Source organism: Columba livia, chromosome 2 (assembly GCF_036013475.1).
Source record: "Columba livia isolate bColLiv1 breed racing homer chromosome 2, bColLiv1.pat.W.v2, whole genome shotgun sequence".
Classification (NCBI taxonomy): domain Eukaryota; kingdom Metazoa; phylum Chordata; class Aves; order Columbiformes; family Columbidae; genus Columba; species Columba livia.
This window is the reverse complement of record NC_088603.1, coordinates 54,578,910-55,048,774: the sequence shown is the minus strand read 5'-3', so window position 1 is coordinate 55,048,774 and position 469,865 is coordinate 54,578,910. Positions and strand designations below refer to the sequence as shown.

The 469,865-nt window shown below is 39.3% G+C and overlaps 4 protein-coding genes across 13 annotated transcripts; 3 read left to right on the top strand and 1 right to left on the bottom strand.

Moving 5' to 3' along the window:
• Positions 1 to 39,231: 39,231 nt before the first annotated feature.
• POU6F2 (POU class 6 homeobox 2) lies at positions 39,232 to 345,157 on the top strand. 3 transcript variants are annotated; one of them, XM_021291174.2, is made up of 10 exons: positions 39,232 to 39,422; positions 95,464 to 95,635; positions 167,702 to 167,793; positions 168,722 to 168,950; positions 246,839 to 247,158; positions 287,477 to 287,623; positions 318,628 to 318,834; positions 331,600 to 331,768; positions 340,801 to 340,969; positions 344,270 to 345,157. In XM_021291174.2, the coding sequence occupies exons 1-10, from the start codon at positions 39,318 to 39,320 to the stop codon at positions 344,772 to 344,774; spliced, it is 2,115 nt and encodes a 704-aa protein (XP_021146849.2). In that variant the 5' UTR covers positions 39,232 to 39,317; the 3' UTR covers positions 344,775 to 345,157. The 3 variants fall into 3 exon arrangements, with proteins under 3 accessions (XP_021146849.2, XP_064908082.1, XP_064908083.1); XM_065052010.1 differs by lacking the exon at positions 39,232 to 39,422 and adding an exon at positions 39,954 to 40,171 and having other exon boundaries at positions 344,270 to 345,146; XM_065052011.1 differs by lacking the exon at positions 39,232 to 39,422 and adding an exon at positions 40,033 to 40,171 and having other exon boundaries at positions 344,378 to 345,014.
• A 58,248-nt stretch (positions 345,158 to 403,405) lies between these two features.
• On the top strand, positions 403,406 to 408,541 carry YAE1 (YAE1 maturation factor of ABCE1). 4 transcript variants are annotated; one of them, XM_065052004.1, is made up of 4 exons: positions 403,406 to 403,614; positions 404,704 to 405,018; positions 406,639 to 406,760; positions 407,166 to 408,541. In XM_065052004.1, exons 2-4 carry the CDS (start codon positions 404,902 to 404,904, stop codon positions 407,593 to 407,595), a joined length of 669 nt encoding a protein of 222 aa, XP_064908076.1. In that variant the 5' UTR covers positions 403,406 to 403,614; positions 404,704 to 404,901; the 3' UTR covers positions 407,596 to 408,541. The 4 variants fall into 4 exon arrangements, with proteins under 4 accessions (XP_064908076.1, XP_064908074.1, XP_005505138.1 ...); XM_065052002.1 differs by having other exon boundaries at positions 403,410 to 403,656; XM_005505081.3 differs by lacking the exon at positions 403,406 to 403,614 and adding an exon at positions 403,672 to 404,258.
• Positions 408,542 to 409,221: 680 nt separating this feature from the next.
• Positions 409,222 to 435,352, bottom strand: LOC110360609 (mediator of RNA polymerase II transcription subunit 1). 3 transcript variants are annotated; one of them, XM_021291168.2, is made up of 17 exons: positions 434,996 to 435,352; positions 423,470 to 423,573; positions 422,289 to 422,388; positions 421,889 to 421,943; positions 421,315 to 421,447; positions 420,234 to 420,262; positions 417,891 to 417,962; positions 417,699 to 417,773; positions 416,448 to 416,518; positions 415,589 to 415,654; positions 414,995 to 415,103; positions 414,148 to 414,272; positions 413,680 to 413,792; positions 411,732 to 411,927; positions 411,300 to 411,395; positions 410,749 to 410,857; positions 409,222 to 409,636 (listed from the first exon to the last, which is right to left on the bottom strand). In XM_021291168.2, exons 1-17 carry the CDS (start codon positions 435,006 to 435,008, stop codon positions 409,276 to 409,278), a joined length of 1,827 nt encoding a protein of 608 aa, XP_021146843.2. In that variant the 5' UTR covers positions 435,009 to 435,352; the 3' UTR covers positions 409,222 to 409,275. The 3 variants fall into 3 exon arrangements, with proteins under 3 accessions (XP_021146843.2, XP_021146839.2, XP_021146842.2); XM_021291164.2 differs by lacking the exon at positions 434,996 to 435,352 and adding an exon at positions 424,782 to 425,024; XM_021291167.2 differs by lacking the exon at positions 434,996 to 435,352 and adding an exon at positions 424,782 to 425,023 and having other exon boundaries at positions 422,304 to 422,388.
• A 270-nt stretch (positions 435,353 to 435,622) lies between these two features.
• Positions 435,623 to 465,486, top strand: RALA (RAS like proto-oncogene A). 3 transcript variants are annotated; one of them, XM_065052005.1, is made up of 5 exons: positions 435,623 to 435,777; positions 455,926 to 456,080; positions 456,903 to 457,111; positions 460,763 to 460,937; positions 463,591 to 465,486. In XM_065052005.1, exons 2-5 carry the CDS (start codon positions 455,967 to 455,969, stop codon positions 463,711 to 463,713), a joined length of 621 nt encoding a protein of 206 aa, XP_064908077.1. In that variant the 5' UTR covers positions 435,623 to 435,777; positions 455,926 to 455,966; the 3' UTR covers positions 463,714 to 465,486. The 3 variants fall into 3 exon arrangements, with proteins under 3 accessions (XP_064908077.1, XP_064908078.1, XP_064908079.1); XM_065052006.1 differs by lacking the exon at positions 435,623 to 435,777 and adding an exon at positions 445,378 to 445,458; XM_065052007.1 differs by lacking the exon at positions 435,623 to 435,777 and adding an exon at positions 452,950 to 453,036.
• The last annotated feature ends 4,379 nt before the right edge of the window (positions 465,487 to 469,865 follow it).

Below are 469,865 nucleotides of genomic sequence, written 5' to 3'. Positions count from 1 at the left end.
TTGCTTGAATCCAAGTTACTTTCTTTATACATTAAAAAACATAACCAAAGCTAAAAAGCAACAGGCAGTACTTTTTATCACTCAAGTTTTGCCAGTGGGCCTATTCCAAATCTAAGGTGGAGCTACAGTGTTAATTTACCCAGTCCCTACCCTTGGCATCAAAGCCAAAAGTTTAAAAATGTACAGGTTTGTTTTGGCAATAAAAGAGAAGTCTTAGAACACTATACTGGAGCCAGGTGACCATAAGGCCGTACAATGAAAGTTAATTGCAAGGAGTATTAGCTTGAATATGAAAATCATGTCTATTATTGCTGTACCTTTAGAAACTAATAACCAGTATTTCAATTGAGAGGAGATAGAACTGTCCTTTAAAATCACACTAAGTGGTTGACACTGAGATGAGAGGGCTATCAAAGTTAACAGCGTTATTACAAAAACATTAATATAACTATCATGAATACATTTCATTTGCAAATGACATAATATAAGAAAATCTTCTTTTTTGGTCTTTTACCACAGGTCTGTTGAATATCAGGATATGATGGCGGGGTGTGTAAATGTCACCCTGACCATATAAGCCAAGGGCTATCTACAGAGAAAGAGATCTTTGGTTGCCATTTTACAAAATGTTGTTGAGACCTCACCTGGAAATAACAGTACATGTCAAAGTCACCTTTGTTGTAAAAATTATGAATTCAAACTGGAAAGGAGCAAAGGACTACTAAAAGGAACATAGAAATGTAAGGTCTATTCTAATGGAGAAGGCTGGAAAGACCCTTCTTCAGTCTAGAAATAAAAAAGAGCTTAAGAGGAAGAACAGATATTAAAGTAATAGGTATGAGATAAAATAGGTATCAGCTATTTTCAGTCCATTTAGGCTGGAAATGAGTAGATTCCCATGTGTCAGACAAGTGTGCTCCTTAGAAGAACCTTGCTGGCAAGAAATTCAACTGATTTCAAGACTAGACTTAATAAACTTGTATAAGAGACAGTAAGAGATATTTGCTGACAGATGTTTCTTACCCAGAGAACTCATTCCAGTCCGATTCTGACCTTCTTGAATCTTAGTCCTGTTCAAATCAATGAAAAAAAAAATGTTTCTGTCAATGGAGCCAGGATTTGTCCTGTAATATGTAATGCATAGCTACCTTATCTGGTACTTGAAGACTCTGTATATCTAGTGAAAGGAAACTGCCTGATATGGGCTTTTTTGCCCCTCTTTCAGGGGAAAAAGAACGGCACAGGAATTTTGCGTTTTGAGGTTTGTTTTCTTTTTTATTTCTTTTTTATTTATTTTTATTTTCTTTCCTTTTTTTTTTTTTTTTTAAATTCTTTAATTCCTCAACAAAGACATTTTGTGGCACTTTTTAAACTGGAGTGAACATTAATAACTGACTGTGTAAATGCCAAGGAAAACAGAGTGTAAGGGAAAGGATGGCAGATCTTGTAAACTTTGCTATTATGACAGCTAACAGGGCACATTTGTTACAAAGAGAGCAGTCAAGGAACAGCTGTTCTTGTTTTCATTGCACATAGAATAAGTGGTATAAACAATGTGATTTACTTACAGTGTGCTACTTATTTCTGGCAGAAACGCACAAAACTGTTTTTTTTCTTGTTTAGGCATAAGGTATTAATTTGATCTGCCATGATTATAGCTTTTTATTGTGTCAGGAAAATTTAATATTTTGGCATCTGATTCTGCCACCCTTCTCACACTCACCCTCCAAAAGTGCTGAAAGCCATCTAGAAGCAATGACGTCAATGGGTTTTAAAATCTTTCAGCATCTCCTGCAAAGCACTCATCATCCTACAGACTCAGACCTGAGAACATCCCAGCCAAGCTTTGGAGATAAAAAGCTTACACATAGTTCAGCATAAGTGGAAAATAGAGCACCGCCTAAGGGAAGTAAATGCTCTGCTCTAACCTTAAATACTACTCTCTTCCACTGTCTGCCAGCACATAGATCTGGAGTTTGGGTTAATTCATTTGTACAAGAGGGAGAGGTTTGGGATCCCTGGTGAGATTATAAATGCTTTGACTTTTAGGTAGAGTGTTTTGGCTCAGATCCATCTCAAGTGATAGGCTGGCTCTACCTTACCATTTAGTTGTAACTTGGTTCATAAAAAATAACACTTTTCATAAGTCTTTTTAAAAATATATTTTAGCCATACCACGATGCTTTTAATGTTCATAGTGCCTACTTTAATGCAAACCTTCCAGTTGACAGGAATTCTGCAGGACATTTCTAACAGAATGCTGACACATCCATCCAGCTTTCTAGAATTCAAGTCTATCAGGAGTTTCTGATTTATTCTTTGCCACAGAAATCAGAATTATCATTGAAACTTGGCACTGGCAAACATTCAGATTCCAAATACTGGTATAATTTTTAGCTCTTCCTTTAAAACACTTTCTCCCTGACTACTGTGAAACATGACAAGTAGCAGGTATCCAAGCCATTTGGTAGAGGTTATTGTATTTATTTCAGTCTCCAAGAGCTCTCCGTTACTTTCAAGTAGGACTGATTCATCCAACAAAATATTCAGCTGGCTTATCTCCCGCCACTCTCAACACCACTTATTCAGTTAAAAAAAAAAAACAAAACAAAAACCAACAGTTTTGTCTGTAAGTTAATAACATTTTAAAACATTATACTGGATAAAACATAGCTAATATTGTTGTCAGAACAATAGAAGTTCAAAGGCTTTCCTCTTTCTGTCTGTTTGTTTGTAGAAAGAAACTTGCAAAGGCTTTTTTTTTTCTTTTATTTTTTTCCCCTTTTCCCTTGCTATCAAAGAATGATTTCTGTGAAGTCACTTTTAATTTGTACCATAGCTTCCATAAAGGTAGTCTTGAATATGTTCAGGAACTTCATAATTTAAAAAAGATCCTATTTCAACTGCTAGCATTATTTTGTTTTGCAGTTGTTTACTTTTTTCTTCTCAATCCACCTCTAGAATTCATTTATCTCATTTCTTCTTGAAATAAGTATGAGAAGAATTTCTATAAAACCACTTCAATTATAAATTTTAAAAAACCACCAAAAACAAATAAACATACTTTAGTGACTTGAAATTAGATAAATCACGCTCATAAAGCTAAGATCTTACGTAAATTTTCATAGAATAATCATGCACAAGGATAAATAAATATATTCTTGTTAAATATATTAGTATCGTATGAGCACCATAGTACCTGCCTTTTTTAACTGAAGCTAAAGATTACCCCTGTGTAATTTGCCATACGACCAAAAAGGGAAGGTAAGGAATGGAAGTATACATTATCATTATGTCCCACCATTGCAGCATATTTAAATTGAATTTAAATGATCACCTATTTTTATAGAAATGAGAGTGGTAGTAATATCAGAAAGGTTATTACAAATTATTTAAAATAGTTGATCTGTGTTCCCTGACATTTAAAGACTTTTCCAAATTACAGTGAATTATTTTCAAATCCTTCAGGCATAACATTGCCCTTAGTCTTTTCCTTCCTCCTCTGACCCTCGCTCCCTGTTTCTTCTGCTCCCTTTCTTCATCTGCACTCTCAGGCAGTCTTTATTGAAAGATACCTTCTTGTGCTAGGTAGAGCACACAGAGAAGATGAAAACATGTGAAGAACAGTAAACGACATAAAGCCAGTACAATTATCCATTTATTAAAGATAAACAAGGGCTATATATAAAGAAAAAGGTAGTAAGGAACCCTTTCAAAAACCTTATAGTTAAAAATATTAAGGTCCTGGTAAAGAAGGAGCAAGTCTGAAATTGAAAAATTATTATACTATGAGAAAATTTCATAGATCTATAGATTACAAAGCCAGACGGGAATAGCACTGTGATTTAATCTCAGCTCCTCCTTAACATGGGCCATGAGATTTACCTGAATTAATTCCTCTTTATACCATCTTTTTAAAAGAAAACATACCTGATATAACATTTCCAATTACATGGAACTCCCTGTGCTTCTGATAAGTCATTTCAAGGGCAGATATGCTCACTGCTAGAAAAATAAAGCAAAAGAAATGTCTTAATAGATCAGAGCAGTGTTTCTTCCAGCCCAGTGCTTGGTCCCCAGCAGTGGTGGTAAGAGATGGTACTTGGGGAGAGCACGTACCTCTGAGCTCCACTCCCCTTGTTTTACCCCAGCATCTGCTGGCATGGAATTAAGGATGTTAGAAGGCACATCCCTGACTGCTCCTTCTAGTATCTGTTAAGGAATGTGTAGTTGATGAACTTGTCGCTTTTGGACCTGCTGGGTACTACTTGCCTCCACAAACTCCTAAGGCAACGAAGACCAGAAGTTCTCTGCCTGCCACTTAAAGAAGTTATTTATTTTTTCCCTGTTTTAAACTGCTCTGCCACGGGCCTGCTACCAGTTTTGATAAGCACCCTTTAGTTCTAATATTGCAGGACTTTCTACGTAATGGGTTTTCCTTATCCCTATGGCAGATTTAAATTTGTCTTACTTCAGCTTTGAGCCACTCCTTTATGTCCACTGTGGCATTGTCTGTTAGCAACTTTTGAAAGTTCTGTAGTAAAAGATATCTGTTCTCCATGTGATTACTTGTAACCTAACATGAAATCACTTCTTAGTTATTTGTTAGGCTAAATAAAAAGATGCCACCAATTATTTCGTGAAAGGTGTTTTACATCCTATGAATAGTTTTTGTCACTGTTGTCTGCTATAACTCCAATCTGTTATCACGTTTCTTAATTTGTGCCTAGTGGGACAGGACTCTATGTTAAACTAATGCAAGATACTCACCTCTTTTACATTTATTTTATTATTGTGAGTAACTCTACCAAATTCAGCTGTCATTCCATTTTTATGATGGCTTCTCCTTCCTAACAGAATCAAAACCCTGTTTAATTCTTCTAACATTGACTTCTTTTATTCCTATTTCCTATAATATGTATTTTTATGATTCCTACATTTTAATTTACAGTTACCGCCACTGATTTTTTTCTCTTTGAAACAAAATGCAAAAATGGAAACCTATAGACATAAACCTTTAATGGATGCTTTCATGTCTTCCTCAAGGATATTTTCTGTTTTGTGGTCTTGTTGTAGAGTCCTCAGTATTCTTTTAAGAGTTCCCTCTTCCCATTTATATGTTCCTCCTAGCTGGTTATTCATTAGTTTCATCTTTTTAAAGCAGTATTAAGTGTTTGTTTCTAGTAAGAGCCATACTCCTTTGTCAAACATAAATGGAATTTGAGTAACAAGCATTTTTGTCCAAAAAAGCACTGAGATGTGATCTAATTGAAAATTAACATATAATGGTTACAGCAGTCTTAACATACCGTTTGGTTCATGAATCTCAAGAACAGGCTTAAATTTAATACCCATGTTCATATGTAGGTTCTGTTAGTTTCTAGCAATTAGACTTCCTTCTTCTGTATCAAGAACTGCTGTCTGTCTCCTTAAGTGAGACCAATTCTTAAAAGAAAATTCATATTTAAGTAGGACCCCAAATCTTGAATCTAGGATTTTATAGTTTTTGAAATATTTCTACAATTTGAAATTTAAAATCCAGAATCCCAATTTCTAAAACTTCAGTCAAAGTTAGGATGATTTTTACAAATTGTCCATCTTACACTGTGACTTTAACAGAACTGTTTATCATGTTCATTATGATCATCCGTTTATCATGTATATTGCTGGCATAATGAAGTCCTTGTCATTACTGAATTATTGAGACACTTCTGTCTATATTCTTGTTATAGGTTGTACCAGCAAGAGAATCCTGGTTCCCAAAGTGATTGGTGCAGACTGTCTTAAGGCTTTGTTTTCTTGTGAGCTTCCAATTCGAAGTACCTGAAATGATGCGAAGGTAGCTCTTTCTGTTGGTCAGGTGGGTGTCTTGCATTATGCTGAGATTTTTCATGGCCAGGAAGGAGACACAAAGGAACATGCAAAGGCACAAAGCCTCTGGGGTAGTGCTGGAGGACTGTCTCAAGAGGAAGGAGCCACACTTAATGGGATCTGCCGTGGTCTTATCAGTCTATAGCAGACCCTGGAGCAAACTGTCACAGAGGGCACTAGTGTCCTCACTACAGAGGGGAGCTTGGATGTGAACAGCCACAAGGGCAGTTTTGGTGATCAGGGCAACTGAGCACTGGAGATAAAGAGTGAGCCAAGCTGGCAGTATTGAACTATACACAGAAAAATTTTGTGCTCTCATGGTCTTTCTACATACAGGTGACGTTGCCTGGATATTTTGCTATTATTTTTCTTAGGCTGTTAGAAATTTGCGTGAATCTCAGTAATATACTGCTGCTTTCACTCACACCCACCACAGCTGCTACCAGATATTGATCACAGGTAACCAGAAGAAGATGTAGTAGTAAGCTTCCCAACAGCTCTGTGTAGTGTGTGTTTCCCTTTAAAGAAGACCTTGTTTAAAAAGCATCTTTCCAAGTGGCTTACCTAAACTGACACATCACAAAAATCTCTCTTTTCCAAATCTTAGTGATATTCTTCTATATAAACTGTGTTACGGTGATACACAGACATACCTTGGATATGATTGGCCTGCTTGATTTTAATCTAAAAAAAAAAGAAGTTTCAGGATAGAACAAAATAAATAGAATCTAAAGCGTTCTTCTTTTAATCTTGAATTTCACACCTGATGAAGGTTTTTCGACTTTTAGCTAAGAGGCTTTCATTAGAAGGCGTTCATTAGAAGGGTCAGTGGTAGCAACATTTGTTCCAAGTACCTTAGAGGAGAATTTTGCAAAAACAGTAAAGGAAGAGATTAGTACCTAAACAGTGACATTTTCATCAGATACAATCCTGAAGAAAATGTAATATGGTATATTTATATACATGGTGGATAGATGAGTTTTCACTGGAATATGAAGCTTCTCTAAATTTGGCTTGGCCTGCCTCACTGGCTGGATTGTGAAGACACAGTAAATCAGTTTGTTTGTGTCACATCTTCTCACTGTTAAAGATTTTGAGTTCTTTTGGAAGTCTTTTCCACCTGAAACAAAAGTGGTATTCTTTTTGAATTTGACGTATTTTGTATAAATACAAGGTGATAAAACTATAGATTACATGTATTTTCAAAATAACCCTCTTCCTCCACACACCAAACAAAAGCACCTATAAAGTAACATTTTCAGAAGCAGCTGCTTATTTCAGAAGCAGCAGCTACCTTCTGGTAGGAGTTCTGTTATTGTTTTCAGCAGGAAAATATCTAGAACAACATTTTATGCCTTTGAAAATTATTTTTCGAACAGGTAATATATAAGAAATAAATATTTTAAATATTGTCATATAGATATGGAAAATTCCATTTTCTTTACAGCTGTGTTGTGTCTTGCCTTTGAGTCTCAGAAGTCAAACCACCAAAGCCTAGTAAAGCTCTCTCCTAGTCCTTTTCTTCACAAGTGTTATTTCTGATAATTATTTTCCCTCACTTCTTCTGATCTCGTCTGTTACTGAAGGTTTTTAATGGTGTCGATGTTAAATAGATCATTGGAAAATCTATTTTGTATTTATGGCGAAAAACACTTTTCTTCTTCTTCTTGACATACACTTAACCTCAAGGAAAAATACTTAGCTTTCCACTTCCTTAAATAGTGTACATAACATAAAGGAAATGATTGATGAGGTTATCAGAGTTCCTGCCTCAGGAATACTGTATGATTTCCATGCATAATGTTCTGGTCATAACCACAGAGCATATTACACTAACATTCTGAAGTGAATTTTCAACTTTACCATCTTTGTATAGGTATTTTGTAATACTGCTTAACTGAGATCTGGAGAGTGGAAGTAAGGAAAGAACTAAAAAGGTGAAAAGGGAGGAGAAGCAGCAAAATAAATTAAGCCACGATTAGACAGAGCAGATAGCTACTGGTACTGCCATTTGACAGATGTGACATAAAATTTCGGTTCCACTAAAATGAATAAGGGTTTAGATTTCACCCAAATATTATATATTCCATGTTAAACTGATGACTGGAACATAAATAGGAGTGAACACATGGACCTAGAGGCATAAAACTGGTTACAACAGAACAAAAAAAACCTCCGTGTATATTCTAATGTTTAAGGCTGATTTTATTCCAAGTTAATACAGCATAACTGAAAAAATCTTAATTTATATACAGATTGTGCAATTCCATTAAATGGAGAAGTCCTGTTAACTTTCCTACAGCCCCAAACATTAAATGAAATGTGTCACAAACCTGTACAGCACCTCTAATTGTTGCTACCACTGAACAAGGTGCTACACTGTTTGAACAGGGGTGGAGAAAGGATCCTGGCCAGCAGAATAAACGCTCAATTTTCTCAATGAACTCTCCTTTCTTTCCAGTTCTGTGTGACATTGACACAAATAATAATTTACACTTCAAATCCTTTTTACACTCATAATAAACTTAAAATTTAAAAAAGGCCTCAGTGTAACTGAGGATCTGACCATCAGTTTATTACTGTTGGGCCTTTTAATCACAAATTCCTGTACCTATGAGACAAATTCTCCTTTTACTGAAAGCACAGTCCTCACTGTGTGTTCTGTTTGCTGATGCTCTAATCACAACCTAGCTTAGAAAAAAACTCTTAAAACCAGTTCTTTCTTTCCTTACATCTTTAGCTGTGTATATCAACCCACTTCTTTGCACAGCTGTATTTTCCTTGCCATGTCTCCCCATCCTCTTACATCCCCTCAGGATTTGACCCTAGACCACATAGCTGAAGTCTGACAGTTCACCCTGGGACAACCCTTGATTATGAAGCAATGTCAGAGTCAAAACCCAGGTCCCTGGGGTGCAAAGTAGTGCCTTTAAGTGGTGCCTGAGGTAATATACAGACTATTTAAGTATATCCTCTTACCTCCCTCCACCTTGGAGTGGAATAGCTTTTTAGTCAAATACATTCTCAGTGAGTTTTATTTTGATGTGGAAAAAATACCTAGCTCTGGTAAAGTACCAGCAGATTTCAACAAATTCAGATGTAATGCTTGAGGTTGTATTATCCACAGGTTGCGGATTTTAAAAATGCTGTACAATTCACCATCTTCTGACATGGAAACAAAACTAACGGAATGTTAACAGTCCTACTGAAGTCAATGGTCCCTACTAGGGAAGGGATTCACCTCCAAAGGTTTTAAAAGATATGAGTTTCTCTTAGAAAATTAGGCCACACAGGTTTTATACATAGCATTCCTACACATCATTCCTAAAACATGTGGTTATAGTATAAAAATGTTAATGAGATGATCGTTCTTGACAATGAATGTGGATAAATACAGCTGCCACATGACCATAATAGGATGATATCCTCCCAAGGATAAGCCATTTTTTAAAAAATAAATTCTTTCAATTCTTCTCATTCTTTAGCTCCAAAGAAGGTATTTTGTGGATAATAACAGTTTTATGAGCTGTTGGGTCAGATACTGAAGGGCTCTGCCCACTGCATGCTAAGTGTGCATAGCTGTAGCAGAATGCCAGTCTTCACCTTCCCACTTCGTTTAAGTAGATTTTTTAGTACAGTGCTAAGAAGCAGCCTCAGTTTTATCTGTGCCTGGATTGCTGTCGGCAGTGAAAGTGACAGGTCACCAGCAACACTTCTCCACAGTGTTCACTGCCAGGCCAGAAAGTACCCATATTACTTGAAAACTGTTATCATCTGTTTGCTTCATGCAGCATCCACAAGGAGCAACTTCCCATTTTTCAAGTGGGGAAAGTGAGGCAAAGAGCAATAGTAACTCATTTTAAGCAATTCAAAAGGCATATCTCTGTCTCCTGCTTCTCAGCCTTGTGCTTTGGCTACAGGACAGCCCTTCTGCCCTTGATGGCCTGCCTCAAGTATTGACTTTTTCCATTAAGCAAATATTGATTTTGTTCTCCTGCTTGAAAACAGAATAGAAATTAACACGGCTCTTTTTGGTTACTTCATTGTTTGTGAACCACTTGGGAATAGTATTTATTAGTTAACTGCTGTTGCTCATCCAATGGGCACTCACAACCTTTTTTTTTCCCCATGGTAGGTATTAAACAGCAGCTATTAAGAATGTTTCTCTGTGACAAAGTGCCAGGCTTTCCCTTTAACATCGTGCAGACAGTCCAGCCCCCAACATATGCAACAGATTATATAATTTATAAGAAACAGGACAGGGGCATTCAAAGATCTTGTTATTTATTTTATGAGCATCCAGCTCCTTATTATAATTAGCCATTTATATTGTGGTGGTGATGATAGCATGCTATTTATTTTTGAACACAGATGAGAGGATACAATTTCTGTCTGAAAGAACAGACTTCTAAATCAACACAGGATCTCATTTGAATTCCATCTAATCCCTTGAAGTAACAGGGATTAGTAAGAGATGGGGAGGATCAAAGAGTGATAGGGAAAGATGCAAGTGAACTGCCATGATGAGAGCTGGTGGTGGCAGGCACAGCACACTGGGATTTTGGAGGTTTACTAATACGTCTAGCACTAGTCCTGAGGGATCAGTATACAGATCTCCCCTGTCAAGTCATACATAACACGTTACTTCAGAGTTTAGTCAGAAGGGGGGCAAAATTACTGGAGTAACAAGTCTGTTATTTCCTTAGGCAATCCTTGTGAGAAAACTTGATTGAGATAGCAGAAAGGGAAAGTCATGGGAGCTGACTGCCATCCTCTGATGTGCCACACGCTCACTCAATGATAAGGGGAGAGTTGTTTCACTCTTCTATACCTCAGTTTCCCCATCAATGAAATAGAAGTAATGAAGTGTACTGATTGTTGTGAAGTATTTTGATATCTAGAGATGAAAAGTCCTAAGAACTTGAGTCTCAATCCAAAGCCCTTTGAAGTCCTCAGAAGGCCCTTGATTCAGCTTTCTTAATTTGCATTTGCCTTAGTCTGCAAGTCACCCACCAGTCTCCTGAAATTTGGAGATGTACCACCCAACATATTTCTCGAAGATGGAAAAATATATTCTCAAATAATCATAATCATTATCTTCAACTATTTTACTATTCAGTTTGAATTTACAAAACAGCAGAGCAATATATGCATTTGGATTATTTGTAATATTTTACAAGATCAAGGTGAAAACTTGGAAGATGGAGAAGGAAAAAACCCAGCATGTTTCCCTGACACCAAAGAACAAACTCTGACAGAAACAAGCTTTTTTTTTTATCTTTCTTCTCTGAAGATAGATGAAAAAGATCAGGAGAAACTATGTCTCATTAGAAGTAAATGCAGTCTGTGGCAATCCATACTAAATTTATCAGGTCGTATCTTCTGAGAAGATATTACGCACCAAAGGGCAGGTATTTAGATTGAAAAAATAAAAAAACCCACTAACAGTATTTAAAAGTTGGTGTTTAATTTTTGTTCAATATAATAAATGAAGTGGCACAGACTTTCCAGAAGAATTTTAAGTCTTTCAGTGTGATAGGTAAGGTGAGAGAAGGTTGTAAGACGAATGACAGTTTTGCTCATTATTCAACAAAGCTCACAACAAATGAAATGGGTGCCTTCAGAACATACTTTGTTTTCTTTTTTCTTGAGACTAAGCAGCTTCTTTTTGCTAAAAGAGAAATATTATCTTTATGAAGAAAATATTTTTCCTAATCAATATTTTGTAACCCCTGGGTTATTACTTCCTCAAGTCTCTTTTTAATTTTTTTCCTCAAGATTGGTCTATGTACTTTAATGAAAAATCTGCAGAACAGACACATGCTATTGTTCACATTAAAGCTTTCAAAGGTTATTAACTGTGATGGGGCATTACTTGTCTTCAGCACATTTTTCTGTAATGTATCATGTTCTTGGGATGCGTGTGTGTATATATATAATTGGGAGCGGAAAAAATTAGCTGTTGGCAAAGCAGAAATGTCCACATGCTGGTTAAAGTCAAAGATCCAGGAAATACACATTCTGTTCTTGCTATGCCACGTATTTCCTGCATCTTGTGTATGTCACTTAGCTTCTTTCTGCTTCAGCTCAGGTTCTGTTAAATGGGATTAATATCATGGGGACATTTATCTATCTTTCTTGACCACTTTAGAAGCCTGGTGATTAATGGAAACTTTTACATTTATTTCTTTTAAACTTCCTGTGATGAAAAATAATTTAACTCTTCAATTTTCTTATTTTTCTTCACTTTTAGAATAGAAAATATGCAAAGAGTATAGGAAATTATTTACATCCAAAAACCATTATGCCAGCTTGTAATTCTCCAAAAGCTTTTTCCTCTTTTCGCGCCAGGTCATTATTTTTCATCGCAAAGCAGCTTAAATTCTTAGGAGTACAAAACTCCCGTTTACTTCCATCAAGACTTCAACTGGTCAAGAACTGTTGGAATTAGTCCTTCTTCCAGATCTAATACTGGTCAAAGGGTTTGAATGTATACACTTTAACCAGATGTAGACTGTACATCAAAATAGAGCCTTAGATGTTTTATTTCTTTGAGCTCTGGCCAGAACAGTATGATGAACACTGTGTTTGAAACTGCTGATTCTATTGAAAAACCCCACAATAAAATATCTCGTGCTATCTTTTTCACTTGATTGCCAAGCTGAAAGCAAGATTTTATAATAAATGGCAAATCATGATCACTTTCTTTTCTATGCCTGTCACCTATCTTATTTGGAGAACTTAGACAACTATTGCTGGATTATTGGGCTCAATTCCAGTATGCTTGTAGAATTTCACTGTTCTCTCAAATCCCACCCCTACGTCATCAAAGTTCTTGGTGAACTCTTCTCCCACCTCTCAATCCTCTTACAAGCTACACTCTCTATCTCACATGAGTTTGGGTGCACAATTTTAATTGAGCCTATACTACGAACTTGATCACTCATATAAAAGTAGATAGAAGTCCAGTTCTCACCTCACTCAAAAACACTTTTAAATTAGAGTCATGTCCTTAACTGCACTGGACCCACTTTTACTTACTAATCAAGCTAAGTCTGGAAAACTGGTTGCAGTAGAATAAAGATAAGTATACAAGTAGGAATACATGATATAGTAATATGTGATATCATGAGACTGGACTTGATCCTAGATGTTCTTTCCTAGAGTATCCACTGTGTAAACATGAGGGTTTTTTCTTTTTTTCCTGTTTAATTTGTTTTTATTTTATGAGTTTGGGGACTTTTCCAAAGTGAACAATCTTGTGTTAAAATATACACATAAATTATATAATGGTGCATTTCTTCTTGTGAGCTGACAGAAGTACAGGGGGAAGTCAGTGGCACTGAACGGAGACTGTAACAATTCAACTTTATATCCAAACTCTGCTACAGGCTGGGACTGTTCAGATGAGGGGCCAACCTTCTCTACTTCAAATTCTTGTTTCAGAATTGTTTGTATGTGAGTTTTTGGCAGTTTTTCTTATGTTTAAGAACATGATCCAATGCTATTAAAAGTACTAGAAACATTCCCATCAATTTCAACTGATGTTGTATGAGAACAAAAGATAATAAAATACTCAATGGATTCATTTTTTGCTCTATAGGTTCTTAATGCTACTTAATTTTTTAGAGCTTTAATAAATCATCAGGGAGGAAGAAAGTATCTCTAATTTTAATGTCAGGGGCAGAATAGCTTTGTTAGCAAAATGTACAGTATCACTCTTGTTCATGGTGTGTTGAACACATCATTGGATTGAGCAAAGGAAAATTGGTGATGACAGATCTTGTTTTCTAAAGATATAGTTAAATATGTAGTGGAATAGGTTCTCCCACCTGAGTAAATGGATGAGAAATCATTTCACATAGATATCAACAGATATCCTAGTGAACCTCATGCTCCTAAAATTTACAAAACAAAAGATAATTCCAGAATCCTTACCATGCTTTCTGTGTCACATGTCAGATTCACTCCTCTGCAGTACTTAAAAAAAAACCCAAATTGTATTTCATGGTTAATGGCTCAAAAATTAGGTCTCTGATCTTGTAATAAACATGGCTTAGGAAATGCAAGGCCTTTAGCATTATGAAGGTCAAGGCACCCAGGACACTGTGCAGCACTGCCCCAGAATGTCCTGTTGGTTTTTTCCATATGCTACTTATCCTTCCATTTGTACTGCATCTGCTGCAAACACATGGTTATGTTAGCCAGGTGGGCACAGGTTCCATTATAGCCGTAGTTATAATGATTAACAGATAACCTCATGATTTTTTTTTTTCCCTGTTTTTCTGCTGCATCCTGCTTGCTTCGTTTCTGCTCATACAAAGAGTACTACTCCTACTATCAAACTGATCACAGCAATGCGCAATATACACCACTATTATCCTTTGGAAGTTTTATTCTAAAGCACAAAATCATGCTTGCTGGTGAATGAATACCTAAGATACAAGCTTGCTGAGATTAGCATCTATGTTTTCTTCCAAGCAAAACAATGTACAAAGTAGCTTCCAAGGTCAAGTTCAATAGCAGGGAATCTCCAGCTGACAGAGGTATACAGGATAACTGATACAGGCACATGCTGGAGAATGAGAATCTGCAATGAATGAACATCCACCTGCAGCTTTTCCCTCTGAAGCATTAATACAGGACCACAGGAAGCTTCTGTTGTTTCAGCTCCTCAGGAATTATAGGCTGTTTCTGTGTCTTGGTGGTACATTAAACAGAGACTGTGCAATGCAGATGCATAAAAAGAGCCTCCTTTTGGTGTGCTGAGCAACTAAGGGACATTGGCACCTCACAGAGTTGGGCCTCAAAGGAAGACCTCTCTATGGCTTTTCTAAACTTAGATGTTTTCTGAAATAGATGTTATGGAATAGCTATTCTAAAATGCTCTATATCAATATATTTTTTTTTCCCAGAAGAAAATTGTGCATGCATAGGAGGTTAAGGAGAGGGGGTGGAGGAGCTCACTAGCCCAAGAAAAACTTGGCTATAGCCAAACTGTGCTATAGCCAAATGTCTTTAAGTATTTATGTTCTAGTTTAACATACACAAAAAATACAGACAGATCCACAGGTTAGTAGAGCTTCTTGCTCAGGTCTGAAGGCAGAAAACTCCCTAACCTCCTGGTTTTCTGAAGCATTCATCTGCCTCCTTCCCACCTGAGCGCTGAGCTGCTTCTGACACTGTGGACCCCATCCCTTCACCGGCTTCCAACCAAGGTCTGATAAATGCAGGGAGGGCTGTGTTCCACTGTAACATAATCCAGATATGTATGTTTCAGCATGGAGAAAGTCAGATGTGAAAAGTCCAGGAAGGTGTCTGCTTTTGCTGGTCAAGGACCAGAATCTCTGCCCTACTTCTACATCATGCTGTAGTCAAGTACGACTAGAAAGATAGGTCTTTTCTTTGGGTCTGATCTAAAGTCCATGAAAGTCAATAAAAATAACTCCTAACTAGTTCCACTCTGATTAATGTTTTAACTCATTAGGTTTTTAACCTAAGTAAACAAACCCTGAAAACAAATTATGCATTAAATGTATACCTTTGTATGACTCCCTTCTGGTCTTCTCCCTCTCAGAATTTCCGAATGCAAAGCTTTCATGCATAGACATGCTGCAGTTACAGAAAAACACTTTAAAAATGTATGTCTCATTTGTTAATTTATGTTAAATACCATTTCTGGTTCTGCATGACTTTGGCCCTTAGACTGAAGAGAAAGAACAGCTCTGCAGCAATACTGAATAGCAGAGAATCTCATTAGAGTAACATTGCAGTGCAGAAGAATTATGAAAACAGATGGCAGCTAATGGCAGCTGAATTAAAAATAACACCATTATTAATCTAGAGGCATTTCTACAGAATTCTACCCATAGATCTCAGCAACTTATATATAGATTTTTAAACTGAAAACTCTATTTTGCCTTTCAGTTGCAACGAAACAAGAGCACGTTGCTGGCAACTGTAGGCAGCAGCCTGTGCCCCATCTGTTGTGCTCTACATCAAGCCAGCTCTGCTGGCTTTCATCAGCAGGTGAGCCAGCGCTATCATATGTTGAATAAAGTATGCTTTGCAGGAGCATACGGCCTTACCACACGGCTCAAGGAGTAGAAGGACTTTGTGGAAAGTATTGTTTCCATAAGCCATAAAAATGCTTTCTGTCCTTTTCAGAAGAGCAGGACACCCATATTCTTTCCCTGATTATTCATGAGCAAGCTTCATGAAACACAGGAGTGAGGAGACCACATCTGAGTGAAACAATTACACTGGTGGCTTGGGTGGCTAACTGAGCACATTGACCTGAACTACCAGCTTTAGACTGTATCTGCCTAGATGCTTACATGGTGATACACTCAAAATCTGTGTAAATGCTGAATATTAGCTGTAGTAGCCTGGTGCCACATACAAGATCTCTGGACTTGCACTACTATGAGAATTAAAGCCCACATTTGAAACAAGGGAAGATCTTACACCTCTACATCTGTAAACCCAGCTTTATTGCAGGATGTCACTGATGACACTGGAGTTTGTATGTGTTCAACAAACACAGGAGCAGGCAAGTGAAAATTCTGATTCTGAAAATGAGAAGTGACAAAATGAAATTCACTATTATGTTATGGAAGCAGCCTCTGTAGTCCTTAAAACTAAGACTCTTTTAGAGCTAAAAAATTGGTATTGTCTGTAGGACAGAAAAGATCATGATTCTTTTTCTGAAGTGGCAATAGAAACTTCCTAACCATTTACAATTTGACTTCAGACACCCATTTTATAATCCTCTTTTCCCTTGATATACTCTGTACTAAAGGCAGAACTGGTGCAGTTCCGATAATGGTGTTTTCTGCAACTTCTAAACAAATTCTAGAATGCGAAAAAAAGTAAAATAATTCCGAATCTTGCTGTTAAACCGATACAGAGATAAGAAGCAATTATATGAAATAGTTGTTCTGTCTTTAGAAAGAGAGTATTTAATTTTTTCCTCTGCCATTTACCTCTTTATGTGATAATTACTTTATCTTGCAAGCATAGAAACTTGTTCACTTAAAGATCATGAAAAAAATCACTGAAAAGTAAAATAAGATGTACAAACACATGAACAAATTAAAATAGATTTTACACTCAGTAAAGTTAAAATCCTGCAATTGAAAATGAATATATTTCACTAATGCTGGTAGGAATTAGAAAACAAAAGTCCTGATGTTTTCACTCTAAGACTTTTGCAATTTTAATTTCAGTAATGCTTTTGGCTTTTGAATTGTTACTTTTGCCGACTTTCTGCTAATACTTGAATACTGCAGTCAAGGCAGCAGTATGAAGTCAAGAGATATGTTATTTTACTGTCTTTCTTCTGTTGTGCTTTTGTATTAGTGAAACCTTTCCCAAGCAACTGGCGTGATTATATTCAAAGCTTTTAACTGGTTCAACACTGGCTGTGATCACAAAAACCACCTTTCAGTTCAGGTGTCTTGGACAGTAACTAGACTGCACAGCTGCAGTGTCTTTTAACCCTTCACTGAGGACAGTGCTGGAACAGAAATTTTAGAAAATATCATCTGTGCAGTCTCCTTTATTTACTACAATATGAAATCTTGAGATATTTTTTAAAATCACCTGTAAAATAGTGAGAAGGTTGGCTACAGCTTGTTGCTTAAGTGATGCCGAGGCTGTCTTCGTCTTCCAAAGCATTAAATTACACAAACAAAAAAAGCTGCAGCTTACCCCCTTCAGCATTTTTTCTGAACCTGAGCAGAGTTCGTTTCTACTCCAGGAGACTTACACAGCTGCAGTGTTTGAAAATCAGTCATTAGCAGCCCATCTTTCAGACGACTAATATTAGCAGCGCTGTCAACACAGGTTACAGATGCTGTTAAGGAAACAAGGGCTGAGTTCCTCTCCCTGCCCCTCAGCCTGCCTGTGAATCCACCAGACCATTACAAGTTCTAAATGAACAGTTCTGTGCTTCTGCTCAAACCCTGAATATCTATGTGTTTCTTGGCCTGTTATAAGATTGTTGGTATTCAAGATAGACAGTTAAACTGAGGATGGTTTTACACAAAGCTCTTCAATGAAGGGATCCTAGATCAGACTTTCAGAGAAGCTGTGAGCGCTCAGTGAATTTGACAGCACTTACTTGAAGTTCTGAAAGAAAACCACAATATTTTATATAACCAGTTGTTGGAAATATGTTTTGGGGTTTTGTTTTTTGTTTTTGTGGTTGCTCTTGTTTGTTTGTTTGTTTGTTTGTTTCTGATAATATTGTGCCTCATGTATTTACTGTACTGATAAGTCTGAAGCATGAACAAAGCTGCAAGTCCCCATAGTGTTCCAAAATGAGCTAGGACTATAAGACTGGCTTATTTTACAGACATGAAATGTGCATTACATGATTGTCGCATTTTTTCAGGCCATATAGCACAGTGATGTCATATTTTCAAGCTTCCTGTACACATACCAGAATTAGAAGTTAAAGTTTATACATGAAATCTGAGATTCCCATGCCATAATGACTCCTGGAACTGGAATTTTAGGGAAAATCAATGACTGCAAGACTTAGCAAGTCCATTTGTCTATGGGCCATTTTGCCTTCCTGAAGAACATAATAAGTGCCAAATTAGTTCACACCACAGGTGTTTTCAACAGTGGCTACTCCTAGGTGTTTAGAAAGAGAGTATAAAAATAAGGCAGATATAAAGTAAACCTCCTGACTTCTTACAATGAAGAACTTGGTTAGGATTTGCAACCAGACCACTGTGTTCTGAACCCATTATCTTGTACCTTTGCCTTTCATAAAATCCTGTGGTTGTGAGTTCCATAATTTAACTACGTGCTCTTTTTTAAAGTGGCACTTGTGTGTTTGAACTATGTCATTTTATCATGCCATTGGCTTTTCTTGAGGTCATGTCTTGTAAGCAACAGTGGCCAACCACTCTGTGTTCATGTTGTCCCCATTGTGCATGGTTTTGATGTTCCCTTCTCCTATTCTATCTCTTCATAGCCTTCACTGGCCTACCTCCTGCTTTGAGTCTTACCCCTGAAGTCTGGTCCTTAAGAGACCTTACTCCATGAAAAAATTAATGTTTATTGGTACTCAGTTGTACCCACCATAATTCTGTAAATATCAACCATCCCAAAGGCACAGACATTGCAACTTCAACCTCTTTTAAAGAATATGATGAGTTGTGAAGGTATGATAGCCAGGAAACCACATTTGTGCACCACAGTAATTTTTGCGGACTGGAAAGCGGCTGCAATTGACAGCAGATAGATTCTGAAGTGACCCAATTCTGTTATTTTTATGCTCCCTCTTTTCTTCCTCCTCCAAAAATAGTTGGGAATAGTGTCAGCTACCAAGGCAGTAGAAAATATCAATAACTACTTTACCTATCTTGTTGTTTCAGTGACTTGTGACAGAGGACTTGAGAGCGACTTAGTCAATACCCTAATGGAGATGCCTGTTAAAAATACACTGTTATCTGGTTGGTAGATAAAGAAGATAAAAGAGGAATGTTACAATGGAAAATGTTACAAGAAATCAAAATGGTGGCATTCTACAATGCCTCAGAATACATGAATACACATGAACTGAGGCATGAACAGGGAGTGAAACACAAAATTTTCACCAAGCCCTGAGCAGCTAGAGACTTGAACATTTGGTCGCAGTGCTACTGCCTCAGCTCTTGCATTTTTTTTCTGTTTTCATTCAGTGTGGTGTTCTTCCCCTCATTCACCTCCTTTGTTAGACTGGGAAAATCATATTAAAATAGAGGAAAGAATAAGTTAATTCTGCTAGTTTTTGGCATGACAGTTTCATGGAGATCTACATTATGAAGGCAGGGATAGCAGGGAGGTGATGTTTCTGTTGTACTTGTCAAGGGCAGCAGAGTGTAAACAACCCTGTTTTCTCCAAATCAGTCCCCAAAAGCTTGGAGTATTATTTGGAAGAACAAACGTAAGGGAAGTTAGCTCCATTCCTGTCCTAAATGTCTATCTTCAGTTTTCAAGAGTCAGGCTTTTTAGTTCATTTCTGTCTTGTCCAAGCTGGATCTGCACAGGTATACACGCAGCAGACCCATTACCCTCTCTGCAGAAGCATTGGAAGAAACGCAGGAAACTTCTTCAGATTATCATTATAATCTTAGCTCTGAAACTTGGATGTTCTCATCCTCCAGTCTTTTACTTTCTGTTGCAAATGGCTGCTGTTGCCCCTTTGTTTACTGTCCAGCTCCCACTCCCTTAATTGCTCAGTTGTCCCCATCCTATTTCTTTGCCTTCTTGCTTCTTACCCTCCATTCTGCCAAAATTTCAATTTCATTTTTTCTTCTCCCTCCTCTCAATTTCCTATTCCCCTCTCAATTTCCTATTCCCCACTTGCCTTTCTTCCCAAACTCCTTCATTTAAAGACCCTTTAAACAAAGTTTAAATGAGATATGATACAAATTAAATAAAATTTCTGAAGCTAGATCCAACTAATGCGATTCTCTCAAAGCTGCCTCAGTCATTTTCATTTGGGTGACTGTCCTTCTTTTTTTCCACCATTTCTTTAAATAGTAATTTGGATCAGGAGTTGTGTCTCAAAAGTTGTGTCTCATGATGAAGTGAGTGATATAATGAGGCCAAAGTTAAAATGGTGTCCAGTCCTGATATAAATGACCATAAAATTGGGGGTTCTTGTTTTGAATGGGTGACAGCAGATGTAGATCCTGTATGGTTTCATTGTGCCAAACAAAATATGCTTTTGCAGTTCTGCATGGGGCTTCCAGCACAACTAGGGGTTTGGCTGGACCTAGTGTCATGTCAGCGATGTAGCAATGCAGTTACACATCTGTAACTGCTGCCTTTACACTTGGGTACCTTGTTTTTATTAGATGTGGTTGAAAAATTGAACCTTTTTTCTTATGGGACTTATTTTAATTTTTTATTATTTATTTTTTAGATGTTAAATTTCTAGAAGTAAGACATTAAAAGAAAATAAGAGAAAGTTGAGCAGTTGATTGATAATTTGAGTGAAAGATTAATGGTACAGTTTTTCAGAACTTGCCCCATGAGAAAGGATCAAGGTCTTGCCTATTTTTAGAGTAACTGCAATAGTGGCCAGCAACAAGTGCACAAGAAATTAAGGAACTGACCTAAGCTTGGTAGGAAAAATCCATTCAAGTGCATTACACTATAACACTACAACTTAGTTCAGACATGGTGCAATAATATTAGCATAACGTTTAAAATTCATTTGTATTTTGCTTTTTTTCTAATATGCGTATTCTTTTAGTTGATGAACAAATGAAGCCGCATAGTGATCATTTAAAAAAATCTCCTTGTTCTAATTTTATTGTTGTTACACACTTTTTACAGCTATATTTCTTGACTACAGCAGAACTGATAAATCTGTTGTAGTAGTCTCTATTTGATTACCAAATCCCAGTCAGGCAGAGTCAGGTCGCAAACCTCGAATAAACAGATATGTGTGAGTTTTTCAATCAAATCTGACAGAAATTAATTTGAGGCTAACATTTCCCTTTGAGATATCTTCTGTGTGTGGTTGTGCACACAAGACAAGCTTTTTCTGCTGGAAGCTCTTAAAGAGGACCTTGATTTTAAGGGAATAGCTTTTCCCTTGCTGAATAGTAATAGGATTTGATATTATATAGGACAAGATCTTTGAAACTTTGATTATCCCACCAGAGAAAATACTTTCATGTAAACAGGTTATAGCCATGACATTCTTTTTTTCTGACTCTGAAGACATTTATCTTGTGGATTTATTCTGCTTCAGATATTTTATTTTATTTCTATAACATCAAATGCTAACATTATTCGGTTGCTATTGTTTTCTTTAATGTCTTGATAGCAGGTTCTTATTGAACTGGGGCAAAACAGAAATAAAAGCGCATGCAGGTGGATGGGTGAGGCTTTGTGAATAGACAGAAGATTAAACGAGAGTGATATTCCAATACCAGGGAAGTATTTACATTCAAAATGTATGTTAGATCAAACAGACATGCTCTACACTTACTTCAGCATCCATGCCACTTTCTGTGCTGCCCATCAGAGTTGTGGCCTTTGCCTTGGCCTAGGATACATTCTCCCCCGTCTCCAGAGCAGGGATGATGCTAACGGAAATCATTTTCTGTTTTAGCAAGAGGAAAGGAGAGGAGCTAGAGGCAGATCATGATCCTCTTCTTCTTCCTAAAACCAGCATCTTTTCCACTGAGAGCAGAGCACTTCATCCTGTCAACGGAGATTCCTGGAGGCTGGAGATTGCAGCCTCTCTTTCTAGCTCTCCACAGAGTCTTCCAGCAGAAACTAGGGAAGTTAAGATGCTATGCTAGATATTTGTCATGTGAGGAAGGGAGGGGAATGGGCAAAACACATTCAAGAAACAATCTGCAAAGAATTTCAGTAAATCAGTTTGTATAATTTTAACTGTGAGGGTGTAAAATCTGGTCTTAGACACAAGTTGTTGCATATGCAATATATATTAGCTTAATATGTACTTGGTCAGTGTCTGCAACTGTCCTAAATAGACTTCCCTCTGAAGGCTTATAATGTTTTTACCATGGCCCAGAGAAGCATCTCTAACAATAAGGAAGGTCTTTCTGAAATTACCACAAAGGGAATTACTATGCTCTTAAGCTGATCTGCTGCCCTTGATCTGCAGAGGAACTTGTACTGATATTATGGGCCATTAGGAAAATTGCAATTCTTAAAAGGACTGCTGAGAGGTAGTTTAGGTCCTAAACTTTGAGAGAGGGAATGAATGCATTTTTTACAGTGATTATAAAACCTAATGATTTTATGTAATGGTAATTCCATGGTGTGAATTCTTATCATTCTCCTTTCAGTGTTCTCAGTCCAAGCACCAAAGCATTGTGCATTAAAATTGGCATAAGAAACTGATTGAAAATAAAAGATAGTACTGTATTTTTTGTCCAGTCTGAAAAATCATAGTCCATAAAGTGAAAGCAAAAAAGCAGGACAATTACTCTGAGTTTTAGGATTTTCTCTGTTTTACTGTTGATGTGGCTAGCAGCACCAACTGCTTATAATTTTTTGTCTCCACCCAAATATATCCATTGAGATCTTAGAACTCCATTTCTCAGAAATAGTTCTATTTTGTGTATAAAACTGCTTGAGGGAATAAGTTTATAGAGCAAGGTCATAAAGGTCTTCCAGGAGTAAGGACATGCAAAGATAGAACTCATTAAAATCACAGCATGATATGACTTCTACAAGTCACACAAAAAATAATCTAGAAGTATATGGACTTTGTACATGTTTTACTTTATCTTGAAAACCAATGTAGTTTAAACACCCAAGAACACCAGAAGCATTTACTCCACTAAAGATGGTGAAAGCACTAAGCAAGGACTGGCCTGCACAGAATCATGGACATTTGATACAAGTTTATATAGCCTGTGGCTTACAATATTAATAATAGTTCTCATTTTTACACTCTGTCCAACTTAATCCAGATCATTTGAAACAAAAAAGTTGATCTAAAATGCTTTGCACATGAACATGTGACTTAGTCTGGTTCTCTCTGTTCTCAAGAGATGTAAGTCAACATAGCTTCGTCTATTTTAAGAATGCCTCTCTGATTTACTCTAGTTCAAGATTCAGTTGGAAATTACTTCTGTTTACTCAATACTCAGTTTTAAATTATTTCTGTAGTTGCATAGGGAATATGTTGATATAATACACTTTTGTCCTGGTCCATTTTCTTCAGATGTGGCTAATTTTGTCATCAGTCTCCTCCTCTTAAATGCTTTTATCCATTCACTGGCTACATCCATTCATCCTTGAAAAATAACGGAGTGTTCTGTCCTAGCCAGGAGCCTACAGTCTCCACATTTTCCCTACTGGACTACATTGACCCATTATCTCAGCTTGTTCTCTTCATGGCTGCTGGCACCTATTTATTTGATGCAGCAGATCTCTCATTGCAGGCTTATTAGCATCCATGTCAAGATCCTCCTCTTTCAAGACTGATGAACGCAAACAAGTAGAGAACAGAACCCATGAGCAATCTGTATCATTTCACTGCCACATTAATACCTCTAATTCTAATTGACAGGGTAATTAAAACCCAAAGCTATCCCAAGAAAGCAGCCTGGGTAGCTGTGATCATGCCATGTAAGTGACACAGAACACATTCTGTGAAACAGGATCAAAATGGTTTCTCTGCATTTTGTGTCAACAAAGCAGCTGTCCTGATTATTCACATCCTATTAAGTGTGCTTTGAGCATGTCATAATCAATTACAAATAGTTGTCATTTCAGATAACAGTTTTGAAATTTTGAAACTCGTAATAGCTTCCTTGGGTCAAAGACTCCCAAGGTCTCTCCTCCATAGGAAGCCTATCATTCACCTGTCTCTCACTCCTCAGGTTCCTGACAGTTCAGGGTCAGTCTTCCATGGGAGATCTCTACCACAGAGGCATCGCTCTATGTGAGCTGCGCGCTCGCTCAAAGAGGACAACCTTCCCCAGTAGAGGTGTATCATCTATCAGCTGAGGAAGCACAGTTGCTGCACTCCCCTGCTAGAACCCCCAAAGAAGCTCAAGGTCCCTTTTTAGGAGAAGTTAGGGTAATGAAGCTTCCAAAACTGCAGACACATCCAAGTGAGGCAGTGCATGGGGTAGGGTGTGTATTGGTTCGTTTAGCTTGTTTGGGTTTTGGTTGTGTAGGTTTTTTAGAGCGTTCTACCTTGGTTGTTGAAGTTTGGTTGGTTTGGATTGGTTTTTGGCTTGGTCATTTTAGGCTGGTTTAGGTTGGTTTTATGTTGGTTTGTGTCATTTGATGTAGGCTGTTTCTTTAAGGTTTAGGTAATTCACTTTGGGTCATCTTGTTTAGGTTGTTTAGCTTTTTTTTTTTTATTATTTTTTAGGTGGTTAGTTTAGGTAGTTGGTGTAGATTAGTTGTTTTAGGTGAGTTTATATTTTGTTTGGCTGTTTGTGAGTTGTTTCAGGTTGAGTAACAGTTGTTTTAAGTTGGTTTATGTTGGTTGGTTTGGGTTGCATAGGTCCTTTGGGTTAGAGTATTTAATAGCAGTATTTTTTAGGATGTTTTTGGTTTTGTTTGCTTGATTCTTTAATGTGTTTGGCCAGCTTTAGGTTGTGTTTTGTTTGGTATAGGTTTTATTTTCCTGATTTGGATGTGAGGGCAATTTGGCTGCAACCTCGGTCACCCCATTGATCGCCAGGGTTGACTGGGCTGATACGGCTGGCTGGGCGGGTGTCCCCTTCCTCCCTCCCCATTCCACGTGTGTCCCTCCTGAAGCTGCATGCTGCTCAAAGAGGACAAACCTTCCCTGACAGAGCTGTACCAGCCATGGGTCAAAGGGTATACGGTAGCTGCGCTTGCCCACTAGAACCTGCAAACAGTCTCAAGGTCCATTTGTAGGAGAAGGTAGGGTAGTGAAGCTTCCAAGACTGCAGACACATCCAACTGAGGCAGTGCATGGGGTAGGATGTTTGCTGGTTGGTTTAGCTTGTTCGGGTTTTGGTTGTTTAGGAATTTTAGGGTATTTTAGATTGATTGTTGAAGTTTACTTGATTTAGATTGGTTAGTTTAAGCCATTTGTTTTAGGTAGATTGGTTTATGTAGGTGGTTTTAGGTGGGTTTTTGTAGGTGATTTTGCTTTGTGGGATTTTTGGTGTTTGGTTGGTATACATAGTTTTAGGTTGGTTTAGGTAGGTTTTTTGGGTGTTTTTTTAGGTAATTTTCTTTTGCAGTGTATAGGATGTTTCTCTTCAGGTTGGTTTAGTTTTTTAAAACTTTTTTTATTTTACTTAGTTTAGGTAGGTTTGTTTAGGTAGGTTGGCTTAGGTTTGTTTTTACTTGTTTGGTATAGGTAGGTGGTTTGAGGTTGTTTAGTTTTGTTTATGGTGTCTTTTTTAGACTAGTTTAGGTTAGGGGTTTTTTAGGATGGGTTAGGTTATTTGTTTTAGGTAGATTGGTTTAGGTTGGCTTTTTAGGTTCTTTAGGTAGGTTGCTTTAGTTTTTTTTATTTGGGTCCGTTGGTTTAGGTTGTTTAGGTCTTTTCCAGTGGCTTAGGTTGGTTTAGATTATTTTAGTTTGGGTTTGGTAGGTTTGGTAATGATTGCTTTCATGGGTTGGTTAAGGTTTTTTTAGGTCATTTGGTTTAGATTGGTTTACGTTGTTTATGTTGTTTTAAGTTGGTTGTTTTCAGTTGTTTTATGCAGTATTAGTTTGCGTGTTTGTAGATTTTCTGCTTCTTGGATGTTTGAAGTTGTTCAAGCTTGGTTCTTTTAGGTAGTTTAAGGTTGGTTATGGGGGTTTTTTTGTTTGTTTACATTGGTTGGTTTAGGCTGATTAAAGTAGTTTATTGTAATTGTTTAAGGTACTCTTTAGGTTCAAAAGTGGTTAAGTTTTGCAAGGTAGATTTGTTTAGGTTCCGTAGGGCTAGTTGTTTTCAGCTGCAACCCCTTGCAGCCCCTCTTCTCTTTCTCTTCTCTTTTCTCTCTCTTCCCTCACAGTGAGTCAAATAACAAAGAGACTGTTTGCCTGAAAGGACAGGGGGTTTTCAGCTCCAAAACCATTTTCAAGGACACATAACACATATTTTATTTTATTTTATTTTATTTTATTTTATTTTATTTTATTTTATTTTATTTTATTTTATTTTATTTTATTTTATTTTATTTATTAATTTACTTTATGTTGTTTCATGTTATGTTATTTCATATAATTTTTTTCTGTTTCTGATTCTGTTTCAGAGCCAATGCTCACAATCATTAACACAAGCCCATGTGTAGCTGGGAGCAGGCTGATGCATTCTTCAGTTTAGCTTGAAAAACCACCCTTGCAGGCTGGCAAAGGCAAGTCCCAGAGCTGCTGTGCTTCTTGGGCAGGGATGCACGAGAAGCACTCTGGTCCCTGCCAGGGGCTTGTGTTGCCCGCAGGGAGAGGTGCCGAGTGGCAGCTGTGGAAGGTGCAGCCAGGCTGGAGCCCTTCCAAGCAGGGGCTGTTTTGATATAGGTATGTGATGGGGAGTAGGTATTAGTGCAATATTTTTCAGGTATGGAGCCCTCAGGGCCCTGTCAGGGATTATCATGCAGAACTCCAGGCATAACAAAGCTGAATCTTCTCCTTCTCTTCTCTCTCTCTCTTCTCTCTCTCTTCTCTTCTCTTCTCTTCTCTTCTCTTCTCTTCTCTTCTCTTCTCTTCTCTTCTCTTCTCTTCTCTTCTCTTCTCTTCTCTTCTCTTCTCTTCTCTTCTCTTCTCTTCTCTTCTCTTCTCTTCTCTTCTCTTCTCTTCTCTTCTCTTCTCTTCTCTTCTCTTCTCTTCTCTTCTCTTCTCTTCTCTTCTCTTCTCTTCTCTTCTCTTCTCTTCTCTTCTCTTCTCTTCTCTTCTCTTCTCTTCTCTTCTCTTTTTCTCTTCCCTTCCCTTCCCTTCTCTTCTTCCCTTCCCTTCCCTTCCCTTCCCTTCCCTTCCCTTCCCTTCCCTTCCCTTCCCTTCCCTTCCCTTCCCTTCCCTTCCCTTCCCTTCCCTTCCCTTCCCTTCCCTTCCCTTCCCTTCCCTTCCCTTCCCTTCCCTTCCCTTCCCTTCCCTTCCCTTCCCTTCCCTTCCCTTCCCTTCCCTTCCCTTCCCTTCCCTTCCCTTCCCTTCCCTTCCCTTCCCTTCCCTTCCCTTCCCTTCCCTTCCCTTCCCTTCCCTTCCCTTCCCCTTTTTTCCCTCAGAACCACTGTCATGGACACATAACACGATGCATACAACTGGTTCTAGTTTATTTTATTTTATTTTATTTTATTTTATTTTATTTTATTTTATTTTATTTTGTTTTATTTTATTATTCTATTCTATTCTATTCTATTCTATTCTATTCTATTCTATTCTATTCTATTCTATTCTATTCTATTCTATTCTATTTTTTATATTTTTATTTTTGTTTTAATTATATTTTTTGATATGTTATTTTATTTCATTTTATTTTATATTTTTAATTTACTTCATTTTATGTTATTTCATGTTCTGTTATTTCATGTCATTTCTGTTTCTCACTCTGTTTCAGAGCCAATGCTCACAGTCCTTAACACAAGCCCACGTGTAGCCCGGAGCAGGCTGATGTGTTCTTCAGGTTAGCTTGAAAAAACAGCCCTTGCGGGCTGGCAAAGGCAAGTCCCAGAGCTGCAGAGAGCAGCAGCAGGAATAGAGGCCAAGCTTTCCCTGGTTCCTCAGAGGGAGAACCTTGAGAATGAGGCGCGGGACTGACCATGCACAAAAGAAGAAGAAGAAGAAGAAGAAGAAAGAGAAGTTGATGACGGGTCTGGTACAGTGGGTTGTTTTCCAGAGCTCCGTAGCGATGACGAGCAGACTTTTTGCCTTCAACACTTTGATTTGCTGCTGTGCTTTTTGGGCAGGGATGCACGAGAAGCGCTGTGGTCCCTGCCAGGGGCTTGTGTTGCCCGCAGGGAGAGGTGCCGAGTGGCAGCTGTGGATGGTGCAGCCAGGCTGGAGCCCTTCCAAGCAGGGGCTGTTTTGGTGGAGGGAGGTTTTTGGTTTTGGTAGCTTGGTTGAGGTTGTTGAGGTGGTTTGTTTGAGGCAGGTTCTTCTTTGAGGGTGGTTGTGAGAGGCTGGTTGTTGAAGGCTGGTGGGTTTAGGTGGCTTGATGTAGATGATTTTTGGTTGAAGTTGTCTTCCGTTGTTTGTTTTAGGTGGGGTATGTGAAGATGTTTTTGTTGAGGTTGTTTTCAGTAGTTGGCTGGAGGTTGGTGTAGGTGGTTTGGTTGAGGTTGTTTAGATGATTTGAGGTTGGGTGGTTTAGGTGGATTATTTGAGGTTGGTTTGATTTGTTTCTGTTTGTTTTGGGTAGGCAGTTTAGGTAGGTTGGTGGATGTCTGTGTTTTTAGGTAGGTTGGTCTAGGGAGGTTTGGTTTCCACCGTTGAGGTGGCTTGAAGGGTTTGTGTTGAGGTTGGTTCGGGTTGTTTGGTTGAGGTTGGTTTAGTTGTTTTTAGGTAGGTTGGGTTAGGTGATTGGATGAGGGTAGGCTGTTTGAGGTTGTTGAGGTGTTTTCTGGTGGTTTAGGTTGAATAGGTGGTTTAGTTTGGCTTTCTTGGTAGGTTTGGTTATAGTCGTTTGGTGGTGGAGGTTCTTTTGGTCATTTGGCTTAGCTTGGTTGAGGTTGTTTGGGTTGTTTGGGGTTTGTTGTTTTCAGTTGTTTTGTGCTGTCTGAGGCTGGTTGTGTGTTTGTAGGTTGTCTGTTTCTCAGAGGCTTCATGTTGGTGAAGCTGGGTTCTCGGAGGTCATTGAAGGTTGTTTGTTTGTTTTTTGGTTTTGGTTGGTTGCTTGAGGTTGATTTAGGTTGCTTCAGGTAGTATGTTGTAGATCGTTGAAGGTTCTTTTTAGGTTGTTGATGGCTGGTTGTGTGAAGATTTTGAAGCTAGATTGGTTTAGGTTCTTGAAGGTTGGTTGTTTGCAGTTGTTTAAGGTTGGTTTAGGTGAGTTGTTCTATGCTGGTTTAGGTAGGCTGTTCTAGCTAAGTTTAGGGCCAACTCGTGGAGCAGCAGGCACCTAGCCCAAATGGCCCAAAGAAGCCGTGGCAAGGGGCCGTGCTCAACGCTGCAGAGGAAGGCAAAAAACCCCCGGAGACGCTTGCTGTCCCACCTGGGGGAAAAAAAAGCCTTCCTCCCCCCAGCTGCAGGGCACGAGAGGCCATGTTCCTGGTGCTTGAGCAGCAGGCGGGAACCGAGCCAAAAGGGCCCAGAGGAGCTCTGCAAAGTGGTCATGCTCAATGCTGCAGAGGAAGGCAAAAAACCCCCGGGGACCAGGGCCAATCTGCCCCGGGGGAAAAAATTCCTTCCTGACCCCAGTGCTGGCGATCGGCTGTTCCCTGAGCATGTGAGCCAGACCTGGCTCCTTTTCCCACAGGCTGCTCACGCCTCCCAGGACCTGCCCAAGCCCTATCCTATCCTATCCTATCCTATCCTATCCTATCCTATCCTATCCTATCCTATCCTATCCTATCCTATCCTATCCTATCCTATCCTGTCCTCCCTTGAGCTGGAGCCATCTCCCGGACTTCCGAGAGTGCCCAAATTCCTCTGAGCTGATGGACCTTGGGGGCAAGAATCCTTCCTGTGCCTGGTGGGACACCAGTGGGTGTTCCAAAGCACTGCAACCCCTTGCAACCCCTCTATATCCTATTTCTTACGGCTCCTGAGCCTGACTCTGCAGGGGATGAGGATGGTGAGCTCTGCAGTGCTCCTCCAGCAGGAATTTCCTTCGTCTTGCCCATACTCCTCAGCTGAAATGGATTTCCATGCATCAGACGAATTTGGAAGGTGGCCCTGGCAGCAGATTGTCTTGCAGTGAGGAACCTCCAGCAGCCTCATGCAAGGTCTTCCTCCCTCAACCCCTGCCCTGCAATTCCACCAGCTCCTCAAGTGCTTCCTGTGGGATGTGTTGGGGCTGCCCCCGGGCCGGCTCTGGCAGTGGACACGAGACCCGGCTGCTCCTTTTGATCCTGCCTGGGGCATTGTGAGTGCGGCGTTGCCTGGTGCTGGCATTGTGACGCGGGCGTGACAGAGCCACACATGTGTAGCCCTGCCCATAGCAACCCCGCCCACCCCCCTTCTTCCCAGTGCCCTTGGGAGGAAGCCTTTGGGGTGCTGGCCCCGAATCAGTCCCTGGGCTCAGGAGGCCCAGGGTGCTGTCCCTGCCATTTGGTGTCCATGCACTGGGGACAGCTGCTGGGTGGCCCTGATGACTCCTCTGCCACTGGGCTCCCAGGACAAACGTCCTGCTGTTCCTCTTCTCTCAGGCTGTGGCAGAAACACGTCTTGCAGCCGTGAGGCCACCCCATTAGCCATCCCCTCTCTGCCCTGCAGCTATTGCCCATAGCAAGGAAGATCAGGTACTTGATCTGGCTCAACACAAACCCTTTTTTGGGGGCCTATGGGGAGGTGTTTTGGCAACCTGAACCTCAAGGAAAGCGGAAGTGTAAACAGAGCCATAGGCTGGGATAGATGGTGCCAACAGACTGCCATGGAAATAAAAGAGGCCTTGAAAAACAAGTGAGCAGATGTTATACTGGTGTGGTGGAAAAGTTGGTCATTTTCAGACCTAGAACATTTGGATCTTTACACAAAGCACAGCCAGCTAAATTACAACCCTTTCAAACTGTAAAAAACAGCCCATTGCTGCTGTCGCTGCCATGTCCCCTTGTCCCACTGAAACCAAGCTGTACAGCTCCTCTGTTAAATGCACCTTTTGCCTGTGTTTATACGAGATATAAAATTTGCTTCAGTCCTGAGGTTAAACTTTCAGAGCTCATTTGCGACTTTAACCTGAGAGGTATTTGTCTATCTCAGTTCGTAAGAAGACATTCTGATCTTATCTAAAACGCTGCTAAGTCTAATTTTCCTTTACGATTTAGTATTTGGAGTACTGAAAGAGTGAGGGAATTACTATTCTTGTCATTTTGTACATTGGTGCCAAGATTGCTCCATACCTTCAGACTATGTAAATCAGGGCATTTATACCCTAGACATCTTGTTGTCTGTGGTGATGTCCAAGGTGAAAGAAAGGGGTTTGCTTCCCTCTGTGTGAGCTTTGCAGAGATGTAGAGAGCACGCATGATTTCCCCACCGTTCCTTACCAGTGCAACCAGGGACATTTGCTACTATAGTGTCTATGGTAAGGTCATCTTCTTGGAAAGAAGTTGGGGTGGTTTGACTGAAAATGAGTTAATGCAGTTAGAAACCTTTCTTTTTTCCTAGCTAGCATGAGAATTGGGGGCTTCCTGTTTTGTTTTGTTTTCTCTCGAGCATTTCTCATTCTTGCTTTTTTCTTTGTTGGAGTTTGGATGGAGGAGTTTGGATCAGGATGCTTACTTCGGCTTTTTGCCATTTTGCAGAGGCCTCTGAGCCTTTCTGCCTTTTTCCTCTCTTTTCTCTCTCTGGGATCGACTTTGGGATCAGGTGCTGCTTTCTTGAGACTGGCTGCTCATTTGTGGACAGTTTGTGAGGAATTGCCTTGAGTATCTTTTATTTCTATTTTATATATATATTTACTAGTAGTGTATTAGTATTTTGTTATTTTATTAAACTATGTTTATCTCAATCCAAGTTTCTCCCTTCCCTTTTGATTCTCTCCCCTATTGGGGGGTGGGGGAGGGGGTGAATGAGTGGATATCGTGGTTGTATTGCTCGCTGGGGTTAAACCATGACATGAAATTACTGATGATGTTATTCAGATACAAAGGAACTTTTTTTTTTTAATCAATGAAAGAAACTATGAAAAGCAATCTTCTAGCACATACGTGGCATTTGCTTTCCAAAGCTGGTGCAATGAGTGCAGAAAGCTGCCAGACTATCTCTGTTTCTTTAAATAATCTCAAAATCTTGATAGGTAGCTGTAGATAAATCCTCTCCTGTATGGTCCCCTCAGATGTAGGTCATAGCTTGTCTCCAGCCCTGCCTCCTGGATGGACCTGGGACCCATGATGCAGCCGTGTCTCCAGGTGTGTTTCCAGCTTCATATCTTGATATAGCCAGCCCCCTGGCTGGACCCTGGGCCTGGCTCATCCCCTCGCTGTGTCAGGGACTGTTGATGGGGCAGGTTACCAGCTGCTGGCTCTGCATATCTGGGCCAGAGCCTGTGGTATGGGGCTCTGTCAGTGAGGGCATGACTTGTTCCCAGATTCACCAGCAGCTCCTGGCACACTTGCCTTCAGTGAGCAGCTGGCCCTTGCTGTCCCCTGACAACCCTCTTGCATAGCCTTATTCTCCAACATTTTGCAGCTGTGGCACTTCCTAAGCCAGAGGATGTCAAAGTATTCAGTGACCCATCAGTGGATTGCCTTCCTATCACCTTGTGTCATGGTTGAACCCCAGCTGGCAGCTAAGTACCACACAGACACTTGCTCATTCCTTTTCTGATGGGATGGGGGAGATAATTGGAAGAATAAAAATCAGAAAACTCGTGGGTTGAGGTAAAGACAGTTAATAGGTACAGCAAAAGCCACACACACAAGCAAGGCAAAACAAGGGACTCATTCACTCCTTCCCTTGGGCAGGCAGGTGTTCAGCCATCTCCAGGAATGCCGGGCTCCATCACGCCTAACAGTTACTTGGGAAGACAAACACCATCACACTGAATGTCCTCCTCTTCCTTCTTCCCCCGCTTTTTACTGCTGAGCATGATGACATATAGTATGGAATATCCCTTTGGTGAGTTGGGTTCAGCTGTCCCAGCTCTGTCCCCTCCCAGATTCTTGTGCACCCCCATCCTACTTACTGGTGTGGTGAGAGCAAAAAAGGCCTTGACACTGTGTCAGCACTGCTCAGCAATAAATAAAACATCCGTGTATTATTAATCAACACTGTTCTCAGTACAAATCCAAAACACAGCCGCAAACAAAGTACTATAAAGAAAATTGACTCTATCCCAGCCAAAACTAGCACACCTTGCAAGCTTCTGGTCCATAAACATCCTAAAGCACAAAAATATTAGACAAATTTAAATATAGGTATTGCTATTAACCACATTTATCATAATTGTCATCACTAAATTACTTTCCCATATGCATAAGCCATTAATACAGTCTACTGATAGGTGAAACTAACCTAGGAACAATTAGTGTATGGCAGCTCTTTCAGTAGCTGAAACTTATCACGTTTTCACTCCTGATCCTGTGCAATACACAGCAGGATATAAAGTGTGTAACCAAACGACGTGAACTGACTATCAGAAGATCAAACATTTCTCACTGCAAGATGTCCTAATGTAATGCCAGGAAGTACCTGTCTGTATATAGCATACCTTTGTTTGACACATGAAATATTCAAACATCATCTAAAATGCTTGGAGCAAGAGAAGCACAGGTAGATGGGTACATCACTTTACTTGGGTTCTGTTTTGTTTTTTCTTCACAGGAGAGGCATCTACTTAGGAGCTGGGGATCTGAGGGATATTGTAGTGTGTAGGAAATGTGTACTTTCACTGGCATTACCTACCCCTCCTGCCATATCACATCCACTAATTTTTTTGTCTGATGATGCTGTCACTCCATTGTGTTTTGTTGAAGTGGGAGCAGCAGCTATGTCAGATGAGTTATTTACAGCTCAAATAAATGAAAGCAAATATATCAGTGAATAAGCAGTTCATAATAATCATACACACTGTGAAACTACCTGCTTTTCTCTCTAGTTGTGGTAAAGAGCATTACTGCTCAGAAGAGTTATATGGCTAATACCGCAACTCATTAATAAATTCCTTCTAATCAATGAACATAAAAATATGCCTTATTTTCTGATGTTTCTGCTGTCCTTGTCAATGCTGTGTTCTAAATCCTACCAAAGATTTTGCAAAAATTTTAGAAAAAGACAATTTCCTTCACTGTAAGAATCATCTTTTTGCTTATTCATATTTCTTGGATGTCTTGCTTGAATGATGTTAGTTCACCCAAATAAGTCTGTTCTTCACATGATGTACATCTCCATTATTGTCCATGCTATACCCAATAAAGAGATGGCTTAAAAACCACATTGTATGAGATACTGCAGAAAAAAAACATGAGATGTGAAGAATGTGGTTTTATTAGACTGCTGTAGCACATTGGGGAAGTGTATTCTTAAACCTTACCCAGTCAGTATCACCCTTTCTTGCTAATCCATTGTGCCTCTTGGCATTTTTTCCTCCGCAATTCCATTTCACCTGGGAGAGGTGTGACATTAGCTTGGCATCTGACCAACTAGGTTCCAGCATCACTGTAATAACCTCTCATCACTTTATCTAAGAGTAGAGGAGGAATGTGATGTCTCTTCACTATGTAGGTAGGAGGAACCACAGTCCCATTTCCTAGATTTTTTTTTTAGGGGGTTCCCTGCATTTTATATAAATTATAATTTAATCAGGAAGTTGGAAGACTTACTGAACAATTGTCCAGCCAGAGAACAAAATAAGTTTTCAACCAAACCAGCTTGTTAGATCTAGCAGGAAAAGGGGACAATTTATTCCCACCTTCCGAAAGATACAGTGCATGGCAGCAAGCCTCTCTTTTCTAAAATAACAAGAAAAAGAAAATTCTTCTGCAGAAATTTTCTTTAGATGGTGCGGGGTAGTGCTGTGGGAAAGTGAGACATTCCACTGGCTGCACAGGAATGGGTAAAATGCAGGTTGTGCTTAGGCGTTGTTCTACCAATTTAGGCAGAGAATTATCTTCTTTTCCCAAATTTCCTTTCCATGATACTGTCAAGCCATTATGAAAGGAAGCAAGTGCGGTCCTTGAAGTGAGTAAGTATGTCCTAGTAGTTCAGTTTTCGAAAAGTGGAGTTCTGGGGGAGCAAAAGTGACCCAGAAATTATGCATCAATAAAATGTGGAGGAGCAGAAATTAGAAGCAGCAGTGTTGTGGTTGGTTTTGGTTTTTATTTTTTGCTTGTTTGGTTAGTAATTTTTTGTTTGGGTTTTTGTGTGTGTGTGTTCATTCGTTTGTTTTGTGTGTGCGGTTTTTTGCTTGTTTTGGGGATTTTTTTACAAGTGAAATTCCTTTCAAAAAGCAAAAATAATTTACCAGAATATACTTGAACAGAGAGAGACTGTAATTCATTAGTGCCTCTTAATATAAAACAATTCTTTTGGAATTAGCATAAATGAGAGCAGAACTTTGTTCTTACGGAAAACCCGCTCACATATCCATGAAAATCAAGATGCAAAATGTGATACAGTATCTGGTTGGCACAGATGGACAGAGAGAGGGAGAAAGGGAGGAAAAGCCATTGACAGCTTAGAATTAGGCTTGTTTATCTTCAAAGAGTGCAAGACTGAGCCTTGCATGTTTAACTTGTTCAGCACTGGTGAGTAAAGGGCCTGTAGTACCAGGTACAACAGCTTGTTTGGACAGTGTTGTGCATCCGTCACTCCAGAAAAGAGGAAGAATAGTCCCCCTAGTGTAGCAATGCTGTAAGAAGCAAGAGAAATCTCTCGCTTGAGTCACTGAATCTGCTGCAAGTTCTGCTATGGCACGGGAGCAACTGCATAAAGCTATTGCAGTAAAACCCCGAGCTCTGTTGATCACAAGGCTTGCAATTTTTGCAGCAAGGAATACTTGTAAATAATGAGCATTTAAAAAAAAAAAAAAAAAAGTGTGTTTTGACACATTGTAACTATGAAGTAATTGGGGTTTGCATTGCTATTTAATTATTTATTTTCTCACTCAGGCAATGTACGTTCTCCTGAAAGAAATAAGAGAAAGTACTATATGCAGTAATACTACCTTCACAATTTCTTAGCTTTGTAGCTGAGAGGTAAATTCAAGCACATTATTCTATTCAAAAGTACCGCTTTCATTTTTTATTGTTACAATTAAACAGGGGAGGTATACTGTAGAGAACTGGTCAGAGAAAAAAGTAAAGTCTGAGAGGGATACAGCACAGCTGGCCGGGAAGCAACATTTGTCATTCCGTCCTTCAACAATTTTCCTGAAGTTGGCAGTGTTAGAGTGAACCTGGCCTGCTGTGCTCCCCTTTGCACCCTGCTCTCCACCCCACTGTGCCCTCTGGCAGATTAGGAGCTACCTGGCTCCCTCACCTTTCTGCCTGCTGATGGGGGAGCTAAATCACCTTTCAAGCAGCAAAGTAAGGAGGTGTTGTGGGGGAGGAAGGGAGGGAAGAAAATTCCTCACTATGAGTAAAAAGAAATATTGGACTGACACCTCTTGGGGGATGGCTGGTGGAAGACCCGAAGGATGAGCAGTGAAGCTGGGATGGTGCCCAGGGACCAGCTGTGAAGCCCCTACAGGACCAAGTGGATTTGGCTGAGGGAAAAGCTCTCCAGCTCCACAGACACAAGGGCGGCTTCGGGGGCAGCAGGGGAGGCTGTTACAGCTGTTCAGGTTAACAGTGACACCGTGAGTTATGCAGAAGCATTAGCTACAGGGACATTGTTTTACATTTTACAGGGTAGATTGGTAATTCCTGGAAGAGTAGGTTAATCGTGGTAAAAAGAGTGGCAGCATATCTCTCATTTTGGGAGGAAGGAGCTCTTGCAGCTCTGCCTGAGTGTGTGCAAGAGTCTGGTTGGTTTGCTGGTGTGTAACAGTGCAGCAGATTTGTGTGCATATAGTGCTGTGCTTATTTATGTGCTGCAACATATGTCTAGGTCAGTGTCTTTGCTAATAAAAACCCCACAGTAGTAATTGTCAGGTTTAGTTGCTTGGATAAGTTAATGGAATTTGAAAGGTGTTTGTACATATCCACTGCAAAAAAAGGCTCCTCCTGAAGAAAAACCATAAAATAAACGTCCTTAACTTTCCTTTCAGTTTCAAATACAGTATTTGCCTTCAGCGTGTCTGCTTTCCTGGAGGCAGCCGAGGCAATCTCCACTACTCACTCCCCCATTTACCAGTTGTATTTTGGATTGCTTGTGATGATATGGATGTTGATTATGGCCTTCACAACACTGCTTGGTTTTTCCATGGAATCGTCCTGAGGGATGAGACCGCAGCAAATTCTCAGCTGACCAAAAGGCAGCCCAGTGTATTAGTTCAGTGTATTTTCTTTCATGAGTAAGAAGCAGATAAGATTTCAGCAGAAATGGTGCATTTTAATTATGTTTATAAGTGAAATGCAGAGCAGATGTTGGAAGTACCATTTCAAGAACTCCTTCCTCAACCCAGAGGCAGAGTTTCAGTGCCAATATTGTAGATCTCTCTAAAAAATGCTTTATTTGAAAAACTTCTAAAGCTAAAATATCATGTTAGCCTAGGTGTACTTCTGAGTCCTCTTGCATCTCCTTGTGGATTTTTTTTCTTGTTTCCGATTTTTGAAATACATACCAAACTTCCTTTCTTAACTTTTTCCCTAGTGAGTAAAAAAATTTATTATAAAAACTCAAAGAATGCAAAGTAAGCTTGATATTCCCTGCCCATCTCATTCCCCTCGACACAAATTCTCTCCTGTACATGCATGCATATGCACATACATATACACATACACATACACATATACATATACCTACACTTGTACATGCACTCCACATTCCAAACAGTCCTGGATGTTTGATCTTAAAATTGTACTGTAGGAAACATTAGATTGGCAAATGCTGTGCATACAATTGGAATATTGTTGATATTCTCATTTCTTTGGCTATCACATGCTAAGATCAATATTGTCAATACTTTTAAAAGTGAGATAACAAATTCAAAATATTGCCAGAACTTACTTAAAATGGAAAGGGTGCATTATATTAAGCTTAGAGACTAGACTGCTTTTTTTCTGCATTTTTGCCTCTGATAGTCTTTCAAAAGCAGGTTGTTTGCACTAATAACAGAAATGCAATGTTAAGAGGGCAGAAAGATGCACTAATATTTATATGAAGCTGTAATAGAGGAAAAATTATATGGGCTGTTATGCTACTATATTGCCAGAGGACTGTATTGATCTTCGAAGGGTTAAAGTGCTACCGGGTTACATTAATGTCACCCTTCAGCAATCACTGGCCAATAACAGAACAGCAATCAATGCTGCAGCGTGTTGTTCACGACACTCAGTTTTTGGAGACAAGTGGCTGATATATTTTGACAAGAAGAAAAAATAGTCTTGGAAATTCTTGCAAATCTTAACTCAGAGGGGAAGATATATGAAACAAACTGCTTCCATTAGAAAAAATGGTAATGTTTGCCTTCATAAGTAACAACATTTTATGTCAGTTCAGTGGAGCAGTGAATGAACCAAAACTCTGCTAACCTTCAAAATGGAAAGGATTCTGTAAGTAGGATTTACATAGTCTGAATATTTTATATTTTGAGTGCTCATCACAGCTCACATAAACTAATACTTAAAAATACATTTCCAATAAAGAAAACATTTGGCTTCTGGTGGAGGAAAGCAGTGAGGCACGTTTTGGCTTGTGAGTACAGACACAGGTTTCTCAGCCCCTGCTCCTTTTTTTCCTGCTAGCAATTTTCTTCTATCAAGTTCTCATAATTTGTGCACATCCAAAGAAGGCAACGCAAGCCTTCACTTTGACACAAAAGAAACTTAAAGAAAAAAAAAATAATGAGGAACTCAAACAGCCATGAAATAGAAGTACAAAGGGGAGAATAAAAAATAGAGGCTGCGAGAGGACACGAGGGGTTAAAGTTCTGACCACTGTCTGCATATATAAAATTATATCACCTTATCTGAAAAGTTTAGACTCAAAAGAAAAGCCTCCGTTTAAAACACCTTTTAGGTTTATTAAATCTTTAGGCTGAAGATTACAGCAAGTGTTTTGTCTTTGGTGAGTAGCTGTTTGTCTCACTTTATTTACTTGGTATTGGGTATTTGTCAATGTCATTTCATATCTGCAGAAAATTCATACGTTCTATGGAAGTATGTATGTGTGTGAGTGTGCTGAAGGTCACATGACTGTTTCATCCTATTTGGTGGAGCAGCTTGACTTTTTTTCCCTTGCTTTTGGTGATGGTTGTGAGTGCAGAAGTTGATTGACAGATGCATGCCAGAAACCCCCATTCTCCTTTTCAAAGACTACATATGATGGATTGCGATCTTTCAGCTCAGCAGGACACAGGGACCATGCAAGCTGTAATTGGTCAGGTATGGAGTCAGCCATTTCTCAACTCCCCTTTTATTTTTTTTTTTTCCACAAGGGTCTAACCATATGATTCACATAATTCATATTTACAGTACCATCTTTCTATCTGTATCTTCAGCTACCAGTGAGTGTAGTACTGAAAGTGAGAAAGGCAAAAGAACCACAGTAATCTGGCCAGGGAATCACTAGTTAAACCTAAAATGCCGTGCTTTTCTTCTGATAAACCCAGTTTATAATTTAGTCTGAGCTTTGCCAAATTAATCTATTTATTAATTTGTGGCTATATTTTGTTTAAATGTGCTGAAGTAGAAGAACTGAGGAGTGATAGTGTTATGTTTGCTGGGGACTTGCTTTCTATTTCTAATGCTGTTCATTATTTCTATATTGACTGTATTCCTGTACCACAAGCTGTGGATTTTTTATTTTTTTTTTCTTTTTTCTTCTTTTACTCCTAACCCAGATAATGTGTGATTGAGCTTGGTAAATGTAGTAGTCTTTGCTGCTGCAGAGGGGCAGCCTGCAAATTAAACACTGCCACAATCTGAAAGGTCCAGGTGGTCTGCTCGTGCTTCCTAATGCAATCCAGCACAACAGCTTTAATAAACAGCTCTATTTAGTTCTCCCTCCCTGTATCCAGGGAAGTGAACTGGTCTGGGGCTGCTGTGATGAAATGCCAGAAGAATATCTCTCAAAGGCCTCACAAGCTGATTTTTAGAGCTTTTCCGTTTTGTCGTCTTTGTCTTCCAAATGGGTCAGTGAGTCCTTCTCTTTCTGTTTTGTGATTTCTGATAAGTCTGTAGTTTTTATGTGTGTGCTTTAACCGTGCTGTTTTGAGCTTTAGCCAGAAGAGAGGAGAATCATTGTCTTTTCATTTGCTTCAAATAATAACCTGAAGTGGGGAAAGAAATTAAATTATTTTGTCCTGATGTACAGGGAGGGCTGTTTTCCTATGAATGCAGTCAGAGTCAGATGAGGGTTGCTGTTTTTCTTTTTCTAACAAAATTTTAAGTGCTCAACACTTTCTCATTAACCACTGACTTGTAAATCAGTCCCTGGCAAAGGCTATTTTTTGAACTCTCAAAAGTTTTGTGTTTTTTTGCATATGTTTCCAGTGTAGTGAACGCATGCTGCTGAGGTGATGACATAGTATTTGTGTTTCCTATATGTTGATACAATGGTGGAAAAATACGCATCCTACACACTGTTTTCAACTAAATTATGGCAAAGCACAGAAGTCCCTCAAAGCACATGGTTTATTAATACCATCGTACACAGTAATGCATTTCTGGGCGGAAAATGTCAAATATGTAATACCATGTTTACCACAGACTTTTATTGCTCTAAATATTTTAAAAATAGAAGATACATTTTTTATTAAAAATCCCCCAAACATTAACAGCTTTCTATTAGGCTGGCTTATAACTAAAAAGTGGGGCATGTTTGCCAGTATTACATCGTGTTAAAATTTGTATTTCTAGAATGGATTAATTACCTTTTTGTGTAAACTTGTTTAGTCTTAAATATATTTAATGATTCTAAAGCAGGTACAATGGCAAGGCTTCGAGCAAGTACACTTGACAGAAAATGAAGCCTGAAACCTTCATAAATCTCAAAGCTTGTAATATCTCTTTAATGTAACTTTTGCTTTGGCATGTAAGAAAGTGTAAGTTAGCTATTTTATGTTTAAAAATTCTTAGCTCTCGGAAAGTGATTTTTTGAGGCTGGAAAGGATAGGAGCATGTTTTTTTTTCCTGTGTGTAACATTCTATTTCATAAATTTAAAAGAAGTTCAGTGAATGCCTGGAAAAATGTTTATACTGTGTGTTAGTGTATTTCATTTCCTAAAAATCAATAGCAAGGGCATGGACTTCAAAGAAAAATATGTGTAGCTGTTTTAAGTGACTAACTTATTTGGGTTTCTTATGTCAGAATTTATGGCTATTGTTATTGTGCAACTTAATGTGTTAGATGCTGCAAACTTTTCTTTTTATGTCTGTATGTGTGCATATTTACATAGCATATGTGTAAGTGTGCACATCCAAATATCTTCATAAATCCACAAAATTCCCAGGTATGTTTGTGTTTTGATTAATTTTCCAGTGTGTGGTGGTGATTAGCTACATATGAAGATAGAACAAAAAGTTTTTAATTTTTTTTTTCTTATAAAAATGGCGTATTTTCTAGTTTTATAATAAAATAATTAGAACTTGTGAAGCACAATGAAATCAGTATAATTACCATGCATTGCTGAAAACAGAAATACACTTTGTCTATGAACTCTAATACTTAGCTGACAAGAGAAAATAACTATCAAAAGGCAAACCTTATGCCATAAGGTCTTTCCACAGTTTGTCTTTAGTACTGATAAATAATAAAGATATGCATATTTGGAATATGTATATTTTTAGAAGATACATTAATTTCCTGACACTATTGTTTTAGAAAAAGTTCTTAAGAGTCTTTGTTAACTTTCAAACCTCCAAAAGCAAAAACTTAAATAACTGTTTATCATTTGGCCTTTTTATTTCCGAATTGTATCTTTCTCCAACTGTGAGACCCAAATATTGTTTTGAGTAATCCTGCAGATGTAGCTTTAAATTCAGTGTTGTTTGCTGTTAATGGAGTGTGAACTTGCCTAATTAAAAATCCAAACTATACATGTATATCTCTGCTCCAATGGAGATCAGAAACACTGGCCGTTATTTGTAGTTCAAACACTAGTCTGTGTCTGACACAAAAGTAATAGCAGCAGCATGCTGATTTAAAGGCATTTTCAACACCAAGTACTTGTTCATAATTAAATGCATTTTCCACTTTTTTTTTTTTTAATATTCTTGATTTCATTGGTCTCCAAGCACCAGTGTCCGCTTTGTCTCCCAGTGGCGCTGGCAATGGTGGGCAGGCAGAGTGCTACAATCTTGACCATTACCTGGCACCTGGGTGTACTGGCTCCAAGGTGCAGAATTGCTTGTATACCTTCCCTCTGGATTTTTCCTCCCCCAAGCAAGCAATTAAACAGCCAAGTACTCTGAAGAACAATCTCCTTGCCTAGCGTGTCAAGCTCTAGAAACTCATTGCTCATTGTGATTTTGATTCATAACTGGAGTGTTTGGAATGAAACCCCGATCCCTGTCAGCACTAGTCTGTAGCATCCTTCCTTGCACGCTGAACCACAATACCCATTATTTCTTCAAATGTATTTTGCTCTTATAGGAACTATTAGCTGGATTTTTATGCCTTATCCCTTATATACCCTGAGCCCATCTAAATGAATAGGGAGTTAAATGTGTCATCTAATTATTCGAATTATGCTGTATATTCTAGTCCTTGTACGCTTTCTAAAATCTGTACTGTACCTTTCTCTTTTTTTAAATTTTATTTATCTCCCCCCCCCTTCCTTTCCTTTTTCTTTCCTTTTTTTTTCAGACCTGAGCTTGTGAGTGACAGGTTAGTTCATCAGCATTACAGCCCTCCTGTTTTTGTCTCATCTCATGCAGACAGGTCACTGTGTCCAATCACCCTTCTGGCTCTGCGATCCCCGGGGGAGCCCGGGCCAGCCTGCCATCTTGATCCACCGGCCTGAGGGCCCGGGCTGGCTGCACATTTCTGTGTTCACTGGTTCTTGCAAATATAGTAAAGCGGGAAGTGTGCGTGTGGTGGGGGGTGGGGGGGGCATATTAAATGAGATCTCTGTAAACTGAGAGGGAGTAAATTAGGTAACATTCTTCTTCAAATAAGCAGGCTTTTGTGGTTATTATTGCTGTGTTTGAGTTTTCTACATGTTAACTGTGTTTGTTTTCTATATTTCAATGGTATTCTCCATGCGATCTCATCATCTAGTAAAAGCTATTTATGCAAGGGTAAACATATGCTCTTTTCCCATAGAGAGTTCTGCTCTGAAACTAAATTTATGGGACTGATACATTGCTGTAGCCAAGGTAGGTCTTCCTGCTCTGTGTTTTAGTTAGTTGCTTTTTTAAATTTTGTTCTGTTTTACCCCTCGATTAACAACAATAGGACAGGGGGATAAACATTTCAGGGAAGCCTTTCATTTCCATAAGTTTTCAGAAGTTTCATCTGTTGTCAGTGTTATTTTGTAATGCAGATCAATACATATCCAGGAGTTTAATTTTTACAAAATGAAGATCAGATCTATAATGTTAGTTTGTCTGGAGCAATCTTTGAGTGATTCTTCTTATAGTAGTAAGGGAGGTCTTTTTCTCTTCAAATACCCGTTTCCATCCCTAATCTAATATACAGAAGTGCCTCTAACATATACAAACAGAAAAAAAAAAGTCTTACACATAAATTGGAGACTCACTTTTACAATGCAGCAAGGAATTGTGCCCTTTTGTCTACAGTTTGGGACAAATCCTGTTCTCTCTAGCAAGAATAAGACCCATCACTGTAAGCATGACTACTTGCATAAGTGAGGTCAGGCTACTTATCCCCTTGTCTGCTTAGTGTATGTCCAGCACAGACGTTGTTGTCCTTTACAGTCACCAGCAGTTGTTTTCTGTGGTTCAAGACTGTGAGGGAGAGACTTATGGACAGGTACACACTGACTGTTGTTTCCAGTAGTAGAGAGACAATGTAAACGATAAGAATAATGTTTGAAAAACTTCAAAAACATATTTTTTAATATTTATGAACAGGCTGGTACTCTGATAATGAAGTATTCCATCTCTGCAGAAACTCACCATTTTATACAGTCTCTAGTATACTGTGTCCTTAAGAATTATTATTGTAAGATGATGCAGGAATGTGGCTGTAATATTTTACAGTATAAATATTTGTTGTAGAGGAGTTTGGGTCCCGTTAATTTAATATATGTAAATTCTTTGGTCCTAGGCCTGGATTCCAGCAAAAGAATGCATTTCTCTGTTGGCTTTTGTTTTTACAGCAGAAAAGAGGGATTTTTATCATTTTCATTCATGCTTAAAAAGATTTTTCTTGTTTTCACACCACAATCAGGTTTTAATTAAAATCAGCCCTCTAAAAACATCTTTAGTCATTTTTTCTTATTGAATTTATTTATTCTTTTCCATTCTGTGCCACTCTACTGTTTCATGTGTTAGTTTGTGAGTCAGACCTATTAAGAGGTCAAATCTTGAAAAAGCTGTGAATCACACTCTCTGTATATTCACTATTATTCTAATTGTAAGAGAAAAATAAAGTATGTCAGATGACCTTTAAATTGCTGGGCAAGTGACACTCATCCACCGATGTAGATTTTTATCTTTTGGCAATGCTTTTACATTCAAGTACCTCTGCTGTGTTTCCTAGATTCCAGACTGATAAGCTAAATACCAATCTGGGCCACTTTTGTATGTACGGTACATAGAAGTGACTGTGCTGCGCCTCTTATCTTCCACTGACCTGTAGCTGTAACAAGACCTGGATTTTTCTCCTCTGATCTGAACTGCAACTCAAATGGAAGAAAATAAAAGGACAATCAAGTACAAATTGCATATAGCATTTTCAACATTAAATGAGGATGTGGCAAAATATTAATTTTTCCTGTGATTTACATCTCTCAGTGGCATTAGGGTTGTAATGCAGCTTCTTACTCTGAAATTGTAAAAATGGCAGGAAGAACCTCAGATCAGTCAGTTCTGAACATATGCATGTGTATCTCTTCTTAAAGGTAACAGGACTTAAACGTTTACTTAAAAGTTGGTCACCAAACCACTTACGCCCATGTAAGAAGCCTGCAGCTGCTAAATCTTCAGGTGCCCAGTACGATACTGAACTCAACGGGACTCCTCACGTAAACAGCACTTTGCAGGATCTGGTCCAACTTGTCTATTGAGTAACTGTCATTGCTAATTAATATAACAAAGTCTGGTTTAAACGCTAGCTAAATAATTGCTATGCAAACTCTTTTATAATTAGAACTGACTATTGGGATTAAATATAGTAACTCAAGGCTCTTGAACACTTATTTTTTGAGGGTGTCAGTGCTACAGGTAAATGGACTATAGCTTCAGGGTTTTTGTTTTATCATTGGCTTTGAAACCTCTGTGATATGTAGGACTCTTTCTTCAAAAGAGAAAGATTAGTTGTTGATATTTGCTGCTGATACTCTGACTAGTAGTGCTGTTCCATTGGAGCACTTTATCTAACTGTTAGATCAAAAGAAAATGTTGAAGTTCAGGAGACTGTTCTAAATTTCTAGCCATTTTAAAAAGTGGTAGTGGGGAGCAAGTTAAAAAAAAAATAAGAAGGTGGGGGAGATGAAGGACCCAAAAATCTTTATTCCAAGCCATCCTTTTATGTTGAATGATATAAATTAATTTTTCTTAAGCTATTTTGAATAGATTTTATAGTTACTAATAAGCCTATTTTTTTCTAGCAAAGAATGGTACCATTTGCACATGCCATACCATATTATAGCAAAACTAGGTCCATCAAACTTTTATTTGCAGTCTTCTTTTTATTCACATGAGTAATAGTAATTGATGTCATTAACACTGGTGCATATACTTGCAGAAGCATGTTTCAGAGATAAGAGCCTCGGAAACAAAACTTGGTCTCTGGTTTAGTTGCACAGCTGTCCTTTGCTCATGGGAATTAGGATTTACAGAGTAAGACACTGATAGCTGTCCTTGTCAAAACAGAAGGGTCTTGATGGGCTTTCCTGTATCACCTTATTGTAAAAAAAGAAAAAAAAATCCAATAATTTGATAAGCAGTGCTGTGAAATCTTACTTGTGAGAGTACTTTTTGATCTCGTGATATTTCCAGTGAGTGTTACTGAAACTAGTCACTAAATATTATCTATTCCCATGGGTAACTCTCTCCAGGATGAGGCTTTGAACCCACGGATGGGGACGGGCATTGTAAAGAGAAACAGGTCCTTAGGCCAAAAAAAGAAAAAAAAAGTTAGAATGGGACTTCATGCTGAAGTCACTGATTTCATCAAGTAATTTTTATTTTACAAGTTTATAGCATTTTCAAGGATCTCAGACTTGCGTGTGTTTAGAAGACATGATCCAGCTGTGTAATGGCACTTCCAAAAAAGAAATATTATAAGGGCAACAGTAAAAGACAAAAGTGGTCTTTTAGTCACCCCCTGCTATGGAAACAAGAGTTTTAAGCAATAGAAAATAACAGAGCATGAGGAATTTACAAGCAGATTAGTGAAAGTCATGTTAATAGTATTACACAACAGCTGCTGTTAGACGTATTAGAAGAGAGAATTCTGTATCAGAATGTTGTCCTTTTCACTAAACTGTTTACATCTCTGACTGCTTTTCCACTTACTGAGCCAACTTGGGAAGCTTTTACTTGAGCTTTACTCTCATGTTTCATGGGCAATGAAGTATGGAGGAGTTTTACTGGAATAAAAAGTCTGGGCTTTTTTGAGCTAGAGGCTTTAGCCCATGCCTGGTATTTATCTTTTGGGGGAAAAATATGTATATATAAACTTGCAGCATGGACTAAGACTGAAGCAGCATTATTAATGATTGAAACATTTTATATCCTTATTTCAAGCTTATGACTTAAAATCACATTGTCTCCCATCAACGGCAAACTAGCATTGGCTTGCATCTATTCATAGAATAGCAGACTAAAGGCTGTGATTTATTTTTTACATTTATAACTATGGAGAACTGTACCTGGTTGATGCCGATTCCAGCTTTAAAAATAAAAAGAGGGCTAAAGATGCAAATAACTCTGATAATGTTTAAGTCTGGCAGTTCTGAGATATTGTCATGATGGCTAAAGCTGTTGGTACTGGCACCAGAAGCTGCCAAGTGCTGAATGTTTCCGGAGTCCTGGACTTCCCACTGGCTTTGTTAGGCAAGGCCTGAATGTTTTTAGTCTTCTTTGAAGGCAGGTTTAGGCCCTGAAGCACATGAGGGCAAATTTTTTATTTGATATCTTTTTTTTTCTGCTCAGACGTTGTTAATGAAGGAAAAATTGAAAGTTTTCCTGTGAAATTTTTTTTGTGCAAAGTGAAATAAAATAATTGGGAATAAATGAGAATGATGCTGCTCTAGGAAACAAATAGCTATTGCAGGATTCCTGGTTGTTAAGTCTTCCCTTCCATTCACTATGCCCATCCCTTTCTGTGTACAAAACGTGCTTCACATCCTTCAAATGGATTATACAAAGCAGAAATAATATCTGCAAACAAGAAGCTCCCAGTCTTTTGGAGGAAAGGTTGAAAGTTGTGGCAAATGTAAAAGTGGCTTGTAATGTGGATGAATAAAGCAGAGAACATCAAACTCATTTCACTTAGTGTCATTCATGATGATTTATCATCGTAGTCAGGGCAAACCGTGATCTTAGAGCTGAAACAATTTTGTCCATTAAGAGGAAAAAAAACAACTCCAAAAAACAGAATGTTCCAGCTTGGTTCTTATATCCTTAGGGTTGCAATATTGAATTCAGAATTGGGGAAGCTTAATCTTGCAGCCAGATTTGACAAGATGCTGGTTGAACAGTAGGCAGAGTGATGGTTTGTGCCTTGTAATGTCCATAGTGGGAAACAAAGAAAGTTACGAAGATTTTTCCAGAAGTCTGGATGCAGTATTCACCACTTGCTCCAGTTTCTCACCAAAGTAGGCAAGAAAACCTGTGTGTGCAAGTTAATAAGCAAAGTTCACATGTTCAGAGCCTGAGAGAAGACAAACTGGAGTGCTCTGAAACAGTATGTGAGGGTTTGCAATGACTCTGAACAGTTACCTTTTTGTTTGGTTGGTTTAGCACTGTTTATTTGAAGAGTGATCGTGAAACCCTTTAAGCACACCCACGAGTATCCCCACAGTCTTATGAGGAAAGCTCACACAAACACCGTATTGTGCATTAGACTATGTGATCCTAAGGGCTTGGATCTCACCTGGCCTCAAGGGGATACAAACATGTACAGCTGAAAAAAATCCCAAAAAAAGCAACAAACAAAAAGCCAGTTCTTCAGCTTCACTCAGTTAATCCTGGAGAGTAGGAGTCTGGTGACGAGGGGAAGTAAGAGGTGTAGGCAAAAATCTGGAGGCTGCATCTGCAATCTTGGAGGGATGACCAATGGACTCATTGGCAGGTGTTCAGAAAATAAGACCTGGATTTTGAATTGTCAAGCAACCACAAAAAAGGGCTGAACGCTGGACCTTCCTCCCCCGAATGTATTGGTTTCTGGTTATTTTTTAAGTTCATGCAGGATTCTTAGCAAGAGGAGAAATTGAGGGTTGCCCCCTAACTAGGGATTTAGACTGATTCTATAATGAATTTTAACCCAAGAGGCACTGTGGATATTCAGCAAACCTTTGTTCTATTCTGCTCATGTCCTTATGCTAGACCCATCACCGTAGTTATTAGATCTCAAAGATTACATTCTTTGATCTAGTGCTTTCTAAATCCTTAAACCACAGTTTATTTATTTAAAAGGTTATATCCAGCATTGGATTGGATTGTAAAGTACCCTTTGACTCTTTCATGAAGGACACAGTAGAAGCACCTGCTGCCGAAGGAGTATTTCCTTCTGACCATGAAGCATCACAGCATTTTATTGAATTAAGAACTGCACAAGGCTCTGTGCTTTTAATCTAGCCAGTGTGTTGTGGGTTTTGTTTTTCTTTTTCCTCATTGGTATCATGCTGTCATTCATTTCTGATACAACAGACATTTGTTAGGGTATGTATGTGAATTTCAGTTACTCTCTAAATTAAAAAAAAAACCTGCAAAGTAGCCTCATATTTCCCTAAGAAAATAAAAGCACAATAAATGTCAAACAGATGTTAAAAATTAGTATGTTCAGGATGTGTTCTTGTGGTCTCTTTTTGATCTGATGTCTACCAGGGTTCATCACAAGTAACTGTGGAGCTAAAGAGAGTTCCATGTGGGTAAACATGATCACCACAAGCTTTTAATCTTGTTCCATCAGATTCAGAAGCCCTTACATGAGCAAATTTACCAGTTTAGTCTACAATACTTGAGTAATTAGGAACTGTATGATGAGACTCACCACCTAACCAGCAAGAAGGCACAGAAAGCAACAGAGAAGGACACTAAAATTGAGCGCAGTGTGCTCAGTTCTGACAGATATTAATTAAACTGTATCCAAACTGGTCTCCTTTTTTTCCCCGTAGTCAAGTGCATTATAAAATGAGACAAAAGGCCTACGTTTTTGTTTGCTTGTTTTGTTTTCCTCATGGGCTGCAGTGTTGCTAACTGCAACATTTGACAAAGATCTGTGTTTCCAGAGCATTATTCAGTTAGTACACCTGAATTAGTGAAAAGGAAAACAAATGAAATGCATATGAATTAATGTCAGTTAAATTCCCTTCTTCTGTACTTTATATTGTCAAATGAATTCTTCAACTCCAAGTCAAAGGGTGAATAAAACCAGCAAAGACAGAAGAAGGAAAATGAAGAGTGACAGTTATGCTAATGGAAACATCTTAAAATTTAGTCAGACATGGGAAAAAAATACTAAAATAGCAATTTTAGGGTTGATCCAAGAGTTTTCTTTGAAATTTTGAGAAGCTTCCTACTCAATTTTATATCATAATCCCTCTTAAACAGGCACATAGGAGGCTTAAGGGATTCTGTGAAGGTTGTGAGATATTTCTCTCTTTGCTTCCCCATTTTGTGAAAGCCCAAGGGAAAAATATTGGCAGGGCTTGTAGAACCTTCTATAATTAAAGTAGCCCAGTATTTCCTATCTTAAGACCTTTACTGCTGCTGTTAGCATTTCCACCTGGTTGGCTACCTCTTTCTGAATATTTTTGAAGACAATTTCAGCTAAAATACTTCAGCAGCTCCTGAGGAGGATAGGGAAAAAATGGGATAGTTTTGCCCATTTTAAAGACACTCTATATTTAAGTGCAAACCTCTGAATTTGGTGAGGAGCAGGAGCATTGTGTCTGAGATGTTTCTTCTGGTATCCCCTGACAATCCATGCATGTTTGATTATGTTCCAAGCCTTTGAGAAATGTTGTTGGCACACGTTTACTTGGCAGCGCTAAACAGCTACATCCCCTAAAGATTCACAGAAAATAAAGGTGTGAAAGGAACCTCATAAAGTCATCTGCACATAGACAGGATCAGCTTATCTGAGTCCCATCTGATGAGTATTTGTCTAAGTGTTTTCTGAAAAACTCCAGCAGCACCAGTTCCACGGTATCCTTGTGATACTGGTTGAGTTTAACTATCCCTGCCTTAGTGTGCACTGTTAGAAAGTTTTCCTTGCAGCAAAAAGAAACTTTCTTGCCCCAAGGTAAGACCATATCTTCTTCTGTTTAGGGATATCTGATTATTTCTGTCCCCACCTTGAAAGCCTAAATTCTAATTGGCCCATCTCAGAAAATGGCAGAGGTGCAACCTTCACTCTTCTATGTACTCAGTGACCACCATCTGGGTAGATGGAGGAGGAAAAGGCACAATTCAAAGGAAGACAGGACAAGAGCCAGGAAGATTTAGGTACAGACTGAACCAACGAGAGCACAAGTAGTGAACCAGGTCTAGAGAGTGGTGAGGGATGGAGAGGAAAAATAGGAGCTTGAGGGAAGAGTGGGCCCAAGAGAGGCTGGGAACTGTGAGGGCCAGTAGGGAAGAGGACTTGCCCCATGTGTGGGCAAGCTGAGAGGAGAGGAGCAATGGAGAAGGGGCTGGACCTGGCTAGGGATAAAGACAGAAATAGAACAGCTGTGGGGCAGGTTCCCTCGCTGCTCGGAAGTTGCTGCTGGCAAATCCCACTGGCAAAGTATTTCAGTTTTCCTTTAAAAAATATGAAGCTACATATGCCAAATGTGTAAAACATTATTTGTATTCTTAAGCCACGTAATTCAAATGAAGTATTGGTACAGTCAGAATTTGTTTTCTTTGTAAATATTTATAATAAAAGACCATTTAATTATGTAAACAACTACACGTGCCACACAAATTAGGTTTCTTAAATGTGATCTCTATACTTCCACACTTCCACTTATGTTTCCATAATAGTATTTGACAATAAAGATAATATTTTATTATACTTCTTTCTGAATATTATATTTGATATATAATGGTTTTTGGCTTCCTAAAAATTGCAGAAACTTTATGTACATGCACATATTTACACACATACACGTATATGCATTCTGGGCCAAATTCCAGAAGAGCCTTGTTTGATTTTAAATGGGGGGGGGGGATTGAATTAGCATAAATTTTAGAGATGAAAAAAGAAAATTTTTAAAGAAGAAGTGATTTGAATTAAGCACTCAAACTCTCCTGCTCACAAAATGACAAACTGAAACATATGGACTTCTTAAATCTCTTTTTCATATGAACGGTAGGATTAAGGGTTCTAACATAGCGGAATTTTCATTTCGAATGAAATATTTCCCAGAGATCTTGCCATTACTATTTCTAACTGACAAAACCTATCAACTTATCCAGTAGTTTTGCTAGAACAGTGAGTGACTTCTAGATTTCTGTATATAGAAGCTGGTCTTTGTACCAAGTAGACACATGAAATCCCTATAGTAGGTGATATCTGGCTCTTAATTCTCCACAGCTTCAGGTTACTACAGAGAAACAACATCGGATTATAATCTGAACAGATATAATTGTTACTTTCGGCAGTTTGAAGTCACTAATTCCTAAACAATGCCGTTTTTTTCTCTGATGGGAGGGGATAAATTTCTAAAATTTATTTAGCTTTCTTCCTGCATTATTTACTGTTATGACTATTATCTAATGTATGATTTAGTAAGAGCATGCCATCACATTGAAGGAGAACTGGGAATAGGCAGCTGGTGCAAACGACTTATGGGGGGCAGAGCGACATGCAAGGGAAAAGAGTAATTGCCAATGTGAGGGTGTGAAAAAAGGCAGGATTAGGAGAAGAAGGGGAAGATGCAGGCTAGAAGGAGGGCATGGCAGCTAGAGAAAAAGGTGTTTTGGTAAGGCTGAAAATTTCAGAGCTATTTTTTAATAGGTTTGTTACAGTTTTATATATTGAACTAGCAGTAATAAGGACTCACGAAGGTTGAAAGATTAGGACTAGTGGCCAGGATTAGGCTGTTGCAGGGAGCTCTGTGAAACAGTTGTGTACAGTAAGACTGAGGATAATAAAACTACATCCATGTTATAGCCTTTCTCTTCACCTTTATCCATGCAGCATCTGCTCAGATGCAAGTTTAGGGACTGATCTTACCATGCGTCAGCAAAGCACGGCTGTGGTAGGTGGGCAGCAACAACTGAGAGAAGTGTAAAACCAGGGCTCGAGCCCATCACCTTCCTGTTCTTTAGCAACACTTTGTAAAACTTTTAGCTGTTACCACCATTAATGTTAATCTCTTAAATTCTATTTTTATGCCTTAACAGAAGGTAGATTGGCCTGGTGGCAAATTGGGGCCTACAGTGTTTCAGATCCAGCTTACAAAACTGAGGACAAGTCTATGAATCTGTCCTTAAAAGTGACTTAGAACCAGAGCTATTCTGTTAGCAGAGGCATTGCTGACTATGGTACTAATCATTCCCCTCAATGTGATGTAATGATTCTTTTGAAATGTTGTTTGTTTTTTTTTCTAAAACACACTTTGTTTTTTGGTCAGTATCCTTCTGCTTTGGATCGGCTTCTGCTTGATAAATGACACTCACTGCATCAGCAGCTGTCTTGAGCATGAGTAAAGCTAGAAGGATAAAGTATGTATTTTTAGCCCCTCTTTCATGCTTTCTTCTGGTAAATGTCTCCCTGTCAGGCTAGAGAAATAGAAGAACTATTATTTGATTAAATTTTACTAAAACAGTAATAATAGTAATAATAGTAACAACAACAACAACTATTATTATTATTATTACTGCTCTTCACAAATGATCTGATAACAATGGGTTCCATATGGGAGCTCACATTGGTATCTGGGGTGTATATTTGTATCAGTGAATCACTTTATGCTGTGGTCCCACATTAAGGCCCCTGGGTTCAATGCTCCTGGCATTGGAGGCAGCAAATGCCAAGGTAGAGACATTCAAAATTTGGCTCTTTAGATCAAGGGTGGCATACATAAGAAATGTAGTTGCGATAGTATCATGCAATACAGTGGGGAATGAGCAATTAAATAAACAGTACATTTTTTAGTGAAAGTTATTTTTTCCATAAGATTTGCCAGACCGTGAAGTGACATCAGCTTCTTTAATTCTTATGCTGTAAAATTTTAGGCCCAGAGTTTTAACTGCAGCCCTTCACCTGCAGCTTCTTGGTAATGAGTAAGTTTAGTCACATGTGTAATCCTTTTACATGTAAATAGAAGACAGAAAAGGCATAGAGGACACCAGCTGGATCTTAATTACACATGGACATTTATTTCCATCGGCTGCAGTGGAAATCAAGCAGCACATTTACACAGGGAGGTGTGAGGGAGCTGCTGCTCTGAGATTTGGGGTGCAGTGCTGGGCCTCCCCAGCCAGGGGCCTGTCCCCACAGCTCCTGAGTGGGGCAGGCCCAGGATGGCAGCCGGCGGTGGCTGAGTCCGAGCCACCGTGCCAGGCAGTGGTCAGGTAGGAGACCATGCCAGGACAGGGGGGGCTGTGGGGAGCTGGAGGTAAGCACAGCTGTGGTATTGCAGAGCTACATGGGGGAGGCCCCACGTGTGGCTGCTTAGGGCTGTTAAGGCCTGGAGAAGATGTGTAAATGTCCTCTGTGTGCAAGTGCTCTTGGGAGGTGTAGAGTGTGGTTTCTGTCCTTCTGGTATTAGACTGGTGAGGTTGTGCTGGGTCCAGCTGAGAGGGCACTGAGTCTGCTGGCTATGCAGCTGGTGGGATCTACAGACACACAAACACAAGCTCAGTTTTAATGCCATGTCTTGCTGGTGGTTTAGGCTCCTGCTGCTCCTGGTACTTCCCAGTTTATGTAAGTATCTTTGTAGTTGTGGTAACAGGTGCTATTTTTGTATCTCTGGATTAACACTAATAGTGTTGGATTGTGGGGTGACTCCTAGTGTGCATTAAATAACCAGCAAAGATCTTGTTGATTGTAATAGGGTCAGATTTGCTTTATATGTTCTTCTGAAGTGTTGTGTTGGGATCATTTTGGAACTGTGTAAGTGCAACAGAAAGGGTGCTGCTGAGTTTCAGCTGAGAGCTTCCAGCTTGTTGTAACTGACCATGTGCTGAGGCCCAGATCTTATAATGGTGCAGGAATAGACTCGGGTAATTGCAGGGATCCACTTACCTAGAGAACGTCCCAGGAAGGTACAAATAACAACAAAAAATTAAGGAGCAAGCTTATTTAACCGATATTTACAAAACTTCATTGTCGCTTTTTGATGTGCTTTACTCAGTTTGGTGTGTATGTTTCCTAGCTGCAAGGAGTGGTCAATGAACCCTTTAATTGGCCTTAAATGTAAGGTAAAATGATTGGCATTCTTTGGAATTTTCTGCAAAGATGAAAGGAAATAAAAGCGGATTAAGCATGATCGTTGTGTTGCTGAGTTTTAATTCCCAAGTGAGATTTTCTGTACCAGACACATAGGGAATTCCAGACAAAAATGTAGTAGTTGAATTTATCTGTGTTACATCAGGGGAAGCTGATTCCATGGGAAGTGTAGGCAATCTGTGAGCAGCTGCAGGCTGTTGCAAAAAGTTGTTGGTCAGGACTGGGTAATCAGTGTTAAAAGGTTATAATTTCTTTCTAAGTTGCTTCCTAAATTAGAGTTACGAAATACAGATCAGAGATCTGTGATAAAGATGTAGCCTATTCTACAGTATGTAGTTTAAGTTTGGAAAAAGTGTTTAGCTTATTTATTTTGGTAGTGTCTGACTTTCCCATGGATTATTGTTTGAAGGCTTGTGGGTGGAGGAGGGGGAACCAAAAAAGCTAAACCCCACCAAACAAACAAAAAACCAGTTTCAGGATGGATTTTTCAACAGCTGGAAGCATTTTTTTAAGGAGGAAAATCTAGCACAGATTAAAAAGTAGAACATTAATAGAGAGCTTTGAAAGCTATTTTTAAAAGGAGGGACAAAAAACAGTCAGCGAGTGCATACAAGGGGGGGTGTGTGTGTTTGTTTGTTTTTTATATTGGGTTCTTTTTTCCAACAGCCTAGTAAAGGTGTTTGACATTGAAGCAACAAAGACAAGAATGGCCAGGCTTACAGATGCATTCTCGTACTACTACTTGCAAAATTCCTGTTAGGCTAAACAAAATCACAGTCAGGTTAAAACTGAATTATTTTGAATATCTGTCCTTCGCTGCACTGCATTAAGCATTGCATTACAGTATTGCTATCAAGCCGCCTTCTCAACAGAAAGTATGTTTGGCTTACTACAATTAAAGTTGGCTATGACTGCTTTTTGCTCTCTACTTGTAGAGATCTTCTACATCAAAGGGTTTTATTCTTGGATAATGTCATGTAAGTGCATCTGCATATTTCTTAAAGAATCTTTCTTTAGTGTACTTCTGTATTCTGAAGTGTTTTACAAATGTAACGTTCTCCAGCTTCTGAGCCCTTCAGCTACCTGTAAGATGAAATAGAGAAAAATGTAGTGGAGCCTAGTGATTCTATGTGGCAGTGTGTATATGGAAGTCAAGAATGTGTTACCAGTGGAGTTGAAAGGAGTGTGACAATTCCAGTATGGAGCTTGGGCAGGGTATCAGCACTGCTCTGTGGGAGATGTCCATTGCCCTCTGATAGGCCAAAAAGGGGCAGTATAAAAAATTGCTCTGCAGCTGCCCTTGTGCAGGCTGCTTTTTCACTGTGTTTCTCATTTAGGGAACAGATCACAGATGCTTCTAAGCTCATGTTAACATGGGGTAGTGTGGCTTCTGACACGCCTATCTTCTGTGTTTCTATCAGGTGTTTTTTCTGGTCTAGGAGATAGTCCTCCCTCAGGTGCTTTCTCAATATTGCAGCTCCACTTTGGGTGGATAACAACATAAGTAGATGGAGCTCAGGTGTACTGGGCTCACTTCATATCCCTTCTTTCTATAGTTCACAATAGGCATTCATTCATTTTGTATTAGCTGGTTCCTACCAAAACCTGATAAAATAGCCCACTCCATTCCTGTACCAAAGGAGACAGAGCTAGAATCTGGACTGGTGTGCAAGTTACTCCCATTGACCCTAATACAGAACCTTGTTCAAAACATAGGCTGTACACATGGACGTGGTTCTGGCACTGTTGCTAAGCATGCTGTTATCAATATTGCTAAACAGACCTTTATCATGAGCACAATCAGACCAAGTGTAAATACTAATTAGGGTCTAATCCAAAAATCTATCGAAGTTTGTGGCAAGGTTCAGTGTGCTTTGGATGTGTCCCAAGGTAAAGAATGAATCTCTTTTTTAGCAGGGTTCTGCCTCTGCAGTTGAGAAAATTACCTTGCTAATTAGGGGCTATTTAGTTTACTTGAGTCTTCCCATGTTACAAAACTCTCTTTTTATCTCAGTAAAAATAATGTGTAAGCTCTTAACAGGTGTGAATAGACTGTGGAGAAGCAGCAGCAGCAAACACTACCTTGCTGCATGGAGGATGCCGTAATAGAAACTTACCTGTATAAGTAAAATATTGGGAATTTACACAACTTTATTGTCAGGCTACAAACTCTAGTAAGCTTGTTTACAAAAGTCTGTGGAAAAAGGGTGAAAATGCTGGCTTTATTGAAGTTAACATGGATTTATTCATGAACTGATATCACCTGGACAATTTGTGGTAGTTCAGGGTATGGAAAGCCTGTGCCGCGGACAGAACAATCCCAAATCTGCTCTGAAGGATCTTGATGAACTCAAATTATGAAGAAATTTCTTAAGAAGCTACATATTGACTAATACCCAATGTATTGACTAGTTCCCATTAATGTACTAGTCAATTTCTTAACTTATCCCATTAAGAAAGTTCAAAAATAACTGTTCTAAATCCTGAAGGTATGTTCATTCTCAGTAGCCTAAAGAACCAAATCTGCCAAGGATTAATCTTTTATTATCCTGCTCCCTGTTGATCTGTGACAGTATCCAAGTTTTGCTGTAATTATTCACTGCTTCAGGAGCAACAAGAACATTCATCATAAGACCCCTGTTAATTAAATATCCCATTTATGGCAATATTCAATACAGTGTTAAATGTTTTATGTAACATTTTAGTATTATAATACATGCATTTTCTTGGAATGTCAACATTAGGACACCGTGATACTCAAAAGTTACTATGTCAGCAAACTTCAAATGGATCTGCTTCAATAATGTTCTTATCACAATATTTTGGAGCCCTGCTTGTGTGGGAGAAGCTGTGCTGAAGTCAGTGATGCTCCTCATGCCTCCTGTGCTGCAGTCCTTTGCTGGAGTACAGCCTAACATCTGAATGGGCAAATGAGGCCAGTATGGGAATCTCCACAGTATGCTTTATGCAGTAGTCTTCTCTTACTGCTCCCTGGGCTATAGGAATGTAATTGCCCTTATGAACTTGGAATCACTGTTGAGTTGTCCGAATGTCATCTGATTAGCTTAAATAGATACCATATAGGAATATGCACAAGTGATACATTCACTTCTACAGACCGTCTGAGAGATTGTGGTGATTTAACCCCAGTTAGCAATATAACCACAATAGCTGCTTGCTTGTTCCCTCTTGCCCCCCTAGTAGGGGAGAGAATCGAATGGGAAGGGAGAAACTTGGATTGAGATAAACAGAGTTTAATAAAATAACAAAATACTAATGCACTATTAGTGAATATATATATATGTAATAGAAATAGAATATAAAATAAAAGATACTCAATGCAATTCCTTGTGAACTCTGTCGACACCAAGCAGTCAGTCTTAGGAAACAGCACCTGGTCCCAAACCTGATCCCGGAGAGAGAAAAGAGGAAAACAGCAGGAAGGCCCAGAGGCCTCTGCAAAATGGCAGGATGACAAAGGCCGATCTAAAGAAAGTCCCAAGCAGAACTGCACTGAACAGGTCTCTGAGAGTGAAGAACCAGAGAGAGTGCAAGAGACTTGAAGATCCTGAATCTCCTTAAATAATTACCATTATGCTAATGGGAAGGAATACTCTTATTGATCAGTCTGGATGTCAGTCAAGCTCTGCCCCATCCATGCCTCCCTTTCTCTGCCTCACACCTGTGGGCAGAGCAGTCAGAATGTCCTTGGCTCTCAGACCAGAGCAATGAAAAACATTAACTCTGTGCTGGGGTGTTATCTTCTTATTCTCAAACCAAGTCCAAATAATGACCGTGGTAGCTATGAAAAATCAAGGTTTCTCACTGCATGAAGAAAATTAACTCATTTTCAGTCAAACCAGCACAGAGATTTACTTCTATTTATCTGTTTCTGTTATACAACCTATGCAAACTAAAATATGTATTCATTTAAGATGCTGGCTGTATATAAGCCTCCAGACAGACATGCGGACTTTGCGTTGTTTACAGTCCTTCCTTAAGTAAAACATAATTGGACCTTAATATGTTGATTCAGTTCCTCTGAAGGGAAAAGCACTTCTTTTCAAGATCAGATTTAACACGTTTTGGTATTTTTTTCTTTCCCTTCAGAAGTTTGTCATTTTCATCTGATAAAAAGATTGCTGCTGCACAAATGGGAATTAGCACTTATCCCAGTTTTTAGGAATTAGTGTAGAGTTAATGTTATCATAAAGGATTTAAAATTGTTAAAAGTATTTCCTAAATTTAAATCATTACAAGTGTTCTCATACATGAGAGACTGAATTAATTTCTAAATTATTAGATTTAGAGACCAATATAAAACTGCCGTGTTTTTCTGGTAGCTGAAAGGATGTTGCACTTTGTACAATTATATATTTCAATGGAAGAATTGCCTGGCACATCTCCATCTACATAATTTAGGGGAACTTTTAAAGAGTTTTCAGTTTTCCAGATGTACTTGTGTGTTTTATGAATCTTGTAATTGTCAGTCAGTAAGTTTCCTCCTTCAACCTATAATTATGGTTAGACTTATTAAATGAGTGTCTGTACATCTTCTGATGTTTAATTTCTCATAGGGCATTCATCTGCTCTGACTTAGGTATCTTAAAAAATTATGTGCTGGAGTCTGAGCCAGTCACTCTAAAGCCTGTTTTCTCTCTAAGTACTATAAAGGAGAGCAAAGACTGAGAGGTATGCTGGAAAGTCTTATTGACCTCTTGTAAGTAACTCTTCAGTTAGGAGATATGGACCGTACCTTTCATTACATAGCAGTTATAAACAAATACTTGTTTTAAAAGCTATTTTGGAAATTCTAGCTGACAGGTTAATTCTTGCAAATGAATTTCCAAAGCCTGCGATTTTGGCTTGATAAAAAGGCAGTCCTAAGCAATGCATGGAAATTGAGGGTTGGAAATGCTCTGTCTTTCCATAGGATGAGAATATGTGTTTCATAGTGCAGTTCACTTAAATAGTTGAAAGGGATCTTTTTCTCATATGAATTATAATATTGATTTTTTTTTCTGAATCATCTGGTATGTGAGGATATGTTTCCCTGCAAAAATTTTTTTAAAAATACCATGAAATTAGAATTTTTCACAGAGCAAGTATTCAGTGTAATATAATTATGTGAGTTGAGCAGTAGTTGGGAAAGGGAAAAACGTCTTGCAAAAAAGTTTGACTTCAATAAAGAGCTTTTTCCCTCCAATTATTACATCATAATAATATATAATCACCTCCTAGTGATTGGTGCTGGATACTGAAAAGAAATTATTAGTGAATAGAGGCCTCTGGTTTGACCATGTCATCTGAGCCTCCTTTTGACTGTTATTTTCAGAACTTGCCAAGTGTCCAAAAATCCTGTCCCTTTGTAGGGCCGTGAACTGGCCTCTCATGAGTTGATAATAACTGAACTGTCTTAAGATCTGGTTACATAATTCTTCACAGCAGGAAGTTCTTCAGTTCCTACACTTGCACTGGTGCTGCTTTTTTGGTGTAGGTCTCTGCTGTCTCTCTCCTCAGGATGCAATGAGAGTTTTCAACAAACAGTGTGGTTGTCACAGGCCTGTTGTTTTGCCATGTTGTTTCTGATTGCGTGGGTGCAAGCACAAGTTAGGGTCCAGCTTGCATTTGATAGGAAGCAGCTGAATTGTAATGGAAAATTGGTGGGTTTAGTTTTTGAGGTTGGAATTAATTTTGGTGCAGAAGAGCCTTCTCATTAATTAACTACTGGTGTGTGTCACTTTGAGGAGGTAAGTGGGAGACCCCAGTCCATGTAGACTTTGTGGTTATTCTTCACATGAGACTGAGCTAAATTACGTGCCTTTTAGTGGGTCTGGTACTTAGTAGGATAAAGTTGAAGGAAATGCATTGTTTAATTGTGACATGATAGTGATTACAAGCTCTCAGTGACTTTTACAGTATTCACCCTGTATAATGGTTCCCAAAGATCTTCAAACCGTAGCAAAAATCCATCCAGCCAAGAGGTTCAGTTTAAGTCTATCACCTACATAATACATTATAGGATTAAAAGATGGTTGCTGTAAAGATGAACACAAAAATGAAGAGCAGTACCCTCTGCCCCAAGCAACTCGGTGCAATGTAAGACAGGAAATGCTCTGACGTGTAAAACTTCTCTCTTACTCTGAGGTGGGATTAATTGAAACCTCAGATGTCAGTATGACACAATCTCAAAACACATTCCCTGATCATAAATTATACTGTCAATTGACAGACTTATCTGCGGGGAACTCCTTTCCCCAAAAGAAAAGCCCTCAGCTTCATGGGACTGAATAAATAAATTTCTTTGTCTCTTGTCTCGTGTCAGGAACATCTTGAAGTGTGGATGGCAGCTTGACAATGGGCCTCTTGCAGCCAGATAATGCTTTTTGTCTCATATTTAGAAAAAAACCCAGAACAACCATTAGGTGTGTTTTTTTTTCTCCCCCTAACTAATTTTCTGAAATGGCAACCTGCATAGCACCATGTAGTGAGGCTCTGGGGTGATGCCCTGAGCCACCCCATGGGTTGGGGCAACAGAGTGTGGGAGCAGATATAGGGATGGTGGTCAGGTGTGGGAAAAGTGGCATTTGGGTGCATTTTGCTATGCAAAGCTATTGGAAAGTGGATCTAAGAGACACTGTTGGGAAGTGATGATGTTTGCTAGGTTATGGTGGAAGAACAGGAGGGGTTGGAGTGAGTGCTGTGAGATGGGGAGGTCCACCAGCCCTTGCTGTAGCTGTGTGGCTGCTGCAGGACACCATGTGTTTGTGTGCGTAGTGCCAGGCTGGCATGTGTGCACCCACAGTTGCTGGCCCAGCCAGTTCTGGTGCTGGCAGGGTACTTGCTGTGCCTCCCCATGCTGGTGGGTTCCTCACTGCAGCCCATTCATGCTCCACCTGTCCTCTCTCCTACTGTCATTTTATTAAAAGGTTTTAAACAAAATCAAAAGCCCTCCTCAACCTATTCTACTGTATGCTTCCACTATGCTGCTCTCTAGGAGGGCAAAGTACTTGACTTCTGTACCTCCTGTAAATATCATGTTCAAGAGGGTGGAGCCAGACTGAAACATGATGCATATCGAAGTGCTCATCTTTTGACTCCTAGTTTGGGTTTTCCTCTGGATCTGAACTGGGAGAGTTTTCTGTCTGGTCAGGAAGAGTTACACTAAGTCGTACTTGTAGGCACAGCACAAATAGTGCTGCAGTAATCACTTAGAAACAAAAATTCTGCATGAGGGTTAATTCCATTATTGCTGTGGAGTGCTGCATACACAAACCCATGCCATGAGCGTAGGGAGCCCTATCCTGGTTGCAGTGGTGTACTGAACTTCTGTGTAACCTACAGTAAATAGTGTGCTTGTGCTGTAGAGCACTTAAATAACTATATAGAATTCATGTCACTAAAGGGGGGCTGGGGGAATCTAGATTTTTCTCTTCTCTGTTCCATTTCCTGTCTTTTATCATATTAAAATATAAATGTGGATTGACTGATTTCCAAAAATGTTCTAGTTGCTGCATGCTATTAATGTACAAATATGCTTTTCTTTTGGCAGTCTTCTATGTTTAACTGAAAAAAATCCAGTAACATAGACTGGACCTTCTCTCTTTATTCTCCCTTGACTGTTTCTTTCCATCTCTTCCCTTCCCACACTACAGCAAGTTCAAGCTAAGTCACCTATGCCCATAAACTGGTGGTGGGACAAAGCAGCAGAAGAGCATGGTATCTCTAGTAAGGGGCTTAAAATCACATTTTTCCATAATGAAGATTCTAACAAAACCTGCACTGTATTGAAATTGTTAGTGTTACCTTAAAACAAAATCTTTACTGTTGTAGTTGGAACAATGGAAAGCCGTTTAGATCTTCATAACATGGCAGCAAGTGTCCTGTGCAGTGGCATGTTCAGCAGGACTGGCAACTGACACGCTGTCCCATTATGCACCAGTGCCAAGGGAGGGGGGTTGTTCGAAAGGCAGTGGTCCCTATCGGGTAGGCTGGAGCAGGGATGCCTACAGATAGCACAGGCTGGGTCTAGGTGAAATGATTAAAGGAGAATGCTTGAGTTTTATTTCACTGTGAACTTTTTCTCGCTATGCATGCTAATTATAGTGATTAATGAGATAAGCTTTCCTTAGTAATATCTCCATCCCTCCCTGACAAAGAAGAAGACATCTGCTGGCAGGATATTCTTTCTTGTGTCTGCTGAGCAGAATGTTCCTAAGTGCACCAAGTGCTGTCTGTGCTCATGCCATGCTGTTTCCCCATCATCTCTGCCCTCTTCCAGAGAAAGAATTGGGATGGTTCTCCATCTTTGTTTGCAGCAGAAAAGACTCAAGGTGAGAGAGAGAGAACAAATCCTGTAAGGCAATTCTGTCACTCACCTCATCTTCATAATCTTTCCTTAGCTTCCTCTGCCTTCTAACCCTGGTATTGATCGTGTCATAGGCTACAGTAGACCAAGGCAGGGGGCTGAAAACCTTTCCAAACAGCAGTTGCCAGTCTGCCTGTTGCAGCTTGAAGAAGAAAAGCATGCTGTGAAAACAATCAGTGCATTTGCTTTAGATCTAAGTGATTCCAACTAGGTCGATGCTTCATGCTGATGTGTTGAAAACATTTAAAAAATTTCTCAGAGTTTGATTTCAACTGAAACATTTCAGCATGTGTCTGACTCTCTGAAGTTGTTATTTCTCACTAATGTAGCAGACAACTGTTTTTTTCCACCCTAGCACAAAGCAGTAGGGAAACTGGGCCTCTTGTCTAGATAGGTTTGTTCAGAATGTTTTTATGGGAGAGGGAGTTGGTGTTTTGTTTTGTTTTTTAATAAGCTGAGGCTCTTGCAAATTGACTTTAGACAAGTAGTAGTTTATTTCATGAAGGGAAAAAGAGGTAATCACAGTTCTACAGGATGTGAATGAAGAGTATAGCTTTACTTAAACTGCTTTTGTTCCCTATATTTGAATTTTCATTCTACGGCAGACTAGATCATTCATAAATACATGAAGAACATTTCATTTTCTTTAAAGCACATGATGATTCTTTATAATGTGTTTGTACTCAATATAATTGGCCTGATTCTCTCTCAGCTTGGGATCACTGAACAAATGGAGCATTGCAAAAGAAAGCTATCCTCATCCAAAGCAGCGTTCATTGAGGTTCCAGGAGTGGCAGAAACCCAGGACAACATTTTTCTACAGCAGGTGGTGGCACAATTGGTTTCCAAACTGTTTGGAAAGAACCACAGAGAAATTTGCTATAGTTTCTCTTACTGTTTTTTTTGCTCATGCTCTGCAACCATTAGAGTTTATAGGAAACCAAACCAGGCAAAAACCACAGGGCTGCTGTCCTAGTTTGGAGCGGGCTGTTCAGTGGTCTCCATGGGAGCCGACCTCTAGGACCTCACCTCTGATTCTGCTCTACTGCAGTTTGGTGCATAATCCTTTCCTCCTTTTGTTTCAGTAGCAAGTGCTTATCAGTGCGTGATGTTCTCTTTGAGATACCTTTTTAATTACATGGCATATAAATATATATTAAATATATGCTGGAATTTGTCTTCCCCCAAGGAAGTGAAGTCACCCATGTGTTGTTGCCATCTTTGCTGCTTGCTTCAAATAACACAAAGAACATTCTTGCCCTGTTCCAACAGGAAATAGCAAACGAATACTTGCCTTGAGGTATTTCATTCAGTTTCAGGATACCAGCAGATAGAGATGTTCCAAAAACAGATATTTTGTTGAGAGAAGATAATAATAATAAAAATAAAAACTTTAAAAGCTGTATTTATCTGTGGAGAGGAATTTCCCTCCCCTCTGAACTAAGCCTATACAAATGCCCTTTATGGTATACGTGGCACTAATGGATTTCATACTTCAGCATGTATTTCACCCAATATCATGCAGTGAACAACAGTTGTCATTTAAGCAGCTGTAGTTTGCAACTGTGTAAGTCCCAGACATTAAAACTAGATAAGCCAGTCTAGGGGTGTGTGAGAGAAATTCTTCAGTTTTAGTAGCATTATTTCATTCATATTTAAAATGAACTCCATGGGGACACTGCAAAAGCACAAGTTATAATTTAAATGTCTTATTAGGAGTCCTGTTTATAAAGAATATATGTACTTTAGTCATATACTCAAACCGATGGTTTACGTAGGTACTGGATTCTTTTATTTTACCCCAGAGCAGTGGGTAGAGTCTAGAGAAGGAGAAACTTCAACATTGTTTAAGAAGCTTATGCCAGCCAGGAGTTTAGCTGGATCAAACACTTCTGCCATGATCTGGTATGGCTGTAGAACAGTGATGAAAATGTTCTTTCTAAAAACAGGCTTGCCTCATGGGAGTTGTCCTGTTGGATTCAGCAGACCTATATATGTGAAATCAGGGAAGGGAGGAGTGTTGTTTTAGTAACGAGTCCTCAGGGGTCTAAATGAGTTACCTTCTACTTGTGTGCATTTATATTTTGAAGTTGCAGTGGTTCACATAGCACTGGAACCGGTTGGGAATTTGTAAGAGTGTCTGCAAATATAAGGCCCTTTCAAGCAGAGGCCATTGATGCTGAAGTGCTCAGTTCCTCCATTGAATTCGGAGAGGTGAATTAGCAAGTCCTTGTGTTGGTCTTTCTGGCACATTACTGAGGAAGTAGTTAAGAGTGACTTTATGTTCTGTGCGTATCATTAGAATGATTTTATATTTTCTGCTGTGCCTTTGCCTCTTACAAATACCACTTCAAACTGCTTCCAGTGTAACCTTTCTACCTTCTATGAATTGTAAACAAAAGCAAATTTGAGAATTACCAAATTCAAACCAAAATCATGGAGCTTCTTATGCACGTACTGACCTTCGTCCTACTTTTCTTGATGTAGTTTTTTTAAGCCTAGGGTTTACACAGCATTAGCCATAATTGGAATCGACACTGGAAAACCACAGAAGGCAATTCCTTTAATCTGCATTTGTTGTTAAATTGAAAACAGAGCTCTGCCTGAATTCTCTGTAGGTTTCCTGGCAGGAAGCATCTTGGCACTTTCAGGTGAAACTTGTTCAGGAGGACCTTAAAGAAAGAGTCTTGCTTTGATCCATCTCTTACCAAAGTCAATAGAAAAGACTCCATTGATTAGAATTATAATAACACTAGGAAGCTTCCCCATTCAGAGCTACATGTAATTTCCACTTCTGGACAATTGCTTTTCCTCAATAGCAATCCAAGGAGAGACTGATGTAACTGTATGGGGAAGAAAGACAGCGGTGAGTAAGGAGTTCATCCCAAAGAGCAGCTGAACAAGGAGGAGCAGAACATGACAACTGCTAAGCATTGTTACTGCTCATGTGCTGAAATGATGGGTGCAAATCAGTCAGCTGTATACTGAGTTAGAAGGAGGACATAAAGGAAGAACAGACATGTTAGATACAGTTGGCTGTAGGGCTCATCATTCTGATATATTTTTAACTCTGTCTTCAAATGCTGTTTGTTCTTGGATACTTTTACTACTGTAAATAAAGTATATCAATATATCCAAGGGAAGAGAAAAAGCTGGCATAACACTGCCCAACTACTACCTGTACCTCTACCCTATTGCTTTCTTTGAATTGTCTCCTTTGCATGATAGTAGTAAAGTTTAAATTGCTCAAATGTTTTATGTACCAAGGTCAGACTACTAATGCCATGTATCCTGTACAACTTGCATGACTTCTCTAGGCTTGTCAAGCTAAACTGTCAGCTAGGCCATATAACTGTGTCAGTTTCTCTGCTACAGAAATCCCACAGTGCAGCCCTGAGTGATAATTGAACCAGATGGATATTAAGTACGGCAATGAGTATGGGATCTAATATTATGAGAGGGATTTGGCTCTACTGTCTTTCAGATTAACTGGGGTGCTTGCAGCTATCACAAGGCCTAGTACCCCAGAGCCGACGACACTCTACCCAAAATGTTGTCACCAAGCCAATAAAAACCTAGACTAACAAGTGCGTGTGGCTTCTGTGGTTTTGGTGTTTTGGTTTTTTTCCTTCTTTTTAAGTGTGTGGGGGGAGGCATTAGCAGAGTTGTCTTATGTTTACCCCCATTGTAAACACCATTTGATAAAGCTCTGACTTGGGCATCTGACAGCAAAATGCTCTCTTTGGCACAAATCTAGTCTTCCCATGGACTTAAGATATATACCAAGACCTTTAACTCTAGTTATTCCAGGCTAGTACACGGTCAAAAAGTTTGCATGCCCCAATACACTAAAGTCAATGGAAAACTCCCTTAGCAGGATTAGCAGCTACACTCTACTTCCTGCTTCCCCCAAACTTGTCTCTGCTTTGCTTTTTTCACCTAGCCTGCCAAGCTCAAGGTTTCTTTTTCAGAAACGTATATTTCTTCTCTGGAAAAAGTTGATATAACGGGGGAAAATAATTTTCTTTATCCTTTAATCCTTTATTCTCTTTGCCTTTAGAAGTTTATTTACTTCCCACAGTTGGCCATCGTGAGCTTCTGCTTCTCTGCTGTGTCAAGACTTGCTTAAGCTTGAAGGTTTTTTAGGCTTGACCAAGCATTGACAGCACTATCACAGGAGCTAATGCTAGAGTCTGCCAGTTTGATGGATTAAGTAAACTTATTGAAATCTTTTTTATTTAATATGAAAAGATGCCAAGGGCTGTTTTCTATTCTTGTGCTTTGTGTGAAACACCCACTGACATTAATGGGAGTCCCATGTGTGGAATTAGAGTAGAACATGGCCCTTAATATTTAAAAGACTTGTCAACCTTGTGTATGAAGTAATCTGGAGGTGTGTTTTGATGCTGATTTGCTCTGCAGAGGCTGTTCTCCTTATACTTCTCCTGCCTTTTAAAGACACTTCTTGCATGAACTGCATGGCTGATAGCAACAGCATTACTGAAGTTTTTCCCCTTCTAGAAGTATTTGAAAAAATACCGTTCCCTTTTTGTGCCATCTACCTGCTTTGCTTGGTCAATAAAATACACTTGAACTGTTTCAGTCTAGTCTTATTTTCTGATTTGTTCATGCTGCTACTCTGTGGAGGAAGAGGAGAGAGAAAGCTTAACAGAGAAATTATTTCCAATGGCCTTTACATTCTTTTTAGTGTTTGAACAAAATGCCTAATCTTTCATGTTCTACCTGCTTTGATTCTCTGCTCAAGTTGTACCTCTTCTCAAGTTGTACCTTGCTCTAATGCCCTGGTGGTATGCTAGGTAGCTAAGAAAAGTTAAATAATTTGTTACCAAAAACCCCATAGTTCACCACCAGTCCCATTCCTATTTCAAATGCACACCCTGCTTATTTTGTTAGAACTAAGCCTGCATCGCCTTAGTTGGGCAGAACTTTCTGCTTAGAGAGCCAGCTGTAAACTCATTTCTTTCTCTTCCCAGAAAGACTTTCTCTGCTGAACCTCCTGCTCTTCCTTGGTTGTGGCTCCTGAAATTCTTCATCTTTACCTGGGAACAACTGCTTATGCCCACAAAGGAGGTCTTGGGTAGCTTTTCAGCAGGCAGGGTAGGAAATTATTCTTGAAGATTTTGGTTATAATGCTAGAAGGTTATGGAAGAGATGAATGGAAGTGGGGAAAGAAGAGCCTAGGTAACTGTGTTTTGAAGATAATTTTGACAACCAACGGAACAAGACAAAGGTGGTTACTTCCAGTCTCAAATGCTTCTGCATATGGCATTCATTTACCACCATCTAAGCCTTTTGCAAATGTGGCTAATGAGTTTGCTAATAATGAAGCATAAAGGAAGTTCTGACTATTTTTATTAGAATGAGGATGCTACTTTTTGTGAATATCCCAGGAATGCTGCCCAAATCTGTATAGAGGGTACATTAAACCCAATACTACTGATGTCAGTGACCTGCATCAGGTCCTAGATGTTCACCTGTATTAATCAGTCTTCAACAGATCTAAGCATGTTAATGTGGAAGTCTACTGTAGTTAATATGCCTAGCATATATGCTTTACAGTGCTGTGGTATGCTCTGCAAAAATGCTCTGCAAACTGTAGTTCCCAGGAATTTTTTAAGGCACCTTTCCAGAGGACCTGCCTGCTATGCCATTTCTTAATTTTTTAAATTTCTGGTACTTCTAATCCAGATCACCTGTGTAAGCAACTGAGAGATGGGTCAAGTGCATCCTCTTAAATATAGTTCTGAAAACACATATGGGCTTCAGTAATTAGTACGTTTTCCTGGTACGTTTACTGGGTTGGCATGTTAATGATTAGTTAGCCAAACCTGAGGGTGACTCCAGAAGGTGGATGATACAAGCAAGTGATAGTAGCGGTTAACAGCACAGAATTGCCAGAAACTGGTGGAAGCCCTTAAGTCTCCTTTCCAGACTCTTTACATTAAAGTTATTCTCTAAATAGTTACAGAAATTACTGTAGTGTTTCAGGATGGCGGTAGCAGGGAACTGAAAAGATGTCTGAACCCAACCCATATGGTAATTTGATTTTTTTTTTTTCTTTATTATGAATGAAAGTAGAAAGCTTATCACACCAAAGCAGACTTTGTCCTGCAGAATCCAAGGTGTCCAATTGCAAAATATGTAATGAAAGAACATTGAAATGACATTCCTCTATTCCTTACTCTGTTGTGCTCATAGCTGAAATTAGTTCACTTCAAAGCATGATGCCATTCCAGGTCCTCTGTTTTCCTTTACTGTTTCTCCTGTGCCCTCCCAAACTCAGCCTGCCTCTGTGGGACTTACTTTCCCCATCCATCTCCGTTTTTGGCTCTCCATTAAGCATTTCTAGTTCCCTCTTCTGTTAGATAAGACAGAGGAGAACCTGAAGCCCAACAAAACAAGGTTAATATTTTTAATTGGTCTTTTAATTAAAGTGATTCTTTCTACTGTTCTTTCCTTCCTTTGGTTCTGTCCAGTGGGGAAGGAAAAGTGTGAAAAAGTCACAGAATCAGAGTGGTTGAGGTTGAAAGGGACTTCTGGAGATCATCTAGTCAGTACCTCCTGCTCAAGCAGGGCCACCTAGAGCTGGTTGCTTAGGGCTGTGTCCAGGTGGCTTTTGATTATCTCCAAGGATGGGGACTCCACAACCTCTTTGTGCAACCTGTGCCAGTGCTTGGTCATGCTCACAGTGAAAAAGCGTTTCCTGACGTTCAAAGAGAACCTCCTGTGTTTCAGTGTGTGCCCCTTGCCCTGTCACTGGGCACCACTGAAAAGGGTCTGGCTCCATCCTCTTTGCACCCTCCCTTCAGGTGTTTATATACAATGGTGAGGTTCCCCTGAACCTTCTCCAGGCTGCACAGTACCAGCTCTATCAACTCTTGTTCATACGTGAGGTTTTCCAGTCACTTATGCATCTTAGTGATTCTTTATTGGACCATTTCCATTATGCCCATCTCTCTCTCTTGTACTGGGGAGCCCAGAACTGGATACAGTACTCCAGGTGTGGTGTCACCGGTGTTCAGTAGAGAAAGATTGCCTCCCTCCACCTGCTGGCAATACTTTGTTTTATGCAGCCCAGGATACCCTTCACCTTCTTTGCTGCAAGGGCACATTGCTCACTCGTGTTCAGCTTGGAGACCACCAGAACCTCAGGTCCTTTTCTGCCAAGCTACTTTCCAGCTGGTTGGCCACCAGTATGTGCTTGTAGTTGTTACTCCCTAGGTGCAGGACTTCTCACTTCTTCTTGTTGAACTTTGTGAAGTCCCTGTCAGCTCTTTTCTCCAGCCTGTGGAGGTCCCTCTGGATAACTGTTCTTCTACAGGGCAGATAAAACACGTTAGAATAGGTTCATTTTCAATACCCCAAAGCTCCTTTTTATTACGCTTTTTAAACTTCTCAGAAGAAGATTTACTTTGTGATGATCTACAGCATACAACTTTTTAAGTTGGGCTTCTTTGAGAAATCAAGTGAAATTTTATGGCATTAAGAGGGGAAATAAGCTTCAGCCATTACTACAGGGTTCTTCCATAATTGAATTTGAAAATTCACGTTGTCTAGTTGTATTAATATGAGTGTAATATGCCTTTGAATACAAATGAAATTTTTAGTTCATGATATAGAAAGCTTAAGAAAGGAGCTCTTCTAGGAGTTTATTATAGCATTATATTCTGGGTTTTTTTGCAGACATGTATATGTGCTATCTGATATAACATTCACATAAGGGTTCAGAGAATATAATTCAGTTAGCGAATCTCCTTCACATAATTTGTTTGGGGCAATGAGTCAAAATAATTGCTTTAAAATGTAGTTGGAAGAAACTTTTTATTTTGGAAAACACATCTCAAGATGCCTTATTTAAGGTTAATTTTGTTGTGGGTGTTTGATGACATAAAAAGAGCCTGCCCATCCAATGTACTGTTTCCATGAGCCTCCCCTTGATTTCCTGGATGATATCTCCCCTCTTGAAAGCAATGGGCATTTTGTATTTTGATGGGTGCAGGATTTGGTCCTTTGTCCAAGTTACAAACATTGGTCTTTTAAGGTGTATGTGTGCTTTGGTGTTCAGGCATTTTAGCTGGTATCTTTAAACAGAGATCCATACTATTTAGTATCTGATTTTCTTAGTCTAGATGAGGAGTAGATAAGTAGCCTCAAAGGGCTGAGTATAGACAACCATGATTTGTCTTGGCTGTAATCACACAAACTCTTCCCGTTGGGCAGTATCCTACAACTGAGATTGGCTTCCACTGCATATTATTCCAGGATTCTGAGTGCATTTCTGTTGTATGGTTTGTGAAAGGGCACAGTATCAAAAGCAAAAAAGGGGTAAATGAAGTTGTGTTAAGAAAAAACAGGCAAAACAAACAAAAAACCCCCACCAAAACAACATCACAACAACAAAAAATCCCAAACCAAACAACAACAAATAATTTAAAAATTGTTTGTTCTTTTTCTAACCCAAATAGCTCTTGTCCAGTAGCAACAGGCCCGTTTTGAGTAGGCAGACGTGAAGTTCTAAGACTTGGTTTTCTGTGTTTGTTCCAAAACCTACTTGCAGGAGAGAGCCTGATCTCCAGACTGTAGATTTCTCTGGGTAGCAGAGGCTACCCCCTCTGCTCTCTTCTTTCTCAGCATTAGGGAGAGGGACAAAGCTCTTTTTTCCTTGCCACAGCATGCATCCCCTCAAAGATTGCCACCCAGAACACTTCTGTGCCGGGAGCACCAGGAATAGAAATGCAACCCAGCATGCTAAGTTCCATACTGGCACTGGCATTTAGAATTGGAATGGATGTTTAAGTGCCCACACTGTGCATATTACCACCGCTGCAGAAACAACACTACAGACGTTTCTGGCAGGATCCTCTTTACTCTCTGCAGCAGGAGAGATTGTGTAAAAAGGACAAATGAATTCCTCTGCTTGCGTGCGTAGCCCACTTCTGACTTGGCAATACCTTTGGACTGCTGGCTGTAGGCTGTATTATCTTGCTGTCTTCAGGCAAGTGCTGCTTTTACTTGTATGTAAAAATCATATGTTAAAGTACAATGTGGCTATCTGATTTGAAAGCGTAAAAGCCAGATGGTGTGTGCTCAGTAACTGGCTGAACACCTTTCGGGTCTGTGAAGCACCTAGCAGAAGTTACAGTTGCTATATATGTTATAATTAACTCTCAGTGCCTGAAAATGTAGCTATATATGTGCACATACAAAAAAACCCAGTGCAAATACACAAAGTGTAGTAAATATTCGTGTGTGTATATAGAGAGAGTACAGAATATTTGTGTAGGTACAGAGTGATATAGTAACAAACATATATGTGTGCATGGGTGTAATGACATTTCCTCCTATCACATCTATCAGGTTACAAGCAGCTAATAATTTTCTTTTTCTACTCACAGCCAAGCATTATAATGGCATATACTCATAAATCAACATCAACATGGAACATTGCTTAGCAAATATAAATGTATGTGCATTGCAGAATGATCTGAGATTACAAAAATATATCAGAAGTCAAAAGTAGCTGGTGGAGAAATGCTATGTCTTTAGTTTATTGAGATTGTTTGGAGGATCCTAATGTACTGTCACTGAAAGAATAATTTTTCCTTTACAATCTACTTAGCAAAGATTTATCGATCCTTTTCCCCTTCATAGAGAATTACTGATCCATTTTAGAAAATCAGATTTTCACACCTTTCATGAGAATGTGCACAGCGCAGTTCCCTAGGGATTGCCAAGGAAGTTGACTTTGACACGAAATCCCTAGGTACCGGTGCACAACAGCCTATAGTCTCATCACTGATTTGTTGCACGGGGTGGTAAAATACTTTTATACATTTATAGAGAAATGATTGCACTGCAAGGACTTATTTTTCCATGCTAGTGGATGTATTCAGGGTCCTGTTATTTGTGTAAACAGCATTTTTCAGGGGGGCTTTTTCTTCTCAGCTGTGATGTTATGAACAGTAAGGTAAGATAAAAGTTGTTGAAATTCATGTTGCAAAGCAGTAGGGTACTGTAGAATTTTTCAGTGTGTGTAAATAACTTTCTTCCAGATGTGTCTACTCTCTGTCCTCATTATTGTAGTATCCTAGGTAGCTAAGCATTAGGCATGTTATATTGAAGTATGCATCATAATGAAGGTGATTTATTATAATTAAAACGGCATGGAGAGCAGCTTTTATTAGACATATTGTTTCACAGGAGAGCTTAATAAAGAGCATTATTATTAGTTATAGATCTGCGTGAAGGATGTTGTTTACTGAGAGTTATGTGAGTATTAGTCAAAGTCTGAAGTTGCTCATTTGAGCTGTCCACTGTAGGGGGAAAAAAAAGCATTCGGCACAGCAAAGAGAAGAATTTTAAGATTGGAGGGGAGAGAGAGAGAGACAGAGAAAAGGAAATGCCGAGTGCATGAAGTGTTCTCTGCAGGAGCAGTTCTAGAATACTTTATTACATATCTACGGAGACAATGGCATGGACTGTAAGTAGCTCCTGTCTCTCAATATAATAATGCACATAAAGTCGGGGTCAGATTGGGTTCGCTCTGGGCTTTGATGCTGCAGAAGGTCACCAGGGGAATCGATGGACAAAAATGAGACCTGAGTTTCATGCAATCAATGAGATTTTTCTATTTAAAGTGGACACTGCTGGGTGCGAGTCTGGGAGCTTCAAATGTGGTTTTGCTCAGCTTTAGCAGATTGAGAGAAAGACGCGCTGTAAATGTATTGTTTGTTTTAATAACTCTACTGGCACAAGGTGTGTATATCTAAACAGGTTAGTCTGGCAAACTCTGTTAGGAAGTTGCATGAGCTGCAAATAAATGGACAAATTAGCAGCTACTTTGAATGTTAATTACACTGAGTTTTTATTCTTTTTCTGTAGAAGTTTAATTGCCTGGCATTTAGATAACCCTTAAAGTATGGTTAGAGAATTACTGAATCATTTGTTTAAAAATCACATGGAATTTAGCTGTTCTATAAAACATACTTTCTACTATTAATTTCTTAGTCCTCTATAATCATTACAGTAATTTCTTTAAAAATTATTTACATTTCCAAGCATTAAAAAAATTCTTACATGCCTTTGGTTATGAAGCTTCATTCTTTTGGGTAGCAAGTGGATACTTGGGACAGAATTGCTTTGATAATTTTCTCGTTAAAGTTTTCAGGCAGCTGAAAGATAGTCTGTTGTTTTGCCTTTATTGTGTACAGTTATCTCTCTAGGATGAGGGAAGCAATCAGGGAGAATGTGATCAGTGAGTCTGACATAGCTGTAACACTGGCAACAGCAAATAATTGACTGATATGGAGGAGATTTATCTCTGCTGTGAAATGGTTAAGAAATTAAAGCATGTAACAGGCCAATTCCTAATCACTGATATATATGATTTTAACTGCTTCACAGTCAATGGAGTTGTTCCAAATTTACACTGCCCTAACAGACATAAGTCCTGACACTGTTTTCAATTTCAAAGCAAGTCAGCTACTGGACTGTAGTTTGTGAATGAGAAAGCCACTTAAATATGGGATTTAAATGATCGGATTGGTTGTCTTTATAACATAAAAAGAAAATAGCTAATCCCCCCCCCCCCAACAATCCTCTTTCAGTAGGTTGCATTCTGCATTTTCTGAGCTTCCATTTTACAAATTTAAATATTCAGTCTGAAGAACTGTTTATCCTACATCGCTGCATAAGTAAATGTCCACCAGAGGCTATGAGGGAGGAAAGGGGAAAGCAGCAAACCCAGCCCCCTATCTTTTCCAGTGTATTATTAAAAATGACCTTTTTGATGACAGTAAATAAAATCAAATTATTCCCATAATGTGGGTACAAAACAATCCCAAAACAAACAAACAAAACAAAAACAAGAAAAGGCCTTGATGGTCTTTCTTATTTAAACATAGTAAAAATAGACTAATTGAAGATTTGTGAGAAGACCATTAGAAATCATAGATTTTCTACAGCTCAAGTCTAAATTTGTTTGCCAGAGTCTGAAAATGCCCCAAAGAAGAGTAAGTGCACAGAAGAGAACTTAAGCTTCTGCCTCAATCTAATTTCTGTTAGCAGGGTCATTTACAATTCAAGCAGAATTTATGCTCACCTGAAATGATTTATTTGTGTGTTCATATATGCCCTGAGTAAGAACACTTCAGTTTATATTATTCTCATTAGAAAGAAAAAACAAACAAACCACAAAAAAAAAAAAAAACAAACAAAACAAAACCAAAAACAAACAAACAACAACAACAAAAAAAAACATGCTCCACCTCAACGTCCTCTTTTAATGGTCCTTAGTGTTGCATTCTTAGGATATGTTAAACATTTTCCAGCTAAGTCTTTTTGAGAAAGCATAGAAGGAAATGTATTAGTTGAATTTTGTATATGAAGATATTGTCAATAAGATCCCCTTGCAGCAACCACATTCCGTTGTAATACAGGTCTCCAGCAGATAATGGAAAGAGTAAGTGATTGCAGGTAGGTTATATAAAACTCAAACAATAGCACAACGAGCCACCAGATTCTTTGTGTAACCTAAAATAAATCAGAAGGTATTACAGAAAAGAGGGGGAAAGAAAATACAGCAACATCTGTAACACTTTTCTCTGGACACGCTTTAGTTATCAGGATTTCTTTCTTGTCTTTGACTGCTAACATAGGAAGGTGGTACACCACGGCACTTACAAATTCAGTTGTTGTCATTTGTAGCACAACTTACTTTTTTTTTTTTTTAAGCCAATATTGAGGTGTGTGTCTTTTGGGGACAGCAGGCCTGGCATCATTCTCCCTCAAGAGTCACTGAGAGTTAAATTATGTATTTTCCAGTAGACACAATGACTGCTGCCCTTTAAGGTATTTTCTTTGAGTTAAGCATATGCAGCCTCTTTTGGGCTTCCCTAGAGAGATCTTCTGGTACAACCAACCCCAACAGGCTCAAGTTCCCAAGTCTCCACTGATGAAAAAGTTTTTTTGATATTTATAGTGAAATATCTACTCGGAGAAAGCAGAGGCAACTGGTTTTCTTTGCAAGGATTGCTGCAGAATTACTTGCTGAATTAGTGCACGCTGAGAAGACCTCACATATGAGGCTAATAGAATGGTGGGGTTTTGATTCTCTGGTTTAAAGGTACTGTATATTTAATTGTACTTTATCTTCCTAAGTGTTTTAGGAGAGGGTGGAAGATGAACTGCGTATACAACAGCAGGAGCGTGTGGGCCACAGGGAAAAGTACAAATGATCCAAAACTGAGGAAATGGATGAGTTCAAATGAAAATTTTCGCACACTGGGAAAATGTTGAATGTAATTTATAAGGACTTCACCTTAATATTCACACTTAGTATACTTTCCATTTTATACTAATTAGTGAACTCTTTCATCACCTACACATTTTAAAATACTGGGACACAGACATGTAAATTAAAGCTTCCCATGGACATTTTTAACTTCTGCAACCAGCTCTTATTCAACATATCATCCTAGGTCTCGCTGATCTTAGCAGCATTACAAGGATCATATTTTCACACAGATGAACCATTCATGGCAATTTCTCCAATAGATTTGACACAAACATTCTTTTCTTTGATATCAGAGATATAAGCTTTCTATTTTTGACCTATTTTTTCCCCCGACCGACATATTTATTGAGGCTATTGCAAGGAAAATCCCACTTTCCATTAATATTTGACTTCTCTGTTTCTTTCTCTTGCAGAATTTCAGGCTGATAGAGCAGTAAGAGGGTCTTGGTTAATGTCAGCTTATGTGTGTACATGGGTTAATGAAAACAAATCTCTGAAGTGTATTTAGAATTAATATTTAAATAAACACACGCATGCAATAGTTGATAGGTATATATGCATCATTTTGAGTAGACACCTTCATGATTCTACTGTTGTAGATCAACAAGTGGCATTTATTGATCTGTTATAACAGCAGTTCCAGTTCCAGAGAAGATTTTGATTGATTGTCCTCATCCAGAGTGAGTTCTTTCTCCATCTCTCCAGAGTCTTCAGTGGCATTGGCTGCGGATAGCATGGAGACAAAAGATTTCTTTCTGAGGAAAGGATGTAATCGTATATAAGTATAATCACATTTGGATTCCAAGTAATTATTTCAATGCCCTGTGCTATCTTTATCCAAGCAATCTGATGCACCTCTTATACTAAGAGTCTATAAACTATCAGTACTAGTATATATATCTTATGTTAAGTCACCGTTCTACAGAATAAAAGGATTACAACTTAATGCACCGCGTATATTTTGTGTCTTGTCGTGTTTGTTTCATCAGACAAATGTTCTTCCCCTTTTACCTTTTGAATTAAACCTAAAATCAGTGTTTCAGTTTAAAGAATTCCAAGCATGCAAAATTCTGTTTTAAGAAAGTAGGAAAATACTTAAATAACTTTGCAATTTTTGTTCTTTAATATTAAACTTTACCTTCTGGCATATTTCAACACTAGATGTTTATTGCAATGACAGTTTATTCTCCGTGTAGGTCAAGAGGTAAGAATGCACTTGTGTTCATTTAGACAAATAAGCTACTCAGCCACCCCTCGCTTATTCATGCCAGGTGCAACCAAAAATGTATTTTATAGGTCAGGTTTTGGTTCACAGTCGCCAACTGATAAGCAGCTCACTTTGCTTATCTTGCCTTTATTCCTACATCTCCCTATGGTCTAAATCAGAGGTGTCAAACTCATTTTCACTGGGGCCACATCAGCCTCACTGTTGCCTTCAAAGAGATGAATGTAATTTTAGGACTGGATAAATATAGGAGTAGTTACAGGCTAATGTGGCCTCTGGTGGAAGTGAGTTTGACACCCCTGGTCTAAATGATCTCTTACGTTTTTATTCCTTCTACTTTTGAATGAATTAAAAAGAAAGGGAGTCTATCCTCCACCTTTTGCATTCCCTTTATAAACTGAAATTGTCACCACAGAAGCCTGGAAAGGAAATGTATGAATGCCAATACTACTTCCTAGGGGGTTCTCTGTCATCCAGATCTCTTGGTTAGACTCATGTCTCTTCAGGCTATTCTCCAAAAATAAATCTTGCACTGTTCTGAACACTTTTATAACCCCCACCCTATTCTCATGCTGTTGCTTGTGGATTTTTTGGCGTTTGTGGTTTTTTTGGTTTGTGTTTGTTTGTTTTTTTTTTTTTTCAGACCAACCATACTTTGTGCATACATGTAACTGTCCTGAAAAATGAGGCTGCTAGTATGGAGTTAATCACCTCTTCTGACAAGCTGAACTAGAAAAAGCTGTTTGGAGGCTATTCTGCAAGAGATCTGTGCTTGGCAATGGTGTGAACGGTAGATAAACCTCATCCCCTTGCAGAACTAAACTGCCCCATTGGTTGTGTGGCTCCCTGAATACTGTAGTCTGTGGTGTGGACTGAAGGGGAGATCTTTGCTACGTGCCAATTCAAGAAGACTTTACTTACTCTTGAGCTGCAGCCTACCTCTGGATGGCAGTACGGTCACTGTGAACAGGTCAGAGCTCCATCTTAGGAAGTACCTGTCTGCTGAATTTGTCTAGTCTTCACTCACACCCCGGGTATGTTTTGCCGTACCCTTGAGCTTTCAAAATTTGACACAAGAAGTGACGCCTCGAGGCTGGAGTCTCCATGCACAGATCAAGACCTACAGAAAACTTTGTTTTCAGCTGCATTGTTTTCAAGTTTTTCTGTCCCTTCCTTCAACTGACTCATCGTTTATGTCTGTTCAGCATTTTGAAGGGCTTTGCTTTTTTTTTTATTTTCACTTGGGTGTTATTACAGTATCTGAATGTTCTCCAAAAGTTGTTGAGAAAGTAGGAACTTTTCTCACACAGGCTAACTATATTCAGTTTTAATGAGAGTTACTCACAATTTATTCCTTTCAGTAGACTTAAGTTCTAGTATCTTAAATATTTTTATATTATATAAAGATATTCAGGGTTGGTAATAAGTTTTCTTGAGCTACAAGGAAACCAGAGGCACATTAGTCATAAGTCAAAAATTTCTGAGTCTGTACTTCCCCCCCTCTGCCCCTGTGAGCTGCAAGCAGGAATTGTCTGACAAATTTTCCCCAACTACAGGGTAAGTTTTTATCTTTGGTCTTTGGAATGTATGTGGTATTTTTTTTTTCCTTACAAATAAATGTTTGCAAGCCAAAGCACGGGAATTTGAAGCAGGACAGGGAGCCAAAAATAACACTTTGTAAAATTATGTAATTGTCATCCTCACAGTTAAAATGAGATTGTTTTCTAAATAATAACTATACGCATTATAGTTCTTAGAAGTGTCACATCAGTGTAAACATGTATGTGGAGCAGGCATGCTAAGCAAAGTCAGATTTTACTGCTGTTGTATCTGTGACACCGACTGAGAGACTGAAGAGGACTCTGCTGTTCATTGTCATCTGCAATGTTATAAACCGTGCTCCACTTTCTAGACTTCCTTTGCAATCTCATTGCCTTAAATGAAGTGCTAAATTACACTTACAGAACCCTAGTGAAGGCAATAGGATTAGAATAGATGTTACCAAGGTCATAACTTATTAATGATGCTGCTACAGTATACAACACAGGAGGAAACCCACTTTCATAGTGAGATCCTAGGCTGAGTCTGTAGAGACAGCATTTAGAGGGAAACCCAGCAAACGTGGGAAAGACTTTTGGAGAGAAAATAAACAAAAAATGACATGTACTTTTGCTTTTACTTTCATTGTCAGTACAGCGTTCCAAAATTTTTCACTGGATAATAAGTAGTGCAAAAAGTATTTCTTTGACTCGTAGCAAGTTTGAGGTGAAAGACCTTTGGTGATACTATCAGAGAAGTCACCATAACTGTGCATGATTGTGCACTGCTGTGTTGTGTATTTCTCTGTCCAGCAAAACTTCAAATTTCACAAATAGAAGAGCTTTTTCTACTTGCCTTTCTAGGAGAAGGTTGCAGTCTAAGCACTTTTCTGGTTGTTTTTCCTCTACTCATAATGCCCATTATATGCGCTTTGATGTAATTTTCATCCTTTTCCTTCTGCTTAGCTCTGTGGTTACCTTTGAGCGATTTGCCCCCACTGCTGCACTCCAGCCTCAAAAACTCTGATCATATAAGTGGTCCCATTGATTCCAATATGTATACTTAGTGCAGGGTTAAATGCTTAAAGGACCAGTTTATACCCTTCAGGTATAGATAAATGACTGTCATACCTTAAATCCATAATTTAACCACAGCATAAATATGGCTTTGTTTTCATCACAGCAGTTGAGTTCTTCTGTCACAATAAATTTAATGTATCTGGTTGGGCTTCTTGTAGTGCTTTTAAGTTTGTTGTCATCTTTTTGCTGAGGACCCTTAAAGATAGATACAGGCACTAGGTCATCTAGGAGAAAGAAATCCTATAGATGGAGTGACTGCACAGTGGGGTAACATGATAAGACCCCTTAAAACTGGAGTTTGAAGCCCATCAGAAGTGCTTATTTGTGTTGTCAATTCTCTGTGTCATGTATCATCTTTGTGGTCTTCCAGATCAGTTTGATAGCATAGAAACTGTGTTGAGATACTTTTGAAAGCATTACCTTACCTGTGTTAGTTGTTGTGAGGCAAAGACGTGGAAATTAAAGAATTTTCATTTAACAATTTCTCATCATAAGTGAGCATTCATTCTCTCTTTCTTCTTCCCTGATGTCTGCAAAAAAACCCAATAAAAATAGTGGAAGTCTGCAGCTCAAAGTCTTCAGAAGAAAAGCCCAGTAACTTGATTGACTGTTTGTACTGTTAGATCGTCTGTCCTTCTTCTCATTACTCCTTATTCCCAATTGCTGTGCTGGAATCAGGTTGGGGAGTGATATAGAGCTGGGAACAGTTCTCTGAGTAAAGGATTTTGTGTGGGCCATGTGATATTTCGAAGATCATAAAGACTTCAAACTACTAGCCAAGGCAGATTTTGATGTGGTAAAGTCCAGGAACTAGCTTCTTAAGCATACAATTCATGTTAATGCACCCAAATCTCTCGTGAGTTTCCGATTAATCTTAAGTGGGTTCTAGTGTAGCCCCTCAGTGGCTTTTCTTTAACTGATACATGGAACAGGATTCATTTAATATTATATTTAATATATGATCCTAGAAAACTGAAAAGCAGTCCAGCTTTTTTATCCTTGGGGATTTAGGTATTCTCCTTATTTTATTAACTTCTGTTCCATACAACACTTGGCCTAATGAAAGTCATATTCTGTGCTTAATCCTTATAGTCCTCTAAAACTGGCATTACCCTTTTTATTTTTATATACTTTTAAAAATCTTGGCGTGTATTTTCTCCAGACTTCAAGGCTTGTGAGTTTCTAGGCTTCTCACATGAAGACGTAGTTTTCAGTCCAACAGAAATTTGGTTGTGTGTGTTAGGATTTGAAGCTGAAAGGTGAGCAGAAGAAGGAAGTTTGGGAACCGCTAGTAGAACTGTACAAGTAGTATTACTCACAGAGAGGTTACAGTTTCTCTTTGCCACTAGAGTTTTGTATACTTCATAGGGGATATCTGTGTGCATATTCTAGTGCAACACAGCTGATCCCATGTGCTAGCTCAATATCTAGTCTGAGAATATTTAATGCTTTTTCTATTTTGACTGAACAGTTTGTGCAAGTGATTTGATTCTGTGTAGGTGGTTTTGGTCATCTTTTACTAATAATTCTCTATATAGAATGTATTACTTTATCCTCTCTTCAAAACAAGCTACTACTTTGTGATAGTCACTTAAGTGATGTTATTGTGTTCCCTAAGAATATGCCCTACTTGTGAGCACAAAAATGGTAACACATTCTCATGGAAAAAGAGCTTTTTTTTCCAAAACCATTGTGGCTGCTATTGCAGTAATGGGTTATCAAACAGGCAAAATTGTATGTGTTGTCAATGGCTACAATATAATTTCATTGACTTACGATGTTTAAAGTGAAGGCATGATGGTAAGCTTATATAAGGTGTCACATTGAAGTAATTGCCCACCAACTTGGTTTTATGGCCAAAGAGAACATTTTAACATCCAGACAAATTTTGAGGACACTCTGGCCTGTGTGGAAACACAGAGATCAAATTATGTGATTAAGAATTCAGATAGTATAGGGCTGTGTACTTAACCCAAGAAATAAATGGATGAAGTAAATGTGGGCATAAGTAAATGAGAAAGTTGATTTAAATCTACGAATAAGAATTTGGTCTAAAATCCAAGCAAGCACAAAAGTGGGTGGTCACTGGTTTTACTCAATCCAAATGCAGGCAGCTTTACTTATTCGATGTTTGCCGAAGTCTCTCTGTTTATGATTTCATTACACCAAGACTTGTGTTGGGCGCTCTCCCAGCTGGCGTGTTGGGTTTGGAGTCAGGTGACAGGCAGGAGCCCGTGTTTGGGCCCAGGGGAAGCACAGGAGCTGGGGCTGCCAGGCCTGCCAGCTGAGCCGAGCTGGGCTGAGCTGAGCTGCCCAGCTGCATGAAAAGGGAGCTCAGGGAATGTCAGATGTGTGGGTGCTCCACCCGTTTTCCTAATTGCAGATCTGAATTGTTGTATGGGGCTGGCTGCCTGGAGGTAACTTGTTTCACACCAGACCGCATGGTGGTGCGGTTTGGCCTTGTGACTAAAACCATGCTGATAACACGAGTGTTATGGCTGTTGCAGAGCAGTGGTTACAATGTCTGTACTAGAGGTGGCGAGAATTTGGGAGAGGACACATCTGGGGCAGGTGACCCCAAATGACCAAAGGGATATTCCATACTGTGTGATGTAGTGTTCAGCATTAGAATCTGGGGGTAACAGGACGTTTGTGATTACAGTGTTTGTCTTACAGTGTAGCTCTTGTGCATACGGAGGCCCTGCTGGCCTGGAATTAGCTGCACATCTGCCTGCCAAGGGGAAGTAGTGGAAAAATTTCCTTATTTAGTTTTGCTTACACATGCATCTTATACCTCCCCTATCAAACTGTATTTATATTGATCCACAAGCTTTCTCTCCTTCCTTCTGTTTCTTCCCCATCGCATAGGAGAGGGAAGTGAGCAAGCAGCTGTGTGGGTGCTTGGCTGCTGGCTGGGGTCAGCTCGCCACAAGAGCGCAAATCTACAGCAACTGTGGTAACCACTTAAACCAGAAATAAATGTGCTGGAAGAAAATCTCAGTAGGTTAAGGACTAAGACCCATCTACCTGAATTATAAGTAGAGTTGTTTAGAATGTCAACATTAATAACTGCTTGGAAAATGAATATTACTGAGGAAACAGCAGTGCTAGCCCCAGCTATGGAAGAAAAGGAAAAGGAACAAGGATAGGCCCTGATAGCAGTAAAGGTGAGCTCTGCTCCACTCCTGTTTTACAGGGCTTTACTTTCCTGTTTTCCTTCTGTGTAATGAAGATCTGCTTTCCTAAATTTTCCTTGAGCTCTTCAGGCTGGGAGGATGGAAGGCACACATTGTACCAGTGAGTAGCAAGAGAGTGATGAAAAACCATCTTTTACTCCTTGAGGACCCTTTGAAGTTGCCCCAGTGTTGGGTTTCCCAGGCACATCCAATACCTGCAGCAGGTCTGTGAAATGAATCAGAAGTGCCACCAAGTTGAGAAATGGGAGAGACAGATTTTTGTTGATGCAAGGATTAAATTGGTTAAGTATGCATAGCTTGGTTATTTGCTCAACACATGAGAAAATGGATATCAGAAGCAGGTAAATTGTCAAAGGAGTAGGTTAATAAAAGGAATAAATGGAAGTAATGGGATTAAATTAAGAATGGGCCACTTAAATACGGTGGAAAGTGTCCTAACAGTGAATATCATTAAAATTTGATACCTATTGTTTGAGGAAAGCGGGTATTCATAGAACTTTGAGTTAGATGTTTTTAAGCCCTAGAAAAGCATAGATTGAGAGAGACTTCAGTAGAGGCTCTGTGAGGATAGGGTAGATTACTTTGCGCAATTTCACAGGAATGCTTAAAACACAAAACAGACACCTTTGCCCCGCTCTCCCTTTTGCAAATCTGTTAAACAGACGATAGAGATTAAGTAAATTGGCCAGCAATGCGTAGAGGTTCAGCGGCAAAACTAAACCTCCAAGGAAGGTGCCAGCCCTCCTATTCTAACCACCTGGTGGCAAACTTCCTCTCCCACAAAGAAAAGGCTATTTTTCATTAAGAGGACTACTGGAGAGGGCAAGGGGTGGCTTGAAAACATGTTCTCTCCCAGCTGTACCTGGAGCTTGCTGCAGGAAACCCAAGTGACTCTTCGTATTTGCATACACAAACTGTAAATTCATGTAGCCTATAGGTTCAGAAAACTAATGATAAATATGGACATAGGAATTAGCTTTTCCTTACAAGTAAAAAGCAAAGATGATTTTTTTCCCCAAATACTTAAACTGCATGAAAATAATTTAAAATTAACAAGTAATGTGAGATTGGGATCAAAACTCTTGTTCTACGTTTCAGTGCATTCTTTTTGTTAACTTCAAAATGATTTTTAAAAATTATTATGGGATATTTTTATATTCATTTTTGGTTTGCTAACAGATTTTGTAATGGCATGTGTATTTGTGCATGAGTTGTGCATATGCTTTGTAATCCTACAGATTGAAAAGAAAAATATCTGCAAATTATGCCATGTCTCTAAATAATAATCATTTGAAAATTATCTATTATGTTCAAACCCCATATATATATATATATTTTTTTTTTTTTAAATAACAAAGTTCGTAGCAGGTTGAAAATTAATTTGAGACTAATAATATTATGAGACTGTTTATGCTGACCTATGCTTTTTTGAAACAACTAAACTACATTTAGGATTACCTGTTGGAGTTTTGTTATCGATTTCAGTGACAAGAAGATCAGGGCCCTTGCATAGATTTCAGTGATTTTTTTTGTTCATGGCAAGATGGGTTTATTCCTGTTGAAGCAGATGGCAGCAATCCAAAAAGCCTCATTGGGAAGAGAATTGGGACTGCTGAATAATTTTTATATATGTAGTATATGCACATGTATATACACACATTATATAGGTATGTGATAAACAGCAGCAGGTTCTTTGGAAAGAGTTTTCTGCTGTTGAAGCAGAAGGGAATCAGCAGCATTTGTGACTGTGCCCTCCAAGCCGAGCAGCGATGATTACACTCTAAGGGTGGAGCTGAGCAGCCCAGTGGTGTTGGCCGGTTTGCAAATAACAAGCACAAGCAACGAAGTGTTGATGTAGTTGCATGTTTTGTTTTACTCTCTGATTCGGTTTTCTGCCTTAAGATATAATTTGTTTAGAAGGATTTTCCTTAAGAAACAATAGGGAGCCAATGGCAAATCATTGTGTGGCAACTTTTTTAAAAATAAAAGCAACAACAAAACCAAACCAAACCAAAACCAAGCAAACAAACACACCAAACCCAAGCCAAAACGCAAACACAAACCAAACAGTATCTAATAAATAATAGAATTGTTCCTGTAGGAAAGTGCTAGCAGATCTGGAAAATGCTTCATTCATTGTATATTGATAATCCAGTTACTGTAATTGCTCCTAAAATGATCAGTAAGTGTTACACTGTTTTCCTATTGTAAGGCTGTAAACAGAAAAGCTGCTGTTGCACTGCTCTGAATTGAAGTGATCCTCCTATACGTCCAACACATACTGTTACTGTGTGTGGTGTGTGACATATCCTACCCCAGCATAATGAACAAAACATCGGGAGTTTGTACATATACCTGCAACTTCCAGCGGATTAAGGCCATTGACAAAAAGGTGAAGCACCCTTTGGGCTTCAAGTTCTTAGAGAAAACCAAGTATATATGCAAATTGCATTAGAAAGAATTATGAAGCTGTGTGATAAAGGCATGTTGAATTTGGAATACATTTAATTAGAAATTAATATGTTGTGATCTCCAATGTGAAAAGAAAGCCGTGGTACCCAGGTGCTGATGAAGACCTGGTATGAAGAAAAGTAACTCTGAAGATCCTCTGTAATGATTAAAAAAAAAATTGCACTCATTTATCAATGGGAAAGGCTTGGAAAATATAAAAAGCATAACATTATTGATCTGCAGTATTTGTGGCATTATTAAGTATGTTTACCAGTTATAACAGCAGGTTTTGCTATCCAATGAGCTCAACATAGGAGAACCATAGGAAAACTGTTTGGGTTTCTTACTCTTAACCTGGGAGCTGCCCATTTTATGGCAGTGCATCTTCTAGTATCTGGACAAAGAAAAGAATGTCTTAGCCTGTGAGGCTCAGTTCAAGTAAAGCTTTCAGAAAAACAAACAAACAAACAAACAAAAACACGAGAAAAGGTTGCTTTATTTCACTAAAACTAATATGTCCCCGTTTCAACAAATTTTCTTTTGAAGGTGTTACTTCGTCTTTGGAATTTCTGGTAAGAGCCAGGGAAAGGCTCATCCTGAAACAGAAAGTGATTCTGCTGATATGGCCAAGTCCGTGGCTGGCTACAGAAGCATCTTGATTAGGGTTTTCCTAGATCAAATGCAAGTAATTGAATTAGGTGCTGAGCTAGGTTACTGTTTAACCCATGCTTTGATTTTTAAAAATTCAAGTTAATGGTTTTTGGTTTACAACTTGCAAATCCTGACATGTTACGTAAAATCAAGTTTTTGATTAACTAAGAGGAAAGTCTCTTTCATTTGCTGTGACTCCCTTCTCTGCTGCCTAGCCAAGTTTCTCTCTCATACTTGATCAGTGTTCAAAAGTGATTGTAAATTTGTCTTTGGTGTGGTTCTGGATGTGCTGATTTGTAAAAGAGAGCAATTTGAGCTGAATTCTGGCTTTCATATTTCTTTCCTCAAAGTTGTTTCTGGTACGTGCATGGTAGACAAAGCCTGAAAAAATGAAAATATATAGAAACCATATGTAGTAACATTTAAATTCTGATTAGGCCAAACTAGTATTGTTTGAATGCTTTGTGGTGGCAATCCTGCTAAGTAGTTTTTTGCCTAGGAAAGACTAACTGCATTTCTTAGTTCCAAAGAGGCCATTTGTGGCTTGTTCTTTCCCATGGAGAGCAGAAAGATTATGTTGATAAGGGGATGCTTTAGGTTCCAGAAGGATCTTTTAACATATGTAGCGTGATCGTCTGGAAAGAGAAGCCTTGTGTTTAAGGCCACTTCAAAACAGAAATAGAGCAAATATTGAAAAAAAAAAAAATATATATATATATATATATAAAAGTTTTGGAACTGGCAGGCTTGTGAAAGAGCTCTCGTGAAGATAGTGAAATGATTTGGTAAACAGGATCATGTTTCCTTTAGGTGGTCAGTGTGGAGACTAGAACAACCCAATGTGAAGTCATTTTCAGGGTGAATGAGAAGGTTTTGTTTTGATAGCAAATTTCCTTTGGACAGCTACAATATGTGTTTATTACATGAGCACAGAATGGTATTTTTTGCCTTAAGAGGTGGGGTGTGAGGGTTGTTTGTTTTTGTTTTGTTTTGGTGGTTTTTTAATGGAAGACAATGTCTTCCTCTTCATAATGGAATTTTTTTCAAGTCCTCTGTTAAGTTGGCCCCACAGTATACAAGTTTTAGAAAATCCCAGCTATTCTTACAAGCTTATAATTTTCTGCATGGTTTCTTATGTTTGATGTGGCTCCCTGCAGAATAAAACCGACAGAACAGTGGGAATCATCCACTGCTCCTATGAAGAAAATGTGTCAAAGTTTTACTCTCCTGATAGGAACCATCTTCTAATATCAGATTTAGTTGCACTGCATCTCCTTCTTTTGGGAGACCAGATGGCAGAAGAGAAGGAAATATCTTGATTCAGTGATCTTAAAAGGTCATTTTCAGCCTAAATGATTCTATGAAATGAGTGGGAAAGTCTCTTTAAGGCTTATTCCACCATGTTGGCCCTAGTCAAAAATGGTCCTGCCTGTTCAGCCTTTGTCCTGTCATGATCTGCTGGGCCTGATCTTCTGGCTTCTTAAGAATCGGGTCAGCTTTTGTGTGTCTGCAAGAATCTTTAACTAGAAGAAGACTGCTTTCCCTCACCACTCCCAAGACTTGTTATTTCCCCTGATGGCTGTGCGCTATTATCTGTCATGTGTTTTGAGGATCATGACAGCTTCCCAGAATAGTAGCTTTTCTAGCTAGTGACCTCTGTATGCATACAAACTTCTGCTATATGTCCATGTATTAACAATCTCCTTTTCAGTAAGCAAGAATGTAATTTAAATGGAGGAATCATTATTAGAACTCTTATTGTCCTAACAGAGGAAAGTTTTATATAGCTTCACCATGTACATGGTAGAAAACTGTAAAGATGAAATGGTTTGCAACAAGAGCAGAATGATTTGTAATTCAGGTTAATAATTGGATCAGAAGCATTAAGGTCAACTCAAGAGTTGAAAGCAATGTTTACAGTAAAGCTTCTGTGCTGCGTGTACTCTGGCATTAGTGATTCTGAAGTTTCACATGGATCAGGAAAAACACAAAGTCTGGATTCATACATACGAGAGTCTTTCTTTCTCAGCCAGTTCCAGAAATGGCTTTTCTGGACCAGAGGTGCAGCAATCTCCTACAGTGGTATAGTCGTTCCTCACTCTTTCTGTGGTGAAAGCAACATCCTTTGCCTTTCTTTCCTGTTTGAAGCATGTACATTTAGAGCAATAAACCCAAGTTGATTATAAAATGAATTGTAAATGAATTGATTATTGTATATGAATTGATTATGAAATGAATAGCCATTTACTGCCGTGCAGCTGCTGTGTGCATATTCCCATCCAGCAGCCTATAGGCAGCAAGTTGCAGAGCAACCCGACCAGCAAATGACTAGGACTTCTCTCATGGACCTTTCAGCTTGCTCTCCATAGGTCTAAGAAATGTCTAAAACATTTTCAATAGGAAATACCATTTGATGCAGTGAGGATCAGGGATATTGTTTAATGAGGGTTTTTTTATATATTATTTGAAAACCATGTTGCAGTACCTCAATCTCAAGATACAGTAATTCAAGGGATATTGCCATATAACACCTTAAGGAAAAAAAAAAATAGAATATATATATATATATACACATATAAAATTCAACTTTAGGAGTCTTAAAACTACAATTAAAACCTCTAAAACCCCCCTTTTATTTTTTTTTCTTTCAGAAGCTATGTTATACTAACTAGCGCTAATCATTTCATTTTCCAGAGGACTTAATTTTCAGTAAATAAATGGAGACCATCCTAGCATTACTGCCTAACCTGAGAAGAATATTTAAATGAAAGCAAGCACCATGGGCAGTGATAGTCTCTCTAACTTTCTAAACTAAACTGTTAATTGAAGTTCAGTACTATAAATAACCTGATTATAATTAGGCACGGGTTAATTAGTTAGCTGCGTTATTTTTAACTAGAAAATGCTCCTTTTTAACTGCAGCCTGGACACTAGATGTGAAGATGAGTATCACCAGAAAAATACCATGTCCAAAGTCACACAAGTCTGGAGAAAAGGGAGAAGAAAAGAACTGTGGTGTTTGCTACAGATATTTTGATGAGAATAAAAACCATACTAGCTGAAGAGAAGTGGAGACATTTTGAGGTGATAATATTCATATTGAGTGAGAAGAGCCGGGAATATATTTGCTTTGTACTGTAAGAGGAAGAAGAGGTAATACTGAAGATTATAGTAAATTAAATATGAGTAATATAGGTAATGTAAGTAAATACGTACTGAAGTAAATACAAGATCAAAGTAGTGAAGAGAGATCAATGATCATGTATCAGCAGACTTGTTTGTTTTGCTTATGGAAACATCCATCCCATCTAAAGGTGGTGGTACAGGTGGCTATGAAGAAAACGAGGAGATTTTTCTCTGTAACTTTTTCTGGGGAAGTGACAGCCAGGAGGTAGCAATGGTGAGAGGCCAGCAGGGGACGGAGTGCTGATTATAAGTACTTTGCGTAAACTAGACTACAGGTAGATGGGGATGGAGGAAATACCAGCATATGAGTGACAGCAGATTAAAAAAATGTTTAAAGAAAAAAAGAATCAAAGAAGGTTGTCCATGAAAATTGTTTTTTATAGAAAAAATTGAATATTTCTGGAAGCAATAAGATGAAGAAAGAAGGACTAGTTCCTAAGAGGAATGTAATCCTGAATGTCACTGGTACTGGACACAAACTAAATCCAATCCTTTCCTCTCAGTAAAGTCTTTCTAATGTATTCCCCATTCAAAACCTATAAGCTAAGTCTTAGAACAGCTTTATCCAAAGTTATGAAGGTACTCTGTCTTGACTAAAAAAAAAATTAAAAGCTGCAGTTTTTGGTGTAGTCATTAGAACAGCGTAAATTTTATGTTTATTGGTAGTATAATTTGAGTGTTTGCTCAAACGTATGCAATGTGTTATGTCCCAAATACAAGTCTGTGAAAGATCAGAATCTTAGAGGGGGGATAGGATTTATTTAATGTTTGGGGAAAACAAACAAACAAAAACCCAAACCCCAAACAAACAAACAAACTCAAACAACAACAACAAAACCAACAACAAGCCAGAAAATTAAATTCAAGTACTTCTAAGCCAGAGAAATATAAGGGCAAAATAAAAAGCAAAACAAAGGATCTTACTTTTTCTCCTAATTAAAGTAATTAAGTTCAGACCAACAATGTTTATGGTGCAGTAAGTACAAAATTTAGACCAGTGGCTAAACCAGTGCATTAAGATTTTATAAAGCCCTATCATTATCCAAATCCTACATTAAGGATAAAAGTAGTTTGTTCTCCCATTTTTAGACTCCTGCCTAGGGCATGTTTCTTACAAAAAAATACAGTTTCCTTTAAAAGCTGTCTTTGATTACTAAATAGTTTTTGCTTAGAAACTGCACCTTTACCCTTAAAGTGCAGAGGCAAAGCTTTTAACACAGTGATAAGCGTTCTCCTGTACTTCATACAGTGCTGCAGATAAGAAGGTAAAGGTTTTGTTTTTTAAAAGAGGTAACCAGAACTGTAATTTGCATTTGCAAATCCACAGAGTTTTTACTGTTAAATGAAGCCCAACAGCTTAAGTCATCAGGGAGTGAGTGAGTTACAGGAGGTATGAGCCACCCTTAAAGGAGACACACAGCGGGGAGGACCACTTGCTGTACAAAAATGTCAGTGAGATCTCATAGAAAACAGGCAAGTATGGAAATACTGGTGCTAGTTGGACAAGAAATAGATGACAAGTTATTTGAGTATCTGCGAGAGATGGTGTGTAAAATTTGTCACTACTTGTGTGGTATATACCGGTATGTTTTGAATAAGGGGATTGTAATTTCTTAGTTCTCATGTAACTAGAACTTTGCTCTTGTGGTTATAAAGCAGTCTGACATTGTGAAGCATTATATCCCTTTTATGTACCCTTGTCTCTTACTAAAGCATATCAACCCTTTTCACAAAGTTCATTTTGCTGGTTTTTATGCATTCTTAGACTTTTTAATTTTGGATTTGAAAAGCTAAAAGTTTTTTGTGGTGGCTGTTGGTCAAGTCAATGGAAGATTCTGTGTTATGCTGTAAAGTGTAACCTGACCTTTAACACCTTCCAAACGAAACCAAGCAACCAAACAAAAAAACCCCACAAACAAACAAACCAACAACAAAACCTGAGCATCAAGCCCACACACATCCAGGGCAGCAAGGAGAAGAAATCCTAACGGGACTACCCACTAGTTACTAGCCACTTGCTATGCACTGGAATTAGAATTTATTGCACTTTTTGTAAAAATAAGAGTTTTTACTCGCACATAATCCACTGCAGAAGTGACACGTTCTTAAGTATGGAAAGCAATTGAAGGCCTGGAGACAACCTGAAGTTAAAAAATGTCAATTTAAAAAAAATGTTTTTGAAGGAAACAAACCTCCTCTCAACCCATCATTTTGGTGATTTATTTAGTCCTCATGTAGACTAGAATTTTAGACAGAATCTAATCCATCTGCTTCTAGAGAAAGTTGTCATTCGTTTACCACCTGACAGAGAGAGCTACCCTAGGGGTTAACTACAGGTTCTGGTACTGTCTGAGGGAAGGGGCAGCAGTTTATATTATTTCAGTTTTTATAGTCCTCAGCTCTGTGTTTGCAAAGCTGTTTTAAATTCACTGCTAAGAGTCTGCCCAGCCACACAAGCAACTCTGTTGATGCTTACTGCAGTGCAGGTCTCAGTGATACCTTGCAGCAATGAGTTCCACAGGTTTTCACTGCTTACTCTTTGGAAAAGTATATTTTATTATTACTACATGTACAACTTTGCCATTTCAGTGGAGGCCCCTTTTCTCCTCGGGTGAGGTGGGGTGAATAGTTCCTGCTCTACGTTTTCTCAATGCCATTTATTATTTTGTATACTTTGGTCATGCACATTCTTATTCGTGTTTTTCTGTAAACCTTCCCAGTCCTTTCGATCTCTTTATCATTCTTACCGCACATCTCCTTCTGATGTATCTTTCTTAGATGGGCTGACCAGAAATGAACAAAGTACTCCAGGTGAAGCCGAATTATTGATGTACATAACAGGTAAAATCCTGGCCCAAATGAAGTTGCTGGGAAATCACTGACATCTGAGGGCTGAGGTTTCTCCCAGGGCTGTCACACTTCCTACATTATTCTTCCTCCCATTTTTCATATATTCAACTTCAAAATTTGGCAGCTGAGACTTTAATGCAGAATCCTACTGATTCAGCATCCTCCGTTAAATTGCTGTTAGTCCTCAGATTAGCAGGGTAGCTCTGCGGACGGGATTAGTTCTGCTCCCCCAAATACTTTGATGTGAAGGGTCAAATTTTGTCCCGATTCACACTTGTTACGAACAACTCTTGATGTTAGTTTTGAACATCTGAAATTCAAGGGCAGCAGCCCAGACTTTGAAACAATGCTCTTTGTGTTCACAGTGACCTTTAGCTGCAAAGTCTGCTAAAATAAATTATTTAGTGTATGAAAGCAAACAAACAAAATTTTTGCCTCGATAAATGACTGTCCATAACGCAATATGAATATGAGGCCAAACAAGTCAGAGGGTTTTTTTTTATAGCATCTGCAAGAGAAATCTGTTAACTTCTGTTTCCTCCCCAGAAACATCTAAGAAATGTTCAGATTGTTGCTGGCTAATAAATACAGTAAATGAAATGTTAATAAATCACCAGCAATTTAGCCTGACGATAACATGGATTGACCACATTGATTAAATTGATTATGTTTCACATATTTACAATATGTAGACACAAGCCTAATTTATTTTCTGAGGAGTTCAAGGTAGGTATCAATGGTTTAAAAAAAATGCAAACCAAAACAATGGAGTAATGTTTGTGGTTGCTATCTGCAATAATCTAATGCTGACAGAGAGCAGTATTTTATTTAGTAATTAACAGTGTAAAGGGGAGAGAAGCTGTCATGTTGGTTCTTAAGCTGGGGAATGTGATGAAAGATGATATCTGCGATCTCATCCTTTCCACTTGTTTAGGATTGTCAGGATGAGAAATGTCAGCATTATGAAAGCTCAGCTCTGCTCTTGATATGATAAAACCCTTCAAAAGCCAGTCTTTCTCTCCCTCTCCCCCCTCCTTTCTCCCTCTCCCTCTCGCACTTGCTTTTTTTATTTATCCTGTTTTGTTAGATGGCAGAAATATAATTCTTTTCTTTCTTCCTATTATAAGCCACCATTTTTGTTTTATTATATGTTTCACAACCCCTAATGCCCCACTGAAAATTACCTTGTTAAATGACAGTGTTTCAAAGCCATGAATCCTTTCCACCATTCCCTCAGAGGTTTGAAACAGTCAACAGACTGTAAAGAATAAATAATAAAAAAGTATTGATTATTTTGATGACTGTGAGATTCAATTAAGTATTAATTTTGCCCTCCAGTGGACCTATCAAGGTATTCAAAAGGGAGGATTCGGCTCAGCTAAATGCGTGCTGAGTGCTTCAGCCTTAAATAGGGAGAAAATGTGTTTACCTACAGTATTTGAAGAGGAGTGCATTGATGCACAGAGTCCAATATTTAAGTGCTGTGCAAATTAAGCCCTGGTGACAGTGACATTGTTTTCAGCGATATGAGTATTGACTAAAGAAGTGCATTTGATGACAGCTTAAACTATTTGTATTGATTAACATTTTCATAGATTATCATGTGTCATATCAAATTCACTTTTCAGACACGAATACATTAAAAAACCCATAGGCAAACATCGACCAATGTGAGGACGGGGCAGAGGGAACATGCTAACCAACCTACTTGCTCGCTGGTCACCTGTTCTCTGCATAGGAACCATTTAGGCATGAACTTTGCAATAAATAGCTGCCAGAGAGCGCAACAAGGTCACTTGCTCCTTTCCTTTTTTTAAAACAAAAAGTTATTTTCTTTTTTCTTTTTTTTTTTTTTTACTCTTTTTACTCTGGTTTCTGTGCTGTCATGATATTATGCCTGTTAGTTTGCAAATGGAATATTAGGGCATGCTTGGAAATAATGCTTGACCCCCAAATGTCCTCAATGAGCAGAAGATAAAACAGATCCAAATCATCAAGAAAAAAAATAGATATAAGTGTAGTGTTTTACGGGGGATATAATGTCACAAACACAAGAATAATTGCAAACTGTTTGTGTAAGTATCTTCCCTAATTTTCTTTTAAAAAATTGTTTCTGTGGGGAGTTTTAAATTTTATTTTCTAAAGAAAAAATGTGTGTTTGTGTGCGTTTTTATGGACTTTTGGAGCATAGTATCCCAAAGACAGGGTTAGAAGAAATCTGTATCTCTGAGCGTATGTAATGAAATGGCTATTTGCTGATGTGTATTTCTTTTCATAGAAATGCTGGAATGCTATAAACCGTGTATTTGATGTTGTTAATGTTGTACAGCTGAGGATGCCTCTTTAAATCACTACGGAGCACTTGCAGGGCGCTCCTCTTCCGTGGCGTTGGAGCATACAGGAATTTCTTTTCTTAGTACGTTAAGGACAGGGTGAGGTGTAAAAACATACACACACACACACACACACAGACACACACACACCAGGAAAAAAAAAAAAAGAGCACATCCCACAATTAAAGCTGTGCTGGTTATGTTGCTTTCATAGAAGTTTTTCTCCAAAGCATCCTGAATGTCTCACATGCTAGTTGAGCTTTAATAGGGTGGGGAGTAATGGAAAACTCATTGGATCTGTAATAGCTCTTCACTTGACTGCAGCCAGCAATAACAGCAGGAGCAGCCAGAGATAAGAGAGAGAGAGAGAGAGAGAGTGTGTGTATGTGTGTGTGAGAGAGAGAGGGAGTGGAAGAGAGACTATACGCACACCAAAGCTGCCACTTTTTTTTTTTTTCCCCTCACTCCTTTTTTCCCCCCCCATCCTAGGATCCAATGATAGCTGGACAAGTCAGTAAGCCCTTGCTGTCACTGCGGAGTGAAATGAATGCAGAGTTGAGAGGTGAGGACAAGGCAGCTACTTCAGACAACGAGCTGAATGAGCCCTTGCTTGCGCCTGTGGAATCAAATGACAGCGAGGACACTCCCAGCAAGCTCTTCGGTAAGTCTGTCTAGGTATTTCATTTCACTGCTACCATGTTGTCCGGAAGAGCAATCTCCCCCCCCTGTTCTTTTTTCTCTCTTTTTTTTTTGTTCGCTCAATTTTCTTGTAAGTACGAAGGAGTAGCTTGGAGTGTGCGTACAGCCCTCTGCTCCCACTGCAACTGGTTACCTGAACGACAGTGTCAGTCCTCAAAACTTTTGTCAACAATGAAGTTATTTTATGCAAGTTGCAGATGTTTTATGTTTTCTTTTGATTCGTGGTCTCTAATGTAAGAAAATAGAGGGCATTGTTTTCTCAGAGTAGTTCATTAATGTTTATTGTGTCAGAGGTTGATGTGTCTCATGCTACCAGTTTTTTCTAAGGTAGGATTAAACTGAAAAGTTATCATTTCATATGGTAAAGCTGGCTGAAGAGAGGTGAAACATTCCCATAGAAAACATTCTGTACTGAATAAACAAAGGCTACCAAGGGTACTGCACATGGAGCTAGTGATTTTGGAATTTAAATTAGAAATGAAATAGTCCTTTTAAAGCCTGTGCAAAGAGAAATAATATTTTGAATTTTTATTTATTTGTAAATAGTCTAAGTTGTGGCAGATAAGTGTAACTTTTCGCAATCAAAACAAAAGCAGCAAGAGTGACACTCCAACACAGACATCTGTCATTCAAACGGATGACACCCTGTAAACCAACTCAAGCAACTCTGATCTCTAATCAGAAAAGGGAGCAGAGTTGTTGAGGCGCGCGCTTGAGTGATAGATGTTGATAGATGTTTGAGCTGGAGCAGCGCTATATGGTACATAGTGATATTTTGGGTTTAGAGGGATTGCTTTCCTGAAGGAGTTCCTTTTAATTATCTCCATTTGTGACTTGAGACAAACCGTGATAGAAACGGAGCATTTCCTTATTTTACATGATTGCAAAGGTGGAAGTTGAGGGGAAAAAGATCTTGTTTAAAGGGAATGAACCTCTAAGGGAGAGAAGGTGAGAGCCCATTTTCTAAGATTCAAGTTTTGATTTCGTAATCTGCAAGGAAATCTGTAGTAGTGTTCAGATTTCAGTATTGTAGCTACAGTAAGGGCTGCAAGCTTTTTTTTTTAAACAAAAGAATACATGCAATTTTATTTAAAAATATTCTTTACTCCTGACTAGAAGATACAGCACAAAATGTTTTACTAAACAATTTCACTACAGATATGGGAAAATAATAACAATTTAAAAATCCTAAAATTTAATTTCTGGATTGCAGTAATGACCATTACTGAATATCACATCCTTTAGTGATCTTTGTTTCCATGGAAAGCATAATTTCCATTAGCAGTTTGAATGTTCAAAAAGCATATAATAATTGTTTTAGCCTGTTTCATCCAGAAAATAATTATTGTAATGCCTATAATTCAGAGGGCTATTAGTTGTCTAGAGTAGTATAAATATCTTCAGCTCTGTTTATATATTTTATTTGCTCAAATGTTTAGGATGTATCTATTAAATATAGCAAGGCATGTACAAAACAAACCCCTAGACTTTTAATTTGTGGGTACTGAAATGTCTGGTTTTAGATCATAAAGGCAATAAAAGGCAGGATATTTTTTGAGCCATTGTCATTTGGATGCTCTGTAGTGATAGTGAAATATTCACAGACACTTTCATTAGAGTTGCCGTATGGGATATCAAAATGATGTGCAACAATACTGTGTCTCCTTCTGAACTGCAAATATAATTTATGGCCCTAAAAGCACTAATGAAAAAGCTACAAATTAATATATTGTGCTGTTTCTATTGGGGAGTGAAGGTGTTTGCCAGCCTGATCCTCATACTGGTAAAAAGATGTTCCCAAGTAAACGAAAGTAGGTGAAATAGTTCAGCTGCCTCCGTATGAACTTACGTACCGTTTTTTGAGGTTCTGTTACAATCGTGACAGACGCCGAGGATCTTTTAGCAGCTGCCCTTTTCAGTTAATTTTAGTAACTTTGAGAACATAAGAGAAAAGACAATTTCAGTACATTTCAGGATCAAACTAAGAAAAAATATTTAAAATAAAGATGATTAGCCTTTACGTCATGGATGCATCCCTTAAGATAGATTTGCAGTGAACATAAGTGTAGTTTTGTTTAAAGCCTTGATGCATAAACATGGAGCGTTATTCTATAGCTGTTTCTCTTTGTTTGATGTTATGAATAGCGTGTTAGGAATGCATACTTTGGGCCTTTATTTGCAGTCTCTGAAATTACATTATTTGTGAACTTTTTTTGACATGAGATGGTATAGAGATTGTCAGTTTTCTCCTCCAATTTTCTTTCATGTGATCAGAGAGAACTTTCTTTTTACAATATAACATTTAATACATGCTGTGTGAAAATTTGCCCAGAATCTGTTAAGCAGGAGAGGGAGGAGCATTTTAGAAAGTCAAGGGGAGGAGACAGGTCCATAGAGAACAAAGTTTTTCTACACTGCTGCTTTCCCATTTTTTTTTGAAAAATTTGTGAAGATCGTGTACTGATTTAGTTGGAATGAATGACCAGCATTTGAGTGTTTTGTTGATGTTAGCAATATTTCACAAGACTTATTTTCATATAGATGAACAGAGTTGAATGATTAGATGTGAAAAGCTTTCTTCTTTCTTGCCGGACACGTTCTGCTTAGCTTCTTTTGATGGACAGGTTTATTTCTGCAAGGACTTGTATTGCTTACCTGTACATTTTCCTAAAAATCCTTCTCCTTTTCCTCAGACTTCCTTGTTGTGGTATTTCACTGAATACTTTAGAAACACTGGGTATTTATTTTTTGTTTTGGTATCAACACAATTAATCATAAAAATGGCAACTCTTAAACAACAGTCCCTGCTGCACGTGAGGAAAGGGCAGGAGTACCATTAATTATACTTATTTTGGAGTTAGGAAGATATGCAGTAAACTTTTGTTTCTCTTATGGGTGCTTTGCTATCAGTGACAGAGCAGGTGAATGCTGCAGCAGCTTGGGTCTCAGAAATAGCAGCATGAGCTGGACTAAGTTTCTGATGATCTGAAATAGCTGCCACCTGAAACTGGCGTGCAGGTGATGCGCTTTGTCACTGCGGTGCAGTTGGTACCTGTGAGTGATAACGGGAGCAGCTCTGATTTAGAGGGGTTGTGTCTGCTTGTTTGTGTGCTTGATTTCTCGTGGTGCTGGTGGTTGGTTTTTTTTGTGTGATTTTTGTTTAGTTTTTGTGAAGAAAAGGCTGTCCTGTAGTCTGAGGGTTTGCATCTGTAATCCTCCACTTGTGTATTTATACTAGTGGACTTTTTGGAAACTGCATACCTGCGTGCAAAAGACTTGGTACTGAAACCATGTGCAACAAGAAGGGAGTTGAAAACATGGTGAAAAACACTTTCTGAAGTGCAAAATGTTGTTAAAGAGACTCTATTCTGAAACACGTTAGCTCAGCAGTACAGTTTTGAAGTGTGGAGTTAGCACAGCTACTGTGTTTCAGTTACAGAAATCCCAGTTTTGCTGAGCAGTATGAGGTGAAGTTGCTTTGTGAGACATCTTGTAGCATTTGTTTACTCTTTAAAATATCTGTGAAGAAGTATCTCCTATTTTAATCATACAATGTGATTGAGAAACTGAGTCTGGCCGCTGACATTCGTGGCGGTGTCATTTTGAGATCAACTTGCCTTGCTCTGCAGTGTGCTTCAAAACAGTAACCCAGGCCAAATGCCCTGGCTCTTCCTAGGGAAAGTTTTGTTAATGCTAAGTAGTAGCTTCACTTGAATAGATGCATTGGGATTTGATCCTTAGTTAATTAATGCTAGCTTCCATTTTATACAGTGTCTTTAAACAAGTTTGGAATAAGTTATGGAGTATTGGCCTGAAAAAATCTTAGCTAAACATGAGAGGTTTTTTTTTCTTACTATGTAATACTATAGCTGCTGAGATTCAAAAGTTGGTATAGATAGCAGGGATGTGTATTGTGCGTAAAATTATCTGTACAGTAAAAAACCCAGGAAAGAAGTGGCTAGCCTGAGCACTAGAAGATGATGTGGACTGAGGCTTGCTTTCCTGGGGTTAGATCCAGTCCTTAATTTGTTCTTAATTGAAGGTAATTTGTGACATAATTAGATGATCGTAAAAAGAAAGCCAGGTGTGCACTTGCATATTAAGGTAATGTTATTGTGTTATAAAAAGTTGCTCTTTAAGATGGAGCCTGTAGTTCTACACATCAAACTTATAGAAATAAAGCTGTACCTATATAGTGAGTGCAAGACCAAGCCTATAATTGTGGAGCACAAGTGTTTCCTATTTAATAATTGCAGGACAGCAAAAAAGAGACTGCATTTATTTTTTTTTTGTCCGTTCACAGGTTCTGCTTCAGTAAAATGAAATCTTAAGTTTCCTGTTCTGAATCTGAAGACTGTGGTTTCATTTGGTTCACTACCATTCTTTTGCCTTTTTTTTGTAATGTTATGTATGCTTGAAATACAGATTGGGGGTATGTGAGATAAATGAATCTGCACACATTTCTATAAACAAGGGTTTACTTTCAAACCGCTGCATTGGCTTTGGTGTTTTGTTTTCCTTTCCCATATTGTTACCCAAGTTTCAGCACTGCATGCATCTTTCTCTATAAGCGTACATGTAGATGCTGTAGCTGAACAGGGATGTTGTGTCGCTGCTTGTGTTTTGCTAGTAGATGCCTTGTATTGCTCTTTAAGAAAACATTTGTTATCCTTTTTTTTTTTAGAAAAAAAAAATGGAGTTGCCTTGATTAGAATTTATGGCACTGAAGTAATTTCAGTTACAAAGGATAAAGGACTAAATTGTCTTTTACCTCTTGAGACAGTGGTCTCCGCAGGTCAGTGCAGAGGTCATTGCCAGGTTGCTGTGAGGAAGCTCACGTTATTGTCATTAACAGCATATATAGCCTGTGGGGGACAAAAAAGGCATTCAGTCTAAGAGCTTTCCTTTTATTGGTGTATTTGAGGAAGATTCTCAGTGTTTTGGTTCTTTAGGAACACTTTGATAAGGTTTGGTAATTTTAGTGAAAGGTAGCAATGTGTGTTGTTTGCTCTTGCTGCATTTTTAGAGATATAGTGAATGTTTCTGTTGTGGTGGGGAAGTTCAAGGCCCAAATCATCTCAATATTAAAATCAGAGACTTCTTTTAGATACAGCAAACACTTAAACCTTTATATATTCCTATCTCCTCACCTAATTGTATTCAGTAATATCCACATTGTGGGTGCTTTGTTTTGAGACACTATCGGTATCCTTGCCATCCATAAGGGCCATAGGACCGGTCCTGGTAGTACTTGAATGTGTGGTACCTTTATTAAAGCAAGTAATCTGTGGTTTATAGTCATTACAAAGACTCTGTCAATGAGGAATAGATGGCATGTTTACAGAACCAGGTCGTTATATAGGCTTGTAAATATATTTTCTAAAATGTAGTGGTTTCTTTCTCAATTAACGAATAAGTTTTCAAAGAGTCTGAAAATATGGCTGTGTTTTTGAAGGTTATTTTTGAAGGATGTATTTGACATCAGCATTTTAAAATAGGTGTTTGCAAACAGTTAAGCATTACTCTGAATAATGTTGTCTGATCACTTGCAGTTGTGACTGAAGTCAGAGAGGGATGCACTTTTGAATGGAGAGTGAATACCCATTAAAGCCTAGAAGATGTTATGAGCGTTTAAACAGAAAGGATTATGCAATGGTAAGAGAAAAAAAGATCCATCCTTAGCTCAGTGTTCCTGCTGTGCCTCGGTATTGCAGGGAGCTCAGGCAGTGGTGGTTCTGATGCTGGCAGGTATATTCTAACTCTGAAGAGACTGGAGTCTTAACTCCTTCAGCCTTCACTGAAAGCACTGTTGGGCTGATGAAGGGCATATATTGCAGCCCCGCTTAAATTCCCTTGCTTGTATGGAAATAAATCTCTTACTGATGTGCCTGAATTGTGACAAAGACAGCCTATTTCAAAAAAGCAAACAAACAACAAAAGCTGTTTTGGGTACAGAGAAAGTTAATTGTGTGTTGTTTTTCTTTTTGAGACAATTCTGTTTGTTGTCAAATTACTACTTTGCTAATTTTTTCTTGAGCTAAGTGTTCGTTATGTTTCTTAAATGAGGCTTGAAGCCTGATTTTTCTGTATTTATATACAGACTAACTAACATTAGAGAGGGAAGAGAAGAAGAGTAAAATCCTAGTAGGTAATTGGTATTGACTGAATGACAAATAGTTTGTTTTTAATTAGTTAATCTTTCTTCTCTCTGTTTTTGAAGTTATAAAAATAACAACAAACTTAAGAGCAACGTAAGTGGCTGGCTGTTTCAAAGGGGACTTGCCAGCTACTAGACAGTAAACAGGTAATTTGTGAAAGAACTGTTACTTTCTTTGATTGAGATCCTTGCCGGTTTGTGTTTTGAGATTAATAATAGATCAGACACTTGCACATTAAAAAGGAAGCAAACACAGAAAAGAGAAGGAAGGAGGATTGGATGTTTCTGTTGGACTTCACATGATTAGGCAAGTTCTCTGTGGAAATGTGCAGGTGAGGCAGATGGACGCGAAGCTGGATTTGCCCAAGTGTGCACATGGCACCACTTAACACCTCTCTTGATTTCCTTATGCTAAACAAAGAGACAGCGAGTGCTTATACCAAGCTGGCACCCTGTCAGGGGGCAATCTGTATAAAGTTTCCTGCTGTCAGGTTAATAAATTTTTTAAAAATATCCAAAGGCAGAGGTAGCTGTAGGAAGCTCATAGTAACAGTTGCCATTCTCCTGTGGATCATTTTTCTCTTTAATATCCTCTGTAGTGCTTGGTTTTACTTGTTGTGTTGTCTTCCTAGGTTTTGTTCTTTCTGACATTTGTGAGTTTTTTGTTTTAATTCTTTTTCCTAACGTGTTTCTTCTGTTGTGTCCATCATCTGTGGTCCCTTTTTTGGGGGAGAGACGGTCAGAGGATGGGAATATTAGCTTTATGGCTTTTTATACTTTGGTTTAATTGTGTAGTCAGTATATTAATGTTTCTTCCGTTAGCGGTTCATTTTCCGACTACTTATGATTACTGCTAGTACTACCATTAGTACTACCAAAATAACATTATTTTGCTAGATATAAAATAATTTATGATGAGCTCAGTGGTAGAAGTTACATTAAAAAGACAACTAAATTAGAAAATTAATGCTGAACAGGGGCAAAAGTAGAGTAAAATGAAATGTGTCATAATTTGTGTGTTTCAACAGGAATATTATTTTGTCATGGAAAGGGTTTGATATTTGTTAGCGTAAAGTCTCATTTTTCTCTTTTTTCCAATGTATCAAAATCAAAATCAATATCAGTATGAAACAAAGGAAGATTTGTATTGTGACATGTCCTCCTTTATATTGTGATACTGCTTTGATGCTCTTGGAAGCAGGACTAAGCCCTTTTACTTTGAAAGCAGAGGTCATCTAGAGAAGAATAGTATCTCATCCTGGCTGGCTAAATAAAACCTGCTGTTTTCAGAGAGACTGAAATTGCGTTCATTCTCTAGATATTCCAGGGACATCTACATCTGCCGAATCGATGCACAATGCATACCCCTGCCACTCTAGAATGTGTTTGTTTAACACTAAACTACTGCTTTTCTATTCCTAAAAGTAGTTTGGATTTCTGTTATTTTAGAATATGCAAAAAGTGTCATTGGGAGGATGGGAGGGTTTTTTTGTTTTGGTGGTGGTGGTGTTTTGTTTTGTTTTGTTTTGGGGGGTGTGGGGTGTCTTTTTTCTGTGTGTGTTTTCTTGTTTGGTTGTTTGGTTTGGGTTTTTTTGGTCTTATCAGATGTCCTTTCTTTTCAGAAAGGTAAACCATCATTTTAATTCCTTAACAGCTTGAAGTTTTCTTAAGAAGAATGTTACGTTTTAGAAAACAAAGCAATCATGCTACTTGAATGCGATTGCATAAGTTAAATACATATATATTTATGTATATATAAATTATCAGCCAGTGTGACAGGAATATAATGTAAATTATTTTAACGCAATAAAACTAAGAGTCCTAAAACAGTTCCTTGTTACGATGAAGATTTGAATGTTGCACAAATGAGAAATAAAGATTTTCCTATATTAAGAACAGTATTCGCTACAGCAATCTATCATTAGATTACTTCTTTGCAAACTAGCGTGGAGTTTACAGAAGTGCATTAATACTGGCTTTTAAAAACATCTTTGTGCTTTTCAGTTCAGATGGAAATGGTATGGTTTGATGACCATTAGAGACTCTATTAAGCCATTTTCATTTTCTAGCTCAGTTTCCCATCTGACATAGTCCTGCTTTTAAAAATCTTGGGTTTAAGTTGTTGAATAAAGAAGAACAGGCAGTCAGTTGCCTTCCAGCAGAAGATAAAGCGAGTCCTCTCCCAGCCCACACTGGACACACAGCCTGGCCTGGCATTTTCACTGCAAACACCGGGGCGTGTGAAGGGGAAGGTCAGTAAAAACAAAAGTGCCACCTTTCCCTTCTGCCTGTCTCCTTCCTTACAGCCAGGTTTGGAGCTGCTTCCCTCCCTCGCGCTCCTTGGTGCAATTGCACAGCTGGAAGAATATACAGCTGTGCACAGGCAGATGTTGCTCAGGTCTGCTCGAGTGTGTTTTGCCTCTGTGCTGTAGAGGTCTGCTTTAGGTTTCCATGCGTTGTTTGAAGCTCAGCATTTGGAGGGGTTTGCCCTTTGAAGAGGATGATCTAAAACCTGTGTTTAATCAAGAAGGCAGAATTACTTTTCAGTAAATATACCTTAAGGCATACTTTAATATATTGTACCATTAAGTATGTGTAATTATTTCTTGAGACAGCACAGTATTAACCGGAGAGGAAGAAAGATCATTTGAATTCAGTCTAATCTCTTGAGCAAATACAATATGGGGTGGTTTTGTATTTTCTTTTGCATACAATTAGGATTTATTCACATGGTTTAGACATGTCATGTTTGCTCAGCGATTTGAATAAACATGAGGCCAGATTCTGACAGGTCACAGGTGACCGTCCATCACATATGCAGGAAGACCAAATATTTCAAGGGGGGGTATTTGACCTACCCATAGTTGCGTGCCAGTCCGTGGCCTCCATCTCTGTAACGTGGTCATGTTTTGGAGCTAAGATCAGCTATGCAAATGTGCTGACAGGACAGAGCAACCACTCCATAATTATGCTGCCTTCATGTTTAACAGAAGATGGATTGTTGAGCCAGTCCCAGGTTACTGTTACGCCGTGCAGGTGTATGTATGTATTACAAAGGCTCCGTGACTCCTGTGCTGTTTTGCCATGGGGACACAGGCAGAAGCTGTGGCAGAATCAGCATCGGACCTACTGCGGCCAGAGGTGATGTGTTTGTGTCGGAAGCTACATAGAGCTTCCATAAAGGTGGAGAAGTTTTTAGAGGCGTGCATATGGGACAGGTAGAGCAGATTAGCAAAATTAGTCATTCAAAAGTATATAAGGACCTTAAATAGTAGTTATTACTGAAACAAATACTGAAACATGACTAGTGATTAGGATGGAGGAAGGAAATTAGACAGATATATGAGCTCAAAGGTGATTGTAAATGTACAGGCTTGATATTTCTCCTCCTTTCTTATGCTTCTTTGCCTGAAATCGTAAATACTTGGGATTGCAAGTCACAAATCTCTCCAAAGGAAAAATGAAATTTACAACCAGAAGAAAGCAGAAAATGACAATATTTTAATTTTTTTTTCCTACTAATTGAATATACTTTAATCTTGTAAGCACAATAGTTGTAATGATAATACCTAGCAAGAAAAGCATCTGCATAAGTCATTTAAGTTGTGATTTATTTTTTTTTTTCCCCTGGTATGAAGAGTGTGATGGAAACTCTTGTGTGGCTCTGTTGCTGGGATTTGATGCATTGCTTTCAGAGTCTCCTTATTTTAACTATGTGGATACAGCACAGTGAACCTTCTCATAACAGCTGCTGATAAAAAAGAAAAAAATAATCTTTCAATCATCTGGCCCTGCTCACTCTCCCCCAGCCCCCACACCTCTCTCTGCTTTTATGAGGCAATGAATAAAAGAGGGACCAGATGATGCAAAGGTTTACTCAGATGAGATGTCCCAGTCAATGAGCAACTTTGGATTTGCAGGACTCCAGCTTGTGACCCTGAACCTCAAAGGGATTGAGTTTGGGGGCTGAGCCTTTCTCACAGTGCCGTTATCTCATTTGTGTGAAATGATGGCTGGCGTGTTTTGAATAGCACTTCCCATATTTCAAGCTTGCGTGCGGCGGCAGACCCCTGTCTGGTGTAAAGACTGGTGCGCTTTTGGCGTGTTACAACACCGTGCATCCTCCTGGAGCAGCAGTAGGGGTCTCGGGGCTGGGAGTGGAAGGGAGATGGAGGGAGGGTGGGTGTTTTTATATCTGTCGGAAAACTCAGGAACAAAACATTCATACTTACCTGAAGGAGCAGAATCAGTCCCTTGAAATGATTAAAAAAAAAAAATAAATCAACCTCTAGGCTCTGGTAAGGTTTTTGGTTATTTATTTTTAATAACTCATTTTTCTGGTTTTGTATTCTCTTTTCTGTGGGTTCGTATAACTGGTGTATTTCAAACCAGGTGAAAACAGTCTAAAAAAAAAAATGAGGTTCCCTAAAAGACAGCTTACTGCTGACTTTTATTTTGTTTATATCTGATATTTCTTATGGTATTCAGATGGTTGTAATAGACTAGCACAAGAGCTGCATGTCTTGTCATCTGTACTGTATCAATACGTTTTTATAATGATACAATAACCTGAACCCTGTAACAGTTTATGATCCATTTGAGAATTCTTATGGATTCTCAGAGTGACGGAGACCTGAAAAAATAACTTGACTGCTTTCGCAAAACTGGTGCTGTGACAGGAAAAACTAGTGCGCCTGTGATTTAGTTGCTAAGGAATCATATTGATCTGATTTGTCATTAAACTTTTAAGTTTGAAGAAAAAAAAAGTCGAGCTGGTTGAAGGTGGAAAAAACAGTGATGTGATTGTGAGGGTCTGCAATACAGGTAGACTGTGGCATACCACTACTGCTATTGATTTGTTATGATTAATAAATATGATTTTATGCATTACCCATGCACTGTATCTATAATAGTGCTTTTTTTAGAGCAGAAGAAAATTGCTTCTTGCTCTTTATTTTTCATTGACTATTTTTAGTCAATGATAAAGAAAGAACTTTAACAGCAGTCTGAATGCAGGAAAGACAGGACTTTAAAACAGAAATGTAGAGGTAATGAATAACCACACAGTGAACTACACACACGCAGCCATCTTAACATTTGTAATGGTGCTAATTTCCTACTGCTTTTTAAAATATGCTTCCACATGAGCTCTCAAGAACCATAAAAGCTTGGCATGTAAAGTAAATTGTTTGTCACTTGCTGACGACCTGCCATATTTATTGTCAGGAGAAATGGACATTAGTTGGAAAAGCAGTTGTTAAAGGCCAAACAATTTTTAAAGATGGCAAAGATGTGCAAGGGCTTTCCTTTTTCTAACAATGAGCCACCCCTTCAGACATCAAAAGACAAGATAATAAGACACTTCAAGCACAATTCAAGATTATATTCAACATCTAAAGGCTCATCTCTTGTCAGTTTGCATTTACTCTCCCAGGGATGTGATGCTTCTATCATCATTCTGTCAAGAGGAGTCTGGCAGAAGCGATGAGGGCCCCTCATTTCACACACTTAGTGTTTTTTATCAAATAGCCCACACTCATTCTGATTCAGCCAAAATGGAGGGATAATTTGAAGAAGGTCATGCACAAGTACAAAAATCTTGTGCTGATTTGTGTGATTAGAAGGCATTAAAATTGCACATTTATGTTAGTTCTGAGATGTTTTGTCAGTTTATTTAGTAATACACTGTTGGAGCATTAAAAACATTTTTTAAAGAAAAAAGGAGTTTGCTTAAAAAACACACACACTCTGTTGTTTTTCAAATATTTCGAACAGTGAGCTATTCTAAAAGGCATTGTTTTAATATAAGCTTAAAATGCATTCACCTCCCCTTTTGCCTTTGAGAGTGGGAATGTCAAGAGCTCCAGAGGTAAAATCTTGGCCCACTCGGGCTCGTTAGGGTTTCACTCACTGGTGATTTCATCCTCAGAAGTTTTGTTTAGGTAAGGACTTAAGAGGCTGAATTCAGCATAATATTGCTATAAAGGGAATACTTTCAACAGCTTATGTAGGCATACCTAAGGACAGACTAAAATACTACCACTCCAATAGGGTTACCTAGAGATGATACTTAAATTATGTCACACAAGATCTTTGATTTGACACATGGGTTGTTTTCACCCTGTTTGTATCTCAATCAGTTTTATATGGGAAGCTGTTGTGGAGCATGTTCTTCTGCAAACCAGAGTTGTGATAATGTGTGCTGTCTGAGGACATAGTTCCAGTCTCTCCCCTCCACTTTTCATTCTGCAAATTTGTAATAGGGCATTATATGTGCTATTCATAACTTTTTCAGTGAATTGAGGGGCAATTGTTCTGTGTTTTGGAGATTCATAAGGAAGGGGATGTGTCCACGCAAGCAGTTCTTTTCATATGGCTTAGGTTAATGATGAAAGGACTAATTACTAGAGATAGCATTTGAAAAGCAATTTTATTAATCCTAGTAAGATAACGTGGTGTTGAGAATGTTCTCAAGTAAACCATAACACCACTTGTAGAGCAGTGGTCACCAGACTTTTCTGATTGTGAACCCATTCGGCTTTTGAGCATCCACCCCAAATATATGTATATTTGTATATATTCCATATACGTACTACTGTAGTAATATGTACATCATAAAGTGCACACAAAAAATAGATACTAAAAAAGGATGAGATAAAGATGAAATAAACACAATTTTTAAAATACCTTTACATTTAATTGGAATATAAAATAAAACTCTTCCTGCACCCCAGTGGATTGTCTTGCATACCCCATGCTGGAGAACAGTGCTGTAGAGGACCAAGAACTGAAAGTAAGCAAACCACTTGCCTGTGTAGGCATTCTGTGCTCAAAATCCTCACTGAAATGGGTAGGACAAAAGCTGTATTTGTTTTCATATCTGCTGTCTTACCGGGGTCCCACAAAGATGAGTGAGGGCAGGATTTAGCTCTTTGTGATTTGAACTGCCTAAGTAAAATTGAGTCTTGATGTTGCATCTATTTAAAATGTGAAATCACTTTGCTTGTACAGGGTTCTAGCTTTTTGGGAAAGAAAATAAGACTGGTGCTTCAGCAAGCTTTTTTTGGCATTTCTGTTGGATGTTACGAATTAAACTTCTCTAGGGATGTTTTCTGTGGTACATATTATTTTCATGTCATCTGGATCTTGCCACCTCTTGTCTTGGCAATACACAGCTCTTTTTGCTAACAAGGGATATGAGGAGCTATGGGGAGAGGCACAGAAAGGTGATATGAGGTAAAACTGTTTTCCTCACTTCTGACATCTTTGATTTAAGCAACAACAACAACAAAAAAAAGACTGGATTGTGCTATCAGTGTATTTTGTGCCTGAAACAAGCTCCAGTATGCCAACCATACATGAAACATGTAATATGAGGCGGGCCAGGTGTCTTCATCTCCCATTGAAAGCAATGGGGTGCGAGGCTGTTTAACCCCTCTTTAAACAGAGCCACTGTTGAGGGACCTGGCTGCAGCTGCTCTGAATTTTGAATCAGGAATTTATCAGCTCTGATAGGAAGGGACTGTGAAGGAATGTGTATTTGGTCTTGTGGAAAAAAAAACCCAAACCACTGTGCTCTGTGTCTTGCCTTTGCACAACACTGAAGAAAATTTAACCTGCAGTCATGGTGCGTTCCAAGGATTTTCACCAGACAAGAAACCGCAAGGGAATTGGGAAGCTGTGAACAAATTGTCAAAAAGACAGATGGAATCACTGACTGACCTACTGGTAAGATACGCTAACAACTTCCACCTCAGTGGTACGGTATTTATGCTGCAGTGCAGAGTGACTTCTCAAAGGAATTTGCTCTTCTACACATGTAAATGCCTTTGTGTATATAATATATCAAAGTAGCGTGCAGTATTTCTAGGCAACTTACAAGGAGAAGTGAGTGTGCATTTAAACAGCTGGAGATGTTTAAACTGCCAGACTGTTATGTCCAGAATAAACAGGGTTTTTTTCTCAGTGGAAAGACTTTTCTACTTTATTCATAAGGCCTATCTATATTCAGAAATTTGGCTCCTTTCTGCTGAATTATTCTGGCAGATAACTTACGGCTGTTTCCACATCAGTGTGACTCTCTGTGCACCCACTTCTGCTCTTCAGACTGTCCACTGGAAAACCAGTATCCTCTGAGACTGAGTAGGGAGACAGGGAAATGCTTCCTTTGCAGGATGCTCATTGTCAAAACATTAAGCAGAGGCAAAGGCTGAGGGGAAATATGACCAAAAGGCAGCATGAATACAGTTGTACAAGACCCATAGTACCACTGGAGAGTGCAAGTGGTCTCTCTACAAAGCTTGTATTCTGAACAGAATTTGGTTTCTAATAGGACAGGATTTACTTGCTGAGTTTTTACCAGGTCTGTGGGCCAGCTCAGGCCTATTGTGTTATCATCTCTTTCAGTAGAGGCGCATAGGCTCATATCAACTCTGGTTGCTGTGTGTGTATCACTGTCTTGGTGAAGTTGCTCCCCAGCATTTATATTAATTAAACATCACGTCCTGAAATAGTGCAGTGCATGGGGAGTGGAGAGAAGAGTGACTGCGAAGTTACAGGGCCCTCACTATAAATGTAGCTATGCTTACATCTGTCCTAACTTGTGTATCTTCCTTACTCTGTCCCTCCCTTGGTGCTCTAGGAGGCTTTTTCCCCTGTGTCTGGGGATGATGTCCCTTTTCTCAGGCATGAATGTGCAGAAAACAAGCACCAGTAACAAGTACTGATAAAGGTCTGTAAATTGTTCTCTATCTGCTTTCACACCTTAAACTCTGCAACTTGTAGGGATATATGCAGGGAAGCTGATGCAGATGCTCGGTGCCAAAGAACAGACCAAACATCCCACATTGGGCAACAATTTTCTGTTTAAAAAGTATTTAAACTGTAGCTATCATGCAGTCAATTGGAAGCATTCACAGTAGGATCCAGGAAATGAAAATGAATTTTCGTAAATGAAGATAGAGGAACTGCTGTGTTTAAGGCATTATGGATGTGTTCTATCTTTTTGCCTGTCCTTCTACAAGGACAGGTAGCAGCTTTTGCTAAAGTAATTGTTGATTTGCTCTGTGCTGCACACCCAGTTGCTTTTGGAACCACTCTCTAAGCTGTTCTGGCAAGAATTACGTGGTGCTTTAGAGTGAGCACCATGTGATAGACAGAAAGTTCACATGTTAGGTTGTGAGAAGGACTGCAGTTGGTGTGCAGGAGTAGAGAGTTTCTAAAGCATAAATATTTCAAACTGCTGTTTTGTTAATTTCAAAATCAAACTGAAAAAGCTGGAGTAGCAGATTTGACACTAGTTGTGCATTTTCAATGTATGTGAAGGCACCTCTCCCCTAAAGCCTGCACTAATATACAAAGGGGCTGGGAGGAGCATGCACTTACATAAAATACCGACTTAAGCTCTTGCACAATGACACTTTGAGTAATTCTGTATGCTTCTGGGTTGGTGTTTACATGAGTTAACTGTGCATTGTTTTCATGGATAAGTGCAAGTGAATAAGCATGCATAAATGTGCTTCTGAAGATACAATTCAACCTTTCTGTGTTACCATTCAACTGTTTTTCAACTGTGTCTCTGACTGTGGCATCTCCTGTTAGAAAATTCCTGCCTAACAAAGAGCTCATTAAATCATTGATAAGATTCTGCTAAACAAACACTGGATAACACAAGGTAACCGTCCCTGACAAGCACATGCACAAAAAGTTGCACTTCTCCAGTTTTACGAATGCTTTTGTGGGGTTTCTTTTGAAGTGAAACTGTTGCTCAGGCCTAGTAGAATTGTTGAAATTACTGAACCTAGTTTTAAATAAATAATGAAACCTGTAGCAATGCAATAAAGTCTTTGCATTTTAAAAATCATTACCATCTTTCTTAAGTATATCTCACTCTCCCCTACAAAGATTTTCACCATCTCTTCTCTCAGAGGCAGGAAGGACACACAGTAGCAAACAGTAAAAAAGCGACAGTGTAAATCCCTGTCATTGCATCCTTTGGTCCCTAAAAGACTCTCACACCATAATTTAAGTCATACATCCCAGGAAAACACAGGTACAGAACTGTTTGGTTTCGCTGAGGAAGCTTAACAGCTCTGAATGTAGGAAAAACCATGTGCTGATATTAATCCGATACAGTAGCAGACGTTGAAGGTTGTTCTCTCGCTTGTACTTTGCAAATTGTGAATTATTTCAGTGAATGCTGGAATTAAATATTACATCTCTACTTTTTTGTGTGTGAAAAAAAGATATATCACAATTTCTCAAGATGTTTTTTTTTTGGAGGTGGTCAGCCGATGTTAAATGTGTTTTGATGTGATAGTCTACAGGTTTCAAGTATGTAATGCAAGCCAGAAGTGACTTCAGAAAGCACCCTCTCCCCCTAAATGATTCAGAATATGTTACAGTAAAGCCAGTTAAAATTCAGTAAAGACAAGTGACACTGTGTACAGCTGTAAAAAGTCCATCTATAGGAAGTAAAGGCTTAAGAAATAGCATCTAGAATTGGTCAGAAAAGAAAGCAAACCTCCTTAATACAGTTACAACTATTTCTTTGATTTTATTTTTTGTTTATTGGTTTGTTTGTTTGTTTGTTTGTTTGTTTAAGCAGAAGGTCTTTTTGGTTCCAATATGAATTAGAGGGAGACAGGTGAATGCCTGGCTGTCTCTCACCTGCAGTGAAGCCAAGGCGCTGTTATAAAATAATGGGATAATGGAATTTGTGGCATTTTGAATGTCGGTATTTCTCAGGTCAGCTGTAGGGATAAGGGGTTTTCAGTAGCGTTCTGTTTATTCCTTTAATTGCAAAGGACTGTGAATAGAGGCAGAAGAGCAAAGACTGGCTTATTTGTCAGTCTTCCAGAAAGACAATTTGATTTAACTACTTAGCATGCTGTAAAATACATAGAATATATAGGGAGATTTGTTGCAACACCAGAAACATGCTTAGTGGCCTTTCTTATTCACGTGCTGTTATACCAGTTCTGAAATAACTCTCCAATCTTTCTAGTCCACCCTGCCTTTTCTGAGGGAGAATTGTCATGCAAGTGCAGATAAGAGCCAAATCTGCTTGTTTAATGAGAGGTGACAAATGACAGTGAATTCAGATAGAATGTATATAAATGTGTCTTCCTGCTGGAAAATACAACTTAAAAATGTAACAATCAATAGTCATTTAGGAATGATTTTTTGCTGGTCATTTTGCTGGACTGCAACTTTCCAGAGAGGAGACTTCTGTGATGTGCATTAGCTGCTGACAGTGTTGCGTATTTTAGCTGCAAGAAGCACAGTGGCTTATGTGCACTGTCCTTGTTTGCTATGCTTTATTTTCCTATAATGTCATTTTAGTTGAAATCATACTCATGCATTTTAGACAAAACAAAGACCAAAACCACCATCAATATATCTCAACTTCATTGTCACAGCAATACCATGCTGCGTTGCTTAAAATTTTAAAATAAGATCTTAAGCAATAAAATCAAACCCAGTAACATGAATTGATAAAACTTGCCTCTGTTTGCTTACTCGCAGTTCATGGAAACTCCTACTACAGGCTGTGTGATGGGGACATGTGACCTCCAAGTTGATGGAGAGGAGTTTTGCTATATGGATATCATGAACTGTCATAGGAAATTAGAGTCTTGCCTAGGATGGCGACAATAAGTAATAACTCTAGGAGAAGCTTTGCGATCATGGTACCATGCCCTGATCTGATGCTGGGATGAGAGAGCAAGAGGTGCAAGGTAGCTGAACGGAACCCACACAAGGATTTGGCGTATCTGGAGACTGTGTCCAGTAAAGCACAACAGTTGTATGAAGAAGTATTTACATCCTTTAAAGCCATGCTGTTATTTAGGATGTGATTCTTCTCTCCTTGGGGAGGACTGGAACTGGGGAGGACTCCAATGAAAACCTGTGGGGGAATACTCCTCTCTCCTGTTCACTCATCTACCCAGATTAGGGTAGAATTAGCTCCTGTTGCTAGAAGGCATATTTATTTATATTAATGATTATGTGTGTCTGCCCTGTGTTCTTACGACACAAGAGCTAATTTCTACTTAACCTCATTAAGGTCGTTTATACTTAAACTCAGTGTGTGTAAAATGCTATCTTGGCAGGGCGGGAATGTGTTACGCCTACTTAACACAGATCTACCCATGGTGCAATGCAGGAAAGACTCTTCTACTTTGGGATTATGTTTTTATCTCAAATGCAGCACAGCAATATAAAACCCATAAACCCATTTATTTTTTATAATCATGTATTGCTGTATGTCACAGTTTTAGCTGACATTCCCTACTCTTTATTGACCTGTTTTGTGAGATTTTGTAAACTAGCTAATAAACCTTTGCTCTTGCTACTGTTAAGTTTAATACAGTACATTACATTCACAGCTGAAATAAAAACTAAGGTTTAGATAATTAAAAATTGTTCGAAATGTCTTAACAGTAGACACTTTGATATTTGTTCACAAATGGACTTTTATGTTGCATCCTGCTCAACACAGGACATTTTATTTCCTCATTCGTCTTCAATTTCCCCTTTCAAAGCACATATTTCTGAGTTTGGATTTAACTTGTATGCCTCAGGCAGTGCAAATTGCACTTTCCCATAACTAAGGGGTAAAAACCCCATATGTTGCAACAGTAGCTTGGTCGTTAGGAGCTGCGTTGGAGTCTAGGATGGTGGAGGCTGCTTGGGGAAGTACTGAGTGCAGTAGATGTAGTTTTCTTACTTGTTATCTTTGGAGAATAAGACAGCAATTTAGACCCTCAGTGTTGGATTTTGTGGGTAATACGAGTCCTTTTGTTAGCCCAGACAATGGTGTGACTCTGCTGGTGATGGTCTGTCCAGTGCAGATCTTGATGAGAAGTTCTTTCCAACTTGTGGGGTGTTTGTTGGATGAGAAGAGCCTCTACTGTGGATGAATGGTCTCTTTCTTGGAACCACATGGATGAAGGGAGGCGTTTGTAAAGGAGTAATGGCATGGGATGGCTATGATGTTGGGAAGGTGGGTTGGAGCACAACAGTAGGGTACAACTATTAATACAGTATTGAGATGAGTTTTAGGCTTCCTGCTGGAGTCTTTTGCTGCAGACAGGGAAGTAAGAATGATTTGGGAGGACCAGAGGCCTTTCTCAGGACTGTCCTCAGTGTATGTCATCCTGTCAGGAAGCCCGAAAGCTGGCTGTTCCCTAGCAGAAAGTGGAGGGTGACCCCTGCTGATGTGGGTGTTAAATCAGGTCCAAGGCCTACCCAGAGAGCTCAAATAGGAACAAATGGAAATGGGGCCAAAGACAGGACTAAAGACAAGCTAGGCCATATGTAACAAGAGTTTGGCGCAGGAGACAAGGTGCCTACAGTGTAGATTCAGGGATTATCCAGGAGACAAGGCCGGAGATGGGACTGGACACAGGTACAACTAAAATGCAATTTAAGCAAGGGTTAAATGCTCTGGAGTCCCTGACCCACATGTAGGGCGTGTAAGAGGAAGCCCCCACTCATCAGATTGGGGACATTAAGGCCTGTTGGTGCACTCATGGCTCTGACACCACTGTTTTCTCACTGGCATCCAGAACTGAATTTTGAAGTGTCTTTGTAACTCTGCAATACACAACAGGAGCCCTATAACAAAGTGTATCCAGGTCAGGCAGGTAAGACACTGGTGGGGCAGGACTTGTTGCTCTATTCAGACCAGTGATCCTCAGCAGTAGTGTATGTGAAGGTTATTCTAACCAGCGGACGATGCTATTTTCATGCGTCGCCCAGACTTAAGGGGAGATGCTCTGTGAACTTCTCCATACTGATTGATTCTATGAAGTTTGATGTATGGAAGGGGTTTTTTCCCCCCACAACCTCAAGCAGTGAGGAAAGCTGCCTTCTCAGACCCTCCTTCCTCAGCCTTATGAGTCTGTGAACGCTGATTGCACTGTCTGTATTAAGACCTTTTGTAACAAATAGGTCTTACAGGTATAATTGAAGACTTCTTTGGTTCTATAATTAACAGGTTTTTACCCTGGAAAACTTTCTAATGCTTATTTTCAAATAAAATAAGAATGAACTGCAAATAGAAAAACCACTTTCACTCCCAAAATTTAATGATCATCTTCATATTCTTTGAGTCCTCCTAGTCTTTGGAGTTTTTGTGGAAGGCCCTTCAAGCTTATCTTGGAAGAAAGTTTTTAATATACAGCTTTCAAATGCAAGACCAACTCTCCAAGGATTTTTGCTTGTGGTGGCTGTGGAACACCACGCTGCTACTTCTGATTATTTCTCCTGTGAATTAAACCCAGGTCATCTTTTATTGGCTATTGTCCTTTTAACTAAAGTAGTTAGGAAAACATGTTCCATTTGTAGCACGTGCGGGTTGATACTACTCTGGTGATAACTGGCTGTGGTGAGTTAGTGGTGACTGTCAAAGGAATGAATTTTATGCCTGAGGAATATTAATATGAGGTGCTCATGCATAAAGAAAGAGTTAGTTGGAATTTACATAACACTTCCTGCACCTGCTGGAATGAGCTGTTAGATTATTGTACTGGGTTGCCTCTGTTCAAATGCTTCAGCTTCTGCCATTCTCAATGGATTAGTAGAAATAATTGTGTGGTTTGACAGAGGAATTTATATTGTGTTTGAGAGTCTCTGAGCAAACACTAGAGAGTAAAAAATACATTATAGACATGGTGAGCCGTACTGTGGGAAATGTAGACTAAAGCAGTGATGTATCTTTAGGAGCTGTTTCCCTTTTACTACTTTTGAAACACCTCCCATTTTAATCAATTGTGAATAAATAAGATCTGTGGTATAAACTATAAACTGATAAGGGAAATTTATTAAACTGTAACTCTCATGAAATGTTTACAGAAGAATAAGGGAAATCATTATATTTTCCTGGCGTGAAGTTAAATTTGTTCTCATAGGACATGCCCAAAAGTCAGCTTTACACTCAAATGTTTATGTTTTAAGGAAGAGCATACTATTTTTCCTTGTGCATGTGTTTACATGGCTCCTCAGACTTTGTGATGAGAGAAAAAAGTTGCCTTTATTTACTAAGATGGAGACAGTTGTCTTCTAATCTCCTTAGCTAGTTACCTCCTTTGGCTTGTTCCTCCTGATTAAGAATGCAGTAGTTATTGATATCGTGAATGTTGACTGTTAGATTCCCACAGCTGCACTAACCGTAATAGGAGTGGAAACAGAGTTATTATAACCTGTACACCCAAGGGTTATATGGAAGAGAGAACAAAATGAGATGGTAAGGGTAAAGCACTTAGTGTGCTCCGGGTTTATGATGTTAAAAAACCAAACCAAAACAAAAAACACAACAAAAAACAAAAGGTGTGTTACACAGCTTGGAGGCCAAATCCAGGTACTCAGAAGATGATAACAAGGAAAACAGACTTGTGCTTGAAAGTGCAGCCATAAACTTACTAGCTGAGGTTATGCTATGAAATACCAATGTTTACAATTTTAAAACAATTTATTCTTCTTGACTTGTTTGGGGTTTGTTTGTTTGTTTGTTTGTTTTTGCATTTATTTGGTACTATCCTTATTACAAGTCACTCTGGACTTACACTAGTATTTTAGATTTTAATAATGTGATCCTTTTCCCATTTAGAGCACATTCAATTTCTAAATTTTGGAGATTGCTTAAAAAAATAAAGCTTCAGAACATCATTCAGTATAATTTTATTTTATATAGTTAGACACATAGGCCTTAAAGACCAAGAATATAGGAAAAAGTTTTCACCTGTTGCTTGTGCATGTTAAATTAACATCGGATTTAATTACTCTTATTATTTCTATCATACTTTACAAACAATTCCCCTAGTATTACATGACAGCTCTGTAATTAAACAAGTTTAAACCACTTTGCGTGACTCTGGGAGATATCACAAGCATCCCAGAGAGCGGGCAGGACTTGAGAGGTGGTGTGTCTGGGAGTTGGCTGCTCTGACTCAGTAGATTGCAATCACTGATTTCCTTACGCTGTGTACGAACTTAGTGCTTTGGGGATATGTTCTAGGAGCAGTCATGAGTTTATCAAACAGCCATGGATTTCATTCTGGTTCTAGCACTTAACGACCACATGCGCCCATCCTTTAAAGGCAATTCTCGGTCGTTAATGGTGTTGATAGTTTTTTGTGTACTACAGTAGAAACATGATTTGGTCTATATTTCTAATAAGGTGTCAACTTGTAAGGTTTAAGTACTGTAGTTGTATGGTTTAAATCTGTCTCAAAACTTTAAAAAAACACCCAAATAAACCAAGACCAAACAAAATAAGAAAAAAAAAACCTCCATCCTCAAAATCAAAACCAGCATTGTGTTCAGGTTTTTCAGTGTGTAAGATACCTCACTAGGCCAGTGTGATCAATGGCATCAGGACAGCCTGTTGAAGCATTGGTAACAGGAGTTAGGAATTTGGTGGTGTTAACCTCCAGAAGCCACTTAGTATTCAACGCAGCAAGATGGGGGAGCGTTGTATGAATAGTGCACTCCACAGTACCAGTCCTGCCGAAATGACAGACTTGGACCAGCTTCAGGACTGAGAGTAGGTTTTATTTAGATGTGCTTTTTGTGGGATACTTCTCGCATGCCTGAGGAAGATCCTTTGTGTCTAGTGGTGTTGTTGGTCCAGGAAGCACCTGCAGTTCTCACCCTGGAAGGCTGAATGCAGTAATGGGCCAAACCAGCACAATGCGTGTGCTGTAACACACAGACTTGGTAAAAATCCATCAAGAAGTTCAGCACTATTCAGAGCTGCTTACAAGGCAATGGCAGTGGTGAGGAGTGGATGAGTTTCTTTATATCTTTATTTCCACAGAGTAGGGAAGACCTTGCTGATACCTGTGTTTCTTGGTTCCAGCCATATTCAAGGGCAGCATCTGGTCTCTGTCTAGACATCAGGTGGTAGAGGAAACCAGAGGTTAACAGTTTTTCCCAAGATCTTGTGACTCTGAGAGCTGGTAGCTTTTGGCCCTCAGCTCCCCACTCAGTATGAAAGCAGTAGAACTGGACTCTGTGGTTCTCTCTTCTGGTGGGTTCTGTACTTTATAAACTGATGGCACCTATGGCAAAGTTACAATGTGCTAAGGATTCTCTGAGCTCCTTCAGGTTCACATGAAACTCCCAGTGTTTTGAGGACTCTCAGTTTATAGAGTTTAAGTCCCTGGGCTGCATCCTGAGACCAAAATTCCCACCGGTCTTCCGTGATACCTACAGGTGTTCAGCTGCGTGCTGCTGGGGCCAAGCCCTGACACCATATGCTACAGAACAGTTGTCAGTGGCTCAGCTTAAGAACTCACTGTGTTTAGCCTTCAGTGGGTCTTCAAAAAGCCTCATGCTGCAAAGCATGCATGGTTACCATTTTAATAAATTCTTTTCTGATTTAAGATTAAAGGTTTGGCAGTTTGTAAATTAATTATTAGCTTATGTTGCTTTATAAAACAACAGATGGTTTAATAAAAGTCTACTCTCTTGCTGCCTTCACAACATCTGAAATTCACCTCCTCGTGAGAGCAGTGTTATAAATACATACGGAGAGTGAGATGCTATAGCAGTTTTATGGCTGTGTAAACAAAACTCCTTTGTCAGAATTCAGTCATCTTTAACAGCTGGGAGGTGATGCTTCTAGTGATGGTGATCACCTTCCAGATGATAGTACCTACTTATCCATCTCATGGTAATTTAAAGAGGAGCCACAGCTCATCCATCTTTTTCAAAGGGTTACAGTGAATATTTGACTGTAAGAATTTAGCATTTACCCTTCATGGGTCAGTGGATGGGTTAGTTTTAAAGCATCTTTAGGGGGAGATTATTCAAATAAAGCCTCTTTGCACACAACATACTGTACTAGTATTTTATGTTTCTCTTTAAAAAAAAGAAACTGAGTTGCAGGGCTACATGTCCTAACAAGCTGTGTTTCAGACATAACATCCCCACAAGCTGGGGATGATGTGGACTTTTGTAGAGAGTGGATTAATGGAAATATTTAAACCCTTTTTGGGGAAGGAGGTATCCGTAACAGGCTAGCAGGAAGGCACTTTGATTATTGTTTTGAACCAGTGTTCTAGAAGCATTCATCTTAGAGGCAACCATATTCCTTTTGTTGTTGCTTACTCATTTAATGCCAATTTTTGTTCATTTGTGATTTGTGTACAGAATGGTTTACCTTGAAATTTGCAAGCCATGCAAGCACAAAGTGAGGTCTTAATTTAACATTTCTTAGGAAAATGTATCAGTCATATTTTACAGACATTGAATTTTTTTACAGCAAAGTACAATTGTTATGAATTTTCACATAGGCTGCACTCTTGTCTTGCCTGGTTTGCGTCCACAACACTTGCTATGCTCAGTAGCTTACAATTTTAGAAAGTAGTTCAGGACAGGGAGTGAAAACATCATATTTGGGTAAAAGTGGAAGGGCATTTTGTCTGATAGTGTGAACAGCGGGGAGACCTTTGCTTATCACATTTCCTAACTTTGTAGTTAGAGAGAACAGTATCTTTTCTTCCCTATGTTAAGAATCTAATGGAAATGGTACACAGTAAAAATCTGTGCCTTTACATTTGAAAATACTGTGATAAACACTGAGGAAGAGCTTCGGGGTTTTTGTTGCCTGTTAACACTTACTATCAGAATTGCCCCTTCTTTAGGAGGATTTGGCCTCCCGTTAGTGTTTTTCTCATCATGAATACCACTTCTGACATTCTATAATATACTAAAAAGTGAAAATCTTAAGCTCTCCTACCCATGAAGCAAACTCTACTCTGCACAGAATGTAAGTGATGCACTGACATCTACCTGAGGTCTGTGAATCTGCTTAGCCTCACCTCAGGATTGTGGAATTTGCTCACTTTGAGATGAATCTTTGAATCTTTATGATGATACTGGGAATAACTTTTCTTTTTCTTTTGCTATTACCAACCATTTCAACAGAAGCGCAAGTGTGGTGTGTTTGGTGGTGAGGTTTTTGTTTGTGTCTTTTTTATTTAGTTGTTGTTGGGGTTTTTGGTTTTCTGTCACACTCTGAAGGCACCTTCTTGCTCACTGAATGTGCTCCCGTTGTTCTGTGTCCTGTACTTACAACCTCAGCCTTGCTGTCTATACCTGTGGCACTGATCCGTGTTAGGGGGAAAAAAAATAATTTGTAGTATGCTGCTAAAAAATTTAGAGGAAAAGTAAAATTAGATGAATGAGAAGAAAAAAAAAAAAATTATTTATGTTCGACTTTTATTCAGCTGTTTTTAAAACTGAATTGAACCAAAGATTTCTGGCACTCCCTTGGGAGTACAGCAGAGTTCAGACTCCTGATACAGAGCTTGGACCAGGCAGGCTCAGCCAGGAAGGAAGCTGGGTTATCCAAGGTAAAACTGGAAGCTCTTTATATATAGGGAATATATAAGCTAATAATTAGTATGCATCCTCTAATTTTCAATGTGTAAAAGTGCATTTTTTTCACTTGATCTCAAAGTAAAGTTTTGGAGACAGTCAGTAGCAGTAGGCTATCCAGAAATTAGTATAAAGAGGGTTTTGGCAGAGGAATGCATGAGTTCCCAGATTTGCAAAGTTTTTTCAGTGAACAGAATTAATTTATGAAGTAAACAGTGAGAAAAGATGGTGGCTCAAAGAAGAATTCAAGAATTGAGGGTTCAAGTTGCAGCTTCTTCATGCTTTTTACAACACCAGTGGACACAGCCCAAACTTTACAGATGTTGAAACACTGCCCTTGTAGGCATGGCAAGATCTCAGCTATTTGGGGGGGGGTGACTTAAGTACAGATTATTTGAGCATTAGAGCTAGGTATTTAAACACCTTTAAAAATCTGGTCCATAAGATTTTAAGAGGTTAACTTCCATTGACTTTCACTGAGTTTTAGGCACTGTGGTAGTCACTTTTGAAAATGGTTATGGCCTGGAGAACCTCAAAATTGTTAAGGAGGATTAAATAAAAGAAGGAAGTGGAGAGACAGAAACTAAGGCAGTTTCATATGTGTATATGGACTTTCTCCAAAGAGTTTCCAAGCCCTTTAGCTTAGTGCTAGAGTCTAAGCACTTAAAAAACTTGCCTTCTCCTTGCTTTACCTAGCTTGCCTATGTATAAAGCAGGGATAATAGCTTGTCCCTGTCTCACAGCGATAAAAACATTAGAAGATTGTGAGATTTTTCTCCAGGGCTACGCTAATGGGGGCTATATAAACACCTTAGATATGGAAAGGTAAGTTGAACTGGTGAAGCAGAGGTCATGAGCAACTAGAGATGATAGGTAGGAAGGGCAAAGTTGTGCAAGTCCTGTAAGGCCTAGTAATAACTTTATATACTATATTATGTCTAGGAAGGAGAATTTCAGCTTTCAGTGACCTTTATTTTGAGTTTTTTTCTTCTCCGTTTTATTTACAGTTACACGTACTGACATTTGTACAGTTTCACGTTTGTCAAAGACAGAAATCTGGCAATTTTCTCTTTCAGATTTTGTTTTAAATTGTGTGTTTGTGAATGTGTGAGATTAGCCTTCTGTTAACTACTATGACATGCAATTAGAATTTGCAGCAAGGATACAAAACTCTCTCTTGTAATAGTAATGAGTGTACAGGTACACATGTGTTCAATCTAAGTAGCAAATTTAGCTAAGAATGGTTCTGAAACTTTTTCTGTGTCATAAGAACTGGAAAAAACTCATATAGCAAGGCTTGCCTAATATTTTGTGCTGTAAGAGCATGATTTCAGAAAAGTATGACTTTGTTAAGCTCCAATCTTAAGTTTTTAAACTTCAAACTAAAATCTTCCATGCCATGTGATTGCCTAAGGGTAACTTTGCAAGAATGATGATTCAACCATTTCTTGAACTAACAGCAGGGAAATATGTATTGCCTAGTATTGTCAATTCATTTTATTTTGTTTGTCTGTCCTCATATACTGGAACAAGACTTGGCAGGGTGATGTCCTCTTAATATCTCCATTAAAATCTTCCCAAATTTCTCTCTCTATCGTTATTGAGAAGCCACCTTTTCACATTCGGCCTTGTTAGTCACTGGCAGCTGAATTACTGGAGGAGTTTAGCTTGCATCCACCAGTGTGATTCATCTCAGAAACGGAGCAGGACTTCTGCCATTCCTGGTCCATGATTCTGTGTCCGCTTTGGCACATAGTGCTGCATCTAGAGAGCACGTTTGGTGAGGGAGATAAAAACAGGTATAGAAGACACTGGTCAATAGTAACTGAAGAAAACTGGTCCTTCCTAGTAGTCCAGAAACTACTCTGAGGAATAAATAATTTCACAATCCCCCAGAAAAAAATGCATCTTACCCATGTGGTAGTGACTGGGCTGCATGGAGGATCCCTGCTGTCTTCTCACTGGACCTGCATGGGGAACCAAGAAGGTCTCGGTCCTGCTGAGAACCCTTTTTGGAGCCAGGGTGTGCTCTGTGATCCCATCTCCACCGCTTCAGTTTTCTTTTGTGTTAGGACAGTAAAATCCCATCGCTGATTGCCTCTGGGTTAGGAGATGGCATGCCTGGGGCCCAGATAAACTTTACATTAGTACTTCCCAATTTTTACAGGCTCAATTACTATCTGATTTTTCTTTTGACCTAGTGATCTGAGTTAGGATCTGGTGCTTTGCTTGAGAATGCATTATTTTCATGAGATGTATGAAGGAGGAAAATCACCTTAGCCCCAGAGGTGTCTGTAAATTTAATCTCCTGTAGTCAGTGGTCATCTTTAGGAAAGCTTATACTTTGGGTAAACAGATGGCTTGATCCTGCTCCTGCTGGAGTAGTGAGAATTTCCATTACACCGACAGATACAGGGGTCAGGCCGAGACGCTTCTTAACCAGGAGGTAGGAGAAAATTATCTTTCGGACCCTTTTTTTTAAAGGTACTCACTGAGTGATTCTCTTCTTCCCTGCCTCATTTTGACACTGAGTTATCTGGCTAAAAACCGATCTTGCAGAAGACCCTTTCGAAGCTGATCCTGCCAGAGGGCGACTGCTTCTTCAGCAGTACAGAGCCCTCTCACCACAGGAGAGAAGGTTTGCGTATTGAAGACATTTGCCTCTCAGCACCTTGCGGCATCTCACCTAATATGCCTCATCTTGCAAGTACGTCAGATCTCTAAGTGTCATACGGCAGGTTTGCAGGGTTAGCCCCACCTATTGTCCTTCAAAACCAGTTTTCTAACAATGGTAAAAACATTGTACCTGTATGAGCAGGGGTATGTGTAATATGTGCATATGTACATACACACCACGTATGTATAGGCTGACTGTCATATATTGTATCTTAAATAACAAGACTATTTACTGTTTTCTGCTTAGCGTGGAAGTTTTAAAGAACGTACATGGACTATACATTTATATATGCATACACATATACATTACATACACATGCACGCACACAAATATTCCTGTCATCTACAGTGCATTAAAAGGAAGACATCTCAGTTTCTTCTCCTTATGGAACTTGTTAAAAATAAGTGGATGGCATGTGTATTAGTTCCTGTATTTCAGAGGAGAGCAGCACAGAGACATGCAATCCAAAGTTGCTTGGTATTTTTAAGCTGAAATTAGATTCATTGCTTTGATTATTCCATTGTGGGCCCCAAGTTATATTTTAGTGTCCTTCACCCTTTTCTCCTTTATTATTTATAACCCACACTCTTTGAGCAATGACCAGGACTAATATGTAACCTTCTGTCCTTCTGCCTGATTCGTTCTCTTTTGAAACACACAAAGATTGAAGCAAATATTCTCAGATTCTCTGTTAAAATATAGATAGATAGATAGATATTTCTCCCATATGTCTTCTACTGAAATAAAACTTAATGTAGGTTTTGCTTTTCTAATTCAGTCTCAGCGGACCTGCTTCAAAGTGAAATGGCAAAGGACTGGGAAGTATATATTTGGTATTCATTGTATTATAATGCATCTATGCACATACTTGCGCGTAGGTATTTTATAGACATTCACCAAATGGCTTGCGTGGCCATCTTCATTGTTAGATTAATGCATCTGTGTTTTGTGGGGTTCCCCCCCCCCAATGTTTTTTTGTTTCCTCTGCAATGTTAGATGCACCTAAATAAATAAATTAAATAGCAATTCATTTGTGCTCACTCTGCATCACAAAGAAGTGGGGCATAAAACAGCATTAGCAGTGAATCCCCCGAGGACCAAAGAACCTCACAGGGGGCTGGTCTTCTGAATGGTCTCTGTCACTCCCTTGCAGCTAATGACTGAAACAGGATCCATTGCCACTGGGAGCTTTTAATTTCCTTACATTGTACAGATTGCTCTGATCCAATGCAAAGTGACAGCTACCATTTCAGTACAGCTCATTAACAGCTTTTGCGAAAGCCGGCGTGCGCCATCTCTTCATGGATGCTGTATTCCCGTGATCTGTGTTCGTGCAAGCTAGAATTCAGCCTTCGGATAAGTTATAAAATAACATAGTTGCAGGCATAATAAATGCAACGTGTTAGATACCTGGGGAAAATAGACAGTATATTTAAACATATCTTGGGGCAGAACGATTCATGTCAATGCATCAGAATAACTTGAGAAAACTCAGGGGTTTGTTTGCGTGGTGAAAGACCAACAATAATGTATTGAAGAGCAAGGAGCACAGAACACAGGAAGCTTTCTGCGAAATTTAGGGAATGTCACGATAGTTGATAGGGAAGAAGAAGAAGGAAACAATTAAAGAAAATAATTGGAAAATTAATGGAAAGTTCTCAAATTCTCCAGGGCACATGGAATACCAGGACACTGTTACGTCTGTCATGCAGGGATAACAGAAGCAGAATAACTTTTGGTGTGTTAGGTTGGTTTTGTGTTTGTGTATTGTTGTAAGCACTAGGAAACTGTAGCCAGCCCTGCTATCTTCAAAATCAGTGGAAAAGTCGAAAAGTCTTGCTCTGATTCATACTGGAGTGTTTTTTGTTTTCGTTTGGTTTTGTGTTGTGTTTTTTTTTTTCTCCAGAATATGTGTATGTACGGAAAATTGTAATGGCTGGATTAGCAGTCCTAAAAGCAACTTTGCTTATTTTTAAAACTAACTTTTGTTACAAACACCAATCCACTGAAAGCAAGGAAAGTAAAGCCTGGATTTTCCATTTTTCAGAAGGAACTTTTATGTTGAGTAGGAGAAGAGTAGAACAGGTCCAGAGCATCCTGGTGTTCCTCAGCCTTCAGCCCTTTGAGAGGGCCAAGAACTGTCCAGCTGTGGTGTGGTAATCCTAAAGTAATTGATGAACCCTCGAAGGGTGTTCCAAATCAGAAGCAAAGTTGATATTTGCCCTAGGATGAGTTTGTGGGTGCATATCTGTGGTGCTTCCATATCAGTATTTTTGTTCTGAGTACATCAGAGTAGGTTCAAAGTCTGGAACAAAAGTGTACAGTCACAATAAACTTAGAGGATGTTGCTGGGTATTTAATGGTGCAGGCTTTTATCAACAATTCTTCAGCCCAGCGACACCAAAGGTACTCAACATCTTCTATGGTTGTAAAGAAGAGACAGTCTCAGAACTGAGAGTATAAAATATTCTGAGGGTGGCATTTGTAGTTGCAGAATGAGAATTTGCAAAGTCCAATGGGAAACAGGGTCACCTTTCAGTGTAAAGTCCCGATTTTGAGAGATGCAAACCCTGAGAGATGGAGCTTGGGGTCTGCATTGCTGAGAAAAGGCAGCCCAGTTGTAAGTAGTTGTCATTTAATTTATTTCCCTAGCCTTGTTTCTGACTGTTTGTGAGACTATTTGGAGTCTAATTGCCATGAGAAGTTTCCATTAGTGTGTGAAATAAATAGATCAGATATGGATAACGTCATGAGAAAAACTGCGATGTAGTTACGTTTAGAGTTTACTGTCTAAACATGAGAGATAATTTAAAGCTGTAACATGTGGCACAATTATTTTTAGGTGGAAACTTCCATTTTGAGGATTGTTTTTTTCTTCTCTTTTTAATATGAAAGATGAGAAAAGTGCAAATCCTGAGCATGTAAAGTAGATGAGTTGAAACAATGCCATTGACAAGTTAGCAGCGTAGAGCAAGGTGATTCGTAGCAACAAGAAGTAGTGATGCTTTTTAATATCCTACAGGACTTGTAATGGGCAGGGAGATAAACCCAGAATCTCCTGCTTTTAGGGTAGCACAGGATGGGACCACTGAGGAAGTACATATGGATGAACTATGTGGAGTCACCCCTTCAGGATGGCAAATGTACATTTTAATGTCCAATAAAAAGAGCAGATATATTGTCAGTATCAACAACCTATTTTTATAAGTAAAGCTACACTTATAAATATGTAAAACACTACGTAAAACACCTTGCTGCCGCTCATAACCTATAATCTGCAGTGTTCTTTTGACACCTCTTGTTCCTCACTCATTTTTCTATCAGTATGAAACATGTCAACATGTAAAAAAAAATACCCGCATGCACATTTAATAAATAATGGAAGCACATCTCAGTTTATGAAATGTAAACTATGAAACATAAAATGTTAAAAATACATAAAGGTCTATGACAATATTGCTTATGGAAACAAATAAAATTATGTGTAATTATAAATACGTTCACATGATACACACAGAAAAGACAGTTGTTGGCTATATGTAAACTAGAGTATCAGTAACAGTGAGTTTTAAAAAATGTTGCATCAAATGTGTGCATCATCCTGCATTAAATGTGACTATCAGAAATATGTTAAGATGTAAGGTAGAAAGTAGATATTGATGCAACAACAGACAGAAGGTATGATGGATCCTCATTAATCCAAATGCTTTGAGGGGCTGTATCTTAGTAAAAGCTTGCGTTTCCAAAGGTGGCAAGGTGCTACTGCAAGTACATAGACTTGGGTGAAGTTTTATCACAAATAATTAATATTTTGGGCTTATAAAGGTGATTGCACTAAACATAAAGGCCTTTCTGATAACAATGACAAGAGGAGTAGTGGGAGAGTGGATCAGCATTAGCTGAGGCAGCTGATTTATGGAGCTCCAGAGCAGGCAGTGTATTCTCAAGCTAACAGCTTCACACTGGTAGTTTGGGGGGACTCCCTGCTTTGAGAAAGTGTCCTTATCTTGGGCTCTAATCTCTTGCCAGGGTGCTGCTGCCTCCTAATCACAGGGTGCCTCGGGGCTCATCTGAGCCTGAGATTGTGCATGTCCCACTTCTAGCACAGCTTTGGAAATTCTCTGTAGGTAAACCAGTGCAAAAGGCCAAGTTAACCCTTTGTGTGGTGATTATTTGGCTGTATTCACTCATCAGCAAAGGAGAAAAAAATAAATTTAAAAAAGCCAGATGAGTTATGATTAAAGAAGCTAGAATTACCTTTGTATGCAGGCCGACTTTTAAAATAAATTTAATATCCCATATACTCCCAAATCATCACATGTAGGTTCAATCAGACACATCTCTAGTAATAGGAGACCAGCACTGTGCCTGGTGATGTACCCTGAATCATACTTTTTCTATGTTTAGCTGGAAAAATTCAGTTTTACACAACTTCGTGGTATTTCTTTGGTATGTTGTGCCCTAGAGGAAGGCAAGAAAGCATCCAGCCATGTGTCCAGCATCTCTGGCTGAATGTGTAAGCAACCTGAGTACTGAAGCTCCAAACAGCATCTTATGTTGCCTGTGATACTCAGAACAAGTCTACAAAGCAGATGTCTCAAAACTAATTAAAATTATGCATTCATAGTACCTAATGGTGCTTAGAAAACTTTATTTTCACCTCTGACTTCCCTGTGAGGTAGAAAAATTAGCTAACTACTAAGGGACCTATTGAAGATCCTTTCCTCGGTGGTTGGGGTTTGGTGTTTTTTTTTGGTTTTTACACGTTGTTACCCCAAAGTGTGCTGATAGTTTTTCAAGTGGAAAGGTTACATGTGTGAGTTAAATTGCAGGGTCGGATGCTGCTCTTGGATGTGCATGAAGAATCCAGTTGATGATGATAGATGAGTCAGGCCTTAGGTGTTGAAAATGGGGTTTTTACTCTTTAAGTTGAAGGAGAATGTGTGTGGCCATGTTTTCAGAAATAGAGTGGCTGTGTACCCTTAAGAAAATGTTTCTAAATAAGTACTCTGTATTGGTTCACCTGACCAGAATAACTTTGGGAATACTAACTTGGAAAACCATTAATATAAAAAGCATAGTGTGGTGTTTTGGTTTTTGTTTGGTTTTGTTTTTCTTAATAGTAATTTATTGCTTCTTGAGTTTTGAGGCTCTGTATTTCTTGAATTCACATTTCTATTTTCTTAAACCTTGAAAAGCTGAGGGTTTGGGTTTTTGTTTGTTTGTTTGTTTTTTTGGTGTGGGGAGGAAGGGGAAAGAGACCTTTAGAAAAGCATTGAATACCGTAAGTCTCAGTGAAGGAAGGTGACTGTCTAGGCTACCTGTGGTCACTAGACTGAGGATCTTGTGAAAAATTCATAGATATTTTGATTCCTTTTTTCTTATTGGGGCCGTAGCTTCTAGGATTAAGAAAGAAGCAAGCAGACTTAGACTCCTCAAAAGGTCTCGTGATGAAAGATGTATCCTGGGCCTGGACATAGCGATGTATTTCCATTTAGCATTCGGTTCTCTGCTGGCCCGTGTCAAGATGCAGCCACTACAGATGAAGGGTGAGCTTTTGCGGAGCTGCTTAGCCTGGCACCAGGAGCTGCAGGGCTTGGATGGCTGCGGGGAGGCCGTGCAGCGCCGGCGCCTCTTGGGCTGAACTCCCAGGAAGTGGTGGGTGGTGATGGTTTTTCACTCTGCAAAGAAAAGAGACGCTGTTGTGTGGGGTCATCTCTTGTTTTCTGTCTTCAAATAGCACATGGCAGTGGGGGGGACGGGGGGGCAAATAACCTTTTTAACAAGGAGGATGTCTGCAAAAGGATTCTTTATTAGGGTGCAGAACTAATGTGTTTAGTCTCTTTTTATGTGTTTGTTTTTTAGAGAGCAACTTAGTTGGTCTTATGAGTCTAAATGTTTATCTTAGCTGGTTCCCCTTCTCCCTCCATTTGAAGGACTTGGTGAGGCAAAGGAGTGTGCCTGGGAGTGGATTATTCTACCTGCAAGAAAGAGGAAATGGTATTTAAAAAAACATTTAATTAAATGACAACACTTGGGATTTCATTTAGTTCACATTACAGGAGGAATTTAGACTTCCACTGCTACCACCTGCTGCCAGGCTGAGCTGCGAGCGTTGTTCCCGTGTCTCACCAATGCAGGTGAACTTACTGCCGAACCACTTTCACAGTCCAGAAAGCATGACATTCCTTGTTACCAGTGGGAGGAAAGGCTAATTGAGAAGTGTGTATAAAAGCTGTAATGAGTAGCATTTACATGTATTGATTAGAAGTAGGGCCACCGTCTCTCATTTATCACCACCAGCAGCTGTGAAATTTTCCCCACGTCGATTGGCACGGCTCAGATTCCCGCTCCTCTGGTTCTTTATTGCTTTTTCTTCCCCCCTCCCGCCCTGAACCAGAGTGCTGATCCACCAGCTGGAATGGGCTGGTAATTACTCCAGCTTCTCCACCAGCTGCCACAATTGCCAAACCGCTGGAGTGAAAAATTCCATCCTGCATTTCCGATTTTTTACATTACCACTGCATAATCATATTTGACGAATAATTAACCTGGGTTAATACTTCAGGGAGCCATTTGCAAGTAAATTGATAAGCTGAGTGCTGTAAAGGCGCACAAGGGCTAAAGGCTTTAGGAAGCTGCACACAACAGCCCACCCCACAGGCTGTGCTGATTTAATACACGCACACCTTCTGACCAGCTTAATTAAGAGTGGTCTGTGGGTGCTGTCCCCCAGCCTCCTCAAACAGAGTGTGGCTCAGGAGGAGGGAGAGGATGGGAAATACACTCAAATTAAGCTCTCCGCCGTATGTCTCTCACAGCAGTGATGCAATGGATGTGAATACGTGCACTTTTCCTCCCTTTACTTTAGAAATGAACGCTGTTAGATTGGGAACTTGTTAGATAGAGTTGAAATCAATGGGAATTTTCCCTGCCAGCTCAGTGGAGCTGGATGCAGGTCAGGTGTGGCAGCCGTTTTCCCCACCTTTAATAATGGCATGCAGGTCAATGAGAGAGCAGAGTTGAGTCCTTTGGGAATGTATATATTTGTATACTTTTTTTTCAATTAAGGCAGCTGCACTGTGTTTCAAATGCATGCCTTTTCTTTGAGATTGATCCTGGACTTCTGAGATAAGTGGAAAATCTCCCTATGAGAGTTCTGTGGTTTACAAATCCACTCTTCTTTTACTTAAGCTTTTAGAGTTTAGCATGCATCTTATTCGGAGCAGCATTGCACCAAATAGTTATTTGTAGCTTTCATCATTTTTTTTGAGTGTTGAGGGTTTTTTTGCCTTTATTTTCTGTTTTTTCTTCACTTTTAAATTTGCTACCAGTATGTTAGGGGTTTTTGTTGTTGTTGTTCTTTTTTTAAAAAATAAATATTTTATAGCAAAGTAGTTTAAAGAAATAAGCTTATCACAGGTGAATCAACAAAAACTTTATAATGTGCTTGCAAGGATCCTATAAAAAGTAAACCAGACTAAATTGTTTGGTGAAATATAAGACTGTTCAAATGACTAGTCCTACTGAAACTTTCCTTGCTTCCAAGCCTTGTACTTCACTCCATCCAATGTGGTCTCCTTGGCAGATCCTTTCTTGATAATTCAGCAAGAGAGAATAAAGCCTCCTTCCTTTAGGAGGTAAAATTCTTGGAGGTAAAATTCATTCTATTTCATCATCTTACTTGATTAATACTATGCTTTTCTGACAAAAAGTCAGGTATTGATTGAGGCCACATAAAGGCTGTGGATGAGGGGTCCGGACAATCTCTGCCATGTTTATTTTTCTGGTGCAAGGTTGCTGTCATCCAGGCAAATACTGCTTCTTCAGGGTGGCCAGTAAATGCCATAGAAATGTTCTGAAGCATAGCTTTGTGCACAGCAAGAGGAAAGAATTATAGTTGAATAACACTCATATTATTGCAAATCTTATCTGGGTTTTGCTTTGATTTGGTTTTTGCTATGTAGCAAAATTTATTAGATTCACAGAAAAATCTCTTAAGGAACATTAAAATATATTTCTGTTTCTGGTGAGAAATGCCAGAAAACACTGTCTAAATGATCTGAAAAAGAAAATAATTGGTCACTTGCTATCACATAATCACAGAATGTTAGGGATTGGAAGGGACCTCAAAAGATCATCCAGTCCAATCCCCCTGCTGGAGCAGGAACACCCAGATGAGGTTACACAGGAATGTGTCCAGGCAGGGTTTGAATGTCTCCAGAGAAGGAGACTTCACAACCTCCCTGGGCAGCCTGTTCCAGTGCTCTGTCACCCTCACTGTGAAGAAGTTTCTTCTCAAATTTAAGTGGCACCTCTTGTGTTCCAGTTTGAACCCATTACCCCTTGTCCTACTGTTGGTGGTCACTGAGAAGAGCCTGGCTCCATCCTCACGACACTCACCCTTTATATATTTGTAAACATGAATGAGGTCACCCCTCAGTCTCCTCTTCTCCAAGCTAAAGAGACCCAGCTCCGTCAGCCTTTCCTCATAAGGGAGATGCTCCACTCCCTTAATCATCTTTGTTGCCCTGTGCTGGACTCTCTCCAGCAGTTCCCTGTCCTTCTGGAACTGAGGGGCCCAGAACTGGACACAATATTGCAGATGTGATCTCACCATTCTGTGATTCTGTGAAATTGTGGGATTTGTTATCTCCCCAAGACTTTCAACCTAACTTTGGGAACATCTGGTTTGACAGTCTCGGTGGCACCCCTGATGTGCCACGTGACTGCAAAGGCTGTAAATTGAGAGACCAATTAATGGCTTTAAGTATAATGCACTTGCAGCATGCCCCGGGCAGGTGTCAGGGAGCAGAGGAGTTCTGCAGCAGCTGCACACCCAGCCGGGGGAATCCATCCCCAGCCAAGGACACTGCCCAGCTAAACTCCCCATGCAAAGCCCTGTGAGCTCCCATGGGGCCCTGGCACATCCCATCACCTGCCTGTGCACTGGGAATACCTCTGGAGATGGGGAATGGGCACGTTGGAAGCTACAAGAGGCTTTAAAGTGATTTCATCTCTACATGAAAAACTATCAGAAGACAGTTGAATAAAAATGTATGCGTTAGGGTTTAAGAGATCAAGGCAGTTTTATTATTCACTAGGATGACTCAGGAAAGAGATGCAGATGGGATTATTTACACTACAGCCCCATGAAGACCAAGGCTTTCTGTAACACAGTTCCCTCTTGTAGGTGTGCTGACTCTCAGAGCAGATTTGGGTAGGTTGCTGTGAAATTATAAGCCTGGTACCTGAGGGCAACAGCATTTTTCTTGAAAGGCGCGATATTTCTTTAAGAAACTAAACCCTAATTTTGTGGAATATTTTCTTTGTATTACGTCATTTGCTTTAATTAATAGGTTTTTTTCAAAAGTAACTCAAGTTAAAATTTGCCTTATGTGTAGTGATTAAACCCTGTTGCTAGAGAGAACCTAAAGATTTCTGGGTCATTTTGTGTCACTTGAAATCTCTATAGTTTCAGAGAATTCCAAGAGAAAGAATAACAATAAAATATATGCTATTTACGTGATTTTCAGTGTTTTTGCTAAGTTTTTTGCAAATTTTGTTTAAGAATTATTTTAGAAAAAATTTCTTCATCATATAGGAGAAAGGGTAGCCTAACCCTGAATTTCTTCTTTAAACCTCAGGCTGAGAGCTACAAGTATTGTGGCAGATACACAAGTCCTGTGTAAATCACTATTAGGAATTTGGTACAGGGGTTTTCCGTGGCAAATATGATACACTAAAAACGGCTGCTGGTAAGTCATTGCTGGTCAAAACTCTGTGCAAAAGGTGAGTTTGCCTTAACAAGTGATGCTAGAAACTGAGGCAGGCGCTTTGGAATGTGGTCCATTCACAGTAAATATGAAAGAAATTATCCTTTTCAGTTTTGTTTTCCTCCGCTGTGCATCTTCCCAGGTCCACCTTATCATTTTCGTGCAGCCAAATTGTCGACTGACTTATTGTCTGCTCAGCTGTTTCTGTGAACATCCTCTTTCAAACCTAAATAGGATTGCATGGGATGGCCTGGCGATTCAGAAAATAAATAAAGAATAACACAAATATGACTATCATGCTGTATTCCCCCGGCATGTAAGCAGTCTGGCTCTTTTTTTTAAAGCAGAGCTTCTGTGCATGCCAGACTGGAAGTCAGCGCTGGGCATTTGTCACCGTGTGTGGTAATGCAGGCGAAAGCAGTTCCTTTCAGAGCTCAACCGTAGCACTAAGTGAAATCAATGGCCAAACAATCTAACACAATTGGTCACATATTGATAGAATTAAACACCGCTGTTAACGTGACTTGTCATTGATCTGACAAAAACAGAGTCCAGGGTAAAAGTCGCCTGAAGCCTTTAGACTCTGTGTTTATGTAGCAAAGGTTGGGAAATTATTCGCTCCATCTGCTTCTAACATAATTTTTTTTATTTTTGCTGACAATACTCCTCACTCTAGAAAACACGTGCAGAACTTTAACCTCTTCATTGTCAGAAACCTGGGAGTGTGCAGCAGCGCCCGCAACGTACAGATTCTCTCCTGGTTGAGGGCACTGGGTCCCTATCCCAGTGCATGGGTGGGGAAACGCTTACAGAAGTTGCTCCAAGTCCAGGGAAGATGGCTCAGGCTGTAAGTGGAGGGAGTCTGTTCAGCACAGGGATGTTGTCATCTGGATCAGCTGCAGGAAGATTTGTCAAACTCGAACTGTGGAGTACAAACTGTTACTGACTTTGAAACGGGGAATATATCAGGAAAGCAGAATTAGGCTCGTACCTTCTGGTGCACAATGTGCCTGGCTTCTGCAGGGTTTAGCCTATTGTCATGTAGCAGCTATGGTTCAGAGGGTAAAAATAGCGATAAAGACAGCAATTAGGAGGTTCTCTGCTAATATCACTTGAAAATAGTCTGCATTTCAGGAATCATTTTTATTGAGCTCCAGCTTTGCATCTGTAGTTTAGCTGTTGGCCTTACGTTGGTGTGTCAGAAGCCAGATGATTTTACATTATGAAATCTTCAGCTAGCTGGAATAATTGCCATGCATGCTGGAAACAAACGCCTAATGAGTGCCTGAAATATCTGAGCAAATTGCTCCAGAATATTTTCAGGGGAGACTTGTTCTTAATGCTGCTGAGTTCACCGATGTGACCTACGAGTCACATTTTGCTTTTAGGCTGATTGCAAACCTGATAATGTTTTCTAAAGTATAGTTAGAGGAAGGAGCCTGGGTTGGTAAAAGACATATCTTAGCAGTAACTCCTGGTTGCAACATGTCAGCCCTGTGTTTCTGCATCATTCGCAGTGTCAGGAAAGGCATTCTCACCTGCTCTCCACTCACAATCACTTCTCTGCTTCTGCAGTGCTTTGCCTCTTAGACGTCCGTTTTGTTTGCTGTAATCTTTATGTTGTGTTATAGGTTATGGATATTTAACACTTTGGTGGTGGGTCGTTGCTGCTTTGTTGATCCGCTGGCTGCCGAGCAGGGGCATTGCTGGCGAAGGTGCCAGCCGGCTGCGCTCCAGCCTGTGCCGGCTCGGGGTGCGGAGCTCCAGGGAAACCCAAGCACCCTGGGGTGATCTGCAGCAAAAGGCTCCTGCATGCCTCCGTTTGGGGGGAGGAACTGTGTTTGTGCTTTCTGTGTTTACTTCTTTTCCAATGCTACAGTTGTATAATAAAAGCTTTCCAGCTAAGTTCTGTGTAGATATTGCTGGTGGATTGTTGTTGCCTGTGGCGGCCGCAATGGCAAGATTTGCTGTGCTGCATGCGGCCTAGGGACTCTGAGGCAAGTTATCACACCTCCATGGCTCCTTCCTTTAATTCACAAGCCTTGAGAAAATGTAGGGAGGAAGAAAAAACTTCAATGTACACAGTAACCTCATTGCAGCGAGGAAAGAATCAGAAAAGACTTACGCTGCTTACTTGCACTTTTGGCAGCATTACAGAAGCAGACAGGTTTCTTCTGAGTGGAATATGAGTTTTTCCAAGATTGTTAGTAGAAAGACATTCCCCTAGTAGGAAAGGGGAAAAGATACCTGTGCACAGTAATTGCGTTCTCACAGTCTGAAGCTCTGTGGGACACGGTGATGGTGCTGATCCACCTTCTCCACACTCATCATGAAACCAGTTCATTGATGGTATATGCATCTGAACTGGAAATGTGAAATGCTTGGAAAATATTACCCTGTGCTGAAGTCAAAAGATAATTGCACATCATGACAATTCCCGGTAGACCCATAGCTCTGAAGTCTCAATGTGAACACTAAAAGCTCATTTCAGGGGTTAAAGAACCCTACTGCCAGACAGGATGTCAGGAGGGAGACAAAATTGCACAACAGAAGTGGTAACCTGTATGGCTTGGGAGAAAAATAGGACGCAGCTCCTGCATCTTCAAAGAAATAGCTGTGGCCAGGCCTTTGAACTCTATCAGGAAAGATCACCTCTTCCAAGAATGCAGCAGTGTGATGTGGCCTTCCTTCATACAAACGCTGTCTTCTCTCTCAGTTGTACCCCTTCCCTCTTTGTAAAGTGAACTGAAAGTCCTACAACTTGGTGATGGTTTCATGAGATGCCTTGATGAAGAATGTGAACAGTATGTGAATTCCAAACATCATGCTGCCGTGTGAAGGCAACACAGAGAGCTTGTGCACACAAAGACTTTCTCTCATCTTTCTATGCAGTGGTGGGAGTAACTCGTAAAAGTTCTTAAGCAATTCTCCTTGAGTGTTTTGGATGCTTATAGCACCTGCAAAATCTGTTGAAGCAAGAATAAATGATGGGAAATAAATTTCAGATGTTTCAGAGTGGATCCACATCTGAATAGTGCCAGTAGTTTTAGAAAGTCTGCTTTCTCTTGTGTTAGGGAATTCAAGATGTTTCTGTAAGACATAAGGTTGCATTTTTTTCAGTAAGAGGTCTTAGCTGTAATGGCATTTTCTCCATAAAAGAAATTAAAAGACAACTCAGTTTAAGGTGGGTAGACTACACAGATATATCTCAGTATCATTTTCATGCTGTGTTATTAGAGAAAACTAAGAAATATCCACCTTAGTTCATTACTCATCGCAAATAAAGTGGATTTAAAAATAAAAAGCTCTTCATTTTTACTTGACACGTCTACCTTTTAGAAGGAAAAGGTTAAGGACTTCAGTTACATTTTATCTTCTAAGTAAAAAAATACCAGAAATTTGTAACAAAATCCTCAAATCTAGTCCTTAGAACTGCAAGCCTATGTTTGTAGTGTTTCCTTTTGAATATTTTAACCATCAGCAAATAGCAGTGCTGTCTAAAAGCTGCTCAAAATTTGTGTCAATTAACTTTTTCTAGACTTCATAGGATGCAGAAGCAATGGCCAGCTCTGCCCTGAATTTTTTCCTATTTGCTAGAATAATGATACTTAATTAGAAATGCGGAGCTAGTTAAATAACTACATGTAACCTTCTTGATAATGCTATTTCATCACTTTCATTATTGTGTTTTAGTCTAAGAGAGAATTAAACCTAAATATCCCAGACAGACTTGCAGTGATGTATTGTGGTCACTGGGGACATGTTAACCAGTGCAGCCAGCTGAGTGAGGTTTCTGTGCTGTCTTTATCTCCCTGTGTCCATGAAGTGTTTAGTTCTTATTACAACTTACTTATGCAGCCTAGGATTGAATTTTTTTTCCTTTAACTTAAACAATTGGCTGATCAAGGACAGCTCTTTAAGTGAGGTTGAGAGATCCGTAATAAATTATCAAAGGCCTACGAAGCCAGCGTCATAATAAATTGTCCCAAGTCCCATGCAATCCCTCGCGTCGCAATTGGAATTCATGGGAGCCTGGCCTGACACATCTCAGGAGAAAGTCTTAATCCTTCAAGTGAAAGCCTGAGAAACTTGACATGACAGAGTCTATAAGATAAAGCCATGACAATCTGCCAGGACTGTTTTAGAAATTTTGTGCTTAATGGCCTCAGCTATATTTCTTGCTTGTATCGTTCCTCCTCCGATGGATCTTTAAGTCTGTTGACATGGTAAAACATGGATGGGCGAATAGGACAGGTGAACTTTTAATTACCTGTGTGCCACACTTCTCTTGCAGGGAATACTGTGGATTCTTGGTTTCATAGATATTTCCATGTGTCCATAACCTTACTGATGTAATTCCACTGGTGGGGGCAGAACTACCCCTCCAACTCATGGCAGTATAGGTGCAGAGTGGACAGGGAAGAGAGGATTTGCTGCCACTTGCATCACGTTAGGTGGGACCAATACTTAATGGGGGTTGCTGCCCCTGAACAGCCCCCAGTGTCTCTATCTGCTCTATCAGTTCTAATCTAAAAGAAAGCACATGCAAACGTGCCTGCAGAATCAGAGCTGGTAGCTACTCAGTGTTGATTTTACTGCAATTCTTTTTTTCAGTTCTCAGGTGTATTTGGATTGAGCTGAACTGAACAAGGCTCAAAGTGATCCATAAGATCTTCCGGGGGAATCTTAAAATATCTTTTCTCTACATAAAATTGTAATGATGCTGAAGTGTTTTCAGTGGAGACCTCATGTAGAAAATTTGTTGCTTTAGGAAGCCAAGACTCTGCCTTTTAGGGTAACATTAAGTTTTTCTATAAGAGTATTGTGAAAGGCTTCCACCTTGAATCCACCATTAGAACAAGATTCTCTGTTCCTATGTCCTGAGCTAATTTAATTTTTTATAGAAGTTTCATGTTTTTGGAGATTGACAAAGGAGTTTTGCTGTGCAGAGAGACAGGAATCAAACAATTACCCATTGAATCAGTCAGCTCATCAGGGCATTAAAGGTTAAAAAAAAAAAAAATCCACACATGGTTCATTCATGAAATGCTCATATGTGACCTGGCAAGATCTGAATGATAGATGTATGTCATGCCTTTCAACATTGTGTGAATAGAGCATCCACATAGATTGTATAGTGCTATATTAGTTGTGTTGTAGTGCTTTCGAAAGACCCAAGAAGGATTGCATATTATATTGCAGTGTGTTTATAAGCACCAGAAAGCTGGTCAGGGAAGTGAAGAAAATATGTATTGTGATGACTATAATAAATCCAAGAAACAAGCAATGGAAGTGAACTTAGAGGAATATCTGCTGGCAGATGATGTGTCTTGTATGATGTATCCATGGGATGCTTCCTATAGGAGCAGCAGCAGCTATACATGCACATGCAGCATTAAAGAGAGAATTCACGTCCTGCATTAAGATAGTTTGGTGTATGCCCAGAAGCCAGTCTGCTCAGTGATTAATATTGTGCTATTCTCCCTCTTGACTGAAACCCCTCTGGAGGGGAAGGCAGCTAGTAGCTTCAGCATCAGATTATTAATGTTGCTGACATTCAGAGGAACTGTTGCTAAAGTTGTAAGGTTTAACCAAATGAGTAACCACAGTATGCTGTTCCTCCAGTAGGACGTTCACAGCCCCACACGATAGTTTCCCCTGACTGTGACCCACTAAGGCACTTATGTCCAGTTTTAAGAGGGATGGTGCTCTGGGTTCGTCCAAGGAGACCTCCAGCATCCTGCATGATCAGTCATCCCTACAGGGACCCTGCACACTCATCGCTGCAGAGCCTGGGAGGCAGTGGAGAAAAAAATTGGTTTCCTTCCACCAAGGGTGTGGGAAAGATCTCTATTGGAATAAACAGGTCACAGGAATAGGTAGCTGATGGTGAAAGAAAATTTATTATGTGAAATTATATTGCTTAAAAATACATACATGCCTACTTGTATTTGTTTATTTTGATGCATGGTGTGAGATTGGTAGTTTTTGAAGGACCGGCAAGTAGTTGTTTGACAGTTATTACCTGTGCTGAAAAGTTACACATTTCTCAAGTTCTTGCAGTTCTGAGTAAAATTAACACCAATTAATTTTAAAAATCAAATGTTAACTTTTCATTGACGTAGGTGATGTGGGGTGGGCTGGTTGGTTTGTTTGTTTGTTTTAATAGGTGCAATACAGGAGGGCGATCCTGGCTCTCTTGTTTTTTCTGCATGTGAACCACATGTAGCCAGGACCATTGCAAGCAGGTTCTTTGCACTCTAGCTGGGCTTGGATTTCTGACTTCTACACTATGTGAGCTGTGCACTGACACTTCATTCGAGGTGCCAAAGCACATGTAGGGTAATTCTGTAAGCCCTGGGTTCCAGCTGCTGGGGGTGACCCAGACGCACAAGTCTTGCTTCACTGAAACACCAGGGGTTTGTGCCTGGCTTTCTTCCCATTATTGGAAAGAAGTTGTGCAATTTCAGTAAAAGAAGATGGAGAGAAATGTTCACTTTAGTGACCACGAGGGTGTGGTGTCATGTGGCATTAGCTTGGGGAAATGAGAGATTCGGCTTTTGTGTCCTGAATCAGATCTTAGTGCTCCCAGACTCAGTCAAGAGTGGAAACTGCTGGGGTGCTGGCTGCTCTTAGGAAGCCTGGTCCATTTCTTTCCCTTTCTCTGGTTCTGATTTTGGTATGAAATTTCATTCTGGAGTTATAAACGAGTGTTTTGCTCTATGTTGAGAGTACTCTTCCTCTTCTGAAAATGGAGTTTTGGTGAAATTCAGTTAACTGGTTTTAGCTACTTTGGCATTTTCCAATAAAAATAAAATAGCATAGAATCAGAAATATTCTGCCTGGGTCTACAGGTCAGATTAATCCCATATCAGAGATGTGAAATGAAAGGTAAAGAATTTTAGGTGCTGTTCCTACTAGGCACTAATTAATTCAAAAATATGCCAAAATGTTCCAAATTTCCATTAAACCAGACTGTGGCTCAGCGTCTGGTGGGACTGAGCCCTACAGTGCTGAAGCAACCATGATACTGCTGGGCTGGAGTTTTCCTAAAGCCTTTTGTTCATTCTCTTTGTTTTTACAGGATGGAAAAATGAACATATACAAGAACTAGACAGCATATATTTTGCATATATAAAGAAGCAAACAAAATAGAAATAGCAAGTCATTGATACACACGAGATAAATTGCATCAATACTGTAGTCATACATCAGGTTATGAATACTGTATTGATCTGTTTTGCTTCTAGCATCAAGATAAGATTAGTGTTACATGCATGGAGCTTCCTTAGCTGTTGGATGCAAGGATTAGTGATCGGAGCATGGGGACAGCTAGTCAAAAGACCTCAAATCATAAGTTGGACAGAACACTCCCGACTTTCTTTTCTGGCTTTCCCTACCTGTTATTGTGACCAGAAGGATACTTCATACTTGCTTGTCTCACAGGTCTCGTGTCAAGTATGTACTGGACAATTTAAACTATTTTAAAATACTGTACGTGCAGAAAAACTGCTGCCTGTTATTCTGGTCCATGAGCGTCGCTGTTTGTTTGTTTGTTTTTACTTTGTAGTAGTTGTATCCTTGTGGCAGCCAGAGCTAAGTGCTGTGTCTGACACTGCGTAAGTGTGTTGCAGGAGATAGCACCTGTGCTTCTGGAACCGGTGCCTGCTCTGCAGACCAGGCCTGGGCGCCTCTGCTTGTGGGCGGCCCCGTCCACCATCCCCAGAGACCTCGTGCCTCCTCGTGGCAGAGGGAGCCTTGTGTCCTCTATCTCTCTGCCGAGGTAATGTGCCTTCCACTCCAGAGCTTGTCCCGTGTCTCAGGGATGTGAGAGAGTCCTCTGGTGATGGATCTCATGGAAGTAATAACAAAAGGAATCAGTTCCTTAGCAAAATGGATTTTCTTTATGTATCAAGTCGTGGTCTGAATTCCCTCCCTCCTCCCCTGTGTTTTGTGTAAGAGAGAGGGAAAATAGGAAAAACAGGTCACGTAGCTTGCACATCATGACAATAGATAGTAGTAAGCAGCTTTAGTGGCCTTTCCTGTCGAAGTGCTGCCACTCTCCCTGACAATTTGGGCATGCTGACTAAGAAGGATAGAAAGGAGAACTGAGCCGGTACAAAGGAAATACAGAGTGTACCATACTTAAAGAAATCTAGATTGCTGTCCTCCTGAGGAAAAGGCTTTTATTAACCAGCTTTGCTTTGCAGCTGTAGAAAGGCATAGTTTTTACTTTTCATCTCCTGATTACATTTGCGTGAAGGAAGTGCTTCAGCAGTGAAGTATGCTTCCGAGGAAGACGTGGGGTTTCATATGGTTCCTATTGACGTCTATTGGAGCTTCTCTCACTGGTCTTATTGGAAACACGTTCAAGCACAGGAGTAATGGGAAGGACCTGTTCGCCTTTATATTCTCACTTAAAAGTCTTCTTAGGGTCTTATGAATACTCTAATAACAACCTGCTTTTCCCCCTAGTTACCATTTTCAGATATTATACAAGTCCATCACTAAAGACACAGTTCTGTGCATGTGTCTTGGCCAAGCCCCATTAGAAAGTTACCACATTGCAGTCCAAAGAAATAAGTGTTGAACTCTTGCATGTTTCGTGAGCTTTTGGAGTCTGGTGGAGCCTCAGGTTTGCCTTCTACCTTCAAATCTGCTTTTTATTTTATGTGAGGAATTGAGGGGGAAGTGAAAGAGAAAGAAACATGAAGAAATCGGACAGGTAAACAGGCTTTGCACAGTGATTTTTAACACACCACTGCTTTTATTTAAAGCATGCTGTTGTTTCTGTTAAGCAGCTCTGCTGCCAAGCTCCAAACCTAATCTAGTTCAAGCTTCCCTTGGGGGTCCCCTTTACTGAATTTTGGTGAGTCAGGGAGTATTTCTACCTGCCTCAGTGTGCTCCTGAGACAAGAGGAAACGAAGAGGAGAACGCTCTTGCCTTTCTGTATTGGATACTGATCTGATTTGCTCCCATCAGGTGACCAGATACTCCTTTGGGGGTGACTTACCCCAGTGGCTGTCTCCATGACAAGCTGGCACTCTTTAACAGGAGTTATTTTACATTCTGGGGCAATTACCTGTCTGTTTCATAGCAAATAGGTGAAAGACCTTCCTCTTCATGCTCATGTTTGTGGACTTCTAGTCTGCAGCTGAACAGACAACTCATCCTGCCCCTAATCCAGGGCTGGCTGGCATCTTGCTGGCCCCTTCTCCCAGCTCGGTGAGTCCATTTTCACTAGCAGGGTGTATTGCTCGCGTGCAGACAGACATCGCATATGCTCTCCTGAAAGCTGCGTGTAATTCTAAATGATGTTTTTTTCAGTTGCAAAAGTTCAGTGGAGAATGCCATGCTCTTTGATAGGAATTTCACTTCTTTATAGGCTTGCCATGGCATAGTAAGATTAACCCGTGTGCATTACATCTCCGTCTCCCAGTGACAGACGTGATCCTCCTAATTGTAAATATTCGTTCTCTGCATCTCATCCATCCAGAACACGTATATTGAAAATGCATTGATTTGTGGTGCAATTCTGAAAATCTTTTCTCTTCCCATCCCAGCAACATAGATATTGCAGCATTAGATTTTAACAAATTGGGTGGAAAATGCCAGATGTAGCAAAATAAAAGGAGCAAGATTTGCAACTCAGGCCTTTTCCTTATTTCTTAGATGGTAGAAAAAAAATTCAAGCCATAGAACTGCAAGTTCCCGTTCGATTAATTTCTTGAATCTGCTTTGACCTTGGAAATGTTTCAGATTCTTGAGGTGAATGATTTACAGAATGGTAACAGGTGTTTAAAAACAAACTGTTGATGTAGTTTGAGTACTTTAACACATTTTACAACTAGGTACACATAACTGCTGCAAACTTCAGATGCAGAATTTTGCTTGAAGACGGGACGGTCAAGGGGACTGACTTTTAGAGGAATATTTCTGTTGTAATTCTTTATTCTTCAGAATGATGCTAAAGCATAAACTAACACTGCGGGAAGAAGGAGGAATATTATATTTCTACTTGTGTAGGAGTCAGCCTGCTTGCATTTCCGTATATGAGGTGATCTGAGGATAATTTTACTCAAAAAGGAGAGAGGAAGTGGGGGAGATATATGTATGCACATGTGTATTATGACAAACAGGTTATTTCTGAAATTTATTGAATAAATAATATTTCACTGAATAAAACAAAACTTGTTAAAAGCACCCAGCCTGCTTCCAGTGGTTTATGCCATATTCAAAAAAGCCACTATGAGCAACAAAATAAATTGCATCCCTTTTGCATTAAGCTTGCATTAATGTTGTTGTTTTGCTTTTGATATTTTGATTGTCACATCCATTTTGGTTTGCTTCTGTCTTAGATTGTCTTCAATAGGCTCTTAGCCGGTGCAAATGCACAGTGATTCCCCACTGATGTTTTAACTGAGGATGGACCCATTGAGTAGGAAGTATAGTTGAATTCAGTTGACTGAATTTTTCTCTTCCAGTTCATAGTTCATGTTAATGTTTTAAAGGCGGCAGACAAATCTTTCTGTTATAAACCAGTACTTCACATATAGCCAAATGGTCCTTGTCCAACAATCATCTTTCAAATCAATCGGTCTTTCCGCTGGCCTTGCCACACCCTTCTGTCTTTGGGAGGCTTATGTGTTTCAAGTGCTTTGCCAGACTGAGGTTTAAGGGGTCAAAGTAGCATGCTTTGGGCAAGGCTTTGGGTTGTCTCATGCTTTCTGCAGTCATTTACACTCTTGTCAAGTCTGTGGAAGAATGTTTCCTCCCAAGTTGACAGTGCTATGTCTATGTGCTCGTGCTGACACCAGAAAGTACTGAGTGATATTGGATTGGACCCTCCGTGTTTAAAATTACCTTTGTTTTGCCATTCTGGTTCTTAAGAGACTCACCAGCCATCTTCTTCACCTGTGATGCGACATCCAGCTATGTGGTGGGAGAAAGTCTAATTTGAGGCTTTGCTTGAGCATGGTGCTGGTTCTAAATGCGCTTGCGTGCCTTTGCAAAACTGTTACGTTTTTTAAAAGTATAAAATAATGTTGCGAAATGCTGTGCTCAACTCTGGGGTCCCCTGGCCAGAAGCAGAGCTGATACTTCTGCTGGCTGCCTCTGGTTGTGAAGTCCCATACTGGTTTGTGATGCTGTAGTATCATGCACCATCAGTGTTGGATCTAAGGGAAGGCTACAAGAGAACTGAACAATCCTATGATTTAATAGGCCTAATCTTAATTATCTTTTTCAGTGTCTACATGCCATTGCTGGCACATGATGACAGAGCTATAGAGAAGAAGCAGCAACTTTATTTTTCAGTGTGTGTTTGTTTGTTTGTTTGTTTTTGTGTATGTGTGGTTTGTTTTTTTTCTCTTTTTTTTTAATTATTGGAAATATTATCAGAACCAGCTAGTCCTCTTTAATTGCAGTATTGAACTCTCGTTTGGTAAAGATTTTTCTCACTGTATTGTTTGAGGCACCTGGAAAAAAATGTTATCAGAACCCACCAGAGTTTTCCCCCCGCAAAAACCTTTTCCTGTTCTTTAAAAAAGGTAAAAACCTTTGCAAGAGTTGTCATAAAAAAATAATAATAAGATCTCTGCTTTTCCTTATTTGCTGTTGAAAATGAAAGCAGATAAAAGTACAACATTTCTCTCTTGGTTTTGAGTTCTTTGTGTTGACTTAATGTTGACTTGAGAATGTGCAGGTGAATGTTTCTTAGTCTTATTGTTACTCGCTACCATGTTAAATCCTGCAAACTAAAATATGAACCTCTCTTTAGAGAGAAATCCTATTGATATCTTGGTATACACTTGAGTAAAAATACTTTTGCTTGTATGAATGGAGCTACTCACAAGAGTAAAGTCCCTTTGCTACGTAGAAGTAAGTTGGATCCAGCCTGTGTAGTATCAGCCTAGTTATTTGCAGGGACACAGTGGGAAGCAGAAGCAATTTCTTTCATATTGTGCATCAAAATCCATTCAGATTTCCTAGAAGAGTCTGCTTCATTTCCACTTTATTAAATGTAGTCTTGCTTATCCTCATACCTATTGTGTGTGTGTGTTTTCTGAATGTATCTTCCTTTATTTATTGTAATATGGGAATATTGTATTTTGCAGTCTGTAAATTAGATATTTGATTCAATGCAGTGGCAGAACACAAGAGTGTTAAAAATGTCCAATTTCAGCAGGCAAAGCCAAGGGATGTTTAAAGCTTGGTGCATATAATGTTTATATTACATTAAGTACTGTGTTATTGCACAGGATGCTTATTGTTAATGTCTGTAGGGAGAATCAGTTTCAAAGATTTCAATTTCAATAAACTGATTATGCAGTTCCACCACATACAATTAGGAAGGTAGTAATGAAATGGTTATGAAGTCCCTTGGCATTCTGTAGTTGTTTTTTTTTAATTTTGTAAATAACATCAGGAGCATTCTGGGGGGAAGTGTTTATGTATTTATTTATTATTGATTTTAAAAAATACATTTAACATTACTAGTTATTACAAATCCAGTCTCAGCAACAGGAAGGAGATAAGCTGTTTCCACATTATTAAATGCAAGACGCCTAGGGAATTGAGGAGATTTATCCTTTATATAAATATATTAAATATTAATGAATAGTGATTACAGAAATTAATTTATAGCTGCATTTAATTTTTTAATAACCTTTCATGGTTTTATTCCTTTGTTGCAAACACTGCATATTTAAATACAGCCCCTTGACAACTACCTTGGATGACTACAGAATGATCTTGTCCACTGATCAGAGGGCTGTGTGCACTTCACTGGATAAGACAGAGGATGAAGTGGAAAGAGTCGGAATCCAATGAATGTTCTATGGCTCAAGAAGAAAAGCATCTCACATCTTCTGAAGGGAAAAACGGGGGTAACACAGAGAGGACTCAGAAACTTAGAAAAGGTTGTCGAGTCTTACTACTTGTCCCATTAGGGGGAGAGAATCTATCATCACCTGTTTTGAAAAACCTAAAACTATCTGGTTTGCTGTTTCTCATCAATTTGTGCCGAATGTTTTGAGTTTCTATGGCTTGTTTTTCTTTAGGTTTCTTGGGAAGAATGTTTGCAATTATCTCATGTGCAACTTTGTGTTCTCATGAGTCAGTTTTCTACTTTCCTAGCTGCCAATACCATTTATCATTGTTTTGTGGTTTATTTTTGCTTTCGTTTGAGCTCGAGCCTAGGCACAAAACAGCTCCAGAGAACAGGTCAGTTCCAATTCTGAGATGGATTTTTGCATCATCTTGGACAGGTCAGTCTTTGGCAAGATCATGGCCAATATACTCCCTGTGCCCGAGTTTCCCCATCAGTGAAATAGGTGGGGGACATCTTATTTCTTCTCCTTTTTTTACTCGTCTAAACAAATATATGCAGGAGAGAGCTGAACTCCTCTGTTGTTTCAGGTTAGAAGAGCTAAGTATACTCAGGTGGTAGGTTGAATATGAACCCTGTCTTTAATGTGGTTGACTGCAGAGTGTCTAGACTTCCAAACCTTTCATGAACTCAGTTTTCTTTTCTATGTAGATTACAGGTGGGAGAACATAGTAAAGAGAGAAAATAGCTCTGCCATGCGTGCTTCTTTTTTTCCTCTTCAGGCTTTTCCTGGCTTCTCTTGGGAATAAAACAAATGGACAAATCTTAATCTGTATGGCCACTGGAGATCTATGAGGAATTTCCACACAACCAAAAATGAATAAGCTTTTGTGTCCTTTTCTTTCCCTGAGCATGGTTAGGATTGTACCATTACTATCCAACAGGAGGAATTTTAGCATTCAGGAAAAGGGTTTTCAGTGATTAACTAGATTTGCATGATTTAGTGTCTGTGAAAACTTTAAAAACAATAAATTCATTCTCCTGTTAGCAGGGAGATAGTTGAGGGAGACTTGGGGAAGCAGATGTAGAGTGGAAAAAGGCAGCCATGGATTGTCATTTTCAGAGAACGTGGGGACCATTTTGCACCAGCTCAGCCGTGGAACAGAAACAACATTTCCAAACAGAATGGTACACAACAGCGTTGTACGTACAACAGGCTGGCAAAGGGATTTGTATATAGGTTGATAATGCGAGTCACAGGAGTTGCTTTGCTGAGTAATTTTCACTGTGGCTAACAGTGATGGGAGAGTATGTTATCTTCTTCACGTTAGGCTGATTTTAAACAGTGGTGGTTTGTCTCATTTGAATTGTCTGCTACATATCTGAACACCAAGGCACTTTTTAGTACATGATAAATTTATGGTAGGAAGGAATTGCCAGATTCCAGGGATGATGAGAGCATGTCTAAAGAAATGTTTAAGTCAGAAGTGGATGGAACACTGATCCCTCCTGCAGAGCATAGATGGAATGGTTGAGCACTTGCTGGGACTTTGGCAAACACGACTCTTTGCATGTGCTCCTCCTGGTTCTTTACAAGAAGATGGCTTGATGTTGACATGCTGACTCAAACCTGTGGAAGTAAAAGAATGTCTTTTGTATTGAAATTTTGTGTCATGCTCTGCAAACGTAAGTTCACTGCCCATATAGAGCATTTCTAGCCAACAGAATGCAGAAAATCTCATAGAGGACAAATTCGCTTTGCAGAGTAGATGTATGTAATTCAGGATCAAAACTGCAATTTGACTGAACAGGTGTGTTAAATCATCTAGATCCTCTTGGCTTTTTTTTTTTTTTAAATCAGCAGAGGCGGGCTTGTAAAGTCTAAAAACTGTTGAGCACTCAGAATCACGACAAGCTCCCTGGGAACCCGCTGTCAGAGCAGCGTATGTGTTGGCCAACATGGAGTTGAGCAACATGTCAACAAACAGGGTGTCAGGGAAGACTGCAGACCCGTTGGGACTCTATTGGTTTGAGCACTGATTCAGACACGTGTATTAGAATACAAAGAGCTACTCTGGATCTTATCTCCTGGCCTCCTGCCAGTTTCATTTCCAGGCTCAATGTTTCATGCTGCCAGCCTGAGTAATCTATGCCTTTGTGTGTCTGGACGTACCAGCTCTGCTTGCTGTTGGTGAAATGCATGCTGTCGTCTTTGTGAGAAGGCAAACACAACCACTCTGCACTGCTGTGTTGTGCTGTTTGGAGGCAAGCAATGTTCCATGAGAAGAGGAATTTTTGAATAAAACTTACATTGTCAAGCTTTCCTACCCTCTGGAATGAACATATGAGAATCCGGAGCAGATAGAGTGTTATACAAAGGTTTTTCAACTGCATTATGGTGTGCCTGTCCAAAAATTTGAAAGCAAGGTATTCAGTCTGGTTTGCTGCTTGAAGTTGTTTATAGTTCTGTCTGCCAGAGTAGAATCTCACAGGCTTGGGTTTTGTGACTGGTACAATATACTGTCAATGTAAGTCCCTGAATGTGTGTTTGAACCGTTCACATCAGTAGAAACCCAAAGATGAATCCTTTCTGCAGAAATAGCCATTGACACCTTCAGTAGTACTGCTGTTTAAGCTTCCTCACTCCACCTTGACCCTGCTCTGCCCTTTGCAGTGATCCCATGTGGTGAACCAGATCAAGGAGCCCATCCTGCTGTAAAGATTATTTTTCTTGTATTCTCCCCACTCCAGCCAATATATCATTTCCCCCAGCTGGGTCTCCACACAGGCGTGTGAAAAGGGATGCCAGCACATCATGTTGTAGCAGACGCATAAACACATGGACTAGGTGCAGAATATATGCCATTGCACCTTCATGTTCTTTGCAGAGGACATGATGTTTAAGCATAAAAATATGCATGCGGAAGGGATTTTGTTTAGCTGTCACTTAATCCCCATGCCTGTATGTGTTGGTGTGTGTATAGTTATATTGAAATTAAGCAGAAACACGTATGCTTAGAATTGAACAGTAGATGTTGATGCATGCCTGCCTAATCTAACACATGTCAAGACCAGATCTATAAGCTCCCAACAGAGCTGGAGGACAGTTAGACCTTCACAGGGTTCATCTTTTTGAGTGATCCGTAGGAGCTCTCCTGTATTCAGCTGAACTGCGTGAATGTCAGAGAGCAGCATTTGGCCAACTGGATGTAAACTCGGAAGAAGTCTACTAACCCTGGACTTGTCCTTTTCAGGGAAAAAAAAGTATTTGCCAAGTGCTTCTATGAGAGGAAAAATAGTTGGCAGGGCCTTTTGCCTATTCTGTAATGCAGATTAGTATAGTGTGGTAATAATTATGTACCATTTACAAATGAAACCCTTCGAAGAATATAAATCATAGTAATGACTGGGAAGACTTCATGGAACACCATTGTTGCTGCTGAACTGACTGACAGGGTTAAAAATTAATACTTTGCTAATCATCCTAGTTCTAATACAGGTTGTTGTCATTTTAATTCATGGTTTATTGGGCAGAAAATAATTCAGGCCAGTATCTCAGAAGGTAGCAAGGCAATGTGTTCCCACACAGACTGTCTTGGGTCTTTTGTGCAAATGGGCCCTAACAGCTTGACAAAGTGATGAGATTTCAGGTGAAAGCAGAGGGTTACCTGGTGGCAGAAGCTGAAATAGTCATGATTCTACATAAATGTTAGGGAATGCCAAAGAAATGGACTTGGGAAAAACTGGATGCAAAAGAGGTTGTGAAATATTTGAGCCAAGAAGACAGTAGTGAGGCCTAAGTGTTTTGCACTCTTGGAGTGTACTTACCACAGTGATGATGAAGTCTAAGAAACTCCAACATCCACCCGGGACCATTGCTTCAGTCCCACCGGGTGAGAGGGGCGACTATGGAAAAATCCTTGCCAGAAGGGTTGCTTTGGTTCGGTGTTCACTGCTGTTGTCTGCTCCATGGAGGACTGGAGTTTGGCACAAAACTGACTGTGGAGTTGGGCTGTTTAAAACAGTCCTTGTTAGTCGGAAGGATGAGGGTGATCACTTCCAATGCCTTCTCAGGTTTTTGTCTCTGCAGTAGCACATGGAGAGAGGACTGGACAGGTCTGTCAGGTGAGTGAGTCCAGTTCAAAACTCCTGACTGTGGGTTGTGTTTGACTGATCAGTTTGGGATGTGAATTCACCCCTCCTTTAGCTCTGAGGAATTAGCCCTCAAGGGAAACTGAGCAGAAACAGATTCATGCTAATAATGCTGTCAGCTGCCATTACTGCATAATTAGTATTTATTTTCATTTATTTAAAGTGAGTGATAATGGCTTGATATTCACTGGCATTATCTGTAGGAATGCTCGGTAGTTTTGTGTTGCAAAATCAGTAAAAGCTATCAAATGAGTTCAGGAAAATTAATGGACCCAGAGCATGTGAATTTCCTAGAGGAGCTCGGAAAGGAATTTTAGCCTCTGTTTTGTGCGCTTGGGGGCTTAAGAGAAACAACCTATTGTACTTAGACTGAGACTATATGAACAACTCCACATCTACTCTGGAAAATGTTTGGGGGTTCAGAAACCGAAAACCTGTGGTACATGAGGACTGAGAGCTGACTAAGTGTGGCTGTGGCATTTGTCGTGGTATATGACACTCCTGTCATGACCTTTTGCAATTTTTCAGTGGACCCCTTGAGAATAACCATAATCTGCTGCATATTAGAGAAGCTGAGGGTTATTTAAATTCAAATATTGGTTTGGAATCAAGTTGTCTGTTAAAGTGTTGGGTAAAAATGTGTTGGAAAATTCTGTTTGGTCCTCTGTAGCATGCAATTCAGTAAGATCATATCTCCAAATACAAAACCTCAGCCTTGACTCTTCTGTTCCATTGAAATGACTTAAAAGTTTATTAATAGAGGAGAATGATGACAGTTACCCTTTTCATTACCTGCATTATTCCCATCAGTTGTATACAAATTAAATGGTAAAAACATTTTACAGCAAAAAACTTTTTAAAGTATGAATTCTCTATGTGTAATTTTGTCCCAGTGTGCATTTACCTCTCAAACTCTGTAGACCCATAAAAATCAGGATTTGTAGTGGTTCCAGCTGGACTCAGTACAATGTGTTACATCTGAAAATGGCTAGCCAGTTGAGAATTATTAGTAAAATCAAGAATTTCAGGCATGGAAGTAGGAAGAGAAAGCTGTCTTTGGGTGATTTTTCATCACGGCTTTCAGCCTTGCTCAGGGGGGATAAAATGAATGACATTGGGAAGAAAAGTACCTCACCAGAGCTTGTAGTTATTGCTGTTTTGAATGCTTATGCAGCTGCTCCACTGGAACTAGATTGATCCATTTCTAGGCAATGGTCATTATATATCCTTTCATACAGAAAATGCAATACTTTTCCTTTAAGTTGTCCTTTCTGATAGATGTTATTATGCTGAATCTTATTACATTATATTATAGTTTTGAAATATTAAGGTATTTATGTCTTTGGTAAGTACAGGAGAAGAGTATGAATATGATACAGTGTTTGAAAATATTTGTCTTTGCGGAGGATGAAAGTATCCTCGCAAAATGAGCTGCGTCTAACAGGGAAATTCTACTTTCTGTTCCAGCATGGAAAGGTCCAGTGTGTGGGGCTTCCAGCCTCAGGGATGTCCTGATATGTTTTAAATCTTTGTGTTAGTGGCAGCGTCTGTCACCCATTTGCTCTGACTTCTTCCAGTGTTCCCATTTTAATACAAAATATTTTTTAATTCCAAGTACAGAATTTCTGTCAGAAAACACTGGGTTTAAAAGTTGCCTTATATGCTGCATTGAACGTAACCTCTTTTCAAGAGCCACCCTGCCTTTAAAAACGGAAGCAATTAACCCCACATATTTTTAATATTCTCTAAGTCACTCTTTGAGGGGTTTTGTACAAGAATGCTCATAAAAGAGGAGGAATACAGCTCAGAAAAAGGGGAAGGCTGAGCAGTAATGGAGAGCCAAGGAAATCAGCTGTAGCTTGAGACCAGTTATTTCTTGGAAGTTCGTCAGGTATCAGGCTTCAAATGCATGTCATGAGAGTGCAGCCCCAGTGAAAAGCCATGGAGAAAAAAGTTGGGATCACTGTAGGAGTGCTTTTGTCCCTGATATCTGCAGGACTTTTCTAAGGATTACAGGGTATCTTTGAGATTACGTGATTAAAAACCATTGACTATCAAGGTCTTTCTGTATAAGAAGGGATGGTGTGCTTTGCTCTGTGATGTTTGTCACAGATCACCAGAGTGGGAGAAAAAGAGCTCAGAATTATAGATTTGCACTCCATACTCTTATTTTTATAGTCTTGTGACCTCTTCATTTTAAATAAATAAAAGGTGCATATTCTTGCTTCCCCCATTAGACCATGTGCTTCAAAATGAAATGATGGTTAAGACAGCACCTATTTTACCTAGATATGAGACATAAATTTACTTGCTATTATTTGCAGTGACTAAACCACTTTTTTTTTTTCTGTTCCGTGGGCTGTTTCCCCCATAGTGGGTCAGCCTGAAGTTCTACTATGAAGTTATTTCAATGCCCGGAGCTCAGGCACAGAGGCATGCTCAGCCTGCTGCCCGATGCCATAGGCAGACAGCAGCCACTGCTGCCATCTCTGTCTGAAGGGCAGACCCCTCTCCTGAGGTCAACAGTCTATAGGATGCTCAAACAACTCACCAAGTCTTAGCAATGGCTCTCCCTGACTTGATGATGCTGGCCTAGGATTTCGGGGAGCTATCCGTAGAAAGGCTGTCACAGAAAGATCAAACCCTGCTAAAAACAGTGATTACCAACAGACATGCTGTGAGATGAACTTTCTTCCGTTGTGTTGCACCCCGTCAGCCCCTAAATCTGCTGCACATGGATTAGGAGAACTGATATTCATGCTGCTTGGCCTCTTGCTTAGCACTTTGTGTGCTGCAAGGCAGCACCGCAGCCATTTCCCACTTAGCCCACTGGTATTTCACAGAACCACAAAATGTCAGGGATTGGAAGGGACCTCGAAAGATCATCTAGTCCAATCCCCCCGCTGGAGCAGGAACACCCAGATGAAGTTACAACAGGAATGTGTCCAGGCGGGTTTTGAATGTCTCCAGAGAAGGAGACTCCACAACCTCCCTGGGCAGCCTGTTCCAGTCTCTGTCATCCTCACTGAGAAGAAGTTTCTTCTCATATTTAAGTGGAACCTCCTGTGTTCCAGTTTGCACCCATTGCCCCTTGTCCTATCATTGATTGTCACTGAGAAGAGCCTGGCTCCATCCTCGTGACACTCACCCTTTACATATTTATAACCATTAATGAGGTCACCCCTCAGTCTCCTCTTCTCCAAGCTAAAGAGACCCAGCTCCCTCGGCCTTTCCTCATAAGGGAGATGCTCCACTCCCTTCATCATCTTTGTTGCCCTGCGCTGGACTCTCTCCAGCAGTTCCCTGTCCTTCTTGAACTGAGAAGCCCAGAACTGGACACAACATTCCAGATGCAGATTTCAGGGCAGCTGGGCTGACAGGACTGCTGCTGAGGGGTCCCGGTGTGGACATGCTGCAGGTAAGGACTGCACTTGGAGTCCCCAGCCGCGGTGCGGCCTGCACTGAGAAAGCACAGTGTCCCTGCCTGCAGCCCGCTGTGACAGCCTCCGGCCCCAGCACAAGTCAGAGCACAACCATCCTGCCTTCCTCCAAGTTGCTATGTCAGGCGCACGCACTGTCAAGTCAGAGAAACATTCTACTTTACTATAAGGCAGCAAGCCTGTAGCTTACTGCCATAATTTGTGTCAGTGTTACTATATGACATGAAATGAAAATTATGGGGAAGATAGTAACTTCTGTGCAAGAAATTGTCATGCTCTTCACAGTAGATACCACTCTATATTAATTGTGTACTTGTATCTGCCCAGATGTCACAGCCTGGTTCTTCAATGCCGAAAAAACCAACAACATGTAAATTAAAATAAAATATTTAAATTCTTATGAAGCCTTGCAACCTCTCTAAGACCTTAGGGTAGTACTACCCACTCACTCTGTGCACAGAGGGGTCTTAGCCTGAGGTCGTAAAGAAGCATCACCAGTGCCTCATGCTCATGTTATTGCAGTGAGTCTGCTCACAAGAGTGAACTTGTTTACCGAGACCTTTACAGTGTTGAGCCAAATGCAGGTGACTGCAACACCTTCCTGCATGAGGGACAGCAAAAGTAGAAGTGCAAGTCTTCTTCAAACAAAACTCCATAATGAATCCCAAACTGTCTTCTGTTGCTCATCAACTGGATTTATACTCTGTATCTATCTTAGAAGCATTTCCTGTAGGCTTTGTGTGTGTGTTGTGTTTTGTTTGTCCTGCTGCATTTGTCCTGCAACCAGTGCTCCACAGTAATCTCATCCAAAAGCCCAATGCAGAGTTAGGACGTATTTCAGCAGTGAACCAAGAGAGCAGCATCAGAACAGGAAAATTTTCATCGATAACAGATCACGTGTTCAGCTAGCTAAGGAGGATGAAAGAAAAAGATATTGTATCTATAAGTCTAAGTAAGCCTGTGGGTGTGTATTAAGAACTTAACTCAATTTGAAAAATGCTGCCCAAATTTGTTTCTACTGTGAGTAAAGTGTTTCTAAGCCTCAGATGAGCCATTATATTTATCCAGCGTGACATCTGTTAAAATATTTTTGAATGAAGAGCCTGTATGGGGCATACATAATAAGATAGCTTTTGTATTCCTGATAGATGAGAATGGCTCATTTGGAGCCCTCCCAATTTTATGCTGTTTAGGAGGTGTGCTAGATCCCAGATGAAAACCCACAAGAAAATGTAATTAGTGGAACAAAATTTAGTGCATATGCCCCATGGCTAGTTTTTACATTGCAGCAGCCTTGCTGTTAATTTTTCTTCTTCTTCATACTGAAAACAAGAGACTATCAAGTTAGGTACCTAATCACATCACAAAATTAAGCCTTATCTTCTAGTGCTTCAATATTTTTTTTTTTTTTTTTGTTAAATAATATTTTTAAAGGGAACAAATCCTCTTTTCATTAAGAAAGTAAACCAACCACGCTTATAAACTTTGACCTTGGATTGTAATCTGGCAGGACCCCACTCATGGAAACACACTCACTGAAATAAAACGGTCAACTTTCTTTAGTAAAGGTTTGTAGAATCTGGCTTATGGTTCATCAAGTTTCAGGCCAAAGCAAATTTTATAGCTAAGTTATAAATATTTCAGAAATGGGGAGCATAATGAAAATGCTGACACATCCTTAACCATAGAGGCATAAGCAGCACAGTGTTATAATCTGGCAGTGTGATTTTGACAGTGGTTATACAATAATGCAATCCAGGCCTGGAGCACTTTCAGCTAAATGTATCAATATGAACCTAATTTACTTAGACCTTCATGTAGTCATCCACATTAAAAACCTCTATCACTCTGATGTATGGATCAAGACAGTTTCTTTCTCCCTGATTTATTTATTTATTTAAAATACACAATAAATAGACAGAATATTAAATTGCTGAGGTGGTGTTTCTTCAGTCTTTTCCTTAGACCACCATTTACTAAACAATATCATAAGAGCTATATATCCTTCAGAGTGTTAATATGTAACCAGAACAAACAGAGGACATAGGAAAGGTGGAGAAAAGTTAGATATATAAGCAAGAAAAAGTGAGTTATTGATTTTATTGACTGGTCTGTTAACTTCTGACATTGCAATAAAGCCTTATTTATTTGTATACAGAAGACTCAATTACACAGATACATATCATTTTAACAACTGGGTTATTTACAGGAGAACTGCAGCTTCATAAATAATATAGACTTGCATTTCTCAAGCTGATGTTTATCCATTGTTACCATGTAGGGAATTGTGGTGTCCACAAATGCTCTTTGGAGGAAAGTCATTAGAATAACATTAAGTAAAAACAATGCTATTATAATAATACATGTGTGATGTACACTAACTCAAGTGGTGTGCTTCACAATGACTAAAATAAAACCTATTGCATCTTGTTTTCTGTGTACAACTGTCGTATATATTATGGTAAAAGGCTGGATTTTCCCTGGAAGCTCTTTAAATACTATTTTAACTGAGAACATGGTAGGTTGGTTTTGGGCTTTTGCTCGGGTTTTTTTTTAGTGTGTTTTCAATCCAGATCAAGGTTTGAACCCAGACATCTTTTGCTGAGTGAAATCTACTTAGTGTGTTATCATCTGAATAATCAACAACCCCTACAGAATGGCAAAGTGAGCAACCTGAGTGATGGTTAATGGGTTGACTGATTGTGACCAGAACCCAGTTTGAGATTATATACTCAGTAGTCAGCCAATCTTGCTTCCTTCAGCAGTCCTTCAGTAGCCAGTATGTGCAGAGAGTTAAAGAGAGGCGAGGTGATGAGAGTACGAGCTTTTTGTGCCAATGTGAGGGTGCAACGGAGACGTGCAGTGGCTTTGTCCCAAAGACAAGAAGAAGTTATCCCAGATATCTGAGTGCAGATTCCTTCGATGAGGAGGTGGGGCAACTCCAGAGCCCAATTGCACAAACACTGCACCACGTCCAATACATGTGTTTGCCATGAAGAGAGTGTAGTGTCAGATGAGAACAAGTCTGAGACTGGAGGAATTGGGATGCTGGCAATACCTGCTGATGCAGCCCTCTAATCAACATGCCTCTTTGGTCCAGAACTTTCTGAGCTCTGAGGGTCCAACAACACTCTGTGTGTGTGAGATGAAAGGAGCTGGTAGAGGTCTTATAGGAGTTCTGTGATGTTTTGGCATTGAGCCTAAACCTTGCTTTTGCCAGATTAGTACCTGAGCCTTCTTTCCTTTATGGTAGCCATAAGAGATGGATGGTGGAAGTTTTGGCTATTTCAAACCAAACCAGGCTGTCTTTTGCATATCCTCAAAACCGAGAACACTTAAGATATTAAGAAGGCCATGGCATTCCACCCCCATAAAGCACATCAGATGTGCTGAACCATTTGTTGTCTGCCAAAAGATCGGACTTGTAGGAAAGGTGGGCCCAGGGTCTTCTTTGCTCCAGGTCCTCTGTGCTCCACTGTGGCCAGACACAAGACGGCTTCTGCCTAGAAGCCACACAGCTGTGCTGGGGAGGCACACAGAGTGCATGGACAGAGCACCTCGTGAGCACAGCTGTGTGGCTCCCACAGCAGGACCAGCTTCTCTCAGCTCAGCTGTGAGTATGGACAAAAAAGTTCAAATCTGTTTGTCTGTTTGCATTTCTAGACATTGGCTTTTTTTCTTTGTAAATATAGCTGGATTCTTCTGAAGTGTTGTAGTGGTAAAAATCAGATAACAAAGCTCTTACGAAAGTACAGAATAATTAAAAAATGTTTTCTTTACAAGCATTTTTAGAAGGAATCAGCGATTACATTTTGCCCAACTCCAAATTATGTTTAGTAGGCACGTACACATAGTCTGAGATCTGACATAATCCTCAAAATAAATAATATGACAAATGGAAGCTGATGCTGGTTTTGTGTTGTTGTGTAATGGAGTTAGAATAATGACAGGACAATAATATAATAGAATTCTGCAAAGCCCTCACTCTACTTGACTTTAAGTGGAAGTAAAATCTTAGAAATGAGAGGACAATAAAATAATGCTTTGTAAAAAGGATAAAAGAATAATGTTACCTAAGTCTATTAGTGACATAACACACTATGAATGCACTTAAATTAATAGCATCTTTTACCAGTAGATATTTTTCAATTACAGTAATGCTGAAAAAATAAACACAACAATAATATAAAGATGAAAGGGATGTAGGGAACTAATTTGTTTTAAAATATGTATCTATATATAGAGAGGCATACATATCTAGATGAACACAAGCGTTTTCATGGATTGGAAACAGTTTGTATATTCCATATAATTTAATCCTGTTAGGATGAATCACAGTGCCCTCTCTCACTCTTTGAAGCAAGTTGCCTGCCACTTGGTATTTTGGCGAAGCTGAGCTGTGTGGCTTCTTTTTGCTTTTTTCCTTCCTGCACGGCATGTTGTTACAGAGAGGTCTTGCCATGACAAGGCGTTGCTAACCAGGAGATCTTTCGTGCAGTATGACTGTCCTGGATATATGTCTCTTACGTGTAAAGCTTCTTTAACCTCTGGTATATTCTTAACCTTTCCTAAAGAACTAATCCAATACATGTGAAATCTGGTGGGCGTCTGACTCACGTAAAGGCAGGATCAACATATTACAGGAGGTAAACCGCTTGGTCATTGCCCTGCAGTTCTGTTTTAGGGTATTTTTAATGTGTGAAAGACCATCTTAGTGGTTGCTGAAGAGTGCTATACTATCATTGTCTGGAAAATAGCTGCTCAAATTCACGAGACAGACAGGATGATATTGCTGACTACTAGTTCTTCAGGTTTGTTTTGGTGTGGTTTGCTTTTTTTTTTTTTTTAAATAGATTTTTAGCTTTTAGTCTACAGAGGAGAGAGGGAATGACATTGGGTGTGGTGCAGGACCCATGCTGTTTTAAACTTGGTTTAGTGACGGTCAGTCTTGACATAGCTTGCAAGACCTGGTTGGCAGGCTGAATGCTCTTTAAAAACAGATAAATATAAAGCATTTAGGAACTCCTAGCAAAAGCTCCTTGTAAATAGTCACTACAATTGATTTCAGGCAATAATAAAGAGACAGAAGTTAATTCCGTTTAGGATTTACAAGATCAGGACGCATGCATACCACGAGTTTCTGCAGCTCCCAGCCAACACTTTCATTTGAAATAATGGCTCACCCTGCTGAGCCACATCACGAGAACTTGCTGCAGATATCAAATGGCACAGGCTGCTTTTGAAGGGGGAGGGCTGTTGAATTTTTGTAGCTAGGAATTTCTGAAGGTACATGTGCAGCTAAATAGGTTTATAATGTAGACTTGCCAGTTTTGTGATTTAGTCTGATCTGGGAGCATTGTCTCCTGCATACAAAGTTGCTGCCGCTGCTGAGGTTTCCTCCTGGATGTCGACTGGACTCCTACAGTATGCTGCTCTGTGGGATGGCTCTTTCAAGAGTCTCAATAAAGTCTGAACAGCTGAACAACCTGTAATGAGACACTTGATGGAGCTGCCCCACAGGGCTGTGTAAAGACCACAGCAGAGAGTGTGAAATTGTTAAAGACACCACAGGGCTGAAAACAGACAGTGAACTCAGTAGCAGGAGCGATAAACCACTGTGGCCTGACGACACTTGCTGATCAGGATGCTCCAGCAGAAGTTTACATGTGTTGTGGGGTGCATTTTGCTATATGCTGGCTTTGCTGAAGATCTAAGTGCCAGGTGCTTTTACTGGGTTTAACTGAATGCTTCCTCCCTTAACTGGATATTCCCCACTCACCAAAAGAGATTATTTGAATTTCTAAACAAGCTCTCTCAGAGGACTGGTAGGACACTGTGTTCATCCCCTCTCCATGTTATGGTTTTTTCTTTCCAGTCCTTGGAAGGTCTCAAAACCGTGAGTTAAATTTCTGGTATCAGCCACCTACCCGTGCCTTATCCTTTGTAAATAAGTTTATCAATGTAACTTCTAAAGAGCAAAAGATGTCAGACATGCGACCCCTTTGTTCCACCCAGAAGCCTGAATTACTCTGTACCAGATGCTGTCCACGTTTTGCCTGACTTTCAGTAGCCCAGAGTGCCAGCAGCCAAGCCCATAATACGTAAATTGTGCAAGGCTCTCCAGGCAAACAGCAATGTATATGACTATAAGATATCATTATAGTCTAACTTATTTTGGGGAGGGTATAGGAATCAGATAGGGAGGGTGAGCATCAGGAAGCTGGGGTTTTTCTGGAAAGCTTGTCCTCTGCATGCATAGATAAACTCTGTAAAAATCATAAAGAAATCTTAGTTAGCTATAAAGATGGCAAGCTGTAGCGGTTGTCCCAAAATAGATGTTCTTTAATGTGCTCACTCTTTGGCATTTAGTAAGCTTCCAGGGATGGAAGGAAAGGAAAGTTTAATTTAGAGAAGCCTCCTGCCCTTCTTAGCTAGGGATCAGCTGCCCAACATGAAATAATAATGCATTCCACTGTCCATCTTCTGGTAAGTAACCTTTATCATCGTTGCATTCACTGGCACTAACAGCAAACAGTGAGTATGAAATGTTGTATGAATTCAGGGAAAGCTGATAGGGTCTTTGTGACCTTAATGTGATTATATTTGTGCTAATGCGTACAGTATAAAAGAAACTAGAACTCTCAATATGAAGGGTCCAATTCATAAAAAATGTATGTACCATTAACAAGGGATTTTTATGCACTGTACGTAGGGGGTGAAGAAAAGTAGAATAAGTCTATTTTGAATAAAGAACATACTTTTGCAATTATATCCCTTCACATTTTCTGCAGTAGTGACGCTTCTTTTCTCACATGAAGTATCTGAAGTGGAAGAATATTCATATAGGCACCAGTAAGAAAAAAAAATCTCACTTGGGGAAAAGAGAAAGAAGAAAAAACAAGAACAATGAAAGAGGAGCAAAAATAAAGATGGGAAAGAAGAAAATTTAAGACAATTGTGGAAGATGGGTTTTTGCATTATCTGTGATTTTTGTGCCTCGGTATGGTAGCTTTTTTGTTTGGTAGTAAATATAACTGCTGGTTGCCCAGGAGAAGTTCTCTAATATGAATCACTTTAATAACCTGATTTTCATTGTAAACAGTCATGGAGTTTTAATGTTATCAGTCCTGATGCAGAAAGATGCAGGTGTGTAAATACAAGCCAGACTCTGTGCTTATGGGTAATGAGCACAGTGATTTTGGCTACCTTATGTGTCTTGCAGAAGACCCTTTAGGAGAAAATATCCCCAGGGACCAGGGAAAGACAAGATTTTGTGCTCTGCTGGCAGAATGATTTTGAGCTTTGCAGTGATTTTGGTGGCTTTGCAATAGCAACTGTGTGGCAGTTTCAGATAAGTGTAAAACTGAGGGATTTTACTTAAGTACTGAATGATACAGTCAGTAAAGCAAATCTGCTATATGCATTCTGCTGTCTAATTCAATCTATTTGATATGCAGGATTTTAGGTTTTCTGTACAGGATATTGCATTGACATATATGTCAATATGGTAGATCAATATGGCATTTCCTTATCACACCACAAACATTTTCAAAGGTAAACTAGAAGGTTTTTGTAGGGGAAAATTAGGAGTGAGACTTCTGTAAGCTGAGACAATCCGATGCTGTGGAAGATAAGCATGGTACTTGTATGTTGTGCTAAAATGATCGAACAGTAAAGTAATGATATTGACATTGCAACATTGTTAGGTTTCAGAGTGAACAGGTACTGGTGATAGTTCTGCATGCATCCAGATCTCTGAGTGCTTGGTTTTCTTTCTGAGGCTGAAATCACCTCAAAATAAAAGCTTAGAATCTGAAGTAGAGGTCAACAGGAAAAGATGAATTGCTTAACGATCTGTGGGATAACCTGATACTTAGAGAACTTTTATACAATCCAGATAAGTGAATTGTATGCCACATCTTGGTAATGGACTGGAAGAAGACAACTATCTGACTACTTGAATTAAATATGAGAAGTCCAAGCTTAAATTCATACCTTTCAGCGGGTGATTCATTATTCTTATTTAGTTTCCGAGACTGATTTTCTTTGCTGAGCTAACAGGAATATCCCCTCTGATAACTGTAGGATAATACTGATGTAAAATGGATTCAGCATAAAATCTCAATTTTCTCTCCTGCAAGTATTGTAAAATTTAGATATGTTTGTGAAATTCTGTGTAGCAATCTGATTACTAAGGTTTTAAAATTACGGGATTTGGAAAGGTTTCCTACCTCATGTCCAACATCTGAGGCAGCAGGAAAATGAAAGTAGTGAAATTAAGAACAACAATATGGTTTATCATGGCAGACTGAGGATTGTTTGGAGGGTATGTAACGTTTTTTTCATTATCAGCTGCATCTTTTTCTTTCAGCTATTAAATTTTGTTCAGCAAGATTGCTCCTGGCATAATTGCTAACAATTAAGGGTTCATTTAATGAAGAGCTGAGTTACTTTAATTAGAGATGATGGACTTTCACACACCATACCAAATTTGAATATTGTCAGTCGGTCTATTTACTTCATTTAAAAATGTTATCTTTTTTCTTCTGGTAATATGGCTTATGATCTAAATGCAGCTATATTATATGCTTAGACCGTGAGCTTATTAGTTTTAAAAATGTAAGACACTATTTTCTCACAGTCGGTATTTTCACTTTGATGATTCCATTCTTAAAGCTATATCTTTAATGTGAGTTCACTCAACGAGTAAGAAAAAACGTCTACTCTTGATTTCTTATTGTTACAGTTACTGAGAGATAAATACAAGTAATTAAATGTCACATTGTGGAACTGTATCTAAGGATTTTAATATGTTGCTTGAAATGCTGTATTCTTTTATTAATGTTGACTTGTTTAAAATATTTGCTTAAATGAGTATCTTGGAAGGATTTATGTATTCTTTTGATTACTGAATATGTAGTATTATTAAATCTGATCCTGCTTGTTTTTCAAAAGCATTGAGTACTAAAGAGAGGTGGGCCAGCAACTCCTGGGTTCTGATACAGATGCGAGAGACACTGAATTAATTCTTGAAGACCATGAGGGACTTATTTATGTCCAGATCATCTGCTGAGGCCAGTCCTGTGCTTTGGTTTGAGCACTGGCTTTGAGTAAGTTTTGGTGCAGAGTTGGAGAGGAGACCCCCGTGCGCCGCACGCCTCAGAGCAGCCACAAGCACACATCTGCAGATGAGCTGGGACATCCAGGACAGAGCTGGATGTACGTGTTTAATGCACTCCATCCTATATCCCGTAATCCGCTTTGGTGTAGACACACGTGCCGGTCAGCTGCAGGTTCCCCGCAGGCGTCCAAGCCGGTGTGAGACAAGGGCCGCTGGGACGGGTGGCGCATCCCATTGTGGGTGCTGGGGAGCACAGAGCTGCTGGCAGCCCTGGAGCAGCCAAGGAGACACAGAGCCCTTTTGTGTTTTGACTCGTGCTTTCCTGAACAGCGTCACTCCAGCTGGGGAGATCTAGCTGCATAAATCTTGCTGGCTTGAGAATCTGGATCCGAGTCCTTCTGTCCACTTTGCTCATTTGCAAAGTGGGGATTAGAGCGTTCCATCCTTTGTGGGGCACTGGGAGATAAAGGCATTTAGAACTGAATTATCTGTTGTGTTTCTGAAGGTGTGTAAGAAACAAAAAGGAAGTAAACTGTGGAAAGCCTGTTTATAACTAGTGCATTTATAGTTATATAATGATTTTGTATGTGGCTCAGAGGCCTTGTGATGTGGATTTTTTTTTTTCCTTCCAGTGTTTCTCTTGTGGTTTTCTTGTTTTCAAACCAGGTATTGTTCAACAAGGTTTTTCGCTTGGTTTGGGGAATTCCCTCTGCCTCCTTTTTGATAAGGGGAGAAGAAGGTTGCCTTTGTTTTACTTAGCTTTATTTTAAATAATATTTTATTTTAAGAGGGTTATTTTACAATGTTTACAGTGTGCTTCAATTTTTTATTGTGTCATGCCCTCCCAGCCCCTTGGTGGGATGAGAGGTGAGTGTATGTATTATATAATTTATAATTAATTTATGATGAATCACATATGATGAATACTGCTTATTAAATATTAAAGCCTTGTCTACAGTCATGGCCATACCATGACAGTGGCACTCCTGTCTGTTCATACGGTACTACTGAGCAAACTCATTGACTTAGGCTGCGATGGCAGCAGTTGCTTATAAATGAGAGAAGTCTCAGCAACCTGCTTGGACAGACAGTGTGATGGAGAATTTCTTCTCTGTCCAGAGTAGGTGCCCTGTTGCTGCCTGCTCCCTGCCCCATGAGCAGCAGCAATTGGAGGTGTCATTGAGAGTATAGTCGTAGTGAAGAGAGAAGATGCTGCTGGTAGCTGCCCAGCTCCATAGGGAATGCTGTGAGTCCTGGTTCCTCGCCACTGTGCCCCTTGCTGGTAGAAAGCTGAGCAGCGTTGGAGGAAAACCTAACAGGAGGTGATGGCCTGGATCTGGACAAGTGGAAAATCTAGGCTAAATTTTCACAGGCCACTTTTATTAGTGACGACTGGAATTTGGACAGGGGAATAATTTACCTGCAGAGGTCATTCCAGCATCTGGAACTAATGAACTCCTAAACAGAGGTGGTAAAACAGAGGGGGAAAACAATGCAGGGGATTGTGCACTGCCGGTTTAGGGCAATGGTTTTAATGAAGGTATTTTTACAAGTTAGCAGCAATGAGACTGTGAATCAGAAATAGTAGCTGTGACACAGAGCTCTCCCGACTCCTCAGATCCCCTGAAATCAGGGAATCCACACGGTCAACATTATACAGCATAAAAGTAGCCTTCTGTCTGTGTTTTGTGCTCTGCCTTGCCTTTCCAGGAGCTTTGACCTGTGCGTCTGGCTGAAGATTGTGTACAGTAAGGAACAAATGCTGTCACCCTGTGTGATGCAACAGAACTTAACCCCCAAATCCTCGCTTTGCTGTATTTACTGCCCGCCCAGCAGGCAGATTTTCCTGTGCATTTTGAAAAAAATCTCGACTCATGAGTGGCTGTACAGCAGGTAGATTAGAAGCAGTACAAAAGGGGAACGTGAGAATTTTGGTCTGAGAGTTGAGTGGGCATAATTTCATATAGGGTGCTATGTAAGACCGCATTCATGCACATGTGTGTGCTGCTTTGCTGAGATGCCCGCATCATATGGAAATGGAGCTAGAAGCAGCAGGCAGAGCATTTGAGCACTGAAATAAAAAGATACATCATCTGCAATGAGTGACCGTATGAAAGGAATGCAATCCTAAGTGATTCCAATCAGTGCAATGCGAAAGGAAATAAGTGTATTTAATTTTTGCTTTATGGTCCTGTATAACCCCCTTGTACTACATACAGCTTGTGAGACGAAATGTTGCCAAATCCTTAGGGTACAGATAACAGAAGACAGTGGTTCTTAGGATAGTTGCACCGTGGAAAGCATAGGCATATTTATTCAGAACTTCTTATTTATTTTCTGAGAGCTCAAGCTATTGTAGTTGCAATAAAACATAATTCTTGTCAATATTTTACTCCAGTTTTGTTCTTCTCCCAAGGCTTTCATAGGACAATTTAATGACAGATTTTCAGGAGCTCATTTTAATATTAATTAAATCACACACACAGACAAAATTCTAAGCCCTTAAAATTGCATAAACAAAATTGATTTATAAGATTTGATCTTGATGGGGACTGATATGTTTGTTGGTATTGAGCCTTTGATCTAATATAACTTTATACATACAGCGGTGATGAGGAGATTAAAAAAAAACCACTGTAACAGTATGTGGACATTACCAAAGGTAAAATTGTGTTTAGTAACATAGCACTTTGTTTTGTGTAGGAAGAACCCCTACTAAAGAAAATGTATCTTTGGTCTTAGGGGTGGCAGCAGTGCTATGATTGTAACGCATTTGAAAGAAAGAGTTTTCACTGAATCTCGCATATCTAGTTACATTTCTTTTTTTCAAGTGACTCAGATGAGTAAATTACACATAAAAGATTTAGTGACTGGGTCTCTTTTTGTGTGTTATTAAGCAATTGTTGGAGCCCTCACTGATTATAGTAGGTCACCTATTCTCATTATGAAATGAAAGTGGTCATTAAAATGCCAAACATATTTTTATAGAACTCACTTTATAAAATGTCAGCAAGTCTACATGTTTTTATTAGTTCCAAATCAGATATTTCAATAGACCATTTGTAAGTATTCCCAAAGCAACATCCATTTCTGACTTTTTGAGACCACACAAAAATATTACAAATTAATCAGGTTTTCAGACTTCTGCATAATAACTCTGCACTTTTATTGTTTAATCCTATTCTAAAATGCTGTTTTGATTGACACTTTGCTGTAGAGATAGAAGTCAATTGAATAATACGTAGCAGTCAATTTTATTTGTACCTTAATGTGCTGAAGTATTTTTTTCCCCCACATTTCCATTATTTATAAGTCTGTCCCCTTGGAGAATATATAGAAGAATTTGTTTTAAATGAGCTGATAATACCCTCTTTAAAATTTATAAGTATGACAGAATCATTTCCTTTTTCTTTGCTGCACCAGGCTGTGCCAATAAACCGGTTTTGAATTGTCTTGCACTAGCTATCCATGGGACAAACGCTGGAGAAGAGCATCTCCTTAAGGTTTACTTAGAACAGTATTTTAGCTGAAAAAAATAGCAGAAAAGAAGCTTTTGTACCAGCCGGGAAACCCGATGCCGTTGCCAGGATTTTCTTTTTAAGAGACCACAGTGCTCTTGCAGCTACTTTTGATACCTGTTGTCATTCTTTCAGCTTCGAAGATAAATGTGGGCCTCATCGTGCCTGAAAAAGTTTGTGAATCAATGCGAGTCCTTCACCCAGAGGAAATGGAAGGTTGGGACATAGTTTTGAAAACATCTTGGTACTTTCTTCCAATGGATAGGACGTTTTTCTTTCTCCTTTTCAAATCTGTTTTGAGACTTCAGTGAAATCCAGTAGGGCTGGACTGTGTTCTGTGCTCAGAGAGTCATTAGTGCCCAGCATACAGTTCAATTGTTGGATATTGATCATCTCAATAAATGCTGGAAATCCTTGGGTTTAGAGAATTTTGCTCGCCCCCCACATGCAATTTATAAAACAAGCTGTCATTTGGGTGCATACCTGTTTTCAGTTTTCATAATGCCTTTTTAGTGCATATAATACAGCCTTCGCTGCCTCAGTAACTGACAAAAGAAAATACTTTATTAAGATGCAAAGTAGATGTGACTTGATTGTTTTTCAGATAATTTTTGCTTTCAGAAATTAGAATGGCTGATGCTCACCTAAGCGTAAAAAATGCAGTTCCCACACACGCGGAGTGCTCATGTTCTGTATGTAAATTGATGTATAATGCAACCCACATTAGCTGGGTTGATGATAGCTTCAGTTTCACTGCTGTCAGATTTTTGTAGCTCCTTGAATGAGCTGGCTGGCCTGAATGAATGTTAGCATAATTTATGCAGCTGATAAGTGATTTGAGTGCTTGAGTTATTGATAAAGCACTTTAACATATCATTTTCAGCTTGATGTTATGTGACATCAGAGTAGAAGGTAATGTGCCGGTCCCTGGGCTTGATATTAAAGTCAATCTGCTCTTTGAATTTCAGAGGCCAGAGGAAACACGGTGCTGCCTGACACGAGCCCAGCAGACCAGCACCAACCCAGTCAGTCCCATCCTGCATTCCCTGTTGGGCCTCAGGTCAGTATCTTTCCTTTCGACTAACTGAGATGTGAAATTTGATGAAAAGTAAATAACTGTGATTCATCATCTTTGATCTGTGTAATGTTTGGTTTCATTTAGTGTTATAAAAAAGAAGCATGTGTGTATTGTGTATATGTCTTTAAAGTTATTTCTTTGTTAAGATAAGATTTTTGTGTGTTTTTCTAAAAGAAAACCTAAGTAGATTTGAGTATGTAGGAGGTTAAAATATTTGAATTCCTTATACAAGTTATTTTTTAAATACATGTCATAATTTAATATTAAAAAGCATGTGGAATTTTAATGCAGCCTTATTGGCTCTGATAGTTCTGCCTGTCACACATAGCTCCTGCATTAGTAAAGGCATTTCATTATCTTTTATGCCAGCTATTTCTTTTCTTTAGAGCAAAATGTAGGCATGATAGTATGGCACTGTAGAACTTTTTAAAAGATTTCCTATGTCACTTCACAGTTTTATGCAAGTTCAGCCATACTCTGAGAAGATACTTCACTTCCCAGGACAGTGTTGGTCCACATAGCTTGTGGTAATTGTTGTTGCAGTGTTTTCAGCTTTTAGCGATCAGTATACAACTGGGAAAATATGGGAAGTGTTGGCAGTTAGGTAGTTGTAGGCTGACTCAGGTTGGGCCTTCTTGTGTTCATAAATTATCTTCAGTGCACGTGTAACAAACATTCCAATCTCGATTCACCTGGGGTTGCTGCAATGCTACACGATGGTAAGGCTTACAGCTTCAGCCTGTCGAGTTTGTCAAAACTTTCTGTGTTGGTGAAAATGTGTGCTTTAAGATATTGGGAGCAGTGCATGTCCATGATGGAACACAAAAGGATCCCACGCCAGAAGAGTCACAAGTGTGTAATACCAAGCTATTCACAGTAAAATGGGCTTGCTGTCTGTGTTTTGTTACAGCCGTTACTGACAGCCCAACAGTTGGCCTCAGCAGTAGCGGGGGTGATGCCGGGAGGCACTCCAGCCCTCAATCAGCCCATCCTTATTCCTTTCAACATGGCTGGGCAGCTGGGGGGCCAACAAGGGCTCGTCCTAACTCTACCTACAGCGAATCTCACCAACATCCAAGGGCTGGTAGCAGCAGCTGCAGCAGGAGGCATCATGACTTTGCCATTGCAAAATCTACAAGGTAAGCCATGTTTAGCGTTTTTTTCAACAGGTTCTTTTGCCTGTTTGTTTCGTTTTATCTCTCTCTTTTAAACTGAGTGATCTCTGTTTCAATGAAATGTTGCTCTTGATGCATATTGAAAGTTAATACTTGGATTGTTTTTGAATACTTGAGAGATACTTAAAGGATATTTGCATTTTTTTAGAACAGATTGGAGGTTGGGTCTGAGATTCTATGGGTCAGTAATGTATAGTACTCTAATGATTCATTAGGCTTTTCTGTCATCAGTGATCAGTGTTCCCTACTCACAGTTCACTTTAAAATTTCAAACGACTGTATGAAGACAAGTATTCTGTTTCACCACTGCTGATTAGGGTACTTGAATGAATGGGGGAACCTAAAACCACAGTATTGCATGAAAATCACTTTAGAAGGCTTTTATTTTAAAATTAGAGTTTTCTCAGCTGCCATTAGTGCCCCAGATATGCATTCTTGTTCTTGCTGTGGGATGTCTGCTTTATAAATAAGGTTCTGCCATCCTTATCCGAGCTGTTGAGGAAGTCATATGACTCCCAAATCACCAGCAAAAAGTGAATCTCTCTATGTATCCTTCCTGTTGTCTGGGATGTACCGTGTTTGCAACAGTTCTGCCCGCAGATATCTGCTGCATTCTTCCTGTGACTTAAAATCAGACTGAAAAGCAGTTCTGTAAGATCCCTGTTCTTCAGTAGTATTCTCTGCTGTTCAATCAACGTGTTTAACATGGCTGGAAAGAGTAATAAATCCGAACACACAATATAAAATACAGATGTATTTATTTACTACTCCTATTATGTTGATTGCTTCTCAGAAAGCAGTCAGAAAGCTGAACAGAACTGAACCGAGTATAGCAAGATAAGTGTTAGCCAAATCTTACAAGAGAATTGCACAGCTTTAATGGAAGAGGGTGGTAAAGAAGGGATTGTCCAGTGTGAAAGTGATAAAGGTGTGAGCAGGAAGTATCAAAATAAAGCTTTAGCTCTTTCAATTTATGTATTTATTTATTTTTATTTCTAGCTGATGGAAATGGTAGGAAAAGTTTTCCTTGAATGGAAGGGTAATTTTTAAAAATGAACGCTCTGCACTGCACCCTAGTTTTAGTTATTAAAGTCTGGTGTCTGTTGATTACCAGATGAATTGTTTGAAGCACCAAATCCTACAGGTTGTGAAACAGAGAACAGGAAGAGACAGCTTGTGTTGAACAAACTCCCTTACAAACCACATGCATAGTACTCTCACCTGTTGGAGCAGCTACTTGCCTTTACCTTGTGCATGTTTTAAAGTTTAATGTCAACAGACCTCTCTTATCATAGTTGTAAATGGTTTTCACTTTAATGTTTAAAATAATGTCTCTCTCATACCATTAAGCTGCACCAAAGAACCTGTCATTCATAAATCATAGATGAAAAGGACACACTAATGCACAAATTTTACTTGTTTAAAATTTGAGAGTGCATGTAAAGTAGGGAACTGGAGATTAAAAAAATAATGCAGGAACAGGAGCGGGTAAAAGCAGATATAACAAAGTGAAGGGGAAGTGGCTTTTTAGCGTAGGTGGGTGATGAAATCTTAATGAAGAAACAGGCATTATAAAAATGTATCCTTCCACCCTGGAGTGCTGCAGGTTATAGTTGCTGGGTATGTAGTATTATAAATAAATATAAGCTTGTGCAGTTCTTACGTCATTTATTCACCCCATGTTGCAAAGCTGGAGGGTAGAGATTAAGCCAAGCAACCTTTGGTTTTTGGATTAGCCATGGGTGTCTAATTGCTGGTGAAAAGACGTAACTCCGCTGCCAATAAATTTTGCAAGCAATGACCTTACCGGATGAAAAGGTTTCCTCTATAATCTTTACTGGTAAATAGGAGCATGAAATCAAATAGGGACTTGCTGGAGGATCAGGTGCAGTTCCTTGTCTATGGACGTAATCACATCTTCTATAAAGTAGATGAAAAGAACAGAACCCATGAATTCACTTAGTTGTGTTGGTGTTTGTCATCTCTGCCCTTCCCTCCTGATCCTCTAAGCAAGTGCCACTGTCCTCATTATTTGGAAGTGAAACCGATACGCAAGGAAACGAAGTAACTTGGTCAAGATAGCTCTTAAGAGCCCTGAATCACAGCTGTAAGCTTGTACTGCTTCCTATATAGCTTACTGCCCAATGCTGTATGAGTGAAAGTAGGAGTTGGGTGAGAGTTTCTAGAGAGAATGTCTTTAGCTGTGTGGTATCATCAGTTCCATTGCACCTGATTGATTTCTGATCCCTGTGTGTGGTTTTGTTGTTCTTGTTGTTTGTGTGTTTTTTGTTTTGTTTATGTTTTTTTGGTGGTGGTTATTTGAAAGATAATCATGGAATATGTGTACTGGCTTGTAGCCAGCACTTTTGTAGGTATACTCATAGAAACCAATGCTTCGACACAGTTTTGGTAATTCCCACCCTTTGGATGAAATCAGCCCGTATTCAGCAGCCTCCATCTCTATAAGTCTCACTGTGGCATGGTCAGCCTAGACAGCTGGGGGACGTGTTTTCATGCTATTTTCTATCTTATTACTCCTGTTGTTGTCACATCCTCTGTCCCTGAATTCCCAGTACAGTCAAGCATATATGTCCACAGCTCCTGTGATCTTGGACTTCTCCTGTCTTCTTCTCTCATCAGTAAACTTCTAAACCTCTTCATCACAAACTACCCCAGCGAGGTAACTCAAAAGACACCCTGAAGACTTTTTGAATAATATTTGAATTCAGACAAGTTCTGAACAAACAGAATACTTGAATGCATACTAAACATTGATTAAGGGAGTAATCCCACTACGTTTTGTGTGATCCACATATGCGTTCAACTGATTTTCTTCTCAGGGATTTTCAGGTGTGGTTCAAGGTGATAAGTGTGAGAACTCAGGGTGATGGGATAAAACAATGAAAAACTTTGCTTGTGGATAGAGAAAACATCATTCAGTGATAGGAAACATAGAGGAGATAGGCTAACTATTTAAAACAAGAAAAGAGGAGTTTCTTTAAAAATTCAAGGTGGGTAAAATGGAGTGATTAATGATATGGAAATTACTCACACAGTGTAACTTATTCAGTGAAATTACCTATTCTTCAGTTGTCAGTTACTTATAAATACGATTTTTTTTTTCAAACTTATTTGTGTTCAATCATTCAGTTGCTATATGGTCCTGATCTACCACTAGGTCAATAGGAATTTTGTTGCTGTAAGTGAAACGAGGTTTAGACTAAGCCTCTTTTAAAGCTACTTTTCTTGATATGAACTTGACTATATTCTGTTTGTTACATTTTGTCATTTGCCATACACACTGCTGTGCCATATCTGTTCCCTGAACAAATAAGTCAGATGTGCGTGAACAGAAGGAAGGTGAATGTGTAAATTCTTGCTGTGAAACTTATAAAAATATGTTGTACCTGGCTCCCATTAAGCAAATTTCATAGGCACAAGGAGATGCCAGAGGGTTGGTGTCAAAACAGAGCCATCTGCTTTAGAGTAAACAGAAATTCCTGAATATAACACAGATTCACCTATGGAACTTTGGCTTTCCACCAACAGTTCTTTGAAGAAAATGATAAAATCAACAACCATAACTTTTTACTGTGAGCCACTGAAAGCACTGAAGACAAAACCATCCAAGAAAGCTGTTGTCCCAAGAAATGTACCCACCAGTTTTTCCATCACCGTTTCTTAGAATCACAGCTGGAACACAGCCAATGCTTTTCTAACCAGCAAAAAATTTGGAGTTGCCACAGTAGCAATGGTAAAATTGTGAGAAAGGAAGAAGTGAGGCAGGTGCCCTACAGGACAGTGTGCTGCCTGTCGTTGCTATTAGTCTGTTGCTTCTTGGCCTGTCCTTAATGACTTGATGCAGAAAACACTCTGCCAGCTTTCCTTTTATGATCCAAACTGGTGTTCATCAATATTCAGCATTCTGTCTTCAAGAAATTTTTCTCTGTGCTGAACAGTTTCAGTTTCTGTATCTCCTTTGCCAGGTCAGGTTTCTCTAGGTTTTTTGGGGAGCGTGTTCTTTTTTTTTATTTTTGATTGCATTTATCCTCAAGTGTCTCTGCACAGGACTAGAAGTTGCTTAATCTCAGAGTCTTCAGGAATGCCTGCGAGCCGATATTCATGGAAACACATAATCTCCTTAAGCCTATCTGATTTTTATGTCTCAATGTAATATTTCTGTATATCTGAACAGAAAGATACCTTTTTGGTGGGCTGAGTTTGTTCTGTCTTGTTTTCTTACTATAATGTTTAACCCCATTAATTTCATGTTGAAATCACTGAGAAATGGGTAGGTATTCCAGTGCCGAAGAGTAGCTAAGGACTGTCCTCTCTATTTCATTCACTTTTCCATCACAGCCAAAGCAGTTTTGACTAAAAAGTTAATGTATTTTAACTGTCGTTTCAGTGTAGCATACATGGTTGAAATGAGAAGAAATTTGCATGGTGTTACCCAACAGCTCACTGCTGGCCACTCACGCACCATGGATAACAATTTGGTAGTCCCTCTGCAAGGGGTTAGCCCAAATACATTACATCACATGGCCCTGGCACAACAGTATTTTAGATATCTCCACTGATAAGAAGCTTGAATGACACTTGAACCTTGAAAGAAACCAACAAGTTGGAGATTCTGGCCTCATGGCACTGAAACTTTATGTATTTTATTTCCACTACACATTGTATGGTTCCTGAAGTGGATGTCAATAATTTATTTCCAAAACAGAGTTTCTCATTATTAGAGTTCTGAAAGAAATAAGAACAAACTAACCCCCCAAATCGTTAGCGAAAGGCTTCAGTGCTGAAAGGAAGCCTTGCATGGCTTATTAAATTTGTTATTTAAACAGCAGCAGGTCATATTTTAGCTGCAACACAATGGAAGGGGAAATGTATTAAGCATCTTGAGAGCTAGGAGACAGCCATTAAAATGTACTGATATGGGTAAAAACAGACAGTTGATGGTAAAAAAAAAAAAAATAAAGAGGCTTTTTGATGTGGAGATCAGTCAAATGAATGTTGGGTAAAGACAATGTTCACAAAAAGGAAAAAAAAAGTATTGTTTACATTTATTAGACCTTGTTTCATCTGTGTCATTAATTGTGCAACAGATAAAGTAAACATGCTCTGTCTCCGTTCTCTCATGTACACATACCTTAAAAATCAGGAATCAGAGAGATGAAAAACAAAAAAGAGACAGAAAAGCAAACTACAAGCCTCAATTGCTTACTGATCTAGAGTCCAAATTCCAGTATTTTAGAACATTTTCCCCTTTTTACTAAAGTGATGCAGTCCCTATTCATTTGTATTCCCCTTCAAGTAACATGAAATAGCTTTCAGACTCTACAGAAAGGCAGTGTTTCACTTATGTATTTTAATGAGCGCCAATGTCAGTAATAATCAAAATGATGTTTCACTTAGAGGAATAGTTTACTCCCAGGTACTTCTGCAGTGTACTAACATAACCAGAACAAGAATGACAAGAACCAAGAAAAGGAACTGCACTCGCTAGCAATTTCCATGAAGCCCTCAAACCAAATATACCTCCGCTATCGCTGTATAAATGCTGCACATAATGGAGCCTCTGTGAAGGGTTCACTTACACAAAGAAGGGCTCAGCCACCCCCTAAGATGAACCTCACTACTTTAGTGCGTGGAAAGAAATAGGAGAAATTTGTGCACCCTGAAGCACTCAGTGGTGTGCACGGAGCACCTATGGATTAGCAGCCACCACAGCAGGTTTCCTTAGGCTAACAGCTGTATCCCAGGCAAACCGTGTTGTAGGGGAACTGAAGTCGTAAGCAGAGATCCCTAAAGATAGGGTGGATATTAATAGAAGGTTTTGTGTTACTGTCTGGTCTCCCAAGAAATGTACTGTTTGGGAGGCCTAACGTGCTGTGGGAGAAAGGGCAAAAACTGCTTTTCTGAAGGCAGCACAGAAAGAACCTTACTGGGCTGGTTGGTTGTGGTTTTGTTTGTTTGTTTTTCCCCACCACATGAGGCTTCTCCTGTGGGAATGCTGTGGCCCCATGTTAATTGCTCATCTTGTTTAGTGGCAAATTGCTGCCTTCACAGAGGGAATGTGAAAGGTTCAGGGCTTTATTAGTTACTAGTTGTTTATTGATCACTCCCAGTGTGTTAGCTATTTGTTGTTTGGATTTTGTGCCCCATAAGTTAAAGGCCAACTATCAGAGGCATTAAAATGCAGTAGTCTTAATGCTTGTGTGCTCTGTTGTTGACTTACACCCACGATAGACCTCAGACATGCATATTTTTTCACTGCTGAGGGTTATGGAACAACATCAGTGAGGAGTAATGATGTGATGTAGATCAAATTAATTCTGAAATCGAAGTGTTCACACCTACTTAAACTTTGTGGGCCAAGTTTTGTCAGAGTCTAAGTTTCCAGACTTGTATGCCAAGAAGCAGATGGGAAAGACGGAAGTAGTTTACACCTCCCCAAAGTTTCCGCCAAAAACCTCTGGTTAACTACCCTCTAGCAGACATGACCACTAGGGCTAGGAGTTAAGGATTGCCTAGTATGAAAGACCTGGGCATTTCTGGGATTGTACCCCTTTATTTAGCCTTGACTTAGACCAATACTGCTCCTAGCAGGAATATGCTATGTGCAGGATTATAAACGAAATTTCTGTCAACCAGAACATGGATGCATTTTAATGCTGCTTTTAAAGTGTATCTTTGCACCTGTTTCCAGGAGTCTTTAATCTTCTTGAATTTAGACCGTGACAATTTAAATTAATGTAGGGAAAACACATTCCAATAATGTTAAGCATTTAACTTACTGTAATCCTATAAAAGCCAAGAAATTGCAAATGCAAGTGAAAATCCTAGCTAGTGTTTGTCACTCTATTCCTCACCTCTGCATTGCAGCGTGTATGTTACATACACGGGTCACATGCAAATAGATAGGGACATCTAGATCACATACAAATAGATACGTACATCTATATGGTATATGCATATGGGACTCATATGCTGTCATATGCTGATCCAAGACTATGTACTGCAGCAGAGTGAGTTGTAGAAGGATTACCAGGATAGATTTGTAGCCTTCACTCTTAATTTCCTTCCCTTAGTGGACTTAAGTCAGACATTTATAGTCTTTGTGGTTTAATTTCCTTTGTTTCTCCATAGTGTTTGTATTAATAAAATCCCTATGATTCATGTTTTAAAAACTCTCTGAATACAAACTTGTGTTCCTCATAGACCAGTGAGATTGTAATCAGGCACATATATATTTAAGGACTCACAAAAGCAACAAAGTCTTTATTGACCAACTGGGTTTCTGGGTGTTTTTAATAGTGTGAATTCTGAATACATGGAACATACAAGATAAATGCTTGGGAGCCAACTTTTTAAATTATTTTTTTTTTTTAAAGTCTATGTGGTTCTGAACCATACACCTTTTTATGGAGATCTCCTCTTCTTCTTCTTTTTTTTTTTTCCTAATTTTCATGGAAATTTCTGAAGGTACCTTATGACTTTCTTATTAAAATCTTAATTTATGTGTCTTGAAACATTTTACAGCTTTTAACTCCCCCCTGCCCCCCCCCCCCCTTTTTTTTTTCTTAGGACAAAAATTCTGTCTGTCACTGAGATTGCTCTAGAAATGGGAACAGAACCTGTCTGGTAACATCAGAAGCGATGAAAGTGAAATTTCCTTGGTTTTTCTCATCCCAGACCTCTATGCAATTTTATGTCCTTTGGGTAGAAATCTGTACTTATGGAGATCCGGAGGCCTCATTTTGCCGCTGATCCCTGAAGCTGCTTTCATTCCTTGACCGCTTTGTTTTTACAAGCCTGTTGCTCTGACAAATGTAGCAGAGAACGCAGACGTGAGCCCCGTGTTCTGCTCTGCGCTCCCCCCGAGATGTCCCGTGTGATGGCAGACAATTCATGCACGTTTTCTGCAACTCCCTGCCTGTAAATGCATGTGTGGATAGTTAGTGCTATGCTTTCCTACAAAGTGGCTTAAATCACTACTATCAGATGCCTTGAGCTTCTCAGGCACAGCTAGATCTTTGCTAAATATCCTAAATTCTTGAGTCTTGTTCTGGTTCATAGACCTAAAAGAGGCCAGGCTCTTCTTCAGTAGCTGCTGTAAGGTGAATTTTCCTTATTAGGGACCTGCAGTGACCTTTTCCAGCCTAAAGAAGGATTGGAAGTTTCCATCAATGTTAGTGAGATCCAACCCAATATGGGTTTTCAGACTATTGCCTGCTACAGGTTTTTTTGCTTTTTTTTATTTTAACATGAATATTGCTATTAAACTTAATCAACTGTAGGTCTGACATATCTCACAGACTCTTCTTTCACCTAGTTGTGTTTTGTGACGATAAATCATGCAATGCTAAAAATAAATCTTCAGCATAAAGACAAGTTTCTCATTCCGTTCCATAATTAATTCTATTCAAGTCAATGCAGATTTTTTTGATTCAGATAATCCGATCTTTGAATATCTTTCCCTTTCTGTTTCTCAGATCCCATTTCAGTCTCTTGTCCCTTTCCTCATCGAGTGCTGTTTCTGTCCATCCTTTTTCTATCAGCTTGTTTTTTTAAAGTTATTAATAATCCAGATATTCTTTGATGTATTTTGTAGTGTGCAGCTGATTTCCCATTACATCAGCAGTAATAAGTGAAAAAGAGGTAAATGTCTGGAGGTGATAAACCTGTTGTAATTTTCCCAGTATATTTGGGGTCCATATTTTAGAAGATACAGTTGTAACAGGACACAAACTCTGTCTAAAAAGGAAGGAAATTATAGTAGTACATTTTCAGGAAATGCACTTATTGGCAACCTGAAAGTTGTTTCTTTTATTTTGTTTATTTTTAAAGGATGAAACCTTTCAAAACAAAATTTTCTACATGTTTGCTGAAAACTGTAAGTCTTGCAATATGAACAGAGCAATCACTTTCAGATTTTCTCTTTGAGATTTAGCTTTTCCTTTCCCAAATCAATGCTTGTGAACTGTAAAGGAAATCAAGTCCCCTTCCAGCGCTGTAGCATCCTTAAAAAAATATTCAGTCCCAGCTTTTTTTTCCCCTGTTCATTTTACTGGTAACAAAATCAGTTCTTTATATCTTTGTTTTACTCTGCTTTAGCAGGAGTGGTAGTTCGAAGTTATGTCTTATGAAATTACATTTATCTAATATGAGCACCTTGGCCAGTTGCAACCAAAATTAAAATCATATACTATTTGTTCTGTTTGTCGGAAGAATATAATTGCTTGTAAGCGTAAGACTTAGCAAGTGTGGCTTTATGCATTTATGTTCCCATGAGTGCCATTATTTTAAAATTTCTTAGTGGTATTTATATATATTCAACATTTGACATCAGATAATTTGGGTTTGCTATGTTTGCAAGATAACTCACAAGGGAGAAAGTTGTATTAAATAAATAATAGAGATAAATTTTATCCTTCCATATATTTCAAAGCTAATGCAGCTAACTTGCAGTGGAATGGTAACATGAAGACACAGTGCTATAATATGATTGATTTGTTTTGACAGCAGCCAAATAATTGAGAGTGAAAGGTGTCAGCACAGATGAAATATTGTATAAGCCACATTCAGAAGGCAACCCCAGCAGCAACAGCAACTGGAGTTTTATTTCCTTTGATATCGCACTGTTACTCACTTCCAGTTTATTATAAAACCATGAAAGGTACACAACTTTCCATATGATGGAGGCTTTTATGGAGGGGATAGAAACAGAAGTTTGTCAGGTACTTGAACAATAGATACTGACAATGGGATTTATGATGGATACAATATACGAGGGTAAATTATCTTAATCTTTCCCCCTGGTTTTCTCTCTTCTTTTAATCCCTTTTTACAGGCTACTGCTTATCTGGCTTCTTACCTCTAGCTTGGAGGGTGACTCCCTCCAGAGCAAGCATCAGTGTCAGTCTATGGATTGCCTGGCAGGGGATTGATGCAAAAGCAGTGCTGCTATTACCCTCCCCAGCAGTGAGACTTGTTTTTAGTTCACCTCTTCTGCATGGCAAACTGTACCCATTCTTGCTAACTGAGACAGGGTAAGGCTTGTGTATTCACATCGTGGCGTCCTACTGCACTGCAAGGAACACAAAGAACTGCAACATCTTTTGAGTGTAGGAGAGTGTAACTGTGCAAGTAACCTAGTGCAGAAGGTAGCCAAATAAACCAGCTGAAGTAATGCCTGAAAGCAAAATGATTTGAAAATCACTATCGGCCTTCTTTAAATGCACACTGAACAAGAGACTAGGGCGTGCCTGTAAAAACACAAGCTGTAAAGCTTCCTTTGTCCTGTAGCCCCATTGACTTCAGTGGAAGCAAGACTCCAAGGTGCAATTTGAATTGAAATGTGTATGTCCTGCGATTCATTTCAGAAATGCTCCATTAAGAAGACACAAGTCAATGTGAATGACAAGGGTTCTCAGTAATGAGCTCTTGCTCATGCAAAACAAAACAAACTATGACAACCATCATGTTAACAAGATCAGGAACCCTTGTGGCTTTGTAATGTAACATCTAATCTATATCTATACCTTTACCTATACAAATATAATTATCTTACTTGGAGAGAAGTAAATAACAGAATGGGATGAAATTTCCAATACAGAGCAATTTATACATGGTCACATCCCACTTGCATTCTCGTTGTCTCCTGATCTGATCATTTCATAAATGGCATGACGGAGGTTAGAAACTGGGGCTGAGAAAGCTAAACTTACTGGTATTAATAAGGGGAAAGATTTTGTTGAAGTGGTGTAGGAAGGCAGAAGGCAAGCCACTGTTCATTAAATAAATCTTACTGCATAGCAGGCTGTACCTACTGAAGTATTTTGCTTTAGAGAAGTAAAGCACATTTGACATGAATCCCTCTGTTTGCACCATTTTCCTTATGGTGGCTTGATGTGTGCAGTACAGATTTCTTTTGGAGGAAACTAAACTAGGAGCCCCGCTTCAGATGCACACCAACTGAATTCCGGAGCCAGGTGGAGATACCAAGGCCCAAACCAACAGCTGGCCTTTTGGCCTTTAGCTTCAAGACCCATACATTCAGTGCAAGATACCAAAGTAAACACAGTCCAAAGTAAAAACCCCTGAATTGCAAGTAGAGGGAAAGAAAGGGACTCAGAAGCAACTTCCTCCATCTAGTGATCCTCTCATACTGCAACAAATCACTTGCTAAGGTTGACGTGGTGTTAAACCTGCAGTAATGCTTCAGGAAGTAGTAATTGGTGACTGGTGTATGTGCAATGAAAACAAATCCTCATTGCTGATGATTCAGAGCAAAGTTATTCAGGTAGAGACTTCTGTTAGAGCACTGAGTGCCCAGGTTGCAGGGATTTGTAGTTTATGCAATAAGTAACTCTGCCATCAGCGCCTGCAGAGTTAAATTTAACTTGACAGCTCTGATTTTAGCCACCAGCACCTGTAATGTTCTGTTTAATAATTTTAGACAAAATCCTGAAAATTGAATGCCTGAATGTTGTGTGTATACAAATCTATTGATGGCCATTGAAAAGGGCACCTAGACATCTAAATCTTGAAGTTGTGATCTGCATTTGCTAGTGTGGGGTTCGCAGTGGAAACAGGCTTTCCAAGAATCATGTTTTCTGTACAGATGTTAGTTTTCTTATCTTAGAATTACAGGAAAACATGGGTGGTTGAAAAGACTCTCAGGAGAGTGCATGGTTTTCATGAGAAGTCTTTCCTTTCATTTTCTTTCTAATGTGCCTTCAGATATTTTCTTTTTCACATCCCAGCTTGTAACTATGAGCACGTGCATATACTTCTTTCTACTGCCCCTTTTAAGCTTCAGCTAGCTCCTTCATCCAGAAGCCTCTGTCCAACAGGCTGTGGAATAGAAACTCCTTCCGAGAAGAATTTCACAATGTAATGTGAAGACTTAGAGGATCTAGTCAATGGAAAAACATTCAAGTGTCTAACATGCTTTCTGGCCACAGTAATTGGGATTCCTTTTTGGTTGCTCACCTCTTGATCATTAGAGGCATTTACTAGTCCATTGCAGGTGGAACAAAAAGCCACTGAAAGAAGTATGAGTGGAAAAATAAAAAGACAAGTGAGGTAAGCTCAAGAAACACAGCCTTCTGGCCCTTAGCTGGTCAGGCAAATGGGAAAGAGGAAAAAACAGTTAGCTAGCCACTCAACTGAACCAACTCTCAGGCATCTCCCATATTGAATGTTTTTGTGGGCCTTTTACTGATTGGTCAGATAACCCAATCACTATTTTATTTAGTTAAAGTAGTTAACTTTAAAAGTCTTGTTAGAGGAGTATACAAGTTGTCTTCATAGTAATCCCTATTCCATAAACTATTCCAGTGACTATTAACAGATGTGGGTTTGGATACTTCACTGTTGCGGATAGCTTCCTTCTTACATGATGGGTTTTCTCTAAATCAGGAAGCAAAGTAAACATTTTTCCCCACACCTTCTCACATCTGAAGCAACTCCACGTCATTGTCACAATTAAGTGGTCAGCTCTAAGTGGTGGTTGTGATATGCCAGCACAAAGCCAAATCCAGAGGCCCTCAACTCTCACTTTCAGTGAGGCAAATTCACATTAGATGTGATGCTTGAGGCCCCGTTGACATTTGAGAGTTTGGGTTTTAAAAAACCCTATGTGAAGCCCCTCAAGGTTTGGCTGACTATAACCTGCAAATGGTTTGGCAAGACCCTATTTACAGAGACTGCTCAAGAGCCTTTCCCTTCCCCCATTTCAGTGGTCAGCACTGACATATTGCATTATGAGAAAGAGCCCCACTTAGCGCAGAACTACTTTCAATTGTCATGAGCACTCAGCCTTATTTAAACTGACACCCTCTCCATCACCCCCAAGCTAGAATCCCAATGTCAGAGTGCTTCAAGAACCTGGGATTCAAAGCTGTGCTGTCTTGCTAAGAGCTGCGATAAGAGTGGTGCAAAACAGCAGGGAAGGGAACTTCAGAAGCAGAAGGACAATCCCAAAGGTGGAGGGAGACATGATAACTCTGTATGTGCAGGTAAGCAGAGGAACAGAGAGTGAAGGGGGAAGGCTTCTATGTGGGTTCAGATAAGGAAAGTGTCTTGGGAAGGACCCATGCTTCTCTTTTCCCTTGCCCTTCATCAGTTCATTAGACTTTGGTGATCTCGGGTCATGCCATTAAAAAGCGTTACAATGCCTTTGTGTTCCAAGAAAATATACAACCCCTCTTTCTCCTACTGCACCAGGTTGCTCTGTTGGAGTATTTGTCCTTCAGGGTTTGGTGCTGGGTTTCTCAAGTACCAAGAAAAAATGAAAGCAGTCTGAGATTAAACAGCATGGAAAGCCCTGGTGCAAGGAAGCATAGTCTACCTATAAAAGTAGTCTACCTATAAAAAGGGTTAAATGACCACATGATCACTCTTACCCCATACTGATTCAGCAAATGCTTATGCAGACTTCAGTTCAGGCATTTAAATGGACCTGATTAATATGAATAAAGGATCATTTTAAATGATCCGCCTTTTACCAGTGGGGAAACTAAGGTGCAGAGTAGTGAAATGACAGCCCTGTGTTTCTCAGCAGGACAACAGCAAAACCAGCCATAGAAACCATGTTTCCCAAGTCTAGTCTGCCAAACATATATTACAAATTTGTTGAGGGAGAGCACTATGCTTAAAGGAAGAAAATAACATTTTGGAGAATACTGTTTCAGGATATTTTCTGGGCATTCCTATTAAACATTTCTTATAGATTGTTTTAAAGGCCGAATCCTGCTTTTCTGACAGGCATCTCTTGTTGGTTTTAAGGGTGTCTGCTTCCATAAGTAAAGTTAGCAATATTCAGCTGTGTATTTTAGCTCAGACAAAGGATCTGTTAGAATATGAGGAAAATAATGGTTCAAATAAAACACGGCCAATGGCTGAACTGTGTATGGTTTTCCTCCTTTTCTTCCTTTTCTGTCTTCTTTCCCCTAGAGAAGTGAAGTACAAGGTTGCAGTAGGGGTTTGGGAGTAAGTAATCATGTCTGCTTTGTGCAAATCTGAAGCAGTTTATATTTTTTCCTGAATTTTTGGTTTGGGAACAAATGTCATTGTCATGAAAGACATTTAGCTCTACATACGGTTACATTTCAAAAATGTACCTGCTTTTTAGAGGTGGGGGGAGGACAAGGAAGGGAGGAGTAGCACTGCTTGGGTCTCATGCCAGACTTTAATGTAAAATTAATTCCTTTAAAAAGATTTTTTAAAAACCACAACATTTTTCTAATGTGCATTAAGAATGTTGGAGAGCTCACTGAAGCATATGCTTTGAGCTTTCAGGAGCAATCTGTAGTCAGGCATTTTAAATGAAAATTGATTTGTGATTTACATGGTCAGTGGAAAGAAAATTAACTTATGGAAGGTTGTAATGAAATATTAGACAAGTAAAAAAGTAGATGGTGATCTAGTGGAACTAAAAGTCCCATCTGGAAGAATTCTGTGACATTTTTACATTTATCTGTGTTCTGCATGAGTTGTAATGTTAGTGGTAATTTTATGGGACTGAACTGAAATGAAAAGGGTGTTATCACAGATTGCCTACAATATAGGATTGTGTTCAGTGGAGAGTCCTGTATCCTTTTCTCCATTTTCCTATAATATGACTCATTGCACTTTTTTCAGCTACTGTTGTTGAATTCATTCAGCCTTTTACTTGAGGTTATTAAAGAAGAACATCAAATGCTCACAAATACAATCTAGCAGCACATTTAAAAGCAACACTGCTGCTTCCACTTACTCCTGCGTAGTCAAGGCACTGTCCAGGAGACCCTTTAAAATATATGCTAAAATAGCATGTTACCTCTCTGAAACACAGTTTATAATCACAGTTTTAAGAATATGTTCTTTTTCAATTTCTGACTTATCAGCATAGAAAGAGTAAGGAATTCAAGCTTCTCCAGAAAACATACTGCCATACTTCTATTCCTTGTCCCTTTTGAACTCTGATATTCAGTGTATGACATCCCTGATTGCTCTCACTGTCAGCTTCTTGGAGAATGAAAAAAGAGAAACATGTTAGAATAACATGATGTCATACTCCCTGCACTCTTCTCCTGCTTTTGTACTAGACAAACTTTCTGTTGTTTCAATAATACAGACTTTACTGGTATTGGAAATAGGAACTTCTATGCTACCTTCTAAGAGATAATCTTCCCCCTTCTGTAGTCTTCACATATGACAACTTCTGATTTATAATAGTTTATGTGCTTTGAAACGTAGGGCTCTGATTTGGCAGAAGATTAATGTTCTTTGGAATCAGTAGGATTTATTACAGCATTTGGTGAAATTAGTCCCATTATGTATTTAAAATGCCTCTAGTTTTCAAAATCTAGAGAAAAATCTTCCCATCAAAGGCTTGCTTCCTTCTGTTACTAAATGAACTAGACCTTTGTCCTATCAAAGTCTTGTTTATTGTGAGCATTCTAGTTTCTTTGAACTGCACAGGTTTTAAACAAGGCTCAGCACCATGCAGGATTTGGGCACTGCCAAGCAAACACAGACTGCAGATTTGTGCTTCTTGTCACTGTTATTTTTTTCTAAAGAAGACTGGAGAACCAGGTTTGAAATTATACCATGTGAATATTACTGTTGGCTGAAATAGTCTTAAGCATCAAATTGTATAACTACTTTATGCAATGTATTAGTTTGAACGAGTGCATCATTCAAGAGTATAGTTTGAAACACATCATATTATTTCTGCAGTATATTAATTTTGTAAGCATATTTGAAAGAGGAGAAATATCACAAATCTATCACAAAGAGTATATATGTTTTTCAATAGAATGATGTGGCTAATGATCGTAGGAGCAGCCTTTCTAATCACAGGATACTGCAAAGGTCAATATTAGGTATTGGCTTTCCATCCTGTCCATCTGCAACAGTATACCATAGTGAATATAATCCGTAAATGGTGGTAAATGAACCTATTAGAAACATTAGCATTGCAGAAAGACAAGTTTTGAGAATAGATGTTAAGTGGATCCTGCAGCTGGTAATTGTCATCCTGGGAATAATTACACTAATTAATAGTTGCTAACCCCAGACCCTTGTGTGTGTGACTTTGAATGAGTTGCTGATTGCTGCTCTGGAGAGTGTATTGCTGGTAGATTTTCAGTAAGTGTCAGCAGAGTAAAAAGGCCCCAGGGAAGAGACTTTGGCTCTCATGATCTTTAGGGTCCCCATTTTTACAAACCGCAAGTACATCACGGAATGATCAGATAGCATCTCCACAGACCACAAAGTAGTTGGGGATTTTCTAATGAAGAGATCCATTTCATCATAAAGTTCCTGATTTGTAAAGTTAATATTAAGTTTGTGTGACCTCAGACTTGTAGCACTTGCAATCAGCAGGTTTCACTTTCAAGGCTATGCTTTAAATGAACCACAGAAGCCAATATTTTCTATTGTCTTTCCTCCTGATCCTAGTTAAGTGGACTCTATTTCTACTAGAGTTAGTTTAAAATGCTACCAAATCTTTATTGACACAATTTAATTTTTGAAGGCTTTTAAAGGCTGGGAAGTTTATTTTACATAGGAGAGTGGGTCTGATTCCTTTGACTACTTTGTTCTCTTTCTCTCTCATCCCACCCGTCCCCTAATAAATAATTATGTGAATCCTGTAATGTCCATAAATTCAGGGCAAAAAATTTAGCTGTCTTCTAAGAGTAAATATCAGGGATAATCTTGTATCACTAGAATCAATAGTTGACTGGTGTCACAATGGGAACAGAATTCTGGTAAAATCAAGGAGATGTACCTCAGGCAGAAAAGAAGATGGAAAGAGGGCAGTATTTCTCTTGGTCTTGCAGTCTGTGAGGGAAAGGATTAATATACTTTGGAATATGAGTCCATGGCCTTTGATCACATGGAACAAAAAAAGACTGAGTGCTGCCCCATGCTGGAGCCTTTAACATTTTTTTTCCAAACAAACAAAAACCAAGGTAATATTATAATATCGAAAATCCAGGTTACTTACACTACTAGTTGATTATTCCTCATGTTGTCTTCAGGGAGTCAGAAGATATTTTAAAGAAAGATCTTCTCTCAACTGTATCTGCTACTTCTCATCATTTCCAAATGGACAAGAGAGGTCCTTAAGACCAGTTTGAGTTGTCCTGGTTCAAGCTGTAAAGCTGCTAGTTGACAAGGGTCCTAGCCATCCTTAGTTAGGTAGAAAAGGAGAACTGCTTATAGAAAAATCTATGGAAGTTTCAAAGAATTGGAAATGTTGCTTTGAGTGTAGAACCTGGAATAGAAACCTAAGTATCTCTACAACACTTTGAGCAAGAATAAACATGACACTTGTGTGGGCAGCTCATTCATTTTCTACAATATGCAATAATTTATTTTGTAAAATTTTTCTTTGTGTTTTTTTCCTTGGTTGGTTTGTGTGGGGTTTTGTTTCTTTGTTTGTTTGTTTTGTTTTTCAGCACTTATTTCTCATTGGCTTGTGGTATTTTTAATTTGCTTCCTTTTGTTTACTAATTATGTCCATAAAGGCAAGTGTACATAGTGTGGAAGTAAAATAAAAATGCCAAACTTTTTAAGGAATAAAGCAGAATTAAATTTAGGAGCCTCATGGGTGCTAAATGGCTTCTTTAGGGACCACAGTATCATGTAGACTGAGAGGGAAATGCCCCTAGGGTTTTGAAACCAGAAATAAAAGCTAAGTCATTGCTACCTTCCTTAATTAAGATCCTGTGATTCCTCACCTGACAATTTATTGAATGTTTGTTTTATAATGGCAAGTATATTATTTGTCTCAGAAGGAACATACTATTAGAAAGTTATTGAAGTAGCAGAGCAAAAAGGTACAAAACAGTGAAACATATTCCTTTGCCAACTCTAACCACTAGTTTTTACAGTCCTTCCAAAAGATTTTATTTCTGATAATTTGTTAAAGAGTTTTAAATATTTTAAGTAGTTCATGTTGCATTATGCCATGATAGTAGTGACGAAGCTCAATTGTCTTTATCTTCACTCACACCTCTGAGAAGGCTGGCAAATAAAAATATGATATCAGGGTTAACTGCAGGCCTGCTTATCATCTATAAAACAAGAGGAAAATGAATGAGATCTGTATTTTCATGTATTTATACATGTTTCAAGGATGCCAGTGTCAATTTGTTAAGTTAAAAGAAAACCAGAATTTTATGGAACAAGAAAACAACCCTGAGTGACAGGAGATTTTAGGGAAGGAATGCAAACTGGGTTGAAGATAGTGTTCATGGAAGTTGCAACCCATCCAGCAAAGCAGAATGAAACAAATGGCACTAAAAACGTGCCAATTGTACAAAAAGATGGATATGATATACAGCAAGAAAGGAATAAAGAACTAGTAATAAAGAAACTACTTAGTGAATGAATAAGAGGGCTTGGCTTTTAGAACTACAGAGTGTCTGAACTCAGACAGTGGCACCAAGAGCTGGCACAGGAGGTGTCAATGTTCTTAAAATGGTAAGAGAGTCCATGGGGTCTCCTCACGTCAGTTCTGAGAGTGAGCTTGCCCCTGGAAGACAACAGTCATTGCTCAGTGACAAAGTTAACCACATGATGCATAAACCCTTGACGTTTGATATCAGCCAAGCAGATTAGGTTTTTTGTTCCAGACATAGCAAAGGTCATGAGACTTGCATGAGCGAGCAAAGGACAGAAATTGGAGGCTTACAACAAGTGGTCTCATTTTCCTCTGAGTTGCAAAATTAATTCATTTCACTTAGACTTAGTTCTTAGACTGCTGTTGCTGAAACTGGGCATTTGCAGCTAAATTTCTAGAGGACTATGACTAGACAGGGTCTAGACAGGGACATGTTCTGGAAGGAGCATGGACTTTATTGAATTCTGTCCAGTTAAACCTCAAAGAGGTTTCATTGCCTCTTTCTTTCTTTGTTTTTATACTTTGATTCACTGTGCTGCCAAAGACGGTAGTCTGTCTAAGAGGGAAAATGTTGATTCTGAATGAGTATTATAAGGGTAGAAGGTTTGAGAAAATCACAATGTGAAAATTAAATCTGGATTTGAGATGGACAGAGAAACAGTAAATCCACATAGATGGTGAGGCACAAAAATATTCAGCATAATAGCAAAGAACATAAAGCAGGGAAACCCAGAATTAAGCAAAAACACAAAGAGAAGTCCTAGCTCCATTGAATGGAATAGCAGAATTTCATTTGATTTCAGTCAGGTCAAGTTTTTGCCATTGTTGAAGTGGAAACAGAAATCTTAAACACATGGAATGGAGAACAAAGCACTTGGGAGAGCCAGCCTGAGAACGTGCGACAGATTGTCCCTGGAGGCACAGTGTATCAGGGAGTCTTTTTTGCTCTCTGGTCAAAATACTTGCCTAAACCGCATCAGCACTGCCATTAGGAAAGGCCATATAGCCTAGAGAGTGACCAGGGCAAATCTACATCCAGAAGAGGGGCTGCTTCTGGTTTGTTAAAGAAATATACTCCTTTGCGCCTGTCTCTTTGTGACTCTTTGTCACTAGCATTTTGGAATAGGGTGGGAATAATACAGCCCATGGAAACAAGATGTTCATCACAACATATGTTAGCAAGGACTAGAACATTTATGAAATTAATATGTGAGTGTTGCTATAAATGTATGTTACTTCTGTTTTGAGTGCGGTGTAGGAGAAGGGAAAGATGGAGAAAGTTAAGACAGGGAGACTTTTCTGATTAAAAAAAAAAAAGGCAACAGGAAGACATTAAAGACATTATAGCCCAAAGTATGTTCTGCTGGTTTTAAAATGGCTGTACACAGTAAAACTAAATCAGCCCAATCTCTCTGGACGTGTATTTTATCCAGTAAGAATGTAAGAAAAGAGTAGCACTTGCTACTCAGTTTATAATATTGTTCAAGCATTTAAATACAGCCACTACCATAATACATAGACACAAGGCAATGTCATTATGCCAGATTTCTTGCAGTGAAGCAATTAAATTTCAAGGTGTTTCAGAAGTTTCTTTCAGATAGAATTCCAGAAGCTGACCAGCTTTTCCAATGCTCATCTCTCTTCAGTGAGGCTGTACAGCTGGTAGCCATAAAAACAGACACTCTCCATGTATTTTTAGCTGTGATTCCAGCTACCACCAGAATGCCAAGAAGTTTTTCCTTGGTATTTGGTCTATATTTTTGCAAGAAAACAGGAGTATTTATAGTGTGTTAGGATTCCATGGTTATATGTCAGAAATTTTTATCATGAAATGTTTTTGTAAACAAACCAAATTCCATTGGGAAATATACAGATACCATTCCTTTTTTTTTTTTTCCCTGGCTTTTTTATTATTATTTTTAATTAGTGCTCTCCACAGAGTGTTGAAAGTCATGATAAATGTTTCCTGGAGCAGATTTTCAAATGATAACTCTGAAGAAGAAATATGCATTTAAAGATGTTGCCTTATATTTTGACTCTGAAGAGGATTTAAAAAAAAATTCTCACTAGATGCTTTACAATTTCTTTTCTCAAAAGAAGTTATAGGATATCTAATGAAGGATGTTTATCCTAGCATTAAAATGAGTTAAATTTATGTGTATGTATTTGTTATTTTCTCAACTACGTGGCTCCAAACAGTTAAAGCACCAGGCTCAGCCAATATGGAAATAGAGCAGAATTTGAAATTTACTATATGCTGTTTCTGCTTTTCATTTTTTACCATTTCACACCTTGTCCGCATCTTGAGCAAGCTTGTAAGTTTCCAACGCATACATTTCTTGTGATGATATATTGTCCTGGTGGAAAATTTCATTTACTGGCTGTGCCCTTTGCTGAACCTGTTGCTAGTCAGGGAACATGATAAGCGTATAAGTAGCATGCTACTTCATTTATCATACATCGTTTTAGACACTCAAATATCTCATATACAATTCTGCATTCTGCACCAAGGGAAACTACTAAACTTGCAGGAAAAAAATCTACAAATAAATTGTCAGTTTCTAATATATAAATGTATCATCCTAATAAAAATTAATCACAGTTTACACTGAAACTGTAAGTGCCCTTTTTTATTTTTTTTTCATGGCCTCAGTAACCGCATGCTATCAAACACTAATAGAAAATATCTGGCTTTTGTGATTCGGTTTATAGCAGAATTGAAATATATAAAAATACTGTATATTTTTAATAATTGAATTACACTGCAAATAAATCACAGGCTTGAAATATCCAGCAGTGCTAAGAACATTCTGCTCTCCTAGCATTTCTTTCGGGTTTAAACATTCACCGTATCTTGTCTAAAACAAAATTAGATTCAAAAACCAACCAGAACCAGCAGCACCAAAGAAATCCTTTAACATTTAAGGAATTTAGAACTCACCAGAAAGAAAACAATTGCAAGAAATTTAAGGTCAAATAAAACCAAGTCTATGTGATGTACTAGCTGTTCCTAGCAGAGCAGGTCAGGCCTCCCTAATTTCAGTAACTTGTCATCTATTGATTTCAAAGCTTCTTCAGACCATCATTACAATATTTTACTACAGGCTGCTTTTTATGTCCAACATAAAATAATCTACGTCTCGTCAAGATGTTGCATTTGAAATGTTGAATGCAAAGCTCTGATTTATGTTAAGCAGTGCTTACACTAATTACAACCTTTCACTAAGATATTTGACTATGAAAAAGTATATCTTACATTTATATAGAACATTTCATCCTGCATCCTTTAAAAACTGTACATAAAAGAGTCGCTTCAACTACCTTTCACATATATCCATTTCTAGGCGGTAGAAGCATTTAATGGCTCACAGTGACATTGCATTCTAGCTTTGAACTGGAATTGAAGAAGGATTTGTTAAACAGAGTTTAATTACCTGAGCTGTAATTTGACTAGGTTATCAGAGCTGATACAGATGTGTTTGGGGAGAATAGGGGAGGGAGGGAGAGAAGAGAAATGAAAAAGCCCAACAGCCCATATGTCATGTGTCTCATCAAGGAGGGGGAAGGAACCAGCATACAGGGTTGTTTTTTTAATACTTTTCCAAAGCATTGGCTTTGGAAAAGATGCTAGATAAGATGTTAGAACAGAATCTCCAAAACAGGTTTCCTCCAGCCGAGAGGTTTTCCACCAAAGTCCCCATCAGAACTGATCGTGCTTGGCCTCTGGAATACAAAATGTTGACATGTAAGTAATCTGAATATGAAAATTATTGTTAAGTTGCAGTCAAAATTCACCTAGATGAAGAGAATGGAAAGATCTGAAGGCAAGTAACTTACACGTGTAATCACCACACATCGGAAACAGCGGATTGGAAAGGAAGGAAGTGGAATTGGGCCTGTACGAAATGCTGTATCTAGTCTAAAACTTGACATCTAGGAGATATGTACCATTATTCACATCTGTATCTTTTCATAGGAACAAAGAAGTCATAATTTCAGTATGACCTATCAGCTCTAAATTTGAAACTAATAGCTGTGATTGGCTTATTATGGAAAGAAGTTTGCAAGGTTTATTTAAAAACATAACAGTATTTTTTCCCATTTAGAACATGGTGATAAAGAATTTGAAACTCCAGTCAGGTTCAGGACTTTAAAATTCCCCTCTAGAATTTTAAATGTAGATTTATTTACAGTTGCCAGGAGACTACAGGGGCTGACACTCAGAAGTTTCTCCTACAGAGCTGGAGGACTTGTTGAGCTCTAACAAAATTGCTGAAATCAAGAGCTCCTTTTAGGTTTGAGTAGTTTATGTTTATCTCAATAAGCAGGAGATTACGTCTACTATGTTAGCTGGTGTTTATGGTTACATTTTGTTCCTGCAGCTTACAGATAAAAAAAAATACTGCGTAAATGGGTCATTCTGTATTTTATTTACTCCTCCAGTGTTTTAATTATGGGATTTGGAGGTAGAATCCTTTTTATACAAGAATTTTGCACAAGAAAAAATAGCTTCACAATTTAAAAATATCAGTTGTGTTTCTTCGTGACCAAGTACTTCACATTAGTGCAAGGAGACAAATATTTGCTGCATTTAGTTTTCAGAAAACAATGTGACGCAAAGTGATTAATAAAAAAGTTCAAGTCATACATTTTGTTTGCCAGAACCAACTAGAGTGGATTCCATGTCCTGCTTTACAAGGCTTTGAAATATAAACAGCCATGGCTTTTCCCCTATAAAACAGGCAAGGCCTCAGCACAGGAAATAATTTCTTCTCGCGTTGAACTGCCTCACCTTCCTTGCCTTACGAGCTTCTTTCATATGCTGCTAAAGCAGTGAAAGCTCATTCACTTTACTTTTAATATGTATTTAATATGAGTATAGAAGACAGGAAAAACTATGTGTTATGGAGGAAAGATTGTTGAGATACTTTAGTCAATGATGTTCTCATTTGTTCTCCTGAAACATATCCAAGGCTGGTTAGTAGAACAGTTGATTTTATTGTGGTGGGTTTGTAGATTCAAAGATAGCCTTTGAAGAAAATCTGTGCATAACTACATTTAAAAAAAAAAGGCAGGCAACTATGGCCTTATTGTGTAGAAATAATGATTTACATGCCCACCTTATTGTGTAGAAATAATGGTTTACATGCCCATGATTTGTATCATCTTGCCATCTAAATGTGCTCTACAACCATTAATTAATATTTCACAATATCACTATTAAGTAATGTTATATCCAGTTCTTTGCTGAGGGCGTTAACATGCTGAGGAGTTAGAGAGCAACAGAACCCAAGATTTGCCTCCAAACCTTTTCCTTCCTTTCTACACAGTATTTTCTTCCCATGCTCAGGGTCTAAAAACACTGACAGAAAGATGCATCCCTGGGAAGAACCGAGACTCCAGGAACAAGAGTTGTTTCTTGTAGAAAAAGACGACTTGTAGTTAAAGAAGACTTAGACCTCCCATTCCCCTTTATGTATTCCTCAGCAATACCTTGATATATGTTTCTGGAGCCAAGTGTTTTGTGTTGAGGCCCTAGATTTGTAGTACTTCAGGTTCAGAAAAGGGTTCTGAACAAGGAGGAGGACAGAAAGGGCTCTGTTATAGTCCTACTGCAGAGCTCCTTGGCAAAAGCAGAGCAATAGGATGCAGTCCTAGCAGAAGCATTCAGGGGGGAAACCACCCTCAGTTAGAGGTAGTTACGCTCCCTTGTGCTTTGCTGGGTGGCCAAGGGGAGGGAGAGAAACATGGTCCCCCAAGAGTCCTAACTTCTTATAGTTCGAGACACTTGATGGCATTTTTTTCTGAAGGTTTTGGTTTAGGGTACAAGATTCTCCTTTGAATCTTGAAGGTAGCTATTAAATACCCAGAGGTTTGCAACATCTCATTATTATTCTATTCCCACAAGGCAGCGGGGCAGAGCTTGCCTTCAAGTTGTTCTTGTTCTAGGTAGACTTCCCATATAGTCATATCTGTGTGAAAAATCATTATTACTTTTGTTTGTTTGCTTGTTTATAATTAATTTTATATCAGTGCCTATGGAACAGACTGGGATCCCATCGTGCTGTGCACTGAAAAAATGCAGAACAAGAAGGGCTCTCAAAGCTGTATGTAAGATAGGAGACCACAGGTTAATATGGTCAGATAGGGAATACAAAGAAACAGTAAAGCAATAGTGGTAAGTATGTCTTAATGTGTACTGTCTGTCCTTGAAGAGTAAATGAGAGATAATGGGGGCAGAGGAAGCGCAAAGGCAGGCAATACAGATCCTTGAAAATGAAAACAAGCAGCTTGTATTTAATGTGATGAAAAAACGGTAAGCTGACTAAACAATGTGAAGAGATGTCTCAAAGCCTTGGAGAACCAGCAGCACTCTGAATCGATAAAAGGCTGCCAATTTCTTTTCTTGTAATCAAAAAAAAGGATATTTTGATAAAAATTTGGGCAAGAGTTTTGGTTGTGCAAGTAGATAGGGAGAACCTTAAAATAGGCTATGTGTAAAGAAACCTTATGATTTAGGAGTTGATGGGAAGATTTGTTTGCTGTCAGCATATAGACAGAATTGAATTTGTGTCTTCGAGATTACTTGGATAAAGTATTAGGAGGACAAGAAACGGGATCTGAAGAAAGTGTTACAGAAAGCTGGAATGAGGGATTAGAAAGATCTTCTGCAAAGCATGCCAATGAAGCAATTAAAAATGTGGCATGTGAAGTGCTCCAGGATGGAGCACTGAATCTGAACAGGTATAGTAGAGAGAAAATGATGGGGAGACAGGTTGTAGAGGTATGTGGTGAAATTAATAAACAACTTCAGGCTGTGATTGTGAGTATATGTTTAATTATTAAGTGAAGAAGGCATCTGGAGCAGTAGTTGCAGTGTCAGATGAGGTCAAAGATGAAGTTAAGGTTGATACTTTTTAATTTAGATTTGTTTTTCTAAAACTAAAGTGAATTAGTATTTTGAAAAGGAAGAGCATGAAAGATCAGGGCGTGAAAGTTGATGAACAAAAGGCAATTAAGGTATCTCCAGTGAGGAGAGAGGACCTTGTTAGTGGGACTAGTGGCACAACCAGTAAGAAACTGATGGTTGGAGAAAGTTATAATTGCATTATATGTTGTTAGCTTCCCCTTGGAAGGCATCGGGGCAATACTATGTGGAAAGAGGGGTGAAGAAAGTAGAATATGAAGAGGAAGCTGGTGATTTCCTCAGGAAGAAGCATTTGGGTTGGTATGAGACATCAACAATACAGTAGAAGAGAGACAGTAGTAGAGAAGACTTAGATGTAGGGTTGTTGAAAGGAAAAGCATAAGGAAAAGAATGATGCTGTGATTTGAAGTAGAAACCATCGAAAGGGAGAAGCATCTTCTCCTCACAAGCTACTTCAGGTCAGGCAGTGCTGGGATAGGAGAGGGTTCCACACAGAATGGTTCTCAAAGCAGCAGCAGAGCAGTTGTTGGCACCTGTCTGCCAACAATTCACAAATTCTTCTCCTCACCTCAGAAATGACTATATATTCCAGAAACAGTTGAAGAGGGGAAGGCAAAGAGAGTAACGCGATCACTTAAATTTTATCCTTGAAAATTAGTACTTACAATTCTGCTTCTGAAGAAATACTCAGCATTAAATTAACAAATTCCACAACTGTTGAATGCAAATCTGGAAAAAAAATTAATAGCTTCAGTTTTTTGCTGCCTTCCTCTTACTTGTAAGTTATCTTTGAGAGCGACCACTTTCAAACTTGTTGAAATATATTGATTTTCAGAAGAAAATGTTTTTTCAGGAGTGTCACAGCAGCTCATCTCTGCTGTCACTGTCCCTTTCCAACTACAAGAGCAGTGGAAATAAAGTGGATAATGACTTTCCACATCTGTTGACTTCTTTAAAATCTTGAGGCAACTAATTATCTGTGCATTTTATTGTATAGCCAGCTAACCATGCAACCTTGTTTCTACTTGTTCTTGCACAATCTGTTGGATGAACAAACATACACCCCTGTATGTATGTGTATTCCATCTTAGAGTTATGTGTTTGACATAAAAAATACTGTTAGTTCTTTGTACATCCAGCTATGAATTCAGAGGCTTGGGTGCATTATTCGGAAGGTGATGACCAAGCATTAAGGGTGGAATCCAGCTTGTCCTCCAGCTGCAAGTTCCTTGTTTTTATAGCAATGTTTTTTTCCCCATTCTTTCTTGGTTAATTATAATTATATTATAAAGTACATATTAATTTCACAGGTGTTAAGGAGGTGAGGGAGGCTTTTGTATAGTATTCCTGTTCTAGAATATATTGTCTTTGCCATGTTGAGCTGTACTTTAGTGTATAATATTATTATTCCAGTGATTTCTATGTGCTACTACTCAATATAATAAATATAATTTCAGGTCTTTCATACTCCAATGTGTACTTTCCTAGTTTGAAAGAAAATACATTTAAATTAAGATTTTACTGTGGAAAAGCTGAAAAAGCTAAACCATAGTCTTATAGGACTCCACAGAACAAATCTTCATGAGGGAACCACGCTGGAAGGTGTGTTTTCCAGCTGAGTACTTTGTCAGCGATTATTCGCAAGTAAACATTTCTTCAATGAAGTTCTTAAGCAGGAGAACAAGATAAAGTAAACCAATGGTTAAGCTCCTGCAGAATAATAAGGTGGTTGCATTCACTGACTAAAAACAGAATTATAGGACAGGACAAAAGTAAGTAGTTGAGAAAGTTAGAGGACACAAACTCATTTGTAACTGTACAAAATATATTTGTACTAGTGGTAACATAACCTGTTCAACTGTTTCTCATTGAATTTCCTTCAAACCTGATGTTTTAAACAATAAATATACTACATTATTAAGTGAAACAAGTCAACATGCAAGTTATGCTGCTTTGAGGTAATGAAACTATTGTTCTTACACATATAACAGGAAACAAACCTTGATTATTGAATTTCTGGTTTTTATTTGATTTAGTTGAAAGCTATGCTGATTTGTCATCCCTCAACCTATCTTCACCTAGAGCCTTTGCAGTGGTGACGTATGGGTGCATCCTGTCTGCTCCTGACCTCCCTCAACCTGTCTTGGTTTGTCTCTCTGACATTTTGTTTTTCCAAAGATGCCTCAACTTTCACCACTGTCTGTCACTTCTGACAACATCCCCTCCATTAGCCTGTCACTTAACCTGTCTTTGGCTTGCTTACCATAGGTATACCCAAGTCATCTCCAAAACTTGCCATTCTAATGTTTTGAAATAGTTCTAGTAGTTCATCTCTACCATTAATAAAACTTCTTTGCAACTTCCCTTTCCTGATAAACCGTGTTAAAGCTTCATGTCCTTTCCAAGCTCAGCCACTAGGATCTTAACTTTTCAACCTGATCTCTTAGGAAGCCTTGCACTGCTACCGATCTGTTATCAATATTTGTGTTCCATGTCATTAAGGTTCTGCTCATAACCTATAATTTTGCTCACATTTCCTCCCTTCTTTTGGTCAATCTGTTGATGTAGCCTAAAAACACCTCTGTAAAAAGTATCGAGCATCTTCTTCTGAATTAGCTGTCATGTGTCCATGGATGTGCTATTCTTGCCTTCATTCTCAGGGCACTTACTCATTTCCATTCCAGGGACATATTAGCAATGATTATTCATAGTGGCAGGGATGCAGATTAACCTCAGCTTCCTTTAAATTTCCCTGTGTGTACATGCATGCATTTAAATATTTTGCAAAAGTTGTCAGGATTTTCATTTAACAGCTAGAAGTACACCACGTTTGCAATTCTCTGTTTTCCTTCTCTCCTTTTTTCCTGCTACAGTTTTGCCCTTTTGCAATCTAAAGGCTCTATTTTTTCTTTGTATTTTTATAGTACCTTTCACATTAGGTTACTTTTAGCTGTTTGAGTAGAGCTGGTAGAGTTAGGGTTTATTTTTTCTCCTGTAGCTCTTAGAGACACTGATCGAAGACTTCATGTACTAGAAACTTTTCAAATGCACATTAACACAATTATTCTTGTCTTGGGCATGTGCCAGGTCCAGCTGTGATCATATATGCTGCATACGAGCAGCACACAATGGAGGAAAAGCAAGCTTCTGTGTGTTAAGCCATGTTCTCAGTTTACCATGTACCTGGTCAAAGTTTGCTGTGGGGACGATGGAATAGGTTTGTGGGGACGATGGAATAGGTTTGTGGGTACTTCAATACAGTTTCTTTGATGTCTGTGGGTGAGATGATACTTTCTCACTAAACTGTAAGATCCTTGAAGCAAAATGCGTATCTTATATAGTACAGAATACAAGTGCTCAGCAAGTAACCTTCACCATAATTGCTGTTTGTTTTCAGTGTTTGAGTGTTAAAAATTTGCTTCCAATACAGCTTTAATGTGGCATTTTTTGTTGGTTCATTTGTTTTGGGAAGAGAAAGACCAGGAGAGGGTGAACTTCTGGTTATGAGTAGAGAGAATTGTAGCTATTTCTTTCACAGGAGTAATGAATAGTTTTTTTATATGGGACAAAGGAAGAAATTACCACACTGTAGAAACAGCCAGCCACGTGTTCTCCTCTGTTACCTTGAACCCAGAAGTCTGGGCTCCCTTCAGGGGGACTTTTTGCCACTTTTGTTTGTCATCTTCCTTAAGCCAAATCTTGTAAGCTGGTGAAGAACCCACTGCATCCAGAGGAGTAGTTCCTGGAGGAAAAGTTGAGAACAGAGCTGTTGGTCTTCAGCTCAGCGTTTATCTGATGGTGGGACACCTTCAACTTATGAGAAGGTTCTGTTACACAGACTTTATTCTTTAATTTGGCATCCCTGATGAAGCAGGAGTGCAAATGAAGGTGAATATACCAGTTTGTAAATAGATTGGTGCTTATTCCTTCCAGCAACTGTCATCTGTGACCCTGAAATCACTGTTCTTTCTTAGGCCTCGCATGCCTCTGATGAGCGCTAGAACTGTCTGTTTCCACTGCTGTTGTGCTGTTTCATGTCTAATGAAGATTATCTATTAGCACTGTTAATCATTTAGGCTAAGAGAAAAGATATATCAAAAGAATCAATATATTTTATCATAGAAGTTGTCTGCGATCTTTCTTCTTTGTGTTTTTTCTTTTGTATCACCTACTGGAGAAGTGTATCACACTACACAAAAAGAAAAAAAAGTTTTAAAACACAAAAACGTATCTTGCCAGAAAAGACACTCCAACAATTTGAGGCCTTTTTCTGTGCTACCGGTTACAACTTCCATAGGTAGAAAAGTGCATTGCCCCGCATACTCTTCTGCCCTGCCAGATGTGTGTATAACCACTGATGGTGGAAAAAGCAGGCAAGCTAGGGATTTATATGACAGCACCCATAGTCTAAGGCATATTGCCAGTGTTCCTTGTTGTGTTATTTATTTTTCCAATCAGCAGGAAAATGTTGTTTTCAGCACTTGTTCAAAGACACTGTAGTCAAGCTTTGACAGACACCTCCCATAGAGCTACGATGTGACTCTGCATTGACTAGTTCCTATCAGGCATCAGTCTGCTGTCTACTCTCTGAGTCAGCAGGGGCCTTCCCACTTCCTTCCTTCCTTCTTACAACAAGTGGATGAAAATTCAGCCTCTCTCCAAAAAGAATTCACTGAACCTCCTTCCCACACCCGGGTAGGTTTCACACAGTTATGTGATTAGTCCAGTCCATGTGGTGGTCCCTTCTGTGCCCCAGGAGGGCTCAAATGGGTGCAATCATTCCACAGATGAACTTTGTACTGATTTCAGGCAGGGGGGTGGCATAACAAGAAAACAGAATGGGGGACCTTGATCTGAGGAACATTGGTCACTCCAGCATTTTTAATGAAGTCATTGCAAGCAGATGCTGTCATCTCTTGGAAGTGGCACCTGAATGAACGATAGTGAATGGGGCTCCAGAGCTGGTTTATAGTTGTGCCAGTCCAGCTGCTGTGGATGGCAGCTGCTTCTTGGTGGTTCTGAGGTCAAATGGTCACAGAAACCCCAGTACACATGCAGAAAAATACGGAAACCTGATGGCAAATTTAGGCTGAATTCACAAACCCTATTCACACAAATATTTGTTTTAGAAGAGGGTTTAAATAGTGTAATCAGGATACGTGGAGCTGTGTCCCAACTGGCACTATCTATCTATTAGGCACAACTCCTTTGTGAAAGTTTTTGAGGAAATGTTCTGTACTCAGCTGCTGGCAGGTGACTGTGGCTCTGCTGCAGGAGCTCCAGCGGTAGTAATTTTTAATTTGTGAGAGTTCAGCTAGCTAGCGTTCATTATATTTCTGTAGCATACAGACACCAGTGTTTTGTAAGGTAATTTGTGTGCTTTGTTTTCATCCTTTTTTTTTTTTCTTTTTCATTTATGGCTATAAAGGGCTGTATTTTTTACCCACCTCACATTTGATGGCTTGAATTTGAAATAAAGCCATGGACTTGACCTGTTGTAATTAATCAGCATTAGTGAATGTTTTAAAAGTGCGGGCCACAGCTTAATAGGCACATAGATGTCAAAAAGCTGAATATGGGAGTATATTTTGTAATAATTTGATGACAATTGCTATGGAATTCAGGGATTTCTAAACCAGCTAGCAATGCATTTCTTAATCCTTTCTTATAATCTGTATTAATCATTTTACTCATAAACTATAATTTATAAGTACAAGACAATGATGAGAAGCTTGTAATTCCATCTAATAAAATATTTCTGTGTATTTACAGTGAAAAAAATGCAGTGCTAGGGCATTCCTGTTCTGAACAGCCATATTTTTTGATGGAAGGAATGTATGTAATTTTCCTGAAGTAGATTACCGGAGTTTGTTTCTTATTTCAGACATTAATTTTCTTCACCCATTTTCTGACACGCCCCCGCCTATGTCTAAAAAAGAAGTATTCATTAAGTCTTTAAAAATTCTTGTAGGATGTTCACCCTAATATTAAACTACATCTTGAAACCTGTTTTCTGAAAAACCTTTGAGGGGTTAGGTTTTGCTTAGTTGGTGTTTTATTTCTCTTTCCCTCTCCTTTTTCTTTTCTTTTTTTTTCTTTCTGTTAAACTCCATCTTTGTGAACTACATCTGTCCATGTTTAATGGGCAATATTAGCATTTTGAGCTACAACAGCCTGCACAATCTCTGCAACATCCGTGGCTTGTGTTGCCCTCTCATACGAAAACAGATACTGTGTATGTCTCTTTTAAGACTTACAACACATGCTGCATTTTACTCTTTTTAAAATAACATCTGGGAAACTGAGAAGCTTCTTTTGAAGGATTACATTACAGCTTTGATTTTTATTTATAAAACATAAAGGACTAATATATATCAGTTAGGACATTTTGCTTCCAAAGTGCATTGTAGCAAAATAATTGGAAGGCAGTTGTGGTGTGAAATATATGACAGCTTTACAGGACATAAAAAGCAGCTTTTTCTTTGTAATAGTGTAATTGCCTTAAACCCCACAATCATAATTGTTATCAAAAAATAATCCCAAGAAAAGGCTAATATAAGGTGAGCAGACTATTATAAGAGCTCTAATACACTCAATTCCTTGAACGGCAAATGCAGCCCCTCAATCTCCCAGTGCTTTTAGTGTCAGTCAGAGAGCACTCAGTCATTTCTGTACATCAAGCCTGCAGTATTGATTTTTCCACTGACTGAAACAGCCATATAAGCATAAATTTTGCATGAGGCTTTCACTTTGTAGACTCTCCTTTGGTCAGATGACACATGATGTGAACATGAAGACTGTATAATAACAATGCATGGTCAACCTGCAGGCATTAAAGCGTGGTCTCTCACAGCTTTGAAGGACAAAAGCTGGAATGGTGCATCTCTGGTGTGATAGAAAACAAATATCATTTCCATCTTGGCAGTCTGCATTCAATTTTATACTCTCTATCTCCCCCCTTACGCATTCACGTTCTCCTTTTAGAGAGGAAATGCACACCCATGCACACACACACACACACACACACGTATGGACGTAAAGTGTACTTATCGCTGATATCCAGTCCAGATAAAAATCAGCTCTATGGAAAAGCAAAGCTGTGATAATGACTGTGCATCAAACTTGAACCCTTTGCTGTACTTGCCTTCCACTGTTCTTTGGTGCTGGTGTGGTGTTTTGTTTTATAGTTGATGCCATTTCTTTTAAGTCAGCCCTTGAGACTAAATATTGTACAACAGCGTTTGATAACATCTTGTATCATGCTGAAAAACCCTTATCTAAAGATTCGGCCTTGTGATAGACAGGCGGGAGTGAAAACATTCCTTAATAGCAACGTTGCTTTCATCTCATTGCTGCCCTGTTGAAGTTCCCCTGCTCATTAATATTCCCACAGCCGCTCTCCCTCTCTCTCTGTGTCCTCTTTTATTGTTTAAATGTTTAGTGTAAAATACGTTCATCCTGTTACGGGATCATGTCAATGGAATGAGACGGAGAAGTAATCCTAACCAGCATGAGTCTGAAATAACAGTGCAAGGAGTAATTTGTCACTAAGAACTGCAGCACTACATTAACTGTTTGTTAAAGTGCATTAAACTGCAGGCAGCTGATGTAATTAATTTATAATATAATGCAATGCAACCTCTTAAAATTAAGTTGAATTGACCCAGAAGAAAATTTATCTGTAAGCAAAAAGCTCACTGATAAGCCAGTTTTAGTCAGTGAAAATGACAGAGCTGTTTCATCTTAAATAACAATCACAGGAGGAGAGCGGGCTATACTCTAATGAATAATTGCGAATGAATGCTGTTTTCATTTTGTAAAAGGGTCCCAACATAACCATTGCACAGCAACATGATTATTCCAGCAACAACAGATGTTAGAAATGCTGCTTCTGTTTCTATTTATGCAGAATCCGGATAAATGTTTAAATAGTAGGACTTAGTCCATAGTATAGGCACATTGCTGTTCAGTGCATTGAAAGAAGAAACTTATATTTTTCCATTTGAAAATGCTTTGCCAGGGTAAACAAACCCTGACCTTCCTGGTCAGAGGGAATATTTTAGATTTGTTTCCTTCCTCCTCACCCAACTCTGCTTGTCTCCTCTCTTGAGGTTACAGTAACATACTGATCTGAATACACTGACTGTGTAAGTGCTGCCTTTCCCTAATGGGTAGAGTTGTGAAATTACTATTACGCTTTTATTTCAAGTTGAGCATATGTCGTGAAATGAGAGTGGGGGTGTGTGTGTGTGTGCTTTTCTCTGTTTTAGTTTTTAACCAAAGAAATGACACTATTACAGTTGTTTTCTCTGAAATGAGCTTTTTTTCCAGAAAGACAATGACCACGACATTTGCATACATGAGCTTCACTACAGACACCTGTTAATCAGACTGGGATTATAAGAAATACATGTCTAGGGCAATGGCGTGTTTGGCATTTTTAGTACTCCTACGAGTTAGAGGCAGATTCACAAGTGCCCTCAGACACAAAGGTATCTGTATACTATAGCTCACACTGCAAAAATGTGGTTAGAAGAGAAATGGATTAAAAGTTGTACTGAAAAAAAGAACACAGCCTGCCAGTTTTAACAGAGAATTGCAGAAGGATAATAGAGAAATAATTCTCAAATTTGACTAACAGTGTTCATGGGCAGTTTTTAAAAGGACCCTAAGCAAAGATATTTGTATTTCCGCAGTGGAAGCCACGATCCTGAGCATTTTGGAAGGCTGGCTTTTAAACACAAATGTACAGATTTAGAAAAGGAGGCAGGCATTTTTTAAGAGTCTTGGCTGACTGGCTGAGCAAAAAGCTAAAAAGATAAGTTCTGCCCCTATGTTTGCTGTAGAAAGGCTGTGTAAAAAAGCTAAGTAGCATAAAAGATAAAATTTGAAGGAAAGACTATTTGCCTAGCGTTGCAGATGTGGGATGAGTTTTGTAACTTCTCCCACATAAACTCCCAGCCTAAATCCAGTGTAGGCAATGGTCCCATTATTTGAGAAGCAGTTGGTGGCACATTCAGAAGGGATAACTATCCTTTGAAGTGCATTTTAGTTCTACTAGCTCAGCAGGCTGCCACCTGGACACCGCGACTCTCCGTAATGTCATAGCTCTAGCCAGCTTTGGCTCTGAAAGGCGGAAATCTGGGTCCCTTCGCCAACACTGGGTTTCCCAGAGCAAAATGCAGGTTTCCTGACGTTGCGCTGCGCTGCTGCTCCCAGAGGGAGCACGGACTCAGGGTTGTGACAGTCTGTCTGTCAGTCTGTCTGTCTGCCGGCTCTGTGTGAGGCTGGCAGAGGCAGGAGCAGAGGAGGTGTGTGGGGTGGCTCTTTGTTGTTTGTCAGTCACCAAGGTGTGTGACCAGATGAATAGCTTGCATGCTGCGGCTCTTGTACTGGCGAGCACAGTCCAGGTGAAAACAAAGAAAATATGGATGCGTTAGTAAGTGCGAGATGAAATTTGGATCCTCTCTGAATCCAGCTGAAATGCTGGGATCCAGATGGCTACCTCCTGTGAGCCTGTCTAGATAACCATATATTTTGCCTCTGCATGATGTGGCATTTCAGTTTCTGTGCCCTCATTTAGACGTTCTGGCATTTCACTTTGTGTGCCCCTGTTTGGACAGAGCAGAGCTTTTTCAGGATGTTCCAGAATAATGGTGTTTGCTGTTGAAAGGGAACTTTTCAATGATTTAAGTGAACTTTAAGTAGTTTAATTATTAAATTGCCTCTTGTTTGACTGAGTGAAAGGTGACTTGCAGGAATCTCATCCTAATCTTTGCACCAGTAGAGGTTTCTCTAGATTTATTGGCGTTTTGGAAGCATATAGGAGCAACAGTTTGCCTGTTGTAAAATAGTAAACAACTGCAAGCCTGTGTTTAAATTTGTGAAATTAATCACTAGTTAAAATAGGTAAGTCCCAGAGCTACATCCTAGGTTCCTTTCACACAAATATTTGATTGATTTAACAATATCTATAGCTATACCTATTTCTATACCTGTACCTAGAGAGATATCTCTCTCTCTATATATATAGATCTACTCAAACACTCTTAATCATGCAAATACTTACATAAGTACCTAATCTTAAGGAGAGAATCATTTCTTTTGAGTCATGCTGAGAAAATCTTTCTTTATAGGGTCTGGGAGGAAATTGCCAAGTCAGTGCTTTTCTGAATTACCTAAGTAGACCTAAGTAGTAATAAGGGGGAAGGGTGTGGGGAGGGAGAATTACAATTTTTTGTTGACATTAAAATAGTCAACAAAAAACAAGCCTGTTGTTGGACTGTTCCAGAATCAAAGGGTCTCTGTTGAAGTGTTGTAGCTGTTTGTTCCTTATTTTCTCCTAGCTGACTTGAAATTATTAGTGAATTTACAGAAACTTTAGCTGTGCAGTGTGTTGCTAAGCTCTGTTCCTTTTCATAAACATTTAGTGTAAGCATTTCATAAGCATTTTAGTGTAGCAGAAGTAGAGTGCAGCCCTCAAAGGAGGTGATTCTTTGAAATCAAATGTTGGCTATGCTACTTGAAACATGGGAATTAAAAACCAAAAGACTGCAAAACTGTTCTGCTGAGGAGGAAGGACAAGTGACATGGGTTCCCCGAAAAGGTAGATGATAGGACTTGTGGGACAAATCAAAAGATTTTTAATAATAATAAAGTTGCTCAGGGAAATATTCCGTACGAGATGAAAAGCTGCTTGGAAAATGCAGGAAAAAATTTACACGGGTGAGAAAGCAATGAGGAAAAGAGAAGATGTGCTTAGAACCTGTTGCAGGAACTCAGCGTGGAGTAGCAAAGGTCACTTTGACGAGAGGGAAATACACATATATACCTTTTTCTTGCTCTGTATTTCTCTCGGGAAAGATATTACCCATCTTGCTTCTCTGAGGCGCTGGCAGATCTGGCAGTGTGTTTTGGGATAGTTTACATGTATAATGTCTTTACATGGGAATAATTCATGCTTCTCAACTCTTTGTAGTTTATAAACATGAAATTAAGATACTTAATTTATTTTCTGTTACTGTGTCCAGTGTTAAGAAAGCCTCTCTTAGCATTTGGCTACTCCTGTTTGTTTGCAGGTGATCCTTGGCGTAGAATAGTGGTGAACACAGAAATCCACCAAATATTTGGAGTAAAGGTGACAGGTTTCAGAAAAGGTAGGTTAGAGGAATGCTGTAAGACTGAACCAAAGACTATTGAAATGAAGAGGAGTTAAATCAGATTTTTAATTAGGAGGCTAGAGCCTCATCTCATACAAATTGGTAGAGTTTTCTTTGTAACAACTGAGAACCTGGTATACAGTTAGAGAATCAAGATCTTAGACCTTCAAAATATAGATTATTATATGATGAAATTCATAGGTGCATCCAAACTGTAACAATATCCTCAAGAATACTTAAATACAGACACCAATGAGTTTGCGCTCACAAGCCAGTGTAAATCCAAACCAGCTCCATTGATTTCAGCAGCACTCCTGTGCCTTGGAGTAATGTGAGTGAGGAGAGATTTTAGCCAATACCTAAGCAAATAAGCAAAGAGGTCATAGCACTCATCTCTTACCTATAGAAAATGCTATAAAATTCAAAAATAGTAAGAAATTTATGTCCAAGGCATAATTTTACTGTAACAGGAATCAGGACATCCCAGGTATACAAGTATAGTTAGTATCTGAGAAGACTGGTAAATCACCAACCTCAAAACCCAAATGTACTGTCCAAAGAGTATAAACAGTGTTATATTTCTTACTATGTGCTGCAAGATAAAGGGCTCTTAAAAATTGTATTTTTATGAAGCTCCATGAAGGTAAAGAATGGGGAAAAGTAATAAAGAGAGACACAATTGAATTAAAAGTCCAGGATTACAGAATTCCTCATCAAAACTTCTTCAGAGTCTAATGAATCATTCAATTCCTTTTCATTTGTCTTTTTCTAGTTCTCTCCTCCGGGCATTTAAAATTGCTTTGCATCATCGTAGTCATAAAAAAAGAAATTTATGCCCCTCAGAAAGGATGCGTAGTTTTGCAGGAAGTAATATAGACATGTCCAATTTAAGGTCAGCATAGTCCACCTTCAAAGAAACGTCTTTTCCAGGAAGCATGAGTGGCTTTAACAGTGTCTGGGTAAGTAGATATATGCTTAGATAGAGACTCTTTCACTTGTGCCAGATTTAAAATTCATCTTCCCACCTCACATTGGAAGGAATACATGACTGAGGTGCAGAAGTGAATTCTAGAGGTGTGTTTTTTCCCTTGCTAGGAACTCTGAGAAGGACAGGGGAGTGCCGGAACAGAAATTGGAGGTTAGCATCATATTTAGCCTCTAGTAAATCCTTGACTCAGGATGACTGGAGATGGCTTCTCCAGAAAGGGTCATAATCCCAAAGGTGGTGTTGCTGTGGCCATTTTCCTGGGTTGAAAAGCCCAGCAGCCTTGCATTGTCTGTTGGAAGAGAGACGAAATTTCCAATTCAGTTTGCAGGATACAGATGTCTCAGTTCTTCCCACCTAACTTTACCTGAGGTACGTATTTTGGGAACATGATGCCCCTAAGTGCTGTTTGGAGTTACTGCACACAGAAAAGCACCCACAGAAGCTGAACAAGGTGGCTGAGGTATGAGTCACTCACAAGAAATGCCTGTAATTTTCCACTGGCTGCCAATGTTGTCTAAGATGAATTGAGATGTACAGACTTAGATGAGTGAATTTGGCCTCAACTATTAACATATATTCTAGAAATATTTTTTCTGAGTACTAAAGTAGCCATTCTTTCTGTAGAAAAGGTTTTCCTCCCCAAACCCTCAGAACTGGTTATAGGAAAATAAGGATAATGAGGTGAAAGCCACAAGCTCCAAATTCTTCAATTTTTAGGTGACCAGTTTGAGACATGCCTCAAGTGGCAAGTACATCAAAAATGTCTGTGGTCATAGACGTACTGGTAACTAAGTTGAGAGTATAGCTTCAGGTCCAAATTCTATGGTCTGATCCTGAGCCAGTGGTGCTTCTTCCAATGGGTTATTTTTCTGTTCCATTTTAAGTAAGCAACAGGGATGTGTATACAAGTAAAGTATGTATTTATTTCCATATACATCGTTCTGAGTGCTTAGGAGTGCTTTACAATAGCGATCCTATAAGCAGTAATGCAGTTGGGGTGTTTTGGCCGCCGTGGTCTCATTTTTCATGGAATTAGAGGTGGTTGTGTTTAGTCCTGTATTACCACGTATGCTTAGCCCATGTCTAGTTGGTGAAGGCAGTGAACTAAAGCTTGGTTTCCATCAGTGTCACTTTGGAAGATGATGCAGGTTTGTGTTTGCTGATACTGATTTTTGTATACTGCTTACCTCACTCACCTGCTGCTTCACAGCAGTTCCCATGAGTTAATATTGTCCTATCTGTCTTCTTTGAGAGGAAAAACTTAACAGTTTCACACACTGCAGAAACAAGATATCCCCAAGCAGAGAACGAATGGTAAAGAACTGCCCTAAATCTGCATAGACCAGTATACACAAGTAGGGCAATTTGCTTGACTGCTGCCACTTTTTTCATTTCCCAAACTTGATTTTATTATTGGGCAGCCTGTAAATAACACAGAAAATGGTACAGAATCCTAAAGTCTGTTGCAACGAGGATTTGTTTGACTCTTCAGCAGGGTTGTAGTGAAATTCAGACCTGACCAAGCTAATATATCTGCTGATCATGACTGTTTTGGCCCATTCCCTCTGACTTCACATTGACACTGAGCACTGTGAAGACTTCATCAGTTTCATATTAACACTAATCAGGTCTGTGAGATTAAAATGCACACAGTCACATACAAGTGAACAAAAGTCCAATCTCACATCCATATGAATGCCTCAGAAAGTCCAATGAATGCAATTGTAATAAAAGATTTCTTTAGTTTTCAGGAAAGGGAAAGAATCTGATTTTCAACATGAAATAATAGGCGCTCTTTATTCAAAAGTATATTTCATCTTTAACATCTATTTTCACTTGAGCAGATTGCTAATGACCACTCATTTCTTCATAAAAAATGACTTCACTACATTTTACAGAATCTGTGTTTAAAAAGGCATTGATAAATTGAAGGGAGTTCAAGGAAGAGAATCAAAGATGATTAAAATGCTGCAAGTATTGACTTATGACTGAAGATTCAAATAATTGAATGTGTGTGGGCTTGCTAAACAGTTCTTACAACTTCTTTCTCAAAAAGGGAGATGTTTTATTCTTTTTAATTCAAGTTTAAAACTGAGAAAATTGTCAGGAAGAATGATCTAATTGTAAGGTGGACACATTCTTCAATTTTAAACCTCAAAGTTTGTTTATCCCGTACTACCTATGTTGTAAAATTCTTTTACTTATTAGGTATTCTGATTGCTACCAATGAAGTATTTTAAGGATAAAGAACTACATAAGTTTAGTAAGCCTGATAGAGCTTAATCTATTAAAAGTAAACTTTGGAGAAATTTATTACATGAATACAGCTCTGAATTCCCATGTTAAATGTCAGACGAAGATTCAGCTCATCAGGTTAAGACAGCATTTTAGGACTGAAAAACAGTTCATGTTTGGTTCTGGATCTGGTGTCATGATATGAGTCATCTTATTCAGTTAAAAAAAAAAATTGTATTATGCTGTTATAGGATTAACAGAGAAAAGTAAACAAAAGCAAACCAGCTGCAAACGCAGTTTATTGTTTCCTTACTTTGCAACTTTAGTTCTCTGTCAGGAAGCTCATGTGAGGGGCAAGAAGAAATCTTGGAAAAGAGAATTGAAAGTTTCAGCCCTAAGAGCCCTCTTTGATAATAACATTTGTGGATATGCCTCTTAATGTAATAGCATAGGCACCCAAAATTATCTTGATGACTCAACTAGTTCTCCATCTCACCATATCTCAGATTATGTGGAAATTAAGTAAGCAGAAAAGATTTGTGAGGGCCACGATGGGTTTTGCAATGAGCTGGGACATCAGAATAAGTTTATTAGGAAGGGTCATTAGAATGTTAACAATTATTAGAATGAACTGGAGAGAGCAAAAGCAAAAAACATCATGATGCTACTTTTCAGATACATAGTTTGCCCACATGTTGAGTGTCTTACCCTCTTTGGGTTACTGAAGAAGAACTGAAGTAGAAGTACTGAAGTAGAACTAGGAAGACCCAGAAAAGGGTGACAAAGATGTTCAGAAGTGAACGCTGGAGAAGGGCAAACTAAAGAGATTAGTTATCTTCACTTTAGAAATATAAAAGAGAGAGAGATATAAAAGAGAGAGCAGGTATAGAAGTTTGTAAGTCATGAATTGCATGGAGCAACTAAATAGGAAAGAGTTCTTCAGCATGGGCTGCCCCTTGAAGTTGTCAGAGAATAGTTTCGAAACAAGCAAAAGGACATACTTTTTCTCACAGTGTGTAATTTAATTGTGGAGCTTGTAGCCACAGGGAGCTATGGAAGCAAAAAGTATAAATGAATTCAAAACAGCGCTAGATAAAATAATGAAGGATTGGCTTGGTGGTTTTTCATAGTAATTAAGTTAAATGGCTTAGATGTGACCTTGGGCTGACGAAGTCCCTTGACAACTGGTTTCTGGATCCTGGGATGATGTGCCACAGGAAAGATCACTGTAACAGTGCCCTTAAACAACATAGAAGTTGGCCAATGACCACAGTTGGAGATTATATACTGTGCTAAATAGGTCTGACACCATACAGTAAATCTGATGCTTTTGTAAAATAGAGACCTGAAGTCCTTTTCCTCAACTCCCATCCACGCATGGTTTATTTCTTATATGAATATCCTGAGGGACCCAGATATTGCATCTCACCCTAGAGAGGCAAATTTGTACCAGAAATAGTGATATAAATATGTGCCTTTGCACATTATGCCTCAGATAGATTTTTAAGACATAGCTATGTGTTTATCCTCCCTGTTGTTATTATTTACTATAGCATCCAGAGATCCAACTCAATAATGAGGATATTGTTAAAACACTTAGCACTTACCCTGGAAAAGAAATTACAAAACTGTACAAGGGTGATGTTTTGACGACTCCATCTTTTTCATGTGTTTGTTTGTTTTTTCTTCTGATTTTAATTTCATAGGCAAAAAAAGTTTTTTTCTTGTTCTGAAATGCTGGTATTTCTCCCAAAGTGTGAACTATTTCTGAAATGTTGCCATCTGTCTGTAGGAGAATACAAACTAAACAGGCCTTCCATGTGCTGTAGTGTTGTCAGTGAATGACAAAGCCTTCCTGGAGACAAGTCACTGTGGTTTCCCTGCATTAAATCTCTCCCCATCGTTATTCAGTTGGTAGGACCTGGCACAGAACACAACACGGGCATGTTGAGCCCAAATAAGTAGTGTTTCTCCCTATCCTTTTCCAAAGATCTCCTCTAATCCCTGGTGTTTATGTATATTTGGTTTATAAAATAATCTGAAATATGAATTAAATATTGAATAAAACACCTGTTAGAAATGTGAGACAGCACTAATTGTTCTTTCCTTGTCATAACACTCTTAATCCACATCTCTTTGTGCTGTTTGTTGTCATCTTCCACCGTAAACATCCAAATTAGGCTCTAAGCACCTCAGGGTAGGGTCTTGTCATTCTTGTTCTCTGTAAAGCATCAGGTTCACCTGTGGTGATGTATAAATAATAATAATTAAAAAATGCTGAGCCACATCACTCAAGTAGGGAAGGTGTCAGAATGGATTCAAGCAAGGACTTTTTGATTAATAACCCCCATACCTCTTATTTGCGTTCATACTAACTTTGTGGAAAATAAGATGCACACCTGAATAAACGAAGTATTCGGGTGGGGGTTGTTTTTGTTTGTTTTGGTTTTTGTTTGTTTGTTTGGTGTTTTGTTTTAATTTTGTTTGGGTTTTAAGACATAATAATCTATGTGTTTAGAACAACTTCAGAGCCTGGGGCTGCTTACTGTGCTGTCCTGTTTATCCATCAAGATGGAATAATGGATAAAATAATAGAAAGCTAATATGGTAAAAACTAAAGCATGGGAATAAAATTTTTCCTGTCTAGTGCTGTTTTCTGTAGAAGATCTGTCGCTGGTATTTTGATGGACTTCAGTCAACAGAAAGAATTTGTCAATAGGAAAAAGTGCATTTTCTTCAGCGAGACCACAAAGATGCAGTGCCTGCTGCTCTGTAATGTCCTGGTGCACCAGGCTCTGCACGTTATGTCACCTCCCTAAGCCAGGTCAGCATGGTAAAGGTTGTCTTCCCATGTCTGCACAAAGATACGATAGCTAGCGCATATTAGTGTTTCAACAGTAAAACAAATGAAAAGGACATACACAAAAAGCAAGAACAAAACCACAGTCACACATCTGCGTTGAAGCATTTAATATTGCATCGTGCAACATTATTGTTTAAGTGATAAATACTGCCCATGATCAGGGCTGAGCATGTCACACTGAATGGTGAAATGGGAAGTAAAAGTTTATTGGAAACTACTAAATCAATGTTAACTATTTTAACTGCCTTAAATCTGGTGAGTGGAGTTGTTTCTATGTACAGACAAGAGAGTTTGCGTTGTTGTTTATAGCACTACTAGGATCCTCACAAAAATATTTGTACACTTTTGACAGATATCCATCATAAATGGTTGCATTGGCAAAGATATAGGAAAGACGTTGAAAAATGGCTGGAGGACTGGAAAGTTTGCTTTGCATCTGGAAACTCAAAAAGTTTGATGTCTCTGGCTGTAAAAAGAGAAAATTAATCACAGCCTACAAGTGCCTAAATGAGGGAAGCTTTTGTGCTTACAGTAAAAGGCTAGCAGTAAATCAGTCTAACAGACAGAGCTATGGCTTTGGGTGAGTGGAAGCTGAAGCTATGTGGTGAAAATACACATTTTGATAAAAGCCGTATTAATTAACCATTGATTGATCAGGACTGTGGTAAATTTCTCTGTCCTTGAAATCTTCAAAACAATGGTCTAATACCCAAAAAGTTATCTTGTGCCAGTGGAAGTTGTGCTGCTCAGGCACATACCAAAGTGCCCATCATTTATGTATGGGTACTGCATTTGTGCTCATGAAGGGTTGTTTCAGTTCTTTAAATTAAAGACATGCCAGAACTTTTGCTGGGTCAATATTAAGAATTGTCTGTCTCCTCCTCCCTGCCCCACTTATCTTTTCTGACTGTTTTGTAAGTTGAAGCCCCACCTCACACGATACAAGTTTGATTAGCTGAATCTGGCTTCTTCAATGCTCCCTCATGTCTCTTGTTATTTATTTTATGTATTAAATGCTTATAGTGTGCTTGAGGCTGTACAAGACATAAATATAAAGGGAGTCCATGCCCTGTAGGACTTACTGTGTGGAAGGCAGCTTGGGTGTACGATACTAGTTGTTCAGAAATAATGTGTTATTGTTTCAGGAACAGGTTGATGCTTGAATCCAAGAGCATGGGTCTGGGGAATGGGCTGGGATGAATAAGAGGTAGCCGGGGCTTGAACAACAGTTGACACGTTGGGAACAGGACATAGGAAATTAGGGAGCAGAAGTCAGAGGAGGGCACAAAAGGGACATAGAGTGCCATAGGGTGACAGGCACACATGGTAAGAATTAAGGTGTGGCAGCCTTTTTGTAGAGAAAAGGAAATCTGTAGTGTCATAAAATAGCCCAGGTGTGCAGACAGCCACACTGACAGGTGTAACAACCCTTGATACAGATTTCACACACAGAGTGAAATAACATACCAAGGAAAAGGGACTGGGAAGTAATTCTTCTACCCAAAGTAATTGCGTTATTCGTAGGAAAGTAGTTTGTAGTATTTGTAGCTACTCAGAAAATGCAAACTTAATTCTTCTTGACCTAATTCCAGCACGCTGTTCAAAACCCATTTCGTTTAATATATTTTATTATGCAGTTTGAAGGAGAAACTCATTCCTCATGTAAAGTGCTCCAGCGCTTCAAGACTCATGTAACTTGTTTAATCATTATAGTTATTTGATAACATTATCTAGTAATCACTTTATCAAACTCTGATGATCACCCAGAAGCAGCTTTGGGCAGGATTGTTGAGAACAGTATGGATTGATGAAGACAGAACTATTTGTTATTAGGCACTGAGCTCTGTGGCTTGTGGGCAGTAAATGGCACTACTTTTCACATTTGAAACTCAAAAGATGTATTCACTTCAGTATAACACTGCATTACATCTTTGGAAAAGGGAGATTCTCTTGTAGTCCATAACGCCTTTTGTTCTCCTCCTAAACAAAAAGTAAAGATATTTTTCACCTATTTCAGTAATGTGGTGGCCTCCCTTTAGTTATAACTGGACCTTGCATTGTATCACGAACCTCATTTTGCTCCTCTTCTTTGCCACCTTTCATATAACTATGAGCATTTTAATTCTCTCAGGAAATATCCCTCCAGTTTCCAATTTTGCCTCACTGAATTTGGCTCTTCAGAAAGCAGGTTTGGAAAGGGCTTCTCTTCCATCATGACAAAGCAGGTAAAAATAAGTTTTTCTTCCCATTTAGTGCTCTGGGTGTGAGGCCCCAGAGCAGGTGCTGGAGGCAACAGCAGTACATTTGCCAGCACCGGTGCTCCAGCTGAGGGAGGCACTTGGTCTTCACCTGTCCTTGTACAGGAAGAACCGTGCAGGCACATGAAATGTGTCCCCACCCCGCCATGGAAACAGCATGTCGGATCTAATGTAGAATGTTAGTTTGTACCGTAACTCCCTCACAGAGCTGATGTTCATGTGAAATAAGGGGACATGTTTACATGTGAGTGAAAGTCATTGATTCCTTATAGAAAATGTAGTGCTCCTTCCAAGCGTGACAGATGCACAAGTGTATACACAGCAATAGAGCAGGAGTGGGATATGGTCTCAAAAGAGTCCCTAAAAGACATGCAGATGAATTCAGTGAAGTTAGCCGTTTATCGGTAGCTGAACTATGCTGTCCAAGTCCCCTGAGGATGACAAGCAGGGATTTAACGTAGCTCATGTGTCTTATGCTGCCAGACCAGACATTCGGGGCTCTCAGAATTCAGTTGTGAATGTTCAGTATAGGTGCCAACCGGATGCACTTGAGTAATGACAAAGGTGCTACTCTCCCGTACAGAGAACTAGACTTTTGATCCTTAATGTAGATGTTTGTATCTGGAATGCTTCCATTAACAGTCTTTTGAGGGAAGCACGTGTGTGGTAAATGAATGTAGTAATGTATTGATTACAGAGGGCCTGAAAGGTTTTGAAAGCCTTCAGTCTCAGACTGTTCTTTGGTGCAGGCCTGTCTGCCGGTGTTCATGACCCTGGGAGCTGATCAATGGCCAGGTGAATGTGGAGCTCCTGGGGTAGTTCATAAACCGACATGCCAGCGCTTCCCCAGGGGCCCCGCTGCAAGATGGGCTAAGGTCTGTCTGCCATCTGCTGACCTTGAAACCTCCTTCCTCACAGGGGCTTGGATTTCACAGCAACTCGCACCCTGTCCCTGGTTCCATGGCGTAACTCCGTGTGGGAACTGCATTTCCATTGCTCACTGTACCGGGGAAACTGAGTACAGGGAACTGGTACAGGGAAACTGTGCCAATCCGCTCCCTGCCTGCTGGGACTTGGTGCCTCATACCACTAATTGTCTCCGTTTTTGGAATGCAAATTGGTTTTGACACTAAAAATATTCTCACATCCTTAAAATAATTCCACGTCAATGGAAGAGAAAGCCCACTGGTGGTAGTAAGGCCCAAATGCAGTCAGTATGGGAGGGTACACACGTTGTGTGATCTCCAGTGTTGTCAGCAGATCATGCTAATTACACCAATTCAAAAAAAGCACCTGTTCGACCTTTTCAGGAATTTTCATTTCATGTCAGTAGGTCAAAAATATGGACCGTGATCAAGTCCCTGGTATGAACGGTAGTTGTTTGTTTCCTCATTCCCAGCATCATAGACATGTTGTGCAACATTGAGCCAATCACTGACCCATCCTGTGTGCCACATTTCCTGTCAGTAAAATGGGATAAGGCACCCCCTACCTCTTAACACAATTAACTTATTAACAGCTCTGTGATGCCAAGATGATATGGTGGCATATTCCACAAAAATGAAAACTGTAAATACAGAAAACTGCAAGCCACCTCTTTCTTCTATATTGCAACTTCTTGCTTGTGCCCTATTTGTAGATTCTTTCTCATCTCGGAGAATCAAACAATGTTGTTGGGGTATTTTTTTGTATATTATAAGCTGCAGTGAATAACATATACTTAACAAAATTACCCACTGCATTTTCTGTGAGCAGCACCCCAGTTCCTTTTCACTTCTGACAAGAAGAACACTATCACCAAGAAAATCACCGACCTCCATTTCCACCTCACTTTTATTTGGCAGAAAACAGTCAAGTTTGCCATTGGTTTCCTCTAGTATTGTTCAGCTCATCTGGTATGAGATCACATTAAAGAAGATTGTTGCAATTTGTCTCATCTTGTTGTGAAAGCACATACTGTCTCTATGCACTCAAGCCATACTTTAAGTATGAGTGATTGAGTGGACCTAAAGAATGCTGAGTAAATATGTTGCTGCAATTAGGGCTTGAGGAAAAAAAAAAGTGTATCCAGTATTTTTCATTCCTTTACCATTCCTGTATAAAAGGTATACATGATCTTTCTCCTGCACACACAAAACTTAGCAGATAAAATAGCTTGGAAAAATTTATCGTGCTGAGGGCTCTTCTGTCTACTGGTTTACCTGCAGAACAGCACAAAACCACCTCCTGTAAAACAAAAGAGAATCTGGCCCTGTGAATACTAAGACTGGCATTACTAAAATAACCTACCAAAACTGTCATTTTTCTTTGCATTTTGTGCACAAAGCAGGGATGTCTGAAACACATTTTTCTATAAAAGGGTACTGCAAGATAGGAATCTTTTCTCCATGTCATGCAATGGTTTGATTTTGCATTTAAATAACATCTTCTACCCAAGATCTTGCAAGTTTTTAAAGCTATTAATTTAGCCTCACAACAGCCCTGTAAAGAAGTTACAAATGAACAGCAGATAACAGTAGATGTAATAGTAGATAACTTAATAATAGGTTTATCTTTTTTCTGTGGTCACGGAGACTATCACAAAGCCCTGTTTTATTTTCTGGCTGAATATTAGTTTGTGATGCTTGTGGGCTTTGGATGGCAAACTAAGAGAGCTTGGGTTTCATTTTCAGAGAAATTGAACACCTGAAATGGTTCTTCATTTCAGCTAAAATTCTAAGGGCTTAGAAAGAAAATCAAGTATATGTAGTCTCAAATGAACTCCCATAAACAGGGACTCTGTGGTCAATGAGCTACTTCAGAAAACATTACCTGAGGTATTTTGTCTCCTGTTACACAGGTTATGTCTGGCCACATAGATACAGATAGACCCAAGCTCCTCTCTTTTTGAGATGGCCAGGTATGAGATAGTCCAAGTGTGGAAGCAGATTACATAAAACTAATGGCTCGCAGAGCATCAGTTGAATTTCCAGTCTTCTGCCTGAAATATGAGAAATAGCACTGTTCCTCTTCTGTCACTTCAAAGGTGGCTCCAAGCTGTATGTTTTTGACCAGACTCTGTATTCAGACTTTTTGTTTTAAATGCCATTACTGTAACTATCTGCTGCTACGTGGAAGAAAGAAATTGAAGTTAAGCTGTTTGAGCAGTGTTAACACCATTATCTGACCCATGCAACAGCAGAGTGCAGTCTTCAAGGTGCTAATGTCCATGTCTTGTTGCTTCAGGACTTTGAGAAAAGCTTCCTGCAAGCGCATTGCTATCCGACAATGAGAAGTACTGCTATTGTGCAGGCTGCATTGAGATTTTAATGGAAGACAGTGTTGCTCTTTACATTCACCCTTGTTGACTTCACATTGAAGCCAACAGGAGCTTTGTTCCCTGGGTTCAGGATCAAGTCTTAATACCTAACAAATGTGTATGTTATTGCGCAGTGAAGATCTACTTTAGATTTGTTTCCAAGGTACCAGCAGTCAGAAGGACCAAAAAACTATTTTAAAAATGCCAGGAGTAGGTTGTTGATTAATGAGGAATTTATTTTATTTTGCAGTGTCTCTTATTTAACTGGATACCTCTGGAGACATGCTTTAAACAGCAAGGCACTATCTTAGACTAGTATGGTAGATTTTCATCTCACGTTGACTCCATTAAAGTAAGCTTCTATAAACAGACATCAATTACAACCAGTTTAAAGGGTTTTAAAATGTAATCCAGCAGTGCTGCTTAACTAAATGAATCCTGAGAACTGATCTCCAGTGAATTAATAGAGCAGTGTGTGGAGAGCTCACTATGAATCTGAGTTAATGACTGGAGAAGATCAAATTAATTACAACTGTCTCTGAGGACCTGCAGGGAAGAACTCCCCCGGATCAGCTAAGGTTTGATTAACTCTTCAGGTACCAAATAAAGATTATCTACAAGTCATTTTTAAGTAACTGGAGGTAAGACAATGGAGTAAGGCAGCCTGGTATTTCCCAGGTGGCATGAAACCACTATGAGAAGTAAATTTTACTGCAAATTTCAGTTTTCAATTGCTGAACTAATTAATTAGCAAAATAACAAGATACAACTATGGGTTCAAAGCAAGGCTGTGCTGGTGCAGTTCTGAGGCCAGGAAGGCACACTGGTCTACACAAAATGAACTGATCCAGTTCTGAGAAAACAGATATCCAGATAACAAAAAAATTCAAGTAATAACTGATAGTAATTGGCCATCTCAGAAGAAGTGTATATGGGCATTGGTCTAAACTTCTATCTTCTCAGAGACAAACTCTTTGAACTTTCACTTCTTACCCCCCTTGTCTGGTACAGCAAACACTTGATTTTGTAGAACTGTAAAACGATGACCCCTTGCGAGGGGCAGACCAGCCCCAAGTGTCACCAGAGGCGGCCAGGGCACTAAAATGGGATATTTATTCCCTGGAACCCAGGCCCCTGGCAAACATCTCTTAGATTTCTCTACAGAGACCAAGCAGACACCTACAACTGGAAAGAGACATATTTCTTTCCAGAAATACACACATATTTGCACCAGGCAGCTGAAAGGCATGCCTTCCACCTATCCATGCCTTCAGCCTACCCACCGCATTAGCAGCCTGTAGTGACAACTGGCTGCTGCAGATTTAAATTCATTCTCTCTCCACGCTTTTGAATTACTCAAGCCTTTAAAGAGTATGCTGCTTTCTTTATTATTCAGTGACTATTCAGTTCTTGGTTGTTGGTTTTGTTTGGTTGGTTTTGTTGGGTTTTCTGTTGTATTCCCCCCCCCCACAAACAAACAAACAAACCTGTAACAATAAAATCCTGCAATGCATTCCACTTCACGGTACATTAGGAGGATAATGGGGGGGCTGTCAAGCAGGAGAGCAAGGAAGGCTAAACAACAGATAATTATCAGGGGCCTAAAGTGAAGAGGATACTTTCACTAAGAAGGGAAGGTACTAATCAGCTTCTGAACTGTTAGACAGCGTTTATAGTAAGAATGAGAGGAAGCAATACACACAATTAAGCAGCTGATATATCTGCACATTCAGGAACAGGCTAGTCACCCACTCTGCCTCATCCCATACTGAAGCTCCAGAGGAGTTTAGAGAGAAAGAAGTGATGGGCTAGGTTTTAGCAATTTTCAAAGCACTTTATAAGCCTGGCAAATTAAGCTTGTGATGACACAGTGGTTGCTCTGAAATCAATGGAAAAACCTCTTTCCTGTGAAGTGAATACAGTGATTCAGCAAGAAGAACTGCAGAACAGCCTCAACACCCTCATTTCCAAAGACTGATATCAATATTCTTCCCTCTGTATTTGAGTTCTTCCACAAAATCTGTGTAGCAACTAGAAGATTTTCAATGTTAAATTTTGGAGAGACTTCGTTTTCTGCTCTAAAATGTTGCTTGTATTGGGTTTTGTGGTTGCGTGCATATAACACATACTTCACTCATATAACATGTATACTTCACAGTCAAGTTTGGTTTATAATTTCAGGTGTTTAGAACTAAAGGAGTTATTTGTTTGTCCAAAATATTTGTATTTTTCACCCAGCAGACTCTGGAGTTAAGCTGGTGTATTTCTTCCAGAAAGGTGTCAAATAATTAATCTGAATTCAGAACAATAGAAAAATCTACTGTTTTCCAGCCATCATTTTTGCAGTGGCCTTCATTACTAACAAGCTGCTGTATTTCTTGTTTGTATTAATGTATACCTAGAATTCAGTGTCTTATGCATACCTTGAGGAATCTTTTAGTGAAATCAAATGACCTCACTATTTGCTTGGGTTTGTTTCAGATGAATTAACGTCAACCTCTTTCAGACTTTCACAGTAATATACTCTCTCTAACAGTTTTAGCAACTCTTTCCACATCGCTTCTATTTTTCAAGAACTTTTTGAGAAGTTTTTTCTTTGGTCACTGGGACTTAATACAGTGCTCCAGTAGCTTTCTCACTGGTGGCTTTCACACAGCAATAACATTATTCTTGGCCTCTTGCACATGGTATTTCTGAATTCCAGTGGTTCTTTGGGATGCTGCTGTACCCTGGAAGCTCTGTAATGCATTAAAATAAGCAACTTTGGAATGCAAGAGGCAGTTCTCCATTTGGAGATATGTCCTCTTACCTTGTCCATTGGTATTTAATTGTGCATTTTGTACTGTGTTAAAATTGATTTGGACCCAGCTCACGAGGTGTGTCAGGTTACTTTTGACTGCCCAGTTCCTCACAATGTTTGCCTTTTTGCTGTAGTGTTTATATATTTACTTCTTAGATTAAAATATTTAATGTTGTGAGCGAAAATGTAAACACCTTTGGGCATTGCACAGTTGTATTCTTTTGTGTCTACTTTTGATCCATACATAGACTGTTAAAAATACCCCTTTCAGAGAATTATGCCCAAGTGTCAGACTGTCAGTTAGCTAGTTCTTAATCCATTTGACATGTACTATATTGTTATGATATATGTCTGATTTTTTTTAAAAAAGGAAATCTAAGGACTTCCTGTCATCACAATTTCTTTGTCCAACAAACTTGCAGCTCTCTTGAAGACGGTAGTCAGGCTTGTCTAGATAAGCCTGTTTTACGTAAAGCCCCATTGATTTTCACTATTCCAGTTTCTTAATTAAAATAACCCAATACTGTCTTTTTCATTATTTTTCCTGGGACTGAAGTCAGGTTACCATTTTATTTACAGAACAGGTCTGTTTTTTCTGCTTAATTTTAGTAATTTTAACTACCTTTCTCTAATAATGGGCCTGGCACTTTACAGGACTTTTTTTTACTCTTTATATACCTTTAAAATCATGTTCTTTGTTGCTGCTCTTAGGCTCTTATATTTTTTCCCATAAATTTTCATTTATCATGCTAACTCTTTAAAAAATAAGCTTTTACTTTAGACTGATTGCCTCCTTTTACTTTGTCCTATTTGATACATGTTTGGGTTTTTTTTCTTATTCCTCTCTTTGATTTTCTATTAAACAGTGGCAGGATTTTAGTTAAAGCTATTCTCTTTTCTTACTTATGCCTGTTTGCTACCAAATGGTGATTTTCATTATATTTTTCCTACATGCTTTTCTCTCTTAGTCAGGTTTTGTTCTAATTAAATCAGCTTTCAGTAATTTCTCTTTTGAATCCTCAGCTGTACATGTTAGTAAGAGTTCAGTCCTCTGTATGACATCAGGAACCTGATGAAGCTAATTTGGTTGTGATCTCTGGTCCCTCATCACTCACCAGCATGATGTCCAGATGTTAATTCATCTTCACCACACATTAGGAGGTCCAAACTGGGCTTGCTGCTTTTTAGATACAATACATTTAGTTTCAAAAAAATGCCTGCATGTTTTAGAAACTGTAATTTTTTGGTTGTTTTTGTTGTTGTTGTTTTCACTAAATAACTGTAGAAATTTATCTCATGACTTGTCACTTCCTCCATCCATCCTCTCCCTTCCTACCTATATTAAGTGGAAATACATCTAAAAAAAGCAACCTGCCATGACTGGTTGGTTTATAACAGTTTCCTACCAGGGCTTTTAAAATGAGCAATTGATCCATACTGCATAGAAATCAAAGGTATAAGAAAAACGTAATGGAAGAACTTTCTGAAGCATTTTACTATTTATGTTACATTATTTGAGATAATTCAACATGTCCTGATGTTTGATTGTGTTTCATGCTTCAGTATCATTTTACTATGGTTTAATTATGTGTTTCTCTAATGACATCACATCTATGATGAAGACTATTTATGTTAAATATGAAGCTTCCACGGTGTATTTTGCCCGAGTGCAAGTATATTCTCTATAGCTTATTTTTTGCTAGTCATTATTAGTTATTTGTGTTACACTGCTTTGTTTTGTAAAACACTTTATAACCTTTGCACTGCGCCAAACAAAGAGCGGGGATTGAGATTGTGTAAATTTAAAGGAAGAGGCATCCTAACTGTTTTGAGACCATAGCAACTTTAGCAGCTCCAAGAAAAAACAAACAAACAAAACACAAACAAGCAAACAAACCAAACCAGAAGTGTGTACAGTACAGTTCATATGGTAGTTACAGTAAGTATTTGACCTTTGTAGAGGATTAAAGAAGGAAAGACTCGGAGTGAGGTATGGACCATCTTATTTGTAGCTTCACAGGGTGGCGACAACAATCACTAGGTAACTGATCCAATACCAAGGTAGGTGACTAGAAGGTAAGAAGCCAAACTATGAGGGAGAAAAGACTAAAAAGAAAAGATTGTTACATGGCAAGAGTTAAATAGAGGATATTGGAGAAAAATAAGTTTATAATCAAGCGCAAGGAGAGATTTGAAAAGAATGAGAGACATGAACTTGGTGTGGAAGTAGAGAGGTAGAGTGAGACAATTCATGAGAGGGGAGAGTAGTGGCAGCTGATGTTGGAGCATCTTTCTGAAGTGCAGGGAAAAGAAACAGGATGAAGCAGTCCAGCACATAGCTATGAGCAGTCAGAAAGACAGGAATGAGAAAATTCTTTTGCCCAGTGAGGATGATAGCAAATTATGAAGGTCAGCCATATACAAAATCTTGCCAGGTCAAAAGAACAATTAGAGATTACATTGGAGGCCTGAGGAGAAGACATCATGGTGATGTTGTCAATCTTGACAGAGAAAAAGGAGAATTAGGGAAAAGAACAAAGCCATTTTTACAATGTAAATTCCTCATGGCAGGAATCTGTCTTTTTTATTTCTCTGCAAGACATCATGCATGTTTATGCCTTTGAATCAATCATATTTTCAGCAGATAGTAAGCCTGTAATAGCAAACAGGCTCCCAAAAAGAGGGAAGATGGGGCAGATTGAATGGGAATCTCAGAATCACAGAATGTTAGGGGTTGGAAGGGACCTCAAAAGATCATCTAGTCCAATCCCCCTGCTGGAGCAAAATTATGGTGATGGGGAGGAAATCTCTTCAGGAATCACAAGCTTAGAGACTGTAGCTGAAGGTGTAACAACCGTTGGTAAAAACCTTGGTAAAAACCGTGAAAAGTTGTTAGGAGCAAGAAACAAAAGTAATATGAATGTATGAAACTCTGCAAGTAATTAAGGTGATATCTCTGTGCCACAATGCAAAAATATGGTGCCAGTCTTCTCCGTCTGGGTAATTAATGTATGTCCCCAGTCACTGAACTGACTTCCACCCTAGGAAGGAGGGTGGAAACAGAAAGGGATGGAAAGCTAAGGAATGTTGTGTGGAAAAAAAGAGAAAATGATCTGCTACGTCAAGCACATGTAGTAGATCAAGATCCCTGAGCTTTTGCTTTAATACCAGCCTGAGCTGAGATACAGCAGTGATCAGGCATCCAGTGTCTGCTGTTACCACACAAAAATATGATTAATGTAGCAAGTGCTACCACAAGTCGCTACTTCATTACTAGGTTGGGTTGTAAACGAAAGAACAAATAGTTTCAGGCTTTGAAAGGTCAATTCCAACGCGCCATGCAAAACAACATGCCATCTTCCACCTGCCAAGCACCTAATGCGTCTCAGCACCAGCCGTGTGATGTATCATTTCTGCTAGTCTGTACAGACAGATCAGAGGGAATTCACCTGCTTGGATTGAAGAGCTGGGATCATTTGCTTTGTGTTCAGCTGCTGCTGTATTTTCCTATATCCAGGGAATGATTTCATAGCCACAAAATTGGATGAAAAGCACCGATTCTTAGTATTCTGCCAGCAAAGGGGATGTTGCAGGTGCAGCTCCATAGGTGACTCTGAATTACCACAGCTGTGAGATCACTGTGCTCTTTCCGTATTCTTGCTGGAGAAACCTCTTGCAGAATTCCTGTTGAGATGATATCTGTGTTCTCAGTGAGAACAATACTGTACTGGGAAGTGTTCACATTAGGAATAATTTTCCCAGGGAATAATTTTCAGTAATAAAAGAAGGAAGGGATTCAGGCATTTACTCACTGTGTGTTACTGGGCTTTTTGTGGAATATAACTATTCTCCAGCATGCTAGAAATGTATTGTTGTTACTTTTAAGCTGAAAAGGGATAACCTGACTGGTTACTCCTTAGCCTGAAGTTGTTCTATACCTGAAAAGTGAATCATAAAGCCATCTCATGGTTATGCAGCTGATCAAGTCAATGTACCATAATAACAGTACATATGTCTAATCTCTATAATTCCGATTACATGAATGGTTAGAACCATAGGTTGAATTCTGGAGGGAAGGAGAAGGAAGGAAATCTAGGACAGCTTCCTGGCTGTAGCCTTTATATCAGCAACCAAAGGCTGATGAGGCAGGGACCAGACTTACCATAGTTCTCCTGTTAAATGCACACCAAAGACTGTTAGGTATGTCGTACACTAAAGCATTTTCAGTCACATGCAATAAGACAACAAATTCCATAAGTTCAGCCTGGCAGACTGCTGTGGCAGTAAAGCACCATTCCAACTGAAAAGTGAGTCATTTTGTGAATCTAAGGGTACAGAAATTGCTATACTGCATTGGTTCAGGAATCTATCTACCTTAATGTCCAGTCTCCAGCGTTGACCTCCCTCAGAAAATGATGTCTGACAGTAATCTCACTGATAAATTTTTCATGTAAGAATTGACTGCAGGATAAGGCCCTGAACACAGGATGTACGAATGGCTGAAGCTGTGCAGATGGATGTAACAGAGAAGAGTGGAGCTGCTCAAGGATGTCTCATTGCCATGAGTGGAGAGGCTTTACTTGAAGGTGTATCTTTACTAGTGATTTATTAGTGTTTCTGACGTTCATCTACAGTCCAAAAGATGCAACGTGGGAGGAACAACGTGGGGGCAGAATCAAGGAGAGATTTCATAGCGAATCCAGCTGCTCGGGTGTGGATACAGAGAAGAGACCAAGAAGGGAAAATCACTGATATGAGTTAGTGCTGTAAATAGGGGGAGCAGAAGAGAGGCAAAAAATAAACAACTGAGATATACAAATCTGTTGCATCCCTGCGCAGACAGCAATATCAGATCCTGCAGGTAGGCCCTAGGTTGGTGTTTGAATAGAAGCATCAGCTGCTTTGCAGAAATTTGCAACATTTCTTTGAGCTGTTTTGTAGACTGTAACTCTCTCCCCAGCACTAGCTGCCACAGGAAAGGACAGTCCTTTTCATTAAGTTCAGATATGTCAGCTTTCCATTTAATCTATCCCAGCGGCTGCTTCAAGAAGAACGAAATATTAAAAAGCAATAGGAAACAATTGTTTTATGAAGGCTTGATGCCTGCCATTCTATTTAGAGTAGCAGGAGCAGGGTAAGTGATTTTATGGTCTGGATAGCACATGAGATATGCAATACAGTGAATAGTATAACAGGACAAGACCAGAAAGCTCATCCACACCAAGCATCCTGTAGTATCAAAGAATAATTATTAATACAGTTCTGTTCCCCCACTCTGTCCTGAATACAGAGGAACTATTGATACTTCTTTTTTTAATTATGGAAACATTTTATTCCACTGGCTCTTGCTGTGGCCTGTCCATTATTGTTCTGATAACTATCTTGCTGGATATGGGTATCATTCTGATCAACAGGTACACACTGTACAGAAATCTGTGTGCCGACAATACCCCATTGGAGAACACCCTTAATTAAAAGTTTTATATTGAATTAGTTCAGTTTTGTAAAGAACAGGGTGAATGTAAACTTGAATATTAAAAGTTGTGTAGACCATTGTATTTAAACATGCCATTTTTTTGCAATGTTTAATCAAGTGCTTGTCTTCTGCGTCTTGCTGAATATACTAAGGAGTTTTCATAATTGTGAAAGTGATAATAACAGTTACATTTCAGAGCTTCGCATTTAGAGTGCACTCAGAGCTGGTCATTGTTCCAAGGGTTTATTTTTCCTCCTCCTTGTCCCTTCCCTGCTACTGGAACTGTATAACTGGGCAGTACACCAAAGGACAATATTCAATATAGTTAAATAGAAGATCGTAAACTTAAGACATAAAATGGTAAAACTACATGCAAAAGATAAAACAATAGAAATTAAATGTAACGTGAAAATGTTTAGAAATCTCTCTGGCTATCTGAAACAATATGTGTAATACTTAATGCATGGTGCAAGCAAAAACATAGGAATGGAAGGCCATTTAACAAAAGGAGTAGGAGTTCATATATAACATACTGAGAAAGAAGCTTGGCTTCAGTAGAAACAAAGGCCACATTTTTTCACAATTGGAGTCTTCAAGCATCCATCCAGAATGTTACTCAAACATGTATATGAATTCAGAAATAGTTGGTTAAACTCAGTGCTGATGAGTTTTGTTTGTATGTTCTTGTATCCAGGATGTGTGCTTAATAACTTTACCAATATTCTTAGTAAATTATAGGCAAAGCTACCAAATTTGTACTTGGCTCTGTGGACTGAATTTCTGGTGTCCTGAGCAAGCACAGCTCTGAATCATGGGCTCATTAGCTTATGGGATTGGAGTCAAGGACAGTCATTTTGTTTCCAACATAATAAACTTCCATTTGGAGTTAGAGAGAAATACCCTCACCTTAACATGAGTTTATCCAACTGGCTGTGACTGTGTAGCTGGTTTTCTAACTATCTTTGAAGCGTCTTTATCAGTATCTATTTCATGTTTGGTTTGCTTAGTATTTTTAAAGCAAACCATAGAAAGGAAGGTACTTGGCCTGTAACTTCTGAATGATCAATTTAAATGCTTTAGATGTTGGCCGTCTCTTGCATTGGGTCACTGCACAGGTAAAAATAAGTTTACCTCATTTTTTTTTTAACTGCAAGACTGTAACCTGTAGTTTGTCAGTGTGAGAGGGGATGCTCGTTAGCAGGGCTACTGGGGACAGATTCTTTGGGCTTCTCTTGACGACAGCATGAATGCTGCCTTCTGAAATAAGGCATCACCAGACCTACCATGTGACTGTTTTAATCCACTTTGTGTAATGGTCTGAGTAAACTGAGGCAATTCTTCCTCCCGAAGGTCCATACAAATCTCGTACGTTGGCCAGTGTGCATGTGAGAGAAATATTCTCTCCCAATATACTAGCAAGTGACATCTCGCTGCAGAAAGGATCAAAGCAAAATTCTTTCACTCGTATTTTCTGCATTTCTTAAGATAGTTAGAGGGGAAGCAAGATGTTTCCCAGCAATCCATTCTGGATTGCCACTGATCTTTCTGGTGCTGTGACCACCTGGGAGGGACAAGTGGCGCTAAGAATGACGGATGGATAATGTTTGACATTTCAGTACTCTGCTAGGTGGCATCATAGGTGGACGCAGGCCTGGAAAGCATTCTGCTTTATGAGGTTAAACAGCCAGAGTGTCATGCTGGGCCTGATCCCACCAAAAAGAGTTTACTACAGGGGGAGCGAGAGCAACTCCGAACAGAGGAAGGGAACACAAGGGTGTACAAATCCTGAGGAAATTGTAGTTGCGATGACAACACGTTGGCTGGCTTGCTTCAGGTTGCTGAATGCTGCCTCCCAAAGTGTTTGGAAAGCCTCTCCCACTTTCTGCACACTCCCTGGTATAGATAATAAATAATAACTTATAAGTCAAATATGGAACAAGAGCACGCAATTTTCTAGTCAATGCCTTTGTGTTAAAAATGCTATTTGATGAATTCTGAAAAGGAATATCTTAAAATCCCAGTTAGCACATCAGATGAAACTGAAATTATTTTTCAGAGAGTTTGGCTGTACCACTTTATAGGAGAAACTGTTCTGCCAATGCGTAAGCGAGCTGCTCAACTTGCAAACATGTTTTGCTATGAATGTGCTGCAGGAAATTTTTACTGACAGGTTATTATGACTACTTTAATGCACATATGACCCACTGTCTGGAAGACAGTTAAAATTATAAACTGTTCATAAATTTACTGACACTGTTGGCAACACTGTGTTACAGCAGTAAACATTTAATTTGATCCTCATTTCTTAAAATAGTGGTATTGCTATGCCTGCAGAAATGCAAAGCTTCCTGTTGAAGAAATCTCTTTCAGGTCTCTGCGTATTAGTCCTTCAGCTTTGCTTATGTGCATTTGTGACAAATGAAAGTAGTCATATAAAATCTCCATTTAATGTTAAAACGAAAGCAACAAATTCATACAATTCACAGCTTTCTGCATTAAAGTTCTTATAAAGCCTTACACTCTGATTCAAGGAAATAATTTCTGTCCATGATCTTTCTCTAAATGATTTTTTATGTAGTTGTCTGCCCCAGCTACTCCTGATACATGTGAGGCATAAAGAATAGTCTTGTAACAAGGGAAGCTTATAAGTTCTTACAGTTCTTACTCAGGCAAATTTCCTTCAGTGAATAGGAATTATGCTCAAGTGATAATTGCATCATCTGGCTCACGCTTTGAGTATTTAGACATCTTTCAATTCAATGCCGTAAAATGATGTTAGGATGCAATGAAGCAACATCTGTAGTCTTCTGCCCTATTATTCACTTCTCCACAAGAAAGAGTTTCTTTTTCTCTCACATGTAGGTAGAAGTCGCCTTCCAACAGGAAAATATCAGAAGCAGTGATACATTGACGGGGGAAGAACCTCCCCTTGCTCTTTTGTTCTGTTAATTTTTGCATACTGATGGTTGCTATGAGGCTGGGGGAAGAGCTCTAAGTTTGCCAGCTGTTGGTTACATGCACAGAGCTTGCATCAAAGCCAAGCTTTGAGGGAGACTGTTAAACCCCTCATTTTCAGGGACCATATTGCTATCAAAGCTCATTTTGTCGGTTTTGCATGCTTGTGGAGCCTTTTAATGCTAAACAAATAGTAGCCCTATATTGCTTGCTGCTGACACCACAGGTTTATTTTAATGCCTCTCACCATAGCTTTCTTGAGCTTATCCTTTTGTCTTGTAAAGTCATTGCTTGTTGGTTCCTTGATTTTTTGGAAAAAAATCCAGTTCTGGATTCATTTGTAGAATTTATGACATAGAATTTCAGAACTGTCTTGAGGACTCCTAAAGCACAACCACAGAAGGAAGTGAGGTATTGAAAGAGATCAGCATGATCAGAACATATATGTCATTTTGTGCTGTTTCACCGTAAACTTGAGGTTCATCATTGGAGATCAGACAGAAGACATAAAGATAGTATCAGGCCCAAGTAATGACTGGAGAGAGCTATAAACGTGCTGGAGTGACAGGATTATGCAAATTTCATTAAGAAAACGTAAACCTTAAAGAACTGAACACAGAATCAGGAAATAATAGAAATGTCAGTGCATTAAACTTCAACCTCCTCCCCCCACTCCCAAATCTGAAAGCAGAAAACCACATCAGATGTGAGCTGGGAAGGGGAAGTGGAGATGAGACGGGATGCCGCATAGAGATGGGATGAAAAGGTGCTCCATCACTTAGGAAAACAGGCTCAGCATAAGATTCTGATGACAGGGAAAAGGGATTTATTTTGTATTGTTTGGATCTGCGAAACGTAGAGGTGACACACAGCTAAGTAGAACAGTGAAGTCAATGGGAAACTCCAGTAGTAAGGCTGTTAGCAACTGATCATAATACTCTGGTAAACAGCAAAAGAAGGAAAGTAAAGGTGAGAGACCAACATTCTCTATGGAAAAGTCTGCTTAGAAATGGTTTTAAGTTACACGAACATCAGTGTTGAAAATAACATGGGAAAACCGGGCAGGTAGCGTCAGCCTGCAGTGGAAGCGTAGCCAGTGTCTGAATAAAGCAATGGTGGGAACAAAGTGTTACTAATATCTTATTCAAGCATAGAGCAGCTTACTATGGTTTTCTCCTTCTGTATTAATTATGCAACAATTGGAAAGCCAAAAAGCATGGAAGAGTCCTCAGGCAGATGAGTAAAATTTAACTCGTTGTCTCCCTTTGAAAATAAAGCCCTCAATAGCACAGAAATTTTTCAAAAATTCATCTCAGTGGGCAGCTTTCTAACTGCTGTTGCCAAAATTGAGAGGAATTCAACTGCTTTTCACTCGCATGGTTCAGTTTCACGCAGTGAGAGTTGTAAAGATGATGTCTGATGGTCTACAGCAAATCCATACAGGGAACCCCGAGGAGTCACAGAATGAAAAGAAACTGAGGGAAAAAATGCGAACAAAAAGGGAACAAAAAAAAAAAGTAATTTTTTGAGAAAGGGGGGAGCCAAGGGGCCAGTTCAGAGTGACAGGAAAGTATATTATGGGTGAACTAACTGACTTTCAGCAGATATGAAGGCCCATGTACCATCCTTCACTAAGTATTTAGCTTTATTATGTTCCACATAATTAACAAGTATTCCTTAGCTAACTGGGTGGAGCAATGCTGAGTGGCACTTATGGTGCTAAAACTTTGGGTCTCACTGCTCCTGGAAACAGTGCTTGATAGTCTGCATCACTTCCAGGTTGTTGAAGAAAGCAGCTGCCTGTCTTATATCCACAGGGGCTTCTTCATGCACCCCACTCCCACCTGAGCGGCAGAGCTCACTGCTTCCTCAGCTAATTTCTGTGCTAGATGTGACCAAAAAACAGAGCTGTGTAGTTCTAAGAGCTGTGGGTAGTAGAGAAGGGCTATAACTTGTCAGGAGAAAGCATGGCAGTTTAGCAACAGCCTGCTATGAATTAGCATTCATTCGAGGAAGTAAAATGTGTTTATGGTGGCAGTTCTCGGCACAGTATCATGGTTCTGTTGTACTGTTTAGCTAAATGTCATCTATTAATATTTCAGTGAACAAGGCTTCTTGCAAAACCCAGCTGGGACCTCATAATCAGTCATTTTACATAATGAAGAGAGGCTCTTCTAGACAGTGCCTTACTCTGTTTTCCAATTACTTTTATCCGTGCACTTGGCCTGATCTGCCAGTGCTGCTTCCCGCATTAGAGTAGTGTCACTCCAGGCTTTAAACTGATACACTGCAGCACACATGCAGAAGGGTGTCCGCACTGTAGTATGGTTAGAAAAGCAGCATGCAAACACAGTGATACAAGCAAAATTATCTTAATGACAAAACATCTATTTAAATTTTAATTGGTGCCATCCTCATCCCACCTCGAAGTTGAAAAATCAAATTTTGTTCCCACTAGAGATCTGGAGTAAAGAAAAGCATCCTGAAGGAACACTTAATTTTTCAATAGGAATGTTGGTGGTTTGTTTTTTTCTTCACGTCACTTTGATTCTTTCCTCTCACTGAAATTTCTTCTAATTTTATCTTATTTGAGAACTACTCAAAACCGAGTTGTTTTGGCTAACATGTTGGAAGCACACCATATTTTGTATGCCCTGAAAACCCAGTCAGGTCAGAGAATTTCAGTAGTTCCAGAAACTGGTCAATTCTAAACTCCACCATCGCTGTCAAATAGCACAGGAGAGCCAGGTACCTTCACATTTTGGATTAACTAACTACTGTCAACTTATTTTTGCAAAACATTTTGATTTTCCCAGCTGAGATGCTGTTCATGCAGGTAGTTTCACTAAAGTCTCTATGTTTGCTTGTGCAGGGACTTTGATAAATTTGAAATGTTATTCTGTACAGATTTAGTATGGTTTCAGGATATTTTTGCCCAAGAGTGATTATAAATATTTAAAAGGTCATTTTTCTAGCTAAAAGGAGGTATTATGTCAATTAATCAACATACGTGTATCATCCTGTGCAGCAATGCGTTTGATAAAAATTAATTTAGTAAATACTCTCATTCTGGCACTGAAGGGTTCCTGATTCTGTTCCTCTAAACAGAGGCAGTCCTTGTACAGATAGGCTTTAGATGAGGTTTAATTGTGTAGTTTACCCTAAGATCCCTTTGTGTGAAAAGCACTCAGAAACCACAAGAGTATTGCCTTTATATAAATACAGAAGAAGATAACTGCACCGAAACTTACCTTTGACACAAAATGGTTTTATTTGAGGAAGCATCCCTTGGATGGCATCCCATTTCAGGCCAGCTGAAACTTCACTACATAGAGGTAATTTAACTTCAATTAATTTAGATGTTTAATTCTTTTTAAGGGAATTATTTGCTATATTTTTATCCAAATCAGGCACATAAAAATCATATTCACAGTAAATCGATGGATAGTTTCAATATTAGCATTATTCCAGTGGTGCACAGCTTGTGATTATAACAAAAATATGTGCTTTTTTTTTTCTCATAAATGATTTCAAAATATTGTATGGTGTTTTTTTAAGGATTCCATATCAGGTGCACAGATTTAAGTTTGATTCAATTACATTGCTGTGTGGGCTTTGGACCTGCTATGATTTAATTACGTTTTTGTTCATTCAGACGTTTACACTGCATGTATGTTTTCAAATCATTCTCTCTGTAGTGGCAGTTTTCCAACTTCTCTGTGCAAGAAAACAATCTTTAAGATTGTCCTCGCTCTGTATTACTTAAAAAAGGGAAGAAGTAGTACATGAAGAAGAACCTCAAAGATGAAGGCCAGACTTGAGGCACAGTTTCATTAATACTGGATGGCAGGAAAGGAGCCAAGTGCCAGATAATGAGGAAGGAGTTGCAATTTTTTTTAAAGCTATCTGGTGACAGGGAAAACAAAAATGACATTCAGCTGACGAATGAGCGGAGTTTGACCTAGCCTTTTGACCCTTGACAATCAATCTTACCTGCTGCTTCATAAAGAATTATGGCTGTGCCACTCACATTTGACTCTGGATTTTTACGGTTCTCTGTTACTTCTTTACTTCTTTCTTTTTTCCTTTTTTTGAATATGTAGTCCAAGAAGAATAAAAGTATGCGTTGCATGCAAGACCACAAAGAACAGAAGGTAGTCTTGAGAAAGAGAGAAAAAAAGGATGGAGGAAATGCACAGTTGAGGCAGGGTGGGTTTAAGCGATAAAACAGCTTATACATGCAATTTGTAAATGCTTGTGATGGCTTTGGAGGATGACATAAATAAACAGCAGCTTGTCATCCTCCTCCGAAGTGCCCTGTGCGCAGAGCTGGCACTGCTCTCATTGCTCTGTGAAACCCAGAGTTTGTCCCACTGTCCTCACCAGCCATGTTGATTTGTAAGTTTTGTTTTGCAACATTTTTGCTTTGAGATACTAAAGGTAAGGCTAGTCAGCAAGTGTATCTGTAATGTAGTTCACTAGCTGCAAGAGGTGACTGTTGGGAGGTTTTTAGTGTTTAAGGACAAGAGGTTGTCAGGGAGGAAATGAGAGGTCTATGCGGGATCTTCTTATTATTTTATTTTAATTTTTTTTTTTTTACTGCTAGTAATTACTGTGAAGGTACAAGAAGGTACTATGTTAGACTCATAGACAAAGGAAATAATGATCAATTCAATTTTTTTAAGTTGCATATTGTAGTATTTTAAAGGTACATCCTTGGTACACACTTAAATGAGTGAACACTCAAACTGTAGCAGCTGATGGACAAGCCTTCGGTGGTTTTTATTGTGTGAACACGTTTTTGCCCCATCATGTGTAAGGAAGGGGTGACTCCGCCTTGATTCATATGATGCCTTTTTAGACAGGGATGAAAAGGATACAAAATATAGACAGGACAAGTCACAGGCCTGCCTTTCTCTTGAAGTTTCATGACCATGAGTGGCCATAGCCAGCTGGGTTGGGCCTGGTCTTTTCATGTTTTGCTCATCCGAGGTAAGTGCTAAGAGAAGTAACTGTTTTCTCCTATTGTGAGCTGTAATAAGGAGAGCTGTTGGGTACACAGACTGTAGGCCTGAAGGGTACCCCCAGAACACTTCACATGGCTGCTCTCTCTTCAGCTCTCTGACCCCCGCTGTGTGTTCTCAGCGGACAAAATGGCTGAATGTTGCCTGCACAGACTTTATAATGCATGAAGGTCTTCCTTGCATGTATAAATGTCACACCTGTATGTGAACATCATAAAATCTACTCAGATTTCTTGGTTTATTACTATTATTACTCGTAATATATTCAGAAACCAAAACCAAGCAAGCCTTAGTATTGCTGGTCCTGAGAGCCTGAGAATTATTTTGCAAGGAGTCAGGAAAAGGGAAAAAAGGAGCTGTTGAACAAGAGAGGAAGAGGAGTTTCAATTTCCCATTTGTTCTTCTGTAATTTGGGAGGCAGTAATCATTGGTGCAGGAAGGAATAAGGCTCACACGATGGTTCAAATTTTGTAATCATGATAAAAATCTGGGCACAAAGCAGCACAGCCTTATTAGTGGAGGAAGTAAGGCCAATAGTCTTCAGCCTCTTGACAAGATGACAAAATTTATGAAGCATCACAGCGCCAGGATATGGTTACCTACAGTCTTCACATAACAAACCCACCAGGGTCCTATAGTTATCACCCTTGAATTTCTTTCTTCATTTTCTTTTGTCATCCTCCTGTTTCTTTGGCCTAGCTGACCACACTGGAGGAATCACTTTATTACCTGTGGTGCCTGGTTGGTGAAATTTTCTCGTGTTTTTTTTAATCACTATTATCATTAGCTAGTTTGGTTTAGCTGGCTCCATCAGTGTGTCTGTGATGACAGAGGTGCTCACAGTGGTGTACAATGAACTCTTAAGTACTAGTCTTCCAGGAAATCTGGGATTGTTTTTCATTCTGAGGTATCCTTTAAACCTGGTGTGAGACAAGTGCCTAAAATGTGCCTGAGCTGAGAGTTCATCTTAAAAGACATCCTTATTATTGGAAATCTCAAAAAGTCTTATGAGCTGCTGGGAATAAAAGCATTACCCAGACATTATCAAAAAATAGGAAAAAAAGAAAATAAATGGGTGCTTTTAAACCATCTATCTCTCTTTAACGCAATGTAGGAGATAGTTCTAGAAGAATCTTTTCCGTGGGGAAATAAAACTTCATGTGTCTTTGACTCCCTTAATTTGGAGGATCTTAGTGCACATTGCTGTACTTCGCTAATTTAGCTTCCTGTGGTGAGGAAAGCCAAGTTTATTATCCTTCCTTTTCTTTTATAGAACAGGAAAGTGAGGCAGGGAGATTAAGTGGCATGTCCAAGGTGTGGCGGGTATGGTAGATTCAGGAATGGGAAGTGGATTCCCAGGCACTGATCTTCATCCAAAAGACAATCAGTCCAAACTCCGTTTCTGATTTGACTTGTTCTGTCATACACGATCTGTTTTGTTTGTTTGTTCTGATTAGGAAAATTTTGCTTTCCATCTTGGAAGCATAACATCCAGGTGGGAATAGTATTTGTCAGTACAGCATATTTAATTATTTATAACTACTTTGTCTGATGGTTTCGTTATTATTTATTTTCCACTGGAAGGTTTGATCACTTAAGCAGCCTGAAATCAAACATTTGGCAGTGCTTACAAGTTATGAAAATGGTTTCTGATTAAAGTGTTCCACGGGGAGATTAAAGTTTCAGATCAGTACATAAGCCAAAGGCACTCTTCTGAGTCTCAGCAGAGAGAGCTGCCCTGTGGCACGTGCTTTGCGTTCATACCCACGCTGGCACAAGGTGCAGGCAGTGGCTCACACATTTTCCCTACCGTCTCCTTGGGGCTGTTTCTTTACAGTGCTCTTACGGCAGGAGGCAAACCGAGCCCTCTCAGCAAAGTGAGATGCAGGTCTGCAAGGCACCCATCACACAGCACCTGACAAAAAGGCCGCTCCCAGTCACAGCTGAAAGAAGTGACAGAATCGTGCAGGCAACTACAGCTTGTCTATTTTGTGGATATACTGTGATCAGATCTGAAAATCATTACAGTGTCAGTTAAATCAGCAATGCTTCTAGCACTGTGATTGGAAGAAGTCAGACATTATTTCACTGTGCAAGATAATTAAGGGCTATTAGAATTAATCTATTTAAGAATACTGCTCCTTTAGGGAAAAAGGAGAGAGATGGAGAGATGGAAATTACTTGAGAGATGGAAATTACTTCTGTCTTTGTCTGTACTGGTGCAGAGACCAGTGTTGATTCACAGGTATCAGAGGTCTTGTGTTCTTGGCTTCCTCTCCTAATTTCCCTGTGCAAAACATTAAAGCATAAGATGCTTTCCTGGCAGTAGTTCCTTTATGAATTGGAAATCCATGTGATCCATAATCCAAATACATAAGATGGTCAGCAGTGTATGCTGCCAGCCTCCTCATGAAATGTGTTGCACTGGATAATTGCTTAAAGAACTCTAGCTTTCACTTCTGTGTCTTATCTTTGCAGGTGTTTTTTTCTGATGCAGTTCTCATCGGCTCTAATGATTGAGTAGAAAACATATCCCTAAACATTCCATAACAAAATAAAGTCAGGAATTTACACAACTACTGTTGCCCACGATCACAACAATAATGTTTCACCAGATTTACATTTGCTTCAGTCCCTTGTTCAAAGGTCAGGGTTGCTAGAGTGCCATCATAGTTCTTTAAGCTAGCAAGAAGTGAATGCCTAGAGCTGGTAGGAAAAAGAGGCCGTTGAAGCCGTATCTGCTCAAACTGAGGGCTCTATGTGAGAAGAACAGCAGTTGAACTGCTGGACACGACGACCATAGGAATTTCCCTCCCCTATAGAATGCTGAAGGACCTCTGTAGACCTGGGCTTGCCACATAGTGTTTAGACAAACACAAGCCAAAAACTGCCTTTTTTTTGTAAGATTGTGGGAGAGAGAGAAAGAAAGGAGTAGTGTTGTGGTCATGTGATGCTGGACCTGGCTCTGTCTCAAGGATGGAGATGAAAGCATAGCTTGCCCCATGCGCCCTGGTGCTTGGATGGAAAATCAAAGGGAACTGTATTAATTTCAGCTTCGTTGAAAACTTACAGTAGAAAAAACATCCATAGTTGGCAAATGGAAAAGTTTTAAATTGATGATGGAAGAACGTTCATTTCCAAGCTTCTGAGCGAGCTATTAAAATCAACAGAGTAAAGACAAAATACCTGGCACTGAAAATGAAAGGAACAGTTTTTTTGCATCTGCTTAGTCAAAACTTGGCAAAACTAATCTAAAGTAGTGGTTTCAGATTTCCGTGTGCACTAACTGTGCCAAATTTTGTTCTCATGTTTGTTGCCATGATAGATAGATCATCCCGCTTGAGAAGAATTTTTTCCTCTAACTTTTTTAATCAGAAGTCAATTTAAGCGAAAAGCTAGATCTTGTATCAGCACTGACATGTGTTTCTGTATTTTGTACTGTTGAATAGTCCAGGCTTTTCATTTAAATACGCTATTTTGGAACAAGTTCATCTCCATTTAATTGACATGGGAGTTACTGCAGTAAATCCAGTAACGGTGTTTGCCCATTATTTCTGTAGCATTTTCACTTACACCTCTCAGTGGGCTTCCTCAGGAGAATGAGAAATCTACTAATTTCACAACCAAGGTATTTTTTGGCCTTTTTCCCCAAAGCCAAACATCATTATTTCTGGCTATACATTAGCAATCGTTTTCATGTGATGACCATTGTTCACGTTATCATCAAAATTTTCTTAATTCTCTACAGTTAAAAGTTACCTTTTGCATTATTATATTAAAAGGTTATATATAACAGGATAAAAATTAAGAGAAAATTATAAATGTTCTACGGAAACTTCAAGTAATCTAGTTACATCACTGCCAGTAAGTTTCTATAGGATGAATAAAATTTACCTATTCGGATACATCCTCTTGTGAATTTTCTGTATTTTTATAGCAATTTGTGCAGCGTTCTATTGAAATTCTCAAAAGGATAACATTAACAGCAGGTGTGTTTAATATTTATACCAGCCTTAGTGCATTGGTAAACATTTCTTTGAGCATTAACACATTACTCAATTCATTTAAAAGACTGAGGAACCTGGAGATGACAAACAATGAGAAAAATGTTTTGTAGCATCATTGAGGTTTGCTGTAGCTAAACACGTGCAGCTGATGAGACCTAAACCCTTATTTGAAATGATATTTCATTATCATGAATATTAAAATTAAGGCAATGCTACATTAAGGAAGGCAAACACTAGCTTCCAATGAGCTTTTTGGAGAATTATGGTTAGCAACCGAATTTGTCTTTACTTCCATTATCTGGTCTGGAAAAACAAGTATTTCCATTGATAAGGGTAATAAGGTTAGTTAATGCATGAAAAGGGCAACAGCACTCTGTTCGCTCTGAATACGTGGACAGAAATAGTGAATTATTTTTAAGTAGATTTGTGGCCAATTGTAAATTTATACTTGGGATTTTGTTCCCTTTCTATAACTTGGGACTCCAGCTCCATGTAAGTAAAAACGTCATGTAAGTGAAATTTTTTGTATTAATTTCTGTGTACCCCTTTCAAAATAAAAATAATTAACCTTGAAGAAGCAGCTTGGTATCCAAAGGCCTTCTTTTAACTGTTTTGCAGTGTACAAAAAAAACATCAATTATCAAATACCATGAGGTTCCTGATGTGCTTTTGAGAGCCGTGGACAGGATAGTGCATGGACTGTGCAGAGCCGTGCAGCTGCTTTTCTGGACTCCCCAGTCCTTCCATTCAGCTGTGGATTGAGCTTCATCCCAACACAGAATTGTGACTGATGTTAGAGCCCGTGAATGAGAAATGCCTATAAAATCCTCTCCCTAAGTCTCCCACCTAAATTTTCTACCGATGAACAGTTTATCTGTGTGAATAACCAGGTTGTTTACTTCAACAGCGTGCAGGAAACTAAGGTAGGTGGAAGCACATGAGCACTCAGAGCAACTAATTCACTGTTGCTGTGCCAAGGATTAGCACCTGGAGCAGCAACATGTTTGGCTGATGAGCTACAGGGGCAGGAGAGAAATCTGCTGTTCAGCCTCCCTCATTTTGCTGCAAATTAAACATGAACAGTCAGTCCATCCACAGCAGATGACCAGCTGCAGAGTTAGAACTGCCGCTCACCTACTATTTAACTTCGGTTTTAATAGAAAGGAGTGATATAGGCAAATCGCCTTAAGCAGACATCTACTTAGCTTAAAGCTTACAGAAGTAAAACAGCTACTGGTACTGTGGTATGTTCTGAAATGTACACAACTAAATACAGCCATTCTTATATTTGCACAGCAAATAATAAAAATCACAGAAGATTCTTAAATAAATCCAAGTAGAGCCACTGTGACTCAACAGCAGGCAAACATAATGTACCTTGCTAGCGGTACATACGTTCAGGAATGGCCTGCGGTGTGACAGATTACCAAATTAGAGTTCACTTCCCAGCTCTTCTACCATTTCTCATGTGGAGGGACTTGCGTAGTCTCTCTGTGTTGACCGTTTATCTGAAGAAGGAACACCTGCATCTTCCGCTCGCATATTGAGGTTACAGCACCCACCACTGCACCTCCTCACCAAACCAGTGACCCGTGCTCGAGATTGCTCCTGTACCACAGCTATTAAGCGATATCTCATGTCACTTAGAGAAAGTTTTTTAGTCCATTTTGATGCTTCAGTGACCGATGAACAATGCCATGTTCAACATGTTACTGCCTCTGTGTCCCAGCTGGTAAGGAATGGACTTCAGTCTCTGGGAACTGCACAGGGAGTGAGAGCATTCCAGCCCTTGCAGGCCACACATTTTGTTTTGTTCTCCTCCCACCTTCTTCACCCTGTTGCTACAATCTTTAAATTTTTATGGCTTGGTAAAAACAGAAGTTCAAGGCTGTATTGTGGATAATGAGGCCTGTTGTTATCAAGGGTGAAGTCACTGCTCTGGCAGAACATTTGTATGTATGGCCTTGCAGCAAAGTAGAACTGCCACTTTTGCACCTGGTTCTCATACGTGCTGTTGCAGTTTTATTGATTGTAATGGAAAAGACTGGGATGGGCTGCATTTTTCCCTTCTCCTTCTAGGGTACACATTGCTGTTTTCTGAGTCATTCTGTGGCTTGTTGTCACTCGTGTTCAGCTAACTTCTCTAGCTGGAATTTGCGTGCTTGGAACAGAATTTGCAGTTGCTTGAATCTTGGAGTTCTTAATAGAAAACAGAGTTGTCTCAGGTCTACCAGCTTTCAGAATAGACTGGAAGGGAAAATGATAGAAACATGGATATAATAAGAGTCTGAGAGATGAAAGCAGTCGGTTATACCAAATCGCCTGGTGGGCACAGTACTCTCTGCTACTTCGCTTGGCTTGCCCTTTGCCACTCTCAGGACACTTCCATAAGCTCAGCATCAAGGCCAGCCTTTTAAACCACAAACACTTTGATCCACTATTCCATTGCATTGTTTAAAAAAAAAAAAAAAAGCCAAACACACATGTGCACAAAAAAAAAAAAAAAAACACAAAACCAAAACCAAACCAAAAATAGAGGTGCATTTCACAGTAACTTCACTTTTAGTTAAGGAAACGTGACTCACTTCAAAGACTCTTTGAAGAGACCTGTAATAATTCCTGATCTTCAAAGAACCATTGCTGGAGCTCTACCTGGTTAAATATTTCTCTGTCAGAAGAGCCATTTGCCATAAACAATTATAGAAAACACAACTGCAAATCTATTATCTGAAAGAATGCAAAATCACCCTTTAAATCCATCGAGCAGTTCAACCAGTTCCTCTCGACAAGACTTTGCCACAAAGCCTCACATAGCCACCTTGCCAGCAGAAATGACAGGCTGCTCAGTGGCCAGGGGACCTGTGGCTCTCTGAACTGCAGGACAGGATTCTGCGCAACCTCTTCCAACGCTTCTGTGGCCACGTGTGATCGCAATACTTCCTCTACAAGCATTGCTCTTTTGAGGCATGCCAAACGTGTAGTCTGCTTAAGTGTCGTGGAAATAATGTTTACCATCAATATTAGAGAATTTGAAAGAGACAAAGGGGTGGGAAATAAAGTACAGTTCCTGCTGTTAAGGGTTGTGTGTGCAGAGAGTGCCCAGCCTTTGTCTGATGTCCATTATGAGTCATGATCATTGTTCTTTGAATCAGCAGTCTTGTTGTAAACTTAATTTCTTTGTGTCATTCATCTGTTCCCTGCCACATCCCTTCAGCTGTGAAGTCTTACACTGGGCTCTAATAGCCATTAGATGATAATTTTTTCTCCATCAATTAGTTTCTTTCAAATCAGTCATGCAGATTTTTTTCTCAATAAATGGAGGGTTATCTTAAATACATACTCATAGGCTCAATATGGTCTGGAAATCCATCCGTAGGAATACCATGCCACTCCATTTGATTTTGCATTCTAACACTATTCTGTTCTTAGACAATCTGGGACCACTCCTGCTCACTGTAAGTAGAAAACTGCTTTTATCTGGCAGAAGGATTTGATGTTAAGGATCCTGCTCACTGATCTCTAAGAGTGTCATGTTTCCAAAAAAAAAAAAAAGGCTGGTAAAATTAGGAGTTTACCAGATTTAGATATTGCTTGCTTGACACCCAGCCTTTGGCATTCAAACACTTACCTTGCCCTCAGACTATGTTATGGTGGGTTTTTAATTGCCTGTCTTTGCATGAGAATCCCAAGATGACTCCCTGATTGATCCCCTGTGTCTTGATGATACCCTGACTCCAGTTAATGTTTCAGCCATCTGTGCGATATGAGGCCTAAGGTCCCATTTGAGCTGAGGAAGCAAATGGCTTATTAAAGTCTAATTTCTCCAGCTTGTTCTTGCCTTTGGGCATTTTAAATAGGTTAATGCAATTTTTACAATACACTCAGGGAACTTTACTCACAGAGTGTTGCCATAAACTAGAGGAAAATATCCTCTAGATTATGTCAAAATGGCTAGTATTCCAAATATACTTGCCCTGATACTTAGTCAAGCTCTCTATCCAGAACAACAACTTTTTTTTTTTTCCCCTTAGGATTTTAGTGGATTATTGTACATTTTAAGGTTTAGTAGGGGAAAAAAAATGTCAGATTTATTTAATGCAGTGGATCATTTTTCAGGGAAGTTCCAGTATTCATCAAAATGTGGAGACACCACAGGCACCATATAAATTATGATGGTTTTCTTCTTAATACTTCCTTTTTATTGCCTATATTCTTTAAAGTGAATTTAGTGCTCATGAAAGATGCTGGATATGACAACAGTAGAAAGTGAAGCTCTCTGTTTATCTGCAGAATTGGTATAGGGGAGCATTGGCAATGCAAGTCTCTCCCCATAACCCCATCAGCGTTCTGCAGCTGTAACCTTGAGGGATCACCTTTAGGGAGGAGAAGATGACTTGGTCTCCTTACTCTTTCTGTCCTTACCCTCTCTGCTGCAAGTTCAAATAAAGATGTCAGTTGATGCCATCCAAGGCCGTAGTCTTTATGATCTGCCTAATAGGTATTGGGAGACCATCAGTTTAGTACCTTGACTGTGTGGCAGACTGTCTCCAGCACAGGCTCCCTGTGGGTATCTGTGTGTGCATACATCTTCTATACATCTAATACATCTTCTATAAGGTAGAAAACACTTGAAAGCACCGTTAAAGTGCAATGACTTCTGTTCCCTGTATTGACCTAAACTGGATTTGAACCAGTGATTTAGAAATAATATACTCTGTATCCCATTACTAATCTCTTCGGCCACAAGTCCAATCCTTCCTCTTTTTTTTTTTTTTTTTTTTTTCACAAGGAGGGTGCTAACATATTTAAAACAATTCACATTTTGCTCTTAAAAAGAAAATTCAAGCGTATGCAAAAACACATTGTATATTTGGCTAACCTACCCCTCATTAACCAGGAGGGAGAGAGCGTAAACATAGCCTTGCATTAGATTGTTCAGCGTGTGCATTCAATCTTTAGAAATCTGTTTCAAAGAAAATAAATGCATATACCTCATTAGAAGAGAAGCAACAGGGTGGAAAAGAAAAGCAGGCCATGTCAGTTCAAACGCAAGCCCAGCTGCTTAAGTTAGTTACACTTTTCAGTTTAAGGCAATGCAAATCCATTCTCCATTACTGGGGAAGTGGAAAAAGGCCAAGTTCTGTGCTCAGTCAAATAGGAAAGGGTTTAATGTATGATTTTCTCCTTTTTAGTCCATTGTACATTGTATCAAGGCACTGAAGAACATCTATGCAATTATGTAAATAGGAGGCTAGGGTACAGAACAGCACAATAGTTTGTAGGCTAAAATTGTCTTATTCCTCCTACCCCTTCTTCATCTTTACACAGAAACAAACATGCACAACACATTAATGAAATAAATCAGACATTATGTGAAGCTTATCCACAAGAGCAGATTCTAGATACAAATTGAATCCCTGAACATTATTTTGATCTTCTGCCAAGCACTGTAGAGGTCTTAAGAATCTGAGTTTGTATTGTGAATGAGAGGTGAAAAGAGAGTTATAATTTTTACACTGTTTTCATTTTATAAAAAATTGTGGGCTTATGTATGTTCCTTGCTTATTGGAGAAATATGATTGAAGTTTAAAATATATATTTTTATTTAAAATATAATTCCCATACTTATGCAGTTGGGATTTGAGGGCAGAGCCTTTTCAGTTTTCCTACTAAGAAAATGATTCACTCATTTTCCCTTTCATGGGGCAGACTGCTGCTTTCAGCATGGTTGCACCACGGACGAATTTTTCCCATTGCACCACTCTACTTGACATAGGGGCATTTTAGTTTCGTTTCAATTTGCTGTGCAGGTAACCAGCAGAAGAACAGAAGACACAAGGAAAACATCCAAAGTCATCATTTTATGTAAATATTGTAAATGCATAGCACCATTGTGCCTAGGGTATTCCCCAAAGAAAGTCGAGGAGTGTGTTCCTTAGATCATAAATTTCTCTGAGTCCTTAGAGGAGTCTGAGGTCTGTGACAGGTACAGAAGTGGTGACCTTGGAGATGAGAAGGTTTGCTTTTGCTGCCAGTTGGCCATCCATTTGCACCACTTAACTCCATATCTCTTATTCTAATGCAAATGCTTTGATACTGTGGCTAAGCATAATCTGCTTAAAGTAGGATCATAAAGTGTGGGGTGATCTCTTGGGAAGCCTGCCATGGCACCACAGCAACCAAATAACCATAGTTAAAACTTATGTTTGGAAACCTGTCATGCCATCATTTCTTCACAGGTATTAGTTCTTCTTACTGTTTTCTGGGATAGCTGGTGGGTATTCAAAATGTATTTTTCTTAAGGAAAGTTGAAATGTCACATAGCCTTTGTGAATTTTCCTCGGGGTTTTTCATAGCTTACATGCATTTTTTTTTTTAGTTAATTATCTCCCTTTTAAAGTGATGTACTTTATGTTGTCTTTTTAAACTATATGAAGAAGCTTTTTGCAATTTTTTGCAATCTTTTTTTATTCTTGAATGCAGTTCTTAAAGGAAGGAGGCACTTCTTGCTTAAATACGTCAAAGTTTACCCAGCAGTTAGCCAGTAAGTCATAAAAAGATTCCGGTGAGGTAGGCAGTGCATGTTATCTTTTATACATGCAGACACAGCACTGTTGAACCACCTGAAATTCCATCAGGCTCCAAGCTCTGCAGAAAGTGACAAATGCTAGACAGGTATACGATCTATAATGGATGAGGTATGCAAGGAAGCTCAGGGAGTTGGACTGGATTTGATTACAAACAATAATATGACACAACCCCTGCTGTGGATAGTACACAGGTTGCGAGAGGCAGTGCAATCAGGCAGCGTGAACACCGGACTGCAGGCATGATCCAGAGCCCTAAATCCACCTTGGCAGCACACCTACTGTGTGGCTTTGGGAGAGCTTGGTCTGAGGTAACAGTCCTTCTTCCAGCTCCCTATCTGTTTGTTTAGCAGCAGCACGTTAAACAATCATACCTCACTAGACCACTTCAGTGCAATTTATAGCTCAGCATGACAGCAGGCTTCAGAGAGGCTCTTTTAAGGAATTACATGAAGAGACAAGAAGTTATTTGAATAATTTTGTGCAGTTGTTTGCAATGAACTTGGAAACTTTTCCATGAAGTAACTTTTCTCCATCAACAGAATTTTCCCTTAGGGACAACCTTAGCCCCGCCCCCCAGCAAGAATGAATGCACTTCCAGTACAAAAGCAAATGATAGAAATATTGATATTCCTGCACTGGCCAACATTCAAATATTGAGCAGTACTGAGTGCAAAGCTTTTCTACACCTAGATGGGGAATGAAAAAATTTCCATACCAAGGCATCATCTGAGAGTGCTGGGCATGCCCACGGAATTTACAAACTTGATGTTTTCCAAGTCAGCTACAGAGCTGCTTCATTCATCAGACAAATCAGGTTGGGAGTGAAAGGGTTTGGGGACCATTGCAGTACAAAAAAACAAAACCAAAACCAACAACAACAACAACAAAACCCCACCCCACACTATATCTAGATTGCTATAGAGAAAGCTTTGTCTCATCTTGTCCAGTTGTGCACATAGGGTGCAAAACAACCCCTCGTTGCTCTCTGGGAGCTGTGTGGACTACAAGTTATGCCTCTGTGGGGCATCATTGCATTCATTTCTGTATTGGAGTCTGTGGAAGCAGTTGAGGGCCTGTTGTGTTTGAAGACCTAGTTCTGGTTATCAATGGTTTGTCCAGACTGCTAAGCTATCACAGATGAGGAAAGGGCCTCCACAAGATAGAGTTGATCTAGATGAGTTTTTTCCTCATGGGAATGGGAAGGGTCTTTTCATCTACCAAAGTGTTTCTTGCTATGGTTAATATTTGTATATGCAGTTGCTTTCTTGCATAGACACCCTCCACATTCTTTGTTTTCATATGCCTTAGATTATATTTTCCCTTACTACCCTCTTGGTTTGGGGCATTTCTGATCGCGAGTTCTGATCGTGGAACTGATGGCAGCGTAACTGTGCTTCCCCAGGCTGATTTCTTTGGCATGAGATTTAGAGCAGCTATGAGTATAGGAATGGATGACCAACAACTCTTTCTACCAAGACTTTTGCTTTTCCTTTATACATCGTTTTCTGATATACCCATTCTGCCTCATCTTTCTCCTTTTTCTTTTTTCTTTTGCTTATTCCAGTTTATGGCTCATTGATTTCATAAGTCATACCAAGACCTCAGGTTCATCCCCAGGGCATAGAAAGCTGAAATAGGGATGTCGGCATAAAAAGAAAGTGGAGATGACTTGGCTTTATCTGCCAATCCACAAATAACTTGGTTAACAGAGTTTCTAGACATGAAACCTGAATGCTATTTTAGAAAAAACAAATCTGATTCACTCCCAGTTCACTTTGGCTTCTGACAATGGAAGTTAGAATACAGGATGGTATTGGCAAAGCACTACAGAAGGCAAAGTAGTTCAGTGGTGTTGTAAGCTGTTCCTCTTGGGGATTTAGAGCCATCTAACGCAACCCCTCAGGTCCTGATTAAAGTTGTTAAGGCTGGGGACCCAGGTGACTTATTCAGGGCATAACCCCAGAAAGCATCAGGCTCCTGTGGTGTTCTGGCTGCTGCTTAAAGCTGTTCTTCCTTAGTGACATCTCTGTGGCACACTTTTTGCCTTCCTGAATTTAATGAATGCCCTAGTCAATTTGAAAGTGTCTCTGAGAGATAAAGTTTGGTCTTCTGTGCCAGCAGGTTGATGTGAGCCACCAGATACCAAGCCTCACATCTGGAGCACGTTTCAAAACATGACAGACTACCAGGAGTAAGTGAGCAGTGCAAGTGTACAGAATACCTACCCTATTAAGAGCAACTTCATACCTTTGAGATATGAATGATAAGGAGCAGTTCTCATTTCAGAGACAGACACATTTCGTTGGATATTTTTGCTACATATGTATTGCACAGGAAATTTCACAGCTGAATGTTTTCTTCCCTGACACCTGCTGTATAAAGATGTGACAAAGTTCTTTTCAGAGCAGCCTTTGTTTTACAACTGTGGTCGTCTTCTCCTTCACGTAACATCACCAGTTCATGTTATGAGTTCTCGCTATGCTACGTACAGTGATGACCTGTTGGCCTCTTCTCCAGGCATGCAAAATTCCCACTGCCTTCACTGAGCCATTTTCTGAGCAAAGACTGCTGGTCAGCTCTGAGGTCTGTCCTGTGGGCAGAGCCATAACCCTTCCAAAAGTTTGCTTTCATTGCTTCCAGTGAAGTCCAGCTCTTACCACAGAACTGCACTGGCAGAACCACAGGGTGCTATTGATGGGAACATGTTCATTAATGTCCTGCCACAACCTGAAGTCTGAGGCCAGCTGACCTCAGTGGGCAGTATGTCCCACAATGTAACAGAACCATAATTTACTCCAGAACATGTTTAGCCCGGTAGGTATTGCTGAAACCTAGATAACTCTCTTCCCTCTCTTCAATTCACAGCTACCTCATCCCTGAACTCTCAGCTTCAACAGCTTCAGCATCTTCAGCAGCTCCAGCATCAACAGCAGCAGCAAGGTCAGCAGCAGCAGCAGCAAAGCCAGCAGCAGCAGCAAGGTCAGCAGGCACAGACTCCACAGCCAGCCCAGCAGACCCAGCAGCCACAGCCACAGCCATCAGCGCCACCGCAGCAGAACCAAACACAGTCCCAGAGCCAGAACCAACCACCTCCGGCCCCACAGTCCTCCAGCTCCCCTCAGAAACCCAGCCAGTCACCAGGGCATGGCCTTCCATCCCCTCTTACTTCACCAAATCCATTGCAGGTAGGATGCTACGTACAAATCTCCGATGGTCTAGCAACAGAAAGTGCATACTCTCCCACTGCAAGGGGAAATCAAGCAAAGGTTATACCTTTTGACCATACAGGCTGAGAAATTCCACCACATATTAATTAATCCTTACAAGCATGCAGTTTAGAACAGCTCAAAGTCCTGATAAGATAGAAAAGCATAACTAACAATGGTCCTACTCCTCTCCTTTCTGACGAATAAACATCTGTTGCTCTTAGAGTCATGGATTCAGCATGCGACCTTTGCAAGTTATATTTGCCCAGCAGTCACACTTTATAGTAACTTATAAGGACAGGAAAGTTAGCTGTTCATTAGCAGATGATCCTGACTGTCCCTAAAATAAATAGATCTTCTGATGGTGGATGTGTGCAAGGGATCAGTGGGTTATCCTTCATCTTGAAATTACAGTCCTAACGTTTATCCTACTAAGAATCAAATGCTTCTGTTAAGAGTCTCAGTATATCTTCCAAAGCCAAGAATGCCAGTTCAGTGACACAAATGTCTTTTAATAGACCAACAGCTGTAGCACCCACACTGATGCTGGGCTCTGCTCACCTTGGAAATCCTGGGCAAAAATAGGAGAGCTCCAATGGTCCTAGTTTCTTATACTTGGATGTTCTTGCACTACGTGTGTCATGCTATATTCACGTAATTCAAGAACAGTTTTGACTGTACCCACAAGTATGACTCTGAATAAACACCACCGTAGTCTGTGCAGTGAGGAGTCTCTTTCACTGGGCAGTGGAACTGCACTTAGAAGCCAGCAGTTTCTATTCACTTTATTTTCTAAATGTTGAGACCCCACTTTAAAGGTTTTATCCACACTGATGGATTCTGCTCCATTCCATGCAGAAATTAAACTGCATTAGCTTAATAATTAAAAAATCCTTTTGCAAACAATTAAGGGAATTGGTTTACAATAAGCTGTGTTTGCCGTGTGAGAAGTTAAACCTGCATTAATCTGAGCTTCAACTAAATTGCATCAAATCTGATTTTTAATGGTTTACATAATAGACTTAAATGTCTGCAAGGGATGTGTTCTTGCTTCCTAAACTTTTTCTTATAGTAGAGCATAATGTTTCTAGAGCTGCTTCTGTGTATTGTCTTAAGGGTTACTTAGGCACCATTTAATGCCCAGTCTATCATGCTAGTGAGTGCTTTGGGACTCTTTAGTATGCAGATTATTGACATACAGAGACAGGAGTATTTCCAGAGGAGCTTCTGTTACATTTTATTGTCTTGGTGCAGCTGTGATGTATGCATACTAACTGTATACACGATAAGTTGCCAAAACTGCCTGCTAAATATTTTGCTTCAAAAGGCACTCAGTTTTCCAAACAAAACAAAGGCACACTTAGAGTAGGAGTAAGGAGGAAGTGGTATTATCTCAGTGAACATACCCCAAGAGGGTTGTACTAACACTGAATCTGAAGTCTTAGCTCTCCTGTAGCCTCTGGTTACAATCTAAATCTCAGCTGAATCTGAGGACTTCCAGGTACTTCATCTGTCACCTACAGGTGCAGGCCAGTAGAAGCACTTTCTACTCTTAGGTCTCCACGGTCACATCTCACTTACAGAAGTACAATAAAAATAAAACCAATAATTTGTTGCATGGGAGGTGCCAGTGTCAATGTTTTCATGGAGATTCCTTGGTACATCACTCTCACAACTACCCTTTTGAAGGCAGTCTGAATGTGTCACACTCAACAGAAGTGGAAGGAGTGAACCAAGTACTCTTGAGGCAGTTTAGTTCGAACACTATCCCTTAAACCTTTTAGGAACTGGGATTAAAGTTAATGAAAGACACCAGGGTGAGAGGTCTGGCATTCCCACTGGGCTGAGCTCAGCCAGTACTGCTAAGCCAGCTGCGTGACTGGGACAATTTCAGAACACCAGTCAAGGGAATTAGAAGTCATTAGCTGTCAGATCTGGCTCAGCATTAAAGATTTACTAATAAATTGGGGGATAAGTATTTTTAATGTTCTTTCCTGTCTGATCCTCACCCTTTAAATAACCATGAAAACTCTGTGTTTGTATTCACATCCATAAGAGAAGCCAGAATTCAGCACTGTACTTCAGTCCTCACCTTAGCGATGTGCACAGGGCTGTTAATTTGGCCTTCTAGCCATTTCTACAGCACTTCTACAGCAAGCATAATACTTCTCAAGCTTCCCTAAGAAATACTTAAGAACCCAAAACTCGCTCTGTCATATTGCTGAGAATGGTGAGACTCTTTAACATGCAAACAAGTAACACTCAGAAATATTTCCAAAGGAACTGCTGTTGCACTTTATAGGTGGCTGAAGGATGTGTTTGGGCACTTTTCTAAAGCAGAGCAGTGGTAAACCTCCTCCATGAAATTTGTCTTTCCATTCTAAATCCTGCAGAGAAAAGCTGGTTTACCCCTGTACATCTAGCTTGAGAACTGGATCTGAAATTGTTTTCTTCTGCACAAACATAAAAAAATTAAAAAACAAAGGAGTGAGCACATGTTTGCAGCAGTTCATATATCCAGTTCGTAACAGCTACTTAGAATGTGGATTTTTTTGATGTCTAATGTCTTAACTTAAAAATTGACCTAGAACAAAATTCAGAGATATTATGGCCTCTAAGGTAATGTTCTTTATGAACTAGAACGAAATAGGTTTTGTTTGAAGAATATTAAGGGAATAAAGATCAACTAAGTTAAAGTTTGACAGCTTAAATTTCATTTCTGAATTCTTGATTTTTTTCACGTGGGCTTTATCGTCTTACATTATTCAGGATCTGTCTGAAAGATATTAGTTTAGAACAATGCAACCTCAAAAAATTGTCATGGAAAGTCAGTAATTCAGGAGGATGATTGCGTTTGTTTCAAAAAACTCTGAAGGATAACAACAATTACATCTCAAAATGTACAGATGCTGTCATGTTCTTCAGAAGGCAAATTAAATGAAAGTGACTTGCTTAGGTGTACCTGGGTGAGGTACTTCCTAGCTGATCAGAAATTAATAATACCAGTGCAGCATACACCAGCTAAAAGTCTCAGAATGATTCTTGCCAGATCATGCTATAATACTCTGCTCTAATTTTATCACTATTTTTTACTCAGTTCAGTGGGCTGGACTGTAGTTACAAAACAATTATTTTAAGAAGACTTTTAATGATTGTGTAGAAAGATGACAAACCTTTCTTCAGGTTCCAGGACCTGGATTCTGTGCTGACATTAGCAACAATGCTCCAGATTTACACTGGTAAAAGCAATCCTCTGCAGAACCAGGGTCATTGCTGATTTATAAAAGACAACAAACCAGAGGAGAATTGTCAAAAACAGAGCAATATTTCAGGAGGTGGTGGGTTGGGTGGATGATGGAAGACTTTCATCCCTTCATTTTAAAATGGTGAAATTCCTCATATAGATAATCGTAGTCTGATTTTTATTTTTGCTTTGTCAATTGGTTGAGACAAAGGAGTCCAGAGGTGAAAGACAGCCTAGCTCCTGTTGTAAATTTGGGACTTTGAAACCTTTAGTTTTGGGAAAATACACTTCTCCAAATAAGTTTCTGCTGTGAATGTTTAATGTTATTTATTACATGGAAAACTCTATGAGTTCTTGAATGGTCAGCATGTTGCAACTTCAAAGCATAGTTAGCACCTCTTACAGAGTTTCCATTCAATTAAATTTCCAGAGCCATAAGATCTTGATTATATGCTGTATAAAATCAGATGAGCCAAGTACTAAGTAGCCAGTTCTTCTGCTTGACTACCAGAATAAGGCGCTTTGTATCAGGATGTCAAGGTTTAAAGCAAGGCAAAAATAAACTGTGGCAGATGCTCTCTGTTGTCCCCTCATTCACAACCCTTTTTGATGGGAAAGATGATAAGGAGGAAGGAAGAGAGACTTAGACTTCAAGTTGGAAGGGTTTTTAAAGGCTTTACTAATGCTACTAATAAATAGAGAAAATACACAAAATATACAAAACCAATCTTGAATGTCCAATATGGAGTTGGTGTCACTCCAGTGGCAGCAGAGCTGGGAGCTGGCGTGGCTCCAGCAGCTGCAGGGCAGGCACCCAGAAGTCATGAGCGGGACTTCACAGCAAACCAGACACTGGATTTCAGGGATGCAGGGCCTGAGGCCTGTAGATCGCAGGCAGACAGACAAGGTCCTCTCTAGATGTCAGCCATGGTCCAAGAGGAGCAAGACCCTCTTATATATGGGGTATGACTGTTATAGGATGGGATACTCAGTCATTTTTAGTCACCTGTTCCATCCACCCCTCCTGGCAAACATGTCCCATTATCAGTTAACCTTGGTTACCGTAGTAATAAATCTAAACGTGAGCTTCTTCAGCATTCCGTTGGTCCTCTTATCAGCACAGAGCACAGTGTCCAAGAAAAATATGCAGTTACGTAGGAAGCACTTAGAAGAACTTAGCTGAAAGAAAAATTCACTAAAAGGGAACTGGTCTTGTTTTCAACAAAACCAGGACACAGGAACATATATTTAACTGGCTCCAAATGAGGGCTAGCTTCTCGTGCTAACAATCACTGTGTATTTTAGTGGTATGGGTAAGATGAACGTACCCACAGCCAGATCTACAAAGGGAGAGCTGCACTGTAGGAATAGAAGAATTCCCAGTGATTTCTACTGCTCTGTTCACGTGTGAATAGGAACAGACAAACAGGAAATCCCCCAGGGATTGCCCCACTGTAAAATTATTCTGACCATTTTCAGAACTCTTTCCTAAAGCACCTTTTTGTCATAGAAGCCTACCTACAATAACTGGAGCTGACGGAAGATGATGAGCAAGAAAAAAAATAATAATAAAAGGAGGCAAGAAGGGAAGCAAGGAGATGACAACAACAGAAAAATCTTCCAAGTAATAGCAGACTCTAGGATAGCAAAACCAGAACCTCCTTCAGATTAAATTTTCATACTAATCTTAAATAATGTATTTGGAACTTCAACTCTTTTATAACAAAAGAGAAAAGAAAAGCAGAAAGGCTGAAACACCCAGCTGTAAATGAGGGAGAATGTGCACACAGATGCCTCAGGCTCCAGCAGTCACAAAATCCAAATCGCCAGTTCCTTTCCCACCCAGCCTCAGTCACTGGTAAGCTTCTCATTAAGGAAAGATCTACTTTAAAGAAGTCTCAGTGATTACTGTCACTTTGATAAATTTACATATATTTAAGTTGCAGAAGAAACAACCAAGTATCTGTTGGTTGGAGGAAGGCAGCTGGGACAGGTTTGCAAGGACTGTAGTCATGGGCTGCCTTCATGTCTGTGTTCACATCTAAGACCTGATGTATTTTTCTCATGCTTGCTGAATTCTGAAATCAAGAATACTTGTTGAAGATTATGACACCAGTAATCCCACTGAGGTGTGGTTTTTTTGTTTCGTTTTGCTAAAATTATCTAGCCTTCTTCCTGCATACGATACTGTGAAATATATGAGTGCCTGAATCTGTTCCCAGGTTACTTGTTAACCAGTTTGACAAAGAAATATTGTACAAATGGTGAACAAATACAGTGCTTTTAATCCATTTTCCAAAATTTCCTAATTTTCATTGTCAATAGGGAGTGAAATATTGCACATCACAAGGCAACAGGTGATACAGACACGTACAGCAGACATTTATTCAGGAAGGTTAGTGCCCATCTCCTGCTTAGAGTGAGCCTGTTCAAGTGTTCATCTTAGGAGGATTTCCAGCAGGTACTGGCAAGAGCTAGATCTTAACTCTAAATTAATAGCATGGAAACTCCCCGGCAGCCAGCTAAATTCAGTTCAGAATATTGTGCGTGTTTCATTCCCTGCTCATTTCAAAGAGGTCCAGAAAGACTGAAACATCTTGTTCTATGTACAGTTTTGGATTTCTGGGTATTCTTACAATATTTTAATTTTTGTGGGTTGATAAAGGTGATTTAATGAGTGGAAGAGGCAAGTACTTGTGTAAAAATTTCCACTAGCTAGAAAGTCATGGTCATACTGTTGTACCACATGCATACATACTTATTACCCATTGCAAACGCTGTTGTGATGCAGGTCCCCTCCTTTCATTTTTGTGCTCTTCCTTTTGCCACTGAAGTAGTTCTGTGAACCACACAGACATTATTGTTCACAAAATGGAGCCTTGCTTGGGAACCTGGCTTTGAGTTTCAGTGCATCCAGGGTCTCCTTTTCTTCTTCTCCTTTCGCCTCTTCTGGGCACTTCTGTGATCCTCCTTGTCCCTTCTGGGTCTGCTACCAGCTAGGCCACTCTGACATGGCAACGTGGCAGTTTGTCCTGGCTGGACTCCGAGGTGTCACCACATTGTGCTGTACCATGCTCCTTGGCCCTGGTGCACAGTGCAGAGGTATGCAAGCTGGTTTCCTGGCACAGCTAGTTTGAGGGCTGCTACTCTTTGTGTCTAGCTGGAAATGCATTGGTGTCGTTTCCACAGAAAGGCGAGCTTCAGTTCTGTGTAAGACTGCACTGAGTAGGGTTTCAGATCTTCTCCTCAGCCGTCTTCCTTCTCCCAGAAGCTCCCTGCTTTTGGGGTCTTTGAGGCATTGGGACTTCACAGTGTAAAGCTGCATTTCAACAGAACAAACAAATGACAGGCTGAGAGAGTTGAGGTTGTTCAGCCTGGAGAAGGCTCCAGGGAGACCTTATTGCAGCCTTTCAGTACTTAAAAGGGGCCTATAAGAAAGATGGGGACAGACTTTTTAGCAGGGCCTGTTAGGACAGGGCAAGGGGTAACGGTTTTAAACTAGAAGAGGGGAGATTCAGGCTAGACTTGAGGAAGAAATTTTTTACAATGAGGATGGTAAAACACTGGCATAGGTTGCCCAGAGAAGTGGTAGATGCCCCATCCCTGGAGACATCCAAGACCAGGCTGGACGGGGCACTGAGCAACCTGATCTAGTTGAAGATGTCCCTGCTCATTGCAGGGGGTTGAACTAGATGACCTTTGAAGGTCCCTTCCAACTCAAACTATTCTATGTTTCTATGTTTAAGGGTTCTCAAGGAGACTTTATAAGCAACTCTCTTCATTCCCTGAGGAAACCTCTCAGTTGGAGCACTGGTCCATCCAAATCTACTCTGCAGGTGTTGCTATTTTCAGAAGCACAAGGAGTACTGATGTCTGACTCACATTCAAAGCAAAGGAAATTAATCTTTCGGCAAAAACAACTGGCATTATTAGCACCCAAGGGGCAAAAGCTGAGGCTAATATAGGAAACCATTTGCTAGAGAATTCTCTGAAGGAGAGGAAAGAGTAGCTGTTTGCCCAGAAAGCTCTGACTTCTGAAATGGGAGCTTTTAATAAATTCCCTAAAGCAACTGAAGTATTTAATAAATGGGGAAATAAATAAATAAATAATATCCTCCCAGGACAATTTTGGGAAAGGATCCATATCCCAGAAGGTCATCTGTTTCCAAAGCCTCTCTAGACAGAGATGAGGACCTTTGGGGATCTTAGGGACAGAAAAAAATGACACAGCCCCTCAGATACTCTTTTGAATCCAGTGGATTTGTTTTGCTAGCATTCATTTCTCTTAATTTCTCCTTTCACTCATATTTCCAAAAATTTTCAGGGATGTAGAGACTATCCCAAATAATTAACTTATTTTCCCCTATTTTTCATACCCCTCACCTTTTTGTAATGAAGAAAATAAAAGATTGCAAGTCATCACAGTTCTGCAAGAAAAAAAATTATTCTACTTGGAAGCAAGTGGACCTAGTGAATGCAGAGAACCCAGTGGGCTTGTTGAATCTGATTGAGGAACAATATTCTGGAAGTGGTGTAACCTTGATGTTGTGTCGTTTGAGTCTCCTTGTACAAACAAGCACCTAAAAGATGTTGCTCAGCTTTCAGGCTGTGTTTAAAGTTCAAAATTAAGCCTGTTTCAGGAGTATTGCTGGGGTCTATCAGAGTGTGCATTTATGTATTCTGTTGGTGGTTTTGGCAGATGCAGTTTAGGACAGGTGTTTTAAAAAATAATAATACTTTCTTTTTTTTTATTGGTAACCAGAATGTTTTGAAAGAGTGACTAAGCACAGGCTGGAGATTATGAAATTTGCTTAAGTGTTAATGGGTTGATTGCTGAGTTACAGCCTGCCGTCTTTACTGGAAATTGATTGACTGGTGCTGCAGGTCTTCACACTTGACGCTCGGATTTGACTCGAAAATTCTGCCAAGTCTTTTACTCTGAAATTTATCTTAATTAGATCTGAAAGACCTGCCACAGCAGAATAGTCACACCGATTAAAATGAAAAACAGGAGAAATTACTGATCAAATTAATCATAATGTCGGGTTACAGCTGTAGGTCTGATGTAATTTGCCACTCCAGTGAGTTACATCGGCCCAGGCAGAGGAAAGAGAGCTGGTTTTACGCTGATCCGTAACACCAGGCAGCTTCGGGCAGCCCATCAGGACGTTTATTCCATTCATTCTCTTGGCTTATTCTGACCTTAGTGCTGCAACTAGAAACAAATTAGGCAAAAGAAAAAATATCCTTTTATCCAAGGGGTTGCGCTGGAAACATGAGCTTTCCAAAGCCGCCTTGTTTTGTTTTTCCCCTTTCTCTACCAAGCTTCTGCTTTTGTTTGAACCAACAATTAATTATGTGGAAATTGGAAAATTAAAAGGTCAGGGGTTATCACCTCAGGCACAAGTCAGAAAATGTGTATTTATAACAGCTCTTAGTGAGTTGGTACATGAAGAAATTAGGGTCATTTAAGCAAATGGATATATAGCAGCATATGAGAAGGCATGTCCTAGCAGGTAGGAAATAACAGTCAGACTTGATATCTTATACATGTGATGATACCCAAATTTATTTTTATATTATGTACTTGTAATAGACAACATTTACTATAAACTTAAAAAAAAAAAAAAAAAGGAAAAAAAAGTAGAAATCACTGTTTAGAATTAGATAGGTTGTTAGAATTAGATAGGTTGTAGGTCTTAAGGGGCCCAAGCAGAAAATTTTCATTTAGAAGAGAAGTCTTCTGCAAGTTTCCTAATATTTGTTCCACCAGCAAGGTTTGAAAGATTTTTTGAGACAACCTGCCTTGTAGTAACGCTGTATTTTTTGCTACTGACCCAGGACAAGGTCATTAAATTAAGATCACAATATCACAGTGTGTTTGGGATTGGAAGGGACCTCAGAAGATCATCTAGTCCAATCCCCCTGCTGGAGCAGGAACACCCAGATGAGGTCACACAGGAACATTTGAAAGCAGTTGAGAAAGGAAATTAAGTAAAGACAATAAGAAGCTAGATTAGCACTGTGAGTCTCAGGGGAAAAAAAAAAAAAAAAGCTTACCTTTGAAATACACACAATTTTATATTTTGATACTGTAATAATATAAACCAATCATGAATTTTTCTAAATGATTTTTCTTTTCCAACAATGCTGTAATTCCGCTAAGTTGGTTTCTCCCCTGCCCAAAAATTCATTTTAATTTTCTATTTTAGGCCTGGGTAATGCAAAAAATGGAGGATAGCTTTTGTTTAAAATCAGCTTAAGTTGTATATAAACAATTTATTACATTGAATTGTCTGAAAATAGTGATGTAGCAAAAGAAATTGAAATAATCTTAATTCATGGTAGTGATTTGAAATCTGCTGAAATACTTCATCATTTTTAAACTCAAGTTTTGTTTGCTGAACTATTTCAATATTCCATGTTTTATCTGCATTTTCATCAGAAGTTACATCTTAAATCAAAAGAAGTTCCTGCAGGACAGGAATTTGACTTATTTCTGATAGCTTAGACATGATCAAATATCCTGTGAGGATTCCAGTTGGAGAACCAAGATAGGTTGTGTTTGTGAAAGAGATTGGAAGGCAAAGCAGAGTTTCCAGGAGAAAAAAACTGATGTATGAATATAGCACATCATATGTTGCTAGAATTATCCTTTTACTAAAGGAATGATGATAGTGCATTTTGGTTCTTAAAGGAGCTGAGACTCTTTAAAGAAGGTATCAGTGCTGTAGTGTGTCTGTTAAGAAATAGTTATATGCTTGTGAAAAGCATCAAGGAAGCAGTCAGACCTGGGAGGATCATAGGCATGTAGCAAAAATACAGATGCTATAAAGAAAACCCTAAAATATGGGCCCAGTACAGAGTACAGAGTACGGAGTACTGATAGCTAATAAATTGATATCAGAAGACGCTTCCGAATGAATGGGATAACAAGTGATATAAAAATAGTTGCTAATGCTTTTATGATTTTCACCATAGTAACTTTATAATCCCATTTTCAACCTGCCGGATAGCCAAATCAGGCTGGAGTGCTGTCTCTTCCTGCCCTCCTCCCAGTTTGGACAGTGTGGACTGGTGGCTCTAGCTGGAACAGGGCAGGAGGTGGCAGAGGGCTGTTCTCCTTTTGACCTTTGCCCAGGGGACACCCCTCAGAGGGTCAAACAGAGCTGCCAGTGTGGGTGCTCCAGGGGCTATAGGGCAGGGGGGGCAGAGGATGAGGAGTGGCTGTACTGGGATCAAGGTCCAGGATGCATCTGAGGGTGCAGCTTCCAGCAGTGTAGAAGTCCTCGGAGGCTGGGCCTAATTTTAGGGAGGAAAGGGAAAATGTTTGGGGGAGGAGGAGATGGGAGAAAAACAATGTCTTTATTGTTCACAGTGCCTTTATTCCTACTGACCTTTTCCACTGGGAGAGAGATACAACAAAAAAAATCAGAAGAGAGACACAAAAAACCCATAAGGACTGGCATTGTGAAAGACTGAAATCGTATCACTTGATCACCACTCTGGAATAAGATGCTGTGTGCATTTCCACCCTACCTCTGTCTGCAACTTTTCACTTTAAAGCAAGACCTAATGCTATCCTAGGAAAGTTTCTCACAGTTCTCAAATGAGACAGGAGCAAGCTCAATATGCCATTAGGTAGGTTTCCCCTTCTTCTCCCTCCTCAACTTTATAGGATTACAGCTTCCTGGTTTTTTTTAACTGTCTTCTGACTATGAAACATGTTCTTCATGAAATCAAAATGTGTCTGACAGAATTTTCGGTTCATGTAAAACAAATATAAAAATAAACAAAACTTGAGAAAACCAAGCCGTTCCAAAACTCCTTGATGTTTTCCCCATAGACATTCAAAGAGTATGTCTAGGGGGAAATCACTGGTACTTCAAATATACAAGCAGGTATAGTGATAACATGTCAGTCCTGTAGACCCAAACCTGGCAGTCCACGCTCTCATGAATGAAAACTACAGGGAAAGGAAGGGAGGGGAAGGAGTTATTTTACTGACACATAGAGTCTGCATATTTAGCACTAATCTCATTATCAAGTTACACCTTTGCTTACTGAATTCACTTTTGGAAAACAATTTAGACCAGGAAGCAAAGTGCTCTAGTAAATGGGTGGTTTGAGTCGGGAGCAGAAGGCTGCGGTCCCAGCTCTTTCAGTATCTGGTCTGTCACTTCATCTTTCTGTTCTTTTGTTGATTCTCCCACCGTTGTTTGATCTCTTTAGACTTTAAACTTTTAGAGTTTTTTTGGTATAATTCAGTGAGGCCTTGATCTTGCATTTGGCTTCTAGATACTGCTGTAACACTAATACTACGAAAGCAAGGAATATTCAAAAGAGGAATCACATAGCCCCAGTCACTCACTTGCTGAATTCAGTAGTAGTATCGCTGTTGACTTCAGAGGACAGAGAATTGGTATCCATCTTGTTTTCAAGTATATTGAATATTTTAAAGTTTCCGTCAGCGGCTCAGTGTGCCGTCAAATGCACTAATGAAAGGTTTTCCTAAAGTTAATTTTCCTACTCATAATACAATAACCAAATTTGCTTTAACACTTGAAAAAATCCATCCATACTAAAGAGAATCAGTTGCTTAATCCTAAAATTAAAGGTTATTGCATGCAAGAGAAAATAATTACATGCTCAAAGTATGGAAAAAGAAAACTTTTTTAATATGTAGGTATTTGTATAATTAAAGACTAATCAAGCATGAACGCTGCTGACTAAACCAGAAAATGAGATTGTTGGCAAGCAATATTGTAATGTAAATGCCATTTTTGTTTAAGTACTAAAAAGCTGGAGGAATGATATCCTGAACAGATTAAAAGCAAACAGCATTGATAATAAATATTTATCAGATTTCAGATGCAACACACAGAGATTTTTATATTTTACATGCAAAATATATTGGCATTGAAATATTCAGTCACTTTTCAAAGGTTTGTTCACATCTTCACTTTAAAATGTTGAAAAGCAAGCACTCACTAGTAAGAGAAACAGCTTTAGAACTCAGTCTTAACCTGTAGCAATGTCAGTAATCTGTAGGCAATGGAAAAAAGCTGAGACTCGCTAACATACTTAACTACAAATGTATAAGATCAGCTCCTGAGGCTGGAGAGTCGGAATTTTGATGGTCTTTATGTATGTTTTCTTTTTTTTCCAAAATGTTCACATTAATTTTTCAAAAAGAGAGAGAAGCTTCTCAGACTTCAGTCTTTGCCATGAAACAAATGCGTAGTAAAGTATTTCTGGAGGACTTATGTATATTCAGAAATTATCTCAATGTACCCACCATTTTGTTGTTGAGGACTGATTTAGTTAGAGGTTTCTGTCGTCTTGGGGCAATGCTTTTAAATTTGTGTAAAAGTATTGCACTGGTTAAATAGGCTCATCATATACCTTTGTGTTATCTTACTATAGCCTACGTCTTTTCCAAAGTGGATATAAAGATATTTTGTTACATCAAGACTTGAGGAGAATAAGGAAATGCTAAAAATGAAGTACCAAATGTGTTTCCATTCCCAACCATTTTCTTTCCGTTTCACTCTTCCCAGAGCTGGCACTACTCAACATGCTGAAAACCAACAACAATCGTGTCTTAATCAAGCCTGGTCATGTGATAGTTGAAGCTCATTTAAAAGTCCTTTGACATCTGTGAAAAGAGGCTAAAACCCAATGGTTATGTTAGTAAGGCAATGAAGACCTTTGCTTTAGTATGTGCGCTGTGCGCCATTGCATCCTTTGTGTTGATGTGCACCTCCTGTTGTTTCCTCAGACATTTACTTCTCAGAATAATTTTCATCTCACTTGATTATGACTGAGAGATACAATAGCGTGTCACTGACAGAGTTATCGGGGGGAAGTGACAACAGGGATTTTTGAATTTAAGGCTGCCTACAACATTATCAAATTTTTCCTCGCCTAGTGTAATTATATTCTATTAGCCTTTGGACAAAGGGAGTGTAGACAAGTTAAAATGTAATAATACTGTGCAAAAGTGTAATGCTAATCTCTTGAATACGCATTGATCTAATTTTCACAGAATCATAGAGTATTTGGGGTTGGAAGGGACCTCTGGAAAGCATCTAGTCCAACACACCTGCCAAAGCAGGTATACCTGAGTAGATTGCACAGGAGTGTGTCCAGGTGGGTTTAGAACGTGGAATTTTCAGGAGGATTGAGTCACTCCCACTGATATGAACTGCAGAAATTATTACTCAGACCTTGCAGGAGCAAAAATACAGATTTCAAACCCTGGATTTCTTAGAAAAATCTTACTTGCGTGTATAGGTTATATCCAGGGAACTGACAATTTGCAAATGCCGAAACTCAGACCAGGCCAGCCAGGTACATACAATAAATATCCTGTGTTTATCTGAGTTACTGAGTTCTTAATAACTTTACAGATAGACATATTAATTTTTTGTTTTCTAACTGCAGTGTCGTATAAAGTGTAAGTTACAAGAAAGGTTTACCTATTATTTCTAGAAGGGAGATTACAGCAGTTTACTGAGGAAAACATGGTAACATGTAAATTATTTAAAGGCTGAAATGGACACTTTCACAAGTCATTAAACTACCCTATGTCTTGGAACACAAAGAGGTTATCCCTGGGATATTTATCTGAGGGGTCTGCAGGTCAAGAGGGGAATGGAGTCAGCAGAAAAAGAAGCAGCCACATACAGAAAGAGCAATTATTCACAAAATAAAAATGAGTATAGCGGTTAGAAGTGTCAGCATAAACATCTGAGATGCCTTTGGTGGGGCCATTACTTATGAAAAAAGTCATTATTGCCATTTTGCAGTAGATACCGTGTACCTATTTCATGGTAATCGTGGCTTGCACAGTATTCATTTATATGGAAAACCTACAAAGAAACCTGAAGCCACCTAGTGAAATGTAGAAGCGTCTCCCAGCATTCTGGCTTTATACTCTCTGACAAGCATCAACCTAAACAGGCCCTTAATATGCTCAACACTTGTATACATCATCTCCATTTACCTTCATGAATCAATAAGGACATGCAAGCCCCATCTTCAGTGTGTGGTTTTGAAAGTCTTAATCAGATTCTTTAAGTTAACAATATCCTTCACTCGAAATCATAGAAAGTAAGATCACAGTTCTGGTTATAACCTCACTTGGAAGTTTGAAGGCCAGTGAGATGCTGCTCTGTGTTCCAGGAGTGTCCAAAAAATGTTGCCTTACTTTCAGATAAGATTTGTCCCTCATCTGAGCACCAGATATTGGAATTTGCACATTTTTTCTGGACATGCTCTTTTGAGTCTGTCATTTCTTCACAGGAGAAAGTCTTATATTAGGATTAGGCAAAAATCAGACCCAAGGGTATTTCATGGTCCCAACAAAGATTTGACTCCAAACCAAAAAAAAGAAGAAAACAGAAAAAGCAGGGTAGCTGACAAAGTTTCACATGGCTGAAATAAAACCGTGAAGTCTGATTTAGTGCATTACTGTATCATATGCACATGCACACCTACGCTACTTGAGAAACTGGATTCAAAATGAAGAGCCCAAAACTGCGGAATTTTAGTACTACTGAAACACTTTCTTTGTGAGCTTATGGAGTGAGAGACTTCCTAAACATGATCAAAATTCCAAAAGTTTCAGTTTCAATGGAAATAATAAAGCAATAAATTTTTCCATCAACATTTTTAAAACCTATTTGCCAAAAAACAAGAAAAAAAAAGTAACAAAATATTTTAAGTTCATCCTTATCTTGGAAATCACCATGGGCTTCAGAAATACTACCTGGTGCTTAGAAAATCTGAATCTGACATTTTTCCAGTAAACTGGAAAGCTGCACACTGTTGAATATGATCTTCACATTAGGGTGCTGTTTTTAAATTTCCCAGGGGGTGATTCAGCGCTTCACGGCAACAGGGGTAATGATCTGAGGAGGAGACTCCTCCCAAAGTAAAAAGAAAAGATCAATACACTTGCCACTTCTGACAGCTGACAGACCAGGGTTTGCCCTATGAAATGAAAGTCAGCCATGCCAGGGAAATGGTCCAGCGCTGAGCAAAGGAGCTTTAAATCAAGAGCTGAGGTTTGTAATCGTCAGGGCGATAACCACCCTCATTTTCCTACAACCTGTTCCTTTTCAAAATGCCTAGCAACCTTCTTTTAAACAGCTAAACAACTCAAGACATGGTTTTCATTAGTTTTTGTTGAAAACTGTAGATTCACTGAAGAACAAGTCTGTTCATGGCATCTGGTGAAATAATCTCATGAAACAATACCTTAGCTTCAGGTTCAAGCCTTTCGCTACATCTGGTTCAGATGGGAGGCTTCAACCATGTTCTCCACATGCTGGTGAATGCCCTGATTTGACAGAATAATGAATGCTTGTGGGAGTATAAATAGTTGACTGTTCATTAGGCCATAAGTAGGACTTAACCTTCTACCTGTCCCAATGAGCATGGTAACTTTTACAAAAGAAACAATTCTAAATAACAGTGGAGAAAGTTCATGACTCTGAAACTTACTATGTATATGTATGTCTTTTCTGTTTGAGAATTGTCTGCTCGAAGTTTAAACGAACCATTTGTGTAAGTGCTAGACAAGCCCACAAGGAGCTCTGTTAATATTCGAGATATAAGCTAAGACTTGTTTGGCTTTGTTCTCGTTGGGGAGAAGAGGGGCTGAACATATGGGTTACATGATATTCCATCAGCTGTTTGAATGGGAGCGCTGCCACTTTAGCATAGGATGAGCACTACTTTTTCTGGGAGGGCTGGCTGGCATTTGGGTTGTGTCTGCCTAATGGATGAAAGATGTTTCCCCAGCTCCTTTAAGGGGGAATTTTTTAAAAGATGGTTGATACAGAAAGATGAGTATAAGGTACATAGGGAGGATAGGTCTGATGAAAGTTGATCACATTTTTAAAAAATAATTGGTATCTTCTGAGAATAAGGAATAATCTTTAATGTAGGTATTGAGTGACTTCCTATCACTCAACACTAATTTTAATATAATGGAGTGTTGAAATGCTTCTAGAAAGTCCTGTTAAAATAAATCCTTAAATGTCTAAATGTTAGCTGCAATAAGATTGAGATTTTATGAGCAAAATTTGACTTTTAATGACATTAAGTCAATACAGACTTTAAAAAAACTGGGAATTACAGGTTCTGAAAATAAAGTTTTAGCCTTAGTGCTTTGACAAAGATCCGTGACCCCTGTCCCTTTAAATATTGAACTCAGACTGTAAAAATATCACTTCTTATTGATCACATGGTTATTAAAGTCAATCAAATGCTCAATTTATATGTCAAATACTTGTAATATTTCCTGTAAATATTAGAACAAAAGAAGAGGGTGATAATATCATTGCATTCAGTTGCATTAGATTTATTCAGCTTTTCATGACTGAGGAATAATAAAAGTGTCACTAAGAAATGCATTAAATATGCCGAGCATTTATCAAGACTAAATAAGTTTACAGCTGCATCATGTATGTGGCGTATTTGTGTGTTGGTTCATGTATACAAAGACAGGATCACACCCATCCATGTTACGGAGTATGAATACATATATACCATGTGCTCTCATTCTCTCCTTTATGTTTACCTTCCCACTGCCTGTCACATACTTGCAACCCTGGAAGGGTATGGTTTATTTGTTGAATCGCAAAGAGAATGAGGAAACTTAATCAGTCAACAGATATTAATTAAATGTTAAAGGCAGGTTTTAAAGTACCTTCAATATATATTGCTCCTAATGACATTCAAGTGCGCTTACAAGGGAGGTCAGCAGGGAGATCTTTAGATCTCCTAGGCTCCCCCAAGATGCCTTTCCATAACCAAATGCTTTCATATGAGTAATCGAAAGAAACCTTTAGTCAACCACTGGGGAGTCTTTACAGCCTGACTTCGATTGGAGTCTGAGTGCAGGCCTGTGAGCAGGAGGTGTTTGTAAGCATTTCTAATGGCATTTTGATGTACATGTACAAAATTGATGTCGGAAGGATCATTGTAAAGTCCCAAACAGTGGAATATTGAGGACATTTTCAGGTGGCAGTCAGATTCTGGCTGGGTGAGCCCAGTATATTTTCTCATGTCACAGTTGATTAGGTTCACAGGGAAGTGGAAAGAGTAAAAAATTCTCTTATTACTGCAGCAATGCCATATCAGCCTCTTTTCCCTTTGAATGCAACATTAGTTTTTGTCCAGAACTCTAACTGCTTTCTACAGTTTGGGGAATTGTAAAGCAGAAACAATTTTCCCAGCTAGGCTGACCTTCACAGTAATGAGAAATGACTGGAATTTCTCTCTATTTCTCTAACATTTGGGGAGGGGGGCAGGAGGAATGTGTTTGTTTTACCTGATATTATGTTGTGGGTGTCTATTTGGCACTTTGAGCCTAATTTTTTTCCATTCAGGAGATTACATGGACTGTTGCACCATCTGACCCAGTAGCCAGCCCTGAAGTGTATAGAGAAGTGATAGTAAGGCACTTTAAACCTTTTGTTATCGCAACAGCAATAGCATTTTGTTTCAGCCATTAAATGATCTTTTTTTTTTTTTTTTTGTGGGATGGCTATTTTCATTTACTCTTCAGTACTTGTTCAGATGATGAGCAATGATCTTGGGAAAATTTAAGATTCATTAGAGGCCAGGCAGATGGGAAAGCCTCAAGACAGAGATGCATCTACAGAGCGTTCCCTGTGAGGCTGGCACTGTACTGCTACAATGCTGATCATCTCTTGGGGACGGGATATGAAAATTCTGCATTTCTCTGCAAAGCAATTTAGTACTATGTCTGAACAGTCTTTAACAGCAGCACATCTGGCTAGAAATATGACTTGTTTCCTTGTTCTTACCAGCTGTTTCAGAATAAACCTCTTTCCCTGTGGAATCTGAGGCCTCTAGCAATGCATGGTGGTCCAAGCTAGGGCTGCCCTGCAGATGGAGAAGTAGCATTGCGGAGGTGTTAACATACCCAAGCTACATTTTGTGAAGAAAAATTCAATGCCAGGAAGAGTAAAGGTCCTACGACAGGGCATTAAATGCAACGAGCCACCCAAGTAAACATGCAGGATCTCAGGCACACTTATCCAGCCTCTGCTAAAAGTCCATACTGCTGTATCTTTGTTGTGGCATTGTCATGAACTAGATGGGCTCAAGTGGGACTTCACCTGCTCCTTATTACAGTATCGACCTATCTGCCACTTGGCATCTGTGGTAGGAAAAATACCCCAGAAGTTCCTGGAAATGGGCACAGGTCAAAACATTTCAAACAGAAGACAAATTGGATCCAATCTCTGGCTGCAAATCACTCAAATATGAAAGCTGAGTGGTAGTTTCAGGGAATTCATAAATTTCAAGAGTTTTCCTTTAATTTTTGCTTTGTTATAGCTATGGCAGACTATGGAAACATCAAAATATCATGGAGGAGGCAGGTTTTCACCGTGAAGAAATAAAAGGTCTCAGGATATTTCTAGGAGAGGTTTGCATAGGTTGTCACAGTTGATTAGGTTCACAGAGAACTGTGAACTTTCAACAGTTTTGCTGTACACCTCTACTTTTACTGTAATCTGAAAGGCCTGAAGTGGTGAACGTATTCCATTAAGTTAGAGTTACATTTTCCTAGTTAATATATCCAAGTTATGATGTTAGGACATTTCCTTGATTCCATGTTAATAGTCTGCAATATGGGGAGCAAAGTCAAGGAATATTAAATTTTGTGATCATGCTGTAACTCCTGGAGTGTAATATCTCATTAACTGCAATTAGTGGCCCTCTGAAGCCTCCACTTTAATTTTTTTAAGCCTCCAACATAAGTGACATGATGTAATACTGACAGGTGACTTTTCTCTGATCTCTTACTTCACTCAGAAATATCTGTATGTCTGCAGCTCATGGATTATGAACAAGGTCAATAGGGAGGAAAATACTTAAAATTGATGGGAACATTTCCTTGTATTGCTATAGAGCATTACAGGAGGCTTAATTTAGATGACATTTTTCTAATTTTATGTTAAACTATTTGGTAGTCATCCTTGTCTTTCTTTTCCTGTCATATATGGCAGATGTTTCTTGAAAGCCTCAGCAACCTATTTCTTACCCAGTACTGCTTTCTCTCTATATTCTCTTTACTCCATACATTATTATCATGAGTAAGAAAGATTGGATTCCTGTGGCCAGTAAAATGAACAGGAATAAACTAAAGCAAAATCTGATTGGATCGAGACAGATCTGCTGGCCCTTAGAAGTTTAGAGTAGTGATAGAGGAAAGCAGCAATCTCAAACAGTGCTTGATGAAACAGTGCTCAGATAATGCCTTTACCTAAATGAATTACAGAAAACAGACTGATAATCTGAAACACTTTGTTCTCTTTATTATTATTAGCAATGTCCTGCTTTGTTCACTATTTGCAGTGTCCCAGTGTTCAATTCATGTTCCCATCTATAGCTAACCTTTATGAAGATTCATAAAAAGAGAGCATATTAATTCACAGATGTTCAATGCAGATCAATATTCATTGCAAAGCAATTGCAAACACATCATCTTCCTTCTTCTATTGGCAGCATTCGTCAGATTTTTTGTTTAGTCCTGAATCAAGCCCTAAATCTGATTTTATGCCAGTGAAAATCAGGACCAACCAACTCTGTAGAAGGTCAGGCGCAACACATCAGTACAAAAGCAGTGTGGGATTGATCTGAGTTTTTGTGAATTTTGGAAAGTTAGTCTTCATCACACAACTAAAACTTTATGACTGTGACTTGTCTTTATCCTGGAGTTTCTCTTAAAATCTTTGCACTTGAGAAAAGTTGGTCGAGCTCTCAGCACAGCATCCCGTTCAGAGCCTTCCCTGCCTGGAGACTTTAAGAAGGTCCTTCGTGTCGTAAGGCAGGATCTGATCCTGGAAATACAAAAGCATACCCTGTTTCCAGGACTGGTAAATCAACGTCTGCTAATGGTAGCCCTTAGTGAGAGAAGCACTCTCTCAAGCATTTCTTATCTGTCTGGAGTGGGAAGATGTACACTGTATTAAATTTGGCATGCAAGGCAAGATACACTCCAACTTCAAAAAGAACAGCAATGTCTCCACATCAAGTGCTTTGGGATTTGGGTTATACACTTGGCAGTTTTGTATTTGCTTTTCTCTCCTAAGTAGCAGTGACAAATCACTAGGTTAAGAACATACCCAATTAGGAATGAAAGGTGTTCTACCTCCTGATCTCTCTCCCTGGTGTGCCCATATTCCAAAGCCACGTTGTCACTACTGCATGTTAGGGGCTAAATGAGTGTAAACTGATCACCCAGTCTCAAAGCAGTGGGCTAAGACTTAATTATGCTTATTAAGAAAGGGACAAAAGTGCCTAAGATGTGTTGACCTCAGCTACTGGGCTATGTTAAGTGTCAGTGTCACCGTCAACCTGAGGCCATCTTCAAATTGAGAAAAACTAGTGGGTAGGCTGCCATAATGAGGAAGAAAATGAGAAGTGTGTATGTGGGGTCCCAAATACATGAATGGCACAAAGGGGCTGTGACTCTCCTGTCTGCCACTGGCAAGCAGCAGGAGCTGAGTCTCACCCTGCTGACAAATTGAGGATGAGGAGTATCATATCCTGCATCTCATCAGGCCCCACAGGTTGAGTACTCACACTCCCCATGGCTGTTAGGAATTCGCTCAAATTCCTAAACCTTTTGGACGCTGAAGGAAGCAGCCAGGGAAAATAAAAAGTGTCTAAATACAGGAGAAATAAAAGCAGTATATCACTATTGGAAATGGTGTTCGTTCCTGGCTCTGGCCTGCAGGAAGCGGATGAGTGCTGCTGAAAACTGTGGAGAGCCAGGACATTACTGCTCTCTGCCCTACATCTCTGCAGGAAACCTGAGCATAACCTTTAGTGAGTGATCTCCTAAATGCAAATGATGTTCATAGCAATTATTTTGAGGTTTTTCTGCCCCTCCTACTGCCAGAATTAATGGCACAGCAGCAGAACGAGCAAGCGCTGCATGGAAGTATCCAAGAATGTGTGCCATAAATATACAGTGGCAGCTTGCACCTCATCCTGCTGTAATTTCATAAGCAGAGTGCCCTTGTGGAGCTAACCCTACCCCTCATCTTTTTGTTAAGATGGTCCCCTTCTCAGCCCATTTCCTACACCCCAGCACATACTCTCTGGACTTGCATATTGGGCCTTGCTGCCATGCCAGTAATTCTCCTTGTTTTTCCTTTGCTGAATTCCTTCCAAAGGGCCTAGGAGCATGCAGCCAGCAGGCCTGGGCAGCAACAGGAAAGTCTTTCCAGAAAACAGCAGGCTACCAGCCAGCTGAAATGGGGGATTATAGGATCCTTAGGTTGGGCAGAAAAGAGCAATGTGTAAAGCATGGAGTAGAATTACCTGCCTCTGTTCATCCACAGCCAGGCTCACTCTGAGCCCCACACTCTTCTTGTTGCAGAATTCGGAGATTTCTGGAGCTCTAATGATGCTGTTAGCACTTACTCCACTTCTAGCTGGCGAGGAGGCAGTATCATTTGCTGGCTTTTCCATTCTGTCATTAAAGTAATATTTTTAATATACAGGTAGTTCCCTTTCACCAAGCTAGACAACAGTGAAAGCGAAAATTCGTTACATAAATCTATTTAGTATGAATTATTGCCCCAACTCTGCTAAGAGGAGTATGCTTTAAAGTATTACTGTTAAAAAGACTAAGGAAAAGACAGCTTTAAAAACTTTGCCCACCCTCCTTCACACTGTGCCTTACTGGAGTGTCAGAACCAAATCACAGTGATCAGCAGTCGTACTGGCTGTTCACTGTTGCCATTGTAGAGCAGTTCAGAGATCCATCCACTCCTGCCAAGCAAAGATTATATTGATAAAGAAGATCTGGAGTAGTAGTGGGTGTTAGGGAAGGATCTAGGGGAACAGGCTAAGATCACCAGCCACTGGGCTCTGTGAAGTGCAAGCACATAGTCTGTAACATTTCTTGCTCCTGAAGATACTTGTGTCTTAGCAGACAAGCGAGACAAAGGAATTACGATTATCTCCACTTTACAGATGGAGAAATGAGTTAGTAAGAGATTAACTAGCTTGTCCAAGGTCACTCAGGGAGCCTGACAGGCAGAGAACCAGGAACTAGATTTTCTGAGTTTCTAAGGAAGGATCAATCTCTAAGAAATAGTGTCCTAAGCTATGCTTCTTAATAAAAGAATCTTGTATTAAAACGTTACAAAAGTAAAAATGCAATTTCTTTACCTTTCAGTTTGATTAATGGATTCTTCACAACACAACAAAAGCAAGTTCCTTTTATAATATAGACTATTTGAATCATTTTTTTTCAGAAAGTAATGATGGGGAAAAAAAACTTTGATTAATTTCAGGTAGATTTTGTTTTCTCCTTTTTTTTTTTTTTCTTTTGGCCGATAACTTGTAGATATCAAATAGATGTATTTTAAAGTGCTAGGATTTGGCATGATGGTGAGCCAACTACCAAGAGACCACCCTTTATAGATAATATAATAGTAGAACAAATTGAGTTTCCAGACCTTAATCCTCTAAGAAAAGCTGAAACCAGAGGGGAAAACTTCCACAGTGTTACTCAGTTGGTTCACCCTATTTGATTGCCAGTCAGTACATGAACCCTATTTTAGAAGTGATGTGATTTCTATCTAAAATAAGCTGTTTACAATGTTCTATGGGTTATTACTGTTTGAATGCTAGTTTCTAAAGTTCTTGAAAGAAGTCTACATTAAAGCAACATTCGGAAGATTACAGGATTGTTTCGTATTCTCTCTGAAATGGAATGTGATTTCATCTGCATCAGGCTGATTTATATGGAGTAATTTTGTTGTTTTCCTTTTGAGCATTTTATGAACTCCCAGAGAGATTATTGACCCCGCTTAAAAAGTTTGTGATGAGAAGATACACCAAGAGTAGTCCTATTGTTAGTTATAATGACCATAATGGACATAAATTTAGCTGCTCTTTTTAGGAGATGAAATATTTTCTTTACTCTTTTATAGGCATAAGTTAGGCTGAAAAGCAAAGACATGGGGAGGGGTCATGATTTTCTGTGAGTTCCCTTCCAGTGTAATATGTCAGTGTACAACAGCTGCAGAAAACAGGATCCCAAACAACCAGGGTTACTCAGTGAAGAACAACCACTAAGGAATAGTCCGAGGGTTAATTTTTTATTTATTATGTTGGAAATTTTTGTACTCACTTGTTAAATACATGGGCAAAATTACTTTCCTTATAACCTGGAGTGCCTTCAGGACCACACCTTCATTGTCCACAAGAAATGAACATGTGGTTAAAGTGAAATATAATTTAAGCACAACAGCAGATTTTCTGTACCATGGCCTTAGGCACTTGGGCTTGCCCTTTGGCATACAGAATGGTGCAGAGGTACTGATGTGGGTGCAGAGGTCTGTCTACCTTAACACTATACTCAGGATAATGAGAATGAAAAGCAGGGAGAAGGGGTCTACTGTGTTAGCACCATCAATGTTTTTGTGTGGCTTGGGCAAGCGTTTCTGCATTGCTGCTCTTTATAGTTTGCTCTCATTGTAAGACATGTGCATATATGCTCAGAGACCAATCACAGGTTCCTGAAGCGAAGAGCTACAAGGTCCTGAATCTGTCAGTCTGCTTTAGATGCAGAGGTAATCACATTGCCATTTAATTTAATGATCATTTGACTTAAACATGCCATTTGGGAGCTAGGCTATATAGTCCTATATAGTTATGGATCAGAGGTAGGCCCTTAATGCGGGTGGTTACCTCTCTCTGCTCAAATCTAAATCACTAAGTAACACATAGACAGACCAGGTCAGGCAGCAGGACTTGGTGTGCAGTATGACTAAAACCTGGAAAAAATGCAAAACTCCATTTGAAATGGGTCCTGCTACAAGGCACATCCCTTTGGTATGTGCCATCCAACTGAGCCACTTAAATGTATGCTCAGTTGCCCCCATGGTCAAGGGAAAAGCAGAGCTCAGAAAAGGACCTTGTCTTGTAAGCTCTGAATTACCCCTAGAGCATCTGTTTCCCTTTACCAGCTACAGAGACAATGAAGGGTGGTGACTGGCTTTGTAACTTTAGTGTCTGAAAGGAGGTGTTGGGGGCATTTCTCAGACAGAAAGAAAATAAAAGTGTGACTGCATTGTGGGCTAACTGTATTCCCACACAGGCCATTTTTGTAGCTTTGTGACAGAATATGGGCTTGAGAGGAACACTGTCACAAGGGTTTTTCTCCTGTACTAATGTAAGGTGTATCAGAATAGTTGTGACACTATTTTGTAAAACTAAAAAGAACACTAGTCAAAAAGACTTCATGTTTCTAAGATCATCACATATAGATTAAAGGCTCATCTCTTATGCAATGACTTATGTATGCCTATCATCTCTTCTCCTAGATCTTCTGCACAGCAGGACTGGTGTATGGGCTTCATGAGATGCAGAAAGATGACAGAAATACATAAGTGTTTTGATTTACTTATAGTCTTCTCTCTTCTATTCCTAATCTAGGATTTAGTGTGTTTATGATGTGTTGTATGTCGTGTGTCTGATTTAAAATAATTATTTCGATAGTGATTCTTGTGGTTCCACTTTTTTGTGTTTCAGCACTCTTATGTTGATATGTTAGAATTAGTTATTTCTTTTATTACCTCAGTAGTGCTTTGCTTCTGTAAATACAATTCAAGACCTGTAATTTTTTTCATCCTTGGTGAGATTAATCTCTATATACTTTTTTTTTACTTGTGTTCTGCTTGGGTAATGGGAACATTTGGAAATGTATATATGGCATATTTCTTGGTTTTTTCTTTGATATAGCATGTCACCTATATTAGATGGTAGCCTATATTAGGTTGTTATTTGTTTGTTAAAGTCTATGGAGCAATCCTGCATTTTGTGTATTTTCTCTTGCACATTTCTTACACACTAACACACATACACGCACAGTCAGCATCGTGGACTTCCAGGGCTCATTCCTAAAGGCAACCAATTCATCTGTGATTGCTTTTTTGCTTCTTTCTTATATTGTTTTTTGCTCAGTTTTCCTTTTATGCCCCTTTTCTTTTGTACTTTGGCTTCAATGACATTTTTGATCCAGATTTGGCAAACGTGTTCCATGTACAGCATTGCTGTGGAATTCCTTTCTTTTTATTGCTGCACATTTGTTCTGTAATGCTGTAATTTGATTATTTGACCATTTATTTTTACTTTTAAGTTTCTGGATGTATAGTGTTAGAGCTTGACTCTCATCTTATTTAAGCAAAGAGCAGGCCTCCAGCTGTACTAGGTTTTTCCAAACTTTTAACACTTTTGGATGTAAAAGGTCAAGAATAATTTGATTATACTTATTTTCCCCACTGCCTTTATTACTATATATCCAATCCAGGACATTTATAAAGAATAGCTAGTAAGCACTAGTCATACATCTCAGCTATGTGAGAAGAATCTTGAGATGCCCTTACAACATCATCTGTTGAGTTCCCCTGAGTGAAGTACCACCATCACTTTCAGTTCTGGCTAATTAATGTATTTTGAAGATTCAAAGGCAGCCTGTACTCAGACTGGTCCATGGGATACCATGCAGCAGCATATAGTCTCTGTTGACCCTCCAACTCCTTTTTCCAAGAAAAGAAGAGGTAGTGGCAAGGAAGCAAAAGTAGATCTTGGATAGTAAGAATACCCTGAAGCAGAAGTAGGATTGCTAACATTTGAGAAAATGTCTGCCCATCAGTCACACATACCAAAAAACAAACAAACAAACAACAACAACAACAACAAAATTATAGCCATCCTTCCTGTGACAGGAGCCATGCCCAAGACACTGCTGGTGACGTAAAGAGCTGGCTGCCAACCATTTCCCATCAGTGACAGATGAGAGGCAGCACAAGAGCTCCCTAGTGCTGCCCACCATGTCATCAACCCTTCTTGTGTGGCTGAGCAGATGAGGCCTTGCATCAATGGCTACTCATCTGTGCCCACCAACCTGGAGGCCAGTTAGTCCCAATCATAAACAGGGGGCCTGTAGTACTCTAGTACAGCTCTTGTAACTTAACACGAAGTTTTTCCCCCTGGTTTTATTATATTTAACAGCTATATGATGAAGGTCATCTTGTGAGTCATCTTTTCTGCATAGTAAGTTAGAGTGATAGGTCTAGAGCTCAAGTAAGCATTATGTGAGTTACTGTAATTCGTGTTAAAATAGGACTTGATAAAAACGAGGTATCATATGTGACATTTACTACAAGAGTGTGAATAAACAGCAAGCCTGAAGGAATGGCAGGGTGCACTGGGGATTTCCCCACCACTGTAGTGGCAAGTTGAGTAGTGTATTTATCTTACAAAAAGTCCAGAACATTAATGGTAAAATTAATGTCTTCTAAAGAATATATATGTTGTCAGATTGCAACTTCAGAGAGAAGACAAGGCTTTCATTTATGCAGAGTGTTCTGATAGCGTAAGCCAACAAAGCTGAACCAATTGATTTATAAACAGCAGCAGATCCAGACATATGTACTGTGCTCTCCTGGATTCCTTATGTAAAGTGTCAGCCTTCGCTCTGAAATAGCCCCTTGTAGTTATTTTTACCATTTATGTGCTTCTTAGTTAAAGATCCAGATTTTGTGGGCAGCTTTGCTAGTCAGTTGTTCATTCATTTCTGTACCTCCGAAGAATGTTTTGGCCTTCATTAATATTACTTGTATATATATTGTGATAGTGGTTTAAGTGTTCAGCTTACATAATTACTAAATAAATACATAAATCACTAGGTACTGTGCAGCAAACAGGAAGAAATATTCTATATGTAGACTTACCCTGAAATAAGAAAATTGGTTTTAATTTGGATTTTGCCTTACTATGGTGCATCTGTGTATGTAATCCAGTCCTAATGGACTTTCGGGTATATTGTCTAAAGAGAAAACAAGCAAACAAACAGGATGAAAGAAAGGGAGTTATATTATTCTCATTTTTCAGACAGGAAATTAAAGAAATGAAAGTATATGGAAGAATTGGACCCCTAGTGAGATTTCTAGATCTCTACCCAGGGACCCTAATCACAAGACTTCCTTCCTCCTCAGACATAATTATTACTATTTCCATCGTATATACTTTGGAAAGTTTTTCATGTTTCCACATGAAATACTAATTTTCTAACCCTGAACTTTCCTTTTAAGCAAAATCAATGAAAAGCTATTGTTGCTTTTACAGATGCCAGGGAGAATTATTACCATCACAGGCAACAATAAAAAAAGATATTTTCACCCTCGGTAGATTGGATTACTGAGAAATAACCTTATAATTACTGTATAAAACACTCCGTTTTAACACTGTTTTTAATATCCATAAAGTTTCTGATTTATTTTTCACAAGCCAGCACCAATATGCTAAATTCTGCCTTGCTCTAAGCTGACGCAGTTACGCTGACCTCCCTGGGGCTCCACCTATTGCATTGATGGCTGCTAAGAGGCATGCTATTTTTAGGTGATTTATCTGATTTCACTGACATTGATTTAAATAAGCAGCATAATCTTCTTGAAATCAAAGGAAATATTTTGGAGTTCTAACAGTATGTTGGGAAAATCTGTGTTAAATTAGGTCTTTGTCCGGCCAGTGGGGAGAAGCAGCCTTCTGATATCCCCTAGCGTGGGTCACCACTGGAAATGTCAGGGAACCCTTGAGTTACAGTGAACTTGCCAAATGGACCCTGGTCCCTTGCTCCTTGCAGATCTTGGTTCAAATGCCTTAGCAACTTAGAGTGTTCAGCCAGCCCATGTTCTTCAAGAGCGAGAAAGGAGATTCACCTCAGCACGCTCACAGTGCTCTCTTGCAGCTACAACCAAATATCTGGCTCCTGGACCCACGCAAAACTGACAACTTCTGGTTTAGTTTACGCTATTGATCTTGTTTGCTTCTTCTAGCTGGCTGATGTTCACCAGGTCTTCTGCAAATCAGAGTCCTTGTTTGTCTCTTTGAGGTGAAACTAAGAGGATTGTTACCTGCCTGCTGATTGCTATTGTTGAAATAGGAAACAATTGAATGCAGAGTGACTGCATCCTGGTTTTGTGTTCAGTTAATATGTACTTAAAACTAGGCCATCCCTTTTCTGATCGTCTGTTTTCTTCTGGCATGGTAGGAAACCATGCAAGTGCCCTCTGTGAAATTTCTCTTTTCAAAGGGATACATTCAGCTTTAAGTTTGAAAAGCAACAGCACATACCTCATATTTTATAGGAAGTATTTGTTTTATTGCATGTGCAAGTCATATGAATGTGACAGGTGTAGTGAGAGAGTCTTGCCTAAAATTGCACTCAGGCTGGATTCAGCACTGTTTCTACCTTGTTGGAGATGCCTTAGAACAGCAGCATTATCTGACTGGGTTACCTGCAAAAGCATTTTGACCTTTGGCTTACCGCTTTTACTGACAGAATTACCAGTGGCAGCGACCAGTCCCGGTGGCTGCAAAGAGGTCTGCAGGCTGCACCCTTTCCAAAGGTGTATTTTGGCAAATAGTTAGGAACATATATATGTTCCTCCCACCACAAAGTGGGTGAGATTGGGAAAAGGTATATAAGAATGATTTCTTTGAAATGAAGTATTTCCACTCAATTTATAAAACACCCATCTGTGAGAGTGATCCATTTTACATTTCCTTTCAAGAAATCATTTCAGTCTGAACTAAATGTTTCATGTGACCTAAAATTTATGTCTTTTCCATTTTTTGTCACTCCAGGTCTGCCCGAAGTGTGTTTTGTTATTTTGGGGGGGATTTTTTTTGAGGGGGTGTGTAGGGTGTTTCAAGGGAATTTTTCAGTCTGCAAGCAGAAAAATCCATTAGTTTCACAGCTGTAGGTGTAAATGTTTTGACCTCTGACTTCAATGGATAGCTTCTCCAGTTTACAGTGGCATAAATGAAAATAAAATCAGGCTTTGGGTGAGAATATTTGATCATAACAAAATGTCAGTGTAATTAGGTAATTCTGCTATTTCAAATGAGAGCATTATTCCCCCCTTATTGCAGATTTGAAGCCTGTAAGAAATTGAAGGGGCTGATTCTGACAGTAGTTACTTCCTTTTAATGGATTGCAACTCTGCTGACCTCATTAAAATTACACCAGATTTATGTCCTGGTGGAGAGAAATCAGAATCAGACCAAGAACTTGCAACTTACGTTATTTTTAGCACCAAAAAAATTCCTTGTTTTGTAAAGCACAAGAATTGCTACAGGGCCCATAAATATTTTGTGGATCTGGTCAACAAATGAAAGCAGAAAATACTTAGAACATGAAGAAATTCATCTGTCTTTCTATTGACAGTGCCTTATGGAAGAACAAGAGTCTAGGTACAATAAGGCAGTAATGAATTTAATGAAAAACCTACAGACATTCAGGTTGTAAGCTGAGCTGCCGCTGAAAAAGATAGTACGTATTTTTGCCCATATAGCAGAAGTCCTTGGCTGAATGTGTATGAGTAGATTTCCATTGATAATAAATATGGAGGAAATTATTTATTGTAAATGATAATTAGACTTTCTCCAGGCTATGCATTCAGCCAGGAGGAGATACTGGATAATAACACAGGCATTATTTCTCACATTCTGCCTCCACACAAAAAAGAGGATGATAGGCACTAAACCTTGCCATGACTTTGTTTAAAATACAGTCATATCAGCATAGGGATAAATTAATATTTCCATGTTATTTTATGTAATGATATGTATAACGTGAGTACAAGTCCGACCCATATTTATCTGTGAAGCAGAAAAATCACAGTCGCAAGAACACACTGACACAAACTCTTGAGTATACCCAGGACTGCATTAGGACTGGCATGCAGGTTAACTTTAAGCAGTCTTTGCAGGATCTCAGCCTCAGATTTCAACCAATTTGGAATTGATCCTTGCAGCAAAAAAAAAAATTCTTCAGTTTATACTTGCAGTCATCACTCACATTCAGCTAACAGCAGTTCTTCTGTTACCTCAAGCAATATGGAGCTATGCTTTTGTTATAAGAGGATCTCAGTTTCATATACCCTCTTGCCATCAATTTATAGTGCCTAGCACAGTGGCAATTGCAAACACCTCAGAAACAATACATTCCTAGCCTATATGTTTTTAATTATATTTCCAAGTTTCATTTGCTGTTGGCAACTTGACGTTATTTTGATTTTCCTGAGGTGAAAAATATGAGTTTCAAATACAGCTTTGAAATTGATTAGGAATTAATATGGCAGCATTACAGACACAGTAGATTTACTGCTGCTTTTGCAGCTCTGTGTGAACTCTCATATGGAAAACCTATTGTGACCAGATCCAGGGTGACTTGAGCAAAGTGGCTGAGACTGGAGCTGAGAGATCAGAGAAAAAGAATCGAATAACTAAAACCAGGAGGAGGGTCTGTCAGGGCAAAAAAAATTGATACCCACCCCTAAAAAACCCCTGGGGAACAGTCACAGGAAAGGTGGGATATGGGTGGATTATGAAAAAAAAACCACCAACCAAACAAAAGGTATATATATGGAGATATATATATATAAAATACATAAGTAAAGCTCTCAAGGCAATCGGTAAATTTAAAATAACTGGTGAGTGTTCTGTACACCTCTCAGAAGAACACGAACAAAATTAAACCTGGAATCACTGAGCTGATGCTGAGCACAACCCAGCTCCACGCAGCGTGTGCAAGGGGGCTCTGGCAGTGCTGCTTCTGGGGCAGGACTTGCAGCTCATTTTGGGAGCAAGTTTCTTGCTGATACCAAATGAGGTGGAAGTGCCTGGATGGGGAGAGGGTTCTCTGAGGAAATGTTTTGTATGTGGCTGAATTACACTGTTAACCCTTCTGCCTTTCCTATTCTGTTGGAGCTGCATTGAGGGCACAATTTTTGGCATGTTAAATACACAATTGTTAACAGTTTATATGTAGCTTTACGTACCGAGCAGAACATCTGGTGAAAAAAAGAATAGTGGGTGTATGTACGTATAAACAGTGGCTTTAAAGTGTTGTATCAGTCCTGTGTTAGCTAGTGGGTTCTTATATGTTTACAGTCAGATTAAGCCTTCCAAAGGTGAATGTGACAGGACGTTGCTACCATCTGAGATGCAATATGCTCACACAGTGATGGTGCAAGGAGGGGGAGTTCGGGCTCGTAAGTCTTCATTGCTCTGTGTTTAGAAAAGGAGTAGCACAGATAGCAAACCATTGAACAAAGTCACATTCCCAGACCATCACCGGGCACTCAGAACTGTACTAACATGGTAGAATAGTGCCCCAAGGAAAATGCAAACAGTATCCTGCTTAGGGCCCCCCAGCATCCTTTTTTTCATGCCTTCTCCCCTCACACAGACTTTCACTCAGGTTTCTTGTTTTAGTGGCTATTACTCACCCCTTATATTTATTTTATTTAAATTTTTGGTTTTGACCTCAAGGTTTTCGAACTAAATGCTTCCTTCAACTTTATTCATACTTCTCAAATCTCACTTTGTATTCTGAGATTTCAGTGAAACACTGATGTCTAAAAATCAGTGTCTCCACCGATTTAATATCTCATATTCTCCATGAAACCTAGAAAACAGAGAACTTCTCAAACACATGGCATCAATTATGGTGTTTATGTAATTTTGACTTTTGGGTGAACTGATGTAACCACAGAGGATTAAATTCTTCCAGCTTTCTAGATACCTGGATTCAGAATCAGATTTGGGGTTTGGACTGACCTCTGTCTTTGCAGGAATCTTTTCATTGCAGTCAGGAGTCATCTGTGTCATTCTTCAACTTTGAATCAGATCAGTGCATCTAGTAAAGTCAGGTTTGGTGATGAAAGTAGTGAAAAGGAAAATATTTCGCATAGTTCCAGTTCTAGATCTGATCTTGTTCACATTCAAGTCAATGAGACTTCAGTGAAAGAACTTAGCTTACATGGAAGCAGACCTGTTTGGTGACACTATTACATTACAGATGTTATAAACAAAAGTATCCAGATGTATTTCTAGCTTCAAAAATTATGAACTTCGCTGAACAGCTGTCTTAGAATTTTTAAAGAAGTCTCATTTTTGTTCTCAGTAAGCAATGTATCCCTAAGTATTAAGTAGGATTTATTCTTCAAAGGGCAAAAGAGAAGGTCTGTACCTAAAAGTCCAATTTTTTAATATGAATATTTGAATAAACAGTTCCAGGCATGTATACTAATATTGCATATTGTACTGTAAAACAAGACAGTTTCAGAAATATTCTCTCAAATATTCAACATAAAGTGTCATATTATCATTGTGTGACCTCACATTACATTTTTAACATTTATATATGCAAATAATCATATTTACAGGAGCATGTGCCATTCGCACATTCAAATTAAAGGCAAATATATGTTTTAGATTAAAGAGATTAATTTGGTATGTCTCATGGTTGACACACTTTCTACAGAGACTAGATCACTGAGACCCAAGTGCTGGGCTCTTATCCAAGAAGACAGATGGCAATTTCCTTTTGATAAGAGTTCATTTTTTTAGCAGCAAGGGAGCCCTGAAGTAACCATTTTTCTTGTGGGGAAAGCATCTTTCAGAAGCCAGATAAATCATTCTAAAATAGACAAACACAGGAACCGAGGAACTAATCAACCTGAAATGAGCTGAGTTGCAGCCCCTTTCAGCAAGTTTAGAAGATGCTCTTTGCTTTCATTCTTGCCACACATGGGAACTACTTCAGAAAATTAAAGAGTTCAGATAATTTCTTCAGTACTTTTTCCTCTCTTATGGGTGCCAATACAATTTATGATTAGTAGCAATGTAAAATTTAATCAGATGAAGTAGTAGGTTTACAATACGTTTACATCATGCATCAACTAAACAGCTGTAGGTATTTTAAAGACGGCATAAACATAAAGGTAACTAACCAGACGAAACCAAGATAGCTCTGTTTAATTAAAATTTGGAACAGTGTGTGCCAGCTTGTATGGATGTGGAACACTTCATACTTGTAAGTTATAAATGTGGACAGCTGGGAACCCACAGGACTAGAGTCTGTGGGTAGTCTGTAAGTACTGTCCTGCTGCCAAAGGAGCCAGCCAGCTATTCTTTGTAGTTTTTTTATATTTAAATACATTTGCTCTTCCCTTTGGTAAACATATAAAACCCAGCCTCAGACATGTCGACGCCTTCTATTTAGTTTATTGTGTAGGATTAGACCCAAACAGGATCCCTTTCCTCTGGTTTCGTTTCCTCTCTTTTCTATCTGTCGTTAACAGAGCAGAAATGAAAATGGCTAGGGTGGTTTCCACTCACTCCTTGCCTGTGCCCTACTGTGTTCTTCATTATTCATGTCTCCAGTAGTTTTGTCCTAGAGACACGGGAACAATGTCTGCTCTTTATTTACTTTGCCATGGCTCTATTAAAAATATGCCCTTTTTATTTTGTAAATTGTCATTGTAGTTTTTTAGACTGGTTCCAATTTGACCAGCAGCACCTTGTTTACGAAGACATTGTGAGAAATTTTGTGCATCCTCCTCGTTCCATGTCATATCAAGGCGCACATGAGCACTGCGTGCTTCCCATCACCTCAGGTCGCGTCGCTTTGCATTGAATCAAGTCATGTCACATCAGTGATACCACTATCAGTACTTACTCTTGATAGAAAATTCAGCATAGATTTAGACAGCAAATAGCTCAACCACAACAAATGTATATAATGAGCAGATTAAGTATCTGTGAGAACCAGATATTTTAAGTGTCTCTGGCAAGTCAGTGCTTTCAGATATTCTAGTATCCTTGTCTCTACACTGTATTCTGCACATAAATATGTGATATATGTGCATATACTGAAATGTCTGTCTAAGCAGCCTATTTGGAACTCTTGCCATCTAGAGCTATTTGCAAATGTAGACCTGTGCAGTTTTGAAATCTCCAGGCATCATGATTGGATGGGTCTGGATATTGTAACTACATTGTATAGTTTGTAGGTTGATCATATCCTAGCACGGTAAAAATAACAAATGTTGACAGGTTTGGGGTTTTTTTTTCGTAATTTGGGATTTGCTTCAAACATTTGCCTGCTGGGGTGTGTTTTCAAAGAGTTATGCATGATTAGTCTCTGTGACAACCATTTTATTAGACATTTTACCGTGTTGTTCATTTATAAAAGTTAAACGTTGTAATTATCCTGTTACATAAACTAAAAAGAAGGCAGGGGAGGGTCAAAATAAATATATAAATAAAGTCTTTAACTGATAGCTAAAACATACAGGGATCAAAAAATATTTTATTACAGTATCTCTTTGGATATAATTAACTTCTTTTGCTTTGTGTTACCTTTGTGTTACCTCTCTTGGCTTTCTTGGTATTTGCATATTCACAGGTTTCTTGAAAATTTGACTTATTTTTGCTTAAGACCCCAAAAATAAAATAAACCAACAGAGCTCAGGCACCCGTAATTGAAAAATTTGGCTGGAAAAGTCTACAGAAATGCTAAATGGTTTTCATAACGTTGATTATTACAAACATTTATTTGGCACTCATCACTGTGGTATCTAGATGCTTTCCCAGGATTAAGTTGAAGCAGTCTTTCTAGTGTCTTTTTAAAAATTCCTTCAGGGACTTTGAGATTTAATGTAGGTCCGGGACCTATCAATTGGTACAACATATATGTGCACATTGAAGACAATTAAGAATATAAGCATGGATAAAATATTATAAAGGGTTTGCCAGAAGAGCTACGAGGGACTTCTAGGGAAACTGTACTTCTGCATCAATCTGTTCATGTTTATAAACCAGGCATATGGGTTTCTAGGTTGGAATACTCTGCTTCTCTGTCATCAAGGTATTGAAGATACTTGCATATTGCTGTTTGTTTTATATAATCTACAGTTACTGGAATGGGATGGTGTGGTGGGTTCGCTTTGGCCAACAGCCAAATGCCCGCCCATCCACTCATTCATTGCCTTAGTGGCATAGGAGAGAAAATAGGGTGACAAAGCTCATGGGTCAAGATAGAGAGACTGCTTACCCATCACTGTCACAGGCAAAACAGACTCAACTTGGGGATAATTCATTTATTGCCAATTAAAATAGACAGCGAGAAACAAAAAGAGAAACATTAAAATAACTTTCCTTCCCCCTCTCCCAGACCTAACTTCACTCTTTCACTTCGGACTCCTCTACTCACCTCCAATGGTGCAGGGGGCAATGGGGGGGTTCTGCTGCTCCTTCCTCTTCACACTTTTCCCCTGCTCTTGCACGTTCTCTCCACAGATCACAGTTCTCATCAGGAAATATCCACCTGCCCCACTGTGGCATCCTCCAAGGGCTACTGTGGTGGTACCTGCTCTGCTGTGAGGCATCTGCTCCTCCTTTCTCTGCTCTTGGTGTTCCCTCTGTGTGTTCACTCTTTCCCCCCGCCATGCCTCTTTCTCTGCAGCTCCCCTGCTACCAAAACCTTGCCATCTACACCCGGTACAGATTATAATGCTGGTCACAGTAATAAAGAAGGTACCAGAATATCCTCAGAAGCCTGTGCTCTGTTTGAAACAGTCTTTTTTCCCTTAAGACCAAGTGATCACTACCCAGAACCTGTCTCACGAGTAATTGCGAAAAAACTGGAATAAAGCCTGGAACCGGAACATGCAGTTCTCTCATAATCTAAACACAGATAAAGTTCACATAGATTCTCAGTTAAAAGTTCCTATAAAAGCAAATGCCATGCTAATGAAAATTTCACTTCTGTGATCATTTTCACATAGTCCAGAGAGAAAATAAAAATGTCATATGTTTCTGATTGAGATCCATTGCTGGATTCTTCTCAACATTTAGATTTATTTAAATCCAAGGATTTATCTGTTTTCCATTGAAATGCACCCATTTAGGCAAATCCTCTCAGTAGCTGATTGGTAGCTGATCTAGTAGTGTGATGCTCCCTACAGAAAGGATTTTCTGAGTACATAAGAGACTGAGGATATGTCGGTCCCTAATCAAATATACTGCTTTTCTACACTAATTTAATCTCTAGGAGATATCCAGAAATGTGTTGTGTTGTTTTGTTTTAGCAGTCTTCCTGAAAAACACCACTACTATTTTGTAAAATGAAGTTATGCTGGCTTTTACTACACGATACATCCCTCCATTCTCTGTTGATGCATTCAGATAGCTTGTGTTGACTCGTAGCCTCTCCCTAAAGTCCATTAGGAAACACACAAGATCTAACTTTATTCTTAAACTGCCACGACATAAATTGACCTTACCTTTCATGTTATAGGCCCATTTTTTCATATGATCCTTTGGCATCCCAAAGTGTCTTGGCTTTTCATTAGTCAAATAATTTAGGTTTTTCTTTTTGTTTGTTGAATGGGTGATATTGTAATAAGTAAAACTGGCTCTTTGATTTCCAGACCAGGGGGATGAAAGTTCAGCAGGATATGCATTTTACAGAGAAACGTAAAATTAGTATATAGGCCATCAAATCCGATCTTGTATTCAGCAATAAGTGAATGCTTAATCAGTTAGTGACCTTTGGGGGGGAAAAAACAAACCAAACAAACCAACAAACAAACAAACAAAAAGAGGGTTTTCTTCCAGAAGAAAACAGTATTTGTGACTCTCAAGCTGCCTGCAGGATTGACTCTACCACACTTTTCTTGAAATTGTTCTTTTTGAAGTCTGTTTCTCAACCCTAGAAACTCTCACTTCACATGTCACAGTTTTAGGATCTTGTAAGCAGTGCCTCTTTCATCCCCTATCGTTTTACAGGTTAGTTTCATTTGTGTGAGTTCTAGTTGTGGCAGTGGAATGGGTCCTACTTTACACTGAGTTAGAGCAGAAGAACTTTCATATGCTTTTCCCTTGAAAGTTCAGCTTCGGGAAGTCAGAAAAATGTAGTGAAGCTACTCAGTTATTACAAGATTCTTCCTCATAAAGTTTGCTTCCCCATATAATCATGCCATTAGCGGAGGTATCCTTGAGAGGGCTGACCTGTCACTTTAAACTAAGATTGCTATTACCTGCTCTTGCAACTGCTGGTTTGTGTGGGAGCAGAAATTTGGGCACTGGAATTGACAGCTCCGAATTTCTCAGCCTTCCAAATTGAAACATTATTTAAATACAGAAACAAAATTGGAAGAGGCATTTGTGGAATCTTTAATAATATATTTCTAATATTTCCAATAAGTGTTCTGAGGGATACAAACCTGTACTGAGAAATGGCATAAACCTCTCAAGTGAGAGATTTTATTTTTAAAATAAAAACAAGATATAATGTGTTATAAGTTACCTTGGTGTCCAGACGTAATGAAATGAGGTGTATTTCTCCATCCCCAGTTCGCACACAATATAAAAGGGGTCAGTTTAACGGAGTGTAACTTGTAGTCAACAGTTTCCCAAAGAGCTCAAAGGAAAATGCATCTTCTCATTTTTAATCAAACTTATTGAATAGATAGGGATGTTTTTATATGCAATTGGAAGTCTCTTACCCTGCAAGTTGGCCCATTCACTGTGATTTTTCCTGGAACATGGTACTACCCAGGGTACCTATGCATATCAGAGCCTCTGCTATCATTTTTAATAAGTAGCTTATCTCTGTGATGCAACTAAAAGCAATCCTGAGTGTCTCCAGGGTTTGTTGTAATTAAATTTTATTGTTGTATTTGAAAATGTACAGTTTTTGAAAACTGGAGCAAGAAAAATGGAAAGGAGATTCTAGGAGGTGATAGTCTGATTTTTAAACAGTTTTAACCCTTTGTAGTTTCTAGATTCACGAGTTTACTTATGCTCTTCAAGTAACTGTTCCTACACACAACTAAAGTCATAAACTACAGCAGCTGGTATGGTTTATCAGCTGATGTCAGGTAACTGTGGAAAGATTATCTGTTATGACTGCAGTCAGATGCTGTATAATCATAGGTGCAGTAATTTGTAGGTTCCTAATAAGATTGTAGGTCTTCTCTGAAAGTCTTACACTTCTGCTGCTGCCCCTTTCATCTCCAAGTATTTACAGCTACAAGGGAATTACTCCAAGTCCCAGCAATGCCCATGAAGTGCTGCAGAGGAAGGAAGGGTTTACCATCTTCTGATCTGGACAATCAAGAAATGTCACTGTTTTGAGCAGAAAACTGACAATTTTATCTATACTCCTATCTGGCATTATACTGCCATGCTCAGACACCACCACCAATGTGCTGAGGAGCATATGCAACTACATTTGGGCTCGCACCTTGGGCGGTTGGTGGAATTGCTTGCACTCTGCATGCAGGAACCAAGCTTCGCCTTGGTCATTGTGCCCGTCTCCTCTCTCTTCAGAGCTCGTCAGGACTGCTAATCAAGCAGTCATTTCAGTTTCCCCCTTTGTGTTTTATTCCTGCTTGATTTTCTTGCCATGGAATACCATGGACTGGTTTTGGAGATTCATAATAACAATTTTTTCCAAATCAAAATATTTCCCCCAACGATGTCATATTTTCTGTCCAGCGTTGCTACTAATCTTTATTTACTTATTTACTTCACAATTTCTAGAGGGATTGGATGTGCCCAAGGCACCCCTTTAGGCAACATTTTATATCAAGGTTTCATTTATAAATACTTCATGAAGGGCTAATGAATGATTAATAGATGTTTTAATGTATGACCAATCAATTGTTGTAGATTTCGCAGTGTCCAACAGACAAGTAGGTTTCTTATAAGCATAGATTATAACCATATCTGACATCTTCTACTGATGGGCTTCTAAACATCTATAACATACACACTACTCATATCTGTAACATGCTTAAAACATCTACTAATCACTGATTAATTTTTTATAACCTATTTTGAAGCAGAGCCTGTCTGTGGCTTACAGCCTTTACTGGTGTCTGTGACTCCCCATTTCTACAGGATTGATAATTTACTCATCATCTAAGGGCTTTGAACTCCCACTAATTTCAGCTCAAACATAGAGCTTTTCTGAGATAGCTTCAGCATTTTCACCTCAGCCTACGAAAAAATTCTTTGCTGTCCTTTTTTCTCCCTCAAACTTCTGGTTACTTTACCCTGCTAATATGCATTTTGCAAGCTCTGCTACAGTGTAGTGATTCTTAGGGGGCAAACCCAGTCTAAAATATATTTTCTTCCTGTTGAATTCAGTTTGTTTGATTGTTCTCAGGACAGCTGCCCCAGTAATGATGGTTCTCAAAAGGTTTTATATATATATATGTGTATGTATATATATATGTATATATATATTTATTTACTGTCATCCCTGCGTGCTTGGTTCAAAGTTTGTCCATTCTCAGAAAAGGATGACAAAATATAAACTTCAGATTAATCCAGTGAACAAGCCAGCTCCGAAAGGACATTTGATTCTAACAAAGGAACACACATTTTTTATGTTTGAGAAACCCATGTGTTGGTGGGAATGTTCCTCTGTGGGATTCCTGTAGTCTCCTAAGGTGAAAGCCATGACTGCTTTATGTGGAGCAGCCAGGTAGGACTGACTGAAGTGGGCAGTGCAACTCCCTTCCAGAAAATTTATGAATCCTGCAATTAATCATTCACAGTTGAGAAGCAGTAAGTTGCTTAGGTTCATATCTCGCAAATGAATTTTGAATTTTTAGTCAATTTCTACTGAACTTAATCACAGGGTTGAGTCCTCTGCGGTGATTTATCTAGATGTTAAGACCAATTCTTTAATTATATAAATTAAAAGGATCTGCAGGTTTTTCTGATTTCTGGTGTTATTGGTAACATGATCTCTGTTCTCAGTATCCGCAAGTAAATATTCTGTTAAAATCAAATGCAAATCTTTCAGTGATGGCCGTTTACAGCAGGATTAGGCTGCTACACCTGCAGCATTAGCACATTGAACATAAAGAAACATATCAAGCATAACTACGAAAAAAAACTAGTAAAGGGTAAAAAAGAGAGTTTTATTCTTCAGTGTTAACATGGAATTTCCTCTAGCTTTTTAAAACCATTCATTGTCAAAGAGACACCAAAGCCTCAGAAATAAGAACCTCTCAAAACCTCTCACTTTCACATTACCCAGTTACCACTCCATGTTTCTGTGTTTATTGGGGGTTTTACAGTGATATTTTCTTTCTTTTTTTGTTTTTTCAGCTGGTGAACAATCCGCTAGCAAGTCAAGCAGCAGCGGCTGCCGCCGCAGCAGCTATGGGCTCGATAGCAAGCTCACAGGCCTTTGGCAATGCCCTCTCCAGTCTTCAGGGGGTCACAGGTCAACTCGTCACTAATGCACAAGGACAGGTGAGTGGAAGATGGAACAAACAGTGAATTCTGATGGCAGGCTGATCTTGGGACAAAAATGAGTTCCGCTTGTATGACAGCAATTTAAAAGTGCACATATTGAAGATAAATAAATATTGATTTGCCAGACAAGGTAAGAAATGGAAAGTCTGAGAACCAGGAGGAAGTTAGGAGCTATTGGAAAATGTTTTCAAGCCAGAAAAGGCTTACGGTTTGTTTTATTTTGATTCAGTCTTTTGAAAAGATCACAATAGCGCAATAATACAGTATTTTAAAAGAAACTTGTGATTCTTAACAAACATACCAGATGTCTTCATCCACTTAAATATGCCTAATAACAGACAGCTACATTAAAGTGCTATGGTTCTAACAAAACCATACTTTTTTTTTCAAATTGTAGCATTTCTGTATTACTTCATTTTAAAAAGGTATTACATGTTTTAAATGTTTTAAATAAAGGAACACAACTGAAATTGTAATGGTGTATCTGGAATGGATTTAACTGGGTGGCTTATTCATTTGCTGATTAACTAAGTTAAACAATTTGCAATGAATCTGCCAGTGTATAATGCAAATTTGGGAGAAAATTTGCTTTACAGAAAATTTTCCAAACAAAAACTTGAACAATATTTATTGTGTGACTGAGAGAGAGATTGTGTGTTATCTGCACTTGGGAGCTGTTTATTTGTTGCGAAATATTTCAGTTTCAGTCTTAATATGATGCAGAAAGAGATGAATCCATATATATATATATATATATAATTCCACTGATGCAAGGTACTTAAGTAGCTTTCAGATTGTGGCCACTGTCATTCTTTATTGCATTTACTAGGACTAAAATTGACACAGCTACTTGTTTCACATAAAGTCACTTCCACAAATCTGTTCATGTAAGTTATGGCTGGATGTAGTAACTGAGTAATTTGAATGTCATTATTCTACATGATAGAAATTGGGCGTACAGTGATATCCGCAGTCCTTATGTGGATTTTGGGCTCTGGTAAACATTTATTGAAATGATGCAGCTTAGATGATATGTGAATCTAAAGTTTAGTGTCAACTATTAGTGTTTCTAATGGGAAAAAAAATGAAGAGCAGGTTTTTCCTAGTAATTTTCTATCACCATGTTATTTACTTGGAACAGTGGTGAAACTTTTTTTTGGCCCATTAAAAAATAAAAGGCAACACTTTATAGGAGCACTTTTTTTTTTTTTTCTTTTTTTAACATAACACATCAACAAAGATGCATCCTGAGCTTCACTATCACCATACAAGTCCCAGGAAAAAAATGCTGACCTTGTTATATTTACTGGGTGGGTGCAGAATTGTTCCATCACTACCCCGAGGGTTGAACGATGGAGCTTGTCAAAGTGAGGCCTTATCTAATGAATCATCTTATCGCAGGTGCACACCACACATATTAAAGGAGGATTGTATGAACAATGTGCCCTCTACAATAACCTTTCAATGTCTACTTTAACCCTTGTTTCAATCCCTTTTCATCAAAGGATCATTTTATGCAGCCAGCTTTAAATGGAGGCTCTCAAAAGCCTATTAAGATTTCTGGAGGGATGGGGTATTGGTTTGGAAGAAAAGTTGGTTATAATACCTATAACTCATAGTCAGATCAGCTCCAACCTAGAAGCCTGCTTGTTTCTATCTGTGCTCCAGAAATGGTTCACAATCGCCACTCACGTGAGGCACTTGGCATCAAAGATGTTCATTGTAGGAGCTGAAGATATAAACCCAGACTAGTTTTTCAATAGTTTTCCCTTTACATGTTCTCCACAGAAAATGTAAGTGAAGAGTAGCCATTCATTGAAAGTTTAAAAAAAAAATACTACTGTGAAGATATCACTGAAATAAACTATAGATTCCCTCAGGCTGAGTCTTGTTTATTCCACACATAATGTAAAGTCCAATAGTTCCACAGGTTGCAGAGAAAGAGAAGAGAAAGGAAGAATCTTCCCTATTGTTGGATAAAATTACAGAATCTATCTGTTTGCCTAGCTCTTTTGAATAAGGGCTGTCTTTTTATTACTTGTTTTTACAAATGTTCCTTGGTTTATAATCAGTATCACAGACCTTGCCACAATATAGATAAATATTGATAAGAAGTGTGTAATATAACACCCATTTTTATAGCATTCAGCATAAACCCTAATGCTTAGAGCACACTTCTGAAGCTATCTGTCTACAAAACAGGACTATTCGGTGTAATTAAACTACAGTCCAGAAATTAAATTACATTCCCTGCTAATAATAAAATTCTAGCAACTGAACAAGAACTGAAAGGCATGTTTCTTCAAAATTGGGAGCATAAGTGGATAGTAAGTTGGGATACTCCATTTCTGAATTATCTGCTTGGACTTGTTAAGGAGCCAGACTTCCATCACATGTTAAGAATCTGCCCTTTGAAAATTGCCCCTTTCCAAAGAATCACAAATGTGATACCCAAAATTCACTCCTGCAAATATAAGGCTGGATGACTTACCAGACTGTTTGTACGTTCAATCTTTGTAATTATATGCTGCTTCTGTTATAGAAATTCAGGGCTTGTAAATGTCCATCTGTCTAGCTAAATATATGGTGATCAGTAAAATCCCTAGAGACATTAAGCTATAGGTCAAATCCAAGATCCTATGGCAAATTTAGGGAAATGATCTTTTAAGTGACATATGGCATGGCCTTAATTCCCGATAGTCTAGGAGTTCTTACAATCACAGTAACAAAATTATATATATTAACTATCATTTATATAGCATATTTGTTATTCATTTAATTATTAAATTCACTATGGTATTATTATTTTTAATTTTTTTTTTTGCTTTAGATACCAGAGCTCCCCAAGACTACTGTAGCCAAGGGATCTTATCCATTGGAATAATATGATTAGATCACCTGATTAATTTGATACAGTACAGGTAGAGAACTCTAAATCAAATTTTCGTTTTCAGAGGCGTACTGTGAAGAGCTGTTGGCCCATGTAACACATGGGCTTACATTCTGTTTGCCCTCAGCACTTTTCAGGAAGTGTTTGCAGGAGTAGGCTTTCATATGTTAAATTTGAAGGCCAGGGAAGCAGAGTTGCTAGATTCCACCCTGTCAGTAGATTAACTGATTTCAAAGAGAAGCTGTTTACCTGCTTGGCTTCAGCCTGCCCTTATAGTAGGATCCTAGTGCCATTGCTGCACTTGGACTCTTCTGAGATGTAACAACCAGTCATCTCTCTTTTTTGCTCTGTTATTGCAAAAGAAAGAAAATACCAGGAATTTTGAGTGGAATTCTACCATGTCTATTAAATACAGAAAATGTGTATTTTGGCTGTTTTCTTTGTAAGGAGGTAAACCACAGAAATAGGGAAGCAAGGCTGATGCTTCTTGTTTCCATAGGTGCTACCTACAAGCCGGCTTCTTACTTGGCTAAAACATAGTGGCTAATTGTCATCCGTTGCATTTGTGTAAGTCCATTGACTTCAACATAATCAAATTCATTTTAACTATGGCTGCTGAGTAAGTTTAGTTTCTTTTTTGGAAAGATGGGAGTTGCCTAATAGGAGAAAAACACATCCTAATTCAGCAATTGCAAAATAACATTTTACCGTAAAGAGTAAAAAAGTAGTGTGATGAGAGCTGGCATTATGAACAGTCTTGTGGTTAAAGAAGGCAAGGCATTCTATTTCCTGATAGGTTAACAGGGAAACCTAAGCAAATGTGTTGTAACTGTATGGTGCATACTTTAATTGGACAGTGGATTTAATTGGGATGGCATCAGTATAATGTAAGAATGTCCTTGGAGGAACTTGGGCTTCATTGTGCCCATGCCTTGCCCTTTACATGTGAAAACCTTCTGTGTACAAAAAACCTTGAGCACAGCTCCGCCCTGACAATTAACAAAAAAATAACTAATTTTTGAGAGTTATAGTACACAAGTACCTCAGGAAACTAAACAGAGAGAGGGGCATTGTTGATTCAATTAGATAATAGGAGTACTTTGGTTCTCATTATTCTGATGAGAGGGTACACGTTTGCTCTTTGAGCTTCTTGATGGTAAATGGTGCTAATGAGGCCTGATGGATTCCCTGCTCCTAACAAGCCTCTCAGCAGCGCGAGTGATTACAATGGAGATAGATTTGATGGGATGCGCTCCCTTTTGTAGTGTCTCAGCTGCTGACACTCTGCGACATAATCAGGTCACAGAGCCGGTCACAGCCATCAGCAAAAGCCATAGCGCTATCCCTCATTATTAAAGTGCATTATTCAGTTCCAGGCCTTCACAATACTGCCAAAGGCCTTTTTTTCCGTCTTCTTTTTTGTTAAGCATCAGTTCTCAAATACAAGGGTTAATAAAATCATCAGCTAAAGAACTAGTAAATTAAAGAAATGGAAATAAAACATTCCCTTTCAAATCCGTTGAAGGATCACAATTAAATAAGCAGGGAATTTCTCATCACCACACGTTGTACAGTACAATGTAATATGTCATGTGCAATAAAAAAAGGGAGTAGGATTTTTAAAAAATAGCATTGTCCTCATTGTGGACTGACTTGGAAAGTGCTGAAGTCTCTTTCATTCAGAAGGGAATTTCTGTCCTCCCAACTATTACATATGTACATGGAGGTACTATTATCTTCACCACTTTCTGTAACTACTTTTCTGGCACGGTAAGCATTACTTGCAAATTGAGTTGATAATTTTAAGCGTAGCAGCTGTCTTGTCTTAGTTAAAGTGGCTGAGGCCACGATCTGGAAAAGACCTGATAGGCCACTGTGCTGGGACTGCTCCGTTCCCATAGACAAGGCCATTACCTTCTTTTAGAGGGTGAGCTAATTACAAAATGGCAGGGAAAAGATGATTGTAGTATTTTCTTTCTCTTCAAATAGTATTCAGTTGGGGCTATCTCTCCTCCAAGAGCAAATATACTTTTAAGTCTAAGGTAGGCTGTAAGGCAGTTTTGTTAAACAAGTGATAAAAAATGAGTGTGGAGTCCAATTTTATTATGTTTGTTTTTTTTCTTTTTGTCAATTCTTTGTTTCAATTTCATTTCAGCTGATTATGAACAGTTTTCAGCTAAATAAAAATAAGATATTAGAATATTGAAGAGTATAGTTTTACAGGGATTTACACTGTTTCTGTTAAATCACTGAAGTATATATTCAGTGACAATAGTGTAATTTTGTGTACAGATACTAAAGGGACTAATATATTGCACTTTTTACCGTATTGTTCAACTCAACAATTGTTCCTTCTTTTTCTTGCTGGTAGAGTATTCTATGATGTGCAAATCAGTATGTATATGCAAAGTTGCTTATAAAACTTTCAGTTCTCTTGAACCACAGATGCAAGAATCACTTGACAGCTACAGGTCAAAGTTCATATTGTCAAATTAGTAGTCATCTCCAAGAAGATACATAGAGAGTGGCATGTAACCTAGTTATTTTTTACACTAGCCGATAGAATAGGCAGCTGTCAATGGGAATGCATGGTGGGCTTCCTCATAGGACTTAAAAACAGCATGTTGGTCATTTGTTGGTTTTGTTTTAGTTTGTTTTCTTCTGTGTTTTTTTTTTTTTTTTTTTGGTGTGTGGTTTTTGGATTTGTTTTTTAACTCTCCCATAAGATGTGGAAGGCCCAAAGCCATGTAATGTGAAACACTTTTCAAAGTCCTTCTGAATATGTGCAATTCATACTGTTCTTCAGCTGTGTGGTGTCCATTAGCCTTTTCTCTTAACAGTTGTGGTCAGTGTTACATCTGTTTCAGTTCTGCATCTCTAATACATGCTAGCCACTAGTATTTTAGCCCTCGCAACGTCTAACAGTGTCCAAAATAATCTAAACAATAATTGTTTAAGTAATGACTACTAATAATGTCTTTCCAGGGCTAAGATTGAGAGAGATCTGAGTTGGTGGTATCAGAATGATGTACATTATGGAAATGTCGTTACAAGCCTGAGATAATAAGAGGCACATTTTGAGGAAGAGGCTAGAGGGAGGGATTGTAGCAATCAAATAATATTAGCATTTAAGAACATTCCTTGGAAGACCCTTTGCCAGACATTCATATTAGTATATTGAATTTCTGCTGGGTGGAGTCTGAGTCTCTGTTCCCCTTCTTAAAGTTTTATTGGGCTGAATACATTATTTCTACTGTTTTCAGGAAGAAAAGGGCACATATTATGAGAAAGGTCAGTTGTAAGGGAAGAATTTTTTTTTGCATTGGTTTCTTCTCCCCACAGCTGAGCATCGAGGAGGCTATTTGTTTAATTACCTCCCATGTGAATTTCAATCAAAAGACAAATAATTCTTTTAACATAGTTTTGCTGACTATGTCTCTACTGTACTATTCATCTAACCTCAATTTTAGCCACAGTGGCATAAATGTAAGAATGTATGGACCAAACTCTCAGGTCTTGCAAATTGGTAATTTCATTGAAATGGACAGGAGCAGAGAGTGAGGTTAATTATACCAAAACAAGACCTGGCTAGTCTGTTCTGTCTATTTTAGGCAGTGATCACTCATGAATTTTGGATACCCACGATAGTGAGCATCTGTGAAATTCATATCCATATTTTTTAAAACAGTGCTGAAATTTTAAACAGTTACCATCCGCAACATGGAAAAGTGATATTCCACTAACCCCTCGTAACAACAAGGACTTCAGAACTACCCTGGTGCCACCATATCTAACGGAGGGAATCTTTCTCACAGGATTTAGAAAAAAAAAGGGAAGGGTAAAAAAGATTCAGAAATTAATTATCCAAAGAACCAACAATTGCAAAAATGTGGCAAAAATGCAGTATGACCAACTCACAACCTGCTTTTACAAAGAGGCTGGCTTCAAACCAGAAGCACCACCACTTTCCTCTAAAGCTCCAGGAAAATTAGTAGGAAGGAGCAGAGGAGACTCTAATACTCCAAAAAACTACCAGGACAAGAGAAGATATGTTAAATAGTACTTATTGCAAATAGGAACTGCAAGGGTAACATTGTTATTTGAGAAAAGTGAGGAACTTTTCCTTACTACAAAACTCATACTGGAGCCATACTGGGTCACAACCGGAGTCCCCAGTCAGACACCGAGGAAAGGACAACTGTGTATTGGAATCTCTTTCAGCTTGAAAATGATCAGCTGCTATCCAGAAAGGCCTCCAAAATTTATTTCATCTAGCTTACAACAAATCTTACTTTGAGCTTCACACTCCAGATTTGTAGCCTCTTGCCTGGATCTCTGCCAATGTTCTGTGTCTCTGACCTAGATTTTTTTTCAGAAGTGCCTAACTCTTACTTTCAAAAGCAACTTACATACCTGTAAAAGCCTGAGTTTCCTTCAGTCAGTGTTACGAATCTTAGTGCTTGAAGGCACGTCTGTGCACTGTAATGGAGCATTGCAAGCAAACTCCAAGAGACAGAACATTTATATGTCTCAGACAGTGACAGACTAGCACAGATCCCAGAAGCCAAAAACCTTAGTAGTATGGTGTTATGGCAATACTAATTAATTCTGCTTCTCAACAAGGTGACATAGGATCTAGCTCATTAGTTACTAGCTCTGGGGTCTTGGCAACATGCTGTATTATGTGGAGTAAATACACTTTGAAGAGAGCCGTAAAAGCCTGAAGCATTTAGGTACTTTTGAAATTGCTATTCACTAATCTAAATTAATCATTTCAAGTCAGAAATACAGGACATACACATCCTTTTGTCATTGCTTTCTTAATTGCTTTTCAATGGAGGAGAAAAAGCTAACTACTAGTTCAGCTTACCTACTGTTTTCGCAAAAACTAGTAACTAAAAGAAGCACCTACCACTCCTATAATCTGTTTATCTTCGCATCATGAGGTGGTTATAAGCATGGCAAATTTTCATTGTTATCACCAGTGACACACATCACAGTCAATGAAATCTTTCTGCTCTATGGAGGTCCTCACACTGCTCTCCTTATCATCATATCTTATCACTTTCCAGTAACGCATTAAGAAACATGACTAGTGACTGTCACAAATCAGCCCTCCTCCCAGGAGAAGTGTGTAGAATACTCCCAAGTTTGATAATGGTATTTGGTTTTGTGTGTCTTTGTTAAGAATTTTGTTTGTTTGTTTCAGTTTCTTTGAAGGTTTTGTTTTCATCTGGATTTAAAAATCTTTATGAAGGGGTTTCTTGGAGAGGCATATTGTTTATATTTGCATTAGACAAAGGCAGATAACAGAAGCGTACTTGGCTTTTGCAGCAGAATGTGGTGAAGCCAGAGACAATAAATGCAGGAATGTTCCTCAGCTATTCTTAACTTGAGATTTCACCTTTAGACTGTCCAGATCTTCTTATGAGGGGATGCTCTGCACATTGGACTATAGGAAGGCTGTAGGTAAGCAGAGGACACAGTGGACCAAATCTGAGGGTTTGTTTGAATTATCTTTCCAGATGTACCTCATCATTTCTGAAAAAAAAAAAAAAATATATATATATATATATATATTTATTTATTTATTTATGTAAGATGGTGCCTAGTTTTATTTAGATTTTATCTAATGTATCCTGCATGTATATAAATTTTTTCCAATGTCAGAATTTTACTTTCTGCTCAAATGACATTGATATCAGAAAAAAAATAAAAAGAAAAATTAAAAAAACGACGACCAAGAAGGGCTATCTGGGCAAAGAGGGAAAAAAGCCAGGTCACTCTGTCAAATGTGGAAGATAATGTAAAATGATAAATGTTTGAGGTGCTTGACTCACTGGTAAAGCACTGCAGTTGTTTTGGGAAGGTATGGAATTTCTTAGAAGTCATAAATCTTCATGCACAAATAAAAGCCATCAGCTTTCTTGTTGGGCTGCAGTCTTGACATCTGTATGCCAGTGTCTTAGAGATGCAAGTGAGGAGTGGAAATTTGGGGCTACCCTGTGTTTGCTGTGCAGCATTTGTTTTGAAATGTGAAAGCATAAGCAGCCCAAATATTTTAGCAACATCTTGTGAAGATTTTGAAAATGAAAAAATATGTCTTCCTCAAGCACACAAAGAGGAGAAAATTGCTGAAGGACTTAAATCGTTTTTATAGTAACCAGCAACTGAGTTGTATTCATGTAACGTTCATAGTGATAACCAGCCAGATGCAGAGCCATAGGCTTCTATGTGCAGACCCACCAGCTTCCAAATGTCACCCTGAACAGGAGCTGCCCTGCAGGAGGAAGGATTCTCTGTCTTCTGGTTTGAATCTAGAGTATTTCAAAGAATTGTGTGTTGTCTTTTTCTGTGTGTTGTGTCTGTGAACAGTGGCAGGGAAAGTTCAAGCAGAAAAAAATCACAGTCCCAACCATGAATGGACACTTAATCTGTCTTTCTAAAAGTATATCTCAGTTTGTCATTTTTCTTCAGATACTGACGGTGCTAGGCTTCAGCGTGTGTGTATGCAAATGGCCCAGATATCAAAAAGAAAAAAAGGACTTTGAAATATCTATGCCAATGTTATTAAATATATATGATTTTTAAAGTACCCTTTTCACTTAAACTTCCTTCTTTGCACATTAATTAAATATTATCTCTAGGATAAGTATCTCTCATAGAAGATTAATGTATTATTGTCACATAATAATGGAAGAGAATGACAGAATCTCTTTCCTTAAGCACAAAAAAGAATTTATTAATACAAAGAAAACACTCATAGCCCTTGAGCAGTTCTGTCTCTGCTTCATAGAGAACCTTTCCTAGTCTCCCCTCATGTCTGGCTTCACACTAGAGATTCAAGGAAGCAATACATATATCCTGCCAGTTTAAAAATCAATCCACCTTCCAGGAGATAATTTAATATCAAGACATGATGTACCCAATATCCAAATATACGTTCATTTTAATGTTTGATGCATCAAATACTCTGACATTGCCAAGTTTCAAAATAAATGGTTTGTTTTAGGGGTTGGATATGTCATATTAGCATCCACCCAGCAGATAGCGAAATAGATCAGAGAGTGATCAGGACATCAGGGAGACAGTTTAGAGAGAGATGAGAGAGGCCAGGTACATCTTGTAATGTTAAAAAAAGCTTGCTAGCAAGAAAGAAATTGTATAAATAGGTCATTGCAGCCCAACTAGGAAAAAAAAAAGAAAAAAGTTTAATTTGAACTTGTTAGTCATCATCTCCAGAGGCCCAATCCACGCTCTTCATTGCAGGCTATGCATTAAGCTGAGATACGTCTTACTTGATAGCACAGATAGACAGCCTCAAAGTGAAAAGATGACATCAGGCTCATGCAGTGCATTAGCTTTGGGGGAGAATCAGCGCCATTTGCCATGATAAACTTTCCCTCTTCTTTCCTTCTCAGTTCTTGTTAGCCTTAGCTTGTTGTCACCTGTCCTGGTTTTGCTCTCTCGGTTCCTTCTGTAAGTGGAAGCATAAAATCATGTGGGAACAAGAGTACAGATGAACAGATACCTGGTGCCAATGTCAGTGACAGATCCCCAGACATCCCAAAGTATCCAATTCCCTCATTCCTGTCCTGCTTCCCCTTGCTCTGCCATTTCATTTCCTCTTTGCCCCACCTGTATCTGGGATTCAGTTAGTTGAACATAGGTCTTTAGTCCCATTGTAGATACTGTGTTATACAATACTCCATTAGGCCTCCTGTGGCCAATCCAGAAAAAACGGTCTTCCCTCAAATTCTTATTGCCATATCCTGAAAAGATCTTAACACATTTCAAATAGAGTAGATGTCTACTTTTTTCTTCAGCTGAATTACTCCCCGCTTACATGAACACTTGCATGTGTTTACATATACAAATACAGAGCTGAACATACACTTGCCTGGACCTTCATGCTCATATCCTCAGGCAAGACAGAAGTACCCACAGGGACCCTGAATTGCAAATATTTTAATTAACTCCTTGAGTCACACTTCTGTCTCTGGGATCTGTTGAACCTTTAGTCTGGTGACAAATGGAAGTAAACTAAACCTTCTCATCTTGTCATGGGAGATGCCATGCTGCCCCTTTTACCTCAGATCTGTCTCTAGTGTAATGATGGAAGTATGTAATCATGACTGTACACAGGGAAGTGGTGGAGTTGAGATCCCTGGAGTTGTTTAGAGGCAGTTAGATGAGGTTCTTAGGGACATGGTTTAGTGCTAGAGTTAGGTTAGGTTATAGTTTGACTCGATGATCCTGAGGGTCTCTTCCAACTGAAATGATTCTATAATTCTATGAAAATTGAGGTTTGTTAGCAGAACTGCACTGGTAAGATTTCCCAGCCCCTGCACACAGGATGGCATGGTCTGCCTATTTCTTGACATGTCTCTCATTTTTATGAACATCACCTCCACAGCCCCCTCTGAAGTGTTGGGAGGTGACTTACCTTTTTAGGTGTTTAAATAGCATCTTCTGGAATCTGCACTATAGATATGTTAATTTTAATAGTACAAATGCTGATGTATGGGTTTTATATGTGCAGTCTCTCATTATTATTATTAGCACCTACAGTGCACCACTCTACATGTTTAAATCTATATATTGTTCTTCTGGATAGTCTTGTGTTTGTATCCAAGAATACATCTCTCATGCCTCCGATACACTGAAACATCCCAGCTGTCACACCTGCTGTTCAAGTAGAAGCACCTGTAGGAGACAGTCACCTGTCTTTCCTCTCAAGTGAATTTGAAAACAGAAGTTGTTTATGGGCATTGTTGAAAGATTCTTCTTTTGCTAAAGCAGGAAGTTTAAGAATCTATGGGCAGCACAGAGGGTAGATAAATTATAAGGTCCCCTCCATTGAATGAGAATAGCATGTAATTGGCATTAGCGAAGAACACCACATTCTTCTCTACCGCATCAGAGAATTTTTGTCACAACAGACAAGACCAAAACCTGCCTGGAGACTGTGTTTGAATGTTTAATGACTGCTTAGAAAAGTTAAGATGTCGAAGTTTTCTTCATGAAGGTCTAAAGAGAGTAAAACTTCCTGATGCCCAGTTCGCCAGATACAGAAAGGCAGAGGAAGCGCTGATACGGTTCTCATCTATGAAGTCTAAGAGCTGACTGAAAATGTTCTGAAACCGCAATCACAAACTACGTCTTTATCAGATTATAATGGGGTGTTGGAATGGAGTACAGGACAAAATCTAGAGATCCATTTTGCCAACTTATCAGCTGGAGTAATTATTTAAAATCTGAATGTGAGATTACTCACCTAGAAATACTGTCAGTAATAAACAGAAGCATTTCCCTGTTCAAATACCCTCATGCTTCTGTTATATACAATGATGAATAGTTAGAGCTTGGCTTATATGGAAGTTCTTAACCAACAATGTATTTCACCCTGTGTTTTGAAAATAAAATGTCACAATTAAGTACACTACAACAAAAGCCCTTTTTTCTGAATACAGATAAAAATATAGGTGATAAATATTACTTAGTCAATCTCAAATTCTCATAACCTGATCCATCAATGGAAAGGGCCGCTCCTAAAATCTGTTTACTGAGACAAGTTGCACCTCTTGCCTTTTATTTCTGCTTAAAATCATATGCAGTGAGAAGAGGGAAGAAACATGAATGATGCATGCCTGATTCACTAAATCACTACGGTCTCTGGCAACAGCACAAATGTAGAAATGTTTAAATCGGCCTCATACTACCCAACAAATGATGCAAAAGGAGCTCTTGAAGAACACAGAGTGAGGAGAGATAAATGAGCATCATGTCAAGAAGACAATTTCTCACTGAGTTTGCACAGAACATGGAAATTTGACTTCCAAGAGATGGTTAGGGAATCTTTCTAATAAATCTTCAGTCCACAGTCATTGCTGTGTCCTTTTTTCAAACCTACTTTTTAAGAGCTGTGTAAGTTATACCCTCCCCAGTGACATGTATCAAGATATTACCAGTCAAGTTGAAGTCATTTAAGTGAATCATCTCTGTCTCCGTGTTTATATTTGTGATAGACAGGGATGGTCAAGCAGGTTTCATTTTGTGCATGTGCTGAACAGCTTTTCAAACAGTGGGGTCTTCTCAAAGCCTTGTCTTCTTTTAATGGTAACTCACAAAGTCAAAAAAAACCCACACAAAATCCCCCAAACAAAACAAAACAACAACAAAACCCAGACAAACAAATAAACAAAAAAGGTTGAGTCTCTTCCCTGGAGAGAGCCTCTGTGCATTTAAAAAAAAATTATTTTATCCTCCTTTTTTTGTATAGCTGAGATATTCAAATGGTCAATAAAAAGGCAACTGTATTCATTTTCCGTAATTTTAAAGACAGGAAATTTAGCTTAGGCTTCATCAAATCTAAGGTAGCTGCTTAGTGTTCCCTGTCATCGCTGAAAGAAATTGGCACTCTTGGAAATAAAACATCTCACTGATCTCAGGCATGCATTTTAGGCCGAGATGAATCACCTTGCAGAGGTTCGTCAGTCTCTACATTGACCCGAGAGAGCTGAATGGTTGTCTACAACTGGACTTCTAATGTTAGGTGGCTAACATTAAATGTCACAAATTCCATCCACACAGCAGCTATTTTTAATTGGACTTGAGTCCTTTTGGTAATGTTATCCTTAAGCTCCCCAGGGTGGTCTCAGGGGTTCTAACTCAGATCCTCGCAGCAGCTGATGATGGCCACACAGAACTCGGCACTGGCTGACCTGCCGTATTTTTGGGACGAGTCTGGAGGCGCTCTCCATTTTTTCTGAAAATTGGGCTTCTGTTTTGCTTGCTTGCTTCTTTATGTTTCCCGAATAAATAAAGCAGGATCCCAGAGACCAAGGTAATGGTATCTGTTTGAATTATTTAAAATGTACTTAACTTTACTGATACTTTAACTAAATCATGGATAGCAATGTGAAGGGAGGGTCTTTCTGTTGAGTATCTTTCAAGTAAGATTAAGTATTCCATCTGTAGGATGTTGTTATTTAAAAATCAGTTGTGCATAAATGAAGACTTTGTGTCTCTGAGGTTTTTCTGGTTTAAAAAAAACCTTCAAGCTTGTAGTAGTGAGGAGGAAATCTCTCCCTTTGATAGATTACTTTTTACATTTCTCTGGGCATTTACCCTGCTGTTTTGGTTAGGACAGAAAAGAGTTGCACTAAATCCTCAGACCACAGACCAGCTTAAAAGTATTTCCAGCACAGCTCCAAGTAGCAGATACTACAAAGGTCATGAGAGAGTCTTATCCCATAAGAATTTCTGCCCTAAAAAAAAAATCCTAATTTTCCGGTGTTCAAATAATTTTAGATACATGTCTAAGCCAAAGTGATCAACAGCCTTTTGAAGCTAGGCCATCATAATCAGTGCAAGCTTTACCAAATATTATTTAAATCTGTGTTTATTCCCAAATGTTATGTATGCTTAGAAGGGGAGGCACATCCTTTAATTTTATTCCAAATACTCTGCTTTTGTTCAGAACTGAAACTCGAATGTCGCTCATGGAATTCTCCTCATTTTTTACCACCAAAGAGCATACTTCAGTCTGAATTCTGGACGTTGTCATTATGAGCCTATCAAAATAAACCCATAAGAATCAAATGGCCTTTCTAACTAGGGCACTTCAACATCCATTGCAAGGCTTGCACTGAGCGTATGGGACACGAGATAAGGTTTTTATTACAGTGTCGCTTTAATAGCAACTCAAAGAAAGAAGTTGGCATCTCCACTTTGCACCTCTCCAGCCCGTCTTCTGCATAGGAGCGTAGCCTCTTGTCAATTAAGTCGCTTTAATTGGTTTCTGTTTCTTCTCTAACTATGACCCATTGGCCTTGCCTGCTGCACAGTGCTGTTTATTCTTAAGCACTGGGTTTCTATGAACTTTCTATCAAAACCATCCCTTTGGAAGGGAAGATACATGATAAGGAGTTTCAATACTTGTGCTATCTTTGTTATCTCTTGTGGCTCACCATGGAACCTGAATCATCATGAAATTTGTGTTTTATATGATGAACATCTGTAAAAGAAGGAAAGAAAAAAAAAAGAGCCAACAATTTTCTACCTCACTCTGTATCTTTTCTAAAAAAATTTAAAAATAAAATAAAAAAACCCCACCACAATGATTGTCATGGATAAGAGTGCAAATTGCTCACCTCTAAAAAAAAGCGATTCAACTTTTTTAGGTATAAACTCATTAACATAATTCTAATGAGTGGTGGTCTTTGTTGTAAGAAATGAGAAATCCTGTGGTCTCACCCTAAAGAACATTAAAAAAACATTACTGACAGGAAATTGAAAAAGTAATATATGTCTGAATGAATATGACAACTTTTTTCTGATAGAGCAGATAGATAAATGTCACATACAAGTTTCAAAATACATTTAATTTTGCCACCACAATGGATATTCTCTTCATAAAATATATATGAATCAGGTTTGAATCATAAAACTTGACTGTGATAAACAAATGCATATTTGATAACTTTCTTCTTTTTATTTTTTTTTTATTAGATGCTCATTTCTTTTTTGAGGTTACTTGTTGTTTACACATCTTTACATTTTCATTTCTGAGCAAAGCAGCCTGGGTGACAAATCTTATGCACATTGAGCCTGGATGAACTTCCTTTTTAATCTGAGAAACGGGTTCCTTTTCTTCGGAGAGAGGGATGAGGGGGAAGGTGAGGGAAGGAAGGAGAGGCTGGTAGATGCACAGACTCTCTTAACTGTCGTGTTAGGCATCACTGAGTTGTCTGAGCATCATTCAGGATAGGGTGATGGATGAGAAGTGCACGCAAGTATTTTCAGAGCACAGCGCTGGAGGAAGAATCGCAGCAAACTGTCTTTTATGTTTTCCCCCACTGAGCAGCAGCTCTCAAACTGCGGGCCAGGATGCCCCTGTCCCAAGAGGTTTAAAAATGTTTCCCTGTTAAAACTACAGAGTAAATTGAAGATCTAGCCTCTCAACAAACACATATAGCTGTGGGTAAAAGAGGTTAGAAAGGGAGCGTCCTCCTCTTTTGCGTTTTTCAGGCACAGGTTCTCTGGGGAAGCAGAAGGACTTGATTCTGTGCCGTTGGAGGACACCAGCGTGCCACCCATTCTGGCAGCATGATGGCTTCCGCACCCTTTTCAAAACAGAGACCACTTCAGCGTTTTCCTTCTCCAGTACCCAGAACATCAGGCTTCTGGTCCTTGACTGAGCTCTTGGGGCCTGCCCTAGTGCAAGTGCTCTTGGAGACCTTATCAGCAATGAATGCAGCGGGCTCTAGAGAAGGAAATCTATTATGTATCCAGAAGCAACCCTCAGGATTCTAGTGTTGCATTGGAATCTGTGTTGAAGAATGAGGTATAATTATGTTTTACAATCTCATTTATCAATCATTTAGTGCAAATTCCTTCAGCATTGTGAGCAAAACAAAATGGCATTTTTTTTCATTGCTGACTTCTGATGGAAAAATGTCATTTAACCTAATTATAAAATATGTCATTTTGACAAATTTTGTTCAGTAAAAATTCAAAGTACAGTGTCTGCATAAGATTTAAATGTCTCATTTTTACATGTTCTTTTGAAAATTTAGTGGGATTTTTTTTTTTTTTTTTTTTAAGTTTAGAAAGGTTCAAAGGAATGTTAAATATTTCCATTTGGATCAGAATGGCTCAGTCTACCCAGAACAGATTTTTCAGATTTTCATTTCATTTTCAGTTTAACCTAAGTTCCATTTTGAAATGAAACAACCTAATTCCCCAGTTTCTTTCCAGAACTACCCACAAGTTATCTGCTCGGTTTGCATGTGGCTGCTCTGTTGGGCAGAATGGGTTCTTTATGGAAGGGGAAAAAGAGCACGAGTCCCTGCATTTTTCTAGCTCCAGCTGAAACCAAAGCCTGAGATAACCAGTCAGAACCAGATCTTGGCTGTGCAGGGTGCAGGTTAGCCTTAGACCATTCATAATTTAAAAAGGACTACAGGCTGCAGCTAGACCCAAACATCAGCCTGTGTGTTGTTCAAGTCCCAGGGGCCATTACATTCAGGTCAGTAGATTTACTTCTGAGTTTAATTAGTAGAAGTCAAATCAGAACAAGGCCTGACAATATTATGCAAGCGTACCTCCAAACTAAAATGGAGTCCAGAGATAATTGGCATGATTATCAATGAATGAGAAGCCCAGAGATTTCTAGAAAATATTCTAGAGATTTCTATAAAATATTACCTGTGATTGGCAGCAGAACCACAGCAGAGCATTGAGTGCAGCAGAACCAGTGGACCATTGAGTGAAACTCAATGGCTCTTGTAGATGACTTCTGGGATACCAGTCTTTCAGTCTGCTCCTGACTTGTGAGATCTACACTGTGATACGATCCAGGACAGTTTGCTGTCCCTAATATTGAGGTCTAAAAAGATACAGCTATTGTGTGTGTCAAGATCAAATATGTTTGCATGCTAACAACTTCACCTGAATGAAGAGTGGAGAAAAGGAACCCATTGTGGCCTGAGAGAATCAGTGGGGTAGAACTATGAAGAGTAAATATTTTGGTAGTCCTTAGTACACTCAGTGTCACTATTTGGGGATATTGTGCTATCTTGGCAATTAATAATATTTCTTTTTTGTCTAGCCTCTTCCTCAAAACTTATTGGCACTGTTCTGCTATCTTTAAGCATTCAAAAGGATCAAAGAGCTTTCATCTTTTAATGCATTTTACTGTGCTGTGCTCTGTGCAGGAAGAAATATTGATACTCTTTCAAGGGCAGTTAATATATTCAGTTCTGTCTCAGAAATGAGCACAATTCCTTGACTTATAAAATAGAAAATCTGCCATTACCCACAATTAAAATGTTCCATATACAAATTATACTGTAGCATTTGCACTTCACTCATCCTCTTCTGCTGTAATTCACATACACCAGGGATTCTTCTCCACTACTGCTCCAAGATTTAATAAGAAGTGCTTTATGGAGGGTTCATATTATTGACACTTTGTTGTTTTTTAAAAAATGTGTTACAAGGGCAGTTATAAGTACAATATTAATTTTGACAATACTTAAAACTAAATCACACACTACAGTTGCTGTTTTCCCCTTTCATATCAGTTTTGTTCTCCTTATAGAAGGTTCCACCATTTGTAGTTTATTACCTAGTATCTTGCTCCATGGGTTGATACTGGGGAGACTACTCAAAGTAGGGCAAAGTTTGAACAAAGGAAGCACCATCTGGCTGTCCTTACTAATAGTTTTAAATTCTCATATACCAAAGATACCTGTGGTTAAGGTTCTCTGGTTCCTTAGCCCCTCACTCCATAAGGAGCCTTCTTGCTTCATTTGTACCATTTCCGCATTAAGGTGTTACATACCAGGTAAAAGAAGTGGAATCTCGCCAAGTGTGGATTTGTGAAGCCAAGCTGGGGAGGTGCTTTGGATGTTCATGGAGAGGAGCACCTGGGGTAGCAAGAGAAGGGCTGTATTGTGAATGATGTCCTCTGAACTTGGGAAGGATCTGGCTTTTAGTGCAGTTCGTTGAGGTCCACTGATAACCCCACTGCCACAGTTGCAAGGGTAAGTTGTGCAAAACAGTAGCTATAGGGAAATATTTAAAATAAACTGTAAGCATAAGGGTCTCTTTTAGCATTATCATTTCATTTTTTTTACCCCAGCTTGTAGCCATGTTCTTAAACATTCTCCACAGTGCATAAAAATGAGCTTAATGTATTTTGCTTTTGTATTGGGAGTTTTTCGGTGCTGATGAAGGTAAAGTAGCACCCCCTTAGTTCTTCCCTCAGGAATCTGTAATTCCAGTAAAATTTACCAGAAAGTAGAGCAGTATTATCCCACTTGCAAGTGTTGGTAGAATGCATCACAGTCTTCAGTTACCTTAACTGAGAGGAATTATGAGAATATTACGTAATATAGATTTTCTTTTTTTACAAATAGGATTGTTGCTATTTATTGTCTACAGCACCAGCATAATCATAAATGTAATACTGTGCTAAGACCTGGTTCTAGCATGGAAAAAACCTATGGCCTGCCCGAAGTAACTTAAAATGTAAGTGACAAATACACAGATGGAGAAGAGATCCTGGAAGCCACTGATCTCTGCCCTTATCATCCCCCTCCTCTAGAGTCAAGAAGGTGAAGGAGCTCCTCACCTTTGGTTCTCTGCAGGTCACCATCCAAAATAAATCTTTTTAGGACTGATAAAAGAGACATCATGCAAGGGTAGAAAGTGCTCAAAGTGTCTGTGATTCTCCACCTTCCACAAAACTGGCCTCAAGGATCTGGGCTTTGCTGCCAGCAAAAGAGAAAGGTGAAGTATTTTGAATTCATATCAAAATACATAAAGAGAAATTTCAGTATTCATGTGTTTCAGAAGCATGTTGATTCAGTACAGTAGCAATGTAGATGCTGGAAATGGGATTACCTCAGGTCCGCTGCTGCTTTTAATAAGAAAATCATAGTTATTTAACTATTCCTTAAGCAAACTTATGGACCAGCTCTGAATGAAATTGATAATTAAGCTGCATGTTCTTCTCACAGGTTCATAAAACCCAGTCTCTTGCTGTGTCTTCCTCAAATTTGAGAATAATTTAGTTAGACATAACTGTCATTTTTGGCGTATTTGTTTAGTTAGGAAGATCTTGAGTCTGCAAAAAATGAATTGATAGCCCTGTGAGAGACTAAAATCTATATAAGACCTACTACAAACAAATGTATTTTGGCCAATGGAAAAGAAGCAGTGACTGAATGCTAGATGTTCATCTCCAAATTCAGGGACAGCTCCCTCCTGAGTTAAGTGCCATTACATCAGGAGAATGTTTTGCCTTGAGAGAGATGCTAGGACCAGTCATTTGTGGTAGATACCATCACATGTACTAAGTGTCTGTATTACAGAACTTACTGTTATAATCAGAGTGGAAGTTTAAGTCAAGCTGTGAGGATGTGAACACAATACCTTCCTTTCCTTCTGTCATCTCAGGTGAAATGGATTAATGATGCATTTGATAATGCGAGATGCTTTAGCCATTGTGCTTTCAAGCAGTGAAACATATGCTCCAACTACTAGCATTCAAGAAACCAGCTCAGGGTATCTTCAGTGAGATAACCACCACCTTTATGTGTTGGTTTTTTTTTTTCTTGATCACTCTACGTCGGCCTTATAAAAAATACTTAAAGCTCATAGGAGTACTGCCAGGGAGATAAGTAGTATTTATACAAACATGTTACAGATGATTGAATGGAGGACTGGAATTTTAGTGACTTTCCAAAGGTGAACTGATTGGCAGAGCAGCCCCCTGAACCAGCAGCCATACCAAATTTCACAAGGTAAGATGGACAAAGTCTGGCTTATATTTGGGTGGCAAAATTTCAAGGAGGCATTGGTACTGAGGAGATCAAGCCACTGTCTTTCTGGTGATTGTATAACAAAGGGAAGATAGATGTGATCTTGGGAAGGATTTTTTTCCAAGAGAATCAGATCTAGAATCTTGGAATCATGACCATTTTTCATCCAAGAACTTGCATATGACCCATCTACATTTTCCCACCTCCTTTCAGTGAAATGAATTTTCCCTTCTCCTGAATGTCCACATAATTGTGCTACATTACAATGAAATTCCACTTTATAGGCTGGAATATTGGTTTCCATAGTGAAGATCCGCAGTAGGGAAGTAATCCCGAATGGTTTGTTCCACCAAAGCTGTACTGGTGATTAGCATTGTGGTGCATTCTCAGTAGTCCAAAAATCACTTGCTGAAGAAGTGCATGCACTATAAAATTTAGAAGTTTTTCTGTAGTACATTTGTGTGGCGAAGTGCAAAGGTTTACAGTTATTCACCTCAGCCTTGCCTCCAGCTTTTGCAGACTATCACATTAAACATTACAACTCTTAATTAATAAGACCAACAGTTTTATCTTTTATTTAACTGAAGTCCAGAACATCCACAATTGTAGAAACATCCGCTGAAGTAAGGCATGACTTCATATTTAAAATAGTGTCTTGTTGCACTGGTGCAATGGTGAAGTGATAGGTTGACAGACAGATACTGTGTCATCCATAGTCATTTGATCTGGGCAGGAAGCTCAAGATTTATAATATTATTTGGAGAAATATGATTGTATAGCAACAATATTGAGTAATATTGCTGCTGACTGACCGAAATATCAGCCTTCTTGTAGTGACTTTTAGCTAAATCTGAAATGATGGCATTTAGCATGCCCAACTAATTTCACCTTTAAGAGTTACAGAATGAGAAATCTGTTGATCTCTGATAAATATTTTATATAGTGTATGTAATTTGATAGTGAGAAGATGAGAGTAGATTATTCAAGAATATATTGATGGCCTATAAATTCTTTGACCTGTAATCTAATTAAAGAACTGTGGTCCTAAAGATTGCATCTGAAGATTACTTGATGGTTAATGATTTCAGTCCAATTTATCATGGACAAGTGTCCAGGAGAACATACATTGGTATTCTAAAGAGACAAGTCAAGGCTATAATAAAGCATCATTAAGCCTTCAAAGTCATTTGTCCAGAATACACTTCTGTTTTCACAGGAAATTTCATCAATGAAAATTAAAAAGAAAAATAACTCTTTGAGGATTCAAAATTTACCATATATTAGCAATATCATACTACTTCTGATGGAATAACTTTCTCAGGGATGGCATCACGAGATAAAGTAGTGACTGCCTACTGAAGGCGCAGAAGAGCATGTCTTAGTTAAGCTTCTTGTCTGTGCAAAACAAATTGAAAGAGTAACCAAGAGAAAGAAATAAAAATAGATCACCAAAAATTTTCCTGCTCATCCAGATACAGACACTGACTATTTTAAAAACCCAGGATCAAAGAGCAGTTACTAAATCCTGTCTCATTCTCACTCCTGACCCCTAGATAGCATCTCCATAGTAGGCCGGTACAGTGCAATACAACACCAAGTAGCAAAGCTAATTCCAAACAAACCAATAATGTCACCATAGCATGGAAACAATCACATCGGCATGCATTGGGCTTGGCCTAATTAGGCTTGCTGAGAAAGGGCAATTTGTTTCCCAAGTTAGCCTTGAATTGCTCAACGTGGCATGTATTGCAAAGTGTCAGGATGCCTACATTTTCTTTTTGTCTGGAGAAAAGGAGTCTGAGGGGAGACCTTATCACTGTCTGCAATACCTGACAGGAGGTTGTAGCATGGAGGGTGTTGGTCTCTTCTCCCAAGTAGCAAGTGATAGGCCAAGAGGAAATGGCCTCAAGTTGCACCAGGAGAGGTTTAGATTGGATATTAGGAAACATTTCTTCATGGAGAGGGTTGTCAGGCATTGGAACAGGCTGCCCAGGGAAGTGGTGGAGTCACCATGCCTGGAGGTGTTTAAAAGGTGTCTAGGTGAGGTTCTTAGGGACATGGTTTAGTGCTAGAGTCAGGTTATGGTTGGACTTGATGATCTTAAGGGTCTTTTCCAACCAAAGTGATTCTATGATTCTTTTGCTGTGTGTCCAGTGTGTCAGATCCTGATATGGCTGAAAGCAAGTCCAATCTTTATGCCATGAGCAAGAAGTAGCAGTAGATATTTATATTATGTTAATGCCCCAAAGAACAATCCTTGTTCTAAGTGGTTTGTAACCTAAAGACATGAAGTAATGGTAGGGTCTGCAGATGTAGCACATATGCTTTCTTCACCACAACAATACAAAGCTTGCGAAAGCTGAGAAATTTTATTTCAGAGCAGGAATTCCTTGTTTCTGAGAAGCCTGATACTTAGTTGAGACTGAAATCTCCAGAGAAGCCAAAGTAACTATGATACCTCTGTACGCAACTACGAAAATCTCAGCCTGCGTGAAAAGAAAGTAAAGGTGAATGAATATTTATCAAAATGTTTTCATTGTAATTAAATCTAGAAATTCGTGCTGGTGGCTCAGTTGCTTTGTATTTAATTCCTGAGAAAATGAATACCATTACTTTTTGTTCTCAAGAGTATTTACAGAAAGAAAAAACAAACAAACAAAACCCCCACACACATACAAAAGCGGATTTGCAGGTATACACCATAAAACGATGTGCACAACAATCAGGAAAGCTGTTTGTGGTCTGGGACACAAGCAGTGAAATGCTAAAAACATTAAGTTGTGACTTTTTGTGATCATCAAACAGTGTTAGAAGTTACGACTGTTTTGTAATAACAATTTCTATGATAGTGTTGGCTGGTTTGTCATAATAAAACATCATAGAACTTTTGTCATAACAAACAAAAATATTACTAAAATATTTTATGCATGTCATCCATCAAATAATTTTAAATAATGAACACTTTCATAAGAATCTGTCTAGCTGATTTTCAGAAATGCTCGGGACATGTAAATGTAATTAAAACCAACAGTTGCTTTGCTCAACTCAGAGAACTATTACCTCCAAGGGTCCTTATGCCTGACTTAATTCTTGATTTGAAAAGAAACTAAGTCTGATAAGTAGATTGCTTAGAAAGAACAATTTAGCGGATGCTCAACGTAATTTTTAATCTTTAATTTTGTACTTACATAACTTCAGATTTTTCTAATAAGAAAATGTTATGTTGTTTTATTTGGGATGTTTGATAAAAGAGACATGCTTTTTTATGACTGTCTACATACCCCTGCTAAGAAAACATAACAGTATTTGCCTGAGAAAAATTTCATCACATAATTTCTACAGTGATGACAAATAAAGTCTTGTACAGTTTGATGTTAGTATATAAACATGATTTTCTAAAAACTAAAGCACCGAGAAAGTCAGACAGAATGTCAGACTCAACGTTATGATGCTTACAAACAATATATGATCCAATACATTGTATGATAGATGAACAACACTTAACCTTGAAAATTATAATTCCTTGCGTGAAACGGTGACTCAGAAATACAGTTTCATAGGTGCTTGTTTCTAGTATCACTGTTTGATGCCTTGTTGTCATGATAGCATTTTGGTGTGCCAGTTTTTTGAGTTCTTATCAGGCAATATAATGCGGCAAAGGAAATTTGCAGGCTTTGCATAAATTAACACTTTGAAAGACACAGGCAGCCTTCACCTCATCCTGCCGTGAGGTTCAATAATTGTATTGTCGCTATTCTAAAGAACTAGATAGAGTAGCATTTCTTTCAGAAGTAATCTGCAAATGGAGCTTGTATTCATGCTTCCAATTTTTCAGTGTGTAGGTTGGTAGTATATACAGTATAATGATTTTGCACCATGTATAAGTGGCTGGGTTTATTTATATTGGTAGATAATAATATCTATATATAAATAAAAATATGTGTCTATTTGTTTACAATTTACATATATATGTGTGTGATGTAAAAAGGGGCAGCTGCATAGGGGCTAAAAAATACTGTACAGATTCTCATTATTCTGTTTTTTCCTCAGTTATTTTCTCTTTAGATTATCTCCTCAAAGTAACTCATGCTGATACAGTGGCCATACAAGTAGGAACATATCTGTGAACAGAAGCAGCTTCTGAAGCCAGATTTGTAAAACTGTAGAAGATAAAGCAAACCATAAATACTGTCCTATGTACCATAGGTGGTATGGCCTCTGGGGTTAAACTTGCTTTTGGCCCCGTAAAACTGGAGAAAAATAGTTTAAACATACCAGCATCGTACAACAGAAGTGAAAGTGATCTTTCATTTTGGGTTGAATTGTGAGAACTAGAAAATGAAGGCAAGTGATGCATATTTAAATCAGAAAACGTTCACTCAAACAGTGATTTTTTTGCTCACTACATAAGAGTGAGACTTTCATGCATTCTGTTCAGAGTTTGAGATGTTAAATTAGCTGATGTGTGTATGGTGTTTTGCCTCATTTCCTGAACAACTTTTCTGTTGCTCCTTTTACTTTTTCCCTGGATTTCCATTTTACTTTTATATTGTTCTTCTGTTGTTCAAAGCTGCATAATTAACCTTCAGTATTTAAAGGGCTGTAACACTGACAAAATCAGAGATACATTCATTTTGATGATACTACTGAAAAACTGAACATTTCCTTTTCATAGTTAAAGACATTTTTCGATCAAATGGCACTACTTGCTTTGTGTCATGCTACTATGTGTGACTACACAAACTAGTGTAGTCAGTCTTTGATTTTACTTAGCCTTTTCACAGCAGAAACAAAGTTGTCACACCATCCATTTGGCTGCAGTTTGTAATATTCTTTTGGTTGTGCTAGGAAAGCAGGGAAGCAAGGTAGCACCCCTGCTTCCGATGAGGGGAGAGGGAGAAGAACCTAAAAAACTGTTGCATGCTTAATTTTAGAGTATCATAGTAACTTCAACTAATATCAAAACACGGTGGTTTATTGGAAGCCACAAGGAAAGACCCACTGCTTGGAATGCTGAGCAATTAGTCCTTTATACAGATACACAAAGTCTAGATTGAGATCTACAGCGCAAATGGGGCTACGTTTAGATGTTTATCCCCAGAAGTTCTGAGCAGTCACTCAGTTTCTGCCCACAGTTTCAGCCTGTGAGTTACAGCCAAGTAATCCACAAAGGCAATTAAACGTGAAGATGTGTTGTCAGTCAAGAAAGGATAGAAATGGATTCTTTTTATTTTATTCTTTCTTAAGGATCAGGTGTTTAAGGGATCCTTTTTAAGGGATCACATGGTTTTATTTGTTTTTATTTCATTTTTAAGAAGAAACCTTTACTGAGCAAAGCAATGGACTAAAATGTGTGTAATGGTACAATAAATGACCAAGCACTTCAGTGTATCAGTGCTAGGACATTACCCTGCTGTAGGGGGTAACACTCTACAGATATTTGTTGGTATGCTGAGGATTTGGGATTTTTTTTTCCCTCCATGGTCAGCTCCATTTCTTGGGATTTTGCCATCATTTTAATTGTGTGATGATTCTTTCAGCGCAGATGAATTTGCAGTTTGCAGGACTACATAGGCAAAGATCACTGAGCCCACAGATGATATGTAGGAGCAGATCAACAAATTAACTTCATGTGCAAGCCGAGCCTTACAGCTTTATTTCATGTGAATAACACTTAATCATGGAAGTTGTCTTGGAAATGGCAGATTCAGGTTGTAAGATTTGAGAGGCCTGATCTTAAATATCCTGAAATCCTAGGATGCTAAAATGACACTAAGAGATTAATCAGTGGAGAATATTCAGATGCTTCTAATGATCAACCTGAATTTCCTTTACAGTTAGAAACAAATAATTGATTCTTAACATTTAATTAACATTGGGAAGCCTAAAATATTAAATTAACATCTGTAAAACCTGCTCTCTGAGCATCTCAGGATGCAATTGATGTATCTATCAATCCATAAACAAAAGTGAAAGAATCTTACTGAATAAGTGTGGTGAAAATCTGATTCCACCAAGGCTTCTGGCAGATGTCTGTCACTTGAATAGGTCCACAGTTACAGTCATGGTGTTTTAATTAGAGGTGGCCCAAAGCCCAGGCTGTGTAAAAAAAAAGCTGAGGTCTGATTTTACATTAAATATCTCAGTATCATTTCCAGTGTCACATCTGCACTACATTTTGTGCCTATCCCTGCATCCTGCACCTCAGACAGATACAAGCAAGTGTATTTTATTTAATCAACAGCGCTATGGAGATTACTGTGCCTCACTTCCGTAGAGGTTATGGGGCATTGGCAAGGGGGTCCCTTGCATTAACCCTTGGACTTTGAGAACCATCTGTTGTTTTGCATACAACACCTGTTTTGCAGCTCCTCTGTGAATGCTTAGTGCTTGATTTCAGTTGTATGAGTTATAAAAGGAATCATGAAAGTCACGTGCATAGTGTAAAACTTTTCTAAATTATATGTTTGTAGTATTAAGACTTTTAGGGATGTGTTTGTTTTCTCAATAACATGTTTGACAGGTGGGATTGTTTATGGACTTGAGTCTAAACACTGGCAGAGTAAAAAGCCTCTTTTGCTGGGTCTCAGAGAAGCTGTGGATGCCCCATCCCTGGAAGTGTTTAAGGTCAGGTTGGACAGGGCTTTGAGCAACTTGATCTAGCAAAAGATGTCCTTGCCCATGGCAGGAAGGTTGGACTAGATGATCTTTAAAAGGTCCCTTCCAACTCAAAGCATTCTGTGATTGTGTGGGATAAGTCCCTAACATATTCTTTTCCTGAATTGTCCTTAAATATAATCTGAAATAGCAGCAGTTGCTAGAAAGGAGCAACGCTTCCCCACCAGGGAAATCACTGGCAATTAGTCTGTACTGTGGCACGCCAGTGTTTCAAGGCCGTGGCGTGATCTCATTTCTTCCAAAAATTTAAATTGTCTTCTCATGAAGTGCCAGATTTTACCATACTTTAACGGGACAGATTGGCAAGGCCAAGGATGGACTTTCTCACAAAAATTAGAGGAAGAGTGATCTGCCCCAGCATCAGGACAGCGACACAAGGTTTGAGGAGAGGATCCAGTTTCAGTACTCCATCCTAGGGAATATTTTACTTATTCATACAGAGTCGAGCGGTGTTAATCAGGGATCTGTGAGGATATTTGGGAAAGAGTACTTGGAGAAGTGGTAACTTGAATCTGGCTTCAGTCATATTAAAATTGCATGCTATAACAGTAGCCCTGTTAACTAGAGACAGGTGGATGTCTTGCTTTTAACCAGACAGGATTTTACTTTATTTTGGTATAAAATGGGAAAGAAAAAAAATAATGAAATCTTGGTAAGTTTCACGAAGTAGGAAAACTCTTTCACATTCAGATTTACCCTTGGCTCCTATAGCAACACCCCGAGGGCATTTGTTCTTTTGTCCTTCTGGAACACCACTCCCAGCTGTATGTTTCCCCTGCACCATTTCTGGCTGTGTGCATGTACAGCACGCCATGTACAGAACGGTGTGTGACACACATTAATACATATAGATAGCCTTCTGCTTCTGACCTTACAAACTGTCCACTTCAGCACTGTCATTCTATAAAATGTCCAACTGCAGTCCAAAAAATGCATTTTAAATGTGAATGCAAACATTTCTATTACTGATAACACCAGCGCAGCATTTTTTGCTTTGCTGGGATTAGGACCTTGATAGTTAATGTTATATTGGAGTAATGGCACTCCAAGGTCATGTCCTTTACTGACACGGCAAAGGAAGGAGAGGCCCTTGCTGTGTTTCTGCTGATAAAATTAAGAAGGCTTATTCCTTGTGTTTGGTGACATATGGTAAAAGCAAAATAATATATTTGTGACCTACGAATATTTTAGGTCGTCAAAAACTGGGAGAAATTTACATGTTGCACTGCATGAAAGTTGTATTTATTTCACACAGAAAGTTAGATTTTAGAAAATATTCTGAAATCCAATAATGATATAAATAAATGCCTCCCTCCCCAGTGAAGAGCCGTCTTCTCACGTGAACTGTAAAGCTGTTGCAGTTCAGCTAGGGACACCTTAAAAAATATAAAAGTACTGCTGGTCTGCAGAGAGAAACTCAAAGGCAATTCCAGCTTAGAAGGCTAACGCTCCAAATCACAACCTCTGCCAGAATATGCTTCACTTCCATGCTCTGTAAAATGGGGGTAATAATCTGTATCGATCTGTCTACCTTTTAGAAGTGCATTAAGGAGAACTTAAATGATATCTTTACAGTGTTTTGAACAGTTTTGATATATGCAGCTCTTAGAAGACAGCTGAGTAGGTGGGCTTGCATTCTATCAGGTCCTCCCACAGGAGAGCTCTCCTGCTTTTCTGTATGGCTTCCTGGTCTTCCCATCTAAACTTCTTCTAACTGGGCAAGTTTGGCAAATTGATGATGAACCATCGGGCTGTGACATTTGAAGGAGCTGTCGCTCATTAGGACACTGTCATTGAGTGACGTCTTGGCTTAATAAGAGAAGGAAGAGGGTGATTCTCTGTTGGGAGCCTCTTGCCCCTTAGCTATGTCTGGGTTAGTTGGAGATCACTGGATGATGCTTTCTTGAGGATGGATTTTCTGGGATTGTCGTATATCACCTCTGGTGATTTAAATATGCAGCCATCTCCACAGATCCCCGCTATTCCTCACAACCCAGTTCATACATGTATCCTTTTTATATCTTTAGCAAGAGATTCGGAGTTGTTTCTCTAGTTTTGCACTCCCAGAAATTTAATTGTCTGTCCACAAAACCACAGATGTTTTCACTAAACAATCATTTTAGAACTAATTTTACACTATATTGTACATTTCCCATTGGTATAATATAAACTAATAGTTTAAATCAGTAGGAATAGTGTATATTTGGTTTGGAGACAAATTTGCTTTTAAGTTTCATTAGAAACACTTTAGTCTGTTTTGTCGAGGAAACAAATCTTATGGCTAGTGCTGTCTATCCTTCTCTCCCTCTTTCTGTCCATCCATCCATCCATCCATCCATCCATCCATCCATCCATCCATCCATCCATTTCTCCATACCTACCCAAAGGTTTTGAAACAGCTGACCACTTTCAACAAAATTTATCAGAAAGAAAGAGATTTTACAAGATTATTAATGAGAATCAGCAGATAGACTGAGGAAAACTACCCTTTTACTATCCCTACCGAGCAAAAAGAGGCACAACTCATAATCCACCCTATTTCTCAGCAACAAGGTAGGTCTACACTAGTAGTCCATTTATGTGATAATAGACACAGGGCAATTGTGGTCATACTGGAGGAAGACCAAAGGGACATTCAGTGTGGTGGATGTTAGGGATAAAGAGGAAGAAGCAGGGCTTCTGGAGAGGGAATACTGGAAGCCTTATAATGGGACAGATGTTTTTGGGGAGCTGTGATAAAGTCAGAGGAGAGGCGGTGAAGGAAATAGAGAGGTGTTTTGAGTTTTGGTTTTGTGTTGGTTTGGTTTTTTTTTCACTTTTCCTGTTGCAATAATCCTATGACTCTAGCTTCATTTGGTTTTATTCAAAGTTACATCAAAGTTTGTTTCCAATGCTCTACATGTAAAAGGAGTTTTCCAACAGAGTAACTTTCTTCAGTCAAGCAGCTTATTGACTGACAAGCTTTCTTTCAGTATCTATTTGACATTTCATCCTAATATTAGTTTTACATGCACATTCACATTTGAGGAAATCACTGTATTCTCAAATCTGAGATGTCAAAAGTGTCTCTTTCAGCTAGTATTTGTCCCAGAAATGTTAGCTAAAATGTTTTATCTAACAGCAGCCCTCCTGATGCGTTGTACTACTTAATTCTCATCCCAAAGCAACTGCATTTTTATGAATGTATCTTAATAAGCCATGTTCTGAAAGGCACCAGTTTCTCTTTGTTCCTCCTTGAGATTGCATGGGAGTCATAAGTGGTCATCTTGAGGGCACTGGGGCTGTTCAGCCTGGAGAAAAGGAGGCTGAGGGGAGACCTTATCACTGTCTACAACTGCCTGAATGGAGGTTGTAGCATGGAGGGGGTTGGTCTCTTCTCCCAATTAGCAAGTTATAGGATGAGAGGAAATGGCCTCAAGTTGCACCAGGGAAAGTTCAGATTGGATATTAGGAAATATTTATTCACTGAAAGGGTTGTGAAGCAGTGGGACAGGCTGCTCAGGGAAGCGGTGGAGTCACCATCCCTGGAATTGTTTAAAAGGCATATAGATGGGGCTCTTAGGGACATGGCTTAGCACTAGAGTTAGGTTATAGTCGGACTTGATGATCTTCAGGGTTTCTTCCAGCCAAAATGATTCTATGATCTAGAGTACTATGTATCAGTAAATCAAGGATAATTACATAAGCACATCAGTTCACAGTTAATAACATTGTACAGATGAGTTGTAGAAAGCAAGCCAAACAGGGCTGATATTTGCATGTGTTTCACTCTCTGTTAAAATGAGAGGTGGGAACAAAGCATCATCCAGGGGCCAGAGCATGGCCCAGCATTTGTTTCCTACACTCTCGCCACAGCAATTTTTTTGGGGATGACAGTGGATGGTGGTAAAATGTACAGGTGATATATGACACGACAAATGAGTTTGAAAGTCCTCATCACCTCAGTAAAGGAGCAGTTGTTTTCTACCCTCAGCCTGTTATGTTCATCTCTCTGTGCTTATTTCACCTAAGTTTGATTTAACATGCATAAAACAAGTAATTATGTGTGCCAAGTATATATGGCATGTGTACAGCTTCCCTTTCTGTGTTGTTTTTTGCAGATTATTGGAACAATTCCCCTGATGCCTAACCCAGTCCCCTCCAGCCAGGCGGCAGGTGGAGCTCAGGGACTTCAGGTGCAGCCGATAACTCCACAGTTATTGACCAATGCCCAGGGTCAGATCATCGCTACCGTCATCGGCAACCAGATACTCCCAGTGATCAATACCCAGGGAATCACACTATCGCCGCTCAAGCCAGGCCAGCAGGTAAAGCGTCTGTAGCCTGAACGATTATCAAAACAGAGGCACAGAAGTCTTCTCGCAGATCTCTCATGGTCTTTCTAAAAACTCCCACTTCTTTCCCATTTTTACTAAGCAAAATTGAATTCTGTTGTACATAGTATATTAATGCTTACCATATATGTTGTTATAATGTCATATTATATGATTTATTTATAAATTCAGGGATTACCCAGTTATTCTTTTTTTCTTTTCATTTTAAAGGTCAAGATAGGGAAATTTTCTGCAGCAAAAGTGCAGTAGGAATATGAGACAGGAACGGCTCATCTGGCCTATGAAGTTCAGTTCCTTCCGTAGTGGTCACCCAGTAGACTGGGGTTTGAAATGTTTTGATATGTGCAGACAAAACAAAGAAAGATATAAAAACTTATTAGTCTTCTTCACTGGAAAATCAGATACAACTGTGCATATTTGCACAGACAAAATATTTTTAGGGAAATTTTCATTCACTCTAAGGCACTGAGTAGTTCACAGACTTCAGGATGGGAGCAGCAACTTCAGTGAGGTCCAAAAAGATTTCTGTAGTTATTTTTATAGTACTCTGAAGTAAAATTCATTAGTTTTGTGTACATCCATAGAGCAAAGAATTGTAGGGGCAACTTTTTTCTCTGAAAGAGAGGAAGTTGAGGATAGAAAAGACATCAAATGTGATTACCAAAAAGGTACTTATCAAAGTGTCACTCACTTAAATGTTCAGCTTAGCATTGCTACTGCTGGCAGTGCTTGTTTGCTAGTCCTGCCTACATCTCCAGTTGCAGGTAACAGCCTTCTATGTGTTTCTGAGAATCCCAGAGCCCCTGATCTCCAAATTGATGATTTTTTTTATTTTTTTTTTAAATTTAAAGGTAGAGCCAATTGATCTCTAGGGTGACTTTTTTGTTTGTTTTGAAAATGTGTCACATCCAAATGGTTACACTCTCCTTGTTCGATCCTGTTCTCTGTGGTACCTAGCAGAGGCATTTTCCAAAGCACTTGTCATTTATCTAACTCTATTTTATTTAATGGGAGCAGACTTAAAGTACCGGCAAGTGCTTTTGCAGTTGTTGCATGTACGTGGTTATAAACGAAGTGGGATAGATGGGAGGGCAGGCTCTGTGTTCTACAGCACTGGAAAGCCTGACAACGGAATAAGAAACTCAGACGTTTACATTTGGTTTACTGGGGGTGTGTGAGGTGGTGTGTTTGGTTTTGGGTCGGTCCCCTGAAGAGATTAAGTCTTTCCCTCCTTTACGGGGGAAGCTCTCAAGAAGCATAGCAATTCTGAGATGAAGTTTAGAAGCAAAGAGGAGGATAGACGTCTTGTATTATTCCCTGAGACCTTCTCAGCCACAGAGCAATGCACCTTCTGAGTCCTGCAGCACAGCAACCTCTTCCAGGCATCATCTGCCAGTGGTATCTGTGGGCAAAAGTGTGATATTTCTCTTCAAGGCAAGTGGCACTGGGCTCACATAAAGGGGCAAACTGCTGCTGAAGGCTGCAGCTTGCTGAATGAGAGCAGGGGATCCAGGTGGAAAGTCACTTTTCAGCCCCATTGTGCCTTATTGTGCTAGTTCATCCAACCTGTGTGTCCACATGCGGTTCTCAGAACAGTCAGCCAGCACAGACTGTCAGTCAGCAGAGCTCTGGTTGTGTTCACAGCCAGAGATGTTCCCCATATTGTGCTGGTCTGCCAAGCAGTGCTGTGTGAGTAGAAAACATGATTTTGCAAGATCAGTTTTGGGGCATCCAGTCTGTGCCACTCACGCAGAGTCCTGAGGTCCCACGGCTTGCAGGAAGGGCCACCAAACAAGACAGAGCCTCCTTACTTGCACCTGATCAAGACAGTGTTTTTCATGGGGGAAAGGGGGCATAATATAAATACTACATGAAAAAGTAGTACACATTTTCATTTTTATAGGGACTGCAGAAAATTCTTTCTGTGTATTTGTGCTCCCTCTACTGGCTTTTCTGCTTTTACTGGAAGAAGTCGGGGGAAATTTTGCCATTGATTTCAGTGGGAGCAGAAAAGAGGTATGAGAGCCAGATTCCTCATATGAATAATGCCGATGGAAAGTCAAAAGCGATTGAGCTAGTACTATACAAAACGCTGTATCATTTGAATAGCGAATAAGGTAGCTATAAGGAATATAAGTGAATAAAGAAGCTATAAGGAAATTCTGAATTTACCATATTGCCTGGATAGAGACTTTGCCAAACTGTAGTGTTTGGCTAGTGATAGCATATTTAATTATAAGTTTAAAACCATGTTTTCAGAAGATCCAAGTGCTCAAACTCAGAGGGCTCAGCAGGAAATCAAAATATTTTTGAAAATAGTGTCACACTGCATTTGGTGTCTCGTAAATTGATGACAGAATCTTCAGAAGAAGGAAATAAAAGTACAAGACAAGTTCGGGAAAAGTTTTGAGAATGTCACAGAGAAATAAATGAGGAAATAAATAATGTAATAAAATGTTCCTGTTGTAGTGATCCTAGTTTAACTTTCAACTTGTCACTTTCTTGGAAACGAAGTATTGCAGGAGAAAGAGAGGTGATTGCAAGCAATGATAGTAAGCTGCTGCTTGTTAGCTGAGTCACAATAATTGAACCTGTGTAGCCTGTTCCAGTCACTAAGTAATGCAAGCTAGTGCTTCCTTTTCGCCTGAAGCCTGAAGACTTAAATGCCTCAGATACAGTTTTTAGTTGGCTTTACTTACGCAGACTACATGAGTTATTTATTCATACAACTTTTTCAAACTTGACAGACTAAAACCTCGATGTCTCCTCATGGAAACGAGTTCACAGATTACTTCCATGTAGTGTAAAGCAGTGCTGCTTCTTCTGTGTGGTAAATAGGTTACTTTTTAATGTACACAAGTAATTCCATTGTAATCCTATTCCTCTAGTTTTTAAGAGTAAATAGATGTTACCCACAGTAAGATTTGCTCCTCTTTAAATTACACCAGGTAGTTAAAGCTTTGGTGTTTTCACTGTTTCCCAAGGTTTTGCTAATCTAAGCAGCAGCATCTATGCACATGCCGAGAATTCTCCTAAAAATTGTAATGGATTTCTAAAGCAGGCAGCTGATTGCACTCCTATTGCAGTCTGTGTCCTTTTTATCTCTGTTCCTAAGTTTTTCTTTGCCTTTAATAATTTTTAATGCACATCTCCCAGCCATTTCAATTTCCACACTAATCTCTTTGAGATTTTGTGATCAGAACTGAATGCCATGACCACAGTGTGGACGCCTCACTGTTTCACATAATAACATTATAATATTTTCAGCATTATTTTCTGTCTTTATCTCAATACAGCCTAATATACCGCTTTTTTCTGACAATCTCTGCTCATTGAGCAGGTTTTTCAATAACCAGATGTATCCACCGTGATATATCTTTGCTTCCCTGATTGTTACCATGTAAGTCACTAAAATGGTTCCTTTTAGTGCGAATGACTTTCTACCTATCTACTCTGTATTTCTTCTGTCATAATGCTCCCCCGGTGTGCTGTAAACAGGATCTCTAAGTTGTTCATGGTATTCTCTACTAACTTAAGAAATTCTCATGTTCCTCCTGCTGATTCAACTTCACCATTGTTCAGCGTCTTTTCTTGCTGCCTGCTAAAACCACTAAAAAAAAATCATATAAATCCCTTGATCTATACTTGTAATCTCCCTTCTTGAAAAAGGAAGATTTATTCCCTAATTGTATGTTTCTTGCTTTTTTAAGATGTTTATATCTCATAATAGAAGAGTACTTTGTAACTGCAACTTCTGCAATTCCTCCATGACACTTGGAAGGATTTTGTCAGGTCGCATGGCTGAATGCACTGGTTGTTTTTTGGTTTTTGGTTCTTTTTAAGAACAGATGAGGTTATTGTGACAACTTGTTAGCATTGGTATTTGCTATCAGATATGAAAACCTTGTTATTTCATATCAAAGGTTTTCTTTTACATCTTTAACATGTGTTAACACCAACACAACTGACAGAAGAACTTGAACCATGAATTGGAGTCTTAGGAAATTTAGGAAAGGATTCACCTTGCTTAATTTAGTCACAGAGTAGTTAGGTATCTGGTGGAAGCTCATTCACAAGATTTCCTGTAGAGATAAAGATTCATAGGCAAGGAGACATATCCATGTCTAATGGGCAACTCAAGCTGTCAAAATAAAACAATGTTTAGGTAGGTTGAATATCTAATACGTATATTAAGGTATCTATTGTCTCCATTGATGTGAGAGGTGGCTAGGGCAGCTATTTTAGGATAGACAATTAATTCTTAGATGAGTGAAATTAGGTAAGAAGAATGCAGCTACCCATTATCACTGGGGTTCAAAACACATTCTTCTTTATGAATTCCTTAAACAGCTTTCCTAATAGTTGATGTTTTCGTAACTATTTGCTTCCCCACACAGAAGCAACTTCTACACGTTATATTGTTCTCCAGTGTACCTCATCAAGCAGCTTCCCTTCTTGCAGCTGTCTGGCTCTTTCCTTCTACCTGCTAGATTCATTAAATCAGGCCCGTAGTGCCAGTTGTCCTCAGTCTTGTTTTATCTACACTGCCTGCCAGAACTTTTCATATTTCATCGTGTCTTGTAGTAGTACCAGCTTTGGGCTCCTGCCAACTCCGACACAATAAAACAAGCTACCAGGCAGCATTTTCTTACGTAGTCAGTTCCCCATCATCGTTGTCATTGGCTGTCATGCTCCAGATTAACTGTTGAAAAGACACAGACACCTCTCTGATGGTCATTCTTGTACATCTGCTTTCCAAATTTCATGCCAGGCATTTTCTTTTCTGCAATCTTGACCTACCACATACACCCTACCATCTCATTATCACAATTCCATGCAAGCTCTTGGTATCCTCTCCCATTAAATTCTAACCAGCTCGCAATCATTTTCTCTCTGCAATGATTTTATTGCTTTGATGCTGTCTTATTTAATGAGAAATGCACTTTTCCTTCTCTGTGTCTGAATATAACAACTAAACTGTATTGTTTCAATCCAACTTTGTTTTTCTTTTGCCTTTTATATGACTTTCATTGATGATGGTGACATTTTTTCTCATTTCTTTCTCCTTTTCTTTACCATCAGTGTGGCATAATTACATTTCATCCATGGATAAAATTACTAGATTTTTGGTAGTCAAGATTACCAGACTTTTTACCAATACAAGGGCCTACATCAGAATTTGCTTGCCACAGCATGAACGCTTGACTTGTGAATTACGTCTATTCCTGAGCAGGCTTTTTTTGTGGCATCTCCACTTGCAGGAATAGGGCATCTCAAAAAAAGCCAATATAACTGCAGCACACCACTGGGAATAGGAAAATATCACTACACTGCTTGTGTAATTCTAAGGAATTGAGGCATAGAGAGAGTAAAGCACTGTTCACTGTTACTGTTACATTTGAGTTATGCACTTACCTACACCTTTAAGTCTTACTGTAATATTGACATTATATCATTCCTGATGGGGGTCAGAAAGATGACTGATGCAGTTGACTTGCATATAAAATTATATCTTCTATAGAGGCCTGGTGGTGTCCTCGCCCTCGTTTAGTGAGCTGAGAGACCTTCAATCATAGCGTGTGCTTTGAAAGTAGTTCTGATCCCACAGAAAGGCTTTGGAAGAACTTCAGCAGTTGCTATCAAAGTCCTACCCGCAGTTACGTCCACAGCACACCAGCACTTCTTTGCTGTTGTCTTCATTTTGAGCTGAGTGCATGCACAGCCTGTGTGAAGCCAAAGAGCTTTTCTATGCTAGATTTCAAATGTACCTATTCTGTCAGTCTAAGCATGTAACGAGGTCCTTTATATTATATATACTATGCTATATTAGACTTCACTGAGAAGATACTTAATAAGCATCAAATAGCTTTCAGATTCACATAATCACTTACTTGAATTTAGTTGAGTAAGCTAAATTAGGGTGATGGGAGCAAGATATTTGGGAAGTATCCTGGCAGAGTTGACTGTGAAAGCAATTTGCCATGAAGCACTGGATATGCATAATAACTTGTTCTTTCTATGTGCTGGAAGATGTAAGAAAACATTTTTGAAATCCACGCCTGGCCATGCAGTATGAGTCAGTTTGACAACAAACATCCTCTGCCATGGTGCTCTCAAACCATGGAGGGGCCATAGCAAACCACCGCTCTTTCTCAAAAATAAATGTAATGCACATTTTAGGAAATGTAGTTGGAGCAGAGAACTGCATTTACAGGAAAAATGGAAGCACAGAACACTTAAACTACTGCTTCTGCAAGGCGTTATCATGGCATTTCAAAGCGTTTGGGAATGTCTTTTTACGTCAAGGTGTTTATTTTTCAGCACCTTCCATGGACTTTAGTCTTTACTAGATCTAAGTCCATATTTTTCAGGAAGAACTGAGTGATATCAGAAAAAATTGAAAATCTTTATTTGTGTCATAAAGGGAATTGTTTAATCTTGCTCTCTATGCCACTCCTCTGAGTTTCATCTCTTCTGCCCTTTTTGTTATATTTGTCTTTTTCACCTCTGTCATCTCTAATTTGTTGTGTTTCCTCATCTCTCAGATTTCCTTTTCACTGAATTATAGAAAAATGGGACTGTAAAGGACCCGAAGAGGTCATGTAGTCCATCCCCCCTGCCCCAGGCAGGATCAACTGTCCCTGTGTCATTCTTGACAGATGTTTGTCTAACCTGTTCTTAAAAACCTTCAGTGATGGAGGTTCCCTGACATCCCCAGGCAGCCTAGGCCACTCTCCTTGGCATTAGAAAGGTCTCCCTGATGTCTGACCCTACCCTCCCTTACTGCAATTTAAACCCATTACTTTCTTCTTCCTTCCATTAGGGCCATATTTTGCCCTTGCTATTTGTCCAGACTCTCTGTAGAACCAGTAGCAGTTCTGTCATGATACAGGGCAGTAGTCTCTCAAAAGTTTTTATTTATTTCCGCTTCTTTGTCTTGCCTCAGCATACGCAAAATATCTTGTTACTCTACCACTATCATGTAACTTTCTGGATGCAGGCAACAACATCCCTGATCTCTTAATGAGACCTTAATACAAGACTCCAGTCAACCACCCCAAGGGCAGAATATCCTGCACACATAATTTAAGAACAGAATTTACCTAATTCATTCTTCACCTCTGCAATTATCAATAAGTACTACCTTCACCATGTAACACTGATGTAAAAGAAATAAGAATCAGGCCTTCGCATTTTTCAGTTTATTCTTATAAAGTATTAAGCTGCACTTTATGCTTCTCGTATTCCTCTAGCCATAGTGTGCATACATATATTCCTGCCAGATACTGATCTGTGTTGCATATGGTCATCATTCTCGGCATGTCTACTATATCCACCTACACAGAATGGCACTTAGAGCAACTGCTTCTGTAATTTCTGTGCCTCCTTCTGTCTTTGGATGGAAAATGCACAACAGTCATAAATATAATTCATATCATATGTACATGTCCAAAATGGGGAAAAGTCAGCTATTGCAAGTTCGAATGGATTCTGTCATCTAGAATCTAATTCATAATCTAATCGTCGCCTCTCCTTAAGGCTATTTCTGGAGTGGAAATTATAGTGGATGAAAAGAGATAGAGTATTTTAATGCAATTTCATGACATAGATAACTATCATTGTTCTTTAAGCAGGACATTTACAGCTTAACTGTCACGTCTATAAAACTGGGGGTGTGCTGGAAATTATGTAGGGAGGTAAAGATGGAATCCTCCCTCAGCCCCTGGTCAGGCCTTAAGGTGACTCTTCAGCCTTTCCAACACCACTGCTCCCTTTTTCCTCACAAGCAGTGAGTTAGAAACCAACAATCTGTAAATATCCCTTACGTACTGTTGTTACATCTAACATCGCTGTGCACCCGGACTTCACGAGCCATATTCTTTTTTTGCCCACCAAATTCTGAAAATTTCTTACACTTGTCCAAAGATTTATGGACGTCAGACAAGAAAACTGCCAAGCTTCTGGGCATCACAGTTATTTCAAAAATATACTTGCAAATGCATTTTGCAATACATGTACAGAGAATTACACATTTCCTAGACTTAACTAGCATACCGTGTATGTGCTACATAGTGGCTGCACCTGTGTACGTACTTTGTACGCACAGCTGAAAAATGCAGAATCCCCTCTCATTCTGGTGCTTCCTGGAAGCATCAAGTTTATTGTGTACATGTTCAACAGTCAAAGTGTTCATGGGTAGCATGACTGGGAAATGTTGGATTTGCCATCTGTGTCTTGCATTACCATGTATTTCTCCCTGAGAAACATTGATGGGAAATAGCATCGAATCATAAAATTTGAGGCTGGAAGGTCAAGGTTCAAGAGATTATCCAGTCCCCTCTGTTGTTCTCATGCAGAGCAGCCATTCCAGTATTTGTCTAACTTGCTCCTAAGCACTCTCATAGGAACTCCACAGGTTCCCCCAGCAATTTATGCCAGTGCTTCATGGCCATGTTAGACAGCTTTTAGCAGCACCTAATTTGAATCTTCCAGGTTATTGCGCCTCATTCTACTATTAAATGTAAGAGAATTGTAGAATCATATAATAGTTTGGGTTGGAAGGGACCTTCAAAGGTCATCTCGTCCAACTGCCATGCAATAAGCAGGGACATCTTCAACTAGATCAGGTTGCTCAGAGCCCCATCCAGCCTGGCCTGGAATGTTTCCAGGGAAGAGGCATCCACCACCTCTCTGGGCAACCTGGGCCAGTATTTTACCTGTTCCAGTATTTTACCACCCTCATTGTAAAAAAAAAATTCTTCCTCATATCTAGCTTGAATCTCCCCTCTTTTAGTTTAAAACCATTACCTCTTGTCCTGTCATAACGGGTCCCCATCTTTCTTATAGGCCCCTTTTAAGTACTGAAAGGCCACAATAAGGTCTCCCTGGAGACTTCTCTTCTTCAGGCTGAACAGCTCCAGCTCTCTCAGCCTGTCCTCACAGCAGAGCTGTTCCAGCCCTCTGATCATCTTGGTGGCCTTCTCTGGCCCCTCTCCAACAGGTCCATGTCTTTCCTATACTGAGGACTCCATGTGGGGTCTCGCCAGAGCAGAGCAGAGGGGCAGAATCATCTCCCTCGACCTGCTTGCTGGCCACGCTCCTTTTGATGCAGCCCAAGATACGATCAGCCTTCTGGGCTGCAAGTGTACATTGCTGGCTCATGTCCAATCTTCCACCCACCAGTACCCCCATGTCCTTCTCTGCAGGGCTGCTCTCAATCCCTGCATCCCCCAGCCTGTATTGATACTGGGGGTTGCCCCAACCCAGGTGCAGGACCCTGCACTTGGTCTTGTTGAACCTCATGAGATTCGCATGGGCCCGCTACTCCAGCTTGTCCAGGTCCCTCTGGATGGTGTCACATCCCTCAGGTGTGTCAGCTGCTCCACTCAGCTTGGTGTCATTTGCAGTCTTGCTGAGGGTGCACTCGATCCCACTGTCTGTGTCATTGATTAAGATATTAAACTGTACTGTCCCAGTACAGACCCCTGAGGGACACCACTTGTCACTGGTGTCCATCCAGACATTGCGCCATTGACTGTTACTCTCTGGGTGCAACCATGCAGCCAATTCCTCATCCACCAAACAGTCAACCCATCAAATTCAAACCTCTCCAAATTAAAGAGAAGGATGTTGCGGACACCGTGCCAAAGTCTTTACAGAAATTCATATAAACAACATCCATAGCCCTTACTTTGTCCACTGATAGTTACTTCATTTAGAAGGCCACTAGGTTGGTCAGGCAGGATTTGCCCTTGTCAAAGCCATGCTGGCTGCCTTGAAACCCCTCCCTGAGAATCATTCTCTCCTCTTTTCATTAGTTCTGCCTGTATTTGAGGCAGGCATCGTATCCCCCTCAATTTCCCCTTTTTTAGATTAAAGATGACTAGTTTATTCCAGGTGTCTTCATACGCCTCAGTTAACTCCCAGGCCTTCAGCCACTCTAATTATTCTCCTCCAGTTGGTGCAGATTTTTTCTGAAGTGCGGCATCTAGCTGTGCCCCCTCTGGAGAGGTCTTTCCAGTGCTTTTTAGAAAAGGAGATTCTTCACATGCACTGCAGACATCACTCCCACTCACACAGCTTGGTGTGGGAGTTGCCTTTGCTTTGCTTTTGCACCACCCCAGCATTGCTGTTGGTATGTTCAAAGTGAAAGGATAATTTTGAATCCTAGTCCTGTATTCTAACCTATCAAAAGTCCCTACCAGCATATAATCGGCATGTAAATTTAGTAAGCATGTTCTCTTCTCCATCATCTAGGTCATTAAGAAAATATTGAGAAGTGCAGAAGAAGGACAGGCTTCTGTGAATCACCATACATGCACGCTTGTGTTTCCACAGATAGATATCTATCCTCTTGGTTTTGTTTTCCAACTGCTTTTGCATTCACTCTGCAGCAATTTCACCTAAACTATGTTTCCCTAGGTTATAAAGAATGTCACACAAGGGGGTGTTGAGAGACTTGTAAAGTCAAACCACCTACTGCTTTTTCCCTGTCCGCAAGGCCAATTACCCTGTCTTAGAGGGAGATCAGATTGGTTTGACACAGTTTGTTCCTAACAATCCATGTTGTCTGTTGCTACCTTGTTTTCTTGCGGGTGCTTACAAATTGTTTGATTATTTTCTTCAGCACTTTTCCACAGGTTGAAATTTAGTTGACTGGACTATAATTTTGCAGATCTTTCTTTTTAAAGATAGCTACCACATTTGCTCCTCCATCCTTGCAGATAAGCACTGACATCTTTAAGACCGTTCCAGATAGTGCGAAAGCATCTAGCTCGTCTGAATACAACACTTTTCTAGGCTGAAATCTTTAGTTTTGCCGGAGGTTCCCTTAGACAACAGACCCAGAGCCCAAACCCCTGCCTGTTTCTGAAAGCTGCAAACTGGAGTGATGTGGGTGTAATGAACAGGCAGCCTGTTTCTGCAGCATTTGGAGGAGGCCGGCCCTCCTAGTGAACTGCTCCCCTAGGATCAGATATTAGAAAAGTAGACATTATGGGTTGGAAGTTCTCTATTAGTTAAAATCCAGCCCTTAGTGACATTTTTTAAAGATGCCCCATGCTTGCATGAGTCTGAAATCTGGAAACCTTTCCATCAGTTTCTCAACTATTATCCCTTTGATAAAGGGACAGTTTTCTTTTTTTAAAAAATGTGCTTGATCACAAAAAACCTCCTCGAGATAATAAAATTGTTTTGTTTCTTGATCCCTAGGGAAGTTAGAATAGGCTCAAACTGGACAGATAAATAATTTTTATTATTATTAAAGGGTAACTCAAGTTTTTTTACCTCGTTTTGTGGTATATCATTCCAAAAAGTAAGGTAGTAAAAAGAATTGTAATTTTTTCCCATTCTTAAACAGACACATAATGGGAATAATGTCATTAAAATTGTATTACACAGAAAAGTGTCGTCTTGAATGTGATCAGATACCTTTATCTACTATGCCATATAAATTGCTGTCTGCTTAGCATCAGTAATTTCTATGTGCTCTGGGAGCATATTATATATAATTTCAGTATTAGTAATCAATTCAGTTGCTTTTCTGAAGTTATTTGTTCAGTTAAATATCAAAAGAGAAAAATTCATACTCCTTAGAATTCAAGAAACAGATTTAAATGACTGACTTCAAGCAAGGCCAAATAGGCTTTTATCTTTCCTCCTTTCTGAGAGCACAGATAACAGCTGTCACTTAAAAGTGGAGCCTTTTAGTAAATTTTTGCAATATTTCTTGATCAATATCAAGAATTGACATAAAATAAAGGTACGATAAGTAGCTGTCACCTGAGTGTATCAGGACTATGTTACTGTATAGTAGGCTCTGAAAGGGCTGTATTGGACCACTGGAAGCCAATTCAAATCTGTGAGGTCTGTTTCGTACCTTCATTCTGTAGAGAGCCTGCCCTTCGCATATGCTGGGAGTTTTATGTGAAAATCAGTACCCGAGAGTTTTCCTAATTTTCAGTCCCGCATAAAAGCTTATTATAGGCAGAAGGGATTAATGGCTTTTTCCTTTCCCCTAGTGAACAACCAAAGTCTGCACTGTGGTAAAATTTGTAAAAAAAAAAATTGTAAAGCCAGTTTCATGTATCACAGTGTATCATTTGCATCTACTGTACTTGCTGGACTTTCAGATTTGTCTGACTCAACACAGTCCTGATGTGAATGGGGTTCAGAAGGTTTACTACATGTTTTAGACAAGGACAATTTATCAATTGAGAAATAAGATGTCAATATTTTGGTTTGTTTTCTAGATCTAATGTCATAAAACAAATTATTGCTTTCTGCAGGAAAGGGATTTTCCCCCACTTTATCTTCTTTTCCCCATTCCTGCTCTTCTTGGCCCTGGTCCTGCAGTATGAAAGGACCTCTCTGAAACAGTGCTGATTTGTATGAAAATCTATGTAGGAAATAAAAGTCTGACTTCATGAGTCAGAAAACAGGTAAGGACATGTATTCATTAAATCAGAATGCTGCTGGGAATGTCATAGGTCTCCTGTCACCCATTTCAAACAAGTACTTAGTTTCTAAATAGATTGTCTCTGATTAAACTGGGAAAAAATGGTAGATCAGAGTTCGAAGGAGCTCCTGCTGTAATACTGTCACCTGAACTAAGTCCATTGTATTTAATGCTTCTATGGGATTTGTTCTCCAGAAGTAGATGAGTGAGATGGTGCAATTAAAGTTTCCTGTCACTGCTTCGTTTTCTAAATACCTATTTTTACATTTTTTAACATATAGCTCCATCAGCCCTCCCAGACGCAAGTGGGACAAGCAGCCTCACAACCCAATCTCCTGCATTTGGCTCACAGTCAAGCATCTATGTCTCAAAGCCCAGTGCGTCAGGCTTCCTCTTCTTCCTCCTCATCCTCCTCCTCTTCAGCTTTGAGTGTTGGCCAGTTAGTCAGCAGTAAGTATTGCTTCTTGGCTCTCCTTAATTCTCCCCTCTGTTTGTCCTCCTCACTACTGAGTTTCCTGATCTGCTTCTCCCACCCCCTTTTTTTTTACTATATAGTAGATTGTATATTGCGAAGTAGAGAGTGACTCTTACCAGTAAGAACTGCTAAGTGCTGTCATGGATGGGGCTTAAGGTAAACATGACTTGAGAAATTGTAATCAGTGCTAAAAATGGTTGTTAAAATAGTAGCAGTCATTAATTGACTTATGAGGGCAATTCTTATAAATAAAATGCAGTTTATGTTCTTCGGAAATTAGACGTTTTTGAATCAGTCAGTATGATGAATTACATTGCTCAGAATTTGGTGGGCAGACACATCTTCCTACTTTTGGTTAGGCTGCTTGTTTGTGTAGCAAACCATTTTACAAACTCTAGCACTACACAAATCTAGAGTGAGAGACCTTTCTTGCCAGGGAAAGGTGCAGAATATAAACAAGAAAGAAGTATAACATATGGGAGAGGAGAGAGAAGCACGTTGCAGTGAAATAACTGAGTTTCAGTGTTAGGGTTGTAACAGCTCACCTCCTGAGCAGCAGTTCAGAGTCCTCACTATTATCTTATCAGCATTAACTTTCACCTTTACATAGCAAAACCAACAGGTTAAAAGTATAGTTAAGAAGCATCAACAGTTTTTGCACATCTGCAAAAATCTGAGTGTACTGAATGATCTTGTTCAAAGATACTCCATGCACATATTTCAAGTAAACAAACACTTTAGCTCACACTGTATTGGTGATGTAAAATATATGACTGATACAAGCTTATGAAGGACCTGGAGAAATTGTCATGCAAGGGAAGATGTGAAAAAATCTTGGTTAGATTATTTCAGAGATTGTTTACATGGGGAAATTACTAGCAGAGCTATAGTGGCAAGATTATGCTGGTATAACTCCCAGTGTGAATACTTTTATTCTGGAGTAAAAATATCTGCATTGGTATCTGTAAGTACATAAAACATATAGATACAGAGATAATTATAGTGATATAAATATACTGCTATTGCTCTGCCAGTAATTTTTTTCATGTAGACAAGCTTGTAGGAAGAACACAAATAAGAGACTTCATGTTAAAAATACATAGTTACCCCTTGTCTGTGTGGGAAAATTTACTAAAATAGCTTGTGCAGAATAAATTAGTTTTCAGTAGCTAGTCCAGAATAGCCTCTCTTGTGGACATTCTTATTAAAAAATATTCTAGAATAACTGTTGAGGGGTACTCTACCCCACAATAGTTACTCCAGTCAATTTCCCCACGTGGATAAGCCCACTACACAATAAAAGCAAAACAGAAGAAGCTCTTTTAAGTTCACAGGATAAATCCATCAAAAGTTAGGAGATGCTAGAAAAATAGTTGCTTGTTCAACTGCATGCAATTCCTCTTAGAATATGTATTTTATGATAATGATACATGTTGTGATTAAAATTTTCTCAACCTGCTTTCAGTGCATTCCCAATGGAATTGTTCTAGGGATGCATCAAAATTATTAATGCAATAGGCGGGCTGCTGTCCCAGGGTTTGCTCCCTACCTGATTTACTAAACTGTTCCCCAGATTGTGTAACAATTGAGGTAGGGAACTGTAAAAGGGTGAAGGATGATCTTGCTTCAAGCAGTAGAGGGCTGTGGAGCTGAAGCTTTCTGTCTGCCACGAAATTCCAGTGCAATGGCAGACAAGTCACTTAAAACTGATTTTTCACAAGTACTCCTTCAATATCCAGCTTGAGACTCTGGGCTTTAATTTACAGAAGAACCTGGTACTCACAGTTACAATTTTAAGTGCACTTTCAATGTGGAACTGTATAAAGAACCATTTAAACACACAGTCTAAAAAATCATCTCCTACTTGACCTAGACTGGGTACCCAAAAATCCTTTTTCCCTTAATATCTGTCCACTTCTCTGTGAATGGGAAGGGGAAGACCTTCATCTTGTAGAAACACAAGAAAATAAATTAAGATTATAAAAAAAAAAAAAACAGAAGAGCTCAAGAGGAGATGAAGAACTATGTCTTTGCTGAAGAGTTTTAATAGAGGTCTGGGGCTGCACACCGAGCATGTAAAAAGGCAATGCATCAATCAAGTCCTCTGTAATGAAGCACAATTTGTCCTATGTGCTGGACAAGACAGGGGTCTGGGGAAAAAGAACTTGTAATCTGGGGCTCAAATACTATGCTACACTGTGTTGTAGACTACTGCAACTCCAGCATCTTGTAGCTTCCGAGTGTTTATTTGTGCCACTCTAAGGATGTTCTTTTGGTTTCATTTTTTCCTTGGATAATTTTCAAGGTTGTTCCAAAAGCAGAATAGTAATATAAGTCAGTCATATGGTGAGATAATGCTTATATTCATAGTTAGAAATATGAGGTCTTCTGTCAGTTGGATGGATGGAGAAGCTGATAGCTTGTGTTATCAGCTTGTTGGTCCTGCTGTAAAGGAACAAGACACATGCTACGCTTAAGGATTTGGCTGAGATCAGAGAAGTATAAGACACAGAAACATCAATTTGGGGAAGGGGTGGAGATACACTAATGAACATAGACTTGCTACTTGTTCCTCTCAGGCTTGTCTCTTTCCACCATTCATCCTGTTCTAGTCCCATTGCTTCCTTACACCGTTGTTCACACAACCTGTGTTCCCTTTGCCTCCATGCTTTTTTTCCTCTTGCCTTCTCCCTGCAGTTGTTTCCTCACAGTCCATCGTTCCTCAACTGCTCTTCCCGTGTCACTTCCCCTCCAGCTTCCAGTCAGTCTCTGTCCCCAGACCATGTCTGTGACCCTTTTACCGGCCTTTTTATTAAGTAGCTTCTGTCCTCTTCTACCTTGTTTTATCACTAGTGACACCTCTTTTTCCCTGTTTTCTTTCCTCTATCACAGTGATTACTACTCTCTGCAGAGTCAGGCTTTCTGTCCCTCCACTCTAAACTCAAATCCTATCTCTTTAGTTGTCTTCAGTTTTTTTTTTCCCCTTCTATCATTTATTTTACTTCAGACTCAAAGTTACTTTTTCCCCCTCTGCATCCAAATCATGCAGATACCACTCCCACCCTCCCTGGAAGCCATGAGAGAACTGTGGAAAATGATCACCAAGAAGAGAGGCGAGTCAGTCTCTCCGTGTTCACTACTGTCCTGGCCCAAAGCAGACCAGAGCCACAACCATAGGAGGGGAGATTCTTCTCCATCTACTTCAGCCTTAGACTCAACCATCCTCAGTACAGAGAAAATCTTAAAGAAAACTCCACACAGAGGTCTAGTAAATCCCTGCTGAGTAGATATGAGCTTTAGAGGCTCAGCTGCTTGGACTTGTTGGAGACAGATTTATACTTGGGATGGCAAGTCCATTATGGACTTAGCAGCTGTCTCCCTGACACCTGTCAAGGCCACACTTCAAGTTGTAGGAAAACTGAAATTTCCTAAAGAAAAAAAGGGAATCATAATTATTATTTCTTTTTAACCTGGACAGAACAATGTGTTTTATTAGCCTCATTCTCAGAAGTAGTTTACCTGAAATTTGTCTTACGATGGCAAATGCCAGGCAAATTTAGCCATAGTCAATACCCTACCTGATATAATGGGTGGCACAAAGAAGATAGTTGGGGTGCTTCTCCCTTGCTCAAAAAAAAAGAAGAAAGCTCAATTGCATCAAGTGGGCAGCTCTGAGTAAATAAACTTTTTTTCATACAGTCAGGCTGAGGAAGGCATTGGTGCTTGGGAATTAATTGCCTGGGGCCCAGATCTTAAGAGCACTCCAAAGGAAGAGGCTATTGATAGGGATCTCCTGTAAAAAAGCCCAATAATGATAACACATAAATAAAACATCGTGGTATTGTAAATTTATGTTTCCAGCTTCATCCAGTCCCTAGCTATTCAAGACCAACAGGCTGAGTAGCGTAAGGGGCAAACCAACTCATTTCTGCCATTTACATAGTGTTATCACACAGACAGAAGTAAAATAGTCATCTCGATGGTCCTTGATGGATGTCCAGCATAATCTCAAGAGCCTGTAGCCAACCACAACCGGAGGTAACACTGCATGCATAACCCTGCTTGAGATGCCGTGTGAGTGACAATGTTCCAGGGCAGACGAGAGCTACCTGCTGGTCTCTAGTAATGTGGAAAAAGCTTACAAGAAAGAAGAAAATATGGTCGTTTCAGTAGGGAAAGATCAAAGCATCTGTGTAATGAAATATGAAAAGACAGACAGAATCCTTTATAGCTTTTTGTTGTCATGAGTAATACTATCTTTTTACACAAATAGACTTAATTGATCTTCACAAAACGGAAAATGGTTTCATGTGGCTAAAATCCCATTTGCATACAATTGTGAGCGCACATAGGGAAATAAATAGGCTGTTTTGCTCCTTTGCAGAATCCATTTAGCGTCTGGGCGCAGATCTCTGAAAGGCAGGAGCATCGCTTTGTCAGGCCTATGGCCCATAATTGAATAAAACCTCCTTAGTGTCCCAGTTCCCACACTGGCTGGCAGAGCTTTGTAGAACAGGCCTACCATGGAAATCTTGTGTCTGCCAAAGTCCATTCAGAGTCTTTTAGAGGGATGAGGCCTGCAGTGGGTCAGTGGTCCTAAAAGAAACCCATTGGCATGAGGGCAGCAAGAAACAACTTGTGGCCTCCTGATCAGGAATATTGTCGTTTCCTTTTCCTCTTTTGTTCCAAAGCTGCAGTCCAGTCCTCCAGAAGAGGCCCAAGAGTCGAGTAGAGATTTGCCATATTCCAGAAATTGTTGCTGAGTATAGCAAAGTTCATGTAAAACTAGGCATATTCAGCTGCCTTATTCTGTTAATTGAATTGCTTAGCACAACATAACTTCAGCAAATAATTATTTGGGCTTACCGTAAAAAGAGTAACACTATTTACAGTCAGCTGCCTCACATCAGTGAAATTACTGAAGTGCTATGAGAAAGGATTGGACTTCACTAACTTTAGTGTTCCATGTTTCTTGTTTTTATTCCTTTTACTTTTCATTCTAGTCATATTTTCTGTATGATTTTACAGAGTTACTTTAATGTTTCCTAATAATTAAAAAAGTGCATTTCCTTCTTATTTATTTCCTGTCTTTTTTTTCCTGTAGATTTTTGTGTTCTTTATAGCTTCTTCCTTTTATCTCATCATCACCAGTTCATTACTCGCCAGCAACAAGTGTCTTATAAAGACAATTATGGTTGTTTGTGAAGGACATTTAAATAGAAGCTCTGCCTAAGCAAGGACTGCAAGATTCATCTCTACCCTTCCTGTACCTTCTGTATGATTTCTTCATGTTGTCTCATCCTATCTCTGTTCTCTTTTCTTTGTTTCCTCTTCATTAAATTCTACATCATAATTCCCTCTTTTTTCCCATTTCATTTTCCTCTTCTCAGATGTATGACTCTGCTAATTTCTTTAAATTTTCCACCGTATGTTCTCTTTGTGGAAGTCACTGGTTTCTCCTCATCATCTGAGACTTGTGTCTCCATGAAGTTCCTTTCTGCCTTCCAAATTCATTTTACTGTCATCTGTTACTATAAAATTAAAATGCCTCCCACAAACAAATTATTCGTCCTCCTTTCCCCTGAGCTCAGTTCCATTTTTCATTAACAATGTTTTGTCCTGCCTCTCTTATCCAATTTACTTTCCCTTGGACTTCCTCTGCCAGCTATTTCTCCTCCTGTCTGACTGGGGAAATCATCCCCTGTAGTCCCTCCCATGGTACAACTCTGCACAACAGAAATTTGCTTTCTCCTTCAGGGTGCACTGATTTCTCTGTAGCAACTCCTTCCCCTAACTCATAATATTAAAATCACAGCAAATTTATACTCACCAACAAACTTATATGGGATTTTCTGAAGAATTCAAAGGTGGGAGTAGTATTCCCTTCAGCAGGAAAAAGGGGGTTTCAGTGCAGAAGGGAGAGCCTTTGGATTTTATTTCTTCCACTCTGCTTGCTCACCTTCACCATCCATCAGGACATCTGGGGGAATTTTAGCTGGCTTCCTTTTTGTTAGGGGATGTGCACACATATCCCCTAAAATGCTTCCAAACAACTCTCTCACCTTTCTCCAGCACACAGGAGCTTCATAGACACAACAGCCATTGTTTTATCAAGCCGTAATGTACACTGGGAGTCTTTAAATGCTATTACTGTAGATCCCAACCACTCAGTGAGACTGGTATTCTTGATTTTCTTGTTGGCACTGTGCTGCCTTCTCTAGGATATCCACTTAAAAGCACCATTTTATTTACAGTCTTCAATAAGCTGCTCTTCCTACAATGTGAAGTACATAATACAGTGAACTGCTCTGAGAGCTCAGAACTTATTAAAACAAAGTTCATTATCTATTTGTATATGTTAATGTATGTTTATGTATTAGTCCACAGAGTCAAAGATCATGTATTGATGGCATTTTAATGGCAATAGAGTAAAACAGACCAGCAATGTTATATGATGATGTTAACAGAGTGGTCTTCATAGTACTATGTGAGTTTTATGGAGCTGACAGAAATCAAGGAACTACTTCTGTGGATCTCAAAGGGCCTGAAGTAGAAGTGGTTCTGATTTGATACAAACATTATTTTTCCTAGAGTTCAGGGATAAAAGGCTTCAGTGTTTTGATCCATCTCTGTTAGTACTTTCTTCCTTCCAAAGATACTAGGTAAGAATGAAGCTTCTTTCTCAACAGATACTCCACCATATATTACAACATACTCCCATATTCCTGAAGTGCATCAAAGATCTTTTTTTTCTCATCTCAAGGAGAGCTCAGCCTAATTATCTCCTCATCCAAACCCCCAAGAAGGGAAGAACTTTCCATGATATTCCCTGTTCCAACAATGGCATACCAGAAGGATCCGTCAGAACTTGGAAGAATTTCTCTATAATCATATGAAAGCAAATAGTCCCTTAGCTTTCTTACCTTCCTTTTTATTCCTAAGAGGAGCTGGGGTAGTTTACAGATACCAGTTGCCATAGCGTTTGCTACTGTCAAAGTTCTCTGGATTGTCCTTTGTCACATCCCAAATAGCCTTAGTCAGAGGCCTTAGAGTGGAGGAAGGAAAGAGGTGATGAAGGTCACTATCTTAGCAGACTTTACTCAGGGGAATCTTTGAGGCCATTATCATTTATGATGTTTTGTACATTTATCAGTTGCTCTTCAGAGACCAAAAGGGCAGATAAGCATCCAGATCCATTCTGTGTGTCTGAAAATCGGAACTGGTATGCTAGGTACACTGTGTATGGGGTGAGTAGGAAAATTGCACACCTCTAAAGGCAATTACTTTACAAGCCTGAGTGGCCTCTGCCACAAGGCTGACGGCTTAAAACCAAATACTATGCACCCTAGCTTTATACTGAATGAGTGCATGCCTCTGTGCACAGGTGAGCTCAAGGACTGCACTGACAACAGGAGGGATGATGTTGAGTGTGGAGCATTGTCAAAACTAGGTTCAGCCTACATGCATGTTTACCTGTATGCATAGTGCATGTGGTCCCCAGGTATTTTTAAAATACTATTGCTATGTGTGCTTCTTACACTCAAGCTGCATATTGATATATGCTACACTTATATAGCAGAAAAATCTCTTCCCTCTGTTATTGGACTAACAGATTTTTTTATAGGACATCTCCATCATAAGAGAATTTTACATCAGATTTATAAAACCCTGAAAATAAAAGCTTTGTTACTATAATGCTGACAATCCCTTAGCTATAGTAGTACTAGCAGGAGCCACTCTCCTATAGGGTTCAGAATAGTAATGTAGTCTAGTACCATCCGTGGACAACTGCTTGCATTTACAGAAATTGATGGGTTATTGTGCTGCAAACTTTTCACCTAAGAAGTCTGAGGAATGAGGTGAAGAACAATAGAGATGTCTCGCTGGGAGAATGACTTCACTACACGCAGGATTGCACAACACTTTGAAATCTTCCACCATCCCAGTCCCATGCTGTCTCCGATTTGGCAAACGCTTTCATTTAGCCAGGGATCAGTAGCTTGGGGGAAAAAAAAGTTCCATTCTCCAGCTGTTGTGTCATTTCCCTTGATAAGTCCTAAATTGACCGAGTTATCCAGCACCAAAGGAGCTTTCCTGTGGTAGACATGCTTTATTATGTGCCCTTTCAGGGACAAAGGCTTCTGTGTCAGTAAACCGCTATGGAGAGGAAGGACAGATTTATTCTCACAGCATCATAAAGCATTATCTTCTGAGGGGCTAATGTAAAAGTAAAAAATTGTGCAGCATTACCATCCAATGCCTAATGGCTGATGTTGCTACTCCTTGATTATCCACCTGATAGGAGGTAGAATGAAAAGCTTGAAAGGCTGCTTCTCAGAAGGGCATATTTTAAAAGATTATTTTTAAATTAAGGAGTTTTTAAAGGCAGCATGTTGTTTGGGCTTGTTCATTTGCTGGGTTGTTTTGGACATTTGGCTGATGGTTTGAGTTGGGTATTGTGCAAAAGGGAAGGAAGATTTTTGAATCTCCTTATTAGGCATTAATTTTAGATGAAGCACAAAGTCTTGATGTCAAATTAAAAACGCATGCAGCTCGTGCATATATTTAGCCCTCCCCATAGACTGCAAACAAATATATTAACACCAGCCTTCCTTCTGTATGTGATAAGAATGGGAAATGGGGAACACGATTTGTCAACCTGCGGGACATTTTACAAGGCACAAATGGCAGTGAGGAGCCCAAGCTTCCCCTCACTCGGAGCAGAGTTGGCCATTTTCAGGAGTTCAGCAACAAACTATGTCTTTGAAAATATTTCGCCAGCACCTGGAAGCACTGCAGCCTGGTTAGCATTTCAGCAATCTGAATATGCTTTGTAACACACTTGACAAAGCAAGCCTGCTTCTCTTTGGGGAAGAAGAGAAAAGGATAAGTATTATTTTTTAAAAACCCAACACATGAACGTCTTGACTGTAAAAGCTGGTGTAAGCCTAGTCCACCCATATGTGTGACACGAAGAACTGACGTGATTAAAACAATATTTCAACAGATCCTCAAACAGCCACTGGAGAGGTGGATGGGGTGAATCTGGAAGAAATCCGAGAATTTGCCAAAGCTTTTAAGATCCGGCGCCTGTCCCTTGGCCTGACACAGACTCAAGTTGGCCAAGCCCTGAGCGCCACGGAAGGCCCAGCCTATAGCCAGTCTGCCATCTGCAGGTAACCAGTTACATCATAAACTCTTTGTTCTTATAATTATCCAGATTATTGCGAGGAGCATGCTTGTGTTCGAGTCTCGTGTTTTTAGAATGTATTATTTAATCTAGGTCTTAAATTAACCAATAATGGTAGTATCCGGCAGATAAAATGTTCTTATTGTGTACCTCTATAGTAACTTTAGTCTTTTATTTTTTCCTCCTTCTTTTTTAAACAAGTGGAAACAATGTTCCTGGCATTGAGACTTAATTCAGTAGATGAGCTGGAGACCCTGCTGATGCTGGATAAGCACCAGCTGACCCTCTTCATACTGTGCCATTTTCTACAGATAGGGTTACTGAACAAATATTTCATGGCTGCATCCCTGCTAAGTTAAAACCTGTATTACTGTGGTTAGCACTTCACATACAGGATGTTAATGATGATTTACCTAGGCAACACAGAAGGGAGAAAATTATCCTTCCTGCTATCTTTCAAACCAGCAGCTATTCAGCTTTTATCACCCAAATGTTTACTTAAAAAAAAAAACCCCAAAACAAACAGACAACCCATGTATGCAAAGCAAAAATAGAAATCTGCCCTAATCATAAGAAATGATAATACAGTCTTGCCAGAGTTAAAGTAGTTAGAAGCAAACACCGTATACGCATGTATGTGTTACAGTAATTCCATGTTTATGCATGAGGTAACAAACACACTTAGGTAACAGCTTTTTCCTCTTGGGCAATGCCTTATAGTCCTCCTCCATCAGTGAAAGCCAAGAAACCAACTCTAAGCTCATTTAAGTGGATTTTGTTCTTGGTGATCCATGAAATGCTCTGTCTTTTTATCTGCTCTTTATACTTTTAATGTATTCCCCATAGAACGGAAGTGTACTTTTCCTGCAGTTTAAGACTAAGGTTATAAATAACATCAGTATGGGGTAGTGAGCTTGCAGCTCACATTTTGCTCAATGATTTTCCATAAAAACCATTGATTGTTGTTAAATACAAAAAGCTCCATAGGATCCTCTCACTTCTATGGTATCCCCTACTGTTTTTTCTTATAAGATACCTCCCTGTAGAAAATAACCTTTATTCAGTCTATACAAGGATACTACTGCTGGGAAATTTGTTTCAAGACTTGTATATCGTTATACCAAACAACATGTACTGCAGTATCAACACTAACAAGAAATACCGATGATACGAATGCTATTGCTCCCTGTTGCTAAGGATTAATTTTATTTTTTTTCTCCCTGTGATCAATTGGTAAAGAATGCCTAAAACGGGTGGAGTTTTTAGCAATTGCCAATTTGTTGTAGCCTTAAGTTGCTGTTTAATATATTACAAAGTGATACATTGCAGTTTCCTTTGCTTTTGTCTAGTTTACTGTCTTCTCATTCCCTCCATCTACCTTACACCTGAGAAAACCACTGGAGATGGTTTGAATTTTACTAAGAGAAAGGGTTCTCCATTAACCAATTATCATCAAAACACCAAAACTGATGAAGCTGGAGCACAGATGTGGCTAGCAGAAGACCAGAATGAGGAGGCCTTTTACAGGGGCTCCTTAGAGGGACAGATTGCTCAGAACACGAGTACTGGGTGCAGAAACTGGTCCCAAATGCTTGCAGAGCTCTAGGGTTTTTTTACTCCCTTTGACTCCCCAGATGGATATTACTTTGGGGTGTAATAACGTGCTGTGACTGTGCATTTCTTGTTAAGCACCAAGACAAGCTGCTTCAGTGGCAGTATGCCGTTCCTCAGAAATAGTAGGTTTGACTTTTCTTTTAATGGTAACAAAGGAGTTTCAGTGTGAACTCCGGGGTAATGGAAAGGGCAGTACGGTAAGCAGGTTGAATGGCCAGCTCAGACATAGATGTAGAGTCTCCCAGTGGCCTGTGCAGGTCCAATCAGCAATACACCACCTTCCTGATGTGTCCTGAATGCAAACAATGGCATTTTTGTGAGACCATGTGTTCTAAAACATACGCTTCAGCCTGAAATATTACTGGACACCAAGGAAGGACACCTTGCAGTCAATACCACACTAGAAACCCAGGCATCAGTTACAAATTCCTTCGAGTGTTATTATCTGAAATTATTACTGGTCTTATTCTTTGTTTGTGAGAAATGCTTTGTTTCATGCTGGAATATTTTCTGCAGCCACCACGTGCTGAATAGAGACACTAAAAATTGCCAACGGCAGCCACTGAGCTGCCTTGCACTGAGGCACTGATTTGCTCGGTCCCATCTCCAGACCACCTCGTGATCAGTGGTGGTGCCTCAGCAGCACCACAGCACAGTAATTGTTGTCTTTCCACAGCGTTAAGTAACCTCAGTGTGCAAGGTGGACATAGGCAAAGTGGAGAAATGCAAATGGGTGGCATCAGAGGACTTGGGTTAAGACTTCTTTAATGCATAGTAAGAGAGGATGAATTCGGTAAATGAGAGAAACAAGTACTTATAAGACTCGAAATGTGAACTCAGCTCTTCTGCTTGTTTTTGAAAGGATTAAAGCTTTGTGTGGCTGCTTTTCCAGATGCTTTATAATACTTGTAAAATCTGGTTTGGCAAAAGACTTTTGATGGCAAAATGATATATAGAAGACCTCATTTACAGGAAATGATATCATTCTGGTACAGTGTGCAGAAATCCCACAATAAACCCAGCTTGGTGCCACAGCATATTAGTAGACTATTATGCTGGGTTTCATCTGGAAAACATGAGTCTGTCTTTGCACATTATGGGGGCAGTCAAGATAATTGCAAAGTGTCCAGCTGTTTCAGCTGAACACCACTGTAGCTATGGGAATCTTTTTCCAACCCAGAAAAGGGATATAGCGTTAACTTGCAAACAGTGAAAATAGCTGAAAAATGAAAGGAGAGGAAACCTGATATTGAGAGGCTAGTTACTGCCATTGGTTTGTATTATTAAAGCTGTGGTGTTTGGACAACATGGCATGGGAGGGGAAACAAAAGGATTAATCACAAAGACGAGATGATAAAGAGTAATTACCTTTGATGTCATTTCCTGTAATTTAGACTTAGCCTTAAGGGTTTTGAAGATTGTCAGAAATACAAAAACGTGACTCATAACATGTATTATTTAGTGTACTTAGAATTTTGTTGTAGTGCTCGTTTTGTGTTAGCTTAAATATCTAGCTCTCTCTAGATATATATATATATTTATAGCTATACCTATCTGGTAGTTTTTGTAATCCATTGTCAATTACCTCTGCCAGTCAATTAGTCAGGCAGGCAGGAAGTCCCACCCTGGCAGAGCATCAGTGTAAGACTCTTCTTTCTCAATTTTCCCTCAGACACACCATCCTGAGAAGCCACTTTTTCCTACCACAGGAAGCCCAAGAGAACACTATAGCTAGCAGTCTGACAGCCAAACTGAACCCTGGCCTTTTGTATCCTGCCAGGTTTGAAAAGCTGGACATCACCCCTAAAAGTGCCCAGAAGATAAAGCCGGTGCTTGAGCGGTGGATGGCTGAGGCTGAGGCCCGCCATCGAGCAGGTATGCAGAACCTTACCGAGTTTATCGGAAGCGAACCATCCAAAAAGCGCAAGAGGCGTACCTCATTCACGCCACAAGCCCTTGAGATCTTGAATGCCCACTTTGAGAAGAACACGCACCCCTCTGGGCAAGAAATGACAGAGATTGCAGAGAAACTGAACTATGACCGGGAAGTAGTTAGAGTTTGGTTCTGCAATAAGAGGCAAGCACTGAAGAACACAATTAAACGTTTGAAACAACACGAGCCCGCGACGGCAGTTCCTATGGAGCCTTTAACAGACTCTCTGGAAGAAAACTCCTAAGAACAAAACCAAACCAAACCACACACAAAAATCCCTGCACCAACAGAACCCTAACCATTCGAACTCTGTGAAAATACCTGTTCATCACCCTTGTAAGTAAAAGACTGAGAAAACCACAAGAAGGACAGAACAGTTTCTAAATGTCCGTGAGTTTTCCTATTTAAAAAAAAAATACACAACACTTAGCGTGTGTGTCGTAGAATTAGTTCCCAAAACAACAAAAAAAAAAAAAAAGAAAAAGCCAGTTTTTTTAAATGGACATAAAGTAAACCAAATAACTGCTTACTTTTTTCTGTATATTATGAAAATGTGAACACATTTTAAGGAAAAACAAAACAAAAAGTACAAAAAAAGAAAAAAAAAAGAAAAAAGAAAAAAGAAAAAAAAAGCCTTTTATCTGTTTAAAAGAGAATACAAGCCTGCCACCTGGAGGAGTGATTGTAGCCTTTCAGGTATCAAGTGCTGATTCACTATGAAAACTATTAACCAAAGTCAGAAACATGGCATTGCAAGCTAGATTGTTAGTCTACTCTTTTATGAGTGTAAAATGGTGTTACAAATTTTTACATTTGTATTTTGCAAAGAGGAAAGCAACAGGATTAATTTCTCTCATCTTTGTTCACATCCCCTGCCGGTGTGTACAAACAGGTGTTAAAGCCATTCCATTGTGGTCACCTCCTTTTCTTTTGGTCAACAGTTTTGCAATCTCAAAGTGTTTGGGGCCAAAAATAATTTATTTTTATTGTGATTTGTGAGGTTTGGTGTTTCTCTTCTAAGGTCTATGTCTTGGTTTGCATTTCTGTTTTTCTTTTTTTTCTAATTCTTTTTTGCTGCCTCCCCTCTTCCAGCTCATTCTCTACCCTTTCCCCAAACCCACGTAACCCAGTACTGTTTGAAGATTTTTAAAAAGAAAAGTGAAATCTGAACACTTTTATATTGATATGCTGAAATGAAGTAGAGGACAAAGAAATATTAGGATTATATCTCATGAACTGTCAGCCCACAATGCTCATTGTCGACTATAGCCTGTGGGATTTCTCTGTCCTCTGGCTGTGAACCTGGAGAGGTTACCAAAACTCACTTTGTGGTATAAATATAAACTGCACACTTGGTTCAGTACTGCATCTGCGCTATGGTTCTGTTTGAAACAATTCCTCTCCAAAGTCTGCTAGCCAAAGAAATTTCTTGAGATTCTAATGAAAGCGAACAGACAGGCCAAGAAGCGATGAGGATGTTTTGACGGTTGCATCACTATGGACTGTTTCAGTGGTAGTGCTTTATTCCTTCTGCCTTTTTTATGTCATCCCAATATTAATGCTCGCCCTGGTGACCTCTTCAGTAGGAGGATGTGTTTCCGCAGATGTTTGCTGTGACCGCTGGCTACACTAAACAACCAGGATCTAGGGAAGCCCACTGAATATCCTTTGGGATTAGTAAGGCTGGCCACCTGCAATATGTTTCAGGTGAATTGATTTTCCTTTAAAGACAACTTATCTCTGTGGCTTCCTTTTTGATAGGACAAGCACCTTCTAAAATACTGTGGCCATTTGACCCACAAGTATACCAAGGCTCAGAGGGAGAGAAAGGTGTTGCAGGTTCTCCTTGGGGTATGGGCTGACCTGCTGAAGGTCACTTACGATTTTCATATTCTTCTGAGATCTGCTCCAGCCTTTGGTGTTCAGCCCACCGTAAGGGTAGAAGCTGAATCTTGATCAGGACTTTCCAAAAGAAAACACTGGGGATTTGGTTCAGCTCACTGTAGAGGTGGTAGAGTAAAATTCTGCCGGTGTAACTCCTGATTGCATTCACTGACCTCAGGATGGTTGTATTGGATGTTTGCTGGTCCACCCAGGATGTTGAAGGAGGTTCCTGAAGTGCTGAACTCTTCAAATAACACCTCTATTACAGAGTTTTCAAGAACTCAAGACTATGTCCAAAGCTTACTGAAAGAAAGGGACTTCCATTGATTTCACTAGGCTTTGAATCTGGCCCTCGCTATTTTATTAATGGGATTTGCCTTGCAGAATGGGGTATTTACTGCATGGTTGGTGGAGTTTTAAGGCTTCAGAGACCATCACCTGTGCCAGAAGCTGCCTCTAAATGAGAGCACTCTCAAAGGTCAGGGTTGGAGAGCACTGAGGATCCAGTACTCCAGGCTGGGCTCACGTCCAGCAAATGCATTTTAGGCTTTAAGCTTCAGCAGGGTATGTTTAAGGATATTTTCAGTATCGCTTTTACGTGGAGGACAGTGAGAATTGTTATTGACTCTTTTCCAACTGTTGATATATAAATATCTGCGGGGGGAAAAAACACCTCAGTAACCACAGGCAAATTGTGCGGGACAAAAAAGATGCTTTGCCCCCACTGAGCATGTGAAGTAAAGAGTCTCACAGCAACATCTGCCCCTCTGGGTTTTCTTTTTCCCTCTCTATCCACGGATACCTATAATATATCCACAGATGTATCTGTGTTATCTATACCCATAGCCCTAAACTTGTGGCCACAGTTCAGTTTATGTAACGATCGGGAGACCACCCAGAAGCCGAGAGGGAAGCAGGGAAGAACACGTCGTACTTGGAAGTGGACGCTCCTGAAGTCCTACTCGTGTCTCCAGTACGCTGCTAATTGTCCACTCATTAATGCCACATACACGATGACCTGTTCAGCCACCCCTGAGACCCTACAACACCCCACCACCACCATCCCCATCATCAACAACCTGGGAACAAAACCATCAACCATTCTTTGCCAAAAAACTAAATTTCCAGTTCTCCCAGGGACTGCTCTAAATTCTGTGAAGAAAAATCCCCCAAGAAGCGAAGTTAACAAAACGGTGTATGAAAGATACTAAATGTTTAAAAATATGCTGGCAGCAGTTATATAAGCTCTTTTTTGTTCCAAAGTACATATCGGAAGGATATAACTAGGGCAGTGAAAATGTAAAATAAATATAAATCGCCAGCTTGGAAGAAAAAATGGTGTTCATCCCGCAGTCTTAAAATCATTCATGTGCAGTGATTTTTTTTACAGTTTTCTAATTTTATATTATGTTTTGTAAATTATTTATAAAGTGTTGTAATGCTTCTTATATTAATTTTTTTATAAACAAATTTTTGCTATGAGGCATAAAAGGTGCCTGAACAGATTCTTAGGAAGATAAATTACGTGTGAATCATACGTCTGGGGGGGGCCATAAATATTTTGTTCTATTTTGTCACTGGCAAACTTTCTGGTTTCCATTTGTAAACAGTCTTCATGTATTTATTACAGTTGAATACCTTTTAGTTTTGCATGTGACTAAAAGATAGATTGCTACCAGCAAATGAAACAAAAGTCTCTTCAGTCATATGTGAAGGTTGAATGGTTTTCCAATTTATTGATCATTGATTTTTTTAATATATATATATATATATAATTATTTGAATAATGAACTAAGGATTCACGTACGGTTCTGATTTTGTCTTTTTATGTTTTTCACTAAAAAGCTATTTTGGACAGTTGAAGAAATCAAATGCATTCAAAAGTTTCAAGTTTCTTTATGTTATTACTGAAAAAAAAAAAAAATTAAAAAAAAAAGAAAAAAGAGAGAACAAGAAAGCAAAAAGGAGCTAGGAAGGAACAAGTAGAGGCGTATCAAAGAACTCAAGCTATAACCAAAAAGAAATATGTAAAATGCCTTTGCTCGTCTTCTCAATGCTGGACCAAAGCTCAATGTATGTAGGTATATGCACATTGTATAGATATGGCTAAATGTTGCTGACAATCTCGCAATACTAAACTGTTACTATTTAAAAAAAAAAAAAAAAAAAGAAAAAAAATACAAAAATAAAACTGTTCATCAGTGTTTTACCTCAGCACTCTACTTGTACCCAGTTATTGACCAACATTCAAATACGAAGATAAGAGAGGAAATTGATTTCCATGTCAATGTTTGACTGTAAAATCTGTTTGGAAGACATTTTGTAATGAGCTTTTTGTCATGTGGTTTGCTTGTTTCCAACTTGAGATTATGTGGGGCACATTTGTTTATTTATTGTTTAAAAGTGATATTATTATTATTAAGTATTATTATTACTATTATTATTATTATTTTTGTCCTATGTGCTATAATCTACAGAATGGTCACCAGGGTCACTTATGAAGCACTGCAGAGAGATCTGTTTTTCCATGCATGGAGCATGCAGCGGGAAAGATGGCAGTACAAAATGGACTGTATTGTGTTGTTAAAAAATACAAATCATTACAAAAGGAGTTGATGTGGTGGACTTGTGACCAAGAAACCAAACTGAATATTCAAAAGCTCCTTACTACTCTGACTTTGAAACCAAAGCTGATTTATCTGCACAGGTTGCTTAACATGAAAAAAAAAATATTAAAAAAAAATAAAAAAAACTGACAAAAACTGTACTTAATCTAGAGCAATATCTGTATGGTCAGTAAAGCTGCACTTTGTGTATTTCTTAACAGCTTCAGATCTGTCACTTTTAATTTGTACCATAAAAAATAAAGAATTGTTTGACATGAAAAATAAGCTCCTTTCATGTGTTTGTCTTAAATCTCATGCATTATTCACATGATCAGAGCTCATGTAATTTCACATCAGTTCAATAAAAAAAACAGGGCAAAGAAAGGAAGAACGAAAATCCGCTTGCACTGTGGAGCATCACTTTACCTGCAAAACTAAACGCTGTTTCTGTACCAGAAGTGGGCATGCACATTGGTGATGTCTTATTTTCTCTACAGATATGCAGAGTAGAGGATCTGCCTCAGGAATATCCTGGAATCGCTCAGGTGAGTGTGTGTTATCCCCCAGGCCGAGTGGAGCAAAACACAGCTGGACGTGGAGGCCAGAAAAGGTGAATCTTCCACAGCTCCCAGAACAAAAGCCCCGGTAAGTGATGGGAAGGGAGCGTGGCAGCGAGCTTGGGTCGCCCTTTCCAATGATTTCTCTTGCATTTCTGCAGGGCTCGCGAGGTCCATTCCTCGTATCTTCCCGTGACTATGATATTAGGCAGCAGAAATGCCTGTTTTTCAGGCCATTTGCGTTGAGTCGTGTTGAGTTCTGCCTAAATACATTATTCTGAAGAACCGACGCGTTTTGAGAAATGAATGAATCGTATGATAAAGTTGTTTCGGAAAAAAAGAGCCTAGAAAAAAGCTCTGACAATAATAGAGCGTTGTGTTTGAGACTTGGGAACAAAACTTTTGCAAAGCCTTTTCCCTTTGATTTTGTTAACTGTTGTTTTACATATCCAATACCACATGCTAAATAATCAAAAACAAACCTGAAATATTTATTTGTATAGAAAATATAGGGAGTACCTGAGATATTTATTTATCCTGATTTTTCCCAGATTGGAGTTTCCCTTTTCCATGCATTTTTTTACTGCATTTTATGGGATTTATAAGAAAGGTAAAGGAAAAAGGCAACTTCCTTGTAGACATGGTGATGCAGGCAGCATGAGCAGGGCAAAGATGATAGAGGTATAGCCTTTTGTTAGACCAGATAGTACGTATGGAAAAAAAGTAGATAAGCTTTTAAGTGCCCAAATCCTCCTTTGGTGTGAAACAAAAGCAGCTGAATCCAAAGGTAAACAGAAGCTGGGAATGAAAAAAAATAAGACACTGGGGTACTGTGGTGACCTGAAGTCATATCTTGGTACAACCTACACTGCCATTTCTTCGTATCATGGGCTAAACCTTCGTGTGCCAGCTTCAAAAGTAGTGACTACAGGTTTCCACACACTACCTACACCCAGGGAGTGCCAACACTGTTAATCCCCACGAGGAGTGTCTTGGAACTGAGTCGTATTTACTGTTACCCACTGGTAAATACCTGATCCGCAGTGTGCATCTTGCAGTAGGGATAAGGATAGCCTGGCATACTACAGACCTAGGCCCAAAATTACACCCATTCCTCTAGGCATCATGTCTCCACACCGTGGTCTAACAGCCATACTTCAAACCCACATAATTTATATATCATACAAGGATGTGGAGAATTACCCTTTATGCTTTCATACCAGATGCTAAAATCTGAACTCATATCTATTCATTTAATAGTGATAAAGCAACAAGCAAACATTGGGTAGCGACTTTTTCCCCCTACTCTTTTTAAAAATGCAAAATTTTCTCTTTGGATCGTACTGTAGATATTTTAGCTGCCTCATAGGCACATGACACTACTTAGCCATTGCTTAAATAACCTGGATCTATTTTGTCACAAGAAATGGTGACTTTGCAAATTCAATCAATTATGTTCCCATTGATCACTGAATGCTCAAAATAAATCCTACCTTCAAGCCACTGAAAACCGACTATAAGACTTCGCACCCCTTACTGACTGCTTAATAATCAAATTTCTGGAGCTTGGCTGTGACAGTACTTCAAAGCTCCCTAAGAGCAACATTAATAACAAAGAGCTTTAGAAGCACAGTTCTTTCCAAGGCCTCTTTTTTGTACTTCTTGCAAAAAATAACATATTTTCAATACTCTCGATAAACAATAAACTCTGTTTGTGCCCTGCCCTTCCCTTCAGACAGGTGTGAGGGGAGGAAAGCTGGCACTAAGATCAGAGAAGTATGCAGGGATGACATGTTTTTATATGGCCTGTTCCCCTGTACAACTGCTTTACGACCAGCCACAGTCTAATTCTGTATCTGCGAGAAAAGCTATGAGTATTAGCAGGGCTTTGGTAATCAAAGATTCTCTTCTGCTGAGTTAAACTTCAATTAAACAAGCTCTCAGGAAACAAAACAGGCCAATCAAGAGGGAAGGTTCTCTTGGGGTTTGTTTTTTAATCTGAGAATTCAGGTTTAATATGAATCACTCCCATATGAGATCGCGATGCGCTTGAAAATAATTGAGAATTAAAGAGTTAGAAGGGTTTTTTCCTTCTCTCTCCCTCTGCTGTACAGACCTGGAGGTTTGAGTTTTTCCCTGTTCACAGTCATTTACTGTTGCATTTTGCCACATTATGGACATCAGTGGTCAAGAATGAGCAGAGAGTCACCATGTATCTCATGAGCAATTACCATGTTTTTTGATTCAGAAGCCAATTGCCCTGCATTCTTCTAAAACGCCCACAGCAGCCTTGTCTAATCCACCAAAGCGGCTGCAGGGAGGTCAGGTAGAAGCTCGTGTAATAACGAGTCATTCGTGTTACAGTGTCCATACGGACACGGAACATTGCGTGATCACTGGCCTCATGTCAAAACACCAGCTGACTTCTCAGCCCAAGAGCTGTACTGGAGGGAGGCCAGCGGTGGGCTACAAAGATGATTCAAGGCCTGGAGCATCTTTCTTATGAGGAGAGACTGAGAGAGCTGGGTCTGTTCAGCCTGGAGAAGAGAATGCTGAGAGGGGATCTCATCAATGCTTATAAATATCTCAAGGGTGGGTGTCAAGAGGATGGGACCAGACTCCTTTCAGTGATGCCCAGTGACAGGGTGAGGGGCAATGGGCACAGGCTGAAGCACAGGAGGTTCCACCTAAACATGAGGAGAAACTTCTTTACTTTGAGGGTGCCAGAGCGCTGGAACAGGCAGCCCAGAGAGGTTGTGGAGTCTCCTTCTCTGCAGATATTTAAAATCCCCTGGACACATTCCTGTGCAATCTTCTCTAGATGAACCTGCTTTAGCAGGTGGGTCAGACTAGATGATCTCCAGAGGTCCCTTCCAACCCCAGCCATTCTGTAATTCCATGATTCTGTGATCACATGCACACTTGGTGTGGGTAGGTCTTGGTTCATGCCACAAACACACGTACAAGCTCAAGGGGCAGCAAAAAATGGCTTTGGCAGTACTAAAACTGTGCTAGAGACCACATGGGTGGGCCAGTCCTAAAAGAACATGAGAAGTTCTGTTTTTGTGGAGCAGTATCTTGAAACTGTGACATGGCCTCCACCAGCACAGCATCAACAAGCTTGTCAGGTCTGGACTCACTTCATTTTTTTCGGATACCACATACTGCTGGTGTTCAGCTACAGCTAATGAGCTCCTGGCTTTCAATTGACAACAGTCCATGCCCCAGTCAGTCTATCTATCAATACCATCAACAGGAAGATCTCCCATCTTGTATGTTTTCTCTAAGTGATGGTCCCAGAATAGTCCCTTAAATAGTCCCAGAATGCTGAAGGCCTTAGAGGACAGTGAGTAAGATGGTGACAATGCACACATCTGAATTGTGTGGCCACTTGTAAATGTTTTGGGGAAGCCAGGATTGCCCCGGCATCTGCGGACTCCCTGGCTGCATGCCCACCCCTTTTTATAAATTGTATGAAGCCCTTGTTCTGACATTCAGTCATTCCTGCTAGTTTTTTATGCTATTAATTTTAAATATCTCGTGTTGTCATGAACCGCTTATGCCTCTTCTTTAAGACATAGAAACTTGTCTATCGACTGAGATTAAAAGAAGACAAAGCTGTGAAAATCCTTTAATTTCTTTTTGCAAAGAAGGCACTCTGGTGGTTTTTACCCTCTTGCCTCTGTCCTTCTGACATTTTCAGTTCAATTATGTGTTCTTAAACAGAGGAGTGTGAATCTGCCACCAAAATTACCGCTCAAAATCGACCCAGGTTAAGCTACCTGAAGAGAGGTGGTTATTTCTTAAATAAAGAGCTATTTTCAGTTACTAGTTGTGGAAAGTAAAGGGAACTGATCTTTCAAGTGTATCATGTAGATAACTTTATTTGCCCAACTAGTGTTATTGATGTTTTGATGTTACCTTCATAGATACATTAAGTGACATGTGTAAGTTTTCACAGGATTGGACCTACCCTAGGCATTTGTGAATCGATACTCGTATTTATCACTCTAGCTCCTCCATCAGTAAATCTTGATATGTCTTTTATTATTTTTGAAGCACAAACAGCTCAGAGGGGACTGTATCCCAACAAGAAAGGTATGTGCATATTCCTTCTAAAGTCAATACAACTATTGTTCTGGCTTGGCAGACAGCTGCCAGAAACATTTGCTTTTGAAGATAATCTCAAGGGGGTAAACGCTGGGGAAACAGGATGAATGCAAGAGCATGAGCCATTAAATGTTTTTAAAATACTCTCTGTTGTTCCACAGCATTTAACATCCTTCCTTCTGAAGGTATTCTAACAAATTCACACATTGACCACTGATAAGGAGAACTGAAGCAGCACCATTTTGTGCCTGTGCTGTACCTAATCCCAAGCATGTGCATCAGCAATCTGAGTCTAAGACTTACCGGCCAGTGTGGCGATCGAAACTCATCAGGTGGTCTATACATCCAGAGTAAGGATCACAAAGAGCAAGGATCAAAAATCCACACTGGCATGTGCACTTTACAGGCCACGGTATCTTCAAAGAAGTTACTCAAGAGGTAATATGTAATAAAGACTAATAAAGGGAAAAAACAAAACTCACAGGCATTTGGTAAAGGAAAAAGGGCACACGTGTTAGAACAGACAAACACAGTAATAAAAACCTATCAATCGCTTGGTATCAGCTGAGTGTACACGCATGGTACATCAAGCCTGTGAGGAGCCTGTATTATTTATAACGTACTTCCGTCTGCTGTGGTTAAAGGTGTGATAACAAAAGCAGGTCCTGTGGCCCTAGACATCAACTGAAGATGAGAACATGACAAGTTACATTTATGTCTGAAAATGGCTTGAATTTCATGTTAAAATTGAAACCTGACCGATCTATAACAAGTTAATATTTTTTAAAGATCATTGTTAAGTTTAAGACTATTCTACTGAAGCAATGGAAATAATTTTCCTAGAACTATTTTAAATCATCTTTCATATGTAATCATTCACAGTTTTTAGAGGGCAGGAAGGTAATGTCCATTTTCAAACAATCACATGGCATTTTTATTTATGTTTCGATTGTGCACAGCTTGAATTTTTCTATTTTAATTATATCAACATATTGTAATTCTGTAATATTTAAAAGCGAATGTGCCTATATACAAAGTCAGCATCTCCAGCCTACTCAAATCATGTCTCGAGTAAGCAGTCAGTTCTGTGAGTATTTAAATGTTTATGTAGCCACGTTAGCTTGCTATCATAAGGAAGCAATCCATTACATGCTTGTTTTCCTTATCTACTTAGATTTCATATGATTTTAACCTCGATGCTTTAAAACACTGACCAGTTTCAAACTAACCTGACAGAAGGGAAGAAACCTCACAGATAAATACGTGTCTATCAGTTTAATGAAAATAACCTAGAGAACAAGAGGCGGATTAGTGTCCCAGGTGAGAAAAAGCCTGCAGTAAGCTCAATCCTTACTCAACACCAGAGAATCAACATGGGAAGAGGAGAAAGCAACTCCTTCTAATATCCCCACTTGCACGAAAAAATATCACACTGGGCTCAAAAACCATCAGGAAATGCTCATCCTAAGAAACCAGATTTCATTAGTTCTGGTGCCCAACAGTTTTTTGTATTCTTCATGTGGTTTACAAGCCCAGCCACCAATGCCTCAGAACAGGCATAACCGGCAAGGCCTTGGCTTCCTTTAAAACTGTTCCTTACTGTGGAGAGGTACTGTCTTTGAAAGCAAGCAGTCTGTCACTTCCATTTCCAATACAGCAGTTATATTGTAATTTAGGATGAAACAAATGTCTAGCTGAAAAAAAAAAAAAGAAAAAAGAAAAAAGAAAAAAACCATTCCATTCCTATTGCACTGGGAAGGTGATTAAAAAGAAGGGAGAGAGGAAAATAGCCTCTCAGTAGAAACTGTTTATGAGGTACTGTATTAGAAAGTCTGTTTTCCTAGCTCAGGGTTTAAATCAGAAAAATAGGTTACTTGTGAACACAGGAGAGAAATAAACACAACTTTTCGTTCATTAATTTAACAAAATCTGCAGGAAGTTTGAGCCTCTTTTTGTTTGCTACTGTCAGCAAAATTTTGCACACTGGAAGCAGCCTATTTGAACTGGGTGGAGATGTTCAACTGTACAAAGTTACAGGTTTACCTTAAGTAGCTTTGTTGCTTAGCTGCTTGAGTGTTGGTTCCAAAACTGGAAAGGATTTAGTAATTTCTTTTCAATGCTTCCCTCTTCTTTTAACACTCTTCTGCTTCCAAAGAAGTTCTAAAGCTCCCTGCCTTCAGCACCTGTGCAGTAAATTTGGTTAGAGGAGGCCAGCAAAGCCTATATCCAGTTCAGTTTATCAGAAAAAAAGGTCAATCATGCTTGGCACCACCCATGCAAAGAGGAAAACATGTGTCCCACCACGGAACACTGCGCAAGCCAAACATACTGCAAGACTAAACGAAGTCCACACCAGCCTTTAGAGGCAGCTGTCTGCACTGGGGGTGCATCTTCACCAGCTGTCTGGTAATAAATCCTGTGGCTGGAGTAGAAACCCCAGCTCATGGTTTCTTGCTCCTAAAGTGAAAGGATGCTTCAGTATGTCAGTATGGGAGATATGAATAAGAAGCCAAACTCATTGCTCAGGCACAGACACTGAGGAGCCACAAAGCAGTGCAGAGCTGACCTTCCAGTCTCCAAAACATAAAATCTGATGAAACAGCAGGTTTAGCTAAGGAATATAGCTGATTGGGCTAAAATACAGTCCTGAAGACCTTTTCTTTCATGAGCTGGTAAAGTAATTTTTAAGTATAGTCCAGATAATCAACATGCATTTTTTCCCCTTTGCTTGGTCAGTCCTAGTGATTTTCCTTCAGGCCTTTCCATGCCATTTCAAGCCATCGCTTTCCTGTGCCTTTGACATTTACAGTGCAACCTGAACAGAATCAAAGACTATGAATATAGTTGGCAGAAGCAATTTACAGCCTCCCCCAATACCCCAATATCCAGATCAACTATGCAACAAGTTGCAGACGATGATGACCCATAATGTTCTCATGGTGAAGGCAAATGTGCTCTGCAAACATGTGCAACAGTAGAACTGACTGCTAAGCCCCTTTCCCATCCCTATCTGCGGCTGCCACTTCAGCTCTTCCAGCAGATACTCTTTTCTTCTCATTCACTAACTCATTTCAGTTGGGACAACATCAACAAACACTCTCTATGAAAGTTTTTTAAGCTAACCCTCTCCTCTATGACTGAAACATGTTGCAGAGCAATCACACAAGCTGCTTCAATGGCAAAGGTGTGAAAAGAAAGGAAGGAGCAAAAGGCTGAGTGCAGAAATGACACCCATGAGCACAGCTGGATCCAAAACCTCACCCCTCCCAACCCCCACAAAAAGCAGATGACTATTCACTGCTTCAGAGTTTCAGCATGTCCTTTAGGGAGATTCACACTGCCTGTGATTGTGCTTTTGAATTTTCTGCTCTCTTACATCCTCTCAGTAATATTTAATTTTTTTTTCCTTTTGCAACATGACAAATATGCTGTATCTGTCCTGAAGAAGGAGAATTATTTCTTTGAGGATTGACTTGCCAGGAATACCTGTGTTTTTGTTACTGAACCTCAGAGACTTTCCTCTAAACAAGGAATTCTGTGAGAAAAAAAGAAGAACTGAAATGTGCTCTTGTTTTTCATATCAATATTGAAGCAGTTCGCCCTTTTTCCTTATTAATTTTTTACCATTATGACGTGACCAAATCACTTCTTTGTCTCTCTAATATCATAGAGTCTAACTTAAGCCGCCATTCTGGCGAATAAGAAAAATTAAAATTCATTATTTTTCTTTCGTAATGTAAGGTGGTCCTTTGACTTGAGACTCCTGACAGCGTGCAAGCTACTACCAACGTAACAACAGTTTTCCTGTTACAGATACCACTCTGCTTTGAGCCTGATTTGTCATCCACAATTCACCCCGCATAGGACACCAAATGGTGTCCCTCATGTGAAAACAACTTGTAAACTAATAAATAAGAGGAATAGATATTTAATAATTGATAATGAAATGGAGTAAAACCAGTGACCTTGGCAGGAAACATTCTGTGTCTTATTAGCAATTGCCAGAGCCAGTCATCCATCCTACTTAAATCCATTTCCTGAATGTGTTGCATCTCTTGAATTTATACTGCTCTGGCATCAAACTATTTCTGATGTTCACTGTCTTGCAGTCTGAATCAAGCAGACTTTGCTCCTCCTACCAACAAGAGTCTCTTTGTCTATTTTTCCTACATACAAATATATATGTGTCTCTAAATTTTCCGCAAAAGTCTAGCTGTAGAAATATTTGTGGGTTCAATAATTTTATTGATCTTGGTAGCCTCAGGTTGCATAGTGCCTGAGCACAACTGCAGTTTATGGACTGCTGGCATGGGGTATATATTTTAGAGTTCTCCTTAGAAGCTAGAGGAAAAATGAGGGCCATATTATTCTGTCTACAGGTTTTATGGTGGAAAAAACTGCATTGTAGACAATGATTACTCAGTACATTGTGCAAAAATCATTGCCAGGGACCAAAAAAATCATCTCCTATACAGTGTTGTTGGCAGTACAACAAACATTCTACACCAGGCTTTTTATAAGTAATATTAATCTTTCCTGCTGGAGTTGGCCACTGTTAATGTATTGTCACGGCAAGGCTGTATATTTAAGCCATCCAGAAGTCCTCCCATTTAAAATAAACTATTTTTCAAGTATATTCCTACCAAAACAATTGCAACTACATTTCCATTCTACATCTTCCAGAGACTTAACAGGAGCATTCAGCCTTTTGGAAGATATACAAAACTGATCACATTTACTGTACATAGATATGTGAATATATATTCACACAAATGCAAATGAGCATATGCATGTTTATGTGAAGATATATGTTTGTGTATTTTTATTTTTATATATACACACACAAATATGCCATAGATGCAGATATAGATACATAAAACTTCTCAGTTGTGGTGATTGTAGCCACATTTGAATCCATTGCTGAATGAATGGTTGACCCACTTAATCTTTTTCTAAAGAAATGCCTTACTATGTTATTTTTAGCTTCAGTTGTGTTTTAAAGCACTCACCCCTAAATTATAGCTGGGGAGGTTCCAGGCTTCAGAAAAAGGGCCCAGAACCCGTTCACAAGGGCCCAGAGCAAGAGCAGCGTGTTCCCTTAAATAAACCATCCGAAACACTTTTCTTAATGTTTATGCATTTTAGGGATTCAGCAGCAGCAGAGGAACAGGTCAAGTATTTTTGATTATTTCATTCCTTACACCATGCAGCTGATTATTTGGAAGTTGGGGGGTTTATTTCATCTTTTCATTCCTCTCAAATGTGGATTGATTTTTTTCCTGCCATTGCCTGCAGCAAAATGAAACGCACACATAAAATAACCATATTAAAGTCTAACAACTTTTTTCAAAGTGTTTTCTTGCACATCCTCCTGGAAGAAAATTCACAGATGTTTGTTTTTTGGGGTATAAGGGACGTTGAAAGGTGAGGGGGAATACACCTGCCTAGATTTGGAACAGTTTTGAGATAATAACATTTATTATGAGCAGCTGCAAAGAAGGGAGGGAGCATGAGAGAATTTGGATTCTGTGAGATTAGACTATAAGCAGTGTCAATGATACTAAATGATAAATGAGACTTGATTGAAAACTGGAAAAAAATATTCCTCCACAGATATGTTGAAGCTCATTAGTGAATTTTGATTTTGATCTTCACTAGCTAGTTTGAGGGATGTTACACAAAGCACAAATAAGATAATTAGCAGAAGCATCTCTCAGAGGTGTAAAAGCAGCCAGCTGCACACTCAGACGTCAAAATCAGGAGGGGTCTGATTTCCTCTCAGATGTGGTGGAAGAGTCCAGTTCAGTTGGTGAACAGCAAGTTATGTTGTGAACTGGATGAAATTCAAACATAAATTGTCCTGTCAAGATAGCCTGTCGCTACTGGAAATTACCTGAAGAAATCTGCACTGGGGTTGAATGATACAGGCTGCTGGCTATTTTCCACTACCCAATACAATCTAAACTAATAGGGCTATTTACATGAAAGTACATAAATTACTTTATTTAGCTCTAGGAACACTGACATTTTCCACTGGAAAACCACTTGGAAGGTTGTACAGACATATCCACAGCCTCCGAAGCATTTAAACTCTTTGTGTTTGCATTTTGGCAGGGCACCCCTGGAGAAGAGCCCTATGGACTCTGCTCGCTCTTTGCCTCCCAGAAGGGCAAATTGCCCTGTTATCTTTCTCCAAAAGCCTTTGCAGCAGCTTCCTTGCCACCTCCACACACAGGCGAGTACCAGGCTCACCCCTGCAACACTCACGCAGCAACCACCACCTAGAGCACCAGTGACTGCAGCCCCCTCAGATCATCTCGAGGCATTTATGGTTTCTCCCATCTTCCCAAGGGCAGAAGTCACTATAATCTTGGGCCAGACTGCTCCTCTTGACACCACGAACACGACGTTCGGATGAGCACAAAGCGAGCTGGAACAGGTCTTCGGGGGCTGAACGTCTGACAAACTAAAGCATGCATCTACTGATTGCCTTTGTCAGCTCTTAGTAGACAATGTTTTAACATTTACAGGTAACTGAACGCTGCCATTTCCAATACATTTACAGTAAGAATCTCTCTCATCATTAATTCTACAGGCTTCCATAGATGTTAAAATGGTGTTGACATTTAAGGAATGCCAACTCTAATACTTGCAACCAACACAGACGTCTGCATATTTGAAAATAAAGTTCCACACTGCTGACAATTATTCCTGTTTCTAGCAATCAGGATTTGTCTTGGTAGGTAACGTGTATGTGTATTAGCAAATACATGGAAAACTGAAGAGGCAATTTTAAGGGCCATGCCCTGCAATTTCTGATTAGCAAAAGAGAGAGTTTTGAAAACCAGTAGCTGTCTCAGGAGGCAGAGGTAGAGCAAGGATCAGCCATCCTGGAGAAGATCTGCAGGACTAAGATGGCAGATGGGCTCAAGGAGTCACTGGCCTTTCTCCCTTTGAGGGAGAAAAATTCTGGCTGCATTTTTAGGCTTTATCAGTTTGATTAGGGTTTATTTTCTCAAGGAGGTGAACTTGTGCAAAGATTGGTGTTAAGGTTCTATGGGCACTAACAGACCTTACTGTTCCTGGCCTGTCCCCACAAGGCTCCCCCATCCCTGACTATAGTCCAAGACCTCATTTCAGCCCAGCCTGGGACCATCAGTCCCTGTCACAGGAGTGCTGACCTCCAGCTCCCCACAGCCCTGCCCTGAAACTTCACCCCACTGAGCCAGCCCGAATCACTGGCTAATGTCCGTGCTGTGGGCCCAAACCTGCCTTATCACCACAAACTTGCCTGACAGCCTGGGCTGAGCTCAACTTCCCATCTTTCCTAAGCCTGCCCTGCTCACCTCTCTCAGAGATGGTGGGACCAGTTCCTGGCCAGCAAGTCCTGCTGGCTGGATCATACCCCTTCCAGCCAACAGTGTTGGCTTTGCTTTGGCAGAAAGGTTCCCTCGGAGAGGAGCAGTCTGCAAATGATTTGCCTGGATTAGGCTGGAGACTGGAGCCACCTGAAGAGCAGGCACTCAGAGGTGAGGGAAAAATTTGTTATGACTTTCTAAGCTATTGATGGTATGGAGGATGAGGATTTATTATCAGTGTACCCCTGAGAACCAGAAGACTTTGATTCTGATATCACCTCTGCTTGTAGCTGCAACATCCCTTCTCTGTCAGGGACATAGAGCCTTGTACGGTTGCTCCTGAGTAAATGTGAAGAAGAATTCATCTACATTGAAGCATCATACACTATTAATACTGTAGTATGGCCCTAGTGCGGAAGTTGTATCAGGGGCTCATGTGAAACATGTTACCCTGTGGAGACTCCAAGCACTGTTTCCACCCTTGTCAGGCAGAGAAAGACAATAATTTGTGTATGCTGGTACCTCGTGGCTGGAATCCTGACACAAGCCTCTAGGCAAATGGTAAATACAAATAAGTAAGAGTGGACAGGTGGCTTCTGAAAAAGGAGTCTCAACCTTTAAGGGACAAGAAGCCTGTAGAAATCTGGAGTTCAAGTCCTGGACAAATATTTAAAATCCTATTAGTATTTTGATGGTTGCGGATGTGACTGATTTTTGCTTTTACTTGTCCCCTTTCCATTAGCTTTTTAATCAAAATGAAATCTAATCACAGTCAGTTACTAGAGCTCTGCTGACAGATGGTAACTTGTTAAGCCATGGTTGTGTGACTGTGTTCATCATCTGCCCATACTCTGTGCTAGACCCAGTAGCCCTCATCTGGTCTCAAAAGCTTTATTAATGTAACTCAGTTTGGCTCAGAAATCACTCCGGCCACTTCTTTACCCCTACTGTGAGACATTATCTTATTTCAGGTTAAGTTAATAACTGACCAACTAAATATAAGACACTCCTTGAGCCATTTAAGTTTTGTCTTGAAGGCTGGAAGATAAATTAGTTTAGAAGTAGTTTTGTTACACTGACACTAAATAAATCACTACACTTTTCTGTGTATATAAAGTTTAAGTACACTTGAAGAAATGTCAAGTTACAGTGGTTCAAAATCATATTGCCCTCAGTCATGCCACAGCAACAGGCTGAGTGCATGCTCCTCTAAAGTACATCACAGCAGCTTAAACCTCCCTTTGCTAGTTAACCTACAGATTAACGTATTTCATTAAAATGTAATCCACTCTCTATTACCTGGAAGTCAGACTGACCTAAGACAGTGTCTGTGGTCAGTTGGCACGTTTCAGCTGATCAGTATAATTGGTTAAACCATTCACTGTTTCCTGGTGGCTTCACATGCTAAGTGCATTAACCATTTCCATATTTTAACCACTTGAAGGCTGAAAGGCATTTCAATTTGAAAATTTCTCATAGCTCTAATGAGCTTGATTCTTTTACAGTCTGCCTAAAAGCAGTGGAATTCACCTTTTGGAACGGATGCACAAATGGATGTGTCTTTGATGTATTTAGACCTACAAAAGTTTGATGTTTTCAATTAAAACAAGTGCTATTTACTTCTGTACTTACGGGTAATAGAGCACTTTTGACTTCTACAAAGTGTGTGTTATTAAAGCACTTTGCTAATGTACAAAGGCACTTTCATAAAACAAGGAAGAAAAGAAGCAGTCCTCTTTCAAACTGTCTCTGGAAAATGAGATGAAAGTAGAAAAAAACTTGTGAGAAAAGAGTTCTTTAACAGTATGAGAGCTGTCTTCAACTGTTCCAACGTATGATTTCAGTCATCATCTTTATGCCTAGAAGCACTTTTATAAACATTTGTAACAATTTAAACATATTCTATCACTCAAAACTTTTCACACAAGGGCTCTTCACCCTAACCTTTTTGATGAGGCCAGAAAACACTTATCTTGCGGTTTCCAAGGTATTCCTAAAATAGTACAATGGAAATATAATATGGTATTGTTAGTGTTCTGGAGTAACTATTACTGATTTATTACTTAATATCATTATTGAAACTCTTTGTGGACCTCTTATTTCTGTGTATCTCAGTTTATTTATTTTCAGCAAATATTTCCTATATTACACTCTGGAATTGCAGTTTTCAGGAATTTAGGTGCTGATTCAGCCAGGCACAGGATGAGCTTAAGTCTCTTTTGAAACCATGTTCCTCTTCTTCACTTCTTCTTGTCCTCTCTTGAATTTAGCATTGACAATGACAGAGTTCCATCACTCAGAAATTTGCAGTCAGATCTACAACTCAAAACTATCTGGTATGATATGCCTTAAAACATAACTATTATATTAGGTTTGTGGTGGCCAAGCTGAAGGAAGGACTGGAGTATTTTTCTCCAAACCTTTTCCTGTTAGGCCATGAAAGGCTTTTTTATTTCTTCTGTTCCAAGTAAAGCTGAAAGGCTGCTTCAAAAAGGGGGAAAAAATTATTTCCACCAAAATGCCTCTCAAATTGTGAGTGTCTCTAAAATGACAGAGGAAAAAAAGTATTATTCTTCAGGTCATAAAGCAATGTTTCCAGTAATGTGGCGTTTCTAATGGAGAAATCATCAGCAGAGATGTTTTTATTTTTCTGCAAAGACCTTTGTGCAAGATGCTTAAAACCTCTTCCATTTCAGTTTCAGAATAAGGCAAAAGAATGGGCAGTTTGCCCACTATCTGTTAAATATATGTATTGCTTCTCAGCTCTAAGAAAGGAGTTTTTAACGTGGGAATGATGATTACACTGCATTATTTTGCTCCTGTAGTGGTACCTTCAAAAACAAAACTGCCCCATCTGAGTTTTCTATTAAAAACCAACTTCTGATGGCTTCTACTTTACGTCTTGTACCATCAATCTTCCTGTCTGTAAAGGATTTCTAGCTTTTCATTCTGCTGTGGTTTATTGTGTTATAACAATATATTTTTCATCTCTTCTTATTGGTGTAAGTAGTCAAATAAATAGAACAAACAACTACGACAGATGTTTAGTACAGAGCAGGTAGAGAAGCAGATACAGAGGAGTTTGTCTTGTAGGAGAATCCAAAAGCAAAGTGTAGCTTTTGGTGCCTGGGCTTCTGAGGCCAGAGTGAAAAAACACCTTCTTGGGAAAGGATGGATTTTTATGCTCCTACGTGCGCAAGCATTTATTTATTTATTTACTTACTCATTGTAGAGTAAAATGTCATCTCATAAAAGCATCAGCTGCAAACAGAGATGCTATTACAGGTTTTGTATTATTAGCATCCAAGAGTGCTGGGGGTGAGCAAAAGGTGCAGGAGCAGCAGGGGACTGTTGCCATAAACAGGATTTCACAGAGTCATGGGTCTTTCAGAGACATCTCCAGCTTACATTACTTCTAAAGTTAGCATTATTTCTCCATTCCAAATAATCAGAAATAAAACATCAGACAGTAAACAGTCCCTCAGTGACTAACTGTGTTGTTTGGGTCTTTTCTTCCCCCCGCTCCCCACCCCCCCACACTACTTTACAGAAAGAAAAGACACTAAAAGTTCCTTCTGTGAGTTGCCAAGGTGCTCCCAGCCCATTGTGCAGAATCATTGTCAGGTTAAATTAGGGAGTACAGACTCCATGAGTGTAAAAAAATCAATACTTGATGGAAGATTGCTCCCCGGAAAATCTGTTTTGATTCCAGGATTAATTCGCGACCAAAGGCTTCTGCAAAATGACATGCCATTAGTCAGAAAATGAACACATTCTACCCTTGAAATTGGATGGAAATATGTCAGGTGATTGACCTATTCATTCTCTTCGCTCTCTGGGCAGAAAGAGTAGGTGTGGTAGCTGTGAATTAGGCCCGCGAACCAGGTCCATTTTCCAAGCAGTAAAAAAAAAGAGAGAAAAAAAAGTCCAATGTGAATTGCAAGTATTCTCTAGGCCATTGTTGTAAAGCTATTGCAAATGCATTCCGTCAAGGTAAATGCATTTGTCTGGAAGGCCTGACTCTCTTGTGTTTTCTAAATCTCAGAATAAACCATACTAAAAATCTTAAAATAAAGCAGGGATTTTTTTTCTTCTGCAAAAAAGGCTTGCAATATTAATGAGAATGTAATTTGTTTGCCATAGATAAAGTAACATTCCACCCCCTGCCTCCCTTTGCTCACCAGTTTCTTCCACAAAAACTTTCTCGAGACAAACCCAGGGCTGGAGCTGCTCTGGCTGGTCTGTGTTCAGGTGTCTCTGAAGGGTCCCTGTGACCATGCCAGTGGCCAGTCAGGAGCTGTGCAAGTGGCCTCCAGGCTGGCATCCGAGCGCTCTGCAGCCACTGTGCTTCCCTGCCTTACAAGGTGCCAAACTCTAGGACAAAAGGGCATTTTAATCTTTGTGTTTATATATTCTGAGCTTGAACTGTGTCTGCTTATGCTGTTGAAACGTGCTGAATATGTGGAACAGAAAGGTCGCGACATGAGATACTTGTATTTATTTATCTGGTGTGGAATTGCCAAGGTGAAGCTAACCTCTTGGTAGATAGACTTTTCCAGTAGAGGAAGACGTTACGGGTGACAGCGTTAGACCTTAGATCTGTAGAGTGGGGAAGCTCTGTGTCACTCACAGTGACCTGACTGGAGTGCACTGAGATGGGAGAAGTTGCTCCCACATATATTCATGAATGCAAAATTGCTATGTAGACTTTGCTCTTTCAAAAACATGTCACCAACAGGGTTTCCTTTTTGCAACCTCTCTGAAGAACATTTCTAGCAGGTACATCACACTAGGATTCAAGCCACCTGGAGCTTTGCTTAAAAAAAACTCATGGAAAACCATTTATTGGGAGAAAACACATACACAAGTAGAATGGAAGCAACAAACACCATCACCAAAAGCTATGATGGCACTGACTGAATACTCAATAGCACACTAATCCATCGAACTACTAGGAACTGCCATATCAAGGGACTAATACTCTAAAAATTGGACCCTCTTCTGTCTGTAATCACAGAATCACACAGAATGGTTGATGTTTGAAGGAACCTCTGGAGATCATCTAGCCCAACCCACCTGCTAAAGCAGGTTCACCTAGAGTAGATCACACAGGAATGTGTCCAGGCGGGCTTTGAATGTCTCCAGAGGAGACTCCGCAGCCTCCCTGGGCAGCCTGTTCCAGTGCTCTGTCATCCTCAAAGAAGTTTTTCCTCATGTTTAGATGGAACCACCTGCGCTTCAGTCTGTGCTCATTGCCCCTCATCCTATTGTTGGGCAACACTGAAAGGAGTATAGTCCCATCCTCTTGACATCCACCCTTGAGATATTTATAAACATTGATGAGATTCCCTCTCAGCCTTGCCTTCTCCAGGCTGAACAGGCCCTGCTCTCTCAGTCTCTCCTCATAGGAAAGGTGCTTTAGGCCCCTAATCATCCCCATAGCCCGCCACTGGACTCCCTCCAGTAATTTCTTGTCCTTATTAAATGGGGGAGCCCAGTACTCCAGATGCAGCCTCACCAGGGCAGAGTAGGGGAGAGAAGAACCTCTCTAGACCTGCTGGCCACACTTTTCTTAATGCGCCCCAGGACACTGTTGGCTTTCTTAGTCACATGGCAAATAGTTGACTCATGGTCAACCTGTTGTCAACGAGAACTCCCAGGTCCTTCTCTGCTGCTTTCCAGCAGGTCTGTCCCTAACCTGTACTGGTGCCTGGGGTTATTCATCCCCAGGTGCAGGACCCTACACTTGCCCTTGTTGAACATCATCAGGTTCTTCTCTGCCTAGTCCTCCAGCCTGTCCAGGTCTCGCTGAAAGGCAGCACAGCCTTCTGGTGTGTCAGCCCTTCCTCCCAGTTTGGTATCATCAGCAAACTTGCTGAAGGTACACTCAGTCTTTTCATCCAGGTAATTGATGAACATGTTGAGCAAGACTGGACCTAACACTGACCCCTGGGAAACCCCACGAACTACAGACCTCCAGCCAGACTTGACACCATTCATCACAACCCTCTGAGCGCCCTCTAAAAATGGCTCTAAAGTAACTTCGGAGAATTTTGGACTTGAAATTCTTCAGTTATTATCTTCCATTTTAATTGTGATACAGTATCTGCTCGCTTCCTCATAAGGCCCACAATTCCCATAATAAAGGCTGAATTTACAAAAAGTTGTAATTTCTACGGCCGGTACTGGTGATGCTTTCACTCAAATTTTGAAAGTGACAAATTGTGTAATGAGTAAGTCATTAAAGGTGATGATCCATGTGTGATTACCAAGGCTGGAGTGTTAATGTGTCAGCAGATTGGTTCTTCTACATGAGGCCAGACTAAGCTTTTCAACATGGCCATCAATACCTATGGAGCAAAAAAAGCAGCAAAAGAGAGTAACATCCCATATTATAGAACAGGACCAATTGTTCCCCCCAATGTCTGTATCCCAACCACACTAGCAGAGTGTTATCTTCAGTCCAAAAATCCACACAGTTACTGCTTCATTTGAAGAAATAATCACTGAATAGAATTTGTCTCTTCTGCCCTTTTCTGATCTAAAAGCAGGAAGTCAAATTTGTCTTGGAGAGATTGTAACCTCACAGAGAGGGAGTCATCCCACCCTGACAGGAAGAGTGAACTGTCCTCCTTCCTATTAACTTCAAGAGGAATCTTACAAGATTAACTTAGACTGGATGCCAAAGTGCTGATATTAGATAAAACTGATCCCATTCTTCATGCCCACATCCTCACACCTGCAGAAGAAATATAAAAATGACTATCTCTCAGAAGCACCAAGAGAGTTCCCGAATTAAAGCCCATGTACTGTTCTCAGTCGCAAAACTCCCACTGTTTTCAGTGGAAACAGGAGCAATCCATGGGGTGTTGAGCCCGGTGGATGCTAAATGTGATACGGGCTAAAAATGCTTTGGAGGCAATTTGGTTTTGACAGAAAGAAAAGCAACAGGCTTAACCTGCAGCAAAACATGTTAGATTGGACATTAAGGGAAAAAGAATTTTCTTAGGACAAGGCAGGTGGCAGCTCTGCTTAAGAGCCTATCTAAGCAGTCAAAAATTATTTAAATGCATAAGATTCTGTTTCCAAACAGGATCTTATTTTTTATAATTCTGTAGCAGTTTTGATTCTCTCCTTCATTACTGGGGGTTCATATAGAAATTTATCATTGCAGAAGATACACATGCATAGAAGGTGTGTGAGAGGTTTCCAAGTTTCAGAAGCACAAGCTGTCAGTGGTTATGAAGGTATAATAAATTCTGGGCTGGAACACCATTGTGGATTTCTTTTTCTTATGAGAAGGCTACTGTGACTGGGTTGTACATGAAAAAAAAGGAAAATAAAGACTGGCATATGCAGTTGTGCATGCACTTGTGTGCATCTCCTGTGGTGATGTGTCAGTAGAGCAGCTCCTCCCGTTTCCAATAGTAGTTAGTCAAGCTTCACTCTTAATGGATCTAGGACTTGAAATAAGTCAGCAAATTATTCTAAGAGTGTTGGTAGAGCTTGCCCTTCAAAGAAAATAATAATTGATCCCAAGAGCATGGAAAGAATTATGAGCCTAAAATGGTCTTCATTGGTTCTTTAATTAACACAACAAATTATGTAAATGAAGCTCCTGACCATGGAGTCTCCTAGAACTACAAATTTGAAGTGCCTACTTTGAAGAACTCTGTACTACCTCATTTTCCTGTACACACTAAATATTAGTAATGGTTTCTGGTCCACCTTTTGATCATTCCTACACTTCGTCACAGCTATATATTCGTAACTGTGGTCATCAACACAAATTTTGTTGTGTAAAATTCAAAGGAACACTCCAGTGCTTCCACTGTCAATACCTTTTCATAGAACCATAGAATCATTTTGGTTGGAAAAGACCTTTAAGATCATTGAGTCCAGCCATTAACCTAACACTGCTAAGTCCACCTCTAAACCTGTTGTCATCCGAATCTCTCATCTCTTCCATAGCACAGAACTTACCTTTCCCTCGGACAATTCCTGTCCATACCATAGATACAGTAACCACCTAAATCCAAGCTCATCTCCACCAGTCACTATGAGTAGCCCTTCCCTCTTCCTTCACCTGTAGCTGTGGGCTGTGTGTCCGCCTCCTGCCTGGTCATGAACTCTTGAGCTCTCTGGACATCCACATCTCTATCTGTGACACAATGACCTGTTGGACACTTGAAATTTAAGGAAAACAAACAAACAAACAAACAAACAAACAAAACTTTCCTGATGAATATGCCTTAAAAAACAGGAGGTAAAGTTAAAGTGAGCCTGAAGTCTAGGTATCATTTTATTAAAATGCTAATAAAGATGCAGACATTTATGTCACAAGGCTGAAAATACACCTTGAAATGAATGAAGAGCAAAAATCCTGTAAAGCCACAAAATTGTATGGTAGAATCAAGTTTCTTTTTGAAGTTCTAAATGCTTTCTTAGAAAAAAATCCCTATAAGTTAGTGAGTCTACAAGAAAATCTAAAGGAAGGTGAACTCTTGGCATAGCTTGCAATCACAGTTTGCACATATAGTTCATAAGACTTAATGACATTTTTCTTCTCTTCAATTTCACATAAAAAGGTAAAAAGGAAAACTGCAAGAATTTGTCTATAGCATGATGACTGTGGTCAATATCTTGCTATTTGCTCTGTCAATGCCATCAAAATATTGTTTAATAATTTAGAAGCAACCATGTAATTTTCTTCCCCAGTAGTAGCAAATTAGGCACTTACTAAATAATTGACAAAAATACTTAATTCTAGGGATGCCTTGAGGAACGTACTATTAACTGACAGTTTTTAAAACTTTTCCTTGCATTACTGATTACATTTTTAAATTATTGTCATGCCAATTCTCAGCAGTGTAGGAAACTGCACTGCTTGATACTTCAACCTTCTCATTTCAGTAATTAACCACCTTCTCTCACAAAACTAGAGTGAATCATGCAGAGGATTCACGAAAAAGTAGATATATGGGGTGATGAATTCACATAGGCAGAGGTACACACTTTCAGGTTCCATATCATAACTCATTAAGTTTACACGCCTATTTCTATGAAGACACTGCAAAAATTCTAATTTCAAGGGGAAATGTCAACAGTTTAAAGGAACTGTGAATACAGTTTTACAAGCAACTTGAAAAAAAAAAAGAAGTGTTAAATAATGCAGCAAACTATACCCTTAAAAACTTTTCTAAGAAAAGCATGCCTATAGTTTCATGCAGCTACCTTCTTCAGACAGAGAAGCTGAAATACTGATATCAAAATGCATCAAAAACACTGGTAACCTGGAAGTGTAAGTTCCACATTCTCACAAAAAAAATTTAAAAAAGGAGGAATTTCGTTGTGAGATCATGTCTGATGATGAAGTGATAGTTGTACATGTGGGATTCTTCCTTCAGGAAGGAAAAATATAACATTTAGATGAATTCAGTTGTGTCCCACCCATGATACTGAGGGAGAGCCACCTTTCTTGTTTGAAGATTATTCCTGAGCAAGCAGAGCCAGTGCAATAGGCATTTCAGTTAAAAGATTTGTATAGATGAGCTAGGTAGAGTTGCTCAGCAGTAGAAGGCTCAGCAGTTATGTTGGAAGAATGTTTGATATTTTGGCCTCACTTATTTTTGCCAAAACCTCTAGGAATAGAATTGGATTAGATCCTATGAGCACTGTAACCAAGATCTCTATAGTTTCATGTATGATTTCCAGTAAATCCATTCTTTTTCTCTTAGAAAACAGATGTTGCTGAAGTATTTGTTATATGGGTTGCAAGAACAAATCATTATGAAATATAATTAAACTATTCACTTGGAGTTTATTCATTTTCATTCTCATGATTCCATACCTTCTGTTTCACTTTGGTTTGTACACACAGAATAATTTATTTTTTTTTCCTAGTCAATGAATCTGTTTTTCTAGTAGCTGGTCAGTACATGACAAGTTAGTGTTATAGCTAGGGACTCCAAATCTTGAGCTTCAAGTTCAAGCACTGCAAGATCCTTTAGGCAACTTGCACCCTAAAAATTGGCACCCACGTGCCTTTGAAAGTCTTGATTGTATACACTAATTGTTTGTCCAAATGATTATTTCTAAGCAATCTCTGAAAACAGCTGGTTATCTACTCTGCAGAGACACTAATAGGGGATTCAGAGAATTAGTACTTGCTTAGATGGTGGGAGAGAGTGGAACAGAGAAAGAACCCAGTTCCTTCCTGCTCTCAGCTTCAGCAGATTTTTTCCAGTGTGATGTGGTTGATTTTAATTCCACAGTAATGAAATTACTTTTTTGCCCATGTCACAGAGCTCAGAGTCCTGCCCTACATACTGTATGAAACCCATGAAACCTATGAGGCTCTACTGTTGAAAGCTCAGATATTTGTATTTCTTCTGTTCATGGCTTTAGCTGTTCTGACCAACTGTCACAAAAGTGAAGTTGTGTTTTAGCTGTTATTTTGTTTTTTACAAAGAAATAAATTCCCTATGCTTAAAGACATTACTATCTAAGTGGTATAAATTACAAGCCTTGCCATTCACACCTTACTAAGGTAATGAAGTGGAAAAGGGGTAAGTTGCCATCTGCTGCTGTTTGGCTGCAGACAGTTTTCTGCAAGACCAAGTTAACTGGTCAGCAGCACATCTGTTTTTCTTGTGATCTGTGATGCCTGTAATTGCCCACTGCAAAAATATAAAAGCATTATTTTAAAATGAAAATTGAGAATTCACAGCAGATTGTTGGAGGCAGCAAAAGCCAGCGGGGTGTCTCCGAGACAGCAATTTCCAGAGCTCTCTAACATCCCACCTCAGGTGGGTATCTTGGAGGAACTGAGTGTTCATGTTCCAATAAGACATTGTGGTGTCTGCCTTATAGGCTGGAGAAAGAAAATTTGTAGTGATTCTACAGGTTCACAGAGATAGGACAGAGTCTATATTTCTTATCTTTGTGTTTTTTGGATAGGCTAATTAAAGTGCTAACATTTGTCACAGCAGAGTTCAGTTTTAGTAGATCACTAAGAGCAACTCATTATCACAAAACGCTTTCAGAAAGTAGTCAGAAGTATTACTAAGATCTAGAAATCTAAGCAGAGTCGGAAGTAATTTTTTGTTGGCTTGTAATGCTCTTTTTAAGAAAAAGCTCTACCTTATTAATAAGGCATGTTTTCATGGAATAGTTCAAAAGCTGTCCTTGCTGGAGGTCTGCTAAAAATACTGTGGTTATAATAGGAAATCCAATTTGATTTGAGATTGCATTTGGGGAGAGTGTTTGCTTCTGTTTGTTTGTTTTCCCAATATGGATGCTGGGGTGGGAATATATATATATATATAAAATATATATCTATATGAGGGTTTTAAAGCAGTGAATCTGCAGGGGTTTATGAGATCTTCCTGGAGGGGAGGTATTACCTTTCACACTTACAGAGTCTTGTTCCAAAGATAAGAAACAAGCTTTGTTTTTAGAGACAACATATATCTCCAAGAATTTCAGGGAATGGTCTGATTTGAGCAGCTAAAGCTGAATCCATGAGAAAATTCATCCACATTAACAACATAACTTCACTTTTGTCATCTACATAAATAATGCATCCACCTTTAGCAGCAAAAGAGCTGGACAAAAGCTGAGAAGGAATGATTCCAGTACAACTATGTTCATAAAGAAAACATCATACAATAAATAAAATACTTGGACTTAGTCACTGCAAAAAGTAACTGCTGTGTTATACAGCTGTCTGTGACTAACCTATCTCTCTCAGACAAAGATATAGGCAAGATTTGTCTTATTCACTATAACAACTGAGAATCAAGTAAGCTTAAAACCAGAAATAACTACAACCATTCCTTTAGATGTGTTTCGTGTAGGAAAGAAACATGTAGCACATAGATTTGACTTTTATGTGCATGTATGAAAATTGCTAAGGGAAGTTAAACTGAAGAGATTAAACCATAGTCATTTTTATGTCTGCTTTAAAGCAGTTTTCACAGGATAGGTCCAGCTGAGGTGTAAATTTCACCTCATAACTGGTGGAAATCACAAGTGACAGATCATTGTCAGCCTGGAAAGCAGTGGATCTGCAAGGAAGCCTTACTGGGGACACTGGGTTGAATAAGAAGATAAAGCATGTGCTAAACAACAATGGTCTCCATCAAATAAATAATTTAAGAAGTTAGTAAAACCATTTAAGAGGCTTTAAATGGAAACACCAGTAAATATATATATATATTTTTTTTTTTAATTAGTTTCTTTTGGCTTTTTAGAACAATAGCGTAACTTTGGAAGGAGCTCATCTGGTTCAGGCAAGCTGCACACCCTCAAAGCAGGGACAGCCTCAAACTTCAAGCAGAAAAGTATACAGCTGGTTGGTGAAATTTTTGAAAGTACATACATTTGGGGGAATAATTTTTGTCTGTAATTTACTATTACACTGTTCTGTACTCTTTTTGTCTCCATTCTAATTACTTCAGTAATGAAAAAAAAAAAGAATAAAGTGGAAAAGGAAAATCAAAGTCTGTTCTTGTTATGGTAACTGTGAAATAACACTTTTACGATTCTAGCACTTGTTTTCTACATCATAACGATGTCTAGTTTTGTTTGTTTTCTTCTGACTTTCTCTATCCCAAGGTTTCCTGGATAACTGAGGTCCTGGTGGTTTCAGCTGCTACAGCACATGGGGTGTGGGTCCAATTATATTGACTGTATTGCCACTCCTTGTTTCCCTCTCCATACTCATTCTGTCACTCCCCAAAATGAAAACAAACAAGGCAGAAAAATTAAGTCTCTAACCTTTCGGGAATATAAGCATACAGTCTGTTAATTACAGTGAAATTATTTCAGCACAGAGGGCTGGGAGCTCTCAGATGTTCTTGTGAATAGATCCAGGGAGAGACGAGGCCAGTGGTAAAACCTTCAGGGACACTTGTGACAGGTAAGAGAGGGATATAGCAAACAGTGAGGGAGACCTTACAAATATGGAGGAAATACTTAGAGGAAAATCAAGAGCAGTAGAAAAGAAACAGATTATGAAAGGGGAGACATCAGTAGTTCCAAAAGCAGCCAGAAGTTTAAAGAGTCAAAAATAGATGAGAAGTTCTGGGATTTGCCCAGGAAGAAGACTTGGGTGACCTTTAAAAAGAGTGAACTCCTGTTGAGTGCTGGGTTCACAATTAAAAAAGACATAGATCAGATGGAAAGTAGGAAAAGTATCAAGGAGTTAAGTGACTGGCTAAAGCAAAAGGGTTGTCTGAACAAGCTTGCAAAAGCACTGTATATACTCAGGAAGGAAAAAATATGCATTTGTGAGATAGCAGCCCAGAGTTGCTAGCTGTCTTATTTTCCAGCTCTAGCTTCTATGGCTCAGTGAAAAGTATAGCGAGTAGGACAGGAATTGAATAGGAACCACTAGTTAAGGCAGATGCTAAATGACAAGGCAACAAAAAACTTCTGAGCAACATTTAAAACACGTATGTAGAACACACACTGTATCATGTGTTTTGCAAATGGGCTTGCATGAATACCACAGCTGAATTTGTGTTTGGCCATGAAAAGGAGAAATAGCACACCTAATTTCTGAGCAGACACTGGTAACATTAGAAACCATACAGAGTACATCATCTTGTTACAATATAAATCTTTGTCCTCCACCCACTGATGCTCCTTGTTCCAGTAATCATTTGTAGTGAAATTCCAGGGAGAACAACTAATAGTGTCACAGCAGTACACCTACATTATAACAGGAGGGGACTGTGATTACCAGAGGAGAATTTAAACAACTCAGGATTAAGTGATGCCCTAGCTGTTCTAGTCCACACGAAGACCTCAAAGGAGTTAGGCAATTCTGTTTTCAAAACCACCTACTGCCCATGGGATTTTTGCAGTTCTCTGTGTTGAATAACGCGCTATTGGCTCATGAAAAAAAGAAATAAAAAGAAAAGAAGAAAGGAAAATGACTGATACTGTCCCAATTAGAGGGTCTTACTGTCAGTTTTGCCATTCCCTGATATCCAGTATGACAAAAATATCAACGTGACCTCAATTGAACTATCATACCATGTGTCTGGGCAGATTAAGCAGTAATAAGCAACACAGTGGAAAGCATCAGGTAAGGCTTGTTCTGCCTGTGCTTTGGAGTACTGGAAGGTGGCACCTATACAATCAATACATGTTCTTTGCAGAATCCATTGATGGGGAAAGTTGCAAGGGTCATTTTATAGATGTAACATGTAGGGGTAGGAGGGTCTGTGCTTGCTACTTTCAGTGACCTGTTACCTATAGTTAAAGTTGGACTATTATCACTGCATATAAATGGGTGCTTCCTCCTCTTCTCATGAATGAAAACAAACTATCATCTCAGTAGCCTAGAACTAAAAATTCTCCTTTTTACCTCTCACAAAAAAAGACCTTGTTGGAATAAAAAATGAATAGACTACTGTACCTGACATGAACCTAGATATTAATAAGAAACATTCTTAGTACACTTCCCACTTTTTTTTTTGTGAAAAACAGAAAAATGAAACTACACTGTAGATATCCTTTTGAGCTAAAACACTATGAACTGCTAATGTGAGGTAAAATTGTCATATTTATACTCTCGGTTGATTCTATATTTCAACTTTATCCTTGAGCTCTTCAGTGTATACTCATGGAAAGATCATGACCTAATGCTGATCAATATATATAAAAATTGATTCATGTCTAATGTAACTCTAGTGTAGTTGATGGGCTACATCCATTTGTGGTGTAACTACAATGACATCAGTACAGATATTTCCAGAATATGTCTCATCTTATTTCAGTATGAAGTCTGGGAAAATGCAGAAGAGAGAAGAATTCGTCACTTATCAGTGTTTCCTGGCCACATCACAGAAGTTAGCACTTCAATTTTTTGATTTCTTTAGACAATCAGCAAGTTCAGCTACTATGCAAATGTTCTAAAACTCAAAGCTGGAGGGCAAAGAGGTTTGTTTTAGGGGCAGCATGCAGAAGTTTAGATTTGTCATAAAGAGAGCAGAGTTGTTTGAAAATGCATCTATAAAGCAATGTGGGCAGAACCATGGCAATCAGAGGTAGAATTCAGAACATTAAGACAATACAAGAATGCCTTTATTTTTCTTTTAAATTTTATATTGAAATGAACATACAGAATAATATGTAAATTCTTGTCATGTCTAACAAGATACACAACTGTGTCGCGCAGATTTTCCTACCAAGCTCTTATCATGAGTAAGGCAGAGCTGGATTTCTGATTACTCCTTTGGTAGCCATGAAATGCCTTGACAGATTACAGTTCCTTCTGATACAGTTTTCTGCCTGTATGAAGAAAGCTGACAAAGAAAACAAAAGCCAACTGACCCTTGGCCATGCCCGATAATTTCTCCATACATGTAAGACTTTACAACTCAATGACTCTACAGTTTCTACCATGTCAAAAGACATATCAGAATGCTGTCTGTACCCAGTAGCCTATCAAGAGCTACTGAAAGATCATGAAGCATTTCTGTATTAGGCTAGGAATGAAACATTTGCATAGAGGTACCGTGGCTTTCCAAATTCTCCGATCTTTCTGTCAGATGAAAGAGGATTTGAAAGCATGCCCATTAAAACCCTTTTCAAAAAATATTTACTATTATTACTGAACTCTTTGAGATTTCCTGCCATTGCCACAACAGAACATTGCAGTTCCTTAAGCAATACTGACTGTCTTCAGCAGAGATTTGGACCCAAAGACAACCAGAAGCTAAAATAATACCAATGTTTTTTCCAGGTCAGTCTCCTCTTCTCTGATTAGCAAGCTAGGGTGGGAGCTCGCTCACACGGCTGCTGTATGCTGAAAGTCATAATCTCATCTTGCAGGAACTACTTCTGAGCTGCTGCTGTCTTCATCTTTTCAACCCCTTATTAGGGCTTTATGTGCATCTTGCAGATTAGAGGCAATTCTCTCTACATAATTCAGCATTTCAAGGAATCTTTGTACCTTCTTATTTATATATCAGAGCTATGTTAGTGATACCTTCAACTTTATTGCGATCTACATGTGTCTCTCTTCCAGGTATGTTACTTCCATCATACAGGATTTAAGTTTTTTTCAGTTATGGGTCTCTCCGTAGTTGCTCTGTGCCTCCAGCCATGCTCAGCTAGTCTTTTTCCCCAGATCAAATGGTCATTTCATTAAACCTTCATGCCTTCCATCCCATCAAAATATTGATGAATTTCCCCATAAAACACCCTGGGAGCTGAATACATGCCAGTTTCACTTGCTGTTTTTGCTGGACTGAAACTTTGAGCTCTGCGTGGCTTTCTGCCTCAGGTAGCTCATAGCGGTTTAGATTTTCTTATGTCTTCAAGTTCAGAGCACTGACCATCCTCCACAGTATTACTGTGGGCTGGTTGATTTTCTTTGCCTGGTGAACTCAAAAGGTTTCACGAGGGGTTAATTCTGATTTTCTCTGTAGTAGCCCCCAGAATTTTTTTATTCTGCTTGCAGACTGCTCTCCTGCTGGGAACATATCTAGCTCTTAAAAATTGCTCTTCAGCCTCAGTTCTGCCACAGACCATTCTCTGGTTTCACCTTGAGTTTGTGTTTTTCATTGTTTACAGTTCTGTGGTGCCATACTCTTCAAATTTCCTTATAACAGTTGTAGCATTACTTTACTTTTGTTTGAGTTACGTGGAAATTATTAGGCACATAAAGCACTTTAAAGACAGCTATTCTAGAAATAGGACAACCTTCTAACTGACTTCTTCTGTTGCTGGCATTCTAATACAGATGTTTGCAAGTGCGGAGTGACATGCTATTTAAAACTTCCTGTGAGTTTTCCACATCTCCAAAGAGTTTTGGCTCCAATGGAGCTTTAGGTTGCTCCATTCTTTCACTCCAGCTCTTTTCTTGTTCCATTTTACAAAGACCAGGAGGTGATCAGCAATCATTCAGAGCTTACCATTCCCGCTGGAGTTCTGCTTTATTTGATTGTTTTTGCCAGATGCTCTGTGCACAGCCGGAGGGAGCAAAGCAGCAAGGACTCCTGCCATGTGCCGGGAAGGAACACACAGCTGCTAGCATGAAGGAAGAGGTGACAAAAGTCACTGAGAGCTCTGAAAGGAATGAAGTAGGGAACAGCAGCTCCCAATGGGTGATGGAAAGCATAGGTGATCAGCCCTTGGCTCTGACACATGCCCTCAAATCGGTAAAGCATGCAGCCCTTGGTGCCTGTTGTTTCATATGTATCAGCTCATTTCTTAGCTGAAGAACACGTTTTGCAGCTCATGCTCTTGTCAATCACCAAAAAAGCATTCAGCTGCTACCATCAGATCCCTGTGGGCTCCAATAGCCCTGACCAGCCTCACCTGGAGCCTCCTCACACCCTCTGCCCATTGGCTCAGTAGCCCTATTTCAGCTCAGCCCAGCACACCCACTTCTTGCTTAGATTGAGTCACAAGAGTGCTTGTCTTGAGTCTGGCCTTGTTTCCTGGGTGGAGCTGGGGTATGTGCTGTAGGTAACTGGTCTCTGGCACTGTCTCTGGCTGGACCCTGGATGTCGCTTGTTTCCTCGCCATATCGGAGGCTGTTGATGGACCCTGTTTCAGATCTCCAGCTGTGCTCACCCAGTTTGGGCCCTGTGGGATGGTACCCTGTCAGTGAGGGGCTGGCCTGCTCTGGGGTCACCTGTGGCTCCTGGTTTGGCACCTGTCACAGCATAACCCTGCTCATGTTGCTCCTGGACAAGTACAACCTCTTTTCTCCCTGCAGAGAAGAGCAACCTTACACCGTGGCAGCTCCTGATAAAAGGCAGTCCTCATTTGTACAGGTAAGTACAAGAAGTTTGGTCTCCTGTTGTGTGACCTTTACTTACACGGGATATATACAGGGACTATAAAATGCAGATTTTCATTTGTGCTTTTTCCATGAAGAGATTTTTATTTGTCATGTTAGATGACCCAGAGTCAGATTGGCTGGTGTGTACTTTCTCCACCCTTATATCAGAGGGGATTATGGCCTGAATGTGTTCAGCTCGAGCACTTCCCAGCTGACTCGTGTTGAGCTGAGATATAACAAGATTAAAACTAGCAAAGGGTATAGCTGAGGGAATCAGGAAGGCTGGAGAAGTTCTATGACAGCTTTCTCAAATGCAAAACTTTAGTCTGAAGTCCCTTGGGAAGACTGTCAAATCTTACTCTACAAGCAGAGAAAGGGAGAGAAGAAAGCTAGCTGCTGCCCTTAAGTAATTGCATCTGGAGAAGCCATTTGAACAGCTGAGAATAGTTGAAGGGAAAAGTACATAATATGCAACAGGTTTTTCCAAATGTAGTTGGGAATGATGTGGCAGTATAGAGACCTCACATATAATGGAGTCTGAAACGAGGCTCCTGCTGGCATGGGTGTTTGCCCAGCAGGGAGAAGTCACAAGGAGTTAAACAGCCATCTGAGATGGGAAGAAAATCACACTTCTCATTTCAAATACTACATCTGAACATTCAGTTGCAGAGCTACCAGAAATAGGAGCACACATACTAGCAGTGGAATTTAAACATATAATTTTCTGCTAATAGGGGTCTACAAGTAAGTTTCTTCTGACATGTAATTAAAGGCAGTCAGCCAAAGAGGCTGCTGTTCCAGTTAAGAAATTTTTACATGATGTTTCCTCTGCCGTGTGAAATGCTTCAATGAATGCCAAAGGAATTCATAAAGGTTTTTCAGTTTGTTTCTGATGTAGGAATGTATTTCTCTGGTTCCCCATAATATTGTTGCATAAAAATAGCACACAGGAATATCCATGTGATGATAAAACCTGTTAATATTTCTCTGAAGCATTTGTTGATTCAAACTTTCATTGTAAGAATAAAACTTGTAAAGAAAGAGTGGTATTGGTAACTTTGATTTGTAGGATTTGTGTCTATTCTCAAATTGAAAACTATATGAAACTCAAACTTTTCTGTTTTCTCTCTAATTCTTATCTGGAAGAAACTTTTAATTCTGGGTTTCTAAAATAGGCATTTAATTTTCTGGAGTTTTTTATTTAAGAACAGAATTCTAAACAGTTCTGTCCTTGAGTGAAAACAGTGAAAATGTCACTGTACCTCTGTGTCAAAAGTCTAATAAAACAACAACAGCAAAATTCCTGTGAATTACTTTCCTGAAGTCTACAAACACGAAAATAACTGTCATCTATTAACACTGTCTGTGTTTTATAGTCCTGTCCCTACAGGAAAATAAATAGAAGACAAAGCAGTATAACTGTTGAAGTGAATGCATGGCTACTTATAAGTTGTTAAACATCAACCCAAGTTTTTGTGCCTTTCCTTGTCACTTCCTATGTTGAGTTTGCTATGGGATCTCTTGGATACTAATAACCCCAAATGGGAAAACTAAATTGACTTTAATTTATTATGTCACTGTGAAATAGCATTAGATTGTGGGGGGCTTCTCCCACCTCTCTTTGTCTTTGTAAAGACTCTTATCCTAATGTTTTGAATGTGGATACAAAAATTTTGGTACATAAAGCCATTTTTTATGCATGTCTACATGGTATTAGGGCTTTGGTAGGAGTTACTGAAAACTGGACTTCTTACTGAAGCTTTTCAAAGCTGTAGTCCACAGAAACAATCTGTACAAAAGGCACAAGCCTCTTAAAATGTAAAACAACACTATTCTGTGCTCTATAAAGGCTGAAGGCTGGCTTCATTCCATAGGAACTAGTGAAAAGATTGATATAAGCTCCTCTGAGGAGCTAGTTAGAAGTTCGTTTTTGATGTGGTGACACGAATTAAAAATTGTATGTTTTCATTGTTTTGTGAAACTGAGTGAAGTGTAAAACTATATTTTATATTACAGGGGGATCAGGTGCCTGAAGAGACATCAAATAGGGACTGTACTAATAGTGGTGAAACTTTTGTTTGGGGCTTGTTTTGATGATGGATTTGTTATCCTCCTATCTACCATCAATATAAACAGAAATAGAACCTAAGAGTTAGGGCAGGTGAGGTGGAAATCAGAATTGCCGTTTATTTGCCACTACAGTTCAAGGCAAGTATCCTCTACTTGTTTATACTTGTTTATCTTTCCATTTCCTGAGTAGAGTTCAGAGACTTTTTTTTTTTCTTTTGACAGGCCAAAATTCACGCTGAGACTGAGGTTCTAGGCCTAGAATATGTCCCAGATGAAATTTTAACAGAAGCCCAAAATCAGGGAACAAATTGACATTCTCTGATTTGAGCTCACCCTGTTAGCATGGTTTTCCAGAATATTAAGTGGTCACATAAATTACTGGTATAAAAGGGTTTAATATATATTTTTGTTTCCAAGTGCAACCGTCTTAGTCATGGTATCTGCATAATCTCTAACTATAGACCTCTCTTATCTGTGCAAGAGGAAAACCTCAGCATGCTTTCCTCACACTTCAGTGCCAACTGTAGAGCTGGAATCAGGAGAGTGCCTAATCCCAAGTCTTATACCACCACCTGCTGTTCACTGCTGAGGTTTTCAGTAATTTTTAAATCTATCTGTACAGGAACTAGTTAAAATATGTAAATTAAAAAAATAAAATATGTTTACGCTGGGGGGTGAAGTCCATACCCAAGACCTTTCTGGGATCTTTCTGTCCATATAGTAGTATTCATTGGGACAAGCACTAGCCTAAATAAAAGTCTTAGGGTGGGTTCTATTTGCTGTGGCTGACTGTTCTTATGACCTAGATGAAAATATTTGTTTCCTTTTTATCTTAATTTCCTCCTATGGAAAATGTAAACTAGGTAGTGTTCAAAGGGCATGACGCTGGGCTGGGACTTGGAAGATCAGCAGCTCACCAGCTGGTTGATTTGGGGTACTGTCTGGTTCTTCAGTTTCCCTACCTGTAAGACATGACCAACAGTTCCTAGTTTGCTAAGAATGATGCAGCTATGTGTTGGTCCTCTGCTAACTCTCTGGAAGATATGAGAATGTATGTCAAAGATTGAGATTCTCAGCTAGCTAGGCCCTGCAGAAATCTACCTGCGCTTGATAGAAAGAAGACAGAAAGCTGAACACACTTCAACTCTGTTGCTGAAGAGGGCCCTCCCTATACCCAACATACATGAAAGACCTCAGATCTCATTGTGTTCAGTGGCAGTCAAGGACAATAAACCCACAAAATGGGTGAGAAAGATCTGACCTAATGAACACAGTTTCATGTCACTACAGAGATTCTGTGAAAAATCTTAAATGCGATGGTTCTTATAATGTAATGAATTTATATATGTACTTCAGTGATTTTGTTTTTAAAAGAGAAATGAGGGATAGATTTAGACAAATAGGAAATGTTATTTTTCTGCTTACGAACACTTCATGTTATATAGTTTTATTTTTTTAGCTTCCATTTTTTCATGGCGTATCATCAATGAGATCTTCCCATTAGTATCCCCTGCTCAGCATTTTACATAAGGAAAATAAGGGTCTTTGGGGTTTTTTTAGTTTGTTTTTTTGCTGCTCTTGTGCCATTAACTAGTGGTTAAGCTACAAAATGAAATATTCTTGCTGGATCATGCAAGTTAGTATCAAAAACCTTGTGTTTTCAGTCTGTAAGTGCTACCTGATATCAGTACCCTATAGTAAATGCCCTGAACACAAATTTTATACAGAATCAAAGTGATGTGATCTTCCAATTAACTGCAGTAAAAGCTGCTGCAAGGATGTTTATGTAAGAAAGAAACTGAGGTCAGTCAATGTACTGCATATTTTCAAGCTATGACAATGATGAAGGTCAGATAAGTGGTGGCAGAGCAATATGCTGCATTACTGATTTGAGGAGGTGGGACCAAGACACAGTTAATCTAAGCAAACAAACAGCAGGCCTCTCTGGCGTGCTAGTGGAAAGAATAGAAACTAACAATGGAATCAAGCATCTTAGTTATGTTGGCAATCTTCTGTTTTCCTGAAGCAGTGATATGCTTCCCTGAACACTGAAGAAATCAAACAAGACTATTTCTTTAGTCATGGCATCTTTAGTCAAAGGGCATTCATTCACTTGAGAATCTTCCTCACATTGCATTTTCTCATGGCCAGCTTATTGGATCCTATTGCTGGTTTCTTTTGCTGACTCCTTAAATTCTCACCTTAATATTGTGGTTGCAGTCACCCAAATAAAATTATGCAAGTCTTTTCTTGGGCCTCCTAAGATATGCTTGCATTGCCAAATGGCTTGTCTCTGTCATTGTCCTGAGTCCTTGCTCCTTCCTTACACCTAGGGTACCTGCATTGCATTATTACAACACAGTGTCATTATTTCAGGTATTTTGAAGGGGTGGGGGAAAATGAAAACTTTAAAAAAAATTATCTTATGGTCATTATATTGGGGCTTCTGTCAAGCACTACTTATTAGGGCTGTTCTCCTGCAAAAAGGGACTAGCCCCTTGAGCGATGTATATTCTGCCCACTCTTTTGCATGGCTGATGGGCCAGGGATAGCCCCCTGAGGCCAGTGCCCTGGGCAATGGAAAGCTGATAAACTGGAGGCCCCTCTAGGCTACATAGATGAGCACTATTTAGATCCTTTGGGGTGGTGGAGCTCCTGCCATTTTGGTGACTTGCAACCAGAGGGCAGCCATTGCCTGAATATTAATCCAAGCCCATTTTAGTGAGATTAAACCTGAGCCATAAAAGCACACTTCATTTCTTGCAGCTTCAAAGGCTCCTCAGCATGTGTCCACATGCCTGTTACTATTTTGTAAGTCATAAAGATGATCTTTGTTTCCTAAATGACAGCAGAAGAGTTTTGATTCTCTCCGTCCATCTGTGCATGTAAGAGGATACAAAAGAGGAATGATTTTCCCCCTCATCTGAAAATCATTCTCTCTTCAGTCATTTGCCCACTCTTAATACGGCACTTGTCTATATAATTTGGCACCTGATCCCCAACAGTACAGGATGCAATTTTATATTCCATACAGCTCTCTTCCACTCTGCAAGTACGTATGCAGTGCACACACACGGTTCAGTGATGTTTTCACATCAGGAACCTTCTCCTTTCAGCAGTAATGGGTCCAACTCAACCCTCGCATCCAAGTAACATAGTATTCCTTTTCTCTCCATGAATTTCACCTAGTGTGTTGTTGCTTTGAACTTGAATAAACCAGTAGGAAAAACAGAGCCCTATACTGCTGTACTTAAAACAGGTGTGTCCTTTTGCACCTAAAGCAACATAACTTTATTAGGCAGCTGTCAGATATAGACAGACAGATTCAGGAGATTACAGCCACACAGGTCAGCGGGAGAGAGCAGTAGTAATAAAGAAGACAGATGATCTGCGGTACTCCCGATTATCACTGCTATACCAACAGAGGTGCAAGTGCTTCTACCACACCTGGGAAGGCTGATACCTTTGTCCTGGAGGTACTGCCTGAATGTGGAATTATGCTGCCCTAGACAATGCTCTATGGGGTGTAGGTGGGGACAAGTGTGCCCCTTAAAGTCCATCTATCATGCAGTGCTTCCTCAGCCTTTGTGGTGCAGCAGGGACCTTTTTGCTGCTATAAACCTACATGTGAAAAAATAAAAAATATAGGAAACATTATGCAGTCACTTATTGCCAAGATTGACCTCTTTCATGCTCAGTTAGAACACTTTTGCTTTCCCCAAAGTTCTGAGAGATACACTGTAATCAAAGACTATTGCAGGAAACTTCTCCTTTAATAATGATCTTGCTTCCTTTTTTTCGGCTCTACTAACATGAGAGAAGTGACATTTTTACTTAATAAGGACTGGAAGGGCTAAACCAAACCAGTTCCCAGCATCGTAGCACGCTGCTGCTGCTGTTTCAGTGGAAGCTTTGTCTCATTGACAGCTCCTGTCACTAGCATCAATAATTTAAAGCCACAGACACTGTGAAGCTGTAAATAATTTAAAAAATATAATTCATGTCTGTTCTTATTGCTGCAGCTCAGTCAGGATCCAAACTTTTTTATACCTGTATTTATACTAAGGAGCACACACAATAGCCAGCCTGAAGCAGTTCCTTCAAAATAGCTCTTATTCTTTTTGTTTAGTTAACATTTCAACATTATGTTCTTGAGAGCAGAGCCTCTGCTATACTGTAGCACATTGAAACAGCAGGTTTTTTTCTGTGAAAAGGTTTCCTGAGAATGGGAGCATCATTAAGTCATAGAAAACTCTTAAATAATGATTCATCAAAACAAACAAACAAAGTTCTTGCTGCTTGCTAGAATGTTAAACAAAAACATATTGAGTCAAAGAATGATTGAGATGTGCTGCACCTAATAATTCTTCCTCTAGAAGCATTAAAAACAAATAAACAAACAAACAAAAAAACACAAAAACCCCCTTCATTCTGAAGTTACCTGCAACTTTAAAGAGCTCTTCATAGAATCAGAAATAATACTGGTTGCAAGGATATCTTGTAAAGTTTCCCTTAAGGACAACTTTCTGACAAGGACCCTTTCCAATAACTTCAGGTTTCTTTCCTGATATGAAACATTCATAAATGAGATGCTAATTAGTTATCTGAGCTTAAAAGATATGAGACCAGGTAAGACTCTCAAGTGACAGGTGCCTTTGAAACACAATCATTCCAGTATTATTGAGATATATTGCAGGATTAGTTCTTGTTTTGTAAAAGGAAACTTCAAGAATCAGTGCAGTTGTTGTTCATGAGATTATTGCTGTCATCTATGTAATTTACATGCATTAGTATTTTTTGCCTGTACAGATAAGGTTGCTTTCCTGAGTACGGCTGTTGAACTCAGTTACTAATATGCTGGGTTTTTTCTGAGGAAGATCACGAAAGTCTTCTGATATGTGCCTCATATAAGGTTCAGAAAAAGCTTTTCTTGTTTACTTTTTTGTTTATTGTTTTCCATTTCTTTTAAAAAAGGAAGAAAAAGTTATGTTTTTTTCTAAGTATTGATGCTATTGGTTTGATGAACTATCCTGTGGAGGGGAAAAAACCAAAAAAAACCCAAAACATAAACATACCAAAAACTTGTCTCTGGCAGGAAGTCCTTGCTGTATCTCTTTTCAGTTGCAACAGTAAGTTTCAGAGCCTGCAGAAGAATAAGTGGCTTGTGCTCTGACTAGTTACAAGAACAGTAAACTAAAAATAGTTGCAAGAGCACAAGAAATCCCCAGATACAGAAAGAAAGAAAAAAAATATTCAAGGTTTCTAAAGAAGATTCCGTCTTTATTTTCTATGAACTTTTTCCAAACTCTTTTAATTCTACTTGCTCCCCCAGCAGCCTATGTAGAAAGCTTTCCCTTTTCACCAGTAACATCTCAATCCTAAAGCAGGGCTGACCAAGACCCTACTTAGTGGGATCAGATTAGGTACTGGAGTGTGATTCTATTCAACTTGACATAACTTATTTGGTTTGTTATTTTTTTTAATCTGTGTTCTTGGTTGTTCTTACTGCAATTTAATCCATCGTGTGGCCTACTGTAACTAGGCTGTGGTAACTCATGCAGAATTCAGCTATAGTTTAGGTCCAGAAATGTCCAATAAGACTTATATCATCCAGCCTTTCAATATATTTTTTTTTACATATTTAGACTGCCCTGAAGTAACTGGAAATCTTCCTGGTTATTTCATTGTATTGGATCAGGCTTTTTTAGTTGGTTTATGTGAGCAAATGCAGGTTTACTTCTGAACTAATAGTCTTGAGCAACTTCAAAGTCAATGGAGGAAAAAGGAAAACTTTCAGGTAACAATTAGCTGTGTCAAAAATCATGTGTTTAGATTGTCTGTTTCTACCCAGTAGCTACAAGGGGAGCCAAGGATGACTTCTTCAGATGTGTAAATATCTATGCATAAGAAACATAAAGTCATTTGAAGTGTGTCATATTATGTCCCTGTCATTCTGAAAGACATGCACATCTTCCAAGGGACAGACCAAAAAGCATGCTTCAAACATAGGTAGAGCACAGTATGATTCCTAGTGTCACTTATGCTTCTAGTTTAGCCAGAGCAAAACTCTGCATAACAAAGTTAAACACACTTCAACAGCAGATGGACAGGCAGGACCTCTTCATTCAGCCAGTACTGGTCTGAGTAGTATGAAAAATAAAACTCTCTACAAATCTCAGACCTCTGTATATCAGAATGATTAGACAGCTTAGTGGGTGCACCCAGAACTGAACCTAGATCTTCAAAACTTAACCTTAATATGCTTTCTACTGGAAATCATGGGTAGTATCCTCATGTCTTGCCTTTTTAGAAATAAAGAGCTGATTCTGAGCACCTTTTACTTCCTTTGTCTTAAATAGCAACTCAAGCTTGGTGCCAGCTCCCCGATAACACAATAAGTTTTGGGCATCGCTTTCTTACCCACCAACAGATTGAAATAAGAGACCACAAGGCAAACCTCACCCAGCTTTGTCTAATAGCACAGAATGTCTGGCAGACATATGCTAGTAGCTGAGAGGAGGGCATCTGAGAAAATGGACAAAACTGTCATCATCTCGTAATGTATGTCACTCTGCATGTTACAGCTGACAAGGGGTTAACAGCCTGGAGTAAATGCAGGGGGAAGTGTTTCACTATGTAATGTGATCAGCAATATGATTGTTATAGAGCACAAACTTCAGAGCTTCATTTAGAATACTTTAAGAAGGTTTAAAAATATTTGGATCAGAACAGAAGCATGCAGGCATTGAAACTGGATTTCAAAATCTAATGTAGTGCTTCCAAACTCAGTCTTTAGCTTCTCCTAGCTACAGAAATGCTTATTCCTTTATTCCAGGTAGTAGGGATTATTAAATAATGTTGAGCTAAAGAAACCATACATCTGCAAGAAAAACTGAGTGGGTTCTCTAGTTGCATCCTGAAATTCGTGCACAGGGATTGTATCGTTATCTGGAAATACAGAGTAAATTAATATATAGATACATGTGTCACAGAAAAGTCAAGGTCTAGGGTTCTCAGTAAGTATTTGATGGGCCTTTCTTATTCAGAATTACTAAATCCTGGTTTCATGCTGCAGTAATTAGAAATCTTAAATTAGATCTTTTTATAAATAAATAAATACCTACAGGAATAAGCATAGAAATCTGTTACCGAATTATCTAGTAAACCAGGAGAGAGGCTCACAGTGGTAACCAAGGATCCTTTTTCTACCACCTTGGGTCTTGCATCATAAGTCAGATATTTTTCAAATGACATCAAAGTATTGTTTACCATTTCTCCTCATCTTTGAGGAGAAAAGAAGGCTCAAGACAGAAAGTTACCAATTCTAATAAATAACATAGCTAAATCTTCTTTAAATTATAATATTTGCACTGCACATTTACACATAGGATGCAGAACTTTCTTTTTCTGGTCCCATCTTTAAGGTAGTTAATAAAGGGGAAGTTTTTAACTGACGTTCCCAAAACTGTTTCTAAGTGTTCACTCTTTTACAAGTTTTACAAATGTCCAATGCTTCAACACCTCTGTCCTTGATGAACTAGAATTCCCACTGAATCTTCTACTGGAGGAAATTATGCTATTTCTACAAACTGTAGTAGCTGAACACTGGCCAAGCAGAATAGCTGTTATACTCTATTTACAGACTTGTTTGTGTAGCAATGGTAGATTAAATAACATTTATGTAAGCACCCTATTAATGTGTTATTAAATCCTACTATATCCTATTGTTAATGTGAAACTGTCCCATTTTTACCCCTTGTGACTTTGCATATTTACCTCAGATGTAATTTTTGGAGTTCATTGTTAGCTTCCACTGCAGCTGGAGAGAACCTGACATCTTCGGTAGGCCAGTGTTCTCCTGGTGATGCTTGGACACTATATCAATTGGACAGCATGACAAGGCTTTTGATTTAGGTGTTCAAGAAGTGGCTTGAAGTTAGCCTGGGTAAACCTAAGCTTTGGTGTCCTTAGCTACTTAGAAGGCTACAGAGTATGAGAATTGGTATTTGATACTACTAGGTTCCTTAGATGTTTCCCTGGTATTCACTGCAGCTTCAACCTGTGGCCCTAACACAGCTACAGCTCACCACTCTACTCCCTCCAGAGAGGAGGAACATGCTTCTCTTTCAGTCTTTTCAGTCACTTCTCAGAGCCTTATCTGAGACAGACATTAAGATGAAGCAAGAGTGAGAGGGAGAAGGGATGAAGGGTGGGATCAAGACAGGCAAGCTCAGATTTGAGGCCTCAGGAAAAGACTTTGGAGAAAAAAGTTTTTTAGCTGAGAAATCTGATAAGCTTCACCTTTGGAGGTAGAGAATGTGCAGTGAAATCCTTCATATTGTATGCTTGTCTATACACTAGAGTAGTTTCTCCACTTCCAAAGCTTCAATAAATAATAGTAGTTCCTTAGCAAGAGCATTGCTTTTCAGAAAGTTATTCCATGTAAGTAGACTAATATTTATCTATTTCATCCATATTCTGACTATGACACCTACAGGCCAGAGGAGAGCTGTGCAAGAATGAAGATTATTTTTAGGAAATAAAAAAAGAAAACATACACTTGCCCATTCCATTGCAAGAAAACGTATGTATGTATGTATTTATGATGAGGAATACACCACTCATGTTACTGAGCTAATAACAGTACTAAATTAATATTATTTTCTTTTTTTTTTTTCTTCTCATTTAAAGGGGAGCAAACAACTGCTTTCCTAAATCTCTCCAAGGATATCTTTAAAAGCACAGCTGTAGATCGGTGAGAAAGACCTTTACAAATGGACTGTGTAATTCCTGAAAAGTCTATTCACTCTGAATAGCTACATTGTTCCATATAAGAATGCACGGGTATTAAAATATAGTGCTTTTCACCAATGGCTATTGGAAAATTATTGCCTGAAGACAATTGTGACAGTTTTTATCTTCCTCAAATTGAAAGAGGTGAGGAAAAAAAAGGAGTGTTTGTAACAGGGTAAGGAATGCTGTAATTTCTGTTTGCCACTGGGTCCCACGAAAACAATGAATTTGAGTTGCCTTGGGCTGGTGAGACATGGTGCCCAACCCAGCTGTGATTACAGCTTCAATAGTAACTCTATGAAATGAAAACTTGTTCAGAAGAGCTTGAACACATGGGAAGGGAGGAAAGGTGTCAATACAGAATCAAGAAATTGAAAAGACATGGTAAAATTTTACCTGCTGAAGGCCAGATACATCTTTTCAGAAACATCACCGTCTTTTCTTCTGTGAGCTCCTTAAACATGTCACATTACTGGGGAAACTACTTGGACAATACAGTAAATGTAAAAGCTAGAAGAGAAAATGTCAATTCTAATTAAGGCAAATCACTATCTGCTTTTCAGCTCTTAATAATGCACAGTATAGACATACCAGTGTCTTAATCATCAGAGATGCTGTCTATACTTCAGACACACCAACACTTTTGGTCTTTTTGTTGGGCATGGCAAAGCATCTGGTGTCTGTTTTCAAGGTTTCCAAATCTCCCAGTGTTTGCTGGCTTTGTCCCCTATTCTTCCTTTCATAGAACAGTTTCTGATTGTACCTAGGTACCCTGGAGTACTTCCCAATGGGAAAAACCATATCCTGCGTGAGAAAATAGGATGTTTACTTTAACCTACTCTGCGAAAGAAGTGGAGACTCCAGCCAAAGATCTATTTTTTTTTTTAGTGAATGACTTCTAATGACAATTTGCCATTAATATTGCCATTAACAATATCTTTCAGCTGAATCTACCATCTCCTCTGGTCACTCTGGATTTAATTCAGTTTACCAGAAAACAATTTTCCTCTCATAGCCTATACTGAGCTGTTGGTATCACTGCTTCCCGTTCTCCACTGTTAAACAAACTGCTGTGATGTAACTAATTCTTGTTTGCATTTTCTCTTTTTGAGACAATGGTCTATGCTCCCAAACTCAATTTATTGTAGCTTTCCTTCAGCATTATGTCTCAAGATATTTTGATTCATAGTTGAAGGAAGATAATTCAGTTAGCTTTGCGACAGAAACAGAAGTTAGTATTTTCGCATCATGGATTTGTCTAAGGCTATTCTTTTTATTCTCCCCGTATATATTTATGGACCTGTATTCATTACATTTTCATTTGACATTGCATGTAGAGAATATCTGATTATTAGCTGAATTTTGCAAGATTAACAGACCCAGAAATTTTTCATGCCACTTTCTACATCTGTACATGGAATGATTATCAGAGTATCTTATAGCAGGATGACCTTTTGCTGGAAATTTGTCAAAAGTTTTTCTGGTATCTACTGTAGGAAAACTCTTCCTTGAGGACATATAACTTAACTCCTGTTCATAAACCTTCAGCCATTAAAGACTCAAAATACTATTCCATTATCAGATTCTAAAATCTTTGTGTGCCTTTCCTATTCCAGGAAGGAATTCAAGAAGGCTCAGTGGCAGGGAGAGGGGAGGAGATCAACATCACCCAAACAAACAACACCATAATGTCAGTGTCCCTCCATGGAAAGCAGGGGCCAAGATTTGTTTTTCATACAAGAAGCCAGCTTGTGACACTGATCTCTGAAACACTCAACAGTGAGGACTGAACTTGGACACAGTCTACTGTTCCGAAGACGAGGGATTGAAAGCGCTAGGCAGATATTGCTGCTGCTTCTACTGCTCCTATATTATGCTTACGATACAATGTCAGGCACTTTGGGCTTCTCCCTGTAAATGTCTTGGGCAATGAGATTTTCATGGCTTGTTTAGAAGAAAAGAAGTCCTGCTACTAAAAAGGTTTTCTTGGAAAATGACCTTCTTTAGCTCTTTTCCTAACTTTAAATCCACAAATTCAAGACTAGGAAAACAGCAAGATATGCATTTTGGTTGAAGATCTTATCCCTAGAACCAAAATCCAGATCAGTTCAGGCTTTTCTCTCAAATTATTATTTGCAATAATAATCTGCTTTCTTTACCCTTAGCAATCACTTGTCCTTTGTGATGTTTAATATTGCTCAATTTCTTCTTTCACTTATCGAGCATCTCCATCATGCAGACACTCAAATCAAGGAATAAAAAAAAAAAAATCCTAAGAAATACTCTGACAAATAAAGACCATCTGGTGGGCATAAACATAAATGAGATGCGAACCAAAAATTTCAATAAACACTGAATCACCATCAATCTAGTATACATGCAAAGTCCCAAAACAACAGAATTATTTTGCAATGAGTAATGTCTTGCCAGTAGGGCACTATGCACAGTGTGATTAATTTTCACAGTCTAATGAGTTCCCCCACAAATAAAAAAAAACAAAAAAAACAAAAAAACAAACAGTCCAAATTTATTTTGCAGTATCAGTCTTAAATTTCACTCATTCATTTACTCTAAAGTACATTTGTTGTGATTTTTATCTGTGGCACTGTACTGGGAAATGCGTTTCATGTGCATACACAAATCGTTATTTTAGCTTCAGAATCTGTAAAGTTCCTTGCTTTCTGTTACAGAGCGGGGAAATGTATAAAGCAGGAAGACAGTGACATGGCTAAAGTCAGGACACTACTTCTGATCCAGCAAAGGAGGAGTAACACATCAATTACCCACAAAGATTTGAATGAAGCTTCTTTTTGTCACAGACATAAAATGCTGCTGAGCAACCCACACCTTGTAATTAAACATCGAGGGCTGGGCTGTGCCCTGCACTTGGCTGGGGCACAGGGGTTGAAATCCTGCCCACTGAGTCAACGGATTGTTGAATCAATGTCAGCAAAGCCAAAGATTCAGCCAAGGCCCATGCCTTGGTGTCACACACTGCTGCCCAAAAACAGGGTATGAGAGCTACTGAAGGGATGGCCTGGACAGCTTGCAAATCTGCTAACAGCTAGCTGAAGGCAAAGACATAATATCCTGTTACCTCCTGTGTACTCTCCTCTTAGGAGGAAGATTTAGAAACCAGTAGATAATCTGCCAGAGAAAAGATTTATTCTCACTTCAAGGAATCTTTTTTTTTTTCCCAAATACATGACGACTTATCTCCTGTTCTTCCATTTTGTCTTAATTTTAGTGACTGCAAAGAAAAATGTCAAAATCAAGAGTTTAAACCAAAGAAAGCTCACAAAATTCCCCTTACAAATGTATAGAGAATAAACAGGGGAATGGATATAAGTTCAGAAGCATTTCAAATTTCAGATAATTTAGTGATTGATATTTAATGAACATATGATACATGCTGTTACATTATTTAGTAGCAGAGTGTTCTTTTGCAGGACTTAAGGTTCTGTAGATATTTTTAAACTGTACCTTTTTTTTAAAAAAGGACTAAACACTTAGGAAACGTCCACTAAATGGAGCAGAATTTACCATCTACCTCACTTTCTTGATTGGGTTCAGCTACTTTGAATCTACTCACTCCTAACCAGGTAACAACTCAGAATCTAACCCCACTGTAGAAGTTGAGACTGTTGTTCTATTTAGCCAGACATAATGTGAAGTGTTAGGACTTTTTCTAAGTTCTCATGTGCAGAAGCCACAATAAACTTGCCCCATCCTGATGAATGGCTCTGCTCTCACCACTATGAAGTCCCCATGCTGGTGTGCTTTATAGCATTGATGAGGCATCTACTATGAAATCCCACTGGCAGATGCCCCAGATTTTTACCATGTTTTTCACACATTTTAGAAATGTGGTGAGCTGCAAGGGCAGCTAATTAATAGTTTATTGGTGGTTATCCTAGAGTCCATAATCATCTTCTTCCACTATACCATCCTTACCACAGCTGAGCTCTAAGGCTATGTGGTCCCCACAAGTAATATATGAATGTCAGAGAGAGATCTAGAGAAGGATTTGTCCAATGAACAGGACTAAGTTACCAGGATGCTGGGTTTGGGGGGAACTTTTCCCACACAGTCTGCACCATGCTAAAAAGAGTGTTACAAGGGTTGTGTGTTCAATGTTTACAAATATCTTCTGTTTCCCAATATGTCACCACATCCTTCCCCCGACATTTTTCCCCAAGAAACTGCATTAATGTGGAGGCTACGTTCCATGTACTGTGCTCCCTCATATCATTCTTCCTATACTCTACAGGCAATCTCTGTTTTTATTGCCTCAAGCGTGGCAAGATTTTACCAAATCTGCCTCCTTGCTCTCTTTATTTTACACCACAATAGTTCTCCTACTCTAATTTCAAACACTTTATAAGCCCCATTCTTGTGGAAGAACTGGTGGGTACCAGTGACCCTTCACCATTCGGGGCAACTAATTTTTCCTCTCATCATTGCCTAGATACTTGCACACTGCAAGTGACTCACACACATGCTCCCCAGTCTCTGATTAGAGCTGGTTGGGTCATTCCTACAAATCATGCATTACAGGAATTTTCATCCTTCAGTATTAAAATAAATTATTTATGTTCTTTAAAAAATGAGCTGGTTTATTGCTGCTGATTAAATAATATGCCTAAAATACATTGTTTGCAATATTTTTTGCCCATCAATCATTTCATGAATTATTCAGAAATATTTGTATTACACTGTCTCTGGTACTGGTTATTTGGAGTCAGGGAGGTAGATAAATATCCTCTTAACATATTCTCTCTCAGCACAGACATGGACTGGGAGATGGGGGAAGTGTTGTGGGTTGCTTGCTGTGGGCAATACCTAAAATTAAAAAAAAAACAAAAAACCAAACCAAAACAAAAAACACACAAACAAAACAAAAAGAAAACTAAGATTAGATGCTTGTGATTCTAACTACAGTGTGACTTCTTTCTTTCCCCTTCGTTTCAGAGAGGGAAGGTTCTGCAGTTCAGTAATGAATTTGCTGCACACCGAATTCAGACTGAATCTCCAGGAGAGGGACACAATGAATAGACCAGTAGGAAGAACTGAACACTGATGTCAATTAAACTGAAACCATGAAATAAATGAGGGGTTTCAGTGGCTGTTCTTCATAGCCACTTCAGTTTGGTATGCAAGGGAATGCTTCTGTTTTATTGCAATAGTAAATTTTACAGCACAGGGAGAGAGAGAATATTGGCATTTCAATCAGGGCAGCTTCACACACATGTGTGCAGCCCACTCAACCCTGTGTTGAAAGCTTTATGAAAGAAAGCCTGTAGGATATCCAAGAGATTACTTACAAGATTCTAAGGGATGGATTTTTACGAAATCCTTATAACACAGCCTGGTGCCCTTGCTGAAGTGAATTTGAAATGTGCCCCTGAGCTCCTCAGAGTCTGCACACAATGCTGGTAGGTATCAGGGTATACATGCATACCTGTATTTATTACAACCAGCAGACATAGGCTTTTTTCAGATACAAAGATAAGGTGTCAGTCTTTGAGATTTTAAAAAATCAATGGTGTTTGTAGTGGCTACTATTAATTTTCATTACCCCATCAGTCATTCAGGAAACAAGGTTTGTCTGTGTTGCTTTAGCTTCTGAAAAGAGAAAGCAGCCATTGCACAGGAATATGGGGGTAAAAGGGACAGGCAAAACAAGGTCTGACATTTTCAAATGATCACAGATTACACCATCTTATGCCTTAATATATGCTGAGAATTTTCTTGAGGAGCTAATATCGCATGAAGACAAAATGGAGTCCTCAGCACATTAGTAAAGTATTTATACACTACTTTTTTTCTTGCTAGAAAAAAAAGGGACCTATTCCACATGTGCTAATATGATTCTCAGAGGACCTGAAGATTCTCCTTGGCAAAATAATTAAATTGTAGTCTCTTTAATAAACTGGAAATGCCTTTACCAAAGTTTGTGATAAAGGGTGGTCCTCAGTAGAATACGATAGTTCACAAAAAGAAAAAAAAATCAGTTACATTATTTAGAAAAAGACCCTAAAATGTATAATTTTTATAAAGTTCTGGGAACAGACTTGACAGTTAATTTCAGTTTATACCATATTTAGAAGTAAGAGGAATAGACCCTGATACTAATATTCCACAGACACTTGATACTCTAAAACCTTACAATATGCAATGTGATCAGTTTGCAATTGATACATAATTAGAATTATAATACAGTTTCCATTTTGAGATTTATTTTCCAGCCCAGTTGAACTATCCAAACAAAGCTGTTGCAGAGAGATGCGTTTCTTAGAGGAATTGATATCTGTATGGGAGTTAGAAAGATAAATGAGTGGAATCTGGGTTCGGGAAGAAATAAAATGAAGTAGCCCATTTCTATAGAGAGCTTTTTTGCCACCTCTGTGCACAAATTGCCTCAAATCAGTTTCCCTTGCATTCCTTGTAACTTAAGAGTGCCTGTCACATTGCCATGGAATTTGATTCTCAGCCTTCAGGTGGTGTTGAATTAATTCTGATTTTGCTGTATAATTGCTGCGTAACTTGTAAAATTGTTTAGTCACAATTAGTCAGCTGATGCATTGAGTCAGTGGCAAAATCCAATACATGGTTTTGCTGAAGGTGTGACCTCATTTATTTCACAAAACGGGAGGGTGCTTCCTAGCTCTTTTTTTCTAGTTCTTTGAAGAACTTTAAAGCTTTTTATTGCTATTTAAAGTATGAGCCACGTCTGCCTGATGTAACCCACTGATCCACCCGTTACAGCTTTTGGATGAGCAAAGAAAGGCGGCTTCGGACCTTGAATGTATCATATGCTTACTCTAAAGTCAGGACCTGAGCTTGTAACATGACCACTGTTGGCTCAGTTTTCTTAAAGAGCTAGCAAGTCTTCTGCTGCTGAAAATTTGATGAGGACGTTCAACTTTTCTGTGATCCTGCACACTGAGAACTGCATTACCCTGAGTGCAAACCCACAGAAATCGATAACTACCTGAAAAGCAATGTGCTTCTCAGTGTACATCAGGGTGACAGATACAGACCACAATAATTCAATGAAAAAAGTACCTAATGTTACTTGTTTAGATGGTGGGTTAGCATTGGGTCAGATGACCTGCTCCTAAGCAAAATACTATGGCAAAGTATAGGCAGGTAACTGCATGTAAATGTATATAGTTAAGTCCTGTGAAATAAGTCTGGAGTAACTCTTAATAACATGCTCAGTATTTTCCAGACTAGTGAGTAATATTCAAGACATGTCACGTGCAATGGGTCATCATGTTTAAATGACAAATTCCCTGTTCTGTTAGCTGCATGGCACCTGCAGTTGCTATTGAAGGTGGCACCTTCCAGTGACACTGATGATAATTGCAGAAGATGAGCATATCTGTACTTGCAGGTCTGAGATGGTAACCCAGGGCAGTGGTAAGATCACATTCAAGGGCAGGCAGGAGAACAAATCCCTGAGCATTTAGCTACATGCCACCACCCAAGTGGCTAAAAAAGCCAACAGCATCCCAACGTGTATCAAGAATAGTGTGAACAGTAGGAATAGAGAAGTGATTGTCCCCTTGCACTCAGTGCTGGTGAGGCCCCACCTCAAATACCGTGTTCAGTTTTGGGCCCCTCACTATAGGAAAGACATGGAGGTGCTGGAGTGAGTTCAGAGAAGGGTGATGAGGCTGGCGAAGGGTCTGGAGCACAAGACTTACAAGGAGCAGTTGAGGGAACTGGGGCTATTTAGCCTGGAGAAAAGGAGGCTGAGGGGAGACCTTATAGCTGTCTGCAACTATCTGAAAGGAAGTTGTAGCATGGAGGATGTTGGTCTCTTCTCCCACGTAGCAGGTGATAGGATGAGAGGAAATGGCCTCAAGTTGCACCGATGAAGGTTCAGATTGGATATTAGGAAATATTTATTCATGGAAAGGGTTGTGAAGCAGTGGGACAGGCTTCCCAGGGAAGTGGTGGAGTCACCATCCCTGGAGTTGTTTAAAAGACATATGGATGAGGTTCTTAAGGACATGGTTCAGTGCTGGAGTTAGGTTATGGTTGGACTTGATAATCTTAAGGGTCTCTTCCAACCAAAATTATTCTATGACCTCCAGGTGGCTCAGAATAACTCAGAGCCAGAGCTGTAAGCAAAATGGTACTTGCTCTTCCAGCTTTGGTTAGGAAGATAGGACTGAGAATGGGAGAAAGAGGGGAGAGAGATGGGAAAGTCATTGCCCAGCTGCCCTGCCAAGGGCACCTCACCTGGCTGCAGCAGCAGTCACAAGGTAAAAATGAGCAAAAGAGGCATAAACATTTTGCCATACCCGAGAACATGCTGTCCTGGGCAATTGGTTTCTCTCATCCAGCAGGCCCTCCTCAGAGAGGTCGGGTAGCAGTTCACAGGTGACAGTGGCTCTGCAGGGGGCTGTAGCTCCCTGGGGGAGGGAGCCAGCCCCACCATATAGCTGGGTCCCCAGCGGCCCAGCCATGCCAGCTCACTTTCTTCCACAGCTGAGGATATCAATTGCCCAGCAGCCTTTGTGCTAAGCACAGCCAAACAACCAATTACACACAGCAGATATGGCATACATGCTGTACTGGAATTGTTCACAATCCACATGCAACACAAAAGCCACCATTTAACCATCCTTGTCATAACCTCCACCTTTCAGAGACTGTGCATTGTCACTGAAACAATTGTTTTCTCATGGTTTCAGGTGCCAAAGAAATCGCTGCACACCACAAGTTTTATGCCTTCTAGCAGCTCCATTCACTTCAGACAATTGGATCAGCATTGTACAGCTGCTATTCCTGCAGTTTTTCATCATTTGCCTGAGTTTATACAAGGGGTAAAACAGAGAAGGCAATTCGTCTCTTAACCAAAGGAAAAGAGCCGGCATTTCTCTCCCGTTGGAGCAACACAAGTGTGATATAAAGTCTGTGTGATTTGAATAGAGATGCAACTCACTGGAGAAATTCATATGCAGAACACAGCATTATCCTTGGACCAATTAAATTCACAATAATTATTTGTGTGTTATGATAGGTTATTATTCAAACAAAAAAGGCAGTTCTGCATCCAAAAATGTAACCAATAAGGTAGAAAAACCTTATTGAAGGATATCCGAGTCATGGAGTTACAGGGTCCTGATTGACTGATGACAAAAAACAGTCAGACTCGTCACTGATATTCAGTAGACACACAATTCAGCTACACAACTAAGACGTAGAATTTATTACATTTTCTTTTCCTTACTGACATAAACTTTTATGTTCATGTGGAATTTCAGACTGTAAAAAGCTCACTGTCAACAGATTGAAGACAATTAGCAATAATCTTTCTTTGCATCGCTGTTGTATATTCTGAAAATAATAGTCCCATACTACACTCTCTTCTGTCAGCATTAGTCTTGAACTGGAATGTTTGTACAGATCATTTTGATCTCAGCCATACCATCCTTTTTGCAATGTTTGGGTTGTTGAAGATCCAGAATGAAAATATGGACTCTGTCTGAGGACAAAAAATTTCACTCATTTGAGGAGCAAACCAAGGAAAATGACAGATGAGGGGGAGAACTGTGTTGGTGTTAATAAACTGTACCTGCTGCTCTGTTTAGTATGCAACAGTTCAGAGTACAGCTTTTCACACTGCAAGCCTGGCTTCCCCAGGGATGTTCAAAGCAAGCCTGGGGAAAGCAGGAAGGAAAAAAATACTGCTTCGCCTAACCACTTCCACTTATAATTCCATACAAGCCAAACTGCTGTCAGTTCATGGAATATCTAGGGAAGGGTTTTGGTGGTTTGTTTTTGGTTTGGTTTGGTTTGGTTTGGTTTGGTTTGGTTTGGTTTGGTTTGGTTTGTCTGGGAGTTTTTTGTGTTTTTCCTGTTTGCGTTTTTTTTTGGTTGGTTGGTTGGTTTGTTTGTTTGTTTTACCGGGATCCGAAATGGTAACAATTACACAAGAAGGAAAACTGCTCTGTTGTAACATCCAAGTGTCAAAGTTCTGTGCTTTGGTAATACAGAGCAAGGAAGAGGCAGAAAACTATTCTCTCCCTTGAAAACATTTGTGTGAGAAATAATAGCAAAATGGTTATTAAGATTCCTGTGGTGCTTTGAATTGAGAGTTAGACATTTACTGCTGATATATTCATGAATTTTTAGTTTCCATATTCTGCCATTTTTTTCTTACATTAAATGAGACATTTTGACCTAAAGTGTTGTGTAATTTTATCACGTTGTTAAATAAGAGAGAAATTATTACACAAAACCAGAGAAATTATTCCTGTGTATTACTTACCTTCTTCACAAGAGGGTGAAAGAGCTTTACTAGTAAATTGCCTTAATACCCTGAATGAGACATGTTACAGGAAAACACAGAAATGTTTATTACTGTGCCCTGGTAATAATCATTGATCCTCGAGGTTTATTTTAAGCCTCTTGTTTAATTTAGAGTTGCTGTAGTCTCCTGTGCTGTGAGCTGCAATATTTAAAACCTCATTAAGCCTATGACCTAGCTGTCAACCTGTTAGCTCACTGTTTCCTTCTCTGTGGTAGATCTGGAAGCAAAGGATTTAAGCACTGGAGGTCACCATATCATTGTTGCAACACCCAGCCAGAAGTACACAACCCCATCACCCCTTGCATGAAGGAAAAATGCACAGAGAGACAGATCAGGATAGAGTGTGTGAGTATGAGCATGTCTACCTTGTTGGTGTTGTAGGCAGTTCTACCAGTGCCCTCTCATTCACCATGTTCGAGGAAAACAGCCTGAAATCTGACCAGTCAGTAGAGAGGGATACCTGAAAAAGACCACAGACCAGACCTTAGGCAGAATACACACTTTGGGAGGAACTTACGGTTTAAGGCTCTTCAGAAACTTTGTGCCATGTTTGGTGACAATGCATATATTATCTTTATCAAATAGTGACTGTTTTCATTCTCCTCACATCTCAATAGCTTATTCTTTTCCACTGTGTTTTAGTCTTGTTTACTACAAAGATAAGTGACAGTGACTAAAGTGTTGATGAAATTAACCCAAATACCATTTAAGAGCTGTGATTTCTTAAAAGGATCATATTACTCCAAAAATTAGAGATAATGAAACATAGTTCTGTCAGTCCACGACAATAAGCACTGTATGGAGAATAATTTATGGAGTAAATAGTCCTCTGCCCTGGGCCTTCACAAGCCTTAGCTCAGCTCTGACAGACACAGCAGTACACAGCAACAGAAATTGTCCTAGGGAGAATGTGATCATCCTGCCACACAGAGTAGCCCGTAAGCAGCACAAGTCCTGGCTATGGTAATCAACCACCCTCCAAAGAAGCTTGAAATCTTGAGGGGTCTTTGTGCATTATGATGAAATCCATTGGCTGCTTCCGTCAGTTTGGGTTTGACACACTGATGACTTGAAAGACAAGAGTGTGTAATAATGACCTGAATGGGAGCAATGCTTTATGTGAAGGTGTAAATGAGCAGCTCATGCTACTATGTTCATATATTTTACTTTTGGCTGATGGCTTAATGGCATAACTTACCGCTAAGATGCAGCAGACAGAATTCCTTTGTAATGGTCTCCTGCGACCCTTTGGTAGTCCTAAATTCTGCATGACTGTGCACGCCCCCTCTGGAGCGTACTACAGGTGTGCAGGGAGTTACTACTCAGCCAAGCACCTTCATGGCTCAGAGGCACCTGTGGTATAGCAGATACCATAAGCCTAAAATTAGCCAGTTTCTAACCTTAGATATGGCAGTGACAAAATTACAACAGGTCACAAATCAACTACTCAGTTTTTCACATTTTCAGGTAAGTTTTCATTATTCTGCACAAAACACCAGAACTTGTTTGTAGCCTGTGAAATATAGTTCTTGTGGTTTGATCCTTTGGCATGTGTCATTACAAAGTGCCACCCTAGTATGCGGACACTGCTTTATTTAGAACACACACAGGTATGGAAAACGTCCACACACTGAGGCACTAAACCTCACCCTCAAGCGCTGCCAGCTGGCCTGTCAAAGTCAGGAGCATACAACTTGTCTTCAGGTTACACCTGTACTTCATACCCCAGCAATGCTGCTTTTGATATACAATATGATTCACTGAACTGTCCACCCAATACTAAAGACAAAGGGGTAGGAATATGAGATTCCTTCATTGTTTCTCATGGTTATAAGGATTTATCTTAAGCAAACATTTGTGTGGAATTATCAGGTTTAGTAAATGTAATACTGAGATGATAGTTTGAATTTGGGAGACACAGTGACCCTGAGGCATGACCTGTATATCTTTTCTAGAAGAGCAAGAGGCAGAGGGGTAATAAGCAAAGGGTTAACACACATTTCATAGCATCATTATGACCCATCATGAGGAGTCACGAGTTCCTGTCGCTAGAAGGCTTTTCTGTGACTGTGCATTTGTGTGTTCAGGCTATACTCAGCATTGTTGCTATTAAAAAAAAAAAAAAAGGGGTAGAGCTAGCTAAATAAGCCTTTATCAGACAGGAGGTGGAAGTGACAGAACCGGGCTAGGAAATCAGCAGTCATGGACACGTATAGTAACTACTGAGGAACAGATATATATGGTTCTGGCCATCCAGAGGCAGCAGTGTCATTTCACCCCCTGACACACAAGTTTCTAGACAGATTTGGGCTACTTGGCCACTCACACCTTGGCATGCAACCACCAGCGAGCATCCAAGAGGCACCCCGAGCAGGAGCACAGCCTGTCTCTGCAAAACAAGATGGACAAGGGGAATGAGAGTGCTGTGGCTGAGCGAGTCACAGCATGCAGCCATTCATCCCTCAGCACCCACAGTACGAGGACAGGCTCTCCTGTGTAGCCTCATCTAGGTGTTCCTGCTCCAGCAGAGGGATTGGACTAGATGATCTTCTGAGGTCCCTTCCAATCCCTAACATACTGTGATTCTGCTGTCATCTGTGTCCCTGCAGCCACCAGCCTTCCCTCGCACAGGATCTGGGACACCGGGCAGTCATGGGGGTGAATGCGGTACCCCGGCCAGCACAGTGAACAGGGAATTAGTCTCTCCAGACCGACAGCAAATGTGCTCCTGTCAGGGACCTGCAGAAGCACCCAGGACACAAGGGCGTTTACTGGAACAGGATTCAGCAACCTGGAGAAATACTGCTTGAATTTGGAGGTTGATTTATAGTATGTTTAAGAAGATTAAACAACTTTAAATTCATGCTCTTAAGCCAAACGCAGTACACACACACACAAAACCGTTATTTTCTGGGTTTATGTCAAAAGGGTATTACCATTTAATAGAAGCAAGCGATTAAATACTCTACTCCTCCTTCACATTAAAAATTATTATTATAATGCCTAAATCTTGTAGAGGACAGCCTGAGAGCACATCTGACACACAAGCACCTTGAGGATTCAGAAGCCAACAGGGCAGATTTTTTTTTTTTTTTTTTTAATTCCACAATTTATGACTGAAAAGAGGATGAAACCTCCACGCCTGGGAAACACGCTCCCTCTGGGTTGGCCTGAGGGCGCTGTGGAAGGGCGGGCTGAGGCAGCCACACGACCTCGCCCTGCCAAGTCGGGAGTGTGGCTCACAGAGACGACTCTCTCCCTCCCCCCACCACAGCCCGGGCTCCGCCAGTGACCTGCCCTCCTCGGCGGGCCGGAGGGCGCGGCCACCGAGTCCCGCCTCCTTGAGGAGGATGTGAGGCTGCGCCCACACTCAAGATGGCCGCCCACTTCCAATGCCTCAGACGGGCTTTGAAGCCACAGGGTTGCTGGTTAAGATGGCGGCCGTTTACCTGGGGCCTCCCCTGACCTTGCCCTCGCTCAACATGGCTGTCGCTCCGCTATTGCTTCCGAGAGCAGAGAAGCCAGTTTGCCCTCAGCCAATATGGCGGCTCCCAGTGAGCGGCGGCTGCTGTGAGGGGACGGAGTGGCGGCGGGGTCTGGGGGAACAGCGAGGCGAGTTGAGGGGAGGCTGCGCCTGCCGCCGGGACGGGGGAAAGAGGAAGGCTTCAAGCAGCGCAGCCACTTTTAGGGAAGCTGGGCGTCTGCCGGCCTGAGTAGCCGGCCCTGAAATGGCGGGTCGGGGCCTAGCCGGTGCCGTGGCGAGGGACCTGAGGGCTCGGCCGGGGTTTGGGCAGGGTGTGGGGACGGTGGAGTGCCCCTCTGCCCCCCTTCCGCGGGGAGGGAGCCTGCAGACTGCGGTGCTCCAGCCGGTTGTGTCCCGGGAAAGCGGCGTGGCCGAGCGCGGGGTGGGACCTGTGGCGCTCGGTTCCCCGGGAGCCGCTGGTGCTTCTGCAAGAAAACAGCGTTTGTGGGTTGTGAGAACTTAACCCTGCAATGGATCAGCTGTGAACGGCCTCTTAAAGCTTTCTTCAGTGGAAAAGATGAAACAATCCAGTTCTGTCTTCTTCCTTCTGCAGTAGAACTACATAATTTATTCAAAATACAAAGCGTTTCTGAAAGATGGACCCAGTTTGAAATCACTATATACAAATTCAACTATTGGCTTGATGTTGTCTGTACAGCAGGTGGAGAGAACGTGGAGCATTTATAAAAAGGTTGCTGGAACTTGATTACTCATTAAACCGTTTGTAAATTTTTGCGTAATGTGTTGCCATTGTGAAATTGGGTCCATCTTTTGGAAATACCCCGTGTAAAGGGCTATTTCTACTCAAGGTTTCTAAGATGTTTAAATATTTGGCATAACCAGGAAACTGAAAATCAAAGGTGAAAGTTCTTGCCAGTTATTGACTCTGCAGGCAGTTACCTGTGTGTATAACTTAATGCACCATATGGAGACTGTATGGGGCTGTTTGTCACCTTCTTTCAGAATCAAGTTGTAAAGTTTTTTTTGCTTAGTGTTCCTGTACTAGCAATATTTAGAAATCCTAATTAGATGTGCATATTCATGTCGGTGTCATAAGAAAGGAAGAAACTATTGTCTTAAATTGTCCTGGTAAATTACAGAATTGCTTTACCAATGATGATGTCTTCTCTTGACAGATGCACCCTGATGGTCAACAGCATCCATTTTCCATGCGGAAACAAATGTATGGGTTGAATAATCAGCTCCTGACATGACTTCTCATCAGAACTCACTTTTTTTTTTTGCCTAATCTGACACTTAGCCAGATGGACTTTTGATAGTTTCTCAGTGGTTTTTTTACTGCATAAACAGAGGTCACAGTCATCACTGCTGTTATGTCCTGGGTACAAGTTGCAGTCAGCCGATCCAGTGAGGATATATTTGACGAAGATGCAGATGAGATGTATGTACTACAGAAAGAATGGAACAACACCATGAAAAAAAGATTGAAGGTATTTCTGTAACAATGATTTAATAATCTTTTAAACTATTTGAGGTTTACTGATACATACATTGTTATACATATGGCTGATTTAAAGTGGCAAACTATGAGTTACTGCTTAAAAGTTATAGTGGCAGAGCTGCTTCTGGATGTCAGGAAAACTTAACAGGGGTTTACAGAGGCTCTATCATAGTAATCATCAGAGAAAAGTACTGTCTTACGAAGACATCGGCTCTTTCTGTACAACCATGTTCCTTTGTAAAAGGCAGTGCTAAATTCTGATGTCAGCTATTTGCTTCATACTTGTAGGCATACCACTAGTAGTTGTAGTGCAACACAGCTAAACAGCGCTAACAAAGAAATACGAGATGTTTGGGTTTCAAAGTAGAGTTCTTCATCAGTCAGATGGAAGATGTGTGACTCCATGTGGAACCACAATGGGATGTTGCAGTCTGGGTAGTTCTTTGGCTTATTTGTTCTCCTGGTGAAAAATGTATGTTAAGAAAGCTGGTTTCTACAGCCCTTCCTTCCCTGGAACTCTACAGGAACAAAACAAGTACATAAACCTAGGTTACTTCAACAGAAACATTATCATGCAGAGTGAGATCAGTGGGGCTTCTCTGCTTATGGGTGAGCAGCATTTGGCTGAGGAACATGAATGGAAGCTGTTGCGTAGGCTGTTGATGAGGAAAGGCATTACAACAGAGCTCTTGTATTATTCTCAAAAGAAAAGTTTCCTGCATTTGAGTCCCTTGGAAAGACTGATTTTCTTACAGGCCTGTTTAGTGTTCTTACACAAATCCCTCTGGTATTTTAGGAGTGGATAATGCAAAATCATAAAGTGTTACTGAGGTTAGAGCTGTATGTTTGGCAAAATAAAGACACATTCTTGTTCCTGGCTATTTCTCTAGCAAGGCCACCAGTTTTCTTCTCTCACGAGCAAATAGAAGTTTTCACTCTCCTGACTTGCTATTTTGGTGTGAAAAAAGTTAAGAATTATTCTACATTATATGGTTAGAATATATAGAAATTAATTTGCGTTACAATCACTAGCTGTTTCTTGCAGAATGCAATCACAATGTTACGTGTATTTATACGTGGCTCACTCCATCACCATCTTTTTTTTAGTATAACTCTTGAATTGAGTGAGATCTGGCAAACAGAAAACAAGGCCAAGTAATTCATTTTGTGAAAATGGGTAGATGGATTACAGACAGGAGGGTACCACTGTTAAAAGGAAGGCTTTACAGCTGTTGTTTTTTAGATGTCTAAAAATCTATATGTGGTATTCTTTAAGAAATTTTTCATAAAGGAGCTGGTCATCATAAAATCAAGCATGCTTTCCTGCAGTTTTGTCTTATTTTTTGATGTTTCTACAAATACTTGTTTTCTGACTTTCTGGGGATCTTTTAGGAAAGAACTGGATCTTACAGATCAGTAAATCTTAATGTACTGCAAAAAGCATGTTATGGGTTGGTAGTGGGGGAATAGCTGGGAGGGATGTTCAGATCTAGAAGCTGTAATTTAAGAGACTGAATGCTTGTTTAAACTTTTTTTTTTATTGTTATGAAATTGTCATAGGTCCAATTTTTCATCTTGTGAACAACCTGTTTCACTACTGTTATTATAGGAAGGCTATAGGGATGGCGTTGAGGCTGGAAAAGAACTTGCACTCCAGGAAGGCTTTAATCAAGGTTACAGACACGGTGCTGAGCTGATGGTTACATGTGGCCAGTTCAAAGGAACCCTGAAGTAGGTTACCATCACCTTAAGGTCATGTGCATGTGGAGGGTGTGTACAGAGGGAGCGTGCATGCAGTTTTTTATTTAGTTTATTTTTTTTTAAAAGTGCATTGTAAATCTGTCTAAAGTGAGCAACTGGAGAATTCTCATGCCTTGAATACAAAGGATTGCCTACCCAGGTGTAGAGTGATCATTCTTAAAAATCCTCCTTCAGTTGCTCTTCCAAAATTATCTGAATCTACATCTTTAAGCTTAATATTGAGTTCTACTGCTTGAATTTCCCAGAAAATGTGAATGAAACATATATATGTTTATATAGTATAAATATCTTGTCACATTGCTGTCTCTCTTCAACAATTGGAAGTATGTGGGGGTACACGTAATCACTTTGTTGTTGTTGTTTTTCACTTTTCAGTGCTCTCTTATCCTGGTGTCATTTTAATGGACATGATTCTGCTTTAAGTAAGATAAATAATCTCCTTGAAGTGGTTGGAAAGCATGAAGAAGATATGCTGAAATATCTGAATTCTACTGAACAACAGCCACATCTCGGACACATTTTAGATTCTGTTCAGGATATGGACCTTAATCACACAGCTCCAGCTGCGACAGAGTACGATGAAGTTGAAGCTGGAAAGCATGAAGGTGCTGGCAGCTCTGGTGAAAACATTTGTAGAAATAATGGTGATGTTGGTTCCTTGCAGTCTGAGTGCAGCAAGGCAAAACTCTGTACAGATCCTAAAGAGTCAACCCTTGCTTGGGTTAAAAGGCAGACTATTTGGTTAGTAGAGCAACTGGGTTTATCACTGGATATACTCCATCTTGTCCAGCAACTGGAACATTAGTTTTTCTGTTTGGTGTATTTAAAATTCTCAGCTGGATTGGATTCTCAGTTTGCAGACCACATACAGGCTGATGCATCACTTCAATTCAGGGAAATCTGATTTGGATACTTCCCAGTAGATGTAATTCTGTAAATCCTCGCAAAAACCTTCTTGCTTTTAAAGCTCTACAAAGATTTACTGAACTGTTCTGCATCAGAAGCTGATGTTTCATCCTCACTTTGTCTTTTGGCAGTAGTTTGGAAATGGAGTATGTCCCTTAAACAGCTCCTCTAAATACATACCTTCTAATATCTGAAACTCAAATGCCCAGTGCTATAGACAAGCTATTTTTTCAGAATAAGATGATGATGACCTGTCAACTCTATGCAAAACAGAACAGGATTTGCTGCTGATTTCTAGAGTGCTGTGACTCCCTCTAGTCACTATATAAAAACAAGAATTTTTCATCTTTTGTCAAATTCTTCATATTTTGTGTCTACTATGCAGTGCCCTTTAACAGTTTTTTCCTTTTCCTACAGTTCTATTCATTTCACTTTTACTGAAAACACACCATTGTCTTCAAATGCAGAATTATTGACAATGCCATTGTTCTAATGTTATACCATCTACTCTTACCCTGTTAGACCACACTGTACATGGTTCCAGTCTAACAAACTTCCTTGTGTTATTTTTGTATTTATTTTGCCAGGCCCTCTAGCCTGAACTTTCTTTCCCTCACTCCCATACTGTTTTTTCCAAACTCTTCAAGGAAGCCAGGATTATTCAGCTTATTTTAGAAACATGTTGTCAGCCACATATGCATATTTCTGACAACTTTGTATTTCTGTGTCAACCTTCCTTTTCCTGTTGTTTGCCTTAATTGTAGCTGCAAATTGCTCTGGTCAAGAGGTCTTTTCTTTGTTAATGCCTTTCTCTGTTTTACACTAATTAAACTGATTTACAGTAAGTTAGTGGTTTCCTTGTTTTAAGTTGCTTGTAACTTCATGTCTGAGACAAAGCAGGTCTAGGCAGAGAAAAACTGAAATTTTCAAAAGCTGGCTAAATTATGCTAAAAAAAAAAAAAAACCACAAATAATTTTTATACTTTGAGGCCAGAAAAAAAATCTAAGGTAAAAATTACTTATTCTTCAGAGACTGAGTTTACAATTTTGTTACTAAAGACTATTATCCTGCCATGGAGTTGGTAGATTTTAAGTTTGGCTACCATTCAGTACCACTGCAGTTAAGAGTCTCTTATTGAATCTGTTTCTGAAATAGTGGACAAGTAGGGCTGTCTGCATTAATTATGTATGTACAAAATTGTTTGAGCAATCTGCTTTTTCTCAATTTATTTAGCAGAACACTGACATGGATAAACATTACTTTTCTACAAGTGCATGTGTTATAGCCCATATCACATAGAGTAGAGAAAATTTTCTTCCATACTGTGGTAGGATATGGTGCAGACAAAAATAGAGGTTACTAGAGCAGTGTTAGACTTTCCAAACTTAGGAAGTTTAAAAATGCAAATTCTAGAGTACTACTCATGTATTTAATGGTGTGCAAAGAGGAAACTCCATTCACAAATGACTAAGTAGACAGTGAGCTTGCCAAGTTCTCTCCAACTACTTCCACAAAAGCAAGCTATGCCAGGGAAAATATTCCTTTATTCTTTGATTATCAAACAATACATTGTGTGTTTTACTTATCTATCATAACAGCTGCTGTACTAGCTGTGGAATTACTTTCTTCCACTCCACACAGAGTTTCCGTGCTTACTGCGGAGTTACCTTTTTCCGTGTTATTACCCGGAGTTTCCAGTTTGGCTGTGGAGCCATTTTGGTTTGGGCTGTCTGTAATACTTGGCTTATCTGTCACTACTAAATCTTGCTGACCAGCCCCAGAAAGACTTTCTTCAAGACTACTAGAATCCGTAATTTGCTCATGTGGTGGTTCAGGTTTTTGTTCTGCGTCTGCTTCCATGTCTTGTGTTTCACTATCAGCTTTCACCTTGGCAGCATTCCTGAAAATAGCTCTCATGACAACTGGGACTGACATGCAGCTGAAGGAAGAAATAAAACATTAGTTACTACTATAGACTTCATCCATTCTTTAATATACTTTTTTTTTTTTTAACTCTGGATGACACCTGAATGATGAAAAGGAATGATGGATGACACCAGAATGGTGAAAACCAGCACTATCTTCTTGCATCTTTTTGCCCTCTATAACCTGATAGGTGTTAACAGTGTAACTACAATGTGCTATACCAAAAACAAATGTTGAAACAATGAAATCAGTTCTGGATCTTTGAGTTTAGTGATGCAGAGAAGCTTGATAGAAAGAATGGGAGGGTTTGGTAAAAAAGTCGTAAGGGTGCTTTTAAAGAAAAACCTAAACTAGCATTATTGAAATATATTCATTCTTGCTCAGTTTTATAATTGTAACTTTCATATTTTGCATGAGAGAGGAGCATATCTTTTCTAAAACACTATCCAACAGAGGTTTTTGACTATAGAGTTATGTGGTGCCAGGGATGGTGTCTAGCATCCTGTGACTTAAGACAGGGCAGGATAATTAAACAGGTTCAAAATCCAGCCTGCATTGATCTTGCTGTCAAACACATAGTAGTTGTATACTACCTTATGCCAAGTTAACTAGTGCTCTGAGTCCTTTCTCTAGCCTATGTTCATGTATCAGAGCGACTTGTCTCTCTTGGACTGTGTTTCAGAAAACAAAACAGAGACAGCATTGTAACCATGCTATACACCCCTCACTTGATGAAGAGAGAAGCTCTGATTGATATTAGGTAGATGTGGAAAAAGTCCTTTCCATGCTATTCCTAGTTAAACCAGTCATGTGAGTGTCATCAGCTGGAGGCTTCAGAAAAGCATGTTTACAAAAGAAAACATTTTTATAAAAGGTAAAGCTGCCTTCATTCAAAAGTCTTTCCTTGCCCCACATGCTTTCTACTAGAAAGAAACTGTATGACTTCTAATGTTTAAAATTTTTGAAAGTGCTAAGACACTAAAGTAACTTATTGTCACTACTCTATCTTATTACTAGAGTGAAGTTTTGCGGCTACTGACCTTATGGCATTGTAAATACACACTTTTTTTCCATTAAATGAACATCTGAGGTTCATTACAACTGTTAGGAAATAAAACTACTTACCGCTTCACAGCTCTTGCTATGAAGTCATCACTAGAATTTAGCGTTGGATCTTGAGGATTTAAATGAAGGTGACATTGGACTTCTCTGGAGGTTATGACATCAATTAGCACTAAGAAAGAACCAAATATAAGTATTTCAAAATACATGTTTTTATAAACGTTGAAAACCATTCTTTCATTCTGATACTTGAAAAGAGGTAAGACTGAAGTCAGTGGGAAGGGGTTTGCAGCAATGCTTTTGCATAAGACTTGCTTTTTCCTAATATACTTAATTCAGCAATACTAGAAGTTTCAATTTATAATTTAACTGTGGGCAAAAACAGAATACAACTTGAATATTTTAATTTACTTCCTGTTTTATGCTGAATACAGAATACTTTTTAGTAAGCAGTTTATACACAAGTACTACTTTGTGTTTTTTGTGGGTCGCACACCATTGAGAGCAGCCCTTAGAATGTATTTGTAATCAAGAAGTGTAGCGGAAGAGCCTAGACATATCCAAGTCCCTTGTCAGCCCAATAAAGACGACAGTATCCATAATTCCACACATACCACAGGCTAAATTCTCTTTCACAGGATGAAGGAAAAAGACACAAAAGCTGGTGTTCTTGTGTGGTACCACTTCAAAGTAAAGCAGTTCTGAGTCATCTGGAAATAAAGTTACTGTTTAGTGGTATCAACCCATTGAACCTGGATTCTTCGGCTCATCCCATGCCAGAATTTTAAAGATACTGATACAGTAGAATCTAAGTACTCATTACTTGGGCAACTTAGTTTATGCTTATACAAGTGTCAGGCCTAGGAGATTAAAAATAAATATATTAAACAGAGTGTAATACTATAATTAAGGATTTTTCTTTTATCATTTAAAATACTCCACAAGTAATGACAGCTTTGGCAAGTGAGCAGTAAATCTGTTAACACCCAGCTTAGAAGCTAGTTTCTCTCTAGTACTCTGCCATTGCTCCCAGCCACACAATTTACCTTCATTTATATGCTTGTCAGAGACACAGCTGCTAATAAGAGTGTTATATGCCACTTGATGTCGAAGAATCTCTATTACACCAGGCACACACTTCGGGTGGCTAAATGGGATTTTACTGACCAGGGCTCCTGATAAATCTGATTTTTCTGAGCCCTTGTTTATGAAGTAACAGTGCTTTGGGCAATCTGGAAGAGACTGAACAACAAATATGGTGATATTTCAAGCACTGAAAACAAGAAAGTAAAGCTTTTTTTGTTATCAGGCAACTGCAAAATCTGACAACAAAAATAATTTTGGAAGACACACTTCTAGCATGTTCATCATGTCTCTGCATTTCAGTAGAAATATAATCCTTAAGGGAAACTAAATAAGATACATTCTCCCTCCAAAATGCATCCAAATTAGGCAAATATACCTGAGGCAACTGGTTGGGAGTTCAAGTGCTACCAATTCTTCCATCTTCTCCTAAGAGTCCTATAGACTACAGAAATATTAACAACCAAGATCTACTCTTAGAATAATATCACAGTAGTGCTGCTTGACAGTTGTACAAATAGGATAGCAGTTTTGCCTGAAATCTCTTTGGAGCATCATCTATTGTTCCTCCCTCCATCAGTACTGCTTTCTTTGGAGAAGCATGTTTGGCTATAAAATCTCCCATTGATTCATTGGAAGAGGAGATAGTAAAAAAAATTGCCACCTGTCCATGTTGACAGTGATTCCATGACAAAATTAGAAGTGCAATATTGTGTTATCTACTTTAGGATGCCAAATGGGAACTGTCACCTTAAGAATAGGGCAGTTAATTAGCAGGGTCTACATTAAGAAAAGCAGAACAGAATAAAGGGCTTTTCCTCCCAGGTTTGTGGATCAAAAGGGTTTCCCCTAGATTCCTTTCAAGGTTTGAATTCAATTTAGTAATTCATTTCTAGAGATAAAATCTTTAAACTCAGAACCAAAACAATCTCCCAGCAAGTACTAGTATTTTAGGCAATTGCTGAAGAGTTACAGAGCCTTTTGTGTGTATCTAATGGAAATGAAAAATTCATCACATTTTATGGGTTTTATAGAAGAGAGCTTTGCTAAACCATATTTTAGCATGGTGTAAACTTACTACTACCTTCTGTACTACCACTTCAGAGTCCAAGCACTATGTAGGCAATGGGCTCTGCTAGCACTCCTCATAGAAGAGAAAGAAGTGCCCTCTTCTTTTGCTGCCATGAATTGAAAAATTTCTGTTTCTTAGCAAAAAAGTAGATCTTTGAAGCTTGTCTTCTAGTTCCCCTGTACATAAGTCTGGCAGAAGGCACCAGAGCCACCATTTTCTATTCTAAAACGTTTTCTCTACATTGAATGCAGTCTAAATTAACTATTTTTAATAAAGTTATTAGAAAGGAAGGCATCTACATTTAAACAACCACAGCTTTAGATAGTAATACACATCACTGTTAGAGCACTTTACACATTTCTTCCTGCCAGTCCTTTAAAAAGGAATCAATATTCTCAGTGTTATCTAACCAAGAAATCTTTTTTTATTAAACCAGAATGATACGCAGTGTGACATGCAGCATGATAAAGACCTTCAAAAATCTAGGTAAGTAACATCTTGGGACTTGTTTGTCACACCAGCCAGTAAGTTCTTTCTTTATAAGGCATTAATGATAAAGTTCTGAGCATTTTTTTTTAGAAGAGTAAATACTTAGGTTACAGATAGACAAATTAGTATGACTTCAGCAGCCATGCACACTGTTTCATTCATCAGAATGAGAAGTTCACCTACTTGAAAGAGTCTAATATTGTTTCATAAATGACTTGAACTATTTCCTAAAGAGCATTTAAATACTGTTGGGAATCTAGGAAGTCTGCATTGCTTGCTTATGGAGAAATATAATTCAATATGCATCTTGCACAAGGGCAGGGTGTGTGTCAAATGCACACTATACTCACCACAAAGAAACAGGATTTATCTGTAGACAAGTCTTCACTGCATTTTTCTTTAAGGGCAGACTGAACAATCAGCTCATATAGGGGAGCTAGTTTCAAGCCAGTAATCTGAATTCCTGAAACCAGGTGATTTTTTGGTTTTATTAGCATTAGGTTATGACCATACATGAAAGCTAATATTAAAAACAAAACCAATGTTTCAAAAAACCAAAAACATTAATCTCCATATTGTCATTCCCTTTTTTGCTAATGGGAATTTGAGGCACAGTATTTAACAGTTTTGCCTGTAATTGTTGTATCTTTCTCTGAACTTCTGCACTGCTAAAATGTTACACTTGGGCTGATAGAACAGAAGGCATTCTGCCCCAGAAACCAGTTTTTCCTCTTACAGCATTAACACAGGGAAATAAAAACTAAATAAGCAATGCATAGTCACAGAAGTACTAGGCCTTAAAAGCAATGACAACATGCCTGTGAGCCTCTGGATCTCTTCAATACTGGATGAGGACATAGGAATAGGCTGATAGAACTTCAACACAAAAAATGCTGGCAAATCCATGCTGATTTCATCAGTCAGTGGTAGAAAAGCAGGGTTACTGGGGAAAAAAAAAGGTCAAAGAAAGCTTGTTACAGAAATTGCCATAACAAGAAGTCTCAGTGCAAGGCCACTATCAAGTCCCTAGCAGTTCGCTATGCTTCATACTTTCTGTCTTGAGAAGAGTTTTGCTTTGAAAACACAACTATAGCTTTTACCATTTTTAAAAAAAGCTAATGTGAAGACTGGCAGAAAGGAGAAGTGAGGCACCAGAAACTAAGAATACACAAGGATGTTTGCTATAAATTGTTCTGTAGGGATTATTTTGGAGTGTGATTTCAAACTTTCCTTCCAGCCTAGCACTGAAGTAGAGAGAGATGAGGTGTCAGCATCCCTGGTGGGATGACAAACTGTTTTGCATAGTAAAGTTGCAATATTGCTCAAGATATGCTTTATTTATTCTTAAACTATGCAAGAATTACTTGTTGATTACTAGGAAGTTAATTAATACTGTTCCAGTGGATCCTTCTGGCTTAAATCTACTAATAAATCCATAGTTCAATCCAATTGACACTGTTAAATATGAACACAATAACTTTAAAGCCCCTTTGGGAAAACTCTAAAAGCCACCAGTTATAGAGAGTGTATCTATGGAGCAGAATGCCATCAATAAAATTGTTTCCTGTTTTATTTATGGTGTTATGGCTAAATGTAAATTATGCTGAGGGTAGTGCAAATGACTTGTAAATCCATTTCTGTGTTGAGAAGTGTCCACAGCCTCACCCGTCCTCTCCAGCTTGAGAATCTACAAGCAGTGGAGAAAGAGGAAGTTTGTGGAGTGTATCCGTGCCTTCAACAGTTACAACCGTTTTTGTTCCACATACCCGGGAACCTGAAGGAGAAAAGTACTGCGTTATTTCTCCCATGTCAGTGTAGATTAATCCTATGCATACAAAACACGCAATGGTGAGGTCTTGTAAAGGTCAGGTCCAACTGGCAGGTACAGTGGCTTGGGCAGGAAGGAGAAGCCTGCACAGGCCACAACCAGAAGGCCAAAGTTGACCAATGGCAATATCAGCAATAGCTGCTTTTGGGACATGCCATGAAACAGATCAAGCAACACCCCATAATTTTCATGCTGGCTAGGCAGTTATTTTGTTTAATACCACTCTCACTTCAATTTGGGTCAACAGCCAAGAAATAAGAAAGTAGTTTCCTAATGTAGATTATAATTGTGCTACAGTGCATCACAGAAATTATTCTTCTAAAGCAGAATTTTAAGTCTTATTTCCGAGTTTCATTAATGAACTTTGCTCAATGAAACAGATACTGCTGAAAAAGTTATCACGTTAGTTATTTCTGCTTTTCTAGTTTTACCGGGGTTTAGTTCTGCTTCCAAAACTTGATAGGGAGAAATGTAAAATTCGATGTTCGTAAGAGTTCCTGAGGAATAAAAAAAATATACATATATAAAAGAGGCATGTAGACATCTTGACACAAAAAGGAAAAAAACAAAAGCAGTGTACATAGGCAGAAGGGGATTCTTCATAAAAGTACATCTCTAATTGCGGTATATGTTCAAATCACAGCATTTCCTTAGCATTTAACAGCTAAATCCTCAGTGTATAAAGTCAGACATCTTTGAAAAGATTGAGTTTCAATCTCTTGCACAATAACCTGCTCTTCAGCCTTAAAAATACTAGCTGAACTGCTTGCTTTCTATGACTAGTCTGAAATAGAAGGAAAAGCTGTAGTGCTTGCCTAAAGGACACACAAACTGTGCAACAGGATAGTAGCAGCACATATTAGAAGTACTTTTAAGAACTATAACACATTAATGGTTAGAGCTTACTTCTGACAGCATAGATGAGCCAAAAAGCTTATCAACCGACTGTATTTGCCTTTTAGGCAACGTGAGTATTATCTCAGCTACTACTGCTGTTGTCTCAGGGTTACTCCCAAACTGTGGTTTCCCACATAACCTCAGAATACTGCTGGCTTTGCTTTTAGGCTGCTGCAAAGTCAATGTTGCAGTAGCTGATAAACAACCTGGGCTCTCTGTATTTTCTTCTTCTGTATGTCCGTACACCATCTGAGAATAGAGACACAGTAAGTCCCTACAGCATGTTTTATGTATAATAGAGGATCTTCACTGGAAACAAACATCTACTCAGTAGAGCTTATTACAATTCTTTGAATCCATGGAGAAAGGAAACAAACAAACAAAAAAAATCACCTCCAGTTCTTGGCACCAGGTGTCCTACTTTTCCATGAAGTACTTCAGTAACTCTGTTTACATCCTGTGTTCTAGTTCAAAACACATCTTGATTAGTGTTTCCTGAGATGCAGTGCTAGCCAGTCTAATTTAAAGGCTAATTTGCACCCTTAATCAAAGGGAGAGGATGCTTTATTGGAAGTAGATTTTGTCTACCATTTGTTATGACAGCTTCCAAAACCCCATAATTCCATTCATGTATTACTCCCAGGACTTGGGCTTCCAGTTTCAACCCTGGATCTGAGCTGTTTCATGTTGCAATTTGATGTGCTGTTTACCAGAAATGAAGTGGGACAAAAATATTGGAGTGGCAGCTTGAGCAAAGAGTGAGGAAATAACCTGGATAAACTCACTCAAACAGAACCAATCTCTAACCTCATATTTGATCATACAGATGAATACATACAGCTGTGTACTAAAACTCTGCAGTGCATTAAATTATATCATAGATGGGACGAATAATCTGTTTAACTCACAAATAATATTTACTGAGATATCAGGGATCAGCAAGGATATTTGTTCATGGAGTTAACATGCTTCATAAGGAAACACTGTACAAACATAATCCAAGAATGTATTTCAAGTTACAGAAGGCCATGCTTGCCGTAAGTACTTAACAGGCAAGATAACAGAAAAGATGCTTCAAAAATCCCGAAGGAAAGCACTGCCCTCAACTCTGATCTTCTGAAAAGAAGGAAGATCATTGTACAGTTACCAGAGAGTTTATGAAAATCTGGTTGCCATCCACCTGTAATCCTACTTTTTGAAAGGAGAAATGAAAAAAGGATAGGAGGAAAGCTGGCATCCACTACTCCTGATCTAAAATCTGATCACAAAACAAGACAGCCAAACAGCAGGACCCCAAAAGGTGTATTTTTACTTCTGCCACAGGGAGGTCTAAACATGACTGCTGACTTTCAGATGCACCGTTTGCTCTTAGTGGCTGGTCACACACACACCAACCCCCCTCCAAGCTCTGCAACCAACCAGTTTCCCAGCAAGTCTCTTAGATAAAGCACAGGAGTTCAGTAGATAGTCTTGTTTGGCATGCCTGGGGTTGGCAAACTGCAAAAAGGCTTCAAGCTTTCCAGTGAGAAAACACTCATTAGCCTTCCACATCCTGCTCTATAATTAGATCAGTTAACTTGTTTTTTAGTGAAATGAAGGGGTGGGGGAGGAGGGAAAGGTAGAAAGAGGTAGACTTCAAGTTACCTGTCTACAAGAGACATTGCATAAAGGTCTCTTTCAAGGGCCCGCAAAGCGAAGTATGCCTTAGCTTGCATTTTGCTGGAAGAGAGAGAAGACATACTTTTTTTAATAAGTAAACAAAAGCTAGGCTATAGATTTTCAATTTTTTTTTTTTTTTTTTTTTTTTTTTTTTTTCAGGTAAAAACTAGTTGCAACCTGTTTCCTGGAATTTGATACAGATTTGACAGGTCTTCTAGAATCTTTCCAAAGGCATCATAGTTCTTCATCCTGCCAAAAAGAAACAATTGCTATCACACAACTAAATGAGATGGATAAGTCTTTTATAGCTAGCTTGCTAGAAAAAGCACCGTTTCAGAGAGACATAGGCTCCCTTCTTATCAGATCTGGAAAGCAACAGTACTGCTTTTAAATTTTCTTAGAAGATACCAGGAAATGTGAGCCTTTGGCGCTGATGCAAAAACCAATGTAATTATAGCTGGCACTGGTTAAATATGCACTCCTGAAAGCAATAGATGTGCATGATACACAAAATTGACAGCTTATGAGCTGCAAAGCACTTTTCCTGATGTTCCAACAAAGCCAGCCATGTAGTAACACTTCCCTAATACAATGCATTTGTACATTGTTCTTTCCATCAGAACATCAAGGATTATGTTAATATTGCACTTCACTGCACCCTGTGAGGGAGATGGATCTTATATACAATTGATAGATACATTGATCAAAAAAAGGACAGGAGATAAGTGGCTTCCATAAATTGTGAAGGAATGGTTTGGACTTCTCAAACCCCAGAATTCCTGCATATTCTAACTAGCTGTGATAGCCTGGAGCTCTGCTAAGTCTAACCCACCAGGTATTTACTCACCTGCTTAAGTGGATTTAAAGTGGATTTTACAAGCCTTACTAAACACTCTAGTGCTGCAGTCACACAGAGATGTGCCCAAGAAGACACACCTTCCCTTTCCATACAGATGTGGCTGCAATGGGGATCAGCAGAGAGAACAAATGAGCCTGCCTGACATTCATGTTGGGACAAATCCTTTCCAAAAAGAAACCTTAACAAGTCACTCAGCTCTACCATGACTCTTTCCAGCTGGAGTGGTGGGGAAGCAGGGAAAAGGCAGGGCAGCAGGCATGCAGGGGCAGGCACAGATGCAGCACCAGCCTATGCATTAGCTGGCTGGTTCACCATAATTATATAGTTACTTTGAGACCTGCAGGAAACATTACACATATACCAAACTGCCTTATGACCGAATAAAATATCACACCAAGAGGTGCAGAAGGGATACTTGCACTGTGTGCCAAACCCTAACGAAAACAGGAAGGCAGACAAGTAGTACCCATAGTGCCAATAGTAACTATATGTCATCGCTCAGAGCCAAACTGCTGGCAGTTAACATCACTGGCAGTCAAAAACCTAGAAAAATGCAAGTTAAAGCTTTAAAACATAGCTGTTTACATCCATAAAGCTAATATAACTTCATTTCTGAGGAAGGAGAGGGCTGGAAAAACTGATGCATTACAGGGCCACATAGAAAAGAGGTGAAATATGCAAGGTCAGTTATTCTTTCTCTCTTTACCTTCACTTTCACCTGTTCAGCCAAAGTAATTAACTAATAATCCAATTTCTTAAACATGCTCATTTTTAGTAAAACCTGGAACCTTGATAATATAGGCTGGAGAACTTCTAAATGGACTTTTAAGGTGGTGGCCTGACCTGGAACAGCAACTATTCAGACAGAACAAAATATGATAATAAAAAAAAAAATATAGTGCCCTAGTGCTACATGAAAAAATGAAAGTGACATCTCCTTTGCATTTGCAAATAAAAACAGGCCATGTGATATCACCTTGCTTTCATTGCTGTGTTAGAAGCCTGAAGGACATGTAGTTAGAATATTTGCATAAGGATAATACAAAGACTATTTAGTATTTGATGGAAAGAGACGGGGAAAAGTAATACCTTGTTTTGACCTGTAAATCTGCCAGTTTTGAATCATCATCATCAGTCCATTTCCAAAATTATGGATCCAAGTAGCTCTATAATTCTGGCAATCAACACAACTACCAGTATTCAAAGGCAGTGTTCAACTGGCAGCTAGAGCCAATGTATTGGGGGTTACTCTTTCCCCCCGCTCCATTGAAACACAAGCAATTTAGCTGTTTTTAACAGAATGACTTGAAAAAACAAGTAACGCCTGGAATATCTTTTCCAAATTATATTTGCTACAGTTTTAGCCTTGAATTTACAAATAGGAAGCAGATAATAACAGTTAACAGTCATCAATCTCCAACATGGAGCACTGGAACCAACTTCCCACAGGAAATAAAACCCAAAAAGGTGTCAGTTCTTCTGTTGTTTCCTGGATTTATATTATTGTTTCCTGATTCTTGCTTTTTTACACCCAACTTTTTTTTCCCCTTTCAGTTCTTATACTGAAACCATTCTAGCCTTGACTTCTCCACAACATTCAGAGAAACGCAAGACTCAGGAATTCTTTTCTATTCAACAAGACTCTGCACATGATTCTTTACCTTAGATGCTGCACCAAGTCATCACAAACCTACAGGAATAAGAAATAGGAGTTTTCATGTTTCTTAAACCACCTTTTGTGAAACATCTCTTAAAAGCATTTCATTGGTAACAATAAGATTGTTCTCTATTACTTCTCATTAGCTGAATAGTTAGCTTAAAAAAAACCAAACAGACTAATATTACAATAGTTAAAATATAACATTAATATAATAATTAGAAGAACAAAGGCTCTGTGGAAGAGGATAAAATTAACAGAAATAGTTTGTTGATAAATTATTTCCAGAAAAAAAAAAAATACATCTTTGCCAGTTTTTCTTTTATTGGTAGTCCCTGTGCTGGAATTCTCTGGATATGCAGTTCCATCCTAATAATATTGTCCAGCACTTTGCTAGTTAAACAGAACAACTCGAAATTCCTCCGCTGACTCTAACTGAAAAAAGGGACTAAAATAACTCCAAATTAATGTAACAATTTGGATACTTACTGATAAAAATCAGAGTTTATGCTCCCCACCCCCCCCCCCCCCCCCCCAACAGCTTGTTATATCTTTGATCTGAAGGATTCTCTGTAGCACTAAACAACTGCAGAGAACGGTATGTGAACTGCAGTGATGTTTTGCCAATATTTCAATAAGAAATTTTTCAAGAAAAATGCACCCAGTAGTAGGAATGCACATACTCCTAAAGAAGGCAGAAGGAAAAACTTAATCTCTGGTAACAGCTTTAAGACACCCATTTGGAATATAGTTTGCACTACACCTTGGTAGGAAAATATTTTAAGACTTTGTTATTTACTGTACATTGATAACGTCAAAGTATGAGAATATAAATATTTATGTAAGGTGCTACAAAATTCTTGGAAGTGGGCATGTCATCTGAGTTTTACCTTAATATTTAGCTCTATGATACTTATTATCTGTAACCGAGTTAGAAGTTTAGGTAAGAGATTCAGATGCCTAAAGAGGTAGATAGTGTCATGCCCAGGCTGGCAGGCATGCGACAAGACCAAAAGGAAGCCAAAGGCATGGCAGCTGGAGGCCAGGTAGGAGACTACAAGGAGGTGAGAGACAATTAACTTTACCACAGGAGCTTCTCCAAAATGAGCCAACTTTACATCAATCACATTTCCATCCTTCTCCAGCTGAACTTCTATATAAAACATGTTTGATGTTATGTAGCAGGCAGTCCCACTGGGGCTAACATGAGCATTAAGCCTGAGGAGAAAGAAAAAGAAAAAAAAAGTTTGTTTATCTAAAAATTCTGTCACATGAAGAAAGGAAATAAGTGTAGTTTACTTGGTCGTGGGAAGAGACACCAGGGATGCTTCAAAAATAACTCTTCCTTGGTTTAGCTTCTGAAAGCTATCCAACCAGTCATTGTATTTGTGTTCTGCTCTTTGCATTATCATGTTGGTTTGCTTAAAACTATTTACTTCAGTCTGTAGCTTTGGGACCTAGGCATGCATGTCCCCTCTTCACCCCACAACCTCTTGCACACAGGGCTAACCAAAATAGCCAGTTACGCCTGTGCCGAGTAATACTCCATTAGAACACCAAGCTGAAAAAAAAATGTTGTTGACAAGCCATCCAGATGGTATTCCTCACTGGACTTGGGGCCATGCTTGCTCATTTGCATTTATTCATAAACAAACTTACCCTTTTTGTTTGGATAAATATTCCAATCTGTTCATCACAGAAAACAAAGATTTAGCTGCAAAAAACAAAAGTGTTATTTAATCAGGCTGCAATGATCAAGAAGTAGAACCACTATTATCCTGATATAAAGGTTATGATTTAAGTAATGAGAAAATAGTATCTTTTGCATGACTTCTTATTTTTAATGACAACTATTACCCTATGATTAACGAGTGCTGTGCTGGGTAGAGCTTATTCTCAGACTTTGCGAATAGCTATAGCCTGAAGGCTTAGCCCAAAGATGAATCACAAGTCTCTGTGTCATATGCACCTCTGTACATTGGACATTTTTGTGCAGAACATCACCAATGGAAAAGGATGAGTAGTTTCCATAGATTAAAAAAAATACACTTTGAGTTACCTGACAGCTCATTACCATTTAATGTCCTCTGTATCTTCTCCATGCAAGAGAGCAATGGACTATCTGGAGCATTACTAGCAGGCTGTTGAAGTGGCTTATCCTAGCACAATTATAAAAAAAAGAGACAGACTCCTTAAATTACTAGCCAAAGAGGAATATCACTGCATGTGAGACACCAAACACTGATGTCCAGTACAACAAAACACTACTTATTTCTTTTTGTCAAACATAGCTACAATCCTAGGCCACCTCTAAAGTTGCAGCACTGAATGGGTTTGTGAAGACCCTTTGCATAATTATTTATCAGAAGCCTCTTGAGCAGGGAGCAGTTTTCCGTTCCCTTTTATTTTGAGCTAAACACAATCTCTGTCAGCTAATTTCACCATGATACTAGAGATCAACTAGGAAAATACTTAGATTTTTATTTTAGGAGGAGTCTGCCTGAGTGAAAAGGAGAGATTGTAAGCACCACAGGTGTACTTGGTTAGGCTCAGGGTGCAAGTTCCAGCTGAAGATAGTAACTTAAGTAGCAAGCAGACTCCTTCTCTTCTGGCTCTTGTCTGAAAACTTCTTATACTCCACAAAGAATATTCACTGCTGAAAAGTTTTCACTATGTTCAAAATCAGGACTTTGTTTTCAGAGTAAGGCTGTAGTTAAGCATTAATAAAAAGCATAGAAACAAATGGGACTTTTTATACTAAGATCAGAGCAGTTGTGCTAATCTGCTTTTTACAAAGATGATTCTTAAATATAATTAGCTACTAGAATGCCAGGAAGCACAGAATGACTTAAGGTACATCGCAGCAGGAGAGAGACTAGATAGCAGGTTGCAGGCCAGTTTCTGAAAAACAGTCTTCTCTCAGTCCTATGGGCAAGAATACTATGCATACTATGAATGTGCTAATGATAATTAATAGAAAGTAATCTGAAGTATTAGACAATCAGCACTAATTTCTGAAGAGTTAAAACAATGCAGAAATAACCTCTTCAGTGTTAAAATAATGCAGGAAACTTTTTTTATCTACAGTTGTAAGAAAAAAAAACAGGAACTGGGCCATAACAGGCACCCGTTTTCTGGAGTTCTTTGGGTTTTTTTTAAAAGGTCAAGCAGTTTTTGATCCATCTTGGCAACCTGCTCTTACACCACATATCCCCCTCTCGCCTAATCTGAGATTCTTACCATACAAAAATGGACAAGTTTCTGAGTTTCAGTCCATGGTTTTTGTTGGTATTTTAAACGTAACTGTTCCATTAAGGCATTTGTAGAAGTAGCTTTTGCAGCACCTGAAAAACATGTCAAAATGTTCTAGATATAGCAGCATGTATTTACATTGGCAGTGAGAAGAGCTGGAGAAGGAAAAACATAAAAACCTGCTACGGTCACAGGTGTTATGCTTCAAAAGAGGAGGCAGGAAAAAGAATAGTTTTAGTTGAATTTTGTATAAAAGTAGAAAAAGGGCAGGTGGAAATTTTGTACAGGCAAGTATTCTCACTATTAAATACAGAGATGCAGCCTGGTCTTCAGCTTCTTAAACAATAGGCTTTACCTATGCACAATATCATACAGGTATTCTTAAGTACCAAGGTTTTGCCATGGGCTTCAGGCATCCAGATTTCTACACCCACCTAGAGCTCATTAGAGCTGATTTTGATTAGAGATAAAAAATTAGAGATAATTTTTTATGATGAGGGCAGTGCAACCCTGGAACAAGTTTCCCAGTGAAGTGGTAGATGCCCCATCCCTGGATACATTCCAGGCCAGGCTGGACAGGGCTCTGAGCAGCCTGATCTAGTTGAAGATGTCCCTGCTCATTGCAGGGGGGGGTGGGCTACATGACCTTCCAAATTCCCTTCCAATACAAACTATTCTATGGCTTTGCAGAGGAATGATCTCAATGCAGAGTTGTGGCTTTTTTTTTTTTTGTCTCTCATTGGGATGGCAAGGAAGGAGAATAGCACCAAGAAAAGGAACATTTTCAGCAGAAAACAGGATCCAGAGTCTCAAAATTTTTTGTTGAGACATGGTGCACCCATAACCACTAATGCCATCAGGAATAAACCTGAAATGAACTTCCTAATACATCAGCCTGAGATCAGCAGGAAGACTCCAGACTGATCAGCAAGAGGAAACTGAATCCCTGCAACATGCCACCCACTCTGCTCTGCCCCTCAGCACCAGAAAAAAAACATTGCAAAGTACCTCCTTGATCTAGAGAGCACAACACCACAGAGAATTGTCCCCTTTGAGCTAGCAGCACTGCACAGGGGGAGGGAGACAGACTAGGAGAAGCACCTCTAGACCCCTTGCATACACCAAGCAGGGATGGATGGTGAGTGGAAGCTAGCAGTATCTACCTCCTGCTAGCAAGGATGAGAGAGCAGAAACCACAGTCCCTGTAAAGCAGACCACCTCAACCACAGGAGCTCAATCAGCTCTTGCAAGCACCTCTGCTGGGAAACATACCCTCAGTAATGTTCCCACTCACCCATACCTTGATGCTCACCATCCTCTTCCTCCATCTCTCCCCTCCACACCACAAGAAACCAGGGCTCCTATTTGTAGCACCTGCACCACAGCACCCACAGGTGCTCTACAAGGCAGAAGGCTTTCTCCCTTATAAAACTGGTCCCCAGGGGTTTGAACTTGAGAAGCTTGTTAAGCACAACAATGTCACCTCTCAAGTCTGCTAATTTTTAGAAAAGGTGAGGCATCCTGTCAGTCATAGTCTTCCACATCTACATCCTAAGGAGAAGGCATAATGTCTGTCCCCATCTTTTCAGAAGGTATAGCACTCTCAGGAAAAGACTGAATTTAACCAGAAGAGAGAGGTAGGTGGAGATACAATTGACAGCAACAATCACTTAGCAAAAACAGGGAAGCAGGGTCTAGGTTAGGGGTGGGGAAAAACAAACAAAAAACCCAACTAAAACCACCACCAACAAAAAAATGCACTATAGCTACCTATATTTGTATAATTATTTTACTGTATTTGTGCATCCTTTTGTGGCCACCTCATGTTGCTGGTCTCCTTGTACAGAGAAATCAGTGCACAACAACAATGTGAGGTTTGAGGTTTAATCCTGGACCTTTGTGTAGGCACTAGGTTGAAACTTGGTCACCAGGGAACACCAGGTCTACAGCAAAAAGAGCGTGTCTCACATAATTCCTATGTGGCGGTGTTTCAAGATGTTTTTACAGCATACTTCCTGTTTTCAGCTGTCATTGGCCATGCTGCAGTGCCTGAAATAGTCTCATAACATGTAAAGCAGATGATCTTGAACTTATATGTAGGTACCTGAGTAGAAAGTAAATAGTCTGGTGGCCTTACTAAGATTACAGACAAAACTGTATATTGACCTAGGAATCCATGGAGAAGTATAAGGTATGTGCCAAAAAAACAGTATTTGTCTCCAAACAGACAGGTGTCAAGCATATTACTTAGGGAAAGTTAATGCAGCTGAGAGAGTTAAATATGTTTGGATTTAAGCTTTTACAAAGGAGGTGAAAAGTGATCAAGTAAATTTGTGATGTAATTCCCAGTTGCTGTAGATGGCACTTCCCTAAAATTATTAGCTTGGCTCATGCTATTAAATATTAATTTATTTTTAAAACTGACATTAGAGTGACTATAGGTATAGTAATGAGCTCTATCTGTGATTTTGTGTGTCCATTTAAAAATATGTTTTCAGCATTTCTAGAGAGGCTTTCTATCTTAGGTTTGCTTGAACAATGTATTGAATTGTTTTCTGCTAGGCAAGAACATGTACTATGTCCTATGTAAAGTAAGTAGGTTGCCTCAGTCCAGATCATATGAATAGGCGTGTACACATGACATACCACAACTTGGTAGTGTTTAATATTTTTGTGGCAATTTTCATAAAAGTTTGCCCTGATCCAGAACTCTTTGGAGTCTCTGTGATTTTGATACTGACTCGAGTGGTTTGATAATGTCCTGAATAAGCAGAAAAGTAAATTATTTGCTGAGCCTCTTGAGCAGAACACTTCCAAAATAAGGGAGAAAAACATGCCACTGCTTATCTTGTCCACACAATAACTGTTCTGCAAATAAACAGAGGACTTGAAGTTTAAGTAGTCACGGTCCAGCCTAAAATCCACTTTGATTTTAAACACAAAATAACCTCTTCCATTGTGCTTAAATATATGTATTTAGGTAGATGAATTTGCATCATTTTTCCTGGATGGGGATAGTGCCAGATGTTCATAACAAGACAAATATTCTAAGACAAGTAGTAGCCTTCATATCTACATAACATTGTAATATTAGCTAAGATCATACATGAGAAACAGCAGCTCAAGCATTGTCAGAAAGCTCCGCCAGTCAAGGTCTTGTTCCAGTATTCAGAATTGTCCTATCAAATTACCACACTCAAGAGTTAAGAGTGTTGAATAATTAAAAGTATTCTAATTATAGCATCTCAGGCATATTAGATACACAAATGTTTAACTGGGTCTGTTCATGGAAAAAAAAAAAAAAAAGGCAACTGGCCAAGCATCTTCATCAGTATAAAAGATAACAGGAATTACTGCATGAATCCTGCATGCCCACCTGCTCTAGGTTACTCTCTGTGGATTCAGCAAAAAATTGCTGTTGAAATAAACTTTCATGAGCACAGTTAGAAAATAAGTTGTAATCAGGGGAAATATTTTCTTACTCTCAGACAATGGGAGGTTATCTTATTCCCTTTTAAAGGGTTAAAACTTGTGTACTTCTTTAGGGACTTTTTGAGAAATTCATTATTATTACTACTGTGTTTATTTTTGTCATGGTTTTCTGCATCTTTCTAAATTCCTGATTCCATAATATGCTTCATGTTATGCTTCACAATGCATGCCATGGAAACACGGTGATTCATATGAAAATAAAATTTTGTCATTTCATAGTTCTTTCATTTCTGATGATTTTTCCATTTCATTGAATGGTACTTTGTTTTTCTGAGAAAGGATCAACATATTTTCTATTCATATTCTTGCATGAATTCAAGTAAACTATTTGTTTCAGTGAAGACACTCTAGAGGTAATACAGAACAAGGGACAATTTTGCATATTTTAATGATAGCGCTCTGGGAAAGATTCCAGGAATTCCATATTCAGTGCAACATTGGTGTATTTTTTTGTTTGTTTTAGGTTTCTTTCGGGGGGCTGGGGCTTGCTTTTTTTTTCTATTAATCTTACATCCAGTTTTGATTTTTTTTTTAATCTAAAGAATAAAATTCAAAATAAATCACCAGCAATATCTTCACTGACCTGCTTCCTGCACTTTCTTGGAAACGCATCTTTCCAGAAGCCCTCAGCTGAACTGCTGATCAGAGAAAACAGCAGCTACATAACAGCCCACGGTAAGTCTAAATAAAGAATTGGAGCCTGAGATGGTCAGTAAAAAAATGGTGGTTCCAGTTAGAACTGCAGGATGTGTAAAAGGTGTCGCTGTGATTGTCTGAATTGATACTGACTCAGAAGATCAGAGGTAATATTGTGTTCTTTCAGAAAGCCTCAAGGGATATGAGAGTGATCAGCAGTGACAGAGCTATAAAATGGGCATGTAACTAGAATGTGAATCAGTGTTTATCAAAAATGGTGAGCATTCCAACAATTCCTTTATCTATGCCAGGTGCTCTTTCATCTAAGGTAGGCTAAACCAAGTGCTGCTTAGCTTTTATGAACCATAGCTTAGTCTGTTATGATCTATAGTTTATGGCTTTACAACCCGTAATTACTACAGTATGTTTTGTCACCTTTCTTTCACTCTCTACATCATCTCCACAGTAAACATTTTGTTCCCGAGAATATCAGAATGTTGGTGTCTGCATTTTATTTCTCAACAGCCATATAGACTGAACCAGTTTTACCTCATGACTTTGAGTAACACTTCTGGCACTGTAGTCTGGGGCACTTAACACTGTCAGGTTTTGACTATTTCATACTCCTTCACTGAAAGTGAAGAAGATCCTTCAAAGCCAAAGCCTGTATAGATAGACATAAAGAAAATAGGTTCGTAGCAAATGGCCATGAATGTAGAAATATATTGATACTGACAAGGCATATATTTTCTTTGGAGCATAGTCAAGATACGGCTAACATTTCTACTTGACATCAGCGTTATAACCTCCAAGTTGTTCTTGTCTAAGTGTTTTCCCAAAGTTACTAAAGGCACGTGACTGTGATTTAAATAACTTCATGAGTGAACATGGGAGAGCTGGCTTCATAAGCACACATTTTTCCTTTCATAGGACACTGTGGCTGGTGTTCATAACCAAACATTTGTTGTTTATCCCACATCTGTCATCTTTCTAAGCCCATTCTGATCATTTTTATAACTAAAATCAGGTGTTGCACTATCATTTGTGTTCTTTACTGACATCAGTCAGCTGAAATCAATGGAACCCATCACTTAAGAGCCACAACAGTTCTCCTTCAAGAAAGTGAATGCAGCTGGCATGTATTCTGCAGAATTAGTAATAACCATAATATGCTGGAGGTCCACATTGAAAATGTTACTGTTAGAAGAGGGGGAAAGAATGGGAGCTAATAGTTAGCTGGGGAGTTGAAAATCATGATAAGCATTGAGGAGGTAACTGAGATAGAGAAGAGGTGAAATAGAGAAAGAGAATAATTGTGCTTAAAGGACCTTTCCACTGATATGTCTCAAAGCTAAGAACATAGGAGGCCAGCTTTATGATCTTGTTTTGCCAGAGAGATGGGGAGAGGAAGTGGCTCCTGGCCACAGCCACAGAACTAGAAACCAAACTGCAGTTTACCTGACTCCGCTGTAGCACATCCCTATCAGAAGCAAGAAATAAACTTTCAAAGAAAGAAAGAAATGGGGAGAGAGACCAGAGAAACACAGGAGGAAAGGCTGTAAAGAGACACATAAAACCCATGAAGTATGAAACTATATAAAGTATAAAAAATGGGAGCAATAGAAAATGAAGGCTATAGAAAGCAGAAAATATATAAAAAAGGAGAAGATAAGAGAATTAATTATATAGACAAATCTAAGATTAGAAAAAATATTTTTACATTTTTTTGTGTGTGTTGTTTTCATGACAGAAGAGTGAAATGACTTTAGGTCTACTTTGAGCTATTTTAAACCAATATTGTTTTGGGGATGATTGTTAGGCTTAAGTGTTCTGATTGAATATATATTAGGACAAGGGTTATATAACATGCAGACTGAAAAAAAGAAACAGCACTCCATAGCAAATACTGATTTCAGTAAAATACTATGTGGGAAGGACACATTTTTCAGGAAAGATAGTACCAATAGGAGCTCCATCCCAACAAATGTCAGTTAAAGATGTTGCATCAGTGCCATGCAGACAGGCACTCTATATAAACTACACATTTTACATTATTCTATACTGGTTAAGCAATTTGATACTGCTTTTTGTATCTTACGTTTCAAAACCTAAACTAATTAAACTACGAAGACTTGTTAAAAATAGATACATGAAACATTGTATTACACATTTTAGTGCCTGTATATTTTTAAACATTTGGTAATTCCTTAACTATGTTTCTAATAATGTTTTGTCTATTCTAACATCTCATAAACCAACTGTGCTGTAACCCTCAAACCTCAGATTTCCAGATTCCTAGTCACCTACTAGAATGATGTGTTTTCTCCCAGCTCTTTTGAATGACAAGATGAATGACTGCAAACTCATTGTTACTCTTCATTTCATTGTTATTCAAGTCACTTCACTGCACTTTCTCTATAGGCACAAAACATTCAGGGATAGATTATCTTTTCAAAATGGTAAGAAAGCTATGAGTGCTAAGCACCGTGTCTAGCTCAGATGGTGTACTGAGAAAAATGTCATTTGGACAGCTAGTAGAGATAAGCAAATGCAAGTATCTCATTACCCAACAATTTATTACAGTAATCCCACTATCTTGTTTTTAGGGAGTATGTATCTGTTTGCAAGTGTAGAGTGACAGGTGTGACAGGTTTGTAGGCAGTCACAGATGATGGGAAGCTCCTCTGTTAGCTGACAGATTAAGATGTCCTTGTATTGAGCAAGAGTAGCAGGAGCAACTGCCCACACAACCTTTGTGGTTTTTGTAGTGTTGAGAATCTGGACTCAATTCCTTCATTTGGAGAATAGTTGATGTTTACCTGTGCACATCACAAAAATATTCCCTGTGTTGTATATGCTGCAAAAGCACAGAGAAAGAAAGACTATTCCTACCTTGTAGAGCTTAACCTCTGAGTAGAAAAGGCAGATTAAAGTTGGTATGGGAAATGGGTGGAGAGTGGACTGGCCAAGATGAGGGCAGATCAGTAACATTGTGGGAGTATGTTGTGGTATAACCTCAGCCAGAAGCTACACACCATGCAGCCACTCGCTCTCTCCCCGCTGGTAGGATAGGTGAGAAAATCAGAAGGGTAAAAGTGAGAAAACTTGTGGGTTGAGATAAAGACTGTTTAATAGGTAAAGCAAAAGCTGTGCATGCAAGAAAAGCAAGGGATTAATTCATTACTTCCCATGGGCAGGCAGGTGTTCAGCCATCTCCAGGGCAGCAGGGCTCCAACACGCCTAACGGTTACTTCAGAAGGCAAACACCATCACGCAGAATGTCCTCCCTTCCTTCTTCTTCCCATACCTTTTATTGCTGAGTGTGACATCATATGGTACGGAATACCCCTTTGGTCAGTTTGGCTCAGCTGTCCCAGCTCTGTACCCTCCCAACTTCTTGTGCACCCCCATCCTACTCCCTGGTAGGGTGAGAAGCAGAAAAGGCCTTGACTCTATGTAAACACTATGCAGCAATAATGAAAATATCCCTGTATTATCAACACTGCTTTCAGCACAAATCCAAAACATAGCCCCATACGAGCTACTATGAAGAAAATTATCTCTATTTTAGCAAAAGCCAGCACAGAGTACCTGAATCCCAATTCAGTAGGCTGTCCCCTCAGACTTGGATCTGTACTGCCAAAATGGCAGGCACTCAAATAAGCTTTATCTCATCAGATTCTCCTGCTACTTTTTGGAGAGAAACAGGCACACTCAGAGGGAGATTCAACCCACAAATGCATGCACCACCCTCTCGAGGCAGCCATTGCTCTCAGTCGTGTAAAGCAGGAGCTATGTACCAAGTATGCACTTGGGCAGGCCAGTGATATACCTCAAATGTAGTACGTCCCTAAAAACCTTACACAAGCACACACAAAAGCACACAGAGTTACAAACTTGGGAAGTATGAGTATGTAGATAATTAGCCAAGCAATAGTTTGCCATATTCTTCACTCATTGTTACTTGTGATTTCTCACAACTGGTACAAACTGGAGGCGGGCGAAAGCTTTTAGCTCTCTCCTTTTGTTGGGGGGCTGATTCTCCCCAGAATCCATGGTGGATTTGAGTTGGATGGTTTCATTCCTTAAGTCCTCCTACTTAGAAACTCCATTAAATCACAAATAGACTTCATGCATCCTTATGCATTGGTAATAAAACGATGTCTAATAAATTCTAGTACAGTTGTGCCACCAGCATAGAAGAAATTACCTGTAATACCAAGAAATCCTACCTCCTTATACTGATTTCAGTTCAGAAATACTTGACAACACAGAGGCCCACACGCCCACAGACCCAGCAGATGCCACGCTAATCGATTCTGGGCTGAAATAGAAGGGTGCCCTCCAAAACCACTAAGTGGTTTTGTTCGATTTCTATTTTGTCTCTTAGAAAAATGAAGTCTTGCCCTGGAAGATTTATTGAGATCTTGAAGGAAGAATAGATGTTTTATGCATGATAAGGTGGTTTTTCCAAAGAATGTGGTTCATTCATTCATGCGAACAGAAATCTAAGATAAAATTACAGTGTTCAATTATGCCTACTTTGGATATATTTGTGTGCTATAAAATGTGTGCTAAAGTAAAGGGAAGAAGTACTTTTTGTTCCCTGGGAAATTGCACATCAATGCTTTTCCCCAAAGATTTAGATGTCTTGTCTGACATGTCCACTGTATCTTTAGCTTTTTAAGATAAGTTAAATTCTTGTCAGTATCAGTTGATTTCTTAGTTGTATTATGGTACATAATGCAAATACTACTAGCGAACAATTAATTACACTTTGTAATTTTTCTCTGCAAGTATTTTATGTGCAGAGCTGTACTGGAACATACGCTAATACATAACAAAGGACAGTCACTACATACATCCGTAGGGCCACATTGCGAATGGCTACTACACTGTCTATATGGTTTTAGGTGCCCACTGTAGCATTCGAACACCAGACAGCAATAAGCAATTTTCCCAGTTTCAGCTAGGATAGATTTAATTTACTTCTAGCAGTGGTATGTGCTGTGTGTTGGATGTAGTATGAGAAGAATGTTGATAACATATTAATGCTTTAGTTGTTGCCAAGAAATGTTTATACTAAGTCAAGGAGTTTTCTGTGAGGAGGCTGCTGGTGCATAGAACCCAGAAAAAGACACAACCAGGCAGGACAGCTGACCCAAACTGCCCAAATAAATATTCTATACCATATGACATCATGCTTGGTATATACACTCGGGGAGTTGGGTGGGGGGGCAGGGCAGGGCAGGCAATTGTTGCTAACGACAGCCTGGGTATAGGTTGTGGTTGGTTAGCAATTGCATTGTGCATCAAAGTTGGGGTTTTTTTAAAGTTCATTTTTTCCACTTGGTTTAGGCAAGGTCCTAGGGGACATTTCACAAAAAGAGGATGAGAGGTATACTATAATATCTTTTTTATTGCATTATGATATGTAGTTTGGGCCATGGGACAAAAATTCAAAATAAAATGACATTTGTCATCTCAAACAAGATAGCTCCTAAAGGGAGACCAAAAGGACAAAGGCCATGGCCATTAACATGCAGCATTGAGTGCACATTTGGCACCAAGGACCTGGCAACCACACTATGTGTCTTCCGTGAGGAGATTATTTTAGACTAGCTCTGATCTGGTCCCATGAACAGAATGCCCATTGGCAGTGGAAGAGGCTGAGGCACACTCAGTGCATCTCAGTGTCCCATCCTACACAAATCAGATTTACTCTTTCCAAGACCACTCTACAGTGCAAATCAAAAAGAAGTAAATCAGAACAATCTAGAGCTTAGTTTCAGAGGTGCACTCCTGATCTGAACTGTAACATTAATGGCCAAAAAATGTCCTTTATACTTTTTAGGTGTGACCCAAATTGCTATTAAAATAAATTCAAAGACTTGGTTAGCTTCAGCAATGGAACTTGACTTTCACACAACATGAAGGTAAGGGGTATGACTACTGGTCAAGAAAAGATGAAGGGAATAAGAGAGGGAGAAGTGACTGCATGTCCATTTTGTCAACCACCAGTGACACCTTTTCTGCAACTAATTATCTTAAAAACTGTGTGATTTCAGGGTGTGATTGAATGCAGGTGTGGAAGACAGGGTATAATCAGGGGAGGCAAAACTAACATCCTATTCTTGGTTCCTCTGTGCACTAGGAAGTATTGGATGGCTGCAGACCACAGTATTAATGACACCTTAACTATGACTCAGCCACTCTTCCAACAGAAGGGTTCTGGAACATGTGTTAAGGAATAATACAGCCTCAAAGGGCTGCAGAAGTTGCATGAGGATTTCTTGAAGACCCCCAAATCAATACGTGTACAGGGTCATGCTAGGACTCACAATATTTTCATGGTCTCAAGAGAAGGCTAATCATAGCTAGAATGCAAATTTTGCCCCGTCATGAAATATCCAAAATGGCTGTTGGCTGTTATTTTGGCTGTTCTGTTGAATCAGTATTACCAGCTTTTCTTCCCTAGTCCCCCTTTTCCCCACCTCTCCATTTAACAGAACCTAACATCTCTTTGTGTAAATGAACAAATTTTAGTATTTTAATCAGAACTGACTGCATCTGGATTGCTCCTTTGTTGCAATCAGTTTCTCAAACTGTGGAATATGTATGAAGTACCTCAAGCTAAAGATGAGGCAAATGAAACTAAATCCTAGAGGGAGGTGACCTAAACACTGGCTAAATGTCCAAGATTTCAGAAACTGCAGAAAACAGAGCACGAAGAACAACAAAGATTTTAAAGTGCACCGGCTTTGCAAATAGAACCCAATGGTCGCATGATGTGAACACTGAGGTCAAAGCTTTCTAGCTGAAGTGTTAAAAAGTGGAAATTTCAAACTTAAAAACTACCTTCAGCCAAGTAATTGTGAGGAGGAGGGGAGGAATCAACACAATTTTTGTCATCCTTGAATTATTGCAGCCTGATGAAACGAAAAAACATACTGAGCAGTTGATTTCTGTATTATACTCAGGTTACATCACTTGAGCTTAAATCATGCTGTGTTTACAGAAAGCTCCCATTTAGGTAAATGGTTAACAGTGAAAGATACAGTTATTAAGGCTTCATTATTATTATCTGAATTCTTGTTATTCACATGGAAACTCTCATATCTCCCTGTTCTGTTTGGCATCTATAAAACTGGTTTTTATTTATTTATTTTATTCATGCATGGGTTGGTCCACGACTACAAAAGACCCCCTAACAACGTCAGTGCTTCACGTTCCCTTCTGCCGAGGATAATTCTTCTTAAATTCAGTATATTAAATGTTTCCTCAGCTTGTACTTATCCCTTGAGGAAAGCTCATGTTCTGCTTTCATCACTAAAAATAATTGTGTTTATAAATCTAGCGACAGATGTCGGGAACTTATCTCCTTACCATGGCAGAACATGCCTCATCTACTCGCCAGATCGGGGATTAGCTGGGGGGGAAGGAGGAGCGGACATGAAGCCACGGTGTTTGTCTCCCTGTCTCCCTTAAAACATTCAGCTGAAATGAATGGCGGAGAAGCAGGCGCTCTGCCGCCGTTAGGCTCCCGAGCTAACACGCTGCTGGGGTGAGCGGGACGCAGCCCGCAGCGGGCTTGCCGAGGCGGGGGCCCGTCCCCCGCTTCAGGACGCAGCTGCTCAGAAGAACGGGCCCCGCGCGACGCTCGGGGACAGCCTCCCGTCACCCGCCGCCGCCCAACGGACCCGCAGCGGACACGGTCCGCAGAAGCCCCGCCCCGCCCCACCGCCCGCTCTGCCGGAAGCAGCTGCCCGCGGGCCGCCCCGCCTCCTGCCGGAAGCTGGTCGTGCCCGCGCGCACCGACAGACTGGCCCGTGCCCCGCCGCGCGCGCCTGCTCTGCTCCGCTCCGCCCGCCCCCGCCGCGCGCGGCCGCGCAAGCACTGCGCCTGCGCGCCGGGCGCCTGACTCCTCTCGCGCGGCGTAAGGGGCGGGGCGGGGCTGCGCGCGGTGACGCTCCTGCCTCTGCGGCGGACGCCGGCGCGACGCAGCCCCCCCCACCCCCTCCCTCCAGGCCCCGCCCTCCGCCGCGGGCCGCGCGCGCCGCCGGCTCTGCGAGCGGGGGCGGCGCCAGGCGGCACCAGGGTCTCCCCGCCCGCCCCGCCCTCCACACTCGCTCGTCCGGCGGGCAGCGGAGCTCGCCCGGCCGCCGCAGGTGAGCCGGGGGCAGCGCGGGGAGGACGGGCCGCGCCGCGGGTCGGGGGCAGCCGCCTGGCGACTCGCCACAGGGGCTGCGGAGTAGGAGAGCATAGGGACCCCGCCCGCCCGCCCGCCCGCCCTCCCTCCCCAGGGGAGGGGGAGCGACCGGGCAGGGGCTCCCGGCGGCTCAGTGCCCGCCACTGTCCCCCACGCCCGGGGGTCGGTATTGGGGCGCGGCTGCTGCCCTGCCGGCCCTGGCCGGCGGTTTCTGCCGGCCGGCCGCACCTTGAGGTGTGGGGAGAGGCGGGCGCGGACGCGGGCGTGGCCCGGAGCCTCCCGTGGGGGCCCGGTGACCGGCACCCGTTGCTCCCTGAAGGTTACGGGCGTGCACCTTGGGGGCCTCCCGCCCCAGGCCTGCCGCTGCCCGCCCGGGCGGTGAGGGGAGCCGGGAGGGGATGTCGGGGCGACGGAGCCCCCGGGGTGTGGGTGCGGCCGGGTCTGGCCGCCTCCTGTTGCCACGGGAGCGGCGGCGGCGTGAGGCAGGTGCGGCGTCCCCGCCGCGGCCGCGTCCTGAGGGCGCAGCGTGACCGCGGCCAACGCCCGCACCTGCGGAGGGCGGAGCGCGGCAGCGCCTTCGCCCCGAACAAAGGGGCCGCGCCTCGGGCCGGCGGGGGAAGGAGCCGGAGCTCTCGTCCCCGGGCCGGGATGGACGGAGCGGCAGCTGCGGCGCCGGCTCCTGCCGTGGCGGCGTGTCAGCGGCGGGTGCTTGTGTGTGCGTGTGCTGCAGTTCGAGGACGAGTGAAGAGCAGCGTTTCTTTAACGTTTAATTGCAGCTCGCTTTCGTGTGCAGTTCTTTTCTTGTAGTAGTACGCGTTAAAAGGCGTTGCTGCTAACTATAGCTTGTGTTTGCCTGCAACAAAAGGAAAAGAAGTGCAAAGTATGGCTATTAAGTAAAAGAGCCTTTGAGCGCTCATATATTTGATTAGGTAAATAATTTGGTATTTACTTTTGGTTTTCTTTTAAATGGAAGCTAATAGCTTCAGCTCCTTCCCCTTATTGAGTCTCTTTCAAAATGAAGATATTAAGTGGGTCGTATGTATCCCAAGAGTCACCTGGAGGGACAATTTTATGTATGATGCGTGTGTCTGCTTTTTGACATCACTGGACCATCCTGGCAGAAAGAATGCCATTTTTTTTTTTTTCAGACTCAAAGTGACGCTAATGTTTTGTTTCAAGCTTGCATTTCCAGTTCTCATTGGAAAGAGACTTTGCATTCTGCAGTGCAAACCAATACACTTCCACAAGTGGAAGCAAGATGTGCCACTGCTGGCATTTTAGTATCTGGTGACAGGTTATGGAGCAGTCTGCACAAAAAAGCTGTCAGTTGTTCTTTGTCTTTTCCCGTGAAAGCTAAACTGAAAAGTGAGCAGCTCCTTGGAGAAGAGCTGCATGGGCTGGGAGAAGATATTGACATTCTATTAGCTGTCAGTACAACTAAGAGTGATTGTACCTGGATCCTTAATTAAAAGTCCTTTTATTTTCAGCCAGTTTATTCATCTAACAGCATGTGCCTAAACATTTAAATCTTAAGAAACTGTGAGCGTTCTTAGTAGAATGAAGAACGACTATGTGATGTGTAGATCTCTGACATAATTTCAAACCCTTTAGTCTGTGCTTGTGAGACAGCTTGTCAAACATTTTTTGTGGAAGCCTCCAAATGGTAGGAGTTATAGGTATTGCCAGTGCTAGTGATGTTTACCCTTTTTTCCTTTTCTGTAAAAATGGGAGAATGTGACATACTGTTGTACTAAAAGATTTTAAAAAAGCATTCAGTCTACTGCATGAGAGGTCAACTGAGGGGTTAAAGAAGCTGTGATACTAAATAGCTAATATACTCCTTTACTACTGGAAATTCCTTGATCTCAGTCTTCACTTTGTCATGTTCTTCTGAATTTGAAGAAGGGAAAAAATATAGCCATTTTAAGGTGGAGTCAGTATTTTGAGTTGCATGCACTTTGATAATGTTGAAATAATGTGATTTTTTTTTTTTTAGGACCTTGAAGAGAGGATCTTTAGCCATGAAAGAGAAAGCTAGAATGTCCACCAGCTGTGCATTTACTATTATCTGTGTCACCTGTGGGCATGTACTCTACATAAATAACCCACAGAAATACTAGGCTATTTGGGAGAAAAAGGAGTTAGGGAGGGAGACAGGGAGAGATGTGGCTGTGAGGATAAGGCAGTGCTGTCTGAAAGCAATCAAGGAAGAACGTGAGACTGTTAAATGAGTGTGTTGGAGACCCTGAAGTGGTCCATGTGTCTTCTGTATTCAGACTGACTTCCATAAAAACAGTTGTGTTCTTAACCTCAGTCAAGTCATGCACTGATGTCCTTGCATTTACTTTTTCTAAGGGATTACCATGAAACAGGGATCTTGCATCTGAGATGAGCTTTTACTCTTGTTAAATTTCAAGTACATCTGACTTGGAAGAAGATAATTGCTGAGGCAAAGGGTGTTGCTGTCTTGGAAACTGATGTATGGCAGTCTCTGGTATCGAAAACTAGTGAGATACAGTGTCTCGTTACGTAAAAAGTTGTTTAGGCAACTGCTTTTCGGCTAATTGCCAACGACACTATTTTCCCTGCAGTTTCACAAATGAAGAAATAATTTTATGAGAAAAATCTTGGAACTTTATGATTAGATTTGTTTGTTTTGCCAACCCAGAAAGTGCTATAGGATATGGTAGTCCTGAAAATGAGTTGCTGATCATATCCCTGGTATGCTTTGTACAGGGAACTCCCACCCTCTTGAGAGTGCTTACAGCCAGCTTCTAGTAAACTTCTAATGGCTCCAAGCTATTGAAATTATTTTGCATCTCAATTGAAATCTATTTTAAGTGAACCAGGTAATTTGGTAGGCTAGTGACAGCATTCTTGTGAACATATCATTGACTTTTATGAGAACATAACAAGATGGATGGATGATGGCAGAGTGGTGGACGTGGTCTACCTTGACTTCAGTAAGGCATTTGCCAGAGTCCAGCACAGGGCAACTAAGATGATGAAGGGAGTGGAGCATCTCCCTTATGAGGAAAGGCTGAGGGTGCTGCATCTCTTTAGTTTGGAGAAGAGGAGACTGAGGGGTGACCTCATTAATGTTTACAAAGTATGTGAAGACTGAGTGTCGTGAGGATGGACCCAGGCTCTTCTCAGTGACAACCAACGATAGGACAAGGGGTAATGGGTACAAACTGGAACACAAGAGGTGCCACTTAAATTTTAGAAGAAACTTCTTCTCAGTAAGGGTAACAGAACACTGAACAGGCTGCCCAGGGAGGTTGTGGAGTCTTCTTTTCTGGAGACATTCAAAACCTGCCTGGACACATTCCTGTGTCACCTCATCTAGGTGTTCCTGCTCCAGCAGGGGCATTGGACTAGATGATCTTTCGAGGTCCCTTCCAATCCCTAACACTCTGTGATTCTGCGCACATCACACATGCAATTATGGGACAACTGTTTTAAGTCTCCTTCCTACCTTATGAAGAATTGATGTGAGGAACTAAGGAGATAGAACAGTTGATATAATTTCTCTGCCTCCACTGAATGTTCTGCAAAATGTTTTACATTTTATAAATTACTAAGTAGGGAAGAAATGGTTTTATGTTATTAGTCTGTTGTCGTACTTAAAATTGGCTCTTGGGGTGGTTGTAAAATGTTATTGGTAAGTCTTACTGTCTGCAGAGTCTGAAATTATTTCTAGTCTTTGTGTGTGTAAAAAACTTAGCGTCACTTTAAATATAGCAATTGTGCCTTACAGGCAGACCAGGGAGTTATTAAATCCTGTTTTGCTTCTCATTGTGTTTTCTTAACTACTGTGAGTCAGAGCAAGCACCTACCAACCAAGGATTTGTTAGTGGGCACAGCTGCTTGTCAAATCTCTTTGGTAGATGTGTAACCCACAGCCAGCAGGTTAGGCTTATATTGCTGAGTCTTAGGAGCTCTACGCAGCAGCAGAAAAATCTGAAATTCCTACAGAAAAAACAGTGCGGTATTTAGGAGTGAGAGCAAGCTGGAAAGAAAAGTAGTATAAGCTAAGTAGCACTGCCTTAGAATGACCCAATGTGAGAATTGATTGCCTTTGTCTAGAGGGTGGCTTAGTCTTTACTACTAATGTTTTGTTTAGGATTAGTTTTGACTGTCAAAATTTACAGAACCCTTTGGGCAACACTGAAGTGTCCAAGCTGTGTGTCAAGGGGAAAAATGGAGAAAGAGGTGTGTTGGAGAGGTTAGACAACATAAAGGGGGGAGATGTAATGAAAAAGACAGTTACTATAGAGAATTCAAAATAAGCTATCAGTTTATAATGCTAATATGGAGAGGAGCCAAGAATGCAAAGAAGGTAGCACAAACAGATATAAAGAGAGTTGGTTGCATAGTAACTCTGCAATTGTTACTTTAGTGGAATTGCTGATGCTTTTTTTTGTGATATAGGCTCCTTAGTTCAGGCAATTACAGTATACTTTGTATTCCTACCAGAACAATTCATTAATGTATTTTTCTCTGTAACAGTAAGTTTACTACATCATTTGATGCAAGTGTGTGGGAATGCCTGGTGCAGTGGCCCACAAGATTTCATTTTAAAGGTGACATGTAAATACATTGTATGACCAAACAAGTGTTTCTGTTAATTATGGAAAATGTGATTTTGCACAGGAGCTTGGCACCTGTGCTTAGTAGGTGGGTAGCAGGGATCAGCCATGCAGTCACACCTTGGTACCTGTTTCATTTTACTCCCTAAAATGCCAACTTAATACTCCGCTGTACTACTGTTAGGCTTGATCTTTAACTCCAGTCCTTGTCTCCAGCAGGCTGAGAATGCTTATGTGTAACACCCACATGTAGGCAGGCAGAAATGTTTCTATCAACATTAAACAGGGTGCTGTAATCAGGGACATCTTCCAGACATGAAACTTCTGTGAGGAATGTTAAAGGCCAGCTGTGTATGGTGTAGTCCTTCTCTTTGCCAGTACTCCCGTTGAAGCCCATTAGACAGTGCCGAGTTAAGCTCATCTGTCATTTCAGGGCTGTCCCAGTGTTGTCCTGTTGATATAGCTGTGCAATTTCCTGGAAGGGCTTTTAGTATGGAAGTAGTTAATTCCAGCAGCACTTTGCCCAGTGGGATTTATTTCAGACCTCAAACTAAAATAAGTCATACAGACAGAAGAACTGTGTTATTGTGACAGACTTCTGCAGAATTGCTGTATCAGTCCCAAAACCCACCCTTGACTGGTGAGGTCAAGCCATGGAAGATGTTTGAGTAGGTGAATGTAAAGACTCTACTCAAAGCAAGGCTGATAGAAGCTCATTCTTAAAGTAAGCACAAACAGTGAATTAAAGTGGTGATTGTGTGGAAGAGCTATTTTGGAATAACACCACAACATTATAAAGTTTTTACACACTTAACCACCTTAATTAATTCCACCTTCTAGTGTAACATGCAAATAAAGCTTCATTCCAGCCCTCAGAACTCTTATATTTTAAGAAATAACACTTTAAATCACATCCTCTTAACAACTAATTTCTGTAAGGTCAAAATTTGTGTTCAACAGCATCCAAATTAAGAGTTCATTGCAATGCTTCAGTGACTGGTAGAGTATGGCTGTGACTGATAGCTTAGTACACCTTATTGCAACTTGAATTCTCTGGCTTCTTATACACTTATATTTTTGAAGTTGTCACTGATTTGAAAACAAATATGGAATTTGTTTTACGTTTATATAGGTCACATTGGAAAGTCAATGATGCAGCAATATTTTGTATGATTGAGATTTTTTGAAAGTGTCATTTTGCTTCATGCTCCAGGTTGTGTATTTTTGTCTGCTGCTGATCTGCCATGATGGTTTTGAGATTCCAGCTCATTCATATGCACGGGAAGTAATAAAATGGGAAAACTTAACATAGACAGAAAACACTGCCCTCTGGACTCCTCTATACAGTCCAGTATTGTCATTGGGAATTTGAAGATCAGATGCATTAGGCTAAATATCAAAGTGCTTTCTGTTAAGCAAGTTCACCTTCTACAATGTTATTAAAATGGTTAGTGTTGCAAGGCACAAAAGATGGCTACATGTAACTTTCATAATGAAATTCAGTGTGGTCCACAAATTTTTGGCATACCCTAGTGGGAAGATAACCACTGTAACTTGAGGTGCATAAAATGCTAGTACTTGTTTGTTTTTCCCTGTTTAATGAAGACTTAAGAACAATAATGAAAAATTAAGACTGATGAAGAACAATAAGGTGGCTGCTAGTCTGAAATACTAATTTGGTTTGCATCAGCACTTACTTTAGTGTATAGTGTAACATAAAGGACTGGTTTTAGAGCAATTAATTAAAAAATACAGGTGCATTTGTTTAAGAAATATTAAAAAGGCTGAAGTTTACCAAGTGGTTTTTCCAGGTGCAGCGCTCTCTCTGGGAAGAATTTGTGTATCAGGTGTGGTTGTGTAATGCCAGTTCAGCAGGAGCTGTTGCTGCCTTTTAGACTTAGAAGAGTTAAATTCTAAATCGTAATCCAAGCTGTGTCCAAGTCCTCTTTCTTAGATCTTGTTTTGATAATACTTGGATCTTAAGTCATGATCTTAGCTCTTTACCCTTCTACTGTGAGGGGAAAATACTTTGAACCAATATATATGGCTCATTGTCAAAGTCTGTGTTCTTTGTTAAGGAATCCCATTGCAGGCATTGCCAACTGGGGTTTCCTGTGTTTAGAGCTAGGGAGGTTATAATCTGTAGATTGATGGTGTTCTTCCAGAGGCCAGCAGCTGGTCCACAAAATATTTTAGGAAAGCCTGTATGCATACTCCCATGCAATTGGTTCCCTGTCAACCATTAACTTTAGGCATGTGGTTATAGTTTTACTGACAGGCTTGCAATTACAATGGCACTTAAAAGAAACATTTTATAGGGCAGCTTCTCACCAAAATGCTAGAATTTCTCAGCTCCTCTTTGCCCAAGGACCAAAGAGTAAGATATGAAATGTTTGGGTTTAGAATAATTAAAAGACATTAGAAGGTCCTGTTTTTTATTTTGAGAAACTTCATTACTGTCCTGTCTCTTAACATTTTTCATTGGATCTTATTGGGAAATTCGGTATTTTTAGGTAACTTGGTTTGGCACATGTTGAATGTTTCTAGTAGAAGAGTGTATGTTTTTAGTAAAATTAAATGGAGGTTAACCTATATGTGTTAAATTTTCTGTCTTGCAAAGGTTGAGCTTTGTAGCTCTTGCAGTCAAAACAGACAGAGGAATGAAGTAATCTAACAAAAGCATTCTTCTCTGCCAGACATGCAAGTTAGAAATGGGACCATGTGTATAACATGCATAGTTTGAGTTTCTTCAGCCTGGATTATTTTGAAGAGCCCTGCAAAAGCAAATTAGTTCTAGTGGTCTTAAGTAGTGAAGAAAACCATCTATTGCTTGAGAAGCAAAATTTTATATTGTAATCTTTCTAATAGGTGTTACTACAGTTTTAGAAGTTAAGACCTTTTTATAGATATGGGTAAAAAAAAGATTCTGGGAGGAGAAACTGAAACAGAAAGATCTTATAGCCAAATAGTAGGTGATGGGTTTGTGTGTTGTTGATTTTTGTTTTATTTGTTTTGGGTTTTTTTTTAAATATGAACCGTGAAATATAATATGATAGAATACTGAAATGGTCATAACTAAGCCAGTCAGGATGGCATAGTTATTCTTGGATTTCCAGTAGTTTGAAGGAGTGATTTTTCTGATTCTGTGATTCTGTGACTATCTGTGAACAATTTGAATGGTTTTTAACAAAACCAAGTTTTTCAGACTTATGCAGGACTCAGACTGTGTGTGTGTGTTAAGGAAAAAAGAAAAAAGCCCTCAAGGAAAAAAAAAGATGTAAAATAAGCTTCTGACTCTGTGGAGAACTGAAGCTATTAGAAGTACTGCAGCTGAATTGAAAGCATGCAAGTGATCAGCTGGAAATAAAATTTTTCTTAAGTCACTAATACTGAAGGTTTTGTAGGCCAGAGGAAATCCTATATTACACCATGCAACACTGGAAAGTTATTAGGTCACTTCTCACTGGAATTTAAAAATTTGTGTGTACAGAAAGCAATACAGCTTATACTGGTAGTGTTTAGCATTGCACCATGTATAGAACTAAATCAGTTAAGTGTTGATAAAAATATCAGGTTTCACTGTAGACAGACTTATATAGTAGTTCTTTGCAGTGGGGTACTGACCTTTAAAATAAACTGGATTTGGTCTGTGACCACCACTGGAATGCCTTTGGCTTTTGCATTGTGTCTGGCCATAGGAAAGGAGATGCATGAGACTCATCTACTGATGTGCAATAGTATACAGTCCTCAAAGGGTCCCTTTTCCAAGACTCATTGCCTTTGGAATGTGATTACAAAACTATTTTTAGGATGTTTATCAGAAGTTTTTGATAGCTGCTTTGTGTGGTTACACATATAGTCTAAAATGAACATACTTGTTTCTGTTTTCAGAAATTGATCCATGGTTTTCACATTTATTGCTGTACAAAGAACTTTTTTAGATAGCTTGTTCTGTTGAAACTACAGACTTACGTTCTTACAAGTCATTTAACAGTTCTGCGGTGTTCTGAATTACCATATGAACAATAAGAGCTATAAGAATTCAAATAGGAATTAAAACCAATTTTTAAAAGTTACTGCTTTACAGTTTGAGAAAATTTAAGTCGCAAATGTCTTCTGTGGTACTGCAAGACAAGTCTGATCAGTATTTTAAGCAGGGCAAGATTAAAACCACCTTGCACTGGAACTTAATGTGGAAATTAATAAATTGACCTGAATATTAATAATTTCATACTAAGTTCATGAACTGAATGCCATCTGGTTTTTGCCACTACATGTTTTATGACCATAATGTGTGAAATAGCCATGAAACACTACCATGTGTCATATGACTGGCAAGCATATATTGAACTAAAAGACAATTAATTGCCTGGTTGGGTTTTTTAGATCTACTGAATTGACTCTACCGATATTTCAAGTCATAAATCTAATAGTTTTAGAATAAACAACGTCTAAAAATGGGGAGGGATCAGAGTAAACTGTTTCAACGTCATGAATGCTGTATTACCATGCACCATCAGGTCTATAACCACTTGTGTCCTTGAGTCACCTACTCAAAAGGTTAATGACTAGTCTTTGTGTATTTGCAAACCAGTCTCATTCAGTGAGTCATGCATATGAAATCATCTTCCCCTGAATTTAAAAAAAAAAAAAAAAAAAAAAAAAAAAATAAATTGGGAGGAACAATTTGCACTGCATAAAATGTAAACAGGAGGAGAAGTTACCAGAACAAAATACGGCTACAAAAGTAATGCTCTTACAATAATACTACAAAAGAGTGCTTACACAATTGTAATTGGGTGGTAAAACAGATGGCAGAGTCATAAAACAAATGAAGTAACTTACTTTGCCAAGTCAGATTTCACTAATGAAATTTATTTGCTACAGCTGGGTGATTCCTTAGAGGAATAAAAGGAATTTTTTGAAATGTAAAATCCAACACGCTCCTATTTTATTAGGTTCCATTTGGCTGGTGTATTGATGCCGTCTGCCTGTGGGGAGAGAGAATGCCTGCCTGTATTTGTGAAGAGGAGGCGGAGAATTTGGTGGTACCTGCTGCTTGATGTTTAGTACTGTGTGTTATACCGTTTGTGCTGCGACCTTTGAAATAAATGTGCTTGCACCTGATGAAGCACTTGTTCCCTGCATCCTTCATGACAAGAGGCCTATTAATAAAATGTGACGGATAGTGTGTTTTGGTGTTCCTATTTTACTTTTGTTGAAACTTCAGCTGGGCAGTGACCACGCAGAAGAAGGCAGTGCCTGCCTCCAAAAGGCTTTATTTGAAAGCTTAAAACTTTCCCTATGTCAAGAATTCCATAGAAATGCTATTGAAACAAGGCTTCTGTGTTCATTCTGTCGGTACTAATACCTTGAAAGAATTTAAGGGTGTTCATGTGAGTTTTCACCATAATACTATATGACTGGCTGATGAGGCAGAATAAGTTGTTTTGAGCAGATAAACTCCCTGAGCTATATCAGCATCAGAACTTGTCTCACTGTGAAGTGAAACGCCTCCAACACAACAAGGCTGCTTCTACCAGCCAGAACCCTGACCTATAGAAAGGGTGTGGATAGCATCCCTTCTCTAGATTCCCTAAGAGTGTTGAGTGCAGCCTGCCATGAGCATAGTGGAAGCTTGTTCTTGCTTTGCAGATGCCGTTTGTTTCTAGATTTCTCTGTCACAGGTCAACTTTATTGCCTATGGAGCAGTGAAACTATTTGGGTGGAGTTTTGATGTGTGGATCGTAAGTCATCCTTTCTGGCTGTAAAAATGACCATATGGATATTTGCTTTTTGTAGAAAATACACATCTGACATTCTGAACTTCAAAGTAAAGGAAGAGTATCAAGTTGTTAACAATTAAGGACATACTCTGCTAGAGGAAACCTGATTTATGGACTTGTTCTGACAAACCCAATTTTTTCAAATATGTCTTTTGGAAGCCTTCTTCAGACTTTGTTTAAAGAATTTACTTTGTCAAGTCAAAATGCTTACATTTAAATCTTCCTTAGATTTCTTTAGTGAATGTTGAAGTGTAAGTGTACAGGGCAAAAAGGACACAGTGATGTTGTTGAGATTTCTTTTGAACTATTGTTGAAAAAAGCAAGCTGGGCTTATGACACCGAATATGCTGTAAGCAACTTTTTGCAGGCAGAGCTCTTGAACTGCTTTTGGAAGTGAACTGCTGAGGCCCATGCTGCAAGCTCTGGCATAGTGCCTTCAAGGGAACTCCATTTTCGTTGCTTTCCAGAATAGCTGGAAGCAGCAGCTCTGTGCAAGTGCGAATGTTACCTGACTCAACAGTCCAAAGTTAGCTTCTGAATGTGCTTTCTTGTAGTTCAAACACAGAGTGAAAATGGCTGTAGCTAGTGTGTCTTGGGTGACGCTACCTTAAACATGCCTGAAGTTCCTCCCTCAGTCCTTAGTTGAATAGCACTAAGTTAAGATCCTGAGTTGTTGATCCTGTATTACTAAAATTCATTCTTGTAGGCTATGTCTTTCCCCTTACCTTCTATGAAAGAGAGGGGGGGAAAAAAGTGTCAAATCAAATGCTGAATAAAATTCAATAGTAGCAGCTGCTTTACATAGCATCTCCCATGAATGTGACCTGACTTTTCTCAGGAGAGTTATAATAGGTATTTGGTATTGGAACCTCACTGCTGATGTCCCCCTCTTCTGTTCCAGCCTTTCATTCATCCTTAGATTTGCTTATGCTAGAAAATTGGCTGTAGTACCTGTTTGTCTGTCTTGCCTCTGAATTCATGCAAGTCTCTAGCATAGATAGCTTTGACAGGCTAGTGACATGTAAGTGTTCATTCTTCTACCATGACTGCTGTTACTGTTAGATCTCTCCTCATGGTATATAATTTTAAATCAATACAAAACTAATGCCTTCTGTTACTATTCTAGACCTTCATGTTTAGAAATCTAATCTAAGAGAAGATATGACTCTTACACTTAGTGTTGAAGTGTTGCTTCAACAGTGTTGCCCTCAGGAAGCTAAGTTCCCTCAGTGATTAGAATAGAGATAGGGTGCCAACCATGTAGTGGACTTGAGGAAACAAAGAGTATTCTAGGCTCTGATGTAAATGTGTATATTACCAAAATTACTTCCCAGTGTAACTTCAGTCAATTGAACTATAAAAACAAGCTTGCTGCTTGTGTTAATATAGGTGTTGTGCTTGAGTTTGTTTCTTTTCCCACTAATCCTCTGGATCTGTCCAGGTAAACCATTGCAAGTACCTAGAATTCCTCCAGATGTTCCATAATAGCCATCACATAACTTACAAAAAGTGAGGAATCTTCAACAGGTGCTAAATTGCAGTTGAAGAATCTTACAACACTTAGATTGTTTTTTCACAGTGTTTACAGGCTGGAAGTGCTGCAGTTCAGCTTTCCCCATGCTCAGCTACATGTTTTTCTGATGTCTTTTGTGCCAGCAAGCTTGTTTAGGTAGCTAATCTGTCTGAAAACCAGTATAGCTTAGTTTTTTTCTAGAGCAGCTTCTGAACTGCTTTGCTGCCTAGTTGTTGCAAACAAGTGCTATCAGAAGGAAGGTGTGGTAATATCAGTCAGCCTGTGAGACGTTCAGTTTTTATCAGCATTGCAGAAACACATGGTTGGGCTTGAGTGTTGTGTGTTTTGTCAGCTCTTTACATGGGCAATAATATACACGCTTCATTTTCTTTTCAGTACGCTGCAAGATTTAAAATCTGAAGACCTTGTTTTTATTCTAGACTATTTCTGCTGCTAAGTTTGCCAGGGTTTTCTTGTGCTGTGCCATATGGATTTCAATAAATTTCTTTATGGCAGTGCCTCCTCAGAAGTCTTCTTGCAGGGTGCCAAAAAGGCTTTTTGCTAACAAAATGCTGAAATGATGACTTAAAACATGTGGAATACACATATAGAGTCTCAGTTCAGAGGCTGCCACATTGTTCATGACTATGCCCAGAAGCTGGCACTAAGGCCCCGTGGAGCTTTGGGGAGACTGCTGAAAGGCTGTAAACTTGTTCACTGTTTCCTAGTGGTTAGTGACCTCTTATTGGAGGAATCTCAGTGCTTGCAATGTCTTAAGAGCACAGAGCTGTGGGCCTGTGGGGACCACTGTTCTTTATAGCAACATGACGTAATTTATAGGATGATGGGGCCTCAGTTACTTGGTGAAGAGTTCACTGGTTGACTCTTCCAGGTTCAATACCTGAATATTGTAACAGCTTGATGTACTGGTCCTGAGAGGCTGGGAAAATGTAGGTCTTTTGCCTGAGGAGGTTTGCTGCTGCTGAGAGATAAAAATTAAGACATTTTTCTACCCTTTGTCTTTTTTTTTTTTTTTTTTTTTTTTTTTTTAGTAGATGTGTAGTCATCTTTAGTAAATTTGTTTTGTGGGTGTGAGAGAGACAAGCACCTTTTATGGTGTGCACTAGAAAGCTTTGGAACTAAGGGTTCTTACCAAACCTTGAATGTGGTTTAACTTGGTAAAGTCATGGGAAGCTATGAGTCCAAATTCCCAGTTAAACAGGTTTAGGTCAAAGGATTATTTTCAGGAGGAAGGAAAGGACTTATTGTGAAAGCGTTTCTGACTCGTTCTGAGGTTGAGCTTCAGGTGACCTGTTTCATTGTCTGATGAGACTAGTCATTTCTAAGATAGGTTTGAATATTTGAGTTCAGTTTCCTCTTTCTTTAGGCAACTACTTAGAATTTATAGTTACTATTTAATATTCAAAATATTCTACCTTAATAAAATACTGGTGTTACTTTGTGCAGAACTTGACAGATGTTTTATGTTTAAACTATAATAAAAACACTGAAGTCAAGACGTGGAATGACACTTATTACAGTAATGCTGATCTAACCTAAAAAGCTTCCTTACTCTCCAGCTCTTAAAACAGCTGGCATCATGTATCCCATCCACTGTCTCCATGTATCTCATCTATTTCTGGGTCATAGGGTGTTTCTGCTGATCTAGTTTGGATGTTGTAATTGGAAGCAGCTGTTGGGAGGGTTTGGTTCTGCTTGCCTGGAGTTGCCTGCCTCCATTTCCAGGAACATATTCATTGCAGGAATATTTGAGTCATTCCTGAGGTGTCTTCCAGATATTTTGCATCTAGTATGCTGGTCTGTGCTGATCATTTTCAAACAGTACATTCTCAAAGCATAATATTGCTGTTGTTAACCAATCTGAAACTACTGGCCTCCATAAACAATAAAGTAACTGGATAAAATCATAGTATTTTAGTTACAGATATTATATGGTTCCCGTGGACATGAAAATGTTGACACTTCAAAAATTCTTGATCTTGTGCTTTTTTCAGAAAGGTCATGCAAGGCAATAGAATTGGGAATCGCTTTGTGGAAATTAAAAACTTTGGCGAATATTCAATCTCACTTTACAAGACAGGGTTACTGACATAATTACTATAAATTTTCACTTCAGAATAAGATAAAAAGTTGTAGCTAATGTTTCTGGAGCTGATTATATTAAGTGTAAAATACACAGTAGTGCAAGTATTCGTTTATCTAATTAAAAAATAATAATAATTAAAAATAAAAATTAATAATTAATAATAAAATAAAAATAATAGTTGAGAATTAAAAAAATCTTAAAAGATTGAGTTATTTGTTTGGACAAACAAGTCTCCATTACTAAATTTTCTTCAGTTGTTCAGTAAGTGACTGATACTTGCAAAAAGGCAAAATATTGTATTCTGGTCAAAGCATACTAACTGTACTTCTTAATATTGTGCAAATAGCTCACATATTTCAGTTAAGTTATTCCTGTTCTTTCAAATGTGTCAAATTCTAACTCCGTTAAAAAAAAAAAAAAGAGTAAAAGCAGGTGCTGTGATGTATGAGTTAGCAGTTGTAATTGATGCTTATTATATAAAATAGTCTTCGGGGAAGAAAGTTACTCATCATAAAAGTGAGTGGGTAACGAGGTTAATATGACTGTCTTGCAAATCTTTATGTAATCTTCTCTTAAAGGAAAGGAAACAAAAGAACTGGAATTCAGTTTTGATGTCATAGTTTTATGAATGCTATAAAAAAACAATATGAGAAATTGTTTTGTAATTGAAGAAAGGCAGCACTATCTCTGCTTATTAACTAGAATCTGTTATACTAACTGTACCAACTATCTTTAAACACAAAGCTATGTTTAACTAGTCCCCTTCAAACAAATGCCTGCAGCAAATCAAAGTCCTCCTGTTAAGGACAACTGCATTTTCACAAAGCCTGCATTCAGCTTTGTGTATAACACTGCAGAGGATGCCAGCTGAATTTGTGCCTGTAATGATGTGTCTTCAGTGTAATGCTTCTCCTTCCCTGGTCTGCTCGCGTTGACATTGCATTTACGAGACTCCAGGGGATCAAAATGGACAGGGTAGCATCTTGACCTCATTTTAGTCACATTCTCTAAGAAAATGAGTCTGATCACGTGTCTTACTCTTCCTTAATTTTTGGCCTGTTGGCCATTTTGGGGTGTGTTTTGACAGAGATTTAGGTGTCTTGGATATTATTGTTCCCCTAAGTTTCCTGAATATGTATTGCTGGCTGAAGAGGGAGAAATCTGTACCAGTGCTCCCTATGAAGGAGAGGAAGCAATCTGAGCTGGATGTCTGTTGCTATTCTTACCCCTTTTTTGCTCCCTTTTAGTGTATTAATTGTTGAGGAGAGGGATGTAGAGGACAAATGGCACAGATAGGTAAGGACACATGCTTTGATTAACTGTGTTGGAGTAAGTTATTCTGGAAGTAAAAGCCATCTGAGAAATAGAACAACTTAAGAGGAGTCTTCTGAATTTGATCAGATGAGCAAGATGAGTGAGGGGATAAAAACCATACAGTGGTTTTCACCCATGAGCATATTTTTAGGTCTCAGTTTATTGGGCTGAAGAAGGAGATGGCAAGAGAAAATAAAGACTGATGTAGAGAGATCAAGGATTCCTGGTTCATTTTTTTTTTCTTCCTCCCTGCTGTGTATTTGCAAATATATCTTTCCTGAAAATATTGTCCATGGAGATGAAAACCCTTTTTTGTGCTGGCACCTGAATATCTTTCTTACTCTTGCAGATCTGGATAACCACTCTGTGCTTCACAACTTTACAGAAAAGTTAACATGATGCTTATTGTGTCAAAGTCCTGTTACAGGAACACTCTCCAGCTCACTCCTCTGCTGGGTGGAGCTGAATGTTGTGTTTAAATCCATTGGGGACTAGAGATAATGTTGTATTTCTTGCACAGTGGACCTGCTATGTAAGCTGTGAAACTCTGGAGAAGTTAGTATTGGTACACGTAGAAGCCAGTCACTCACGCAACTGTTTTACAGCTCCAGGTACAAGTTCCTGTTGCTACATGATCCTAATCACCTAGGATCTTAAAAGTTATTTAACTGCCTACTCTTCTTTCCCTTGACGAGATATCTAGGCTGTTGGACAAGATACCATTGCTGATACTAACAAGAATTACGATTCCTGCTCCTGTAGTTCTTCTGACTTAATCTAATTGCTCCCTAACCTGGCTCTACAAAAATAATCCTGGCTCCAACTGGAAGCCTGCCATTAAATGGAGCACAGAATTGTGGACGTCATTATCTGCAAGTGGGCAATGAGCAGCTATAGGAGCTTTGAGAACTGCTTACTTTGGTGGAGCAGCCACTGAGATTCATTTGTTTGTGTCCTTATCTGCTCAAGCATGTTGGAAAAGGGCAGTTTCCTAGGAGTTTATCTGCAGCAGAGGTGAGGAGTGATCCATAGCATGGTGGTTAGACAATGCTGTCAGCCTTCTGAGTGAAGGTATGGCAGTACGTTGTTGAGCCAGTTAAGCTTTCACTTCTCTTTCAACCTGTTGGACTACAGGAAGAACTGATTAAAAATAAACTTTCATATATGTCATCAGCTGTATTGCTGCAATGGGGATTACCAGTGGGTGTGGTAAAAAGCTGACCTGTATAAATGGATAATGCAGCTATTGACAACACCCTGCTTGGCTCTGTGTGAACCTATCTCTGCTGTAGGATGACAAAGGATTCTACTGAAGGACAAGCCTGTATTTATCTTCTGACCCCAAAACAACTTCGCACTGTGAAGATTAAAAAGATAATAATAATCACAGTACATATATGAAAGTATGCTTGTTTTTGAGCTTCATACAACAGGGTTCTTGCTGCAGTCTGTTATTTTAACCATAGTTATAAATGAGGACAATTTAGAAACTAGATATGACCCAGATTAATACTTCTTATGAAAATAAGTCAGGCTACATAAATTAAGGGTAGAAAAATTTATTCTGTATGAAACTTCATGTCAGGTGCTTTACTGGTAAAATTAGAATCTATGTTCCTCCATTTTTGAAACCAGTCTGAAATAGGTGGAGTTAAATGGCAATAGCTTAAAACTTATCACTTTCAAGGTCTTTCTGGTCTCTGGCAGAATACTTGCTCTGAAGCAGCCTCTCTGGACTGAGTGTCATTTGCACAGTATCAGACTGTACTTGCTTTGTTTGTAACGTATTTCTTTTCACATTGTCTGCCTTTCAGCAGGCCTGAATTTTGCTGGAATTGTATCTTTATTGCATGGTGAAGAATTTGAGAGCAAACTGACCTCCCTGAGCTTCTTCCCACTACAAAATGTGGCTGAGTATTTACGATAAGTTTGTATTTAAGATGTGAGGTCTGTGGTAGTGTGAAGTCTTATCTTCATGATCTTAATAGAAATGTTGTTCACTGACAGTTATTGATGACTCAATATACTGCTTTGACTGGTTGGGTCAGGTGTTTTTAATTCCAAGTTTCTTTCTTTGACTTAGTCTCTTTGAAAAGATGTTATCAAGGCTTCTGAAAATGATTGGCCGCCCTAAAATCCTTCTGGTTAAAGAATTTTCAGTAAAAAGGAGCATTGTCACTGACCTGATTATTTGTAGGGATCTTATTGGTTGGACATAGTTGTTTTGACTTTTCAAGTATGTGTCAGATGTTGCACAAAGTACAAAAAGTGGCAGCTTCTCTTTGTCACAGTGAGACACTACTTGTTAAATTGCAACTTCTAGTAAAATATAATTGTCACATTTCTCAATCCACTTAAAGACTGTAGGTTAATTTGTAACTCATATTGCAGTGAAACATTACCATTGGGTATTTGAAATTTTTCACAGATTGTAGTATTGATTTTGCACAAACTTACCTGTCAGCAGTCCTAAATTAATTTGGATTTCTTCCAGTATTTAACTGCATGTAGAAGAATAGTCTGTTTTATTGCATTGTAAGGTTTAGTATAGGCTATAATCAGGTATACTAGCACTTCAGTTTATGTGCTTCTGAGAACAGGTATTGTAATCTGAACTCGGCAAACTGAGCTGCTCTCAGTTGATGGAATTGAGAGGAATTTCATTTATATTACTTGTCTGAAATACATAATAGAACAAGTAAGCACAACTTTTTGTATATGTGTTACCTTTTAAGAGAAAAGTGAAAAGGCAAACCAATGTGGAGTAGTTTGAAATGCAGTGAAGTAGGCTGAAAATGTACACATGGCTTGGAGCTGTTTTCATGTTCTTGTGCTCCCTCTTGAGTAAAGAGAAAGCAATGGTTCTTTTTAAGCAATGATGGCCAAAACTGAAATGGTTTGGGTTTTTTTGTTGTTGTTGTTGTTCTCATCCATCTCTGTTTTAAAAGAACTTGTAACATAATGTTAGTTATATTTCTTTGCTACATCTCTATAGTTACTCATGCTCATTTCACTTAGATAACCTTTCTGGGAAAAACAACTGAAGTGAATTAATTTTCAGTTGACAACAGAATGGGTGCTGTTACTGACATGATCTGGAGAGTTTTTCGTATAGGTTGTGGGCTAAATTTGGTAGGCAGGTAAGCACCACAGAGCTGCTTGCTCGCTTCCCCCTTGCCAGCGGGATGGGCGAGATATTTGGAAAGGAAGAAGTCCCCAGCCAGTCCCCTGAGCAAGGACAGCCCCAGCAAACCTCCCTGTGGGCTGTTAATGCTGAGCTTGTGGGATAGGGTATCCCACTGGTCAGCTGTCCCCACTGCTGGCCCACCACCAGTGTACTCGCTGGCAGGGCAGCGTGAGACCCAGAAGCAGCCTTGATACTATGTTAGCACTGTTCAGCAAAACATCTAAAACATCTGTCTGTTATCATCACTGTTTTCATCGTGAATCCAAAACACAGCACTATGCAAGCTACTCTGAAGAAATTAACTCTGTCCTAGCCAAAACCAGTATGCTTTTTTACTGATATAAGTTTTCAGAAAATTGTTATGCTTCATATTCTGATTAAGCTGTACACAAGGTTGATTCGTTATGCAGGAGGATGTAATTTTACTATGAGTTTGTCAAATGATCATGGTGGGTGAAAGCAGTGATGTAATGATGTCTTTTTGCTGCACTGTGTTATTATCTGATAGTTCTGTATAGAAATTGTGCTGCCATGTGAATGTGCTCTTTTTGAGTTTTCTAATTAACAAGATCTGCAATAGATGTCTCTTGTGTTTCCATGTCCTGTAATGCGTCGTTGTGTTTTTTGGACATCAGAGCTCGTTTTGATCTTAAATCTCTGGAGGAGGGTACATTTTGTCACTGTGCAGGGACTTTTTCATGTCTTAAGAACTGTGCAAGCAGACAAAATCTTCTGTCTTCATATAACACAAATACCCTTATGTTGCTCTTGGGATAATGGGGGAATGAAATGAAGCTATGGGAAGATAGTAGTTGGAGATGTGCTAAAACTCTAATGTGAATTTTTAAAAAAAGCTTTGAAATTGTTGCTTTTCGTACGTGTGCACATGCACATTATACTGTATGTGAATTAAGTATCATAGAGCCTCCTGGAATTAGTGAGGTCCAGAGATTTGTGTTTGAGAGACTGAGGCAACTTTTCCAAATATATGAAATAACTGCACTTGTAGCCTAGGAAGGCAGGTTGGATCTTTCTACTGTGCATAAACTAGATTATTCTTTTGGCTCCTGATTGACTTACTGGCTATTTTTAGGTTTTAAGTGACACACTCGCTTTTCTCTGAAAAAATATACTAGCTAATCCCTGCTTCTGTGTCTTGGTGCTTGCTATTTAAGCTGGAAATTCCCTCAAATGTCTGTTTAATTTCCTTGCAGCTGTTATATCTCATGTTTTCCTGTATGGTGTTGACTCACTGCAGCTCCCTTTTTTAGTTCTTACTTATTAAACTAACAAGAATTATTGACAAGTACTGTGTCTCTAAAAAAAAAACAGTGCTACATGCCAAAGTGTAAATCCTTTTCCTTAATTGATCTTGTATGCTGTAAACCCACTTGTGCCCTTTGTAAGCGGTGAATGCTTTCTTTGCTCATGCTACAAAAAAAGATAAGTTCAGTACAATTTGTGGGATTGCCAGTGAAAAAGCAGGTAGCTTTCACTGAAGACAGCAGAACTGAAATTAAGTCCAGACTTGTAGAGTTTTAAAACAAATTCAGTTTAAACAGTGCATGTGGGGGGAAGAAAACTAATGAACCAATATTTTTCTTCTAGATTTTTTCATTTTATACCTGTGAATTTTCTACAACCCAAAGATGGCGGCAAATAAGCCTAAAGGACAGAATTCATTGGCTTTACACAAAGTCATCATGGTTGGGAGTGGTGGTGTAGGAAAATCTGCTTTAACACTACAGTTTATGTATGATGAGGTAAGAATCTGAACCAGAAATTGTTTCAGGAGATGTCTGCTACATAGTGTTATTAAACATTTGCTGATACAGTTATTTTCCGAAAGGGTCTGAATGTATATGATGTGGTATGAAAGTCAGCAATTAAATTGAACAGCATTATTTTTTGAGATTAGTGCATTGCCCTCTAGAGATACCTATGAAGGTATAATTGTGCATTTTTCAGACTTCAAAGCAATTAGATGCTCTGTCATGTTATCAGTACATTTGTCATTGTTCACTAGAACTTATTTAGGTTTATTAGCTCAAAGCTTCTTCACTTAGGTGAGTTGCATGATGCCTGAAATGATAACCAATTTTTTCCATGTTTTGTTGGGGCTGCTGTTGAAGGAAGGAAAGAAAATCTGTTTCTTGTTTCCCAACTTTTTGCTAGTGAAAGTCATTCTTTTTTGATTAAAAGGCAGAAGTTGTGGCTTCAGTGGCCTTTAAAAATTGATACGAAACATATTCAAAGTCAGGACTGCCTGATAACATAATGGAACCAAGCCAGATGTTGTGCTTGACCAGCAGCAGAGGCTTAGGGTAGTGCACAGATGTTGATATTTTGCATTACCTTTAAAATTTCCTTGTAATGCCTAAAGAAAGCACAAACCTGTGAACTGTTTGATCCGATAGAGAGCCTGCTTTAACTATACTCATTTGGGTTTGACACATAGCCTAAGTACATATGTTTACTTATTAGTTACTGTAACCGTATAAGGTATTTGTTATATGCAAATGGAAGCATTTACTTTGTACAGCCATGATTTCATACCATGAAGGTTTTTGGTTTTCTTTTCCTAGTTTGTTGAAGATTATGAGCCCACCAAAGCAGACAGCTACAGGAAAAAGGTGGTTCTGGATGGGGAAGAAGTCCAAATTGATATATTGGACACAGCAGGGCAGGAGGACTATGCTGCAATTAGAGACAACTACTTCCGAAGCGGAGAAGGCTTTCTTTGCGTCTTCTCTATTACAGAGCTGGAATCCTTTGCAGCAACTGCGGACTTCAGGTAAATTATAAGGCAAGATAATGATTCTAATTACAGTGAGATAATGACAAGTGATTTGTTTTGTAATATCCTTATGATAGTCCAGGTTAGGTGACAGCTCTTACTGTAGCCAGATAATGTTTTGAACATTTGCCTAGCCATGCCTTTGCTATCTCTACCACTTGAGATATCTTTGGTGCTGTGTTTCTGAATACCAAAAAGGCTATTGCCACTGAGCAATATAGCAATGTTCAGAAGGCTTCTGCCTTTTGCAAATCAGTGTTGCTTGGCACTTGCACTAAGAAGCAATGTTTATGAGAAGGCCTACTGCTATCCAAAGTAATGTATCTGAGAAAAATTGCTTATAGATTGTATGGTTGCTTGTACTGTATGTACAATACTGCATACTCTCCAGAGTTGTCTTTTTTAGCTCTTGCTTAATATAGAGGATTATGTTGTGTTTTTCTTAACCTGTGAAGCACCACCTGGAGCAAAAGGGCAGCTGTAGCATGTACAGCTGTTTCATGCTAGAATACTTCATAGTTATAAAGATGATGTGACCAGATTAGAGTTGAAAACTGTGCAGAAGAACTGTGTCTGGTGATGTCTGTCGGCAAAGTCTTAGATGATGTGAAGTATGTGCATTGTCTTCTGGGTGAGTGAAATGCGTAGTAGCAACAACACTAATAATTTTACCTCTTAAAAATTATTTTCTGAGCAACAGAAATGAGAAATATCTTTGCATATTCTGTGGTAGCTATGCATTTTGTGTGAAGACCTGCTGTAAGTCTGTTGCTTCAGTTTTTCTTGGATGGAATTTTCTCTGCAAAAGATACTGATGTAAATTTTTGAATTTACAAGACAAAGATTTGGCATAGAGTTCTGCATATCATTCACCTTTCCCATCCAAGTCAGTATTTTACTTAATAGGGAGCACTGTGGTAAAAAACTAAATTTCAGACTGAATCTTTCCAGTGTAATAAAGATTTAACAGGGTAGGGTTTTTTAAGATGCTTTTCAGGCATGCAGCATATTATAATCTGTATAATGGTAAGAAGCTATTAAACAAGCAGCAGTATATTACAGGTGCTTGGTTTTGTTTGAGAGGTAAAGCCTATTTAAAGCACTCATCACCATATTTAGAAAAAAATAAGGACAAAAGAGACCAGAATGGTGTGGTGTTTTGTTTTATGAGTTCAAAGTGTAGCAAAATAGGAGAGGAAATAACCTTTGAGGTAAAAGGAAACAAGTCTTAAAAGAAATTATCTGCATCCCACTGATATAAGGCTTCTCAGAGATGCTGTCGCATTTCTATTAGCACTAAGTATCAGAATACGTTTAATATCTCTGAGGGAGGAGGAAGAGGTATGGAGAGGGGAGAAAGTGAGCTTTTCCTCTTCTGGCGTCCTTTTCTATTTATTTCTGTCTCTGTATGTATATATTTTGAGAGGGAAGGAGGGGCAAGGGCAGGCTTCGGTTGGTTTGCAGGCTTATGCTAGGTATTGTCAGTCCTGGAGAACTGTTCAGTATGGTGCAAAATGACCTATTCAAATCTGTTTAAAATCCTGTTAATGCTTTAAAATACATTATATTCTGTGGTTCTAGAGGAAGTCCTGATTTTCCAGCAGAGGTGAGTCTTGACAATACACATGCTGAAACAGCAAAATGGAAGGAAAGAATCTCTTCAGTGAAGATACTAAAACTCTCCTGAATCCTAATATGAAAGTGCCATCCAAATTGTCTTTGAAAATGTAGAAACCTAAATGCTAAAATGTAACTCAGAAAAATTGCATTCTTCTCTCTGTACAAGTAACCTGTATCTCTTGAAGGTACGGTTAAAATACCTTTGGCATTGTTGAGCAGCCTGAGGGAGCACTATTTCAGAGGCAGGTATGAAAGAAAGTGACAAGAAGAATTTGGATGGTTGATTGTTTCAATGGAATTTTGCTCTGCTGGAACTGCAGAACTCCCAACAGGAGAGCTGTTTGCTGCTATTCAGTGTTTCTGATGGGGTTTGTGGTGTGTTCTGAAATCCCATTGCTCCCTATATATTTATATATGTATATATATATTCAATAGAAAGCAGACCTGCAGTGGCTAAACTTTTAAATATTTGAAAGGCAGCTTGTTAAAGTGTGCTCTTGCTTTGAGTACAATTAATCTGGCTCTAATGATTTTTTTAAATTCTAGATTTCAAGATGGCTTATCATTAATAAGGTATTTCTTGTTTAGGAGATATCAGTCTTCAGAGAGGGCTCAAAGGAGAACAGTCATCTGGATCACTGCTAGATTAACTCTTTACATGGTGAAATAGTTTGGTGTTGCCTGAACAATTAGTGTGGAAAGCTCCTAGTTTTTAGCAGAAGTCGTATTTGCACAGATAACTGCGGTGACACACTGAGTTACTTCTGGCCACCCTTCCTAATCCACTGACTATTTGAACTACTCTTGACCCTGTTAAAATATTTGAACTGATAGTGTGAGGCAGAGGAAGAATGTTGTTTGAATTACATCTCAGAGATGAATGTGGTCTTACAACCTGCCTGAAATACCTATTTGCTGTTTTTTTTTAAAAATTTGGGGCTATCTGCAGTTTCTTATCCCTGTGAGTAGACTTCCTCCACAAGACTGCATGCTTTTCTGAGCTTGTTATAACACTGGACACCCGATCAAGGCTCTTTAGAATATCAGTTAAGTTAACTCTTTTCAGCTTCTCTCCACTCAGCTTTAAATCTGGCAACAGGTTTCACCTCAGCCAGCAAAAGGAATTTATTTCTCTGTGCTTTTTTTCAGTCTTTCAGAAATTACTCTACTATAAATGGCTACATTTCAGTACTGAATTTATACTGCTTTCTAAGACAAAACAGAGAATATCCCTCTTCCAGAAAACAAACAAACAAACAAACAAAACCCCAAACCCAACACATTCTTTTAAGTGCTTTTAATGCATTTTCAATTAGAAGAAAACTTCAATTATTTTTTTTCAGTGTTGAAGATTTATGTACCAAACCATTTGCTGTGCTGAGTTTTATTTACAACTTTAAAACCTTCATCCTAGCAGTTCAAACAGCAGAAGGGTCTGCCATTAAAAATCTGATGCATGTACTATTTGTATCTACGCTGGCACTTAACTGAATCTCTGCAGAGACTGAATATAATTGACTTGCAAAAGATTCCTGAACGGAAGAGATTTTCTCTTGCTATGCTGTAGACCATTTTATTAGCTTTAAAAATGTCACAGGCATTTTATCAGGAAAAAATCAAGAGCAAAACTGAAATTTGAACAGCTTAAAGATTGCAATCACAAACAGTAATATAAAAACAATGGTAAATGCTTTCATCAAGTAACACCTGTAGTAAAGGGAAGGACTTAATAATATAAATTCTCACCTAAAGTAATCCTGTTGTATTCTCTTAGTTTCCTAGTGCTGTACCTCCTCCTTTCCTGGAGGACTAGTTGTCTGTCTTTGCTTCATTCTGTATAGCATCGTGATCAGGTTTAAGATTTTAATCTTATGTAAACTTCATAAAAGGAATAAGTGGGTTTTCACTGTGAGGTGGAAGAGTATTTAAGAGTATTTAATCCAAGTTCTTATTTTTATGTTCTAATAATAGTACTCCTTGCGAAGTTTAATTTTCTTTTTCTTTCTCTATTTTTTTTTTTTCCTCCAGGGAACAGATCTTAAGAGTGAAAGAAGATGAGAATGTTCCTTTTTTGCTAGTTGGTAACAAATCAGATTTGGAAGATAAAAGGCAAGTTTCAGTAGAGGAAGCAAAAAACAGAGCAGATCAATGGAATGTTAACTATGTGGAAACTTCTGCAAAAACACGAGCTAATGTTGATAAGGTAATAACTGGCATCTTTATACAAAGAATCTCTCCATCAGTTTTTAATTTGTACCTCTTTTCTATAGGTCATGCTCTATACGTTCATTATTTTAGCAGTTTTTTCGTGAAATTTGATTCATATACTTTTCTCTCTTAGCTTGTGATGCGTGTGTGACTCAGTAACTTCATGTAGAACAGTAAAAAGGTTAGGTATACCAAGTTTATCCCATCCCAAACTGCAAGGAGTCATTATACAAGACCTTACTTCATTAAAAATTTCTTGAGGCAGCAGTTTTGGCCTAGACTTCTTACTGCATTTTCTATAACTAGAAGCCAATCTGCTTCTGAACAGTGAGGAATGCTGTCTGATCCTCAGCCAGAATGAAACAGTTTATAAAAGTAGGTAAGGGAAGGATTGGAGCCCTCTCTACCCTCATCTAACCAGATGCCTGGTGGTATGTTGCTTTGATGAAGAATTGTTGAACCCTGTTCAACTTTGAACAGCCTAGAAGCGCCTCATGAGTTTTCAGGGATAAAACCTGGTTTAGAAAGTCATGAGATAAAAGACAGAATCTTAGTCTCCAATAAGATAAATGATAGATTAGTTGTGATTATTTAATCTATAACTCTAAAAGACAGGGTTTCTTGGAATACAGAAGTCAAGATAACAGCCTTGTAGAGTGCAAGAGTAACAGATGTGTGGCAAAAGAAATAAGGAGTTTAGTTTAATGTGCCAGCCTTTCCTTTCAGAGCTATTGGCAGACTTGATCACGCATTGTAAGGATTTTTACGTTACAGAGTTTTTCATATGAGCTGTCAATTGCAGCATGGCAGCTGTGATGCAAGTTCTGTTTTGCAGTAAATTAAACTAGACTGTTGACTTCCTGAAGAAATTGATTGTTCAAGTAAGAACTTTGTGCTGTTCTATAGAGAAAATTAAGCCAATTAAATGCAGTAGAACTCAGTCTCATTGAATATAGCTTGTGGGGTTTTTTGTTTGTTTGGGCTTTTTGGTGGTGTTGCTATAAAGACTATTAATAGTACATCTTTTAGTTTTGGTGCATGATTGCAGTCAACATCCATTTATTACAGTCACGTAGAAGTTCCCAGCTCTTCAAAATCTACTTCACCATCCTTTAGCAGCTGGAAAGAAAAAGTGTATGTACATGTATTTTTGATAGCTCTCTAGTCAATAGCTTTTGAACATGCAGTAGGCTACTACAGAGCTGAGTCATTTTTGGAGCTGGTGGCATTATGGATCCAGATTGGCATGTTTCATATAGAATTAAGGTTTGACAGGTCACAGATGAGGATTTGTCGGCACTAGTAAATACCAGTTATTCTTAGTTACTTGGAGCATTTGAAGTTACGAGGCTTGTTATGTGAATTTAAGTTACTATTCTATAAGGAATATGGCTTCTCTGAATTCCAGTATAGTAGGTTGCCCAGTTGGGGAAAGCTTCCACTCACTTTGGTAAAGGTGAGCCACCACGCATCTTCTTAGGAGGTTAAGTACGCCAGGCACCTAAGTACTGTAGTACAGGATCAGTCCTTAAGCAAGTTGACAGTTGCACAGATTTAAGTACAGGCAAGTAACTTAACTCCCATTTAGAAATCTGAAGGCAATCTTAGTTCTTGATGGCAATGCTTAGTTACATTGATTTTCCTCGTATCCTGTGTAATGGAGGTTGATGTTTTGGCTGCAGTCAATATGAGATTAGTGTCATTGCAAATAAAAACCTACTGAGCTCCAGAGAGGAGCTTCCCAGCCCCAGTCCATGTTTCACATAAGTGGATCAAGTCCCCTGACAAAGATCTGGATAACATCTCCCGAGGGAAAAAAAAAAAAAAAAAAAAAAAAGCCTTAGAATTGCTCAACTGATTTCCTACAGTAAAATAATAAAGACGAAATTATTATCTACTGTAGCCTTCTATGAGTTGAGATCTGCTTTTCAAGTGAGTAAAGTAGCCTTGAGCAGTCCAGTCATAAAGCCTTAACTGACAGTGGGATCTCTAAGTCATTGGTGTATCTCCAACTTCTAAATTTTTGTTTCCAAGTAAACCACTTGATGAACATGAAGTTCATATGTACTTGTAGATTTTGATATTGCAGTTGAAATTACGTGATATAAAAAAATGTTTATATAGTTGTATGACTGATAACTTTGGTTTAATGAAGATACTGACCTAACAATTTTTTCCTTCAGTCGCTTTGTGTTTAGACTTGTATAGCGGACTTACCAGCCATGGAATGCTGCTCCATTAATATGCCTCTAGAATTGGATATTGTACTTTTTCAGCCATTACAGTTCAGCACTGAAAATACTTGAAATGTAAACTGATTTCCTTGAGTCTCCTTAGTAGGATATAAATAATACATTTAAAAAAATCCTGGACAGTGATGACTCTCATTTCAATCCTTGTGGAAAATTCTGACAGGGTCCATAAGCAAATATCAGAAGACAGGCAACGTTATGATACCGTGAAAGAAACAAGTTTGCATCATATCAACTTGGCCTTCAAAACCAGTGTAAGATTTGTTGGGTTCATATTTGTTTGCTTAGACTGCTTGTGCATAACCTACTTCATTCTAACCAACTAAAATGGATGTTATCAGTGAGAGCTTAAATTAAGTCTTATGTCCATGACATACATTATTACATCTTTTTTAGGTGTTTTTCGATTTAATGAGAGAAATTAGAGCCAGAAAAATGGAAGACAGCAAAGAAAAGAATGGGAAGAAGAAAAGAAAAAGCCTAGCCAAGAGGATCAGAGAAAGATGTTGCATTTTATAATCAAAACCCTGAATTCCTTTCCTACCCTGACCATACTAATAAAAACCATAATTTATAAGCATGCCATTGAAGGCTCAAGTGACTGAAATTACTCTAACATGTTGGAAATTGTAATTACCGCGAAAAGCATGAATTGGAGCTGCACTGAAAGTCAAATTCACTGAAAAAAATGATGTGGCTTCAAGAGAAGCAAAGTTCAGTCCATTTCATAATTGCCTACCTTCTCACATTTCTTCTGAATGTAGTGTTTCATAGTCTTTTCTTTAATGGTGAACAGAGGGGGGAAGTATTACTTTGTGGGTTCTTGTAAAGCATACTTTTTTATCACTGGTAATTGTCAATTCATCTTGTCTTTTGTTGCCTTGAAAATTACAATTGTGAACGTGATACCTAACAAAGCAGTATGCAGTTGTTTTGCCATTGAGTTATGCAAATTACAAAAGAATAATGTATATGCGAACAGTTATGTTGGGGGGAAAATATATGTGGTTCCGCATTACCTGATTAACCTAGAAGAGGGATGTAGTCCTTTACATTGAAACATTCGAATATGCCTTAATTTTAAAACCTAAACATAGCAGGTTGCTTAATCAAGGGTGTATTTTCGACTTTGTTGCAGCAGTGCGAGACCGAGACCATCCTGTCTGGGGAACGCAGTGATGTGAATGATTTGCTAACTAGCTGTCTGCTAGCCGTGTCTGTTCTTTACCTGTGTGCCATACTCTGGTATTGTGAATAATACAGGGCATAGGGCCAGAATACACGTAAGACTGAAGTCATAAGCCTGTGGCACATCTGAGCCTGGAATGGTTGTTTAAAACTTAACACGCTGATACCTTGAAACTTCCCTTCTGCGAGGAGGTTTTTGTCTAGATGTTCCTTGGCTTTTATCTCCCTGGAGTTGGGTGGAGTGGAGCTGACTCAGTAGCGCTACTGTGTTTTGAGTTAAGATGTTGTCTGGGAAATTCTGGTGTCATCAGCTAAATTCTTTTGTGTTCCTAATACTCAGCTATGGGAACATGGTGTGTTATGCTGAAGCTCTTTGCAGGTTTTGTACGGCTTATTCTGCTTTATGTTGATTTTCAAATGGGGAACATTGTAGCTACTTTTTCTAGTTAATGTTGGTATTAAACAATGGAACATGCTTTGCAACACAGAAACATTTACCATGTGCATCCAAAATCCCCAAACAAAAAGGACTGCCTCAATTGCTTCAGAACAGCAAGAATACTAGCACACAGTTAGTATGCTGCATCCTCACTGAAAACAGACCAGAATGTTTGAGGGTTTTGGACTCTTCTGGGCTAAGACAGGCTAGATTAATTCCACAAACTGGTATACTTTTTATACATGTGTAAGCCTATAACTGACAATTTAAAATGTGTTCAAGCAAACTAGGTAACAAATATTTAACTTCAATGCTAACAGACATTTTAGGGGCTCAAGTCTTAGAAGTTATATTTGTCATGTTAAATATTTATCAATAGGAATTTTGTATGTGCATTTAGTAGGCTGCCAAGTGCAGAATTAAAGTTACTCATGTAACTGTGGCAAATAAGCCAGTCTTCATCTTACTGTGTACTCATTTGGGTCTGTTTAACCAGGGAGTCTAACCACTAACATTGTGACTTTGCTTTGGAACCTGTATACTGGGAACTGAGGTGTTATGAAGCCACTGGACACATGAAATTTGTCTTGGCTGATGCCTTATCCTGTCCTTTTATTTGCTATTTGAGCCATTGAAAGATGAATAAACTTCCATTTTTTTTTTAATACTTGTGCAGTGTTAATTGATACTTATATTATTAGTAAACTTTGCTGTTGCTGATGCCAGTTGTCAAGCAGTTAAGCCTAAATATTCCAGAAGCCTTTTTTGTGTGTGTGAACAAAATTGTCGGTTAAACTTAGTCTGATAAAAAGCTACTTGGTAAAAGCTGGGACTATACATGCGCTACCTTTTATCCAGAGCTAATTTATCCCTACTTGCTCTAACAAAGCTTATCAGAAACCAGGCCAATAAATTGAGGTAAGCTTGTATTTTTCCATAATAATGGAAAGTGAGGTTTAACCTTTGCGAGTTGGAAATAATAATAAAAATGTGTTCTGAGTCATTTTCTTTTGGCACACTCAGGGAGAACTTCAGTGTGCTTCCTCCACCTTTAGGGAATATACCTTGAATTGTGTAAGATTTGGGTACATCTTGAGAGAGTCACCCAAAGTGAGTGATACATTTGCATCATAGAGAAGTGTTTGGTTTAGCCCACTTCTCTGTCTGAAATTCCTGGATCAACCTGCTCAGAGCACCTCTGCACCTGAGAGCACTTTTCCTCTCTGTTCCTCCTCCAAGAAGCTGAAGATACATCCTTACACTGGCAGGATCGAAGCCTTCTGTGGTATTTCCCTCCAAGTTAGCCTAACATGCTGGCAGTACCGTTGCTACCTTTCGGGAAATGCATTGTACTGTTTAATGAAACTGCAAGCCAGAGAGAGATGCCTTAATTTGTAACAAGCTGTAAAGTTCAGTCTTCCATTATGAACGAAGCTAATATAGAATTATTTTCCTAACTCAATTTTTTCCTGTAACTTTTCATAGCTTTAAAAACTGAATTGACTTTCAAAAATGCTGGATAAGAAGTCTGTGGTCTGTTTGGTAGTTTCTGTAGCTTCCTGGTGAGCATACAATAGCTTAACAACACTGCCATCCAGCAGCTTACTTTGAGTAGTCTGAATCAGCATCACGATGTGCAGGAAGCACTTTTCCATTCATAGAGACCTTGTTAACATCAGCATGGCATGCTGGATGACGCCCCCGGCAATTCCAGTCACAGTCGTAATGCGGTAAAGTACACTCCTTATCTGAGCCTTATGCTCACTATGTTCACCTGCAGGAGCCAAATATTTTATCTATTAATATGTGAAATGGGCTTACTGAAAATCTTGGGTTCCTTTTCTGTGACACCAAGCTTTGCAATGATTCTGGAGTCTGAGAGGGTAGATGGTTTCTGTGTGGTTTTACTCCAATGCAAAATGCAGAGCGACAGAGGGACAGCTGGTATTACATGAATGCTTCTAATACTTCTAGCTATACCAGAGCTGGATCAGAAGGTAGGACTGAGACTACAACAGTTAAGAATTGAATAGGTAAAACTAATTCGTCACCTTAATTTCTAAACTCTCTCCTGTTGCTGTCAGATGTGTTGGCTGTTCTAGTCCCAGGGACGTGTAGACAGACGTGTAAACTACATTTCTGTTCAGGGTTGCTCTTGCCAATTTTTGGCTGGGATTTGAACTTAAATAAATGAGTGGATGCGTTTTTAACAGATGACACAGGAAAGAAACATCTCCTGGCATATTTTTGTGGGAGCTTCAGCTTCTAACTAAAATTGAATGGAGGGAAAGGTGCCAATGCTGCTAATACTGGAGTGTCAGCTCATCTTTATCTAAACACATTGACCAGACTGGAATGTTTTTTGTTGAGGCTTCATTGTCAAATGCCGAAATACATACCACTTCAGATCTGACCAGGACCAGGTAGGTGCCAAGATACTTCTCACTTTCAAAGAGATCCTGGATGCATCTAAGCAGCCATGCTATGGAATTGTTTTCCTTCTGGTACTCATTTCTAAAAATGCTTGTGCTGTTTCCCATGTCAAAAACATAATAAAATACAAGAACCGGAGAACAACAGTGCTCCATCAGAGAGAAGGTGCATCTGGCCCAATGCCCTGTCTCCAAAGTGGCCAGCCATCAGTGTCTACAGCAGAGCACATGAGCAGAGCCAGTCTTCTTCTGCCAGGGTCCTGGGGGTGCTCCTAGGCCTCAGTGGCTGGGGCCGGGCTCCCCTGGGACCCCCACCCACCGCCACCACCTCCTGCCAAGGGCCCAGGGGACGTGTCTCAGCTCAGCCTGGGGCCTTGGCGCCCTGCCTGAGAATGTTGTAGGTGTGTGTGCCCGTTCCGTCTCTGCCCTTTCCCTTGCTGGGCCTGGGCCCTGCCCTGCAGAGAGCGGCTCTCCTGGATGGAGCCCTCAGGGCTCGGTCAGGGCTTGTCATGCAATACTCCAGGTATAACACAGCAGAATTCTTCTCTTCTATATGCTGGCAATGAGGTGAATAACCATGAGACGATTTGCCTGAAATTTGCCAGGGGGTCTTAGCTCCATGAACACTTTCTAGTACACAAACCACAAATGATACAAAAGTCGAAACAGGATTTTATTTTATGTCATTTACTGACTCTGTTTACAGAGCCGATGTGCACAAGCATTAACACAAGCTCGTGTAGCCAGGAGCAGACTGATGCATTCTTCAGTTCAGCTTGAAGAAACATCCCCTGCAGTCTGGCAAAGACAAGATACAGAACTGCAAGAGCAGCCTCAGGAGCAGAGACCAAGCTGTCCCTGGTTCCTGAAGAGGGAGAATGTGACATAGGAGGATCAGGAGTGACCATGCACAGAAGAAGAAAAAAGAAGAAGAAAAGCATAAGAAAAAGAGTAAAAAGAGAAGTAAGGAAGAATAAGAATGGAAGAAGAGAAGAAGAAAGGAAGAAGAAAAGAAGTAGTAGTAGTAGTAGTAGTACTAGTAGTGGTTGATACCCCTTTGAAAACTTGCTAAGCTCTTGTGCTTCTTGGCCAGTGACACCTAAGTAGCTTTCTTGTGCCTGACCGGCACAGCGTTCCACACAGGGAGGGTTGAAAAGTGCCAGATTCAGATGGCGAAGCAAGCCGGGAGACCTTCCAAGCACAGGCTGTTTTGAAGCAGCCAGAACCCTGGGGATATGGAATCCAGGGAAAAGAAGAGCTGGCCCCTGCTGCAAAGTTACTCTGGGTAAGACAGCCTGAGAGAGCCCGGGGCTGTGCTCAATGCTAAGGAGGACAAGAAGTAATTCCTAGGAGAACCCTTGTCACCCACCCTGGAACACCAAGAAGCTTTCTCCCCCCAGCTGCAGGGCAGGAAGGCCGTCTTCCCGATGCTTGAGCAGCAGGCAGGAACCGAGCCAAAAGGGCCCAGAGGAGCTCTGCAAAGTGGTCATGCTCAGTGCTGCAGAGGAAGGCAAAAAACCCCCGGGGACCAGGGCCAATCTGCCCCGGGGGAAAATTCCTTCCTGACCCCAATGCTGGCGATCGGCTGTTCCCTGAGCATGTGAGCACGACCTGGCTCCTTGTCCCACGGGCTGGTCATGCCTCCCAGGAGCTGCTCAAGCCCTATCCTCCCTTGACTTGGAGCCAGATCAGGGGCTTCCAAGAAAGCAAAAGTGCCTCTGGCCACATTGACCTTGGGGGCAAGAATCCTTCCCCTGCCTGTCAGGGCAAAAGAGGCTGCTCCAACTCGCTGATACCCCTGGCAACATCTCTGTATCCTATTTCTTAGCACTGCTGCCCCTGGCTCTGCAGTGGATGAAGACAGCGAGCTCCGCAGTGCTCCTCCAGAAGTCATTCCTTTGCTCTTACCACTGCTGTCCAGCTGAGAAGACCCCAGAGCTTTGGGAACCTCTAGGGGCTGGTGGTTCTACTTACCTCCTGAGGGGCTGCCCCTGCTCCTCAATGGCCATGCACTGGGCACAGCTGCCGGGTGTCCCGGACGCCTCTTTTGCCATTCCGACTCTTTGTGGATTCTTTAAGGACTGTTGTTGAAGGTTGCAGGTTGGTTGTTGAAGGTTTCTTGTTTCAGGCTTGTTTGGCTTAAGATGGTTGTTTCAGGTTGGTTGGTAGAGGCTGCTTTGGTGCAGGCTGGTCAAGGCTCTTTGTTCTAGGCTGGTCTAGGTTTTTCTGTTTAGCTTAGTTGAGGCTGGTTGGCTGAGACTGATTGTTTGTCTTCTTGAGGCTCATTGCTTCCAGATAGTTGTTTCTGGTTGCTTTTTATACTTTGTAATAGGTTGTTTCTAGGCTGTTTGTTGGTTGGTTGTTTCTACCTTGTTTGAAGCTCTCTCTTTTGAACGTTGGTTGGCACTGGTTCCTTTAGCTAGGATTCTCTGAGTTGTTTGAGGGTGTTTTGTTGAGGCTGCTTGTTTGCTGGTTGGGGCTGTGTCAGGTAGCATTAGGTTGATTGTTTTAGGTTGTTAGGAGCAGCAGGCACTGAGGCCAAAATGGCCCCCAAAAGGCCCGGCAAGGGGCCATGCTCAGCACTTCAGAGGAAAGAAGAAAGCCACTGGAGG

What these genes read in the sequence shown, in the direction of transcription:
- POU6F2 (XM_021291174.2), top strand. Translation starts at nt 39,318, where the DNA reads ATGCATGCCAGAAACCCCCATTCTCCTTTTCAAAGACTACATATGATG. An exon ending in CATTCCCTGTTGGGCCTCAG is followed by an intron (nt 167,794 to 168,721) that starts GTCAGTATCTTT and finishes GTTTTGTTACAG; the next exon opens with CCGTTACTGACAGCCCAACA. An exon ending in AGCCAGTCTGCCATCTGCAG is followed by an intron (nt 340,970 to 344,269) that starts GTAACCAGTTAC and finishes ATTTTCCCTCAG; the next exon opens with ACACACCATCCTGAGAAGCC.
- YAE1 (XM_065052004.1), top strand. Translation starts at nt 404,902, where the DNA reads ATGTCCTGGGTACAAGTTGCAGTCAGCCGATCCAGTGAGGATATATTT. An exon ending in CCATGAAAAAAAGATTGAAG is followed by an intron (nt 405,019 to 406,638) that starts GTATTTCTGTAA and finishes CTGTTATTATAG; the next exon opens with GAAGGCTATAGGGATGGCGT. An exon ending in CAGTTCAAAGGAACCCTGAA is followed by an intron (nt 406,761 to 407,165) that starts GTAGGTTACCAT and finishes TTCACTTTTCAG; the next exon opens with TGCTCTCTTATCCTGGTGTC.
- LOC110360609 (XM_021291164.2), bottom strand. Translation starts at nt 424,809, where the DNA reads ATGGAGGAAGAGGATGGTGAGCATCAAG. An exon ending in GACTTGGTGCAGCATCTAAG is followed by an intron (nt 417,963 to 420,233) that starts GTAAAGAATCAT and finishes TCTTTTTGGCAG; the next exon opens with GATGAAGAACTATGATGCCT. An exon ending in ATAAATCCTGTTTCTTTGTG is followed by an intron (nt 411,928 to 413,679) that starts GTGAGTATAGTG and finishes TTTGTTGTTCAG; the next exon opens with TCTCTTCCAGATTGCCCAAA.
- RALA (XM_065052005.1), top strand. Translation starts at nt 455,967, where the DNA reads ATGGCGGCAAATAAGCCTAAAGGACAGAATTCATTGGCTTTACACAAA. An exon ending in GCAGCAACTGCGGACTTCAG is followed by an intron (nt 457,112 to 460,762) that starts GTAAATTATAAG and finishes TTTTTCCTCCAG; the next exon opens with GGAACAGATCTTAAGAGTGA. An exon ending in CACGAGCTAATGTTGATAAG is followed by an intron (nt 460,938 to 463,590) that starts GTAATAACTGGC and finishes CATCTTTTTTAG; the next exon opens with GTGTTTTTCGATTTAATGAG.